Source organism: Rhopilema esculentum, chromosome 13 (genome assembly GCF_057945365.1).
Source record: "Rhopilema esculentum isolate cy_ngs chromosome 13, ASM5794536v1, whole genome shotgun sequence".
In the NCBI taxonomy this organism is placed as follows: domain Eukaryota; kingdom Metazoa; phylum Cnidaria; class Scyphozoa; order Rhizostomeae; family Rhizostomatidae; genus Rhopilema; species Rhopilema esculentum.
The window spans coordinates 155,402-732,117 of record NC_142827.1 but is presented as its reverse complement, the minus strand read 5'-3'; the positions used below and the strand labels follow the sequence as shown (position 1 = coordinate 732,117).

At 37.2% G+C, this 576,716-nt stretch overlaps 25 protein-coding genes, 1 long non-coding RNA gene, 1 other non-coding gene and 1 pseudogene across 40 annotated transcripts; 13 read left to right on the top strand and 15 right to left on the bottom strand.

Annotated features, from left to right (window-relative positions):
• Positions 1-4,391: 4,391 nt before the first annotated feature.
• LOC135691539 (uncharacterized) lies at positions 4,392-52,540 on the bottom strand. 4 transcript variants are annotated; one of them, XM_065209412.2, is made up of 5 exons: positions 52,235-52,540; positions 33,998-34,093; positions 16,595-16,844; positions 7,735-7,989; positions 4,392-7,364 (listed from the first exon to the last, which is right to left on the bottom strand). In XM_065209412.2, exons 3-5 carry the CDS (start codon positions 16,701-16,703, stop codon positions 7,222-7,224), a joined length of 507 nt encoding a protein of 168 aa, XP_065065484.1. In that variant the 5' UTR covers positions 16,704-16,844; positions 33,998-34,093; positions 52,235-52,540; the 3' UTR covers positions 4,392-7,221. The 4 variants fall into 4 exon arrangements, with proteins under 4 accessions (XP_065065484.1, XP_088968420.1, XP_065065483.1 ...); XM_089112294.1 differs by lacking the exon at positions 52,235-52,540 and adding an exon at positions 50,219-50,400; XM_065209411.2 differs by lacking the exon at positions 52,235-52,540 and adding an exon at positions 45,751-45,887.
• On the top strand, positions 9,362-44,047 carry LOC148958582 (uncharacterized). 2 transcript variants are annotated; one of them, XM_089112296.1, is made up of 3 exons: positions 9,362-14,244; positions 15,139-15,261; positions 29,077-44,047. In XM_089112296.1, exons 1-3 carry the CDS (start codon positions 14,117-14,119, stop codon positions 29,141-29,143), a joined length of 318 nt encoding a protein of 105 aa, XP_088968422.1. In that variant the 5' UTR covers positions 9,362-14,116; the 3' UTR covers positions 29,144-44,047. The 2 variants fall into 2 exon arrangements, 1 of the variants encoding a protein (XP_088968422.1); XR_016144551.1 differs by lacking the exon at positions 29,077-44,047 and having other exon boundaries at positions 14,543-16,601.
• A 3,518-nt stretch (positions 52,541-56,058) lies between the features above and the next one.
• On the top strand, positions 56,059-70,344 carry LOC135691538 (uncharacterized). Its single transcript, XM_065209408.2, has 13 exons — positions 56,059-56,313; positions 56,767-57,091; positions 57,695-57,745; positions 58,173-58,452; positions 59,194-59,291; positions 59,804-59,889; positions 60,583-60,666; positions 64,719-64,800; positions 65,337-65,406; positions 65,781-65,864; positions 69,132-69,276; positions 69,542-69,636; positions 70,037-70,344. Exons 1-13 carry the CDS (start codon positions 56,110-56,112, stop codon positions 70,209-70,211), a joined length of 1,779 nt encoding a protein of 592 aa, XP_065065480.1. The 5' UTR covers positions 56,059-56,109; the 3' UTR covers positions 70,212-70,344.
• Positions 70,345-73,666: 3,322 nt separating this feature from the next.
• Positions 73,667-85,471, bottom strand: LOC135691537 (F-box and WD repeat domain containing protein 10B). Its single transcript, XM_065209407.2, has 12 exons — positions 84,638-85,471; positions 83,545-84,131; positions 82,640-82,887; positions 81,836-82,036; positions 80,015-80,059; positions 79,491-79,567; positions 79,049-79,116; positions 77,897-77,977; positions 77,378-77,520; positions 76,789-76,849; positions 75,154-75,251; positions 73,667-74,937 (listed from the first exon to the last, which is right to left on the bottom strand). The coding sequence occupies exons 1-12, from the start codon at positions 85,194-85,196 to the stop codon at positions 74,061-74,063; spliced, it is 3,045 nt and encodes a 1,014-aa protein (XP_065065479.2). The 5' UTR covers positions 85,197-85,471; the 3' UTR covers positions 73,667-74,060.
• A 4,304-nt stretch (positions 85,472-89,775) lies between these two features.
• On the top strand, positions 89,776-135,741 carry LOC135692135 (dynein axonemal heavy chain 3). The gene is made up of 87 exons (XM_065210175.2): positions 89,776-90,068; positions 90,427-90,528; positions 91,060-91,246; positions 91,423-91,495; positions 91,616-91,724; positions 92,064-92,256; positions 93,091-93,166; positions 93,758-93,877; positions 96,469-96,594; positions 97,670-97,865; positions 99,568-99,621; positions 100,003-100,128; positions 100,588-100,724; positions 100,926-101,031; positions 101,366-101,544; positions 101,710-101,894; positions 102,043-102,166; positions 102,528-102,594; positions 103,091-103,177; positions 103,339-103,483; positions 103,704-103,915; positions 104,046-104,137; positions 104,252-104,366; positions 104,849-105,019; positions 105,454-105,579; positions 105,736-105,872; positions 106,422-106,623; positions 106,735-106,866; positions 107,283-107,357; positions 107,568-107,682; positions 108,118-108,316; positions 108,662-108,770; positions 109,061-109,180; positions 109,584-109,754; positions 109,983-110,074; positions 110,547-110,748; positions 111,037-111,189; positions 111,319-111,453; positions 112,072-112,290; positions 112,535-112,666; positions 113,671-113,785; positions 113,958-114,103; positions 114,527-114,688; positions 114,886-115,011; positions 115,742-115,899; positions 116,114-116,194; positions 116,642-116,762; positions 117,125-117,187; positions 117,426-117,611; positions 117,854-118,080; positions 118,492-118,605; positions 118,748-118,843; positions 119,430-119,557; positions 119,787-119,911; positions 120,485-120,670; positions 121,214-121,381; positions 121,790-121,923; positions 122,036-122,321; positions 122,432-122,599; positions 123,182-123,399; positions 123,533-123,644; positions 123,750-123,845; positions 124,024-124,202; positions 124,416-124,497; positions 124,667-124,868; positions 125,487-125,590; positions 125,741-125,839; positions 126,281-126,385; positions 126,631-126,768; positions 127,154-127,201; positions 127,640-127,720; positions 128,234-128,395; positions 128,886-129,046; positions 129,244-129,401; positions 129,641-129,740; positions 129,953-130,004; positions 130,351-130,557; positions 131,016-131,223; positions 131,432-131,682; positions 131,975-132,138; positions 132,515-132,668; positions 132,986-133,243; positions 133,717-133,853; positions 134,189-134,277; positions 134,387-134,508; positions 134,658-134,747; positions 135,227-135,741. The coding sequence occupies exons 1-87, from the start codon at positions 90,033-90,035 to the stop codon at positions 135,431-135,433; spliced, it is 12,111 nt and encodes a 4,036-aa protein (XP_065066247.2). The 5' UTR covers positions 89,776-90,032; the 3' UTR covers positions 135,434-135,741.
• A 2,047-nt stretch (positions 135,742-137,788) lies between these two features.
• LOC135692137 (decapping and exoribonuclease protein) lies at positions 137,789-141,069 on the bottom strand. The gene is made up of 3 exons (XM_065210180.2): positions 140,659-141,069; positions 138,803-139,035; positions 137,789-138,392 (listed from the first exon to the last, which is right to left on the bottom strand). The coding sequence occupies exons 1-3, from the start codon at positions 141,036-141,038 to the stop codon at positions 137,839-137,841; spliced, it is 1,167 nt and encodes a 388-aa protein (XP_065066252.1). The 5' UTR covers positions 141,039-141,069; the 3' UTR covers positions 137,789-137,838.
• Positions 141,070-141,139: 70 nt separating this feature from the next.
• On the top strand, positions 141,140-151,246 carry LOC135692136 (glycerol kinase 5). The gene is made up of 4 exons (XM_065210179.2): positions 141,140-141,363; positions 147,365-148,305; positions 148,970-149,209; positions 149,639-151,246. Exons 2-4 carry the CDS (start codon positions 147,414-147,416, stop codon positions 150,052-150,054), a joined length of 1,548 nt encoding a protein of 515 aa, XP_065066251.1. The 5' UTR covers positions 141,140-141,363; positions 147,365-147,413; the 3' UTR covers positions 150,055-151,246.
• Positions 151,247-151,375: 129 nt separating this feature from the next.
• Positions 151,376-156,901, top strand: LOC135692065 (uncharacterized). The gene has a single exon (XM_065210088.2). The coding sequence runs from the start codon at positions 151,376-151,378 to the stop codon at positions 156,899-156,901; it is 5,526 nt and encodes a 1,841-aa protein (XP_065066160.2).
• A 6,248-nt stretch (positions 156,902-163,149) lies between these two features.
• LOC135692139 (uncharacterized) lies at positions 163,150-176,496 on the top strand. The gene is made up of 8 exons (XM_065210183.2): positions 163,150-163,358; positions 168,833-169,083; positions 169,529-170,022; positions 170,212-170,372; positions 170,688-170,889; positions 171,220-171,371; positions 172,005-172,353; positions 172,875-176,496. The coding sequence occupies exons 1-8, from the start codon at positions 163,182-163,184 to the stop codon at positions 173,342-173,344; spliced, it is 2,256 nt and encodes a 751-aa protein (XP_065066255.2). The 5' UTR covers positions 163,150-163,181; the 3' UTR covers positions 173,345-176,496.
• Positions 175,496-186,988, bottom strand: LOC135692140 (uncharacterized). Its single transcript, XM_065210184.2, has 12 exons — positions 186,593-186,988; positions 182,665-182,820; positions 182,468-182,560; positions 181,376-181,468; positions 180,905-180,992; positions 180,596-180,651; positions 179,469-179,546; positions 179,109-179,168; positions 178,927-178,991; positions 178,494-178,641; positions 178,122-178,358; positions 175,496-177,932 (listed from the first exon to the last, which is right to left on the bottom strand). The coding sequence occupies exons 1-12, from the start codon at positions 186,878-186,880 to the stop codon at positions 177,147-177,149; spliced, it is 2,148 nt and encodes a 715-aa protein (XP_065066256.1). The 5' UTR covers positions 186,881-186,988; the 3' UTR covers positions 175,496-177,146.
• Positions 186,989-190,789: 3,801 nt separating this feature from the next.
• LOC135692138 (leukocyte receptor cluster member 8 homolog) lies at positions 190,790-202,230 on the bottom strand. 2 transcript variants are annotated; one of them, XM_065210181.2, is made up of 14 exons: positions 202,117-202,230; positions 201,179-201,448; positions 199,152-199,464; positions 198,473-198,665; positions 197,943-198,144; positions 197,188-197,226; positions 196,666-196,809; positions 195,336-195,626; positions 194,750-194,987; positions 194,405-194,539; positions 194,088-194,156; positions 193,679-193,808; positions 193,261-193,468; positions 190,790-191,858 (listed from the first exon to the last, which is right to left on the bottom strand). In XM_065210181.2, exons 2-14 carry the CDS (start codon positions 201,427-201,429, stop codon positions 191,702-191,704), a joined length of 2,370 nt encoding a protein of 789 aa, XP_065066253.2. In that variant the 5' UTR covers positions 201,430-201,448; positions 202,117-202,230; the 3' UTR covers positions 190,790-191,701. The 2 variants fall into 2 exon arrangements, with proteins under 2 accessions (XP_065066253.2, XP_065066254.2); XM_065210182.2 differs by having other exon boundaries at positions 199,152-199,401.
• Positions 202,231-210,406: 8,176 nt separating this feature from the next.
• On the bottom strand, positions 210,407-219,453 carry LOC135691919 (uncharacterized). The gene is made up of 3 exons (XM_065209921.2): positions 218,726-219,453; positions 217,126-217,377; positions 210,407-211,592 (listed from the first exon to the last, which is right to left on the bottom strand). Exons 1-3 carry the CDS (start codon positions 219,268-219,270, stop codon positions 211,400-211,402), a joined length of 990 nt encoding a protein of 329 aa, XP_065065993.2. The 5' UTR covers positions 219,271-219,453; the 3' UTR covers positions 210,407-211,399.
• LOC135691920 (uncharacterized) lies at positions 212,104-217,120 on the top strand. The gene is made up of 2 exons (XM_065209922.2): positions 212,104-215,346; positions 215,587-217,120. The coding sequence occupies exons 1-2, from the start codon at positions 215,013-215,015 to the stop codon at positions 216,009-216,011; spliced, it is 759 nt and encodes a 252-aa protein (XP_065065994.2). The 5' UTR covers positions 212,104-215,012; the 3' UTR covers positions 216,012-217,120.
• An 11-nt stretch (positions 219,454-219,464) lies between the features above and the next one.
• On the top strand, positions 219,465-230,444 carry LOC135691918 (uncharacterized). The gene is made up of 11 exons (XM_065209920.2): positions 219,465-219,598; positions 222,201-222,284; positions 222,811-222,942; positions 223,701-224,717; positions 225,146-225,241; positions 225,757-225,861; positions 226,565-226,687; positions 226,957-227,039; positions 227,707-227,796; positions 228,041-228,094; positions 230,085-230,444. The coding sequence occupies exons 2-11, from the start codon at positions 222,213-222,215 to the stop codon at positions 230,245-230,247; spliced, it is 1,935 nt and encodes a 644-aa protein (XP_065065992.2). The 5' UTR covers positions 219,465-219,598; positions 222,201-222,212; the 3' UTR covers positions 230,248-230,444.
• Positions 230,445-232,133: 1,689 nt separating this feature from the next.
• Positions 232,134-235,699, bottom strand: LOC148958581 (uncharacterized). Its single transcript, XM_089112048.1, has 3 exons — positions 235,562-235,699; positions 233,154-233,351; positions 232,134-232,298 (listed from the first exon to the last, which is right to left on the bottom strand). The coding sequence occupies exons 2-3, from the start codon at positions 233,343-233,345 to the stop codon at positions 232,245-232,247; spliced, it is 246 nt and encodes an 81-aa protein (XP_088968174.1). The 5' UTR covers positions 233,346-233,351; positions 235,562-235,699; the 3' UTR covers positions 232,134-232,244.
• LOC148958580 (uncharacterized) lies at positions 233,358-247,497 on the bottom strand. The gene is made up of 2 exons (XR_016144502.1): positions 246,936-247,497; positions 233,358-235,513 (listed from the first exon to the last, which is right to left on the bottom strand). It is a non-coding gene; the product is annotated as an uncharacterized LOC148958580 (long non-coding RNA).
• LOC135691921 (uncharacterized) lies at positions 245,378-363,607 on the top strand. Its single transcript, XM_065209923.2, has 81 exons — positions 245,378-246,412; positions 247,773-247,903; positions 249,734-249,874; positions 250,291-250,450; positions 250,965-251,009; positions 251,773-251,882; positions 253,321-253,360; positions 253,714-255,855; positions 256,541-256,785; positions 257,190-257,492; positions 258,312-258,351; positions 258,690-259,107; positions 259,579-259,817; positions 260,448-260,624; positions 260,930-261,192; positions 261,849-262,048; positions 262,314-262,502; positions 263,479-263,778; positions 264,139-264,469; positions 265,098-266,022; positions 266,809-266,994; positions 267,493-271,062; positions 271,533-271,780; positions 272,009-272,677; positions 273,220-273,419; positions 273,628-273,949; positions 274,600-274,791; positions 276,064-276,376; positions 276,669-277,337; positions 277,790-278,212; positions 279,815-280,782; positions 280,911-281,084; positions 281,527-281,943; positions 282,855-283,197; positions 283,431-283,595; positions 284,415-285,058; positions 285,367-285,580; positions 285,872-286,018; positions 287,145-287,347; positions 287,665-287,910; positions 288,094-288,378; positions 288,755-289,246; positions 289,430-289,966; positions 292,097-292,358; positions 292,574-293,109; positions 293,307-293,565; positions 293,798-294,091; positions 294,489-295,056; positions 295,589-295,814; positions 296,021-297,525; positions 297,907-302,846; positions 303,174-303,504; positions 303,735-307,824; positions 308,218-308,593; positions 308,771-309,177; positions 309,786-310,274; positions 310,525-310,764; positions 311,061-311,289; positions 311,417-315,925; positions 316,199-316,360; positions 316,618-316,758; positions 316,963-317,243; positions 319,161-319,725; positions 320,056-320,463; positions 320,740-321,038; positions 321,527-322,178; positions 322,372-322,641; positions 323,207-323,281; positions 323,468-323,728; positions 324,269-324,740; positions 325,017-326,128; positions 326,465-327,013; positions 330,485-331,450; positions 331,630-332,052; positions 332,510-334,373; positions 334,924-335,050; positions 335,326-340,577; positions 341,175-350,282; positions 350,567-359,169; positions 359,379-362,573; positions 362,775-363,607. The coding sequence occupies exons 1-80, from the start codon at positions 245,653-245,655 to the stop codon at positions 362,567-362,569; spliced, it is 72,828 nt and encodes a 24,275-aa protein (XP_065065995.2). The 5' UTR covers positions 245,378-245,652; the 3' UTR covers positions 362,570-362,573; positions 362,775-363,607.
• A 2,298-nt stretch (positions 363,608-365,905) lies between these two features.
• LOC135692308 (alpha-L-fucosidase) lies at positions 365,906-375,173 on the top strand. Its single transcript, XM_065210417.2, has 9 exons — positions 365,906-366,168; positions 366,997-367,138; positions 369,725-369,831; positions 370,358-370,488; positions 370,852-370,985; positions 371,792-371,892; positions 372,764-372,896; positions 374,017-374,187; positions 374,612-375,173. Exons 1-9 carry the CDS (start codon positions 365,940-365,942, stop codon positions 374,853-374,855), a joined length of 1,392 nt encoding a protein of 463 aa, XP_065066489.1. The 5' UTR covers positions 365,906-365,939; the 3' UTR covers positions 374,856-375,173.
• Positions 375,174-375,591: 418 nt separating this feature from the next.
• On the bottom strand, positions 375,592-383,397 carry LOC135692066 (uncharacterized). Its single transcript, XM_065210089.2, has 2 exons — positions 377,237-383,397; positions 375,592-376,963 (listed from the first exon to the last, which is right to left on the bottom strand). The coding sequence occupies exons 1-2, from the start codon at positions 383,386-383,388 to the stop codon at positions 376,396-376,398; spliced, it is 6,720 nt and encodes a 2,239-aa protein (XP_065066161.2). The 5' UTR covers positions 383,389-383,397; the 3' UTR covers positions 375,592-376,395.
• Positions 383,398-383,595: 198 nt separating this feature from the next.
• On the bottom strand, positions 383,596-389,534 carry LOC135692069 (uncharacterized). Its single transcript, XM_089112046.1, has one exon. It carries the CDS (start codon positions 386,440-386,442, stop codon positions 383,596-383,598), a length of 2,847 nt encoding a protein of 948 aa, XP_088968172.1. The 5' UTR covers positions 386,443-389,534.
• A 224-nt stretch (positions 389,535-389,758) lies between these two features.
• LOC135692305 (uncharacterized) lies at positions 389,759-407,123 on the bottom strand. Of its 3 annotated transcripts, none has more exons than XM_065210413.2 (23): positions 407,018-407,123; positions 404,885-405,030; positions 403,893-403,964; positions 402,839-402,962; positions 402,349-402,422; positions 401,937-402,058; positions 401,466-401,625; positions 399,019-399,185; positions 398,750-398,823; positions 398,291-398,413; positions 397,637-397,746; positions 397,163-397,302; positions 396,725-396,837; positions 396,378-396,490; positions 395,325-395,415; positions 395,104-395,234; positions 394,560-394,646; positions 393,949-394,066; positions 393,613-393,775; positions 393,078-393,249; positions 391,987-392,478; positions 390,878-391,568; positions 389,759-390,723 (listed from the first exon to the last, which is right to left on the bottom strand). In XM_065210413.2, the coding sequence occupies exons 2-23, from the start codon at positions 404,993-404,995 to the stop codon at positions 390,575-390,577; spliced, it is 3,597 nt and encodes a 1,198-aa protein (XP_065066485.1). In that variant the 5' UTR covers positions 404,996-405,030; positions 407,018-407,123; the 3' UTR covers positions 389,759-390,574. The 3 variants fall into 3 exon arrangements, with proteins under 3 accessions (XP_065066485.1, XP_065066487.1, XP_065066486.1); XM_065210415.2 differs by having other exon boundaries at positions 404,885-405,026; positions 407,018-407,117; XM_065210414.2 differs by having other exon boundaries at positions 404,885-405,130; positions 407,018-407,104.
• Positions 407,124-413,997: 6,874 nt separating this feature from the next.
• Positions 413,998-439,135, bottom strand: LOC135692306 (protein CLEC16A-like). Its single transcript, XM_065210416.2, has 25 exons — positions 438,705-439,135; positions 432,713-432,841; positions 432,030-432,163; positions 431,327-431,394; positions 430,871-430,951; positions 430,217-430,322; positions 429,610-429,733; positions 429,158-429,341; positions 428,961-429,017; positions 428,631-428,753; positions 428,186-428,360; positions 428,027-428,071; positions 427,082-427,198; positions 426,766-426,824; positions 426,076-426,101; positions 425,456-425,603; positions 425,140-425,209; positions 424,884-424,993; positions 424,597-424,641; positions 424,445-424,495; positions 424,206-424,334; positions 422,841-422,961; positions 422,192-422,237; positions 416,014-416,122; positions 413,998-415,570 (listed from the first exon to the last, which is right to left on the bottom strand). The coding sequence occupies exons 1-25, from the start codon at positions 438,779-438,781 to the stop codon at positions 414,461-414,463; spliced, it is 3,444 nt and encodes a 1,147-aa protein (XP_065066488.2). The 5' UTR covers positions 438,782-439,135; the 3' UTR covers positions 413,998-414,460.
• Trnar-ucu (transfer RNA arginine (anticodon UCU)) lies at positions 416,719-416,792 on the bottom strand. Its single transcript has one exon. It is a non-coding gene; the product is annotated as a tRNA-Arg (tRNA).
• Positions 439,136-447,793: 8,658 nt separating the features above from the next.
• LOC148958579 (uncharacterized) lies at positions 447,794-459,132 on the bottom strand (annotated as a pseudogene). The gene is made up of 3 exons (XR_016144533.1): positions 458,995-459,132; positions 449,492-449,590; positions 447,794-449,202 (listed from the first exon to the last, which is right to left on the bottom strand). The product of XR_016144533.1 is annotated as an uncharacterized LOC148958579 (transcript).
• Positions 450,573-500,971, top strand: LOC135691560 (ankyrin repeat and fibronectin type-III domain-containing protein 1). 4 transcript variants are annotated; one of them, XM_065209436.2, is made up of 26 exons: positions 450,573-450,792; positions 458,209-458,301; positions 463,468-463,592; positions 465,583-465,710; positions 468,862-468,908; positions 470,454-470,531; positions 477,638-477,828; positions 478,827-478,880; positions 479,964-480,042; positions 480,211-480,314; positions 480,597-480,706; positions 481,451-481,529; positions 482,984-483,097; positions 483,850-483,947; positions 484,431-484,521; positions 484,711-484,827; positions 485,058-485,205; positions 486,003-486,144; positions 490,272-490,385; positions 493,018-493,113; positions 495,126-495,245; positions 495,577-495,620; positions 495,847-495,969; positions 496,088-496,127; positions 496,848-496,946; positions 497,302-500,971. In XM_065209436.2, the coding sequence occupies exons 1-26, from the start codon at positions 450,719-450,721 to the stop codon at positions 498,187-498,189; spliced, it is 3,396 nt and encodes a 1,131-aa protein (XP_065065508.2). In that variant the 5' UTR covers positions 450,573-450,718; the 3' UTR covers positions 498,190-500,971. The 4 variants fall into 4 exon arrangements, with proteins under 4 accessions (XP_065065508.2, XP_065065510.2, XP_065065509.2 ...); XM_065209438.2 differs by lacking the exons at positions 450,573-450,792; positions 458,209-458,301 and adding an exon at positions 459,219-459,371; XM_065209437.2 differs by lacking the exons at positions 450,573-450,792; positions 458,209-458,301 and adding an exon at positions 459,560-460,265.
• Positions 500,972-531,625: 30,654 nt separating this feature from the next.
• Positions 531,626-540,030, top strand: LOC135692157 (UPF0193 protein EVG1 homolog). The gene is made up of 6 exons (XM_065210210.2): positions 531,626-531,783; positions 532,328-532,390; positions 534,798-534,986; positions 535,829-535,960; positions 536,986-537,086; positions 538,280-540,030. Exons 1-6 carry the CDS (start codon positions 531,690-531,692, stop codon positions 538,346-538,348), a joined length of 648 nt encoding a protein of 215 aa, XP_065066282.2. The 5' UTR covers positions 531,626-531,689; the 3' UTR covers positions 538,349-540,030.
• Positions 540,031-541,370: 1,340 nt separating this feature from the next.
• Positions 541,371-569,826, top strand: LOC135692153 (actin-related protein 8). Of its 3 annotated transcripts, none has more exons than XM_065210205.2 (15): positions 541,445-541,499; positions 549,583-549,645; positions 549,943-550,058; positions 550,309-550,482; positions 550,783-550,893; positions 551,539-551,643; positions 552,374-552,658; positions 555,070-555,185; positions 555,509-555,569; positions 562,860-562,952; positions 563,057-563,161; positions 564,020-564,133; positions 564,308-564,506; positions 568,528-568,691; positions 568,870-569,826. In XM_065210205.2, exons 3-15 carry the CDS (start codon positions 550,005-550,007, stop codon positions 569,035-569,037), a joined length of 1,749 nt encoding a protein of 582 aa, XP_065066277.2. In that variant the 5' UTR covers positions 541,445-541,499; positions 549,583-549,645; positions 549,943-550,004; the 3' UTR covers positions 569,038-569,826. The 3 variants fall into 3 exon arrangements, with proteins under 3 accessions (XP_065066274.2, XP_065066277.2, XP_065066276.2); XM_065210204.2 differs by having other exon boundaries at positions 541,449-541,499; positions 549,583-549,649; XM_065210202.2 differs by lacking the exon at positions 549,583-549,645 and having other exon boundaries at positions 541,371-541,499.
• A 143-nt stretch (positions 569,827-569,969) lies between these two features.
• Positions 569,970-573,060, bottom strand: LOC135686483 (piggyBac transposable element-derived protein 4). Its single transcript, XM_065202728.2, has 2 exons — positions 572,880-573,060; positions 569,970-572,700 (listed from the first exon to the last, which is right to left on the bottom strand). The coding sequence occupies exon 2, from the start codon at positions 572,680-572,682 to the stop codon at positions 570,823-570,825; it is 1,860 nt and encodes a 619-aa protein (XP_065058800.1). The 5' UTR covers positions 572,683-572,700; positions 572,880-573,060; the 3' UTR covers positions 569,970-570,822.
• Positions 573,061-576,716: the final 3,656 nt, after the last annotated feature.

The following is a 576,716-nucleotide window of genomic DNA, read 5'->3' as shown; positions in this document are numbered from 1 at the left end:
GATATATAGAAGGGGGGGGGGCGTGATTATAATATTTCTGATAACTTCAAAGGTAAATTGAATACTACGCATGCGTATCTATTTGTCATTTCTCATTTGCAAGATATAGGTCTAGTAGCTTACTGTACAACCCAACTTGCTATGTTTTAGATGTAGATAGCTTTCCTTAATATGGAGCGTAACTTGTGTCTATGTTTCAATTGTATTTTTGCAGAGTATTTAATGATTTCACATGCCATTCACCTCCATTTTACATGGTGTTTAACAACATTTTAATGACATAAGGTTATTCTACGGCATTTGAATCATCAATCTAACATTTCGTGTCGCTTTTCAAATTACATCACCACTGCTGATTAATTCTGCGTGGCATTACTCAATTTATGGGTTTACATTCTGAGGGGCGTTTCGTGGCGTTTCAAAATCTCATATTCATCTTTCATATGACATGATGCATTGCGGAATGATATGATGCATTACATGTTGGCGGGAAATTCAAGTAACACAAGTCATGTTGACCAATCTGTTGACTATGGCAGAGTCAAATGATGTCAAAGAACGAATCAACCGAACGATTAAATGAAAGCAGAGATACGTAGACAATATACCACATCACTATCAAACGATCTGGCTTAATGTCTTTACGCAAGGTCGGACAAAATCTTCATATTGAGGGAAGGTTGTCGTTAAATAATTTTCTTGAATTGGATATTTACTAAAATATTTTGAAAGAGGAACAAACCTTTTAACTTCTATTCATAACAGAAACAAGAACGAGATGACAGATAATCATAAAATAACAATAACTTTCGAATATCAGCTATCTAGACTCAATTTTAGATAGGGAATGAAATGAAATGTAGGGTTGTCACCTTTAAAAATTAAGTCACTTTTCGCTGACGATATTTTCGAAATAGTTACTCTTTCCCAATTTAGAATCCAGTTAACAACGCAATTTTCTTCTAAGCCAAACCAACAACTGTGAAGAATACAACAGTCTAATCCGAGGAGGAGAAAAAGATATAGATGAGTCGTTGAAATGTACTAGTTAGATAAAGAGAAACCTGGAAAAATTCAACTAAGGGTTGTACAAAATTTGGTCACGTTTTCCCGGTTCTCTTTTCCCTGGTATATGTTTATAGGCGGTTATAATTATATAATTGCCAATGACCTAAAAGCGTTCAGTTGATATTGCAATATTGGCAAATAATTAAATCATTCAAGTGATATTGTTGACCCAAACCATGCTTTTTATGATATTGCTACGCAAGCCAGAGTTGACCAGAAAGTTCTAGGCTGTATCAGAAAAAATTTGCAAGTGAATGAGAATCGATAATCTAAGTATACACCCAGAGTAAAACGAGTTCATGGCTATTGGCCATCCTCGTAGGCAGTGCAAATACCTAGGAATTACGGTTGACGATAAGTTGTGCCAGAATGAACAGTATAAATCAGTCAGAGGGAAAGGAGCGGGTGGCTTAGCATCGATTAAAAGACTGCAAAACATCTTACTACAATCCCAGTTGCTCAATGTATGTCAAGCACTTCTCGAAAGCCAGCCACTTAAAGCATGGGGTATAGGGATCCCTCTCAGATAACAAACTAAGCACTCTGCATAAAAGTCAGAGCAGAGCAATCGATTCTTCAAAGGTTTAGGATGCTTGGAATTGGAGACTCATGAATATATATCAATCGATAACGTTTGTCCGAGCAGTTATGACATAAAAAATGTCAATCAGATCTATCCTAATGGGCTAAAAATAAGTTCATCAAAAGGTCTGCTATATCAAAATACTACAAAAGGAAAAGGAAGGTTCTCAATTAAACAAGTAGTAAACTAGCATTAGATTAAACCAAAAGAGGTTTTTTAGTACACTGGTCCAATTGCTTCAAATGGTATTCCACAATACATTTATCCCACATAGATAAGGCCTTCAGGAGAACGGTTTATGAAGATTCAGCGAGAGACGTTTGTAGATCTAGAAAGTAAGATATGCCTCTTTTTATCATTGTGACACAACACCATTTTATTGGACTTGGAGAAGTTTAAGTTCAAAAAATGGCAATGAAACAACGGGATTCTCTTACCATGTTAGAATTATTGCGAAAAACCCTGAATTGACTGAAAATAAGACGAATGATGTAATGCGATTTGTTCAAACAAACATGTATACAGGCAAGACTGGATAGAGCCCTGTCGAATCGGTTAGGTTTTATAAATCTATGAAGACCAAATCCTCATTCGCGTTGCCACCTGACCCAGATTCTATGAAGTAAGCCAAACTCTGAGTGCATTATCAATGTTACTTTTGGCTTAGGTTTGACGAAAAAACAGTCCCTCAAATTTTATTAGAAGCAAACGGCTGGACAGAGGATTTTGAAAACTCGTTTCCTCTCCCGTTTCGTTTACAGTTAACCAGATGACAAAGTACCAGATGTAAAAGAGGATCAAAAATTGCGACAGTAGGGTGGGTTAGAAAGAGTTGGATAGCGTTTTCTACCATGTTTAGATCTATCGAAACTATTTACTTTATTATATTTATGTTAGTTTTTCTTATAGTTTAGATGCATGGTTCCTTGTAAACCAGCATTGCTGAATGGGTTATCATGTTTAAATAATTGAAAATGAAATGAATAAAATGATGCAAATACCGACTCAAAAATGGAAAGCAAAGAAGATATTCTATTTTCAAGCCCTAAACTTGACCTTATATTTTTCGGAGAGTATGCAGAAAGTGGATCAGGGAGTGGCAATGAAGACTCGGACAGGTCACCCTTAAAATATAAAAATCCTTTTATAGTTAATTTTTTTAATGCTAGACTTGACTGAAATCATGTCTTTACTGGGGAACTATAGTTTTCTACTGTAGATTTTATCTTAACTTATATGTAAGTTTTGCAATCAGGAACAATCCAAATCTTCGTAAGAATTCTACAGTAGAATTAGAAAGAACATGATGACGTCATCACTTCAAATAACTAGTGCATACGCAAGTTGATGAAACAAATTATTCCGTGCAGTTTATGATTTTGAGGATTAATTTTGCAAAAATTCTTGAAAATGAGTTTCAGGCTTTAGATACTACCCTTTAGCGACAGCCCAGTAAGATAATGACGTCATCGCTAAAATTGCTGAGGCGCGCAAATATAAATAAGTTACATATCATTCGTGTCGTCGTTGAATGCTGATTGTATATATGTATTTTTTTGCTTTAAATGCCACAACAAAGGTGTTAAAATATTAAATATGTCAGTTTTTATTGCTTGATGACGTCATTAAAATCTGGAACTTCCGGTAAAAAATTCAAAAGGTATAACTCGGATTTGGGATCTACTTAGTCTTTTTAGTCAGATTCGGTAAAAACATTTTCGGTTAGGCTGATATTCAGATTGTCTGAGAAAATTAATATCTGCCCTTTTCTTTAGAGTTTCTAGCAAAACAAGTCTAGACTGCCCGAATTCATTTGGGAATAGCTTTATCACAGGTATTTGAATTCTCTTTATAAAAAATTTGAATCCAATCTTTTAAAATAAGGGCTAATTGAATAAGGCTGACATTGCCAGACAGCACTTAATTTTTGGCTTAATTTTGTTAATTTATTCAAGCCTTTTAAAGATATTGCTCAAGAAAAGTCTTTCGTCCTTTTTGTTGAAAATCTTTTGAAATCTTTTGTCCTTTTGCTACTGGCGTTATTCCATAGAAGAGTTCGTCTGTGTTTCTCCGTTTCCTTCTTCCCGATCCCTCTGTTTTTCACCTACTTGTGACATTTCCACAAAAACTTCACAAATTACAGATCTATTTCATATTTGTCACTTTAACACTAAATAGTAGGTTTTCTATCTCTGTCATCTCCATTTGATTCTTTTGTCTTTTATGGGAATTAATTAGTTAATTCGAGTTAATACCCGCGGGGAAGGCACACATCCTCTCTCAATGGGCATGTCAGTATGCACGTTCATCCTTTCAAGGCTGTCAATTACAGTTAGCAACCTATTATTACGCAAATTATATCATGGTGCCATTGCAAGGCAGTGCCCTAGCATATGTAGTTGCAGGCCATTACACAGCACGTGGCTCACGCCACGTTGTATGCGTTGTTTCCCCCTCCCAGTCCCACCCCTCTCTTTAGTTTTTTCTCTACCTGTCCCTATTACACTTCCTTCTCCCTCTCTTCCAGCTAGTTCTCACACAGTATTCACTGCGTGACAGGTGTATCAGTCTGATTGGCGGGTTAAAAACTGAGATAGTTTTTTCCCTGAAATCAAACACCGACCATAAATTACGTCATTGCTCAGGCAATACAAGGGCTGATGCACCGAAAGCCCAAATTGTTTTTCCTGAGATAGGGATTTAGTTTTAGAATTAATAAGGGGCCCCGCGAAGGAATTAACGCAAAATAAATTCCATCTTTTTTCTGAATTTTTGTCCATCGCTCAAAACAAGACATCGCTGGATGATGACAGAATGTGAAGCTATGTTATTCCCGGATTTCATTCGTATGCCTGATTAGTATGGTTTTGTGTCTTTAGAAGAAGCAACGGACCAGGAAAGTAAGCACGCCAGTACTGTTACAGATGTTTTATATACACATTCACTTTACTACGTCAATTAGAAGCAATAGTATATGATTTTTTACAATACATTTGAGACTGGGTTACATTACTGTCTGAGCACATCAAATGCAGTCAGTATATAATGCATTGCAGTAGCTATTGGTAACGACAGCTATCGAATCTCCCAATCTTTAAAGACTCAATGCTAACAATGAGCCATTGCGCTACGCAAGCATCCCATCATGCATTTTCAGACAGTCTGAAATCAATTTTGGTTAATCCGTAGAAGTTTACAGCCATTGTTTAGATCGTCGTCACGCTCGCAAAGGTCCATTGTTAGCAATGAGTACCGGGATATTTTCGAAGCGAACAGATACTTATCAGTTCAATCACAATTTTTGTTGTTGAGTTAATCATTTATGCTGCGTTTGCGCAATACCGGATTCGATTGATATCGGATTCGCTGCACCGTATTGGATTTGTTTCACACCAGATAGGGCACAAGTTTACACGACAGAGGTTACTCTGCACTGCAGGGTGCTGTATTATGTTGCAAAGCCTCTGCGTTGCTATTTGAGGCGAGTCCAAAAACCTCCTTTCACGGCAATGCGCTGAAAAAGTGAAAAATGTTAGGGGCGGGAAAAAAAGTAAAACAAAAGGTTCTGGCTTGAAAAGTTTGTTTTAGTCAAAGAAAGTGTTCTCCAAAGCCACAATCTTCTTAAAGATAAACAATACCTTGAAATCAGATCAATAATGTGGGTAGTGATATATAAAATGCGTGCAAGTCCTATCATTGTAGTGAGACCATTTTGTTTTCTTCTTTGATGAAACCACAAATTGTTGAAAAAGCGCGCCAAACATGGGGTTGAGGCCACAGAATTTGTTACTGAGGTTGCGGAGCAAGTTGATACAGGATTCGAGCGTTTACGCGAGTACTCTGCCCAATCCGATACATATTGGGTGGCTTCATACCACTTTCGAAGCGGAGTGATTTCACTCCGCAGAAGTGGATTGGTTCCTTGTCCCAGGGGGGGGTCACTTGAAACCTTTATGTACGGGGGGGTCCATCTGATAATTATTGGTAAGAATATTTTTTGCGATCTTGTTGGGGTACCTGATTTAACAATAAACTTTTTGATACTTATGGGCAGGGCATGAAAACCCACCCGACCATGCGACCGGGCAGTCACAGGAAATTTTTTCATGCTTAAAGTACTGCAGGAAAATTTTTACAAAATGCCCTTTGGCATGAACCTTTGTTTCTCTCATGTTCATTAAGGAAAAAACATGAAGACAAAAGCAATTTATCGTTCCTTGTACAGGCTCAATTTATTTTCCTACCTAAGAACCCTTCAGAATATGTTTGAAAATTCTTGTCTGATATAAACTTAGTCTTTCATCTGGCTTAAGAATACTCTCACCAGATATGAGGTAAACATCATAGTTAAACCCATATTCCAGATCCATTCAGGTGTTCATGAATAAAAAATAAAATTTCAGACAACAAAACAGAAACTGATTTTGTAGTTTGTAGTGGTAGTAAAATTGCTTAAATCTTTATAAACATAGCGTTTCCTTTCTTCTACAAAAAACTGGTGACACATCATTACGATTGATGGAACCTCACTCTTTTTTCCTTTATCTTCCCATTCTTGCAGAAAATTTATGCATGATTTTCCTCCGGTCGCAGGGAGAAGGAATTCTTTTCATGCCCTACTTCTTGGTCAAACTAACAGAAAAAATTGTAAAATACGAATAAAAGAACACACGTGTCTAAACTAATTAGAATGGGAAACAGTCTACATTACTATGACTAGTGGTCTCCTATGTACTCAACAACAAGATTTTGCATTTTGATATTTTTGGGTCTGATCAACACTTTTTGGCTGATACTTTTGGGTCTGGAAAATTTGTTTTCGATACTTTTGGGTGAATTTTGATAATTGCCGAAGGACCGCCCCGTATATAGAAAGTTGGAATGACTCTCTTGGGGTCCCCATCATGTAAACAGAATGTTGATCTGGTATGAAACGAATCGGATAGGCAGTGAAACCGATAAGCAGTGAATCTGGTATCGTGCAAACGGGGTCTTAGAATAGATTTTTGCTTGCATAGCCATGGGTCTGATTTCTACAAAATGTTCTTTGCTGTCAATTTACTTTGAGGCTACGAGGCAGTGTTGGGGATGCTGTCATGGTTTTACCAAGTAGCGAATACGAGAAAAAGTGTTATCAGTGCAATATCATATGAAAATTTTGGGAAGCAAATAAACTTAAGCCTTCTATATTTTTACAACACGATTAAATATATTTAAATCGAACAGCGCAGAATTCAGATTAAAGGAAATATGAACTTTCTTTTAAAATAGCCCTTATCACGATTTCAACAAGTCTACTTCTAAGCAAAAACATTAATGTTGCAGAATACATAACTTGTGAGTTTTTTGTAATTTCTCGCAGGGAAGATTGTTTCACGAGAAAGACAACTGAATCAAGTCCGCTTTCTATCTTTGACATCACTCAGCAAATGAAAGGGCTAGGCTAGCTAAGGATATAGCCAGGCAGCAAAGCTGTAAAGAATTCAGAGAAGATAAGAGCGGGGTCTCGAGCGTGGTCAGAAAGCTAAAGAGATTCCCAAACAGGCGATGACTCTGCGATGTCTTCTGCATTAGGCCGAGCCACTTCCAGAGTCACTGTTGTAGTCTTCATCATCTCCAACCTCGTTGTCATCTTGATGATCTACAGATGAGATGTGCTCTCCAGATGAGAATGTTCGATGGGCGTTGCTGTACTCATGTATGTTCTTAATGCCTTTAGTTGAAATAGACAAGGTTATTACAGATATAAGTTATAGGACCTTTAGATATAACAAGTTTTAGATTGAGATAGGAAATTCACCAAGCCTTTTTCCATTGCAAGAAAAATTTGGATCATGGAAGCAAATTCTCACCATATTTTTGATAAAATGTCGCTTGATCTTGTTTCTCGGACAATTGTATGTCTTTGTATTGAAAAAAGGAAGAAAAAGGCCGGTTGAAGATAAAACTAGAAAATATTGACGCGCTTAACGCATTAATCAAGAGCTAAATTTCCGCCTTGCCCTATCACAATAAAGGACAAACACACGTTAATGTATTAAAGAAACTTATCGGCAAGACAGCAAAGTTTAGCTGTTACTCACTTGATGTTTGAAACAAATGCTGCACCTCTGCAAAATCAAAGTCATCCATACACTTGGTCTTGTCGACATTCCGTAGAAATGCATCTATATAATACACTGTGCCCCTGTCATCAACGACGCACTCCTTTTTGACTTTCTCCTTGCTCATACAGTCAACTAGCTTTGTGACATGGCAAGGTGAACCACCTGAACCACGGAGCAGTGACGCAGTGCCAAAGACACTTATGCATTTCAGCTGCATGTTCTTCTCGCATTCTGTTGGTTGAAAAATTGTGATATTATGATTTAGTTGGCCATTGAAGCCGTGCGTGTTTTTCTCAAAAGGATCAAGAATTTTGTTATTGAGTTATCGACAAACAATTTATATCCTTTCTTTATGTCTTTTCTTTGAACCGAAGTTTTATTTCCACTAACGAAGATTATGAATTAAGATAAACCTGATTTATAGAGACCAGATTTATAGGCAAGAAAGGCCTTAAAGCAAATGGAGGTGGTGGAAGGAGGGGGGGAAGGGGACTAGCAGCCCACTAGCACTTTAAGGTCATCTTTTGCACTTTTACTATTTACTATGATGACAATAGATATAAACTTGTATAATCAATAGATAAGTATTGTTTTTGTACACAAAATAGGACTTGTGGTGGAGGAATAAACAGTGGAGGAGTTAAGATAACATTAGTTGCTCAAGTGTTCAAAAATATTGCAAGCAGTATCTGTGCCCTTTGACAATTCAAGTAGATTTTATGTTTGTCAGCAATGCGCAAATATAACAAACGTCAATGTGATATTTGGCTCAATACATACTACCCCACATTATAAAATGTCAACGCAGAAGGATTCACCCTTAGTATATTACCGAAGATAAAATGGAAGGCACCAGGGCGTAAGAGAATCAGTCCTATGTACTTCAAAGCATTTTTGCCCTACATTTAGGGTTCTTTATCTATCAAGAGCCAATTTCACTCTAATTTTGTCCTCTTTTTTTAATACAGTTCTCTTATAACTTATGATTCATCTTAAACACGATAAACCAAATCTATAGCCAATTCACTGTTGGTATATTATTGGTATTCTTTCTAGGAGATTAATCTGAAGGAACAAGCCGCAGTTTGGTGCACCACAGCATCTACGTTGAAACAAAGACTCGGCTGGCCTTCCGTTGAAAGTTAAGTCCATAAAGAGACCTGTGCAATGATTCCAAAATCCCTAAACTATTTAGCATCCAGCTACTTGAACGCAAATTCATCCCATTGCCTCATAAACATGGAAGAAGGCTGAGGAACAAATGCACTGACCTAGCTTTACCTTTAAATGAGGTATTTTTGGAATTTCCTCAATTTAGATAATAAAACAGACTTTTGGGAAACAGATTTTTCTTTTGGGAAAATCTTGCTTTCAAATTTTTGATTTTATTCTTAAACCAATTTCTCTCTTTCTCATTTCGATCATAGTATTTTATCAAGTATTTTATAGGGATACTTAAAACTTCGTCCAGTCGATACTTAAAAAATGTCGATTTAAACCTTAATATGTTTTTAAATTATTCTATAAGTCTGATAAGGTTTTAGGGAAACACAAGTAGAAACAGTGCTTGTCAGAAAAGCGAGGTATGTGGGAAAAGCGAGGTATGTCAGTCACGCAATTCTCTGTTAAAAACATCGCCAGCTACCTAACAATGAGACACAAAATTGAGAGCTGAGGCCGGGCAAAATTCTTATATTTTATCCCTAGAAACAATATTCCTATAAACAGCATTCTTATAAAAAGAATGTATTTAAACGAAGAATGTAAACAGGTTTTTTTTCGAGTTTCTCTTTCAACTGCAGTATTGCAATACACAGAAATGCAAAACAATAAATTGTTGAACTGTTCTCAATCAAGATAAAAAATCTAGAAAGCTAGACGTGAATTCAGTAAGATGTAAGAAACGCATAGACTTTACAATAAAAAATGAAGAGCTTTATATAGCCGACTATGGTAGGACAATTAAGAAATAGTTAGAGCTTTAATGCAGGGCTACAAGATAAACTCAGATTAGTTCATATTTTTGTTTGGTTTATATTTTTGTGTTTTGTTACTTCTCAAAATGCTTGCCTATTTTCTTCTTCGCTGTATTTGGCAAAGGAGACAGGAAGATCCAAAGATTGTTTTTGTTTGTTATCTACAGGTTATTGCGTGATTATATTTAACTCAGCTTCATCATGTCCTTTTAGAGTGACAAAATAATTATGATTCACTGGCTTAGACGTTGAATGCAAACTAGTCGAGGATTTGATTTTTCGTATGCATCAAAATTCACACCAAGCGGTGCAGAAGAAATATGCTTACAACAGATTGATAAATTTAGCACGATAAAGTATGTTAAAACCCTAAACATTTATGCAACATCGATACGGAAAAATATAATGAAACCTCTCACTTGGTATCTCAAAGCATATTGGAAAAACCGTTCTTTCAATTGACAATTTTTGGCAGTCTCTTTTGCATTCAACGTTGGAAGTTGGGAATATTTTGGTTAATATCAACAAACATTTATTGGATTGTTGCCGTTGGAAACTTCCTATTCATCTCTGCTCCTGTTTTATAACGGTGATTCACTAAATAAGAATCCGTTGCTGAACACCAGATTTCAACTCGTGCATCAAAACAAATTAAGCGATGCCAGTCGGTTCGAGCGTCCGTTTGGTTATTTCCATTCTTGCTTGAAATCTGTAAGAACTGGAAACGTCAGTTGCCTTCGTAGAATCAACTAAGTGGTAAAGCCTAACGAATTCAGTTGCTCTAAATTAAAGCAGCTACAACGGGTGCATGTATATTAACATCAAATTTAGAACTTTGTTTTCTTGAGGCACGCAGAGGTAAAGCACAACCTTTAACATCTCTGCCCAATCTTCAAACCTCACACCAAAAGTAAATCCTGGCATTGTTAGTTCACATTAGAAAGCTAAAGGGGTCTGAGCCCAACAGAACCCAACAGAAAAAGGGATGCCAAGAACACGTCATGTGACCTGACCATGAATCAAAGAGGTTGACCCATTCACTAAGAATATTAGCTTGGTTTTCTAAAACTCTAGATATTATCCAATATTAATTGAATAAATGATAGGCCTGCCTGTCCCTAAAGCCCCGGTGAAAGACGATGTGGAAACTGAGCAGTAACATTCTTCTAAATACCATGGCTAGGTTGGGCTCATTAGGCCACCTTTTAGGTCCTAATCAATGTGGTCCTAATCGATAATGGCTGGTGATCCAGATATGAGAGGCCTTACTGTAAACGTTGAAATAATTGAAACAGTTGGAGATTTTATCTACCTCGGTGAAAATTTCACAAATGACTGTAATGACAGCAAAGAAATTAGAAGAAGATTAGCAATCGCAAGAAATGAAGTCATCAGCCTCGGCAACATCTGGAAAGACCGGTCCACCACACTCCAAACGAAAATTCGAATACTACACACTCTGATTTTCTCTGTGGCAACATACGGCTGTGAATGTTGGGTTCTCAAGAAAGCTGTTAAAAAACGATTTGAATCGTTTGAGATTTGAATCGTTGGAGAGCGAGGAAATCGAATGATTAGGTCCTGCAAAAATCGGTAAAGCAGCCCTAATTAACAAGATAAACAAAGGGAAATTTTTATTATTTGACCATGTTGCAAGAAATAAAGGCATATGATATGATATCCTGTCTGGTATAGTGAGCGGTAAAAGAAGTAAAGAAAGTGGAAGTGGTTAAGGTTAGGGTTAAGATGAGGGTTAGGGTTAGGGATAATAAAAATTTTAAATCTTATCAAACTTCACAAGGAGGTGCGGACACATTCTATGCACGGTTTATTTTCTTTTTGACCAGAGTTAAGTTGAATTGAATGATGACATTTATCGGATAACTTCATCTTCTTTTGATTCACAACATAACGACTCTGTTATTAATAAGACCCTTCGAAGAAAAGTCTCCAGTCTCTGTTCTCGCTAATGGTTTCACACAGTGGCGGTTCCAGCCTGGGATAAGTGGCGGGATGGGGGGCAACAAGGGGGGACAAAAGGTGTTTCATGGACCACGCCCTTTTGGACCATGCCCTTTTCCGCTGTTTGAAACATTATAAATTGAAAGGTGACAATCTAGATAACGTACATACCCCCCCCCCCCCCGACATTTTTCATCAGGTTTGCAAGAATCTCAAGGACCAACTTTTTGAAAATGTGGGGGTTAGTCCCCCCATTAGCCCCACTCCCGTGGGTCCGCCACTGGTTTGAAATTTATTGAGAAATGGGAAAAGACAACGCTGTTAGGTTCAACCATTTCACATAAATGTAACACTGACATTTCTTCTGTTTCCAAGAATGTTACTGGCCTGGATATTTTTACTTCCTTTCGAAACTTGGTCTTTCTGTGTAATAACCTTTCTTGGAAATCTCACATTTCTTCTTATGCTGAACGTACATCTCAAATACTTAGATTCCTTTTTAGAGCGCGTACATTCGGCTCGCCCATACACATCTAAAACGAACGAAGGATCCAGAGCCTCGGCTCTCCCCGTTCCTCTTCCGTCCTCCTTCGCAATTCCTTTCCCCGTTCTTCATCCTTTGACTCTCTTGAGGCTCTGGCAACCAGGGTAAAAACTTGTCAACTTGGCAACGCTTCATAGTTATCTTCTTGCACTCCAGATTCTCATATCCTTTCTTCTTTTAAAAAAATATCATCTTCCCCTCTAGCCTTTGGTCATTGAAAAATGGAGGGAACACCAAGATCGGTCAGTGCTTAGGACACCAGTGAGCCTCGATCCGCTCCTGAGGGCTAGGTCTTTGTCGGCTAGCACTAATGGATGGCAAGACAAACGCTTGAAGACTTGACATATATAAGGGATTACAAGTTCTGAAATATCATTTTAGGGTATTTGAACATGAGTGCCAAACATAATCCTTTAAGTATGTTATGATTAGCATCTATGCCAAGTTTATGTTATTCATTTCATTTTTAGCGACCTTGAACAGATATGCCTGCTAGAGGTCTGGAGACTAGAACCCATTCTAAAAAAAATAGAATTTTGAGGCATTTTGAAAATGGGTTTGAATTTAATCATTTTCGCATGTCATTTTGTGAGCTACTACCACATTTAATCTATTCATTTTATTTTCAAAGCAGTTATACACGGTTTGGAGGCCTGGGAACGATACAAACTAATCTAAAAACAGGTTCTACTGCATTTCTCAGACTAGGTCCTGATCCCAACTTATTCAGCATATCAAACTGTGTAGCAGGGGATCTTTTAAGAAATTTTCACTGGTGGCGAAGTGACATAAAGGGCATTTTTCTTAACGTGACGCAACTGACGGCAAAAACAGAATCAAAGGGACGAGTATGCATATAATGTAATGCTGCAAGGTCTTGCACATCATTCCTTACTCCCAATGGTGTAATCTTAAATTCTTAGGAAGCATAACACAAAAGTAAAGAAACAAAAATAGCGTTTCATTGGCGCTTTGGAGAAAATATCACATTTTGTGCTTTTTGAGACATCTCTGCATTGAATATTTGACTGTTTATAGTTTTTTCATGCTCCCATCCTAGTGATATACGCGATGTTCTGCAGATCATCCTATCGTCTCTTTTTAAGTTTTTCGCATAGTCTTAATTCAGATTGGTATCTTTTCTGTCGACTTGTTTGTGGCCATTTTGCTACATGGCTTGCCCATTTGCACCTCATATTCTTATGAGTTTTGTATTATTTTCTGAGTTTATTTGCATGGAAGAAAGCATTGGTGCAGCGAAAAGTTGCATATAACAAACGCAAGGAAATAAAAGGTATTCAGATCTTTGCATAATTACAGGAAATGACGCAAGCAAAACTGTCAAAGCATTCGTCGTAGAATTTTCCGCGAATTTCGTTGCCTCGCTTTTGTGTAGTGCAAGAAAATCAAACAGAGTCAGACATTTACATTTACGATGAGACGAAAGAAGTAACAAAATTGACACGTACATAAAACGACAACGACGTAAGAAGTAGTAACGGCTTTTAAAACAGTTTCACCAAAAGGGCACTTGCAAGTGGGGAATCATGGACCAACTAGTGGAGAAATTTGAGGGTCTGGTGGGGAAATTCCTCAGTAGTTTACATTTTTATATGTATATATACATATATTTTATACATATTTGTACAGGGTACAAGTTCAATAAAATTTGCTGTTTCACAATTTGTCCCTGTTAAAAGATCCCCTGCTGTGTAGTTGTAGGAATTTTATAGCTAGCCCCGCCTTCCCTAGTTGCCGACAACTATCTTATCAAATTCAAAACACTAGTTTCAGTTTGAATAGACTATTAAAAGAAGTTGAAAAGAGAATGCACTATGCTTGAAAGCACTCGACGCGACTAACCTTTTAGGTACAGATGGCTATGAATCAAAATGTTACCTACGACATGGAGCATAAGAAAGTTGGGATTGCAAAAACAGCGAACAAGAAGACGAGAACCCAGCTGGATGCTGATGCTGTTTGTTTTTTTTTCCACCTCAACAGGTATTTAGTTTGTTACACACTGAATTTGCCATGCCCGTAATCGTATAAAAACGCGAACAGCTTCGTTTTCCCGGTCTCAAAGTTCCACTCAACAATTCAAATTGAAATTACATTTTACAAAGAAGAAGAATAACAGAAAAGCAATTATTGAATTTAACATAGCAAAGCACTCCAAATTTTCCTGTTTATGTTGGTTATTTTTGAAATACGAGGACAGGGATAGTGAACAGGCGCCTGGATATGTATGGCCTCTCCTGTTTGATCTAACTGAAGTTTCGGTTCTTTTTTACTTTAACAGTGCTTCTATAGTAAAGTACCCTTTAATTTAATCTGAGTACCAAACAGACAAGTTTCAATCGCACGATGTAACATGGTGCAGTACTGGGTTCTTTCAACAATGCAAGGTTTGGCTTGGGACAATGTATTGAAGTATGTTTCCCCAGCGTGAAAAATATTTATCAGAAGTGTAGTGAGGGGGAGGCACAAGCCTCCTTAACAAACATTTCCTAGAATGCGTCTGGTACTGTCGTTTGACATGATTTTCATTTGTCTATACTTCGTCATTTTTGTCTATATTCAACTTCAATTGCTAGATTGAATCTCTTCACGCTCCATGTATTCATACTTACGAGTCAAAGAAAACCACTTAATTAACCTAGTTGCCTTTTATTCATTCTTTCTAGGATTTGCTTAGAATTTATGAATTTTTTTACAATTTTGTAAGATTTTAAAGAATAGTGCTTTTGATTTGAAATGCACCTAGGATAAGTTTTTTACAACGTAACAATTCCCCCTTTTAATTACCTATATATTTTGTCTCGATCAGTCAGATTGAGGCATTGAAACAGCGTAAGGACTACAAAGTAAAAAATGAGAGCGCAACGTATTTTCTAGAAATCGTATCAAGCTAATGAAGTTGGATTTACATATGAAGACAATAAAGGTGCAGCAGGATATTATCACCGTGTTCCCTGCGTATTTTGGTGCTCTTTCGCTGCCTATCAAGTTGTACTCACAGTAAGCTGTAGACGATTTTTCTAACTATTTTCAAGAAAAATTCCAAGTCGCTCCTGATTCTTATTACCAAAGCATCTGTGGTTAATGAAACTCGGGTGGCTAAAGTCTTAGGTGCAGGAGTAGAAGTATAGGGATAGGGGGGTTCTAAAGGGCTGTGCTCCCTGTTAATGGCATAACATAAAGTTGCAAACTTCTTTTTTAATTTTTGCAGCGTTTGTTCATGAGAGCCCCCATGTTTTTTTCAAAGCACTGCACCCCTGCTTTGGGGCTATTAGTGCAAAATTGACGCCTGCTAAGGCATTGACAATTTGCCGGACAACCTTTTGGTACTGCTAGAGATTAGATCGAGCGGAAATAGTAGTATTCGAGAAAGGAAATTAAAGATATAGACTCTCAACTCAAGCACTTATGTGTTCAGTAGGTTTGGTAGGTATTGAAAAAAGTGCTAGATCGGCATTTCGAAACAGGTAGATTCTGCGTTGACAATTTATGTCACTGAAGGAGAATTTAATTCTGCAACTTCATCGGACTACACGCTTCGATCTAAATTAAATGTTCAACCACGTTAATCGTAGAATTGACTTTTGAGGTCCTTTCAAAATTGCAACATTGTAAATACAAAATGATAGTGTATCGCAATATAGTGTATTGCCAATGTTCGCGTCAAGCCGTTGCTTTTCAAGTATTTGCTTTGTATTATTTGCTTCATTTGGCGCAATGCCCACAATCGACAGCGATAGCTAAGTGGCTAACTAAAACCAGTTTACTACTTTATCCTTCCCTACCCCCTCTTTCTCTAATCATTCCTTTGTCAATCAAATACAAGCTAACTCGTTTTTACAATGAGATTACATTCACGCATGCCTCGATTTTTTGATTGTTTTTCTAGAAACCTTTTTTCTAGACTTACATTTAAGGTCAGTTGATGTCTTCTTACTTCAATCAATGCTTGAAATTAACAGAAGGTAGTGGCTGAGACAGGGCCTATCCATAAAGCTTGAAATTTGCAACTTTTTCAATCATCTTTTTTCGCAAAAACTGAGAATTGTTATCATGAATAGAAGGCAGTAATTTAGAACGGTGAAATGGCACCAGATAGAAATGCCTAGAAAAATATATACCATTTGGCTTTTTCGGCACAAAAACCAAAACGAAGGGAGCTCTTCATTTAATTGCCTTTCTAATTCAAAAGTATCTTTTCGTACGATTTGCTGGCATTTAGTTTTGTGGACACCACCAAGCTTACCCTTGAAAAAGGCTCTTCCTTCATTTCTGTGCTCCCTTGTATGTTAACACTAAATGAGCTCATTAGAAAAGAATTAAAGAATCTTACCCGTCAGTGATGCCAAATCTATGACTGCATTTGCTTTGGCAGATCCATAAGGCGCAGATTCAATTTGGGCCAAATGTCCCAGCACCAGAATGATTAAAACTTCCATCATACTTGCCAGTCGCTTTTGGGGCGCAGGCTCGGCTTGTTGGTTCTTAATTGATTTTTCCAGACAATGAACGACCAATTACCAAGAAGTTCTTTATTTTAGACAATGCCCCTTTGCATCTAATGGACTGGGCATAGCCTTTCCCTAATAGGAGAACAGACAACCAATTGATTTCAGTGGGCACATTTATTGTTGCAGAGACTTGGAACTAGACTGTATGTTTAATCTATGAAGAAGACGCATCTCATTTTACCAAGCAACTAACAACTTGTGATTCAAATTTTTCATTCTTTTTATAATAACGGAATTCGGTCTGATTTAAAGGATTTTTTAAGGCTTTAATATTTCAAGCGTTTTCAATCGTAAACAGCGCAAAGGTTGGTCACATAGAAGTTTCTAAGTTTTACTATTAATCAATTGATTCAGCAAAGAAGAAAGATTTTGAAAGAAAACATCAAAGAAATGAATTGCAAAGAAAAAAGATATTGCTATACCTTGTTTATCCAACTTTTATTTACACGAAAGTCAATCCATGTTGACCTTTCTTTGCGTTACAATGTGTCTATGCACAGTTTTAGTTAATTATTTGAGCAACGTCAGAACATAGTAAGAGGAACGTTGGAACATGCCTCAAATGAAAAACTAGAAGAAGCTTGGGGACTTAATATTATGTTAACAAAACAGCGATTTCAGAAAAAGATTGTATTACCTAAAGTAAACTTCCCTTCAGGTGTAACATTAATTGTTATATGCAACCAAAAATGCTACGCAAAGTTTCGATTAAGTGGTTTTAGAAATATTTTTTAGAATACACTCATTTTTTGTAAGAAACTGGCTATAATAAACAAATACCGGTCAGTCAGAAAAATTAAGAAACTTTAGTAATCGAAGCAAAAAAATTAAGAAAAATATTCAATCGTGATAAAACTGAGAACAATTAAATTTGGTAAAATCCAAGAACAAGATTGCCCTGTTGCCCTAGAACTTAAGACACAAGGGATAGAAATATACTTCCCACATCTAAATACAGCATCAGAACAGAAGCGAATCTCTTGACGTGATAAGAAAGGTCACGAGCATTTCATAACATCATTCATGATATCATAATTAGAAAATGGCAAAAACGAGAGAAAGAGAGAAAACGAACTCCAAAACTGGCTTTCTCGTTTGTATGTAGATCGACTCCAAAACTGCTAGATGGAAGGACGACCGGGCTCTGCCAATTATCCGAAACATGTCATCATTATAGAGTTTTGCGCAATCTGGGTTGTCTAAAAGATGTTGACCGATGGCAGAATCACTTGTTTTAACAGTATTTCTAGACCTACAAGATCGAGGAGGCTGTTCTCTTTGAGGGGCAGTTTTGTTTCTTAAGTTGGAAGGAACATGTTGTTTTATCCTATCCCCCAATCTTTGGGTTGTGCGTCCTACGTAGCCAGAATCACACTGGCACGTAAATTCATAAATGACGAAACTTTTTTGGTTGGTAGGAACGCAACCCTTTTGAATGGATGGAAGGGCTCTCCTAGTGCTGTAAACAATGCGAGGATTGACATCAAATGGTGCTACCAATCCATGGTAGTTTCAAATAAACTGGACACTTTTGCGGACCAACTTTTGAACAGCCGAAAACTTGCGATCTTTTCCTTAGTATAAGATAAAATGACGTCTTCTGGATAGCCGTTGTCCAGAAAGATCGTTTTAAGTTTTTCCAGTTCAGCGTGCAGTTTAGATTTCGAGCACATCATAAGTGCCCTATGTACCAAAGTTTCGACAAGGTTGACTTTGTGTTGTTTTGGGAAAAATGAATTCCAGCGTATGTACTGACCGGTAAAAGTTGGCTTGCGATAGACACTGGTAAGAAATCCAGTGTTAAGTAAGAAATCCAACTGGTAAGTACTTTTCGACAAAAAAAATCTAAAAATGGCACGGAATTATTTTCCTCCTTTTCAAACGTAAACTGGAGGGCTGGGTGTAGGCTATGTGTTTTAGAAAAATATCACACTCAGCCTCTGTTATACCATATACCATTTTCAAATCCGTGCTCCTAAAAATGTCATGCAATACTTTTATTCAGTGGACTATGAAAATATTTATAGTTTGCAGATATAGAAAAATCTGTTTTGAAATGAGAACAACATTAAGAACACCCGAGCTTGAAATTATCCAAAAAAACAAGAACATCAAGTGTCAGCAAAAATTGTATTGTTCTGATAAAAAAAGTGTGGTGCATTAAATAGGCCAAGAAAGCTAGACCGAGTCAAGTAGCAACCAGTTGTTGATTCAGGCAAATAACCCCATTTCTAAATGCAACAATAAAACTGTCTATACAAAACAGCAGTTACACACTTTTTCATAAGAATTAAGTCTATGATGATATCTAGGCTCAAAATTGCTGAAATTTGAGAATAATTTAAGAATTATGCAAGGCTCAAGCTTCATTAAGAATTTGGTTTTTGTTTATTTGAGTTCTTATGGAAAGCAAAAATTGCGAGTTTCACGCTGTATGTTTTGAAATAGACGTATCCGGCCTTCATTAACAAATAATCAGGCCATTACACCTTGTGTCGCTTAAGAATAATTTAAGAACAATTTTTTGTTTAAAATCTTAAAAATTCAAGAGTATTGAGGCTTAGCAATTTGTATAAAATTACCCAGTAAGAAATCTTTCAAGAATTTGTTTCTTTCTTGATATGTCAAACTTTGACTGCGATTAATACTTCAAAATCACAAGCTACTATAGGGTATGATACTCCAAAGTTGTGAGTAAACGGGGAACATTTTTAAAAACGGGTCGACCTTCAAAAGTGTTATTTACAAAGGCAATAGTTTAATTATTCAAAGATCGCAAAGACAAAAATATTGAGCCTCTCATGGCGTTCATTGAAGCGCAAGCAGATTTTCAAATAATAGTAAACGGCAGAGGGGAGGTCCCTTCTATCTTCGACTTCTGAGTATGCCTTTATTTGATTTTATTGAAAAATCTCCTACTCGGCAATCTGATCTGGTACCCAGAATCCAGAATCACTTTATGAATCGCTTCGAAGCGTTCGATATTATGATGCCTTGATTATCAACTCCTCGCATGCAAAAATCTATATAGAACTAGGATAGGAATCATTCTATGACAGAAGACTACACGGAGACTTGTTATCATTATCTGAATATTGCTAATTGACTTGCCCCAAGCTACTTGACCTCTTTTTTGCCTGTGGTAAAAGGGCCAAAATATGATTGAAGAAACATTAAGTGCTTTCCGATACCCAGACAAATAATTGATGTTTTTAAAAATAAATTTTCTTCAATTGTACTAGTGGTTTGAATAGTCTCAATACACCTATCGCCTTTTTTGTCAGTTTTCAAATAAAAGCTAACTAGTTAATTGGAACCAAAAAGAGAGATCTAAACAATCTTTTCGCGGTACAAAAGTTTAAAATGGCCTTGAAAAAAGCAAACATTCCACTCATACTTAAGCTTTTCGTCTGACACTCTTTGGCGTGTAAAACGTCAGAACATATATCGAAAACTATACGCTAGGGAACATATATACACAGTTGTGGTCAAAATAGGCCAATCAGAAACGTGAGCACATGACTGTTGAGGTTGACCAATCAGTGCCGCTTGCCTGTTGCCTACTGGGAATGTTGCCAATGGAGTCCTACGGTGAAAACAAATTCCTTCTTGCTACAAAAAAGCGGTTTTTTATGTTTATGTAGATAGATTCCAAAACTGCTAGATGGAATGACGATCGGGCTTTTCCAATAATCCGAAACATGTCGCAACTATAATTTTTTGCACATTCTGGATTTTCTAGTAAATGCTGCCTCATAGCAGAATGGCATGTTTTAGTTGTGGTTTTTGATCTGCAATGTGATGTTTCTAGCCTGTAAGCAATCTACAGTAAATTCTCTTTTTAGCCCCCCTTCTCTCAATTAAGCCCCCTCTCTTATTAGCCCCCTTTTTAGAAGGAAAAATTTAATTAGCCCCCCTCCAATTTTCACTGATGCTGAAATAAGTAAACTTGACAACAGAGATTTTCATTTTATTCATTTCTTGGCATCGTTCGTTCAATTCTTTGCATCAAATCAAAATTCACACCTCACAAATTCACATCATATCAAAATGTCTCTAGAATTAATAATTGTTGACGATGACAATATTATTGATATAGAAGGCTGAGTTGATGTTTTTTACTTCGCAAATAACAAAAATATTTACCACTTAAAATTGTTTTTTATTACAAAATATTTATTAAGCCCCCTCTCTCAATTTAGCCTCCCCCCTCTCTTGTAAATCCCTGGGTGGGCTAAAAAGAGAGTTTACGGTATATGCCATCATCTTTGTATCATGTTTGTAATGTACTGCTGTCACTATGCTTTGTAGTACTTGTTGTTGTTTACCTTGTTGATTGATTGTAAACAGATTCGTGTATGATAAGTAAATGTAACTCAGAATGTAAGTCAGTAGTGATTCAGGATATGAGGAATACAGGCGTATAAAGTGCTCGCCTATTACATTACAGTGCTCGCCTTTGCTTATGCCTAGCCCCGAAAACGGCTGGCCGAAATGAACCAAATCTTCCAAACAAGTGATTAAATTAAAGGCATTTGACGTGCATTTGACATGCATAAGTACAGCGAATCCAAAAATAACTTGGGCTAAATTGATCAGAGCACGCGCACATAAAAAGGCATTTGAAACTGCTCACGTGAAACCACTGCGCGCTGCTCTAGGTATCTCACCGATTTGCAGAAAGGTGGAATTCGGTGATATCCTGTTCACGTGCTCTTCTCTGTGCACAATTTGATTGGTCAACCGCTCGTAGTCGAGTGGCTGTAAGCCACTTTTTCCTGTGTCAAACAATGACGGCGCCAGCCACTACGCTCTGGGGGGGGGGGGGGCGACAAAAAAGAAACATTTAGGCCAAACCCTTTTAGCAACAATTGGCTATGTAAAGGCAGTTTCAAAATCAATGGATGACATTATAAATAGTACGTTGCCAAAATATTACCCCTCCCCCGAAATTTTTCATCGGAGTTAGACAAAATTCAAAATTGATCCTGCCGAGAACTGGGGGAAAGTGTCCCCCTTGTACCCCCATGGCGCTGCTACTGGTGTCAAATGTCTTTGATAAAAGAAACTTAAGAGAGAAAATTCATCAAGACTTAAGAGATAAAAGTTTAACGCAGGTGAAATGTACTTGCTTGAGAAAAATGCTGGATCTTAGATTTATTGAGTGAAAAGATGCATTTTTCACAGTTATGAAGGTGGAAAAACACTTGACAGATATTGGAATTGAAACAAAATTTCTTGGAGCACGCTAAAAAAACCATGGTGATAGTGCTAGTCTTCTTTATATCAATAAACTGTAATTTTATAATTTTTGATTATATGTCTTCATTAGATGTACTATAAGAATTTGTGGATTGTAACTTGTATGGAATTTATGTAACTATTTTTCCAAAGAAAATTTCAGCAAATTCATGAAAGTAGCCAACGAGGGGACAATTCAAGTATTGTGCTTTGTTTGTTCCAAACAGTACATCACGATATAAGAACGTTGAACCTCATTAGCTGTAGCCCCCCTCCCTTATTGCCTGTTTCATTTCACCGCAAGTAACCTTGTGAAATGTTCAAAGGCTTAGAATACACCTAGGGTGAAGTGCGAGCCCCCATTAATTGAAATGATTGATTGATGATAGAATCTTATCAAAGTTGTAAAATGAATATAGGCTTTTAGAAATAACATCCCCAAGAACAGTGTCATAGATAGAAGGGGCTTGGGGACAAAAAATATTATATTATTACTCCTGTATTATTTCAGTTCTACTGTCGTTATATTATATTCAAATGTATGAAAAAAATAAAAAATGTTCTTTAGATATTTATTGGAAAATCTCAATGTTTGCCCCTCCTATGAAATTCAATTCAATTCCATTCCATCAATCAATGCCAAATACAATTTTCACGTATAAAATAAAGATGAAGTTACTATACATAATTAAACTACCCTACATTACATTAAAACACTAGATAATTTTATTCTTTTATCATTGGCTGGCTAAGGAGGAGCTCTGAAAAATAGGTTAACTAACCGAGACTGAGTCCAACCCCCCCCCCCTCCCCTATCCACCCTATAAAATGAAAAGAAAGATATATAAAAGTAAAAAGAGCATGACAAAGCATGACAAAGCAGATTACCCTCATAAATTAGAATAAGAAACGATGAAGTGAGACTTCAATTTAGACCAAAAAAGTGAGATGGAACCAGCACTAGGTATAAACAGAATATTCCACAATTTAAAGCCAAAGTATTTTAGTGTTTTGAGTCAATAGAAGGCTGTCCTCTAAAATGAAATAAACAGGTCCCCTCTGGTGGCCTGGTGTCTTTCAAACCAATAAAATTTCCTATTCATGCCACTGCCAACGCATAACTAGTAGTGGAATTAAGTGTCATAATGAATAACTATTAGTGGTAGTGGTGGTAGTAAGATAATTTCTCTGGAATTGCCAATATTCACTTTCTTGTTTCAAATTCCTTCAAATTCCTTCAAGATTTTCTTCAAATTCATTGTCAAATTTTCATACTTCTTGTAGTCACCGTGACATATTGGGTGCCAACTTGCTCCTTTGCAAGGACCAGAATTTTAACATCACTCAGTGCTAGTTTTTTCTCCTGAGTACGTATTGAAAATATAGTCTACTCTATTTTTGCACTGTGAATTCTTTGTAATGCATGAGCGCGGAAGTCCAAGAGCGTCGTTAATCATATCTGATACATGCCTTCTTTATATCGATCAGGCATGCCCAAAATTACTATCCTAGATTATTCTAAGGCATGTTTGTCACTCTAAATAAAAATCTACAAATACAAAACTTTCAGTACAGGGAAATTGCCTAAAAAGGAAGTCTATCGATTCGGTAAATTAGCGTCACTTTCAGTAAGAATCAGTGTTGATATCATCAAAATTTATTCGATATGCATAAAATATAATTCAATGCTCACTATCTTAATAAATTCTTATAGAACCTGATACATTTTCTGCTTTTCCTCTATTTTTTAAATACCATAATTTTTAATTTGTCTGAAGGACAAGGTGGGGATCCTATCAAATATTTTTGAAAATCTTATAATGGTTTGCTAGCCTGTCTAGAGCCCACTCCCCAACTCCCCCCTCCCCTCCTTCCCCCTTTGTAACTCCAGAATGTGTCCCAGAACGTGTTCGGCGTCCCTGCCTGGAGTAAATAATCAGCCTTGGTTGTACGCATCTGAGACAGTGGCTTGAAACAATTTAAAGGAAAATGTTCTATTATTTTCTCATGTAGAATGTTCGAACTAGAAGCGATAGCCAAATCAGCAGCAAGATCTTCGTTAATCAATTTTTCGTTAATTAATCTTTAATTAATCATTTCAATCGGAAGTGCAGGTATTTCAATTACGAAAACCAATGTGTACGTGAATAATCTTAACACAATATTGACGGATACACAAATGTTATTCAAGACAAGTTTTCTGACGTCATCAAAAATCTATTTTTAGAATATCTTAATTTTGATCACACTATCTAAAAGAACGGCAAAAAATACCTCTCTATATGCAAAATAAGCTGGATATTATCAAAATTGGGCGAGGTATTGCCAATGAAAGACTTGAGGTTGCTAACGGATTATTGTAGTTTTGGTCTGGTCTGGTTCATAAAGTTATGAGTCATGGCCAAATTATGAGGTTTGATGGGGAATAAGCCTTGGCTTATGTTGCCATTTCTCAGTCAATTTGTAACATAGTCAACTGATTTTACACAGTTAGAGGTGTTCTATAATGCTTGTTCGGGTTATAAAGTCAAAATAGAAAAATTATGAGAAATATCTTTATGACGTCATCATTTCGGTATTCTATATGTCAAAAGCAAACAAAAATATCATAACCAAGAGATTTTGAAAGAAAAATATTGAGAGAAATTAGAAAAGTTCATAAACTGAAATGAAATTTGTATCCAATGCTATAATAATGAAATCTTGGAGATAATTGGCATGAGTTTAGAAATAAGAATGTTATACTTGGAACGTTCGCCCAGTTTAGTAAGTCAATTTTTGTAGCCGAATGTAAAAGACATGCCGCGCATGTAGACGTTTTAAAAGCAAAGAATAAGTTTAGACGAAATAGCCGAATTGCTGTTGTTTTCTAAGACCGTAAGTTCACCTTATACCTTTGACGTTTCCTTTTTATGCGCATTTCTATTTGTGAAGCTCGCTGTAGCTTTACAATACTGTAGAGTGATATCATATGAATAAAGGTGAATTTAATAAAAGATCTTCATGATCAGTGGTAGCATGTTGTTCTGTTCTTTTACCTTGTGTTCGCAGCATGCGTGAAACTATAAGTTGCAACTGAGAAACGTCCTGTTCAATACATAAAAGAATGTAAATGTGTATATTTAGGGGGGTAAAATAAAGAGTACTCTTGGATAATCTATTATGTAAAGCTCACGCCATGATAAACCAAACCAAATTATTTATGTAGAAAATATCTAATACCGCAACGCACCGAGAAAAAACAACAATAAACAGAAGCTAATTAATAGTAGCTAATACTTCGCCCTCGGTATACGGGGTTTCATCGAAGCAAATGTAAACGGGCTGATAAAGACCCAATTTAAAAACAGAATTTGAAATAGGCGACGGTGGTATCAGTGTGAGTGCAGCGCAGCGGAGAAGAAACAGGCAATGAAAATAGAGGAGGAAAGGCTAGCGAGTGCAGGCACCGCGGAGCTTTGAGAAAAGTTGGGGGTCTAACAAAGTGGAGGGGGGCTAAGATTGTAAAAAAAGGCTTTGCTGATAGTTTATTACTCAATATTTGGTATTTTTTGCAAAAAGTGGGCTAAAGTCTCCCCACCACCACCCTGCTCCGCGAAGCCTAGAGTGATGTGAGGGAGTATGTGATGGTGCCGGAGTGAAAGTGCTATGAGGATGGGTAAAAATAATAATTTTAATTATAACACTAAGGATAAAACATTTGTTAACAATAAATAATAATCATAATGTCAATTACATTTGGGTGATAGAAAAAATGATGACGAAGAAAGTGATGGTGGCCTGACGTAAAGTTGATGGTGAATGGTTCTGTTAAAGAAATTGGGTTTATTACTGGGTGTATCAAAATTATTTATAAATTACATATTCTGTGCCCCAACTATTTAGGGATATACCCTAAACATAGCGTCAGTGAATGCACATTACTTCTCTTGAGCGTAGCGATTAACTTTTAGAACAAAGAAGTGCAGGTCATGTATGCACTGCCGACGTCGCTTGTGGAACAAATAACCTAGGACTAGCCTAATCCAATAATTTTTGGCCCATGTTAGATTATACAGAGGGAACTGGGCGTAAAGATTTTTCAATTGATGCGTGATTGCAACAAAATTTGGAGGTAGCATATCAAAATAGAGAATAATTTGTGGGTCAAGGAATTTAGACGCAAACATCAATGAGACTAGCAAAATCTGCTATTTAGGCTATTCTTTGTAAGATCTTTTAGCGATTTGGCTGATAGTTGCAATTGTGATTGAAGCAGAGTTTATACATTTGATATTTTTCATGTAATTTTCTCATACTTCCTGACAATACGAACACCCAAGCAGAAACTAGACTCAACCATTTCTGAGCTGCACATATTGATCTTTAATTAGATGTCCTGATCCTGTTGTCATTTTTTCACCAAAAACTGCGTCTTAATTGAAAGTTCCCTAATCAAATATTATCGAAATAATTGCTTTTAAATCAAATTTAATTTTCAGTAAGTCGTATCACACCAGAAATCTTCTGAAACATTTGTAAATCGTAAAAGGTGATATCCTGTTCTAAAATCACGATAATTACATACCAACAAACATATCCTGGTGAAATTTGCTTTTTTCCCCTGCCATGGCATCGTTGATTGGATAACATGTTCATAATTTCAAACATAAGGATCTTCTGCAGTTATTGATTTGCAGGTTGTACATTAAATCAGATTTTCAGTGAAAAAATTATAGACACACTGTTGCTTTGTTTAGGAATTCATCATAAGTAGATTTGATTTTCTATAAAAAATCATTACTTTGTTGGGTTTTTTGAGATAACGCTTTTTCCTCCAATTGTCATTTGTCGATTTTGTAACTTATTGTAACCCGCACCATCAATTTCTACTTGTTTTTGGACTTTTGCCTTTATTAGTATTGTTGTTTGGCCATTTACAGGGTTGAAGAAGAGAATTGAGGCTCCATATGAAATAAAAAGAAAACAAAGTGTTTATACACTGCTTGATATAATTTTTCTATTTACTAACTAACTTAGGTATATTTCTATTATTTGTCTATCATTTGCTCTAGTTCAGCAGATAACTTTCTGTTCTGTATCATTGCATTGTCTGCATTTTGGGAGTGTAAACATGGCCTACTTAAAAAACTCGAGACAAAGAAGATGCAGATTTCCGTTCAGGAATTAATATTCTCTCAACCAATACAACAGCTTTCCGTTAATCACATCGATGTGCACTCTGAGCCAAAGGTCACCCTTTCTTTCTTTTCCATACGTCTGCCAAAAGAGCTTTAGCATGACTCCTCCCCTCCCAAATATTTCCAAAAATCAATAATCAATGTTTTTCTGAGAAAAACTTCGAATTGTCTGTTCTGAGCGGTATAATATTTTGTTAAATTTAAGACTCGGAGATGCATTTTTAGCCAAGGCTTGATTTCAAAATTTTTCTTCCGCTAAACTTGATTCTTAAAACACCTGCCCCCCCCCCCCCCCCCCCCCTCGAGGTTTGTGATAGGAATATTCTCCTTTTCGGTATTAACTTCGTTATCGTGTGGGTTATGACACACTTGACTTTAGGATCGCTGACGCAATGATCGCTGCGGTCGTTGCGTCAACATGTAAACTGTCTTGTTCAGTTTGCCAGGGATCCTCTCGTTTGAGATTTAAAATGTTCTATATCTGCGACCGCAGCGATCCTTGCGTCAAAGGGAAGCCGATAGAGGCCTCTTTTTCAGGAGCAAAGCCTCTCTTCTACAGTCACGTTGTTGAATCTAATGATATACAAGCGACGACCCTTCTTTATTGGTTGAATCCCAAATATCCAAGATGGCGTTTGCTACATCTGAGAATCTCCAATTTATGGAAGAAGTTCAGAAATACGACTGCATATACAAGAAGTATAACCGAGATTATAAAAACAGAGCTAGTGTGCTACCCCAACTTTGTGGTGCGAGTGTCTAACATTTCTTTGGTTTATGATAATCGACAAAGTCAATTTTCATAAAAGCAAGGAAAATATCATGCAGCACTTGACAAACAGCGCTTTTAATAGACTCCATCTAATAGAGTACCGAAGTAAAGACGCCACAAAAATTCTTTTTTCTTCAGACTTTACACTCTTCCGACAAAAACTATGGGACAGGATATGATGAATTGCTAAAATTCTGGGACAGAGTATCAAAACTAAGGAAATCTATAAGCAATAAATATGTGGGATAAGCTTACTCTACTTGTTTCTTTCCTTAGAATGAGCATGTTCCAGTTACAGTTGCTAGGGGTAAATATTATGAGAACTGATATATTTTGGCATAATTGTGCCGCATTTTTTGCATAACTCTTATGAGACAGGGTGTGCTTTCTAAAATATTTGTATGGGACAGGGTCAGGTTGAAAAAATGGATTGAAAAATAAATGTTACGATTTGTAGAAATCAGATAAAATCACCCCTATGTTTGTAACCTTGTGACGTCACTGATTCTTATGCTTTGTCACTCGCACTCATTGTTTTTAAAACCCCAAAAACAAACTTTCCCGTGCAAATGTTCGAGTTAATTTTCGTTTTCTATTGCAACAACATGTAGAAGTTTCAATTTCTTACAAAAAAACTATATGTGAAATTTCATTTCATAGGCACTTTAAACGCACATAAAAGCATGCAATTAATCCATGGGCGTAGAATCTAGTGATCAACAAATTTTGCTTTTTATTGTACTCAATTAGCTTCAATTAGCTTTATAGTCTGTCTCAAATCAGCTACTACAAATTTCTGTTTGTGTCCTGATGTTAGTCCCCTACGGTTCTTCCTTTAATTTCTGCTCTCTAACAAGAAACGAGGTCAATTCTAAGCGAGGTAAATACAAAGCGAGGTTAATACAAAAACTAAGATTGATAATTTTTTTAGTCTCTTACACTGATAGAACGATTCTGAGCACTGCAAATGATCCTGAGCAAATTTTTTCATCCACATTCACCGTAAAATTCAAATTTAGAGATGATATTGGTGTAATTTCAAATCAGCGCCCCCCCCCCCCCTCTCCCAACAGCTTCACCTCTTGAGGCTAAAAGGATAATTTTTTTTCAGGCCAGACATGTGGGGCATCTGGGGTCAGGCATGTACCCGGATGATAGACTTGAAACCACACCGTTAGAAGTCTATAAAATTGCAGATTGGCTAAACTGAGTTCAACAAAAAGAACTATAAAAGCATAGAATATGTGAGGATAGGTCGTAATAACAATTGTCCGTACGTAAAAAAACTGAATTTTCTTTAAAAAAATGAAGAAAACTGAAAAAATTGTAATACGTCATTTTTGGAACTAGATGTATATTGTTAAATAACTAGGTTTGTTTTTCGTATATCGTGTTTGTGGTTCGTTATCGTTAATAAAGATGTCTCTCAATGTTTGCGTCAGTCCAGTTTGGTTATCATCGTGTCACCTCTACTTTGGTCGTTATTAGTCCGCTTTTTTTTAATTTGAAGTTGTCGTCGAACCAAGTCGTTGTTGTGTAGTTGCTTGTTGCGGGCTTGTTGCCGCTAATCTATGCGACATTAGTTGATGGACCTTGATTAAAGAACGAAATTGCGAACTAGGGTCTGCTTTCTGAACTAATTTTTGCCCTGTAAAATACGTTATTTCACAATAAGTGATGTGTAGTGTGAAGATATTGTTGAATCAGCTGTATAAATTTCATAAAACGAATGAGCAAAATGATGAATTATTCAAGACTAGCTTCACCTGATGACCGGCGTTTATAAATTGAATAAAATATGTTATGTAGTACGTAAATGATGACAATATAATAAGTCAAAAAATTAAGTTCCAAAAAATCAATAAGACAGCGAGAAACAGAAATTTCGACCTTGTACGCAGTGACTCGCAAAGAAACGAGCTGAGCAAAGAGAAGAAAAGGTTCGACACACAGCAAAATTCAATGTATCCGTATTTGCATATGTTTGGTTGGTTTGGAGGATCTAGGGACAATGTTTGGTTGTGTTGCTATCAGCATCGTTTTGCAGGTCCTCTTCAAGATGGAACTTGTTTCTTACATTACTTAAAAGTTCTTGAAAACGGCTGTAATCTTGTCCGGAGGTTTTGCCGATGTAAAAAGATTGAATTGGAAATAGATGCAGATAATTAGCAGATGATGCCAAAAAATCACACTGGATGAAGAGCAGGTAAAGCTTGATCTGACGTTGAAGAATTAGTTATGATCGGTTATAGTGGTCAATTGGTTAATGTGTGTGCTGGTCAGACAGAGGCAATCTTTTTCATTGGAAGGTAGCCAGGTTGTTGTGATGTTTTTGAGTTTGTTTTAGGGGTGTACCGGATCAGGATTTTCAGAATCCGGCCGGAACCGGATTTACCGGATTTCTTCGTGGAATATCCGGCCGGATTCTACCGGATAATCTGACCATTTATAGAATTTTCAGTAATAAAAAGTTTTGAGCCATTTTGCGAAAAAATGTATAGCGAGAAGGTCAAAGAGACCCATTCAGGGTTGCCAGATTGAATTTACAGACGGAGGCTAGACTGGTGAGCAATTTAAGCCAAAATGCTCATAAAAAGGCCAAATCAAAAACTTTCTCAAGAATCCATCGAGCAGGCACTGGTTATATTTCTACGCTTGTGCCTGTTAGATAATTTCTTAGCTTTGATAAGAATCATACTTTTTTCCAAAACCCTTTGCTAATATCAAGATAATATTTAGGTTAGGTGATAAAATTTGAAATTTGTTTAACACTTTGTAGTTAACTACTAATTATTCTATGAATGTAGTAATTACTTATTAATTTTGGACGTCTGCTGAAAAGGCCAACAAGGTCAAATTTAAGTAGTAAGCAAAATACAATTTTTCCAGGCAATCTAAATCTAAAAACCAAAAGTGAAAAATTTGGCCTAAAAAGCCGATCTGGCAACCCTGGACCAAATCTGTGAATTATATCATCCAGTCTTCCTGTTTTGTGATGACGCGCACTTTCATTTCAAATCTGTTTTCAAGGCGCTTGTTTTATCGTCGATATTGTTTAGTTCTGGAAAATCCATTTTTAATCACTGTATGAAGGGAGTCTGACTTGGTTTTCAAAATTTTCTTAGTTATGATTAATGTTCTGGAAAATCCGGTAACTGACATGGATTTTCAAAAATCGGAACCGGATTTTCAAAAAATCAGCGATCCGGCGCCGGATTATCCGGCCTACTGGATATCCGGTACATCCCTAGTTTGTTTGTTGTTTGATGTTTTTGAAAGACAGCAAGGGAACTTTTTTCCGCGGGATCCGTACCTTTTGAGTTCCAAACCAATCAGAAACGCCGTAATTTCTGCAAAAAGCTGCAAAAGTGCTTCGTACCGAGTCATTCTGAAATACTTGAGATATGCTCCCTGTCAAAAAGTCTCATTTCTTGAAGAAGAGAGTGAATCCAGAGATGTAGAGCTAGGGGACTCTAGAGGGCTGAGACCCCTTGAGAAAGACAAGAAAGTAACTCATTTTGTACTCTGAGCTACATTTTTGAGAATTGTTTCACCAGAGCCCCCTGGTACTTTTCATAGCAACACGTCTCAGGATGGAAATCGCCCAGTTGCTTTCTCTTTGGAAAAACTTTTTTACCCACATTCTTTTCTGGTATTTCATTCTTCTTCTCTAAAGCAAATGCATACTCAAAGATTTCTAGTAACGCTTCGCAAAAAAGACACCATCAGCAGTTGACATTGATTGCCGGTTAAACTTTCGGTAACATTCACCGTTAACCGTTAACCTTTTAACGTTTACCGTTTTCAGTTTACTGTTTACCATTTTCCATTCCGGGAAGAGAAAAACCAACATTAAAATTCCTTTTACTAAAAAGAAGACATTGCTTCTGCTTTTGAAAGAACTCGTTGGAAGTAAGGTATGGAGTCTTTGCATTTCTTTGGATGTGATTAATCGTAGTTAAAGAGGAAATGGGCACCAATAGGTTTCTAGTAAATAGACGTGGAGATTTGGTAGGATATCCAGAAATGTCCAGATTTGGTAGGATGTCCAGAGATGCTAAGGAGGATGTCCAGAAAATTCAAGCTTTCTTTGGTAATAATAGAATGAGTGACAAGTTAGGCTTAGTTAAATTTTGAAGATAAAAGATTTCAAAACGAAAAGTAATCCTCAAGTATTCCGAGATATCTTTCTCAATAATTAATAAAAATTATCCATTGGATAAGTTGGATTATAGATTTTGCAGCTCTGCCTGAGGCTGTGTGGGGAAAACTATTTTGAGGAACAGCTGCAAAAGTAAGGCAGCTTGTGTCGTTTCAAATGTCCTTTTGACATGGTGGTTACAGTCATAGAAACGATTGATTTCGAGACAGCTTCTATAGTATATACATCCTTGAATGGTCGTTCGCTTCGCTATATGCAGTCAATTTTTTACAAATAGTCTTATTCCTGCAATTGGATATTATTTTATAACGGCACTGATCTTAGTCGGTCGAAGACATCAAATGGGCAACAGAACTTTGCCTACCAAAGCGTTTCTGTTTCGAACCTGTTGAGATACGAATTCAACCCTGAAACTTCGTTAACAGCTTTGAAAGATCAACGAGGTTGAAAATATAAATCAACATTCAGCATATATATTTAACTTCCGAGTCTCTTTTATTCTTACATTTTCTCTTCAATTACGTTAGTTATTTTTTATACAATTTTAAGGAAAATTCAATATTTGTGCTGTTAAATCTACTGAATGTACTTAGCTCTGTTCAAATAAACAAAAAATGAAAATAAATGAAAAAATGCTGCTTTGGACAGTGAACTGTGAAAATGACAAACGACAATGTGAAAACCTTTCGTTCTATATTTGAATATCTTGAACTGTATAATTTAGATATCTATGACACAGATGCACAAATACACAGCTAACCAAAGAGAGCCGTTCAAAATGGAGCAAAGCCTAATTTTAGATTGTATGACTTCAGCCCCTTTCCCAGCTATTTTTAACTAAAAACCAAAATATCATCAAACAATCGATCATCGTGAGAAAATGTTTGTTAAGCATTTACTTAGTGAATTACGACAGGCGTATCATGATGCCCTTTTGCGTAACAAATATACAACATTTAAGGAAAGTAGCAGAGGCTAAGCATTGATGAAAGATCAAAATATATCTAGGCTTTTTTAACCTGAACACCCAGCTTGACAGGCTGACGATATCGTATTTCCCCATACCCCCGAAGCCTCATTCCATACACCAATGCAAGAAAATTCTGCATATCATAACATGGTAATCTTTCCTTGGAAACATATTTTTATCTTTTAGCTTCTTTGGGAAATATTTCAGCTGTGCCGAAACAAGGCAAGAGGTTTAAAGAAGACTTTTCTGTGCTTTTTTAACTTGAAATTTGACAAGGAACAGCATCATGAAAAATGAAAGATTATTTATGTTAGCAAAGGGCTAGCTAACAGAAAGATATAATGAAAACTGCTGTAAAAAAGGATGCTTTTTGTTGGAACAATTTAAACAAGATAAGCTCTCTCTCAAATGGGGACCACAGGAAAAGAGCTTTTGGATGAAATGTTTTCATTACGTAATAAATTGCAAGTGTTGTGTCTATCTGGAAATTCTCGAACATTTCTTTTCAAATTAATTATCAGGAACATTTTCCGAAATATTTATCGAAAATTATCTTACTTTTTTCATACGGCAATTTGTCCTTGCAGATGCCAATTTTCGGATTCGAAGTATGATATATCGGAATGGGAGTCAACCCTGGAGTACAACCAAGCAATTGGTGGTTGACAACGACCAGCAATTGGTGCCATCTCCCAGCATACGCGTTTTTAGGGACTCATGGCAGATGATGTAGTATGATAATATTTAAGTTGATTTTAAGTTTACTTTTAAACTAAAACTTATCATAAAGCAATGATTAAATTTCAAAATGCATATTCACATAAAGGAAAAAAAAGTTAAAAGTTCGTTATGCTCAAAGTAATAAATGCACACTACTGACTGATGTAAAGAAAAACTCACCATTTAAAGTGCCGCCTGTGTTTGGGCTAATCAAACAGTGAGAATGAACTTCTCTTTATAGTCCCAATGAATCTTTTCCTCGCGACAGCGTCTCAACTGCAAACAAGAAACAAAATATTGAGCAGTTGATAGAAATCCTTGATCCTTTTGCAACTAGTATTATTCTTTGTAAATTGAAGGATAAAACATGAAATGTTGATGACATTTATTCAGGCTAATTTCACAGTGACATTTGAAACGATACAAGCTGCTCAAGATTTATTAGGAAATCTCACTTTGTTGAGCATGTTTACATTTGCTGCTAGCAATTCCAGTTATTGATTCATCTCCCTAATATTTGCCAACTTTGGGTCAAAGGTGCCTAATGTTTTAGCTTTCGAAACAAGAAAGAGTTATATTTTATCAACCGCTTTTATTCTGTATCCACAAATCTTCCCCATTTCGCGTCGTTTCGTGGGATTCTTCCCACCCAAGGTTAAGCGCAGAAACTGATGTTTGCAACTTTTATCTTCATAGGGCAAGCATAATTCTAATAGGCTCTGCTTGCACGAATCCGGTATAGTGTTGTGAAAAGAGCATGAGCATTGGTGTTGTCATGTGACTATGGTATGAATCGCCCCAGCATTCTTTGCGACAGTCTATTGCCACATTATGTATCTTAATTTGTTGCTCATTTCAGAATACTTAGTACCAGTAAAGTATGGAGTATCTGAAGATGGCAAGACGTTCACTTTATCTAGCATAGGCACTATGATTTTAACAATAATTTTTCAACATTATGATTACTGTTATTATGACGCGTTTATACACCGCCTACCACCATCCATCCATAGCCCAGGAGGCTATAGAAAGTTTTCCACGGGCAAATCAGGTTAATTAGCAAAGAGAAGTACGTTCTTTACATAAGAACCTTGATTCTTGGCACTGAAGCTCAACCCCTCGAAATAATTCAGGATTTCATGTATCAATTATAATTTTTTTTCAACATCTCATTTTCATTGAATACATTTTAGATTTTACGACTCGCTTTTACAGGCATCATAAAATTTGCTTATCTGCATTACAATATTTATAAGTCAATCAGTTCGGGGCTTAGCCATGGTTTGTTGCGACGACAGAAGATATAGTAGAGTAGGTACAGCGGATAGAAATGTTCATGAGTTTAATCAAGATGGATTTAGTTTGATTTGAGTCAAAATTGAGTTGATGTAGCATGTCGGAGAGAGAGGTAGATGAGGTTTCCACATGAGGAATGCCAAGGATACTCATAGAAAGGTTAACAAAGGTAACACGTTTATAGGCAGGGTTCAGTTCCTTGATAAGATTGCTATACTAATTATACTAATAATAATAATGATATGAACCAGGAAATTGATGACAATGAAAAAAAGAACTTCATCCTAGAAGTAATGTAGCAAGAATTTATGTTAGCAGGAAAAAGGGTGGCAGGGGGCTGATAAGTTGTAAGAATTTTATTAAAAATGAAATAAACAACCTGGCTTGGTATGTTAAACATGTAAGAGGCAATATTATGTCAAAAGTAAAGAAACCTGGGGACAATGAATACTGAGGAGGCAGTAGAACCAAATGAACATAAATATGAGGCAAAAAGGCAATTGGAAAAACGATGGAAAGATAAGCCGATGCATGGGCAATTTACTAAGAATACTGACGGAATTGATTGGGAAAAAAGCTGGTCATGGTTAAGGAACAGAGATCTGAAAGGGTGCACTGAAGCATTAGTGTGTAGTGCACAGGAGCAGGCGCTGCGCACTAATTATACCAAGCACTACATTGATAAAACAAGCGATACGCCTTTATGCAGAATGTGCGTTGAAAAGGGAGAAACAGTTAGTCATCTGGTGAGGAAATATGCTAAACAAGCACTAACAGAATATAAAAGACGACACGACAATGTGGCAAGAGCCACAAAATGGTATGAACAGAAACCCGAAGGAGTTTTAGAGAATCACGAGTTTAAGCTACTGTGGGATTTTATGATTCAATGTGATAGGGTTGTTGAAACAAGAAGGCCAGACATTGTTGTTGTTGACAAAAAAAAGGTGTGAAGATAATCGATATTGCCATTCCTGGTGATAATAGGGTAAAAGGTAAAGAACAAGAAGAAATTGAGAAATATCAACCATTAAAGGAGCAAATCAGAAATCTGTGGAATATGAAGAAGGTAACAGTCATCCCTGTTGTGATTGGGGCATTAGGATGTATATCATATTGTTTTGAAGAGCACATGGAAAAGATCGGAATTGATGTAAAGTTACAGGTGATACAAAAGACAGCACTGCTAGGAACAGACAGGATTTTGAGACAGACATTGTCTATGTAATTAACTTGAGATGACAGAATGGGACCTTTGTCAGCTTGTTGCTGACTGCTCCCTCCTATATTATCCGGACCAATTAACATCTAGATGTCTGTGAATCACTTAAATAGCCGTAATAATAAGAATAATAATAGTAATAATAATAATAACAATAATAATTTTTTTAAAAAGATAAGATATGGTCGATAGGAGTCGCCTGTGATTGAAGAAGGTGAAAGAAATGAAGGCAGGTCCGCGTAAAGTGAGCTGTTTCTCAATGTTGAAAGGGTTTTAGCCAAATAGAGATGTACAGAATCATGTTTCCGGGTATACCTACCGTGTTCAAGATAATTTGCAGCTAGAGACTATGTGCTGTAATGATTCTGATTGGAGACAGAAAGAGCAGGCAGATGACTGAGTAATTGACCATTTGCAGAGGTTTTTCCTAGTAGCAAGAGTGTTGTTTAGGTATTTGATGGTAAAGTTGTAAGTGTTTAGGTATTTGATGGTAAACTAGAACACGTTTTCAATGCAGTTTTCGTGTTCACTTTGGATGGATTTGAAAACTTGTTTGGTGTTGCGACAAACGTCATATTGTAGGTTTGTACCAGTGCTACAATCTTTCCATAAAGAGCGAATCTCTTGGTTTGGGGACAGTCATAAAGAGTTGCGAATAACTATTTGGCATTGCAAGAACTTGGTAGATGGAAGAATGAAATTGATGCCAAACGTTGATTTTAGAATGACGAGGCTACTTAGTGAAGCACTTATTGGCAGCTCAAGCCATTGTCTAACAAAGCTCAAGCCATTGTCAACGCTATTCAGCTACTGCCAATCGAAGAGGAGAAGGAATAAACTGGAGGCCGTTTAATAAGATTGTAATGGAATGTCACTACGCAGGTGAACCAGAGAGGAGAGGTTTTATGAAGAGGATGAAAAGAAATTGGGATGACAAAGGGTTGTTTGAAGTCTCTATCTGCGGTAAGGCTTATATATCAAGTCAGGGTAATTAAGAAAAATGAGTACTTACGCACAGTTGAGCCAGAGGAAATCAGGAGGAAATTTAAGAACAGAAATAATGAAGAAATACAAGTAGATGAACAACAAGACAGTAATTTGTCAGAACAAGGAAACGTCGAAACTAGCGAACGAGAGAGACCAGGACAACTGGAAGTTGAAAATGGATCAACGCAGGGTGAAACAGTATTAGCAACATCAGAAATCCATATATTGAATCAATATGAGTCGGACTTAACGGAAGAACAGCTGGAAATGGTAAAGAGTATCTGTGAATTGTCTAAAAAGAAGGAAAAGATCACAAATAGAAACGCAGATCGGAAAAAGCTCAGGGAGATAACTAGCAATATGAAAAAGGTTTTGAAATATATTGTAACAGATGGTGTAACAGAAACAAAAGATGTGATAAATGCTATAGCGGTCTATTTGAGCCAATCTTTAGAGTTGAAACATAGAAAAGATCTCAAAAACCGTTTTGTAAAAGGAGGATCCAATGGGATATTAATGAGTTGAGGAAAACTGTTTGCAAATTAGACCGTTATGTGAGAGGGCAAATAAAAGATGTAAAGAAATTAGAACAGATCTTCAAAAAGCATCATGTGAAGAAGAAAGGGGTAAAGGTTGTTATAGAAGAGCTTAAGCAAAGATTAACAGCTAAAGCAGCAAAGATAGACAGATATGAAAACTGGATAAAATAATTTAGAAGCGAGTTTTCATGGAACCCAATGATGAAATCGTTAAAGAGAACATAGTACCAAATGCGGACAAAAGTAGAAAGTTCTGGCGTGAAATACGGGCAACCCAATGCAACATAACAATAACGCAGAATGGCTACGAAAGATCGAAACTGAATTAAGTAGAGTCAATAAACAGGATGATGTGAAAATTACTGTCCAGGATGTAAGAAAGCAAACGGGAAAAGACCCAAATTGGAAAGCAGCTGGACCCGACGGAGTACAAGGCTATTGGCTGAAAAACGTGTCATCATTACACGATAGAATTGCTTGCCAGTTGAATGCGGTTGAAACGTATGGAAGAACGGTATTATGTGTGAAGGACAGAAATAAGGGAAATGTTGCGAGTAACTTGAAGCCTATTTCATGTTTACCACTAATGTGGAATTTGCTAACGGGTATGCTTTCTGGCCAGCTGTATAAGCATGTAGATTCTAGTGATATGTTACCATTAGAACAGAAGGGCTGTCGTAAAGAGACACGCGGAACTAAAGATCAACTACTGATTGGTAGAATGGTACTTTAGAACTGTAAAAGAATACATACCAACTTAGCTATGGCGTACGTGGACTATATAAAAAGGCATATGACATGATACCACACTCGTGGATATTAAAGGGTCTGCAGTTGGTTGGGGCAGCTGATAATATCACGAACGTCCTTGAAAAGAGTATGACGAAATGGTACAGTTGAACGCAGGAGATGAAGTATTAGGGGATTTCAACATCAAACGTGGAGTATTTCAAGGAGATAGCCTTTCGCCATTCATATTAGTTATCTGTCTTATTCCATTGTCACTGATTTTGAGAAAGATGAAAGCTGGAAATAGTTTGGGAAAGAACCAGCCAAAAGTAAATCAGCTCATATATATGGATGAACAGTTCATAAGTTTAGTCGTGACATTGGCATGCAATTAGGTATAGAAAAATGATATCATGAAGCGTGGAAAGATGGTCACCTGTGATGGAATTGAGCTACCAGATGGAGAGAAGATGAAAGGCGTCAAGGTAGAAGATTACAAGTACTTGGGTATAGTAGAACTAGATGGGATAAAGGAGAAGTAAATGAAAGAGAGATTCACGGAGGAATCCAAGCGAAGAATTAAACTTATATTGGAATCGAACTTGAACAGAAGGAATGCCATTTCACTACACATACATAAACATTAAAAGTCACGATTGTGTAGACAGAAGGAGTTCATTTTCACCTTAGGACTCCATTGGTAACATTCTCAGTAGGCAACAGGCAAGGGGCACTGATAGGACAACCTCAACAGTCATGTGCTCGCGCTTCTGATTGGCCTATTTCGATCCACAACTGGGTATATATATTCCTTACCTTAGAGTTTTCGATCTATGTTCTGACGTTTTATACTTTGAAGAGTGTCAGACGAAAAGCATAAATATGCTCTAAAACGTTTGCTTTTTCTTTCAAGACATTTCTCAATTCTGTACAATTTTTCAAAGCCATTAAATTTGCAAATGTCTCACTCCAAATAAAAAAGAAATAAGGGTATTCTTAGGATTTTTGTTTGCTACGAAAAATTTGATCTTTGAAAATAATAAATGCATGGAAATGCAAGTCGTTTGTTGAAAGACGAATATCAAGAAAAAAAGGCTGGACGCGTAATATTAAGATAATACTTTCTTGGATACACATTATAAGACTATGAATTGGCACAAAAATTACTGAGAAGGAGAGTCTGTGAAGCAAATATGAAGGGTGTAGTGAATAGGTCTTTCTGAAATCACATCAATATGGAACGGCAGGAACGAAGAGGCACATTCTCAGAAGTTTAACACAAGATCTCAAACGCAAGACGTGACACAGTATGGCCGCGAGACCCAACATTGGGACGAGGCCTGATTAAATGCAGATGTCTGAGACTTTGGGGAAATACCCGGTTTTAACTATTTAATCTAATGACCAAGATGGACCTATTTTTATCTTGAATTTAATGGCATATAGCCAAAACTACAGACATCATTTGCCCATAAGCTCCCAGTTTCTTTGTAGGCTTTTTTGTAACACTAGTAAGTAACATCTCATGATCATTAATTCCTCTGGGGTTAAAAAGTGACGGCTAGTTTATTTTAAAATATCTCAAACTGCATTCTATAAGGGTTTGAGAACAATGATATGGCTTGCCCTCTATGGAAATTCCTTCACCATTCATTCTATACCATTCTGTTTTAAGTCTATTTTTGTTTCAACTTGTTTTCATAACGATTACTAGGTGAAATTTTATATCAACAATTTAATCACCAAATACATGCAAATTACACACTGACAAGTATTTTTTATCAATAAATATTAATAGCCATCTTCTTTGTAACTGCCTTAGGATAACTTAGCCATTCATTTTAATTTAAGCATTCTTTCAATTATTTAATCATGAGCCTCTGAAGAATTTACATCAATGTTCCTGCAATCGCTTTCAACAGTAATTGAAACGACAAGTCTCATCAAATATATGGGTGATTTACTTTCGCGATTAAAATTACTTAATAAATGAAAGATCCCGCATCTCATTCTTCAAGCATAAACCGAGTTTGGTGACTTTTATGTTTGATCTTCTGTCTGTAAAAGAATCAATTATTTAAGTGGAACAGGTTTGAGCATTCGGAGTGGAGGAGATGAAAAATTGCTGCAAGTACAGCTTCCTCCACCCCTCAAGCTTTGTACAACTGACTTGTTTTTGGACTTTGTTTAGGCTTTTGTGGATTCTGTAACCCAACAATGAGCAATCCTAGTCAATGAAACTTTTCTGTGACTAGTTTTCAACTTTATTTTTGAGACGAAAAAATGGAGACTCTGGTATCCAGGTTAGTGGCCGCTGTGCGGAGGCCTTTTAATGATAGCTTGACCATGAATTCAACCGGGATTTCTCTACTGGCCATAGATCTGGAGGTGGCCGTTGCAGAGAGGTGAGCGTTATAAGGGGTTTCACTGTATTTTAAATAACCAGAAATGAACTCCATCGACATAAAGCTAAGTGTATTTGAATTTCTCTGGGAAATTTCTATTTAAATGTCTTCCATAGGGAAATCTTTATGAGAGTCTCCCCCTTCTCCTTGAGACGCACAAAATGTTGAAATAAATTTAATAAAGAGAAATAAAGTTTTTTCTAGAGAGTAGAAAATTAAACAAATTATTCTAATCGGTTTCAGGCAAAGTAAGATGGACAGTCGCAACATAAAGGATCACACGCAGTGTCGTTCTGGGGATGAAATAGACCAGTTCGACTTACGGCCTCGTTTTGGAAATTTCTCCAATTTTAATTATACGACTTTTCTAAGCTCAGATTTGGTTTTATCACAATAGATTTAAGCTGGATACAACTTTTCATTTTGTTTGTGTTGTAATTTAGATTTTATAGAGAAATGACGTTTGAAAAATTGCAAGGGATTTGACCGCAAAACTTTACCCCCTAGTCCCCAATGACAGTCAAATATCATGAGCAATACCATAATGAAAATTTCCAAGTAGACTAAAATCATTGCTCCTAATCTGAATCTGAGGTTAAAAATTTTGTACAAAAGATTTTTTCAAAACGAGGCCGTAAGTCGAATTGGTCTATGGCAAGAGGAGGCAAGGGCCAAAATGGCGCCATAGAAAATATACTAATAGAAGATAGAATCAAGACTGAAGAATAAAGTGGAAAACCAGAACATCTGGTCACTGATCTGGTTACTGCAAACCTAGGATGGCTTCATACTGTCTATGCCATGTTCTTGTTCAAATAAATTTATGTAATCTTTGCCATGAAAACGCGGCTATGAAAATATTAAATAAAAAGTTTGTTTGTTTTGTAATAATCGTACATGAAAGGTATCAAGCCGGATAACTTCGAGAAGAAAATCAGCTAATGAGGCTGTTTAATGTCTATGGGGTGTTTCATCTCAATGAGTTGTTTTGAAAACAGAAATGTCAACTTCAGTATAAAAGGTTATCAGCTGAGTGTGTGAGACGGCATTTCCTAACGGAAGTCATTTACGTCAGACCAGTTAAGAGATAAGGCAACTAAAATCTGCTATAATTCAAACCCGAATGCAAGGTCGTTGCCTGGTTTCCTGCGTTACTAAGATAGAAAGCTGCTTTTAAGGACGTTCGTACTTTACCCGTTGAATATGCGATTGTCAGCCAGAACAAAAGCAGATATAGAGTCATTCGTTCTAATGAAAAATGGATACTTTCTGTTCATTACAAGGGGTCAAAACCTATGGCTCTACACATTAAAGCTTTTCGGTACAGCTAAATAAATAGAAATATTGTCAATGTCTATTCATTGTGCATTTGCTTTCATGATAAAGGATAAAAGTGTCATGTCAGAAAGTTTCAGCCTCTGTCGTTTGCATTCATCAATAAAACAGTTAGGAGTGTTAGGCTATCAAGTAGTCGTGGCAACTATGGTCATTTTCCCTACATGAGCCTCATCAGAACATTCTTTTCCGCTTCTCTAACAGAAAAAATATCTAGCCACTGGTATTTCCATGAGGGTATTTGTTAACAAAGATGAACAGAACGTAAGTTAACTAGCAATGCCATGACAAACATTTTGTAACTCGAGCATTAATCAAAAGTGCATTAAGGATATGTAAAGAGAAGGACAAGAAATGATCTTGATGAAAGGCAAGCATGCCAAGACAAGTATGTCAATTGTATGCTTTTGCATGCTTGTGTTTCCATATGGCATGTTTAACATCCTTTAAGATCTACAGATAACTAATCCCGATGCAAGAAAAAAGAATTTACTATTGAATAAATTCTGTCTCCTCGCGAATGAAGCTCCGTTTCATTTGAGGGCAGAATCAAGGACCCGCCAGCTACACGCTTCGCCAACTACAAGCTGACATTCATCTGCGTTTAAAAATTAAGCTTTTTACTGGGGTTTAGTTGAAAAAGCACGTCACATTTGTATCTGCTGAAGGAAAAAGTCGATTGGCAGAGTAGATGAAGAGTCTATCAATCTACAAAATAGAGTGCAGTACTGACGTTGTCTCTCAAGCAATTTAAATATATGTCATGAGCACATGTCTTAAACATGCAAGAGTTCTCATTCATATATTGTTGCCTGGCAACCGATTTTGGCACATTAGCCAAACAGAGACAGGTTTATTTTATATTTCATTTTCACCCTTGGTGTAATGCCTATCACCATGCGAAGAGAAAACATGAATTCCCTAGGAATGGAAAGATTCAGTGATCGATGGCTAATATTAACGACATAATGTATACTTTGCTTGATTTTGACATGTTCATTATTTCAAAGGAAAATATTCAGAGAACGGTAGAATCAATCAATGGCACAGTCTTAATAGCTTATTTTTTTCTTACCCTCAATTTCTTCTACATCAATCTTTAATTAGATTCAACCTATTATGACGAATTTAAACCTACCAAATCTTAGACATTAGATAGAACTTTGCTCTTAAACTTCAGACTCTGGAGATATGAAGGAAAGTAGTAAAGGAATTGTGTTACGATATACAATGTTATACGATTTATGCAATTTTATACTTGTGTCAAATAATAGATCGTATATCAAGAAGGTACATGTACTAAAAAACAGGCGGCAATGCACACCTTTTTAAATAACGACAGCCAACATCTCTTCAATACATTTGAAAAGATCTGAAGATAATGATTTTGAAAGGTATATACGAGAGCCAAAATCACTAAACAGCAGTGAATAAAGGGACGTAATCTTTTTTACCATAGATGTATAATGCCCTGTCGTCTGTTTTATCAGAATTCAAATGTAAACAAATTAGAAAGTTTTGAATAAGCAATTATGCATTATATTCTCGATACTGTGGATACCTAAGAGAATCAAAGAATCCAAAATCAAGTGATGCTTCTGACATCGAATGAGTGTAGAAAGATGCACATTAAGTAACGATATCGGTAAACAGGTGATAGGAAGAAACAAGGGGTGTGATTTGAGCAACCGCTGGCTAGAAACGACCTACCTTATCGACGAGTAGATCACGGTTTGATGAAACTGCTGTGATGAATAAGCCTCATTAGATGTTGTTAATATCAGTAATAGCAAGATCACCCAAATAGGCGAGCAATAAATGTACTCGAAAACTTGGAAATCAAAACAGTTTGAATGCATTCCATTAAATTCTGAAGCAAGTAACCACGAAGGTGAAGTTCTTTCATAATGTGGCTTGGCAATGAAAATTGTGGTCGCATGTGGTGAATCAGATTCATTTCTCGACGAATAGGAAGAAACCAATGAAATACATAGCACAATAGAATACCAGCATCCTGAATTTTATCAGATGTTTCTCCCACTAGATTCGCAACATTTGCGTTTAATGTACCAGCCTATGTCGAAGTACATGCAATCTTGAATTTATGACATTTTATAGACATAATTTATACCACCGACCTTTATTTCATTGATTTGTAATTTGCCATTTCTCATTGGTTGTCAGTGAATTTTAAACTGATTGCAAAGGTTTAAGAGCAGTAGTGAAGATGAATTGTTTGTTCAAAAAGGTATCATTCTGGTGCAATGCAAAAGTACCAGTGAAAAAGTGTCAGTGACTATTAGAATGGTCGGATGATGTCTCAGATGTGTCCCTTTAAAGACCAATTTATCCTTGTATCTTTTATCACTGCTTCGCTTGTTTGATTTGTTACGGATAGAAGCAAATCAAATTTGCGCTCATGGATTTTTAAATCAGCTAATTCCCAAATACCTGAAACATGACTTAGCCAGGAGACAGTCATCTAAAGCTTAAATCAGGAGACAGTCATCTAAAGCTTGCATGATTTTTCATAAACCCTTGACTAGGTACTAAGAGTATTCTTGCATTTTGACAGCTCAGTGTTAAAGCAGATTGTACACCAGCTTAACTCTAACGTCATACAGCATATCAGAATTAACCGGATTTTATGCTTACTTCATACGATATTTCCAAAACATTCCGAGTTTGGAGTTGATTTTATACTAAACGGCTGATTTATCTATTCTAAGTCTACAATCATTTAGCTAGGCATAATTTTCTCGTAATTTCCACTTTCAAACGCTATTAAAGGCGACGGTATTAACGACGTAACTGTGTTAGTAGAAATCACTTTGTTTTGTCAAAAATCTTCTCAAGTTGGATTTTTCATAGCTGGAGCATAATTTTGTGTTCATCATTAGCTGTAGGGGGCTTTTGCTGTTCTGGGGAAAATTTTCAAACCAGTGACAAGAACGAACTTTAACACAGAAAAATTGTAACAAATGGCTTACATCATCATTCAATCCTCCAAGAATACCCTTATCAAGGATAGTTTCAGAACTCGGTCCTAACTGAAGAACTTTAAAAAAAACATGTAAATCTTAAAAGTATTATCGGTTTCAAAACGGTTTTTAATATCGATAATTGACATTTGGACACATAGATCTCTTAAACCGTGAAAGATGTGCATGACCAGAACAAAAAACGACGGATTTCTATCTTCTAGTAAACCTTCCATTCTTCTCCAGCAAATTCAAAGCTATAATCTTCTTGAAAATAAGAATTTCGACAGTAAGTTGGTATTTCGATTCTAAGTTGACAGTTCGACAAGAATTTGTGGCAAGATGTGGCACTGACAATCTGTCTAGAGCAAGTTTCCTTTGTCTCTCTTTTGGTGAAGTAGAATTAGATTTTACAATGGAAATTCTTACTCAAACCTACCTGGATAATACAAATCTTTCAAACTTCTTCAACAGTTAAACTGAATGCTGAAGTGTCTCGCCGATCTGATGCGAATGTTTTGAAAACAAAATTTTTGTATTTCCCTTGGAGATTATATCCGGACCTTAAAATCTGCCCGCAAAGACCGTTTGGAACATTATTTGATTTCGATAGAAATAAGCCGCTTGTCTCCAAGCAAAAAGATGGCGGCCGAGCTGATCATAATTAATTGGCGCTCATGAACTTGTCTTGGCCGTCCTAAGCAAAGAGAAATGTATCTAGCCAAAATCTAGTGAGACTGTGGTCTCTGAAGTGAACCCGGTGGTCATTTGTTGGGTAAACAGCCTCAACAATTTCTATGTAATAGTTCACATTGCTAGTAAGCCCATATTGTCTCTAGTTGGCCATAATTAGCAAACTCGATACAAACTTCAACGTTTAACCACTAAAATTGTTGCATTATTTAGCGAAGTTTGCATTGCAAATACTGTTGACGCCTAAGTTCCAATGAATTCATTATTCTACTGTGAACCGGAAAGGAAGGCCTGTCTAGAACACTGTTGTCATAGAGATGGCCCTTCTAATTTATGACTGTTGCCAGTAATGTGCGTTAACAACAGTAGATTCATCCACATGTAGCACTCAAATAAGCCACAACTAAATATAAGACTGATCAAGTTCAAATGGAATTTAGCACTAGCACCAACATTTCAAGATTTGTGTTAATTGTCATGTGTTCGTGGAAGAGACAACTTTTTATTGCAACTCACACTGCTAGGGTCTATCTCGCTCCTTACTCCAGCTTAGCAAGAAAAAGCTTGACTGTGTTCAATGGCATTGCCCGCTCATCTATCAAAGCAGCACTCTCTCTCATAGTAAAGAACAGCCAAATTCAGTGGCTTGAATATTTTTGGCCGTCGATAGGTGAAAATGGGTGATATTGCAGAGAAACATCGCTGAAAACTTTTCACAACATACAAATCCCACTATTTCAAAGATCTAGTATTTGGCAAGTCTTATGAAAGTATTGTTTTCTCCTCTTCATTCACAATTTTAAAGATATTTGATAAATATCTTACAGAACTAAAATTTTCTTGCAGCTTTAATATACGGTATGACAATTATTTTACAAAGGAAGAAGTAAGATTTTCTGAAAACTATCATTTAAAATTCTGCAATAGAACATTGAGATGTCATTTCATTGATGTCAGGATAATTACTAATATGGAGAAAAGAATTGCAACACTTTCTTAAGAGTTAAAGAAGTTATTAGAAATGGCAAAAGGGTCTTGCAACAATTGAGTATTTTCTTCTTTCTATGAACCGCCAACGTCTTAGTTTCTTATGAAGCCAACATTAATGTGAAAGATATTTTCAGTGGTTTTCAGTGGCATGTCAGGTTTCAAATATTCAGGTGAATTTGAAAGTTTCCCTTGAAAAATGTTCCATTTTAGAGAGACGTTGTTCAGATTTGAAACTGAACATACTTTATTGTAATTTGCTTGTGCGGTGAGACACATTGGGTTGGGTAACCAATGGCTTCTGTGACATGAAGAGGAGATCGAGGCTCCTTTTGTGATCAAAGCTGTCATATTTATTTTTATTTTTCTCTGGTTTTTCCAAAAGTGTTTTCTTATCTTAACTGATATCCTCCTAAAACTACTCGAGTGATTCGTTTTTGGATGACTTTAATAAATAGCGGAGATTGGTGTAGAAGTTATAGAAAGGGATAAAAAAGAATAAAAATTGTGCTCACGGCCGCTCTGAAAAAGGATAATGTCATTGAACAGGAGTAAGATGAAATAAGGCAATTTTGTCATCAGTTCAGTAGCAAGTGCATATCGGATTTTCCAAGTCATGTCTCCAAGAGAGACCAAGAGAAATTTTCCAAGAGAGTTCTGCCATAGTAGGATGCAATGCGAACTTCGATAATAGCTGAAAGGAACCATTTTAATTGAAATGAATAATCGTTCTTTGGTATATTGCTCCACTCTTTGCTAGAAAGTTAAGAAAGGGTCTGTGCTGTAGATTGTTTCTAGAAGCAACACAGAGGCGCAGCAGCGGACCAAAAAGGAGGGTGCACCACAATAGTAGGGGCATGGAGACGCATGCCCACTGAGAAATTAAAACTCGTTTTTTGGCTTCATTGGCCATTGAGCGATACAGCCTGACAAGTCTGTTTACCAAGTTTATTTGGGGAAACGTCGAAGCACTTTTTTAGATAAGTAAAGCAAAGAAAATAAGCTTTGAGTATGCTCTTTTTGAATTGAGTACTTTTCGAAAAACTTTCTTACTTAGAATTTACCAAAAAGATTGTTTGAAACTATCGTTGCGCTCTACTTTATCAGTATTTTATCAGCACTTTACTTATAAGAACAATGCATCGTCACGTTTTTATATCTTCTTTCTGTCATACTAAGTTACAGGTAACTTTTCTCCGCTGGGCTGAGAATGATATGACGGAATTGTGCCTCAATTTTTGATACTGAAACAAATACTTATATCGGAGGTAGAATAGAAAATTTATTTAATGGAAGATAAGGAAACATTGACATTAAAAGTCACCCTGTACTTACAGCAAGCTGGAAAGAAGAACTAGCAGAACTGACAGAAAGTGGGTTATGCCGTTCTGCCCCCAAAATCATTCTCAGAGAATAGTTTGTCAACTGTTTGCCCTTTTTGTTCGTTCCTCAAGTCATTGGCAGATTGTTAAATCAAAAAACTTTGTTTTCCTTGAAGCTGAAACCCCTAATAACGGGACTGTAAAGGCTTCGGAGATGCCCCTTCACCGCCTAGCCTCCAGAAAAAGAGGCCAAACTACGTGCTTCCTTAATTCCAAGTTCCTTTGAACGACCATTCTTTTATTTTTAAGAAATGAAAGATTAAAAGCAGAGGATCTGATCTAAGATTGTCTCTTTGAGAAAGCCGGTAACCACAAATTACGTGTGTTCGATGTTTCATATCTAATAAGAGAATGCGAATACACCCCTTTGAAAAAACGAGATGTGTAAGTTCTGTGATTCCCTGTTATGAACATCAACTGAAACAGAAATGCGCGAGTTGGGGCTGAGCAATATTCATTTGATATTCTTAAAATTGGCTACTTTTGAGCTTGAATGTTCTTATAAACAAAATCTTTTTTCTTAAACAATACAAGAAAAGAAGAGTGCAATCAATAAGTTAAATTTCTGGCTGCACCTATTTGCTGCCACATTCATTATTTCTGGGAATTTTGCTCTACATTCTTTTTGCGTAACCCATGGAATGTTTTGACGTACAAGTGATGTTTCCAGCCCTATGTAGGATGTCGTAGAACACAGTTTCAAACACACAAACCGATTACAAGCCCTAACGAAAGCAAATAAAAAGTTATCATATTTCAGAAAGTTAGTCGAAACTGTGGCTTCAGCAATTATTTGCCAACAGAATTAATTTCCAAGTTATTTGCAGTGACCCAAGTTCAAAAATGCAGAAAAAGCCATTCTGAAACAGACAATCTGTTCCCTTCACAGGGATAACTACAAAACCTGAAATATTATCGTACTGGAAAACTGTTAAGTATCAAATAAGACTTTTTAGACCCCGAGGCCCTGGGGCAAGTTGCCCCTCTCTGCCCCCTCTCTGCGGCCCTGAGAATACGTTTCGACAAAACGTTAGATTTGCAAAAGGGCGTTGCGTTTACTATTGAAATATTGTCTGGTTACACACATTTCTACACGTTTAGTTAGATTCCATTATCTGTCTAAAGGAGGGGCGATTCACTGTTGCAATTGTGAGATACATGCAAAATCGTTTTACAATGGCGTAGCTAAAGGGGCGTCAGAGCGGGCGAAGGAAAACCCTGTAATGTTAAACTGGTATTTGTCGAGACATTTTGATTTTGATAGAAATATAACATAGCTGTCTATCTTTGATCTAAGTGTTACACTTATGAGAGGAAAGAATTTAAAGCTGAATATAACGATTTTTCAGTTGTTCTGAATGAGATTGGCAATGTCTTTCAATATGGCATGGTTTCTTAATACATTCAAGAAGGAATTCATATAACACTTGACTATGAATATATGTCTGTCTTCTGATTCAATTCAGTTCTGATGTAATCAAGTTATGTTCAGATTTGTGAAAAAATAAAAATACTTTTTAGATCTTTGTTGGAAACTATTCGCCCTTCCCATGCATTTTCCTACCTACGCCACTAGTGTTTTACACTCTTCCCATCTGCTATGATTTAAGTATTGAAATATTCATGAAATTGAGCAAAACCAAACTGGTTAGATATCTTTTCTGTTTTCTATAGAAAATAGAAAGAGGATGGCAAGAAATCTTAACAAAAGTCTTACCAACTTTATTGGCCTAGGGCCTAAATATGGATATTTTTAAGAATTTATCTTATCCTTTACCAAATTTTTTGTACTAAATTGCATATAGATCAAGGTGCAAAGTACTGATAAGAATAAACTTAATTTACCTTCAGTGCTTTTTTCAACCCATCTTGGAATAAATCAGTTATGGTTTGTTGTTTGTGCAAGGCGTTTCAAAGGAGAGCTGTTTAGAGTTCAATCTGCTGACGCCATGCATCTTCCACGTGACCCTTAATGTGGCATAAAGCTTTTTACACTTCTAGTCGCATTAATATTGACAAATGGAAGTTAACTTTTCAAAGTTTTTTTTTCTTTCTCGATTTATTAAAAGTCAGTACAATCTCTAGCTATACTGAAACAAATTAAAATCAACTAATTTAAACTACCAATGCTAAATACAATGTAAATCAAATATAACCGATGTTGCTAACGTATTTCATGCAAAGTTTTCAAGTACACTTGAAAGTTGAAAATTCTGAGATTTTTTCTTGAATATTTGTAAAGTAGGGGAGCACTTTGTCTCGTTTGGAACTGAGTTCCATATTTGGCTACATCTGTATGCTACGGTATTAAATCCATATATTTTGTAATGTGGCTCCGCTCTTTTGAAATGAGAAATTTTTAAATAATTTGGACATTGATCTATGGAAAATACCTTGGAAAAATTCTCATTTTATAAACAAGAAATTTTTTGCTTACAAATTTTTAGACTTTTCGGTAAGTGAAGGATGGCTCTGTCGGCAGATGGGATCACTGGGCACCCCTTTGAGCACCATAGCTAGCGACGGCCCTGAGAAGGCAGGAAATGGCAAAGGATTGTGCTTGAAATGAATATTCACCTCGCAAAACGCTTCCAACCGTTTGAGTTGAATCAGTTGAATTAACTAAGAGGCCATGAGAAATTCCGGGCTGATTTTAAATTCACGCCGGCCTCACGTTGAATTCGGTGTTTCGTCAATTCCCTTTGAGTTTTTTTCCTTTCTTCTTTTTTCATTCAAAGTTGGTACAATTTAAGCTATACATACTCAAGCTATAAAAATCAATGCTAAATATAATATAAATCGTATTTCATGCAAAGTTTTCAAGTCGCTTGCAAGATGAAAATTCTGAGATTTTTTTCTTGAAAATTTGTAAAGTTTGGATTATTTTGCTTTGTTTGGAACTGAGTTCCATATTTTGCTACATCTGTATGATACGGTATTGAATTCATATACACGCAATTTGTTAGTAAAAAACAGGTTATAAGAAACGGTAGGCTCAATTTTTCCAAAGTTAAGAAACAACCCGACCAAAATTGAAAAAAGCTGAGGAAATTTTCTAATTTGCAGTTTTAATTTTCCGAGTTGACACTTGAAACAGTCTTGACATTGAACATCACTCCATATTGCATCACCACACTTGACATGCAGTTTGCATTAATTCTCAGTAAATTGCACACTCAAAAAGTTTCAATTTGAAAATTTGTTTTGACTTCAACTTGACATTGATGAAGTTCAATGAGCTTAACTGTTTACAGATCTCAATAGATTTAGGAAGACAAAATTCCTGAAACACTTTAGTTTATCTCAGAATGTGAGTGAACTATTTACTTTACCTTGAAAGCACGTTTAAAAAAAATCATTACATAAGAAATTTAAGAAACATGTAAGAAACTTCTGATAGAAAAATGGCCAGAAAATTCGACTAACTGCCTACCAGCACCGGACCTTAGTTTCTTATAAAAAAGTATATTTTGTAATGTGGCTTTGCTACTTTGAAATGAAAGTTTATTAAGTTATATAGGCATTCATTTATGGAAAATATTTCTGCCATAAAAGGTGGATTCAAACCGTTGAATGTTTTATAAACTTTTATTTCAAGATAATTGTTAATATGTGGAACCAAATTTTTAGCCATTGTAAATTTGTAACTTGATAAGCAATGGTGGCGAACAATCGTTATTTTAAGTCTTAACAATGCTAAATTTACTGCATTTTTTGGGTGCAAAGTTCCTGATAAAGCTTTTCAGTTCTGACAAAAAACTTTTCCAAATTTTCTAGTTATACCAGCAGTTGTTTAGAATGTTGCAAAAACGTTAGAACCAATTATACAATGGCTATGTCAGTATTCGTTTTCTCTCTCACCTTAAATGTGCTTTGAGGTTCACTTTCCTCTTTACCACGACTTGAGTCCGTAATGAGAAAAACAGATTACCAGGAGTATTAAGGGGAATCGCATGCCGTAAATCTACGTTGAACATTCAAAACTGATTGTGAAACCATAAAAATTATCTTCTGTTGTGATTTATGTCCTAAGGTACAATGCCTCTACTCATCTCAGTCCGTCGAAGTCCGATGATAAAATTCCTTCTCTGATAAACAAGATTCAGCATCCCTCAGTTACAAGCATTTGTCTGAGACTGTACTGTTTATCGAGTTGGCTGACGCCAAAGAACAACAAACGTAGGACCTCGAGGGCATGTTCACGAGGACGTGATTTCAATGGCTTTTGGCTATAAATCTACATCTCTTATCTTACCTTAAATTGACGTTTTAGATTTGAATTTCCATATAATCTCTGATCCTCCTTAAAATAATACATATTCTTATGTACGCAGAGCACGAAATGAATAGAAAGTAACAATATTAATATAAGCGCCTTTGTTGTATTAATATTTTTTGTACAAAAGATGAGTTAATGGGTTGTGATGAAAAGAGCAAGGAATAAAAGTGTTTGGCATGGCATGGAATGAAGTAAATCATTTTCAAAGGCAAGCTGATAAAATAATGCGGGAAAGCTGAGAAAATCGACATGGCTTAAAGAAGGAGGAGAGACACGGCTAATAAAAAGTTTGGAAGGATGATGTGGAAATGATACTGAAAGCTATTAATGCAGATTTTGAGGGTAACGAAAAAGGGTCTGGGTAGACTATATTAAATGTCTCTAACACGTTTAATTTCTGTCAAACTGTTTTCATTCAATAACAGGCCTATTTTTTAGTCTGCAAAATTTGATTACATTGACGATTTAACCTTTACAGAATCAGGGTCAATTATGAAACTAAGTTCATAAGTAAGTTTTTAAATGAGGAATTTTGGCCCGGATGAAGTATAAGCAAAGTAGGATGTGTAACAAATATGATGAGATGTAGCTGACTTGTTTCACTCGATGAAGACGAATTTTTGCAGGGTTTGGTATCAACCTTTTGCTGCAGTAAAAGATAAGCTAATGAAATAAAACGGAATTTTATGAACAAAATTCCCTTAGAGTGCGGTGTTACAATCCACTGAGACTTCTACCGTTGCTAATACCAATTTATAAAATGTGATACATAAAGTTTATAAAGTGCTGGACATCTGTTAATGTGTACCCAAATATAGAAGGTCTTCTCTTTCGGTCAGAGGTATTTCTGCAGTTTCCCAAAAACTGATAATGACAAACATTGGCAGTCAACAGAATGTTGTGATAACACTTTTTTTCACAAATTTTATCGCAATAAACTTTTCAGTATGAAAAAGCAAAGCTTTGTTTCTGCTGATGGGATTCTCACCCGCTAACACTTTTTGTGAGCGCCTTAGACCCGACAAGATTTCCTTTTTCAAAATATAAGCTATCGCTTTCTGCTTTCAGCGATGTTGAGTAGAGTTTCAACAGAATCAAAAATGTTCAGCGGGTCGACTCAACACTTCTGTTGTTAAAGGTGTTGTTGAGAGATGTTGAGAGCATTTTAACACCCCATACACATAATGTTCAGTCGGCGCAAGCGCACTAGACTTGGATTTTGCGCGCCAAAGAAAGGCTTCAACGCGTCAAGATCTTAGATCAAACCAAGAAGTTGAGAGAAGCTTGATTTTATAAATCGTAATGGCACACCATGACAAACGCTTGGAAACAGTTGGCAGTGAAAGCAAATCGGATGAGATAGCAATTCAAAGCAAGTTGCAAGACCAAAATCCGAACCTTAGGAAATCATCAGGCAGCTACTGTTAAAGCAAAAGAGTCTCCAAGTTCATCTTCCAAACTTGTCTTGGATCTCTGAGAGTCCGAAGTTCATCGCTCAACGAATGTTGAGTCGAATTGTTGAGAGCATTTTAACACCCCAATTCAACATCACTAAACATCACTAAACATCACTGTACAAATGTGAGCGATGTTCAGTGAAATCTTGAAAGCGTTTTGACGGGGCTTTATAACGGTTGCAGTCGTGTCTATGTAAACAGATGTGTTGCTAAGGCTGTCATGATACTCTTCTGAAGAAGTCTGTTCGCCAGCATTTATCTTACATAGAATACCCATTTAACATAGAAGCAACGATAAGCTAGTAGGTGCAGAATTATGTACAGAGGTCCTGTTTGGAGGAGAAACACAAACAAACATCAAAATTCAAGACAACAGAACTCAAAATTACAACCCAGTCTTACTAATCTCAGTTTATTAATTTCAATTTACGAACAAATATAATGGGCCAACCATCGTCAAAGCATGCTAAAACTAAGGATTACTTCAAATTCAAATGAACTCAGATAGCTACATACCTCAAATTGCGTAAGTATGACAACATCAACCTGCCTTTCGTATATCCTTTCCAAGTAAAAGCAACGGAAGAACACATATCAAATTATCAATAGAGACACCTATCACGAGTTACTGCTAGCAGAAGTCTAACGGTTTTGGACAAAAACGTTTTATTGACTCCGCCCCTCTCAACTTTAGGCCCAATGAATCCGTTGAGCGTACAGAATAAAGCTTTGAAATGAGCAGTGGCCCACAACTGGCCTGAAAACAAAGCGAGCCATGATATCTTGCCGAACACCAGTAGGATGGGAATGGTTTTTCAGCGTAGGGATGGAGTTGGTGGCAGTTGCGGAACCTTTTAACAATGTGTCATGCCTTGTTAAGTTAATGAACATTTTGCTCGGTTTCAGACTTTATAGAACCAATGTTTTCAAAGTTTTAGTATTGTGATTAATAGATTTTGCCATAGACCTTGCTCGTTGGCTAGGAAAGTTTCATAAAAGGGGAAAATCTGACACTTTTTAAAACATTGATAATGGCACTGACATAGACATTCGAATTCTTCGACTAGAAATTTTATCTTGTACGATAAACAACTAGTTCTGTGTTTCTTCATAATAATGTAAAAACTTGAGGTTTGATTACCAAACATGATGTTATTGTTGTGAACGTCTTTTATCACATCCATCACAATTGTTTGTTTGTAATGTGAAGGTTTGTTCATTTGTTTCGTTGTTTAGTTGTTTGTTTATTGTCTATCAGATCCCTTTAGAAACTACAGAAACTTCCATTGCTTTGAACTGTCTCCTTGAAAGCTCTCTTACTTCGACTTTGATATTGTGTGAAAACATCACTCCATAAAGAATTCGCAAGATGAAAAACACGATAAATTGATAACAAAATCGATCTTTCCTCCTCTTGTAGTCTTCCCTTTCAAGCTCTTGTAGTTGTAGCCTTCCCACTGTCGGTAAAGAATGCCAATAGCAACACATTTTCCATACAAATAAAACATGATTCAATAATCGCTCTTTGGGTTCTTTGTTGATCTGCCAATAGTTGATCTGACTCTGCATCAATCAGAAAAGTTGCTGTGCTGTAGTTTTGTTTCTCGTTTCTTTTTTTTTGTTCTATTGACTTCTTCTTTTTTTTATTCTTAAAGTTTATATTTTGTTATAAAAATGCAAATTGTCCCATTACAGTCTCTTGCTATAGAAATTTTAAATGGCATCTGAAGACCTTCTCTCCGCGTTGTACCATTTCTTTAAACCATTATATTGTAATTTTACCAGATAATTTGAAAAATATACTTGAAGATTAAACTGCCAGATCCCGACAGCTTGATTACAGTTTGATATCCCGACAGTTTGATATCCCGACAGCTTGATATCCCGACAGCTTGATTAAACTGCCAGATCCCGACAGCTTGATTACTCCTCTTTTGTCTCTGCGGGGGAGAAGACTGTCCACAGAAACAGAGCAGTCAACACAACAACATAACAACAAAATGGCGGTGACCAGTGGATCAGGAACAATACTGTTGCGAAGACCTCTACCACCACTTCAAAAGCCAGACAAAGGGGCTAATGAAAAGTCTAAGAAGAAGAAAAATGTGGCTGCAGTAAATGACGCAAAAACAGAGCAAGTAATTTCACATAAACTTCAGGAACAGCGACGAAATAAAAAGAACAACCTCAATGATTCCTCAAAGGTGAGTGCGTAGAGCATAAACAAATAGCTATAACAATTGGTAGTTTGTTTTAGAGCTTTTTCTACAGCTTTACCAACATATACTAAGACAAGTATATTTATTGTAAATCAATGTAAAAAATCCTATAATGTTTGATAACATTCATCGACACAAATTGAAATTTTTCATCGTCACTGCAAAGTATTTGAAGGGTCCCCTTTAATAAGAAACTAAACACACATGTGATGAACAAATTAGCAATTTTACAAGCAAAGCTAGCAAATCTCTGGAGTGCCTGAGACGAAATTTGTAAGAAAATAACTAGCATTTAAAATCACAAGCCTGTGAAACACTAGTCAGATTAGACTGGCTGGTTAATTCTAAATTTTGTCTCAGGTTAGAACATTTTGCCTTTCAAAGCCATAGTTTTACTGAGTTTTGTTTATTGAATGATGCATTCATATTTCATTATAGGAATCCCATCAGAGATTGGAGCTGTTGTTTCTGAACCAAAAACCAAAAGGAGCTGATAGTTTTCCATTTCGAAGTCCAAAGAAGCCCTTGCAAATTGACTTAAATGCTTTCATTGATGACTCATATGAGCCACCACCCCCTATTTTTGAACTGGATGACTTTATTTTGAAGCTGGAAGAAGGCAGAGGAGAAAAGAGTGGCAATGAAAGGCAGATGCATGTTATAGAGAAGCCACTGACTCAATGGCACATTTATACAAAGAATGAAAATGTTACTCAAAAGATAGAAAATATAGAGTTTAGCAGAATTGCATTAGATGAAGATGGTTTGTTTCACTCAGTGTCTTTGTTTTAGCTTTAACTGTTGAGCAGATGGCAGTGAAAAACATATTGTACCAGAATATCTTTTTAAAAAGGATCAAGTTAGGATTTGCTGAGCATGTTCTCTCATGACCTCATTAAATAATAGCATCAATATTCACTTATACCCTAGGATTTTAGTTATCTTGACTATTGTTACCTTAGTTGACACCTATTAAGCTCATTTGTGACCAATTTGTTGTATGCAGTTCTTGATGCTGTACACAGAGCTTTGATGACAGTTGCCTGATAGGGTCATAAGGCTCATTAATAGCAGCCTAGAGCAGTATTGTTTTATACACCAAGATATGTACTTCATGCTTATTATATGCTCTAATATTATATTCTATTTTTGTTGATAAGGAAATAGGATTGGGAAAATTTAATTAGAAAAACTGTGAGTGAATGACACAACCCAGGCAGGACACAGCCTTGTAACCAGCAGCACTGTGCATTGTTGTTATACCAATTGAGACCAGTAATAAAGGAGGGCTTCATAAAATTTTATCTATAGTAATATAATTTTTTTGATTGCCTGCTCCATTAGTAAGTGATGTTTTTCCTTTTAGTGGATCTTCCTAATGTGCAACCAAGAATTCCATTTAGACAAAAGCTTATTGGTGAGTTACCTATCTAACCTTACAGTTACCTTGGTAAATTACCTTACATAGAATTTGGTCCCACCCGAACTATATTACTTTGGTAATAATAATCATTATTACATCAGTGACAAAAAGTATGGGGCTTGTGAACCATCTGCCTCTTCAATATTTTATGGAAGTGAAAAAAATGTCTTTCCTGAAACAATGAATCAAGAATTGTCTCATGTGATGGTGCTTACAAGTTAATTACTTTACCATCTTACTAAACTTAGCATAGCCGTTGTATACATATAAAGCTATCATTTTATTTTCTTGTTCATGAAAACAATAATTTTTTGTTGAAAGTATACTAGCTCTATGAGTATTCTTGGTTATTGAAGTTAGTTGTTTCTTTTGGTTATCAATGTTTTTACTTGAATCCATCTGTTTTGCTGTTTTTTTACAGAGGAAAAAGCATACAATTTGGAAATGTATTCAGATGAATACTTTGAAAATCTAAAGAAAGCTTTTGGTTCTAAAACACGATCCAGATTGGCAGTTGTTAGACCAACATACCTAGCTCAAAGTAAAAAACTTTTTGTTGGGGAAGATGATGCTTTGTATGAATCTTCATTTGATGAAGAAGGCACTGTGTATAGCAGGGAGAGTCTTTCACAAAGTACAAAAAGGACAGTCAGGGGGCAAATAGCTGTAGATTCTCCATCTCATTCCAGCCACCAAGACAAGTAAGCTAGCATTCAATGCTCTCAGCTATACCTTCTTGAATAGGGGAGGGGTGCAAAAAATATGATATTTGATCAAAGACATATCTACCTTTCAGTACTTTTACTGACCAATTCATAATTCAAGAAGGCCACACCCCCAATGAACCCCATCAGATACACCATTTATCATATCATTAGAAAATTAAGGGGCTCTACAATAAGTAGTTAACATGCGACAACTAATTCAAATTGAAGAAACTGGGTACTTGGGCAGATGACACCTCGCTATTTGCATTTGTGTTGCTCATTTGAGAAGCATTTATATCTCATTAACAATACATTTTAAAATTTAAAATGCTGAATTCTAATATTTATCCCTTTCATAGTTTATCCTTTATAATCTTGCAATCAATGCAAGAAATGCATTCTTTGACGTGAAGAGATTTGATAGATCTCCAATATAGGACTGCTGTATTTGTTCATCTTTGCAGCTACTAGTAGCAATGAAATTTATATAATTGGATGCACCTTTGAAAGCTTTTAAACTTAATTCTGTTTCATAAATTGGTCTTCTGAATTTCTGCTGTAAGAATTCTAAAAGATGCAAAGAGATTTTTGCTGTTTCCCATTGGCACAGTTCAATTCGCATCTAGGTATTTAATTTTTGGCTAGTGATAAATTTTTACGTGGATTGGTATTCTGTCCAATCTTTAGGGTTTAGCAAATATTCATTTATTCATTTTTAAATTTCATTCTTTTTAGAATCAAAGATGAGGAATTTGATCAAGAATTATTTCTTGTACATTCTCCTCCACTGTTTTTCCAAGGAGAACGTTCTGCTCGAAGTCCTTCACCATTTGGTGCGTAATCATTCATTTATTGTTAAGCCAAGCAATGAACTTACTGAAGTTATGATGCTTTATTTTTCTAACTTGCAAGAAATTTAGATTTCTTTTTAAAGCTGTTGCCTAGATTTTTCAAAATGCAAAAGAAAGAAAGTATGCTGGATAGGATGCCCGCTGGATTTGGTGAATCTTGCAATGAATTTAAATAAAAGATAACAGAAAGAACAAAGCAAAACAACAACAAGAATCAAATGATTCTTTTTAACATACAAAGTAGATGTGTATTCGTTTGTAATAGACAGGACTTGATGTGTCTAGAGAAAGAATTCAAAGAAGGAAAAATCTGCCCACAACATTCAGCAATGAAATGAAACTTAAAACATTAATTTTGTTATAAATATGCATTTTTCAGTATCATAAAATTTTCTCTTTAACTTGTTATACCAAATGACAATTGTCGTTTCTGATTCAAAATTATATTATTTTGCATATTATTTTCAAGATAAAGGAATTTTGTCTTTGTCTAGATCCTGCTGAAGGTGAAGCTGTTGGCAGTGGCGAGCTTGCAGTGCTTGAAAGCCTTGCCCATGGAGGAACCAAACTTGTCTTGAAGGTGAAAAGAGACTCAAACTTATAAACTCAAAGTTTAGTTTTCAGCATTACAGTATGATGTTTTATAAATGGAAAAAATTATAAAATCAAGAAATTTTCTGTAACTAGCACAACATAGTTACGGCATAACAAAAGTTGTGTTGATATGTATGATGGTTGAGTAATTCAACCAGTCAGATGGAAACGATTTTGCTGAGAACATCATTGAAGAAACACGCAGAAAAGGTGTTTAGATGCGATTTATGATTTTTAGAGAGTTTTAGGGGATATTTTATACTCTTTATTATATATAACGAACTTTAAGATTGAGAAAAAGAAGTCAATAGAATGAACAAAAAAACAAACAAATGACAATATATATATTTCTCATAAACTACATGCTTTCAAACTCACATGAAAATCCTCTATGACTTGCTGTCCGAGAGGACTCTTTGGCATTGAACAAACACCTCTGCTACAATAGACATCTGTTATTATACTGAAACCTTACATTCTCTTCTTGGAATTACCTCTTGCCAATTCAAGGCCACTAGTTTGGTTTGTTGCCAGTTTTGGTATGTGGCAGGCAGAACGTAGAACGGTTTTCATTCAAATAACTTCAATTCATTAATCATTAGATTGCTAGTTTCATAGAAACAAAAGATTCTATTCCATATTCAACATTTATTTCAACATTTATGACTTTCTGTTGCAGGCGCATTTTATAGATCGACTACCAGATATAAGTTCACTTTCAACAACTTTGGTGCATATAAATCTTTCTTTCAACTATTTCACGGTAAGTAACTTTTATTAGTTTCCTCGTTGTTCAATGATTGCAGCTGTGTAAATTTGAAATTAACTTAAGTGATATGAAATATTAAATGTGAAAATTTCTTTCAATATTTTTCTGTTTTTGCTTAATTCTGAGAGACATGCTTTAAATATTATCCTGCACAAAAATCACTAAGCTTTGATGATCTCACTCTCTAAAAACTAGTTCAAATATGCTTTAGTCTGAACCTTTATTTTAAATACAGAAGAATGTTATATTGGAATTTAGTTTGTTGAATGGTTTGATAACATGGCATGTCAAGAAAGAATTCAATATGGTGAAGCGGAAAACTCTTGATGAAGCGTTACCGCAAAATTTGTTTCCAATAACCTCTAGCTACATAACGTCAGTATAAGACACTTGTTGCAATGATACAACGAAATTTGTCAAATGCTGTTAAAGCTCCTTAACGTGTTTGCTGTCACCAATACCTGCAAACATTGCTCTTGCTATTTTATCATTTTGCAATCGAGAGTCACAAACAATTGCGTCAGGGATTTTTGGCCTAGAAGCAATATAGTGCTTTCTTTCCTGGTAACATAAAACCAATAGTCTTATCACCGTCAGAAATGATTCAAAAACGTATCACGACTTAAGTTTTAATTTTCTCCAAAACTCATTTAATATTTGTTGTTTTAACTTTACATGACATCAGTTGATTGCTCTATACGTGACACCTCTGCAAGCTGAGGCAAACGGCCTAGATGGGTGTAATGGGGATCTACTGATTTTGCAAAATTTCCTAGAAATTTGTAAATATAACACCTTTTCTGTATATTTTTGTGACACCTCATACTTCTATCGGTAATCTCATAGCTCATTTGCTACTTTTTCATTGTTTCTCCCTCCTGTTCTAAGATGAAATTCTGTCATCTTTCTTTTTTGGCAGTTAGGTGAAACGAGTTCTTGAGAGCAAGGACATACCATCACGCTTTTTTAAACGTTGAAATTGTTTTGCTCTTAGAACAGTAACCAGCCAAATTCCTCTTTCTCTGTTCTGCAGGGATTGCTGGTACTGTATCTGAAACTGTAGCGTCTTCTAACTCCATATATGATTTTAAGTTAATTCCCCTTACCTTATCAATGGAACTGGCGAGTCGTGTGGCATCCCTAAAGTTCATTAAATAGTTCTCTTTCTGAAATAAATCTCTTTCTGGACTCAGACGTTGTCCTTTTGTGTAAACTTTCAGCAAAAAAGACTAGAACGTCGTGATCTTCTGTATCAGGGGAATATCTATACAAATATATAACACTGCACCATTATCATCATGTGCAAAAACGCCAGAAAAAACTGCTTCCCACACAAGAAGCTGCAGGCTTGTTATGATTTTCTGGCCTGCAACAGTCAATTTTTCCGACCCCATTGACAAGGAACTTTAGATATGGATTTTTTGGAAGTATTAATTTTTTTGTTGCAAGATATTCCGGTCAAGCTTTTTTCCATTCGTTCATTAGACCAAAGTCTTTTCATTGAAATTTTCTCGAGCTGGTTTTGTCCTTAATGCATGGAGCAATAATGTTTCTTCGCCTTTCCATTTGTGCGGGTAATCTGTTTTAACGAACTATCTTAGTAGGTGTGCAAGACCAAACTAATTACAAAAACTTCCCTGTAGACAACTCAACTTTATCCAGGAAAATCTTGGAAAGATCTTCAACATTCTCAGCTCACGATTAATTAGGAGCAATTCGCTGAACATTAACCATCATATCAGTAATAACATTGCTTTCCACCCTTTCATCAGATCTGATTGATTCCATATTTTCTCTTTTTTACACAACTTTTTTAGACTCTGCCATAGCTGTCATTAACCTTGGTGTCCAATCTGCAAATTATTAGAATTCGACATTAAACAATACAGGACAAGCTGTACCTCGTTGGCCAACTATTTCTTTCAAATAATATTCGCAACTAGATTTACAGAAAAATTCATGTTTACTCGTTTATACAATTTCTTGGAGCTCAATAAAGTCTTATATAATCTTCAGTTTGGTTTTTAACTTCATCTTCTGTAAAGCACTCTCTGATCACTTTAAATAAGTTTTGTTAAAACACTCTCGATATTAAAACTTTAGATGTGGTATTTTAATCATCCTCGAAAAGCCTCTAAAAGCTTCAGTCACCAGATCCCTGTCATCAAACTTGAGCATTATGACATTCAATGTTTTGCATGGCTTAAGTCCTACCAGAACTGCAGAAGTCAGTATGTATCTGTGGCTTTTTTACTTGTGGTGTACTACAAGCCTCTTCCTTTTGTCCTCTTCTTAAATGATATTCCAAGCAAGTCATCTTTATATCTATTTGCCGAAAATACACATATCTAAGCAAACAACAAGAAGTGGTTTGCAAGAAACTGAAGCATGTCAAAATGTGGCTACATGCAAATAAATTTGGATAACATGTAGACAGAACAACATAATTGCTTTTCTTTCCGGCAAACTTCATTGGATAAATTTGTTAGCCTTAAAGTCAGCAAAGAAAGTGTCAAGCAGGTTTAGTAGGTCAAGCTTCTTAGTACTTTTTTGGATTAAAATTTCAACTTGAAAGTATCACTTGAGTCAATTGTTAAAGAAGCAAGCACGGACTTGTGGAATATGACATTTATTATCTTCAGTTTCTTTACAAAACTTCTATTTGCCTCTTTTCTTTAATATAGAAACATAGTTTATGGTCTTGTCTATAACATGCATACGAAATGAAATTAATAAATTTTATCAAGCTAGCAATCGCCTTCAACAATGAGTCTCCGTTCTCAAATAAAAGTTTATTTGATAATACAATTTTTTTCACATCAATCAATTTATGATAATGAATTCTAATTGGTTTGCCAAACGTTTTTACAATAGGAAGTTTCGTTTCCTCGACAGGGAGAGCTCCTTATTTAAGAAATTTTTTTCAGTCATACCCTTCTTTCTGTTATCTTCCTGTAATCAATGTTTTTCTCATCTTGGAAGATTTGTCATTGCAACTCAGCTACTCAGTTTTTTATATGAAGAGGGCATATAGTGGATTTTGCTTTAAGCAAGAAACTGTTACCGTGTTGGGCCTTTCTTGTAGTTTTCGAACGGAAACAATGTCTGGATTTTCCTATAGTTTTTGAATAGAAACACTGACACAAAGAATGAAGCTCTCATCCACTTTTTTAATATGTTCAGTCATAGCAATATTCAACTTAAACATGATGTGTCTGAATCGTTTCTCGATATTTTACAACGCCACTAAATTGAAACGGAACATCTGCAACTGTTCGCGAAAATTCCATCTGCAAAACAATTAAGACTTTCTACTTACAATCCAAATGTAATTCCCAATGGAAACTAGGCTCATTATTCTTTTGTTTCAAGCATGAGCACACAGATGTGTGAATCACTGATTACTTTTCGCAGCTCTTTTCGATCCACAACTCGCGTAAACCGATTTTCATATGCAACATTTCTGTTTCGTATTCAGGATTTTGATGCTTCTGATGTGATCATGATGCGATTATGACGTGATCATGATATGTTTTTGTATTTTCCTAGTTATTGCGTGAGACTCAAATATAAAAACACTCGCTCAATTCGAATAACTCTCTATAAGTAAGTACTTGGCTCAGTGGTGACCGCCTAACTACTCTAGTGTTGCAGTGAAAACAGCATATAATGAAAAAGCAAGCAATGGGACATACGATTATATTTTTAAATGCCTAGGCAGTATTGATCATTTTTAGCAAATGAAGGGCTGTTATCCGTCAGAGAGCCTCAATTTTCAAATGCTGTGGTGCAACCTTGCTATCTGTTGTATGCTTTTTTCACCGACTGCCGTAACCTTAACTTTCAACCTTATAAACGTTGTTTTTATTTACCAATTTCATCATTTACAAACTATTCGGTGGAAAAATAGTTACTCTGTCATTGTGGCATCTTGATGTCTCAGTGCTCTTCCAGCATCAATTTTTAAACCTACACACGTATTGTGTTGCCTATTCAAGTTTTAAGCTTTGGACATATTTTCATTTGTGATTCACATTTCAATGCAGGATATACCAGAGGAATTATTTGAAATCCCTCAAATAGAGACACTGAAGCTAAGAAATAATCCAATGCAAGAAATACCTTCAGGTAATTACAATGTTTTGCGTGCATTTTTCAATGAACGTACAGGTGGAAGGTTATACCTAAAATGATCAATGTAATGCAACATAGATAATCCAGTCTTGGAATTCAGTTGCCCTGATAAAATTAGGACCTGAAATATGCTTTTACTTTCAGATAAAAGAGTAGGCAACGAAATTGCTACGCAAACCACAGTAGATTTTCCATTATTGCGGCTGGCTGTGCAGACCATTGCTGGCAACTTACCTCCCCTGAAAGCTAACTTTATTTTCAGTTCTATCTTCTAAATAAGATATTTCCTTTTTTCGTGTCCAGCCTCGAGAAGTCTGTTTTGTTACTACTTTGGCTCCACGGTTGCTATCCATCCGAGCAACGAGTCTGGTTCACACGCTTTTAACGATTTTGGCAAACTATTAGCTCCAAAAGCGTGTCTTTCCCGAACTGTTTTTCTACTTTTGTTTGAAAAAAAGGCAGCTCTTTGCTTTCCGTTGGTTTGAAGAAGCAGAAAAAACAAATTATCTGAAATTGTTTATGTTCTCTAGGGATTCAAAAGCTACAATACTTGAAGACGCTGGTACTGTCCTTTTGTTGCATATCCTCACTACCACAAAGGTTTGTAATAATGTATGCTCTTGTGTTCCTTCAGAGCTACAATGCTTGCCTAAAGTCTTTGAACACCAACGGGGTTTTGTGTCCTTCACATCGGCAGCTTTCCCTCCTTCTTTTCAAACAATGATTGATTATTCTTCATGGAAATTTAGATACGTATTAATGCAAGTAAGAAGGTATGAATGCTTGAATCAAATACGTATTTCAATCGGCAAGTTCAATAGCCTTCAAATGTATAGAATGTTGAGAGATTTGTAATAGGCGAAGAAGAAAATTTGCTGAAAATAAAGTTAAGCATTTTATAAAGTTTTTAATTCTATCTTGATATGAGAATACAGAATACTTTTAATATTCTGTTATTTTTACTTCATTTGCAGCCTATTTCAACTTGAAAGCCTCCAGAAACTCGACCTCTCTTACAATCGAATCGCATTCATCTCAGAAGAATTAAGAAACTTGAGGTAGATAGATTGGCATTCTTGTCTTTACTATATAATTTCTTTTATTATATAAACTATATAACTCAAACTTTTATGAATTAAAAACAAAACTTTATTGAATCGGTTCAATAGATATGGTTTGCAAGGTGTTCTTTTTCGTATGAGCTTTTTTGCCCTCCATAGCATGTCTTCTACATGCAAATATATCTACAGAAAACGTCCAGATTTGTTTCTAAAACTTCAATCCAGGAACTTAAAACCTAATTTGAAGCACATTTAGCGCTTAGAAGCAGCTAGTGTCCAACAGGGTGGTACGACCTCTCAATGACATGCTTCTGAACTTGAAAACACCAGCAGCTGTACGTGAAAATTTTTAAAGAATTAGCACAGCTGTATATTTGAACCTAGAATAACTAGAATGTTATTTCAGCCAAACGTCTGTCTGAAATTGTTCTTCAAATCGCTTCAAACGAACCTATAATTAAAGTTATATTTTCTTAATGTTTTGCTTGGTATTTTGTTCTTTTGATCTTTCTTATTTCTTATGGGCTTTGATCTGACGTTTCTGTTTGTCAAGGAATGCTTTCTCTTGATATTTTTTTGGGTTTTGATACGTTCTGTTTATGTAGATGTACAATGTCTTGCTATCAAGATCTTCCTCTTCACGGTGCTAATGATACTTTAACGATGATCAATACAACAATCTTAGATGGATTAAAGATTTTCATTCTACAAATCGCTTCGTTTCCTGGCTGCTGATTTCTAAGTTTAAACCTATCTTGTCTTGTTTCAAAAGACGTGGAAAGAACAAGCAAACTTGTTGCTTTAATTCTGCAGAGGGCCAACGGAAAGAAATGCCGTTATTTCCTTTTTAACGTGTAATGTCAAATAACAAAATTGCTAAACGAATTATCAATGTTTGGGAGAAAAGTTTAAATAAAAAGAGTGAATTTAAATCAATTTTCTATTAAAATTACTGTCCAAAGCGAACGAAATTTATTCCAAATATGCCTGTGCATGATTTTTTTATAAAACAAATGGGTTTGCAGAGGAGATATTTAACGAAAGTCGAGAACGATACGAAAAAGGAGCAAATGGTCGTTAAAACGTTTGCCTGTATTGAGGAATAAGAAAACAATTTCTTCTACAGAATTATCTTTATGTTGTTCATCATGATCTTTTTCTTGTCAATTGAGCTATAAATATTTAGTCTTAAATATCTTTGTCATTATATTCAAATATTTAAATACTTTGAAAAGCACGCCTTGCTTTTCTGCGTCATTTTAAAAAAGATTTTTTACAAGTAGCCGATATTGTTCAAATAGTTCATAACTAAATGATGTCTTAGCCTTGAGCATATGACGTGTCGCTCATGAGGTCCTCGCTCACAAATGGCGTTTCGGCGCGTGCTTTTTCCCTGTTTGTTCTCGTGCTCATCCTCTGAAGCGTTGGAAGCTTTTCCCGATTGTCTGCTGCGGTGAAAACTTCGTCGAATGGCAGCCTGAATCTGTGGCAATGTGATCTCTGAATACTTGGTCGCTCGCAATCGGTAGTATGTCTTCTGTGACCGTACTGGCAGCTCAATATTTACATTTATCAGTTGACTACAGTCATCATCGTCTTCAAAAATATGAAGAAAGTCGTTATTTGTTATCTTACTGCGGCACATTCGTGTGCTTTTGTCTGATTTTAAACTGCAAATTGATTCCAGCTCATTGAAGCCAGTCGTCGTTCTTTGTCTTTTCCTTAGTGGTAGCATGCTTCCGATCACCAAATTCGCTCGTCCGAGTCTGTGGTGAAATCGTTCTGCTCTCTCGATAATGCTTGTTCCTGATTTCCTTGGAATAATTCATAAGCCTTCTTCAACCAAATGCTGCGCAGGTGAAACTCGCTGCTCCCCTCTTACTTCCTTGATTAAGAATTCGCTGTGTGAATAAATCAGTTCCTGTGCTGATCGCTCACAAAGCTTAGCGCTCTTATTATACGCGTGTTCTCACCAGGGATAATTCACAACAGTCGTTATCATTAACTTTAATGATGGGAACAAGCCACTTAAAAGGTCCTCTAGCGGTAGTTTTGGACAATTTTTTCCTAGGTTTTGTAAATGGCCATTGCAATGATCCTCAAAAATCATGACCCCTGAAGTGTCAAAAGTTCTAAGGGGGGGGGGGGCGATTTTGGTAAAAATTAGTGACTTACTACTATTCTATAACCTTATTTTTATGCAAATGCTAATACAATAGACCGTTCCTCTAATTACGTCATGGCGCAATGCATTCTGGTACTTGTAGTTAAACCTGCGAACATTTGTTTATGTTTTGTACGGCGATCAGACGAAGTTCTGTTATTATTCAACGCTCTTTGCTCGAATAATCAAACAAATCATGCAGAAAGTGGTTCCGACGGCAATTTGACAGCGAGCAGCGATATGATAAGGCCTAGGCCAAACGAACGGAAAAGTGACAAATATGGGGACCAAGTCGAAAATGCTTCTAGTATTATGTAGTTTTGATTTCGGAAGGGGCTTTGAGTTGCCAGTTACGCTTGTGCCATTATTGTGAAAAATGTGAAAATGTTCAAAATTGGATGGACCAAAACTGTTTTCCCAAAAACCTCTAAAAAACGTTTGTACCAGAGCTTGCTTGAAAGCAATTTGCAAGGGTTATCCACTGGTTTGGATTTATTTTGATTTTTTAAATCAATTTACAAATACTATTCATTGGTGGGGTTGGTTTTGAAATGGGGCGTAGTCCTGAAGTCATAGTGACATCACCAAATTCGTTTCCTCCAAAATTGAAAATTTATCACATTTCATAGAATCTAGAGTTAGATAATCAGAAAGATGGAACAAACGTTCAGTTCACTTGGCAAAAAGGGACAGTGGCTTTGCAATTTTTCTACATTTGGCATAATCCTTATCCCTATTCATTTGGTTTAGATGAACAAAGACATAATACTAGATGTTTTCAATTGAAGGACAAACCTTGGCCTTCACAAGAAATAACAGTTTCTCCCAGCAATATTTGGCTTCACGAATACCGAACATAAATATCGTTCTTTTCGTAGTTTATATCCATGTTTTCTACTTCTGCCATTGTCAGGCGTTTGGCTTTTTGAGCAAAGAGCGTTGAATAATAACAGAACTTCATCTGATCGCCGTACAAAACATAAACAAATGTTCGCGGGTTGAACTACAAGGAGCAAAATGCATTGCGCCATGACGTAATTAGGGGAAAGGTCTATTGCTCACTGACTTCCATCGTTGCTTCTACGTGACGTATTTTGCAGGAATTTGAAAATATTGAACCTGGAAGGGAACCAGCTGACGTCATTGCCAAGGGGAATCATCTTGCTCAATCTGAATCTTCTCAAAATAGCCAATAACTTCATGCACCCTCTTCTCTGGAAGTTAGCAGCTCCTCCCCAACCACAGGTTAGTATTTTTCTGAATCAATTTCTGGTCAACGAATTTTTGACGACAATATGATTCAGGAGTAGTCTATTACGCTCATAATAACTCATTGAATATACAGTACATTATCAATAAATATATTTTACGATTAAATTCCACGCTGTATATTCGGAATAACTGTGTAATCAATTTCCTTTTCATCTTTAAGGCGGACATTGTTTTGGTATCATCTTCACAGAAATTAAGATAATTAATATATCTTTACGATTCTATTTCAATTCCCTAGCATCTATTGGAAAGCTGTGCAACGTATCTGGCACAAAAAAATTTACATCTAAATATTCATTCAAAAGATGTGAAGCTAAACAGCTTAATGAAATCGTAAGTATTATATTATATTATATTATATTATATTATATTATATTATATTATATTATATTATATTATATTATATTATATTATATTATATTATATTATATTATATTATATTATATTATATTATATTATATTATATTATATTATATTATATTATATTATATTATATTATATTATATTATATTATATTATATTATATTATATTATATTATATTATATTATATTATATTATATTATATTATATTATATTATGAAACGCTAATTCATCATATCATGCAAGTCATTGTATTTTAGATCATCAAAGATCCGTCATTTATTACCTTACTATATATTCCTCTTGTAATATTCTGATATTCTGTTTGCTGTTGTACTGAAAACGCGCCTTCAGTTGATACACTTTTTTCAGATTATCACCATGTGACTTTTGCGGTGGACCAAAATTTGGACAAGGTCTTCGAGTTATTAAACCAGCTGCCGAGCTATTTGGTGTTAAGAACCTTCCAATTTTGTTCTACGTTTGTTCGCAAAATTGCCGAAGCATTCTACGAGGATCCACAGAACTTTCTCTCTTCCCAGAATGACAGAAACTTTTCGCAATGAAGTATATTTCTCCACGTGATACTTTAAGTGGAATACGTCAATATGTTTTCGTCCTTTGTGTATACGGTCTCCATTAATGACAGAATATTATAATTAGAATATATGTACACCTTTTGCACTTCTTTTCTATCTTTGCTGTTTTTTTTCTTTCGTAACAGAAAGGATGAATATAAGTATATGTTTCTTAGCAAATTAAATAAAAGAATTCAGAGAATCGCGTATTTTGATTGAAAGAACTTCAGCCGACAGGTTCTTATCGATGATTATCGGAAAGTTTTTACCAAAAATAGTCTTCTCTGTCACGCGGAAATATCGCTTAAATTTTACGTTAGCAGTGAAATAAGATAGTAACAAGATAAAATAAGTTCCTTATTTTATCTTGGCAGTAGTCATAGTTCAGTGAAAAGTAAAATATTCCAGCTCAGTGACAGAGGTATTGGCATATTGGGGTATTCTAAAAGGTACGTGCCTGCATCCACTGTTAAACAAATGTACAAAAGAGAGTCAGGAAGTTGATATGATCAGTCAGCCGTGCCACTAATTCGTACTCTTGCCTGGCCGACGGTGAGGGAATCATTTGATCTTGAAACACTTAAAATGGTTTTCAAATACCTTGTGAGGCGCTGTTTTATATGAGCGACATGTTTACTAGAGTTAACGAAACGACCTCTCGCGTACTGCGGAATTCCAACAGAAAACTTAGAACTCCTTTGTTAAAGACATCAGCTTATCAGGTGTGTTCTTTAGATGGGCCAGTCTCTGAAACGGGTTGAACGATAAAGTAAAAGAAATGCCATAAAGAGCTGATGAAATCTCCAAAGCATAAATGGCAGTGCTTTTTACATAAACTCGCTTAATTTTCTTTCTTTTTATTCTTGCAAAAGCATCCTCTCCCACCCTATCAACATTTCTTTTTGAATTCTACACCAAAAACTAGTCTCGTAAAAGTTGGTTTGGTAAAGTTCCTCTTCGTGTGGTTATTGACAGCTCATTCACAGGCTGCATCCTAGTTTTTAGACAAAACTCCTTGCATCTCAGAATTCTACACTAAAAACTGGTCTAGAAAAAGGTTGATCTGGTAAAGTCCCTCGTCGGGTGGTAATGCTTCCCCTTGTCCCTCTGGACTTTTATTAAAGTTGTTTATTTACATTCGAAATGAAAAAGAAAGTTTTTAAACTTGGTAAAATATCGGAACAAGATTGTTGAGAGCTGTTTCAAGGCATTAAACCGCGCTAGAAAGCATTGAAAACCCATTTCACCCGACCTTAATGTGTGCGATTGAGACTGGGCCCAAGCGCATCTCTCTTGAAGACTTTGCCGCTATGACGGAAGTGTGGGGGTAATTGTGAAGGAAACAGCGTGGATGACATTGTGAAGGAAACAGCGTGAATAACATTGCACAATACTAATCGAGCACGTGGTTTTCCTGATCAACCTATTTAAAATCTATGCTCGGTCTAGATAAACTACTCATTAGGGACTGTTTACATGAAGTTGGCTAGTTTCCACAGGTGAGATCGTATTCGCAATTGTTTACACGAGGACGCTCTTATTTGAAAATTTTAAATGAGTTTTTTTAGCTTTTGGCGCCCCAACAATGAATGTCAGTTTTCCTCAAGAAATGAAAAAAAATTGACTCCTTTCCTGACCGTTAAATTATACGGTATGCTCGAATTCGTACTTTAGTTACACGTAATTCTGATTCTGTGTTCGATCTATCAAATGTATGCGATCGACAGGCTCGTGTCATTTCAATCCTCTCTTTTTTTCTGTACGCCTTTGCTACGGTTTTAACAGAACAGCCAAAACTGTTGCTGCCGATTCATTGTGATTTGGGGGATTTGCTTTAGTTTGGCGCCAACTTCCTCTACCAAAGCATTTAGTGAGTGGGCTAGTCCACCTGATCGCGTTTACATGGATAATTTGCATCACACCTAATGCGGATCCCACCTGTCCTTCTCGCGGATCTCATCTGAGCAGGATCTCTCCATGTAACTGCAAATACAAAGAATTGTATAGAAAGTACGGACCTCACTTAGTTAACCAGCCCACGCAAGTGGGCTAGCCCACTGCCCACTTCATATAAACAGGCCTTTAGATTTGCAGTTGCCAAGTTTGTGAATCTAGCTTACAGGCTTTTAGCTGTATAACTTTATAACTGTATAACTGATAAAGATGATTTAAATGTGACTGAGGCTCAGATTGGGGCGCTTTTGCCGCCGTAAACCACCATCAAAGAAAAGATGATGAAGTGCCTCCAACAGTAGTCTCTAAATGTCACGAGGTTTATGTTTCATTTACAAGAAAAATGATGCTGCATCAACTTAATGTAAATACTTCGCTTGATTTGCGGCATACTAGTGCCCTACATTGGAAAAGCTGAACCCGTCAATTCTACGAACAACTCACCGTACCCGCCGATCATTTAAAGCATGATAAGAAGAAAGTTTGCCAGCTACTTCACACCTGTCTGGGTCGCACTAACAACCAATGTAGATTTGAAGCTAATCACAGGTTTGAAATATTCGCGTTTTTCCCTGAGGAAAGAAAAGCCCAACTGGAAAAGCTCACATAGAGAAAATGTTTCCCAATGTTCCTATAATTAGATACGTGAATGTTTTTAATTTTTCTAGAAAATGTGTTCTGCTTTTTAATATTTTAAGCACTTTTAGAGCGAGCCATAATTAGGAAAAAGGACCACAAGCTGCTCTGATAATCGTATGACGCAAGCAATAATTAAATCCATTGCTCAGAACAGCTTAATCAGTACAATCTGCTTGCTTTAAATATGTACGCCACGGAAGAAGCCTTTTGTACATTATCACAACCAGATGACAAAGAAACACTAAACTTTCGCAACAACCAGTAGAAGAATTGAAGAAACCAGCGTCGTAGAAATGAAGGGTGTTGGAACTATAAAAGAATTTCGAAGCATGATTATTGCATATACAGATTCTAATCACATGGCCCGCATCGGGCGGCAACAATGTAGAACCACACAGCAAAAGCAAACTTCCAAACATCAGACCTCTACAGTTTGTGTTAACATTAATTCCAGTGCGTTTCAACGTCTCGGTTTTCAAGTGAATAGGACTTTATCCAGATACACGGCTTTGAGAGTGCAGAAGGTAGTGAAATCCACTCAAAGTGTGTTCTCGTTATTATGAACATAAATTTATCATTAAAAGCAGAAAGGAGCGCAACATGAACACAAAATAAAAATGAACAGAGCTTTATGAAACACTAACGTAAAAATGATGAAAATAAATTCATGAAGTATTTAAAAATCAAAAGAATTTAAGAAGTATTTAAAAAAATATTTAAAAAAAACTGGTTGCAGCTAAAGGAAAATTAATTCGGCATATAAAAGACAAACAATATCAAAGGCAAAAAGGAAAAAATGAAATATCATGAAATAATTGGAAAAATATATTAGGGTGATAAAACAGAATATTTGGTTTTGGCATAGAGAGGTTTAGGAGCACTTGGCTTTGTTCAATGTGATAACTATTGTAATGTCAAATGAAGAAAAAAAGACAAACAGATATCAAATTGGTTAAAGAAAAATATTTCTATATCAATGATATTTACATGCATCGTGCTGTGAGGTTGACGGAAATGAATGAATTGTACAGGCAGGCGACTGGTACAGGTTATCCGAATATGTATATATGAGTTTATGCTTTATGCATCAGCAAGCAATGGACAGATGATGGTGTCTAATTTGAGCTACAGTTGAAGACTGCCAGAAGTAGACGTAGAGATGCTAGTGTAAAAGCATCATGAATTGTGCATGCAAAATATAGTTTATTTTGTTTAGCTTTTCAAAGTCATTTGTCTTTTTTGCCATGACTTTTTTTCCCAGAAAGTTGTGTCTCATACTGCAACTGTTGATAGAAAGTTTTTAGCTTTAAATTGTCGAGTGTTTCGGCGGGGTTTTTCATAGATGTTGTCGATGCACTAAATGGCCTTATATTGCTTTTGTAAGCCGGTTTCGTTAAGTTCAATTTATTTTCCCAAACTCTTATGTTTACATGAGAAGAGCTGGTAAACCCTCGCTCGTTCTTTGGCAACGACCTGATTCTGTGAGCAGGAGCTGATCGGCTCCGTGTTATGATTCGCTGCTGACTCAGATCGAGTCCACTACCTTCCTCCCTACATTTCACCGGTGAACGTGTATGTGACAACCCTTCATCTAGGACATTTCCCCATGCTTTTTTCACTTCAAAGTCTTTATTTCCATCAACAGGTTTTCTCACTGCATCGCTCTCGGTCTTTTTTGACAGGCTTTTCGGTCCTTTTCTGGAACCCGGGTCTTTTATATCTCCATCAACCAGCGCTTTACGGGTAGAAACAGCACTGTGAATTCGAGTGATGTGCTTTTGAACTGAATTTTGAACTGAATTATCGTTTGATCTCCATGTTGGTGCACTGTTAACACGATTGCTGCGACTCGGGAAACCACTTTGATTTGTAAGATTATCCCGGTTTGGTTTAGTTACTAGAATGCTCTTCCGCGCCAAATCAGACTCCCCGCGTCTCATTGCCTGAGCTCTGTTGAACGCCCAGCTTTGCCTAGGCCTGTCTTCGGCAAGTGAATTCCCTTTGCGAAAGTAATCGCTCATTCTTTCGGCTGGTGCATGGTAATCCCATGTTACTGCTTCAAAGTTGTAGAGAAGCAGGTTGCTTTTTGTGTTAATTATAAGCCTGAAAAAACGGACAATTCACACTAGTAAAAAGCAGTCAAAGAATTAGAACTAAAGATCATCAACATATCGAAATATAGTCTATATGGCCAACGTCGAGCAGGCCAACTAAAACGATATACAAGCAAAGAACAGATAATTCGAGAAAGCATGGAAGTGCATAAAAGTACGAATGAGTAAAGCAAATTATATCATTTAAAACGACTGCGCAGATTACCTGTTTTCGCTTGCGTATAAGGCAGTAATCGGATCATTGCGACTGTTGCCACGGATTATTCTTAAGCATTCACCATTTAACAAGTTCCATACTCTTATCTAATGAAAAGAGAGGTTGATTACAATAAATATGTTACTCAGGACTATATATTTCATACTTTACAACATCTCTGGTCATTAGTTGACTTTTTCTTAGATAACCTAAGGTCTGTGCTTGAATTATCAAAGGTTTAAGATAAGTATTGCGAATTTCACTTGAAGAAATCAAACAAATGTTGTTGAGCCATCTCAATTAGGGACTTGACGACCATTTTCTGGGCTTCACCCATTACGAATCCTGGTGACATCGAAGCAGCATTATTATCCAAAATTCCAATTTTATTGCACAAGATGCAAAATGCAAGAGGTCAGGGCCATCGAGACCGGGGAAGCCAGAGGGGCCATGGCCCCCCACTTTTCTGCAGAGCTAAAGGAAATTTCTTAGGCAAAAGTGAAAATAAATGTAGTATATGATTCTGTAAGTAACTTTTCCTAGTATTCTCTTAGATGTGTCCTTAGTTTTATCTTGGTTGCTATGTATTTATCATAAAAGACAAACATAAAATTGAATATGGGAATTAGATCGAAGAAATCGGTCATTGTCTAAGTTTTACAACGAGTAACAGCTTGGCTTAGCAAATAGATCGAGAAATCTAGTCCAGAATAACTTGGCGCCAGCACAAATTGACGGATTTTTTCCATTGCATAAACTTGGCACACAAGGTCTATTTGTTAACGAATGTTAAATTTCTCAGAAATATTACAAAAAGATAGAAACCAGCTGTTGAAGGAAAAGAAACAGCTGGAAAGAACTTTTCTGAGGGTATGAGAAATAAAGTATGGGCAGATTGGTTCTGAAAAAGTATCATCAAGAAAACTTCAGTGTTTGATCGTTTGGATAATCCATTCCTACTAAGAAAGGGAAAATACCGACGCAATTATAAATTCTATTTAAGCTCATTTTGACAAGCCCAGATTGAAGGTTTTTCAAATTTTTGTTAAAACACTTAATTTCCGAAAAAGTTGAGATCAGATTTTACAAAGCTATATCTTAACTGTACAAAATTGCTTAACTTTTTATTTTTAGTTGATAGTTCTTCTGTTGATATTTCAACGTTAATGTTTTTATTAATCCGTGTTTCATTTATTTTTCTTCCCTATCTTATTTCGGGTACATCTAAAATCTAAAAAAAGGTTTCATTACGAGCCAAATGATAGTGGTTATTCTAAAACTTTGCAAAACTTTTCTATTTCAAGTCAAAATCAAAATAGACACGACTATGTGACACCTTCAGTCAAAATTCATTTTAGATACAATTTTTGGGCATCCTTAAGACACCATAATTCTGAAATTTTCCTTGCCACCAACCATGGTGGCGGCCTTTTCAAGGCTTTGATAGTTTGGCCCCTCCACTTTCAAATACGTTTTGCCCGCCCTGGAGGTTCCGCTGAAAAGCCGTGACTATTGACAAAAATTTGAATACACTCAATACACGGCACAAAATATAAAGATTTTCTAAACAATGTTTTCTGGATATCGTCAATTTGATAATCTAGTCTAGCCTAACAGTTCCTATAAATTGAAAATTTTTATTACCTTGCCATCGACAGACCCGGTAATGATTCTGCAATACATCATTTCAAGACAGTTGACCTCCCTAAAAAAACAGGAAATCAATTATGAGACTTATCTCCATATAAGATAATAAGCTACTTCTTATAGTTTCCATAAGTTGATTTCTAAAGGTCGACTAACTACAAGTTATATCAATAAGATGATCTGGCGGAGAGCAAATTTATGCTGTAAAATCAATATTTAGGAACTAAAATCTCGCTAAAAATTACTAAGGAAACCTCTTGCCAATTGGGATCCATTTCTAAGCATGCAGGCCACTTGACAATGCTCAGAAATTGTAACAAATTCAGAAGAGCCACTGATAACAGTAGCAATGTCGCATTAATCACTTATTTGGCAATAATTCAACGAAATCTATTAATGGATAATAATCTGGAGAGTCAATAAAGAATACGGAAATAAAAAGACTGGTTGAGCTTTAATAAAACTGTTACTACTATACAATGCTCATGAATGGATGAAAATCCTGAAAGCGTTGCTTTATGCCACGAAATAACAAACTGCAGTGATAATATACAAGTACAGTATAATAAAAATAAACCCAATTTACTTTGGATGGCGAAATGTTTGCAGGCATCGCCCATAGTTGCCTTTGGTACTCCAGAGCATTGCGTAACAGTCTTTGCTGCCAGTCACAATGTGGTTCTCATCAAATTTTGTACACGTGATAGGTCCCATGTGACCTTCGAGAGACTGTAGTGGAATGATTTTGATTAATATCTTTACAAATGCAAAGTCAATGGAATTGGCTTCAAAAAACCTTTGATATTAGAATAAAGCTCCGCAACGGCTTTCCTTTCTTGTCTAAGCTTGAAAAGCAACTTTAAATAAAAGGCTATATAAGGCTTCACTGACGCAGAAGCCGTTGGGAGCAACTTACTTGATTACATGGAATCGAGGATAGACGATTGAACATTTTTTTGCTAACGAGATTCTAAGGCCTATGCTAAAAAATGGATTTCAAGATAATCTGTGAATAAATGTGAGGGTGTGCATAAATCAATTACAACAGCTGCTTTAATACGATTATATATAGCTTCGTCGCCAATTAAAACGACAAAACACGTACTTTCATCAATTTAGCCATCTTGAAATCCCATACTCTCACTTTCCCTCCTGCGCATCCTGTCAAGAGCAGCTGCTCGCCGATCTAGAGAGATTACAATGTGCGGGCGTTACTGATAATGCACAACAGGCAAAGTGGAACACCGACAACCTGATTGAATTTAACTGGCCGTTTTGAATGAAACATACGCAATCGATGATTGTATTTTGACCGTTTTTAAATTCATGGATCGCCTAAACCAGCTGGAAATCCAAAGCGCCAAGAGGAAATCCTGCTCTCGGATTCAGAAATTCACTTCAAGCTTGTTGTTCTAATACTGATAATCTAAATTAGCATAGATTTAAAAATATTGACGAATATTTAAATGATAATAATAGAAAATAAAGATAGATAGATAATAGAAATTCGAAAATAATGACGAATATTTAGAGAAATTTGAATCCTTCCTACTTTTCACAGTTGTCGACAAATCGTGTGCTACTTTTTTAACCCTCAGTTGGTTTCTGCATAAACTACAAACACAGACACAGAGCAACAGTTTTTGTAAAATTTTTGGGCTACCCTCAGATCTAAATCATCTTAAAAGGAAGACAAAGATGTGGAAAAAAATTGTGTGTAAGGCCTCTATATAGGGATAGAGCGGAAAAGGGCGAACACAGCATAAAACACAGCTTCGTCTTTTGACACAGGTTAGCCTTATCAAAAAACAGGCATTTTTAAGACAGTTGCCCGTGCCTCATCCTGCCCATTGACCACGATTATAAAAAAGGAGATAATTTCAATATTTTACTTGCAGAAATATCGCCCGGAGAAACTCTATTATGTTGGCAAATACGCAAATTTTTGTCACATATCAGATGAAAATTTCAAATTATAGGGTTGCTTTCGTCAGTTTGATGCAGACTTTATGAGAGAAAGCAGCATAAAGGAAAATAACACCAGAAAGACTATGAGGTAAGTCGAGGAAGACGATAAAGGAGAAAATATAAAACAGCAGGAGGAGGCAGGAAAAGCAAAAAAAACAGTATTGGGAGAAAGATAAAAGAGAAGACGATGACAGCGAAAGATGCCCAGTCAATTTTAAACTCGCTTTATTATTATTTTAAATATTATTTAAACTACATCTATGTAGAAAATAATGAAATTTCTAATTACCGATGCACAGTGAATCACATTCTTGTGCCTGAAAGTCCGTATGCATTTACCAGTGTTTAAGTTCCAGACTGAAATTGAAATTGAAAACAAAAACCCATCATTTCTGTTTAGTGAAAGAATTGAAAAGCACTCAAGAATGTCGTGCAAAGGAAGGAAGAATCATAAAAAATGACAATGTTTGCGGATGATTCACAATAACTTTGCCAATCACAATAACGTAGTAGCTGTTTTGACATAAGTTTTGAGCAAAAACATGAAGGGAAAGGGAGGGGGTTAGAAGCTGATGATCATGAGCAGAGATGTCTCACAGAAATCAAAAGATCGCCGTTGGAGGGACTGCATATTCTCCTTCTATAATGGGGTCCTTGCGAAAGAGTCACAGGGCCCTGATGATAACTATTGACTAATCGTTGTAGTGATTGATACAAATATAATTTCAAACCTTTGCAAGTTTTGTCAGTTGAACCGGTTGCTAAATACTTTTTACTCAAACTCAATGTCACAACGGAGCTTTTGTGCCTGTGAAAAGAAATGTAAAAAACACAACTGAAAACTTTCGCCTCTACATCCCCTTCAGCTGAAACGCTGATTTTTAAAGACACCTTGCTAAAATAATGTCAGTCGAAAAGTTGAAAAAAATAATTACCTTATGTATATTTTCAAGGACTAAAGAGAGGTTGCCTGAATTGATTCGGTGGAAGTAGTATTATCATGCGCCATGCGTCACGGAAGACATGCGCAACCATGGAGCTCTATCGATAATCGAAAGCGCCATTTTAAAGGACAACTGGTCATGCAACTGGTTATGCGCTAAAAATCCCATTCTCTACAATCAAAGATTCTCTCAAACAAACTATGCAACAAGGCATTGTAGAGATCTCCAGACCCTTAGACTAACAATGGCTTTCATCAAGATGTTAGCAAGGCTTTCATAAGAATCATTTGAAGTTAATATCATTAACATACCCAAGAAAAATTCTTTGGCATCTTCCACTTTTAATATCCCAGAATCTACAAAAATAATCAATTTCATTAGAATTTTCTTAATCATACAAGGATATGCAACAATTCTCTCTCCAAAAGCTTAAAAATACTGACAATCGTTGCTCAATAACACAGCAGTACACATATGAAGATAACAATATGACTCATTATAAGTGCAGTCAACATTGAAAAGCAAAGTATCTGAAACAGTCCTGATGCGGTACCAATAACTGCTTACAACGGAACACAAATACGACAAGGAAGTGGACCACCCTTTTGACAAACGAGCATTGATTAGAACAGTTTGACATTTCTTTCTATTGTTTATCCATTTTGATTGCCATAGAGCCATTTTTGTCACTTTTTGGTCATCATTTTTTGATAGTCCGCAGCTAATCATACAGCAATGATGATTTTGAATGCACAAGAAAGGCACAAATTGCGTAGCAAAACACACTAAATCCAACAACTTAATATGACTTAAAGAAGCTGTGATATCGAATCAAGCTGTCCTCCACAATAACTGTCCGGAAATGAAGCTCCTGAACAAGGCATTTAAATCAATTTGTTACTTATGATTAAGTAAAAAGATCAGTTTTCAAAAATCTATGTACCCTTGCCGCTGTGAAAATACTCTTTAGCAGCATAAAACCAAGGAAATTTATTACATTTGAAATGACAGATACGTGGATACCTTATTCAGTATGTTCTAAAACCGAAAAATACACATTCCGGATCAGGCAAGATTTTCAATTACGCTTCAAACTCATAGAAACAATTACACTAGATTGCGTGCAGTACAATATAATGCTATAATAACGATGAGTGTAAGTAAATTGTACCAGGAAAAAAATGATTTTTATTTAAAAAAAATTTCCCTGGCACAATTTACTTACATTCATCGTTATTAAAGAATGTAAATTCCACATCATTATTATTATCAGTTTCATTATCTTTTCGATATGAAAATCTTAAAATATAAATTTATAAAGCGACAGCTTGCCAATGATAGATCTACCCGTTTTGTTTCGCCAAGAGTTGCATTACCGTTCATTTCTTTTTTATTCGTTCGGTATAGTTCCGTTCGGTATAGCCAGAGACCCCTTACACCAACAATAACCTATAAAAGTGTTCCTCGTTCTATCCTCGTCACTGTATCCCCATCGGCTTGCTAGCCCTATATCTGTGAGACCTTCCTTAGTTGCATCTACAAAAATAGGTTGACTCATTGTCTAATCTACTTGGCCTTTCGCTCCAAAATATTTGAAGTTAGCATGGAAAGCAGGAACATAGCCCGACACTTTCCAGAGTATAAACGTCTACAACAAATGCGAAAGTTGTAGAAATAGTGAGTATCTACACGCAGAAACTGACCGTCCAAGAGATGTTATGCCAGTACCTGGCACTTTGTTTTTGTGGCAAAACAACGATAAACAAAGAACATAAATATATTTGATCATAGGTTGTCATAATCGTGGACCATCTTTGATCATGGAAACCACCTGCAGCTCGTAATGCATATCCAATGATTTCCGAATGAATAAAAAGATTGTAAAATGTTTTCTATACATCCGTGTTTATTTTCAGTTTACTGGTACATAATCTTGATGTAAGCCATCTGGTTTCACCAAAAAGTGAGTAATAAATGTCACTTTACATCTCTCTTGTAAGAAACTCTCTAGCTATAGATACAAAATAAACAAGTACGACAAACATAAGAGCAACAATTTGGCTTATAGACTTTCTTACCGCCTATTGCCACGATGATAGCTTTTCTGGTCAAGTAAAGGTACTGCAACCCACCTGATTGTCGTGTCGTAGCTTCCGCTCAACACAAACCCTCTTGTCTCATCTGTGCAAACTGACTTCACTGAACCAACATGCTCGACAATTGTTTTCTCGCATCGGCCAGACTTCACATCCAAAAGTCGTATTCTTCTATCCACAGATGCAACTGGAACGTACTTTCCGCCATCGTAGAAAGTAACTCGATGGCTGTCCTTCCTGTAGATGAAAAGTAGTTATCATTGAAGTGCATCGACTTAATACAGTTTGTACATAAAACTGGCTGATAGCCACCCAGCAGTAGTGCTTCACGCGTGCCCTACGCTTTACCTTATAGCACATTAAGCACATTACTCCATAATATCGTTGGTTAGTATTGCATAACAGATCGTTATTAACATTATAAGTGATATGTACTGTAACGTTTTATTAAAAAGAGTATATGAAAAACTTAAAGCGCTGCCACACAAGGCTGTAAGCTTGAAAGGCTTTAAAACAAAGAAAAAGAGACTTGAAAAAAATGGTTGGCAACGATGTACGTGGCAGGAGCAACAGAAAAGATAACATTTAGAAACACAGGACCTATAGCTGACATGCATTTCATAGTATTCAAAATAAAATTTCAGAATGTTATGACTTTGTAACCATTTTTTATGTAAGGCTTAATATGAAGTACAACTGGCCCAGAGGTCACATGACTGGAAAAAGCATAACATGCCAACCAGCTTTAGAGATGAAGATTTTGACGTACAAAATAGCCACCTCGACTCAACCATTGGCTGTTAATGAACCTTCATTCAAATATCATGAAAATCGACTTACATACTGTTCAGAACCAGCACGTTATATGCGCCACAGTACACATGCCTCGCTTCCACATCAACAGTTATTGTCTCAATACCATCATAGCAATCTTGCATATTCTCGTCTTCAAAATTTTCACCATTCGACATAACATCAATGTGTCTTGCCTGATCATTCAGTATAAAATCTCCACTCTCAGTTATTTTTGGTACATGTAAAGAAATAATTCGCGCATACACTGGATTTGGGATGTTTTCTGTGCTACCCTGAAGATGAAAAAAAGAGCTAAAAAAAAAAGAAAAGACCATTGCTGATAGTTTTTGCAGCCTGTATCTAAATATAAATCGTTTGGCACAGAAAAAAGTGGAAAACACTTGATTTTGATTAAAAGAAACACTGAACTTTGTGATAACACACCTTGCCCTATTCCAAGTTACAAAGAAAAATAACAATCTATTAATATTTCATTTCAGAGTTAGAAAAAGAATTGTTAAATGGGATCAGTAGTCTAATCTTTGCAATAGAAAATTAAATCCATCTTAATGCTTCTGAAAAATTATAAATCATAAATTGGCTAGAATTATCTAGTAAGGTGCCAAAGACCTAAGATCTCTTTGCAACTTTCCTGTTCGCAAAGAATCGAGCCAACAACCTCAAATTCTCTTTGACAGGAAACAGCCTGAAAAGCAAGTCTGTAAAGGATAGAGACAGGTGAAAATAAAAAAGTGTGGTTAGTTCCCAACTCAAGAGGATTACTCCCAACTGAATTGCATCCATGACGAGCCATCAACTATACTTGCAGATCAAAGGCTCTAATGCAAGAAGACTTCATTCTTTGTATTGGAAAATGGTTCTCAAATTTCAAGCAAAAAATCGCTGGTTTTTTTCACTGGTTACTTGAAGCTAAAATACAAATCAATTACCTGAATAAGCATTATGTCTTCCCTAGTAATCTGTTGTGCAAGCATTTCATTTTTCACTTCCTCTGCAAGAACTCTCCAATGTTTACTCACACAAATGCAGTTCATTAGACTTGGTTGGTCTAAAAATCCTAGAATATACTTTGATATATGAACAGGAAGCCTTCTTATAAAATCACGCTGTTTTGGTAAGGCATTGTAAGTAATTCTAGTTTCAAACATTCCGACAGAGTCCCCCAAGTCATCGATTTCACAGGAAAGATATTGTTCACTATCTCCAGCATTGCTTTCATGTCTTGAAAAATTTTGCCAACCAGTATATGGGTGGCATCTTGCACTGAGGTGGCTTGAATGATGAGACTGTTGGTAAAAAAGAGATGCCTTTGTGGAAACAGGAGTACTTTGCAAGGAGCATGAATCATTCAATTCAAAGAAATTGTTTTCATCATCATCCGCATCAATGTTATCATCTTGTTTGAAATTTGAAGAAAATCTGGCAATGGAACAAGATGGCCTTTGACTTGAAGAACTAAAAGATATAGTGGACTTTGACTTTTTTGCAACCAGTTCATTTTTGAAGGTTGGGAAATCTGCAGCAAAAGAAAAAACATCTCACAAAAGAGTTAATTGCAAATTGAAGACATCTCACAATTCATATTTCTCAAATAGTTTGTGGTGACAATCAGTTAAATAATATATAATACCCTCTGCATAAAGAGCAAGATAAATTCTATTGCTACATAATTGGTTCAAAATGCAGTCTAATTGTTTCTATGACTATTCCCAAAGTGCATAAATTATCAAACATATATCTAAGTAATTTGCACATATTCAAAACTGATTCGCAGACATTAATGATGGTCCTTTTAAGCCAGAATGCAAAGTTTACTCCCAGAAAGAATTTGCCCACCTGACAAAAAATCTCAGTCATACACTTTACACACTGATTCGTTTATGGGATCTGATGCTAGAAAGCAAAGGCTTGATCATTTCACAGCAAATTATCAAAACCCATTTCTTGCAGTATTTATTAAATTCTTTATAAAACCCATCACTTATGTTTTCTCAAATCAAAACTTTCCATGTGGATTGTTACCTTTTTCAGTGATTGAGGTATATCTCAACGTTTCTCCAAGGGTATCCCCAATAGAACCATGGCTTGTGCTTAAAATCTTTTTCCGGCCCTTCTCATAAAGTTTGGCAAGAAATGATTTTAGATTCTCTAATGTGTAAGAGTTGCAAAATCTAAATACGCTTATCATGTAGTTGAATTTTGCCCAGTGTGATGCGGCCAGAAACCACTGCTCATCCTCCAACATGTAATCCGTCACTGCATCAGACTGAATTGATTTGTCAAAAGGATTTGCAATGCTCGATAATTCATTATCAAAAGTCGAATTAACTTTGGATTTTGCATATGTAAAATCTTTATACTGCAAAGGTTGTAGCAGTCCTAGTAGAGAGCTTGTTAGTTCCATTGTGCTGTATTGTTGGAGCAACATACGGATGTATTTTTGCTTCCTGCTTTCGGATATACGGACCATCCATTGGTGTGAAAAAGTCAATTTTCGTCGTAAAATGCAGCTTTCACAATGTCCACAGTCATTTCCAATTCCAGAACTGCACCTTATTGAGTCAGCTTTCCTTACGTCCATATGGAATTAGAGGTGAGTCCTTCTTCCTAATTTCTTTTCTTACTTACTGCCACCTTCCACAGCAAGACAGGTGATACTCCAACGACGAACATTCTTCTTAATTCATTAATTCCAACTAAAATTCTGCGGGATATTCTCTGAAAAGAACTGTAACTTGTAAGATCAAAAGCTGAGTTGAAGCCTGAACCCTTCTCATTCAGTACGAGTGAAAACCGAAGCCGTTCACTAATCTTCTCTGTGGGCAACCATGTTGATTATTGGAAAACTGTTGTTGTGGTTGACCAAAGGTGCAAAGATTACAGGCTTTGTTGTCATGGCAACAAAGTAACGTCTCAAGAGAAGCGTGAAGAAAAGTGTTTGATAATGGTGCTTTATGGAACAATCGGCTTTCAAAATGTTGATTCTTTGTAGGCTTTCCTCCAGAGACACATTTAGGTTAAAAAGAATCATGAAACAGGACATACATATGTACATACGTACACTCGCGCTTTTAGGCACACCTTCTTCAGTTAACCATACCAAACATTTGAATGCATGATTTTGGTGAAATAGGCTTTATAGCAAATTTTGGCGAGATATTCTTGAAAATCTTTCTGACGCCATAGAGGGCTTAATTTGAAATGTAACGCAGAAAACTTTTTGTTTCTAGAAAAATAGAACATGTCAAATGTCCATAAGAGGCGAGTCGCTATAAAAAATTGAAGGGAAAGCGGACTTTAATTTGTAAAAAATTGCTGAGCAAGTTAGATGCAACCACACAACAGCTGTGCGAAGCTATTTCTCAAGAGCGTTTCATTAGCAAAGAAACCAAGCAGCTGACGTGTAAAAAAATTGATGTAAGAGGAGACGAGGAGACGGAATTTGTCTGCTTCACTTAACGACGTTTACATGTCATGAATGTAGTTTTGCTTCAGATTATCGAATCGAATGCCCTTTTACATGACCAGATTTTGTCGAATAAACAGGAGTCAAACACTTCAGTTTTGTTTACAAAATGGAAAAGCAGGTTTCTTCGGCTCCCATGGTTCAAATAGCAACAGAGCCGATGCCAATTGGGGGGGCATGGGAGGGCACGTCGCCCCCCTATAAGGCAGTTTGTCGGAAAATCTAAATGCCTGCTGGAAAATTTTGGAGTCTCCACCACTAATCTTTTATAGAGATCAGTGGTCTCCACAAATCACATACCAGCGACAGGCTGATGATAGTCTTCTTGTCTTTCCGTATTTTATTATTAGCAAGTTTGCTTTTAATCGATTATTTTTATGTTGCATTGGCTGGTAATAGCCAAAGTTAATCCTTGCGAAAAAATTAATGGTCCTTTGTCAGAAAACACTTTAGGATTCCTTGTGCAATAAACTCAGAGATTTGTCCAGTCGATCATGGAATCCTTTACAGTGGGAAGCATGAAGCAAGTAGCAAAAAACGATAACTAGGAGATTCTAGATATAGGCCCGTGTCAACCTGGAAACTGAAGACTGATCTGAATACAAATGACAAGCAAAGAACTGCCTTTTTCGATTCTGGATGGAATTGGCACAGAAATGGGCAGAATGCTTCAACATTTCAACCGTAATTTGTTAAAATTTGAACATTCACCCCCCAAAAAAATCCTTCTGTACCTCACAGAACATTGGAAGCAATTCTTAGACCAGGGAAAATCGATAGACTTTCGCGAAGCGTTCGATTCAATAGAACACAAAATTATTTTTGAAAAAAGGATAAACATTGGAATCAGCGACGATTTGCTAGCTTGGCTTTAGAATTATAGCTATGGAAGAAAGCAATTCGTAGAAATCAATAACAAAAGTTCGTCAATGAGAAATATAAAGTATGGAGTGCCTCAAGGATCATTGTTGGGTCAAAGATTATTCTCCATCTACGTCAACGACCTACCAACATCAGTTTCATTGGCAGAAGTTCACATGTATGCAGACGAAACCACTGCTTTTGTAGTTGGTGATAGTGTAGATGAAGTCGTACAAAAGCTACGTGAAGCTTTGTCCCAGATGAATAATTGGTGTTCTCAAAACAAATTGACAGTGAATGCAAAGAAGAGCAAAGCAATGTTGATAACAACCAAAAAATTCATTGGCCCACTCTTACCAGTACAAATGGGGGGAATACCTAGACTTTACAACTTCAGAAAAGGTGTTAGGAGTCACTATTGACGATAGAATGAGCTGGAAAGTACATTCCGATAAGGTGGCAAAATCGATGAGCTCAAAAGTCTGCATGCTCTAAAGATTAAATACTTACCATCACAGGTATTAGAAGACATTTATTATAAAACAATGATTCCAGTCACCACCCACTGTATATCTGTTTGGGGAAGCTGCTCCAAAACTAACCTCTCAAAAATAGAGAAGCAGCATATTAGAGCAGGCAAAATTATCTACAGGTTACCAAGACACGTTGAAAATGAACATGATCTTGCAGCAGTAAAATGGCAAAGTCTTTCATATATTCACAAGAGAAGGGTCACGATCGAAAAAGCATAAAGTTATGCTCGATAAGAAGGAAGAATATACATGCTGTATCATCTGGGGAGAAAAGTAGGCAGAATTGGAGAACATTTTGAGATACTGTGTAAGAAGGGAGAAGCGCAGGATAGGCTGTCCGCCGGATTCAATGATTTTGAGATAGCATGAGTAAGAACAGAAGTAGGAAGACACTCGTTACGCTACATAGGCCCTGTAGTATGGAACGCTCTCAGCACAAACCTGAAAGAGCAGAGAAATCTGAAAACTTTTAAGCGTCATCTTAAGTCTAATCTTTGAACATTGAATCTAGTTAATTTTGCAAAAGGAGCGTGCCTCTGCGGAAGAGTTTTTGAATGATTTGTTGTTTTAAAACCACAAAAACGCAATTTAACTATATATTATATAAACAACATATTGATAGACTTGAAAAACATGTTTATAGGCATCATTTGGGGGTGGAGAAGATTTTGCAGGTCACCTGACTTATAATACCCTAACGATAACAATTTTGTCGCAAGACATTAAGAAAATTTTTTTGATATGTAATTTTAATGCCATTACTTTTTACGTCTTTGCATCACCCTTCATCACCAATGGGAAAACCTGCTAAACATGCTAAACCTGCTAAGTCCCCCAGAGACTTTACGTAAAATAGTTGTAAATAATTACGGCCTTTGCAATTCTTAAAATCTGATTCCTTCGCTAACGCGTCTACAAATTAATTAATTAATAGAATAATACTCAAATCCAACTTAAGTTTTGATGTGTCTCTGGATAAAGTTCTGTGTAATGACATACTAAACTGGACCCCCCCCCTAAAAAAGTCTTTAGCAAAACGATTTTTTTGAAAAATTATCGTCATTTTCTTTTAAAGAAAGGAACACTGGTAACTGGGTTAGAACAAACTAAGTTTTTATGTGTTCTTGCAACAAACCTCAGCACATTTAGTGATATGATAATAGCATAGACACAAAAAATGAAATTCTGAGTTTTGCTTTTAACTGTAGCTAGGAACAAGGCCCAAAGACAAAAAGGGAAAGATAATAAAATCAATTTGCATAAAAGTGCCACGTCAATAAAGAAGTACTTTTGCATGTAATATAGAGAGAAGCAATGACTACACCCTTTATTATTAGAATGCAATAATTTTTGCTCAGCCTCTATTTTCTAAGAAATATTTGTTTTGAGCCCGAATATGTTATTAGATGCATCCTTTTTTCTTTTTAATCCGATATGGTTTCAAAAAAAATAGCTTGCTCACGAATAGAAAACACCTTTTCTTTTTTACCCCAACGTCTGTCACTAGAGTTTAAGCATGACCTTTCCTCTTCCCATTTTCAAACAATAATCAGTGTTCTTCTGAGAAACGTCGATTTGTCTATCCTGAACGGTTTAGTATTTTGTTAAACTTGGTCTGGGAGTTCCTTTCTAGCTATTTAGAAGGTATGATTTAAAAAAAAATTTTAAATTCCTCCAGCTATCTCTAAAAAATGTTATCAACTCAATTATAAAAAAGTCAACGTGCTAAGAAATATCTCTAAACACCTTTTATAGAGCTGGTAAAAACTTAAAAAATCTAATAAACTTTCTTTTTGTTTTTTATTTGTTTTTTAAGTCGTTTGCCGCTCAAGCTGTTTCCATAACACATACCGTTGATTACTTGATGGTGCCATGACCAACTGCACACTTTATATTCATTTGCTCTGCTGACCCCCCAATTGGCATGACAGATTTACGGTCCTGAACGCAAGAAAGGTTCAAGTTCTGTTCAAAGAACCAATTAAAAGATGAAAACTGGTTTTATTCGATAGTTTTATCTTAAGACCACAGTAAAGAGAAAAAGTGGTTAAAATAGTTGCAGTTGACGAAGACATCTTAGGAAATTTGCTCGCGATATCAGCAAAAAGAGAAAGAATTATCCCTTTTGCATCATGCCTGTTAGTATTGCAAATGCTAACGGTTCTCGACGAAAAACAGAATGAGAATATGTTGGATTATGTTGGATAAAAAAATTATGACGAGGTTGCTATTTGCGATGCTTCCATATAACGAGTACGAGGTCATAATTGAGCATCGATTGAGCTTGTTGCCTAGCAACGTCTGCTCCAGGTCAAGAGATTATTTTACTTATGGCGGAAAGGAATGAGAGATGTTGCGGCATTGTAACCAAGTGAATCGCGTTTGACTCCTAAGTGCAATAGAGATTTATTTTTGATAATTCAATTTTCTTTTTTTGCAAACCAAGAATGGATAGCGCCATATGATATCAAGTATGGCCTAAGCTAAGCAATTTTTAATATCGCACAAGTTCTTGCAGACAATTGTTTGTTACCCTTGGTAAATTGTTGCTTGCACGATGCAGCAGCAAAACTACAACATCGAGAGGATCAAGGTATTTCAGCTACCCTTTCGGCTTTTTATTTCTATAATTAAAGTACAATTTAATGCTTTAGTTGGTGGAAGGCGATACCTACTTCCCTTTTGAAAACCTCGCTTTGTAAAAGTTGTTGACGAAAAAACCCTCCGATTCCATTATTGATCATAGCTTACGTTGAAAAGAGAATTGTCATATATTTATTGGAAGTGAAAAAGTAATTTTCGTATTCTTTTAGATGTTCATGTTCATTTAATTTCTTACACATTCATCAAACTTTCACTTCCTTCATTTCTATCAACGTTTTATACTTTTGAAACTTGAGAAGCCTTAACATAATTCACGCTTTCATGGTTTGTTGAATATGTCATTTTAGCAAAATGCAGATCCGATCTACAACTGTTCAAAGACAAAAGGACTGCCTGGGTTACCTCCCCTGCCATCACCATACAGTGAAGAGCCTTCAGACCTCTATAAGGTAATTAATCAACAATTTTTTTATCATCTGAACTGCACTACTACAGATCCCATCCAAAAGCTATTGCTATGACTATTTATCTGCTGTAATTATTTGATATTGGTACAATCTAAGGCATTATTGCTATATTTAACAGCCATTTGCAACTGTACACAGTTTAAAGCCCATTTGGGATTGATTGGGATCAAAGTTTCAAAGTTCTTCCTTTTACATGAAATTGATACCTCAGGCAAATAGTTAATGCCCTGCCAATTGATTGTATCAACATTAGTGTTAAGAATGCACATACAATGAACAAGATTCAGTTCCATATGGTTTGTCAAGTCCTGCACCACTAATCATAAACTGGAGGTGCCAGCAATGCAAGGAAAGTTTTCTCTTTCCCCTTCTAGCTCCAATTGTTGCGAACATTTTGCTGATACTGTTTTACTTGTGGATTTTGGTTTAAGGTATTGGTTGTATACTTCAAAAGTTTCAAACAGCAGTACCATCTTTTCATTTTTTTCTAGAGCTAAAAACTTTCCTTTCTAGATTGTTTTGAAACACAGTGAACACCCACCAATAATGAGGAATTCATCCTGGACCCGTGCCGTCCCATTCAAAGAGACAGCTTACCACAGAACACCCTGCGAATCAATTGCCAATAACTTTACACCAACTGCAAGTGACCTGAAGATCAGAAGCCTTGTGAAAGTTAGACCACCAACTAGGCAAAAGTGTATTTATCTCTTTCTTCTTTATAGCACGTGAAATGAAATCTTATATTTTTCATTTTGTTTGCATTTTAACCTTCATAATAATCTGCAAACATCGGTTTATAACAAAATTCACTTCTTGACTGTAGGTTTTGTGTGACTAGAATTGTCTTTGTTATATGTCTTTAACTACTTCTAGCTCAAGATGATTTATCCAGAAGAAGAACTCCAAGGCACCACCTCAGAAGCAAGTCAGAAGGATCAGCTAAAGGGTAATCATGAATTACAAATTACTTTTGAGAAACTGGTTTGCCACTCATTCTTCTTACATTATCAGTATCCAATGTCAAAGTTTAATTTCTTATTTGAAATAATTAAGCTTTCTCTTTCAGGTGGCCTGTTAGTCGTCCATTAACACCTCAGCAACAAATGGATGTTATCAATCTTCAGACAGTTGAGGAAAACAATAATGAGAATGAGCCATCAGAAAGAGACCTCCAGGTTACCAATAATGCTGACTTTAAACTTGGAATATTTTTACTTAAAATACTCAATGCAGTTAAACCAATTTTGCCTAAAATGGTTTTCAAAATTAAACAAATGCAATGCTCTTGAAAGATACAATACTGAAGGCAACAAACCCATTTGTGAATGCCACCTGCAGCCTTGCTTATTGCATCTTTAAAGTCACCATCAAAATTTACATAAGAACCTTTTGTGATACAAAATTTTCAAATGGCATGAATGTTCTTTCCATGCTTCTACTGCTAAGATGCGTGTTCTCTTACCTCTTTATATCAATTTTGTCATTAACAATGTTAATTACAATTCCCTTTACAGAGATACTGTCATTACATACTAAATGGTATTCCAACTGAATCAATCTTGGAGCAAGATGATGAGATTTTACAGAAAATTGTAGATGATCGTGTTGCTGTGAATTTTACAGATGAATCCTTGGAGCTGAAGTTGATTCATCAGTTAATCATAGAAGTGAAAAATGATTATGTTTTTAGTCTAAAAAAAGCCATTGGTAAGATATTTCTGTATTTGATGCTTATTTGTGTGTAGGATTTTCATTATCAGTGCCATGAATTAGGTTCAGCATATTTTCAGAGCAGTTTTTGCAATCAAGGATGAATTTGTACCAATTGGCGCAAAGGTAATCTGGTTAACCTGCTTTACAATGATGAACATAGCAAACAACAATCACATTGAGCCGTTCTGATGCAAATTGATATCAGACATACAGACATATTGTATTTACCATTGTTTTCTAAAAAGAAAATAATATCCATAAAAATACAGATTGTGCATTGATAAGCCAATAAGAAATGGTCATAGATTCCTCTTGGTAGACATGCACCAATGTGTGCAATTTCAAGTAAACATATGTGAAAGTTTTTTTTCAATAGCAGTGTTAGCTGCCAAAGGCTAGTGGTAACTGTTTTTATGTAAAAGCCTTAAATTTAAAGTTTTAAACAGAAAGAAATTCACATTTTAACATATATTTGTCCACTATAATTGTATCAGTTTGGTCAATGAATTCATTGGCAATTCCTTTTTTTTCTATAAAACCTTTCTTTGTTTACATTTTCTTCATGAACCTCAATCTAATGAAACCAGAGTACTTCAGAAAAACTTCACATTTGTCTTTGTTTTGTAGTGAAAAATTTTAGTGTACTGTATTAACGTTTTATGATTTTTTCCAATTTATTTCTTGCCTTTGTGCTTTACAAGCATTCATATCAATCTTTGGCCTTTTCAAAAATAAGATACTCAATAAACTTAATGAAGTCTTGATACTTAAGATAATATATAAGGACTGCATGATGATAGTTCTTGCCAATAAAGATATTATTTTTAGTTGACTACATTCTGAAAGACCAGAGAGAAAAAGAGAGACTTCATATTGCAGCTATCCCAAAATCGTTCAGCACAAGGTTTGTTTGCATACCTATGTGTGGGTTGATCAAAGCTTTTGGAAAAAGTGTTGAGAACCTTTTAGCTGGTCACTTCTCTACCATCCTAAATGGTGTGAGCTAGTTAGCTCTATAAAGAGGGCCCTGTTAGGAAGTAACAAATATGTGCTGCATCAATCCCCCTTTTTTCGTGTATAAAATTTTTGGACAATCGTCTCAGATTGATGAAAATAGCATTGATCAGTGACACTTTATAAAGGAGAAGAAAATTTTTCTTCCTGTTTCATCGTGACTTTGATGATCGCAAGTTAAGGTCTAATTGTTAAGGTCTAAGATATTTTATTCATAGAACCTATATTGATTCATAATACACATAGCAAGGTGTTTGCGAACAAAAATCCAATTGAAAGCGAAGCTCATTACCTGCGTCTTTTCTACAAAGAAGCCCTTTAAGCACTTGATACGAAACACATTGTGGCTTCAATTTTTTCAGCAGAATTTCTTAGGCTAAGGCTTCTTAGAATTAGGGAAAACATTCTGTAAATTTTGTTCGCATTTCTTCCTTTTATATGGATTACATTTGTCATGCAACTCGTGTTCTTACAATTTTAGATGCATTCGAGCTCCCGTTCCTTGGCACAGAACTTACATGGCAAGCAAAGATCAGATTGGGACATTGCTCTTTACAACGCATCCTGTTATGATTGAACTACAAAAACACTGGCATCAAAGGTCAGATTTACTGTTTTATTCAGTGTTTGCTAAAGAGCACCAGGATAATCGTATAAAATTCTGCATACTCCCCAAGGTTGAAATGTGGAAATCCGCTCATATCTTTTCCTTTAGTTGTGATTATGTTTTATCAAGCTCGTATAACTAGATCATTTAAACTGATTAGCACATCTCCTTGGGACGGCACATAAAAGGTCGAAATAACCTTATTTCAACCCACGTCGATATGAATTTATCAGAAGCGATCAGCGATATCAAGCAGATTATTACTATAGAGAAGAAGCTTCTCATTCTTTGTCGTCTCTGGTTTTAGAATTATCCAGAAGCCGTGATTTTGATGCATTTTATCTGAGCTGGATTAACTGTTAAGCAATTCTAACTTCGGCAGCTCAATTGAATATATCGCTCAACGCTGATCCTCGTCATTTTTGGGATAAACGTTTGGCAGCAAGCGTTAACTCTTTCTAAGCGCTCACAAATTTTACGTACTTTTAACATTGTTTTATTTTAACCAGATGTTCTGTAGTAATATATGTGTGTGTTTTATTTCATTCATTCTATATCAACAAATATTTTATATGGAAGTCTTTTTTCAACTTGGCAAAAAGTGTCCCATTTTTCAACACCTTTATAGATACGAATTGAGTGGCAAAGCAAGTACTTGCCATATAAAACCCAAGTTCCATCATATTAACGAAAGATTTAATATGCCATGCTTATTTCCCGATTCCAAAAACAGTTTCTGATCGTAAGCTATGTAGGTTTGAAGTTAGAAGCCCCAAAGGATGGACATGTTCCACTAGTGGTATGATTGAAATATCCCATATGATATGACTTTTCATCCTGTGGTGCTCTTCTCATAAATTTTGTGTACACTTTTGACGGAAGTAGTTGCCCACATCTTGACGCAAAATAATTTTGGATTGGATCACATAAGGAAGACTTATTCCACTTAACGCGTTATATTTAACTGTACCAAAAGCACCCAGCCCATGAGATTCATCTGTATTGGAAATCTTGTGGAAAGTTTTGTTTTAGTAAGACGTATCAGAGCAGAAGAATGTTTATTTATTTCCTTTAGAGCCATCAAGGATGCCGTAACACCAATAAAAAAACGAAAAAGAAACGATCGTTTGATTCGCCGTTTTCATCTAAAATCGTATTCCTTCGTTTGAATACCAAAATGAGCTTTTGAAAGAATTCAAAACAATAATAACATGAATTGGGAACAGATTGCCAAAAGAATTGGATCTTATAGAGCCTTAGTGGATGCCTTATTCCAGTTTTTCTTTCAAAACATTAACATGAAAGTAGGAATTTAAATCGTACAAGGCTCGGGCTTTAAACATTTGACATTACTAAACTAATGTAGAAGGCTATAACTTGCTCGTAAAATCAAATTTTTTTATAAAAAAGGAGCTCCAAAGAAGTAAATATTCCGTTGAAATCAATGAATTCTAAAAGTTAGAAATTGTTGCCTTTTTCATCGAATTTAAAATCCGATCAATGGCAAAAGATGAAATTACATCCTTCTAGCTTTAAACGACGTATTCATAACTATATTTGCTAAAAACGTTTTATCATCTTATATTTGCAACATAGTTTTCTTAAAAAAGTTCTTTACCTCTTTGTGATAAAAATCAAAAAAAAATTTTCAGAAATAATCTTTTTATTTTATGGAATTTGCATCCTTACATGCTCCAATAGCTTTCAATATATGCTTTTTGGACTTTTCACGGTATTACAGAAATCTAATTATCTTTTTAAATAATTATACCTTAGTCATTAATGTTATACCTTAATGATAACCGATTGGCTAAATTTCTTTGTCTTTCATTGTGGTTTCCAACGGAATCGTTCATCCTTTGGTGATCCTAGGACCAGATTTTGAAAATTCATGTATCTTTGATAATATTTCAAAGATAAAAAATTGTCAAAACAATTTTGAGAGGTCCAAAATTGGATTTTTTTAAACTAAGGTATTTTGGAATCTAGAACCTAAATACGCTCCTCCCAATGATGCAATATTGTGAGGAGATAATATTGTGACGTATAAGTGCCAATAAACCCGTCTTTGTCCGGAGATATAGTCAGTTAAAGTCAAAATTGCTCTTCTTGGGACAAAACAAACTGATTTTCAGATTTTTCGAATGGACATATTTTGCCAAGTTGAAAAAGAACACTGACATATCATATTATATCAACGAATATTTCACTGACTCAATTTTTTCTCTAGTTTGGCATTTGAGGTTCCGCTAGCCGTCACTAGACACGATCACACCCGCTTTGATGCCTTAGAAATATTTTTACTTATCAGGCAATATAGGCATATATATAAAGGGAAATTGCAGTTTCCTGGTGATCGCATTAAGCGTGAAACGAAAAGTTTACATATCGATAAAGTATATAATTTTTATGAACAGGTGGAAGAAAATTCTAGTTTTCAAATTTATGGAAAATGTCCGTGCTTTATTTTAAAATGTAAGATATTTTTAAATGGTCTTTTTTTCAAGGTATGTGTCATCTATCTCCATAAACAATAAAAAAGGTCGTTAAATATATTTTTTCTACCCACACTTTGTGTCTTGCAGATTTTCAAAGAATCGATTTGTCGTTATTGGCGAAATTTTTGAATCCGGAACACCTATGTACTGCCATGATTTCGAAGCACTCATCAAAAATCAGTGTGCCAAAGCAAGAGATCACCTCATAAAAGTGTACGTTAAAATTTTCATACATTTCGTACTTTCTTTTATCAAAGATAGCAAATATTTTACCAGCCTAACAATAGCCTGTTCCTCATTGTTTCATGTCATTTGTAAGAAAGTTTCTATAAGATTTTTCCTGTTACAACAACTAGGTTTAATCGTTAAGCATTCTTTTGACAACAGATTTCTGTTTAGTATTCGTAATGGCAACCAATTGATAACAGTTTAAAGATGATATGAATCTGATAGGATATAGTACGTTTAATTATGAGCAAATGAATTCTTAAGGTGGGCTGTCGAATTAACGCAGTGGAAGTTTTGATTGTCATACGAATTATCAAAATCATGTTTCCTGCCATATGAATCTTTTGCCATCTCCCAAAGCTTAAATTGCAGTATGTTCCTGAACTTAACTTAAAGTATCTTCCTGAACTTAACTTGCAGTATCTTCCTGAACTTAACTTGCAGTATGTTCCTGAACTTAACTTGCAGTATGTTCCTGAACTTAACTTGCAGTATGTTCCTGAACTTAACTTACAGTATCTTCCTGAACCTTGCAGTACCTTCCTGTACTTAAATTTCAGTAACTTTCTGTATCTTCCTGAACTTAACTTAAAGTATCTTCCTGAACTTAACTTGCAGTATCTTCCTGAACTTAACTTGCAGTATGTTCCTGAACTTAACTTGCAGTATGTTCCTGAACTTAACTTACAGTATCTTCCTGAACCTTGCAGTACCTTCCTGTACTTAAATTTCAGTAACTTTCTGTATCTTCCTGAACTTAACTTAAAGTATCTTCCTGAACTTAACTTGCAGTATGTTCCTGAACTTAACTTACAGTATCTTCCTGAACCTTGCAGTACCTTCCTGTACTTAACTTGCAGTATCTTCCTAAACTTAACTTGAAGTATCTATCTGAACTTAACTTGCTGATTCTACTTAAATATAATTTGCGTCATCTTGCTAACTGAAATTGCAGTATCTTTCTAAACTTAACTTAAAGCTTGCTAGCTGAAATTGCAGTATCTTTCTAAACTTAGTTTGCAGTTTTGATTACCACAAAGCCAACTGTTTTTTTTCAAAGGTGGATTCCAACTTGCGCCGATGTTTTGAAATCGCTAAAAGACAGTTGGGTTCACTTAATCCCAAGGAAAGACACAGAGGCCAGTCAATTGATTCAATCGTTTTTCTCCTGTGTTGCTTCTGTCATGTCCATCCAGTTAAGGAGTATGGTACTTGATTCATTGAAAGATTTCTTGGATTTTCTCAAACGATACCAGGTAGCTCATCTATAGATTTTGCTTTCTTATTTTCCATTATCAATTATGTTTTGCTAGTGTCTTCAAGAAAACTTCAGGGAAAGTATTAATATTAGTCGGTGGCAGACCTATAGCAAAATACTAATAAAGGAAGGGAGGGAAGGTCTAAATGATATTTTTTGAATAAGGTGTGGGAGGGGGTTGATAGAGTTTAAGAAGTATTCCAAAGTTTACAAGCTCTCGGAGGGTAAGCTGAGTTGTGGAAAGTTTTTTAATTTGGCAAAGAGACTTGGAATGATAAGCAGGGGGAGATTTGCTGGTGTTTCGGACATGCTTCGGGAGACCAGGGATAATATCTGACAGGTGGGTAGATGTAAGATGAGCAACACAACGCCGAGAAGGAAGGGGCTGGAGAGACCATGTTAGGTTACAGTTATTGAAGATACAAGTAATTTTAGATTTGAATCTGTTAAGAAAACGCTAAAAAGATATTGGACTCCAATACAAAATCCGATACCAGTACTCCAAAGAAGACGAAATGTGAGCTCACTCACACTAGAGGAAAACCCAAGTTTTTAAATATACGTTTAGTAGCTTTTAGTTTAATTGTTACGAGGAAGTTTAAAATTTCCAATTTAGGTTGGATGATACAGAAAAGCAAAGTTATGAAAGGAAAGTGAACTAACCAAATCTGTACTATTCATGAAAACATGAACAATATTAATAATACTAACACAGGTATTTTGACAGTATAACCTATCAGCATAATAACAATGCTGTTATCTGAAGAGTCCTGTTAGGAAAGAAAAGTAATTTGAAAAAGGACTTATTGCTACATTGCATGTTTAATTTTTTTTAAATTAAGAAGTATATGTGTCATTTATGAAGAGAATCAGGGTTGCGTTTACGTAAAATGATAGCCTGGTGATTCTAGTTTGACTAAATCCAACGAGACTGTCTTTGCCCCACTTCTCAATTATTCTTAGACCGTCAGTGTAAACTGAGGCTGAGATACCTTCTTGAAGGCGAGTGTTCATAACAGACATATGTTGTCAGTGAAGGGAAAGTGGAGAACTCAGAGAAGGGTCATCAGCGAAAGAATTAATACTTGTAGAGGTGGAAGAAATAGATCACCAGCATTAATGGAGTAAGCACTGGAGAGGCAGCCATTAACTCTTATACGTAAGGATCTATCAAAAAGAAAGCTGCCAATCCAATTGATAAGGGTTTGATGCAGGCCATACGTAGAGAATTTAAAGAGAAGACCTTTTTGCCAGCTGCGATCAAAGGCCTTAGAAATAACGATAAAGTCCATTCGCATTAAAGTATTCCAGAACAGTTAATTAAATATAAGTAATATAAGCTGGAAGATCACTTGTAGATCTTGCTTGACTTAAACCATACTGGCGATCACAAAGAAGTTCTGCATTGTGGCAATAAGAAGCTGAGCTGAGCAAGCTCTGCTATCAGAGTTAAGCAGAATATGGACAAATGTTCTGTTGACCCAAGCGTTTAAGACAAAAATCATAATGAATGCAATATATATACTATTACGTTAACCTAACCTTTTTTGATTGAGTAGATAAAATATTTACTTTGTCGGCAAAGTCGTAATTTGGTCAGTAAAAACACCTCAAGGTAGGTAAGATAAGATATAAACACAAATTTCTTCGTCGGTTAACTCAACCTTTTATGACAAGTTATGTTTCTTAATTCTTTTCAGAATGGAAACGATTTTCAAGAACCATTCAGTGATCTAAAGTTTGTTCAGCAACAAGTTAGTAGTTTGTTCAGCAACTTTGAAATTGTGAACTTTATTTCTCAGCAAAGATAAGCCTTTGCGATACTCTCGTGAGTTTCTATGTGTCATAGCTCTAAAGCTAATTAATACTATATTAAAGTATTCTCTTTTAATTTGATTGCTTTTCAAATTGGACCCCACAAGACTTCTCCAATTTATTGTATTGGGATCATTTATCACTCGAATGCGACACAAAACATCTATATACGCCCACTTGCAGTATGTTAAACTCTACAACATGCAGGTTACATTGGTAGATTTTTCATAACCCTATCTCCCCCTATATTATCTCCTCTTCTTTATTTTCGTTATAGTCTCTATTCAATTTCTGTCACTTTACGAAACATTCTTTTTCAGGTCATTGCTGTCAATGTTCTAATCACGGACAGGCAAATCACTTTCCAGCCTCAGTTTACTGATTTGCGTGACGTCATCATGCGATGCTTTACTGAGATTGTCGCTAATGCAGAAAGTCTGCCAAGAGTACGTTTATATGAAGTATAGCTATTTTTAAATGCGCTGTTTCTTGGCCTTAGCTTGCTTTGGATCAACAAATTTTCTGATAAATTTCTTTTAAATTAAAAGCCTTTATTACTACATTAGAATCTGTTGTTATTAAAAGGATTGTTGTCATCTTCTAAACCTTTCGTTTTCATTGGGTGACATGTCCTCGATGTAAAAATTTGACAATCAAAATAAGATCCAATAAATATTCGTTTCTTTGAATCTCCTTTTTAAGCTCTCTGTTCGATGATTTCAAAACACTGAAACGCTTTGTTGCATTGTTTCGTTTTTAAAGATTTTGACGTTTCCTACAGCAGGAGTAGAATGTTTTTCCTGTTTATGATAATTGTAAGCTTTCCTCAGAAAACTCCCTTGAAAACCATTCATATTTGTTTGCCATATTGCAAAATGCTAATAGTGTCCTGCTTTTCATTCCAGGTTGAAGGGGAGCTGTTTCCTGACCTGAAAGCGAAGAAACTCTCCCTGCGATCTGTGAACGTAGAGGAGGCGGTTGTAACAGATTTTATTGGGAAAGGAGTCGAGGTTTTTAAGGAAAATACAACTGGGCCACAAAGGTTGGTACTTCAAATCCTGTTCTGTTTTGCTATTGATTTCTTTCAAAAAATTTGTCCGATTTGCATTTTAAGTGTTGTAGTATCAACGGTGAGGTAAAGCAAGATTTAGGAAACACCGATTGCCCTATTTGGAAACAGTTTCAAGTTTTTATTTTTGTGGATGCAAATTTACGATACTAAAGCTGCCTTTTGTCATTTCAGATACCTTGAATCTTACAGAAAGTATCAAGATCTTCTCACAGGCAAAGCTGACACCGAGACTGCCAATTTTTTGCAGCAGCCACATGCTCTCTCTTCTTTTTCAAAGGTATGACTATTCAATGCTTTTTTGAGTAAAACGTTTCCCATCTGAATGTCCACGCTGCAGTTATTCTTTAAAAGATGCAACTCCAACAGATGAGCCACCAACAAGATAGATTTCACTATTGTACTGCATACTTTGAATTAATCATCTGATCTAAAACTCTGTTTGCCTTAATACTTATGCCAAGTTGCTAATTGTGAAATATTACGGATAGATTAGATTTAAATTCATGGATGATATATTTTTAAAAATAGTCAGTTCCCTGAAATACCAAGTACGACAGCCATTTTTCATTTTTTCCCTGGTTACTTATCCGTGTTTTTTTTTCAATTCTCAGAAAATCAACCTATTCAAGAGTATTGCAGATGAAATTGCATCATTGCATGCAACGGTCCCACTCAATCTGCTCTGCCTTAATTGCGTCCAAGTCAATGAAGAGCTCGAAAAGAGGGCAAGGAACCTTGAAAACAGGCTCATTTCATACATTGTTGATTTGAATCGTGACCAAAATCGAGGGTACGGAGAGATTTATTTTTAGACGTACCAGACAAGTTACATGTTAAATGCTACTGAATGTATTTGCTCATTTGCTCTGTTAAGTTCGAAATCAGACTAATTCCCTGGTAACTTTAAAATGATTACTATGATTCAACTCGCTAAGAATTTGCTTAATTTCTGCAGGATTTGTAAACGTTTTGACGAAATATCAGACAGATGCCAAGAAATGCCTGACCAGACTTCTGATTTAGTTAAGCTGGAAGAATATGTGAAAAATGCCAGTGGTGTGACTGTCGTTCAGTTGCAAAAGGAGGTCGATGAAGCAGCAGAAAGACTCATCTTCTTGCTTGACTATGCTACACTGCCATGTAAGTCCTCGTTGGTCTCTTTACCAAGACTTAATGACTCAATCCAAGCCATTCGATAGCTCTAAATAAAGCAATGAGATCTTGCAGTTTCATAACACTAGTACCTCGTGAAACTTGCATCGCAATAACGTGAATATTGTTTTTGCAGATGAAGACATTAAGTTGAACAGCACTGTGTTTCATTGGTCCGATCATATTCAAAAGATTTTTGAACTGAGCCGTAACCGTATCGATCACCGCAAGGATTTGGCAATGACAGAGCTCAGAAAAAAGTATTGAAACCCTTTCTACTAGCTTTTTTATCGTCTAATTGAATTATCATCAAATCTCTATTGCATAAGATGCTTCTAATCTGATTTCATTTTATCTACTTTGAAACTTTTCTCGTGTGCAGAACAGAGCAACGAGCAATAAGCAATCTTCTTGTTTGCAAAAGGCGCCTCCATATTTTCTTAATCACAAAAGCTTACTTCTGGCAGCTAAATATTTTTTTTTCTTTTAGATAAAATGAGCAATTTTTAAAATGTCTTTGCATCTTTTTGTCCTTTTAACAAGTTTGTTTACGTAGCAAACCTGAGTTTTTTAAGCATGTCAAATGATGCGTGAAACATTTCCATTAAATTTCTTATGTAGACTGAAAAATTTTGATGAAAAACTCAATATTTATAACAAAGAAGTTGAAACATTCAGAAAGAAAGAGGTATGTTTATCAATGTTCCTTTTTGAATAAATCATTTTAGACAAAAATATTTTCCGGCAACTGAACTTTAAAATATTGCTGCTGCGACAACCTATTGAGATCGCGATATTTAAAACTTTGATTAAAATATTATCTTTCACGGAATGGCTGAATCAAATGGATACTATTGAAAAGTTTTTTTAAGCTATCCCAATAGCTGAACTCTTTAAAGACAACTTGCATAATGTAAAAAAGAATTAATGACAATTTATAGAAAAACATTTTATGATTATGTTTTCTACTAAATAGTTCCTTATCGTTATTTTCATTAATGTGACAAGCACTGATCTTTGAGAATTGAGCCAATATGTTTCATCTTTGCTCTGGTGTTCTTTTAAATATTAATATGAGGAATATAATTCCAATCTCTGACAAAGCTTATAAGAAAGCATCCTCAAATACTCACAACACTCACAAAAATCCCAGAGTTTCGTTAACTTGTTTTCTTCTTATTTAGATAATGAACACAGAGGAAATGCATAAAAATGTCGAAAAGCTAGATGAGCTGGATACCCTGCTTGTCATGGCGAGAGAAGAGCTCCAGGTACTCCCTTTGTTGTCAAAAAATTGAATTTATAAAGGTGATTTAACTTTGCCCAAAGAATGATTTAGATGAAAATGACATTATGACAGACTGTCAGATTTTGCTTTGAAAACAGCAAAGCTTTGAAAATTTTTCATTTGAATAACATTTTTCTATTGTAGTCTCTGAATGAAGAGGAAGAACTGCTGGAGTGGGAACCATCGCAGTTCCCTATACTTCAAGGAATCATCGCCTATAAGGAGCCATTTGACAAGCTATGGAAAACTGCAGCCAATTTCTTCACAAAATATGAATTGTGGATGAATGGTTTGTAATTTTCTTTCCTAATCTCCTTACTCGTATTTCAACGGTTTAAATCACTGCTACTGTTGTTTAACCTTTCATTTTGATAGCATTGCTTTTCAACGGTTTTTCAGCAACATCAGCTAAAGTTTACGTCTCTAAAATGAGTCTGATTTCTGCATTAATAAATGGTTCTTCAATTTATTGCGTACCGAATAACTGATCATTTTCCGGCCATATTTAGGCCCATTTCGTGACATGGATGCGGAGCAACTAGAAGAAGAAGTTAGCTCAATGTGGCGAACAATGTTTAAGTTGACCAAGACATTTGCAGATGTGCAAGGTCCGAGGCGGGTTGCTGACAGCACAAAAACTAAGATTGACAAATTCAAGGTTTACATGCCGCTCCTTTCCTGCATATGCAACCCTGGTCTCAGGGATCGGCATTGGGAGCAGGTATGAAATAATCTCTTTGCTTGGTCACAGCTACACATTAAGCATCTTTACGGTATTGATCTTGATTGTCATGACCTTCATCGGTCCTTGCCTATGTTAGGCTTTTTCTTACACTAATTATCCTTTCTAGATGAGTGATGTTGTAGAGTATGACATAAAACCAGAAGCAACAACATCCCTTAGCCAAATGTTGGAATTCGGATTACAGAAACATCTTGACAAGTATGTTCTCCAAAGTGATTTCTTCAGTTTGTTTAGTCAAAGTTTTCTCGATTTCGTTGATTTTTTATCATTTAGGTATCTCGATATTTAAAAGCATCTTTCTTTTTCCTTCAGGTTAGAGGAAATCAGCGGGGCCGCTACAAAGGAGTATTCCTTAGAAAAAGCAATGGAAAAAATGAAGTCAGAATGGAACGGGATGCATTTTGAACTTGTACCATATCGTGATACGGTAAGAGCCATTTCAACGGCAGATACCTCCCCCTGAACAAGCATTATTGCAGATTGATGCATGAATGCTCGGTTAACTGCCAACAACGATACCAATGAAATTTTTTTTGAGCATCTACTGAATGATTTCAAGCTTAGCTTCCAATATATCAAAAACATTTCAGAAACCTTTCCTTAAACTTCTCTTGAAACTTCCCTTGAAACTTCTCTTGAAACTTCTCTTGAAACTTCTCTTGAAACTTCCCCTGAAATTTCCCCTGAAACTTCCCCTGAAATTTCCCCTGAAACTTCCCCTGAAACTTCCCCTGAAACTTCCCTTGAAACTTCCCCTGAAACCCCCGACCTCCCCATAAATATGACTCTTCTTCCTGTCTCTGATATCAATATCATAACTGCCCCATATACTTTGTTTTTCAAGTCAATAGCGTGATTGTTGTTGTTGACCTATGAATTGAGATCTCTAGTTGCAAATTCATTTTCCAGGGCGTCAGCATTCTCTCTGCCATTGACGAAGTTCAGCTACTACTGGACGACCATATTGTCAAGGCACAGACAATGAGTGGATCTCCATTCATCAAGCCATTTGAGAAAGAAATTAAAGAATGGTGCGAAAGACTTATTCTTATTCAGGACATTTTGGACAATTGGCTCAAGGTATGCTCCATATCCAGTGCTACTCATTTATCAAAAAATCTTGATCTATGTCATTTTTTTTATATTCATTTAATGGCTAGATGAACATGAAAAATATCTCTAACAACATAGGTAAATGGCTATTAGATTGTTCAAGCTTGCAAGTATTTATTTATGGACAATCTTGCAAGAGTGGAGTTATTCATATTTATCTAACAAGAGGTTCATGTATATTGCATAAAGTTTTTGTCGAAGATTTGTGTTTTGGATGAGAAAGGGTTTATTTTGTTTTTTTCCACCGATCATTATATACAGTTGGTCAGTTATAGTCTCGAAAATAAAATTCTAAAGGTTATAAAAAGTGGGTATATGTGTATAGCTTTTGTTTTCTCGGATCCTTTATTCAAAAGGCGATGACAGCACGGAACTGCATGTCTTTAATCCTTTTTTAATAGTGTCAAGCAACTTGGTTGTACCTTGAGCCTATCTTCAGCTCTGAAGATATTATGGCACAGATGCCAGAAGAGGGTAGAAAATTTGGCATTGTGGACAGTTACTGGCGGGACATTATGAATGAATCTGTGAGTTGATTTTTCTTTCAGTCTCCTATACACCCAACCAGCAGAGTATTAACTGAACAAAACTATTGTCGAGCTTCAATATATTAACTCTATTGCATATAAATTTCCTTAATCATATGACGAATTCGCCTATTTGATTCCGTCTGTTTTGCAAAGGTAAAAGATGACCACGTACTAACGTGTACCAGTCAACCAAACATGCTCAGTCGCCTTGTCGAGGCCAACCAGCTGCTGGAAGAAATCCAAAAAGGTCTTAATGCATATTTGGAGAAGAAGCAATTGTTTTTTCCACGGTAGGTAGAAGAGTTTTTTGGATTTTCTCCACAGTGGTCGAGGCTTATTATCAATTTCCCTTCGGCCATCTGGAAAATGCATTTAGAGTTTTAGACAGCTCATTAGTTTCTCTCCTCCCCTCTCTTGCATCCTCCTCTCTCTTGCAAACTAATGAATAAATTGCTAGCATAAAAAGTGATGCTAGCATAGAAAGTTACTCATCTAGCATTACATAAAGGGGGTTGGAGAGGGGTTTAGCAGCAGTAGGGGCAGCTTAAAAAAGTAGCTGTAAACAACAATTGCGGAAAGGAATGCATGAATAAAATGAGAAAAGCTTTCTCAAAACATTGATAAGCAAAAATTTTGCATAGATTCATTGCTGGGGTATAAAATTTCCGTTATGTTTTTTATAATGTCAGGAATTGGTTCATAACTTCTCCTCATTTCCTCATTAAGCTTGTCTCTGTTCTGGTTGCTGAATCTGAATTCCGCTAAATGATAAGTTATTTCTTATGTTATATTATCGCATCTTAATTCCTTTAATAATGTTTTATCTTCCCTTTTTACAGGTTTTTCTTTCTGTCTAATGATGAGCTGCTTGAAATTCTCTCTGAAACCAAAGACCCGATGCGTGTTCAGCCTCACTTGAAGAAATGTTTTGAAGGCATTGCAAAGCTCGAATTCACAGACCAGCAGGAAATAGTTGGCATGATAAGCAGCGAGAACGAGGCTGTTCCATTCTCAAACAAAATTATTCCCGCCAAAGCAAAGGTGAATTAATGTAATTTTATATCTCATAATCTTAAAAAAATTCCTGTTGGTCTTTTTTCAGTTTTGGGGATGACTTCCAGCATATTTATTTATAACTTTGCATTTTCGCAGGGAATGGTAGAGAAATGGCTGATCCAGGTTGAAGAAGTCATGATAAGAAGTCTAATGAAGGTGACAGAAGAAGCGATTCAGTCTTATACACAGGTGCCTAGAGAGAAATGGGTGCAAGAGTGGCCCGGACAGGCAAGTTTTTAGCTGCTCATTTATCGATTTTTCACAATACAGCTAGTACTTTTGAAAGGCTAGATTGAATGTAACCAGATCGTTTAACCCCAGATGACTGCATAAATAACATTGCATCTTCCCATTTTTGCCATTGTTTTAAGACTATCGGTAATGTGTGAGTCAGACTCTGGTCCTAGCGAAAGGTTTAGGGACGGATTCGCTATCTAAAGTCATTAGACATCTATTTTATTCTTGTTTTTTGTCCATATGTTTAGTTTTCTATCTGTTGTGTTTCCATATCATGCAAGAAACACCTAATTGCAGTTATGTGAGTGACACTCCAATGGCCCCAATTGATGCCATCCACACTTCCTGATAAAGCACGATAAGGTGATATCGTTATATCTTTGATGGGAGTTTTCATTGATTTCTAGATTGTTATTGCTGTCAGCAGCATCTTTTGGACATCGCAAGTCACCGAAGCGATCCAGACTGAAAATGGATTGAAGGTACTTCTTTGTTTCTGATGTCCAAATGTCAATCGAATAGATTTCAAATTTGATTCATAATAAGCTTCTGTCTTTGTTTCCATAATTTTAATGCTGTCTACAAGGGCAGGCTTGAATTAGCAACTTCAGCGATTCGGCAATCATCAATGATTATTATCATTAGCAAGATTTTTCTTGCTTTTTAACGATCAGTTTTATCATTCCATTTAGAAATATCACCAGCTGTGCAATTCGCAAATTGACTCCACGGTGGCATTGGTAAGAGGCAGGCTCGACAAAGGTGTTCGAGTCACACTGGGTGCACTCATAGTTATCGACGTTCACGGTGATTGTCCTCTTTACTATTCTTTCATATTTTTTTACCTTTTTGAATGATAATGTTTAAACCTTCTTTTGACAGCCTTGTTTCTATTTGAATCGTTACGTTCATTTTTTCTATGTACCTATTTCTTAAAGTGTGGTTTTACGCTCAGCCCATCTTTCTCGGAATCGATCGATCAATCTTCGTCATCTTTTGCACGATAGGTAGATCATGGTTAACCCCTTTCTCCCTTTCATTCCTCTATCCCTGTGTCCCTGTACCCTTCCACCGCTTCATTCCGCTATACCTCTACCCCTAAAATCCTCCGACCCACCACCCCTCTACCCCTTATTTTTCAATCTATACAATCTATTCAGAGACTAAGATATCAAGTGAGATTTTTGTTATCAAAGAACATAGCATCTCTTCAATAGCTGAAAGAGAAATGTGCTTTTTCAGCTCGAGATGTTGTTGCTAAGATGGCGTCAGACGAAGTGAGCAGCATAAACGACTTCCAGTGGATCGCGCAGCTGCGGTATTATTTTGAAGAGAAACGAATCGTCGTGCGGATGATAACAACAAGCATCGACTATGGTTACGAGTATCTTGGCAATTCTGGCAGACTCGTCATCACCCCCCTGACTGACAGATGTTACCGGTAAAAAACAGTTATTCCATATTCTATCTTTATATCTTTGAACTGTATGCCCCTTTACGTTTTTAACCTCTTCCTATCCATGACGTACCTATAGATGAAAATGCACGCGAACCACCTTTAAAACTTTTTGCTACATTCATTGGCTTATTAAAACAGCTCTGCCTCCTGAGATTGCAGGGATCATTTTTTTTATGATAAAAATTGCTAACTTTGGATTACAAATTTATCCCAAAAATATGACAGCAAAAGTTCATTCTTATCGCAATTCATATTTCTAGCTGTGTTATTTCACAACTCTTGCTTTCAAAACTAAATCACCTTAATTTATCTGTTGTCGATTTGTAGAACATTGATGGGTGCTTTGAGATTGAACCTTGGTGGCGCACCAGAGGGTCCCGCCGGTACAGGCAAGACTGAAACATCCAAAGACTTGGCAAAGGCTGTGGCCAAGCAGGTATTTGGTTTCTCCGATGCTCTTTTCATGTTGTGACGTATAACGTGCTCACTAGGAGCGCTGATTTTACAAATAATTCTAACGCTTCTAATCAAGAACAAGCTACCTGCATGCCATTTATGTCCTTTAATTTTATTTACTGCATTTAAGTTTATGAAAAAAGAACTGAATTTCTCGACTTCTTACAAGAAGTTGTCACCAGTGCAATGGTTTATCTTATTCACTGTTAGTCTACCAGATGGACTAAGGAATAAAGCGTATAAAAAGAATGATGATGTTGATATTTTTAGTGTGTTGTATTCAACTGCTCTGATGGTCTTGATTACAAAGCAATGGGAAAGTTCTTTAAAGGTTTGGCTCAGGCTGGCTCTTGGGCCTGTTTCGATGAGTTCAACAGAATTGAACTTGAGGTGAGTACATTGCTCATTTCATAATAAATAATAATTGTCCATTTGTTAAGAACGTTATGAAATATACCTTACTTTGCGTTGCTTAAGCTTTTGTGCGTTGACAGTTATGTTATGAAAGAAGAAGAGAAGAACTGCTACTACAAAGCCTTTTTATGAGTTCATTTTGGCAGATACATATGATGGGATGCTGTCTTTTTATTGTGCTTTAACATCCTTCATATTAAAAGCTAGAATTTCCACGTCGACCGAAATTTGTTATGGCTCATCTTGCCTGCATAGTAATTCATAGTCATTTTACATTGTGACATCTCCAAGATTTGGTTGCTTCTTCGCAATTTTTGCATCTATTTTCAATTTAAAGTTGACAATTCCAAATTCAAAAAAAAACATGTGTAATATGCAGGTGCTGTCTGTCGTTGCACAACAAATTCATACGATCCAGAAAGCTATTGCCGCAAGACAAAAAAGGTTTATATTTGAAGGCACAGAGCTTGTCCTTAACCCGACTTGCACCATGTTTATAACAATGAACCCTGGATACGCTGGGAGACAAGAATTACCTGATAACCTCAAAGTAAGTCGCTTTTCAAATCCAATTCAACGAACATTGCTGAAAAATGTTAATTTTCACCAAGGTGTTAACTATGTTAATTTTGTTGTAGGTGTTAATTTTATCCTGAAATAGACGGACAATAATAATCGAATTAAAGGATTTCCCCCTTTTTTAGTACTTAAAATATGAAGTGGGCTGATTACTTTTAATGTAGCCTTTTAATTTAGTCTTTAATTTGTTGTTTTTAAGGTATTGTTTCGAACAGTGGCAATGATGGTACCTGATTATGCCCTGATTGCAGAAATATCCTTGTATTCCATGGGCTTCGTAGACGCAAGAAGGTATGGCCTACGTATTTCATTTCTGTTTTAAACTGATTAACTTTGTTGTTTGCTTTACTATTCCATGGTGAATGCCCCCGACCACTATATATTCGATAAATATTTCTAATAAAAGCTGTGACTAAATTATCAATATAGAAAAACATGATATCTTCTAAAAATTGATCTGATGAAAAGAATATAAGACCTACGAGATGGTTTTTATTCATTGCCAAGTCTTTGGTTTAATATTGTACATATGAAAATTTATTCAATTTACCTGCACATGAGAAGCCTCCTTTCCCTTTGATCTGCACTCACATCTCTATGATGCTTTTGACTACGCTCAACATTTGACGTTACCCTGAGTAGCATTGCTGTGGAAGAAAACTTTATGGACCTATTGAATTTTACACTTGATTTAGTGATGTTATTTTACTTTAACATCAAACTTGTGACTTCAGTAACGATCCAAATGACTAATTTTTTTCAGTCTTTCCACAAAGATTGTTGAGACCTATCGCCTCTGTTCCGAACAGCTTTCCTCTCAGTCCCATTATGATTACGGAATGCGAGCTGTCAAATCAGTGTTGACTGCTGCTGGAAACCTAAAACTACGACTGCCAGACCAAGATGAGAGCGAGCTTGTACTCCGCGCTATCTTAGAAGTCAACCTTGCCAAATTCCTTTCGCAGGTAGAAGCTTCGAAGCATTTTTCTTATAATCTTTAAACTTGTACTGTCTCATTCTCAAAGTCTTGATAGAAGAACCTGACCAATGTTCAAAGTCTTGATAGAAGAACCTAATATCTGCAATATCCTAATGTCATATGGTAGTCACCTTTGGTAGGCACCTAATTTCAAATGGTAGTCACCTTACCCATCCATCACAACACCCTTAGAATCTTGCATTATATTGTTTTGTAAAACAAACTCACCTTTAAAATTAGCTTCACAACGATTTTTAAAGAAACTATTTTTCAGGATGTACCACTGTTTGAAGGGATCATCTCAGACCTGTTCCCTGGAACAAACTGGCCTAATCCAGATTATGGTGCTCTCATGGTTGCCTTGATCGATAATTGCAAAAAGAACGGGCTACAAGCAACAGAATGGTTCTTGAAGAAAATTATTCAAGTAAGCATGGTTTGAGTTCATTCATTAATTTTTAACAGATAAACGAATACATTTTCTCGTGACTTCTTCAATAACTTAAAATCATTTTCTGTTTCTCACATTTTATTAATGTGAGTTGTGGCTCTTTAGGTTTATGAAATGATGCTTGTTCGTCATGGATTCATGATTGTCGGCGGCCATCTTGGCGGTAAGACCATGGCCTACAAGGTTCTTGCTGGGGCTTTAGAAGACCTTGAAGCTGCGGGTGTACCAGACCAGTACAAGGTTAGCCAATTATATCTTTGTAATGGGTCATAAAGAATGCCTCTGATTACAGTTGATGTCATTTATAGGGTTTCGTGGCTCTCATAATAATATATGATCATTTGAATCTATTATACAAAGCAATCTTCTAACATTTTCATGGCTGAAATCTCAATTCATTTTTTTAAATATCTTTTATTAGAAATATTATTGGTTTATAAGCTATAATTTCAGACCAGTGGTACAATCTTAACAATGGTACAATCTTTGGCAGGATTTATAGAACACTTTGCATAGCTTTTTTGAAAAATTCACCCTATCCTCCCACATTAAAATCTTGCTCCTTTTGACCGTTTCTTTGCTGGGGGTAGAAATTTTGTTACTGAAAGCTGTACAAAGGTATTGATGAAATAAATCAACATTTGACGTTGAAGGAGGGCACAAGCTCGCTAGCAACAATGATATATTCGTAAAGTAGTTTAAGGCATCTTTTTTGTCTGTTTGCATGCTGTCAGGGGAAGCCGTTTCAACTATTTTGGTGAGGATTATAAAATTATAGGCAACAGGCAGTATAAAGCATATTATTATATTACGAAATACAATTCCTAGACTTCTACTGAATACAATTGATTTCTTTAGGTAAAGTACAAGATTATTAATCCGAAATCATGTACAATGGGTGAGCTGTACGGCTGCTTTGACCCTGTATCTCATGAATGGTCTGATGGTGTATTGGCAAACACATTTCGAGAACAGGCTGTATCCACAACGGACGATCGCAAATGGATTCTGTTTGACGGTCCAGTCGATGCGGTCTGGATTGAGAACATGAATACTGTTCTCGATGATAACAAAAAGGTAAAATCTATGTAGCAATTCAACCTTTTTTCGTTACGGGCAGATAGTCTCAGTATTGACTTCAGTATGCATTCAAAATGTCATTAGGTCCGTGTGTTACCATTGTCATTCTACGTTTGTATCTGTTCCTCTGTTACATCTGTAGCTTTTATGCCAGTTGTCTTCATCCATCTTTCTTGATATTCCAGTTTCTTACGTAACTACTTGTCTCTGTTCTTTGATCTACAAATTCTCTTTATTCTAGCTCTGCCTGATGAGCGGTGAGATTATTCAAATGAACAACAAGCAAAGCTTGATCTTTGAGACTGATGACCTTGATCAAGCATCGCCTGCAACAGTCAGCAGATGCGGTATGATTTATTTGGAACCGCACCAGGTACGCTTGCCTTTTTTAATCTCAAAATGAACCTCTTTGCTTATGTTTCTTATACCAATTTCCCATATTGCTTTAATCAATTCTCACTCATATTTTGAATGTTTTTGTTACTTTACTAACTTTTAGATAGATTGCCTTTGTATATCAAAACATGGCAACATATCTTCATATATTATATACTCAATGCTCTTTTAATGATTTGAAGTTTTGTTCGAAGTTTTGCTGCAGCCGACACCTGTGAAATTTTTGCAATATTCAAACCAAATTTCTTGTTTTCACACATCATGGGCGGCGCCAGAGTGGCTTTTTGCAGAAGCTTTTTTAAAAAAATAGAAAGAACAGAAGAAAAGAAAATTTGCTTGCTTTTCTAGGAATAATAGGTCTACGGGGACTTATAAAGTAATGAATTCCACTTTTAAAACTGGAATTAATCATACGTACTAACAGTATGCCTTAAAAATGGCAAAATGTTTTAAAATTAATGCAAGAAAATCACTGCAAAAAAGTTTCTGAAATGTATTTAAGGCTTATCTAAAGGGTGTGGTCGCAAAAATTGTCTGCTCCCTTCGCTCGTAGGGAAGCCTTTTCCTTCAGAAATACCTAGGGCCTCCGACAACTTATCGCCGGCTCTTTCAATGTACCGTTAGCATAACGATTACCCTGTAAAATCATAGGCATATAATATCGTGAAGCATTTTAGTGCGTTTTTCAAATAATTGTTGTTTAGTCTAATAAAGCTATCAACTCGAGTCCCCCCCCCCCCCCACCTTTGAATTTCTTGACACCGCCCCTGTATAAGAGATTTCAACGAATGCATAAAAGTAGTCAGAAGCTTGATAATGCTAAAAGTCTCTTGCAGAGTATACCAAAGTATCTTGGTGCATGGTAGATAGACAGTTTTTGTACATCTTCACAGGCAGACCTGACTTTTGTACACATCATTTTTATGAACTCGTATATTTCTTACCCATTATTATTAATTTCTAACTTTCTCGCATAATAAGCTTGGCTGGCAACCATTAATGGAGTCCTACATGGAAACACTACCAGAGACGTTAACAAAAGAACAGCGTGAACTTGTCCGTGAATTGTTTAATTGGCTTATTCAGCCATGCTTAGGTAATTTGTTTATGACTGTACTCTCTTCATTTCATAGATATTATATTCTAATGATCAATATGATTGACAGTTCGTTTCCAAGGGTTTGTCTCAGTTACTCGTCGCATCTTTCAACAGCATTTCTGTAATCAGTAATTTTCATAACTGTCTTTTTTCATTTCTTTTTAAACAGACTTTATACGTCACGAGTGCAAGTTCTTCATTCAAACATCGCAAATGCATCTAGCTAAGTCATTCTTGACACTTTACACATGTTTATTGGAAGAGATCAAAGCTCAAGCAACAGCTGAGGGCTCAAGCAGACTCTCTACTGGCCAGGTAGATCTTCTTGGTTAAATACTTACAAGGGCTTGACAAAGTTTTGATGAATATTTTGATAGTTATAGTCAACACATCTGAATAAGTTGAGAGTGTCAATATGAGCCAATTTCAATCCAATTTGCTCCTCACACCATCCATCTTAGGCTACCTCTTCTTAAAGTTTCATGTGCATTTAACTGCTGCTAACAAACCTTTTCGAGCAAACTTGTTTCCATATATAGTCTTTACTGAAGCTCTGTTTTCACCGTAATTTGGGGTTTTGAAACCTTTAAACGTATATGTAAATATTTTTTGCTGAAATTTCACCCTCATTCAGTACATTGACAAATTTATACAAAGAAGGTCTTTCTGCATTATGCTTTTTGCTAATCTTGAATAAATGTTTTTTTGGCATATTCTTTATCTGGTCCTTTGTTCCAGGTTACTTCTTGGCTACAAGGCCTATTTGTGTTTGCGATTGTTTGGTCCGTTGCCGGTACATTGGACGGTGATAGCAGGAGAAAGTTTGACGAGTTCTACCGTCATTTGCTGTCGGGATCTGATAAAGAGCATCCCAAGCCAAAGATCATCAAACTCTCAAAGGTATTGCCGCTTTATGTTATGCACAATTGTGATTATGTGGTCGGCTGATTACCATGCAAATTGATTAAGTGATTGGTTAGTGTTTGTGATCGATGCCACGTAAGGTCATTGTTAAAGAATTTTATCAGGCTTTATATTCTGATTTGACATCTTGCAATCGCAGTTTTTTTGAAATGATATTTTTTTTTATTTTTCAGCAAAACATCTTCCCAGAAGCTGGCTCTGTTTACGATTACGTGTTTGTGAAAGCAGCCAATGGGTCCTGGGCTCGATGGATCGATACCATTGATAAAAGTTTGCTGCACATCGATAAAAATGCCAAAGTAAATAAAATTTGTTTTTTTTTATGTCAAGTTTTTTAATATTTTGGCTTTTCTAAAGAGCTCTCTGATTTCTAGGTAGAATAAATCAGCAAATGGGTTTGCTTAGTAGAGTTCAAATGGCGTGCGATGGCTTCCTTCCCACTTTCTTCCAGTTCCCTTATCTTTGAGCTGTGGAAATTTGCTAAAGCTTTTACAGGAAGTCTGATATTGCTTAAAGTCATTATATAAATTAGAATAGACGTCATTGTCAACGACTAAATGTCTATTTATTCTTATTTTGTTAATGCTATTTGTTTATTTGTGTGTCTTTTAATGTGGTGCTTCTAGAAAATATGTGAAAATCTTGAAAATTTCGGTTTACGGGCTTTCGGTTGTTTATTGCTAGATCTAGTTAAGCGAGAGCCTTACGTTGGTTCTAACTTGTAATTTTGGTCCTGACTTGCCAGAACTTAGAATTTCGACCTAGAATAATTGTTTTCTATACTCAAAGCGTGTACAGTGTTACCATCCTGCCTGCTTATAAGGATTTTTGGCTCGTATCAACGGTCTTTATCTGCAACAGTCAAAGGCTAAGTAGCAATACTGTTCTCTTGGCTTGACTAGCTTTTCTAAAGAGCTCTCTGGTTTCAAGGTAGAATTAATCAAGAATTTGACTAAAAAGCAATTCTGTCTTTTGGGTGTTACTTTTCTAGATGTCTCTGTTACTCTCGATAACTGTCATTGTTTGCAGGTGAGCGAGCTGATAATTCACACAGATGACACTGCGAGACAGATTTATTTCTTAGAGACTTTTGTGTCTCACGAAACCCCTTTGATGTTTGTTGGCAGTACAGGAACTGGCAAATCTGCGATAACCAACAACTATCTGGTTCGGCTGCCGAGAGAAAAGTGTGTATACCCGTTGCTTCTTTATCATCTTTAACCTTTGCATGTTATGACTAAACCTTCAGAGTGGAACCATTTTCACACAATGATCAACCTACGTTTCCTCTTTTCGTATGATTCCACATTCTTCTTCTATTTCATTTTGGTTATTGCAGCACAATTTAAAGCCCTATACGAGGCAGATGAGCAGGAAATATGAAACATTTTTACATTTTAGGTACATTCCAATTAATATAAACTTTTCTGCGAGAACCAGTGCTGGCCAAACCCAGGACATCATTATGTCAAAACTAGACAGGTATTTCCTGCATACTTCTACCTAATACAGAATATTGTACAGTTTAGGCCAATTTGTCGGCCTCTTATATCTTATCCTCATAAAGCTTCTTTGTACCTTTTCTTTGCTGACATCATAGATCGGGCTTGATCTTATAGCAACATTTCATTGTCAAAGCTTAGAGACAATAATTAAAACTCTGTGTACTTCTGGGGATGGTAGCAATGAATAATCATAAGATAGTTTTTGAGAAAATTTAATCTTACCTACAGGGAGCCTCAACAATTTCATTTACTAGAACATAGATTGGACAATATTTCATAATAGACTTTTCTTCATTGCTAATGTCAGTTCTCTCATTCTAATGTCAGAGCCGTTTGCTACAGAACTATTTCAAACTTTTTTTTAAACTTAAAACAAAATCGACTTTGCATTCTCAAATGAGAAAACTTCATTTTTAATTAAAAGGAGAAGAAAGGGAGTTTATGGTCCCCCTCATGGAAAGAAGTGCGTTGCATTTGTCGACGATCTTAACATGCCAGCCAAGGAAAAATATGGGGCCCAACCACCCATTGAATTGTTGCGACAGGTAAGTAATAAATCAACTGAAAAGATTGCTAATTGTTCAAGCTTGTTCTCTTTTTTATGCCAATGCAAATACTTTATTTTACTAACGAAATAGATTGTCTTATGAAAACGCTCTTTACTCTTTATTAAATACCTTTTTTCTTTTAACCGTAAAATTTATTTCTGCTGAAAATAACTGTTTGTTTCCTCAAATATAGATCTTTTAAGAAAATCGAATTAGTTTTTTTTGGTGGCATTTCTTTAATATGAAAATCCCTGCATTGTTTAAAACTCAGTTGTCGTAGTAACCGACAGTAACTTTAAGTAACCCCAGTAGTAACGATTGCTTACCTCCGAATTCTCAAAAGTCACTTAACCTTGCAGTGGATTGATCACCACCACTGGTACGATAGAAAGGACACATCTACCCTCCAGTTACAAGATGTTGTAAGTTCATCTTTGCTTTCTCAGTTTTACTTTAATCTTACTCGCTCTGTATTTTGGCCACAAGCTCTTTCAATGTAGCAACAATGAAGTATTGCTTGTGTTCAAGTTCTTGCTAAAATGTAAATTCTTCTCGCATCTCAAGGCCAAAGGCTCAACGCATATGTTCTAGGAAATATTCCAATGCAATGTTACTGTAGGAAAAGCCTTGAATAGAATTAAAACTCTCTGATGTTTCTAGCTGCTTGTTACTGCAATGGGCCCCCCTGGTGGTGGACGAAATGACATTACAGCCAGGTTTTCCCGACACATGAACATCATTTCAATAAACGAATTTGATGACAACAACCTGACCAAAATATTTGCATCGATAACCGACTGGCATTTCAACAATGGTTTTGATTCGTCTTTTTCAAGACTTGGCAAGGTAGGGACGCAGTCAGCCTTTAAACTGTTTTTTTTTGTTTCTTTTTGTATCTTATAAGATTTTATCTATCCTTGTTTGCTGTGTAAAAAGGATAAGCATTTCTAGCGTTCTGTCTTTTCCCAAAATAAAAAAAATTTCAAAATGTTGATCTCCTTTATTTTTAATTTGCATTCCCTGGTTTGGAAAACAGACCTCAAACTTCTCAAACAGACTTTTTGACAAATTAAATTTTCTCTTTACAGATTGTGGTCATGGCAACAATGCACATATACAAAGAAGCTGTCAAGCACTTTCTCCCAACTCCATCAAAATCACATTATGTGTTCAACTTGCGTGATTTCGCTCGTGTGGTTCGTGGCGTATTGTTAGTGCCGCCTTCGTGCATGCAAGATGGAGACAAGTTGATTCGCCTTTGGATCCACGAAGTATATCGAGTGTTTTATGATCGACTGATTGATGATGAGGACAGGTAAGGAGTTGCTTGATATCTCTTCATTCCTTAAATCTATATCAATACCAGCCTGTTTCATATATATTCAATACCAGCTAGTCATTCTAAGGACTTTCAGTCTGTGTCATAAATCTGGTAGAGACTTGGATCTGCCAAATTCACCTCTAGAGCATAGATTCCTTCCACAGTACTGTAGTATGAAATTCGATGACGTGCGGGCTCATTCACTTTTTCGTAATGTATCTACATGGTTCTGAACCTGATTCTCTGTTCGCCAACTCCTAGGCATAAACAATTTTCGCAATATTTTGCGATCTAGCTTTTTATTAGCATTTGTTAACTAGAACACTGGGCTGTTTTTGTGAAGTTCCAGCAATTTTCGCAATCGTATTTCCAATATCGCCCTCATTTTCTATAATCTCTCTTCAGGAATTTTTTCTTCGATGCGGTTAAAGACACAGTGAAAAAGGATTTTAACAAAGACATTGGCTCATTGCTTAAGCATCTTGTCCCAAGTGGCAAACTGATTGATGACCATATACGGTAAGCATTTGTGAGACAGAAAGTTCATTTTCTTGCTCCTCTGCAGTGGTAACTGACGCTTTCTATTTAATGTGCTAAATTGAAACTAGTAATTGGTTATGAATAAATGTATTTAGCAATTTTTGTTTTATTTCCGTTGTAGATCGCTCTTCTTTGGTGACTATATGTCGGGAGATTCTGCAGAAAGCGTTTATGATGAGATAACTGATTTCAAGGCACTGACTGCCCAGATCGAGTCGTGAGTAAACTGTCAAAAATAACTATTATTTAGATGGCCTGGAATAGTTGACGCCCTTTTCATACTCAAATCTGGAATAGGAAACGCTTTATGATAAGTGAAAGGCTAATGAGTTTTCAGTTCACGTACAGATTGAAGTAAGTCAACTTAGTGATATTTGTTTTACATGAGATGTTTCTAGGTAGGCTAGCTGTTCGATCAGGCAAGGTGTTCTATGCATTCACCTCTTTTTGAATCTACCAACATAACGATGTGACATTGTCGAGAGAAAACAATTTGATCTTTTACAGTTGCTCTATAACGATACCAGAAGCTAAGCAAAATTTTCCTAACCGTTAGCGATTTGCGTCTGTGCACACGTTTTTGCTATCTGCTCATCATGCTCTTGCGACAGCCTCGGAATGTGGCTTTAAGTGTTCAAAGAAAGATGCTTACACTATTTAATGCAGTGACAAAGCTTTTGTATTCGATTGTGCAATGTGAAACAAACATGAGAGTATAATGGTAATACCTTGATGTAGCAGTAAAGCACTAAGCTACTTTTAACACAGTAAACCCAATGAACATTTTATACTTTTCTGCTCAGGTATTTGGATGACTACAACCAAATGTCAAAAGCACCAATGTCACTTGTCATGTTCAAGTTTGCTATCGAGCACGTTTCAAGAGTGAGCAGGGTTCTCAAGCAGGATAATGGACACCTGCTGCTTGTTGGTATGGACACCCAGCTTTTGATATCGCTGTTTAAAACAACATCAGTTCACCAGATTACGAGCCTTATCCCTTTTTCTCATACTACCTTGCATTTGTACCTAACTTTTGAAACCAAGTTTTATTTTGAATACAAGTATTTTTGTAAGGCTGAATAAAATTGCTAACCTTCCTTTACAAGTGATTCCAGTTTAGGATTCAAATTCCTCTCTCTTAATGCCTTTTCTGCTAGGTATTGGAGGAAGTGGAAGGCAAAGTGCCACAAAACTAGCAACATTCATGGCCAACTACGACCTATTTCAAATTGAGATATCAAAGAATTACACAAAGAACGAATGGAGAGACGACCTGAAAAAGGTATGTAGTCTCTAGAATTCAAAAAGTGTGAATAAAGAAAGGTGACAATAGCAGTCTGCTCGGTTCTTGCGGCGAAAAATCGATGAAAATGTTGCAGTTAAGTAAACCGCAATGCGACGAGAATGAACAACAATAGATACACGGAAATAAAAAAAGGCTAATGTTTCACCCCTGCATACGGAGCTTCATCAGAGCAAAAGTCAAATTAGCCTTTACTTATTTACGTTTATTTATTGTTGTTCATTCTCGTCGCAGTGCGATGTTTCTTTTTTGCTACGAATTCAAAAAGGCCTACGTAGGTTGGATTTACGAGCATAGCTATGGGCACCACAATTCTATCACGTAAGCTAATACAATAGCAATAATTTATCGAAAAACTTTCATATTTTTGCAAAAGTGTAACATTTTGTTCAACTTTTCAATTTAGTTCAATCTTAATAACCGAAGAAAAACAATATTTTCTTTGGATATTTTCTCAACCCTTTGTTATGACATTTATATCGTCATCAAAATGATGAAAGCTTCCACCATTCATTCGCTGTACAATTCATCATCAAAGTTTTTGTCTTACAGGTCCTTATCAAATCTGGTGTTGATGGCAAAAGAACGGTTTTCTTATTTAGTGATAATCAAATCAAAGAGGAATCCTTTGTAGAGGATATCAACATGATTCTGAATACTGGAGATGTACCCAACATATTTGCTGCTGACGAAAAAGCTGATGTAATCGAGAAAATGCAAGGAGTGGCACGTTTAGAGGTACGGTGTGATGCAATATGAAAGCATTGCTTTTATGTTATCAAACAATCGAAATGTCAACGAGCACATCGCTAAATTTTTCAAAATAAAAGTATTCTGACTTCAAGATGTCTTTAAAAAAGCAAACATTTGAGTTAATTAAAGCTTTTCGCTTGACACTCTTCAGAGTATAAAACGTCAGAACATAGATCGAAAACTCTACGCTAGGAAATATATATACCTTGTTGTGGATCTAAATAGGGCAATCAGAAACACGAGCACATGACTGTAGAGGTTGACCAATCAGTGCCGCTTGCCTATTGAAAATGTTACCAATGGAGTCCTAAGGTGAAAACGAACTCCTTTTGTCTACACAGTAGCGGTTTTTTCGTGCTTATGTAGATAGATTCCAAAATTGCTAGATGGAGCGACAATATTCTGACTTCCAAAAACATAAATGTAGTCTTTTGTTAATGTAAATGTTGACATTCTTAGACACGCAATGCTAGTGACAACACTTCCGTGTAAATCGTTTCCTCTATATTTTCTTTGATCTGAATTTAGGGAAAGAAGATCGACGCTACTCCTTTGGCCATGTACAATTATTTCATCGATCGTGTCAAGGCAAATCTTCACATTGTTCTTGCCATGAGTCCTATTGGAGATGCATTCAGAAATCGTCTTCGTATGTTTCCTTCTTTAATCAACTGCTGCACCATCGATTGGTTCCAGGTATGAGCATCGATAAACCTTCAAGGTTTTTATTAATTTGTTTTGGTTCATTTTAGTCCCATACTGGTAAGATTGAGATAAGTCTTTGAAACTTTCTTGGCTGTTTTAGTTATTTGTCTGTGTATCTTTAAAAGATCCGTTGAAAGGAGTGAATTCTACAACATCTGAAGAGGCAACAAATTCGTGCTACACCTTAAGATCTTTAAGATACATTCTTAGAATGATAACAGAATTTGCTCGACTTATCAAAAAATATTAAAAGGACCTAATTGTTCTTATGCAAAAGCTAAAATCTCTTGTGCACACAAATTATTTTTTTTTTCATATCTGATAGTGAATCGCAACTATGTGAATATAATACGAAAATTAATTGCTGTGAAAGTAAATGCTGCTCATTTTTTCTTGTAGGCCTGGCCGGATGATGCCCTAGAAATGGTCGCCAATAAGTTTCTCCAGGATCTTGAAATGGAAGATAGTGTACGAAAGTCAGCTGTGCGCATGTGCAAATCGTTTCACGAGACTGTCAGGAAGCAATCGGAAAGGTTACAGCTTTTTTTCATTGTGGTGCAGTATGTTTTGCAAATAAATCCGAAGTTTATTGAAATCAAATATTTTCGCTATACAAACCTGAGGAAAATTTGTTTCTTTTTGTAGGTATTTTGAGATTCTTCGACGTCATAATTACGTCACACCAACGTCATACTTGGAACTCATTCAGACGTACAAAGTTCTTCTTCGCAACAAGCAAAGCGAAGTCATGCTTTTGAAGCGACGTTACGAGACTGGTCTCGAAAAGCTGGATTTCGCCGCCTCGCAAGTAACTGTAATGCAACAAGAACTAAGAGATTTGCAGCCGGAGCTTGTTAAAACATCTGCAGAAACAGAGAAGCTATTGGCTAAAATCGCGCAGGATACTGTTGAAGTGGAAGCTAAAAAAGAAGTAAAATATATTACTTGAATTAACATTCGCTAAAATGTTGTAATTCGTCCTACCTCTTAGCCTTTTTAGTTGGTTTTTGCTTTGATCAAAATTTTTCTTGTGAACCTCAGGTTGTTTCAGCTGACGAAGCGGTTGCGAATGAAGCTGCAAATGTTGCCAAGGAGATCAAAGATGAATGTGAAAGCGACCTCGCAGAAGCTTTGCCTGCACTTGAGGCTGCCATGTCAGCTCTGAATACATTGAAACCGAGTGACATCAGTATGGTAAAGACAATGAAGGTGAGTAATATTGCATCATCTTTTCCAGATTTTACGCTCTTAGAGACAGCAAGAAATCTTAACGCTATTGTCAAGAATCAACTCCTGCACGTCTATGCGTGGAGAGCCAGGTATCTTGCCTTGTTCCGCCCTTCGATTTCTTCGCAAGTATATTTGAGTTTAAAAAAACAAACCTTAAAGTGACGGAAGAAGTACACCTTTTTAACCACTATTGTTTGGGATTATAGACAGAGCCTACCTGCTGAAAAAGGGAAATCAAGCCATCATTCTAATGCTAAAATATTCTTTATCGGGAGTAAAAAATAGATGTTAGCCTAAAGTATGTTGAAAGTGAAATCGCATTTACGCCTCTAAGCTTACGAAAATATGCCAAATAATCGGCACTGTTATTTTTATTTTTATTGTACTAAACTAGATCTGAGAAACAAATATTTTCAGCTTCTTTCCTTTTTTAATTAGCACTAGGAGCTCAGTGTTCTAGTGTCGCTTTTTGTTCGAAAACACACTTTGAACAAAAAGGCCTTGTTAAGTGAAACATGTATTTAGTCCAGTGTGATGATCCTAAACTTTGTTTCACTTTAGAATCCACCGGCGGTTGTAAAGCTTGTAATGGAGGCTGTGTGTATAATGAAAAGTGTAAAGCCAGAAAGAAAACCTGACCCTTCAGGATCTGGCAAAATGGTCGAAGACTTCTGGGGACCATCGCAGAAAATTCTTGGTGATCTCAAGTTCTTGGATTCGTTGAAGAGTTATGACAAGGACAATATTCCTGCGAGTGTAATGAAAACAATCAGAGCAAAGTGAGTATAACACTATTCCTAAGTGCTTGGTCTTCAAGGATATGCAACTTATACGATACACAGTCATGTTAACTTGACTAGAGGTTGAAAGATCACGAGTTTCAAAAATCATTCTATTTTTTATCTCTTTGAGGTACATGACAAATAAAGACTTTGTGCCAGAAGTTGTCAGGCAGGCATCCACAGCTTGTGAAGGTCTTTGCAAATGGGTTCGTGCCATGGAGTGTTATGAAAGAGTTGCTAAGGTATTTTTTCATTCATTTGCTCAAAAAATGAAACACCTTACGATATTTTGCAGTAGAAGGTTGCATGTCATTTTCTTTCTAAATGGCTTTTCGTTCGCATTTCAGGTTGTGGCGCCCAAAAAGGAAAAACTGGCAGGTGCTGAAGCGGAGTTGAAGCGGCAAATGGACAAACTGAATGCGAAAAGAGCTGAACTCAAAGAGGTGCCACTTTGTTTCATTCTGACATATCACAATAAATCTACATTATCATATTTTAATGAGCTATTATCCCTTTAAAGTAACTTCGCTTGTAATTTGGGTATCAACAAAGTTTCTAATTCTACATTTATTTCTTATGATGATTCTTATATTGTTTTGCTATTAACCCTTCTGGTTTTAGGTTACAGATAAATTGCAAGCGTTAAACGATGAACTAGACAAGATGACGAAAAAGAAAGCCGAATTAGAAGCAAACATTGATTTGTGTTCCAAGAAATTGGACAGAGCTGAAAAGTTGATTGGCGGTTTGGGAGGAGAAAAAACACGCTGGACAGAGACTGCCAAGTCACTTGGAGAAAGGTAACTTACATTGCAGTCAGTCTCCATACTTAGCATTTCACCGTTGTTTTCAGAAAGAAAGAGTGCTGCAATTTAATCGACTCCATGTTTTCTACAAATATAAACTTTGTCACATTTATTACTTCTTAATTTCAGTCACCGCTTCAAAATATTTCCAACATGGATAATCACTATGTCTGTCACTCGAGCTTTCTAACTTTACGATTTTTGCAGATTCATACAATTAACTGGAGATGTCCTTTTGTCCTCTGGTGTCGTTGCCTATCTCGGTGCATTTACCGTCGACTTTAGAAATGTAAGTTCAATTAATAAATGTTGTTTTGAGAGAACGCAAACCTGTTGTATATTGTCTATAGTAGTTTCCTTGATTTCGAGGTTTATTTCTTGTTACACATGGTAGTTTGATTTACATTGCAAGCTGGTTTATTGAGTCGAGTAAGTTTATCGGTTACCCTGTTTTATAGGAATGCGTGAAAGATTGGGTTATTCTATGTAAAAAGGAGAAGATACCTTGCTCTGAGGGATTTTCATTGAGTGCAACTCTTGGCGAGCCAGTCAAGATACGAGAATGGCAAATAGCTGGCCTACCGGTGGACTCCTTCTCTATTGATAATGGAATTATTGTTAACAATACAAGGAGATGGCCGTTGATGATCGATCCGCAAGGTTTCACTTTTATTATTAAAGCCTTCTATTCGCTGTTAAAACCCTCTCGATTTATTAAGTTTTTTTCTTTCAGGGAAAATTAGATTCAAACGTGTTTAATTAGTGATACATAGATTAGTAAGTACGTTACATTACGTTGCGTACGTTAGTAAGAAAGTCTCGTTCAATCCACAACTTTAGGGAAGCTTTTGATCCTCAGTCATCTTCGCTTATTTACTGTTGAAATTTTCTACATTCGAAAGTTTGTTGGTATATGCAATTGCTGATAGCTAAAACACTTTAAAGTCGCATGACCACTGATTTAGCATTTTATCGTGGTGCATTTGTTTTTCACTCGTAGTCTGGCATCTTTATTGGGTTTTATTGAATAAATATAGGAGTAGACACACTGTCAACGAAGTCTGTGCGACACGTAGTATAACATAAGTCAGAAACCCGTTTAAAAATTCTAAAAAAGAATGGGGTTAGCTTTGTGTCACATTATCGTAAAGAGGATGTCAATTTTGAATATAATTGTGAGGAAGCTTGATATGCTTTAAGCAGTTTGTCCTGTCTTGTACAAATTCTCAATGCAGCGCTATGTGCGACGATGTTATCAAAATTCTCACTTGTTTCTAGGTCAGGCCAATAAATGGGTGAAGAATCTTGAAAAAAAGAATCGCTTGAATGTCATCAAACTTTCGGATTCAAATTATGCAAGGACGCTTGAAAATGCCATTCAGGTACTACCAAAAGGGTTTTATTTATAAATGAATGAAAACTCTACTCAACTCTTTGTAATTAAGAAATAAAAGTCAATTTTTAGCAGCTTTAATGTGCTTTTAAAATAGCAAAACCTATAAAATGATTTTTCCTGCTATTTAATTTTACAGTTTGGAACTCCTGTTTTGTTGGAAAACGTTGGAGAAGAGTTGGATCCGATGCTTGAGCCATTGCTGCTGAAGCAGACATTCAAGCAGGCAGGAGTTGAGGTACCGCTATAATTTTTTTCCTAAAATACCCTAATATTTGACCCAAAATGTTCTCAGAATCTAAGCCTAACCGTTCCATTAAGACCCAAGCTTTAATTTCGGTACTGAACCCTACGTTACAAGCTTTGCTGGACATAGATGGGGTACAAAGTCTTTTATCTGGTGGTTTTATCTAATAATTAAGATATGTAGGTATGAAGTTGCTTTATGACTAGTGCAATCGTAATTTACGGGTTTTATTTTACATTAACTCCAGCTTCGATCACCGCAGTATTGTAAACGTTTGCCTTGAGACATCTCGTGGTGATTCTTATTCATTCAGCTTACAACTCGTCATCGGATTGACTGTTGTCAACTGCAGGTCAGTTTGAACATATCAGTTTCAGGTTTGATCTTGGCATATAGCATAGCTTTTTAAATACTATGCTCTTTCTTCAACAGTACATCAAGCTTGGAGAAAACGTTATCGAATATTCAAACGAATTCAGATTTTACATCACTACAAGATTAAGGAACCCACATTATCTGCCAGAAGTTTCTGTCAAGGTTAGTCTAATTCAACCATTTTCCCGAGTTGAGTTTAAAATTTAGCCGGTAAGTGAATTGATAACGTTAAATAGAGAACAGAAGAAAATATTGGAAGCTAGTCTGTTGATATTTAAAACATTTATTTAAATCAGGATGTAACCGCTAATAGTCATGGATTTTTTTTATCTGCCCTTCGTAATCTTTTTGACTTGAATTTCATGGCTCAGTGCCTGCTCTTGTTAAGCTCTTGTCTGTAATTTTAGGTGACAGTTTTGAATTTCATGATCACACCGCTCGGCCTTGAAGATCAGCTTCTTGGGATAGTTGCTGCGAAGGAGAAGCCAGAATTGGAAGAAAAGAAAAACAAACTTATTTTGGAAAGTGCCGCAAACAAAAAACAGGTTAGCTGGAATAATTTTGCTCTAGTTATTGTTAAACGTCTCAAGAAATATTTTAAATACGCCTTTTTGCATCTTATGTTGTTGTGTAGCTGCTTTTATCCTATCTAGCCCACGTTCAATTCCGTATTGTAAATTTCCAAAGAACTATTGTATTTAGCATATCTCTCTAATTTCTTGTGTTAAGCTATATCCTTCATTTTGTGGGACCCTAGCTAGATGAGCCTTTGTTTTCTCTAATGGTGTAAACACATTTTTGTCTCTTAGATTTTGCTTTTGTGTTTCACAAATATATTGATACAGGTGATGGAAATGATATTATTTTTAGAATTTTAGACAGGATATGTTGATTGGTGATGCAATTGTCTTTCAATTTCGTCTGTTTTAGCTCAAAGAAATTGAAGACAAAATCTTGGAAGTACTCTCAACATCTGAAGTAAATATTGTTTTTATTACACTTTGTTGCCAGTAGTTTTTTTTGACTGCTGACTTTAAAGTCTATTAACTGATTTTTAGATTGTTGAATAAGAATGGATTGTTGAATAATGGATGTTTAAGAACAATGAATATTTAAAATAAATACGAACAAAATTGGAAAGAAGCGACCAGTAATCGTAGCAAACTGTTTATCAAGAAGCAATTATCAATAAATGTTGCATTCAGTGTTTTTAATTTCCTTGCGTTCATGTATATTGAGTTCTTGAAGAGGTGTTTTAGAAACGGTAAGGATATCATGCCAAAAAATCTATCTTTTGATCTATTTTGTAAGATTTTAATCTTTATAAAATATTTTTAATTTCTAAATACGAAGATCAAAATGAGCCGAAAATGCAAATCAGTTACCAATTCTTGAAACTTATTGCAATTTTTCTAGGGGAATATTTTGGAAGATGAAACAGCTATAAAAATTTTATCGTCTTCGAAAGTGTTATCTGAGGAAATTACAGCTAAACAGGTGAATACAGCATACTTTTTATAATTTTCAATAAACTGTAGTTACCTTGATTTCATAACAAAATAGCTTTGAGGCAACCCTAATAATAAACTGTCGTTACCTTGATTTCATAACAAAATAGCTTTAAGGCAACCCTATATACCCAGGCGAGATCAGTCATCAATAATTTTGTTGTCGTTCTTGTTTATTCTTGGCGTGTTGTGGTGTTCCTTGCTTCTTTGTTCTATCTTCGCCGCATTGATTTTCTTGGATTCCGTCAAGTAGTTTTGCTACCCTGGTGTTTACATCATTCACTTATTATCACTATCAAGTGTCAATTGACCTTTATGCTCCTCCACACGTTTTATCTTAAAATTCAATAGAGCATTTATTCTAAATTTTTGATAATTTTGTTCTTCTTGTTCCCTTCACTTCAATTTTTCTAGCGGCGATTAGATATTTTTCTCATTAAATGACATATGAGTATTCCAATCAATGTATCTTACAACTATTTATGTTTTCAACGTTGTGCAGGAAATTGCTACTGCAACAGAGAAGGAAATTGACGAGACAAGAAATGGCTACCAGCCAGTGGCGAGACATTCGGCCATTCTCTTTTTCTGCATCTCCGATTTGGCCAATATTGAGCCAATGTACCAGTATTCCTTAACATGGTTTATCAATCTGTATTTGCTGGCAAGTATACCGTTTTGCTGGAAACTATAATATATTAGCTTTGAACCCGCTATCTGTTGACAGAAACTAGCGAATAAATTGGACTATTGATGCACATTTTATCGCAGAACCGTTGCCTGTCCCATCGTTACGTTCGTCCTAAAAAAGTAGTGTTTTCTTATTGCACAGCTAAGCAGTTTCATCCTTGTGGCAGACAGCCTCTTTTTTACCTTCAAACTTGTCCTTTCTTGTTTCACATTAGTGTTTATAATTGTTAGGTAAATGGAATTGAATCTGTTACAACGTAATGTTAGTTGATTCTAGCTGGCCTGATTTGAAAATACTACATTTTTGTAAGCTTGCCAAGCAACGAGAACGCTCTAGGGCTTATGCTTACTTTTGAATGTTTTCGCCAAAGCTTTTAGGATCGATTTGCAGGGCAGATGTCTTAGTATATTTACATTTGCATCGAATGAATGACCTCCATTTTACGACGCTTTCTTGTTTACAGTCCATTGAAAACAGCAAAAAGTCATCGGACCTTACCACCAGAATTGAGAACCTTAATGACCACTTCACTCAAAGCATTTATTCTAATGTCTGCCGCTCCTTGTTTGAGAAAGACAAATTGCTATTTTCATTTTTGCTAACAATCAACATCCTAAAAGCAAGGTGAGTTTTCCAACTACTTGTAAAGGTTAGTAACGTTTGCACCGTTGGCTAGGTTTCGAGCAAGTTATGTCCACCTTCTTTTACGCAGCCATTTGATTTCGCCATTAAATTAGAACATTTCTTTTCCCGTTTCTTGCCAGAGGTTTATTTTTCAAAGCCTTGTTTACATTGACAAAGAGAGCATTTTCTTGTCGCAGGGACGAGGTTGATGACCATGTTTGGCGGTTCCTTCTCACCGGTGGCCTGGCACTAGATAACCCTCATCCAAACCCTTGCCATGAATGGCTGAATGACAAGTCCTGGTCTGAAATTGTGCGCGCATCTGATTTGCCTAACCTTAAAGGATTAATGAATGGTAAGTGCTTGTCTTTCCTTCAATAAACGGCATTATGGGCATTCATGGTTGGCTTTTCCCCAATGTTCCCCATCCGAATTGATTCTTCTTTGTGCAGCACCTTCATGGTAGAATACCTCTCCATTTAATCACCTAGCCAAATCTTCATATCTGAATCATCCTTGCATTCTTCTGCCATATCCCTTTCCGCCTTCTGTTCTCTGACTGAAACCCTAATGTATAATGTTTTTTAATTGCAGATATCAGCAATCCTGGTTGGCGCACTTTTTATGATTCTGCGTCTCCTCATTTTGAAAAGCTACCAGACCCTTGGGAGTTGAAACTGCAGGGTCTTGACAGGTATCTGCACAAGATTACATCCTCATTCGCTTTTACCAATCATTTGGTTTTTTTACAAAGAAACTGGCAAGATACATGATGTAAATTGAGTGTTTTTTCGCATAAATAAACGTCTTAAGTCTTACCTTGCCCCTTGCCATAGAATATCAGTGTATTGTATTATTTGGATATTTTTCTTTACTTTTTCAACAAATAAGAATTGCTTGTTTCAGAATGGTTGTTCTTCGTTGCTTGCGGCCCGACAAAATTGTCCCAGCAGTTCAGGTAAATTTCGCATTATTTTAGACCAAATAATGAGTCATTTGTGTTTTTCCTAAAAGTTAAAAAAAAATAAGATAAGAATAATTTTGATTCAATAAAATATGGGAATTTTCAGTATACGGTGGAATTTCAAGACACAATAAAAATATTATTTTTCAATTATCTCTTGGATGATTCTCGGGCACCAGTCTTTTGTGAAATTAGAGAGAGAACTAGATTAAAATAGAAACGTTTAGTTTAATGGTTAATAGTTCCTTTTTTCATGTCATTTTACAAAGATCGTTAATTGATCATTTGATCATTTTTACATGACTTGCTTTAGTTTTATTAATCATATTTTCTATTTTAGGAGTTCATCGTTGATCATATGGGTCGTACATATATCGAGCCGCCTACATTCAACCTGCCGTTGAGTTTTAATGACGCAAGCTGTACGACTCCGCTGATTTTTGTGCTATCACCAGGAGCAGACCCCATGGCAGCCCTTTTGAAATTTGCCGAAAGTCGTGGCTTCGGTGGAGACAAGGTTCAAAGTATTTCTCTTGGCCAAGGACAGGTAATCGATTTTTTGTTCAGCCATGTATACTCTATGTGCTCTTAACAAGGATCATTGAGTCATCTTGCATTTTGTGACAATTCTCAATGATATCACCAGTATTGTAGATAAATTGTTCTGAATTTATAAGTTCAGATTTTATGATGCAGACAGGGTGTTTTCAAAATTCCAAATAATTCCATTGCAAATAAAAACTTAGCACATTGCAAATAAAAACTTCTGTGCATAGAAGTTTTCTTGGTCAAATATGTTTGATAGTTAACCGTTCTCTTAACACATTGCCAATTGTGCGGCGTACCTCCTTGTTATTGTGTAGCTGGCATCTAGAGATGCCCACCTTTATGCTTCGTGTTTGTTTTGGAGTTTCTGATATTACTTATTGGAAACAGTATCAAATTTTAGAAAAAACATTTTGTTCTTAAGTGATTGGATGTTTGCGAAATGCCTTTTTATGACAGGGTCCAATAGCCGCAAAGATGATTGAAAAGGCTTTGGTTGCTGGAACTTGGGTTGTTCTTCAAAATTGTCATCTTGCAACGAGTTGGATGCCGGTTTTAGAGAAAACATGCGAGGAAGTAATTGTACCAGAAAACACACATGAAAACTTCAGGCTATGGTTGACAAGCTACCCGTCGCCGGACTTTCCAGTCTCGATTCTCCAAAACGGTGGGTTTCTGTTTCCAAATCTAAACTTGGGCATAATTCTAAATTTGGGCATAATACTATATTTGGGCATAATACCTGCTCTCTGCAGTATGGAATATATTTGTTCATATTCCTTTATTTTTTTAAGAAGTATTTTACTTGTTCAAACACTAAAGTGAGCTTTGGAACAAAAACATACTGCTACAGTTAATAATGCAATATTTTTTAGGTGTTAAAATGACAAATGAGCCTCCCAAGGGACTTCGTGCCAATATCTTGAGATCTTACCTGAATGATCCCATATCAGACGCGACTTTTTTCTCTGCTTGTGACAAGCCAAAAGAATGGGAAAAAATGTTGTTCGGTTTGTGCTTTTTCCATGCACTGGTGCAAGAGAGACGAAAGTTTGGTCCACTTGGATGGAACATCCCGTACGAGTTCAATGAATCAGATTTAAGAATAAGCATGCGACAATTGCAGGTAATTCAGAAATGTTATTCACAAATGAGTATTTGGTGATTACCTTAAGTATGGATGGATAGCAAGGGAAGTACCCAAGAAAGCTAAAAGCAGTTGTAGTTGCATTAAATGAGAAGCATATCTCAGTTAAAAATTATAGCAAAATGTTTGTTAAGATTGGATGTAAGCAGAACCGTTCAGGCTATTGTATGATTATACATAAAACTACACAATAAATCGCTTGTTTAAACAGCAGATACTTTGATAATAAACATATCATTTTTTGAAATAGTATTTACGTTTCTCTAATTAGATGTTCTTGAATGAGTACAAGGAACTGCCGCTTGAAGCCCTCACCTACTTGTTTGGTGAATGCAACTATGGGGGACGTGTCACTGATGACAAGGACAGGCGTCTTCTTCTCTCAATTTTGTCAATATTCGTCTGCGATGACATTGTCAATAATGACGATTACAGGTGATATTTCAAGCCCTGTGGTACTTTCATTTACGTAGCTTTGCTGCAGGCAAAAAACCTTATTCATAGTTTATGGTATATTTTTTTGTCAGCAGTAACGCATCAAAAACGCGACAGCATCGTTAAAAGGTGGTTGTGTAATGTAATAAATGTTTAACAATTTTTGCATGATATTTGTGTGATAAACTTTTTATTTGATACAATATTATACACCCAATCTCAATAAAATACAAATGAAACCAATGAGTATCATAATTTTAGATGAACGTGGCAGGGGATTCTAATAAACCCCATTGTACTATATTTACCCTTCCTACTGTTGTTTAATCATTTCAAATTCGCTCTATTTTCACCTCTGTTTTATCATTTGACGCAGATTCTCCCCGAGTGGCACATATCACGCCCCTGCCAAAGGTGCATATGACAGCTACCTGGAATACATTAGAAATCTGCCTTTGAATCCGCATCCAGAGGTTTTTGGGCTCCATGAAAATGCTGATATCACAAAGGACCAGAAGGAAACGCAAGAAGTTAGTTAAGAATTCAGTACCTTTTCTCCCATAGCCACAACAGTCACGACAATTGGTTTATTTACTACCTACTAAGCATATGTTTCTAACTGTATGTTTAGCTTGTCATTTTCCAAGACTGTTGTGAGAAACAGAGATATAATGAGCTAACTAGCCATGTTAGCAAGCTGTACTATTATTTTCCCGCAGATCTAGTTTGAAAATCAACCCAGTTTCAATTTTCAACCACTGCTTAACAACCTTTTGATTGTGGATATGTTTGACAATACAACGCCGGTTAACCCTATTACCTTTTTTCTTTTATTAATTCATTTCAGCTCTTTGATTGTATTTTGCTAACTCTGCCACGCCAAAGTGACGGTGGCGGCAAATCGTCCGCCGAAACGGTCGCTGACCTGGCAGCTGACATCCTAGCGAAATTCCCGCCACCTTATGACTTGGAGATGGTTATTGAAAAATACCCAGTTCAGTACACCGAGTCGATGAATACAGTGCTTCGCCAGGAGCTCATTCGATTCAATAGGCTGACGGAGGTCGTTGTCTCGACTTTGAAGAATATACAAAAAGCTATCAAGGTTGGTATCGTTTGCATGATCCTATATGCCTTTATTTATGACCGCAAATAGATGAAATGGTTCTGGATTCTAGCAGCCTACAATCCGTGAAATTAGAAATACACTGCTTCGCCAGGTTCTGAACGCTGCTACAAAATTCGCCTCCTGTCATCCCAACATAATATTTATGACCTATACAAAGACGTTTTGACTTCTATACTTGTTACATTTTCACCTTAAACATAGTTTGGGAATTTATGATATCGTAACGAGATGGGCAAACACAGGAAAACTGTAATTGTGTTTATGCAAGTTCGTCTAATTTTACTTTACCTCATCAATGTAATCCATTATAAAGAAGCCTCTTCACCTCAATTGTTTAGATTAATTATTTTGCTGTATTTGCTATTTTCGTTTTATCTGTTGTTGTTTACTCTGCTACAGGCTCACTGTTTTTTGCCTTATTCCTTGGAATGGTCTTAACTGTCTTTTAGGGTCTTGTGGTGATGTCATCAGAACTAGAAGATGTCTTCAACAACATGTTGATTGGCAAAGTTCCCGCGGTTTGGGCCTCGAAATCATACCCTTCACTCAAACCGCTTGGCAGCTACATTACTGATCTTCTTGAAAGGTCTTTCGCTTCTTCATATTTTTTAAACATCGTAACTAAAGTTCTTCTGAAAGTAAGAATAATCACAAATACAAACCATGCATACCACTGGAAAGGTTCGTCGTTTACATTTAAGCACCGGTATTGGAAGTAAGGGTAGAGCTGTAGGCTTGACATTATCGGAAAGCGAAGACTGTGACGTCACAAACGGGAACGAAAGAACTAGCCTGTATGGCGGGCCGGAAGATCACCGTGTGTGTTAGGGAATTATTTGGCTAATTTGCCACATTCTGGCCTATTTTATCTGGGTTTTCCTTACAACTATTTATGTTAAGCAACGTCTCTCTTTCTTGTAGACTGAAATTTTTCCAAGACTGGATCGAAAATGGAACCCCGAATGTATTTTGGATATCAGGGTTTTACTTTACGCAGTCATTTCTTACAGGTAACTATGAGCTACTATTCGTAACCATTAGTATATGGAGCGATAAACCATAGATTGAGATTATTTTTTTAATCACATGTTATAATCGATTTTATTCATTGACGCCCAGGTGCAGCCCAAAACTTTGCACGGAAATTCAAGATTCCCATCGACCATATTGGATTTGAGTTTAATATAATGGACTGCCATGGAGCTATGGACCGTAAACCTGAGAACGGTGCCTTCGTAAGAGTGAGTACTTACATTCAAAAAATTTGCAAGCCTTTCCATGACTAATAGAGCAAAAGTGATTGAATCTAAATCATGCAATTTTAAAGAACATGTTATACCTTGACGTTTTCATGGCTTGCCGAAGTTAAATTTCAATTTATTTTTCACAGGGCCTGTTCATCGAAGGAGCCAAGTGGGATATGGAAGCAAAAGTAATCGGCGAATCTAATCCTAAAATTCTTTACGATGAAATGCCTAACGTATCCTTTCTTATGACGTTGTTTCAATGCCATTCCGCTGTCATTTTGATTAAGGCATATGAAATGTCTATCATAGACCTGGTGAAATCTTTTATAGAACCGTGAATAGCTTTGCTAGCTAGATGCCAACCAAACGTATAAAATAGAATTCACCTTCCTGTATCCTTTGTAGAGGGGATCGTAACTTGTACACTTGACTTTTGTAATTATCTCATGATGCCAAAAGACTGAAATTCATCTCAAATTGGCTAAAATAATGCTCTGTGTATCGCTTTCTAGGTTGCGTGATAAATTTATCTCGCCAATTATTTTGATCTCACTTTATCTCACCAATGATTCTGATCTCACTTTATCTCACCAAAGACCCTTATCTCATTTTTCTCACGATAAGACCTTCCCAGCAACAGTAATGATAAATGATGGCTGATAAGTAAATCATGTTAAAATCATTCTTAGCTTTGTCCTTAAATCAAATCTAGATCTGGATAATTCCAGGTGAAAAGAAAAAATTCAAGCCAAAGCCATGTTACACGTGCCCAGTCTACAAAACTACAGCGCGTCGAGGTACTCTCTCCACTACAGGCCATTCTACAAATTTCGTCATGTACATGGCATTGCCTAGCGACAAAGACGAGCGGCACTGGGTAAATCGGGGTGTAGCCATGCTATGCCAGTTGGATAATTAGAAATAGAATGTTTTTAGATGTTTAACACTTCAGCAACTGGTGGAAAATATTTAAAGACGCTTATAAACTGTTCCATTATGTAATTTGGGTTTATTGAAGACATAGGTTATTTAATTAGGGAAATTTTCTCAATAAAGTTAGACCAACTTTGAAGGGCGTTTAACAAGGGAAATTTAACATGTTTCATAGCGATAGATGTTTGACTAACTTCTGGAAAGTGTATTTTTTATTTGTAAATATTGCGTGAAAACTAACAGTTGGTAATTATTTTCCTTTCGTAAATAGTGTACATAAATCTAGCGGGTGAATTTATGTTTCTTAACTTGACTCTATGCCTTGAGAGGTTTGTCAGTAAAAGAGGAGAGATTAGCAAACGGTATGTAAAATAGCAAGAACTGTCAACAGATTAGTTTCGACATATGATGTGTTAAAACGGTGAAAAAAACTTGACACGGCCAGTTTGTGACGTCGCTTCTACACTAACGTTCAAAAATGTATTAGGACACCTTCTAAATATCGAAGAAATTCTATGCAATGAATTCTGAAAGACTCTTTCACGTCCTTACTATTAAATGCAAACGACATATTTCCATAAAATTTTCACAAGATATGTTCATTTTTTTATGACTGTAAAAGATCAACTTTAAAAATTTTGTAGGCCTTGAAACTCCAATCGGAAACTTTCAAAAGTAGCGAAATAACGAAGTGTACAATTTAAGAATATCTGTGCGGTTCGATACATCATAAGTCCAATAAATAAACAAAAATTAAGATGAAGAGTTGACCATGAATAATAACTGATGCAGGTCAATGGCCACCGTGAAAATTCAGATTTGTTCAGATAGAGATTCATTGGACACAAACAGATTTATTAAGATATCATCCAAATCAGGTGCCCAAAACAACCATAAACAGTGAAATTGGAGTGGAAAATCGTCTGTTATACTCTTGTTTGTATGTCTACAAATGCAGGTAAGTGCTTGGCATAACACTGAGCAAACTCTTCGGCAAAGCGCGTTCGAATTACGAACTTCTCCGTCGAATCTTTCGATAAAGATTCGTTGCATTATCCGAACGGGAAACTGCCTCCAGAAGCAAGTATTGTTCATACAAGGAAAATTATCAGTTCGTCAATTTCATCGTCATTTATACTGCAAACATGGAACAAATAAGAAGCAAGATGGACGAAGTAAAAGACAAAATCGACGCAGCGAATGCTCTAGCTGATGACTTTGAAGCGAAAAATGCCATAGCAGCCAAGACGCTTGAAGCGCACCACTTACACATTGAAGACACGCAGAGGCATATGAAATCTCTAGAACAACACATTTTTACAGCAAAGAAGCAGCTGAAAGAGAGTACTGCTCGTCTAGAAAATATACAAAACTGCGACGAAGACCATGTAAAGGCAGTCGAGATAATTGAAGCAAAAGGGGAAGTGCATGACTCGCGTATTGATAGCATGCAACAGAGAGTAAGCATGGCGAGAAGGAAGTATGAAGAGAATTACACACAACTGGAAGAAGGGAAAAGGAAGGTATGTGTGCTGAAGAGAGAAGTAGATGTTATGGAGGAAAAAATGAGGAGCAGGGAAGACCAAATGGAAGACCTTGAATCTGTTATTAGAAAAGATGATGGGCTAATATCGGCAATAGAAGCCAAAAACGATGAAAGTTTGAATAAAGAATACGAACTAGAGGATCAAATTGAAAAGTTGAAAACAAAGATTGAGGAGAACAACAATAGAATTGATTTTGCAGAAAGGAAACTGCCTTCTCTGCAATATCAAATTGAGACAATAAAGAAAGAAATCAGCGATATTCGAAATGCAACTTCTCATTTGAAAAATGAAATAACAACAGAGATAAATGATATGGTTAAAACAATATAAGATGGTGTCAATTTTTCTTATCTAATCAGTTTATTCAATGACAAAGAGCAATGTTCTTTGATACTGTTTTTCTTGTGTTACATCAAATACAAAGAAAGTTTTTTTGAAATTTTCGCAAGGGTGGCTTCATCACCCCCTCTAAGATTTAAGTAAGCCAATTCATGAATTCCTTATAAGAGTTTTGTATTCTTACTTGGGAAGTTAGATGGTAAAACACTCAGCAACCAACTGCCTTTGAGAAAGCAGTTTGCTTTTAGAGAAAAAATATCCAAAAGCCCTTTCAGATGGTTGCATCTTCATTTCTGTTGGCAGACCTTCTTTTCTAGCAGCTATGCAGCTATGTCAAATGCTATATCATAGCACCTTGAATATTGTCTCTAGCCCCCTCCCCCTGTTTGCAGGATCATATATTCACATATATCTCATTGATTTAGCTGCAAGGTTCAAACAAATAAGTGAATAGGTTCAAGTTATACTTTTATCTGCTTGATAAAATTTACAAACCTTATTTGAATTACTTTAAAAACCAATCCGGAAGAAAACATTCTTCACCATAGGGGAGTCTCTTCATCTCAATTACATGAAAAGGCTCTTGATACCTGAAAGAGTACACAACATTGTGGTCATCATCAACAACCTTTTCTTTCATCCACTGCAAGAACTGATCAAGAAAATTCAAGCAAACAGCTGGTTTCCATCTTGCACCCTCCCTTAAAGCTATGTCTGGTATGTCTAAAGTAACATAGTTTTTAATTTTTCTTACAATGCCATTGTCATCTCTCATTCCGCACACCACTTTTGGTACTCCTGCCAGGAAGCTCTGAGCCCAGAATTTGATTAACTTAAAATTCGCAAAGTTCCTGGCCTGCCGTGGGTTGTCTAATATTCTTGTGGTTTTTAGTTCTACATAAGAACCTGGTCCCTTTACTTTGCCATCTGTCAAGGTGCAGCAATCAACTTCAGCTCCAAACACCAGTGAGTGACTGCTCATTCTTGTCCGCACAACACTGCAGTATGCTTCACAATTGTTTGTTACATTCTTTGAACACTTCTCTGTTGCTTTATTCCCTAAATCAAATATTACAACATCTATTACTAAACTTTCAAACTAAACCAATAGACAATAAAAAGCTCACTCAGTCATTTTTTAGAAATTGATTTACATTCTAAGTCTTAATAATTATATTTAACACTTGTGCCATAATTTGTACTCCTGCCAGGAAGCATGATTTTTATACTCCCTTGTATCCAATAAGATATACTTTGAAAGATTAAGAAACATTGTTTGCAACTAAGGGTACTTCAAGATAACACTAACATCCAGGAAATGTTGCTTACAACCACATAATGATTTTTTCCCATTAATTATATAAACTCCTGCCCCATTAATTATATAAACTCCTGCTCCATTAATTAAAAAACTGAGAAATATATCATAATCAGTTCATACTTTTTAAGGTATCTCAAGGTTTTCTTACCTGACAACGGTTTTGTCATGTAATCCTCAAATTTGTATCCCCAGTAACACATTTCTTTTTGTCTCTCACTTTGTTTCAATCTTTGCACTCTTTTTTCTTCAGTTTCAACTTCAGATATGAAGATTGTACCATTGTGTTTACAAGCATCCATCCGCCATGGCTCCCTTTTCTCATAGGGTGTCAAGAGGATTTTTACAAGATGCCCTCGCCATGTTAAGAAATCTGTATGCAAGCTGAAAAATAATTGAAATTATAACCAGCTATGCACTTGGTCCTCTCAGTATTCTAGCCAGCTGAACCTATAAAATGATGTTCTTTAATTATTTTAATTTCTTTACAGCCAGTTAATTAATTATCACAATAAATTGTAAACCATAATTGTTTTGCTGAATTACATGAATTCAAATTTGTGTAATATTAAATTCTTGATATCTATAACATTTGCAGATGAAACAAGAGATGAAGAATTTTATGAGAAAAACATGGACTTTTGGATAGTATGACAACCCTCTGCTGACATTCCATTGTGCTAACAGTTCAGTTGATGTTCATTTATTCACCCTTTTTCCCATTATCCTAGTCTGCAGAGTATGGCAAATGCACGTCCAATATTGTTTTAGTGTGGCTAGCTTTGCACACCAAGGTATGGCTAGCTTTGCACCGTTTCAAATTTTGTACTTTCCATACACGTTCATAAATACTTTATTAAATGCTAAAATAGAAATAGCACCCCATTGCACTCCTTGATTTGCTAAGAAGTGCTATTGACTAAACACCTGCAAATATGTTCCTGATATGGCCTCCAAATAGTTTTCATGTTAATTATTATGTATGTATCCCAATTCAATTAATTGAAATTTTGAACTATTAACTCTAAATGCTTAGAAAAACTGTACCATACAATATCAAAGGATTATTCTCTTCACATTAGTAGAACAAATATTGCAGTTTTCAAAAATAGTATTTCAATTCTGTAAATATTTCTGCCACACCCTTAATATCCCTGCCAAAAATAAGAGCTTTTGAGCCTCAATGTAAAAGATTTTACACTGTAATACTGCAATTTATTTTCAGAATATCTTTGATTTGATATCATCTGAGTTTAGCACCCTTCATTGCCAATTTCATACATTTGTGTCAATTATAGAAGAAAAAATGCCAGGGGACAAAATGCAAGCAAACACTTTGATTGCATCATGAGGATACATTATAATTTGCACACACAAAAACTAATTGCATAATGGTCATATTGGTCACAATTTTCAGTTATCCTGGATTATTTGACATTGAATGAACCATTTTCTGAATTTGAAAGCTTTGCTAAATTTCCTGATGTTAATTGACTTCCTTCATACTGATGTATTTTCTTAAGGGTTGGAACCAAATAGAGTCGGGGCACACAAGAGCTGTTAAAATTATCCTTTGAAATGTTGAGGTTGCTCAATTTTTCTTGAAAAGCACTGCTTGCATGGCCAATAGTGGTTTCCTTGCAGTGCACCCAGCTGAGATGAGTGTGTTATGTGCAAGGTCTCGTCCAGAACGGCCATACACTGCAGACCAATCATACTCTACTACTTATAATAATATAATAACAATATCATTGAATACATTTTAAATTTACAATTATACGACTTGCTTTTACAGGCATCAATAAAAATAATAATAATAATGGTAAAGGAAACTTTTCATTTAAAATTGCAAAAAGCTACAAATACAAATAACTCTATTCCATAATTTGTAACTAGCTACCTTGTTTTCAACGACAAAAAAAACTTTAAAAGGGAGTAGCTCTGTAGTATATGTATAGTGTAGTATCTGTAATTAATGAAATACTATATTTTGATTTATCATTTTACCTTACTGGGTGACTGTCAGTGGACAACTTAAATCTGTCTCTGTGAAGATCGACCCACTGTAGTAAGTGGTCCAGTCTCTCTTGGACATCCTCGTCCCTTGCAGTTAAGGTTTTAAAGCCAACGTTTAAGTCGAATTGGGGATCACGCTTTACTGATGGTACATATTCCCTCATCTTCTCGTTGGTATTCATGTATTTTCTATCAATATCCAAAGAAAAGGCACCGAATTCTGCAGGCTGGCGAAAAAAAGGGCATTCATGAAGATAAGCTTCAGCATGCTTAATTTCAAAGATAAATTTCTCATTTACAATAAACTTTTTTAAAGTCTGTTCTCCACTTAAATCTCTTGCTTCGTCCAAGGTTTCGTGCCCTCTCTTCATGACTAAAAACAAAACTATCCATAGACTCGTTTGCAATGCGAGGCAAAAACAGGGCGCTACATTTGTACACAAAGCCTTCCTCGCGGTCTATTCAACGAGGAGGGTGTGTGTGTGGTAGTCACAACACAAGGTGCTAAAGTCCAAAGCCAGAGTTCATAGGTCCTACTAAACTTAGAGGTACCGGATACACACAGGCCTTTTACGGACGTGTAAAGTTGATTTTGTGTACCAACTACTTTTACTGCCCAAGTTAGATTGAGAAGGTGGCGGCGGTGGGACAGGACAGGTCGATATATTTGCCATTTTCCATAAAGGAAACTTCAAGGTTAGGTTGATATATTTACCTTTTCAATGCCCTTCTGTATAGTCCTGTCCAATACTTGAAATATGAATCCAGAATGTCCATATTAATTGATGCTGGCATTATTCCTTTCGTGATTCCATTTTATTAGATTAATTATAATGCATTTTGGCCTTTCATAAGTTGCCTTTATCCAAGAAGCTGATGATTATAAATCGATGGTATATCGGCTAGATCGTAGACAATTCTGACGATTCGCACAGAAAGCGATGTACAAAGAGGTTTAAGAAGAATTTAGCATTTGAAAACTGAAACATTCCGTTTTCAAATGCTAAAGTGTTACTGAAGACAACAAAACCACTCATCGGTATGTTAAAACTAACTTTACACAAAATCACCACACGAGCTTCAAACGAGGTTTATTGGAAGAGCATTTCAATTTTTGACAGGAAATGGCAGGTTTCGACTGAAGATAAAAGTTATTTAGTAAAAATTTGCTCCCTGAAAAATCTCGAAATTCAGGTTTTCATGATTATTTGAGGGTCAATATATCAAAAGCAACTGCTCTCGTCGATTAAATTCAGCCAGATTCTCATGTTTTGAATAAAAGGCTACACGGGATCACGTTTGGAAATGCACTCCAATATCATCTAAAGATAATCGTAACTAGCAAAATATAATTTTGAACAGTGCGAAAATGCAAGAAAAACAACTAAGGCATGATTTTGGAGAAGATACCGAATAGGAACAAATTGGGTGGTAAGGTGTTGGCAGGAAAGAAATGATGCAATAAAAATTAGTCATGAATCGGATTTGAAAAAATTGACTGCCCTAAATCAAAAGAAGCAAACAATGTGATTATGATAGGAGACAAGAAGTATTTCAAAATGAATGGGAAACGGGGATATCCTGTTGTCAAAATACGCAGGGAAGCATTGATTGCTGAATTGAACCAACAGGGTATTTTTAGTAGACTTTCCCAATGTCTTTTTTGTTAAGTCCGCAAGGCAGAATATCAAACTGCGAGGGCGAATCTAAACAACGAAGGAGATGTAAAAAGTATCATACTGCGAGGGCCAAATCTAAACAGCAAAAGAGTATAAAAGATGGCCTAGGAAAAATATAATGCCCAAAGAAAAGGTAAGATTTGATAAAAAATATTTCCAAAGATCCGAAATGATACGGAATCGAAACATGCTGTTTAGAAACCATGTCATAAGAGGAACTATGTCACGCCAGTGATGAATGTGACAACTCTGTACAAAAATGAGGGGTTAAAGACAACTGGGAAAATGCCATTAGAAACCTGACACATATAAAAACCATAAAAAACAAGGTGCACTTTGTAGCAATTGAGTCGGAGAAAAATGAAAGAAGCGAAAACAGAAAGGCATTCTAGGAAGGTGAAGAGAAAGTTGCAATTCAACAGGGACGTAAATTGGCAGATATTTTTGGGGGTGTGAAGGGCTCAAAATTTCAGACTGACAAAGATCAATTTTAATTTTGTATAAGGGCCTAAACTTTAAAGTTTTTTACTAACGAAACTTTGTAAATTGTCTCTTAAATAATTATTCCGCTGTATGATAAAGTTTCTAGATTTTGTAAATTTGGAAGATCGAGCATAAAGACTGTTAGGTTAATTATTGCATCAAAACATACGTAGTCAAAAAATCAGTTGTTCATTTTTCTCCTTCTACGACTTGCCCATTGCTCCACTATCTGTTGGGGAACTTTGCGCTGCGCAGCATCATATTCCCACGAGCGCATCACAATAGGTGATATTCTTGTTGTTATTTTTTAGCACTGATGTCTAATCTGTTAGGCTTGTCACTTCATCTTGAGATTCTATATAATGGCGGCAGAGCAATTGTGCAAATCACATAATACTAATATTTAGCTCATTAATACCTTTTATTGTTATGTTTTGTAATTGGGAGTGTCTTTAGAGTAATTATTTTCGCAGTAAACAGATTGGGAGTGTAGAGTGTTGAGTGTAGAAGTAGAACGTAAAACAGAGATTGATTAATATGATGAGAAATTGAAGATTGATGTAATTTTTCTGTTCAGTATTCTGGAGAACCAGCAATAGATTAAATTTTTTCATAACACTATCTTATCTAAATTTACGCAAGTAAAAATCACGAGGTCGTTTAGTCTTCCACAGGGGCGGTGCCAAGAAATTCAAAGTGGGGGGGGGGGGGGGCTCAAGTTGATAGAATTACTAGACTAAAGAACCAAAAAGAAGCTGTGTTTATAACTCAGACACTTTAATACAAATAAAACATACGAAGCATACTAGGCCCTAACCTAACTTAAAGCCTTACGACGAGTGACAGAGTTTCGTTCAAATAGCTTCTCCTGTCTCCATCCAACTGACTCTACTTAAACTACAACTTGTATATATGTACGAATGGAATCTAAAATTAGCAATACACGATAATTATGGTAACTAACCGATAACAAGTAAAAGGAAGGGCTAGGTTAAATGATGCCATGCAACGTAAACACATCTAAATCAAAAGTATGCAAAAATGATATAAAACTACGCAAATGGTAAAGCAACAACATAGGGACGAGAATGAGTAACCTATGACTAGGCCTAAACAATGCTGGGAAAATCCCGCACCTGCAACATAAACAAAGGAAGGGGGCGTCGCCAACATGAGACAATGCTATGACGCGAAACAAATGACGTACGAACGAGAGGTATGCCACAGCTAATGGAATGCAAAAAGGAACATAGAGAAAATCCTAACAATGAATGGGCTAAGGGGTATCTAACAAAATGGCCTAACTATACTTAAGAAAATTGTGACACCCCATTACGACGAATGTAGTTGAAAATACTTGCATTTTCATACAAAACTTCTTTTTTTCTGTATTGCGTCGCCTCTCATGCTTTTTAGGACTGCCTTTTACCAAACAACTATTTTCTTTTGAACCTATAGCTTTTTATGCTTCTCTTTGAGCTACAGTTCACAAGGTCATTTCAGTCAGTATTTACGCTAAATGTGAGCATAAAGGAAAAGGTCTAAGTTGTAAAGAAGGTAGATATAAGTTGAATACGATGAGGTTAGCGTAGAAACGTTTTTGTGAAGAAGCGGACAGTGAAAGTTCTGGTGACCCTGCAAAAAGCCTATTGAGTGCTCAGTTTAAGAGTAAATAATTAGCAAGCGGCAGCGGCTCGATGGAAAAGCTCAAAGGGTGTTGGAAGATGACTGACGTCAGAAAAGAAAAATTTCAAGCAAGATGGCACCATATACAAAGACCCGTGCTGCTCTTATGGCAACGCTGAGGTCCCTATCCCAGGTCTGGGAATCAATTTTACAGGATTGGTCATATGCTTTCAATACCTGAAATAGTGTCATCGAAGATTTATTTTTCTTGATAAGAGCAGTATATAGTGTCGTCGTTGAAACTTTCATTGCTCCCTGTCTTAGATATGGCTGCCCTGTTTGGGATTGGTGAGACCTCTCTTAACAATCTTCAAAGTTAAAAATCCATGCAGCCAGAACAGGATTCCAACATGATAGGTCAGCCTTGCCAATCATCCGTGCTCTTGTATGGCTCACGCCAGGAAGTTATTTGATCTTGAAACCCCTGATAACTTAAGAACTCAAATGCTAAGGACAGCAGCTGGTCAAAGATGTTATTATTCTCTAGACGCGAAATTCATAGATACATAGCATGAAAATCGTCTGATTTTCGTCGATTAAAGTTGTTTTTCATAAGTAGACCATTGATTTTCTTGGAAACCTTAATTCTGCGGTTTTTCAGAAAGCATATTCTACTGGAAAACTGTTGTATTTAAATCGAAGCCTATGAATTGCTAAAGAACAGTGAATTGTCCTTGATTGAAGCTTTTCGGATGATTGCTGACGGTTTTTGTTCGAATTATCAGGCGGCCCCTTGAATGACAAGATCCCTCAGACGGGAAGGAGATGAATTAAGGCAAATATCTCATACTTTTGCCTGGCTAGAAAAGGCTTTTTTCGTGTGTAAAGTTGACTTGAAAGAGCATTAGAATAAGAGAATAATAATAAAGAGCTGGAAATAATTTATTTACAGTTGGCAACAAGATCTAGCAGTAAGATAATGAAAGGCAACTATTTACAATCAGTATAAAAAGTAATTATGATAAAAAGCTTAAGCTTAAGATGGAAAACTTTTCTTTTCTCCTGCTCTCTCTCCTTCGCCTCAGCAGCTCACATTATTTTGTGTTGCTGTAAAATTTTTGCGGCTCTGTTACCCAGGGTAAATCTACAGCTGCAATGATTTGCAGTACACTTTCATGAACCTTGTTTATTTTATTATTCAATTCTGTATCATGGGTTATCAATACAAATGGTAAATAGCCAGAATGAGACATTATAAATGAGGTCATTGTTAGAGCTAGTTGAAATGCATTAATGAATATTGATTTGCGATTTAGAGCATGAGACTCTAATACTGTGTCTAGATCGGATCTAGGTCAAAAGATTGTAGTATCATCCGCATAGTTACATAAATCAGTTGCTTTCGCCAGTTAAGAAATTCGTTAGTGTGGAAATTAAAGAGCAGAGAGCCTAGCACTGAGCCTTGTGGAGCGCCCAAAGAGGTTTGAATGAGCTATTTACTTTCATTCTTTGTCGCTTTTCATGCAAAAAGCTGTGTAAAAGATTAAGGACACTTTGCTGAGGCCGTATGCTGCGAGTTTTGCTCATCAGGAGTTTTGAAGCAGTCAAAAGCGTTGGAAAAATCCACCACAATTGGTCCAGCATGATATTTTTTATCCAGGGATGATTTGCATTTCTCAAGAACTCTTAGAAGTGCGTGTTCTGTATCTTTCGCCTCCTCGAAAAGCGCATAGACATTAGGATGAAAAAAGGTCAGAGGAAAGCCCGGTTTGGTCTTTCGCCATACGCTCATAAACTTTTGATATTCGAGGCGGAACAGTTAGTTATTGGTCGATAGTTTCCATTTTGCAATGAATCAAGCTTCTTAATGGCAGCCGTAACATTGCCCTCTTTCCATTCGAAAGGAAATCTTTTTTATTCATCGTTAAAGTTGAAGTGTGAAAGAGTATTAATAGTTGAAGAGTTTTTATGATATATTAGTGTAGACGTCAAAATATTCCTTTAGAATCCTGTTAGGGTTTTTTTAGTTCTTGTAGTTTTCGCAAGACATTATCAGCTGTAACTGATGAAATTCAAATTTTTTAAAGATGGTTGTACATTCTCGGTTCTGAGTTTCATACTAGGATCAGAACGGTTATCAGCAAAGCATTTGATATCTTGGTTTTTGTAATAATCAATTTTTGGCATTTCGTATGATTTTTACACATAAGTTACGTTGTTTTTTATATACACTAGCGAGGTTTTCTTGACTTTTATTTTATCATTTTTGTCACGCAGCTTTGATCAGAGCATGTTTGTCACAAACGGGCCATCATTGGCACGAATATATTCTTTATTGATGGGTGCATGTTCATTCAGTAATATATCAACTCTTGTAAGGAAATAAGTGGAAATTCGACTAAGGGAAATATATATTTCAAATGTCATCAATTTTTTGTTGTGTAAATTTCTCTCTTAGTTTTCTTATTCGATATCGCCAGGAGTTTTAGAATCTGATGCTTGCACGCCATTACTACAGCACCTATCCGATAACTCGAACCGCCCATTCTTCAAGCATTCTTGATAACTCGAACTTGTTTTTGATGAGCAGGACAAAATACCAACAACAATTCCACAAGGGCTTTTTCATTCATCCAATCAAGTTACTGTTTTAAAACCAAAAAACTATTTAGTCCCTTAATTCGCAGACTGCAAGGAACAACCAATCCTTCTTCATCACCAAGACTGTGCCTTTTAACAGTTACTTTGATAATGCATTTTGTTTCAGGATGCCTTCGTAAAAAGATTCTTATAGTTTTAGCAAAATATTTAGCATCTCATTTTTTATGTGACTGTTGTTGTTGTTTACATAAAAAAACTCCCGACACTTCGGGGCAGGAACGATTAAATTTCCTATTGTATTCCTATAGTGAAAGAATAAGGATTCAAAGGCTATCCTCCTGGTCAACTTCAGACAAAATGGCGAATGTTGTTGGTGTAGATGTTGGATCAACAACCATTAGCTGCTTTGTTTTTGATGAGAACTGCAACGTGAAAGGAAATTCCATGTTAGGTGTTCATCTGGAGCACCCTAAGCCTGGATATACTGAGATAGATCCAGAAAAGCTCTGGAGCCAGTTTTTGTCGGTTATAAATGGTGCTTTGGACTCAGCTGGTATTACAGCAAAAGATATCACCTCACTGGGTATCTCAGTACAGAGAGGCAGTTTTATAACATGGGATCGCAATACTGGGGAAGTCTTACATAATTTCATTGGATGGCAAGATTTACGGGCCAGCAAGATAACAGATGACTGGAATTCATCTTTAACTATAAACAGTATTAAGTTTGCTAGCAAAGTGCTTTATGCTTTTACTGGTAAGAATAGATTTAAAGCTGCGAGTGTTATAACCTTCTCTCCCTATCATGCCTCCATGAGACTATATTGGATGTTGAAAAATAATCCAACAGTTTATCGTAAAGCACATAACGGAACTCTTTTGTTTGGGACAATCGATTCATGGCTGTTGTGGAAGCTGTCCAAGGGAAAACTTCATGTCACCGACTATTCCAATGCAAGTTCAACTGGAATTTTTGATCCATATATGATGACATGGAGTACAGTATTCTGTAGTATTCTTGAGCTCCCTTTATCAATATTTCCCTCTTTTATTGACACGTCTGGTTTCATTGTGGATGTTGACGAAAGTATTTTTGGCCACAGTTTTCCAATCCATGCACTAGCAGCCGATCAACAAGCTGCTGTATTTGGTCAATGTTGCTTTAATGAGGGTGACATCAATTGTACCCTTGGTACTGGAACATTTATTGATATAAACACTGGGCTGAATCCTCATGCATCAATTGGTGGTAGGTATTCGTAATAGACATCTTTTTGAAAAGTTACTTCCTATTGCTTTCTCAATATACTGCCTGCTTTGTGGCAGTCGAGTAGAGTGGGTCCTAAACATGGGTGTGCGGCTCAACTGTTGTCTTCTCTTCGTGGGATCATGTTTTATCATGTAGATTCATATATTAAGTGCAAAAAGGCAAAGCCTGCAAGCATTTCAATCTGTAGTGAAGGTGGCAAGTGCCATTATAAATTTCAATTATCAGAACGAGCTATGTATACCCTAGCAGAAGGATCTCTCGGAACGATTCCCTTTTAGAAGGCACATGCACATAGCTGAAATCACGTCTCTCTACCTAGTTTTAATTCGACTCCGTAGAGATTGCCTTTTCTCCACAATACGCACTGACTCTATTGCATTATGAAGTCGCTTGTAAAGACTGCAGCTTTTCCCAGTAGCGGCGCCACGGGGAGGGGGGTTCCCTTCTGATTAAATTTGCGTTTCCTATTGGTAAAAGGGTGTTAGCTGGTGGTAAAAAAGGCGTGGCCTATAATATTTTGTCTTGCCCACCCAGAGCTTGGTGGCTGGCGCCGCTATTGGCTTCTCCAACTCTTGCAGCTGAGTAACATTTCCATTTGAATTAAAAGGTTCTAATTATGATGGTCTTTAATTTTGTCTTGAAGGTCTTTATCCGGTTGTTGGCTGGAAGATTAAGGAAGAAACAGTTTTTATTGCTGAAGGCAATACACAAGGAACTTCATCATCCGTTGAATTGTTAAAAAACCTGGGTTTATTTGATGATGTGTCCTTGACAGCTGATATGGCCAATGAAGTGGAAAACTCGGATGGTGTTTATTTCATTCCTGCTTTCAATGGTCTCCAAGCCCCTATCAACGATAATCATGCTGTCCCTTTACTTATTGGTGATTTTTCTTACAAAATTCTTTATAATTTTGTTGTATATACTGAAGGTGATGCAAAAGCAATTTCCATTTTTTCTTGGATCAAAGTTAATTGATAAAGTGACAAAAAACCTTAAAAATTTGTACATTTGATGCTCGAGTTTGTTGTATATTGTGTACTTTTTCAATATTGAGCCTGGCTGCAGACTCAGTAGTTTTATGAACCAAACTGGTGCCCAAATGCAGACGTAATTTATACGCCCCCCCCCCCCCCCTCGATTCAAAAGCACTATATATAAGTATACATTTATCCATTCCAGATCGAGTAACCTCCGGCAGATGGACTAACACCTGCCTTCTGCCTTTGTTGCAGGCAATCAGTAGAGTTTTCTAACGCTATTTTTCAATTTTGGTACGCTGTATAGTCAATAATTGTTCGTTTTTTTGCAGGCATGAACATAGATACTTCAAGGCAACACATTGTTCGGGCAGTTTTAGAATCGATTGCATTCCGATTTCACCAGCTTTATCAGATAGTTATTAGCGAGATACAAGTGCCTGTAAAATCGTCGATTAAGGCCGATGGTGGTGTGGCAAGGAACGATTTTGTCGTTAAACTGATCGCCAGCCTGACAAAACACGAAACGGACCGGGCAGCTTTTAGTGATATGTCGGCCCTTGGAGCAGCTTTCTTTGCTGGCCTAGGTGCTGGGGTCTGGAAATCAAAGGAAGAACTTCTAGACCTGCGAGTTTCCGGGAAGACTTTTCAACCAGACTTAGATATGGGGAAGTCGTATGTATCGACTTTAAAGACATGGGAGAAAGCGATGGAAAGAAGCCTTGGCTGGTACAAGGGCAAATACTAATCGCTCAATTATCACGCATTTGATTTTTATTTATGCCATATTTTTATAAACAAGGTGGATTGAAGCCTCGGAAAGTCACTCCTGTTTTTGTACTGGTTCAATCTCGTGTAAAGGATGTTCCTTTTTCTTTGGATTTAAGTAACGCATTTGAATTATTTTCTTTCTTATATTTCTTTTTATGTTTGACCATTTTATACATTAAATGTGCATAATTATATGTTTATATCAATTTCACCTATTAGTTTGTCTTACTAGAAATTATTGCCGTCTTTCTTTCGTAACTCGTAATTGTCCGCATGGGTGTAGCAAGCAGAAGTGGTGTGAGTTGTCGTCATACCCAGGGGCGGACTGGCTGGTCGGGCTATTCGGGCGATCGCCCGAAGGGCCGGTCGGTTTGAGGGCCGGCTGATAAAAGTGCAAAAAAAATAAACTAGCTTAAAAAGTGAATGCGAGGCAAAAAAGTATACCCACGCGTTGATCTATTTGCCTTGAATTTTCAGAGACTTTGTGGGAAAGAATAAATATACACGCGAGTACTCGAGAACCATTAAAATTACGAATTCATTATTGTCACCGCAGTCCAGACACACTTCTTCAGGAAACATGTTATTGTTATATTTCTCTTGACGGTATTTCCTTTTTGACGACATTCTATACTGTAACACCCCTGTTTCAATGCGATACATAGGATTTTAACCTGCCCTGATGTCTTTTTACTTATCTTTTGCTTAAAGCTGGTCATGTTTTTGCCTAAGCACCAGCTATTGCTTAATGTAATAAATTTGAAAGTCCAAAAATTAGAGTTCACTAAGCGATTTGCTCTGTGATTTGAAGCAATGAAAAAGACATACGTAGAACGAGGGAAGAGTGTTCGGGTTTTCACGTGAATTTTCATTGCGTAGTCGATTAAGGTTTTGGTTTAGTGTAATTAAGCCTTAAAATGTATCTTGTGACTTGGTGACGCAGCTTTTCTGTTTACCATATTTTCTAATTGCTTCGATTATAATAATTACACTTTCGTTTGAGCCAACTGACGTTAATTGAATAGAGCATCGTCATTGGTAGTTTATTTTGGATTAATTAGTTTACAGTATATATATAGAACGTTGAGATTTTGTTATTGCGTGCGTGCAACTGGGGGTGGTTGTGCGAACCCAGCTGTGATTTGCTGAATAATATGAAATGTGAAAAGCTCAAATGACTTTTTCTTCAGTGTTTTCTCTGGAATACAAAGTTTAAAAAGAATCAGCAAGATAGATCCTGAGAGGTCTAAATATCTGGTCCACCGAGCCGGATGCATTTGTGTTTCAGTGAATGAACTATGGATGAACTGAAGAAGAAGAGAAACATCAGAGGAGGACATAGAGCTTTTGCAACGCAGTTGATCAGACAGATTGAAGATAGTCTGGAAGATCAATTGAAGTTGAAGCAGCTTGAGATACAGCTAGATGAGAAATTTGAAGTCTTAGGAAAATTGGATGACGAAATTTTGGGTCTTGTAAGCGAAATTGATGAAGATGGTTTGGGATGCTTGCAAGAAATTTCTGAGGCTGGAGAGATGAAGGAAAAAATAAATCTAGCGCTGCTCAAGTTGAAGAGTTTAGTGAAGAATGAGAAGCAGTTGGAATCGCAGAAGCCTAATTTAACAAGACATGGCTCAGAAGAATCAGTTTATTCTGTAGAAAGTTCAGCGTCGTCAGCAACTCGTAAAGTTCGTGCGAAGCTACCGAAGTTGGAACTGAAAAAATTTAGTGGCCGCCCCCAAGATTGGCAGGAGTTCTGGGATAGTTATAAAAGTGCGGTTTACGAAAACGAAGAGATTTCAAAGATTGACAAGTTTTCGTATTTGAAGCACTATTTGGAAGAGCCTGCCAAAAAAGTAATTGCTGGACTTGCTTTGACTGAAAAAAATTATGACGTAGCTGTCGATTTGCTTGAACAGAGATTCGCGCGACCAACGACGATAAAAAGGGCACATATCAACGAGCTTCTGAATTTAGATGCGGTTTTTAATGAAAAGCATGTTAAGAAGATGCGAGAACTTTATGATACTATTGAGACACACCATCGTGGATTGAAAGCCTTAGGGGTCGACGAAATATCATACTCGAACAAAGTTGTACCTGTTTTAATGGACAAGGTTCCAGAGGCTGTTCGCCTGAACATGATTCGAGGAAGTAAGAATCACCAAGAATGGGATATGGAAGAAATGCTTGTGGCTTTTCGAGAAGAATTGGAGATTCGTGAACAGCATGTTTCGATTTCAATGGCTTTGGGAAATGGGACCGTTTCTGGTAGGACGTCACCAGAACGGCGAAGTGAGATGAAACCGAGGTTTCCTGGTCGAACAACAACAGCGAGTGCGTTGTTTACGAAACAAGATGGTGGATTTGCGAGAAGAAAGTTCTGTGTATTTTGTAAAGAAGATCATGAAGAAGCCGATTGTCACAACGTCAGGAACAAGGAAGAAAGGAAGGATCTTGTTTTCAAATATGGACGTTGTCTTTTGTGTTTAAAAAAGGGACACAGAGCTTATCAGTGTCATTCGAAGGAAAAATGTAAGTTGTGTAACAAACGACACCATGTTGCAATTTGTAATGTTGTTGGTAGCAAGCCTAGTGCTAACCAAGCTCGTGTCAAGACTGCTGATACTACTGTTACCACTTCTTGTGTAAGTAATATAGATTCTGGGGGGAGAGCAGTTTTGCAAACCGCCAAGGCCGTAGTTACAGGTAACATAAGGGATGTTAAGGCACGTGTTCTTTTTGACTCAGGTAGTCAGAGGAGTTTTGTAACACGAAGTATGGTAGAAAAACTTGGTTTGAACCCCATTAAGCAAGTGCGCTTAGGTATAAAGACATTTGGATCTCAAAATATGGACGAGAAGATAGGAGATGTGGTCGAGTTAGAGTTGAAAGGAGTTGAAAGTGGAGGGAAAGTGAAAATACAGGCCTTTGTTGTTAATGAAGTTTCAGAAATACGCAATGAACATGTTGAAATATTGAAGTATGATTATAAGCATCTTACTAACTTGTGGTTTTCAGATGTTTGTAGGCACGAAGATTCCCTTATTATAGACATTTTAGTTGGAAGCGATTGGCTTTGGACGCTTCAAGATGGTCGTATAATACGAGGGGAGCCAGGAGAGCCTGTTGCCATTCATACTAAGATTGGATGGGTTGTGTCAGGGCCAATAAAGGGTAAGTTAACTGATTTGGCAGAATCTTGTTCTTCAAATTTGGTTGTAAATGGTAATGGTATAACAGTTAATTTGATGCACCAGAATAAGGAACAGGAATTAGAACAAGACATTAAAAAACTGTGGGATCTTGAGACTTTAGGAATTAAAAGGCAAGATAAGGTGCATGAAGAATTTTTGGATAATATAGAGTTTAAAGGAGATAGATACTCAGTTTGTTTGCCTTGGAAAATGGGGCACAAGCCCCTTTCTACTAATTATACTCTTAGTCTCAACAGATTGAAGGGGCAGTTGAAAAAGCTCAAGGAGAAGCCTGCAATAATGGAAACCTATGATGGGATTATAAAGCAACAAGAAAGGGATAGAATCATTGAAGAGGTTACAAGTCTTGAGCCAAGTGAGAAGCTTAGTTATCTGCCACACCATGCCGTTGTACGAAATGATGCAGAAACAACAAAGGTAAGAATAGTATATGATGCCTCTGCAAAAGATAGGAAGTCAGGTACCTCTCTAAATGAGTGTTTACATGTTGGACCACCATTAAATCCACTTTTGTTTGATATCATGATAAGATTCAGAGAAAATAAGATTGCAATAACATCTGATATCGAAAAGGCATTTTTGAATATTGAAGTGGATAAAAAGGATAGAGATTGCTTGAGGTCCTTATGGGTTGATAGTTCTTGTGATAGTGAACCAAACATTAAAGTTTACCGCTTTAATCGTGTTGTTTTCGGAGTAAATAGTTCTCCTTTTTTGTTGAATGCTGTTGTAAGACATCATTTAAGCACTTATGAAACAGCTGATCCAGAGTTCTCAGCAAAATTGTCTAGAAGTTTCTATGTAGATGACCTAGTGTTAGGATGTTATGATGTAGAAAGTGGTAAAGAACTCTACAATAAGGCAAAGAAAAGAATGTTAGAGGCAGGATTTAACTTAAGGAAATGGAAGAGTAATGATCCACAACTTGCTCAATATTTTAAGGTTATGGAAGAAACTGGGAAACATCCTGCAGATGGAGGGGGTGAATGTAGCTATGTAAAGGAAATGCTAGGGGAAGAAATTTCAGACACTAAGAGTAAAGTTTTGGGAATAACATGGGATATGTTGAAGGATAATTTGGAATTTGAGTTGACAAAAATAGAGAGCAGTGTTCCAAATTCACCTGTTACTAAGAGAACCATATTAAGCATGATTTCCAAACTTTTTGACCCTTTAGGACTTGTGAGTCCAATTATTGTAAGTGCAAAGGTTTTGTTTCAGGAATTATGCACCTTGAAGTTAGGATGGGATGATGAAGTACCAGTAGAAATGCTCAATAAATGGAATAAATTTGTATGTGATTTAAGTTCAGTGGGTGTTATTTCCTTACCAAGATGTTTATATGAAAAAAGTACAGATAAGGTAAATAAGTGTTATTTACATGGGTTTGCAGATGCCAGGAAGAAGGCTTACTGTGCAATGGTTTATTTAGTATACGAGACTGATACTGGAATGCATTCAAGATTGATTTGTGCTAAGACAAGGGTTGCTCCGCTTAAGGAATTAAGCATTCCAAGGTTAGAACTTATGTCAGGTCGTATTTTATCTACACTTATGGAGACTGTGTATAATGCGTTAAGCCCACAAATTAAAATAGACGGTTGTAGGTACTGGTTAGACAGTAAGACATCATTATACTGGATAAATAATCAAGGTGAATGGAGGCAATTTGTACAACATAGGGTCAATGAGATTCTGAAAATTTCTAAAAAGGAAGACTGGGGACATTGCATTGGAGTTTGTAATCCAGCAGATTTGGGTTCTAGGGGAGTCTCTGCAACAGTTTTAAGAGATAGCAGACTTTGGTGGGAAAGTCCTCATTGGTTGTCCATGGGGAAGGAATATTGGCCTAAAAGTTTCACTCTTGAGGATTCACCAGAGATTATGGAGGAAAAAAGGAAAACTGTAAATGTTACAGCAGTAATAGAACAAAACAGACTAAGTGTGACTGAAATAATAGAGGTGGATAAATTTAGCTCTTTGAAGAAATTATTGAGGGTTACAGCAAGAGTGATCCGTTTCGTCACTAACTTAAGGTCTGCAAGGGAAGGTAGGACATTGAAATTAGGGGAATTAGACTCGGAGGAAGTTTCAAGGGCAGAAAGGATTTGGATTAAGGGCTCACAAATTGACCTTAAGAAACAACCAGGGTATAATGAGATTGCATTGAAATTGGGACTCTTCAAAGAAGATGGCATTTTAAAGTGCAAGGGTCGCTTGGAAAACTCAGATTTAGCACTAGAAACTAAGTTTCCGATTATTCTACCGAATAATAATTGGTTTACGCGTTTGGTTATTGAGGATTGCCATGAAAGGGTAATGCATGAAGGTCTGAACGCAACGCTCACGGAATATAGGTCTAGATTTTGGACAACAAAAGGAAGGCAGTATGTAAAAAAGATATTGAGGGATTGCAGAAAGTGCAAAAAGGTACAAGGTAAATCGTACGGTGTACCATCAGTCGCACCTTTACCTGAATTTCGTGTCAAGGAAGTACCACCATTTACCTACATAGGTATAGATTTTTCTGGACCATTGTTTTATAAAAGCAAAATAGGCAAGATGGAAAAATGCTATATTGCACTTTACACCTGTGCTACATCAAGGGCAATACATCTTGACCTCGTTGAAGATATGTCAGGACTGACCTTTATAAGGAGTCTTAGGCGTTTTACATCTCGTCGTGGTACGCCTTCGTTGATTAATTCAGACAACGCTAAAACTTTCAAGTTTACTAATAAGTTTCTAGATAAGCTGGGAAATAGTCGTGAAGTTTCATCATATTTGGTTGAAAAGAAAATAACATGGCGTTTCAACTTGGAAAGAAGTCCCTGGTGGGGAGGTTATTTTGAGAAATTGGTCGGAAGTGTAAAGAGGTGTTTAAGAAAGGTGCTTGGAAATGCCAAGCTAACATTTGATGAGTTGCATACCGTGCTGTTAGAAGTTGAGGCGACACTTAATTCGCGCCCCTTAACGTATATTTATGATGAAGTTGAAGTTTACCCACTTACTCCGTTTCATCTTATGTACGGTCATAGATTGTCGCAATTAGCTGATGATTTAGATATCAACGATTTAGAACTAGAGGAGAGTTCATCAGCATACTCTAAGCGATTTTGCTATTTAATGAAAAAATTAAGTCACTTTGCAGGACGCTGGAGAAGGGAATATTTAACAGAACTCAGGGAATTTCATAGAAATAACAGAAATGGAGAAATAATTGTGTCCGTCGGGGATATAGTATTGGTGCAAGAGGAACACGTCAAAAGAAATTCATGGAAAATGGGAAAAATCGTGGAACTTGTGCAAGGGAAAGACGGTGTTGTTCGGGGTGCAAAGGTAAAAGTATGTGGTAGTGGTAAGTCAGAAATTTTATCTCGACCTTTGCAAAAACTTTTTCCTTTTGAACTTGCAAGAATGAACGAAGCCGCAGGAAAAAGTACGGACATCGAGAGGAAAGAGAACGAAGTACGGGAACAGAATGCTTGTGAATTTTCACCTATTGTAATTTGTCCTAATCGCGTCGTAGAACCCCAGCGTAGGAAATCTAAACGCACTGCAGGTCAGGATTCGCAGTGGAAAACCCGTTTGATGCTTGACTCTTAACGAGTCAAGGAGGGGAGTGTGTTCGGGTTTTCACGTGAATTTTCATTGCGTAGTCGATTAAGGTTTTGGTTTAGTGTAATTAAGCCTTAAAATGTATCTTGTGACTTGGTGACGCAGCTTTTCTGTTTACCATATTTTCTAATTGCTTCGATTATAATAATTACACTTTCGTTTGAGCCAACTGACGTTAATTGAATAGAGCATCGTCATTGGTAGTTTATTTTGGATTAATTAGTTTACAGTATATATATAGAACGTTGAGATTTTGTTATTGCGTGCGTGCAACTGGGGGTGGTTGTGCGAACCCAGCTGTGATTTGCTGAATAATATGAAATGTGAAAAGCTCAAATGACTTTTTCTTCAGTGTTTTCTCTGGAATACAAAGTTTAAAAAGAATCAGCAAGATAGATCCTGAGAGGTCTAAAAAAAGAGCAAGAAGACTTCAATAAAAGGTGGTGCACAGAAATTTCGTGAGGATTCAGCTACGATACAAAGCTTTGTATCAAGCCAAAGCCACAAACATCACAAAAAAGCATGGTATTGCTCTTGCTTCTTTCAATAACTCATACAAGTTATGGAAAGTTTATTAGGCCTACACTATCATAAGTCAAATGCACCCCCTGCCCAACAGGGGTATGGTGCTACACGATAAAATTCCAACAGGGGTGCCCATGTTTTCCTTTTTGGGGTCAGAAATTGACAAATTGATATTTTTGGGTTGCTGAAAATCATTGTGGTTTTCCGGAGGGTTGGAAAATTATTTGTCACAAGTGGAGTGTGATAGAAGCTTTTCCACTTTAAGTATATAAAGAACAGGTTACGTAGTAATTTTTCGCAGCCACATCTGGAGTCTTTCATGTTAATGTTCTTAGAAAAACACCTGTTAGATGACATCCAGAACCGAGGGGCAAATCACTTCATTAAAATCTCGTACAACTTTTGGTGGAAATTCTATTGTTTTATGAGAAAATTCCTGGAAATCATTTTGATTTTGTGAAAATCTCGGACACTTTTTGCAAGAGTGAGCTACCCCTCGTCCAGAACGATCACATTATCAACATATAAGTTACTGTATTAAGAAACAGAGTCAAACCAATGAGTGAGATGACCAGCATTATTTACTGTTTAGTCAGCAAATGACATATTTAACATGTTCGGTTAACCATATTCTGTTGACCAGCATTCATCCATGCACTAAATTACTAAATTCAAAAACTTGTTTTCCTTACAGACTAACATTCACTTGTATTTTCCGAGGAGTTTTTTATTTGCTATTATTGTGGGCCGGTTTGATCAAAATTTGCCCGGGCCAAACAAATTAGCCAGTCCGCCCCTGGTCATACCATCTGCTGATGATTTCCTATTGGTTTGTAGTGAGACTAAAAGTTGTTCTATGTTCATCCAGTCGAGGCAAATAAAAGGACATGAGATAAAACAAAGAAATCGAGACAACCTGGACGGTTCAACTGCCGGTCATTTTTTGCTCCCTCGTCTTTATAAAGCTGGAAAATTCAATGGTTCTTTGCCTGATTTGTTGATCAGAGTTATTGCAAGCTATGTCTGTTATATATTTCAGGTTTTTTGCAGTTTTGGAGTTTGTAGCTAAAAACGGTTTTCAGTTGTAAGCGCCAGCGAACCCGTACCTTCGTTATCTTGGGTTATATTAAACCTTGTATCGAACTTAGCACATAATTATCTTTTTGTGCGGAATGCTTGGTCAATGCTCAAAGAGATGAAATCCTTGATAGCTTTTTTTATCAATAAAAGGCTGGATTATGTATTTTTATAGCTGAATTCATTTGTCAAATTGTTTATCAATTCTTTTTATTTCTAAATCATTCAATTTTATAGACTATTTTCTATGTTTTTCCCCTAATTTAGCTTGATTGTCAGTGACTCTGTGTGCTATTTCGTGGATCAGGCTTAATAGTTAAGTTCTACAAGATAGATAGAATTATTGCAGGGGCATGACTGTTTGAGAACGAAAGAAACACAAACTTTTACCTCCCATTCTGCACTGTAAATTGCTGCTGCATGTTCATCTGAACTTATTTTATCTTGGGTTGCACTACTCAGTCACTTGCCTGGCATGTTGCTTGTGCAGTTGCTAGGCCGAAAGGCAAGGTCACAAATTGCCAAAGATAAAATTGGGCCACAAACGCTGTTTTGTCCTCTGAATACTCAGATTTTGGAATCTGCCAATAGCCCTTTGAAAGATTCAATGTTGTGATATACTTTGCCTGTGCCTTCTAGTCTATCAAGTCTTCTACTCTTTTTGCCCTCTCTGAAGTCAACATCTTTAAGACAGCTGTTTCCATGATTGATAAGTCCAGTATAAAAGATGAAATGGTCAATTAATTTCCTTTCTGTTTGACAAATTGTCACATTTTATCTTGCTGTTGTGTCCTTTAAGATCTTTCCTTTTTGGAACAATTACCAGAGTTTGAGCCATTTACTGTTTGACTCTGCAATGATATCATGTTTGGCCATTGGAATCCGATAAGGCCATTGTCTAATGGGGTTTGCATCACCTACTTCAATTTTATGCTAGAAGAATCTGCGTCTTTGTCAAAGTGACGCTGAATTTCGTCGCTAGTAGGTTCTTCATAACTGCCCATGATAGATAGACTCATCTCAGAAATTATTAGATAGGATACAATCTTCGGGTTGTTCAATAATGATGTTTCTGTTTCTCTAAAAATGCATGTAAACCTCGTAGTCAACATGACTTTACTTCCTTGTCACTATGTAAGGTCCTTGCCATGATTCATACAGCTTAGCTCCTTTTCTCGCTAAAGAGTAAACACCAAAACATTTTGTCTCAAATCTACGGTTCTGCTTCTCTTCTGGCCATTTGAGCACACCATCACTTCTGTCCCTAATGAGCCTTTCCAAGATTCTCTTGTACCAGTTCTGTCATTGACGGAATCTTTGTCGCATATCAGCAGCATATAAAAGTACATTGTCTGCAGCCTCTTGTTTAGATTCTTATCTCTCCTTTACTATACCCACCGGGTGGCGGACACGTTACCAAAAAGAAGCTCAAATTGCGAGAAGCCTGTCGAATTCTTGAGGTACCGGTCTGTATGCAAAAAGATGGTATAGCACCTTTCTATCCCATCATCCGGATGTTCTGGTAAAAACATGATCAGCATCTTCTTCCAAGCTCCATTAAACCGCTCCACCAATCCATCTATATGCATTGATTGTGGCTTTTCTTGATGTGTGAAAGATTCATAAGTTTGAAGATACTCTGTAGCAAATCTGCTATGAAATTCCTGCATATGGCCAAAATATATCTTTTTTCCTCTGCTTGTTTTATCAAGTGGGTCTACAATATCCATTGAAATGCGGCTTAAAGTATTTTTGATGATTCGGCATTGGCTGTAACTTTTCTCCGAGATCTTTTGACGTCTTCTTGCAAGCTAAACAAGATTCTTACAGCATTCTTTTACATCGTGGGACACGCCAGGTCAAAAAAATTGCTCCATAATCCCACTACGTGTTCTCTTTTGTCCAAGATGCCTAAGACTGCTGTAAATGAGCCCTTCAATCTTCTCATATAACTTTCACCATAATTTTCCCACTTTTATGGATCAATTGCCTCTTTACTCTCTACTGTTTTCTAAAGCCTTCTTCTGTCTCTGCCAATTTTCGCCTTCCTCTCTCCGCAGAATTTATCTTCTTCAAATCCAAAAATTTCATTCAAGGGAATGTATCGGATTCTCTTTTTTTTCTCTTTTATCTCTTTTACCAAGCTAACAGCCTTCTACTCTCTCCTTCTCGAATCTTTGCCTCCTAATCATGACAGCAAACGCTAAATTGTTTCCCTTGCCTTCTTCCTTTATGATGAATGCAACCAGACCATTCCTATCTCTGCCAAATAATGCTGGTTCAGTATAACCTTCCGGAACTGCTGCCCTAACGCAGTACACCTCCCCCCTCCCCCTCCCCCCCCAACATTTTGTCCGTCAGCAAATAAAGGATTTCTTTCGGGCAAAATGAGCTATTTTTGTTACAACGTCCTTTCGGATATAACGGTCTGGTGTACTTGGACCGGGCAAAAGGTCCATACTTAACATTAAGAAAGTACCCCGCTTAAAACGTACTTTCGGTTAAAGCGTACTTCTTTTTCGACCTTTCTAAACAATTTCCATCGGATACAGCGTACTATGTGTGTCTTTGTGTGTCACGCCAACCGCCCATGTTTGCAGACTTCAAGAAAGTTGATCATGTAGCGGGAACCTTAGCATTAAATAGGAAGTTTGACCAAATTTCAACCTATAATTCATTCAATTTATTGGTCATGGTTGGTCATAGGCAACTTTCTTTTTTGTAATACACTCTGTTTTATAAAAACAATTTTATAAGAACACAAGCCTCAAATTGGTCAAAAGTTAAAAACAAATTAAGAACAAACAAGCTGAGGCTGAGCTACTATAAAATGCAAATTTAAACATTTTTTCTAAAAAATGAGGACTTTTAGCCATATGTTGGCTCTTTTTTAGTGAATATCCAAACATGTGGGCAAATGAAGGCTGTTTCACTCACTTTGTTGGCAAAAAAGGCCTGAACACCTCCCTTGAGCGAAAACGCTAGCAATCGCACTGCTTACAATCTATTAATTTAAGAACAAATTATAAACAATCCACCCTCATATTTTTGAAAAACAGTCAACCTGAACTCGAATTCACTGGCTCGTACAAAAAAAGAGTGTATTGCAAATAACTTGCTATAAGGAGCAAGCTAACGACTATAAGAAATGAATGCATGAAATAACTGCAAGAAGTTTTTTGAAATGCATTTTAAGCTAATCTGAAGGGTGTGTTCGCAAACATTTTCTGCTCGCTCCGCTCGCAGGGGCATCGTCTTTCCATTTTGCCCCAAAGTCTCTGAAACCTCTCGTGGCCTTCAGTCATATTTGCCCTTCAATTTTTATAAAAATTTTGTAGATTAGAGAACATTTTATGAGCTGAAATTATTGTTATGCGGAGCTCAAAAGAAGCTGCAGCTTATTTTTGCAGATTTTCTTAAAATTTATGCTCATGGATTCACCCAAAAACGCGACCTCCAGGAAGTCAGTAAACTTTCAAAGTATGGCACTAATCTACGGGAGGGCAAGGGGGGCCAAAGGTCTCTATTAAAAATTCAATGTCTTCTGCCGAAGCTGTTCAATCGTTTTTTGACTTTGTTAGGGTTGCTCTCTTTATTTTCCTCAATGCTATCTTTATTGCATTTATTCAACAAACTAGGGGCCCCAATAAGCGTTTAGGTTTGTAACCGAGGTGGACATTTATGAAATTTTGGCTCCTTTCTAATAAGTTACCAAGTAAAAACCAAGTGTTACTAAGAGTTCTGTAGTTACCAAGAAAAACTCATTCTTGACAGTCATTTAAATTCTATATTTGCCAGATATTATCACGACGATCCACCTTCTTGCGGTGGGGTGCGCAGGGTCAGCCTAATATCATCCCAGTATACCTTGGCAATCTATTGCTTATCGAAATTGTATGAGTTGAAATTCTGTGTAGCAGAATGATTTGCTTGATCTCATGGAGGTTAGATATAAGACATAACTACTATGAAAAAATTTTACCAATTAACCTCACAAAGCTATTAGACTTTTATTTTTTAGAAGTTTAGTTATTCTGTTGAAAACCATGCTCATGATGCATTATTGTTAAACAGATAAAACTCAGTGGAGTAACAGATAAAGGTTACTTTTAGTCATATAACAAATGGTCCCGAACCGAGATGGTCCCGAACTTTTAGTCATATAACAAATGGTCCCGAACTATTTGGCATAATGATAACAGCCTTGATAGAGCTGTACCAAGGACATACTTATCTATGGGGGGGCTAAGCACCGGTGCCTTGTAGCTAACTAATTTTGAGCCACCACGCCACTGCTTTACATTCTACTAGTTCCCAAAGTAATAGCTAGCGTTGGCTCCTATAACTGAAAGTTTGGCCCCCGGTTAGTCTCCCCCCCCCCCCCAGAAGATTTTTAAGGCTAGAATCGCCACTGCCTTTTTGTCGGCAAAAATCACTCTTTTACCCTTCCAAACACCGCCCCAACGATCAAAGGCAGCAAAGAAACCCCTTGAAGTCCTCTTCTCACTGACTGGCTTAAAAACCCCCGACGAGTTATTTTGCCTCAACCCCTTCATCCATATTTTATACAATATTTGAGGGGAGCAAACTGTCTCCTCGCCTCTCCACTCTCTCGACTCCTTACCGTTGCCGCCATTTCAGTCTCGATTTCGTGCTAAGATGTAAGATGGCGACTTGTGAAGTTGTCAGTGAAAGTAAAGGCGCGAATTTGAAACATGTGAAAGATTGGTCAATAGGAATGTATACATCATATTTTCGAAGCATTTCAAGCACCTTTGGGTCTCTCAAGGTATCAAAAGATGGACAAATCGGTGTCGTAGCAAATGACGGAATTCACATCCTTGTATCCTTTCTTTATTTTTCCTTTGAAACACGAGCAACATATCGACCTAAAATTAATATCACAGAAGGTTAAATAAACGCCCTAGTTACAAACAAAAGCCAAAACGAAACAAGCATTTTCTAAAATGCGCATTGTAATTCAACTCTCAATATAATATTTGCTATTGCCTGTAGGGAAGTTCCAGTTGCGTGCTGAGCCAAAATAATTGGGATAATTTCATTGCTATTTCAGCTTTAGTTCTTAATTTATGTAGGGAATAGCATCTTTTTGTAGTAATGCGTATATTGTTACGAAAACAACAAGACTTTGCAACTTTTGTTTGAGTTGGAACAAGATTTTATCTGCAACACTTCTTTGAGCTGATGTCACTGTACTATGATTTTGCAGATACAGCTTGTTAAAAATAAATTTTTCAAGCTCTTGCAACTTGCAAGAAGAATTTTCGTCGCAGAAGTTTCTGGATAAGATATGATATTGCATTTGCAATTGCCAAAGTTGAAAAATTATATACCCAGGGTGCCAATATAATTTTTAAATATTTTACTTGAAATGGGGAAAATCAGTAAAAATTAAAAATAATTTTGGTGCAAAGCCCTTTTTGCTTGATATTTTTAGTTTGCTTAAAATCATTATTTAGTTTCCTGATAAAATTTCAAGTAAAAAATTTTAAAGTTATGTTGTCCTGATAGATTGTATTTTTATGGAATACATCCCCAGGGTGCTATTGGGAATTAGTTGGTTTGGGAATTATCTGGAAAGGGTGCTTTGTTGGCTTGGGGGATTACACGCTTTTTTTATAAGGAACCTACCTTAAGACCTAGTTTCAAAAGTTCCTTATTCTTAGACCTCAAATCATCAAATTTTAGTACCAAAAGTTCCTTAATAGTTCCTTAATTTTCATTTCCCATCAAGTGCCATAAAAATAGTACAGAAACAGGAAAAAAAATTTTAATTTTCCCTTTACTTTTGGCTACAACTCAGGAGCAAAAACACAAAGAGGGTAGGAACGAAGTTTTACAGATTCGAAAGTGAAATCTCAATCAATAAGAATCATGTCTATTCCATTAATATCATCCAATGTAATGCAATCTTCACTTGCATCTTCGTACTCAAAATTCTCCTAGCTTGGTGTTGAACCCTAGATATGACCAGTGTGCCAATCATCGTAGAAGGCACGTATCTTGCGATTTATGATATCATGGTCGTAAATATGGTCTTTTACATTATCAACACTTTCATTTTCATCTAAATCTTCCTCAGTGTCATATTGTTCATCTTCATTGTTGTCATTATCTTCTTCAGAGGTTGCTTAGGGTTCTGGTGTTGGTAAATCTAATGGATTTTCTGGGCCAACCACAGGTAATGGTGGAGGAATTGAGTAGCCAGGGAGACCTTTTGGCTGAGCCATCAGTTGTCACTAAGCAACCTGTTTTCTCGAAGCATCTGTACCTCAATGAGGCATATTTCTCACCAGATAGCCTGTTGTATGCCTCACCAACCCAATGGGTGATCAAGATAGTCGCTGTTTTGCATCAATCTTCCCTTTGCTATTTCCAAGCCAGAAATCAATGTTATTGTCACTCTGAAGCCATTCATTTTGTATGGTGCAAACCAGGGATTTCAACATGTGACCGAAGCCACACTCCACAGGCTGCCAGATATCTGTAGCGCTAGCCAATCCAAACCAAACTATAGTGCCATTTAATTTTCTCACCTCACTGAGGTTGTCACAGAAGAGCACAAATTCTTTGTTTGCATCAGCCTCTGATGTATTCATTACTGCTGGTTTGAGGGTTCTTGTAACCCTGTTGATGCTGGAATTTACATCAGCCCAAGCATTCGCTTGCCAGTACACATCAACATCTTTATGGTATGCATTTTTTTCATCGGTTCTCACTCATTTCCCTGTTCCATGGAAAATAATGCGAATTCTTACTGGTGGTCCTTCCGGTGCGAGGCAGATTTGCAAAGTACATGGCTGCCTATCAAGTCCAGGTCCCAGGGTACTGACCCAGATTAATTGGTGTCATTGTTCTCCGCAGGGAAGTTGCCTTTCAAATGTGGTCTTTGAATCAATTGTGAATGGCATTGGAACCTGGTCAACATTGTCATAGGAAGGCTTTGTCTAAACTTGTCTTAGTTGAGCCTTGCGCAAAGTGGTATGCAGGCTTTCGCTGGAAAAGCGTGCGATCGCACACGCACGCCCTGGCGCACGCCTACTGCTTTTGAGGAGTGCAAAATGTCACACACCTTCTTTTATTCTGAGAGCGAAATGCCCATCAATGATTGGTATTGCTGGTTTTCGAGATGAGTTTTAATGTAAATCTTTCCTTGGTACTTTTACTTCATACCACTTCAAAAAAGGCTAAACACCTTGTCAGGATTGCGAATTAAATAGAAAATTTTGAAATAATCATAGGACCAATCTACAGTGGAATCCCGATATTATGAAACCCAGCTATAACTAATTTTCAGGTATATAGAAAATATGTCTGGCCCCTTGGATTCTGCCGAACCCCTTACAAATTCTCTCGGTATAACAAACCCCGTATATAACAAGCTCTCATTATTACGAACGGAATTGTATGTCCCTTCATCATGATTTTCCTCGATATGACGAACGTTTCTATAAATTTTCAATGTTATTTTGGCCTACTTTCTCCCCAGTGTATATTTATCACTTTTTCTCAGGGGAATAATTAATTTCATCGACAAAACAGACATTGGCAAACATGCACTTTTTATGACGCAAAAAATGGAAAAGAGATTTGTGCAAAAGTTGACACCTTTTCAAGGCTCTTTGGCATTTCAGGGAACAAATCCAAACACAGAATACAAGAACAGACATTTTTGTCTCTGAATTTTACAAGGAAAGTTAAATGTTGTTAACAAGATTTTCATTTTTGATTGTTAATTTAGCAGAAGTAGCAGACTTGACAATTATGCAAGAAAAATTCAGATTTGCGGAATTTTCTACCCATATACATCCCTCGCTTCAGACTTCGCTTTGCTTTAAATCTAGATTGCCATCATTAAATCTAAATCTAGAATGCCATCATTATCTTTGATGCATTATCTTTATTCGATTATTGATTATCGATTATTGACATTGACATCCGGCAAGTCAGATACATAAAATAGCTGCAATGCTTGATAACCAAGGGCCCTCTGGGCATGGATTTACAGGCAAATGAACGCCAAGCACCCAATGACTCTGCTAAGGATATATTATTGAGGCTGGTGAAAACTATGTAGAAACTCAAGTCTTCAGAAATATCACCTTTTTTTGTTAAAATGTTATTAGTGATGCTAAGAATTCAGCGAAATAAATTTCATAAAAATTATTGGTGCAAACATTTTTGTGTTGGCAATTTCTGCATAGATCTATTATGATAACCATAGATTTTTGCGAAAAAATTTCACATGCCACCAAATGCCTGGATGTTTTCAGGCGTGCAGTGGTCAGCACGCCTGCCATATTTTTCCATGAAAGCCTGGGTATGCCAACGAATCATGCCTGGCAGAAAGCTTGTCTTGTTGGCTCTCTTTTTACACTGAATTAATTGAAGCTTGATTCCATATTTCTTGATAGAGCTGAAGATCGCTGATTTTTAGAATGACTTTTACATCTCATTGGCTTGATTGGTTGAGTTATACTTGAATCTTTCTAGCATTTGCATAAATTAAAGCCATGCAAAGGATACTCGCAGTCCTTTGGACTTTTCTTGCAGGAACTTTTGATTTTAAAAGCTTCACAAATACTTGTTTATGCTTTGTGCTACGTCTTATTATTTTCCTCAATTTCATATGCCTGTCAACGCCTTCATCAGTAATTTTTCACTCATTTTGAACCCAGGTGGTTACCATTGACTTTGAGTTGTTGTATTTGACAGCGACTTCATTCTTTTGACTCGTTTTTCGTTTCTTCCATGACTTTTAGTTTGAATTCATTGTCACATGAGTGCCTATTCCTCTTCTCCTGAGGATTGTAGTTTTCTTCTTCTTCAGCTGCTGACTGTTCAGCTGATTTCTCTCTATCTTGACACTCCAAAGTTTCTTTTTTTGTTCTGCTCCACAACAGTTGATTCTTTTTGTATTTTTTCTGTCGATCTTCAATCTTGGTGTTGCCTTCCTCCAATATCATTGGGATGCTCTTCGATAGCACTTTCTTGTCGCTGCTTTTCGAAGTGCACCAAGATATGTGCACTGTAAGGCCAGCTTTACTTTTGAAGTGCTCATGGCATATCTCGTAATTGTATAAACTAACTTCACCATCCTCAACAAATGAACAGCCAGCAACTTCATTTAAATCATGTTGATGTGCTATCTTCTTTGTAAAACCAAACTTGAACAATGTGGACTGCCTTTTCTTGTCTCCCATAGCTCATATCAAAGACTGCAACTGTCCCAATTACTCTACTCCCCAACAAGACTTCGTATGAAGTGATTCTAAAATCACGAGATTTGTACAATCAGGAATCCTTTGACATTTATTCATGAAGTGTTTTATTGTTAAGGGTTTTATGATGCGGAAACTATTCAATGAAGCACTTGACACATGAATAGCAAACAATCTATGCAAGTATTGGCTGCAAATGAGTGGAACCAGCTTTTTAGTTCTTGATGCTTGCAGTTTTACAAATTTTTCATATCGAAAAGTTCCTTAGGGATTTCGTTTTTAGTAGCATAAGTTCTTTAAATATTTTGGCCATCTACATGTAGGTTCCCTATACATTGGTTCCTTAAAAAGATAATTGTGTAGTTGGAAAGGGCACTTTGTTGGCATGGGGATAAGTTGGCTTTGGGAGTTAGTTGGAAAGGGCACTTTGTTGACATGGGGGATAAGTTGAAAAGGGCACTTAGTTGGCACAGGGGCATGGGTACTTAGTCAGAAGGTGCTCTTGTTTAAGACAATTGACAGATATAAAATTTGGTAGATGTTAAGCCATATGTCAGTCAATGTTAGGCAATCAATGAGCATGTGAGTGGAATCACATTCACTGATTGGGCAATTTTGATTCAAATATTGCTTAAGAACCTTAAGTATTGTCAATTTCCTTTAAGATTTGGAATGTATGTTTTAAATTACATTTTTCTGACTGCTTTTCTAATGCAGCTTATATAAATACAGGCCTTGTCCTAAGCAAAAAGAAGGTGCTCGATGAAACTAGCTCCTGAGAATGTTGAGCTCCCAATTCACACCTCTGAAATTTGTTTAAATATGCGCGGAAAATATTTAATTTGCTTTGAGAATCCCATTCTTCCATTCCAATTTTAAATTGATTAACACAGCTGCCTTTAACATCTGATATACTTTTATCTTGTTTTATAACTTAATAAAACTAAGCTAATCTTAGCTGTTTCCATTCACATTTATCTTATTTGCCTATGGCAATCACAATAACATGCTAGCTGCTAGACAAACTGCTAGAAAATGCCAACTGAAGTTTGCCTCATTCCTTAATTTTTGTTAGAGACAGAAGTCTTGCACTGGTGACTTATCAGCTCCTCTGAATTTTACTTTATCTTTTCTGGCAAATCCACCAGAGGAAAGTGCATTTGATGTTGGAATTGATACTAACACATTCTGTGTTCAGCCGACTGAGTTTCCTGAGGCCTACTCATTTTCTTTGAACAGGACATTGAATCCAAATAAAGCAAACCTTTTTCCAACATTATTTATTGACTGTGCTTGGTCACCATCAAATATTTTGTCTAATGGCAGGTTTGTTTTTTTCTTGCTCTCTTGATAATTATTAGTTGTTTTCAGTGTCAGCTACAACCAAGCATATTGTATGCTATATGATAATGTTTATTTGTTAGCATAGAAAAGGTTTTAATTTTAATCGCATACAACATAGAATAACTACAAGTGTAACATATCTAAAAGTAAATATGGAAATGATATGAAAAATATGGAACATATCAAATAGTACATAATTAATGTTAAAAATAAATTAATAAAACCAAAGAATTTTATGCAAGGGAGTTTCTTAAATCAGGTTCTCATAGCAGTAGCTATTACTTTTACTTTTGTAGGTCCGTTGTCCGCCTGTTAACTTTTATTTTGTCACCTTTCTTATTTGAAAGAAACAGTGGTTGGACAAACAACTATTTATGTGGCTGGTGGTGAAATCAATCATGCTTTACCCAGTCTCTGTCTCTTCTAGCTCTCTCCTGGCAACATTGTCATCCAACAATCGAATTTACCTTTCAAAGGAAGAGTTATTCACAGGCTGCTCAGACATAATGTTGGATGTTAGCAAAACACTGTTTGAGAATTATAAAGGAACTGACTTTACTGATCCAGTTACTAAACTGTTTTATATGGAAGCAGCAAACTTGGAAAGTTTATCAAAACAATTTTTGGAATATAGCAAGAGACAGAATTACTTGGCCATAACAGGAATAGATTGGTGTCCCTTGTTAGATCCACATGCCTACAAGGGAGTCAATTCATTAGAAAATCAAGATGAAGGAGCTCTTTCAAGACTCACAATTTCTCTACTTTGTGGTTGCAACAAGCTTGGGATGGTTTTTATCTGGCAAGTTATTGTTGATATGTTAAATGACAATGTCTCATCTAATCTTGTTGGCAGGTTTCATTTACTGAACGAATGTGCCACAAATGTTGCTTGGTATCAGCATGAACAGTCAACAAAAGGTAAGAAATTATTTCCAATAAAATAAACATGATTAATGTTTGTCTGTTTGTTGGATTTCATTTGATGCTGTAAATGAAAAGCAGTAAGGCAAATCCTTTGGCATTATTTTTTATTTGTCTTGACCTACTCTGTCCTTTGATTGTTTCATTGAAAACAGGTTTTTTTAAGTTCTTCTGACTCGCAATTAGGTTGCATTGCTGTGTCCTTTTCAAATGGTTTTATAAAGTTGTTTGCTATTGATATTGCAACCACAAAGAAAAATGATGTCACTGTAAACGAGCTGCAGCAGTATGATCTCTGGACTGAGGAGGATCTTATCCACATTACTTCAATGGAATGGCTCAAAAGGGTTAGCTTGAATTCTATATGTTTCTATGAGCATATGATTTCCTCTTTCCAACTTTTTGTGACTTTTTTCTCAATTGTATTTTAAACCAGATGAATCTAAACTTAGATGAATGCAAGGCATTGTTAGAGAATAGTCTTAAAATAAACAGACAGAAAACAACCCATTTTTATCTAGATTAAAGATGGAAATTATCATAAAATATTTGTTAGAATTTTTTTATTTTGACAATTATAATCTGAAAGAAAGTCAGAAAATAGTTCTGTATGTGCTAACCAGCTTACTGAAATTTTGTCTATGATACGCTTGAAATTGCAGGATAACAATGTCCATTTAGTGGTCATCAAAGATGCCAATATCCTTTTGTTCACAATCAACTTTGGTGAAGATCAGCAAGTGGATAGCCATTCATACAAACTGCCCCCTTGTACACATGAGCACCCTATTTCTGCCCTTTGCTGTAGAGGGGACTATATTGTCACCACTTCGTGCAATGGCTTCACGGAATTCTTTTCTATAGGTTTGTCTCATTTTTATCTTCACACTATGTAATGCTGATGCACTGCCTAAACTGTTGGTACAATCTATTCTAGCTAGAAATAGTTGTAAAATCAGGGACAGACACTTGCACATATGTGTATTGCTCGCATTTAAAAACCGTATGATATTTCTCGTTTTTAAGCATAAAAAGGCAGTGTTTTTTCAATGCTGGGGCAGGTGCACTTCTTTGATTCTAAAAATATGATTTACAGATAATATACCAATCAGTCGATCACAAAGACGCCTGAACTGATAAAAACCTCTTTTGTGTGCTTAAGGGTCGATTTTTCAATAGAGCAAATTTTTGCAGGTGATAAAAATGCGACTGTGATAAAGAACCACTGTAAGCCAGGATACAGCTGCTTTGGGATGCAGATCTCAGCGGATGGATGGCTGCTCATTCGCTTAATCAGTCCTACCAATATCTTCTATCGCCTTGGTAAAAAATGCTTGGAATCAGAGGTAATGTTTTATAACTTGAGATAACCATTGTTATTTTGAAACAAAGAAGAATTAAGAACTTATTTGTTGGCAAATGAAGTTTTTGAGTCAATTTTTTAGGTTATTCTGGCTTTTGAAAATGTCCAAATAGCACTCTCTAAATATCTTTTATTTCTGAAGGTTATGTACAACAATTGTGTTGTAGCTGTATTTATAGACAATAATTTAATTGTGCCAAAGTTGTTTAGAGAGGACCATTCGATGCTTGGTCAATGATAGTTCTGTGTACAGTAGTAGGACAAAGAAACGATCTTTTTGGTCCTGTTCCATAACATGCATGGCCTTCTCTCTGGGGTTCTATTATTGAAATAAGTAGCCGAAAATATTGAATGTTTTGCTACGTTCTATCAACATCAAATATTCATAAGTCTTTAATTTTAGGGTAAATGTAGCAGGTTCCCTTCCCCTTTTTGTAGTCTCCGAATTTCCTAAGCAGTCTTGGATTCTTCAACGAATTTCAAATTTGATTTCCCTCATATTTTGTTTGTACATTGTTTAATATGCTATTAAAGTTTATCCACTTTTCTTTCTTAACAGAAATATTTTGCAAATAGATTTTTAATTAACATCTGACACTCAGTCGCTTATTTTTAGCTTGTAATCAACCCATTCCTGTCCTTTGAAGACGCGGCACAACTCATCGCAGATTCCCATACCCCACCTGGGGTTGAGATGTACGAATATTGCAGAGTTTTGGCAAGCTATGTTGGTTTTCCAAAGCTACTTGAGAACTTTGCTGCCTCCCCAATAGATAAAACGTTGTCACCGATACAATTGCAGAAAAAACTCTTTGTTAACTGGCTAGAAAATGAGAGGAAAGAAAATCTAAAAGAACCACTGTCCAAGGAAATGTATATGCAATTGCTGTTTAACCAGAGAGCTCGACGAATATTAAGGCATGCAAAGGATTATCTAAAGACGTTTCAGGGCCTTGGTGATAAAAGTAAGTCCTCGCTTTTATGTTGCCTTGAATATCTAAATCTCGATTTTCAAATAAGGGCGTTAAAGGATGAATTTTCATCGTAGTTTTAAGTATTGTTTTTCGCAGGCACTCTATAAGAAATCACTACATTTGAGGTGGATTATTTGGAGATGCGATTTTATTTTCAAAACATTTTTAAAGCAAAAATGAATGTTTGTCTGTTGATAATGTAACAGCGCATATCTGGAAGTTTTTTTGGGGGAATGTACCCCCGAAGGAGAATGTCCCACTCTTGTTGGTCTTATTGGTTTTCCTGATCTTTGAAACGGTATTTTCAGATCAGTGATAGCTTTAAGTTTCCATCGATTCTGGCTTGCGCTAGAATTTACATTGCTCTGCCTGTAACCTTTTGAAAGATTAAGAAAAGAATTCGATTGAAGAGCAACAAGAACTCCATTTTTTTAGAGTTGTCATGCAAAGTAGAAGGTGGTTCGTATTATTACAGAATTCGATTAAGTTCCATATTTCCTCCTATTTTTCAGGTAAAAAGTTGCTATTGCTTGCTGCTGATTGGCTGGTTATTAAAAGTGATAATGAAGCATACTTTGAGTTAGCGATTTTGGTATACGAGCTAGCAGGGGATGCCCCGTCGGTTGACAGAGCTAGGGCGATCTGGGCAAAGAGATTTGCAAGTGGAACACCAAACGATGCTAGTGCTTTGGAGAGAACACGTAACAGTGTTCATTTGCCAAGCCGAGAGACTTGTCCAGTCTGTAAAGGAGATATCTTTTTAGAGAACGAGCAATTTGGAAACTGCGAGAAAGGACACAGATGGAGTAGATGTATTTGTACGTTTTTTATTATAAGCCAGGAGAGACTTCGGACTTGCTGCAACTGCGGTAGGGTGGCATCTGCTAAAGAAATAACTCAAGGCAAACCAGTGTCACTTTATCACAAACAAATTAATACGAATAAATGTCCAATATGTAACAGTCTGCTCCTGGGAACCTAAACGACTTGGCTATCAATTTTGCAGTAATCCAATCGCTTTATTTAGCAATTCAAGTAAAATTATTTGAAATTACCTACTGAAAGATAGGATACACAAGTTATACTACTACTCAGCTACAAGTTATTTTGATGACATAAAGTACAAAGATCAATCATTCTTCTTTCAGTTTACTCATGATTATGGCCTCATTGCAATGAGCCTCCTATCTGATTTCCCAAGAGTTCAAGATTGCCATTTAGTTGCCCGCCTCCCTTTGGCTTTCTTTAACCGTGATAATCTGTTCTCGTTTCGTCTTTTCGGTTCTTCAATGTCTTTCTCTTTGACCATGAGCAAATATTTCTGTGCTCTATTTGTGGCCGCGTTTCGATGGAGAACAACCCGCTGCAGTGTGCAATAACTTTATCGCACACCCATTTTAAATCTCCCGTATCAAAGAGGCTTTCAAATATCATCGTTAAATCTGAGTACTAGCTCATTTCATTTCTTGTACTAGCTCGTTATGAACTTTATTCTATTCCTTTCGTAAAAGGTCCGTATGTTCCATGTTTTTGAGATCTGCTTTCAAACGTTTAACTGTCAGTTGATTTGGAAATCGCCAACTGAAGTTGTAGAATACTCTTGATATCGCCAGGCTTCTTTGGTTATTGGAATATGCTTTCAAAATGTTTTATCTAAGACCAGACCTTCAATATGTTGTCTTGATTTTGTAATATAAATATTTTTCATATGAATGGGGTTTGCAGAAATATTGCGGTTCTTTTAATTAAGAACAATAGCAAGGCTCGAAATTCCTCGTCTTTTCATCTAGCTGATTTTTTTCAGGAAACATAACAAGTATGACTTTTACACATAAAGTCTGAAGTACGCCCATCAACGAACTTGTTTTGTGCTAATATATTTCATTTTCTAAAATGTTGAAGAAAGGCAACAGCAGATGATAGAGCGTTTTGCTCAGTTTTTATCAAATTTAAACGGTGCCTTGCCTAAGAATGATGTAAGAATAATGTTTATCAGAATTGGATCACCCTGATTCGGGAGTAAGAAATTCACTGTCATCTTCCAGACAAAACTGAATCCGATTCTTCCGTTTCATTCCAACACAGGTATTTCGTATTCATTTTCCTAAACAAGGGCACAGAACCCTTTTCATGCACTGCCACATCACAAAATGCTAAGAGAACAAGCTAACCATTGATTCACAAAAAGGATTCTCTTGAATTTTCTCTGCGAAAGCTTGGTTCAAGAAATTTCATCAAGTTTAATATGTGACAGTGTATGCCATTATGGCGCTGTTGATGTCGAATCAGATAGCACGATTGTTGAGTTTGTGCTCATTGTAGCTAGCAGCGCCCGAGTAAGCATTAAATTGGGTCTCTTACATGGTCAAAGCAGCAAGCATGCAAGTATGCATTGGCCTTGGGTATATTGTATATAAACTTTATGATGGTATAGTTTCTTTCTCACACGTTACAAGACAACCTAGAATTGGACTATGGAGAGCAAAGATCTTGCAACCCTACCTACCCAGCCCGTATCTCGTTATTTCAAGGTTTTTATTGGCATGTTAACTTTAATGTTTTCTTTGTTCATTAGTTGATGGCCGAATGGCTTCCAACTTTTTGCCCTAACAAGGTGTTGCTAGTAGGCGGAAGAAAGTGGTTCTTTCTTCTTCTTCAAAAACGGCTGGGGTTTTTTTATGGCCTGGCCGTCTTTGCGATTGGCGCACAGACAGCCCAAAAATAAATGGCCCTAATGATTAAGGAATAACATTTTCAGTTTTGTGCTTGAAAATGATTAAATTATTCTGAGGATTTACCCTTTATTCGCTAACGTTTTCTACGGTTTCCTGGAACAAATATTAAAATTCATTGCAAAAGCATGCAGTCTAAGAAAGATACAAACATTTTCCTTTCTTATAAACCTTGCTTCTGAGTTGGCAACCTTTACAATAGTCACCGGTCATTCAAGCGACTGACAGCAGAGTTGTTTCCTGGTGGTTTCGTGCTATTTTTCCTATCAGTTTCTCAATAACAAGACACTATCAACGCTTAGTTCTTGTCTAGCTATACAGTGGCTATGTATGCAGTTTAAATCGCAAAACGTCGTCAATAAATATATTGACATTTGCAACAAAAAAATTAACAACAAAGGTAAATCGATCACATATTTACATGACAAATCATTTATTACGAAATCAAAACTTGAACTAAATCAACTAGAGGTACTGATAAACTGATAAACTAACGAATTTCATTCGTGCCTAATTGCAATACGGAAGCTGGAATGCTGCAAACTGTCGCTGACAGTCCCCTTGATGTTCAAGTTAGGCCCAACTTCTAAAGTTTAGCAGCACAAGAAAGCAACGCTAAGTCAACAACATGCAAAGATTTAAAACTGTCAACAAATTGTCAAAACGCGATTTGTTAGTAGTCCTTTTTATCTAAATTAGATTTGATTATTCTGAAGTTTTAACAATTGTGTATCTTTGCAAGGGCATGGCCAGATGTTTCCCTTCGCGTAGTCAAAGATAAACGGATTACTTAATTAACAATGGAGGTTTTTCCATAAGCCCCAAAGAAGACTTTAATCAGCAAATATGACAGCCAGCAGCAGAAATACACATAACATGGTACAAATGGTGCCAAAGACTTATTAAATGCAAATAATTTATCACGAGACAAACTTCATAATTTAATACATGATATATAAAGTCTAGATATGATCGAACTCCAAGTTATTTAAAATAAAAAGGCTAAACTATCGAAAATGTAACTCTGACAATCTGCGTTAAAACCATAACTTAAGAAAAACTAAGTAATAAAAAAATCTCCAGTTGAAAAAGTGCCAGCATCTTGAAAGCTGGGGAGTAATAAAAACGGCAACGTATTATGACATTTCACGTGCATCCAACATTGACAATATTTTTTAGCTTGTTGGATCAAATCTTTGCTTGCACACGATGCGCTAAAGTGGTTAGTGTTTATCCATCACATAGTCGTATGTACAATAAAACGAAGGCCCTCCAATTCAATACGTTAGTATGTATAGATTTATACAGTGATTCATACAAAAAATAAGCTATAAAACTAAAGAACAGCTAATCGATTGATGCCCTGTTGGGAAACTCAACTGCAAGTCATCTACGGACATTACATGCTGCAAAAAATAAGTTTGATAAATTTTCAAAGGATCCCTGAAAGCTATTGGATGTCCATCGATAATAAAATAAATGACAAAATCACCTCCAAATGGTAATGTCAGTTTTGATGATTTTTCAGATTAAAATACACCATAGTCGCTAGGTAATTTATCTAATTTGATATTTAACAAACAATTTTATCATATGGAACGACTATTCTATTCTCGTTAGTGTAATAGCCCATTAAAGAGAATCATACAGATAGCAAAAAACGACAACGCTGCAACTAAGATAACAGAAACTGGCTTTCTAATTCTACAAAATAAGGGCAGGACGCTGGTGTTCACTTAACTAGTACGTCAAGGTCGACTAAATATGACCACATTCTATGACAACTACTTTGGCTGACTAGCCATACGCCTCGACTTGTATTCTATACCATAAAAATAGCTACTCGCTAAGTAGAAAATGTCTAACTACAATAAAACATACGAATCATTCTTATTTTCCTTTTGGTTCGTCGAGCATTTAATCTCCATTGCTTGAATTTTCTCACCATTTCATGTCACTGACATCAATAACCCTTGAGACTTCTTTTGTCAAAACGGCATCTGTAGCAAATACATATATCAGAAGTTTCCCAAACTGAAGCAAACTGCCTTCTTATTTTGGCTGTAGCTGGGGTCCACCGAAATTCGGTGGAGGCGCACCAGGGAATGTTTGACGTTGCTGACAATTCCTGCACGTGTTCATAAGATCCCTTGTACACTGATATCGATGGGCCGCCCAGTGCACCCGTTGACAATCGGTAGAACAATAGTTTGTATTCCAACAACAATGATAAAAAGCTTCCGAAGAGCAGTTCGAGCACCACGACTTCTTTTTTGTTGTCATAATTGCATCCCTAACAATCCTATCCGTCTCCATCTGCGCCCTTCGCACGTTTTCCTGCGCAATTCGTTTCTCAAGTTCCTCTGATTTCAATTTCCGGGTCAACTCTTCCACTTGCCGCTGTGCAGTTCCTTCGGCGTCTCTTCGAAAACTTTCGATATTACGTTGGAATTCCTCGCGATCTTTCTTCATAATTGCCTGTAGCCTCGTTTCTGCCTGTGACCGTTCCTTGGCCACGCTTTCGGTTAATTTTTCATTAGCGTCATTACGCTCTTTTTCGGTCACCTCCCTGATTCTTTCCTCACACTTCATTCGTTCTTTTTCGAGCTCCTCCGCAACTTTCTCCTCGATGGTAACTTGCATTTCCTTCTTATACAGCTCAATTGCACTTGCCTTTTCACGCTGAGCTTCTAATTGCAGTTCTTCCTTCATACCTAAAATGGCTTCTTCTGACTCCTTTTTCGTGGCTCCTAATTCTTGCCTTAATTTTTCGTTTGTTAGCTTCTCCTCCTCGAGTTCTGTTCGCGTCTCTTGCAACGTTGACTCCAATTTTTCCACCTAGACATATCATCAAAAAAATTACGCTAGCCGCAAATTCGTCTTAAGAAAGGGGGAAAGGTTTTTACTAAGATCAGAACATTATAACCCTTTAAAATAGCAGATATATGTCATGCCAAAAATATTCACCTCCAACACTGATCAACGAACAATTTGGGATAATTTTTCCTTAGCAAAAGAATAACTTACCGTTTCCCTTAACTTTGCAATCATTTTATAATCATCTGTCATTCGCATACTGTCCATGTTGATATCCCCATTTTCTCCATTGTCGCCTCCTACCGAAGCCGCGTCCAATGATTCGCTATTATTTCCATCTGAATCACAAGACAAGTTGCTTGTCAACTTCCGCTTCTTTCGGCCTCTCTTTCGCACAGCTGGTGGAGTCTCCGGTTTTTCTGATTCCTTCAGAATTTCATCGATTTCCTATAAAAAATGGGAATGAAATCTCAAAGAACACAACGATCCATGTAATACCAAGGCCCTGTCTTTAACTTCCAATTGTCTTTAAGTTTAATTTAATGATAATTTTAACCTTGGATTAAATAACTTATTCGGTACCTTTATTCCATTAACTTCCAATTTCCTCTCCTTCAAAATCCGAACGTGCTCATTCAACTCAAAAATGGCCTGGTTCCATATTTTAGACTTCTTCTTTAGCGGTGGTTTATAGCTCAAATCAAAAATGTTTTTAGCAGGGATCCACGCCCTGAAACAAAAGACAGAAACAAAATAATTAGGTACAAGATAATTTCTACAAAGTATCATTGACTTTAACACTGGAAGTAGTTGCTCTTTGATTTATTTTGCTAATCAAAATAAACAAAACAGATCGAGTTACAGCAAGTCAGAAAATCCGCAAACAAATACACCTTTAGAACAGAAAAATTCCAACAAACAAAAGCGCTTTTCACCCATATTTTGCAGACTGGATATGATTCGCCAGATGCGTATACATTCTAGAAGTCTGGAAACAAGTAAGAAAACAACCCACCTTTGATGAGGTGGACCGAAAAATCTTACGTCAACATTCAAACCATCTTCAGACCTTCTCAAAATCTAGAGCAAAGAAGATATATATATTTCAAGAAACTTAAAAAAATGGAACATTTTGCCAATAAAAAGGCAAAATGAGAAAAATAACGTCATCATACTGTAAATGAGGAACCTATTTACCTTTGCAGGCCATGGCGGATCACTCCCTAGTTTTGCATAGCCAACATCGTGGGGTTTTCTCTGTTAATTGAAGATAAGAATGGTTAGTTTATATCGTTCATATTCTTATATCATTGAGAAAGACGCCAATAAAGTTCAAATTTTGCATGACATCATCGTCATCATCATCATCATAATTCATTACAGTCAAGATTTGTCTGTTTTCAAGGGTATACTGACTGATATGTCAAAACAAGTGTCCTTTTACGTTTTGATGCATCTGAAAGGACGAAAAAGAATAAAGGAACATTAAAAAATTGATGATATGCTATATAAACCAAAGTTAATTAAATAAATATGATACAAAGAGGTGATACTTACGCAAGGGATGGAAAACCAGTTTGCAGGCCTTTTGTTTGACAAAATATAACAATCTGCGCAAATTTCAATTTGACTCAGCTAGACAGAAAAGAAATAATGTCTTAGTGATAATATATTTTCTGAAAAGATCAATCAGTTTTTCTTCTCATTGCTGATGGCAAAATGTTTCTTCATAGTCAAGCATTTTGCATCAACCTGTAGTTAAATATTTCACTCAATCTATACAGCATTGAGAGCCAGGCCTTGCCCGGAAGGGCGCTCGATCGAAAAAAGCCTTGGAGAGCGAGCCCCTCAAAACTTAAAAACAATACTAGCAAAATAAATTTTTGGAATTTGTTGAATAAACTTGATCAAGCATGAATAATTTTCCCAACAGACCGCAATATTATGATTTGCGTAAGATTACCCTTTGAGAAAATAAATTCAACAAATTCAACATTGGGTTTTCGATACCATTTTTTATCTAATAAACCTCGAATAACCACCAAGGACACAGGCCATCAAACTTATTCTCCGGCAGATTTATTTGATTTTCGAGCGAGCGTTAATCTTCTGTTGAAGTACTATTTTCTGTTTTTTCTTAATAATTTAAAATCATTTGTGCAAATCAGTGATCACATTTCCGCCCAAATTATCGCATTGCTTTTCAGTTTTCATTTGCTTTTGCGAGTAGTAAATGTTCTAGCGTGTCTTATAGAATGGATAGCATAGAAAAGGCAACAAAGTTAAATGTTCGACTTAAAGCCATGCTTTTTGATGAAGCAATATGTGAAGCTGAACATAACAGTAGTGATACTGACAGTGATAGAAGCTCATCAAGTGATGGTAACTTACATATCTAGAAAAATCTGAACAATTTTGAGCCTTTGTTTTATTATATTTCTAGTTTGGTAATCATACCGTTGAATTTCTTATTTAACACTCTTCCGAAGCTCTCGATATAAAGCTCTCGATCTTCCAAGGCTCTCGAAGGATGCTCTCAAGGACATTTTAGAGGTGCGCTTTTTAACTTTTTAACAAGAAAAAAGGGCCTATCAAATGTACTGAAGCTTGAAACTGTATTAAGGTTTGTGCATTACACAAGCACATACACAACTCAGGAAGAATTTATTGAGACAGAGAACTACCTCACGCTTCCCATCACTGATGACTGTTTTTGCCAGCTCAGTCAACCCATCTTCCGCTAAAAAGAGACATTTCAAATCCATAAATTTTAGTTTGCACTGGCAATATTTGAAGTCTGATTTTGCAGCAAGTACTCGAAGGTAGTTCATGTACAGCTGATTTTGCAGACAATGAAAAGACCTGAATACATATATCTTAATGATTGGTGAATGAGCTTATGTAAAGTGAAAACCAATAACAAGTTACTTTCCTACTTACTTCTTGCTTCACTAAACCTGACAAATCAAGATGACGAATAAGAAGTTACATACCGCTGTGATATACCACAGCATTATGATAGATCCAGTCGATTTCAGCAACAAATTGTTTAACACTTGTGAATTCTTTTTTTGCTACTCGCTAAAACCAAGAAGTGATTTTACTGGAATAAACATCCATTTTGTAGGAATTTTACAGGAACAAGTATGTTAGAAACATGTCACAAATGCTTACATCAGAGTCTATTAGAGTGTTCATCATTCTTTTAGCCATCAAGTGAAACTTTGAAAACCTTCCTAATCAAAAAGCGACATAGTCTGGATGTGATGAACAAAATTATTGTGTATTCAATGGTATTCCTTTTTCCATTTGTTGTCTGTGATACTGCAAATTTTGGACTCCCCTTTAAACATGAATAAAAGAAACAACAGAGCATAATAGAAACATTAGAAGCAAGATAAAGTTCAGTAAATAGTGAATAGACAGGTGTATAAATGTAAATACATAAAATCATGCAGAAATACCTTTTCAATTTCCTCAAAGCATACTGGTTTATAAACAAACATTTTGTAATATGGTTCTTTGTCTTCCTTTACTGGATGATACAAGTCATCAGCCTGCATTTAAATAAAGAATTTAAATCAAAGCAGTAGATAAAAGTATGCAAATAAAACATCATGTTCTACAAAATGCGGAGGTACTGGGCACAAAATAAAACTAGGGAAAATTAATTGATTGAGTATCTGGGTTCAGAACACAGGCAATGTCAAAGTTGATTACTATAATTTTGATAAACATTATGCTGTGGTTGATGATGACTCTCAGTTTATAAAACAAACCTCAGTGACAGGGTTTCAAATATATTCATCGAATATTTAAGAAATTTCTTAATTGAATTTTCAACTACAATGCAACTGCTTCTTTATTAAAATAACAAAAGATCTGGCTTCAGTGCATGGATATCCTGCAATGACTTATTAATCGCATTGCACTTTCTCATTACATTTCCAATTATCACATTTAAGCAATCAACATAGTAAAGTATAAAGAGCTTCATTGCTTTCTGGATAAATTTCTCCATATGGTGACAAAGCTCTGAATTAATAAACTTATCATATTGTAGGTTCAGGTTTGATCATTGCATTTGAATTATTCCTAGGATTGATCATGCAATTCTAACTTGCATGCTGTTGTCATAGACTGAGGGTCCCTTAGGTAAACAAATGTTATCATAAATTTATGGTCCACCTATAAAATTCATGTCAAGTATGATCAACAATAGGAAAGTTATAAAAAGAACTGAATGGACCATCTACCTAAGGAACAAGTATTTTCCAAAACATAGCTACCTGCCACAAATTCCATTGTCTTATTTCAAAGCAAAAACACAGAGCCAGAGAGAGTTGAGTTATGTCATGTCAAACTTGATTGTAGAACTGAGCAGAGCTTTCTTTACACAATGACAAAATAAAAAAGGGAAAGAGTTCTGTATCCTATGGCAAATAACACAGTATCCACATAAAATTCCCAGAAAGCTAGTTGACTTAAGTTTCAAATAAAGAAAAAGTTTCATAAAGTTGATTGAAGAACAACTGTATGAAGACTTCGAAACATACCTTCTGTTTCATTCTGCTAATCGCAAATGTAAACATTGTATTGAGATCAGCAAGGTCCTTCCGATTTGTACATGGTGTAACAGTCTCAAGGTCCTATAAAGTTCAATACTGATTAATTATGTATAGTCTTTACAGGCAATTAAATCATAAAAAAGCTGGCAATTAAATCATAAAAAAGGTGAAATGCTTTCACTAACCTTGCAAACTGAGCAAACAAATTGCTTTTGAAGATCAACATTTGACAAGCCAATGCATCTTTTATGAAAGACCCTTGGACACTTTGAGCACAATGCAACTTCCCCTTCTCTGTGACATTCCCAGCAGTACCAGTCATGGCCACTATTATCATGATGCTGCAAACCAATTAAATAGCTTATTAAGATTTTTTTTGACAATACATATTTACATTCTTTACAATGTAAAGAGATATTTGGCTACTTATTTCTCAGTGCACTAACAAATCTCTGAAAAAAATCATTTATTATTTTCATTTGCTGGAGAAGTTAAATGGAACAAAATAAGCAACATGGATAAAAAAATCTACTACAGAAAACAAAGTTGCCAATATTTTACATCAACAGACTGTCAAAACAGTTTTGTTTCCAGTACATTGAATTTTCACTCTTGCATGATATTCTTAGGCATAATATTATAAATTGCCTATTTTTCTTGGTGGATTGACAATCTCAATTTCTATAAGTACTACATGCAATTTAATTCAGGCAGCACAAGGGAGTGTGACATCATAAGAGGAAATATGTGGATTAAAACATTTGCACAATGTTGGATTTGCGATGCAACTGTTGCATATTGATGCAGAGGAGCACAGAATATCTAGCACCATCTCAGACAGAAAAAATTGCTTTATTTATTTTGCATTTTCCACCATGGATGCATATTTTGTTAGTTTTTCAATTTGGAATAATAACATCATTTCATTTGATAGCAGTGGGATAAAATTAAAAAACTATTTCCAAAAACTATAGTTATGTAAAGCCTTCCTGTCAGTCTACAACAGCTGGTCTTAACCTCTGACCCACAGGCCAACTCCAGGCTTCCAGAAGATTTCATCAAGCCCACCAAATGCTTTTACCTCTAAAATATTTTTGGCTTTTACTTTCGAAACTTAAAATTCTATTTAGTTTTGTATTTTTGTTTACTCTGATATCTTTATCTCTGCAGTAAATGATAATATGTTGTTGTCCTATTTATTGGTTAGAGAGGGAGTATCAAAGCAGGATTTAATCTTTCGAATGTTTTTACTCTGACAGAGTTAAAGAACGTAAAAAAGTTTAGACATGATTTCGGAGTATAATCAGCATTTATTATAAACAGTCTTTGACATACACAGCATGACCTCAACCCTTCATCCACTTTGTGGGATCCCAGGCCCAACTTCATTCTTTTAAGTGTATGTGGCAGCATTTCTGTATGGGGCACAGGCTAATTCATTACTGCTAAACTGTGCTTTGTTTATTTCTCTTCTTCATATTATTTTGATTTCATTCAAATGTAAGAAAGTTGATTATTTGCTTCTATGCTAAAATTATTCTAAAGATTATCTTTGAAAGAGCCTTCCTTTTAATGTCAACATAACAATAATAGATAAATTTCCCAATCATCTGGAAAAGAGCAAGAATTGTTCCAGTCTTTAAATCTGGTGACGTTCAAATTGTTGACAACTATCAACCTATTTCAATCCTATGTAGCCTGAGTAAGATCATAGAGAGGATTGCATTCAATCATATTTACGCATTCCTAGTCAAGGAAGGATTGCTTAGGCTACAATCAGGATTCAGAAAACTCCACTCAATTACGTCTGCCCTCTTACACATGATAGATACAATTTACACTGACATGGATAATGGTCTATTAACTGGTGCTCTTTTTCTAGACCTAAGAAAGGCTTTTGATACCGTGAACCATCCGATCCTGTTATCCAAATTCAAATCCTTAAATCCGGAGGTTCACTTGCTACACTGGCTGTCCTCATATTTAGAGTGTAGAACGCAGTTAGTTGACTTCAATGGAAAGCTATCTCGTTCTGCAATAATTTTTACTGGTGTACCTCAGGGCTCCATCCTCGGACCACTTCTTTTCTTATTATATGTGAATGATCTACCAAGCCTTATTGATTCCCAAACAGTGATGTTTGCTGACGATACAACTATCCTGTCACATGGGCCCTCCCACAGTAGTCTTACTCCTATCATTTAAATGGACTTGGACAGTGTTAGTCTATACTCTTCTACAAACCATCTTGTCCCTCAACCTACCAAGACAAACTTTTATTTATTAGACTTAATTGGCTACGAATTGAGTACAACATTTGTACCATCATGTTTCAAATCTTCATAGGAGCTGCTCCACCATACCTTTCAGAAATGTTTATAAAAGTTGCAGATACCCATGGACATGGAACAAGAAATGCCAGTCGGGATGCATGTATATTTCAAGGGGCTCTAAGAAGCAGGGTTGCCAGATGCTTGGAATGGTTGGCGGCCAAATATTTAACGCTTGATGGCCAAAATCGGCCAGCCAAACAAAATATACAAAAAGCTACATTTTTGGCTAATTCTTTGGAGCAATAGTGTAATCAAAATTGGCTTTTTTTGTTAGAAAATCGCTCATTTGCTTTCAATTTCCGTTATATTTTACTTTGTTTCTTGCGGCCAAAATTTGGCCAACTTTTGCTTTTCGGGCAAATCAATTTTCGACGGCCAACAGCTTTGAAAAACGGCCAGAATGGAGGAATTTGGCCGTTAAAACGACCAAATGGCAACCCTGCTAAGAAGTCCTTTAAACAATATGGAGCAAGAATTTGGAACTGTTTGCCCAATTCATTGAGGCAATGTGACAATATTCATTCTTTTAAAAATAAATTTAAAAATCATTTAATGGATATCTTAAGTCGGAATCTGTTATAATAGCATTTTTAACTATCATTATAGGTTTATAACTCATTATTTAAATTTTGTATTAGGTTTTTTCTAATTTTTTATTGGTTAAATTTAGATTATTTGTACTTTTAATTTGTGAACCAAACTGAAAACAAGTTTTCAAACTTAGTTTGTTATTTACATTAAAGATTATTATACATACATACATACAATTTTGGAACCTAATTTCAAAAGACTTTAAGAATATTGCCTTGGATTTTCTTCTGCTAAAATTCTATTTTAGATGCAGTTTCTAGCCTTCCCTAGATTCATTCAATCTAACAAACATTCAATCTAAGACCAAACAGATAAACCATAATCACATTTTGGCCTTTCTTTAAAATGCATTTTGCAGTCCCAGGATCTGACTTCAAATGCTTCAAGTCAACCTAATGAAAATTAATGCTTTAGCCTTAAGATAGCAGAGTGGGGGCAAAACACACGATTTTCTGACTAAACCTGGTCCAAAAATTATAGAGTTACATAATTTTGTGAAGCTAATTGTTTGGGTTATGCTACAGTTTGGGGCTTTAAACAACTCAGTGGCCCCAGAACAAAATCCACATACTTTTCTGACCCAGCATCCAAAATACTTAAGAAACCCTGGTCTACAAGGAACGTCAACAATCATATCATTCGAACACATACATCAGCTTAAGTTCCGTTTGCAGCAACAAGTTAAAAGGCGTTTCAAAATCAATTTCAAACTGAAATCTGTGTCACTTGAAAATAAACAGATCACTAGAAATTCTAAAAAAGGTCCTTTAAAAGAGAGAAAATAAGGCAGCAGGGCTGGCAAAATGGAGCCTGCCGGTTGGAGTGTAGTGACCATTGAAACTAAGATAAGAGTTTGTTTACAACGATCCACGAATAAACAAAGAAATCAGCCCATCACATTCGGATCAGGCGTCATGCGATTCACTCGCGCCTTGTTTACGCTGTTTCTCGTGCTTACTCTGCAAAGCATGAAAGCAAGAAACGAGCAACGAAATTTTCAATCAATGTTTTAAAATTATAGCTTAATCCAACACAAAAATAAACGAAGAAGCGAAAACAAATTGGGGAGATTGGCAACAGACTGGATTAACGAGAACCCAAATACCGCCAAACTGTTGTTAGGCCCCTGCAAGCGGTGACAACCTAAAACGATTATATTGCCCGAAACCATAACAGATATATGCTATACCTTTTCGAAAGTTGCTGAGGGAATAAGCCGATAAGCGATGAGTCCCTTCCCTTTATTTTGCCCGTGATTTGATGTCGCCTTAACTTCTGTAATCAGGCCATCTTTTACTGAATACTTGAGTTGATGTTCAGTTTCTCGTTGTGTCAGCTTATAACCATCAATAACCAAAGCCCTGAATATACGTTCAAAAATTGGGCATTGTTTTTGATCCACAGTTTTCTTGATAGCATCGTGAATACCTCTAGCTATGTCTGGGTCTGAAAATCGCCGTATCTCCAGGCGGGCCATCTCACTATATTCGTGTACGACAAAATTTTCTTCCCCTGGCACGCATAATCTCTTTCAAAGCATGATGGCGGCGCGGCAAATCTGTTTCCGGCCACGCTTCAGCGATCACTATTGTTGATTGTTCTGCATATCAATGGCTTCCCACTGCAATGCAATTTTCCTCCGCAGCATATGTTGACAGCTTCCCCTTACTCTCCGTCGCAGAGGCTGTGGCAAGCAATCACTGATCAGTGCAAGCAATCGACCTTTTTGTCAGGAATGAAGAGTGTCATACCCAAGTTTTTTTGGATACTTCTTTATCTTCACATCGGTGTCTTTGTTGCTTTTTCCGGTAAATACTCTTCAAGGAGCGAAAAAATTAAATTTATTGTCTATTTTCATAAAATTTCCTCCCCTTTTTTTATTTGTCTACTTAATATACTTATTTGTCTATTTGCCATATGCCATATTTCTTTCAAGACTGCAAACAGATTCAACGGCCTTGAAGATTATGAAGTTACAAACAATTAGCCTTATGAATCCTTAAAACCAATTTTTGTACCGGAGGAGCATAGCTACGATGATGCGGTAAATTTGAATCGCCAAACAGCCACAGACAAGATTAACCCTCAACATGTATCGCCAAAAGTAATAAAACGCAGACTTTATGCACATACGGAGGTGGTTGAATTTCGTTCAAATTTGTCTGGAGAGTTTTGCAACCAAACACAACAGGATTCAGTGCAAATAGATTTGCCACCGCAGGTCAAAACTAGTGACGAAAATCTAAAATCTGGAAAGCTGTTAAAACTCAGCCAAATACGCGGCCTAATACCACACAGGTTCGACGTTTTACCAGGAAAAGACCAACAGTTAGTTTAGTCGGAGATTCACTCATAAAAGGAATTTGGAAACAGAAAATAAATCGAAGTTTTAGACACATGAACACGTTCGTCAAAACTTTCCCAGGCGCAACTACCGATAATATGGAATCTTATATAATCCCAACGCTGAAGAGAGAGCCAGTTCATCTTATTATACACTGCGGTTGCAATGACTTAAGAAGAGATGATCCTGATGTAATTGAAAAAAGATCACCAAACTTGCTTTAAATTCCAAAAAAGATCCAAAACGTTGCTGTGTCCAGCATTTTGGCACGAGGAGACTTAAACCTAATGGAAGGAAAAAGGCTAACGGTAAATTCGCGTGTGGAAGAATCACTTGCAGGAAATTCTGTTTATTAAACATGAAACAAAGCTGGCAATATTTGTTATTCGAAGATGGTATCTACTTAAATAATGAAGGTGCAAATGTTTTAAGGAGCAGTTTTGTAAATTACCTTAATGCTGTTTGACTATTCTTATCAGCGCATATCAAAATCATAAAATGAAGATGACAAATTTGTAGGTCTAGATAACACTTTATTATTCAGAATTTTTCATGTCTGATATGCCAACTAGACCTTGGTATTTCAACAGATTTCTCAGGAGAGAACCAAAACGATGAACATTTAATACCTTCAAGTTCAACCTTAGGTAGTATTTCGCCATCTCGAACTGAGAGTGAGTCACCTGCCTCATTCATCATCCAGGATATGCAAAGTTAATTCCGTTCTGTGATGTTTTTGGACTATCCAATTTGGTAAAGGATTAAACCTCTTTCACGAAGAATAATTGTTCGTCAATTGACGTCATGCTCACAAATAAACCTAGGTGTTTTCAAAATACGTCAGTTTTTGAAACTAGCCTGAGTGACTTTCGTGGTCTGATTTTAACTGTAATGAAAGTACCCATAGCTCGCCTAAAACCTAAGATTATTAAATACCGTAGCTACCAAAATTTTGACTCAGAAAATCTTTTGCAAGATGTAAGGAATACTGACTTTAAAGCAGACTCGAGTGATGCAGATCTGTCTTATAGAAATCTTTCATCTGCGTTCCGAAAACTTATCGACAAACATGCTTCTTTGAAAACTAAGATTCAGAGAGGAAATACTGCCCCTTTTATGAGTCAACAATTACAGAAGGCAATTTACACTAGATCAAGGCTCAAAAAAGACTTAATAAAAACCCTACCAAAAAAATAGAAGGAAATTCAAAAAGCAGCGTAACAAATGTGTTTCTCGTGGGAAAAAAGCCATGAAAAACCACTTTAAAGAGGCGAAAAATGGTACACTTTCCAATAAAGAATTCTGAGATTTCGAAAAATCTTTTCTTTTAAATAAAGGTGGACTACTAAGTAGCAATATTTCTCATGTGAAAAACGAAACTGGATGGAAAGAAATCTACTGGAGAGGATCAGATACCGCCGAAGCTCGTAAGTCCTGAAGCAACAACTAACTCAACACTTAGATGGCACACTTTCTGTTTTCCTTGCGGCCTACAGACAACAATTTGGCACCCAGCATGTCTTAATACGGCTGATAGAAGACTGGAAGTCTAACCTTGACAACGACTACCTTGAAGGAGCAGTCCTGATGAATCTTACCCAAGCGTTTGATTGCATTCCACATGACTTGATAATTGCCAAACTATATGCATATGGTTTCGATGAAGATGCACTTGTCCTAACCATTCGTATCTTAAGCGACGAAAACAAAGCGTTCGGATAAATAATACATACAGTTACCCCAAGGATCTGTGCTAGGCCCAATCCTGTTTAATTTTTATATAAATTATTTATTCCTTTATTTTAAACAGGCAACTTTTTATAACTATGCTGATGATAATACTGTCGCTTACTTCTCCATAAGCATGCCCGATCTTGTCAATATTTTTTTGGAAATAGAAACAGGAGTTGCTTAAACCTGGCTAGAACAAAATGAAATGTTTGCTAAACCTGAAAAATTTCATGCTTTATTGCTTAGAAAATACCAAACATATACTAGTGGAGAAGGAGAAGAGATAAACATTGGAGGTAAAATAATCAAATCTGAGGAGACTGTGAAACTTTGTCACTTTGTACTATAGATTTGATTTCGACCCACATATTTCAACTCTTTGCAAAAAAGCTGCAACACAATTAAATGTTCTCAAAAGATTAAAGACGTTTGTTGGGTTTCAGGAGAAAAAGATCCTAGCTCAGAGTTTTGTATTTTCGAATTTCTATTATTGCCCCTTGGTTTGGTACTTTTTATCTTCCAAATCATTGAAGAAGATAGAAAAAATCACAAGAACGCGCGATAAGGTTTCTCTATAATTATCAAAACAGTTCATATTGGGTAATTGCATGATGCATGTTGCTCGCCAAAGACTCCTTTGTAAGTTTGTATCGAAACATTTAAAACACTGAATCATTTAAATCCATCTTTTATGCAGAGCATTTTCAAATAAATTTATGCAGAGCAAAAATAAAGAAAGGAAAAAAGGTTACTAAATAGAGAGAAAGAGACTTGTAGCAAGTCCTCCTCTCACGTCACTTGCTTTCATCGGCCAGTATTTGTTACCGTTTTCCCCAATTTGCATAAAACTATACGTTTAAAAACTCTAATCGGCAAAATGCCAAATCTTGATCTTCTTTATCAGAATATAGAAGTGGATAAGAAACACATTTGCGCATATTCTTTGTTTGCGTGTCATTGTTTGCAACTCTTTCCTAGACTATCATCGGCGAAACGTTAGTGGGTTTACTAACCCTCAACGTTAGATATCCTAGTACTCCACCCAACATGAAATGAATGCTCCTGAAAACCCCCAACCAGGTTTACTGTTGACTTAAGCATACATCAAGCATAAGACGGGGTTACTTCTTAGTTCTTATGCAAATGACCAAATACGTTTGATGGTGATTGAATTTACCGAGTCCCTGTTCTTAACAGGATAATTCTGAATGCAGCTTTCTTTTACACATAAAAAATGCAGAAGGCAAAATAATCAGCACATGCAGAATATTCAGGTTTTCAACGAGGACGAATGCACGAGAAAAAATCACCTTCAAGGTTAAAGTCTTTGTTAGTTACAAAAATTATATATTTACAAGCTAAATGTACAATTAACACAAACACTTGCTGCTGGCCATGAGAACAAAAGCCTTTTTGAAAAGGTTAAAAGGATTAATGATAAGATACTTAAATTTGCAAAGGATATCGGAGATATAAATTTTCCAAGCCACTAAATTATAATTGTTTCGATGGCGAATTCTTCTATACTGCAACAAAATCATTTGCTAGTCACGTCATTCATGAGGACTGTTAGGGGAAAGAGGGTAAAATGTCTTCTATGACACTGGACACAAAAACGTGTAAATAAAATCAACGCTTAAATAAAAGAAGTGATTGTCCCATTACATTTAACAGTCCAAATAGAGATCTTTAACACTGACCATGATGACGTCTTGCGCCTCTGTATGCACCGCACAAGCTGACTGCTGTCTTCTGATGAACATCTTCCAGCAGATACTTTCCTGTAACTTCAAAACTGGACAAGCAAACATCAGCTTACAATTACTTAAAACTTTGCCTAAAGAGCAAAAATATCACGCTCTTCAGAAGTTCATGAAAGAAGAAGAAACTTCGAGAACGTAGACCAGCAAATACGGAAACTTCTTAAGGACTTTCACAGTCTATCAAGGGCCACTTTGCACTCAGCAACCACTTACTATTTGCAAGTAGAAGAAACTCTAGAGAGACTTGCTTAAACATTTTCCATCTTTACCAACACAACAGCGACCACGAAAGAAATAAAATTGCATCCAATATGAATTCTCCCTTTCAAGCCATTCTTCTCGGGTTGAATTTTGCATTAAAAGGGCGGTACTCTGCTACCTAACTTGTTGACAACCTGAATGGCTAGGCGCACTTAATGGTTGGGGAGCCGACTTTAATGACACTCAACTGTCGGCGATATCACGAGGACAAGATTCCACTCGATGCCTTGGTGTCGATACTCAAAGAATCCTTTGTAAAGGAAGCTCCAAGCTCCCGAAGCCACTGCGCACACGCCCCGTCCTCAGTGAAGGCTAACTCTGTTTCTATGAACTTGATTGGTAAACTAGGTCGATACCTACCCAACACAAACATCGAACATAGAAGAAAAAATATAATATTGATATTAGTTTCCAAGAAATGGTTTGGTCGAGGAGAACAAGTTTCTTTGAAATTAATAAATTAAAAAAGAAAATACAAGTTTAAACAGAAATACGAAGGGGTTAAAACAAATGAAGATCCAATTTTAGCATAGCAAAACTTGCTTATCAAATATCTTAGAGCCGGGAAATGAAAAGGACGGTAAAATGCTTGCCTTTACTTTCCTTGGAATCCTTAAAAATATATTGATAACTAATGCAAACAAATTTTATCTTGCTAATGGAAATTCAAATATCGACAAGAAGGTAAAGCAGCCAAAAGATCTTGGCATTCCCACAAATAATCAACGAGGATGATCACGTGTCCATTAAAATTATTTACCATTGTTAAAAATATGCACAATGTGGGCTCGCAAGGTTAGTTGTATTTTCTTGACAAAACTGTAAGGTCATTACAAAAATATTTTCATTTTTACGACAAGCTTCGATTTAAAACACTGAATTTTGGTCTCATTACAATTTCGACAATATAGCCAATCCAACAGTGTTTGAGTTAATTCAAAATGGAGGTCGCAAAATATAGGAAAAAGCCAAAAGAATTTTTACCCCTGGGAGCTAATACTCACCCTTACCCGAACCCTTCAATGAAGAGAAAAAGAACATGATAAAAACAAGATGGAAGGAAGTTAAACTAGCTTTCGAGGCAGCTGCATACGTCATATGTCGGAATTAACAGTGACAAATCTTTGAAAATCAATCGTGGAAGGATGAAGATGGGATGCAAAAACAATTAAGGGAAGTCTGTTGTGCAATAATAACGAGCAGGTTTGTGTAGTGAACAAACTGTGTTTAAAAGTCACCGTCACAGTTGTCTTTTTAAATCTAAAATTTGCGGTGCACGATTTACTGATGCACAATCAAAAGTGAAAAGCGCCTAAATCGAAGGAACTGATGTTAAGATCAGGTCGTATAATCTGCATTGTGAGAACAGAATCAGTGTAAAGTTCTAATGAAAAGGGCTCGAATAAACATTACTGAACTCTTGCAAACAACCTACAGCTATAAAAAATACGAGGCAACTTTTTTCAGAATTTGCTATGCTATGTTGTTGTAATACTCTTTACGTTATGCTATATTAAGTTAAGATACATTATGTTATGTTACGTTACTTATCGTTATGCTAATGTGATGATTTGTTTTATGTTATGCTACGTTTTGATATGTTATTTTACGTGATGATATGTTTTATTATGTCATGTGATGTTATTTTACGCTCTATATCGAGTTGCAAAGATATTTCGGACACATATGGACGTGAAAGCACATTGCTTAGAGACTAGGTTTTGGAGAAAGCAAAAAATGAAAATAACTTCAACCCACGATTTGAACATGATCTTCAGGGCCTGCTTTCTAACCCTTTCTGCGAAAAGATCAATCAGATAGCCAGACATATTTGGCGCTGTTAAATAGAGTTGAAAAAAGTAGTGGTAATTGCAGAGGACCCAAGCCGAGCGCAGGGCTAGAGCATGCTTAACAGCTTGGCTTTGCTTTAGTTCGGTGGAAAGAGACACCAAACAATTTGACATATCTGTTGGAGCAAAGTTAAGGTCAAATGTTGCTCTTGCTTTCGAGTCAAACAATGATATATCTAAGATATAGCACAAATACATCTTGGTCAAAATGAATGATGGTCTGATCGTTAGAAAATACTGAAACAAAGCAGCACTGAGCGACTGGAAACAATGCAGACGCATAATGAGAAGAAATACAGAAATGATGAATTGCTATGAAAGGATACCCAGAGTGTTATCAGTGTAGATGTCATATATGATCTTGTATGCAGTGAACTCGTCAGGATGGCCATTGTGTCCCTCTTTATACAGCGATTTCAGACAAGTCTGACACTGGTTAAACTCTTCTCGATCGCCCTAACCAAAAAGAAAACAAAATGATGTACACAGGCTAGCAAGTGTGTAAAACCACAATTCTTGACACACAGCGTTTGTAAACAATTATCATCGATGATTTGATATTTCCGTTTATCTCAAATGGATGAAAAAATCGGGTTGAAACCGCTGTCCAACGAGACGAGAGCTGGGTTACATAGCGATTTTCAAGGAAAATTATCTGTCAAAGACTTTGTAAAGGTTCCCATGAAAAAAGTGAATGTGAAAACACACCACAGCAACAACGTTGTACGCACTCACCTTTTCCAAAGCTATCCTTGCATGGGTTTCATAAACCTCGACAGTGAAGTCGTTTCGGATGCCCTGAACCTTATAATTAAACAAATTCAATTTTAGACAAACAAGATATGTGAAAGGTTATCACACTTGGAAATGATTACAGGATATTTTCTATTCACTTTTACAATTATCATGACTATAATCATGCAATTGTTTTAATTGAAGTAAAACCTCCGTAAACGAGCGCCTGTGCGATATAAGCAATGGGAAGTTTCACTGTATTTTGCTGTCAAGAAATAGAAGCAAATGTAAGAAAATAAAGAATGTTGACCGCATACCGTCAGATCCTGTCGAATCGCCTTCAGTTGTTCACAGGTATAGTGATAATCAAGAGTTGTTTTCCACTTCTGCTTAACCACCGTTAAAGACTTTTCTAAAATGGACTGTGGTCGAACCATGGACGGTTCTGGTGCCTAAATGAAAACCAGAACAAAGTGAGATGGACTCAATCAATCAAAATGCACTTATCAATTAAGAGAGTCATGCAAAAATACTCTCCTAGATTGTTAGAAAGAAAAATTGTGTCTAAAATTGGAAATTGTGATCGCTCAAACTATTATTCGCAACAAAAGGTGCATGAGTAGGAGGTCAGGGCGTGAAAAATAACAGAATGTGACAAATACCGATGTTAGCCGGAAGTATCTTTTTTCTAATTCTTCACTTGCTCCAACTATATGAAGATCACTCCAATCAATTGACTCTTCGTCCTCATTGGTTACGTAAACGTTTAATGTTGCCGTTATCTTCTTGCCCGAGTCTTTCATTTCCTTTAGTGATTCTGAGAATCTGTTTGCTCTACTCTGTTTTCTTTGCAAAGCCTGCTCGTCTTCAACCTCTGGACTGCTCGGTGGCGTTGGAGCCCTAACAGCGTAGAAAGTGACAAATACGTTAGTAAAAACACAGAACCTTGTCAAGAAGGCTTTCTACAAGAGAGGGACGCCCGGCATTCCTTAAAAAAAACACGAGAGGGACGCCCGGCATTCCTTAAAAAAAACACATGAGAAGGACGCCCGGCATTCCTTAAAAAACACATTCCGTGACCCAACATAGCAAAAGGCAAATACCAACATTTAATAGCAAACGGAATAACAAGACATGTTAGAAACAATTTTAGAGAGCAAGAGACAAGATTTCCAAACTACTTTGACAATAATATAAAAACTTTGCGCTATTAGTGTTGAAGTTGCCAGGACATCACATTCAACTCACATCCAGTTCTTGCCTTTCTTTTTCGATATTTGCTGCTCATTTGTGCTGTCTCTCTGTCCTCTGCCTCTGCCTCTCCCTTGCCTTTTGCCTTTGCCTCTTGCACCACCAACTTTCCCTCGATAATCATCCTGCTTCTCCCGACGCTCGTCCTTTTTACGAGATGGGCTTCTGCTGTAGCTCCTACTTTCCGATCTATTTAGACTTCCATAAGGGCTCCTCGAGCGTGTCCTTGACTTTCTTCGTTGGCCCTTACTTCTGGGCTGTTTTTTGTATCTTGCAGTATCTTCAGAACTGCCAATCAAAGAGAAGCATGCAAAGTTTCAAATTTTACAACCTTTAACTGGTTGGTTTAATGTGTTTAAAGGGGCTGTCTCACAAGGGACATCCCCCGTAGCAACACGCCAGTTTACGAAAGTTGTCTGGGTGAAACACCCTGCGTTCAACAGGAAAACCAATATGGAATAGAGCAGTTGTTTGTATCCATGCTCATCGTGCGAAGCTTTGGCATTTTTGGATGTTTTTAAAAGGAAACGAATAATAAAGGTTCTTTCTTCAGTCTCATCACCATAATTCTTTGGATAAAGGATGGCGATTCAAAAATAAAGGCCACTTTTACGGCTAAGATACCGCAACTCACAGGGAGCTGTTTATAGAAATTGGCTGAAATGACACTAAAAAACCTGCCTTACTGATGCTAATTTATTAGCGAAAAGCATTATTAAAGTTTACAGGACAAATTTGGAGTAATCATTTTGTTGTAGAATGTCTAATTCCATCTAAATTCACCAAGACAAACGGAATATCTTCACCATGATCGAGTGAAACTTCATTTCCTTAGCCTAGACCAAATTAACATACATATTTCGTTTCGATAGTCGGCACATATGCAGAAATATAGTAATTGTATAATACGCTCAGAAAATACAATTTATCGAGCTTATTGTTGCACCGGAGCACCACCTGCCATTTTTATGATGTAATGTGCAATTCAGGGTAAAAACGCACAATGTACCGTGTATTTGGTTTGTTTACAAAACCGTGACATAGCCCCTTTAAACAGTGCACAGGCTCGGCCAATGAATCATAGGTTGAACCAAAAACTTCTCCAGTTAATTTCTTTATAATTCACTTGCGTAACGGTAAACCAAATTTGATATATCTTGAGACAATGAACTGATTAGATTTTCTCAGAGGGGCGATCCTTTCTTGAAGTATTCAGAGACATTTCAGGAGATTCAGAAAATCAATGATCACTCCATAAAGGTAAGCCATGTGTGCAAAAGTTTAAAATCTGACAGAGACAAAATGCTTTATTTTCTCTTGAACTTACGTTGGTAATGGTCGGTTTTCCCAATCTATGGTGTAGGCAGTTCCATCAGATAAAACAGTTTCAAGCAGCTCCTTGAAATACATTTCAAGAAGATCTTTGTCACTTTCACTGTTGCAATTGTCAAATGCATGCTTTACATAAATTCTACGAAAGAATCATTTTATAAGAGGTAATCTGTAAAACTAAATGCCCTAATTTATACCACGAGCTTTATGATTTTGCAAAGAGCGATGTTCTACCCTAATACGTAAAGAACGCATGTGTTCATAAGTTGGTCACTTAACATGATATAATGCTTGTTCTGGAAAGAATATTCCTAATGAATTCATACTTCCTTGAATGTTAAATGTCTAAATACATACAAAGCATAAATAATACACAGAAAATAATTATAATTAATTGGGGTCTCTTAAAATCATTAAGTATGCGATATTATTGAGAGCATGTTTTCAACATTCCCAAATTTCTCTGGAAATAGCCAAAAGTAACTGAAATACAAAGATTTGTGGTCTTCATACGTACTTCAGAGCAGGAGGCCATCCTTTTGGCTTCTTTTCTTGCCTAAAACCGCCAAGAAACTTTTTAGTGTTTGCAAAATTTCATTTCTATTGATGGTATACATAAACAAGGTATTGAAAATCCTAGCTTGAAAAAAAATCATAGAAATATATACATAACATAGCATTCAGAAAATATAAAGCAATTAGACTAGAAGAATATATATGAAAGAAGAGTAAGATCTTGAGAAGAATAAGTGCTAATTATGCAGAACATGCTTTCTTTCTCATTTATTGTACAAAACATTATTCTTTCTCTACCAATGTTTACTTTTTGATTTTATTTTATATATATACATAAACATTCTGTCATCTCTTCCCATCTTTTTTTCTTTTTCTTCACTTCATTTCCTTCCTCTGTTTTCCATCTTCCTCTCTTGCCATTTTATCCCCCTTTCTGCTTTTATATTTTCCTCCTTCAAATATCTTATGTTTCTTAGAAGCATAACATTACCAAATCAATGGTGACTTAAAAAAATAACCTCTAATAGCCTTGACTGTAATACCAACTAGAGATATGATTCTCATGCAGAATTATTTTCGGATTAAATTTTACACTATAACTTGATCGTTTAAAACATATTTTTTCCTTTCAGCATTCACAACAACACAACAATAAAAACATGTCACAAAAACACAAAAGTGAGTTCATGAAGTCTTTGACCACCCCCCCCTCCCACATTCAAAAAGAGGGAGAAAGCCTTGTCAAAAGATGCTCACCCTTCTGTATCGTTAGAATTGGTGACTACCTCATCAGCATTAACAGATGTTTCTGGCATCTCTATGTTATTCGGTTCTCTGCTAAGGTTATTGCTATTTTCTTTCTCGTCATGCTCTTCATTTTGCTTGCCATCCACAGACTGCCAAGCTGGCTTGAACTTTTTTGTTCCAACTGCGTTTTTAAATGTCATTTTGAAGCCACCTAGACAGGAAAGTAATTCATGGATATTTAGAAACAAGCAATCATAAAAATCAGTGAACTTTAAAAAAAGTCAACTCTAAAGATGCTCTCATTTATCTCTTAAAACTCACATAAAATAGAATTAGGTAAAGGACTTCATTACAGCATACCAGACGTTTTAAATGACCGATAATTGATAGAATTTCACATGGAAACAGACAACCCTTCGCATAACATCCACAACAGAAGTATAAATCAAAATATTAAGAGAATATAAATGATGGATGAGCAAGGCCATAAGGAGAATGGATTGCTAATTATGCAGAAACAACTGAAGAAATATACAAACCTTGTCCTTGTTTCTTATTCATGAAATTTTGGTTTCCTTTTGCAACATCTGAATAGGATCTCTTTTGAGGAGGCTGCTGAGAGGCATGGTTCACATCTTGCCATTGAGAGGGGTAGTTCTTCCCATGTTGATATTCCATATAATTTTGCTTACAATTACTCTGATCTTCATCTTGATTTGCATCTGCGTGTTTCTATAGAAAAGGGCATTAAATGACAGTTGTTATGCATAAACCTTAGCACAGCTTTTTGAGCCACAAATCACTGTGAATGCTTTATGCTAATACAAAAAATGTTTCCTAGCAATGACCTCTTTCAAAACACCTACAACAAGCTCTCTCTCTCTCTCTCTCTCTCTCTCTCTCTCTCTCTCTCTCTCTCTCTCTCTCTCTCTCTCTCTCTCTCTCTCTCTCTCTCTCTCTCTCTCTCTCTCTCTCTCTCTCTCTCTCTCTCTCTCTCTCTCTCAATATCTCCATATCTCCATATCTCCATAAACTTCTACTCAAAAACTAAATAGTTATTTTGTTGGCAAAAACATGCACAAATCATAAAATTACAGCTAAAGGGTGCAAGTTGTGTTGAGTGAATTATTTACTTGAATCCATAATTTTCAAGCATTGTAGCATTTTCCAGTCAAGTTTAGGCATGATGTGCCCCTTACATAAGTTGATGCTACAAACCTGATAATGAACCTCAGGTTTTTGGTAAGTTATTTCTTTTCTGTTGACTTCATCCATTTGTTGTCTTGAATCAAAATTGTGCTGCATCACTGGTGGTCTCTCATGAACTGGGGGTCCCCGTGATGCTGTTGGTATTCCATGTGGGGGCCTTTGGTGCATTGGGGGTGGCATGTAATAGCCATCACTTGGGGGATAACGTGGTCTATTCTGGTATTGCTCCTGATTGTAGACATTAGGGTAAACTGGGGGCCTGAAAGGAGGCTGGGAATCATATTGCTGCTGATAATGCGGATATGGATATGATGGACCAGGTCTAAAAGAATAATAATAATAATAATAATTGGACAGGTTGAACTTCTCTCATATATATGTATATCAACACTGCATCAACAAAGCCTCTGTGTCTAAAACTTTCATATATAAATTATACAACATAAAAAGATACTTATTCAGTCCAAGGAAAAATGTGTTCAAGGAAAAATGTCTTAATTCACACATAAATGAGTCAAGCTTTACTGTAAGGAAAAGAATTTTGAAAAAGCTATTCAAAAAATGTTGATTTATATATGTTAAAATTTGTATTCATAGCCATATCTATATTGCAATAACTAGGAGTTTATTCAAATTATAAAAAATACTTTTTGGGTTGGTAAGCTCTTTGCCTGAACAATTAAAAATATGTTGCATGGATAACAACAATTTTCATTACATCTCTGACACTTGCACATTCTGCCTTAAAAGTAGAGAGGACAAATTGGAAAAATAAGAATCCGATTAAAAATACACACTTTTTCGAGATAATCAACCATGCAATCATACAGTTATTTTTAATGATTGAATTTATTGAGATGGTGGTAATCAAAACAATTCCTCTATAAAACATGTTTATCCATTCATATTCAGTTTGCCTAAATATGACATATATTCATACATACATAATCCTATCTAATTTCATACACAGTCATGCTGTCAACTTTTGTTCTAATAGTACTACCTGGTGGGGTAAACTATTCATTTACATTGATCAATACATTGACAGGGGCAGTTAGCAAGAGAAATAAACTGTGATCATTCTAGCATGCCAATGGGCAAAATTACCAGGAGCATGATGGGCTCACTTGCTTTACAAAGTAAGCAGAAAAGCAGCCTATTTCCCAGAGTGCATTTATTTGTAGACCATAGAGGCTAATAAAGTTTGACCATAAACCAAAGCCTTTAATCCCTGTTTTCTATGAGGAATACAAACACAGAACAAAAGTGGAGATATTTGGAGAGGCTATTGCTGAAATTTTCAAAAGGAAATTGAAGCGGAAAGAATTTCAGTAAAAGACTACTGACAAACAAGGACACAAATCCAAACCACAGGCTGTGATTCGGGGCCACTACTCTAATAGCTTTGGAAAAATACTGTTATTAGACTATAACTCATAAGCCTAGTACAGCAACTGATTTGTGATATGTTGTAGCAGAATCCAATCAATTAAACATGTCAAAAACCGCCAAGTTCATCTTTTTGAACCGATTGCAATTTTGTAATGGGAACAAATAATGCTGCAAATTTCCTTAAACATAATTTCGTCCTCTCATGAAATGAAAATACCAAAATACCAAAAAAAGCCATTAATGATTAACTTGGTACTCCAACACCTAAATGTGATCTTACGAATGTTTTTCTGAACTTATTGGGTCACGCTTAACAGTACCTGTTACAAAACTTTTTGACAAAGTTCTAGCAAGTCTTATATATAAAGGTTTCAAAGCTGTGAGACTGTCCAGTAATAAGGTTACAATTTTTTACTTTTGAAAAAGTCACCTTTAATAACCTTTAAAACAAATGTGTTGCCCACAGTTTGAAGATTGGCTTGATTGGTTGTTAACCATAAAAAGACGCCTAATGGCTTCACAAAAGTGGTTTTATTTCCGTTCACCGTGTTGTTTACAACATGGTCGCCATTACTCATTTGTCAAACCTGTGCAATACTTTTGGTCACCTAGTGAATATATGAATACATGAAAATATAAAATACCTTTGATTATAGCCACCAAAAGATTGTTGTGGGTAATAATTATAATTATACTGTGTTGGTCTGTCTTGTGGCATAAAAGCTCCTGACTGATTGTAAAATGGTTCATTTTTAGGCTCTTGAGGTGGTTGATCTCTTCTTTCCTGCTTTGATTGGCCATCAATTGTTTGCAAGGCTTCTCTAGCAACCTTCCATGCAGGGTTTTCCAGCAAAACATCTCCTTCTTGACCAGTGGCCATTTTGGAAAATTGCATAGATCTTTGTGATCTCTTGCTAAATTTTTCAAGAAATTGCATTTAAGATAATCATATGATGTAATGCATGATACTATTTACTATTTGTGTAATCATAAGGCAAAAGCTGACAGGAGGAAAATCTTTCCACAAGGGTGCTGCCCAATTATATCGAACCACTCTTGGTCGGAATCAAACTCCAGTTTGCTGCTTCAAAAATCCACGCTCATTCCACTGAGCCAAACGGCCCAATGAAATGACCGAGGAATCTCCGAAGCCAACGTAGTGAGCCTTCGTCAGAGCCATTTTAACCATATATATATATACGTAAGGCAAAGGCTATATATATGGACTGTAATTTGGTTTCTCATGTCCTGATTTTGAATTCTAGATAGCGTTTTTATTGTGATGAGAAAATTAGAAGTTTTAAAACTAAAGCAAGCTCAGCAAACATATCTAATAAGGTTTCTACCATTGTTTGCAGTGTTCTTAGACGTTGAATCTAAGCTTCATTGCTCTATTTTATATTCTGTGAAAGTTACGATGGTGTACGCGTCAACAAATGGCGGCTGGCCTAAACATGCAGGCCGGGTAGTTATAAAAACGTTTAGCGTCCTTTACGAGTTTAATGTTACTAAGATTGCTAATAAAATAAATCAGTTATGGTTTGAAAAGGTTACAGAAATATGTTGCGCATTTTTTACATACATATTGTCGGCTTTAAGTCAGCAAGAAAAATCTTCACAACGTAATTCCTTCTTTTAGTTCTTCATCAACTAACTCACTCATACATACGACGGGAGTTGCATTGTGGGATACTTGTGTGATTACGACGACCCGAGTGCTCCTCCACAGCGCTTAGGATATATTGTTGGTAGTCCTCCTACTTTCCATGTTTTTCAGTTCTGCAAAGTACTTCGCTCTGTAAGATTAGTACTGATTAGCTTGTAAATTATAATTTTTTAATTTGTGTATCAGCCTTTCGCGCCGTTTGCATTTATCACTATTATTGCAGGGGCTCAAGGGGCTGAGTCCGTCCCTCTGATAAAGCCCCCTTTTTCATTTGATCAATTTCTCCAATTTGATTTTTGCTAGAAACATGCTTTTCTTGCTTTCAGAACTCCTACGGTTGTGTTGCTAAACCAACCATGCTTCTAAATTTGCAATTAATAGCTATAGTCCGGAGGAACAAAAGGGTGCATTACCATCCGACGAGGGACTTTACCAGACCAACTTTTTCTAGACCAGTTTTTGGTGTAGAATTCACATCTTGATGTTGATCGGTCAGAAAAGGGGGCTTTTCCGAGATACAGGGGGGTTTGTCTAAAAACTGTGATAATATAATAATGTAATAATGATAACATAATATTTCTTTTTACACGATTCAACCCTTCAGCTACCCTAATACAATAATAATTTAGTATAAATACATTGGTTCAATTAAAAAAGATATAATTTCAATCTAAAATGCTATTCTTCCAAAAGGTCGTGTTTAAATAGACGAATCTGTCAGCTCTTCAAGTACATTAACTACAAAAAATTTCGTCGTGACAAAAAATTTTGGACAAACATTTTGACGAAATTTTTTTCGACGAAATTCAAACTGAGACGAAATTTGGTCACGACGAAATTTGGTCACGACGAAATTTTTTGCAATCAAGACTTTTGAGAATTTGCATTAAAAAACTCTTACAAGAGGTTAGGAATCAAGCTATTATATCCTTTTTATCTCTTCAATGTCGACTACGTCCTTTTTCTCATTTACATCGTCTTCATAATTATCTTTATCGTTGGGAATCATGATCATCATCATCATTGTCGGTTCTTGAACTAACTTCCTTATAACTGTTTTTCAATAAAGATAGTTCTCACTTAGTGGCGTAGCGAGAGGGAGGCAAGGGGGGCGGGTGCCCACCATGGCAAAACATATATTTGAATAAGGGCGTTTCTGGCGATCTGAAGAGTGTGGACTTCAATTTTCCCTTGATCAACTCGCTTTTGCCCTCCCCCTCAAATTTTACCATGCTGGCGACCTGTTCTAACTGTCTTTTGTCGCCCGTTTCAAAAGTTTCCACCTCTGTCTTTTTTACTCAACTGTACTACTTCTTGCATTCGTTCAAGGTATTTGCATATTTCAACCCAAATTTTGAACTCTACAGAAAACAAAATTACGAGACCAACATTTCCTGTTGGAGATGGTCTTGTGCTTTCCGAATCTTATACTTATATTCACACTAATGCTTTTAGCCTGGGTACCCTGGGTACCAGACTCACTATATCTAAAATAAATTAGAGAGTCTGGTCTAGTGCGCCCCATTCTCGTTCTGGTGTGCTGATATTAACCAATCAGGAGTGAGTGTACAGATTTCTGTACGTTCAAAGGTCGCAGCGAAACAATAAACTTAGCTCTGGTGTAAAACATTGAACAGAACACAACATAAATAAATGCTAGCGACCGTAACGATTGAGTTTTAAGATTCTGTTCAAACTGTACTCAAAGAATATTTTCCGCATGTTGTGTAACTTGACACTGTTATACAAAAACCGGTATACAGCCTGTGAATGTGTTGTCAATGACCATTCGAAGAGAGGCTTTACAAATCTTCTTCTAGACCAGTTTTTGGTGTAGAATCAAAAAAAAACTTTTGAAAGGGTGGGAGAGGATGCTTTTCCATGTTACGGGGGGGGGGGGGGTCGTCCAAATGGCACAATTTCCAAAAAAGGGGCGTCAGATTTGCTTCAATTCGGTGAAGAAGGGGCAACTGCGCCTAGTTGTCCCCTTTAATCCGCCACTGATCGTGAAATGACTTCCATTTTGCTAAATTAGCACAATGTAGCTTCCAGAATACATCGGATGAAGTTGCTAGGTCCTTCCACCTCGATATTTATAAAAATTACAGAGACCTTTAATGCGAGTTTGGAAAATCTCACGCTACGAGTACGTCGTGACGGTCCGTACTATCGCAGGGAAGGCTTCTTATGGTTATCTATTTGCATTGTATAATTTACTTAAGTTTAGTTGTTACAATTGAAGATAAACAATAATTGAGACTAACATGAAACATTTTCATAGTCTGCAAAAAGCAGTTATTTGATGCAAGAAGAAAATGTGCATCGTAACACAGAACCTAGTTTCAGTCAGATCACTGAAATTTTTTCAATTTGTGTTGATTTGGTTGTTTTGAGTGCCAGATTTTTGATCCTTGGAAACTGAGTATCTTATTCTATAACTTGTAGTTCTAACCATTGTATCCAAATGTTATGACTTATTAGTTATAGTCCTTTATAAAAAATAACTTAGGTTATTGAGAGTTTAATGAATTTCAAGTGTAAAGATTTTAATTGATTGAATATGGATCGTTGTTTTCTTCGAGTTGGCATAAACAAAATCGTACAATCTATGCTCGAGAAAAATACGTTAAAATTGAAAGCGATCATTACACAGATAAAGTAACTATTATACTGCAACAAGATATCCTTTTCAAATAATTACCAAGAGAAAGACAGAATCTATCTGCAGAATAAAGCATGATGAAATAGCTGACTTGGATTCGATATGATGAATGTGCGTTGTTTTCAGTCCCTTTTTTGCAAGCTAAGTAAATTGTGACACACGTGAAGCTCTGTTAAACTTGTAGAATTTTGGCATTCCAGAAATGAAAACTGTTCACTTTTTCCATCCATCAGCTACAATAAGAGAAAATCTTCCTATTAAATAACATTATAAAACTGCGGCTTAGAGTTTCAAAAATTGATATTTTAGGAAGGTACCGACATTCAGTACATCTTGTGAGAAATTGGCATTCAGTAGCCACCCTGAATGGCCAAAATCAGTCTTTACAGGCTTTTGCACTTGATGTATTTGCACCCACCCGTTAACATTTTTCTCTTTTTTCTTGGTATTTGTGTTTGACTTGCCAACGTCATTGGCGTTATCCCTGCGTGTTTGTCGTAAGCATGATATTAGATAAACTCATTTAAGAGCATGGTTTGATAACGATAAATAAACTTTAGTATTTTGTACTCAAACTTGGAATTGAAACATATGAATGGAAAGGCAGCGAAATCCCCAGTTATTTCTTAACTGTACACGGTAAATAGCCTTTACTATTTACCATTTTAAAATTCAGATGGAGGTGGATCCATTAAGTAACACCTTTGGTGTCAACATTTCAAAAGCCAAGAGAAAAAGGATACACATTAACTAAAGTCTTAAGCTAATTAAGAATTTACGATGTTATCAACATGAAGTTTTCTTGAGCTTAGTTAAGCTTATATCACTGGAAATCAGCTGACGACTTCGATGGTTGAAAATCAAATCAAGCTTTTGGGAATCACCAAGGCCTGAAAAATACACCCAAGTTTTTAATGCAATTAAACGACACCAATTTCATTTGAAATATCGGATAAGAGTATTTTTTGTGTGGAATAGAAATAATATTCAGCTGGCGATGTGAAGTTTGTAATCTCATAAACTGATTTTAGGAAAATGGTGAGAAACTTGCATGGCTTTTCGAAGCGGCAAGATTCCATGTACAAAAACAAGAAAGGGGGTTTTCATAACTCTAGCAAATACAAAGTAAAAGATGATAAACAGAAGCGAACAGGACTTCGAGGGGAAAGCCAAGACAGTCTTGCTGAAACGTACAAAGCGCTTAAAGCTGTATTCAACATTCCATCGACGTTGCCCAGAGTCCGGGAACGACTGGCAAGGAAAGTTCTGGATAGCAAAGACGCAAGTCTTGTCGATAGCAATGGAAAGACACTGCTCATGTTGGCATGCATCGATAACAAGCTTGACATAGTGAACTTTCTTTTGGATACGTACCCAAGGAAAATAGACATGGGCAAGGTTGATTTAAAAGGGAATTCAGCCCTTCATTATGCTAGCGTTCAAGGGAGACCGGCTCTAGTTCAAAGAGTTTCAACTGCTATGGCGAAGCGCAGCATTCCTACCGGAATGAAAAACAAGGAAGGTTTGACTGCTGCAGACCTTGCTCTAAAACATGGAAATGCTTACGCAGCAGACATAATAATCAGAGACATGTCCTCTTCACGTTTAGAACTGATGCTCTCAGAAGGCAGATCGTCCAGGAGTCAAGCATCCGATTCTCGTGCAGTTTCGATTTCGGAGGGAATAACAGGCTTTGATGAAGCATTCTTTTCAGAGCCGCTATCCAGAGAAACTTCTTTTACCCTTCCGCTTATAAGAATTCCCGAAAAAAGCACTAATGAAGAAGAGAGAGAACTTGATTCCCCGGCACCAAAACCGCATTTTGAAACAAACATGAACTCAAAAATTATTTGTTCCTACTTATTAGAACTCTGTGCAGTGCAGGAGAGCAGTACCTATAGAAGGGGGTTTCAACAAAAGTGGATTTCTGTTATAGACGAAAAAACAATACCGAACATTACAATTAAAGATTCTTTGAGTAGTGAAAACTGCGGAACGCCAAGCCCTTCGGCGGCGCAAATAAACACGAGAAGACTCTCCGCAAAGATAGAAGATGCAAGTGGCGGAGCAAGTGAAAGTATTTTTCAATCACCGAAAACCCGCTTGAAAGTGAAGCTGCCTAAATTATAACGCGGTGTGAAACCATCCTCTATTATATTGCTTAACTATACGATATCCCTCTCTATGTCAATACGATGGTACGTGGAACCGGTATGGGAAGACTTGGCTTTAAGGACCTGTATATAACGATCTGAATTATCGCCACAACAGTAGATTGCTTCACCAACCAACACTTATTGGTACTTGCTTTTTTACAAGAATAAAGTTGATCCAAACATTGAAGCTCAAAACTACTAAGACTTTAAATTAGATTTATATGAATAGCCAGCTTCGGACAGATAATCGCATATTTTTAGCTTCAATAACATTTAAATATCAGTAGATTGCCCTACGATTCGACACAACGGCAGCAGATTACCCTGTGATTCTAATCTGTCTTTCATATTACGCTATGGCCTTCCAACATGCTTTCACTTACTAAAGAGTTTGACCGTGCTGTCTTTTTTAAAAACAGTTAAGAAAAGTTTCAAGAATATCAGAATTCATATAGAGTTATTCCTATCCCAACTGTATACTTCAAGTACACGATTCGCGTTTTTTGTAGCAGGTTTAGTTGCTATAGGATTGCATAGCAACATTAAATTTGACACTTAGAAAAATTGTAAGCAATTACGGCATCCGGTTCATTCAGCTTTCACTTTTATTAAGCCAGCAGTTTAACACTATATATGATATAACTGCGAGTATTCTTAATGTGTTAGGCTTACGTATTTTGCTATTGTAAAATCCAAATGTACCGAAATATTTTGGCAATTTGAATACACTGTCCCTTTAAATGATATCATTTCGTTGAGGCTGCCTCCGATGTTACATAATCGACATTTTTTGATGCAAGAATATTGACGAGATATCAACTGATGTTGAAATTCTAGCCATGGCCTAATATTTCAAGCATTGGGGCTCATTCATGTTCTGCTCATTATCTAGTAGTGTTTATCAAGGCTTAATAAATGAAACTTGTTGGCAGAAAATGCTTCGCCTTTTTTGGGGAAATGCAATGGTTAGAACTCACCTTTATGGCTGGTAGCAGGTACTGTTGCGGTAGTTTTAAACCTCTCTTTACTAATCATAAATTTCATGTTAATGATTCTGTTAAAGAAAGAATTTAATAATAACACTTTCTAAAACCGTTACACTTCTAAAATTGAAACTGGGCTAATCTTGATTGGGCTTTTCTATGAAGATGTTTATAAAGAAAAAATATCAGAATATAGGGTCACGCCGAGAACTTACTTTCGTTGACATTGTTATTGCAATGCAGGGGAGGCGCCAAGAAATTCAAAGAGAGGGGAGGGGGGGGGGCTTGAGTTGATGGCATTGTTAGACTAAAGAACCATCTTTTAAAAAACGCACTAAAATGCTTCACGATATTGTATATTTGAAGGGGCCGGCGAGAGGTTGTCGGAGGCCCTAGATATATTTGAAAAAAGTGCAGAAACTATTTGCGACCACGCTTTTTAGATTAGCTTAACATACATTTCCGAATGTTTCATGCAGTCATTTTCTTGCAGTCGTTTAACAAATTTTGTTAAACGTTAAAGTTGTTAAATTTGGAAATTAAGCAATTAAAGGATTTGCCGCATTATTCTTTTCCTTTATTTTTTTCTTTTCCTTTACTTTTTTATTTGCTTAAAAACATTTTTTTGCAAAAAAAATGGGAGGGCCTGAAGCGGGCTGATTCGTTTTATTTCACGTAAAAGCTCCATCAAGCCCGGGGGGGGGAGATTATTTATTCTTTCGTTCCTAGAAGGAGGCTTATTTGGGAGGGGGCTTATTTGAGAGGGGGCTTGTTAATCATTCAAATAAAACATATTTAAAAAAAGGCCACAGTGATCTTGGTTTTCTTCGAAAGAATCAACATCAGTATCCTCTTGACTTCTAAGGCGCACAAGGAAATCTTTACATAGACCGTATTTGATGCACATGATCTTATCATCATAACACCCGACAAGAGCGCCACTCAATGCGCATGTTTTCTTTGTTTGACATCAGGGCCTACAAAGGGGGTCTTAATAGAGAGGGGGGCTTATTCAAAACTTTGAAATAAGAATAGGGCGTAATATAGAGAAGGCTTATTAGAGTGGGGTCGGGGCTTAATAGAGCTTTTACGGCATGCCGATTTACAGTGATATACACAGATTCATGATCATTTGAGTTTATTAACGATGACCTCGCAGATTCATTATGACTCGCGATGATTCTCGATCATTCACAATGATTCACGATTCTTAACACTGCTTCATGGCGATTAATCCTGGTTCACAACCATTTCCATTCATTCACAATGGTTCATGATTATGCAGGGACATCGAAAACTTGAAGTGTTTATTGTTTCAATCGAAATTTCAAAGTTAGAAAAAGGAGCTTGCAATCACTGTAGTAAGATTCTGAAGGTGAACATGTTAAATGCGTCCCAGATTCTGGAAGTTTCTTTATGTTCCATTGACAAAACAGCTTATTGCAATTCAACCAATGATGTGAGAAAAGTTTCATGGACATCGGTATCAAACAGTTTTGTCAATAATTGAAAATTTTATCGAATAGAAAACCTTTATTCCCACAATAGCCATTTCTTCAATTGTACGAGTGCATAATTGCTAAATTGTGTGCTGCAGCTTTTTTGAAAAGGTGCCAACTTCCTTTTGGGACAGCCAGAATGAAAATTTGCAAAATTGACTTGCTGATGACGATGAGTCAACATCATTTCATAGCAGGGGCGGATCCAGAGCAAATTTGAATGAGGGGCATTTGGTAGTGGGGGCGCTGAAAATGTTTCAGAAATTGATGACGAAAGTACGCTGTTTACAACAATTTCAGATCCTAACTACTGACAGAAGGCTCTCTATTCACGTTCTAAAGGAAATTTTCACAATAGTTGTGCAAAATCGTTTCCAAAAAGGGACGCTAGACTTGCTTCAACTCGGCGAGGGAGGGGCAACTGCCCCTGGTTGCCCCCCTTAAATCCGCCACTGTTTCGTAGCAACGAGGAACATAAAGCGGGACACTTATTAAAGGAAAATGGGGATTCTTCGCGTAGCATTCTGTTACGGAAACCGTGTCACTTCGTTGGTTACATTCTGTTACGGAAACCGTGTCACTTCGTTGGTTACATTCTGTTACGGAAACCGTGTCACTTCGTTGGTTACATTCTGTTACGGAAACCGTGTCACTTCGTTGGTTACATTCTGTTACGGAAACCGTGTCACTTCGTTGGTTATTTACATACGTACATACTTACCTACTTACTTACTAAATTACGTACCTACTTACTCACTCACTTACTTACCTACCTACCTACTTACTTACAGAATTCCCCCACTCCTATATGTACTCATTCTTCGTACATAAAAATAGGAACAACTAAATACGGGGTCATAAATATGTCAGATGACAAGTAAAGATAAATAATTGAAAAATATGACATTGGCACTGAGAAGTGCTCTCATTAATATTTTACTTGCCCATTATCAAAAAGAGCAACGTCAATTTTAAAATAGCATGGTAAAAAGCACTTGAATATACGTGAACAATATTCATACATCCCACACAGCAAAAAGACTGCACTTTATCAAAACGCTTTCTAGCAACAAGTAGTAGATGGGAGTGATGGTCGGCAGATGTTATTTTCAGAGTTTGTAGGATACTGATGTTGATTCTTTCAAAGAAAACCCAGAGCACTGTGGCATTTTTAAAATATGTTTTATTTCAAATAATTGCTGCTAGTATTCTGCAGATTTAAAAGTCAGTAGAAAATCAACAATGCTTTATTGCTTCCTTTTTTATTGTTCTTCGTCTGCCTATTAACTGCAGAACACAGTGCAGCGCAAAATCATCAACAGATGACAAGGCGTAAAACGTGATGCTACCTGTAGGCAAAACGAGCAAAGTACATTGGCCTACCTAGTAAAGCTAATGCCTGGTAATCAGATCAAGTAATGGTACACACATATTCTAGAACATGCTAGAGAGCTTGGGGTTGAAGTGAAATTGAGATAGAATGAAAATGGCGTTGTATATCTCTAGAAAGACGATTAAATAGACGATCAAAAGATATTGCTATGGATTTGTACGTGTGAAATTTTGCTAACAAAAACATTAGAGCTAACTAAAGAGCCACAAAATTGTACGTGTGAAATTTTGATAACAAAAACATTACAAAAATTTTCTATTTACATAAATTTTGCCGTAGCGAAAATTGAATTCTATTGAAGTATCGCTTTTAATCAAACGCAGAATAGGAAAGTATATCTGTGATACTTGCTATTCTAAAGATGGCTTTTATTTGACGATGGCTGTTGAAAAGGAACATTTTCAAGGATAGTCGATTTAATAGATTCTGGAATATGGCAACAAATTGACTGTTTCAATGCTATTTTGCAGCATTCAGTGCAATCTTGCAAAGGTTGCTTGCCAATGCTATTTTGCAGCATTCAGTGCATCTTTGGTTCTCTTCAGAAAAAGACTGGAATCTGCAAGCGTTTCGTGAAGCAGAACAACGTCCATCTCAAGCAACATTCCTGTCACGCGGCAGGCAGTGTCTTGATCCATATCTTTCTCCAGCAAGGAGTAAATCAGCTCCCCAAGTTCCTCGCGCATCAGTGTCAAGTCGCTGAAACGATTCATGGAAATCAGTTATCAGGTAAAATAAGATTTGCCTCTGTCTTGGAAATCTAATATCCAAGGAATTCATAGGCCATGAGAAATCTGCAGAGCGATATCGCTGCCGCAGCAAAACACTAACAGTTGGTACGACCTGGTAACAGGAAAACAAATTACCTAAATACAATTGAAAAAGGCCACTAATGTGTAGAAAAAGGAGTTCTTTTTCACCCTTCGATTCAGAATACTGTTGGTAAAACTTTTAATAGGCTACGGATTGGGTAACCTCAACAGTCATGTGCTCGTGATTCTGAATGGCCAATTTCCATCCATAACTAGGTAAATATATTTCCTAGCTTTGAGTTTTCGATCAATATTCTGATGTTTTTCATATTCCATTAAAAAGTTTACAATACATATTACATACTACTTTACCTAGAACTACTTTAAAATACCACAAGAACTATACCTTGAGGAGCAAAAGACTATAACTACCCCACGGTGTTTAAAAGAAAAGTTAAAACTACATACAATTTTACAAATCACTACTATAGGAAAAGGAAACTTTTTTGGCATTAGGAGATTTGGTGGTGGTTGCATGCATATGATTGGAACGCAGATGAAACGTAAGGTCCACTCTAGTATTTTCGAGTTCAAGCCATCAGAAAGGTTTTCATTACCGTACAAAAGTAGCTGTGTCAGTCATCGCATAGAGGATACTGATTATTCCGATGTTTTTTTCTTTGAAGTGTATCAGACGAAACGCTTTAGTATGTCTCAAGATGTTTACTATTTTCAAAGGCAATTTCAAGTTATGTGCCGCTAAAATCAATCCCACAACACTTCCTTCCTTCCTAGATCCTGTAAACTTTGGACTCTTACAACCTGTCTTCCCCTCTAGCGACCTAATCCTTTCTCCCTTTCCCTTGGTGGGGCCTAGCAGTAGGCTTATGAGCCGTTCCCTAGCATCATGAAAAAAAATTGATTGAACAAATGCTTAATGTACGATGAACGTCATAAAGGTTCTTAGATCATCAAAAAGTGTCGCACCTTATAAATTAATGTACTATTAAAAACTTTTGAAAATGTCTGGCGGGAGATTCTTCGGACCATATGTGCGATACTATATTATGGCATAAAAATCACACAGAAGGCACAGCTGTGCAGTTGTAAACAACAGTGGAACGTTAGAAAGGTTTCAAACAAATTTCGATGGGTGCACAAGAAAGCAACTTCTATATGTCGAATTAAAGTTGGTCATAAATTTCAGGCTAGTTGGCGATCTTGATTAAATATCAGATACTGATATAGAGTTTAAAATTGCACGCCAACTGGATTTGACATCAAGACATCAAGAACAACTAGGGTGGAAATATGCAGTGTATAGTGTTGCTATGATCGTGACAACATACTTGCGATCCAATGAAGACATTCAACATAAAAATACTGATACGGAAACAATTGATCGATTTCAGAATCTTGGATCCTTATTTAACAACAAATATACTCGATGAAACAAAATATGGAAAGTGAGAATATGCTGACAGGAAATTGTATTCTATGGGCTGGAACATGGAATTTTTGCCAACTTTTTGTCAAAGAGGCAAAATTTGCCTTTGAGAGGAAATGGCCATCGAATAGCCGATGTGAAGAAAGACGATGGGTTATTCGAAATTGCAAACAGAATAAAAGAGACTTTTGTTTTGCACTTATTCACAGGATAAAAGAGCAAAAGTTGAACGCCATTATGGATGAAACAGCGGAAAATACTGATAGAAAAGAAAAAAACAACAGAATGGCGTGTTGAGCAAGTGGACTGGTGTGACAGAAAACAAAGGACTGTGAAGACGATCGTTGAAAGACCTAAGTGCCAGAATGGTCAGGCGTCTATGGGAGTGACACAACAGAGCATGGATGGTTGGTTATTTTTCCAGTCAAAAATTGCGAGCAAAGCCACCCTGAACAATTTTTTCTCATCTCCTTTTTTACTTTTCTAATAATCAAGCCTCCCTGCATATCAAATTTGCTGAACACATTCATTTTGCAAATCAACAACTTTTTGAGCTTGTTCTATTGGCATTACTCGCAGAGTATTTTGCATTTCAAAAAAACAGTAACTGAATGAATGACAAAGACATGCACTTTTCCTTAGAAGAATTATCTCGGTCCGGGTGCTAGACTAAACGTGAATTTTAAAGCAAGTTGAAACATCTTTTCAGCCATATTATGCAAAAAAGTTTCTTAATTTGAGCATTAGCTGAATTTCTGATGTTCAAGGCAGGTGGTTTTGAGAAAACGCCACTCTGCTGCAGCAGGATCTTATAAATGTATCAGTCAACAGCTGAGAGCGAAGCAAAAGATAGACTGAGAGTTTTTATACAGCACACACACACACTGAAACATCGTGCAATCTAGCCGAGATCTTTCTGGAAATTATCCAGAAAGACCTGCAAAAGTCTATTCTCTAAACGAAAGTTCTACCTTTGGTTTAGCAACAAATTTCGCTATAGAGTTGGATGCGAACTTTTGATGATTCAGCATAATCTAACCAAGGCACATTACAGATAAGCATCTGGAAATCTAAAGGAACGGTAAAGATTCGTTGCAGACAACTGCAGTGAGGTACAGTTTGAAGAGTCTTAAAGCCAAAAATATGACATACATGATCTACTAGCAAGCAGGTAGAAGCTTTTTTGACTGGAACATTCGAAGCTTTTTATTGCATTGTAACTTTTAAAAGCAATTCTAAGGAAAGATCATTACAGTAACTTGAAGAGATTTTGAATTGCAAATAGCGCGTTGGAAATTCATGTGCCAGTTTATGAAGAGAAATCTTTTGCAATGCAGAAAAACACTAGCATTCTTTAATCAGGGAGCCGTTTTACATACCATAATATAGCTTATTGAATCTAAAAATGGACAAAAAACAAAAATTGAGAATCTTGAGAAAATAATCCGTCGTAAGTATAACAAATGGAGACATAAAAACAACATCTTTTGCTAGAAAAGAACGCAGTTTAACAATTTTTGCCGCAGAGAGCATTGAAGCAGTACACAGTGTTTGGTATAAACAAGAAAAATAATGCAGTGAGGCTATGCTAGAAATTGCTTCGTTTCTTTAACAAAAATGTCGTCAAGGTGGATTTCCTGGCTAAAAAGGGTTATTACTTGCTTTGACAAATAAGCTTCATTTCGCTGATTGCGAGACACCGAAGATATTTTGCTACCGAAGGCGGATACGGGAGTCAATCGATATTGCCAGCTGTACGCTTTTCGACTTCAAGATTCAACTGAACGACCCAGGGCTAATTCTATCTGCATCATTCTATCTTCAAGGCCTCTTTTGCTGTTTTCTCGGGATAAATCGAATCGCAGCTAACATTTGTAGCTAACAGAAGTGTTGGAGTGACATATTTGCATACAAAAGAAGATGAGCAGGATTTCAAAAGATCGACTAGTTTCATCGTCATATAAAGGAGCTCCTTTCTTCAATGCCAATAGCAATGTTCAAGAATTTGAAATCGTTGGTAAGAAGATTGATCTGGTTGATCGAAAAAGAAAAAAACAAGTAAAATCAATTGACGCTTCACTATGCTCAGACATTGACATGGAAATTTGGCGATTCAAAGCGACACAACAGGAGAACATGCAACTGAGAAAACTAAGGTCACTAGGCACAACACAAGAATTTGACGTACAAGCATTTAGTGAAGGATTGTACAAGGGCGAGCAGCTGGTGAACGCAGGAGGGGAGTATAGTTTGGGTAAATACAAGTCTTTTAGATTATGTTGGAAATATTATTAGAAATTGAAAGCATATAAGTTTATATACATTTGGAATTCAGTATGGCATAATTGACTGCCTTAACACAAAATGCCATTTGAAAAAATTATTTTTTTCAAGTTGACAGGTATATGGTATCTGTGATGACCGAAAGGGAATATTTGCCATGGTATCTCAAAATGCACTTTGATTGATTTTAACTATCTTAATTTGTCTACAGAAGGCGCTGGAGAGAACAGTGGAACAAGACAGACAAGTAAAGGCCTTGAATCTCCGGAAAAGCGAAGTTTATTATCGAAGAAGAGTCCGCAAATTAGGATATCTTTACCATCTGCGCATATACGAAATCCAGGTGACCAGACTGGTGACCTTGATGAAGATGGCCTATTCAAAGAGAAAACGTACATGGTATGCCAACAGTCGTCTTCCAAAGAAGCTAACTGGCGAACCACATGTGTCAATTTTCCTAAAGACACTTGGATGCTAGAGCGGAGACGCCTCTCACACAGGCATTCAAGTCTTGGCTCAACTGTCTCACTTTCATTTGCTCGACTTGACCTCGCTTGCAAGACTCCGGACCAGAGCCTAATGTCAACACCAATAAATGGCGGATACTTTGTCTTCCCACAAAACAAGGACAATTGATTGACAAGTCATAGGTCATAGGGTCATAGGGTTTAAGTTACTATATAAACAAGAGGAACTAATCATTTATTTAGTCTTTTCATGCTAAATAAGGTAATTGCTAAATAAAAGCAATGTTTTTATCTAGGCAAAATTAATCTTTACTTATGTGAAGACTTTTATGCAACATTGGCTAAATGAGTTCACGTTTACATTGCAAGAAATTCTAGGACTGTCCAGTCCTTGGGTCCTTGTTATTGGGCTATTCGAAATATCGTCTAACAAATAAAATCAGTCAGCCAATGAATATCTGTGTGACACAGAAAGATGTGACAGGTTATGCAGCAATAACAGATCCATACCCATGTGGTCATGCCAACACTTGTTTAAAAAACCAAACACTATCCCTACCAGGGCATAATGACGGAGGGGGAGGGAGCTACAGCCCCAATCAGACACAAAATTTTTCAGTAAATTTTGTAATTTTTCACTGCTTTAGCAGAATTTTTAGGAAAATGTTGTCTTCAGCCTTGCCCCAAAAATTATCTTCTGCAGTGCCCCTAAAAAGCAAATCAACCGCTAAAAGTTTTTAGGAAATGTGCTGTCACCCTTTTCACTAGATGGCCTGCCTGTCTCCAAAAGTGAGCTGTTTACAATTTTTCACCAAAAAAATAATCATACAATATTTTTAAACTGAATATTTGTTTTGAGCAAGAGCTAACTAAATAGTAGAACAGGTAACCAGATATTGATTATTCCACCTTGCGCAGACAGCCATACAAGAAAAAATATGCAGTTAGCTAGAGTGATTGACTCCTGTAACTATTATTGAGTGACAAATTCATATAATCTTGATTGCCAAACCATTTCCAGCAACTAACTAGCTACCTAACACACTCCTGTAGTCTTCCAGGAGATTCATAGGATCCATAATTTTTCAAAACAGATTGTCCTAAACCACTACTAAAATCCACCTAAACCCAAAGAATAAAAATGAGTACATTAGCATTTGGTAGAAAGTTATCAGTTGGTGGAAGAGAAAGACTAAATCAATTCTTTATAGGGGAAATGGAGTCTTGTAAGTTTATCTCATTCTCAAGAAGAGGTTAATTAAGTAACTTATAAGAGTTCTGACCTGAAGGGAAGTTTCTTATTTGTCGTCAGCTCATCAATGACAGATGCAATGTGTTTATGTAGAACTGGTGCAGAAACAAGAAGTTGTAGGACTACATCTTTATTTTGCTCCATCAAGATGCCTGTAATGAGTTCAGCTTTGGAAGGGTGTACCTCAGCAACTCGCTTGTATAAAAAATTGCCAATGAATGTATTGATATCTTCATCATTTAGCTCTGACTTTGACAGCTTTTCAAGTTGCTCTTGTTTGAATCTACAGCAAGCAAAAAAAATATTTATGATGAAATCACTTAATCGTAATTTTCAATGAAGCTAATTGTGCTTAAGGTTTCAGATACTTGCAGTTTGGTGTGTAAAACTGTTTAGGTTATTAAGTTTTGCTGAATTGTTTGGTTTTTTTCTAGCCAAATCAAAATTTGTTTTGCTCAACTGATGGCTAGTACTTTGTTTTACTTAACAGTCAGTTTGCAATCTTTGTAGATGGAGATGTTCTCTCCCTGATACCATGACTTGCCATAATTTGCAGAAGCACTACCTTCTGTAGCTGACCACAACATTGCAATAACCCATAAAAGAAATTGTATGTTTAGTAACTAGTTGGAAATAGAACAGTGTACCAAAAAAGCCACTTTTGCAAACTCATTCTTTGTTAAAGAAAATTCTGAAAAATTATTTGAAACTTTCCTGGATAAAGGCTACCCAGAAGATAATTATCATATTCAAGATCATATTGACCTGTTTTAGTTTTGACATTTAAAGTTTGTGCAAAAGGCCAATAAATGTTTATTAAAAAGTTTGCTGGAATTGCAATGTTTAAAAAGGTTGCTGGGCTGGCAATGTTTCATCAAAATTTGCAAGTCAAACAGAAAAGACCACAACCAATTGCTTTTTCATGGTGAAGCCTTGTGTAGCCTTCAGTGCTCTACAGTCATTCTCCTAACTGCTTAATTTCTATAGCAAGGCAAACAGACAAGCTGTATTTACAAAAACTAGTTTGCCCAGATAAAATTTTACTTGTCTATGGGTCAAAATTTACTCAAAAATCAACAGTGCACAAAAACATACAATTACGAAAATTTCAAAATTATTAGGCAAGCAAGTGCTTCTCTTCATTTGAGTGTTTTGGAATCTGTTTACATCAAAACAAAGATTTCAATTTGTGCAGACAGAAGGAACTTGATTTTCAGTGAGGGTTTAGTGGTGGCTGATTGATAAAGAACAGGAAACCAATCAGATATGCCATTCTTCTTCTCAAGTTACTTTTGACCTGGATCTGGATACAAATTTCTCCTTACCTTTTAGTCATTATTCAAACATTATTTTTTGAGGGCTTTCATAATTTTATGAAAAATGATTCATTATGATATATTTCTGCTTTTTCTGTGTGTTTTTTAAAAATATTTATCTTGAAGGTGCCTATCTAGCCTGGTATTAAATGGATGTGTATGAGCTCTAAGGCCTTCGGTTTTTAATAGAGCTATATTACATGGGAGAGCTAGAGCATATGTTGATTACAGGAATATATACTGTACATATGTAAACACTTAACTTAAAATAGAGAACAATATTTTCTGTGCAAGAGTGATGATACCACTACTCACTTCTCAAGAAGCTCTTTTGAATCTAATTTCTTTGATGTTGGACCAGTTCTGATATCTTCCTGTCTATCATTTTCTGAACAGAATTTAACAAAGTTCTCAAATTCAGTGGGCTTTGATAGGATATGGCTAAGGTCCTCTTCATTGAGCTTAAGTAATTCATCTGATACTTTCTGAGAGTTTAAACCAGGATATATTCGATCAAGTTGCAATATAAGCTCTTCCTTTCTTTTCAACAAATCATTATGTTCTGTATCTTTACCGTGCTTGACTTGCTTGGAATTGCTTAAGCTTTTAAGGCAAGTTCTGTTGGTGTCGTTGGAGGCAGCATGACCATCTTCCAGCAACTTAGCAGCCTCCTTCAACCTTCTTTCCAGCTCTTTTCGGTCTTCTTGAAGCATTTTCCACAGTTCTTCAAAATCGGACCCAGAAAGAACTATACCAGTTACCTTCTCTAACGTATCAATATCTTCTATTTCTAGATGTCTTTCAGCAAATCTAAATACTTCATCGCCTACCTTGTCAAGGTTTGATGAAGCAGTCCCCATTTTGAATGCGACTCACAAGTCACAAGTAAACGTGGCACATTAAGAAGAAACGCATAATGATGTTTATACAATGCTTTTAGTAAAATGTCATCATCTGGACGTTGATAATATATCTAGCCATGCATCCTTTAATCTTATCATTTTGTTATCTGATACCATTTACATTTACAGCGTTGTTCAGCCTTGGTAATGTGTGAGCCTCGGGTCCAAAAAGAGTCTATGCTCAACCAACTCTTCTGTTGAAGTTTTGTGTACTGTCATGGCGGAGAAACGATGTTTTGGCGGGAATCGTGGCTAACATCTAGGTATAACTTATCTGTTCATAGAGGTAAGTCCTGTATGGAACCTGTCCCATTTGCAAGTGAGAATACAATTTAGGTATAGTTATAAAAGTGTGTGTCTGTCGAAATCTGAAACATTTAAAACACACGGTATTTATAAGAAACAGTAAATTTAAGTTCAGGCTGGCCTTGCTGTTCTTAATTTGTTCTTAAATTATAAGATCGTATGCAATGAAATTGCTAGTTAGCATGCTCTGCAGGTATTCCGGCTTAATCTTCAAGGTTGGAAAATTCACCGGAAAATTTGCAGGCAAGTTTTAAAAATCACCAAAAAAGAACCTCTTGGAAAAATCTCCTCGTTTCTTAGATGAATTTTTTAATGGGGTTTCACAACATTGTTCATCGTTGCATTCTACAGGAGCTCAGGTTGTTCTTAATTTGTTCTTGATTTTTGACCAATTCTGAGGCATATGTGTTCTTAAAAATTTGTTCTTATAAAGAAAAGTGTAATGTAATAAAAATATTTCACCACCTTGGGTGCACAACCAGACTGGAAACTTTGTTTCTTGCACTAATAAGTTTACTTTAAATTTTTTTGACTGAGCGCACATTTAGAAATTTGTATTGTCAATAATGCAGGCCTTCCTGGGAATGAATTAGCACAAGTGTGGCATTTCGCACCCCTAGACTGTTTTAGGCCTGGAGTGCTTATTTCTACTACATAGTATATGGAGCCTTAAAAACCTGCATTTTTAAGTCATTTCTTCAATTTTCACCCAACTTTAACAATGACTATCTCTGGTGGCATAACGATTAAGGAAAGCTTATGAATTAGCCAGGGATCTTTATAAATTTGATGCTCGAAATGTTTTAGATGCAGTTCCATGCAATCTGTCTTGCCACCAACAATGGTGGCAGTCTTCATGAAACCCTCTAAAATGTTAATGTTTTGGCCCCAACTTTAAAAAATGTCTCATTAAAAGGAATATGAAAACAGTTAGGAAAACAACACCATTTGAAAACGGCATGATTTGAAAACGGCATGATTTGAAACAGCACAATTTGAAAATGGCACCATTTGAAAATGGCACCATTTGAAAACAGCATGATTTGAAAACGGCACAATTTGAAAACGGCCACTTTGAAAATGGCACGATTTGAAAATGGCACAAAACGTTTCATTGCAAATGTTTGAAACAGAACAATTCTATTGCAGATCTCCCTCTGTTTGAATCCAGAGTGCCATCGTTCTGTTTCCAAATGCAACCCTTAACAATTTTGTGCTTTTGTCACAACTTGTCGTTTTCCAAATTTTTCCGTTTTCAAATAAAAAAGGATACAACATTGAATATTTTTGAGGTGTGTACCAGCACATGCGAGTGCCATTGCACGCCTTTTCCAAGAAGGCCTGATAATGTAAAACGTTATTAAAAAGGGAATTTGCTTGGCCAATATGCAAAAGTGCACAGATGGAAGATTTGATTGTGTGGGCAATATATTGCTTGCACACTATAAAGTTTTCAGTCTGGGGTGAACATGGGTGGTGGGTTTTCTACAACTACCACAACAATGCATTGCCCGTTATCACCCAATGACATCATTACCCATACTGTCTATTGAGTTTCTCGATTTCAATGAACTAACAACAAACCAGGTCTGATGTTTTTTCTTTTGCAATTCAAAAAAATTAAGTATTAGAGTAATACACTGACTTTCAAGAGCCGCCAATATATGTGTCACTTTGTTTTAGATTGAATTGGTGAAAGGTTGTTCAACAACTTTGACACCAATGTTATATTCTTGAAGCTTCTAGAAGCCTGTTCTTATATTTTGAGATCTAGAGTATCCTCTAGTCTTTGTAACATTTAATGATTTCCCAAAAGTCAACTGTGAAAGACAGCGTGAACAGCATTTTGACATCAACCATATCAGAACTGGCTAATTTTTTTCTGATAGTGCTTTTCCATATAACACAATCTGTAGTTTTTTTTAATCTATTCAATAGTTTCAAGGATTTTAAGTTTGCTCGAATGTCAGTGTAGTGATTCACCACCCAGGGTTTGTGGGTTCCAGACCTGCACATTTCACTTTTGAGGGCAACACCCTTGGGCAAGGTGTTAACACAAATTGTGCCTATCTCCATCCAGTAGTATAATTGAGTACCTGGTCCATAGTTAAATGCACCTTCTGTGGCTGCACTTCTGTTTTAGCAACTAGAGGGTATTGTGGAAGGTCAGTAGAATAGCCTTTGGGTAGATACCAAACTATACACCATCATTGGATCATTGTTCACTTCCCTGTTACCTGCCTCAATCAAAGAAGAATTGACCAAAATATTCAAGTTGAAAGGTTTTGGAGCCCATGTAGTTTCAGAGCCTTTCCAGTCAAAACTTGCAATCCAGTTTCATAATTTTCATGAGTGTTGCATTGTAATCTTGTATGCTTTGACTTTTTGGGAATTATTGGAAGCATTTTCAAAGTGCCAAGTGGTTTCAATTTTGTGGGACAATGTGATCATGGAGGCAGACCATGAGCCAAGTTCACACTTATTGGAATATAAGGAACAAATAAGCAAGTTGTGGATGCTTATAACAAGTGTAAATCGAGATTAATTTTTGTTTATCTAATTTCCATCTGTTTCTATTATAGCATTGGAGAAATATGAATAATTTGAAGACCCTGATAGAAACTTTAGATAGAAGACAGTATGAAGTGCTTGATGGTCCAAATCAGGTGGGAAGGTTTGCATTGAGATTCTGTTTGTCTACTTTCATGTTTAACCCCCACTTTTAGACATAATTTTTCAAACAATGTTTTTTTAACATGAAGACTTAAGAATGCCATTGTAAACTGAATTTTTATAGAAGAGCAGCACAGTCAGACCTCTCTTGAAACAAAACCAACATAACATTGTATGATTTTTGCATCTCAGTTTTAGTTGTTTAACCATTTTTTTTATCTGAGCTCCGAAGATCTTACTCTGTTTGATATCCTATATTCTAATTTGCTCTTTATCATAGCTTTGTTAGCTGTAAAATCAGCACTCATTTTTGCCATAATTCATAGATATAAGGCTCATCAATAAACATGTTAAATATAGAAACATTTTGACAAATGACATTTAAAGAATTTGTTAAGAGTAAGTTTGTTGATAGCAAAATGTGTTATGACATGTAAAAAATTTTTAACACCAGATTTTCAGCTTCACATATTTTATGCAATCAACAAATCATATACATGTATGCACTAACGGTTTTAGGGAGAAGAAAAAAATGCTTACCTTGTTTACAAGCTGGCAGCTGTTGAATGTGAAAAGCAGCTCGAGGAACGGAGAAAAATAAGACATGCAAGGTTACTTAATAGAGTTGCAGAAATTGATGATGAGCTTAAGGTTTGGCCTTTAACATATTATTAGCAGCTATTTATTTTAAGTGATTTTGTTTTTGTTCCACACTGGTTGTAATCTTTACATCATAAATTTCCATGGATATCTTTTCAACTGTTTTTTTGTTTTTCAAACCTGTTTGCAGTTTAACACCTATTTATAGATTCAAAAGATACTATACTTTCTCACTTAAAAGGTATACTAACCCAAGCGAAAATGAAATTATTGACCAAAGTAATGATTGTGGGCGAAAGTGAAGAAAAAAGGGAGGGAAATCACCTCAGGTTTCAAATTGATTGCAATCTTTTCTTGCAGTTTCTTTGTAGGGAATTTTAAGTAAACTTTCTTTGCTGCAGTAAACTTGCAGTTATTTTCTTAAGCAAAACTAATCCTTGTAATAAAACTTTTTCAAGGGAAAATGCCACTTGTCCTGATAAAGGCCAATAAAAAGATATTTATGTGTGAGATATTTTCAGTTGACACAAATAAATTGGCTAGTATCAGTTTCTCTGGTAATGTTGGCGCCATCTTATATTTGTATATAAACAACACAAACATTTTGGTCTGTAGACGGGACTGTATTGGCTTCTTTGAATTTTGAGGAAACGATGTGAACCCTCTTGAGCACTATACTACAGCTATGTCTTCCACTGTTTTGCTATTTTACTACTTAAATGCTTCTTAAAATTTTATCAATGCATGACGAAAGCTACCTTACCTGTTTGCAATGCTAATGTAGAAAAGTATGTTTTCTTCAAACACAGGCGAAAAAATTGAAAGAACCAAGTTTTACCAGACCACAGGTCCAAGACGCTGATTTGCTTGCATCTCCCACAAGAAGCATGAAGATGCCTGCAGTCATGGATCACAACTTCAACCGTGTTGGGGATGATGACGACATAACAGAAAGCAAAGAAGCAAGTGCTCTTGTGGAAACGTTTTCAAAGCTTGAGGACTTGAAGAATCAAGAGAAAATGCTCGAGGGCTGGTACGGATCAATGTCAGATCAACTGGAGCAGGAGCAGAGGAAATTAACTGAGAAATTCAATGAAATGCGTGTGAAAATTTTACAGCAGAAGCAGTATTATCTTAAAACTAGCCAAGAGTACATTAACAATATTAGCTCAAGTTCAGAAATGAATGGACGACATATTGAACACGAGACTAGTGCCACGAGGGTAATTGAGGATACACACTTGGAACCACAGCACCAGCTAGAGGCTGAGGTTAAGCAGAATAAAATGGCCAATCAGCATTTTTCAGATGCTAAATGGAAACAGGCTTCGCCAAAACGTTCTTTGTTTTTTGATGACATTATTAATAAGGAGCCTTCGCGCCAAAAAACTGCTTCGGCTGTTCAGAACCGGAAAGGCAGAAGATACGTGGCCTTCAGAGAGACTGAACCTGTAGAACATGGGCAAAGTCAGGCTGGAGAGAAAGCCATAGAAGTGAGCGAGAATGAGATGCTGGTGAAGGAGCATTCAGGTAGCCCTGTAGCCTACGATTTGAGTGGTCTCATCGAGAAAACACTTACGATATCGCCTATACAGGATAAACCATTGACTGAAAAAGCAAAGTCTGCAAGCAGATCGTCTTTGCAAATGAAGCATAGATTTTACGCAGAGGTTCAAGACAAGAGCAATAATTCTTCAGCAAATATCAGTTCGTCGACTCCGATTAGTAAAGGCAGTTCATTTGAAACTAGAGAAGGAGAATACAAAGGCATAAAAAGAGGAAGAATACCTGGTTTTGAAAACACGAATGAAATTCAATTGTCGAAGGTAAAGGTGTTTTTTATGACGAAAACAGAATTGAGCACTCGCTAAGAATTAAAGCTTTCGTGATTTGCTCGTGTAACAACTCATCGAACGTCAGTTTTATCGTCGTTATCGATTCTCTTGCAACTGACGTCTCTGTTAAATTTGTGTCATTTTTAACCAGTTGGCTCAAGCTTTACGCTGAAATTGTTCTTCTTGACAATATCAGCATGGTTTCTTTTGTTACACAAAACCCAGGAAATTAAAGGCCAAACGGGCCAAATTCCGGAAGTCTTGATAAACTCGAGCATTGACAAATCTCGGACTTCAATGTTATGAAATAGAATCCTTTACTTTTCATGCAGTGCACCATTGCAAAATGTTTGTTTCTCAGCTTTTGCCAAGTGAATTAAAATCAACAATCTGTAACTTGTTTTTCTCTCGCAATTTAGCGAAGCTGTGATTTTCTTTTTGCCGCTGCCCAAGGGCACCTGACGAGGAAACTTATGAACACTGACAAAGTCCAGGAGCTTATCAAGACAATCAAGGTAGAAAGAAAGTTGTTTTGTTTTTATGAGAGATTTGATGCTTTTCGTAAGAGTTTATGCAAGCAGGGTGTTGATAATGCACATCGATAATCCTGCTCGTCATGAGTGTCACGTCATTAACCACTTATAGCTTCGATCAAGAAGTCTTGAAAGTAACAAAAAATAGGTATCGAATTCGCGGGAAATGAAGAATCAAACGACTATAAGGAAAGCATTCAAGAGAGATGCTTGCAACGTTTGACTCTGTGATGCAAAATAACGAAAGCAGTTTGCGGCCAGGCTTCTTTTTTCCCCACCATCAAGTGTAGGCCAGCAGTTGATACTCGAGTTAAGACTGGGCTGGAACGGTGTTTTTTCTTACTGTGTGTCATTTGCATCTTCTCGGATGCGCATTTGCCTAAATTCCCAATGTTGTTTTGCCAGTCTCCATTTGTATTGACGGGCTCTGTTCAAGTGACTGAAGTGTCGTTTGATTTAAGCACTAATTCGTATTTTGGGCGTTTTTACTACCATAGGACACAAGAGTAGTCTTGCGTGATTTGGAAAAGGAAGCAACGGTTAGCAAGAAGTTGCATGAATCCAAAGCAGACTTTGCTCTAAAAACGACATTGCTTCACGAGGTACGGTTTTTCTTTTTGTTTAGGTGGTTCAAATGCGATTACTTCTGATAAATTTTGCTATTTTGGGATTGAGCTTTTTTGGCCTATTTCTGCTACTTCTATTAATTTCAAGAACCATTGATTTCCAAGTGTTTTTTCTCATATTTTTATCCACTGATCCTAATTCCTATTTAGTTTCACTGTTACTTCTTAAAGATCTGTCTCACTTTTATTCTATAAAACCAGAAAGCTTTTTATTCCATTTTCTTATTAGCTTATAAAGTTGATAGCACTTGCTCTCCTAAATATGACTTCGACGATAAATGCAATTATTACATTATCTGATGGTGCAACCCATCTCCGCATCAAGTATAATTCCAGCACGACTCTCACGGAGACTTCAACCAAACTTGGCTCTGATCTTTGCTCAAACAAAGTTAATGCTACGATAGATGTGATTTTTTAGTCAAATATCGGGTAAAAATGAACTTAAAAAGAGACAAAAATACTAGATAGATTATGGATTGAGTAGACTAAGGGTAGTTAAACAGACTCCAGAAATTCACGTAATTTTCTTATTTTTTTAGACAACAACCTATAAATTTAACCCGCATTTAAAGGAAGGCTAAATTCTTCGTCCCAGTTTACTTCTGGCCGCAAAAATAAATATGATTCACCGTAACAGCTGCGATTGTTGCCTGCAGTGCTCTTTGCTCTTTTCCAGCTGCAAAATGCACAGAGCAAGCTACATTCGATATTCATGGCCTACTCGCCGGCAGCCAAAGTTGAGATGATGAAGAGATCTAGAGCTGCAGCAGTGGATCGTGAGAACAAACACCTTTTCAAGGCAAGCGCTCCATGTTGTTTACGTAAAAGCAGAAAAATCTTTGATGCTTTTATTCTCATCCTGTAACCAAATTCTCTGCAGCGTTATTGAGTGGATCAGAAGTGACTCCAAGGCCCGAGTAAAATTTCTGACCCTCCAAAAAAGTCAATTAAAAACAGCAGTTCTGAATTTCATGATTAAAGCTTAAATGTATCTGTTATGCTGCTACCTGTAATTTTCACCTTTTGTTAATCTTAAATTCTATAGCACATATTTTTTTCGCAACGCAGGATAGAAGTTCGTCTTTGAACCAACCAAAGAGACTCTCTACAGCAACTCGTAGGACGCTGCGTAGAAGACAAGAAACTTCCCTGTATCCTTTGATCGTTTCATTGTTGTACCCAGGGTAGTTTCATTGCTTCATTTGCGTGGTTTGTCTGCTGTTAAATTTCCAATCCTTTGCGCGTTTTCTCAGATTAAGACCTTTTCATCTCAATGTGAAATTGCTGTGTGTGCTATTTGCTAATTGAGAGTGTGATTTATTGCTGGTCTCAGGTCATCTACAATGCCTGCCAAAAGTCTTGGAACACTAACGTGAATTTCCAAAGTCAAAATCAATCATCCCCCTCTCCCCCACAGAACAATGTTGGGTTACTATCAAACGGGTTAGGATTTTAGAAAGCACTTCTTTTGCGCTTCTTTTATGATATTTCTCTAAATTACCAACATTGTTTTAGGGGGAATGGTGCGGAACTAGTAATTTTTTTCATGAAAGGAATGAAAGATATCAAATGCAGCGTAAATTGCTGGGTGTTCCAAGTACTTTTGGAAGGCATTGTAGTTGTATTTTCAAGCTTTTCCAATAAGACTGTCAGTGTCGGAATTGCAGGGTTATAATATCGTTTGTCGGCAAATTTGTTTGTTTTTGGAGGTTTCGCCCCTCCCCCCCCCCTCTTAAAAAGGAATTCCGCCTCTGAAGACTGCGTTGCTTCGATGGCTCCATATCGCACCCCTCTTTTCTGTTTCTTAACACGATTTAGACATGATAAAAGCATACCTAGACCCCATACCTCACCAGCGACCAAGAACGTCCAAACTGGAAGAAAAGAAAGAAAAAGCTGGGACATTAGGTGAGTTGCTTATTTGGACTTACATACCTAATATTTGGTAATATACACACCTAATTTAGTTGGATTACTCATGTCAAAAAAGGTCTAATCATAGATTGAATTGATATTTGCTCTTTGTTTCCAGTTTTTAATCCGGAATTCCGCCAATTTTCTCGCCAGTTTTATTCACATTTATAATTGTGTAGGTGGATGCTATATTACTGACGTATAAAGAAACCAATGTGTCATATCTTATCTTTTTTAGATCGTTGAGACCAACACCAAGCAGCAGCTCTCCTTTTCAAATCTCACGAACAAGGTAAGCCCCTGCAGCAAATTCTCGCAGCAAGCACGGCGTATCTTGGGATCTACGGTGCGTCAGACATATCCCGTAAACATATCTAATCCATAGAACTGCTGCTGTAAACATAGAATTGCTGCTGGAGAAGCCTATCTAGAAGTATTCATATCAATGATGTATAATTTGCAGCAACATTATGGAAAAGAAACTTCTTGACCGGGCTGGTAAAAGTAGACCAACTTGACTAGTCTGACGATGTATCACTTGAATAATGTGTCATTTTATCGATGAAAACAACTTTTTTAGCCAAACCAGTAGATAGTAAACAATTCAAGTAAAAAATTGCAATTTTAGACTAGCAGTTCAGCCTTCAACTCATCAGTATTCAACATATTCAACCATTCACATTCACATCGCCGTAACACTTGAACTGGCCTCTTTGCTAGTACTCTCGTCTCAGTGTCTCATAAACAGAACGAGAATACACAGGGCAATCTTCACACTCACAGTCCTGCTCTCAGAAATGGCCTGACCAAACGGTTTTCAAAACAGCGCTCTTTGGCCTACATAGGTGAACCCTCAACCAATCAAGTCACTACTGCTTGTGACATGTCATGATGACCCTTTCGACGAGGTCCTACTCCTCAGATTGAGCAGGATTGCCCTTTGTTCTAGTCTATTGTGAAGCAGGACCAAATTTGCAAAAGCCTATTGTGAAGCAGGACCAAACATAGGGTATCATACTTATAAGCAGGACCAAAATACAGGGTTGCCGTATTAAAAAGCAGGACTCGGGACGCCTGTATCAGCTCGCGGAACTGGGAGCTGTTTATCAAATAGAATTTAAAACTTCCTTTTTCAAGTGAAGGAATGATTTTATTGATTCCAGGAAATCGTGTCTTTGGAAATTCTTGCAGGACCTTTAGCTTCGTCACTGCATTCAATTTGTTCTAATAAACTCAAGATTGCAAAAGTGCTTCCGTTATTAAGTCAGGACCAAAAAAGAACCTCGATAACTATGGAACAGGGCTCGCGCCACCAATTCTAAAGTGGGGGGCGGGCAAAAAGGGGGTACCTATCTTGTTCTTGCAACAAAAGGGGTATTTGGGGGGCAATGTTTCTTCCAATGCTCCAAATACGATAGTATATGTTTAGAGGCATCAGAAAAGTTTAAAAAAAGCTGGAATTTTTCAAAGTGATGTTTATGTTTCAAAGGGATGTAGCTTTTCAAAAGTATTTCTGAAGTTTATAGAGCAGGTTCTGGTACATCTATTACAAAGAAAGCGACCAAATAAAATTGCTAGGCAGGTTTGGCAGAATAACTCTGACAAAGCAAACTAGCCATACAGTTTATTGACATTTGCCCTGGAAAAGAATTCAGTAAACTTTGATGACCAACTTGACTTCCTGGTCAAAAAAGAAATGACCTTACTTGTGCATTCGGGATAGTGTGTTTGGAATTACCCTTGATATGATGATGTTTTGAATTACCCTGAGCCATGCCAGTAAAGAAACTTGGCTTGAGAGAAATATTTTTAATGACAGGCATTACAAAGTAAGGAAAATTCAGTTAATAGATTCGGGATTTTAGCAAAGGGAAACATTTTTTTAAAGGCAAGGACCAGACAAGCCCATTCAAATAGTCAATACGTTTCTGCCATTCCTAATTAATCTGCCATTCATTGATTGGTGCTTTGCCATTTGGTGGGTTGTTCAATACCCTTCAAACCTCCATATTATATTGCAGAATAGATGTAACAATTGCCAATTCTAGTTTTAATATTTTATCACTCATTGTCAATAGATTTCTTGTAGCTATCAGCCGACCACAATTTGCCAAAGAGAAGAAAAATTGCTTGCCTTTTACAATTTACACTTTTCTACATTAAATTATGAACACTTTATTGCTCTTTGGCACTGACAAAACTTGGCTTAAATCCAAAGGTCTTAAATACAGCAATGAACCATTTTATGTTACTTTATTAAAACAGTTTTCATTTTTTTTCAGAGAACAGAAGCAAGTCACAGTACTTAAAGAGGTGGAGATTGGTAATATCCCAGAGACTTCAATGCAACGAAAAAGGCAAACTGGGCCACCAAAAAAGGTGTCAAGAAAGAGAATGGTATTAGCAACAACTTTAAATAGGAGGGCAAACTCTCCAAATGGTTAGCGCTTTCAATGTCTATCCACCTGTGAAGCAGTATTTTTTTACTAGTAGGTAATTCAATGGAGTACAAGTTTGCAGTAAGTCTGTCAAGCAGAATTATGAATTTTAGGATTACATAGTATGGCTGCTAACATACTACGTTAATTTTTATGGAGTTAAAATACTTGTAGAGGTGGATAAAGCACAAAAAGATTTTAGCATGTTTTGTCTTCCTTTTCTGTCCAACTTTCTTTCTGTCCCATCATTACATGGCCAACACAACTCAAGGGAAGTTGATATTAATAGTGCCACAATACATTTTGAGCACTCATTTAAGGTGCCAGCTTATCTTTGTGGTATATACAATTAACTCTATAAAATAAATTAATTCCTTTTTTTAATAGCAATAAACTGATTGAGATGATTGTACCTACTGATGCACAAAGTTAGTTAATTTACTTAAAATAGCTTAGAGATAGGATCGCAGTAGCTTAGAGACATTAGTTGTTGAAAATGTGACACAGGTAGATCATAAAACGGCTCAGTGGCCACTTTTCAATAGCATTTAAACCCCAAAGGAAGGTACTTTTTCTGATAAGAGAGCGCTTATTCTGAAAAAGGGACAATATCCTGACAAACCTTATCTGGAAAAGGGGACTTTGTCAGTCATGATATATTCACCATCAAATTTGATCACTTTTACATACTGCTTTGATCCTTTATCATCATGCTTAAAATACATTGATAAACTTACTGTCCAGTAGCTTTTTGTAACAGTTAGTTAAAGTTTATGTAATTGTGAAAAATAGTATAACACTCCCTAGCCATACTTTTAGGAACCTTCTTCCTGGAACCTAATTTCCTTTCTTTGTTGGAACTTTTCCTTGTGTACCATAGTCTCTATTTAGCCCCCACTTCCAATAAGCCCCCACTTCCAATAAGCCCCCACTTCCAATAAGCCCCCACTTCCAATAAGCCCCCACTTCCAATAAGCCCCCTTTCCCAACACATCCAAGAGAGTTAGTAAAGACAATTCAAAAATTTAGTGACAGCTTATGACAGTAGGTGATTGGGTTTCTTGTGAAAAATTTCCATTTATATCATATTTTTTAAATGGACACTGTCTCCCAGTTCAATTTCAGCTAAAACTCCTGTAAAAAATTTCATAGCAAGAGTGGTAAGGCAAATAATCAACAAGTTTTTCTGTACAATATTGAAATTGTGGAGATATATCTAGACATGCATCATCTTTCGCTCCCCTCTCCAATTACCTCTTTCAGCCCCAGTGGCGGACACTTGGGGGGGCGAGGGGGGGCCACCGCCCCCCCCAATACTTTAAAGAACAATGGACTTTTGTTCTAAAACAATGGGAAATGTGACATCATCTTATTAAAACAATAGGCTTGCCCCCCCAATATTTGACCAAGTGTCCGCCACTGTTCAGCCCCTCTGGAAGCATCACAAGTAATTATTTCAAAGTTGGCTAACTAGAGCATTCAAAAAATCTTATCAGATGTTCTATCATACAAAAGCTTTTTGGTGAATACAGATTTCTGATAGGCAGAAATGTCTTTACTGGTTCATTTTGACAAAATGGTACCTCATTTTCTGAACAAAATTGTGAACTGCAAGTAAAACTGTCTTGTTGAAAATTGGCAAGCAAACAAATATCGCTTAACATCAAAGGTATGACCTTATCTAACCAAATCAACAAGCTTTGGCATATTTGCTTTCATTGCAAATTTGTTTAAACTCAGTTTAGCATGAAGGTTAAGGTTTCACATCACAACCTGAATCCACTATTCAAACTGACCTTATCAGCAAAACTTTAAGTTAAAGCAGTCTTCTCAGTGGGTTACAACAACAGTCTTCTCAGTGGGTTTAAGGTAATACAACAGAAAAATTGAAAATTTGAACTTTTAATTTATGTTGTGACAAAACACTTCTCAGATAATATTTGAACTGGAATTGTAGTCAGTGAATGCATTTAACACACTTTGGTCTATTGAAATTGAGAATGTCTAAAACTTGGCTGCAAATCTTCCTTCTTCTACTTGCTCATCCCACTTCTCAACCTAAACAAAATAAATAATAAAGCACATTTATTTTGGACTCTTAAGCATGAAAAGTGAAACTCAGATAGCAACTTAAGCTGCCCTGTTCTATTCACCAAAAAGCATAAAAAAATACATTTTTACTTGCAGCCACTGTAAAATAAGTAACTACAACCTTGTTCTACTGAAAAATTTCCCGAAGAAGATAATTTGGTTGAAAGATGCATGGCTACGTGCATAGATAAAATCAATAATGAGATTCTATTGTAGAAATATATTTTTAAAAAATAATCAACAAAATGTTCAAGACCAGCTATAGTTGTTAGGCTGTGTAATACATGCAAGCATGTTTAACAAGCTTGTTAAATATCTCAAATGGGGGCCATTCACATAGTACATACACAGGACAGGGGGGTTGGCAAAAAAGTGTACGTTTGGCTACAAGGGGAAAAGTAAGTACACTAAATGTTTTTGATGGTGTTCTTCAAAATAAGTTTTGATCATTGGTTTAAAGTACAACCGAGGGGTGTGGTGCAGATCATTTTTGCAATTGGGCATAAATCTAGGTACAAATTTGCCACCAGTGTTATGGTTTTAATGGATCTAAATAACGTAGTCAGTTATTACGTATTTTCAGATATAACATACTGGTGTGCTTGGTCCTGGCAAAAGGTGTGATTGGTTTTAATAAATTTTTACTTGCCTTTGTTACAACGTACTTCGATTATAATGTACTTGATACGCTGGTCCCTTTCAGTATGTTATAACCAGATTATACTGTATGTCAAATGTGAATGACCCCACGGAAGGAATGCTAAATTAAGCTTTTACTTGCAAAGTGCCTTTAGGGAAAATTTCAAAGAGATCAGAACTTACCCAAGAAATGGGGCAGAGAGATCTGTATGTTCTCTTAAAAAATTCACATGGTTCATAATCTTCGCCTTTGTACTTAAGACACTTTTGATAATCAACAAAATTTTGCCAGCAGTTCTTTGTTTGGTTGCAGTTTGGGAAACGTGCATCAAATTTTGCAGTCTCTAACTTGATTTCAGGTTTGTCATCAGCCATATTTAACTAGAAAATAGTTTTAAATAACTGTTATCATCTGTTTAAATAACTGTATACATGCTGTCAAAATTATCAATGTTCCATTGTGGTTTGAAGAATGCTATTCAGGCCTGGCCATTTGAGGAGAGCCATAGCTCTTGCTCCCCTCCAGGCTCTCCTCAAATGCTGGAGGGGAGCTACAGATTGCTCTCCTAAATTGTTCTAAAAAGCAAATTTTCTCTCCTTGGAATCAATTTTTCCTTTGTTTCTATTCTTATAGCTCACCTGAATACTTCTAGGAGAGCTGTTTACTGCTCCCCTGTTAAAAGTCTTACGGCCAGGCCTGGCTATTATTATCAGGACATATTTTGATAAAATTGATAAGCTGGGCTGGAAAATCATGGATTTCATGGCAATTTTCTTCAAGATCTCGAGAGTGCACAAGTTATTACCTGGGAGTGCACAGGTGCACTTGTGATAACTGTGCACATTTGAGTGTGCACCAAATTTTCCAGTGATTCTTGAGTTTGTCTATGTTCTTTTATTTTGGCAGTTTATATCAATTTTCCTTCACCGAGAAATTTAATGATTGACTAAGGTTTCCTACAACTACCATTCAAATTTTTATAGGTTTGGCAAGCAAAGTATTTTTAGTTTAAGAAAGAATTTTAAAAAGGCCAAAAGCATGATAATCCTTAATGATGGTCTGAAGCTTGGTAACAAAGAGAGTGATATGGGGCACATTGCCCAAGGACCTCAGGTCTAGGGTCAGTGGCAGACACCTTTGGGGGGGCAAGGGGGCAATCACCCCCCAAACCTTTAGAGGATAATAGTTTTCAATTCTGAAACAATAGGAAATGTGACGTTCATGTCAATAAAACAATAGGCTTGCATCCCAACATTTGACCAAGTGTCTGCCCCAGTTTAGGGTGCATCGTAAGGGTGCATTGTAAATCGTTTTAAAAGGATGCAAGAAAAAATGACCACAAGAATTATTCTGAGATGATTTTCAAGGCCATATGTCGAATCAACAGTTGGCTAATAAAACATAAGCATTTGGAATGGATTTCCATTGTTTCGTGACTTTTCATTTCTTCTTCTTGAATTTTTACTGTGGTAAAAATTCACCCTCCATGCTTTGTATTAAACAAAAAAAAATAAATGTATTGCATTAGCCAATCATGTTCACGACAGATGCCCTTTAAGCTAATCTTATGGATGTTTCAGCTCACTTTGCTTGCAAAAGCATCATTCTTCAGTTTTGCCACTGAGCCTTTGACAAATGACCTGTTTTTTCAAACAATCCCTGAATGCAAAATATTTAGAAAGTCATTTTGCCATCTTAAAAAAACATGTTAATTTTAACCACATCCAAAGCCACTCCCATCACTTGGGTGTACTAGAGTGCACTGGTAATGTAATGGTAACGCAAGAGTGTCAAAAGGCTTGGTTCTTAGATTACAGCTGATAAAGGGATGTTGCTTGCACTGCACCAGCCAAGGTGAAGAATCTCGTTCGCATAATCTGATTAACCTCATGTCATACACGTTGAGGAGTTTTTTGACTGCATCAATGAATCACAGGTTGCCTAGGGTCAGGGAACACTCTCCTAAAAATATGACATCTAGCAAAACATGGTACCTCTCTGTATTATTCATGTCTGCAAAATCATTACATGTTTTCCACTTAGTGACACCTTTCTAGGATGAAGCATCTGAATTTGCAGAAGCTACAGTATGTCAGATTTTAACCTATGATGCTGTTTCTGTTTGTTTCTTGCTTGTCCATAAGATAAACTTGTGCTAACATAGTGTTACATTATTGTTTGTGGCACTGATTGAGAAATCTATTGTGTGTTTGAAACCTTGTTAGGCGATAAAGAATGTTTCATTAATTATAAAACATGCAGCAAATTGGAGGGGGGGGGGGGAGGGTTGGGGGAGGCAATGGGTTTCTTAGTTTCTCAAATAGCAGAGTACCTTCTTAACATAAAGAAGATTCTGGCTACAGAGGTTCAAGATAAAGCGATACAATTCTTTTCGATTCTAATTTTTCTTGCTTACGTTCTCAGGCTTGCGGTATTTCTTAACTTCAAGTTAGGCCTACTTGCTATCAATCAAGAAATGCACCTTGGCCTGTGATTGAGAATCGTCCACCGCAATTTGGTAGAGAAGCTCTGAAGATTTTTCCTGAAAAAACAAAAGTAATTGATACTTTAAAGGTAATTAATAACATACCTCTTTTGTACTTAGAAGGTATTATTTGATTGCTTTTCAGTAACGGATTTCCAGGCCAAAGCGACCGAAAGATTCAACGGGACAGACAAAAAGCCCGATTGGCATCATGGGAAAAATTGCAATCTCGCTCTTACATCGAGGCACAATGTAGATTTGCCATAGGGTTGCCGATCAACACCCGGTTGCTACTGTTTGACTCTTTCTTGCTTACTTTTGATATTTGATGCACTACACGCTTTTTTACAAGAACGAGATAATTTTCGCCAAAGTTCGATGTTCTTATTTTTGGTATTATTACAGGCTCGGGTGCTCTTAATGTTGTTCTTATTTCAAAATTGATTTTTTCTCTACTGTATATATACAGTACAAACTATGAGTACTTTCTAAAACCACTGAATAACTGTTTTGCATGACATTTTCAGTAGCACGGTCTATTAGCTGATAAAATCTTCTCTGTTTTGTTAACACTAGAGAAAATGTGTCAAGTCAAAATCAAACCAATTGGTCATACCTATTAAAAAGAGGGCAATTCTAACAAATGAATTGTTAGAAAGTTGGCTGCCTTGAAAGGGATGTTAGATTATGTTGTAATGGCAAGGGTCATTCCAGCAAAGCCCCCTGTCTTTTGATGCAGAGAGACTAGTTTAGTGCTTGCAATTTTAATGAAGATGCCATCCAGATAATCATTTGATGCAGAAATTGCAGTGGTACACCCATTACCACAAGTAAGATAAGTTTGACCCAAGGCCAATTCTCATTGAATGACTAAAGAGAAAGCAAGATGTTAAAAGTCTAAATCTTTGAAACAAAGTGTGTCTAGATCTTCTGAAAAGGGTGTCAACTGCGCATGATCATGAATCCTCTCTTTTGCAGATTTTGATACCATCCATACCCTTGCCAGTTTAAGTGTAGGTAGTAGTTTGTTTGTATTCTACACAAAACACAAAACACATTAACACAAAAATATGGACTCTAGAGACACAAAACTGTTTTTTCAGTTGTTTTGACTTGTTTATCGATTTTATTTGCGACACTTAGGCCTGGTTCAGACGCCGTATTATTCATGTGCCGTATCATGATTCTATATTCTATAATGGACTATTTGATTCGAATAAATTTAACGGACCGTTTTTATTTAACGGACTATATTCTATAATGGACCGTTTTTATTTGGTTCTTATTGTTCTACCATAAAAAACCGTGGTTATGAAGCATTGCTGAGTGAGAACCGCAACCAAAATGGTGAAAATGAACAAATTGAAATTAGTGCTGCTAAAAAATTTAACGACCGGAATAGGAGAGGAAGAAGAGCTTTAGCTATACTACACTACAAAACTTGCCGCATTAAGGGGAGGATTTGTTTTCATGCCATGTCTATGTATCCCTGTTTCTTATATTTTCTAATCATATGATGTAACGTCGCCTGCATCACTTTTGCAAAAAAACCTTAGCAGCTCGTATAAGTCAATAGAATTGATTAACCTTTCATTTAGGATAAATTGCATCTTTGGTCAATCGTTTTCAACTTTTGCTGACAAACTGGATGATATTCTAATGACGAATATCAGCACCGTTACATTGTCACATGATTTGTTGAAAGTCTTTCGCAAAAACAAATCCTTATATCAGAAACATATTGTCATTTTATAGTGACATTCCAAAGTGCTTTTATAATTTTTGAAAACAGTGGCGGAAATTATGGGGTCATGGGGTTCAGCTCCCCCCCAATCAGCCTTCTCGTCGGCAAACTCGGGCTTTCGTCGGAAAATTGTCAAACTTTTTACATGCCAAGAGCCCATCCAAGACAAACCTAGTTTTAACACTGCACACTTTTCCTATTTATCATTGCATAAACCGTTTTATCACTGTACAAATTGGTTATCACTGCACCTTAAAACTTTGATTTATAGTCAAGCAATTTTTTTGTATTTTTCACATACTTTGGTAGCCTAAACATACTCAGGGTCGTAAAGATTAGCCAAACTTCCCTTTGAATGCTTCGAAACAAATATTATTTTCAAATATATTTCCCACTGAAGAAAACAATGAAACTGGGCAGAAAAATGAAAAAAGGAAAGAAATCATAAAAAAAGAAAATGTTCCAATTAGTTGGAATTATGTTGTTATCATGAATGACTTGTCAATAATGTAATCGGTCAACCTCTCGTATCACCAATTGCCTTAGATGAAATATCAATCGTGGTATCAAAAATCATTAATGGATTGTTCTTCTAGCTACTAAATATAAGGGCGTGGTCCGCAAAGATTTCTCAAGGGTTCCACCCAAAAATCACCTTTGGTCATCAAAATATACAATGATAAATTTCCTTAAAAATATATATGATGCAAGATGTTATCTGATGGGGAAATCGTGGGCCTGAACCAAACATACAAAATACCCTGAAGTAAACAATTATAAGATTCACATTTGATTTTTGTTATTATTATTTTCCTTTTAACACTCTCAATGATTCTACAACCATGTAGAATTGAAGCTAGGCGGACAAGAAAAGTCTTACAGTCAGCCCATTTATAATTGCCATAATTTTCATAAAACCAAAAATTTTGAATAATGAATGACAATGTCATTTAATACCCACTTGCATGGAGAGTTTTGTCACCAGAATGCCTCTGTTTAGGGCCCTTGATTGAAAAAAACCCAGCTGTATGGGTGGAACAAATCCATGCCAATATTTCATTTTGCATCCTCACACCCCTCACAAATTATCGATGATGGTAATGGAAAAAATTCTACTATTTGCCCTCAGCACAAAAGCTGCCCCTCCTGCCTGAATCTTGTGCAGGCGCCCCTGATCGCATTCAATATTTACTGTATTTATTCCAGCAAAGGGGAAAATGCACTTGCCATTTGCGAAGAGCTCACAGGGAAACAAAAACAAACTTTTCGTTTTTGCTCTAGCAACAAAATTTAAGCTGTGTTGATGGATTCATGCATTTTTCACTTTTGCAGACATTTTTCGAGCTTTGTGCCATGGCCAAGTGACTGCGTGGCATTAAAAATTGACATTACCACCTAAATTGCGGTTGATGATCGGCAACAAATTTATGATCTATAAAGAATTTGTAGATATGCAAAATGGAATGAAGTAAAATTTGCTTAATTATTTTTCCTGGCTCTAAATGTCCTTTCATTTCGTCTAAACATCGAGCTAAAGAACCTCGTGTGTGCGACCCCTAGAGCATATAGGGCAGGAAAGTTGAAGTAGTGCGCAGGGGTGGATCAACCAATCAGAACTATTCTTCCTCCTCTATCCTCGAATTGTCCCCCCTCGAACAAGTCCCCCTCGAAAAAAGCCCCCCTCGAATAAGCCCCCACCCTAGAAGTACAAATTGTCAATAAGCCTCCCTGGAAAAAGCCCCAACTGCTACCATAAATCCGTGAACTGGCCCCTCTCGATATGTTGATTTTTGCCACCTGAAGTTGTCTTGGGCGTTATAATTAATTAAATGTTCATCAAGAAATTCCTAACAAAATATACGAGGTCTTTTGTTAATGTCTTCTTAATGTCTACAATAATTTTATAAGCCCCTTCGTATAAGTCCCCCTTGAATACCCCCATCCAAAAATATTAAAAAATAAGCCCCCAGGGGGCTAGTTCAAGGATTTACGGTATATGGCAGTGAGCAATTCAAAACAAACTTTGGAGTACCTCAGGGATATTGCAGGTCACCAGTCTTGTTTAAAGTAAACCTTGCACTAGCCCTAAAATATGAATAAATGCGCAACAGTTATAGAACAATACTTTGCCACCAGAAGCGGAAGAAGGACGTGTACACCTCTAAAGAGGATAACAATGCAAGACCTAGGGATATTAACTAGGGATATCACCTTTTTTATACCTAGGGATATCACCGTATGCTAATGAAACAGGGTAGGCGTCAAATGATGGTGGTCGATATATTGTGAAATAACGTTTTTTTTTTTAAATCAAGGTTCTTCAATAGTGAAAGTATAAATTAGCAACAACCAACGATTACAACATAATGACTTCTTTCAACGACAACTTCGACTCGACTGGACTTGCACTCAAAGAACATACGCTTTTAACAACATGAGTGACGCACACAAAACCCTAATGACACAAATTAACGGCAAATGGACTAATAACAACTAAAATAGAGATGGCACGATGACAAACAAAATGACTGACGCAAACATCGAAAGACATTCTCATTAACAATAACGAACCACAAACATGATACACGACAGACAAAACTAGTTGTATAACATTACTCCCCCCTTTGAAAGACAAGCCTCCTGGCTTGATCTCTCGAAGGGGAAGAAACATAAAAGTATTATAAGGCAGCACGAAGAATCAAATCAAATAATTTTACTGAAATGAGTAAATCAAGTACCATCTAAGAAATAATGTCCCTGTCCAAGTTTATTCCGTCCATACGGTTCTCTACCCGAGGCTATAACAACATTATGTACACGTAAAGGTCCTTCTCTTCTTTTAGTGTCAATCAAATTTTTTTCATATGTTGTGGCTAATAAACCCTCGTCAACTTCCATTGGTTTTGAAGAAAGCAGTCGCGTCACCATTGGTCGTGCTGGTTTATGTGACTCCAATTCATTGACAATCTCCTCCAATTTCTTAACTCGAGTTTGAAGATCTTGAAAGTGTGGCTCATTTCTTTTGATGTTGCCAATAAAGGTAACCCGAGGTCGCTCTTCAGCTACCGAGGCAACAATCACAGGTTCATTTTGATCACACTTCTCCTGGGATGCTAAAGAAAATTTCCTGTCCCTACAATATTTGGCAACGTGACCAACGCGCAAACAACAATAGCAAATGGGCTGGCCATCTTCAGCACGATAGACATTAGTTCGATTCACGAAGAAATTTCTCCCATTCTCCTCTGCCAACCTCACCCTTTCGGCCATGTGAGATACAACGGTCTTTATAATATCCAACAGAATTTCTCTGAATTGTTCTGTTGAAATCATTTCCATTTTTTTCTGCGAATTCGTCACGTCGTGGTTACCAATGTGAAATAACGTTTTTTTTTTAAATCAAGATTCTTCAATAATGAATGTATAAATTAGTAACAACCAACGATTACAACATAATGACTTCTTTCAACGACAACTTCGACTCGACTGGACTTGCACTCAAAGAACATACGCTTTTAACAACATGAGTGACGCACACAAAACCCTAATGACACAAATTAACGGCAAATGGACTAATAACAACTAAAATAGAGATGGCACGATGACAAACAAAATGACTGACGCAAACATCGAAAGACATTCTCATTAACAATAACGAACCACAAACATGATACACGACAGACAAAACTAGTTGTATAACAATATTCGATAGTGAGTACGTCACTGATGACGTCATCATGTTATTTTTAAACTTTGTTGGATTAAGCGTGACATATTTCAAAGTATTGGTGCAAAATTTGAACCGCTTACAATTTGCAGTTTAAGGTACATAATGTCTTTTCAACAGAAGGGTTCGCAGCTAAATATCAAAAGTCATACAAATTGTTGACAAAACCCCCTTCCAAACTAGCGGTTATAACTTTTTTTGCCCAAAGACCTCAGTATAAGGCCCTCAATATGTTGTTCTTCATTAAATTTCGATTCAAATGATATAAAGTTTGCTAATGTAGCATTTAATTCTAGGTTAAACATAATTTTCATCTAATTCAGCCAGACATAGTAAACAACAGAAGAAAGAGAAGAAATTACCAGAGTCAGGAAAACAATGGAAAAATCTTTGCTTCCATGTTTTAAGTGTCTATGAAATGAAATTTCACATATAGTTTTTTTGTAAGAAATTGAAACTTCTACATGTTGTTGCAATAGAAAACGAAAATTAACTCGAACATTTGCAAGGGAAAGTTTGTTTTTGGGGTTTTAAAAACAATGAGTGCGAGTGACAAAGCATAAAAATCAGTGACGTCACAAGGTTTGCAGTTGGTTCCGTCTTCACAGTAAACACACCATACCTCTTAGTCAGAGCTGTTAGCCAAACAATTCTGCAAATTGTGATACCAGCATGAAGTTTCACAAAAAGGGATAGTTTGATACGCTGAAAAAGATAGGATATGGAACCCAACTGAAAATTGCCCCCTTTAGCTATTTTTAGACAGAGGTTCTTTGCCCCAAGCCCCTAACGGCGTTATTACAATATCTCTCCTGAAAGTAGGTATAGTAGAACAAAACTTTACAACATGGGGCAGTTTGATACAGTACAAAAGATAGGAAATAAAGCATAACTGAAAATTGCCCCCTTGTTCTATTTTTAGACTGGGGTTCTTTGCTCCAGACCTATAAACACGGTTTGATTGCAGCTCAATCGTACTTAAGTACTACAGCGCTAGACTTTGCAAATAGGACAGTTTGATACGCTGAAAAAGATAGGATAAAGAACCTGACAGAAAATTGCCCCCTTGGGCTATTTTTAGACTAGGGTATTTACCCCATTACTCCACTAACGACGTTATTTTGATATCTCTGCCGAAAGCAGGTACAGTAGCAAGAAACATTTCAATAGACGGCAATCTGATACGCAGAAAATGATAGGATAAAAACTCCATCTGAAAATTGCCCCCTTGTTCTATTTCTTAGACGGGGGTACACCGCCCAAGATCTTAATAGAAGGCATTATCGTATTTCAGTCGTACTTTGGTACAACAGTCTGAAACTTTGCAAAGAAGGACAGTTTGATGTGCTAAAAAAGATTGGATATGTACCCTGACTTAAAATTGCCGCCTACTGCTATATTAGCGGTAGTTCAATTAACGACCTCCGTGTACTAAACGTCAACTGCTTCCGTGTTTCCGTTGACTACAAAAATCTCATTGATACATTGTTGTCTTATGGTATTAATGGTAAAGTGTTAGATGTCATTAAGTCCCTCTATGCAAAAGTTAAGTCTTGTGTAAAGGGACAAGACAGCCTAACTAATCTATTTTCCTGCCATCGTGGTGTTAGGCAAGGTTGTTTGTTGAGTCTGTTGCTGTTCATATTTTTTTTAATTACTTAGACTCAAAGATTAATGCTGTGTCTACCGGTGTCAGATTGGGTGATGGAAATATCTGCACCCTTTTATATGCTGATGACTTAGTTTTATTAGCTAATTCTGCTGATGATCTGCAATCCCAGTTGAACGAGCTAAACCAGTTCTGCTTGTCCATTAATATGGAGATAAATACTTCCAAAACCAAGATAATGGTTATGAGAAAAAACAGAAAAAAAATCTAAGGTGTGCAAAATTTGGAAATTTGGTGATAAAGAGATCAAAGAATGCAATGAGCACAAATTCCTTGGAGTTATTTTCAAATCGAATGGTTCCTACAGTGCTCATGTTGATATAATTAAGCAAAAAGCTCAAAAATCTTACTTTGCTCTCTTGTCCAAAATCAACGAATGGAATGGTTTCAACCCAAGACTGTTTCTATTTTTGTTTGACAGTACAATACTTCCTATCCTAAATTATGCCACTGACGTATGGGGATCTGGTACATGGGAATGCCTGGAAAAAATTCATCCTATGGCTCGCAAGTCAACCCTAGGTGTTAAAGGATCTACAACGTCTCTTGGGGTTTATGCGGAGTTGGGAGGCTGGTCGTTGCTTGAACATAGACATATTAACATCTTAAAATTTTATATTCGTTTAATAAATCTCGATTCCTCCAGATATGCATACAGAGCTCTTCAAATGTTAATTAATGATGCAGATTCCGGTGTTTCTAATTGGGTCAGTATTGCCCGTTCCCTGATGACCCTTTACAGAATACATACAACCGATAACTCCTCTATCGTGAAATCAAAAGTGTCTTCCCATTTTAGGTCAAAAGTTATGGAAAATTTAAAAGAACAAATTATTCTCAATAAAAAGCTTTGTACATACGCATCTTTCAAAACTGTTTATAAGTTTGAGGATTACTTAGACTTGATACCTAGCAGAAAGAAAATATCCAACTTTGCAAAACTACGTCTCAGTGCTCACAACTTCAGGATTGAAACAGGTAGATATGGGAAGAATCCTATTCCTAGGATTGATAGAAAATGTCCGTAATGTCAATCTTTTAATAAAACTGCTGTGGAGGACGAAATTCATTTTTTATTAGTTTGTCCCCTTTACGAGACTGCTAGGAATTCTATGTTATCTATGATTTATTCAAAATTTGCCAGAATATCATCCCTTGACCTTTGTGATGAGTATTTGGTTGATGAGTCAAGAAGATACGGATTGTCTGATATCAATAGCTAATTTTATATCGCTGGCTTTTGAATCACGGGAAGTCCTCTACGTGCATATCTTCGTAACGTAAACTTTCTAGCTCGTCATCATTTTTTCATCTGTTTATCTTTGTATTAGCTGTTTGCTGTTTTCTGAGATTTATTATTAGTTTGTAATTATGTTAACTTGTAAGTATAGTAATTCTGTTGGCTGTTTTCTGACATTTATTGTTAATTTGTAATATATGGTAATTGTGTAATGGAAATTTGTAATATATGGTAATAACTTATATATGGTAATTGTGTTGGCGATGGGTCATTTCGGCCTACAAGCCTTATTGTAAAAAAAATACAGATAACGGCGCTTTGTCACAGTCGAAAACGCGAAAATGGGATATTCAACCTGAATTTTTAGACGGTTCTGCAAGAAAAAAATCACCTCAACATATATAATTGAAATCAGCAAATTTTGCTTATAAAAAGTGTGCTTTATCTAAAATTGTCAAATTTCATTTATCACGTCAAGAGATTCGATTCCGTTCCATTTCCCTCCATGGACCATTTCTATGTTGTGGTTTGAGCTTCCTCATATAAGAAACCAAAGAAAATTAATTTTTCATATTTGGAAAAAGAACTCTACATAGAAGCAGATTTGCATGGAAGGGGTTTGGATGAAATTAAATGCAGGGCATCCAGGCTCAAGTACCCTTTATCTTTGTTTTGCGACATCCTTTATTTTGCTACAAGATTAAAAATTCACCGGAAAGCACCCATAAATGGTAAAAAACTTTCTGAGATGAAATCTTGAAGGGAGTTTCACAACTTGAGATGGAATTTTTAAGGGGGTTTTACAGCTGTTGGGTTAGTAGATTTGAAAAATCACCAAATAAAACAAGCAAGGGGGTGGAAATAGCTGAGGGGGGGGGGGGGAAGGGGCAATTACTGCCTATTTATAAACCTAAACGATGTGTATAGTACAGGGAAAACGATTTAAATTCTGCAGAAAAGCGAGGCAGCACAATTATAACAGAATGTGTTAATAATTAACAGCGTTAAGTAATTTATTTCTTCCCCAACGGGGTCCTGATAAGAGCGTGGAGGTATCGGAAACTATTATGGGAAAAATTTATGGGGGTGGGGGGGGGAGGGGCATCTATTCGGGACCGAAGAGTAGGCTGCAAATAGTTAAAGACTAGAGAGGATATTATAGATAGCATAGAGATAAACCACATAGAGAGGATATTATCTCTATGACAAATAGGAAGAAGGGATCTCTGTGACGCATTAGAAGTTGTATTATCTCATGTTTCTCAGGGACGCCGGAGCACAACTTGGAGTGGGGGGCTTTAGACAAAGTGACAAACTAACTTCTATAGCAGTTTTTCCCCATTATATTTGATGCCCTTACTTGAATATCATTGTTTAAAAGGAAAGTGAGGGGGCAATATCCCCCAACCCCCGGCTCTGGCGTGGCCAATCCCAGCTTCGTTTCTTATAAAACAAATTGAGCGATTTGCCTTCTGTCTGTTACTAACAGGATGAAAATTTGACTTCCGCCTTTCCAAAATCAACAACCCCCGTCTTGAATAGTTTTACCACTTCTCTAGATTCATGCATATAATCAGATCTTGCAAGCAAGTTTTCAAACACAGTTTGCAGAAGAAAGGATTCAATTTCGTTCTCTCAAAAAACTTAGGTTGCAAGGAAGACCAGGCATATATTTGCACTGAAAATTTGGTTCTCAGCGGCTTTGGAAAGTAACAAGAAAGTACGGTTTCGATAGAATGTCTGTACCACGAGGGCTGCTCTCGTGTTTTTTTGTGAGTAGCTCATTGAAGTTGATATTTCATGTTACACCTTGTCTATGGTTCCAGTAATGGATGTAAACAAGGTAATCTGCCTTCTTTTTGCTTTATTACTTGAACATTTAACCGAAGCATCATTACCAGCATGCCATGATTCGTATACAAGCATGAATGTATTATCGCCTTGTAAAATTAGCTCTTCAACCGGCACCTACCATTTCAAGGACCTCATTGTTGAGAAGACTCTGATACTCGAGTCATCATCCTCCGCCAGTATTCATAAAATCAATGTCACAGGGAAGCTCAAAATCGGGCTTCTTGGGAGCATTATTGTACAGCCGAATCAAGGACCAACAGGGCCCCAAGATGGGGTGTCTATAGGGGGTGTTGGTTCTGGTGGAAGCCATGCTGGTCGTGGGGGCTGCCCAAAGGGACAGACATTATCTTGGAGCCAGGCGCAACCAAAAGGGAACCCAAAAGAACCCACAGAAGTTGGTGGGAAAGGTGGAGATGGGTCTGTTATTGGTTCTGGCGGTGTGGGTGGTGGCGCAGTTTTTGTATCAAGTGATGTTTGTGAAATAAATGGCTTAATCCAGGCAAATGGAAAGAATGCACAAGAGTCATCTAATGGTGGTGGTGGTGCAGGCGGTACAGTCGCAATTGTGTGTCAACAAATGACTGGAATGGCACAGATTGAGGCCCGTGGCGGACAAGGCGACGGGAACGGTGGGGGTGGCAGTGGCGGAATGATAAGTGTACAGTACCAGTCGGGAATGTTCACCGACCACATTGGCATCCATGCACATGGAGGGAAAACAGGTAATTATTGGCAGTTATTCTTAAGGAAAACCTTTGTGAAATTCCCTTTTCTTTACCAAGGGTCTTTCTACCCCTCCTTGATTTTTTACCCCTGCTGACATGTCCCATTGACAGTTGGCAGTAGGGACGTTTGAAAGTGGGTTCTATTTGGGGGAAGTGACAGCCCCATTTTTAAAGAACTCTTCGGTAATTTTTCGGCCTTTGATTAAAAATTGAAATAGATCTTCTCTTATTGTTAATTGTGAAATAATTGTCTAGATTATTCAGTGTGCCACTATTTGACACTATAAAAATTCAAAATCCACAATTCAATATTCTGAATGAAAAAGTGAGAAAGAAAAAGAAATGAGAAGAAAGAAATAAGAAAGAGAAGAAAGCCTTTTCTTCGTCTCTCTCTGTTCTTTCTTCTCTATCCTTCTTCTCTTTGCTTCCATCTTTATTGTCATTGGTATCCAAGAAGGCAGTACATTCATACCTGAAGGTGACAAAAGAACCGATTCATAAAGAAGCCAATGAAGCATACCTTGTGTAGAAAACTTCCACAGGTTCTGGTCAAGTGATTGGACGGAAAGAATTTTCTGAGAATTGAACCAAACAATTGTTGTTTGGAGCTTTGTTGGAGATGCACAGTATGCCACATCGCATGTCTGCAACCACGACTGCTCCCGTCTTTGAGCGCTTGCGCTTGCCCTATTTTGTTTACAATTTTGTATACGTTTTTCTATTGAGCTCATTTTCTTGACAATTTCTCTAATTTTCTCCTTTTGACAAACAGACTTAAACACACCAGCTTTTCAAAAAGCAGCAGCCAACCTAGAATTGATAGATGTTTTATACACACATTTTGTTGCTCTGTGACGTTCGCTAATTTAGTTGAAATGACACCTTTTGAGTAAAGAGCAATTTCCCTGCAGTAAAAGTATTCACTTGCGTCACTTCAGTCTTCTAAACTGCACATGATTAGAGCTAAGTTGTTTGTGACCAGAAATCTTTGTCTTACGACTATGAAGTACCTAAAAACAATTGCAAAATCCACAATGTAAAATAATTTTTTAGTAATTGAACTGCACTGGAAATTTTCTATGTTTTTGAGGATTTAAGTTCTCATAGTTTCTACCAGTTTATTTCTATATGTGCTGTTCAAGCGAAGTTTTCTCGATTACTGTGTTATGTTAAATAATTCTCGCAAGAAACTGCCATTGAATAAAACAGTACCGAAGTTTTCCTAATTTATTGATTGACAACATCAGTGAACTGAATGAATTAATTCATCATATTATAGCTGTACTGGTGGTTTTAAGCCTTTGTTGAGGTTTTTTTCCGGTGCCTGTTTTATTTCTGAGTATATCGTTGTTTTTAGAAACTGATATCACGTTGCTCGGGGTGTCGTCGGGGAAGCACACTCTCAGGGATGCAAGTACGAACAGTCTCGTCTCAACGGGAAGACTCAATGGTAACCCTTTCCAACCCTCGTCGAAGGCATCACTACAGGTGAGCAAAGTCAAAGTGTTGCAAAAACACTTGTTATAAGGGTGCAATTAGATCATTTCCAGGAAACTTAGTTTTGAAATATAATACTATAAAAAAACTGCCCCTCAGTGAGAACAGCCTCCTCGATCTTGCATATCTAAAATAACAGCAGAAACTAGTGACTCTGCCTTCGGAAAAATACATTTTAGACAACCTAGATTATGCAAAATTCTATAATGACGACATGTTTTAAGATAATTAGAAGGGCCCGGTCGTCTTTTTATCTAGCGGTTTTTTAATCGATCTACATACAAACTAAAAAGCCGCTATTGTGCCATTCTGTCTAGAAGGAGTTCATTTTCTCTCTTGGACTCCAATGGTAATTTTCTATGCCGGTCATGTGCTTGCATTTTTCTGATTGGCCTATTTCGATCCACAACTGGGTATACATTTTCCATCGTGTTCTTTCGGAGCCTTATTCTGACGTTTTATACATGGAGTAGTGTCAGACGAAAAGTGTTTTAGTATGTTGTGAAATGTTTGTCTATACTAAGTATAGGGTTTATTGACGCAAACCTACATTCTACACGATTCGTAACTTTGGTCTTAAAAGCATGATGAAACAAAGCAATAACTATAGGTACTGGCAGTTACTTTCTTTCTTCTATTTAAATCGTGAGGACCGACAAAGGGATAGCAGTATAAGAATGGCCTGGAGATCTAGACAACCTTTAGAACATACATGAAATAAGGACATATAGAGTACGTAAAGGTAAAACTGCATTTCAAATCAGGGCCCACGCTCCGAGTTTGAAAGTGGAGGGGGCAAGGCTAACGAAAGTGGGTGGGGCAAGGCTTCTTTCATTTTTGATTGCAGCTTTGAAATTATTTGCTTCGCTAAAAAGTGAGGAGGCCATGGCCGCCCTTTTAGAGCAAGAATAAGCTCTTTTGGGCGTTGAATCAATTCATCTTTTAAAACCGAGGTTAAACAAGACGAGAAAGTAAATGTGGAGTAGATTATCTTTGCATACAATAAGGTAGTGTAATACCAGTTTCAGAACGAGCTTGAGGACCATAGAATTTCAATGGGTTTTACCTAAGGGGGTTGGGGGTTCTTCTGATCAACATGGTTATAGTGAAATTCCACATATAAGAATATACTTTAATACGAACATGTAGGCTTAAACCCGGTATTTTAGACCACTTTGATAAGCACCCTGTTTACTCTAATAAGTAAAGTATTTTAAGTGTAGATATCAGCAGTGCAACAAAATCAGCAGCAAAATTGGTAAATCAAGAAAACAAGAATTGGAGATTTAAAATGATTACAGACCAAACATATTTAAAGACAATTACAAATATCAAATTCTATCAAATTTCTGTACGATACCCATTGAATAGGAAACTAGTTATTAAGATTAATAGGATTAATGTAGGTTCCCATATGCGGGATTTTTCTATGTTTTTTATTTAAGCATAAAGGGTGCTTTATAAATACCTTGGAAGGGGTATGCCCTTACCCAACGTCTGGCACGATTCATCCCGGGGCTTGATCCCTAGTCACTAAAATAGAATGATATTTCCAACTGCAGAGAAAAAACAGAGCCCGGAAATCAAGGGTCATGGTGTCACAGGCCCGAGAAAGGTCAGCCGCTCCAACATACACTGTCTCGTTTTTTTTATTTTCTGAGGTCTCGAAAGTTCGAAGAAATTTTCTATAGGATGGATGAATGACTCTAAAAAAGACTAAAAGCCTCTAGTCGTTCATTTGGAAAATGCAATTACAATTTATTCGATAAGGTCATCCAACTGCTGATATTTATTTTGAAACTTGATTATCTACTCAAATAGGTGACGTTCGAACCCTCTTCGCGTTACTGGTATGTCACTCATATACAAACGAAAGGGTACGCTGATTTTTATAGAAGTGGGTGGGTCACGCAGTTCAAGCTTCAGTATGAAAACGAATATGGAATATGGCTGCCATATTTGGTAAGTATCTATTATATGTCAAAAGGTATGACCAATTTTGATACGTCACTTATGGATTTGTGTGAGCAGTTTAAAACCATATAGACTGTGATATGGATTCTTTATGTCCCTTAATTTGAATGTCGTTGCCTGCAGTTGTAATGTTCGATAATGTGTGCGATCTATCACGTAGTTTATATTCAACTGCTGACGTATACGTATCTAAGTAGAACATTTACAAGCCGAAATCGTGGCCTTTAAATGCTATGAAAATGAAGGGACATTAACAGGCATTGCAAAGGAAAACCTGAGGTGTTTTTGTCTTCACCTAGTCTTCTCTTCTTCGTATTTCAATTTCATTGAAATTAATTTAAACCAATGTCTTGCTGTCTGTTGATTTATCACAAATAATCGTTCACGCACAATACAATTTTTAGGAAAATGGAGAAGAGAAGATTTTCACTGGAAACACCGATTCTTCGTCTGTGGTTACAAATAAGCTTGAAGCGGCTCTCCTTGCAAAGGCAATCAGAATCGAGCCTGTCACGTGGCAAAGCTCTATTTTTCTACGGGTTGAAATGAAAGGATATTCTTACAGTAAGTCGACACAATTTAATTCATATCATGAGTTGAGAATGGCTGCTTCATTGAGAAACAAACACTAGGTCACAAGGCGAATATCAACAGTAAGGTTTTTTAAATTCGAAACGCGTGTACTGTTTCTTAAATTCGTGTACCCGCGGATATCTTCATTCATTTATAGACAAGTTGAGCCAATCACCCAGTTCTCCAGTCAACATTTTTGTAGGTTCTGCGAGGAATTTTATGGAGTCATTGATTTTTCATTTTTCCTTTGATCAATCAGATTTCCTTTAAGTAGTTGAAAGATAATTGTTTAAATTACAAATGAAATTTCTATTGCAAATTGATTGATTGGTTCCTTGTTTTTGGCCAGTTCAGTTGATTTCGATCCACCTTCTGGTGTTAATGTCAACTCGCACCTGGATCTCTATTTCGATTTCGTTTTTTTTAATTCACGTTTACTCTGTCGGGCAAAAAATATCAAAAATTTTTTAAAATAGAACAAATATTATAGACTTCTCAATTTCAGGTCCTGGCGTGGAATCAGATGACAGTTGCCACAAAGTATTGCCAGGTCTGACTTGTACAATTTTCCGTATTCTAGCGTTGCACAACATTCTTTCTTCTAGCGTTGCTTTTTCTCTTCTGCCACTGATTTTTCTTCATTGTTTTAATTCAACTTTAAAATTTTTGTTACCGTTTTGTGGCAGGTTTTTTGTAGAAAAAAGAGAATTCTATTTTACTTCATTGGATTCTCGTCATCCTGTTGTCCGTATTGTTCTCCATTGCAAGATTCACAGAATCCACCGGACATCATATTCTGCGGTTCTTCATTCTTACACATTTTTTTAGAACCTACAATACGTCGTGTCTTCTTTTTTTCTGAATTCTGATTTAAAATAGGAAGAAAATTTTTTTTCTGAGTCAACTTGAACGTTTTTGTGTTGCATGCAGTTACATTGCTGTATTTGACTTAGGCCACAAAGCACTAAGATTATAGCTTTATGCATAACCTGCAATATTGTGTCCAATAAAAGCTTTATTCTGTCGTGTCTCAATGAGCCCTCTTTGCTAAATTTTGTCAAATTTGATACTTTCCCAAAGTTTTATTTTTATACACTTATTGATTTTTTGTTCGTTTATTATTTTTTATTTCGTTCCTGATAATAAGGGAATCACAAATCAATAAAATGAATTTATTATCTATAGCAACCCCCCTTTCTAGATATAGTGGCATATTACAAAAGATTGAATCCAATAACATTAGGAATGTTTTTTATTGATGATCTTTCATGTTAATCAATGAAATTTCACACATCTTTTGTTTGACAATCTAGAGAATGTCCCTGAGAGTGGATCTTCTGGAACTATTTTTGTCAATGGGAAAAGTGCCGATGGATCGATAATAAGGAAACTAGTTGTGGACAACCATGGAGCATTCCCAAGAGTACGTCAAATGATTCTAATATAGTGCACGGTGCTCTTCCTTTCCTCCTTAGTTCTGTGACGCAGTTTGTGGTCTTTTAGCTTCATATTGATTCATAAAAACCTTGATCACCACAAAACCTCTCTTCCTTAACCTCATAATTCGCTGTTCTCTCTTTTATTCATAAATCGGATGATAATTATTTCCATAAAATTAGTTTCTAAATGACGATTTTAATAAATTTTCATTTCTTATTATTGGTTTGAGTAGATCTTTGTGTGTATGTTTTTGGCACGCTCCCCCCCTGAAAATCAGTCAATATGACTGACGGGGCTATCGTAGATAAATAATTTTAAAATGCAGTAAAATAAAAATGAAATAAAATGAAAATGAAATGAAACTAGGATGTTTGATACCAACCCTAAATTAAACCAGGGGCTTTATTTTCATTACGAGAAAGGAAATCCGTGTACACAGGGAAACAGTGTTTGTCAAATGTTTTATGGGGGAAGGGGTTAATACACGATTATCCTGCAGTATGCCCTGCAGTATGTCTTTACACGTTTTATAAAGATAGTTTATTTAGCCCCCCTTTCACACGAACAATCTGTGGCAAAATGCTTTTTTTGGGGGGGGGGGGGGGAGGAGGGGAGTTGGAGTTTTGAAGTTATGATGCAAGTTTGAACGGAAAAGTTTGAGCAACTAAAATATATTTAAAAAACTCCAGAGCATGGATGAGTCATTCTAGATTCAAATATACCGTTCTAATGTGTTCACTCAAAAGCTATTTTTACTTTATTTTCTAATATTTACCGAATTGAATAGGATATATTTCTTAACCTTCTGTAACTTGAACAATTTATATCCATTAGCCTTTTAATGTATAAAAGGGATTCTAGCTCAGATCAAAAACATTTGCTCTTACCTCTAGTAAGCTGGTTCTGCCAAATTTAACAAACCAATCTTTTAGGTCAAGAGAAGCATAATGGGCTTATCTCTTGCTCTTCTGTGTAAATATTTTTTCATATCTTTAGTATTATTATCACTAATTACCAGGGACGCCTGAGAGGGAGGCATGGAGGGTCAACCACCCCTGTTGCCTTTCGATAGGAGCGGCAAGGGGGCCAAAGTGCCCTTTTCATAGAACTGTCCTTGACATCGGCCGTTTGTTATGATCAAAAGATTCATATAAAATTCCGACTATACTGCCTTATTCATAACGACATTTCTAAAATTTTGTAAAGAAATTCCTCATGCCATAAGTTTGTCGATTTTCAAGATACCTACAATTGATCGAAACAAAATGATATTTACGAAAGAATTGTTAGTATATGGGAATTATTTTTCCAATGACTTTTTACTCAAGCTTGCTTCTCTTGCCTCTTGGTTGTTCCGGCGTCCCTGCTAATTACTAATATATTGTCTTGCATTAAAAGGCTTTCAATTGATTTTATTCTAGGTCCGCCGAAACGAAAACATATCAGATATAATAAAGTCAGGTATGTAGGAACTTTTTAGACGTTTTTTTAAAACAATTATGCTGTTTGATTTGAGAACCAGGTTAAGGGGGAGGGAAGTTTGGGCGTTACCGTAAAGTGTAATGAAATGGGTTTTATTGACGAATATTCTTTCTGAATTTTTATTCAGTTGAGTAAATGGATTTATGGTTTTTTTAGTTGTCACATTCTAAGGCATTTAGATATGACGCCCTGTTGAGATGTTTCCACCAAGCTCATCCTGGTATCCCTATTTTCATAGAGTTTTCAGGCAAAATTCGCTTTTTCTCACTCCGTAGATGCTTGACTACAAGGGTATTCTGTATTTGATGGCTATTGTCTGTTATTTTCTATAGGTAGCGTCACGTGGCTTCCCGTCTTACCTGAATTAAACAACCTTACTGAGATTATCATAAAAAATGGGGCAAATACCTTTATAAGAGGGGATGGCGTTGTTTCAGTTGACAAGATTAATGATGACGGAAGCGGCTTTTTGTACATCGGCGAGAATGTCACATTGCAACTAAGGACACATTTAGAATCGTGTACACATGTTTATCGTGGAGGAGCCCTTGCAATTGAAAACAACGGAACTTCTGCCTTTGCCATCAAACGCCATTTTGATAACTACGGCTCGCTCGCTGGAGCTGAGCGTGTTGAACTATTTTACGGTGAAAACGTTGGAAACCTGACAATGAGAGCGGAATCAAGTCCTCGCCTTTTAAAGTTTCGCGGCTTGACGGTAAGAGAGAACTCAGGGTTGATCTTGGAATCTGTCGGAAATGAAACAAGTTGGAAGCTCGAAGCAGATTTGGACAAGGATGTCATCTGGGAAGCCCGGTCTTATTTTCTTGCTCCAATGTTGTCTTCGTTGCGAGCAAAAAGATTAAGATTTCTTGCAGATACAAAAGTCGTAATAAACCAAGGCTACGGCAGTAACACATCTTTTTTTGCCGATGAAATCTTTTTTAATGGTGAAACAAAACTCGGAACAGTGGTCATTAAATCAGCATTGCAGTTATTTTTTATCGGTGCTGTGGGAAAAGTTGATTTGGCGACTTCTCATTTATCGGTAAAAGACTTTCAATGTAATGGCACATTACAATTTAAAGGCGATGTTCGTATTGGAACCAGCACGTGGTCGGTTGGGCCTGTAGGTAAAGTTCTCTTTGTTAATGCAAGCTTGCCAATAGTTCTCCAAGCACAGACATTAACGATCAACGGTTATTTCAACCCAGGGCACATATCCACTGGCACTGGCTGGCAATTGTTGCAAATAGGCCCCAGTGGAGTTTTTACTTTTGTTTCTAACAGTTCTGTAATCATCGATATCTTGAACATTGCTGGAGTGTTGAGAATCAATGGGACAATCAGTTTGCAGACAAGAGATTTCGCTGGAAACTCTTTAATTACCGTTCAAGAGGGTGGCTCTTTTGTTTTAGATGAGTTTGTTCCATGTAGTAATCGTACCAAATACAGTGGAACATCTGAAATCCTGGCCCTTAATGTCACAGTCAATGGGGTGTTTCATGCTGGGAGAATATCTGAAGGCCCTGGATGGGACCGTATAACTGTGGGTCCTAAAGGGGACTTTGCCTTTATTCCTGGAGGCCACATTAACGTAGATCGTGTTTTCATTGATGGAAAATTCAGAACGGATACAATGGTAGTTTTGAAGGGCAAGACAGGTCTTTCCGAAGAAATAGAAACGCTTCGGGTCAACGAAGGTGGCTACCTTGAGTTGAACTGTGCCCCTGAGGCAACCTCTGCTCCAGTTTCAAATACGTCGACAAATTTATCACAGTCTGCTGAAGATCATGCTTCGCAGCTTTTTGGAAAAGCGGTAGATATTGGTGGCTCTTTTATTTCCAGAAAGCTTTACATTGGCCGTGGATGGGACAGCCTATACATTGGGTTGAAGGGAAACTTCATTGTGCACTCTATCGGTTGGTTTAGTTTTAATAGATTTAATTTGCTTGGAAAAATGACGTCTGAAGCTAGTCTGGAAGTTCAAGGAAAAGACACAGAGTACCTTCCACAACTGTATATCGGAGAAAAGGGATACCTTAAAAGTCTTGTAAACACCACTGATATTTTTGTTGACGAATTGATTGTCAAAGGTAAGATGGAGATATCTTTGCTTAGTATAGGCAAGGGGATGCAAAATTTGACTGTAACAGGTGTAATTGCTTTTAATCAAACCAAGGAATTCAAGGTAAATACGACTACAATTGATGGAAGCATGGAGACCTGGACACCATTCACACCAACAGAGAAGTTCATCGGCCAACAGCTTAATATTGCTGGAACGTTAAAAGTTAACTTTAATGGAAAACCACAGCAAGACGACGGCTTAACTGCGTCAGTGTTTATTCTAAAACAGATGGTGGTGTCTGGTTCCGCCTACTTCGGTTCGTTACATCTAACTGCGGATGATGTCACTATCACCGGTTTGCTGTCCGTTGACTATGGAGGAGCAATGTCGAGCAAAGGAAAAGGTCTGTCATTGATCCTTTTTTGTAAGGTGGAATCTCAATTTTCAATGATACTTGATTACCACTATCGAATAAATTCAAAGAACCGGGATAGCTAAAGTAAAGTCACACAAATTGAGCATTTAGAAATGAATTTTGTCATAGATCCAAACTGATGAAATTTTGATCTACACATATCAATATTTTGAATCCAATCATAGGCCATGGTTTTCAAAAATGACTTTTTTAGGTAAAATAGCATTCCAGTTTTCTGTTAATTCTTAGCTCCGTCATACAAGCTTCCGTGTTAAGGATTTTTGTAGCCTAACTTTGGCACCAACCCAGTTAGAGGTCATCAGAAACTTTGATACTAACTTTCTCTACTGTGAACGTGCCATAGTTTTTTTACAGTATTGATGCTTCAGTGATTTCACAGAACATTAAATATCATTAAAAGTATGAAGTAAACTGCTTGAAAAGCAGATAAGGCTAACGATTTCTCTCAGCTTTGATCCTAACCTGCAGAATGTATATGGCTGTCAGCAATGGCTTTATATTGTAGATATTTTAACCAGAAAGACGGACTTAGCATAATGATAAACACTTTAATGCGTTTTATGGTAAATGATTTAATTTTCGAAGTTAAAGTAAATGCTGTCCTGAGGAACAACGAAAAGGGTCACTAAATTCTTCATTAATTCTTCAATAGGGGCTGGCAACTATTCGCCTTCTGGCTCTACTGGTGGTTGTCATGCCGGGAGAGGTGGACGTGGAAATGGCGCTTTAGTCAACCGCTCTCCTTATGGAACGATTTATGCGCCTGGAGCTTGGGGCAGCGGAGGTGGAAGTCGACTGCCCGGTGGGGGTGGGCGTGGAGGAGGACAGATACGCATGGGACTGAGGAGCCATTTGCGTCTATCTGGAAAGATTACAGCTAATGGACAAAGCGCAGCGGTAGTTCAATTCAATTCAATTCAATTCAATTTTATTCGTATACTACAGAAGAATACTACATTAATACTGTAATATACACGACCCAAGAAAAGTATGCACATATCTAGTTTAGGCCGTTAACAAAAGGTATAATTAAAAACATGACAGTAATAGACAATAACAGAAACAAGGTTGGTTAAATACTTAATAAACTGAAACAAGAATATACAACATGTCGATTACGTTTCATTTTTCTCCCATTTCATAATTCTGATACTTATTTTCTTCAGTGTACAAGAGGCGTTGCAAATGGGCAGTAATATGACTTTGCTTGAGTTCGATATTAAACATGTTTAGCTTTTGTTGTCTCATTTGTATTAAAATTGGGTTTCTATTGACTCTGATGGTAAGTTAACATATTTTAGGTTACACATTCTGGCGGAGGTGCAGGTGGATCTGTGTGGATTGACTGTAATACAATTAGCGCCACTGGTACAATGGAGGCAAATGGTGGTGCAGGGAACTTATATGGCGGTGGTGGTGCCGGAGGCTTTATAATTGTCAATTACCAAAGTGGTCAATTTCAAAGTGATCATGCTTTTGCTAAAGGGGGTGCCGCCGGAGGCGGAGGAGCATCGGAGGCTGGTGGCCCTGGTATTGTCTTTTTAAATGGCTCAGTGCCTGTCAATCGCAATCTGCGAATCGACAATAAGGGACAAAGTGCAAAGGTATTAACATTTAGGCCGTTGTCTAAGTCAAGTACAACATTTGGAAAGACATTGCTTCTTCCATATTAGCCATTCAACTGCTTGCAGAACAAGTACATGTTGCTTAGAAATTTACGTACATGACAGCTTACATTTTACTGATTTCTGATTTAGAAACCTTTTGTCGCTAGTTGTTTTTATCTAATAACGTACATCTAATAATCGTTAATCAAGCCTGGAATTTCAAACTTTTCTAAACCAAGTGTACTCTGCCATGTTCCTGCATGCTATGTTATGCAATCGAAGCTTCGGGTCCGATTTAATGACGTCAAAGGGGCACACAATAGAATTTTAGGGAGTTATTCGCCCCGTGTTCTTGTATTTTGCATGTCTTGCGTCTCACATGCAAAATTTAAAACATTTTGCATGTTATTGCAGAATCATTGCATGAATTTTTGGCCCTAAAACTTCATGACCTCGAGTATATTGTGAAATTATAATCAAGACGGGGTAACACAAGGCAGCTCTAAAACAATGCCATAAGATTTGCAATAAATGCTAATGTAGGGAAATTAGTTTAGATAAGCGTGATATTTTGTTTATCTTCCTTCATCAAATTGAAATAAACACATTTTGGCCAACATTCACAATTCCACTGCTGGACAGAGCGGAAAGACATTCTTGTCATTATGGTCACTAAGTTATTTGTAAGATTTTCTTTTCTTTTTTCAAAATGTGTATGAAATGTATATATCTAAACCAATGAAACTGATATTAAAAATTTTCAATATATAATTTAAGCAATTTTTCCGGTTATACAAAATGTTTCTCCGTTGTTAGGTTTCATTAGTCGGAGATTACAGTGTCTTCAACCAGACAGGTACGTATTTTAGAATTGTTTCAAGAGGGTTAACATTTTAGTAACCCGCCTCCTATTGCCACATTCTTATTGCAACTCGCGATTGCCTTTTTAACAGATTCATCGTAACATATCCCGTGGAGCTAAAAGGTTTTCAATTGCCCCTCGGTATAAATTAAATCTTTCCAATTGTACAATCTATCAAATACCGAGATGAAAAAAATTCTTGTTCTCCATATTTTCCAATACTGTCCCTAGTTACCAAATTTTGTAGAGTAAATTTAATTCAGCTCTCAATTTTGCGCATTCCCATTGAAATCAACTATTTGATTCTTCTTATTCTTGCGTCATTTCAACAGGTGGAGTTGCAGTCCTTTTATCCCCCAACGACTTCACTCATCATTTCACGCTACTTGAAATATACGGAGGAGCACACTTAGTTTTTCCACCGAGCGGTACAACCATAGAGGCAGTTTCCATTTACGGAGATTCCACTGGGTACATACACATTCCACCTGGGAATAAGCTGAACATGACGATTGTTTCTCCGTACAAAAGAGTCAACATGACATGGTCACCATATGTCTACCCGAATGCAACCTTAATTTTACCTCCTGCCACAGTAGAGTTCAGACGCACTGCAAGCAAGACCTACCCCGCACTTACAATTTCACCCATTTACAAGATATGGGGATACCTGGATGGGAAAAATTCTCATTTATTGGTTGGCCACGGAGGTACAATTAGTATGGAACTCAGCAGCAGGCGTCTGTTAGAGTAAGGAATTTTTGATTGTACCATTCACACAATTGTCTTTCCAACAATCCAATTGTGCCGTACCTTTCCAATTTTTCATTGAAGTAACATTTTTCATTGTGGTTGATAAAACAGTGAACTGTTTGGATTGGCAAAACAGGGACGCTCAGAAGCAATTGACAAGACAATATTGTTACTTTACCCAACCAATACGATTTTGCCGTACCTAATTCTCAGTTATTACTCACAACAATTAGCAAATTTGATAAAGCATTATAAAAGCATTATTTATTTGTATTCAAATGATTTTTTTCACTCTATCAATTCTGTCTTCAGTTTTGCTCTTTATTTTAACATTATTCTAGTTACCTGAACTTTACGAAGCATTACTGTAACCATCTTGGTTTTCTTAATTTATATAGACGCTTGTCAGAAGGATCGATTTTTAGAAGTGTAGCAAAACGAGTTTTTATGATTTATTTTTGCATTAAGGTTTGTTGGATTAACAATACAAAAAACCGGTATGCTGATTTTGCTGTCCGAAGCAAACAACGAACAGGACAAATGGCTTTTAGAAGTTTCAAAAGGGTTTGGTGAAGGAATGCGCGATGGCATTTTCACAGTTGAGGGTGGTGGCAAGCTTGAAGCACAAAATTTAGACTTATTTGCATATAGATGTGAAATTGATGCAGATGGCTGGATAAATTTGGATAGAAAGGGGTTTTCGGCAGGTAATTTTCTGCCTGTTTATTATATCGCAAGACATTCATTATAGATGGATTGAAAAGTCAATGGGATGGAGATAACAGGAAAAATCTATCGACATGGTTTTATAATAACGGGGATGGGTGGAGATTTTCCCAACATAAGTTGATGGAGGGGAGGAGGAGGTGGTTAATAAATTAAACGTTGGTGGAAGAATACACTGTTGCATTATCAGGTGATAACAGAAAGGCAGTTGAAGGCCAGTCAACCAGTTAACTGGAACAAGAAAGATGCTGGAGGCCTAGAATATCCAAACCCATCTGTCTTATTTTTAATCAAGTCGACGTATTTCTTTTCATGGTTCTCGTTTGGGGGCATTCAATTTTCTTTGCGTGGGAGTGGGGAGGCTAGGAGGGGTGGATTGGTAAGTAGCTGTGGGGTCGATAACCTAGCTAAAATAGTGGATGTGGGTGGTAATATGTTGAAGTCAAGGTGATCTTTCCTACATATCGTAAATCCTTCCTTCAAAAGGGTGATCGTAATAATTAAGCTTAGAGGATCTCCATGCACGTGTTTGTTCTGCAGTATTTAAAAAAATTCCGTCTATTTGTTATTGTTGCAGCCCATGTAATCAAATCTTCTTGTGATATTCTTAGGACCTGGTGTAGGTAAATCGGGTAGTGGTGCAAGCTATGGTGGTCTTGGCGGTCAGACTGGTTCACATTCACTGGTTTATGGCGATGTTATCAACCCGATTAACTTTGGAAGTGGAGCAGGTTCACCTGGTGGTGGCAGATTGTACTTAAAAGTTACCAAGACCCTGAGAGTTGAGGGTAAATATATTAAGCTCATGCAGCTTTTAGAAATTATTAAATATTTTGATCACTCGGTAATCAAACTTTTTTAACTGTTAAACTGAAGCCAACGCCAGTTGAGTGGATATGAAACAAGGATGCGTTTGTCTTCATTCCAGTTAGAAATTAAGAAGCTTTAATTTCCTTTCTATGATAAATGGGCAGATGTTTCTTGAAGGAATGCTTTTAATTGGATTTAGAAGTTCAAAAAACGAGCGAAGAAGTTTATTTTGCAAGTACTATCTCAACATTAATTTGATTCAAACTTCTGTATCACATTCAAGGACACATAACAGTTAATGGCGGGGCTTCGTCGTTATCTAATGGTGGTGGTGGCAGCGGAGGAACAATAAATATCGATACCAACGAATTAGAAGGCTCTGGTATTGTTTCTGCAAATGGTGGAGCAGGTCATGGGTCTGGAGGAGGTGGATCAGGTGGTCGCATTGCTGTTCGTTGGAAGTTACAAAGTTTTTCATTCTTGAGCTTGCAGGCATTTGGCGGTGTAGGCAGATACAATGGTGCAGCGGGCACAATCTTCTTCCAGGTTTGATGGCTAGTCTATTGTTGTTGTTCGGATTTGTGTTTTATCCTTTTGCCATGGAACCATGAAAAGATAAGACCATGCTACAATTGTCACGAATTCTGTGTGGTTAGGCGATTCATTTCTCTAATCTATTAGTTCAAGATGTACGATTTGATCTGTTTTATTGGGAAACTTTTTTAAGGCAGCATGCAGACATCCTAAATGCATTTAAACAGATTTATTAAATGCCTTCAAAATGATTGTCTTTTCAGACAAACTCTATATTTGTTGTATAAATTTCAATTACATTTGGTTTTTGGCACTAATGAGATATATTCTGTTTTTCAATCATCTACACAGTTATATGGTATTATCAGAAGTCAGAAGGCTTATAATGACAGGATTAAAGCATGTCTGTGAAAGTAGAATTTAAAAGTAGAACTTGAAAATATGAATTGTAATATGGATTTAAAAATGAAAACTTGGAAATTATAAACTAGGAAATATACATATTTACCCGCTTGTTTATCAAAGTAGGCCAATTGGAAGCGCGAGCACGTGACTGTTTATGTTTCCAAGTCAGTGTCCAACCAGATTTCTATGGTGTACAAGATTTCTTTGGGGTGATTTGTCCTTGTATTTTGGGCTTGCTTTACTAATTAGGATTTATTTTACAGGATACAAGATTAAATGCGAAGAACCGTACACTGGTCATAAACAACAACAACCTTGAGCCGCCAACTAGAGAAGTCAATGTTTTTAACATAAACCAAAATGGCAGCCGCACTTGGCTTCCCTTTAAAGCTGGAGGATATGAATTTGATGAGATTCATATTTTTCGAAAAGCACATCTTTTGCTGTCACAAAGTATCACAAAGTATGTGACTTGAGTAAATAATTGATTTATTAATTAATTGCAAGAAAATTAGAAAATAAAATATTCAAAATTCTGTTTAACAGCTCAACAGTTGGTTTGACTTTTAGCAATGATGGCCAAATATAAGTTGCACTTTTTCTCCATTTGATTAAACAGCATACATTGTTGAAGAGCCATTACTCCTTCTACTCCTTTTTGGCAGTTATTGCCTTCAGCTGTTTCTTCCACTTTTATTCTCATTGCTTTTGTATCGTACTTCTTTTAGGCCACATGGACTAAAGGCATCCCGGTTTGTTGGAGATAACACAGGCTCCATTCATGTTGGAGCGAACCAAATAGCAACAGCGCAGTTAGCGGATCACGACCAACTTGCTGTCAACATCTTTGTGCATAAAGACGGTCACATGGTCTTTCCATCAAAATTTACATGTTATGACATCTCAGTTACAGTCAGGTGAATGCAGTTTGTTATAAATATAGCTACACTTACAATGATTAAGTGGTCTGTTCTATGAGCAACTCAGTTCGACTCATGCAACCTAAAATGCCACTGAATTTGCATTATATTGAGCCTGGGCCGCTTAAGTTGAAAGTATCAATTTTCGGATACAGCAAATTAACAATAGCTTCTACAGTTGAAGCCATACAACAACAAAAAGATATAGTATTAATTAAACAGATAAACAATTAAAGTAATTATAATGTTACTCAAATAAACATTTACATAATTTAGTAGATTCTCCTACAGCAAGGTAACAACAGAAATAATGCATACAAAACGATATTAAAATGAATAAAGTCAGTGAGGTTGGCAGCTTATTTACATTGCAGAAAAGCTCCCTGGTATAAGATTTTTAAGGTCCCATTTTCTGTGTAACTTTTAATTTGGTATTTTAAAATAGCACAGAAAAGCGGAAAGATGTCATACTAAAGCACCTTTCGTCCAACACTCTTCAGAGTATAAACGTCGGGTAATGTCCAAAAGTAAGCAGAAAATTTGTACACCAACCCACGTTTGTACTCTGACGAGGATCGGACGCTGAACGGTAGTAATCATTTTCTGCTAAACCAAGTTTTTTTATTTTTTAATATGCGCTCGAGGAGCGTCACTTGCGATTCGTAATCTTTGTATGGAGAAACACCACCCGCTCAGAAGTAGAAGCCCTTCAAAGCCATTTTTGCTTTCGTGTTAGATGGCTTTATACGCTATAAAAATTTGAACTCATGTTTATTATTTCTCATGTTAATTATTTCTCATGTTAATTATTTCTCATGTTAAGTATTTCTCATGTTCATGTTAGTATCACACAAAGTCTGATTACAGGTATTTAGATAATCGAAGCTCTGTAACAAATCTTTCCAACGCCTTTACTGCTTCAGATGTGTCTGTTCATGTTCTGCTTGCTTACAGATTATTCTTTGCATTGTAGGGGGATAATTTGGGTACACGATGTGACAGTGTCAAAAGGTTGTCAACTGCTTTTGAGTAATACGGGTAAGACCGTCTCTTCAACTCGGACCGGTATGTTCACAATGAAATCCTTGCATATAGCAGACGGCGGTATAGTGACGTCACTGCCTGAAGTCGGTTCGCTGACGATGGAGTTTGACGTAGGAGACCTGCATATATTCGGAGGCGGTGGTTTGCACTCTGTATCGGTAGCGGTATCTGCTGGCAACCTCACCGTCGACGATCTTGGTGTTTTGCGCGGGGATCTAATCGATGACAAGTACGACATATATGGTTTACTACTTTTCTAAGGTGTTTTATAGGCATGGATGGGAATATTTCCTATACAAACAGCTTGGCAGCCAAATAATTTAGGTTGCTGAAAAAAACTGTAGACGAACTCCTGTAATGCCAAGAAAATTGCAGAAAATCCATGAAAAATTATGCAAATACTCGACACATAGGTAGGAGCTATTTTTAAAAGGTAGAACATGATTCGTGTAAACAAAATTTAACACGTTTACGAAATTCAAAGAAATGCATAACTTATTATAAAAAGTTGCTTTAGTCTAATTGAACTCGATTTTGAAGATACGCTGAGCTTGCCAGTTTGGTTTGTTGAAATGTTTCTTCTTGTTAGGAGCTGCGCGAGAGGTGCTGGCATAATCGGTGCTTTTAGCAAAGGTTCTTCAGGCGCGGGTCATGGTGGCAACGGAGGAACGGGCAGTGATCAATCGAGAGTAGGTGCTGCATATGGTGACCTCTACGAGCCAGCAAACTTCGGTTGTAAAGGAGGTGGAAGTGGGGGTTTCGGAGGGGGCAAGATGAAGCTTCACGTTAATGAAACATTAAAAGTCGATGGCACAATTATTTGTAATGCGCAAACTGCCACTGGCCCTTATGGTGGAGGCGGCAGTGGTGGAAGTATTTGGATCGTTGCCAATCGAATTCAAGGATATGGACAGGTTCAGGTAGGCCCTTTATCTTGGGCTTTTATATATTTTTTCGTAGTTTCATACTTTCTATCTGATTTGTTCTAATCGTTTTCTCCAAGCGCTATTTTTTAAAGGACTTTTTACGAACCTCGTAGCTATATTTTGAATTATCTGTAAGGCATTGATTTTTTTCACTACAACAGCCCCAAACAGAACTACAGTAACTTAAATGCGGCTCAACAGTTCCTCTATACATTGAGTACATCGGATGGGAGATATTTCTTGGAATACTTATTACGTACAGGGGCTTGATTCCAGTCCGTCTGGATAGTTTCAATATGTTTGCCCCAGTTCAGTTGACTCTGCCTATAGCTTCTAGGTAGTCCTCGTTAGCTTGTTGTTTCTTTTTATGTTATAATCTTAATTTAAGCGGCCCATACTCGATAAGCTTTGCTTTTCCTGAGCCAAATGTAATGCATTAGGTTTCACTATGTTATGGTAGTTGAATTAAATATAACACATTTCCAATGATATACATGTTTCGTAACATCGTTCGTCATGTTTAAGCAAACTCGCTATTCTTCTAAATGGAGAGGTGGCATTGATTCTACTTCATGTTGAGATCATGTAATTGTTAGACCTTTGATTTATATTTTCAATGCAGGTAAATGGTGGCAGCGGTCACTCAACTGGCTCTTCTGGTGTCCACAACGGAGGAGGTGGCAGTGGCGGTCGTCTAGCTGTGTACTTCAATGTCAATAAAACGTTTAGTGGCAGCTTCGAAGCCTACGGTGGCAAGGGAGGAGGGCCAGGGGCATCGGTGGGAGGAGCCGGCTCAATCTTTTTGTACCACAAAGGACATAAGCACCGCACGCTGCAGATAAGTAACAAAGGAGGTGGATCTGTGACAGAGCAGAATCAAATTATCAACGAGTGGACAGATTATCAGTCAGACGCAAGTAAAACATGGATAATAACAAATTCTAAACACGTTTTTGCTGCTGATTTGAATTACCATTTTGAAGAACTGCAATTACGCAATGATGCACATTTAGCTTTTCGGAGCGAGTCCACGACCGATAAGGTCTCACTCTACTTTCGACATATGATCGGGGATCGTACTGCCACTATTCATGTTGGAGCAAACCAGAGTATGGACTTAGACAGGGACGAAGTTGACCTGCCATTCAACGCTAGGATCTATAAACATGGGCACATGGGACTGGCCAGTATGACGTTTGTTCACGGAATCAAGATTTATAATCATGGAACAATCACGAGAATCGTTAACCTTACCTTACATCATGGCGGAGAAGCCCATTTTCACGCAGGCAGTCGTCTTGGTAACATATCAGCGAACGACGTTTACGTATTTCATACAGTAAGGATACAAGCTGGTGGCGTAGTGCGATTTTTCAGCCCCCCTGCCTCTCATCAAGGGATGAACCTGACTACAAAGTTGACTTACATAGAAGGAGGAGGTAAACTTATTGTCAATGACATCAGAGTCCTTTCTCAAACCATCGTTATTGATTCTGGAGGTCATTTTTCTGCTGATGGTCAGGGATACAAGATTACAGATGGCACTGGTAAATATTTTTGTTCATATGTATTTTGCATTATAGTGAGAAGCCGCATTTGTTTCCCCTTCATAATGGCTCAAATATAATGCAGCAATCCGAGGCTAAGAAGGCAACATCTCTTAGAAAATTTAAAACTTTGCTCTGAACATTTTTTATTTTGCTTGTTTTGTTTTAATATCAGACTTCAGGTTTTAACTATTGTACATATATATATATATATATAGGGCCGTTTGGCTCAGTGGAATGAGCGGGGGTTTTCGACGCAGCAAACTGGAGTTCGATTCCGACCAAGAGTAGTTCAATACAATTGGGCAGCACCCTTGTGGAAAGAATTTTCCTCCTGTCAGCATTTGCCTTATGATTATATATATATATATATATATATATATATATATATATATTATGTATATATTCTAATATGACGCACCAAGGGAAATAAAATTTAAAATAATGTTAAAGAGTATCAAAAATTGCGAGGGTAGGGTGGGTGAGAAGGGGTTGTGTAGCGTATTTTATCATGTTTAGATCTGTTGTAACTATTTACTTTATTCTGTTTTTTGTTAATTTTTCTTTTAGTTTAGATGCATAATCCCTTATAAACCAGCATTTATGAATGGGCTACCATGCTTGAACAATTGAAAATGAAATGAATATGAATGGAAATAAAAACCGCTTTAGAGCATTTATAAAAATCAAACTTGAGACTTTGTTTCTATTTTAACCTATACTTTTTAAGCCCATGAATAGATTTTTGTTATTTTGTTGATATAACTCCGTAACCATTAACTTCAGGCGTCGGATTGAACGGACAAATCAACAGAGGCCGGGGGAGAAGAATGGCCGCTGGGTCTTCTGGGGCTGGTCACGGGGGCAGTGGTGGCCGCGGTGAGAACGAGTCTTTCTGTGGCTCACCGTATGGAAACCTGTATGAGCCAAATGAATTTGGAAGCAGCGGTGGAGGGACGGCAAATAATGCAGGTTGGTTTTGTTTTTGCAGCCAAGGAATGTAGCCACGATTTTGAGAGCGTCAAGATGGAGTAACCCTTGAAAATCAGCCTTTGCTGAAGGGTTGCCGTCCTTGACTATAAAAAATCAATGGAGTCATTACTCGTCATACAAAGTTATAGGAAACAAGATAAATTGATATTCATTGAGTATTTTGAAATTTTATGTACCTCGGGACAGGCAAAGTTTACAGAGAGTAAATGATCTAATTTCCTACCTAAAATTTCAGAAATTTAAAATGATAATAAATTTCTATTTTAGATGTTTTTATTATATCTTATTTACAGTATTGAATTAATTACTATTTTTAAATTTTTCAAATGGACTTGAAAAGTAAAGAAGATGAAAAGTTTGCTTTTAGTTACAGGCAGTTATTCATCTTTAAAGAAAATATTAGGATAGGTATAGTGACAAGTCCAAGGTTTACTTTTTTGTTCTTTGCCATTTGATTTTGCTTTTTTGGTTTTTCAGGTTCTGGTGGTGGCCGGATATTCCTTAATGTAACTGAATTTCTTGACGTCGATGGCATGCTGTCTTCTCGAGGTGGCGATGGGCTTTCCAATGGTGGTGGAGGTAGTGGTGGTAGCATTTGGATCTATTGTCACACTCTTCGAGGTTATGGTGAAATATCAACAAATGGAGGCAATGGTGTTGGAAACTCTGGTGGAGGTGCTGCCGGACGAATTGCTGTTTACCTCTGGAACAATATAACTTTCACAAATTTTTCCTATACTGCCGAAGGTGGCAATAGAAGTCTGAAATCGGAGGCTGGGGGCCCTGGAACAGCATTCATTTTTCATCAAGAACATAATCATCGTACTCTCCTTGTCAACAATGGAGGCCGTAAACCTCTAATGTCCTACGTGGATTATGCTGATATCTACAAAGATGGATGCAAGGCTTGGATAATGCCAGATTCAGGCATCCATAGATTTGCAGACAGTGCACATAGATTTCACTTTGAAGAACTGCAAGTTTACAGATCTGCACACCTTGCCATTTGGCCTACAGTAGGAGAGAGAAACGTCTCCATTTTTTTCAAGTACATGATTGGCGATCGAACCGGGCGGGTACACGTTGCTGCAAATCAAACTCTAGATTTAGAAAGACCCGAAATAGACCTGCCATTCAACTTACATATTTATAAAGGTGGTTTTGTTGGTCTCGCTCCAGTAACAGAAGTGCACGGAATCGAGGTTATAATCAGTGGTATTTTGGCCTATGTTAAGAATCTGACAATGCATCACAGTGCACAGCTGTGGTTGCTACACGGAGGTAGAACCTGGAGACATATGCCTCATCAGTATCAGTTTGACTATGTTAGAGTGCAGGATACGGCGATTATTCACGCAATTTCTTCCCCCGTCGCTGATCCTGGCATAACTTTTCTCACTAGGAGTGTGTCTATTGAAGGAGGTGGGCTTGTTAGAGCAACAAAGCTCACATTTGTCACTGAAAACATAACGATAGATGCCGGTGGAGCATTGATAGCTGACTTTCTTGGTTACAATACTTCTCATGGGTTTTTTGATAGTGGAATGCACGGAATTGTCAACCAAGGTCACGGATTCTATTCACGAAATGGAGCTTCCGGTGCGGGACATGGTGGTAGAGGTGGCCGTGGGCACGTGACAAGTGGAGCATCTTTCACTGGTGCTGCATATGGAGATCTTTATGAGCCAAACGAATTTGGTAGTGTTGGAGGATCTAGTTCCACTTTGGGTCGTGGTGGTAATGGGGGTGGAATTTTATGGTTTAATGTAACAAATGTCTTGGAAATCGATGGAAAGGTATCAGCCAATGGTGAAACAGGACCGGATAATGGATCAGGTGGGGGAAGTGGTGGAAGCGTTTGGATATACTGTAAGGTGCTATCAGGAAGAGGAATAATTCAAGCAAAAGGTGGTAACGGATCATTTCATTCATCCATTCCGGGTGGAGGGGGATCTGGTGGACGCATAGCAGTATACTTCAGTGTCAATAGGACTGGCTACAGTTTTACATATCGTGCCCAGGGTGGTGCTGCAGTTGGCTGTATGAAGGGCCGGGAAGATTTATGTCAGGCTGAAGCGGGCGGTCCTGGGACGGTATTTCTATATCACATGGTTGAAAACCATCGCACACTGTTCTTGCACAACAACTATCAAAAACCATTGGTGTCTGCCATTAAAACGTACGACGACACAAATGACGACGGCTGCAAAGCATGGGTTATTTACAAATCTGGAAGACATGCGTTTGCTAATGGGAAAGACGATTTCCACTTTGAAGAGCTCCAGATATATGCAGGGGCACATTTAGCTGTCCTTTCTTCATCAACAGAAAGGAAAGCAAGTTTGTTTTTCAAGAACATGATTGGAGATCGCACTGGTACAATTCACGTTGGTCCCAGACAGGTGATGGATCTGAAGAGAAGAGAGATCGATTTACCTTTCAGCGTGCATAACTACGAACGAGGGTATCTTGGCCTTGCACCTAATACTGAGGTTCATGGGATAACAATATACAACTCTGGGACACTTGACCATATTCAAAACTTGACTCTGCATCACAAAGGAGAATTATGGATGAACCATGGAGGGAGAACTGGTAACAATACTGCCAGCTCTTATGACTTCGACGCTGTTAGAATTGAAGATATGGGAGCTGTTAAAGGTCTTACGAAGCCTCTTTTCGACTTAGGAATTAAGATGAAAACCAGATCACTGGTTATTGAAGGAGGTGGCATAGCCCAGTTTACTAGGCTTACTTTCAAATCTGAAAATCTTACCGTTGACGATGGTGGTCTCTTGACATGTAAAGGTTTTGGCTATAATTTCACCCACGGTGGTGCACTTGGTATACTCGGTAAAGCAAATATTGGAATTGGTAGCACATCCCCAATGGGCTCTTCTGGAGGAGGTTTTGGAGGGAGTGCGGGGCATGGTCAAGGAACATCCTACACTGGCCAACCATATGGTGATCTATACGAGCCAAATTTATATGGGAGCTGTGGAGGTGGATCTGAGGTTTCTGGAAGTGGTGGAGGGATATTATGGATGAATGTTACGGATACGCTTTTTATCGACGGTACTGTCTCTGTAGACGGGAATTCTGCCGCAAGTGCATCTGGAGGTGGAGGAAGTGGTGGAAGTCAGTGGGTTTACGCTAACAGAATAAAAGGGACTGGTCGATTTACAGCTATTGGAGGAGATGGTGTAGCTTTAGGTGGTGGGGGTGCTGGGGGGAGAATAGCAATTTATTTCAATGTAAATAATACATTTACTGGCTCATTTTGCAACTGGGGTGGACGTGGAATCCCAGAACCAGGCGGAGCAGGAACGACATTCTTGTACCATCAACTGCATCAACATAGAACCTTGCACATTGACAACAACAACCAGAAGCCAGTAGGAAGGCGAATTAATGACTATGGTAATGTGAAAGTTGATGGCTGTCGGGCCTGGATTTTGCCTGTATCTGGCAACCACAGTTTAGCATCGGGAACCCATAGCTACCATTTTGAGGAGCTCCAGATATTTCGTACTGCACACGTGGCCATATTACCGCATGTGGCTAAAAATGCATCAATATTCTTCAAGCATATGATAGGGGACAGATCGGGTTTTGTGCACATAGGGCCTTATCAAAGGATGGACCTGGAACGGCATGTGGTTGATACTCCATTTAGCTCATATGTATATGACCATGGCTTCTTAGGCCTAGCGACGCACACCTCATTACATGGAGTACAAATATACCTGGAAGGTTACTTAGAGCACGTTGTTCATCTGACATTGATGCTAGGTGGGCAGCTGCATATATACCCCACAGGATCAACTTATGGGCATTCTCGTTCGAACTGTCATTTCAATGGAACTGTGCGTGTAAAGGCAGGTTCTAAGATTGAAACGCATAACAGTCAGGCCCATAACATGCCTTTTTCTTTGCGTGCGAATGCTCTTCAAGTTGACGGAGGAGGTGAAATCAGGTCGTATCACCTTAAACTTTCTGCTGTTAACATGACAATTGACGATGGTGGACTGATCAATGCAAATCAAGGTATGAAATACTGTTTCTTAGATTTAACTTTCTTTAAGATAAACTTTTGCATTTGTAATGAAAAATGATGATTGCTCCTTGCCCTCATTCTTTTCCATTGCAAAGGAGATTTTGTAGTTAGACGCAGCTGTCTCTCCCAAGGGACAATTTATGCAATGCGATATTGCATGTATAGATAAAATTGGGAGAATGCTTCCCCAATAATTTGCAAAAATTGTGTTTGAAGATCTTATAAGCGCAGCTTGATCTGATTGATCTTGATCTGACAATATTTTGTAAGGCAGGTATAGAAAAATCTGTATTTCTACCCATCCCCCCCCCCCCCAAATCCAGTTAAGCTGTCTACGGGCCTGACAACCTCTAATTCATTGCTTATATCAACAGCTTGGCTTTGCAAATAGTCTATCAACTGCTCCTCGTTCAATCCGCGCTTCGAATTTCCCATCTCTCTAGGTGTCTTTTTTTTCTAGGTGGCTTCACTGCGGGACAAGGTCATGGTTTCCCAAATAGCCGCGGCAGACTTAAGCACAATGGTGCTGGCCATGGTGGTACTGGAGGGCGTGGTTCGTGTCAGGGGCTCCGCAGCTGTGTCAGCAGAAAAGGCCTGGCCTATGGCAGTATGTATCACCCGAACACATTTGGAAGTGGTGGGGATGGCACTGCCCTAGTAGGTGGCACAGGAGGAGGAATTATTAACATCGTAGCACACTTACTGCAGGTATTGGCTCTCTACGTATCTGAATACATGGTTTATGATACCTCAACTACTCTTTGTTTGCGCTTATTACAGGAAAAGAACAGAGTAACTTTGAAGTGATTTTCTAATATCGATATCCTATATTCTGGCCTAGATTTCATAAGGACTTTATCTTATGTTGATATTTTCAGTTGTTTCATTGGTCAGGAATTCTTATCTGATTACTTCATTTCTGGTTTGTTTTTGTAGGTTGACGGTGATATTCTTGCCAACGGTGGAAACGTCACACAAAGCAACGGAGGTGGCGGTTCTGGTGGCAGTATTTCAATATATGCCTCTGTCTTCATTGGTGGCCATACTGGTGCCATTCAAACGATGGGTGGATATGTATCCACGTCGGTTAATGGTGGCGGCGGGGCTGGAGGCCGCATCGCTGCATACTACAATAACACAGTAGGAGATACTTTGTACGGTGGAACCTTTGATTCTAACGGAGGTGCTGCTGGTGCCCTGGCCGAAAGTGGTGCGTCTGGAACTGTCTATCTAAAACACACCGGCATGAACGTTACCAAGCTTATTGTCGATAATAAAGCTGGCTGGGCAATGGACACAGAATTGGATGCCACAGGGCAGAAAATTGATCTATACAATGGTAATACAGGAATAAGCTCTTCCTTTTTAGTTAACGGAATGAGAATAACGTCATCGTGCACAACCTACAACGTGCACTGGACTAACTACCCACTCAGTGCGATGTTTGACCAAAGCTATAAGTACTCGTATCAAAGAATTGGCGTCTACACACAGTCTCATGTTTACACTGGAAATTGTCACAGTGGTCATATTGTTTTGTCTTTGCCAAGGACCATTCTCATAAACAAAGTCAGAATATTCCCAGTTTTTGGAACAAATTTCAAGGTACTTTGAATTTTTTTTTGCTTTAAGCAAACTGAATCCCATGAATCATGAAGAATTTGTACGTTTATCAGTCCTTCTACTTTTTCGCTGATGAAGCGCCTTATGCCGGGGCAAAATATCGCCTATATTCAATTTGCTTGTGTTTATTGCTATTTATTCTCGACGCGTTGCGATGTTCCTTATTTTCTACAGTTGAATTCCATTTGCCGGTTTTTATGTGCTATTGCTAGGTGCCTGTTTACCGTCAAAAGGTAGGCAAAATCAAGGGCGACATAAATGTATGGAAGAAACAGTGTTTCAATGTTAGTTGGAAGAAGTTATGTGCAATTTTTTGCTTTAGCTTGATATGCGGCATTGCATTTTGCAAGAGTTCGAAGAATTTGATCATTTCGTTTGCCAAGGAAGCAAAATAAATATATATATATGCATTTTGGAATGACAAAACCGATGAGTTTTACTTTGTTGCTCACATGAAATGGTTTACCAATTGGCTTTTGCTGCTCATATTAATCTTTTCAATTTAAATGTCAACTCTGTTGCAGCTCTCGGTTTTCAATACCACTTGGATTGACGTGACGTCAGATTATGTTCAGACAGCATATACCTTCGCCGGAGGAGCTTTTGTTGATATCAGAGTTGCCCTGTACATAAAAGAGATCCGTATCAGTCTAAACGCAGGATCGAGATTGATTTCATTGAATGAAATCGAGGTCTTTGAAGGCGATGTCAGCTACAAAAATAGGTACGCTATTTCAGTTGTCTACCTTTGATTGTATGGAAATAAGATAACCTCGATGACTGACATTTTTAACGAAAGAGAAGCTTTAATTAAATGTTTTTGCCAAAAAAGATCTAATTGTTTTGAATTTTTATAATTTTGTTAATTTGCTATTTCTTCCCAGCATTTGTTCGAGAAAGGTGTTTTTGCAATATTTTGACATATCTTGCAGATACAACCACAGGGAATACAAGGGAGCGACCACGTGGATAGAAGCTGAGGAGAATTCGATTCATCACTTTTCAGAGCTTCATCTAAAAGGTGCTGCAAGGCTAGCATTCATGAGTGGTAAAAAAAATGCTGAAATAAAAGCAGACAAAATTGTTGGTGAGCTAAACAGTTACTTGTATGTTGGTGTTGGTCAGAATATGCACGTGGTTCAAACAGAAGCAGACCTTTCTTTCAACATACGAGCTTACGAAGATGCTTCACTGATGATGCCTTTCAAGCTGTACATCCACGGAGTTAGTTTGCACATGGCAAACAACAGCAAGGTAAGGCGATAGCTGACAAATGTTTTACTGCTAGTGTTCGAGTCTTTTAGTCATTCTTACAATGTAACCGATGTAATTCTGATTTGAATGCTGCATTGAAACTAAATGTCTCAAATAGAAAGTGCTGCTCTTGTCCTTGTATTATCTATATTTGCACTATAATCCCCAAAATACACAAGGAAATCGTTTACAATTTATTCAACAGCTTTTTCTAACATTTTAGTAAAGTCTTAAAAGCATTTTTATTTTTCATAAAATTGGAAATAGCACTACATTAGAACTGAAATGAAATAGGAGATAATCTCTTAATGTTTTTCAAAGTTAAGTGTCATTAATCAAAATACTTAAAGATTTCTTGTTTTCTCCCCTGAGAAAAATGTGATTCTGATGTGATTCAGAACAGCTGAAGAATCATTATACTAATCTTTAAAGTATTTTCTCTCAAAATGTAACACTTTGATAAAAATAGACAACTATGTTATTATTCTGTTATTTAAGTTCAAAGGTTTTACGACAAAAGAGCAGTTTAGCTTTGCAAGGGACTCATCCCCCTCTCTAACCCCCGCTATCTACGCCACTGAGTAGGAGTATGGTATCTTATAGCTTTTTGGTTCAGTAAACTCATTTTATTGTTTATCTGTTGTCAACAGCTTCTTGGGTTGGAAGATATGTTTGTTTTTAATGACGGAAAAGTTCGATTTGAGACGACTTCAGCCGTTGGTAACGGAAGTAGTCCCGGAGAAATGTCTTTGAACTCGCTTCATGTTCAAAACAAAGGCTACTTTCAAATTTGGACCCTGGAAAACGAGAATGATGTTTGGCTGAAACTTAGCAATCTATCGGTAAGAAAAACGCATCATTTATTCTTATTGGCCTGTCATAACTTAACACTTTCATAACCTTGTTAACTTGTCGCCTACTGTTCAAGGTCTTGGTCGTGCTTAGGTATTCGGGGCTAGAAGTCTTTAATAAAGTTAAATGGTTGTTGATGATATAGATTGTTATGGACAGGCCGTGTAAGAGCTTAAAATCGTTTTATGGGGCGAACATTTTATGGGATAAATTTTCTAATTTAACAGTGGATCCAAATATTTTTCTGTAAGCTTCCACTATCAATAAGTAATGTTAATTGCATTACATCGCACATGATCTTACGTTCCATTGAAGTACATTACCATACAGTACATTACATTACATAGAATTGTATTACATTAATAAAATTACGTTAAATTACTAAAAACTACATTAAGCTACATTACTTTACCGTACATTACAGCACAGTAGATTGCATGATATTAAATTGCATGATATCAATTACATTACGTTGCATTTCAATCCATTACAATACATTACACTACACTACATTATATTACAATACATTACGTTACAATACAAAATATTACATTGCATTTCATTACGTTACATTATATTGCGTTTTAATACTTTACACATACTTGAGAATATTTACATAAGCAGAGAAAGCAAATTAAAGTTTAGTTGTATTACTTAGTAGTTTCGTTCAATTTAAAAACAGTTAGTTAAGTTTGGACTACATGTTACCTTCATGCTAGTTTTGATTTTCCTCTTCTTCTTTGAGTGATCTGCTTGATGGCAGGTTTCGTCTCAATAAGACCTCACGTTTCATTGCTTTTTCTTTAAAATGCCTTTAAGGGCCATCCACTACTGCCTCCAACATTCCGATTCTAGGCCTTCCTTATGTTCTTTTTCCTTTCATTCGTCCTTCTATAGCAACTTTCAGCATGTTCCTAATGTCTGATCGTGTTTGCGAGCCGTATTTATTGTCCTCGATATGCACTTTCTTTCTCCTATTTTTTTCAAGAAAAAATCATTTTGAATTTTATCTCTCCAACTAATATTTAATGTCCTAAACCAAAAACAGATTTAACAAACTTCTAGTTATTTTCTTTCAGCCATTTTAAACGTTTATGTCTCTGATTCGTAGAGGAGGACACTCCAAATAAGGGTTTTAATCATTCTTTTCTTTAGATCGAAGCTAAGGCCTTTCGATAAAAACTCTCGTCTCTTGCTGAATGCTGCTTTAGCCATTTCTATTCTTTTCCAGTTTTGATAATGTTCATTTTAATTCGAAACAGATCTACGGTGGGGGTCATTTTCAGTGCAGTAATCGTCTCCAGTTGAATGTTACCCATCTGTTTGGTGTCTATTCTGGCGGGAGACTAAGTCTCGATGGTGGAGGCTACAGAACAAGGACGCCACCTCCGTCTATAACTTTACACTCAACAGAAGGGCCTGGAAGAGGCAAAGGAAACACGGCCGGCGGAGGAGGAGGAGGTCATGCTGGAACGGGGGGTCGTGGAGATGGGGTGCAGCTGGCTGGTCAGCCATATGGATCTCTGTTTAGGCCCATCGACTACGGCAGTGCTGGCGGCTATGGAAACCACTATGGTAAATAGCTAGGGTTTGAGACGCAGCTTCAATTTGGTCTGGTATTAGAACATGCTTTACACGCTTATCAACAATGTTTGTCTATTATTCATTTCCGCTGAACCATTTACTGCTTCCTTTGCAGTTTTGGTCATCTTTGATATTTTCGATTATATATTATGTTTAATATGATAAATTTTGGAGGTTAGAGTCCTATTTTTTCAATTACAAGAGATACAGTTGAGTCAAACTGTTAGACACTCAGTTGCCCTAACAATCTAAGCAATCTAAGCATTCGTTTCTCTATCGCTAGGTCAGCTCTTTTTTGGAAATTACCACGTCACTGCCACAGAGCCTGAGCAAAATTTTCTTTCTCACGGTGCCCTCGGAGGACAAGGAGGTGGTGCTCTTCTACTGAAGACGAGGCACGCAGTTGTTGATGGTATTGTTTCTGTAAACGGGCGACATGCGGCGTTGTCAAGCTCATCTGGAGGCGGGGCCGGAGGAAGCATTAACGTTTTCTGTGAAGACCTTTCTGGCTTTGGCAGCTTTTTGGCCACAGGCGGTAAAGGTTACAACGGCGGAGGTGGTGGCGGAGGTGGGCGTATAGCCATAAAATATATGAAGATGAGCAAGTTTGCAGGAAGCTTCAATGCACAGGGGGGTGATTCGACTGCAGAAGTAGGTGGTGCTGGAACTGTTTATTTGGAACAGAGGAATGGAACAAATACGGTAAACACAACACTTATTGTTGACAATAAAGGACTCAAGTATCCAAAAGCTGTAAGGAAAAGCGAGGGAGATTTGCATGATTTGCTACACGGAATATATAATGACATCTCAGGTGTTGGTGGGGTAACATGGCTTATCGAAAACCAGAACCACTCTTTCACACATGTTGATTTCAGAGGGAATGCACACGTCGCTGTTCTGTGGAAAAGTCAGCACAAAAGAATTGAATTTAGGGCTCATACACTGACAGGTATGATAATAATTATTTCACAATGACATTCCTTCAGCAAAAATGTTCAACTTTAAAAAAATTAAACTAAGGATATGAATTATTTGAATAAAATAATAAAATAATTAAATAAACCTGATCTTCCTGGGAGTCCTTTTTGAGGGGGCTTGAATCAATTAACATGGCTGATTAAATGCCTTTTAGGATGTGTTTTGAATAGGCATAGTGATGACAGTTCTGTGATATTAACTGTAATATCATTGTAAGCCTTAATGCTCGAGTAATTAAATCCTTTTTTGGTGGTTATTTTAGGTTTAGCTTGGGAATATGGAGATCTCTATAATTCCTCGTATTTTTCTTTGATATAGAGCATCTTTGTTGGAACATTTTCCATAAGCTTTCAGAGCATAGTTTATTTACAATCTTATAAATACCATAAACTTTTTTTAAATGGCATCAAAATACATTCGCAGGTGACAACACTGCCGTTCTCCATCTGGGCAGCAATCAGCTTTTTGGTTTCCTGTTTGTCAATATTTACTTTCCCGTAAACACAATGGTCTACGTAGCAAGTCATCTGGATATACCGAGAAAGCTTTACCTTAGAGACGTTTGGATGGAGGTGAACGGGACAGTTTCAGACTCGGTTGAGTATATTATCGACCAGAGGAGTTCATTGTCTCTCTGGTCAACTGGTAACACTGTAAATTGCCAGAAGGGTTATTACAATTTCGTGAACCTGACGGTTCGCTCTCAAGGTTTGCTGTATACCACTGCAGTTAACAGCACAGAGAATGTTACTGTTAATGCCACTCGTATGGTTGTTAATGCAGGAGGAGTTGTCAGCGGAAATAACCTAGAGATAAAGAGTACAAACTTGACTTTGGACATGGCAGGTAATGCATTCTGCTTTCATCTATTTGACGCTTACTCACCAAAAATTCTCTTATAAAACCATCTAGTCACTCAGATTTTTTCTAAGGAATTCGAATGTACGCTTTGTTCAGTTCTCATTATAGAGCTTGCTCTTTCTAGTGTTTTTTGCCACTAGCCCAGCGTTAACAATTTTGCAGAATCAATTGTGAATGTTCCAAGCCCTTAGGGTAACATGTGGCATTCCCCAAGGTTCCTGCCTAGGCCCCCTTTTCTTCATCGTATACCTTAACGACTTTGAAGAATGTTTAAAGTTTTCATTGGCAAGCATGTATGCTTATGATACACACACGACAATAGTCTCTGAAGACATTAACAAGCTTACCCAAATGATGAATGACGAACTAGAAAATATTTCTGAGTGGATGAGGATCAATGAATTCAGTGCAAAACTGAGTTTATGCTTATTGGCAATCGACGTAGAATAAATAGAATTAAAACTCTAGCTCCTCTGAAACGTAATGGCACAGAAATAAAACGAGCGAAAAAACTAAATCTCTAGGCGTTATTGTGGACGAGAATCTCAACTGGAAGGAACACTTTAAATCTTTGAAAGGAAAAGTAGCATGTGTTCTGTCTGCGTTAAAAGAATTGAAGCACATTCTTCCGCAATCTAAACTATGTGAGGTTTATCATGCGCTGGTTAAAAGTCACTACGGATACGGGAACGTTGTCTGGGGTAGCCTGCCAAACACGAAACTACAAACGCTTCAGCGTCTACATGATAGGGCATTCTCAATTATTGAAAATGCCAAACGAAAGGACCCCTGGACCAGTAATTGGCTAAGCGTTGATCAGATCATCTCTTTTGATCGACCTATCATGACACACAAAATAGTTAATAAGCAGCGCCCTGAGAGCCTCTGGAACAAGTATAATCAGAGGATTGAAATTTCTAGTTATAACACAAGAAACAACAGAAATCTCGACATCCCAAAATTTAAGCTTGAGAATACAAAAAAAGGATTCCACCTCTCTGGGCTTAAAGCTTGGAACGAAATACCAATAGAACTAAGAGAGACCCCCTCGCTCTATCAATTCAAACGAAAATTAAAAGCTCATTTGAAGAGCTCAGGAACCCAGAATTAAAACACGACTCCCAGGAAGATCAGACGTCAAATTCAATTCAGTCATATTATTAAAAAAAATTTAAAATGTTGTCTTCCGTTGTTAGTTTTTTTAACTTATCACAACTTGTACTTAGGTTTCTGATGGGATATCATGTTGCAATAAGAATCTATCAAAGTAATAAAAAAGCATTGTCACCACCCAATGCTCTCCTTATGAAGGCAAATAAAGACCCTGTTCTACCTATCAGAATTTGAGCTATAGAATCACACAATGTATTCTTATACAAAGACTGAACACATTAGCAACTGCAGGTAAAATCATAGTAATAGCTTTAATGTCTAAACATTCAGAAGAATAACAGGCGTTTAATGGGTAACACAGAATATGTATTGGATGCAAACTCTTATGCATCCAGATAAATTCCTATTATCAAACGAGCGTTCATTAGAATGCGCTAGTTTCTTTATTTTAAGCAGAAATATCTTCTCTCCTAGGTACGATAACTGCGACAAACCGAGGGTTTGCTCAGAGTCAAGGACCATCCTACGAAAATATTAGGCACCTGGTTAAGAATTGTGGAGGAGGACATGGCGGTAGAGGAGGCATGGGGCCAAATGAATTAGGGACCTCATTTTCGTATGGTTCTGCATTAGATCCGAGTACCTGGGGCAGTGGTGGCCGAGGAAATGGTGGCCGAGGAGCTGGGTTTCTTTCATTCAGAATTGCCAACAAGTTTCGTATAGAAGGAGTGGTTGCTGCTGATGGCGAGGCCAAAGACAGCGGTGGTGCTGGAGGCAGTATTTTGATGAATGTTTTTCACATAGATGGAGATGGATCTATTCAGGCAAATGGTGGTGCAGGGTCGCTTGGTGGTGGTGGTTCAGGAGGTAGAATCGCAGTCTATTTCAGCAATCGAAGTACGTACATAGGGTCGATTCAAGCGTTAGGAGGAGCTGGCAGCAGCGACCTTGGCGCTGCTGGAACCATCTACATTCATGACTTATCTCTACCGTCGCAGCCACACAGGGTCCTTAAAGTGGTTAACAGGAACCCTCGACGTATTCTAAGGCCTCAGGTAGCTCATGTGCTTCAAATGTCCGTCACTGGTAGCCCGGCATGCTCTGCGACGTCAGTAACGTATTCTAATGATGTGCGTGTTTCAACCACTGCAACCCCTTACTGCACCAGATCGTACAGTTACCCTTTGCAGAATATCTTTACAAAAGGGCCTTACTACTTGACTTTAAGTAGCACTGCTGACATCACCTTATTCTTCCCGTTCTCCTTGTTCGTCCATCGTGTTATTCTCTATCCTGCTTTGAATTGGAAATATGAAACATTATTTAAACTGTCTGCATTCCTCGCAACCTCACAAGTGACTACCAGCCATGACTGGATTGCAACATTTGGCGCCCAAAGTAATCAAGGAGAGACTGTCGCTGTTGGGAAAATCATAGATAAGGTATGGAGCGTAATTTCTGCAAAGACAGCATTCTTATCCGCTTGTGTTTTATTTTCACAATCGTTTGTTATGCCAAGCTAAGATGATGCTAAACCATACTGACCTCTGTTTATTTCTTTTTGCTCCAGGTTGTTCTAAAACTCAAAAGAGGGACATTGGCAACATATACAGGCCTGGACTACATTGAGGTTTTCACAATGGAAGATGAGAATGCCACGGCACAGACATTGTTCGGAGCAGGACAGGCTCGAGCCTCAACTTGGTTGGTAGATGAGAAGCAAAGCACAATTGAGCTGGAAGAGGTTTGTACCTGTTTAAAATTGATTGAATAGTAGCCTTTTTCAAGCGAATTCAGGCAGTGGTCTAGGCATTTGTTAATTTTAAAAGTGGAATATTTTATTATGTTAAAGAAGGACATATTACCGTGGCTGGAGGATTCCAATTGCCCCTCTGGGAAGACAGTTGAAAGATACCCTTGACAGAATTCAATACCTTGACAGAGTAACATGTCTCCAAGATTGACTTAATACAATATGCATGCGTTTTTTATGTTTTCAACGACAAAGAACGAATACTTTTTATTTTAATGGTTGCTCTAAATATAGCTATTCATGATAAAGATGCACATATAATTTTAACGGTATATAGACGAGCAAGTTATGTATAGACTTAAGATTCGCCTAGCATATAAATGTCATCATCGGAGATATCATTACTAAATTTAGCGTTAAATTCTTGTTCTAGCTTAACATCGGTGGATCTGCCTCTCTAAGTGCGAGCAGCAAGATTTCATTAAAAACGTTGAAGGCCAGTGGTGACCACAGCGGACAAATAATTGTGCGTCCGTTGCAGAAAGTAACATTTGAAGCCTCAGATGGGTATATCCCATACTCGGTTCATGGCCGTAAAAGGTCAATTGTTTCATTGCCCTCGATAACAAAGTGTCGCAGTGTTGGAATCAAACTTTCTGGAGTCTTAGGCGCTCTCAATAACCTTACCGTTGGATCCGGCTGTAAATTTTCGTTGGAGAATACAGTTGGGAGATCATTTGATTTTGATAATGTCCTTGTTCAGCGTCTTGGTCAGTTGGAAGTGACGCACAGAGATAGTGTCGAAATTAAAGTTTATGGTAGCACATTTGCAGTACACGGTGGTGGAAAGGTAATTTTTTGAGACCAACATTTTGGTACTTTCAGTGAAGCTTCTTTTTGGCCTTATTATCTCCATTGATGTTGTTCTTTTATTGAATTTTGCGTTTTGTTCTATTTTATGATGAATGACCTCTGTAGCCAGCTGAATTAACCACATTAAAGTCAAATATTTCTTAATATATTTTCGATTTTGAACAAATTATAAGTGCTTAAATGACCATGCTATCCCCACCATACTAATATCTATAGATAGATGTACCCCATTTTTATTAATAGCTTTTTAGTTACTGCCAAATTGTATGCTAGATACTATTTTGGTTGCTCTTTTTGTTTTGAAAATGTTAGTATATTGAGAATTTTAAATATGAAACCGTCCTGTTCAAAATATTAAAAAAAATCATAACCAGGGTGTCAGTTAGCAGATTTAACATGAGAGCATTTTTGGCACAGCAAATTTCTTTACTGAGCAACATTAATAATCGTTTTTATTATTTCGAATGGGCTTTTTCTTGGATTCAATCACTTTGATTTACTAGGCAGTTTTGGAATCGTTCTACATACAAACGAAAAAGCCGCCATTGTGTAGACAGAAGGAGTTTGTTTTCTCTCTTGGACTCCAGTGGTAATTTTTCTTTACGCACGCGGCACTGATTGGTCAACTATACCGGTCTTGTGCTTGCGTTTTTCAGATTGGATCTATAACTGGGTATATATTTTTCATCGTGTTCTTTCGAATCCTTATTCTGACGTTTTATGCTCTGTGGAGTGTCAGACGAAAAAGCTGTTAGCCAATATGTTGTAAAATGTTTGCTTTTATTAAAGCCATTTGCAAGTTCTGTACCGCCAAAAAGCTGTTCAGATTTACTAGGCATAAGAACAAGTACACAATATCAGTTTTTTATTGTTTTTCTTAAATTTCAGATTGAAACAACGAATCTTCAGCTATATTATAAAAACATAACTTTAGAGCCATTCAGTGTTTTATCGTCGGACAAAGCTTCAGGTGCAAAAGATGGAACGCCTTTGGGTTACAGCAAGCCAGGGCGCTTCGGTGCATCGGGAGGTGGTCATGGAGGCAACAGTGGACAAGGCCAGTCTCAAGTTTATGTTGGTGTTGCTTACGGGAATTTCAGATGGCCTAGTCACCAAGGTTCATGTGGCGGCAAATCGGTGTTCCCTTTGAGCGCAGAAGCGTTTGGTGGCGGCCGAATCGGTCTTCATGCGTCACATACATTGATTGTGGATGGCGAGATTTCAGCTAAAGGTTTGTGGACCTGAATTTGATCACAAAAGGCTTATATCTTAAAACCTTTTAGTGTCCCGTTCACCCACTGAAAGATGGTCATACAACCTGTGTCAACCACATGGTGATTAAGCCATCATAACTATTTCAAACGACACCATATTATATAATCAATATAAAGTTAATTGCAATCACTAGAACGTTTTGGAAAAGCTAATCTGTTTTTCAGAAATCCAATCTTCAATTTCTTACAGGATCCGATGGGTTGTCGGCTGGTGGTGGCGGTGGAAGTGGAGGAAGCCTTCTGTTAAACGCGACATACTTTCATGGAGATGGTGTTATCGACGTTTCTGGTGGCAACGGCCATTCGACCTCATTGGCTCACTGGAACAGCGCAGGAGCAATACAAAAGTTCCATGGTTTGTTTCTGTGGAGTGATTTTTAAACCAAATAATTATAAACCTGAAGATTAGGGCTCTATTCTAAAATCTCAAAAAATGGCAAACACAACTGGCAGTGGTCTGCATCATTTTGCTTTCTACTGTCTTTGTTTGTATAGGCTAGATAGACAGAAATGGATATTAGCCGAAGAAGATTGAAACTTTGTTCTACCTATCCTCTTCGTATGACGATAACATGTCTGCAAAATGTCCTTGGCAATTCCATTAGCCAAAGATTTGTTAGGTTTCTAAATGCATTATAATAATTCATGACTAGGACATGTATTTTGCTGGGCCTTACTTTGGTAACAGTGCATTGCTGAGAAGGTGATGCTAAGCGATGGTCGTTAACAAAGCTCCTTCTTCATGCTATTAATAGACTAACATAGAACTAGAGAAATATCACTTTTGAGCAAATTACTTTTGAGCAATATTACTTTTGGGCAATTTTTCTTTTAAGCAATATTATATTTTGCTTGAATAAAAACAATGTCTTTTTTTTAAACAGTATTGCTTTGGAGCAGTATTGGTTTTAAGCAAGATCACTTTGAGCAATATTACTTTTTAAGCACGATTACTTTGTAACACTATCACTTTCGACTTTGATATTGTTATTTCTTTTGACATTGCTTTTGAGTGATGTTACTTTTGATCCATATTTCTTTTGAGCAATATTACTTTTGTGCAGTATAAATTTAGGGCAGCTGTACTTTTAGCAGTATTACGTTCTAGCAATAAACCATGAATCTCCAATTGAAAAATATCTCATCGTGTAATTCCGAGTATGTTATATTGCAGGAGGAGGTGGCGCGGCTGGTCGTGTCAGCATTCATTATGGCCTGAATGATTTCACCGGACGATACTTGTCAGCAGGTGGTAGCAGCCTGTTTGAAAATGGTGGGGCTGGAACAGTGTATCTTGAAAAGTTTCCCATTAACTCTAGTCTACCATTTACACCGAATCGAACTCTTTATGCAAATAACAACAATAAGTATCCTAGAGACAGATTCTTTGATATACGTGAGACATATATGAATATGAGCAATGCGCCTGCTGTTGCCTGGGTGACACTGACCAACAGTTTCAAAGACGCCAATTTAGAAATTGATGAGCTGCAAGTTTACGGAGGAGCGCGTTTAGCGATGGTTAATCCAAAGCAGCCTTTAAGCCAAGTGAATATAACGTTTGGCAATCTAAAAGGAGATCGCTCTGGGCAACTGTTTATTGGGAAAAATCAAAGTTTGCTGTCAAAGGAATCACCTTTACTTATGGGGCTAGCTGTTTACCCAGGGGGGAAAGTCAGTCTGCAGGGAAATTTAACTGTTGCTGGGGTGAGAATGGTACTTGATGGTGTTTTGGAGAATTGTGAAAATATTGTGGTTGAAAAAAACGGTCTTGTTGAAATGAAAGATATGATAGATCGAAATGAAAACCCAACCAGGGTATGTCTCTATTGATTTTTATTCATTTTTACTTTTTGTAAATACGCCTATATTTACAACGCGCCTGTATATATTTCCGCTATTTCTATTAAAGAGAGCTGTTGGAAATAATTGTCAGATGGCTATTGATAGAAATGAATTTCTGAAATTCTGAATTCAATATTCATCATTGGAAATTTGTCTTTGTTCACGCGTTTAACCTTAATGAAAGCTCTATGCATTGTTGTTCTTAGAATTTTGATTTTGAGACTGTTAATAAACGATCTTAACAGTGGAAATTTGCTGGCTAAGACCTTTTCTTTTTGAAGATATTCAAATTCGAGAAGATAGAAGTGCGAAACAACGGATCTCTGGTCGTTTCAAATGAGAAAGTTCCTCGCTCTTTTGTTGGCAAAACAGTACGAGTACTTGGTGGAGGGAGAATTACTGCAACCCATCTTGAGATGTTTGTCGATACTTTGATATTGGATTCTTCTGGAACCATAGAAGCATCGATGCATCAACACCCTTTTCTTGGTAAAGGTGCGTTTCAGTTTAGGCCAGGTGCATGCAAGATCAAATACTAATTAGTCTAGTAAAGAATAGATACCAATTCTAGAATAAGACGAGAAAGATGTGAAACAGATATCCTTGAGCTAGATAAAGTTCTCTTACATCCAGAAAAATCCTTTATAAATTTAAAAAAGGTCAGATTTGCTTACCTGCAAAGTATTTTTGTTCAGTCATTTGAAGCCAATTGCACTGCCTGTTTGGTTTCCACTTGAAAAAATGATATTATCAAATTTTTCAAAACAGTTGCTGATCATTTTTCAGGAATGGGACCTGGCCAAGATTGCCCCTTATCAGGGGGTCGAGCATGTAGCGCGACAGGTGGAGGCCACGGTGGGGGTGGAGGGAGATCTGAGAATCAACAATGGACTGCCAAAGCGTATGGATCTTTCAAGAAACCAAGAGAATTCGGTTAGTTGTTTGCATGTCATTAAATTCCCACCCTTTCCGCCCAGTTCATTCTATCATTTGCTTCCTCTGATTCTTTTTCAAGTAACTGCAGGTTTCGGCAAAGTCAAAAAGTGGCAAAGCCGAAAATTGTTAAGGAATGTAAGCAATGGATGCATTTTATTCCATTAGCATGTATACATATTTTTGAGATTCAGCTCATTAGTTTTTGATTTCTGAATTCATCTTTGAGAAAAATGTGCTCTTTGAGGGGCGTCTCTTACAATAGACTTGGAAATACGAGCGGTGATCAATTTAGATACAACCCGGTTAACCCAACATAAATTGAGAAATGATGAAGGGAAGCTCGCCGTCCTCAACTTACCTCTTAACTGGACCAGTTGTTTAATAGTGCATTATGTTTGTTAAATGTGAAAAATTATTTTGCGGTACAAAATTTTAAAAATGACGTTGAAAAAAGCAAACATTTTCCTACATATCAAAAGCTTTTTCGTCTGACACTCCTCAGAGTACAAAACGTCAGAATAAGGATCCAAATGAACAAGATGGTGCAAATATACCCATTTTTACAACATACTAAAAGCTTTTTCTTTTCGCAATCCTTTCGAATAGATGGAAAGGCTCTCCCAGTGCTGTAAACAATGCGAGGACTGACAGCAAAGAAGCATTTTGCGATGGCCTTTTTAATCTGTCTTTCAAATTGCAAGATGGTGTTACAGGGTAGTTTAAGATAAGCTGGGCATTTATGTGGACCAACCTTTCGGTCGGCCAAAAAGCTTGCGACTCTTTCCCTAGTGTAAGAAGAAATGACATCTTCTGTATAGCTTCATTAGTGGACGACAAATATTTTAGAAAGAACTACATTAGCAAGTTTATTGACATTTTTTTATCGCTAAGACTCTATAAGGATTGGATTGACAGTGCGAGGGAAGCTAGCATTTGGGGTTAAGCCATGGGGCATTGAAAACATGGTTTCATTTTGCTGTCCTACATGATTGCTTGCCATTCGCTATATTTTTTGAGAAAATTATTTGTTATAAACAAAGTGAATAGCTTAAATTGATGCAAGTATAGGTTGTTCTACCCTAGCTGTCGCGGTTTTCTATCAAACAAAAATTTTATATTTTAGGAAGCCAAGGTGGTGCAGGGATTAATGGGAAGTCTGGAGGAGCAGGTGGAGGCATCCTATATTTAAAGATTAACAACACGTTGACTATCAATGGTGACTTGAAATCTAATGGCATGTCTTCTTCGAGTGTGGGATCTGGTGGTGGCAGTGGAGGCAGTATTCTAATCGAAACGAATGCTTTCGGTGGAACAGGCACAGTTCAGGTAATTATTTGCAGTTCAGGTAATTAGTTATAGTTCAGGTAATTAGTTGTAGTTCAGGTAATTAGTTGAAGTTCAGGTAATTAGTTGAAGTTCAGGTAATTAGTTGCAGTTCAGGTAATTAGGTGTTTTTGCATTGCAGGAATGATCCCTAGTGTTAAAAAAATCAAGCACACTAGCCTCACATTGACAAGTCCTTTGAAAGTGAATTCATTAGGGATATTATAATATGATTCTATGATTAATGCTTTGGCTTTAAAGAACTTTTTTGCATTCTATTGCTGATTTTGAAGATTTTCTTTCTGTCGCTGTTGTTGTAGGTCAATGGTGGTGATGGATACAAAGGGAATCATGGTGGTGGAGGCGGGGCTGGTGGAAGAGTTGCTATTTATTATTCAAAGGATGAATTCTCAGGCTCAGTTCTGTCTCGTGGTGGATTTGGTATACGTGAGTATGGGGCTGCTGGAACAGCCTATTTCGAAGGAATATCTGAAAACAAAACCTCGTATGGAATCTTGAAGATTGACAACAACAACAGAAAACCATCTACAAGGCGAATAAACGAGGTTTGTTTGAAATTTTGTAGCTTCAATATTCAGTGACATTTTCTTGTTGTTTACTAGTATTGTTATTGTTAAAGATAACTGATATTTTTTTTGTAGTTTCTGTATATGGGTTCTTCTGATCTCGCTTCCTTGAACGTATTTTACTAGTTGCTAATATGTAGTTTTTCTTTTGTTATTTTCAAGGTCGAGAAGTTGGATGTTGCCATTTTTGAAGGAGGACAATCAAGCAGTCAGTCTCTTTCCACTCGCTCTGGCGTCTCAGTTTCGGCAAATCAACCGACCGCTTACATTTCTTATTGGGAATGGGAGATTTGGTTAGTTAAAAAGAAGTACCACTATATTTACTTTCCATTGGCAAATCTGTTTGATGGAAAACTGGACACAAGCTACGCATCTTCTGCGAGACTCGTTGACCTGACTGTGCAGTTTCCCAAACCACTTTATGTGAATCATCTGGAAATTTACCCGGTATGTTATTGTATTGCCTCTATTCCGCATATTTTTTATGTCCTTAATCACTGTATCAAAGTTTTGACTTTTATTAAGTTTAACCCTTTGGAAATGACTAATTTGGAAAATATCACAGGTGAAGAATAATAATGCCACTCTGTACCATTCTGTAGTTTGTAAAATTTTAAACATCACGTAAATTGAAAAAAATTCTGGCTTGCACTGATCGTACCAAAATGGGTTTTAGGCCACTAACAATTTTTCGGCTTCTTAACAAACATATTTGCATGGAACTGTTTTAATTTTAAACCTATTATTTCAAGTGTTTCAAAATCAAAGAATTATGCCGATGCGGGTTATAAACATTTTTAAGATAACTTATTCGTCCTTATAGAATTGTCGTCATGGCAACCAGAGCAGTGTTTTCGTGAGTAGTCAAGGCTCGGAGGGTATTGTGAACAAAACCAATGGATACCTTCCCATCGGAGATTGTTTTCCATCAGTTTATAATTTTCACAAAGTTCGAGTTGAAGACACGGTTAGCCGACTTCACTTATCAATAAAGACTGAAAGCGTTTGGTCTTCTCTCAACGAGATTGTAATAAAAATTGGAAGAAAAAGTCCTTCGTATGACGCCCATGATCTTACGCAAGACAGTGCACGAACATGGCTAGTTCTTGATGACGACCAAATAAAAGTTAATGAAATTCAGTTGAGAGGCAACGCAGATCTTGCATTTACAAGTAATACCTCATCACTGAAGACCGTAACTTTTGGAAAGCTTGTCGGTGATTATACAGGCACTCTTCACGCAGCAAAAAGGCAGCGAATGGTTCTGCAATCATTTCCTAACTCGATCGTTGCAGCCTCTATTTTTGCATATCAGGTAAGTATTTCAATTCTATTTTCAATGTACTGGGAGTCATTTTCGATTGCTTACATGGATGAGATATCAATCATAGGTAACGAATCCATCTTTCAAAATTAGAATAGGTTATATGTTGGTTTTATTGTTTAGTATAAGATTTTATATTTGGCGTCTTCTGTATATTCCTTTCTTTTTTGCCAGGGAGCAACCGTATCTCTTCCGAAGCGCTCAAGGCTTCAACAGGCTGATTACATTCTTGAAGGATCTTTAGTCAACGTGGCTGATCTACAGATTTTGCATAATGCTCAGCTGCTAATTTACGACACTGCGCATATCAATTCAAACGAGGCTAAGTTACTATGGCTTAATTCATTGGAAATACACAATGGCGGCACGCTATCTCAAGTACTTTCATTATCACTTGTAACCCTAAACTTCACAATTCAAAATGATCTTCACATCTATTCTGGCGGTATTCTTAATATAAGCTCTGTGTCAATCAGTGCCAAGGATTTATCCGTAGATGTGGCTGGTCTGATAACAGCGGCAGGACGGGGGCATGCCAGCGGTGCAGGCCCTGGAAAAGGAGTCGGGTCATTGTCCGGAGGCCCGTCTGGTGGAGGACATGGAGGCTCTGGAGGGGCTGGCAAGGACCACCAGACAGCAGGGAAAGCCTATGGCTCTTTCATGGTTCCTGGTCAGTATGGAAGTGGAGGTGGCTATGGACTGAAACGACAGGTCCGTTATTTTGAAAATAGTAGCACGATACTTTGAATCCCTCTTGACGACTGTAAATGATTCAATTTCAATAACGCTTTCTTGTTGTATATTGTAGCATGGGTTTTTTCAGTGCAAAGGGCAGATCATCTATTTTTCAATAAAATGAGGAGAGGTCCGAGGCATGAACCCTGTGGTACTCCTATTTCTATGGCCTGAATTTCAGAGAAGACACCATTGAAATTTCAGAACTGCTCACGATTATTTAAATAGGAACGTAACCAATCATGTTTCATGCCTTTGATGTCATAGTGAAGCATTTTTGCTAAGAGTATATCATGATCAACAGTGTCGACCCGCCTTTCTTAGATCAATGAATACAGCGTTGACTTTACTATTATCGATGTTAACGTACCAGTCATGAGTGGATTTAAGCAAACATGTTACGACCGAGTGTAAAGCTGGAAAGCTCGACTGATGCATGTACGGATGTTTGTTTCTATCAAGGTCATTATATAGCTGATCATATACTAGTTTTTCAAACAGCCTGGATACAATAGGAAGAGCGGACATGGGTCTGTAGTTAGACCGATCGTTACGCTCTTCACTCTTGAAAGTAGGCGCAACCCCTGCAGTTTCCCAACTATCAGGAAATTCTCCGGTATTAATAGAAAATTGAAGATACTGCAAAGAGATTGTGAAATTATAGGAAAAGCAACATTGATAAAATAACTGGCTATGCCGTCAGACCCAAATCCAAATGATTTCCTCATTTTACCAAGGGCTCTTTCTGCATTTGCAGCATCAATGGCATTAAACTCAAAATTGTTAATGTTCTCATTAATCGTGTACTCGTTAGACAGAAGTGGGTTAGGTTGCGGTGGTATCTTATCTCAAAGCTTTTAGCCGACACTTCAAAAAAAATCATTCATAGCTCGTGAGACTTCAGCTGGTTCATTGATCTCATGGTCATCTACCTCTACGCTGTCGATGTTTGTTGTTTTGGATCTCTTATTGAGCAGTTGATTAATGGTACTCCAAGAGTGCGTTAAACTGTCTCTATAAGAAGCAATTTTATTAAAAGAAAAAGTCTCTCTTCAGTTGTCTGTTGAGATTTTTAACCTTATCCCGCAAATGCCTGTAGGAACTCATAAGAATAGATGACTTATTTTTTGCTGCTGCTGATGATACAACCATATGTTACGCCTCTGATAATATGGAGGATTTGAATGCTATTGTCAATGCAGAACTTGCAAGTCTCAATGAATGGCTTCGCGGGAATAAACTCTCATTGAACGTTATTAAAACTCAAGCAATGATAATTGGGTTTGTGAACGAAACTAAATATCTTGGCATAATGATTGATGATAATCTAAAATGGGATAGCCAAATCAAGAACATCCAAACTAAGATTTTGCGGGCTCTTGGTCTGTTAAAATACCCTAAGCGATATGTTCCAACTAGCACACTAAATGATAGCTATAAGGGTATAGTGGAGCCTCATCTTAAATACTGTTGCTCCGTATGGGGCTCCTGTGGAACCACCAAGTTGGATAAATTACAAAATCTCCAAAACTGGGCAGCAAGAATAGTAACAAGCAGTGACTTGGGACATCTGCAGCACCTTTGATTCAAGTTTTAGATTGGTCTACAGTCGAGACACTTCTTCACCGTGAAACTTCAACTTTGGCCTTTAAATGGCTTAACAATCTAGCCCAAGAATACCTTAGTGGGTGCTTTTCTAAACTGTCAGATTGCCATAATTGCGGCCTTCGTAACTCAAAGACTGACCTGCTAATACCCCGAATGAGAAAATCCTACGGACAAAAATCCTTTGCTTTTCGTGGTGCAAAAGTTTGGAATGATCTTGACTTAGTATCAAAATCGGCATCCTCCATCCATTGTTGTAAATCGAGACTTAAAACTTACAAGGGTCTCTAACATGGACAAATTCGCCCTTCTCTCCGTTTCTCTGTCTTCCTTTCTATTCTTTTGGCTTGTATTATATTGTATTTTTATATTCAATTAAAATAACTCGGTATTATTAGGTATTTTTTCATAGGGCCAATTGTAAAACAGGTTTCTACACTGAATTGTTACCCTGTATAAATAAATTTAAAATGATAATGAAATGAAATTGTCCATTTTCAGGTGGGTGGTTTTGGCGGGGGTGTGGTTACTCTGGACGTCTCTGAGTCTCTGACACTCGATGGATCAATCGATGTGAGTGGTGGCAGTGGAACTAACGCTGGAAGTGCAGGAGGAAGTGCGGGAAGTATCAATTTGAGGAGCAAATCTTTTCAGGGAAAGGGAAAACTCACAGCTGACGGTGGCGCTTCATCTGTGACTGGTAGCGCAGGCGGAGGAGCCGGTGGAAGAATAGCAATTCATACAAAAACGTTCCTTTTCACGGGTAAGATTTTTCATAGGATGAAAATATATTCGCTTGTTACTGTTTTATTGACTGTCTTGCAAATATCTTTTGTTTGATCATTTCAGTTTATAGATATTTCCTTTTAAATGCTTTAAAGATAATCTTTGCACTTTAAGATGAACTGTTCATTGATTTCCTTGTTAAATCCAAGTGATATGATGAACGGTTTAATAAGCATTGTATTTGATGTGTAGGTGCCTACACTGCGTATGGTGGATCAGGGCAGTCAGAATCAGGGGGAGCTGGCACAGTGTACATCAAATTCGGAAATGATTCGAAATTGCAACGACAGTTGATAATTGACAACAAAAACCAGCAACCTTCAACGGTGTATTTGACGAGCTCCAGCGACACAGGAAATGATACAGGCAAAACATGGCTCATTGTTCAAAATGCCGATAGTATTTTGCTTGAGAGAATTTCTTTAAAAGGGCGAGCCCATCTTGCATTTTCAATAGCTGAGGCCGCGAGTTTAAATATCTTTACCAGCCTGCTTGATGGCGATTTCACGGGCCAGATCCACGTGTCCTCCGGTGTGAATCTCACTGTTCACAAATCAAGCCAGTTGTTTCCAGCATCATTTAGGGTTTACAAAAATGGCAACATCGGGCTGCCTGAATCGATAACTCTGGATTCACTTGCAAATGAAGATGTCAGCATTGAAGGAACGATAACTGGGATAAAGGATTTGGTTGTCAGTCCGGGTGTACGCGTCCTGCTTGGTGACAAGGTATATAGCCTCTTATGTTTATGTTAAAGCAATTTTGTCTAGAAAAAAAACCCTTGTAAATTGGAGTACATATTTGCTTTTACTGTAAAAGTGTGTGACTATTAGGTATTATAATAATTCGTAAGCCAAAATTATAATTGTATTAATATAAGAGTTTGTTTCTTGGCCTTTTCGATTCTTATGTTTGCTTTGTTTAGGCATCAAGCTTTGGGATGCAGGCGAAAGAGTTCAGCTTAAGATCACTTACTATCGGCGGCACAATCCAATCAAACGCGACGGTTTCTCTACTGAATCCTGCACTAAAGTTGACCGTTTCAGATTCACTCAGAATTCTTCCTGGTGGCAAGGTCCTTGCAAATTGGCTTGAAATAAACTCAAAGTCTTTAACGGTTGATGGTTCTGGTGAGATTTCTGCAAATGGAGGTGGCCTAAAAAATGGCAAAGGTGTCGGTTTAGGTATGATATGTTCTTCAAATTTCTTTTAATTTTGTTCAACTCAACTTTCTTTTAATTTTGTTCAAGGCAACTTTTTTCCTTTTTTATAAATATTTCATAAACATTTTTTAGGTATGTTTAATGATTTACCACGCTGCAAGTTTTATCTTATTGGAATAGTTTGGTATCTGAAATAAGCCGGAGAAAGAAATTTAATTTCTCATTGCTCTTTCATGTTGCATGTTTGTTTAAGGTGGAAATGGCGCTACTCATGCTGGCAGTGGTGGCCAGATCCACGGCTCGTTTGCAGTTGATAATACATACGGAACAGTAAACAAACCATCTTCATTTGGAAGTGGTAACGGTAACTCTACAGGAGGAGGCATTATCAAGTTAAACGCTAGTGAAACCATGCATGTTGATGGGTCTATTGTTGCCAACGGACAGTCGCCTGGGGGAAGTGGAGGCAGTATATACTTGGTCGCAGCCATTTTATCAGGAAGAGGAACAGTGTCAGCAAAGGGAGGGAGCGGTGCAGATTCATATGGTATGTGTTTCGCAAAGAAACTGTATTATTCTTTATCTGCGAAAAAGTAAATATCTGACTACAGCCTTTGACGGGTTAGGCACATCAAACTAAAAATGACTTGAAAAACAAATTGTGTTTTGTATAAGGTTAATAACCAAGAAGAGCTTCTTAAATTAGGTATTCCTCGTCAGTCTTGAATGATCAATGTATCCTTTTTTATGAATTCTCATGCTATTTCGTAAGATGCTCCACAAATATTGATGACTGAAGATTAATTTTCAAAAAGTTTTTAAATCATATATTGTTTCTGAATTTTTAAGCCTAGCATGAATTTCTGAAAATTTTGAGAGCTATATTGCTGTTAGTACATTTATTAAGTAATGACTGATTGAGAGAAAGGTATTCTTTCGTTCAGGTGCTGGTGGCGGAGGACGCATTGCTATCAATTACAAGAATTCATCTTTTGCTGGCTCATATATTGTTCTTGGTGGAGAAAGCAAGCAATATCCTGCTGGAGCAGGTACTGTATACCTGATGGACGTAGGGAAGAACAAGTCGAAGCTGTTAATTGACAACAAAATTGAACAGGCAACATCAATTGCAGACCGTTCTGAAATGACGAAAATGACTTGGATCTTCGCATCTTCGGACGTTGGGTCAGTGATTTTTGATGAACTTGATATCCGCGGAGGAGGGAAACTTGCAGCGAAGACGGAATTACCTAATTCTATGCTTACGTGGCACGTTGGGGCCATCCGCGGTGACAGAACTGGAATGCTGTTTATCCTCAAGTACCAAGAGATTGATATGACGAAAGGAAATGGAATTAACCAGGAACTTCTTTGGGGCCTGAACATTCAACAGTTTGGTGATGTCATACTCCCTCCTGGATTGAACATAAATCGCATCGGAATTGTCGTGGCTGGAAGAATACGTGGAGCAGAAAATGTGACAATTGGCCCAGAAGGGTCTTTCACCGTGCGGTAAGCTTATTTTCACAATGAGAACCAATTCCTTGTGCTGTTTCGTTTTTCATGGTAGATACAAGGGCTTTCACATCTACAAACAGCAAAACCCCCGCATATATGTAAACTGTGTGTACTGTATATAGCTATTTAGAGCATGGAAATGATCAGTCTCATTTACATCAAGAAACATAGTAGCAAAGTGAAAGCAAAGCAAGTTGCAGACTTCATTTGTATCTAGGCAAAATAAAATAAAGGAGGTATTGACAAAGAGTCGCCCATAATATTACTAGTTTTTGTTTTAAATGTTGGTTTGTCATTCATACATCAATTTTTTAAGAAAATAGTTTGGTTCTTCGTGATATTTTTCATCGAATAATGGCAAAAGATTTCAGAAACCTGACGAAAATCCGCAGATATTAGTTTAAGAGCAAATTCCAATATATTTCCTCAAATGGTTGGAGATTCTTCGTAAATTTTCTAATATCGTTATATAACTTTTTTGGAATTTAAGTCTATGGCTTGAAAAAGAAATCTTTTTTCGTTGCAGAGAAATGATTGACCCAAGTGGGGTGAAGTCAAGAAAGATACGTCTTAGTTCCGTTAACGTCCTTGGTGGTGGAACAATGCTTCTTGAGTCAGATAAGCATGGAATTTTCATCAACATTACAAATTTTTCAATACAAACCGGAGGTCGTGTAGTTGCAACAAGACTTCATTTAACAGCAAAAAATGTGGAGATAGCTCAGTCAGGATTGCTCGACTTAAGCTTTAAAGTGAGTTTTTGTTGGCTGTTTACATAGCAACGAAATGCTCTCTCACTCTAGTGTCAAATTTTCAAATTGCCGTTTTCCTTTAAGTACAAAATGTATCCATCATAAGGTCAATTTTATTGAAAACAGTTTTATTTGCATAGCCCGTTCTATGTTATCGATTTAGCTGATAAAGATTTGAATAATGAGCTTCATTTACACTTCCACAGAGTGCTGTGAATGGTGCTGGTTTGGGAGCAGGAATTGTTAACTCTCACGGGGCTTCAGGTGCAGGCCATGGTGGATTCGGTGGTAAAGGGAATATGCAGGAGATACGAGGCAGTTTCTACAATAGCCTTAAACAGCCAAGCCAATTTGGAAGCAGTGGAGGAGGCTTGAAAACTGCAGGTGGAGGGGTTTTGCGTGTCCAATGCCTCTCTTTTAAACTTGATGGCGACATTAAAGTGAACGGTCAGTCTGGAAGTGCAGTTCTTGGTTCTCCAAATGGCGGCGCGAGTGGTGGCAGTGTTTGGATTGACTGTAAGACTTTGGAAGGGTCCGGCAGTGTCTCATCCAACGGTGGTGGAGGAGATATCTTAAGTGGAGGTGGAAGTGGAGGCAGGATCGCTTTGCATTTTGCAGAACGAAACACATTTGAAGGAAGTCTAGTTGCATTTGGCGGTTATTCAGCACACGAAAGTGGTGCAGCTGGCACTATTGTCGTTATTAATTCAAAGACAGGGGAAAACAATCTCACCATTTCGAACCGGGGCCGCAAACCCTCATCTGCAAGGATCAAAGATTTCTCTAGGCTTTCTACAGATGCTGCGAGGACTTGGGTCCCTGCTAGCAATGACGGAAACAGAGCATTGTATGCAAGTGAGGTCATAGGCTTGTCTCGCACTGACTATTATACGGAATATAGCTTTAATGTATTCAAGTTGGGAGGTTCATCTCACGTAGTGTTTGAGCAAAACAAACAGGGAGTCTCAAGTGTTATCATTTTACATCAGTTGATTAGCACATACGAAGGCCAAAGCTTTGGCTACTTGCACACACTGGCCAAACAACTTATCATTATTAAGCAATCAGACTTGTATGTCCCTGCCAATTTGCAGGTTTACCCAAATGGCGTTTTTCAACTACCCGAAAAGGTCATTTTCCACAATAATGATTTGTATCTTGAAGGTGCTCTTATTGGAGTCAGAGAACTGACGGTGTCGTCCGGTGAACTTCGTGTGTCTTTGAATGCTAGGATCAGCTTCTATCTTTCTGGAGATTCAGGGTTCGATCTAACAAAGCTTAGTATATTCCCAGGGGGTGTGATTGTTGGGCCAAGCACGTCCATGAATCTGTTTAAAATAAAGGCAGGAATTTTAGATATGCAAGCAGGAGGGACTATCTCAGGCCGATCATTAGACATTGAAGCACAAACAATGGCCGTAAGAGATTCAGCAGTTATTTCCGTGGATTATGGTGGCTTCCCGAAGATGCGAGGCGAAGGAGCTGGTCCAACAGACAGCCGAGGAGAGGAAAGCTGTGGAGGCAGCCATGCTGGATTTGGAGCTTGCCCTTCCAGCGTATCACATGCTGCTCCCTATGGAAATATATTTCAACCTGGAAAGGCGGGTTCTGGTGGCGGAGGAATAAGTGCTGCCACTGGCGGAGGAGAAGGAGGTGGCATTATTAGGATTTTCACCGTTGAATTAAGTTTAGATGGAGCAATTTCAGCAAGGTAAGTCTAAGGCTTGTCAGCTGAGCGAATGTAGGTAAATTCATTAATAATACGTATTTGGTGCTTTTGATTCGACTTCGTTAAAGTTCGTTAGATAAAACCAAGCTATCACATTTATCCTTCAAATAAAAACCCTTGCGAATTGCATTCCGTTTCGTTGAATACTGTGCATGGCCTCTGTTAAATCTTTCGATGATATTTAATGTCATAAAGAAGTTTTTCGGAATATAGAATTTCAAAATGACAAGAAGAAGCGGACCAATGCAGAGTGTTATGCCGCCGATGTTTGTACAAATTTCGATAATAATGAAAAACTGTACTGGCATTCCAATACACAGAAAATAAACTACTTACATTATTTTTTTGAATTTGCTTTCTTAGAGGAAACAGCGGGCAACATCCTGGCGATGGCGGTGGGTCAGGAGGAAGTATTTGGATAATCGCTACAAAGCTTCTTGGTTCAGGTCGCATCTCGATTGGGGGAGGAAATGGTTATACGCGCAGCGGCGGTGGGAGTGCGGGGCTTTTGTCATTGCAATACTCAACAAAAGGAGGCATCCCGGATTATGATTTAAAAGGAGGTGAAGGAGTTATGAATGCAGGAGGAAGTGGAATATTGTATGAAAATGCCAATGGTAAGAGAAGCATAATAGTTAATGGATACTCAAAAAGTAATGTGGAAGAAACCGTTATTGCATGTGATTCAGGATCAAGCATTGAACTTTCAAAATTGACAGTCTTGAACAGAGGAAGATTAAGTATGCAAGCGTGCCCAGCCGTATCCAAACGTACCCTTTTTATTGATGCTCTGTTAGGAGACCCACAGAGTGAACTGTCGCTGCAAGATGGTCGCCAGCTTTATGTTGCATATAGAGGGGATATCAGCTACGAGCTTCCATTATCACTGCGAGTGCTTCCTGGTGCACTGCTTCAGGTTCCCAATGTATTCAGCTTGAAACCATTTACTAAGTTGCACATAGCTGGACAGTTAGTAGGCGCTGCCTCTTTCATTCTGCATCCATACAGTCAGCTTCAGGTAAAACATCCTGGCTTTACAAGTTACAAGGATATCTCCATTTCTAGGTTCTCATTTGAAAAGCTTGTTGTAGAATCCCGAGCGTCAGTGGTTCCTGAATCACAAGACAGAACACATTTTGATGTAGGCGAATTTGAACTTCAATATTCTGCAGTTTTTCCGCCTATTATACCTCTTGTGGTGTTAAAAAAGTTTGTAAAACAAAGTAGAGGCCCGTCTCTTTCTCGTTTAAGCTGCCCCCACGGACACGAGATTGTTAATATATCCTCAGACGTTGTTTACGATCCATGTGGCACAGGCAAGTTGTTCTATTATCCTCGAAACGTTAGCTACCAGGCAAATGTCACTCATTCTCGTAATGTATCGTACGTCGTGAGAGAAGATGGTTGGGAAATTCATGAAGGGCATAATGTTAGCTACACTCGGAATGTTACCAGGTACATGATTGAGCCTTACCTAGTTGAAGTAACAAGATGGAAGATCGTTTATAATATAACTTGCAATTACGAAGAGTTCACGTTATTGGTTGGCCAGAGATGCTCCTTGCCACCAGGAAGGTATAGGTACTCATCTCTGGTGATAGAGCAACAAGCTGTATTTGCCTTTCAAAGTAATGGTTACGAAGAAACAACACTTGAAGTTGGTAACATCAAAGTCTTTACTGATGGCCGTCTCAGCCTTCTACCACATTCGCTACCCAATCGAAGGTTATCGTCAACAGATACAGGAGCAAGTCATGGCGGACAAGGAGGTAAAGGGGCTTCTTCAATTTCTGTAGCAAATGGTATTTTTGGCAACGTTATGACACCCAAAGCCCATGGCAAAAGTGGAGGAGGAGGCGCTACTGGTGAGATTGGAAAAGGCGGAGGACAACTTGTACTTAATGTATCACGTGGCATAACACATGATGGAGTCATTGATGCAAATGGTGGTGATGGTATTGGTGGAGGTAGCGGTGGAAGTCTTCTGATAATAGCTAATTGGATAAAGGGTAGAGGGGTGTTTAGAGCCGAAGGGGGTGCCGGCCAGGGCAGCAATGGAGGCGGTGGAGGAGGAGGAAGAATAGCAGTCTACACAGAAAGAGATGCATTCAAAGGATCATATTCTGTTCATGGAGGCAGTGCATTTCACAACGGACAGCCAGGCACCGTAGTGCTCGTAAATACGGCTGGAATTCGCAAAATACGCTTGCTATTGAACGAATCAGGGGTTGTAACTTTACCAGCAAATAGTGTATCATATTTTTTCGATGAGATATCACTCGGACGATCTACGACGTTTAAGGTCAACAATTTCTCTTTAATAACAAGTCGTCTAAGCACACAGAGTGGTTGCTTTTTGGATGTTGGTTCAAACGCCTCGATTGTTGTAAACTCAACAGAAGGACAGAAGTTATACTGTAACATAAATGTGAGGGAAAATGCAATGTTTAATTGTTCTGGTCAGTTAGAACTCAGTTCACCAGGATCTGAACAAATTTCAGGTTGGCTGCAAGCGGAAAGTCTTGTTGTACAGTCTTTGAAAAGCTTAAGTATGCTGCAGAAAAGCTATTTAATCACGAAAAGCATTTACATAGGGCATAAATCAAATATTTCTTTAAGCAAAGAATCACGGATTGGTCATTCGTCCACATATCAGCTGGACATAGAAAGATTGACTCTATCAGTGTCATCTGAAATCTGTTTTAGCTCACCAAAAGTGACAATAAATGTTATTTCATTATCCATGGCCCGTGGGTCACGTTTGAAGTCGATGTCGGAACTTGATTTGACAATAAAAGCAAGTAAAATAGTGATGGAGAACCAATCAGAGATCAAGGCACTAGGCAATGATAAAACGTCTGTTAAAATTTCATCTGGTAACAAAACTTGTGGGTTTGGTGGAAGTCATGGTGGCCAAGGGGGTGGAGCTCTAACTAGTGAATCGTATGGTATATTAGTGAGGCCAACTGCCTTTGGAAGCAGTGGTGGATCTGCAGGTAGTCTTGCTGGAAGTTTTGGAGGCGGCGTTCTATTCATTACTACTAAAACACTTGTGCTAAATGGAAATGTTTCAGTCAGTGGAGTTTCATCTTTCGGTAGCCAAGGTGGTGGTAGTGGTGGGAGTTTGCTCATAGAAGCAGAGATTTTGTCAGGACAGGGTAGTATATCTGCTAATGGTGGGAACTCTCTATGTGGCGGAGGTGGAGGAGGACGCATTTCTCTCAACGTAAAATATAGGACGAATTTCAAGGGGCGGATAACGGCCTACGGTGGTAAAGGAGCTTTTACAGGAGCGGCCGGGACTATTTTCATATCCGAAAAAGTAGTTGGAGTCGATGTAAATTCAACATTTATCAACAATAATGGCTTAATGTCAAATGTCGAGTCGAAGATTATGGTTGACAGTGCGACGATGACCTTGCAGAATTTAGATATCTCGGGAGAGGGAAAGCTGACATTTGCATCATCGTCTGATCTTGTTATTAAGTTTTCCAAAGTTTCAGGGGATTTCAGTGGTTTTCTTACAATAATGCCAAGGCAGAAGGTGTTTCTTCAAACATCGAAAGCTTTCTCTAAACGACCTTTTATGCTTCCATGTTCGCTATCTGTCAAACTCAATGCAACTTTGTATTTAGCCACAAGATTATTCGTCACAAAAACGATAAACAAACCTTCTTTGTACATCGAGGGTCGGGTGATTGGCGGAGAAAATATCATAGCTGGCAAGCAAGGTCATATTGTTGTTGCCAGAACCGGCAGTATAGGGATATCAACAGGGAAACCAAGGACTTTCTCTTTTAGATCAATTGCTATTCTCAACGAAGGGAAGTTGAAATTTGAGTCATCGTTGGACGAGAAAGTTCAAGTGAACTCTGAATCCATAATTCTTGGATATGGCGGATTATTAGAAGGCAAAAATTTGCTTTTAAAGACTCCCAGTTTGGTGATATCTTATGGTGGCAGAATTTCTGTAAATGGTGAGGGATTTCCTGCGGGAAGAGGTCCAGGGGGTGGAACTTCTGTGGTAAATTGGGGTGCTGCTGGCGGAGCGTATGGAGGGTTTTCTGGCTCAGGAGGAAACGCTAATGGAACGCGAATTGTATATGGGTCTCTTTTCAAGGCGGAAAACCATGGCAGCGGTGGAGGTAGTTCCGGAGGGGCCTTAGGTGGGAGTGGTGGTGGAATTTTGATGATAGAAGCGGTAAATTTGCTAGTAGATGGTACAGTGTCAGCAGATGGCTCACCAGGTGCAGAAAATGCCGGTGGCGGATCAGGAGGAAGTATTCATATTGTCACCTCAAAGCTTACTGGACTTGGATCAATACAAACGCTTGGAGGTGAAGGGAAAGGATTCGGGGGTAGTGGCTCAGGAGGGAGAATATCGATCATTGTCAGTGATCAATTTACATTTAAGGGAATAGTTGATGCAACTGGAGGAAAAAAAGCTAACAGTAGTTCTATTTGGGGGTTCAGTGGCTCACCTGGTACTGCCTACATTAAAGATATTCATAACAACTATTTCAAAAGAGAGAAGTTACTGATACAGAACCGATTAAACTTAAATCATTCTTTTGAGTTGTTTCTGAACCAAACGGTAAGCCAGTATGCTTTTGAAATTGTTGTCCTGAAGGGTGGTGTTGTGCTTCATTGCGACAAAAATGCAGACATTACGAGCTTTGAGTCAGACGACAGAAGTGTTTTGCACGTTCCTGATGGTGTCATTCTTAGTTTAGAACAGACGCAAGCGTCTAGCGATGTCCATGCCAGTTTTCACGTTGATAAATTTGGCGAAGTACGGTTAGCAAGCAAAGTAACATTCCTTGGGCGCGACAACAGGCTTCTTGGTACACTTACGGGTGTGTTCGACTTTAATATAGGCGAAACAAAAACGACCACTTTGTCCGCTTCTGGCAGAACTGCACAGTACAAGGACGGAAAGTATGTCGTTTTGTCGAAACGTGGCGAGTACAAGTTTATCAAAGTTACCCTTCAAAATCGTGCGAAGCTGTATTTTGAGAATACCGCCGAACAAATGATTCCGATATCCCTTGCATCACTGGAAATGTTTTTTGGATCTGTCCTAAGTGCTCATCGACTTTTCGTAGACAGTGGCGAAATTATCTTGCATGCTGGTGCTATGATTGATGTATCAGGAATGATAAGCAAAAGTTCTGTCACGCATTCTGCTGACGGGGGTAGTCATTGTGGATACGGTGGTGGAAGAATTGTAGATCAATATAGGGAGTTGTCATCACTACACCCTGATTTGACTGGTGAGGCCGGAGGTGGTCGCAACGCAGGAGGTTTGTTCATCAACACTTATTTTATCAATTAGACATATAAGAGAGCGAAGTCAAATATATATAAGCTCTTATGCAACAGTGAATGCTGTCAGGTTTTGTCGTTGCAATTATATTTAGGGCTCATACGACTTTTTTTGCAGGTCACTATCTGCTAAATCTTTTTCCAACATCGTCTTAACTATTTCTATAGAAATACACGTCAGTTTAAAGGGTAAAGCGGCACTGTTATAGACTAGAGCTACATTTATGCTACCATTTCTTTTTGTTCGTTTCACTCCTGTTATAAGAAAATTTTTCCAGTTCATAAATTTATAATGTATTTTACAGGGGGTATTTTGAAAATGAAAGTTTCCGGAAACTTAAAGGTCGACGGGAGCCTGCTAGCAAATGGCCTCGGTTCAAAGCAACAGAACAGCGGTGGGGCAAGTGGAGGCACCATTTACATTATCACCTCATCGTTTAACGGGCTCGGAAAAGTCTTTGCTGACGGAGGAGATGGACTTGGCAGTGGAAACGGAGGAGGGGGTGGCTGCGTTGCCGTTCATGTTGATAACGAGGCGAAGTTTAAAGGCACTATGCAGTCACGTGGTGGTAATGGAATGATTGTGGGTGGAGCAGGGACCATTTACGTCGAGGATATGAAAACGATGATTCCAAGGTAACATTTTTGAGCATTTGTTCATAATGATATTTGCGAAGTCATTTAAGTTTTAATAAGTAAAAGAGGTTCTGATTGATTCGCATCGTTTTTACCGGTATCATTTTGAACCAAGCAGGGTACGAAACATCAGATGCAGTTCAATATTTGATTAGATAACATATTTGTTAAAAGAAATGAACAGAAATATGTTTTCAATTCTCTTGTTTTATATGTCTTGGTTTTTTCAGGAGGAAACTTACATGCAACAATCCGGAATCGAAATCAGCATATTCAGCGATTACAGAATTTGTCGCAAGGGCTTCTGATCATGTTACTTTTGATCAGCTTGACATTAAAGGTCCGTCGAGACTGCGATTCAGAATGAGGAAGCTAGCAAAAAACAAAATATTTGTTGCAAATCTAATTGGTGATGGTAAAGGAGAGATAGGAGCCTTGAAAAATCAAACTTTGATGATTGAAGTAACGGAAGCAAAGGAGCAATTGATAACTTTAACAGCTAATGTCTTTGTTGATTTCGCAGCATCTTTGGTGTTAGCAACTAACTTGACTATCGATGGATCTTCATTGACAATCAACGGTATTCTTGCTAATGTAAGGACTCTAACTGTCGAATCGAAGTCAAGCATTTTCTTTGGACCACAATCGCAAACTGGTATATTGCAGGGTGAGAGTTACGTTTCCCTTAGTGACCGAGGAGCTCAGCAATTTGGACAAGTTGTTTTAAAGAGCAATTCAAAATATGGAGGCAATGGTCCTTTGAAGTTAAATGTTGGAAAACTGTCAGTAAGAACAGGAGTAATGTTGCATCGGAGTAGCGTTAACTTGCAGGTGGACTGGATCAAAATGGAACGTGGTTCAGTTATTTCTACGAATGGGTTAGGTGCAACGGGGACTGTGTCTAAGGGAGCAGGACTTCTTGCAGGTGGTGGTGGACATGCATCTTCAGGAGGTGGACATAAAGGGGGCACAGCATATGGCTCGTTCATCAAACCGCAGGAGGCTGGATCTCCCGGTGGCAATTCCACCAATGGGATTGCCGGTGGTGAAGGCGGTGGTATAGTAACTGTTATAGCAAATACATTCTTATTTGATGGATCCATAGAATGCAGTGGCAGTGGAGCAGCATTAACGACAAAGGCAGGTGGTGGCAGTGGTGGCAGCATACATATAGATGTGAGTCGTCTATTCAGTGGAGGGGGAAATCTTCTTTCTAATGGTGGTAATGGTGATGGGACTGGAGGCGGTGGGGCTGGTGGCCGTATAGCTGTTCACGTCAAAACTGAGAGTAAATTCCATGGGAAAATTGAATCTTTCGGAGGAAGAAGTGAAAACGTGGCGTCGTTAGGTGGACCTGGAACTGTGTATCTAACTGACATACGAGATAAAAGAGAGTACAGAGTTTTGAAAGTCAGTAACAGAGACACATCAGATAACAAATTTGTTGTACTAAATGATAGTAAAAGTGAATATAGTTTCGATGAATTGCATCTCTTCAAAAGTGCTGCTTTGTCAATGGGAAAAGAAAACCATGCCGCCGTTCTCAGGCTAGCAAGCGTGTTTGGTGACAATTCTGGCTTGATTCATATTCATGCCAGCCAGTACTTGTATTTCAAACATAATTTATACAGAAAAACAGTAGCACGAGTTAACTTTAACCTGAAGCTAGACCATGGTGGCAGTGCTTTCTTGGCAGATAAAACATTTTTTCAGGGTATAGGGAGTATTGCTTTAGAGGTGAATGGGACACTGATAGGAATACAAGACATCATCATAGCTGAAAAACGTTTGGTAAAAATTCACCCGTCGGCTAACACAAAGAGATTTATAAATGGAAAGTACGTCTCGTCTCCGGATGGCAGTTACCACTTTGCAACAATCCAACTTTTTACCGGCAGTGACGTCAGACTTGAAGGTGGTGTAGGTGTAGAGTTTGTCACAAGCTACTTGAGTATGAAGTACTCTTCGAAGATAAGTGCTAAGTTCTTCAAGCTTATTACGTCATCAGTCGATATTGAATCCGGGGCTGAAATTAACTGTGCAGGAACAGTACCAGACAAAAGGCCTTACATCTTATCAAGCCAAGGAGCTGGCCATGGAAGTTATGGTGGAAATGGCTATAGCTTCTTTGCAGCTCCTTATGGGTCATACATTTGGCCAAACAACACAGGATCATTGGGAGGGAGCGGAGCTTTGTTGGGTGGTTTTGGAGGTGGTTTTGTCAGAATAGAGGCCGGTGTAACTGTTATAATAGACGGAACAATAACAGCCGATGGGCAGAATGCGCCTGTTGGCAGTTCAGGAGGTGGAGGAAGTGGTGGCAGTATTTTGATAAAGGCTTATGAAGTCAAGGGAACTGGTGACCTGTCAGTGAAAGGTGGAGCCGGTGATTCGTCAGGCGGCGGTGGAGCGGCTGGTCGTATGGCCATTCACGTTCTCACTAGAAATGAGTTCTCCGGGGAGTATCACGCGACTGGAGGTGTAAGCAGGCGTTCGAACTCTTTTGGTGGGCCAGGAACAGTGTATATATCACAAGTAAAGTATAAACAGCTCCACAGCCAGCTCATAGTAGATAATTCAAGGCGTTTATCAATTTATCCAGTTATCTTGGACGAATTTAATACCACTGAGTATGTTTTTAACGAAACATTGATATTTGGTGGCGCTAAACTCCAAATCCGGCCTGGACCTGGAGTCTTAATAATCCATAGCGTTAAAGGCGATAGAACTGGAGTCCTGTGGTCTCTATCAAACCAAACGTTTTATATCGAGAAAGAACAATACTCTACGTCCGCCCCTGTCAACTTTGTTGTGGGAGAGACTTCAAAATTGGTGTTGCCTTCCGTTGTACGTTTGCTTGGCGAGTTTGGATTAATTTCTCCAGGACCTCAGGCGTCTCTGGTATTACGTGGATTGCTAGATGGTGTGAGGGACATGGTTGTATCGAAAAGCAAAAGGTTTTATTTCATAGGAAAAGCTCACACGTCCTTCACGGAAAACGGTACGTATGTAGTTGAAAAGCCACAAACGTTCAGATTTCCATTGTTTGAGTTACAAGATGGCTCAAAATTCCAGCTTATTAACGTAACATCAATGAAGTGCACCATTGGCAATTTCCATCTGAAATATGGTGTTACACTAGTCGCCGACATCATTGACATAAGTGCTACAAACCTGAAGCTTGAAGATGGCAGCCGTATAACTGCAGCTGGAGCTGACCGCCCGGGACTTGTCGCTGAGCCGGCTTTGCCAAAAGGGTGTGGGGGTGCAGGTGGTAGTCATGCATCAATAGGAGGACTTGGGTTGACATCCTCCCAATTTGTGCCACCACTTGGTAGTATGTACAGGCCTACGTCATTTGGTACTAGAGGATGCCCAGGTAACCGTATTGGAGGTCTTGGGGGAGGCTCTGTTAAGATTTTTGTCACTAATAAGCTGTATGTTAATGGCATCATAACAGCAGATGGGGCAAGCTCATTGTCTGGCTCTAACAGTGGGGGTGGTGCAGGTGGAAGCGTCTTAATAGATGCAGAAACGCTCGAGGGGCATGGAACTGTGAATGTAAATGGAGGAAACGGAGAAGGAGTCAAAGGTGGGGGTGGCTCTGGTGGAAGAGTCGCTGTTAACCTAAAGAAGCAAATACAGTACCTTGGAACGTTCACTGGTTATGGTGGCAAGGCAGGAGATATAACAAAAGACAAAACAGATAAAGGTGGTGGACCAGGGACTATATACATCGCCGATGTAAGAAAAGGATACGATTATAACCAGCTACGAATTGACAACCAGAATAGAGGATGGGGGCACTACGTGACACTGGATGAAAATAGCACAAGTTACGAATTCAGCGAGGTTCATCTTCACAGATCTGCATCGTTACAAATGAATAAAGACTACATTCAACGCAATCTTACAGTTCAGAAAATTATTGGAGACCGGACAGGTCTTATCCATGTACACAAGAATCAATTATTGCGGTGTGAGGTGAAAGACGCAAGAGTGACGATAAGCCGAACGCTGGCAAATTTCAAGCTTGATGCTGGTTCAGAAGCCATTATGCCAACTGTTTTGCACATAGTTGGCTTAGGAGCTGTTGCTTTTGACTGGAATGGAAGACTTACAAATACTTTGTATTTGCACATAGCCCACAAGAGAAAAGTCTTGATTGGCGCCATGTCTCATACTTCGCTGATCGTAAATAAAGAAAGAAAGTATATTGACCGTTTTGGTACGTTCAGGTTTTCCCATTTAGAATTTGGAAGTGGTTCCGTTATTGCTTTCCCGCCGCCGATGGGTGTCACATTTACCGCTGGACTGTTGGTAAGTTTTGTTCATTTGCATTTAATCTTTCAATTATACTCCTCTGTACCATTCAATTGACTATGTTTGAACCTAGTATTATTTGTAATAGTGTAGAACCTAGCTTCGTTGTAATATTTTTTGCTTTGTTTACGTGCTTTGGTTTTCAGTGTTGTTAAGTAAGGAGATGTGTGCAGTTTACTCTAGCAGTTAAAAGATTGTGGTAGATATTTTCATTTACATTATTTGTATTGTGAATTTGAATGTTAGGAGCAAATCAAGCATTTTGTGCTTGGTACTCTTCTTTCAAAAATGTTTTGAAATAAACAGTGTAGTGTAAACGATTTAATACATGTGGTAGAAATAAATTTTGGTAGAAGGAAGAAAACCTGTAAAAGTACGCTTTTTTCTCAGGATCTGAAATACAATTGCTTGTTTACTGCTGAGTACTTCGACGTTGAGGCAACCGAATTCCAGTTAGAGCCGGCAGCGACTCTTGATTGCTCCGGACGTGGATCTGTATATCATTCAAAAGCAAGTGGTGCGAATTCATCAACTGCAGCTGCTGGGGCAGGCCATGGCTCAATCGGTGGTCACTCGATGTCCGGGGCCTCTGGTGGTCAATCATATGGATCAATCTACCGACCTGGCATGTTTGGAGCTAGGGGTGGTTCTGGTCCAGGAGGTATGGGCACGAGAGGTGGTGGGAAAATGCGAATAAGGGTTGGGCATAAGTTTATTTTGGATGGTGTTTTTGCTGCTGATGGAATAAACGTTAAAGGGGCTTCTGGTAAGATTTTGATTTTTTTTATTTGACTTGAAATAATATACATTTTTAGAGCAGGTTTTCATTGTGATCGATGGGCAAGAGACTCTTTGCTGGTATTCAATGTACTGAGGCTCTTACAGTATGCAACCCGCTTAATGAAACAAAGTAACAGTTGTAAAGAATTAGGTTTAATTACAGGTGAAGGTGCGGGTAGTGGTGGAAGTATATGGATAACAACAAATGAACTGGGTGGACATGGAGAGGTACGAGCGAATGGTGGAATGGGCTCTAGCCGCAACAGCCTTGTGTCTGGGAGTGGTGCTGGAGGAAGGATAGCAATACATATCTTGAAGCTGAATCACTACCGAGGTCGTTTGAAGGCCGTAGGTGGAAGCGGGACCGGGACGTCAGCAGGAGGACCTGGCTCCGTGTTCATTGAAACAAAGACCAGGTTCGGATATCACCGCAGGCTAATTATTGATGGTAACAATGCCAAACCGGCCAAGCCATTGCGGGTTTCTGAGCAAAACCCAAGCACGCCGTGGAATTCTACAGAGCTGAACAATGCAACATTTGCATTTGATAGTGTTGAAATTTTGAAGCAGGTAAATGACCATGAAAGTTTTTTTTTTTGGGGGGGGGGGGTCATTTAAATTGCTTAGATGAACGTTTTTTTTAAAGTGGATTTCAACTAAGCCTTATGGAGGAAATCGTTGCTGTTTGATAGGGGTGTGCTCTGAACATAGCGGTTTTACATGCAGTTTGACGTAGAGGTGTATAATACACACTTATTGGTGCAGCAAGGAGAGCGTAACGATTGTTTTGTGAAGTTGAGCTCTCTATCAAGAGCGTTTTTATATTTGACATGATAAATGGCTTTTATAGCAATGAAATTTTATTGCATTTATTAGCAAATAGTATGATTTGTTCAATTAGGCTACTATTTACAATTAGGCTACTACTACCAAATCTTATCCTTGGAAAATGATTTCGATGCATCCAAAACCATTGTCTATTGCAGGTTCATTTACATTAAGCTCAAAAGAACTCTTTTATACCATGAAAAAATATCAATACCAACTTTTTATCGTATCTCACTGATGCATGCCATTGCTACATATTTTAAGCCCTGATTTTTTATGTTGACAGATCTGTTCTAGACTGGTCTGTCAATCACCAGTTTGCAATAGTTTGACCACATTTTTGATTGCAGGCCACTCTGCAGATTAGCAGCGAAATATCTTCCAATCCATCAATCTCAGTTTCAAACCTCGTAAGTGACGGTACCGGGTTGGTCCATGTACAAAAGCACCAAACATTCTTTATCGAATATAATCCACAAATGACAAGACGATCAATATCTAAAGTCAATTACCTGGTTGATTCATTTGCTGTCTTGTATTTTCCAACCGATGTCACAGTGCTTGGTCAGAATATCCCTGCTATAGATTTAAAGGGAACAATTGTAGGCGTTCTTAATCTCACTGTCGCAGAGGGAAAAGTAGTTCACTTGGCTTCATCCGCAAGAATATTGCCTCCTTCTTCAAAAAACCACACAAGAAGTATGATGGAGCAGGGTGGCGTTGATGTTGGGGTCTGGACCCAAGAGGCTAACTCGATGTTAATCTTCACAGAAACTGAAGATTGTCGAATTAACGCAAAAGATTTTATTCTACGCAGCGGTTCGGTAGTTAGAGCTAAGGTACTTTTCTATTTTTAATTGTTATCCCTTAATAATACTCATCCAACGTAACAGTTTTGGGTTTTTACATCATAACTTTACTACTCTTTCGATTCAATACCCACTTCATGCAAAATATCATTTCAGCTGACAATATTATTTCGAAAACCATGTAGTTCAAACAGTTTAATGTAAATTAGCGGTATCACTAATATCGCACGAATTTGTTTGACACTTTTTTGAAATTGATATTTTGATTTATGCATTACAGAATGTTCAGCTGCAGACATCGAATCTTCACTTAGAAACTGGTTCAATTATCAACGTAACAGGCAAGGGCTTTCCGGCACAGTCAGGCCCGGGTCCAGGAAACGAGTCAACAGGAGCATCCCATGGAGGCTATGGAGGAGGATTAGGCGCAGGCCCTGCATATGGCTCATATTATTCTCCAAGAATGCCAGGATCTGGAGGTGGCACTGCTTTTGGTGGCTCAGGAGGAGGAACAATCTTCGTATGTTTTTACAGTCTGTTTTTCCTTAAAAGTGCTATCAAGATTAGATTTAAGGTTTTCTTTATTTCAAGATTTCAAGCATAAATTTATTTGGAAAATTTCATTGATCATTTTTATGATATCTTAATCAATGATTCACGCTGAACAGGTATGATTTTCGGTTAAGTCTTTAGCTTCTTATTATAGTTTACCCAATTACTTAAGCAACCAAACTGGTTCTCAGGATTGTTATTCAAGAACGTCAATAGAAGAGGCTAAGTTGAACTCGTGGTCTATACTTTGCTTCTCTTCTGCAGATGAACATTACGTATTCTTCGCATATTGACGGTATTATTGTGGCTGATGGCAGAAATGCAAGATCAAATAATGCAGGTGGCGGAAGTGGAGGAAGTGTCTTGATTGAAACTGAGAATTTCGCGGGTCACGGTACCATATCTTCCAAAGGAGGCAACGGCATTGGTGTAGGAGGAGGTGGCTCAGGTGGCAGGGTAGCGATCCACATTGCTTGGAGACGAGAATTTCAAGGTTTGTCTTTGCTAATGGTTTCTTTACAAAATAAACATTTTTCACTTCATCTATTCACTTGACCAATTTTCCTATCTTACGTTTTTACAAATATTCACTAATTGAATGTGCTTTACAACTTTCCTAGGGAAATTTGTTGCTGTTGGTGGTTTGGGAAGTCCTGCTGGAGCTGCTGGGACAGTTTACTTTACTGACAATAATATTGGGTTAGATCAAAGACCAAGGATGTCATTAGGGAGTGAAAATAAAACGGAGTGGGGTTATAGCTTTAGAAAACTTTACCTTGATAACTGGAACAGAAACAAAGATGCCATCACAGTTATAATGGAAGGTCGTATGAATTATGAGTTTGAAGAAATTGAAGCGAAAAATCACGTTGTATTACAAATAAATGGAAGCAATGCAACGTTGACAGCCCATAAATTCAAAGGTGACCGTACAGGTTTGTTTCACTTGAAATCAGGACAGATAATTTTTGTAGAAGTTAAAGAAGCAAGGAGAGGCTATACGATCGCTCCGGTCAGTTATAAGTTGGACGCTGGCTCTGCAGCTCATTTTCCATCAAAATTGACTGTTCTGGGTACACGATGTCATCTAAACGGACGCATTGTCGATGTAGATCAGCTGTTTCTTGCAAAAGGAGCCAGTGTCCTCCTAGGGCCAAATGCAACGAGTGCAAAGTTTGAAAATGGGACCTATAAGCTCGTTTCTCAACCTGGAAACCTTAATATTGGAGAAATAGTTATACAGAATAATGCAATAATGGACACAACCAAAATATATACCACAGTGTCATTGGTTATCAATCACCTAAGAATCAAATATCATGGCCTGCTTAAAATGAATAAGGCTATTATCAAGGCTTCAAACATGGAAATAGAAAGCATGGGACACTTAACCATTGTACCTAGTGGTTTTAAAGCGGAACTGGGACCAGGAGCTGGAAGTACCAATACCCGCGTTGGTTCAGGCGCAGGTCATGGTGGCCAAGGCGGAGCAAAGACTGGAACAAATGGTGGAGGAGCAGGATATGGCTACATTTTTTCGCCAAAGGATGTCGGAAGTGGAGGGGGCAACGGTGATGGGATAGGTGGACAAGGCGGGGGATCTTTAGTCTTGGCAATAGGAAAAGACATTTATCTGGATGGGTATCTTTTCTTAAATGGAGGTAATGCTGCAAGAACCAATGCAGGTGGTGGAAGTGGAGGCAGTTTATTGGTTACTTGCTTGAATATATCCGGGCATGGTTATGTTGATATTACTGGTGGGAATGGAACTGGCCTTGGTGGAGGTGGTTCCGGAGGTCGTGTTGGAGTTCATGTTAAGTACAAGTATAAGTATGGTGGAACATTCCGGACAGTCGGAGGAGCTGGAGATACGTATGGCTCATCTGGGACTGTGTACATCGAAGAAACCGGTCGGTCACCTCAATATGCAGATATAAAATACGACCAATCAGAGAATAAAACAGTTTTTCTTGCACTGCATAAGTATTTGTTTGTAAATAACGAGGACCACATAATACCTTGGTCAACTGTTCTTGTTGACCAAGCTCGCAACTATTGGGAATTTGATGAGTTACACTTGATTAGACATTCAAACCTTATTGCAGAGCATCCATTAAGGTCCCCAAATGTGACAATTGTTGTGCATAGATTTCTTGGCGACGGAACCGGTCGCGCTCACGTCAGAGAGAGGCAGTTGTTATACGTTGAAGTTGTTGAATCTATGTCGAATGAAACAACTGTACCATGCAGCTTTCTTGTTGATGTAGGAGGAGAGATTGTGTTCCCTTCTACTGTTTATATCCGTGGGACAAGAAGCAAAATTGATGGAAGGGTGACAGGCATTGAGTACCTATTTATTGCTAGTGGTGGCAGCATCGAGTTTTCGTCAACTTCCCAAACAGCCAAAGTAGAGAACCGGGTTTATTTGTATATATCTGCGCACGGGAATTTTTCTTTTTCTTCAGTACACGTTAAGAGAAACTCGCATCTAATATTCACAAGAGTAAACGATACACTAAAATTGTACACCAGCATGCTGCGAGTTAAATACGAAGGTAAACTGTCAATGAATCACGGGATATTTTACACTTCCTACGCATGGGTTGAAGGTAGGGGCTTGATAACTCTAGACGGTACTGGATTCCCAGGGGAGATTGGCAAAGGCCCAGGAAAAACAGTAGATCTCATTGGAAGTGGGGCTGGATATGGTGGTGAAGGTGGAGGTAAACATCCAGGTCAGGCGTACGGGTCAGTTTACTCGCCTGTTGACTTTGGAAGTGGTGGGGGTCATGGACAGGGTATTGGTGGTTCTGGAGGCGGTTATCTACTTTGGATTGTCAGCAGACACCTAGAAATTAATGGATTAGTGACAGCAAAAGGTATGCAAGGAACGGGTACAAATGCTGGTGGGGGTAGTGGCGGGAGTATATTTATCAAAACTACAAACATGACTGGACACGGAGAGCTGAATGTTGAAGGAGGTGCGGGAACTGGCATGGGCGGATGTGGCGCGGGTGGCAGAATAGCCATTCATTGTCGATGGAGATATACATATGGCGGAAAGATCAAGGATAAAGGTGGGCAATCTAAGTTCAATGGAATAAATCTAGGAGCAGCTGCAGGGACAGGGTATAAAGAAGAGAACTTTAGGCCTCTTGAATATAGAATCAAGAAATATATGAGAAATACTAACGAGACAATGTTACGTGTAGATCATACTTACTTGCATGTTGATAACGAAGGTTATGATGTACCTGGTGCCACCGTGATAATGGAGGAAAACACTGAGGTTTATGAGTTCGATGAACTGGAGCTGACTGGCTATTCACGCTTAGTGGCCTATCATCAACAAAACATGAGTGTCAATGTGACTGTACATAAATTTATCGGGGACAAGACAGGACAGTTTCATATTTTCAATCGGCAAAAGATATTTGTTGAGGTTGTTGAGTCATTAAACAATCTAACAGAGGCTCCTTGCAGTTATCGAATTGATGTTGGCGGAGAGATTTTGTTTCCTGTTGAAGTTCATTTGTATGGCACAAGGACTGTGCTCGAAGGAATGATAACCGGTGTTGAAAAGCTTTTCGTTTCCTTTGGATCCGAAGTTGATATTTATTCGACTGCACAGACCGCATTAAAAGAAAATAGGTATTACGTTTTTGTATCCGACCCAGGAAACATTTCAATAGCTGATGTGACTGTGAAAAAGGGAGGTAATCTAGAATTTCGTAAGATAATTAATGATCTGACACTAAATGTTAACCAACTTTATATTCATTATCAAGGAAGGCTGTACATGAACCATGGGTCGATTTTCAGCACTTACGGTCACCTTTATAGTCAAGGCCTGTTAAGTTTATCTTATACTGGAAAAACAGCGCACCAAGGAATCGGAAGGGGCAAGAATATGATCGTTTCAGGAATTATCATTGGGACTGGAGCAGGCCACGGTGGGGAAGGGGCCTATGCCAATACTGTATCTGGCTCAGGAAAAGCATATGACTCTGTCTACAGGCCGAAGGCGCTTGGTAGTGGAGGAGGAAATGGCACTGGAGTTGGTGGCCCAGGAGGTGGTCGTCTCACATGGTTTGTAAGTCAATGGTTGGAATTGGATGGACAGCTTACAGCCAGAGGCGCTGATGGTCAAAATGGAAATGCTGGTGGTGGCAGTGGAGGAGCTATTCTAATATTCACGACCAACATTACGGGTCATGGTGTCATTGACATAGCTGGTGGGACAGGACATTCTCTTGGGGGCAGTGGCGCTGGTGGTCGAGCCGCAATCCATTGTCGATGGAAGTATAGATTTGGTGGTAAGTTTATTACACGAGGAGGCCAGGGAATAAAAGGTGCGGCTGCAGGGACGGTATACAAGCAAGAGAACCTGAGGGAATTGGATTATAGAATCAAAAAATACCACAGTGGAACAAATAGCAGTTACCTGGCTGTTGACCACACGATGTTATTCGTGAGCAATGAAGGATACAATGTTGACGTTGCCAGTGTTGTCATGGATAAGCAAAAAACAAGTTATGAATTCGATGAAGTAGAGCTGACCGGCTATTCACGTATGATAATTCACCATCTAAACAAAACCAAAGTGGACCTAACGGCGCATCGATTCATTGGCGATCGGACAGGACAGTTACACTTACGTGAAAACCAAATTGTCTACGTAGAATACGTGGAATCGGTAATGAATCGAACTGAGGCGCCCTGTAGCTTCAAAATTGATTATGGTGCTGAGATTGTCCTCCCGTTTGAGTTCCATGTGCATGGTGTCCGCACTGTTATGGATGGAAGAATGACGGGTGTGCATCACTTGTTTTTAGAGCACAGCTCAAGCATCGAATTTTCGGAAACAGCAAGTACGGCTTTGATTGAGAATCGAACGTATACGGACATTTCTGGGATCGGGAATGCATCGATAGCAAATGTCATCGTGAAGAATGGCGGTAACATGAACATTGTCAGGCGGAAGGACGTAATTGTAGGACTTAAAGCAGAGCTCTTCGAAATAAAGTTCAATGGCAAAGTTAGCATAAACCATGCTGTTATATACTCTACGTATGGCGATGTGGAAACGGAGGGAAAGTTGATTTTGGATGGAGCTGCCATTGGCTCAGGTATTTATTAGATAAAGTTTATCTAATAGTAGAGAATAGGCGTAGATGAAGTTTAAATTTGTTTACGACAAGTGTATATCTCAGAAAATGAGTCAGCTTTTGCCAAATATCGATCGAAACAGTCTTCGATTATTTTTTCTAGTTACCGTGTGAAATTTGTCCTTCTATTCTGAAATATAATGTATGTGTTTTTCTGTCTTTGCAAAAAGATAACCATTCGTAGTATTATTAGACCATCTTTTCAAGTATTTTTAAGAGTTATGTTACTTTTAGGCCAATCTCCTGGGATGGTCTTGCCAAATGGATGCGGAGCAGGAGGTGGATATGGTGGCTATGGAGGGGGAGCTGCTAATGGTACTTATGGTGGTGAGCCATATGGATCAGCATTCGTGCCAGTCAATCTTGGCAGCCAAGGTGGAAACCAAGGGAGCCAAGGTACGCAAAGCAATAATAACTTACATTGCTCCTTTGTACATTGTTCCATTGACCTAACGAGTATCGATTTTGTGCCTAGTAGTTTGACCCATGCATAAATACCTAAATCTTTTTTAAGTAAACTTTACCTATCCCCTTTTTAATGAAACATAGATGCTTAGGTCTGTGATGGTCTCCCTTTAAACGATAGTTTATAGCATAGCTTATTTATGAAATGACACATCATAAAGGAGGCCTTGTCTCATTACCTTTGCTAGGTGGTGGCAGTCTTCGATGGATTGTAAAGAAGCATATGCATATTGATGGACTTGTCACTGCCAAGGGCGCGGATGAGGCCACCTCTGGAAGAGGTGCAGGAAGTGGAGGCAGTTTATTCTTTGAGGTCACAAACATGACAGGTTTGTTGTGTTTCTCAATATCGCTTACTTCTCTTACACATTCAAGGGCGCGTTAACACTCTTAATGGCTGGGTTTAAAACTGTTGTGAAGTAAGAGCAACATGTATTTGATATTGAAACTGTTTCGATGTTAACTTATCAGCTAGTTCTTTGGATCGTACTTCCATCTTCTTTTTGTTAAGGAGTTGGTACTTCTTTCTCTAGGGCACGGACAAATTAACGTGAATGGTGGATCAGCATCACATTGTGGCTGTGGCGGTAGCGGAGGTCGCATTGGAGTACATGCACGTCACAGAATTGACTATGGCGGCACATTTAAGTCATCTGGTGGCAAAAGCAATGCATGCAGCGGAGGCCCTGGTACAGTATATACGTACCAGAGCAGACGCGGACCGCAGTACAGAGAAATCAAGTACAACGTACATTTGAATATGACTGAGTACAAACCGGAGCATTCAGCATTTTTGATTGATAACGAGGCACTGGTAAGCGCTCTTGACTTCACAAAATGTTTTAATCTGCCTTCAGCAACATGTAATCTTATCTGTTTGGATTGTTTAGATATCTTTAAATCCACCATTCTGCTTATTGCGGCTTGAAGCAGTTTTTAATCATCACGCGTTAATGAACAGGTGAGCTGCTGCTTACATAAAACGCTTCGGTGTCCTTATAAATATTTTTTTTCACAATTTCATTGATATCACCTTTACCTATCGATGAAATAGCAAACCTCATTGTTAAGGCATTTTGTTTACTTTTGTTTTTTTACATATTTAATTATTTAGGTACGGTAGCCCCTACGTTCATAGTTAGTTTTTGATTCTTTTCTTAAAGGTGGCAAGGGAAGGTCACCCCTTCGTCACCACGTTTCCAGTTAAGTCATCCCGCAGCACCCACATACCGAACAGCAGAACCGAAAATGGGGCTCGACGATACCCCGATACATTTTACTCAACGTGTTTTGAGATAAAAATTTTCTGGAATATTTCAAAAATCTGATTGCACGAGAAACTTTGGTACAGATACTGTTAACGTGTTCTTCCCAATTTCAATCTCTATCGAATATCACACCCAGATACTTTGTTTGGTCAACTTGAGAGTCACCAATATAAAACTGTGGATGATCAACTGTTTTATCAGTTATTTTCTTTATTTTGGGCTGGGAGCCTATAATCAGAGCTTGTGTTTTTAGAACATTCAGAGAAAGTTTATTACCTTGCAACCATTACTTCAAATCGTTCAGTTCACTGTTTAGAGTTTGATTTATATCTGCTAAGCTCGAAGAAGAGTAAGAAGTACTGGTGTCGTTGGCGAACATTGTCACTCTACCTTTTTTCAGAGAGAACGGGAGATCATTGATATAAATCAGAAACAATAGAGGGCCAAGACATGAACCCTGGGGGACTCCATAGTGAACATCTTCGGTTTTAGAACATATCCCATTTACTTTGCAGAATTGCTTTCTAGTGGTTAGATATGACGTAAACCAAGTGAGTTCTAGGTTTTTAAGTCCATACTTTCTCAACTTCGCAAGTAAAATGTCATGGTCTACGGTGTCAAATGCTTTTCTGAGATCAATTAAAATATTTGCAGTGTATCTGCCATTGTCTTTGTTCACATACCAGTCATGTGTGTTGTTAAGAAGGCAAGTGACAACAGAATGAAGAGCTCTGAAGCCAGATTGGTTTGAAGATAGATGTTTGTTTTTGTTCAAATAATCGTACAGATTGTTAAAGATAAATTTTTCAATTGTCCTGGCTAAAACAGGCAGGACAGATATAGGTCGGTAGTTAGATCGATCGTTAGGTTGACTATTTTTAAAAATTGGGGCTACTCTGGCAATTTTACGGCTATCAGGAAAACAACCAGTAGCAATTGGAAAATTGAAAATATCGCAAAAAGATTCTGAGATAACCGGAAGTGCAATCTTCAGGAAACAGCTAAAAATGCCATCATAACGTGGAACTTAAATTTGGTTTTTTGTGGATTTACATTATACACATTCTCAAGAAGAGGGTTTTTTGCTATGGGGATTTTATCACTAAGTGTCTCTCCGATGGTACAGAAGAAGTTATTCATAGAAAATATTTGCAGTGTTTCTGCCATTGTCTATGTTCACATACCAGTCATGTGTGTTGTTAAGAAAGCAAGTGACAACAGAATAAATTGAAGATAAACATCTTGAAGAAGAACACAAGATAAATTGATCAAATGATTTCGTTTATTTTCTTTGAACAATCATTTTCCGTTTAGTGTTGATTTTCATGTTTGTTTTATACCCAACTATTTATTCGAGCACAAAAAGAAATGTTTCACCTGCAATTATTAAAGACTTTTTTAATAACCTGTGACTATAATTAAAAGTATAGTAATGATTTGTATTATTTATGTTTGAATTATAGGTAACATCGTCGTACGCCGTAATAATGGATCAGGACAGAGAAAAATCTCTTTATGATATTGACGAACTTGGGGTGAGTGGCAAGGCACACCTACAGTTTTATCATCCCTACACGTCGCGCAACCTCAGTGTGTACGCAAGAGAAGTGACTGGGGATAAGACCGGTGTTGTAAGGGTCCATGATAGGCAGAGTCTCTTTGTCTTTATCGTTCAATCCACGCACACATACATGGATGCTCCGTGCGGGTTTTTCGTCAGCGAATTTGCCGAAATCGTCCTGCCGTCTGAGGTTATCATACGAGGAGAAGATGTTACTATAAAAGGACGAATGAGAGGCTGTGAGAGTCTAGTGATTGAACGAGGCGGCAGACTTCTCCTGCAGGGCAATGCGCATACTGCATCCGTAGGCGATGAAGCAAGTTGGTTCCAGGCCCATCCATTTTACCCCTTCACGCCAGGATTAACTAGATTGCAAATTCTCAGAGTGACAAACCAAGGCAACTTGAAAATAGAAATGGATCCAGTTGTTCCTGTGCTCGAAGTAGCAGAATTCAAAGTCAAAAAAGGTTGTTCTGAATAATTATCTATTTTCAAAGATAAAGGTTTTAGTTCCATGGCTATTGCAGTTTAGTAAGCAGTACAGTGTATGTTAGTATTGTGAGTTGTATCTTAGTTGAAATTGACCTGTTAGTTTTGATTCATAGCAAATGTACGAATTTCTCGTAGATTTTCTCTGATGAACAATCCCTTGATTGTTGTCATCATTGCTTGCACGCTGACAAATCTTCTAGTGAATATCTTTTTCTCAGCGTAGTTGAAATGACTTTATTAATTTACTAGTACTAGAATACATTTACTGTGTTTAATCGTCATTGCTTTTCTGCAATCATTTTCAGGCGGTAACGTGAAAGTCCAAACAAAAAGTGTCGTAGTTAACGGCGACACTCTTGTTGTTGAATCTGGGAGTACACTTGATGCTTCTAGTGCAGGATTCAAATCTTTGCAAGGTCCTGGAAAGGCAACAACACTCATGATGGGAGGTAGCTTTGCTTCACATGGTGGGTACGGCTCGGAGACTTCGGTATACGGACACTTCAACAAGCAATTTCAGCCTGGAAGTGGCGGAGGAGCTGGTGCTGGCGGTGGGCTTTTACGGTTTCAAATTGGAAATGAGGTTGTAATCGATGGATCGATTCAATCAAGAGGTCAAAGTACCTCAGCTGCTTATGGAGCCGGCAGTGGTGGCTGCATAATTATTGAGACTTTTGATTTGAGAGGGAAGGGATCAATAACAGTCAATGGAGGTTTGCACATTTACTTGTAGGTAGTAAAATGCTTAAATAAATGCTCTCTTTTGTAACTTAAGTTATTTATGATGTCTAATTTTAAATTTATTGCTTTGGGCAATGGTCCATTCGCCAGGTCGCATAAGTTCCGTATCTTTGATTCTCTATTACGGCAGATACAAACATGTCCTGATCAAGCAGAAAAAATACTGTATGAAAGTGCCAAAAATACCACTAAAATGTAAATTTGAATGCCGAGGTTACTATGCTAATATTTTTATTTGTATCACTTAGGCTATTCCTCATTGGCAAGTGGGAATTTTGGAGGAGGGGGATCTGGAGGGAGACTAGCACTTTTTGTGACGTCAGCACTGCGATTCGGTGGTTCAATTACGGCCTTGGGTGGAGATGGTTATAAAAAAGGCGGCCCTGGAACAGTTTACATACATGTCGCAATAGCCAACAAGACGTCAGAACGTCTTATTATCGACAACATGAACAGGGATGAGTCCTATTACGTAACTATCAAGATTCCGAAATCAGAGATTGATGTTCTCGAGTTGTACAGAAGAGCCGTTATCACACTTCCGCAGGTTATTTTTGTTCTTTATAAAGCGAGAGCATTTTTTTAGAATTAAGTATTTATTCGTTTTCATTATAATCAAGATTGGATGATAAAGTTTTTGTACATGCGCAGATTGTTTAGAATATTGCAAAATTATCTACATGAAAAACCTAGGATGCAATGAGACAATAAATGTACAGTAAACAGTAAATGGCGGTTTGAAGTTTCAAGAGGTAACAAGCCAGTATTTTAGCTGTTAGATTGCTAGTCTTTGACATAGTTTGATAATATTGGATGACGGATAGCAGTCTTATAATATCTAGTTTAATGGTATTAGATGATCAATGGTACAGTTTGATAAAATTAAATGATTGGTGGTACAGGCTATAAATATTTAGTTTAATGGTATTAGATGATCAATGGTAAAGTTCAAAAGACTTCCATTCCCTTCTCCACTTAGCATCTAGCGAACCTTTAATGCTTTCTAAACGTTATTTTATCCTTGAACTCCTCTAGGATTCTGACTTTGAATTTTTCATTGGTCACATTTCGGGAGATGGAAGCGGCGTTTTAAAAGTGCGAAGGCAAAACAAGGTATACTTAGCGAACTTGATTCCGCGAACTCATCTTCTTGGTAACATTGAGATATTTTACGGTGCAATATTGACTCTGCCTCGCATTGTTACAGTTGCCGGAACGAGGATACCCTCTTTGAATGTTTATGGTTCCTGTCTGGGCATACAAAAATTACGGTTGTTTAAAGGCAGTGCTGTTTATTTACAATCTTCTGGCCAAACGTCATGTACAACATGCTTCTTTGCAGCTTCAAACAGAACTGAATTTCCTGGAAAGTATTACTTTCAGACGGTAGAGCTCATGAAAAGCTCTTACATTGTTATAAATAGCTATTCAACAAATGTTGTCTCCAGTTCGATTCATCTTTATGCTGACGTCATAGACGTTGAAAATACTGCATTCGTTCGTGCAGATGTAGTGCAGATTGTATCTCTAAAGACAAAAATTGAATTGGATGCTAAATTAAGCCTTGTAGGAGGCGGACATTACTCCGGCCAAGGGAGTGGCCGTCCGTCTAGTCGCTATTATGCTGGTGCCGGCCATGCTGGTAAAGGTGGAGTTGGGTACCAGACTTGCGACCAATGCTATTCGGGTAAGTCTGATTTTATGATTTTCTTGATATCATCTCCGACATATTTTATCTAAGTTTTCAGCGACTGTAAATAGAAATTAGTTTTGTTTATTTTTTTAAGTTTAAAAAAATGGTAAATTGTTTGTTTCAAACAATATAAAATTGCACAATATGAAACGTTGTCGAGTATGAAAGCTGTTAATTGGTTTCGTAGGTGGTCCTGCTTTGAGTGTTGATCCTTGTAAGCCAACATCCAGTGGAAGCAGTGCCGGAGGCCGCGGAGGAGGAGCTTTGATTCTCAATGTTTATCATATTCTTGAGCTTGAAGGTACAATCGTAAGTGACGGTGCTAGTGGCACATCTGGTCAGGGTGGAGGCAGTGGTGGCAGTATATGGAGTGATGCTGCTGCCTTTGAGGGTCATGGCTACCTGTACGCTAGGGGTGGCGCAGGGAGTTGCTACACCGCTCGGTACTCATGTACTGGTAAGACTGGATCAAGTATAGCTTTTATTAGATGTATACACCCTTTAAATGCCAGCATAAAGTCTGCTAGTCAAGTACTCTGTTCATTTTTACCCCTTTAATAATTCGATCTGGTGTTTCTCTTTGAAATGCATATTAAACATCATTTCACGTTGCTTTTTCGTTCAGATTACAAAGACTGATAGTTTTTTAAGAGAGTGTTATTTTATAATAGGTTCACAAACATCTTCTCAGACATGTCTTACTAATTCTTAGTTTGCGTTAGATTGTCATTTCATGTAAACGTAAACGTGCAAAATTGTATATACAAGACAATATGTGATATTGCTTTAGCAGATAACGCCTGGGGTAAATATTCTAATGTAGGCTTGATTGGCGGCAGATAACATGCTTTTAGCTGCAACTTAGTTTCTTTTGGTTGTCTAGAGCTTTAGGTGAGTCCACTAACTACGTTAGAAAAAGGCAGGACATTTTCGTGCTTATTTATTGATTGGAATTTTAGAATTGTGTAAGCAAACATTTTCTCGTAAGTTCTTTGCAAACTTGTGTATTCTTTATTGCAAAGATAACGGAGGACGCTATGCAGGAGGAGGAGGTGGTGGACTGATCAGGTCATACTCTCCGCTTGTCGTCTCCCCTGGTTCGTATTAGATTTTCTTTTTATAATCTTTCTTGGTATTCTTTTCAATTCCTATTTTGTAATTTTGCAGCTTTTTGTGTTTTTTTTCGCTGTTAGAATTGCATCCGCAGCTTTCGATGCTTCTGAGTTTTAAGTAGAATATGCAGTAGCCTTAGATTTTTAACGGTGCCAACCTTTATTTCACAGACATTGTGGATCACAGGTCAGTGTCTGGAGGGGGCCTCACCTGCTTCAGCAATTTCTGCGGTAATTTCAACGGTGCCTCTGGTTTAATGTGTTTGGAAGGAAGTCATTGCAGCGGAAATGGCATATGGTCACCTACCTTGAGGAAATGCACATGTCATTCAAACTATCATGGCTTCAATTGCGGGTATTTCTGTAATCCACTTACCACATGCTCTGGAAATGGTCTTTGTACAAACGAAGGAAAATGCACTTGCAATATAGGTGAAATATCTCCTTTAATTGATTCTATTTATTGTTGAGTTCACGTAACCTTAAAATGGAGAGAGGCCTTTCTTAGCCAACTGAAATAATTTTCTCAATTTTTCGGGTGGAAGGTCTATCGCTTTCTAACCAGTTGGTTTATTTATAAAAATTCAATTTTAATACTTGTTTTCGTTCAAATTAGGCATCATACTCCAATTTAACTCATTTGTTGTTCTTTGATTCGTTAGTCTTACTTTACTGTACTTGCTCAGTTTTCATTAGTTTCACTTTGCCGGTGATTGTTATTCCTTGTAAATCTTTGTTGTGAAACGTAGAACATGTTAATTGGCCTTTGGAGTTAATCTTGATGACCTTATTACTTACTTAATATCAAATTGGCAAGTAACTCTATGTTTAGTTTGGATATTTGAGATTGCTTTACTTGTTCCTATTTGAAAAAAAATCGTAATCAGATAAAATTTTTTGTATTTAGCCACCCTTGCAATATGTTACGAATGAATTTGTGTCGACTCATCAAGTTGCCTAATTTGTATGCAGGTTTTGTTGGTCTCAAATGTGAACATAGATGTAATGCAGTGACCGATTGCCATGGCAATGGTATTTGCAGTGATACCGGGGAGTGCATTTGCAATCCTTGTTACGATGGGACAGACTGTAAACGCAAATGCTCTAGCCATGGGCAGTGCATAAGTGGAATATGTCAATGTGAACCATGTTATGTTGGGGAGTTCTGCGATTCAATGTGTTCTGGGAGAGGCAGTTGCATTAATGGAACCTGTACCTGCTTGGAGAATTGGCGTGGAGAACTTTGCAACACGCCTGGTTGCCCTGGCGTAACCGATTGTTCTGGACATGGGATTTGTAACAGTAGACATCACATTTGTTATTGCGACCCAGGATGGACAGGTAGGGACTGCAACAGTCCTGATTGTCCAGGTGAGCCAGATTGTTATGCCCGGGGAATATGCATGGAGCAGTTGGGAAAGGCCGTTTGTCTCAATTGTAGTAGGTATGTCCGTCTCGATTGACATGTATACTTCCAATGTAATACCAATATTACATATTCAAAATGTTGTGTATGAAACCTGTGGCGTGGATATAGCGTAGATATAGAGAGAATAAAAGGTGTCGATGTGGGAATATTGGACAAGGATCATGCTGATAAGTTCTTTGGTAAGAATAAGTCATTAAATTGCCTGAAAAGTTGTAGTTCTATGAAATGATATTCAAATTGCTATGGTTTCAATAATCTAAACCTTGTTTTAATTAATTTTCATTTTTCTAGTGGCTGGATGGGCCCAGGCTGCAATGATATTTGTGTCCATGGAGTTCAGTCCCCGATGAATAGCTGGTTTTGCAAATGTCAACCATGTTATGCTGGGAAGGGTTGCAATAGCCTTTGTCTTGGAAGAGGAACATGCAGCGTCAATGGTCAGTGTGCCTGTGATCCCCTTAGTGGCTGGAGAGGTATTCTTTGTGAAATACCAGGTTGCCCTGGTATTGGTACAGATTGCACTGGTCATGGTGATTGCAATGCAGCTACACACACGTGTACGTGTTACGAAGGCTGGACCGGTACTGGCTGCGAAATACCAGACTGTCCTGGGTCTCCAGACTGCTTTGGTAGGGGAATTTGCAACGGAACACTTGATACTCCAAAATGCCAGCAATGCATCGCAGGTTGGATGGGTCCTGATTGTAATCAACCTTGCCTCCATGGTGTCCAAGTGCCGATGAACAGTGGACATTGCGTTTGTGACCAGGGGTGGGTTGGTGTTGGCTGTGATAGCGAGTGCTCTGATCACGGCGTTATCTTAAACGGGATATGCCACTGTCACACTGGATGGAGAGGACATGCATGTGAGAACCCAGGATGCCCAGGCAATGGCTCTGACTGCACAGGACATGGCGATTGTAATGGTGTCACGCATGTTTGCACCTGTTATGCTGGCTGGATGGGCAAAGGATGTAGCATTCCTGATTGTCCTGGTGTTCCAAATTGCTTTAACCGTGGTTATTGCAATGGAACATTAGATACACCAGTGTGCCAAAACTGCATTAGTGGATGGATGGGACCTGCCTGCGGCGATCCGTGTCTTCATGGACAGCAAGTGCCAATGGACAGTGGAAAATGTGTCTGTGAGCCAGGATGGGTGGGTGTTGGATGTAACAGCGAGTGTTCAGAGCACGGGGTCGTTCTGAATGGGACATGCCATTGCCAAGTAGGCTGGAGAGGAACAAACTGTGAACGTCCAGGCTGTCCAGGTATTGATGTCGACTGCTCCGGACATGGTGAATGTAATAGTGCCACTCATGTATGCTTGTGTGATAATGGATGGACTGGAAAAGGTTGCAGTATACCTGACTGCCCAGGAAATCCTGACTGCAGTGCAAGAGGTCTGATTCTGGATTTTTTTCGGTTTTTTTAAACTATCATTTTAAAAGCTCCAGAGGCTAACTAAAGCTTTTTTGTCTTCAGCCACTTTTTTAATTCTTCCATGCATTTTTCTAAAGTTCTTTAATCTCACTACTTTTAGTTATTATCCTATTTATTTAGACTTTTGCCGTTGCTTGAAAAGCAGTCCATGTAGACTTCTGATACTCTAGATTTTTAACTGCACTCAACAAATTGAAATTGTTGCCAAAGACCGGTTTAATTTGTATAAAAAACAGAGAAGAGATGAAACTTGATTATTCCCATGAAAAATTTTTTTTTATTTCGATTATTTTCAGGTTTATGCAACATTAATTATAACCCACCAAAATGCACGGACTGTATAAAAGGCTGGATGGGTGACTCCTGTGAAATACTCTGTACAAATGGCACTCAGAGTCCAATGGATAGCGGCATTTGCAAGTGTGATCCCTGCTTCTCTGGTCGTAGCTGCAATAGCTTATGTTCTGGGCATGGCTCTTGTGGCAAGAGCGGAGCCTGTGTTTGTAACTTCGCAGGTGGCTGGCGTGGTGAACTTTGTGAAATTCCTGGCTGCCCAGGAATCGGTGCTGATTGTTCCGGACATGGTTTATGCAATAGTGAGCTAGCAATTTGTAGATGTTATCCAGGTTGGACAAGCATCGGTTGTCATATTCCAGACTGTCCTGGAAATCCAGATTGTTTTGGACGAGGCCATTGTAATTCTACTGGTCGTAGTACTCCGGAATGTACAGATTGTGTAGCTGGCTGGATGGGACCAGCTTGTAACGATCGATGTATGTATGGAGAAAGAATTTTTCATCCAATTGAAAAGAAGTGGCTTTGCAGATGTGATTCCTGTCACACGGGTAAGGCGTATTTGGTTTTGTATATTTATGGGGAAATCTTGATTATGCAATTTGCTGTCCAGATAAAGAATGCAATCTTTAAAATATCTTATTTAATCGATTTGATCTATTAACTCGGCGTGTGAATACAGAAATCTACGAGAAATGACATAGAGCCTTTAAAAAGGCAAAATGTTTATTTTCTTTTTTGTTATTATAAATACCAAGATTTATCACGATTTAATTATTTTGTGTTACTAGAATTCCAGTTTATGTATCTTTGCAATATCTTCTTGATTTTTATGGAAAGGAAATATTCTTCTCTATTATATTGTACACTTTCATTTTGATTTTTTTTAAATACGGTTCAAGTGTAAGGCATTTCTTTTCAGGAATCGTTGCCTGCCCTAGCTTATTCAGTGTCATCTTTTGTTCCTTTATTTCAATGCTCTTCCAATCGTACCTAATTTTAATGAAAACGTCCATTTTAATCTCTGGCTCATTTAGTGATAATATATTTTAAAAACTGGAGCAATTGTAGGAGCAATGCAAAATGACGATTAGAATGAAACATTTTGTGAAATCGAATTTAAATATAAATTAAATGAAAAACTAATATTTCACTCATCGGGTTAAATTGCCAACATACAGTAGCTATTGTTTTGTGTCTCTATTTCCAACGAGCTGTAAAGCTACCGACTGTCAATCTGCTTCCTGGGAGTAACTTGACCGTAGTCTAGATGTAATGATCCTTTGCCCCTATAAAGTTGTCATTTTGAATGGATGGAAGGGCCTTTTTGGTACTGTAAACAATACGCGGGTGGACTGCAAAGAAACATTTTGTAATGGCCTGTTTGATCTGACTTTCAAATCGCAAGGAAATGCTGCTGATCTATGGAAGTTTTAGATAAATCGGGCACTTTTGAGGTCCAAATTTTACTTTGTGATTTTTTCCTTAATGTAAACTGTAATGCCATCCTTTGGCTAGCCGTTCTCCAGAAAAATCTTTTTCAGTTTGTCAAGTTCAGAGTCCGGTTTTGACTTGGAACAAATCATCAGTGCCCTGTGAGTTAACGTTTTGATAAGATTGATTTTGCCGTGTTTTGTTGCAAAACGAACTTCATCGATTGTAAATTTCGGAAAATGTGGGTTTACGGTATACACTGGTAAGAAATCCGGTGCCAGACTTTTCAACGAAAACATCTAGAAATGACAAGGAGTAATTTTCTTCCTTTTCAAATGTAAACTTTGGGGCTTGGTGAAGGCCATCAAGGCTTTTTGGAACAATATCACACTCGGCCTCTGTTTTGAAAATCATATCATCCACATATCGAAAATAGACACCTGGCTTTTTGTCGCAGTCGAACAAACGCTTTTCATGAAAGCCAACAAAAGTTTTTTTCTTTAATTTGTATTGAAAATATCTTTGGATTTGGTCTAAAAGAGAAGCAGATGATTTTGAAGAGAGAATGAAGTCTTTTTACGTTGGCGGGAATTTTGTTATTATTTGTTGCCAGAGAAGACTTCATTTTGGGCGTTCTGTGCATAATTTAGGTCATTTGACTGCAGTTATCCGGCACAGTGTAAACGGGAGGGCAAAGTGGACAAAGTTTGTGCGGCACTCAGAGGAACATTTGTGAAAAGACTGCTTATGTTGAAAGAACAAATGAAAGATGTTTCGCTTTTGATGATGTTATCCAGGTTGGTACGAGTACAGGTTTTGCATATACTCGGCAAATGAAAGGAGCCTCTGATGCAACGTTTTGAATATTTTTTAAGAACAGGATCCAAAACTTCAGAAAGCCACTTAGCCAGTTCGTGTTGTGCTGAGCCAATCATAGACAAGATGGGTCTATGGGTCTAAGTGGGAAATTCGGCTTATGTATATTAGAGAGGCCACACATTTGTTTACGTTGTGAACCTGTGGGTCTTATCCTACCATAAACTTCGTTGGTCAACAATTTTGCATTGACCGTCTCCAAAAGGCATTTTTGAAGTTTCCGCTCTAGCTTGGCCGTTTTATCCTGTGTTTCGACGTCACCCATTTTTGGAATATTTCCTTGTCAAGGGAAATATTCTCCATTTTTTGGAATATTCCCCAAATATTCTCCATGTAGTCCCTTTTGTTCGAAGTTAACACTCCTTACCCTTTATTGGGTGTTGTGATAAAGATGTCATTGTTAGACCGTATTGATTTTAGAGCTTGAAAATGATATCTGTGGTCGATGGGAGAGCCACGGTAAGCGTAAGCCATACGCTTAGTCGAGCTCTTAATTTGTTAAATTCCTTTCTGATTGGCCTTTTTCGATCCACAACTGGGTATAAAAATTTCCTATACTAGTGTTTTATCTATGTTCTGAAGTTTTAAACTCTGAAGAGTGTCGGACGACAAGCACTTGTATAACTCAAAATGCTTGCTTTTGTTTAAAGCCATCTTTGAATTTATGCCACAAAAAGATAATAATTATTACTATAAAACATTTTTTGTGAATAAATTTACTTAGTGTAACACATGGTTTCTAATTGAAATGTTTTTCCAGGCAAGTCTTTTCTTTGCCAGTTCACAAGCTTCTTTCCGTTCGATTTTGTAAATGTCCCGTAGGTTTGATTTTATTTTTGAGAACCAAGTTAGTTTGAGCTGTCTCTTGTTCTTGTATATTTTTCATCCGCCCATGCTTTTTATGTCTGGGATGAGTCGAGTATATTTGAAAGCAGTACGTTACAAAGAAAACAGGAATCCCCACAAACGATATTGGAAATTCACTGACTTCACAACAGTCTGAACATCGATCAGAAAATCTAACCGAATTCGATCCTAAACTAAACTAAACTAAACTAAACTAAACTAAACTAAACTAAACTAAACTAAACTAAACTAAACTAAACTAAACTAAACTAAACTAAACTAAACTAAACTAAACTAAACTAAACTAAACTAAACTAAACTAAACTAAACTAAACTAAACTAAACTAAACTAAACTAAACTAAACTAAACTAAACTAAACTAAACTAAACTAAACTAAACTAAACTAAACTAAACTAAACTAAACTAAACTAAACTAAACTAAACTAAACTAAACTAACTAAACTAAACTAAACTAAAACTAAAAATGAAACTAAACTAAACTAAACTAAACTAAACTAAAACTAAAACTAAAACTAAAACTAAAAATGAAACTAAACTAAACTAAACTAAACTGAAACTGAAACTGAAACTGAAACTGAAACTGAAACTGAAACTGAAACTGAAACTGGAACTGAAACTGAAACTGAAACTGAAACTGAAACTGAAACTGAAACTGATCTTTAGGTGAACAGCGAGTTTCTTCAATCTTCCACACTTGTTTGTTTTTGTTTCCGCTCTCCTCCACTCTTCAATCAGTTTGTTCTTATTTTTTGTTCTAACAATTAAAAAGCTTGCTAAAATGTTGAAAAAATGACCCACAAGCTCGACACCAGTTAGTATCTTTTTAATCTTATTGCATTTACAGGAAAATCTTGCGATGTTGAGTGCTCTGGAAATGGTGCTTGTGTTTCTGGCGTCTGCAAATGTGAGAACACGAATCGGGATGCATGGCAAGGAGAAAAGTGCGAAATTCCTTCCTGCCCAACTGGAAAGAACGGGGCTGTGTGCAGTGGCAACGGAATGTGTTCAACGGTGTTGCAAGTTTGCATGTGTGAGCCTGGCTGGACTGGGGATGACTGTGGGGAACTTGATTGTCCAGGATTCCCATTATGTAGCAATCATGGAATATGCGAAAATGTAAACCCGCGGGTATGCCGTTGTGAGCCCGAGTGGACAGGTGCCGCCTGCGAGCTACCATGTCGTAACGGAAGAAATTATGGAAATGCTTCAGGGTGCATCTGTGATCCATGTTACAGTGGAGAAACCTGTGATATCAAATGCTCTAACAACGGGCAATGTAAGGAGGGGAAATGTGTTTGCGATGCTGATAAAGGATTCAAGGGTCAGCTTTGTGAGCTTCCTGGCTGTTCCGGGTGGCCTCTAAATTGTTACGGGCATGGGGTATGCAACATCGCTACCAATGAGTGTTCCTGTGATCCTGGTTGGATTGGGAGGGATTGCAAAGAGGCTGACTGTCCAGGCACACCCAACTGCAATGGAAGGGGAAAATGTGTTGTGATTAACGAAACTCCTCGGTGTGAGTGTCAGCACGGCTGGGGAGGAGATGCTTGTGAGTTCAAATGTGTGCATGGCAATGTTTCAAGTGACGGCACGTGTAACTGCTTTCCTTGTTACAACGGTGCTGCATGCGACCAGCTTTGTTCGGGTCATAGTCTGATATGTACCAGAGAAAGAAAATGTGACTGTGGATTTGAAGGCTGGCGGGGGGACTTTTGTGAGCGAAAAGGTTGTCCTGGCCTTGAGAAAGACTGTTCAGGGCATGGTGTGTGCTTGCCCACAGGAGCCTGTTCCTGTGACCCAGGATGGACAGGTACGTCTCATCAATCTTTTTGCCGACGTAGAGTTGTTATTACAGAAATGAACCTGTTTGACATTTTTATCTTTTAATTTTGAAATGAGCGCTAGGAAATCTATTTTTGGAAAGTTTGCATATTTTTTCTTGGAGCTGAAAACTGTTCATGTTTTGTAAACGCTAAATGTTTTTGCTAGGGCGTGGATGTGAAGGGAGTGATTGCCCTGGGGATCCTGACTGCTCTGGTCGTGGGATTTGCATTGTGGCTAGCCCACCCTACTGTTACAATTGTACCAATGGCTGGATCGGCAAAGCCTGTGAGATTCGCTGCGTACATGGGAAAGCTGATCCTAACAACCCATCATTTTGCGTGTGCGATAAATGTTATACTGGCATTAGCTGTGATCAACTTTGCTCAGGACGGCCAGATGCTAGATGTGAAAATGATGTATGCAGATGTGGCTTCGATGGTTGGAGAGGGCCGTTTTGTGAGAGATTTGGTTGCCCAGGAGCAAATGAGTTAGATTGCTCGGGACATGGCACTTGCAACAGTGCAACTCATCAGTGCGACTGTGACCCAGGCTACACGGGGATTGGCTGTCAGAACTTCACTTGTCCTGGTTTGTGAAACTACTGATAATTTTATTTAGAAAGTATCCTTTCTTTGATATCACTTCTTTCATGAAGCAAGAAAAAAGAGATTGTTTGCACAAAAAGACACGTAGACCAATGTTTCGTTAGGAAAATTAAGCAAACTCTTTTTACCTAACCATCCAGTTTTTTTCACAAATTTTGAGAAGTTATTTTCATATTTTTCCTCATCAATCTTCCATTTGCATTTTTGTCTAGTGAATTTACAAATTTGAAAATGCTTTGTACTGTACAGTGTAAAAGTAGATTTCTTCAATCGATTTTTGGCTAGTAAGATCTACAATTCGTGATAATTTCCTTTCATTATAATAGAAAATGATAATAGTATATGCTTAATGATTATTATACACGGTTTATTTTTTCTTTTTCCTTGCTTGTGAATCCTGAAATACTTGTTTGACATTATTCCTTGATGTTTTATCCCAGGCACACCGATTTGCAACAATCACGGAGTTTGTAGCTCTGTGGATCCAACAAGATGTGACTGTGACTTGGGCTGGATGGGAGTCGCTTGCGAAGAAAAATGCTTGAATGGAACCGGGCGTATAAGATCTGACAGCACAGCTGTTTGTGACTGTGATAAATGTTACACAGGAGCCGCGTGTGACAAAGAATGTTCAGGGCACGGCACCTGCCGAAATGGCACTTGCACCTGTGGCTTTGAAGGCTGGAGAGGAATCAATTGTGATGTCAAAGGATGCCCTGGCTGGGGTACCGACTGCAGCGGACATGGCGACTGCATTCCCTCAACAGGGCAGTGTATTTGCCGATCAGGATGGCGTGGATTAGGATGTGAAATCCCACACTGTCCTGGTGGTGGGAATTGTAGTAACCATGGCGTTTGTGATGGCATTAATTTCGATCCACCTAAGTGTGTAAGCTGTTATGTTGGATATATGGGACGTGGTTGTGAATTGAAGTGTGTCCACGGAAATGTCAGTACGTCATTAGATAGTTCAGGTGGAGAAATTGTGTACAGGTGTGTCTGCAACAAGTGTTACAGTGGAATTGCCTGCGATGAAGAATGCAGTTTGCATGGAAACTGCAGTAATGGAGCTTGTACGTGCGCAGTTGGATGGAGAGGTGACGTTTGCGGTATAAAGGGGTGTCCAGGTAGAGAGCTAGATTGCTCTGGGAAAGGAGTGTGCTTAATATCATCAGGTCAATGCGTATGTTATAATGGATGGAAAGGAACTGGATGTGAGACCCCAGACTGCCCAGGCACGCCAGACTGTAACAATCTTGGCATCTGTGATGGATCTGTAGACCCTCCTGTTTGCATAAATTGCACGAATGGGACAATGGGAACTGCATGCAATCAACCTTGTTTGTATGGGTCAGAAGACATGAGTAGGCGGGGGCTATGTATTTGCAATTCTTGCTATGAAGGGTTTTCTTGTGATATTCTTTGTGGTGGTAACGGAATATGCTTAAACGGTACTTGTAAATGTGGCCAAGGATGGAAGAGCAAGTTTTGCAGGGTTGTTGACTGCCCTGGTGAACCGGACTGCTCGGGCCGAGGGGCCTGTATTTCAGTGCCAAATAGCTTGCCAGTGTGCTCGTGTAATTCTGGGTTTAGTGGTGCAAATTGCTCTCAACTTGTTTGTCCGGGAGAACCAGCTTGTAGCGATCGTGGGAAATGCGTATTAAGCAACAACAGGCCAACATGCCTCTGCGATCATGGGTTCGACGGAGATTCTTGCCAGCGATGTAAGATGAACTTTGCAGAACCACTTTGTGACAAGTGTAATGACAACTACATTGGCTTCAAAACTGACTGCAGTGTTAGGTGTGTTCATGGATCTGCAAGCACCCTTGGTGGAAAAGTTTGTGTTTGTCATAATAACAACGCTTTTGGACACTGGAATGGTACAACATGCGAAAGTTGCTCTGCTGGCTACGCTTTGCCGTCCTGCACAAATTGCGATGCAAAACACGCTGGCGAGAATTGCACTGTAGATTGCGTGAGAGCCAATGCAAGATACAAAGACCCTTTTGATAAGGAATCGCCGACAAAACTACCAATTTTACCTCAAGTGAACTGTTTTTATACTGACAACGAAAACGCAACAATATTCTGGCTAGGTTATGAAAACCGAAATCCAGTCAACATTTATTTGCAGAATGGATCAGGAAATGGTATGTTTTGGCTGCCGTCGCCGTACTTGCTTCCAGGTGGTGAAGTTGGCAGTGTCATGGGATACTTTCTTAACTCAACGATGAGGTTTGAAAACATGAGTCAGCCGGCAAAGTTCAAACCAGGAAAGCATTCAATGGCATTCAAAATTCGGTAAGGCAATTTTGTAATTGCGTCTTAGACGGTTCCTCTGGAGAAAGGAAGTGCAAATTTGCTTCACAAACCAAGTCAAGAAAATTTTCAGTATTTGGTGTTTTAAAACTCGCCTTTCTGTGATTTTGTTGCACTTTTCTATCGGTAAACGCTGACCAGTTAGGAAATTAGACTCTCCCGCACTCTTTTATCAGTGTATATTTGATGAAAAGCAGCTATCGATAAGACCAAAAAGCAGACGATATATTATATTTTTACAGCGGCTTCATTGATCGATTTTCGGAGTTTACGGTCAATGCACGAAGGTTTGGTATTCTGTCACGTGACAAATGCAGAAGACCGACAGAGAATGTTTCCTCCAGTTGCACATTTGAATGATCGACAGATTTAACACATTTGATCTGCCAGAACAAAAAATTTATCGAATGCCAATAGATGATGATTTCTTCTTTGAACATTTGTTGCTAAGACTGTCTTTGAACATTTGCGTTGACGTACTTATTCCAATCAATCAGACATTTAGAATCTGAAATATTTGTTCTTTGTTTAGATACAAAGAAAATCCCGATCTTCTTGCCTGGACACTGTCCTACCCACCATCAGGTCAGAGAAGCACGGTGGTTCTCAAAAGCTCAAATCTCACTACATGTTCGAATATCACTGCTGCTTTGAGCAAGGTATCATTCAATAATGTCTCAGTATGCTAAATCCAAGATGAAAGTATTGATGATTCTTTATTTTCCTTAATTGCCCAATCTCATCTTGAAACCTAGAATGTATCCCTGTTTAGGTTTATGATGATATCTTGCAGCCTGTTACAATTTTCCAGCATTCAATTAAATCTTCTCGACTTCTGTCAAATATGAATCTATCTTCTTTAGTCAATAAAAATGGTGTCAAAATGGTTTCAAACCATTTCATATTGAGGTATCAAGCTTGTTTCTTCTTTTAGGATGAAAAGGAATGTGTTTGCAATTATGGTCATTGGGGGAAAACATGCTCTAATGTGTGTCCTGGCGGAGCATTGCTTCCATGTTATAATCACGGGTATTGTAATGCTACCACCGGGAGCTGTAAATGTGACCCAAGATGGCGTGGTGACAGCCATTGCCAAACATGCACACCTGGATGGTTTGGCGCCAACTGCGCAATTTTCGCAGGAAGCAAGCATTCTAGCAACAGAACGAACTTCACTGCTCGTGCATCCAGCCTTGGTATCTGCTACACATTTAGTGGTCTTGTGTTCTTTAATGCAATTAAGGGCACACAGTACTTGATGTACAATCTTTTTAAAGACTTTTTTCTACAAGCAAGCTATATACCTTGTCAAAAACATTACATCTGCATCCACGCCGTTGCTATTAAGCATGCAGGTTCATCTGTTATTGTACAGGCCCCAAAGAGGGAACATGAGCTCATGACTGTTTTTGTTAATAATCAAATAATGACGAAATTATATGTGACATTAACCAAACACCGCACATTTCCAATTACTGTAAAGAGAATCTCTAGGCTGCGAGTCATGGTTGGTATTGGAACTGAAGGTACCGTTGAAGTATTCTTGTATTCAAGATATCTGACAATATCGTGTAGCTTTTCTGCCTACGATTATTGCTATAATAGCAGTGGCCTGCTAGGTTCCTGTGACAATTTTGTGCCAGACAATTTCAACAGGACGTTCCGGAGACGATCTAGCAGTATGTTGAAGAATAATACAACACCAGACTTATCGAATGTTAACAAGGAATTCATGCAAAATTTCTCAAAGTCGTGGCTTGTAAGACCTAATGAAAACCTGCTGAATGTCACAGAGCTAGACTTCAGCAAAGTATTTCATGCACTGCGAATAAACAACACAATTCTGAATACAAGGGAGCTTTTCTCATTTGCTGGGGAAGAGTTTACAATTGAAACATTTGTGAGAATCTTAGAACCCGGTGTCATCTGGACGTATTCGATGCAGAGACTTTTTGGTATTGCAGTGAATAACACAGTGATAATATTTCAAAATCAAAGGATGATTGATACTGGTCTTACTATAAAGTTAAACGATTGGTATAAAATAACTATCATCTTTCAGGCGTCTACAAAATTCCTGCAAGTTTACGTTGTTAAGATGAACGGGGTTTTTAGCATTCGAACGTTTTCGAATGTTTTTGTCAAAGAAACTTTCTACCCTGGTGGGGTGCTCACACTTGGGGCCAAGCCCATCCACGTGTCTGGTAAGCTATCTGTCAAAGGTTTTATTGGGGACGTGTTTCAGCTAAGAATTTGGGATAAAGCTTTGTCAACTGACGAGATCCGCACGCAGGTGTCGTCTTTTGTTCCATGTACCTCTAGTGGTCTCGCTATGATGTGGAGATTTGAGCAGATTGAGGAACCCTTCATTGTAGACTGCGTATCGAGGATCAAGATTGCGATAGTAGCCGGATCAATGTCTTGGCCTGCTGTTATTTTGAACAATGTTTACAACATGAAAGATTTTGCAGAGATTTTTAACCAGGCAGAGAAATTAAGTGCATTGGAAGTGGCATGCAGAAAAATCTTTGAAATTAAATACACTTGTAGAAATTTGAATAATGATGCAAGTGATTTGTTCACAACGATGTGTATAAGGGAGCTCTGGGAGACTGATGTAGCTGACTACCCACGTCATACAGCAGCTGTATACAATGTGTTTTGCTCTAAAAGTGAGGGAGAATCAAGGCAGAGATTTTGCTACTATCTATCTTTAGCAGATAGAGAATGGTCTGGTGCCAACTGCAGCAAGCCATGCCTATTTGGACAGTTTGATTCGAACGATCATTGTATTTGCACAGACAATTTTTATGGAGCATCTTGTGCAAATGAGTGTCCTGGTGGGTTCTTCAACTCTTGTTATGGGCAAGGGAAATGTAATAAACAAACAGGAGAATGTGGCTGTCAAATAAACTTCGAACGGTCTGACTGTAATAAATGTGCCAGAAACTGGACATTTAGCGATTGTGCAATGGTGAGAAGAGCAGATAGTCCCCACTTTAAACGATATACATGTCAGTTATTCAAGCAGAACTTTGTTGGCTTTTCAGCAACTGCATTCTTTTTTAATTCGTTCGGAGAATTCTACTTGATCAAATTAGATGGTATAGAATTACAAGGAAGATTTATTCCATGTGCAGCTTCACCCCTCTGTCTTCATGCAGTTGGTCTTCGAGTTGACGAAGACAATGTAACTATTTACAACCCGAATATTACAGGAAACGACAGATTTGTATGGCACAATTCTCTACCAATAACTGTAAATAGTATCAAGAAAATCAATATAAACTTACATATTATCCCCATTTCTATTTCTAAATTCAAGCTTGCAGTCCTTGGACCTAAGCCTATGAATGTCACGATAATGTTCCTTCCTACAGATATCATTCTAACAATCACCTCGTTTACCTGTAAAATGATGAATGGACTGTGCGGGTCATGCGATACATATAGTGGCTTTGATTTTAGTAGCAATCGATCGCACGAGTTTCTTACAAGGGTAATGGAGAATGAAAGGGTCAACCGTTCATCCAGGAGTCTATTTGTCTATCAGAGATTGCCCTTGTTAGAGGAAAGAGCTGTCTCAGAATTTCAGCACACGATTTTTTTGAATGGCTCTGGTATAAGCTCAGGTGAAATAAGAAATTTATTCCATCATTCAGCAGACTTTACAATTGAGATTTTCGTAAAACTTTCGTCAAAGAGAGGAACACTTCTGTCGTATTCGAATGAAGAAACTATTGGCATTGTTGTAGCTGAAACTTTCAAAATATATAAAGGTACGGAAGTAATTGACTGTCAGATCAAACCGAAGCTCCATACCTGGGTAAGATTAGTAATGACATTTGATGCCAATAATTACCTACTTTCATTCTTTCAATTCACTTCCCAGTATACGTATGAGATGCACAAAACAGTCTTGAAACAGCCACTCTTTGGTTCCAAAGGACATTTGTTACTCGGATATTGGCAAGCAAAAAGAGCCCGCCCGGATGCGGACCAGCTTGCCTTATTTGTTGGTAGCATTGATGAGCTAAGAATTTGGAACAAGCGTTTGCATCAGTTCCAGTTGATGTTCTTGCATAAGCCAAGGATCAAGTATTCGAAGAGCCTAAGAGCGTACTGGGAATTTAACGAGGCTCATGGAAGGGAGGTTGTGGACCACATATCTCGTATCATTTTGTACATACCAAATTTAATCAACCCATTATATTTGTGGCGATTTTCAGATCAAAAGAGGTACTTGGAGCATTTGAAATCGAAAGTTGAACTATCTAATCAAACACTGAGAAGTGCAGTTGATTCTCTTTGCAGTTCTATGATATATCATCAAGATTTAGAAGCACGTTGCGGCAAATATGTTGGAAAGGCGTTCGTTGACTTTTACTTTATGAGCTGCTTAGAGAATGGTTATCATAAAGACTCCATCGATGGACCATACAGCAGTGTCCTGGGATATATTAGCTATTGTCAGTCGGCTGTTGATTTACGTCTTTGGCCTAGTTCGAAACTATGTGACCTTCTTCCTAAAAAGTATTACTCGTCAATAGATGCTATCAATTGTGCGATAAAATGTGTCTTTGGAAAGATAAATCACGAATCAGCCAGCTGTATTTGTAACAAGGGCTACTGGGGCACCGACTGCTCGAAACTGTGCCCTGGTGGGAACAACAATGTTTGCTCTGGAAAGGGGGACTGCAATGTTACAACAGGGATGTGCGATTGTCAAGAAACATGGAGAGGAAATGCAAATTGTTCCGCATGTACACCCGGATGGACAGGGACAGAATGCCAGACAGTGATAGCTCCTGAACCATCTACGTCAGTGTGCCTTGCTATGGCCGGGGGTCACTTTGTAACCTTAAATACTATTCACACGACGTTCTACGGTCAGGGGGAATTTTATTTACTTGGAGGAACGTCTGATGACGTCAGAATTCATTTACATCAAGTACCGTGTCTTGATGACACGACTAGGTGCATTAAAGGTGTTGGATTAAAGACATTGAAAGATTTCATCAAAGTGGTAGCTCGGGAAGATGAAAATAAGAGTCCAGAAGTCTTTATAAATGAAGTCAAAATAAAGATGGCAAGCAAAAAGTACGAAGTGGGACCTTTATTTGTTCTTAGACGGGAGAATTCCTTGTACGACCTACTGCTCGATAGCAACAAAAGAGACAGCTTGCGCCTTACAATACGACAAATAGGAATCGAATTAATAGTTACACTGAAAGCTACTGGCAAATATTGCAACATGTCGAACTCACTGTGCAGCACTTGCTTCGAGACTGGGCGTGCATTATTTGCGTTGTCTCATCAAAAGATTGAGAATATGGTAAGAGTACCAGCAGATAAATTTTTACTCGTCAACAGCATGCACGAAACGGCAAAATTTCAATTGATGTTTCAAGGCATTGGTGTCTCAACCAACGTATTACCAATGCTTTATTTTAATAAGGATTTGACAATTGAAATAAAGTTTACAGCTAACGAAATCTCAAGCAAAAAGTCTACATTGTTCTCTTTAAGTGGCAGGAACAGTTTTGGATTGATTATTCAGCAAACTTTGAAGCTGGCTGTGTTCAGAACAATTTATGACACGGGATACAAAGTAGAAAAGCATGTAAGCAACCAAGTAACCATGGTTTACAGTAAAAGCGATAAAAAGATTACTGTCTATTACATCAACAGCAAAAAAGTTATCTGGCAGTACGTTTTGCAGGTGTCCCCCTGGTTTTCATTTTTTGATCCAATGAGTACCCTTGTCGTGTCGGAGTGGGTGTCTGGATATCGCGACAGGCTATTTTATCCTGCTCCTGGCTTCCAGGGAGTTATAAAAGAAATGAGAATTTGGAGACATGCTTACAGTTTTGTGGATATACAACGGCTTCTTGAGAGAAAAGTGTCAGCAGCAGATCCAAATATTTTGAGCTTGTGGAATTTTGACGAAGGTAATGGGGGCATTGTGCGGGATATAGTCAGTGGAGTAGATCTTTTCATACCGCCTGTTCCACGTGGACCTTCCTGGGCGAGGTTGACAATTAATAAGAACGCCATTCCAATAGGAAACGATGTGCCCTTTGCTAATTGGAACTTGAAGAGAAAAGCGATTGACTGGTGTCACGTTAAGATATTTGCATCACCTCTGTACTTGAAGTGTAATGCCCTTGGGAGACCAAGCCTCAGGTAAACATTACTTGTTTATGTTTCTTGCTTTTTTCTAATGAATTTAATTCCTGTTTACCGCACCGTCATGAGTCCTTTTAGCGAGGAGCTTATAGTTTTTAAGGAAGCACATGCTCACATTCATTTACAATATCTATTTTACGTTTGTATACTTAATGACGGACATGTAGTATACAATTTTCTGTACAATCCCGTTTTCCTCATTTTCCAAGTCAAAACCTCGTTTTCCTAATTTTTCATGGAATGCCAAAAGTATTCAAATTTGAAATTATATGCAGGTAATATTACTTCATCAACAGATGACGACCTATGATTAAGTGATTGTTAATAAATCCAGGTATGGAAGAAAAGAAAGAATAACGCGCTTCAACGATTTCTAGTTTATTTGTCAATCAGCAAGTGCCAACCCCCCTAGCATATAACTGTAGTATATTCCTGTACGGCGTCAAGCTCTATATGCCAGACAGGTAAACAGTAGTTTTCCTAACGTTAGTACTTTTTAAAGTAATATAACTATATGATATACAGTTATTGCAATATCACCTTATAGTTTATAGATAGCTATAGTAATATCATCATATCATCTATTACTCGCAGCTTCTTCTACGTTGCCTGCTTGAGAATGGTATCAAATGGTCAGCAAATTGACTTTGGCGTCAAAGCGATCCTTGGAACAGCTGACTATTGTCATGCAGCTCTTTCAACTTCAGTGTGGCCAGCATGGCAATTCTGCAATTTGTTTACAGTATCCTGGGCCACTCAGCCACTCACTGTTTGGTACGGTGTTGACTGCACGCGAATATGTTACTTTGGCAAAGTTCATACTGGCGCTTGCAGATGTTCCAAAGGATTCTGGGGAGAGCAATGCAATGACGTATGTCCTGGTGGTTTAATCAACACTTGCAATAACAGAGGGGTATGTATTAAACCCAATGGTGAATGCATCTGTGATGCAAACTGGCGTGGTTCGAAAAATTGTACTCAATGCTCTCTTGGATTTACTGGCATCGACTGCTCTTTGTCTATTGTAACACACAAAGAAACAGAATTACATTCTTCTGCTGTATTCGGTGAAGGGTTTACTCGAACATTCGATGGGGCACGCGTGAGGCTCAACAGCACAGGTGAATTTTTAATGTATAGGTCTAGCGATGCCAAGGTTGAAGCCCAGACAAGAATGGTAAGACGAAGACGATCTGTTGTTTTGGATGCAGCTGCAGTGCGTGTAGGTAATGAGTCTGTTGCATTGGTGTCGAAGCCAGATGGAAATGTGAGTGTGGCATTGAACGGGGAAGAAATCGATGAAAACAGAAGCGTCAATTTCACTGCATTGGGATATCAATACGAGCGAAAGACGCACGATTCTTTTGCAGTAAGCGGGCCAGGCGGAATTTTTATTACTATTTATCGTAGGAACTCTTCACTTGATCTTGAGTTAACCATGTCAAGAAACTATTGCAGTGGTGCGATCGGGGTGCTGGGAACATGCAATTTAACTGATGTCTCTGGAAATGGAATCATGCTGCAGTACAATGCAACGTCATTTACAGAGTCCGATTTGGCAAATTACACCATGAAATGGGGTGTCCCTCCAAAAGATAGTTTGATACAGCCGGCTTTAAATGCCACAAGTCGTCCCAGCTTCATAACATTTGCAGGTAGCTGCATCTATCTTGATGTTGTTGGTATTGTGACGTCACCTTTGACCAATGTCTTCAAAAGCAGCTATATCAGCTTACAAATCATGTTCAAAGTGAGGGACGCACACAAAGGCAGTTCTTTGTTATCCTTGGGTCGGAATAAAACATTGTCAGTAGTTATTAATGGTACATTGCTTATTCATTATCAAAACAAAAGAATAGACACTGAAATACTGGTGGAATCAGGCAAATGGCTACAACTCAGTTTAGTGTACCAAAAAATGAACAAAGTAATGCAAGTCTTCATTTGTAGCAGTACTACATTAATCCGACAAACAGTTTTCACTGTGAATGACAACGATTGGTTCGAAGAGGGAAGCAGACTTGGCATTGGTCTATGGATTGCGTCACTTGGTTCTCCTGTAGATTTAAGACTTTCAAATTTTGTCGGCTGGGTAGATGATGTTCGAATCTGGACGAAAAGGCTTGATGCTATCACAATACAGGCATTGTGGGGAAAAGATATAAGTGAATCAGAAAGCAAGCTAGCAGCTATTTGGAAGTTTAACGAAGCATCGGGCTCGACGGTGAAAGATGGAATTGGTCAGAATGACATTTTCTTGACAGAAAAGGATTCCCTTAGTCTCCAGTGGGTTGCTGCTGATTATCAAACCTCTGCCTCGACTGTTTACACAAGTGCAGCGAAACTATCAGAGAGGCGAGCAGCGGCACAGAGCCACTGTTCAGGTGTCATCTACTCTGAAACGATGAACAAAAGCTGTTTGAGCATTGTGGGAGAGGGAGTAGGTTTCTATTTGGCCTCGTGTGTAGAGGAATTCACATCGTCACAAGCTGATGATGTACTACACGAGACATTATTGGCCTATTCAGTTGAATGCAAAACCGTTGCAAACTTATTTGAAGATCCAGGAAGGGTTTTGTGCAACATGTTGCCTGGAGGGCATTTCAGTAATTGGTATGGGAAAAATTGTAGTAAAAGGTGTATATATGGGACGGTTAATAAGCTCAATGAGTCCTGCAGTTGTGATCGAGGGTATTGGGGAGTACGCTGTGACAAAACGTGTCCTGGGGGTGCTACCGATCCCTGCCATGGAAATGGAATTTGCGATGTCAAAACTGGTTCATGTCTTTGTGATGCTAATTTCAACGGAAGTTACGCATGTGACAAGTGCTCAAATGGTTGGTTTGGCAGCAATTGCAAATATGTCGTTGAAAAGGCGCCAGCTTATATCAATCCGTTTTGCGTTGTGGATGAAACAGGAGAGTACTTTGCTTTTGATAGGTTACGATTTGACATTAGCAAAGCCGGGCGATATATTTTAATGAATGATAACAACATGACAGTTTATGTGGATCATGTATTCTGTTACAAACAGTCGCTTTGTGTCAATTATGTTTACATACAAGAAAATGATTTGATGATAGCCTTTGGATTACTGAAAGAAAAGAAGCTGACACTTAAGGTTGGTAGCGCTATCATAACTGACTTAAAACCAGAAGGAATGGTAATAAACGGAACATGGAGCATACTGATGACAGATCAAGCGACTTACAGAATACAAGTTAGAGATTCAATAAGCTTGCAAGTGAAATTGGTAAAGAATTTCCTTAACGTTCGTTTAATTTCACTGAACCTTAGGTGCGTCTACTATTCAGGAGTCTGTGGAGCGTGTATATCCACCCCAGATTTATCCGAAACAAGGTTCAAACCATTTGGTACAGTTCGTTTTACAAACTATGCCTTGCACAGTCTTTATTTTGAAGAAGCAACAATCTACTCGGAGAAGCTTTTTTTCATTGGAGGCCCATCAATAACATTTGATTTCTTGGTAAAATCTTGTGCTCCAGTTGTTTGTGGTGGACCAATAGTGACGTATTCGAGCAAAGTCTCGTTCAGTATCAGCAATTACATCTCAATTAGGATTTATATTGGGTCAGAAATTTACGACACTGGACTAAGTACTGAAAAAGACAAATGGAGCCAAGTGTTTGTTTCATTATCAGAGATTGACTTGAAGATGGACGTTTATGTAATTTCAAGTTCATTCGTTGTGTCGTATAGAACATTCAAACTCCGCTCATATCCAATTGCGAATGGAGGAATACTAGCTGTAGGCAGTTGGATGCCATCGCAAAAGAAAACAAGCCTGCAACCAGAAGATTCTTTTAAAGGAGAAATTGATGAACTGAGGCTTTGGAGTCGCCAATTTGACTTTGCTTCCATTAAAAAGTATGCATTTTTTAATCCATCATTCAGAATTCCACAATTGGCAGCTGCGTGGAAGTTTGATGAAGAGGCAGGTAATTTTACCTTCGATTTGGTTAATGGCATCAGACTGAGACTGCCTTTATATCCATGGAAGAAACCGATCTGGAAATTTTCCGATGCTCCGTTGTTACATCCAAGTAGTAGAGGAGCTGTAGACGATTCAAGTATTAGGAAAAAAGGCTTAATATTTTGTACAGATGTGTTACTCAAAGGGCCAATGGGCCTTGCCTGCAGCCTGATTAACGAGGACGAAAAACAATTTTATTTGAAGCAGTGTCTAAGTGTTATAATAAGAACAAGGCAAGTTTCTTCAGCACTGTCAACAGCAATTCACTATGCCGATCATTGTCAGGCTATTTTAAAGCTAAAAAAATGGCCAGCACAACTTTTATGTAACAGGTTTTCTGGCAGACGCTTTCCAAATTGGATCGGAGATGACTGTTCCATGCAATGTGTCCATGGAAGTAAGGATGAATCTGACGCCAACCGATGCGTTTGTGATTTTGGCTTCTGGGGTACGTCTTGCAACGAAACCTGCCCTGGAGGATTTTTACATCCCTGCTCTGACCATGGCATATGTGATGTTGAGCTAGGTAATTGTTTCTGTGAGCCTAGTTGGCAGGGAGATTCGAACTGCTCGCGTTGTTCCGTTGGCCTCGCAGGTAAAGACTGTGACCTTGTCGATGTTGGACTCGCCGTCAATATCAGTGCAAATATTGCACAGGTTGGTTTTCAAGGTGCAGTTGTAATGTTTGGGCAAATCGGATTCACGCTAAGAAAGAGAGGAGAATACATCTTGTTGTTTTCGTCAAAGTTCAAGGTTTCTCTTCACGCTCGATTCATCCCATGCTTTAGTGACTCTGTATGTCTTGTCGCAGTCTCTGCCAAAGTAAAAAATCATCACGTAGTTATCAGAGCACCGCTTACTAATTCAGGAAACCTGTTAATTTGGCTGAATGGCAAAATGCGTGACATTTATCAGCAACCTGTCTTGCATGAGGAATTTGGCTTCACTTTATCTCAAAAGCTGAGGATGACATTCGAATTGAAAATGCCGCTCGGACTGGTGACTTTTACTATATCTGGAAAATACATGACTTTGCAGATCAACATCAACAGTGATGTCTGCCGTACAACTGTAGGCCTTTTGGGCCACTGCGGCCAGTCAAGAGAAGAAGTTTTTGGACGTCATGTCACCTTTGGAAACTGCATGGCGGGAAATTTCACCAAAGAGACGGTAATCACTGGCAAGCCAATTGGCCTTGAGTTGGTGACCAGCATTGGGCTAGGCCAATACCTAACACAGTTTGTATTGAAGGAATGTGACAGTTTATTTGTTTTTGTATATAATGGAATAGTTGAGTTCAGAGAAGGGAACGCTGGATATGCTTTGTGGATAAATGGAACAGCTTTAACTGTTATGAACTGTACTTCAATTGGGATGAGTGACTTCTTAACCATTGATTTCATGGTTAACGTAGTGAAGCAAGGGACAATATTATCCTGCGGATATGAAACTATGTTCTTGTTGGCAGTAGAAGACAGCACAATTTACGTTGCAGTCAACAATATCAAGTATAGTCTAACCCTTGGCATTGAAATGAACGCATGGAATCAGATAATTTTGCAATGGGACAGAAACCAACGCCTGCTAAGTGTTTCTGTTATTTACGTTAACGGAACTTTAGCCCGGGGTGAGATAGTTGCTAATGCAGAGTTGTTCACAAAATCGAGCATACTAGCATTTGGACAATGGCAGCCAGCAATGAACGAAAGTAACCTCCATCCAAATGGAACCTTCCTTGGATATATAGATGAACTTAAGATCTGGTCACGGCTGTTCAGTCCGGCCTTGATTTGGCAGCTGAAATCAAGGAAAGTGAAAATTGACTCAGACGGTCTTTTATTCCTTTTTGAGCTAAATGAAGGTGAAGGATCAAAGTTTATAGACAAACGCTCAGGTCATATTCAGAATCTCGTGGAAAGCCCCTGGAAAAGACCAGATTGGGTGTTTTCTAATCTTGTATTGACAAAACAGCCGCGCACCAGAACAAGAGAGGAAATTGAAAGAAATACTAGAGAGTCTGTAACAGCTCTAAGTACCTGCGAAAAGTTGATTAAATCCGACACTCTTTCGCGGTTATGCCACGGAGTAGGAAAAGGACGGATAACATCATACCTTAAATCTTGTTATGAAATTGTCTTAGAGACAAGAAAAGTAGCAGAGGGACTCAAGATCATCGTAATGTATGCCGATTACTGTATGTACGCATTGAATCTTACAGTTTGGCCAGCACATGGTCTCTGCAGACAGTTTGCTAAGTCGCAAATACCAATGAATATGTATGATAAATGCAACAAGGTCTGTTTGTACGGGGCAGAATCAGGTAATGGTACATGTGAGTGTTTCAAAGGATATTGGGGATCTAACTGTAGCTTTATATGTCCAGGTGGTGCGTTGAATCCATGCAACAACAACGGTCAATGCAATCAAGAAAGCGGATATTGTGAATGTTATGTTAACTGGAATGGCTCTACAGACTGTGGCAGTTGCAGTGTTGGCTGGTCTGGATCAGATTGCTCGCTTGCACTCATATCGAACATAAGCTACACAAGACAGTTCTTTGTTTCTGGTGGAATTCTCGGACTATTTGGTGGAGCAACTATCGAATTTAGCTACACTGGAAGGTTTCTTTTGCTAAAACATACAAGCATGCACAGTAGTATTGAGGTATTTCAAATGCCATGCCAGCAGTTCAAGATGTGCATAAAGGCTGTTGCAATAAAGTTAGAATCAAGGGTTCTAGTATTGACTGTAGCGCTGAACAATAGCCCGCTTAAAGTATTTCTTGATAATCATTTAATTTCTCTTTCAAGTGCTTTATTTACAATTAAAGGTAGCAACAGCTCAATGGATGTCCAGTACCTTGCATCTTTGGAAATCTCAGTTAGAATCAGAGAAAGCTTTAGCATTCGGATACGATTTTTTGAGCAAGAAATTTCACTGTCTGTTGGCTTGACAGGCCTAAGCTGCAACTCACTCCAAGGAATGATGGCATATTGCGCTATTAATGCATGGAACACCACCTCAGCTATGGTTGCAAAGGATCTTTACAGGCAGTTCGCTCTTTCTGAGAAAATTTCAGATATACCTACTTCGATAATACCAAACAATGAACATAAAGAAGGAGAGTATGCATTGTACTTCAATAATACTATGGCCGTTACCTCAACGCTGTGCAAGTCTGTTGTGGAAAATAGCGATCTGACTGTTGAGCTGCTGCTTAAACCATATACCAACAATGGCGTGCTGCTGTCGTACGCAAAGGGAACTGTCATAGGCCTCTTCATGAAAAAGACATTTAAACTGAACGTCGACACTCGTGTGTTTGATACTGGTATAAACATTGCTCTTGGTCACTGGTTTTATATTGCCATAGTTTGGAACCAGCAACTATATCGCTTAGAGGTCTTTATAAAGAAAAACGACAATCCTGTGCAGCGGCGTACGTTTTATATTCCATTCAAGCTCATTTCTCGTTGTGGTTTTCTGTCCCTTGGCAACTGGTTGCCATCATATGCGATGCTGCCTCCGCCTGTCTCTGGTGCAGCCATCTTTACTTTAGATGAAATAAGAATATGGAATAAAGTTTTCGATGCAGTTACAATTCAGCAGAATTTCAAATTGAATGTGATTAGCTCGTACCAATCGTTAACGGGCTTATGGAAGTTCAATGAAGGAAACGGTCACATTGCGGAAAATTTGATAACAAATGAGCATCTGTATTTGCCGTGGAAATTTGCAGAAAGGCCGCAATGGGTAATGTCTAGCATCAAACTTGAATCCGTTATCCAATCTCTGGTTCGTCCTCCTAATATTGTAAGTAGAGACTTATCAATTGTAGCACGATTTTGCAAGTCTTTGTTCTACAGTGGACCATTGCTCAGAAATTGTCCAGGTGTTGACAGTCTTAGAGATTTATCATTTTCAAGCTGTATCAGAGACGTTACTTCAAACAAAAATAACAAGAGCCTTGCTGTTCTATCTGTTGTCAATTTTGCAGATCAGTGTCAGGTTCTGCTTAGTTTGTCTTACTGGCCTGCCAGACCTCTATGTACCATCTTTAGTGGACAAAGATTTCCGTATTGGATAGGAGATTATTGCGAGATGCCATGCATTTTCGGACATGCTAAGCTTGATAACAGAAGCCAATGTGTTTGTGATTCAGGATTTTGGGGAAAGAACTGCACAGAAGAGTGTCCAGGCGGAGCAGCGAACCCGTGCAGCAGAAATGGAGCTTGTGACAAAAGAACTGGAACTTGTGAATGTGAGGCAAACTGGAACGGAGACTCGAACTGTTCAACGTGCAAGAAAGGATGGAGCGGGGAGTTTTGTGATATTGTCAACGCTGATGAAAATTACATGTCATGCGCTTTTATGCCAGGGGGCAATGTTGTGACCCTCAACGGGACTTCTAGACGAGTTTTGAATACTGGTGAATTTCACTTGCTGAAAATGAAGGAAAGAAATGTGACAATAAATGTTCTTCAAGAGAGGTGTAACAGCGATTTGATATTATGTGCAACAGCACTGTCTTTGCAAGTTAAAAGTAACACAATAAAAGTTTTTGCCAGCTTGAATGGTAAATTGGAACCTGAAATCTATGTAAACGATGTTCAAACATCTTTAGCTACCCGGTTGAAACGTATTGATGGGATATCAATTTATCTGGAGAGCAGCAATAGGGTCAAACTATCGCTCATAGCGTTGATGGAAATTAATATTCGGCTAATGCTTGGTGAGCTATCGATTCAAGTGAAGGTCGAGGACGGGCTGTGTCGTGGGTCTCAGTCAATATGTGGATCTTGTCATGCGGACATTGATAGCAACTACACAAATAAGTATGCAGTCTTTGCCAATAGAATCATGGTCAGTCATAGGAATCTTGTTCTTTCAAAAGACAAATCTTTGACTAATAAATCCAGATTCGTCTTTTCTGGTGTAGGACTATCAACGAATGTTCTAACCGATGTTTATATGAATAAAAACTTGAGCATTGACATTCGCTTTACACCTGATTCGCGAGCTCTGCAGAATTCAACTCTGATTTGCTTCAGCAAGGACGATTCCTTTGCCATCATCGTAAGGAAAACTCTTCATGTAGTTGTTTCAACGGCCATTCATGACACAGGATTCGTTGTAAATGTTAACTTAACAAATCAAGTTAGTATAGTGTATGAGTATATAACAAGGAAAATGGTCATATATTTCACTAATGCCGCCGGACTGACTTGGTTTTACCGACTACAACTGCCATACAATACGGTTCTACTTGGGCGTTTCGGTGTACTAAGCATTGGCCAATGGATTTCAAGCAAAGAGACGAAACACTTTTTGCCTGCCAGTAGCTATTCGGGCACCATCGACACTGTTCGTATCTGGAAGAGACTATATAGCTATCTTGAAGTTAGGGCCTTGTTTTACAGTCAAATTGACTTAAATGACCCAGATCTAGTGAGCAGTTGGGACTTCAATGAAGGATCTGGGAATGTTGTTTATGATCCAGTGTCTAAAATTGATTTGTATTTTCCCGCTGATTCGAAAGCTCCAAAGTGGATTAGATCGACAGTAAGCAAGGGATCATCGATCCAGTTTGAAAATTTGGAATTTCCATCAAAAGTTTTTGAGAAAAAAGCAAAGGAACTCTGCAATTGGTTGATGTTCGGGTCTGATTTATCCCGGAACTGTGTCAAACTTGGAAAACCAAGGATTGGGTAAGAAACAACTAATGTTGAAGAAATATGTCTAAAAGTAATCCCTTTTATATATTTGGTGTGAACACTAACCGATTTTTATATCTTTTGAAGCTGCTGTCTGCTATTTTATGCAGGCTGAATTCACTTCTACGGCATTCAGTTTTCTTCAAGTTCTTTTCGTTTGATTCAGTTACTTTTATTTTTATCCATTCATGCAAACTTTTTTTTACCAAGATAATTTTTTTTCTCGAGAAATATCAAGTGTATCTTTTCTTATCATTTCATGATTCTTTTTTTCGCAGATTCTTTTTCATGATGTGTCTACGACTCATTGCAAAAGGAAGGTCGTTAGATGTTGGATTTAAGGCAGCAGTAGCTTTTGCTGATAATTGCCAAACAGCACTACAGCTCGCCAAATGGCCAGCAAAATCAATGTGTGCTAATTTCACAATGAAATTGAGATACAACCCTGGTATAGAGTACGGCGGTGTGAACTGCTCAGTTGTTTGTTTGTTTGGCAAAGTCGTGAACGGCAGTTGCAAGTGTAAGCATGGTTATTGGGGCGAAGAATGCACTAATACGTGTCCAGGTGGCGTTCTGAGGCCCTGTCACGGCCATGGGTTTTGTTTAGGAGAATCAGGTAATTGTCATTGTGATTGGAATTGGATGGGCAATTCTAACTGTTCTTCCTGCACGCAGGGATACTATGGACGAGAGTGCTTAAGTCTTATTCCAGGACGAGATAATCGACAAATCAAACATGCAAAGGTTTTTGCCAACAATTTTTTGATGACTTTTGACCGTGTTGTCTTTAAAATACAACAATATGGTGAATTTAGTGCATTACATTCAAGCAGTAGAAAGTTGCAACTCCAGCTGCGATATGTTCAAAGATATGAATCGTTCATGCTCGGTTGCGTTGCATTGCGTTTGAATACAACCATCGTTGTCATTCATGCGGGGCTGTCCGGCAGCGTAACTGTTACAGTGAACGACAAAAGAATTTCCGTGCAAGAAACTCGATACTTGGTAGACGGCTACAGGTTTTATAGAAAGTCCTTCAATCAATTTGTTATCAAGGCTTCTGATGGCTTTCAGATATCGGTCTATAATAATTCTAGGGCATTATCACTCTCATTGGCCTTGCACGAGTCTCTTTGCCGGGAATCATTAGGCCTTTTTGCCAACTGCTCATCTGAATCAACTTGCGATCCTGCCATCAGTCATTGCAATACCTCAAAGCCATCATATTACCCAAATGCAAACACGACTGCCGAAGAATTGGCGTTGTTCATCAAGTCCTTGGAAGTATCTGCTAATGAAAGTCTTTTCACGAATACCTTGCGCTTAATTGGAAATGTGCATCAAACGAAAGCCCAGACCTGTTTGTTTTTCAATAGAACTGGAATTATCACTTCCCCACTTTTAGAAGTTTTCAATGGGGACTACATCAGCTTTCAATTGATGGTCAAAACTACAAATCCGATTCAAGCAGGAACAATTTTGTCATTCACATCCAACACTACCTTTTCCATTAATCTTGAAGGTACCGTAAAGATCCTGCGCGACAACCTTGAAATTGATAGCAAACTTGAAATTCTTGCTTTTATGTGGACGCAGCTAACTTTAGTTTATCACAAAATGACTGGAGTTTTACAGCTGTTCACAAAATCTGACATTGGCTTAGCTCAGTCGTCCATTTACGTCGTTGGTACTGGATGGTTCAATGGTGACATTTCCATGGGTTTAGGGTTGTCACATGTATCACCAAAGTCTCATGTATCACTGAGGTATCCCTTGTTGTTTGGTCTAATTGATGACATCAAAATATGGAACATTCGATTGGATAGTCTTTTTATAGAAGAAAGTTGGAGACAAGACCTTAGTGACGGAACGCCTGGATTGAAAGCAGCATGGAATATGGATGAAGGAACTGGTCTGGTCGTTCATGACACCTTTGGAGTTAATAACATGAAAATGCCGCCCAGTGGCTGGGTACAGCCGATATGGACAACTGCTGATTACATGTTACATGCCCAGGGAAGTAAAAGCGAGCGGGAATGGAATACGTTCATTCCCATTGCTGAGAACAGGTGCAAAGAACTTCTTTACAACAAAATGCTGCAAGAAACCTGTGTTTCGGTTATGAATAATTTGACCTCGGTTTACTACCAAGCATGCGTGGAAAAGGTCTTGGTGGAGAATACAACTGATGCTGCTGACGAAGTTCTTTTGGCCTACTCATCAGCCTGCATGGATTCATTGGAGCTGGACACAAACCCGGCATTAATGCTGTGTGAATTAACTGCAAATAAACGCATTGGTGAAAATTTTGGCGAAAACTGCACGAAGAGATGTGTTTATGGTGACATTGTTAATGGAAAGTGTTTATGTTTGAAAGGCTATTGGGGCATGAACTGTACAAAAGAATGTCCTGGGGGCGCGAGTAATCCTTGTGCCAATAACGGAGTTTGTTTACAAGGGACAGGGAAATGCGTGTGCAGTCATAACTGGAGGGGAAATTCGAATTGCAGCAAGTGTACTGCGGGTTGGAAGGGGCAAGATTGTTCATATGCCTTAGTTCCTACTAAAAATTCGACTCGAATACGGTGCTTGCTACGTTCTTACGGACAGTTTATTAGTTTTAATGACGAGCAACACATGCTGGTGGGAGGTGGGACGTATGCAGTTGTCAATAGCACAGTAGAACATTTGTTCGTTGAGACGGTACCATGTTTACAAGACTCGTTTTGCCCTGTCTCTGTATCTCTTCGCCATAGAATGAAAAATGTGACGTTGCGCAGAACATCATCCAAGCCAGAGTCGCAGGTGTCAGTCAATGGGAAACAAGTTGACCTAGAATTGCGTTCGTTTTACAAAGTATCTTCAGGATTTTCAATTCACACAGTTTCACGAAGATCATATCGTATCGTGATTTCAGACAGACTGACTGTGGACGTTTCTACAAGATCGCTGTACTATGAGATTAAAGTGGAGTCCCACTCACCAACCTGCAAGTCCTTTAATGGTATTTGTGGATCTTGCCTACAAGGGTCTAAATCCGATTCAACTTTTTTTAAACCTGTCTTGAACCAACTTCCATTTACCTTTGCAAAGTTTGCGCTGTTTTTCAGCCAAGCAACTCTGTACTCCAAAGAACTGCATATATTTTCTGGAAACTATGTCACCGTCGATTTTCTAATCAAAAGTTGCGAGCCGCATATTTGTGGTGGACCAATCTTTACCTATGCTGCCCTTACTACTGTGTATATTAGCAATTTCATCACATTGAAGATTGTAATCGGTAATGATGTATACGACACTGGTCTAAAAACGCCTGTAGACATTTGGAGTCATGTATTTGTTACGCTGAGCAAAGTGCGTGAAAGGATAGATGTGTACCTTGCGGTAGAAAAATTGAAAGTGTACTACCGATCATTTAAGTTAAAGGGATTTCCATTCGTTAATGGTGGCGTGATATCTTTAGGAAGCTGGACGCCTTCCTTGAATGGGAAAGGTTTGCCGCCATTCAGAACATTTGTTGGTGAAATTGATGAAGTACGAGTGTGGGAAATGTTTTTTGATTTCCCGATGGTGAGACAAAGAATATTTTCAAATTTGAACAGGCGTGTGCCTGGGTTAGTTGCTGCTTGGAAACTGGACGAAGGCGAAGGGCTGATTACAAAGAACCTTATTGCACAAAATGACTTGCTGTTTCCCCAATACCCCATGGGACAACCCAATTGGAGAGTTTCTACAGCTCCAATATCTACACCAATAAGAAATGTCGGATTTGTCGATGACACACCGTTACGAGTATCAGCGCAAAGATTTTGTGAAGACATCATCCTGAATGGGCATGTCGGTCTTGTCTGCAAGAGCATTCTTAATGAGACAAAACAGTTCTTTGTTTCCAATTGTATTGCTGTTGCTTTGAAGTCTCAGAAGATGTCTGCAGCTGTAAGTGTTATTGCTGAGTATGCCGATGTTTGCCAGGAAACCATGTCCCTAGATGACTGGCCTGCAAGACGACTGTGTAACATTTTTCTTGATGTGAAAGTACCCGGTCGGATTGGAGAGAACTGCACTGTTAAATGCGTTCATGGGAGTCGTTCACACAATAATTCAGAGGTTTGTGTTTGCCGCAGTGGATACTGGGGTACTGCTTGTAATGAAACTTGTGATGGTGGGTTCAGCAGACCCTGCTCGAACCACGGAATTTGTGACTTGAAAACAGGAAAATGCACCTGTCAGTCAAACTGGATGGGCAATAGCATTTGCTCCGAGTGTACTTCTGGAATGATAGGTGATGACTGCTCTGTATCATCAGTAAATAAGACAACTGCATTGTCAAACTACTCAGTCATATCTTTGAAGGGACACATCATCATATTTGGTGGTTATGGTATAGTGCTGAGAATTGTTGGTGAATATAGACTTGTGTTCTCATCATTGTTTGATATAGCCGTGTATGGAAGATTCGTCCCATGTTATGACGCAGCACCTTGTTTGAATTCCTTAGTTATCAAGTCTTCGGTCTTAACGATGGTAGTTCATGCACCCTTTCATGGATCTGACAAGATTATTATTTGGCTGAACGGACGATTTGTTGACATCTACACGGATCTTAGATACATACATTCACACAAAGTTGAAATTTTGCGAAGATCAGTAATGATTTACACCATTAAAGTTGCTTATACCAGCTACGACATAACTGTTATTGGAGCGTACCTTGATGTGATTATAGCCGTGCCTCATCAAGTTTGTAGGCAGTCTTATGGATTACTGGGAAATTGTGGCAGCAAAAACCTCAAAGAAATTCTTGGACAAAAAGCTAGTGACAGGAATTGCTCAACAAGGCAATTTGCAACTAATAATACGGCCCAGGCTCCGAGCCTCAATGAAACATACATCAACCAGTTCATTGACAGGCACAAAATAGAGCTGTGTGAAAGCAGCTTCATCTATGAATTCAGTAATATCAGAGAATACAGAGAAGCTAACTCGGGTTTTGCATTGAGATTCAACTCTTCTTCCTTGGTGTTTTTGAATCCTTCGTATATCAATAGTAAATTTTTGACCATTGATTTCATGATTTTCTTGGAAAACAACGGCGTGATCTTATCATATGGCAGTGAAGTAACTTTTCTGCTAGTGACTGTGCGCTTAAATTTGCAGATCTGGATCGGTGATCATATTTACAAAACGAAGCTAAATCTTGAATCCAAAAGCTGGAATCAGATTGTCTTACAATGGGACAAAGAAACAGGGAACTTTACAGTTTTTATTTTTGATCGAAATGGATCGATACGTTGGCAAAAATTACATGTTGGGACCAAAATTAATGTTTTCAGTTCTGGTGGAATCTTCGGAATTGGGCAATGGCAACCTGCTTTTAATGACAGCTTTGTACGACCAAATACCACATTCATAGGCTTGATTGAGCAGTTCAGAGTTTGGGAGAGAGAATTTAGCCCAGCTGTTATTTGGCAGTTGTGGAAGAGGAAACTTCGCAATGACTCCTGGTTTTTGACTGTAGCCATTGATTTTGATAACTTTGAGGCAGGTCACGTAATTGATAAAGTAACAAAGAAACGGATTTTGCTGGTGAAAAAACCATGGATGAGACCAACTAAAGAGCCGTCCAGTGTTACCCTAAAGAAGCAGCTCGCAGAAACCAAGAATAGAGAAGTGAATTTGGAATGGATTTGGAAGGCTGATGAATTTTGTCAAAGATATACTCTTAGCGGAAAGCTAGGCAGGCAATGCACTTGGATGGGACAAGGAGTATCTTCGTTCTTTTATCGTCTTTGCAGAGAGTTGATAGTGCAAGGGGAAGACCTGCATCTTGGTTTACAAAGTATTGTTTCATTCGCCGATTACTGCAAGGCAATTACCAATCTAACTATATGGCCTGCCAAACATTTATGTCGCATTTTCAACCTAGCTGATCTTCCCGAGAAAATGAGATTCCATTGTAACGAGGATTGTGTTTACGGAATAGAGACTCCGCAGAAAAAATGTTTATGTGCCAAAGGGTTTTGGGGTGCCAATTGTAGCGACATTTGCCCAGGTGGAGCATTGAGACCTTGTAGTGACAACGGCGTTTGCGTATCAAAAACTGGAAAATGTTATTGCTCTATTAACTGGGATGGTGATGCAAAATGTGGAACTTGTACGAAAGGGTGGATAGGAAAAGAGTGTAGAGTTGCTAAGATCGAAGCGAGTTTCCTACAAATAGATGCGTCGCCAAAAAGCTATTTATTTGATGGTTCTGTTGTTCTCTTTTCAAAGAATGCCTTTAGGTTCAACCATTTAGGGATGTTTCAAATATACAGCGATAAAAAATTGCTTGTTGATATCCAATGTATCCAGACATCATGCTACAGTCACAAAATCTGTGTGTCTGCCATATTCTTTAAGATTATGCATGACAGAATTTCAATAAGAGCTCCCACCCCGGAAACACACGAAGCAGTTACTCTGATAAACAACAGGACTAAAAAACTGAGCAGCCTTCCAGTAGTTTTGACTTATCCTAGCTACACCGCAACCATCAAGTTGGCAACAAAGAACGAAATTCTAATTGAAATTTCAAGTCAGCATTTTGCAGTTGTAAGAGTATTTCGAAACTCACTGAGCATCGCGATCGAGGCTAATCGCAGTGGAGGTTGCACACATGACAGAGGGATTCTGATGACATGCTACAACGAAACTTCGATATCATCTGCAAAGGAAGCAGCTGAGGCACTTTACCGAAGATGGCACATACCGAAGGCTAGTGTAGAATCCGTGATTGATATGAATTCCTTCACTTCTGCTGAATATGCGTTGTTGTTTGATAACACTGGTGCAGTATCTAATCCTTTATGCAACGCATTCAGAACGAGAGGAGATTACTCAATCGAGTTTCTTGTGAAACCATTAAACACCCGATGTATGCTTTTGTCATATTCATTAACAACAACATTTGCAGTTTATATTCAAGATACTTTTAAAATCGTCATCGACAGAATTGCATTTGACTCAAACATCAAAGTTGTCAACAACACTTGGCATCATGTGACAATGATCTGGTGGTCTAGTCTAAAACGCTTCGAAATTTATGTGTTTTTTGAGAACAAACACAACAGATCAATGGAACGACGCACCTTTGCTTTATATACAGACCCGTTTTATGCCTGTGGTATTTTGACTATAGGACAATGGCTTCCATCAGTGAAAAGGCCGAACGGGATTAATTTGACGGGAAAATTTTTTATGGATGAAATTCGTGTCTGGAATCGTACATTTGACCCTCTCACTATACAACAGAATTTCAAGATGAACGTCCTCAAATCCTATCCAAACTTGACAGCACTTTGGAAATTTAATGAGCTTGGTGGCGATATTTTGCAGAACTTAGTGTACGAGAACGAAAGCTTGTACACACCTAGCGTCCTTTGGCAAAGACCAGTTCGTGTTTTATCAAGTGCAACAATTAAGGACAGTATCATAGACGCGCTACCGTTATCGCCACAAGGCAAATTAAATCTCACTGCTCTTGAACAGCATTGCAAGTCTTTATTTTATGAAGGGGAATTAAATGCCCAGTGTCACAACCTCTCATCTTTATTGGCATACTTCTATTCAATTTGCGTTGAAGACGTCACTTTGAAGGATGCATCTTTCTCTGTTGATTCTGTAGTGATGTTTGCAGACATTTGTAAGGATACACTGGGTCTGACATTGTGGCCTGCGAAGGAGCTTTGCAACCGCTTTGCACCAGCTTCTTTACCGATATGGATTGGAGGCAAATGTAACCGCACGTGTGTGTTTGGAAAGCCAGATCCAAGAAATATCAGCCATTGTTTGTGTGATGAAGGCTATTGGGGAGCAAATTGTTCAAGACAATGCCCTGGTGGCGCACTAAACGCCTGTTCAGGGAATGGCAGGTGTGCCACAACGGATGGTTATTGTTTATGCAGTGCAAATTGGAATGGAAATGTCAATTGCTCATCTTGCGGCACCAATTGGACCGGCTTGTCTTGTGATGTTGTTATCGAACCTTTTGGGCTTTACAAGCACCAGCTATTTGCCATTTCGTTCTTAACATCAAGCGGATTTTTAACAACTTTTAATGGGTACTCTTTCGACATTCGCGTTACAGAGGAGATTATTCTTGCCCAAAATCATGATCGGAAATTTCTAGCAACTGTGAAACTTTCGCCTTGTACATTGTCAGGCATTTACCACAGCCGTTGCTTGACGTTCCTCAGCCTTCGGTATAAGGACCTAAAAGTCGTTGTTCGTGCACCTTATTTGATCAACACCAGTCACCTCAGTATCATTGCACCAATCCTAATCATCAATGGTAAAACGAAGGAAGTGGATCACGTGACTTTCATCTCAACTTTCGCAAGAATGATTAGGAGGGATCGTAACATTTACGAGCTGATTTACGATCGTAAATTCGAAATAACAATTGCCATTCGTCAGTCGCTAGAAATTATTTTCAAACTTTCAAAAGAAATTTGCAAAGGCGCTTCAGGACTGTTAGGAAGCTGCGACGCTGCTAGGGAGCCAATATCCGATTTAGTATCAAGACGTCAAAACAACTACGTCGTTGCAGCTTCAGCCTCCATCGTTGACTATAAGATGTTCAAAACCTATAGAGAAAATTTCAAGATTTATCACAGTTTGTACAATGTGTACTTGAAGGATACGGGAATGATTTCAACGTTGATTACAAACACCATTGAAAGTCCAGTATTGACATTGGAATTGTCCATTAAGTCTAAAATCCATGGAGGGACGCTAATGTCTTACCTAAGCAAACACATTTTTGCAATAAGTAATGAGCAGGAGATGCGGATGTTTATTGGCAATGAGATTTACCATACAGGAATCTTTACTGACATTGGTAAGTGAATAACAACATACAATTGCAGGAAATATTATATTTTTTTGATAAAGCAGTTTAAAGTTATGCAGTATGTCAAGGTTCCGGACACACTGAATTGATCTAAACCATTTGATATTTTCGATAAGCTCAATGACGTAGAGCAGATCCGCTGTTTTTTAGTCTCGCCTATTGAACTTAGCTACGACACATTTTCTATATTTTTCCAGGTATTTGGAATCAGCTAACAATTGTGTACAGAAGAAGCATTCGTTTGGTTACCCTGTATTTGACCAAGGCTGGCAACCAGATAGAAACACGAGCTTTCAAAACAAAACTTGATGTCTTTACCTCAGGAGGCAGATTGTCTATCGGACAGTGGATCCCGTCTTTTGATAACATTACAGAGATTCCAAATAGCACTTTTGATGCTGAGGTTGATGAAGTGAGAATCTGGTCAAGAAGATCTAACCCATCCCTAATAAATAAGAACACAAAAATCAATCCCACCTCTATATCATATAAGCAAGATCTGATGCATCTATTCAAGTTTGATAATCTGTCTAATCACTTTGCCAAGGACGAAGTATCATCATTGGAATTCAGATACCAACAATGGTACCCAGGATCACCTCAATATTCTGACTTAGATATTGATGAACAAATAGAAGTCAAGGTATCAAGCAACCAATCTCTAATGGATCAAGCTGCTGTCAGATGTCAAAAATTGCTGTATGCAGGACCAATGTATTCTCAATGTAAAGAGCTGCATGATGGTATATTGTCTTATTTCTACGAACTGTGCATAACTGATATTGCAAAGACTGGCGATCCGTATGCTGGGATTTTTGCAGTTGCGTCATTCGGCAGACACTGTAAAACTATATTGCAAATAGATATGGACTTTTTGCAAGCCTTATGTAGTATGGTTCAGCCCAGCACTCAATTATATCTGGTAGGCATCAACTGTAGCCATGTCTGTGTATATGGAACATGGTCAGTTGACAAGAGTATGTGCATTTGTGAGCAAGGATACTGGGGCACAAATTGTTCTTTTCTTTGTCCAGGGGGCATCTTGAATACTTGCAATAACCGTGGTGTTTGTGACAAGGACAATGGAACGTGTAGCTGTCATGGGAATTGGATTTCTGAGTATGTAAATGACACCTGGAAGCTTCCGTGTTCTGAATGCAAACCTGGATGGAAGGGCAACGAATGTGACATAGCTGAGAAGGAAATGTCAGCTCGGGTTCAAAATAAAAACAGGAATAGCCGTCTTTGTATTGCATTTGGTACTATGCATTTCAGAACACTTGATGGGACGTCTTTTGATTTAGATTTGCAGGGAATGTACATACTTATTGGAAATGAGGAAACAAAGGTTTTTATAGCAATGAAATCTTGTGGATTGAATTCCAGCTGTCGACGTATCACAGAAATTTATGTTACCGGCAAATTCGGGGATGTTTCTGTAACTTTCGCCAATGGCTACCTACGTATTTTGTTAAGGAAAAGTGGAATACACACCGTTCATGGCCTTTGGAAAGGGAGTCTTTCTGAAGTTAAGCCAAGCGTAAACTGGCAAAGTATATTGAGGGATACGACTATGCGTCTTACTGGAAGCAAGCAGGACAGGGCTGAGATCCGTGCAGGAGAGAATTACTTCTTGAGGGTCTTATTACAAAGTGATCATATGTCTGTTCTAGTCGATGAAAGCTTCAAGAAGGGATTTTCATCGGGAATATGTTCGTTTTCCTTGATTAAAAGTAACAAAAATCTAGAGCCTAGCAGTAAATTTATGAACGGTTCTTACGTCAATTCTTTCGGGAACAGTTCAGCTATATCGATTTCCGATATTGTACACGAGGTCACCACGCGCCATTACTGGAAGAACCAATCAGATTCACTCTTGTCGAATGCATCCAGATACACACAGAAAGGTCCAGGATACATGCTGTTTTTCAGCCACAACCGAGTTGAGGGTACCTTGCTACCCTTACATGAAGTACTAGATGAGTGGACATTCGACTTATGGATACATCCTAGTAAACCAACATATGATTTGAAAAGCCCTTGCAGTAATGAAACCCAAGAACCCATTGGACCAAAGCAAACCATACTGTCTCTAGAACATGATGGAAACAGATACTTGTCCTTGAAGTATGCTGGTCGTGTCTATTTCGAATGGGATGAGTTCTCATTAGCAAGTAGCTTCGTAGTTCGTCCTCTTGTTTGGACCCATATTGCAGTTTCTTGGCGGTCTTATGATGGTCGTTTGCAAATGCAAGCTAGCTCCGAATGCCTGGGCCTGCAGATTACAACTGATTACGTCGTCAAACTTGGCGCTTCTTATTCTTGGAATGGTACACTTGTAATAGGACAGTATGTGAAGAATGGACGACAGATTCTCGAAAACGATTTTATTGGTGCTGTTGATGAGTTTAGAATTTGGGCCTACGCGAAATCTTCTATTGATATCCAAAATGTATCTAAGCAACGAGTTGTTTTCCCCAAATCAGGGTTGCTGCTTGCCGGATATTTCGATCAGACCTACGGAGAAAATATCCCGGTACTTCTAGCACCTAACTCAAAATATCTCCTTGAACCGCATAACCAAACTGTTATTGCCAGAATCTTTAATATGACTATGATGCCAAAAAGGAATGTTCCAGAAGTTTTGCCCTCTACGGTTTCTTTTGAACTGCCCTCAAGCTATTTATTAGTTTTTCGGACAAGCAGTATCGAAGCTGCTGCTTTTGAAATTTGCCATCAAAAGATTTATTCCGGTGTATTACAACAGTATTGCTCTATCAATCTGCCACAGACAGCCTTATTTTTGTTCCATGCATGTATTTCAGATATTGCTGCAACAGAGAATCTTGATATTTCAACTCATTCAGAAATCGTATTTGCTATTTTGTGTAACGACCTGATAGAGACCCAGCCATGTCGATTGCGTTCCATTTACGATGGCTTCCCAATGTGTCCTGATGTTAAAGAAGACTCCACTTGGACTAGCACTCGAATTATGCTACTTATTTTGGCAATCATTCTTGCATTGATCGTAATCATTGCAGCAACTCTTTACTTCCGCATGAAACGCAATGGCCATCCCCAGGTAAATCCAGTTTCTGGAGATAAGTATCGCTGCCCCGAAGATGACATTGCACTGAACGATCAAGAGCCATTGTTTGTAGAGGACTCATTCAAAGCCAGCTCTCTTCGTGATCTCTCGGCAGTTACGTGTTTACCTGGGCCAACCGATTTAGGCGACGTAGCAAGAACATCTGGTGAATTTTTAGAGCCAGCTGGAAGGGCAGATTTACCAGTCTTTGTTGAAAGAGCAGAAAAAACACCAGGGGAAAAGAGTCATGAAACTACCCTTATCAACTATTACGAAGAAACTGAAACAGAGTTTTAGAATGGTAATAATTATCATAAAATTCAATCTTGTTTTCATTATCTGTAATTTAACAATCCGCAATTTTTCGGCTTCAGCGCTGCTGTCATGGATTGGACAATGTCATTTTAAGTATGCAGTAAAGCCTAGGCGCTGAAAGCTGCCACTATTGAGAGAAACGTCAATGATTTTCCTTGACTAAACATTTTTGTTTGGTTTTTTATAGAAAGATGGTCAGCAGCCAGAGACGTAATAGAAGACCAGCAAACACCAGATTAGTTTCAAATTTAAACTCATTCACATGTTCGCTTTACTTTATTTTTTACTTATCCTTGTCGCTTTACTTAACGCAAATCTAGTATTAAAATGCCATAACTTGTGCTTAAGATGAATTTAATAACATATTTTACTTATTGTTAGTAGCAAGATTTAACTTCCATTGATTGATTTGCTCCTGGTCCTGTAGGAGAGCATCAGGTGACTCGATTTTCATGTAGTTGAATGCATATTATTTCATTCAGCCTTGAAAATAACGTAAGCATGTTCAGCTAAAACAGGATGATATCACCTAATGGTTGATACTTTTTACCTGATGAAGTCAAAAAATGCTCCAAATGTGCTTCTTTGTTTAGACTTATAAGATGGAATAGGCTGATAATTCAGGTTGGCCTGCTTTTTATTTTAAAACGAACTGACTTGTTAGACACTTGTATCACTAAAGTCCTTAAATACTAAAACCGAATTGAAGCTGCCTGCATTTCCTATCGTTGGTCGGAGTCTCCTTTAACGCGACTCCAATTTCTCTGCAAACGCAGTCATAAATGGGCTTTGCCACTAGAGGCTATAGTAGACGCAGCAACAGTTCCAGGATTCCTGTTATGACGAAATTCTTTTTTGATCAAACTAAGGAAAATCTGTACATCATAGATCTCAATGAAAGACTTTAGGTATGTATTCATATTCATTTAATTTCTTGCAATTACAAGACGATCGATCTTAATGGTAATTTTGATTCTTAATAGTAATGAAATTGTTCTTTATAAAAACAGTTTAGATATGCTTTTAGTGTTTTACTTGGTGTTATTCTATATAGAAATTATTTTTTGTGTCTAGATCAGTTATCTTTCAGTGATATTATCAATTTATTGCAATCGTTCAGCTAGTAAATAAGCAGTTTATGAAATAATTCAGAAAAGGGACCTTGGAAAAAATTGTCACAGATCATTCAAATATTTATATCGTTTAGAATCTTAGCTCAACAACGTTCAACAGCGTTTGATCTAGAAAAAATGTTGGTCGTGCATAGCCGGCTTAAGGGGATCGAGAAAACACAAATATCGACTGCAAATTATATAAACAGTGTAGCAGCCATCGGAGAAAGGAATTAATATCAGGTGGGAACAAAACCCGAGATCTTAAAAAGCTATTCAAGGAAAACTTAAGGGCGGTATTTGGGAAATCCGGAAAAATTAGGGGGTGGAAACTATGAGAAACAATGTGTGCTTTTGATTAAAATTTAATTTAAATTTTTTGAAAAGGTTATTGGAGGGTTGCTTTCACAAATCGCACTTTTTGCCTTTTTAATTACTTGGAATGTTTATTTATCGATGAAAATAAGAAAAGCAGTGAAATATGGTTACTGAGATTTTCAAAGTTTAAATCAGTCTGATAGATGAAAGTAATCCAAAGGAAAACTGGAGTGGGGGGAGTTTGCGTGTGAATCGTCAGGGTATATCGTCTTAACCGTCAGGAATTTTGTTCGGGAGACCACTTTGTTAGCAAATGAAGCCTGAACACCTTCCTGGAACGAAAACGCTAGCAATCGCACTGCTTACACCCTATTAATTTAAGAACAAATTAAGAACAATCCAGCCTCAGATTTTCGAAAAGATTAAGAACAGCCAGCCTGAACTCAAATTTACTGGTTCTTACAAAAGAAAGTTGCAAATAACTTGCTTGAAGAAGCTAGCAAACGGCTGTAAGTTGCCGCCAACCAATGGAATTCTCAAAGATGAAATCGATTGAACATTTCAGACTCGTAACTTACTATAGCGTTTTTGTAGCCGAAGTATACCTCAAGCCTGGTACGAGCCTAGCTAGTAGCCATCTTAGTGTTCCGAATACAGTGCTCATCGCATGACGTTCCTAAAGCTAAAGACACTACAACAATACATATACACTATACTTAGAACAACTATTCGCTAAAAGGGCTTTGATTTTTCGGGAAGATTATTTTTAACCAATAAATATCAAGTTTCACTGATGATAGGTCTGGATGTTTTGCGATAGTTAATATTTGAGCCAATTAGAGAATCCTTCCAATTAGAGAAACTTCAAGGGTTTACAGTATTTTGCATACTTAGCCATACTCAGAGCCGCCAAGAGGGGGGGGGCAAGGGGGGCAAATTGCTACAGGGCTTCAAGGTCTTGGTGGCCATATAAAGTAATGAATTCCGATTTAAGAATGGAATTGATCAAGTGTAGCAAAAATATGCCTAAAATTAGTAAAAACTTTGAACGATTGCAAGAAATGACTGCAAGAAATTTTCTGAGATGCATTTTATACTAATTTGAAGGGTGTGGTCGCAAAAATTTTCTGCTCACTTTGCTCACAAGGGCCTCGTCTTACCGTCTGGCCCCAGGGCCTCTGCAACCTCTCGGCGGCCCCCATCTATATTTACCACGCAAGTCTTATAAAATTCTTATAGATTAGAGGAAATTTTATAAATTGAAATTATTGTTATGAGGAGCTCAAAAGAATCTGTAGCTCATTTTTGCAGATTAATCTATAATCGGCTCGTGGAAAGATGCTCACGGAATCACCAAAAATGCGAAATCCAGAAATCTTAGTTTACGTAAACTTAATTTCCTTATACTTTCATGCCATTATTTGCACTCACTTTCTTACCATTAAGAGTGTATATGAATTTTCTATGAAACAAGATTCGATCAAAAAAGTAAAGTTGGTCACTTTTTCCTGAACGCTAAATTGTCTGGGCATAGCACTACTGAGAAACTTTCTCCTTCAAACAAATTTCTTTGCTAATCGTTATGTTAGCTGATCATATTTGACATTTGAGTTTACACTGTGTGGTATTGCCCTTTCAATTCATAATTGGTTTTTTACTTAGCGTGTCAATGTTTAAGGAATGAACCCTTAATGGTTAGAAAGGCCAAAATGCTACATTTAGACACTAAAGAAAGCACCTTTAGTACAACACCTTTTAAGAAAGCATGCTTAAAAGCATAGTGTGACCGCGGCCTAAGCCTTTCCAGGCCATTTGCGAAAACTGTTAGTAATGCGCATGTGCCATTACACTGCGACGCTGATTGGTTAAGACGGTGTTGTTTCAAAACAAAGAACCGGGCTCAGTCTACTAAGGAAGGAAAGATGGATATGAGGAGAGTCTGGCCCGTCTTAGCTGCATTGCTTATTTTTCTATTTGTAAATTCTTATGCAGATAGATTTGAGCCAACCTGGGAGTCACTTGATAAACATCAAGGTCCAGCATGGTTTGATGAAGCCAAAGTCGGGCTATTCGTACACTGGGGAGTTTATTCTGTTCCAGCGTTTGGCACCGATGGGGTTCTTGGAGAATGGTTTTGGTGGGCTTGGCGAGGTAAGCCGGAAGTACTTGTTTCAGCTACTGACATCCAGTTTGTTTAGAAATCAATATTTCATTTGGAAATCCATTTTAAAATTGCAGATGAAAAATGAACATAGTCAGTAAAGCTAATGGACATGGTTGCAGAATACTGCAATACACATAGTCCAAAGGCAAATTATATCCCACTAGAACTGTATGTAGATATTCCAAGTCAAAGTAACAGCAATGACAGCAAGAATGATTATATGATTTTATAGAATTTACTTAATGTGCAAATGATTCTACAGTTGCCTCATGACTGCATTAAGCATGAAGCTCAGGGTAGCAACTTAGAAACATCCAGTTCTATGAACCAAAATAATGTACAGCTCTGCCTATATGGCATCAGTTACGTTATGGGAAGTGATGACAAATACATTATATCAGCTTGCCATCTATCTAGTCCAAGTATACTTCTAGCCATCTTTCATTTTCTAGTGAAAAGCAATTTAAACTTGACCCTCAATATTTCAGATACAAAAATATTTTCAGATACAAGAATGCCATATTTTTCCGCATTATGCAACAACCTATCTGTATTATGGCCATGTCAGTGATAATGACTAAAAATAAAGCCAGTTAGAGGAAATGATAAATTGCCAGTTTGATTCACATTTTGTTTTGGTATTCAGTTATTCGTTAGTTGTTTGATGTGGAAGCCATAGTGTGCCTCTTCATTGATAAAGGGATGTGAGCAGACAAATTGTGTAATTCCTCTACAATTTTTGTCAATTTGATTTCCAGAAGCTTAAATCCAATCCAACAGCATTAACTGACATATTATTTCCATTCCTGCTTTAGGGGAGAAAAGACAAAAGTGGATAGATTTTATGAAAAAAAATTACAGACCAGGATTTCAGTATGAAGATTTTGCACCTCAGTTTAGGGCAGAAATGTTTGATGCTGATAAATGGATTGATATTTTCAATGCATCTGGTGCTAAGTAAGTATTGAACAAAAAGTAGTTATTTTTACCAAGTTTTTGAATGTTTTTTTGATAGAGGATGAAAAGAGAATATGAAAGAGAAAAACTCAGCAAAATAGAAATGGAGCAACAAGTTTGATATGTTTCAATTCTCCTCAGGGGCAGCAACAGCAAAGCTTTGTTTTCAGCTCTAAGAATATTATATTCCACATTTCCTCCCACTTAAAGCCAGGTTTTCATATCGTAATTCATCAGCAATGATCCCTGATGTACAGCATTGCCAATGCTCTGTGACTATCACTGATGGTCTGGGATTGTCCCTGATGCTTAAACAACATCTGAGCACCGAAACAGGAAACTACACCAAGGCAACTACAAATCAAAGTTTGCATTTGACGACTTTGGGGAGATTCTGGGTTTTATGATTCTGGGTTCAGAAAATATTTACAGTTTGCAAAATTGGGCCAGTTTTAAACGCTGGTGTAGGAAATGAGATTACAGGGCAGAGAATGTTCCTTCCAGTAAGTAAAGAAATTTGGAGATCATTTGTGTAAGTAGAAGAAGGAAAAAGTATAAACATGCTCAAATTTTTGTGTGATTTTATGCATACAACATACACCAAAAATAATCCAATGATGTATTTCAGCATTTATAGTAAGCTATGTTTGTTGCAAAGTAATCTTATTTCCCAGTACCCTTTCATAATACGAACTTTTGAAAAAATGTAGTCTCAATTTTTCAAAGTCAAGATACCATTCAACTTGAATTGAAAGCTAGAGACTTTTGTAATTTGCTGTTTTAATTCCCCCAGTCACTCAAAAATGTTTAGCAATGCACAACACTGATACTGTGCTTCTTTTTTTTACAGTTTGAATCACCATATTAACTTGTCATTAATTAAAAAAGTTTGTCATTACTCGCACTTTTGTTAAAATGGCCTCTCTTTTGTAAAGTTGTTACATAACATTCCTGATCTATTGTTCTTTTTGCTATTGTTTATCAGGAAGCATCTGGAAAGTCAAATTATTTTGACTTTTGAAATGATTTAGGATGGATACCAATGGTTCCCAATGGCCCAGTTTTTTATATCTTATTGCAGAGTGCAATAGAATGTCATAGACCATCGGTAAACTGCACAGTGGCTCATTGCAAATGAATTGTGATATATGAAAACCAGGCTTTTTAAAGGCAGACTGTCCCCCTCAATGATTGACTAATATAAACAATTGGTCTTCCTGCCTTAACGGATTACTCTGATCGCTTTGGTTGGCCTAGCTGCAACAGTGGACAACATTCGAAACTGCGAGCAAAAAGCTATTGGAAATGGCAAGGAGATTTAATTACTGGAATTGAAAGATGATTATGGAAGCATTTTCTTTTACTGTTGATATATCTGTCACACAAACCAAATTTTTCTAGCCACAGATTCACTTCAACAGGAATTCAAATGTTCTCGAAGCAAAGTTGGCTCTGATTTGTTTAAATCGTTTAATTATTGATCAAGGTCAACGGTGCATGAATTTCACTCCTGCGAAAATAAAGTTGAGCACTATAGGGGCAGACTGCCTTCGAGTACAAACTGGCTACCCTTTGTACATTGCTAGAAAAGCAGTGATGCCAAGAGAAATATCAAACAAGGATTGGTATTTCCGATGCAGTAAATGTTGTTTTCAAGAATAACTTTAATTGGTATTATTTCTTGACAGAAAGGGTTCATTGTGACTGTGTCTCAATATGATAGTCTAAATATAAGGACTGCTGGGCTTAGATTGATGCATGATGATGGTTGGCCTTTAAGATGTCAGCATCCTCTACTCTACATGTGACCTTTTGCTTTGCACACAATGGCAACACCTGAGAGGGCAAGGGGGGCAACCCCCCAATACTTTAGAGGACAATGGTTCTTTGTTAAAAAACAATGAGAAATGTGACATTATCTTATTAAAACAGTAGGCTTGCCCCTCCCCAATATTTTACCAAGTGTCCGCCCCTGTCTGCACAGGTCATGGACATGAGTCGTTTAGTCATGGGCTCTGTAATATGCTAGGCTTTATTGCCTTCAATAGCACCTACTTTTTTTCCCACCCACCCTCGTCCTGGTTAGCTTCTTATTCTTCCCTTATACTTCTTCTCTTCTTCTTTTTCTTGTGGCTTCCTACACGCTTGCCAGGGTCCCTGATGTGAATCCTCCTCCAACATTCAGCTCTGCCGAGCACTTTCTTCCCAAACTCCTTTCTCCTTCTTAACTTCTTTTATACAATCTTCCCACCTTCTTGTCCACCTTCTTACACTGCCTCAATTTCTAATGCAGAAGTCTTGTCCAAAAAGCGATCAAAGAATAATAAAAGAATAATCACTTCTTCTCTTAAGTAAAAAGTATTACTAAATTGTATTTTAGTTTCAACTTAGAGCGAAATCATGTTCAAATATAAAGCTTTTTACACCGTTTCTAAAAATAATGTTCTTTTATTTGTTTATATTTATATGCAATGTATATTATATTTATATTTATAGTGTACTTAGTGTGCAAATTCTAATGCTGTCTTTTGTTGCTAAGGAACAGAGTTACATGTATATAATCACTGTAAATCATGTTTTTATTAGGTACTTTATCATTACAAGCAAGCATCACGATGGTTTCACAAATTGGAAATCAAATATTTCATGGAATTGGAATTCTGTAGACACTGGACCTCACAGGGATATCATTGGTAACAAGTTGTTTATTTTTCGTTCTATGAATGTGAATGAATCTTTGAATATTTTGTATCTACATAAATAATTTCATAGAGGTACTGTTGTTTGAAATTTGAAATCTAGGAAAAAGAATTATTTTAAAAAGGGTTTATATTTTAAAAAATGAATAATTTTTTTCATGGATTACAATGGGGCTCCTTTGTCTAGCAAGCCCTCCAATTCATACTTAAAGGAAAGTAAAATGTCAAAGATTTACTTGCAAACTATTTCCATTTTCTATTATCATGTGTTTTGGAATCAATTTCAAGCTTCAGAAAGTTTTTACAGGGGAGAAATTTGCAGAGCAATTATGTAAACTCGATTGGCAAATGACTTACAATATTTTTAGTTACAAAACAAGGATGGAGATTTATCCCTTTTTCAAATGGATGTGTCTCTCTTTACGTTTTCAAATAAGTCCTCCTCTCCATTTGATGTCGTATCTTTATGTTTTCTTTAGCAACTCATGTTTCATTTAGTAACAAAGTCTTTGATTTCAAGCCGAGTTGTCTTCAAAAATCAGAAGTAAAACCGATATCAAGTTCTGCTTGTACCACTCTCTGTTTGAATGGTTTCACCCGTTGTTTCTGAAGGACAAAAGCAATGGCTTCCAAACACTGGAATATCCTAAGGTGGGTTTTGCTTGATTTCTTAATTCTGCTCAACTTGATTGCGTTGTGGAAAACTTATAGTGACATTCAATTAACACTTTCAATGTCATAAAATTTTAATTTCTGTCATTTGCTTCAAAACGTATCGCAAACATCCAAGAATATTTGTTAAAAAGCGAGACTTGATTTTTTAGTGATCTTTGGCTAGCTAATACTTTGCATATGGGTATAGAACAATATATAACTAGAAAAAATGGTATTTTCCAAGTTTTATTAGGCAACAGTGGTGAATCAAAGCTCTGAATTTAATGAACAATGTGAGGAGATCTGTAAAAACATATTTAGTTTGATTAACATAATTAACACTTTTCTTTTTTGACGCAGACAATCTTGCTGCCTCAGCTATATGACATGGTCAATACATTTAAGCCACACTATATATGGTCTGATGGAGACTGGGATGCAGGCTCAGACTACTGGCAAAGCAAAGAATTCCTTGCCTGGCTTTATAACGACAGGTTCATATCTGCTCATATGATTAGTTCCAATGGCTACTGCCCTCTTTTAATCATTATGTTTCCGTCCAGTTTTTATTTTTGTATTCCCAGCAGCATCCACTGAGCAAAGCGTTTGAAAGTTGATTGTCTGTTCGCAATGCATGCTGGTGCTGGTTACTGTGCTGTTATTCGCTGCCCCAATTTTTTAAAACTGCTGCTCTCGCGTCCGGAATAAGTGTCTCACCCGTCTATTAACTTTGTGGGAAAAAATCCATGACATCCTTATTCTTGACCAGTTTATTATTTTTTGTATTAAAAACTGAAAGGTATATACAACGAAGGCTTATGGAAGCGCATCAATAACAAACAAAAAAGAAAGAAAATATTGTTAGAAACGAACATTTCTATCAAACTGTTTGCTAAAGATACGTTTAAGAAACCGCTGTCTCCTTCCATTTTAATTAAACGGGGCCGATATCCACTCACCCCTTTTAATAGGATTTGGGAAATTTTCACCCACCATGTTTATTTCAAACCCCATTTCTTTTCCGGACTCGAGAGTACGTCTTTTAAATTCACGTGGTTAGACTCTCTCCCTTCACGTGGTTAGACTCTCTCCCTTCACGTGGTTAGACTCAAACCAAGGTTTAGAATTTCCTGCTTAAAAATGTTGGTTTAGAATATCTTAACCAATCACTATCTTTGATAAGTCAAATTGCAGTGGGCAACCTTAAGCTTTTTCTTGAATCAAAATAAATTAGTCAATGAAAGCGGCAAATTATGTCAGGTAGAGAACTCTCAATTTAATGTTAACCTTTTTATTGCAGCCCGGTGAAAGACGACATTTTAGTGAATGACAGGTGGGGTAAAGACGCCAACTGCAAGCATGGGGATGTAAAGACATGTGGTCGTGATCGCTTTGATCCGGGTATCAGTTTACTATAGCTAATGTTCCTTTTTATGTATAAAATCTATTTAGCTTTGCTTTTACTTAAGATATTTCGCTTGTCTAGGAATTCAGCAAATTTCTGTTGCATTGAAAAAGCTTTTGTATTTGAACAGCTTCCCTATAGACTTTTCTCTACTTCTATTCAACTTTTTGAATTCTTTGGTGTTCCATTATATGCTGTACAACTTCTTTATACAGAAATAAACCCTTTGGTCTAAAATCTACCAAAGATGATTCTCGACAATTTGTTGTGTATGAAAATTTTCGTATCAAAATTAGTGAAACAAAGCGCCAATATAATTGCAATATACTTCTTCATTTGGGTATACAGTTGAAAACAGTCACAGACTATATTATGGCTTGGAAATCTACAGTAGAAACCCGCTTAAAAGAACCGAGGTTTTTTCTGGCAGCCTGAATAGGTTCTTAATTAACAGGCTGCTATTCTAAATTCCAGTCTCAAAGGTTCTTAACAGGGCACTTATATATGTACAGGCCTTGCATACATTAACAATGTTTTCCACCGCAAGAATTCTAATGGACACACTTAAACCAGCTTTTTTATGTTAAATTTCAACCAATCTAATGAATTTGTGTTGTGAGATTGTCCAATTAGAATGCAACATACCAGATTTTCACAAAAAACCCTTTTTTCTTATATATGTATTTATATATATAAGAACCGTTCCAAATTTCAGCCTCCTGGGGGTTCTTAATTGTGGGGTTTTAAAGACTGAATTTCAGCCTCAATGTTCTTATAAAAACAGGTTCTTTTATGCGGGTTTCTACTGTATTTAAAAACACCTCTGGTACAGGCATTTGCAATCGTCGTTTGTTTTGCTTTTTTTAGGTAAACTTCTGTCATTCAAATGGGAAAATGATATGACAATTGATCACTATTCCTGGGGCTTCAGAAGAAATGCACCGCTTAGCGATTACTTGACTGTAAAGAATTTAACAGATTTGCTTGCGGAAACGATCAGGTACATTCATTAAGAAGCATCTGACCTCCCCATATTAAGAACGCTGTTTTCTTGTGATATACACACATACTGTATAATTTTTGTGGTGCACCACTAACACACAATACAATCATCTGGTATTATCAGCGTTTGTTGTACCAAATTACCGGGCATGATTTTCAGCTACTAATTTAATTCAAGCAAGCTAAAACAAAGTTCATTTCCTTTTTACATTAGCCATTCTATATATGTAAAATACTTAAAGACAGCCAATCTTGTTTTGAAGGTGAACATGCCCCAAACCCTGTGTGGATGTGTCCATTGTTATTCGTACTTTGCTACTGGCATTCGCATACATTTTTCATCACTTGCCTTATAGAATGTAAGCGTTTTGGTCTTACATCTTTGCCTCTAGCACCAACCCCGATTTAAAACAGTAATTTTAAACATTGAGAAATGAAAAAAGTATTCTTACATGTTGTACGAACTACTAGCTTTGATGATAGCAACAAATCGAAACCCAGAGCAAGATGTAGGATGCATCAATACTTATAAAGTATCTAGTTTGCTAATACTGATATCAAATTTAATCAAAGTTATTATAGATTTTAAGATCTTCTAACTTTAACCTTGAAAACAAACTATGAGTATTGTGCTTTGCCACGTTCTTCTTGATCATCTAATACAGTATAAACAAAATGGTTGCTGTTCGAATAGCTATTATCAAAAATCGAGGACCAGCAATGAGTTCTTTTTTAGTATGGCAGTTTATTTTTAGGACAAATGTTTAAACAAATCAAGCAACTTAAAATATGTCAGTGGCTGGAAACTTTGTCAAAGCTTCGCAGGAAATCTTGAATTTTTTATTTTGCTGCCAGGAAGAAAAATCTTTTTTTCAAGGCCTGCTCAAAAGTGATCACGCTGCACACAAAAAATGTAAGCTTTTGGTTTTTGTGCTGAAAATCCGCGTTTTCACTTTAGCCCATGAGAAATGTTTAGCGCACGGTTTAAAGGTCACGCTTTTAGAAAATGCATCCATATGCAATACTGTTGAAGAGCGTTCACACAGACTGCATAATTTTCGTTACCGTTTTAAATACCAAAATTTCTTCATTGTCATTAAAAACGTTTTTTTGCACAGTTGCGGTGGCAATCTCGTTATGAATATCGGGCCAACAGCAGACGGAAGAATAACGCCAATATATGAAGAACGACTACGAGGCTTTGGTGCATGGCTGAAAGTAAATGGTGAAGGCGTCTACGCCACGAAGCCTTGGAGAAAACAGAATGACACAGTAACGCCGGGAATATGGTGCGCGCCTTTCTTTGTTTTAACCCTACTTTTGTTGAGACGCCTTGCTAATTAATCAGTCTGTGGCCGTTTTCCCTTGTAGGAAAAAACTACTTTGTTTTTAAATAACGGAATGTTCTTTAGGGTTAGAGGAGAAAACGAAAAAACCTCCGTTCCATTAACCTCCATTAATCTATAGAGTTATCTCCAATTTTCTTGTTGTAAGAACTTATTACTGCTCTACTAAATACATTCCGTACCTTTATACCGGACACCAATATAATACATATATACCGGATGTTTGTTTAGCGGATCCCTTTATTTTATTTGGTCGTTTCACTTTCCTTTTCAACTACGGTAATCCTATTATTGATGCTTCTTGCCTGCTTTTGCATTGTTTCTCCATTGTTTGCTCCATTGTTTCTCCATTGTTTGCTCCTTTCAGGTATGTGACCAAGGATTCCAATGTGTACGCCTTCGTACTGGAATGGCCAGAAAACGATGTCGTATTTCTATCCGACCCAGTGGCGTCTTTTGGAACGAAAGTTACAATGCTTGGTTTAAAGAAGGATTTGTTGTGGATGCACAAGAGTGGACAAGCAGGCATGGAAATCAGTCTCAAAAACATCAGGCCGCAAGAGCTCCCTTGCCATCACACTTGGGTGCTAAAATTGCATACAGTTACATGAATGAAATTGATCGTTTCTGTCATCATATGATTTATAATCATACAAATCATGGATGATTATCTGTGAACGTATCTTAATTTTCAACGATTGAGCTTCAATTAACAACGGTTATCTAGAAATAAGACGCCAATCACATCATCTGATTCTGATCTTGATTTTTGAAGGACTGTAACATGTGGATGCACTGTCTAAAAAGGAATAATCTACTTCTGGACCATAGAGACTTTTTGCCTAATCATGTAATTTTTTTATCGTTTTCATGTAGAAGATCGTGTTTACTTGTCCTGAAATGTAGATTTATCTGCTCATTTTGCTTGAGTCGCGTATACTTTTTCGTCAGTTTTCTGTCAAAAGATGTCAGCCGAAGTCGAGAAATGTCTTTATAAATGAAGTTTAGAAGATCATAATGATACTGTTACGTAACTGCTAGAAAGAAAATAGAAGCAAAAATATAAACAATGAGTTGTCCGTCAATTTTAGACAGACTGTGTTACGTGCAAACAGCTGTGATGTTCTTGCGACGCTCTTGTTGACAAGCAAGCAAGGTCTAATTTTTTTACCGTTTTCCAAGACTCTTTTGCCTGTTTAAACAAACATGGCAAAGTCTCGTATCCAGTCTTCATGGCTATATGCTGTGCATACGCTTTTGGTGAAGTCAAATCACGCAGAGACTTAAGGAGAGGAAAGAGGGCGTTTCCCGAAAGAAGAATAGTTTGATTACATTTTGCAGCACGTGCCTGTTATAGTTTTTTTTCAAATGCTTTGTTAAGGCGATATATAGCTACGGAGGCAAGTCCATTGTGAGTAATTTGTTATTCTACATTGCATTAATTTTGATTTTTTTAAAGATTTTGGTCTTTTTGAGTTTATACTATTACTTTGATTTCGTGTGTTTCTCGGTAACTTAGATAAATTCTTCGATAATGTTTGGGCTAGACTATTGTATACTAACTATACACTGCTTCTTTTCATAACTGCTAATTGGTATTTAATCTTTTGTAGTGAACGACATTCTGAGTATTATTTATTTAGTGTTTATTTACTTGTGATACCAGATGAGGCTCAGGGGTGCGTTGCAATGCTAGCTACGTTTGGTGCCACAGACTGTTCTTCATTACATCCAATTTTCTTACTTCGAAAACATTATCATTTTTTAATGTCTCAGGGGAGTTTTTGAACCATTACCTGGAAATAATCCTTTCCCTCTTAAAAAACTTATCACCTTATCGGTTCTGCTTTATGAATTGTTATTAATATCGAAAGCTGTTACAGGACAACAATATCATAATCCGTTGAGCAGGATTATCTACCTGTTTAGTATCGTTTTGTGGGTTTCTTTGATTCTAAACGAATTTTTATTGTTTACGTGTCTTATAAAGTAGATATCTCCGAGAATATATAAATGAAAAGAAGAACACTTTAAAGGGGATAGAATTCAATAATAAAAATAAAATTGTGTTCTACAATATGAATTAGTACCAATTACAATAAATCTAAAAATTCTTTGAGAAATAAGTCCGTCGTCAATATGTCTGAATCTTTAATTGCTTCCGACATCCTGTTTCCTAGACTTTGAAACTGGTTGCAGTGTAGGCAACGGACTGAAATGCTCAAATGCTGGACAGTTCTTCACTGTCTGTTCTGATGGCGTCAAAAAGAATTTACTCAGCTTTTTTGGACTCTTCTTTGACTTCTTTGGATTACCACTAATATCTCCTCCTATGGGCACCAGGCATGAATTCGATGATTTTCTCAGCAACGACATGGATTTGCTATCGCGTTTGAATGGAAAGCCAGTACGAAGTAAAGATGCAACTGAAAGAGGATCATTTTCATCCCCTCTCGATACCAAACTTGTTTGCGCGGATTGATTTGATATTGATTCTCTAAAATCGGTTGCTTTCTTCTCTTTTTCAGCTTCCTCGCCTACACTTGAATTATCGTCGTGAGGATAATGAGGATAGGAGTGGATCACACTTTCATTTTCAGACTCTCGTTCTTCGTCATCTGTGCATGCGTCAGGTATTTCCGCGCAACCCATGTCAGCTGTATATTGGTTCAGAGTGAATGCAGTGTCGGCAGGATCATGCAGTGCCCTCGTTGTCTCCCTTTATAAAGGATAAGAGATGTTCAAAGATTTATTTGAATTTTTTTCTCCCAAGGTGAGTACGTATTTCCGGAACGACTTTTGATATATCAAACATAGTGAAGACAATGAAACTTTAAAGTACATGCAATTTTGCCTTATATATGTCAACAGTATGAGGTTTTTGTGAGGCATAATAAAAGTTATTTCTCGATTACGCATTCAGTTTATACAAAGTCTATGCTATTTTCTTTGATTTAAAATTGTTTTGGCACAGCTACACCCAAAACCCTACCTTTGTTCATTTCCTTGCTCTTGAAAGTATTCTAAAGTGACTCTCATAGATTCTAGTTGTGATTCAAGTTTGCTGACATCTGCCCACAAGACTTGGTTTTCGTTTTTCAATCGATCATTGGACTCCTTTAGAACTTGTACCTCCTTCTCTCCCAACTGGTTGCCTGTATTGGCCTGTTCATTTCCTTGCTCTTGAAGGTATTCTAAGGTGACTCTCATAGATTCTAGTTGTGATTCAAGTTTGCTGACATCTGCCCACAAGACTTGGTTTTCGTTTTTCAATCGATCATTGGACTCCTTTAGAACTTGTACCTCCTTCTCTCCCATTTGGTTACCTGTACTGGCCTGTTCATTTGCTTGCTCTCGAAAGTATTCTAAGGTAACTCTCATAGATTCTAGTTGTGATTCAAGTTTGCTGACATCTGCCCACAAGATTTGGTTTTCGTTTTTCAATCGATCATTGGACTCCTTTAGAACTTGTACCTCCTTCTCTCCAAATTGGTTACCTGTACTGGCCTGTTCATTTGCTTGCTCTTGAAAGTATTCTAAAGTGACTCTCATAGATTCTAGTTGTGATTCAAGTTTGCTGACATCTGCCCACAAGACTTGGTTTTCGTTTTTCAATCGATCATTGGACTCCTTTAGAACTTGTACCTCCTTCTCTCCCAATTGGTTACCTGTACTGGCCTGTTCATTTGCTTGCTCTCGAAAGTATTCTAAGGTAACTCTCATAGATTCTAGTTGTGATTCAAAATTGCTGACATCTGCCCACAAGACTTGGTTTTCGTTTTTCAATCGATCATTGGACTCCTTTAGAACTTGTACCTCCTTCTCTCCCAATTGGTTACCTGTACTGGCCTGTTCATTTGCTTGCTCTTGAAAGTATTCTAAAGTGACTCTCATAGATTCTAGTTGTGATTCAAGTTTGCTGACATCTGCCCACAAGACTTGGTTTTCGTTTTTCAATCGATCATTGGACTCCTTTAGAACTTGTACCTCCTTCTCTCCCAATTGGTTACCTGTACTGGCCTGTTCATTTGCTTGCTCTTGAAAGTATTCTAAAGTGACTCTCATAGATTCTAGTTGTGATTCAAGCTTGCTGACATCTGCCCACAAGACTTGGTTTTCGTTTTTCAATCTATCATTGAACTCCTTTAGAACTTGTACCTCCTTCTCTCCCAATTGGTTACCTGTACTGGCCTGTTCATTTCCTTGCTCTTGAAAGTATTCTAAGGTAACTCTCATAGATTCTAGTTGTGATTCAAGTTTGCTGACATCTGCCCACAAGACTTGGTTTTCGTTTTTCAATCGATCATTGGACTCCTTTAGAACTTGTACCTCCTTCTCTCCCAATTGGTTGCCTGTATTGGCCTGTTCATTTCCTTGCTCTTGAAGGTATTCTAAGGTAACTCTCATAGATTCTAGTTGTGATTCAAGTTTGCTGACATCTGCCCACAAGACTTGGTTTTCGTTTTTCAATCGATCATTGGACTCCTTTAGAACTTGTACCTCCTTCTCTCCCAATTGGTTGCCTGTATTGGCCTGTTCATTTCCTTGCTCTTGAAGGTATTCTAAGGTGACTCTCATAGATTCTAGTTGTGATTCAAGCTTGCTGACATCTGCCCACAAGACTTGGTTTTCGTTTTTCAATCGATCATTGGACTCCTTTAGAACTTGTACCTCCTTCTCTCCCAATTGGTTGCCTGTACTGGCCTGTTCATTTCCTTGCTCTTGAAAGTATTCTAAGGTAACTCTCATAGATTCTAGTTGTGATTCAAGTTTGCTGACATCTGCCCACAAGACTTGGTTTTCGTTTTTCAATCGTTCATTTGACTCTTTTAGAATTTGTACCTCCTTCTCTTCAACTATTCTGCTTTCAAAATTGCTCTCCAATGCTTTCGGCTGTGAATGATCAACCTGTTCAGAGTAACCTTTTAGGGCATTCGTCTGTGCCGACCGTAAAGCTTGCTCCTTTAAATCTATTTCCAGTTGCCTTTCCTTTACATTCTCTTCTTGTGATTTCAATTCCTTGTATTCTGTTTCGATTTTGCTCAATTCGGTTTCTCGTAAATGAAGTACTTGTTGATTTATCTCCAATTCAAGAAGTCTTTCTTTCATAGACTCTTTACTAGATTGTAGCTTTGAGTAATTCTCTTGAAGGGAACGTAACTGTTGTTCTTTCACTTCCAGTAAATTTGCAAGAACTTCCGCCTCATATTCCTGGTCATCTGGGTGTGAAGCAGTCTTTTTGTCTATCTGCACTTTTGATTCTTCCATTTGCAGAGCCACTTCCAGTTCCAATACCTGCCCTTGCAATGAGTCTTGACTTGATTTCAGCTCGCTGTTCTCGTTTTTCAAAAGCTCGATTTCTTTCTCAGAAGTTTCTAATGCTTGCTCCCTTATCTCTATTTCAAGTTGCCTTTCCTTTACATTCTCTTCTTGTGATTTCAATTCCTTGTATTCTGTTTCGATTTTGCTCAATTCGGTTTCTCGTAAATGAAGGACTTGTTGATTTATCTCCAATTCAAGAAGTCTTTCTTTCATAGACTCTTTACTAGATTGTAGCTTTGAGTAATTCTCTTGGAGTGAACGTAACTGTTGTTCTTTTACTTCCAGTAGATTTGCAAGAACTTCCGCCTCATATTCCTGGTCATCTGGGTGTGAAGCAGTCTTTTTGTCTATCTGCACTTTTGATTCTTCCATTTGCAGAGCCACTTCCAGTTCCAATACCTGCCCTTGCAATGAGTCTTGACTTGATTTCAGCTCGCTGTTCTCTTTTCTCAAAGCTTCTACTTCATTTTGAGAAGACAATATATCCTGTCTTTTTTTACAAAAATTTTCTTCTGCTGTTTCTAGTTCCAATAGTCTTGCTTCCATTGACTCGTTGCTTCTTTGCAGCTTTGCATTGTGCTCTCGTAGAATGTGTAGCTCTTCTTCTCTTGCTTCGAGCAAATTATCATATGCTTCCACTGTACAGTTTTCTTTCTCTATCATTTCATTTATACGCTTCTCGGCATTTACAGTCGGCAGAATCTGCTCCGGTTCGTCCCATTCAGAATTCGATGTTTCATCCTCATTTCTTTGTTCTTCGTAACTCCCTTGTGGTACTTTGTCATTCCTTTCTTTAGAATGCCCTGCTGCTTCGTGCTCCCGATTCTCTTTTCTCAATTTCTCCAAATCCTGTGAAATTTCTTCCAACCTCCTTTTGTACTCATTCCTCTCTTTTTCTGCCTCTTCAACCTTGATCACAGCAGTATTTGCCTCATTCTTAGCTGCCTCGGTCTCTTCCTTTGCCACTCGTACCAAACTTCTTGCAACTTGAGCTGCGCGACTCGAAACTCTTGCCTCGTGCATCGCTGCATCAACCTGATTGTTTGCACTCTCAAGCTCGATTCCTGCATTTATTGCCTCTTGTCTTGCTCGGACGAATTCTTGAGTTGTTTCGGCCAAACATTCCTCAAAATCTCTGAGTAGTGGCTCTAGGTTTGTTTGACTTGTATCGTCAAAGGTTTGCTGAATTTTGTTTGTTGCCTGTGAACATCTCTTAAGATCTGCGTTTTCGGCCTCAAGAATAAATATCTTTTCTTGTAGATGTTTAATTGTCTCTTCTGTGAAGTTAATGTTTTTTCTATGAATCATAGCTTCAATTTTTTCACTACGAGCATTTTTCTTTGGCTTAAGATTTTTTGACGCAATTTCTTGTTGAGAAATGTCTTCTTTTCCTTTGTCCTCTCCCTTGAGACATGTTATCATCGGTTCTTTTATCTCATTCGTTTTTTCGCTGTCATCCTTTTCACGACGTTGCAAATTTTGAGGCGTAAAAAGTTCAATGTTAATATCACTATCGTCATCCTCTGAAACTAGGTATCTCTGACGTATATCCTTGCTTGATATTCCTGTTCCACCAGCATCAAAGTTTCCGTTACTATATTCTTTTACCAAAAGGACATCACAATGTTTATCTTCCCTGCTATCCTCTCTATCACTGGCGGAAAAAAATTTTTCTTCTCCAGTATCTATTACCAAAATCTCATCCACTGCATTCTTCCCATCAATCCTCTCAGGAGCATTTGCGAATTCTGACAACGTTTTTGTATCGCGATCTATTGGCTTTCTTGGCCTAAGGGGTGCAAAAGTTACTGTTTCCCTTTTCAATACCTCATCATCAGAATCATCATCACAGCAAAATCGCTCTACCACGTCAACAAATAATGGGGAAGAACCATTGCTTTCGGAGCAAGTAATCTTTTCCGCTGCATCATTCCCGTTAACTGTCGATGTCGCCAATGCATTTTCATCGACACTCTTAGGCAAATTGACACCATTTTGATCTGTTTTTTCTTTCTTCTTTTTATTAGGTTTCATCCCAATAAACTTGATTGAAAATCCACGTTTACTTTTTTGGAATCTTTTGCCTGAGCTTTTTCTCTTTATCTTTCCTAATTCCTTTGCTTTATCGTCATATTTTTCTTTTGTTTCTCCACTGTGCTTATCCTTTGCCTTGAGAATTTTCACCCGCTCTTTTTCCAGTTTATCTGCTTGTTTTTGCTGAAGTTTTGCTTCCTTTTTTTCCAATTTTGCTTTTTCTTTCTCTAGTTTTTCTTGCCTCTTCTTCAAAAGTTTCTCTGCCTTGTGCTGTTTTTTGTCTACTTTTGCCTGCAGTTTCTCAGCTTTCTTCTTTCCTCCTTCCTTGACCAGGTTTCCTTCTTCTTGAAGTTTTATCTTCAAGTTTTCCACAGTCCGTTGCTGCTTTTTCATTTTTTCTTGTGCTTTTATTTCTTTCTTTTTAAGCTGGTTTTCTTTCTTTTCTGACTTTAGTCTCCGTTTTTCAAGCTTAGCTTGCTGCTTTTTTACTTTTGTTCCATCTTTTGCAATCTTCTTTTCCTTTGTTCGAAGTTTTTCGTTCTTTTCGGCAGCGTTTTTTGCAATGCTGTTATTCTCCTTCCTCGTTCGATTCAAGGACCCTTTTGCAGTCATGCTTGTAGCCTCCCACTCATCTGCTGTAACATCCGTGGAGCTCTTTTCAGATTTATTCTTTTCTTTTTTACTGTTCTTTTTTGTCTTCTTTTCTTTTTCTTGCCTATCCTTCTTGCTTTTCTTTGATCCAAATCCTACCCATCTTAGTTTGAAGCCTTTAATGGTCCGTCTTTTCTTTCCACACTTCTTAGCGTTCTTTGTAGATTTGCTGCTATCGGAATCGTGGTAGTTAACATAGGGATCGTGGTAGTTGTCTACAGCTAACAAGTCACTGTTGTCCGCAAACGTCACTACCTTCTTCGTATTTCCATCAGCAGATCTACCTTCTGTATAGTTTTCAGCGTGAACATCATAATTACAATCGTAATTTTCTTCTGAAAAAGAGAATTCTGAGCTTTTCTGTAAATGATGATTACGTCGACGATCACCATCACCACCACCTTCAAAACTGGCTTCGCTATCTGTGAAACGCACTTCTTTCTCATCAAATCCATTTCCTGTTTCAGCTTTTCTCTCCTTGCATTCTTCATATCGGATTTCAGATACCAGATGCTCTGTATCTGCCCTTAAATTTTTACTGTTTCCATCTTTAAAGCTTCCTTTCTGCCTAATTTTATCCTTCCTATACCTTTCAGGAAGAGACGGTTGGAGATTTACCGTCTCAGTGCTTAATGAATTGGGATGGTCTTCTTTGTTTTCGAGTTTCTCCTTTTTTCTTCCTTTTAATCGCAAAGCTATCTTTCGTTTCAAACCAGCCATTCTTGCTCCTTTATTGATATCCCTACTCACATTGCCGTTGCCTCCAAGACCTTCGTTCTTGCCCTTTTTTTCATCTTCACGTTTCAGTCTTTTAACCATCTTTTTTGCATCCTTGTTGATGCCCACTCTTTTGTATTTCTCATTTTCCCAAAAAAGCTGTTTCTTGATCTTTACTAGATTAGTCTGGCTATCATTTTCTCCCACGCAACGTGTCACTAAGAATGGAGTTTTATCATCACTTCCTATGATGTCAGCCTTACGCATTTGCGCGTCATTTTTTATATGAGATTTCCGTTGCCTTGGCGAGTTTTTTTCTCGCTTAGGAGAAAACTCTCCCAGACTTATTTCATCGTCATCTTTATCCAAAATATCGAAACTGAACTGCATTTGGTTATTTCGGTTGTTTGAACTTGTCATTTCGGCGGTATGGCCGGCCTTGGCCCTGTGATCTTTAGTATCTATTTAAAAGGAATAAAATAACTTACTTAGATACAATTATTTATTGTGTATAGAAAAGTTTATTCATGTTGTTGAATATCATTTATCGACTACACGCTAATACAGATAATAGATAGGAGGGAGGCGGCTTAAAACTGTGAATATGAATATCTTTGCAAGCTGAGTTCATATTATTAAAGAAAGCAGGCTTTTTAACATACCTCCATCAAAAGGACGATCCATTTCTATTCGGTTTCCTTTTGCCATCGCTATCTGTTTTTCTTTTCCATTTTCTTTTTGCCTGAAGAACCTCCTTGACAAAGCCTGGTGTAGTTCTCCATCTACTCCCTCTTTTGTTTTAGCTGCTTCAAGATCCAAAGTTTGACTCTCTGACAAATCTCGATTCCCTTTTATGCCTTCTTTTCCTTGGTTCCTTCCATCGACTTTTCTCCTAGACTTTTTAGCACGCTGAATGAAATCAATGTCAGAGTCGACATTTCTATCTTTCAAAATGTTATTATCAGAATCAAGACGATCTTTGATTGCGACAATTTGACCTGATCCATTCACCATTGATCGTTTATCTGCGTCTACATGACCTTCATTAATGCACCTCATACCTTTTGGTGAAGAGGATCTTCTCCCAGACTTACTCTCTGTATCTTCCTGTTGTCTTTGTTTGTTTCTCATTCTTTTTAGCTTTTTTCTTCTTCCTTGTGCTAGGGCCTCTTCCGTGATCATAATATTGCAGCCCTCGCCTTCGTCGCCCTCTTTAGCCATCCATTCATTCAAACCTTTATCTTTTCTAATGCTGAATTTGACTGTAGACTCTTCTCTGCACCGCCTAGTCATTTCTTGATTTGAAATGTTGTCATTCTTGTGCTCTTTACTGATTTCTAGAAGCTTTTTCAGCCTTTCGATGCGATGTTTTGAATGTTTTTCCTTCTTACGATAAATTTCTATGGCATTTGACATATGCTGCATTTTTTCTACAAAATTTTTGTTTTCATTTAGCAGTTCTTCAAATGCAGCCGCAAAGTCTTTCATTTTTTTCAAATCTTCTTTATTCACCTGGGTTTCCGCTTCTTTCTTCTGGAAATCCTGTCGATTCTGGTATGTTGTCATTTTATCCATCAGTGTCTGCATTTCTCCTCTATTCATTTTTACTGTTTCGTGAACTAGGTTCTCAAAAATATAAATTTCCCTTGCAAACTGGATCGTTTGCATATTTTTAAAAACTGGTTCACTAGATGAGTACGCGCTTGCTTCCGATTCAAATGTCCCTTGTTCCAGCTCTGCTTTCTGCGCCAAACTTGATTCTGTTTTCTCTGTCTGTGTACTGGTATCTGCTATCATGTGACTTTTCTGCTTTTGTGCAAATTCATCAACCATAACTTTCTTTCTAAGCTCTACATTTTCTTTCATTAACTGTATCTGTCTCCCGAGAATCTCATCCATAATTTTGCTCCCATCGGCATTAATTTCTTCAAGCTTGGGTATCTTCATATTCAACAGTTTGTTTTCTGAAATAAGTCGTTCCAGTTCTCTCCCCTGCATAGTACGATAATTAGAGCTTATTTCACCTTTCATGAGAATGTCATCTTCTTCGCTCACTTTTTCGGTCTTTGTTACACTTTCATTTCTTATGGTTATTCTCATTGCGTGTGGTATTTCAGCAATCTCTTGCTGCATCTCTTTTAAATTAGCCTCTTTCTGTGCTAAATTCCTTCTCATTTCAGCATTTTCCTCTACTGTCTCACCGATGCTTCGCTGCAAATGTAAATTTTCGATTTCAGTTGCCTTCAATTTTTTCCTTATCTTATTTTGCTTCCCCTTGGCTTGTTCTAGCTTGTTTGTTGCCAACTTCAATTTCGTTTCTGCAACAAGAGCTTTACTCTCATATTCTGCTTTCATCCCTTCCATATCAGAAAGCAAAGCTTTGATTATGCTCTTGTCGTCGGCTTCAGCACCTTGCGTAGCTATTTCATCCTGATGGGTCAATGATGAAGCCTGTTCTATCTCTTCCTTTTCTGGTAACTTTTCCTGTATTGTTCTCTTTCTTTTCTGCATCTCGCATTTAACTTCTGATTCCTTTTTCGTCTCTTCAGTGACAGAGTTGCCACCATTAGCAGTATATGTAACAGTGGTATCTTTGCATTCACAAATTTTTTCATGTCCTGGTGTAGTCAAATTAACTTCAACAACCTCCAATCTCGCTTTTCCTAATTTTGCAATCCTCTTTTTCTGGTCCTCTTTCTTAGCAAACTCTCTATCTTGCTTGTTTTTATGGATGTTCTTATGTAGAGCTACAATCTTTCCTTCCAGCCTCTTTTTATCCAATTGCCAACTGCATTCGTTTTCATCTACGATTTTCCAGACTTTGTTTAGCTCATTTTCTAAATGTTTTGCTTCTTCCCTTCTTTGTGCAAGATCACAGTTCAGCCTTGCAATCGTTTCGCTGCTTTCTGCAACGGCTTGCTGATAAGATTTTATTTCATCTACTCTTCTACGTGCCTTGTAGTCTCCCTCTAATGCGAAGGGCTCTTGCGATTGCTCCTTTCCAAGCTGCTCAGTATCAATTTGCAGTTTTCCAATCGCACTTGGTCTCTCGTAATTGCCCTCTGCTACTGCTCTACTCGCTTTGTAGCTCTGTATTTCCTCTCTTATAAGCTGCTCAATATCAACCTTCGTCATTTGGTCATCCCTCCTACAGTCAACACTTCTTAAGGGGTAAAAGAAGCTGCGAACCCCCTCGAAAGTGTTGTCCTGCATAACTCTACGTGCCTGTCCATCATAGATTCTATCTCTGTCTGTGTATTTTTCTTGCCTTCTGTTAACTGGCTGCCTCTGATTTTGCATCTCCAGATGCCCTTGCAAATCCAGTTCGGGCCACGGCATTTTCACGACACTAAATCTTCCTTTGCGATTTCCACAAGGAGCTCGGGAACCCAAACAGTCCTTCCTAGGGTTAGAAAATGTTGAAAATGTATAAATATTGCTACGACGTATATCGGATTTACTCCTTTCTGTCATTATACTGATCGATCTTTTGTAAAGTCATTTAAAACTGTTTAGTATGTAGAACAAGACGGCTCTAAGGTACTATGCCAAGTTTTTTGCCTAATGTAATCACTGGAATTTTATTAATCATATTTATCGCACTTTCCTTACGGTTCTTCGTTTATTGCAAAAAAGTTGACACAAAATCACCTACCTCCTTTCGATAATTTATAAAAACCAGCCAATAAATCTTCAAAAGTTTTCTCTGTACTAATATAATAAAGAATAAATTCTCCCGTAAATAAAGAATCGACCGTACTCTCAAAGAACACGATTAAAAGTGAGAAAATGTTGCGACGCCAACATTATATGACGCCTAATTAACCATCCTCGTTTTGTTACGTCAGATTAGCCTCGTCTTCATTTTCTTAAGTTATTTAACTGCGCCAAATCAATCGCGACTGCCTTCACAGCAAAACAGCATTGATTTAAGGAGTTATCCACAAAAATTTAGAAACGACACTGCTCCGACAAGAGAAGCATGGAAACTGCCTGAAAGATAAGAAAACGACAATGAATTCGGAAGTTGCAATGACAGAATTTATTGAAGGATGTAACGGGAGGATATAGCGGAAGAATGTTATGGGGGAATGTAATTGGAAAATGGTACAATATACTAGGAGAATGTGAGAAACAGACAGATGAAAAATTTCAATGAAAATTTGGGAAACCGACCCCTAAAGTTTAGGATAAAGGCTTATGATGAAAAACAACGATAGATCATACTGACAGACAGATACCAAAGGTTGATAAAAATAATTGCAAGAAAAAGAAGAATGATAATAATTACAGATTCATTTATAAAGATATACTTAGTTTCAAATCAAACGAATAACATCACACAGTAAAGTTTTTTCAATAAATGGAGATGGAGAGTAAACACCTGTTCAAATTTATGAAGCAATCTTTGAAAATTTTTGAAGGCATGAGCTCCATTAGTCAGATCTGATGGCAGAACAATCGCGCAAAATATGATACCAGCATGAAAACTTCTCAACTTATGTAGTTTGAGGTGTGAAATAAAACTCGAAAGAGAACCAAGCCGAAAAATACCTCTAAAAGAACTTGGTACCAGTCCTCAAAGTGAAAATGTCACTTGGGAGCGCTTCGCGAAAGTGTCTGCAAAATTTTGTAATCATAAACAACCTGTAGTGTGAAATATCATGCAAACGAAATGACTTGGTCCAGATCTTCAGAATGAAAAAGTAATATTTTCTACTTCCTACAGGCCTACCAGCTACCCTCTACATCTGGAGCGTTTGGGGCTAAATGTGACTTTTAAGGGGAAAATATAATACATTCCTTGTGGAATAGTTAAAATTTGGATTGCTGTTACAGAAATTCAAACATGTTTTTATACAGGAACAACAAACTAGAATCACTGCCAAAAAAGCTTTGAACACAAACGTCAATTTACATAGTCAAGCACACTTATAGACCTGGCACACTAGAGCCTAGCACGCTGTAGCCCCCAACCCCATTTAATGCAATAAGTTTTTAAGTTTTACCATTTTCATTTTAGAAGATACATTTCAAATTGCAGCCAATCCCCAACTGGAAACATCTTTAACAGCAAAGTTTCAAAATGGTCGGCCTTGTCAACATCAAGTGATTTTGTTCAAATGATACTGATACTCAAGTACTGAAAGAAGATATGAATAAAATAGCCGGGAAAAAATATCAGCCGTTTACCAACACCTCCCATAGCGTGAACTCGTCAGGTCTGCGTTTGCCTGAATGAATCTGGATTTGATTTACCTGATTTCAACTGTCCGCCGTTTTGCGTTGTTCCTGCCTTTTGTAGATTGACACAATTTCAATGTTGTTGTTTTGTAAAGCACGCCTGTGCCAGATTCAAGGGGGAGGGCGGGGGCAGTGGCAACCTCTTCCGAGTTGAAGTAGGTCTGGCGCCCTTTTTTAGAAATTTTGTGCTCCCTCCATCTCCATGAGATGAACGAGAATCAGGTTAAAATGAGGCCCAACGTGAAAAGGCATAGGAGGTATGAAGGTTTCCAAGGGGAAAATTGGAAAGGATTTCTTGAGGCAAATAAACCGAATTGATTTCGTCAAAGCTTCTGCATCGGACAAGGTTACGACGGTACTTGGTATAAGGATGCACGAAAATCGAAATTTTTTTTCTCAATAAATAACGACGTTTCGAGCATAGCCCGTTATCAAGTAATACACTAGAATACGGGCTTACGTAGTTATATACTTGATAACGGGCTATGCTCAAAACGCCGTTATTTATTGAAAGAAAAATTTTCCTGGTAGAATTCACTTACATTCGTTATTATAGCATTATATTGTACCGCACGCAATCTGGTATATTTATGCACATTAAAGTATGATATTAAAACAAAACTTTTTAGATAAAAGTTTTTAATCTAATTAGAGATGTTGCCTGCTAATTTATTCTGAATTTTGCACAACTAAGCAAAAATTGCCTTTGCCCATTGCAAAGCCACTTAATCTATCTCGATGCTTATGTTTTTAAGTTAAACCGTGCTCGATTTCTCGCAATTATAGTTTTTCAATCTTCAAGTCAAACCAAATAAAACTATGGAGCATAATCATGATAAAATGTTTGTTCACTGTGCCTAGGACCCTTGGTTCTAAATCGATGTTGTCAATGCTCCGGACTCACTTTCCAGCTGTCCCTTGAATTTTATAGTTCAAATATTTTTGCTGCCAGTCGATACTGCGGCTTTCACCTTACCTTTTTCAATAGTGGCGCTCTTCTGAGTTTTGGGTTCTCCCGTATGGAGAGAGCATCTAAGTCCGCCTCAGGTGCGGAGTTTCCTAACAGCAGCTCGACCAACAACGATGGAGCTGCAAATAGAAAGCTTCACTTCTACAAGTTTACAGAAACATGCTTCTCAGCGCTACGTCAAGGAAGGTAGAAGATTAGTGTTCAGCCAGCAAATTTGCCGAATAGGAAATAAACTTATATCAGAGACCTTCAGTCATGTTCAGACTATATATCATTTTTTTGATAGAAGTGCTTTGGAATTATTTTCATAGAACAAGAATAGAGGACCTTCTGTCAGTAGTTAGGGTCGCAATGTGGATCCGTGCACAGCCCATGACAGAAGCTCTAAAAACTGTAAAGAAGCTTTAATAAAGAGACTACGGCAACAGAACTGCTCCACAGACAACAAACGAATAAATATTTTCAGCAAGTAGATTTGAAGAAAAAAAACGAAGATCTCCGAAAGTCAAGTCTTTTTGGCTCTATTCTGTTATTTGTTAATTTTATTTAAAGTCAAGTCCTTTTTGGCTCTATTCTGTTATTTGTTAATTTTATTTAAAGTCAAGTCCTTTTTGGCTCTATTCTGTTTAATGTCAACTTTTTATTTTAGGAATCCGTCCAAAATCAAATACTACGCAATATTTGCGATGTCACCCAAAATACCAATCCCAAGACGATTCAAAAGCTCAACGGATAAAGATCACAGGTATCGCCGACTAAAATCAGCATTGTGTGCTAGGCCCTGTTTATCTAATGCTAAAAGGGTTGTAACGAAACTCTGATTTTGTCTATATAATTGTTATAAAAGAAATTTAAAAAATAATTTTCATCTAATGTTTATCAATTGAAAAATAGATTTATCTGAAACAATGCACTTTTGTTACATAATTGCTATCTTCTTAAAGCAAAAAGGTTACAAAAACGTTTTCTTCTTCTATATTACTTAAAGTCTTAAAGCAAAAATGAAAAAGTGGGAAGAAAGCAATGGGAAGCAGAACAAACATTGAAGATTAACATAATTAGTGTATCAGTAATACAAAAGCTGGAAAATATAATGTTTCACAAATGCTTTTGTGTGCGTCTTTCTAAAAAATGCTTATTTGCGTATAAAAATGGGTTTTCTTAATCAAAAAAGTATCTACGTATTTCGTTAATGTTGCCCTGTATTGGAAATGCATTGAATAATAGGCATCTTTTATTAAAGCGTAATTTGGCAGAATTTCCGAATTTTGCAGCAGCCTACATCAAATACAGATTCTTAGATACGCTGCCTCTAAATAAAATGAGAATCATATTTTTCTGTTTGATTAAAATTCCTACCGACAAGTGTCAATAATTTCAGTGGCGCTCAACTCATAACGATTTACTTATTCCATTTAAAATACAGTCGTTTAGAAGGTTGCTCCCGGTTTTGAGTCGGAAATCCAAGACAGGATGAGCGTATTTGAAATGAAGTAAACAGTGCTCTTTGTTTATCCTACCGGCCGTGATTGCTTCACTTCCTGAAAGAAAAGGGCACAAAGAAATATTACATATTTAATAAAGTTCACTTAGAGAAAATATTTTCGAGTTACACGGCCATGAAAGGAACAATGACCAGCCGCAACGTTTGTCGTTGCATTACCAACTGGGTTTTAATTATTAAAATCTACTTACCAATTATCTCAACAACGTGAAAATTGAATTTTTGTTGAACATGTTCACATATCTCACTAATAGTAAACTTCCTTTCAGTCTCTGTCTGCTGCTTTTTCTCATACGCAGTGCCTTCCCACATTCTGCCATATGTTGGAGTGTCGATTTTTAAGGGTCTTACAAAGTCAAAGATTGTCAGTGGTAAGTTCAGAAACAGTCGCTTTTGGGTGTTGCTGGCATCTTTGTACGACAAGTGACCACCAAGGACCATATGCAGAGACGGTGAGCCGTAGACAAAACGTAGAGTATGTCTCGCATGCTCGTAATTCTCAATTAATTCGTCAGAACAAGTTGTATCAAGAGCTCCATCTATAGTTATCGACAAATTTGAAGGTGGTTGCAGAAACAATAACACGTCTCTCAAAGCCGTTGGCCTTTGGTTCATAACATACAGCACAATAATTAACGAATCTGGTAAAAATACTTTTTGTTGTGAAAGTTTCAGATTGGAATCTTCGCATGTTACTTGAATTTCAGAATGAAGATTATCTTTTAAATCTTCAGGCAAGGAAGGGGTGCTGCGGATTGGTATCTGCGCGGGTGCACTCACAGTTGATGGTTCTATGGACGCAAAGAGGTCTTCATCCTCATTTCTCTGGTTTACATTGTAGTCAGTGGGTTGCACTGTCTGGGAGATGACATCATCTGGTATCTGAAATAAAAAATTCTCGCTTAAGTATTGGTTTGCATCGATTATAAAAATGACAGGGCTTCACAAATTTTCACGCTATATACCATACACTGAGTTAAGCAAATTAAATGGCAAAAAATGAAATTCAACAAAGTTAATAAATGTACAATTTTAAGAAACTGATGTGACGAAGATTGATAAAACGAAATCAACTGACTGTAAAAACATGACTAGCAGTGTCAGTTTCTCATTACTGCTTTTGAAATGTTGACATCAACTTTGGTTTGAACCCATTTGCGTGCAAGGAAATATATTGATATCAAAGCTCAAGAATATTGCAAATATTGCTTTTAAATAGCATTCTTGGTAAGGGATAAAGTACATTACATGGCATTTGCAAAGAGCTGTAATAAAATAATATTTTATGCAGTGGAGTCACCTGAACAGGAATCAACTCGTCGCCATTCGAACTGATCGATGCTTCTTGTGTGATGAGAGAGGCTTCTCTTACATCAGGAAAGCTTGAAGAATCTTCAATCATTTCATATCCTCTACTTTCAATAGTTACCTCTTCATTTAATGTCATTTGAGGAATTTCTTCGTACAAAGAATCGAGAAGATCTCTTTCGCATTTCTCGATTGCTTCACTGGCATTGATATGTTCGGGTTCACATAAATCTGCAGCATTTGTGTCATCTAAATCTAACAACATGATTGGGTTTTGTTTTGATTCATTTGATTGTTTAGGTCCTGCAATCAGCTTGGACTCTCTTGAGCGCTTATCCAGTCGCCTTCTGCCCGAAAATCCTGCTTTATCCGGCCTTACTCGATCACCGGAAGGACCAGGCGATGATGCAAATAACTGCTCGGCTAATTTCACATTATCCGATGGTTGTTGTGTCAATGTCTGGTTGGGTGTAGATTCCGTGCTCTACGATGGCATGACAACGAGTTTAGTTTTACATAGCTTAGTGGTACAAACAACAAAAAGCTGTCTCTCACAGCTAGTTAACACATGGCAGCAAGTAATTGAAGGCCTTTCTTTTATTGTTCGAAATGAATTGTGTCAGAAAATCTTATTGAATAAAAGAATAAAACTGATGATAACTGCGGGGCAAATAGAGTACCGACTTAATGGTTCTGTCCAGCCTAATGGACTATAGAATAAAATACCGACCTAATGGTTGTGTCCAGCCTAATGGACTATAGAATAGAGTACCGACTTAATGGTTTTGTCCAGCCTAATGGACTATAGAATAGAATACCGACCTAATGGTTTTGTCCAGCCATAGAGCAACAAAGATGGGCCTAGACAAAATATTTCACATGTGCATACTCATACATAAATATACTAATACATTATTTGGTATATAGAACAGGACAGTTATAAATTGCTACGTAAAGTTTCACGCTTAATGCGATCATTAGGCAACACAGCTCTGCCTATACAGTATTGAGCACTTCGTGACAGACCGGAAAATAGTAATTTTCATTAGATATACAGATAGATCAATATCGGCAGAGACGTACCGGATTCTCTTGACGTTGATTGGTTATGCTTGCGTAAGAACCACTGTCGGCACCTGAGTTTGTTGAAGACGAATCCGACATCTGGTCAGCAGAATTGTCCCGATCTTTGTTACCAAGGTAGCCTGATAGTCCCCAAACGACTTTAGCTGCCTTTTGTTTATTCAACACAGCTCTATAAGAACCAATGGACAGATATTATATATTCACCATGCCACATCCTTTTTCTTCTATAATTTAACACCGTGAAACCGACCAAATGAGCATTTTATATTTAAAGTATTCGACATTTCTATAACTTTTAAGCTTGGGTAAAACATGAAGGACTTCTAATTTACAGTAATCAAAGACCTTTAAAACAACTGTACCTTGAGAACCATTTAAAAGTCACTAAAACTTGGTGCTTTTGTTATAAGAAATGATCTTCTGAACGTTATATTTACAGAAAATATTGCTATCAAAGAAACGTTTCAACTTTAATGAACATTTAACAGACTTGCAACAAAAAAGGGAATAGCGAATCAGCATAGAAACTTACGGGGTAGAAAGGTCAGTTGGAAGAATCATTCCGCCAACAGAAGAATTAATTCCAGACGGTTGACTCTCTGTGACTATCGGGTGATCGAACGAGTGTCTTGAGGCCCCCTTACGAGGCTTGTACTCTGGGTATGGAGTCAAGTTGAGCCCCTTCTCGTGTTTTTCTGCGGAAGTAAAAAAGCACGTGTTCACGAATCGCTCAGATGCAACACAATGAAAAGCGTAGATTCTTTATAGAGCAAGAACAACAAAAACAGGGCAATAAAAATAAAAGCTGCGTATTATTTGCTCCTACTTTTCCAATTGATCGAGAAAGAGCTGCTAAGAAATACTTTACCAGCTGTGAGGATGTTCGACGTTGGTATCTGGCGAAGGTGCTCTGGCTTGTACGGTGCAGCCCCTTGGGCAAGTGCATCGGCAACAAACTCGTCCAAGAACGACAAAGTAGAGTCAACCTTAGACGAAAAGACAATAATCCTTATAAGAGAAGTTTCAATTGTATTAGCCGAAATCAAATGGCAGTTTATATGGTCTTAGAGTTTGTAATCTCTATGTGTCAAAAAAATTCTCTAGATGTCTAAAGTTCGAAATCAAATTGTCAGATTGTAATCTAAAAGTTGCCCAACACTCACAGAATAAAGCGGTGGACAAGGAAGAAATTCAAGCTTTAGATTATATTTGTAGCCAACCCATTATATTTGTAGTTTTTCTTACTCGCTTAAATTCCTATAGAAATTATCTGCAAAACATTAAAAGAGCCAGGAGCTAATGATTAAAAACTCACAATGAAAGTTTCTAGGTTCCTTTTAGGTAGCCAAATCTATTCGAAACAAAATAATATCGTATTCATATCTGTATAAATCGTTTCGTATTTAGTTCAAAAATCCATTCTCCCTGAGGAGATGCCAAGGAAGAAATCGCTCATTTTGCCAAAGTTGTATGACAAACCTCCAAATCTTCGCAGCTTGCATCTGGCGGCAAAACATCTTCTAGGGATTGGAATATGTCAAATAAACCGAAAAGTTCCGCACAACGCTGAAAGGAAAAAACACATTTCAACAAAACGAATTCCAGTTGCAACGTCATATTCTAACAATAAAGATTTGAGATTATTCTCGTACCGCACCTTGAGAGAAAAGCGGCACAAATTTAATGTTTGGGCACGTTAGCATTTGATCGCTGGCCGTTAAAAGTAATTCATCAACAGCGTCCCTACCCTGAGTAGTATTCGATACCTTAGGTAAATAAAAATTCCCAGTAGTAGAATTTTTTCAAAAGATCAACGGATGAGAAAATGCAGCGCCACATAAAAAGGAAAGCACGAATTGCTTTGCTTCAATGAACAAATTTAAACAACTTACATATCGATTAGATTGAAAACTTTCACCAGAAGCCATTTGTATGTATTGCGGGGAATACAAAGCAAAGCAAAAATCACAATTATAAGGAACAAATAAGTATTGATTCATATGGCTGATATTAGCATAAAAACCTGCTTTGTCTCCGAATTGCTCGATGATGCTAATTGTTTTTCTAACTCTTCTCTGGTTTTATCAGGAAGGAATCCAATTTGCGCGCAGATCTTTGCAATTGAAGTAACAATCCATGAATTGATCGAACCATCTACAAAATAAATCACCAAGTCAACCTCAAAAAACACACACACAGAATCAAAAAGCTCTCTCAACTTTTCTTTACAAAGCGCGGACTTACCTCTCGAGTTTCTTCTTAACAAATTGCAAAGTTTCTCCAAAACATCTTCAGGATCGCAATGTGTTGCAAGGTAAGAGTACTCTCCAATGACCTGTAACCAAACATTTTGAATTATGCTTCTAAAACAATTAAGGCGAAAATATTGTGACGCGCAGATTTAACGATTGAAACTTAAAATTTCATAATCTTGCCACGTAATCTCATAATCTTAAAATCTCATAATCGATTTCTACGTAAGAGGGATTTCATACGTATAACGTTAATATTTATTCTTCTATTAAATATGAAAATCGTGTTGGCTATAGTTTCTTACCTTTGCATTATCTACATAAATGTAAACAATTGGACTAGTGCTAGACGTGTCAAGACGTAAAGAAGCGACAAAATGTGGAAATATTTTAACAACTGTGTTAGAAGAAGAATAGTACCATAGCAAGAAAACATCAGAACTGTTTACAAAGGGAAATTTCCCTACTAAGAGAGAATGGGAAAATGCTTTTGTTCTTTAATACCAATTCCTCTTCCTAAGATATTAAGTTCTCGCAAGTCGGATAAAAGTTCCTGCATATTTTGGCAAAGTTCCTGCATAAGCTAGCGCACAATTGTCGCGTCCTTTGATATAGGAAATCAATGAAAATGATGCGTTCCAATGCTAGAAACCTTTCAACGCAATGGAAATGGATGAATTTGAACCTTTCAAACACTATCGAAACTTTTCATTATCAAGCTCCTTCTTGCAATTACCAACGAGTAAGACCAATCGTTGATACGTAATAGAAATAGTGATACATAATGAAAACAGTTTCCCAGCTTTAAATCCAAAAGCATTTTGTTACGAAAAAGCGAGCATAAAACAGGGACAGGATAAAACCTACGTATTCTTCCCCAAATTATTGTTTATGAATACTGCCTATGTACATTCTAAAAATTTTCAGATTCGAAAAGTGATATCGAAAAAATTGCAGTGAGTTTTTTGCTTTCGTTGCAAAGGGAAGCAAAAACGAAAAACACAAAGACCTCTTTGAAGTACAAAATGATCTAAGGGCCACATACCCAGCAGACGACCTGCGTCAAAATATCTGGTATAGTATCTTTATCAATCAGATCGAGGTACGAATTGACGGCATGCAATCGAAGCTCATTGTCGAGGTCATCGTCATCTGTCCCTGTGAAAACAAAGCCTTTTTCGGAAAGAGATTCACCTAAACTAAGATAAGCATTGTGGGCCTTTCAAAGATGACACCTCGACAAATACAGAACACAAAGTTGAAGTATAGTCATCAAAGAACATCAAAATAACAATGTCATTCTTCGATTACCAGACAACTATAGGTATAAAACGAAAATTGGTTAAAGTAACAATCATAAAAAAACGAAAACTGACAAGGAAAACAAGATACCTTCACCGATTAACATCATGAGATTATGGGCCACCTGTGGTCTGACAAGGCTGCCTCCCAATTCAAATACTGTATTCATTGTTTCGATGAACCATTCGTTGTCAGGGGCAAACCTAATGAAGCGAATGCATTTGAGTTATTGATTACTGCGATAAAAAGGAACTAAAACAGAAAGAAAATGGAAATTTAGAGGAGATATCGCTAGATTTTACAGAAATAAATTTAGAGAAATTCGCTTCAGCAGGCGACAATGCATTCAATGTCTGCAAACTGCAGGATGTACCAAAATTTACTTTTTGCTTTCAATTTCATGCAAAAATGAATATATCAATTTACAATTACCGAGGTGCATTGCGATTTTTTGCTAGCAGCAAAGTAACCTTTCCAGGCTCAACAAATCAAACAATTCATTTTCAAAATAAACGATTGTTTACTCACTTTTCTGCCAAGGCCGTTACTCTATTCACAAGATCCGACCGCACGTATTCATCAACTGAGTGTCGAAGATAATCGATCATTTTGTCACAAATAACAGTCACGTTACTTGAGTTTGTCATACGGTACAATAACAACAAGGTCTAAAATGAGAATTCATCAAATCAACAATTCATGTAACAAACTGTCAATCTAGAACAAAAATAGAGCAAATCTACTTGCGAAATGCTCAAAGTTTACCACCTAGAAGCAGCAATTTCCAACAGAACCGAATTTATTAACATATTTCAAAAACATATAAATGCTAAACGATGCAGGAAATGGCACTAAGGTTCCTAATAGGAAAAACAATTCAAGAAACATGAAAACAAATTGACAAAAAATGGACACACCTTGACAAGGAATAAAAACACGATGACAAGAAATAAAAACACGTTGACAAGGAATGAACAACAAGTTGAAAATGAATGCAGATACCTTTCTTTTAAGAGTTTGATCAGGATCATTTAAGCATTCAATGACGGCCATTTGATGCCTTGCAGCGTAGGAGAGGTCGACGTCGATTAGATCCGCCAATATGTTAATACCTAAAGAAAGCAGCAGCAGTTGAAGAAAGCAGCAGCAGTGGAAGAAAGCAGCAGCAGTGGAAGAAAGCAGCAGCAGTGGTATGAACAAATGTGCAAGGAAAATGAATGTCCTGGAGAGATGCAGTTGGATATTGGAAATTGAAGTGCTCAACGTCAAATGCGAGCTTTTTCCTTACAAAAATCATGAGGTTTTTTAATAAACTAAGTAAATCCATTATAATGATAAATCGAAATTTCCATTCTTAATTTAAAGTTGAGATTTACTTGGCCTGACGTAAGAAAAGTTGCAAAGTTGGTCTTGTTTAGTAAAAAACTGTCGTTGAAAGTAAAAGACTTCGGTTGAGACATGGGTGGGGAATATCAGAGATGGTTAGAAAAAATAAGACAAAATATAAAAAGAGTTTTGGTTGCAATACTTGTTTCTAATCTTAGAGCAAAGTATCATTTTCCGCCTACTCAATCACTCCTAGTTTTTATTCCGAGCTCACTTTATCTAAGTGCAATCGACAGGCACATATTAGGGGGTAATTGTAACAACTCTTACCAAGATATTTGAGGTTGTTATTTCTGGAAACAAGTAGCAGGCCTACTCTTCTAGAAGCAAGCTCAGTTAAGGCTTTGTTTGGAATGATGGTCACCGAAGTACGCAAACATTCAAACAAAACAGCTAAAGATGGAAAAAGAAGAACAGGGTTAATTAAACTGAACTGAATCAGTGTTGATCAATAAATTGGATAAAATCACAAAACATCAAGAAAAAATAGACGGGAAGATGTTACTTAAACTAGCATTAAAATTCAGTGTTACTTAAACTAGCATTAAAATCGTCAAATGTCAAAATGAAATCAAAATCCGCTACACGAGTCTAGACCTAGAAAATTATATTTCAATGTGAAGCTTAAAGAATTGACACTGAAAAGAGGTTCGGCTTTGTATAAGGGCTACAACGAAAAGTTCAACTGCTCATGGCAAAGATAGAAAAAAGGTAGACTAGAAAACATACCACATCCTATATTGTTATCCGTATGCGTTGTTTCTAAACATTGCTTTAATATTTCAAACATGTCAGCACTTGTCCTTTTAAAAAAACATTTACTATATATAAAGGCAAAGAAGCGTCTGGGCGGAGAAAACGCAAAAGAAATTGATATTCTTGCACATTAATTTACTTTTAATTTCGTTAATGTTTGGTGTTAATGTTAAGAAATGAAAGTGGTAAGGTCAAAGTCAAAACCTAGGATCTTGTGGCTAAATTAAGAGCTTTAAACTTACTTTTGGTCGTTCCGGCCAAGAGCTGCAAGAATCTTCAATAATTTGATCTGAATCCATGGACCAGGCACATTATAATACGTAAATTCATTTGGCAGTCGATATTCGATTACTTGCTTCAGAATATTAACGAATGTTGGCGTGAATCTTTTGTAACTTGCCGGAGAGACCTGTATGAAGAGGTGCTATGACTTACTTTGCAAGAAAATAAATAATCGAAAGTTTTCGATCACAAACGAGGAAGAGTTGTTATTCCTCAATTTTGAGCGACTGTTTGTATGAAGCTGCAAGAGTTTGAAAAAAACCCTTAGTTAATGAAAATTATCAAGAACTTCGAAAATACAAAGGTGTACAGGTTATAAACAAGTCTCAGATTATAACATATAACTTATATAAGAACAATGAAAACTACTCAAAGTGCCTATGAAATTAAATTTGACAAGTTTAGGTAATGGCACACTTTTTAAAGGCAAAATTGGCAGATTTCAATGATATATGTTCAGGTGATATTTTTTCTTGCGCAACCATCTAAAAATTAAGGTTGAATATCCTATTTTCACGTTTTCAACTGTGAAAAAGCGCGCGTTATCCGCGACGTCACAATGTTTGCAAACACGGAAGCAGTTGGCGTTTAGTACACTAAGCAGAATGGAAGTCGCTATTCAAACTACAGGGGGGCAATTTAAAGTCAGGGTCCATATCCAATCTTTTAAAGCGCATCAAACTGTCCTTTTTTGCAAAGTTTCATACTGTTGTACCAATGTATGACTGAAGTATGATAATACCGTCTATTAAGGTTCTGGACAGTGTACCCCAGTCTAAAAATAGAACAAGGGGGCAAGTTTGCAGACAGGGTCTATACCCTATCATTTTCTGCGTATCAGATTGCCACCTATTGCAAAGTTTCCTGCTAATGTACCTACTTGCAGCAAAGAAAGCAAAATATTACTGTTAGTGGAGTCATGTGGTTAAGTACCCTAGTCTAAAAATAGCACAACGGACAAATTTCAGAAGGGGTCTATATCCTATCTTTTTCAGCATATCAAACTGCCCTACTTTGCAAAGTTTCGTGCTGAAGTATTAAAGTACGACTGAGATGGGATAATCCCGTTTTTAAAGGTCTAGAGCAAAGTACCCCAGTCGAAAAATAGAAAAAGGGGGCAATTTTAAGTTAGGTTCTATATCCTATCTTTTGTACCGTATCAAACTGCCCCCTGTTGTAAAGTTTCGTGCTTTCAGAAGAGATTTCAGAAGTAATAACGCCGTTAAGGGATTGGGGCAAAGAACCCCGGCCTAAAACTAGCCAAAGGGGGCAATTTTCATTTGGGTTCTATATCCTATCTTTTGTACCGTATCAAACTGCCCCCTGTTGTAAAGTTTTGTGCCATTGTACCTACTTTCAGAAGAGATTTCAGAAGTAATAACGCCGTTAAGGGATTGGGGCAAAGAACCCCGGCCTAAAACTAGCCAAAGGGGGCAATTTTCATTTGGGTCCCATATCCTACCCTTTTCAGCGTATCAAATTACCCCTTTTTGCAAAATTCAATGCTGGTATCACAAATTGCAAATTGTTTGACTAGCAGCCCTGACTAAAAGGTATGGTGTGTTTATTATGAAGACGGAACTAGATGCAAACCTTGTGACGTCACTGATTCTTATGCTTTGTCACTCGCACTCATTGTTTTTAAAACCCCCAAAACAAACATTCCTGTGCAAATTTTCGAGTTAATTTTCGTTTTATATTGCAAAAACATGTAGAAGCTTCAATTTCTTTTAAAAAACTATGTGTAAAATTTCATTTCATAGGCACTTTAAAAAGGCAAGCAAAGTTGCTCAAGACGATACTAAAGAGAATCAATGGACGCAAGTCAAGCGTATCTGAACATAGATTGGAGTACAACTGAATATTATACGACGACGAATATATAAGATTGAAGCTCAAGAAAAATGATCCAAAAATTAAAAAAGTTTCTAAACAAAACGACGTAAGGCTAACTACATCATTAAAGATTTTCTTACAATTATTGATGCAGAACAATGTCCGGTGAAACGAGGTACAGCTAGGAACCAGAAAAAGGGGAAATTTTAGGCCAGAAGCCAGGATTTGCTCACATTTACTTTTTCCCATAATTTGTCAGGTTTTTACTATTTTTTCAAAATCTCATGGAATTCCAGTTTCATATACAATGGTTGAAGTTTTCGAGTTTTGGAAAAGATGCAGTCCGAAAGATACAGTCTGCTTTCAGCTGAATCATTTCCCACTTATACACTCCACATAGGCTACCCTTCCCTGGACCCGATGAAATTCTTGGGTATTTTCCACTGAGTTGGCTCGCCGGACTTTTATCTATTGAACCCCTTCACTGCGAACACTGGTTTCAATCATGAAGGCATTCAGAGGAAACCCCTACAACGTTATATAGAATATGAAAATGAAGAATTATACTCACGTTAATGAGTTCTAAATAGACGTTTAATGTCGCACCCATAACAGAAGGACTGCGATCGCACAGGGTTAATTCAAAGACAGATACAGAACTGTCTAAAGATTGAGGATCTAGTCGATAAAACCAAAGCAAGGTCATGACTGCCTTCTTCCTTACAATGTCTCTGTAAATCAAGTTTAAGCGGTTTATGATAAATGGAATGCATACGAATGAACTACATAAATAGTTTAAGCATATACCATTTTTATGAAATTGTGATTTGAAATGAGGAGTTGGAGCTATGAACTGAGAAGCTACATAGTTGTCGAATTTAATGTTTCTTCAAGTAAAGCGCTAAAACAAGCACTGTAAGCATATGCGTGCGAAAATTACTTGACTCTGGAACATTTAAATACAATTATTTAAATACAACTAATGAACGAATACAGTTGAATGAAAACGCAATGGGAAGAACTTTTGTGCTTCAAACCAAACCTTTTGTGCTGCAATAACTTGAAAACTAAAGGCAGAAGAGCTGGAATCATATCACTGTTAACCAATCTGGAAGCTGCGATCAAAGCGATGCAGTTTTCCATGATGTTTGAGCTTTTTAAATCCTATGAAAAAATATGAATAGCATCAAGCATTTCATTCACTTAGGAAGGGATTCATTGTCTCGTAACAACGACAAAACAAGCAAGATGAATCTTGATTAGTAAAAATTAACAAATGTGACTCAAAAAACATTCGCCAAAGAAACACACGTGCGATGCTCGTAAATTAAACAAAGCTAATGTTGGTGTGGTTTTGCAAAACATTTTTCTGAGATTTCCTCCTTATGTGGCAAATTACTATCAAACTTCATAATGCAGTGTTGGAAATCATTTTTTTTAAAAATGCAAATTACTTTTTGTATTGTGTTCATAACAAGCAGCGTCAGCTCATGGTTTTCATGAAGAAGCAAACAGCAGGCTAAGTACCCTGTGAAGGAGATGTAGGAAAGGTGAGCAACAGTGAGCATTTTCTTAGTAAATCAGAGAAACATTATACGCTTGTTACCTTAATTCCCTTTAATGGTATGAAGAAAAACAGCACACAGGAACACCAGGCTCTTTTAACACAGAGAAAAAGTTGCTACACATGTGAGAGTAGTGATGGAAATTATGAAAATCTTGCTTTATCATCATGAAAAATTAAATTTCTCTCCAAATTATATAAAATTAGCTTCTTGCCAAAGTTCGAAGTTAATGTTAATTGAGTGTTACATAAAGCGAAGTCTGTATCGACCTAACAAAATAACACCTATCTTAATAGTAACTATTTTTCAATCTGCTAATACTTTTAAGGAACTGACAAAAAATGGTGTTATGAGAAATGAAAGTAACAAGACTGCATACCCAGCCTCTTGTCCATGAGGTTTCCTTTTTGCGTATAGTTAACAGCATGAATAAAGCCAAATGATGCATCATGGCCCAGCATTTCACAGTAGATCATTCTTATTAAGTTTTCTTTCATTTGTTTCTACAATAGAATGGATAGTTTTAAATCTTAAAGCAGGGGTTAAAACCTTTTAGGAGAATGGATCAGATCCTTGCAACCTTTTCTTCAAGCAGACCAAGGAAAATAGAAAAATATCCACCATGAAAATAGGCACATATACAAACGATGCAGAAAGAATTTAAAAATACTAAATGTGATGTCTTTTGTGACACTGTTTTTAGCAAACACATATCTATACCAGCCCTAATTGAAGGGTGCAAAATCTTAAACTGATCTTTCAAACAAGGCTCAGAATACTGAACCCTGTTTATTTTTCTTTGAGGTGTTTAATTTACGATCAAATAAAGGTTCCAATGGGAAGTGCTTCCAAAAACTCAAATCACTTCTTGCAAATTATTTGCTTTTGTTTGAATCACTTCTTTTTACCGTAGAGTTTGTGAAATCAGATCAAATAGACTCATTGATGGTCATTTTTAAAATTCAACATTGTTTTGCATATTGATAAGATCCAATGCAAGATATTTGAGTAACTAATTGGATTTATTCTGAATGGATAAGCAAATAGCTTTAAATTCTTTTTAATGCCACCCAAAATCTTCACATTCAATTCAAATATGTTTGAAAATGTCAGGGTGCAGTTTGATGAGGAATTGGGTGAATAAATGTTGAAGATTCTTATTCGATAAACATGATATAATGATGTTTCCTATTAAATTCAGTAATGAAAATTGATAGCAACTTTTAAATAAAATTAGTAACATGGTACGTGACACAAATCTCATATCATCAAATAAACAGAAAATCCTCTAAAATGAAATATGATGAGAATCCTCTGTATAATGCAATCAAATGTCATAAATTTATCAATCAGTGAGCAACGGACATAAACAACACACAAAAAGAGTTTGTTTGGTTGAACATAAATAATTTTAGAATTTGCAGATTGCCTACCTGTTGAATATTTGGTCTTTCCAGATGTTCCTTCAGGTAATTAATTTCTCTTAACATAATTCTGTCTTCTTCCTGCATAAAAATTATGATTTATTTCTTTGGCTTGAACATTTACATCAACGATTTCATACACAAATATCAAGGTTGCCTGAAACTTCTTTGTCAAAAATTGAAAAAGAATGCATTAATTCTTGTTTTCCATTTTTCATCATTTGTTTCAATTTCATTAAATTTATCCCTTTTTTAAAATTTATCCTTAAAAGATGATTAAAAACTAAGCGACATATATATGAAAGTTGCCAAAAACTGTTGAAGAAAGAATTACAAAAAAGCCCTGAGATATACGAATATGAAAGAGATACCAATATATTAATATATAGAAATGAACATGGAATTAAGTGCATTTCAACATGGGCCATAAATGCATAGAGTTTGGTTTCATAGAGTTCTCTCTAAATTCAACAACAGGTGCAGAATAGTACTCTCTAACTTCAAGTGAAAGACAAAATATCTAAACTGGTGGATATGTTTCATAATATACTGCTGGCAAATCAAAGGGATTCAAAGGACCAAAAGAACTAGACCTCACAATCATGATGATTTTTTAATACCTGTGTTTTCTGCTAGGTGCCAGGTTTCTTAACTATAATTTTCAGCCATTGATTTTCCTATCACAGCCTCATTAACAGCTTTAGCCCATAATTTTCTTCTTTGCAATTTAAAGATTGAAACAGCTTCAGAGGGCAAGTCAATAAGAAAATTATTGCAATGCCATCCACGTTTAAATAGAGAAATTTACTTATGAGTTAATATTATAAAAATATTTATGTGTTAGTTAAAGTACATGTTAGTTTAAGAGTTAAGGTTAGTTAAAATATATATTGTAGCTATCCATAGAGGAATTCCTAAATAATGTGAAAAAACTCAAGGGAAATGAAAAATGTTAAAGATGAATTATAAATGATAAATTAAAATGATAAGTAAAGCATTACATATTTAGACTTGGCATCTCCAATATCTTTAATGAAGGTTTGGAATGCTCTTGAGAATCCTGCTGTTGGTCCATAGTATGGCGAAAACCCAGGCAATGTTATCTTCTCCATTTTGAGACTTTTTGGTGATCAGTAGGCTTTTCTATCTGATACAAAAACAATAGACTGAACATCAATACAGTCCATTTGACAAAACAGTTGTCAGCATGCAAACTCGTTTGCATTGGCTTGACTGCAGCTGTTTTGCTTGTACAAAATAAAAGGGGAAGTTAAAATACATTCTGCTAGATAGAGATGTCTAGCTGACAGGTCAACTTGCTAATGAATTTATATACTTAGCCTATTAAGTTCACATTAACAATTCACTGTCACATTTAACAAAACCAGCTATAAATGACTTTGGTTAGATTTTAGCAAGTTTTAGAAACTAAGGTTTTAAATCCTTAATACAATCTACTGAAAGTTAGCATTCTTTACTCATTTAAAAGTTTATACTACTTTTTGTTAAATTTCCAAATAGATGTGTTGCCAATGTTTTGAAGTTTCATTTGAATGTGTTTTAATTGTGCACAAATGCCCACTGGCTTCACAAATGTTGTTGAAATTCTGATGACATATGTCTACTGGCTTCACAAATGCAGACCTGTCAACTCTCCCCGTTTTGCCGGAAGACTCCAGGTTTTGCCGGAAGACTCCAGGTTTTGCTTGCTTTTCCCTGGTCTCCCGGTTTTTTATGATTTTCTCCCTGTTTTTTCTTGTCTTTCAGCAAAGGTTTTCTTATAACAAAAATGATGGAAATGATTTTCTTCGTGACAAAGTTTTTGTTAGCGTTTACAAAATAATGAAAACATTAAAAACCAAAAGGAAGATGCTACCCATGATAATTGTTGTCATTAACTGCTTGTTCAACATGACTTTTTGACAGTTATTTTGTTTATAAATTCAACAAATTCCTGTTTTTGGCCAAATCTCCCTGTTTTTCTCAACAAAAAATCTGAAATCTCCAGGTTTTGAAAATTTCAAGTCGACAGTCTGCAAAAATGGTTTAAATGATGATGACTCTGATGACATTGGTTGAACTGGCTGAATACCTATGTCAGGTAAGTACAACATGGCAGTTTATTTAGAGAATACATATGTCAGGTTAGTGCTGCATAGCAATTCATCTACTAGAAAGATTGCTTGTACTGACTGAGCTTAACTCGACGCTAAATAAAACAATAAGATTTTCTGATAAAATTTTACCTAAATACAAAATTACAGTCAAAGACAAGATGCTATAAAACTGATTGAACAATGACACTTTGACCCAAGTAATAAAGAAGCATATAAAGTTACAGACAACAGCCAAACAACATATGATACTGAAAAATGATTACTAAAATTACTGCACAATTCCAAGTCAAGCGACATTAGCAATCAGGAAGGCATAGCAGGTTTCTAGAGAGAAATTGCAAAGAACCTGAAAGTAAACACTTTTGGAACACATAGGCAAAAGTACACTCTTCTTTTATAAAAACCAGTTAATTGAAGTTTAGGCTGGCTGTTCGAGACTGGATTTTTCTTAATTCGTTTTTGAATTATAAGGGTGTAAGCTTTGCAATTGCTAGTTATTGGGGGATGTTTAGGCCTCGTTTGCCATAAAGTTAGACATCCTTCATTTGGCGACTAGTTTGAAAATTCACCTAAAAGCATCCCTAGATTGCAAAAGACTCCTCGTTTTTGAGATAAAACATTGTTCAAAGTCATATTTCACAGTAGCTCAGTCTCAGCATGTCCTTAATTTGAGACTGGTGTTCTTATCACCTTGATCTTATAAAAAAGAGTGTACATGAAAAAAGAGGACGTCCACATAAAAAGTTGCAGATATAGACATAAACCTATTTTTCCAACCTCGGTATAAATGCATTGACTCTCTACAGTAACCAAAGTATTAGCATGCTACGAATTCCGCGTTCAGCAACAAAAGTTTGCAAATTTCAATTTGAAAAAAAATAAAATTCGCGCACTCACATAACAATTTTATGTTTTGTCAGTGGGCATTGACAAAAACAAAAATTGCGATTGTCATAACTTGCTCAGGTAATGAAAGATAAAATAATCAATGATGAAAAAAACAAGATTTGTGCTTACACATCTGTGATTTTTTCCTAAGATCAGGTGACACTGACAACTCTAGTTTCGAAGACATGTTTTATCGGCCTTTCACTTTCCTTGTCGACCTCGCTTTCAATCTTCATTTTCGCGTCAATGATATAGAAGCGCCGAAGGCGCTAGATGTCTTACTCACGGGTACGCTGTGAGACAAATTTGTTTACTTCCGCCATTTTTTATACAAAGTAGTGATACATTTTTGATACATTTTTGATACAATGTAGTGGCAAAAAGGAACTTGCTCCATACTGAACCCTTATAAATTTGGTTAAAGTAAGGATTGATTTCGTTCACTTCTCTTTCGAATGTCGATGTGAAATTTGGTGAGTGGCCTTATATTGCACTTAAATTTATGAACTGATGTCAATATTGGAAAAATAAGCCGTCATTCGCAAATTTCAAGCATTTACAGTCGCTGCGGTATTTTAGGTCTCGTTGAAATTCCAGAAAATAATGATTGACCTGTTTTAAAACGGATCCAGCAACAATGTTCAGCCACTCAATGCATAACTTTCTTAACACATTTGTACAAAGATGTGATTTAGTTACTTTTCTTTCTTTGGTTAAAGAAACTGCTATGAAATATCTTGGCCCAACTCTAGAAAAAGCTGAAAATAGGTCACAATTTAATGCTTGGATATTAATAACAGAGTTTAGATATAGTAACCAACTTTTGATTCTATATAATCATATATATTTTTAGACTATTTCAAAACCACAATCGTTGCTTGTAATTATTATTCAGCACAAGGCGTCCCTACCTACCATATCTTTAGGCCTATAAAATACCTTCGGGGTATATTTTCACGACAAAGATTACTAATTTGGCCTTACCAAGAGAAAATAAATTTGATTCATTTCAAATTTATTTTCTGCAAATTCAATTTGACAAACTAAATATAAAACATTAGCACTTTCCTACTCATGCCATATTAGGTTCTAAACGACAGACAGAAAAATTCAAAAATTATATACTTAAAATCGTCTATGTTATTAGATAATAGACTCAAAAAGTTCTTTCTAATTCATATGAAGATAAAAAGTGCAAGCAGATACTTCTTCAACTCATAAAAACACGACAGGCCACTGCTATATTCCCCCCGTAACTGCGTAAACTAAAAGAGCCATATTTTTAAAAATTCTGTTTAAAAACCCCAAAAAGTTGTTATGTGTTGTTGATTTATAACTCCTCCGACTACCAGCATCAGAAAAGACACTGAAATAGTTGTGAGCCACGAGAAAATCATTCATTAAAACAAGCAAATTTTCCATACTGAACCCTATTGCAGCTCGCTTTTTGCCACAATATAAAATGGCGGAAGTAAACAAATTTGCCTCACTGGTGATACCAGCATGATATTTCGCACACCTACCCAGTTTGATGCGCTGAAAAAGATGAAGAGCGACCCTAACTCAAATTTGCCTCCGAATGCTATTTTAAGAATGGGGTACTCTGAACCAGTTCACTTAAAGAGAATTCATAATAACTCCTTTGGAAATAAAGATAAAGAGCTTAATTTTGGCAAGCGTAAGAAATTTGATGTGTTAAAAACGATAAGGTTCGGAACCTAACTCTAATTTACCCCTGAATGCTATTTTTAGACTGGGGTATTCGGAATTAGCCCATTTGGATCATTCATCAAAACTCCACTGCAAAAACAGATAAAATACTGAATTTTGGCAAAGATAAACAACTTGATGCGTCAATTTTGAGACTCGGACCCAGTCTATTTGGAGCATTCATCATAACTCTATTGCAAAAACAGGTAAAGTACTGAATTTTGGTAAAAGATAAGCAATATGATGCGCTGAAAAAGATAAAGGTCAGATCCCAACTCAAATTTGCCCCTGAATGGGTCTGACAACCCCTTTAATGCTGCATTTTGGTGGTTTCGGTCACAATTAAGTTTTGAATAGCTCAGTAGCATCCTCAAATCTTTCTCCCAACAAATAATCTCGATCGTACCGTCATGACCGTCATTAATATGATAATTATGCAAATTATTCAATTCAATCCTCGTACGCGATTTGGCACTCGGTTACACAGACCCTCTTCTTTTAAGTAAGGGGTCTGGAGCACAGGCTAGCTGGTGTTACGATTTGCATGATTGAGCTTATTTTGTAACTCTAGAGCCTCCACTATTGCCGAAACAACCCGATAGACGAGACGGAAATGGCGAGGAATACCACTTTGGGGCGGGAAAATGTCGATTACCAGTTTGGAGCTCTTCATCAACTGGGGATATTGAATTGTGATGGTAAACAGGGATTTGCCAATGTTTTCAGGGGAGATGGGGGTTAAAACAAGAGGAGAGGTTCCTGCTTATTCTCTGCGAACGAGAAACGTTGCTGGAATGACGTTTTTAACCAAATAATTCTGGTTTAAGCAGTGGAATATGACGGATAGTTTATCTCTTTTGGTAGAAATACATTTATTGAAATGTATTTCTACATTTCTATATTTCCAGTTTGGTAGAAATGACAAATACAAAGTAGTAAAATGAGCATTAATTTGTCATGTGGCATCTAATTACCCCATGTCCTTACATGTATATCTTATTAAAAATGGGCAAAGCCAAATCATCGTTTGATAACGGAAATTCATTTTAGCATGCAATTGACTATCATAACATTAAGAAAGGACTGTCGTGGTACTCAATTGTAATGTGCTAAATTTTCTGTAGCAGCTAAACTTTCAAAGCATGAACTTAAAATACAAATCAACATTTTAGAATTCTGAATGATAAGCTAGAAACACAAAATAGCAGCATATAAGGTTATTTATTTTATGACAAAACCCAAAAAGAGTGAGACAAGCCCTATTTGTCGGCAAAAGGCGATACTACCTCCGAAAACTTTTTGCCTGCCCAACTTTTTAGTGTTGGCTTCGTGCCTGCGCTTGATGTATTTAACGGTTTCGTGATAGCAGCAAAGCTTATAAAGTCAACCATTTTACTTCACAGAAATAAAGTAATTAGATAAAATCACCTAGTTACATCTTCTTTGCAAAAAATAATATGTAAACAAAAAAGTATAACAAATCTTTTTTTAAAACCTTGATTTTATTCATCAAATCTCTTTCTATTTACCTTAAGATCTAAATATTCTACACTGCAATTCTCTAAAGGTATGAAACTTTTATTTCTATTGGCAACCAATGTCAGAAATTTTGCAGGGAAATGGTATTGACATGTTCAACTTTTTCATTACTTCTCAGTCTATTTGAGATTTTCTCTCAACCAAGAATTTCTTCGTGACTTTGGAATTCTGATCTTCGCATTTTTTTTCAAAATTATTTCAGTTGGCAATGGTAGATTATTTTGTTGAATAGTGACTGAATCTTCCTGTATTAGCAAAACTTCAAAATGTTCGCCTTCTATCGTTAAACATAAACAAGAGAAGACAACGATACACTCTGACAATATAGAGATTCCCTACTATCTTCAACTTCTTTTGCTTTTCAACGGCTGCATGTTTTGGTTTCAATTTATTACAAGCCTTAATCACAAAGCATCATTTCAAAAACAGTATAACAATTGAAAATGGTTTAAGAGACTTTCATAATTTTGGATACAGTTAAAGTCTTGCCTGTCAACAGCCTGAAATTAAACATTAAACAGACTTAAACAGCCAAATTCATAGAGAAATGCTTTTGCTAAAATTCACTGGCAACACCCTGCTATCTTGTAAGCATTTACAAAATGAAAATATGAGCTTCGATTGCTTTTGGCCGCATTGTTAACAAACATACAACATAAAAATGTAATTAAATTTGATCAAACTATAAGCCCTTTAGCAATTTTTTATCGAGAAGCTATAATGCTACGAACCAGTTTAAAAAATAGCTGAAATGAATGTGGAACAAAAAAATACTCTGGGAGATTTTGCTTTCTGAGTAATAACTATGCAAATATTAGACAACGGGTAAAATCTTACTACTGTATAAAGCTCAAACAAAGACGGAATCCTTGATTCTAAAAGTTTTTGGACGTAACTGAAGCCATATTTCTTTAGTGAAACGAATGATAACTCAGAAATAAAAATTTCTGTCAATGATTGTCTTATTGAAGATCTGCAATCTGTTGTTGAAATAATGAATAACAATTTTATAAGATAGGTCAAAGTACGAATTCGATTCGTAAAGAACTGACTGAGCATCTGACGACTATAGACATAATAAGATATTTCCAAGACTATTTCAGCATTGCTAAAATTTATCTTGACGATAAGAAAGCAAAAGGATTTGATATGATAAAAGCAAAAGTCTTAAAAGCCCTTTATACGACATCATAAACAAATTCATTCTTTAAGGAAACTTACTAACTCTTAAAAAAGGCAATATTATCACATAAATATCAGATAAAAGCTCCCTTTAACAACAGGCCCCAAAGTCTACTGACAGCATTTTTGGAAGTATTTGATAAAGCAATAGAGCTTCAACTTTTAAAATTGCCCTCTCTTAAAAAGAAAACTCTCCATTTTTTCATGTTCCTATATAAAAAACATTTCTTCCCAGCATGCTCTTTTTAGACTCAGCGAGGGCTAAAAAAGGGTTAGATAGAACGTAACGAATACATTAATGCTATTCTTATGGGTTTATCGAAAGCTTTTGACTGTCTTACTAAAAATCTGTTCTTTATGGACTAGAAAAAAGTTGTTTTGCTTATGTAAGAACTCACCACAGAAAACAAAAGTCAAAGTTAAAGGACATTACAGCACTAGGGGTAGGCTTGGATTAGAGTACAGCGAGGATCGATACTTGGCCCTCTGCTCTTTAACAATTTACAATATGATAACTTTTACAGCCTTGATAATGAATTATTGTGCACCTTTGCTGATGACAACACACTTCCTGTCACAGCAACAAATGCTGATGAACTAATATAGGGAGACACCTATAAATGCATGGAATGGTTAAAATTGAACAAAATGACTGCAAATCCCCCTAAATTTCAAGCTATAACCATCGAAAATAAGGGTTAACATGTAGATGTACATAGCCAAATACCATAAATAACTTTACTTGGAGTTGAGATTGACGAAGATCTCAATTTTGAAACTCATATCGATAAACTCTGTAAAAAAGCAGTCCAGCAGATATATTCGCTAAATTGAATAGCAAACCGTATAGGAGACAAAGATAATAAGATAATTATCGATAGCATGTAATTTTAACTAATGCCCACTGATATGGATATTATGTAGCAAAGGAGGTCAGGTTGATCTAGAGAAAACAAAAGAGAGGGCATTAGGACCAGCGCATTCATCCTCTTATAAGGATCTAATTGCCAAATCGAAGGAAACTACCATCCACATTCAATCAGAATCTAAGCATTTGAAGTATATAAAACACTGAACAATCTAAATCTTACTTTCACGAAGGAAAATTTTTCACCAAATGAATGAGTCAACCTCGCGTACGATATTCCCTTTCGATGCCAAAGGTTAAAACTAGAATTCATGGATTTAGATCACTCAGTTTCCAAGGATCGAAAGTCTGGAAGTCACTTCCAGATGAAATCAAAACAGCCTGAAATTCAAAAGAATTCAGAAATCTAATTAAAACTTGGTCCCATGAAAATAGATGCACGTGTTCATTTTGCAGTAAATGAACTGCCTGGTGCAATCCTTGAAATTGCTTAATTTTAGTCTAAGCTAGTACTTTCCACTATCGTAACAACTAACATTGATTAAATTTTACAATACATTCCCACATCATTTTTGCTCATAAATATTATTAAGAAAAAATAACACCGGTTGCGTTGGCACAGTTGCTTGTTATTCTGTTATTCTTAACTGTGCCAATGCAACCGGTGTTATTTTTTCTTAATAATATTTATGAGCAAAAATAAAATTTTTGATTGGATGGTGTGGGAATGTATTCTGCTTTAGCCAGTACACTAACTCCGGGACTTCAAAACAATTTCAGTGTCAAGCAACTTTTTGAAATCCTATATAACTTCCAATGCTAGTCTATCGCTTAAAAAATTATGATCTTTATATAATTAAATTGATAGCTTCAATCATGAATGAATTGAGTATTTGTTTCCAGGAAGCCCTTCAGCAAACGAAACAATGGCTAAGAAAGTCTATGCAACTAAACAGTTAAAGATGGAGAGCTGGAACATGAAAATGCATTCGAGATCAGAAAAATGAAGCGTATTGGTTTTCATTTTAACTTTTTCCTGCGTTCAAATTAAGCCTATGTATTCGATTCCGTAGCCTATACAAGGGAAGTTGTACGGTAACACAAGGAAGGTTGTGTTGGAGAAATTGAGCATTTTATCGCGCATTTATGGCCTATTAGATAAAAAAGAAACGTGGCTCATAGATTCTCTAGAACAAATTTCAACAAAGATTCCAATATCCTAGTTTTAACACGTGATTCTGGAGAGATCTTCAGATTCCAAAGTACCATTTAGAGCATACCAAAAGGACTTTCCGATTCCGATCAGAGAACCTTCTACCCTGCCCCGATTTAAAAAAACGTCTAGAAATAAATTTAATAAATAATGAGTGCAAACTTCGTTCAAGTCTTTACCTCGGCACAACGAGCCATAAATATCTAAACTATATTTCTTATAGAGGTAAAATCGCAATATTTCTTAAGAGGTAGAAGCATAACCCAAGTGATAGACGTGAGCTTTAACGCGTTATTGCCATGGTGATGTAACCTTGGAATTTTAGTTTACGGTGGCCCACAACGACCACGCCACAATCTTTATTCAAAGCACAGTTAAATATTTCCACGGCACTATCTTACATTTACACTTTTTAGTTCACGTCTTCGTCTACGTCTCACGTCTTCGTCTACGTCTCACGTCTGCATCTACGTCTCACGCCAATCAGATTCAAAAGATGCAAGAGAAGGCTCCAAAGATACTACACTTGGTGACTTGCATCCGTGGCAAAGAAACAACTGTCCCATATAGAAATTAACGCAAACAAAAGAAATAAGACAATAGCAAAAAAGGATTCTTTATTTAACCGATAAACTTGCACATATTACAGTTTACATTGTAGGAAAATCACGAAAATCAAATAAGATAGAAGCATAGATGTTTATGGAAATCTAAAGGTTCTTAAAAGACAAAAATTGTTAATATAGACTAGCTGGTTAAGATGTCTCAAATGACCTGGTAATACCTTGACTATTTCAATGGAACAAAATGAAGCAAATGATAGCTTATTCACAATACAGAATCATCTTGCATTAGATGATATGTAACTACCACCCTATATCTGCTGCAAATATTTCTCGGTTTTTCTTCATGGGGGTAAATATCTATTTTAAAATCAAAATTTGTACAGGCATCAAAAGCCATTTGAATAATTCGCTATTCTCGAAATAGGAATTCTCAAAAGAAATCGTATCATAAATTCTTCATTTATGTACTTCTACAATAATTATATCACTACATCTTATCTCTTTCCTTTCGACGACCTATTTACACGATTCGGCCGAGCAGGCCTAGGCTTCTGTGTCGCTTTCGTTTCGGGGGCTGGTTTTGTCCTTTTTGTTGACTGCTTCTCCTTAACTTCATTTTCGGCAAAATTCATAGCCATGGCGGGTAAAGACTTTGCCTCGTTTAGACAGTCATCTTGAGCCACACGACCTCGTAAAAGACCAATTATACCAATTTTCCTGCTACCCGTAGGCGTAGAAGGTGCAGATTTCGTTGGTTTATCCGTTGATGCTTTCAGTTCAACGCGATCTAATCCTCTGATTAAGTCAGAATGTGACGCAGAAATGTTGTCTTTGCAATCGTAAAAGAATTCGCTATCTGATGTGCCATCGGTGCAATCCTCGTTCATTTCTTCTCCTTCATCAACAGTCAACTTGCGCCCAACTTTCTCCGATAAATTGCTAAACATTTCAGCATCTAGCTCCTGTGCTGCTATTTCATCCGTACCAAATTTTGCTCCCAAAGCGGATGCCAATGACTCAGCCTGCGTTCTCTGGGACTTTTCATTTCTCGGTAAAGGAGTAGCAAGATTGATCGGTCGAGCGTAAGCTTCAGGACTGAATACTGCTGGGCTTGTTTTATTTGTAGCATCTTTGCCTCGGCTGCCTCCTGTTTTCTGATCGAGGATCTCTGAGTGTTTAGGTGACAACGGCAAAGACTTCTGTGGTGGCTGCCGCGGTGGAGTAAGACTATTTGATTTCGAGGCAGAGTCGCCAGTGCCAGTATCATCAGCGCGATTTGTGTAGCCTCTAGTCGAAGGTGACCATACGTAGCCCTGGGTTCCCGTGTTGTACGGCGTTAACGAATAGAAGTGTGTGGGAGGGGCCGCCATGACTGGCAGCTCAAGTAAGTTGGCTAGGGTGGTCATTTTTCGATGACGCAAAGTTGCACAGCGTCTTTGTAGGCGTTGGCGAGCCGACATGCATCGTATATAGTCATCAAATACGAACCTGGCCGTAAGCAAAGGTATTGGATTTACAATTTGGCGGTTTCTAGCAGCGAACGGCCGGTGTACGATGATCTGGAGAGATCGACTGTCATCTTTGTCTGGTGTGGCCTCCACGTCCTAATGGGCGAAGAAAACGTGTTGAATAAAAACGCGTTGAATAGAATTGAAATAGTGAAGAATAGACCTTGAGAACCTGCTATTGAAACAATAATAATAATTGTTTTAACAGACAGACTATGTTTGCCAAGGAAAGGAATAATAAACTCCACGTTCACAAAGTTTTAGTAATGTTCTTCATTTAGATTGAAGGGTTGGATAGAAGCTGGGTTCTCAACGTGTTCTGTGTTTATCAAATTTTATTTTAAGCAAAACCAAGGACACTTCTAGACCTGGTTGGAAACTTGAGTATCACCCTTTATTAAATGCAAAATAAATAAATGTATAGTGAAGTATGAATGAAAATTAACTTGGCAGTCAAAAAGTTTTATCAAACAACAGGAACGTCAAAAGCAAAAAAGTCATTAGAAGGCAAGAAACGTATAAAAAAGCAGTTTTCATACCTGCAACAGGGCAACAAATTTGACGACTCCCCAACCAAGTTTACTCGTATCTGGCTCAACCAAAATGAACTGGTTAGCATCAATAACAAGAAAGCGCCTTAGATGCTGCCTACGGGGAACAAGCCCAAAAATGAAGTTAGATACATTCTTAAATACACCCTTTTGTTATTAGAATATTGTTACAGGTCCAAATCATCCATTTTTTAAGAATAGTATAAGAAAATTGCCCAGTCTCAGTTTGCATATTTGTGTCTCATTTTCCAGCAGTTGCCTGTTTTGCTATGTTCAGAACAGCATGGTTTCAGTTCTAGGGTGGGCGAAGTTCCACTGAAACCATGCCAGAAACCAGGCAAGAAAACTTTAAGAATTTATTCAGGCTACAAACGAAATTGTCTCAATAATATCGAGGTTGGACAAGATTTCTTAAAAAAGAGTATAGTTCTTGTGATGAGCCAAGGCTGGAAGGAGAGAGTAGCAAGCGAAATAGAAAATTGGATTGTCATGCGAGCAAGTCGGTACATTTCACCCTTGTCTATAAAGATAAACTGGTAGAACCAGTAGCAACTTGAGAATTTTATAGAAACCCTGCCTTAAAAAATCCAGTTAAAAAGAATTGGTTAAATTAAGAAAAGAAAAGCTAGTAATATCAGTGTACAAATATTAAGAAGGAAAATCTAATGTGAAAGAAAAGTTTCAAGCAGCGACCACCCCAGATGGGAGTCGAACCCACAACCTTTGAATTAGAAGTCCAACGCGCTAGTCCATTGCGCCACTGGGGCTGCTTGTCAATCCGCTGTCAAACACTATAATCAATGCAACAACAAAACCAGCACTACGTCATGAGAAATAATACAATAAAAGACTGCAGGGGCGGATTCAGGGTGTCGCACAGACAGGTCGCACGGAAGACCGTCAGATTTTCAGAATTTAGTTATAGACTTTAGTCTTTGAAATAAGGCAATCATGTTTGCCACAATCTTTCATTTCCCTCCTTACAGATAATTCATTTACCTCTCTTTACACAATAAAAACAGGACCGAACCACCCGAACCTTGGTTGATCTCGCACACAATGCCATGATTTACAGTGGCGGATCCAGCCAAAATTCTGACTACCGCCGAAATGAGATAGAGGGTTGACCACACCCTTTAGACCACACCCATTTCTTGGTCACACCCGGTTTTTTAAAATGATTATTGCTTTCTATAATTTCTTATGTAGCCCATTTTCAAGAGACAAGCGGTGCTTTACTGAAATTTCATGTATCCTTACAACAAGCTTGAGAAGAAATAAATAATCTTACTCAATATTCTGAGGATGGATATTCTAAAAAAATTTTACGGCAATTAGACGAGGAACACCATAGAATTAGAAAAAAGATACATTTGGCAGAATTTTGAAGCGTCGCCTAAAACTAGCATTCAGTCTGACAATTACTTATGAAAATTACAAGTTTAAAAAGCTACAATGCCTGCCAAAAGTCTTGGAACACTGACATCAATTTCCAAGGTCAAAACCAATCATCCCCCTCTCCCCCACGGAACAATGTTGGTTTACTATCAAACGGATTAGGATTTTAGGAAGCACTTTCTTTTGCGCTCCTTTTATGATATTTCTCTAAATCATCAACATTGTTTGAGGGGGAAGGGGGCGGAAGTAGCAAATTTTTTTCATGAAAGGAATGAAAGATATCAAATGCAGCGTAAATTGGTGGGTGTTCCAAGTACTTTTGGCAGGCATTGTAGATAAAATTTGCAATTATTGAGAGCAACTTTTGTTAAACAAAGAAACATACTTTTGGCGAATATTGTGGGCCTGACTTTTAATCCTGATGCCTTCTTAAATTTTAGAATATTTGAGTCTTAATATTCTTTTAAAATATATTCCTACGAATAGTTGTGTATTGTACAAAATATTGGGTCACATCGGCTTTGAAGTTACAGTTTGCCCACTTGCAGAATATGTAGGCATCCCCCATCTTTCTGTAACGTTTGAGCCGTGTTGAGCGGCAGTACTACTCAACCCCCCATCTGAGCGGTAGTCAACTCGGTTGTTCATTGGTTGTCAACAAAATTTGTATGCATCCCCCCAGGTTGGCAGTGATTTCTGACGATTTGATTGGTTTAGGCAGGCTGACTACCGCTCAGTGCAGCTCGAATCCGCTCTAAACCGACTCAACCCCCCTAGCTAGCAAGCCATGATTTTATCATCGTGATTTTATCATGCTAGCCTTCTATTTGCAAACATGTGGCTCGGCAATTGGCACGCAATTTCCATAGCGGTAAGGGATTAAAAAATATTTCTGTCTCTGTGGAAATTTCAGGCATGTTCCTAGGAAGAAAGGCTTGGTTTGCAGCGCGATCAAATATTTTCAATAATTAAATATGGTTTAATTAAAGTAGTAGGATAAACATGAAAATGATCTTTGTTTCTATAATTTTTGAATAATCTGACTACCGCTCGAGCGGTAATGGCGGTAGTCTGGATCCGCCACTGATTTAATTTAATATAGAAGAAATTCAAAGACCATCCTAGACCGTAAACAGTATGCGGAAAAGGTGCACAGGAAGTGTACACTTCTGAATCTCAAGATATTTTGTCTCAACTGCGTGTTTGGATTTGCTGGAAAATTTGGAAAACCTTTAAAAAGGGAAAAATGTTTGACTGAACAATTTGAAAGTTTTCGGGCCCCAGTCCCGTCGCCACCCTCAAAACTGGCCTGCAAACCTTGTTGGTGAGGCAACTTCCGCTACTAAAGATAAGGGCGTCCATTAAGGCGTTCCATCAATCAAAGTGTATCAGTCTTGCTTAGCGGGACAAATCGCAGGTAGGTTAGAAAGTTAACGCTTACAAGACATGAAAATAATGTTCTAGACCAAAAATCAAAAATTGTTCTAGACCAAAAATTGGTTTTTAAAAACACTGTTAGACCTTTTTGAAATATTCCTTTCATCTGCAGGCAGGGCAGTTGAAGTCCACTGTTTTTTTTGATCGAAGAGTGTGATTTGTTGGGTTTAGGGCAGCCACGTAGCTGCAGGGAGGGGCACGGGGGGCTGTGCCCCCCAAATGAAAATTTTGACAATAGCTTGCCCCATCTGGCTACAGTTTTTCCAAATTATATTTTGAAAATTTGGCATATTTATAGATCAATGACCTTGATTTTGTCCAAAGATATCTGTTTGTTATATATCTGTTTTTTTGTTTAAAAGCCTGCCGCCCTCAGGTATGGTTCTTGCTCGAGTTTGCCCCCCCCCCCCCCCCAGCCAACACGTGCAAAAAGGTGTGTCAATAGCGAGAAATCACGCAAAGAGCAGAAAATGAAGACCAATAAAATTATATGTAAAATTTATCGCTCTATAGAGGTGCAAAAAGTTGTGTTTTTACTGAAGTATATTTTCGTCGCAAGGAAAAAACGAGGGTGTGGTTTTCTCGACCCCTCCTTCCGAAATTACTGTCATATGACGCCATAGAAATAAAGCTCTTTGATTGGCTAGTCAACGAAATGAAAATAAACCAAAGATCCTATTGTTAAACCGCTCTTACACGGTCAGATTTTGTCGAATTCGATAATGTCGAATCTAGTTTTGCTTCAGATTTGTCGAATCGAATGCACCTTTGACATGATTAGATTTTGTCGAAATAGATGAGATAAGGTTGCTTCAGCTGCCATAGTTATAGCACAAAAACGAACAAAATTGACAAAAGAATTGCTGAATCAATATCCTGTATATGGAACATACGATTCATATTTGAACGAGTTGCGCTCAACCAAAGGAAAGGACTACATGAAATACATTTTTTTCATTTTTATTGAACTTTTGTTGCGTTCACTTCCTGTTTTCTTTAAAATGACTGTAAACAGACTGAAACAATAGAGAACGTGGTAATTCGGGTGACGTAGCAGCGTAGGCGAGATAATGTCATCCATTCACCTTTCGATTTGTCGAATGGAATAGAACATGTTCGATCCTTGAAAAATCAAATTCGATAATCTGATGATGGCTTTCGACATTCGATTTCTCCTTTTACACGGTCAGATTCTGTCGAATTCTTTTTTGTCGAATTCGTCAAAATCTGATTGTGTAAGAGCGGCTTTACAAAATCTGCCCTTGCTATACCTGACCGAACCTAGCCAAATGACAAGGCCCGACCAATGCGGCCAAAGGAGTATCAGGAACAGTGCCATCAGAACGAAATTCATACTGGAGGGACTGCCGATTATGTACACTGTAATATAGGAAACGTAGTACAGTTTGTGAGGTACTGACAAATCGAAAGATGACAATTAAAACAAGGAAATACGAGTGAATGCTGGAAGCTGTGAATGCTGGACAATTTCAGCAAATACGAGGAGCAAACTTGAAGCAGCTGAAATGTGGTTTTACCGGCGCATGTTTAAGAGTCCATGGACAGACCACGTTGCAAAAGAAGAACTTCTAAAGAAAATAGGGACTAAAATGAAACTGGTGCCAACAGTTAGAAAACGGCAATTGGAATTTTTGGGGCATGTTATGAGGAAAGAAAGTTTGGAGAATTTAACTCTCACAGGAAGCATTGAAGGGAAGAAAAGCAGAGGAAGACCACGGACAAAGTACTTGACTAGTTTGAGCACATGGGTGGCAGAACATTTACCTGAAGGACAAAGAGGGGGAATGAAAGAACAAGAACTGCGATTGAGAGTACAGTTTGGCTGTTATTGGGGGAATGGCTCCATTCTCCAGTCCCCCCCCCCCGCTGCATTCGACGGCCCTGAGGAAGGATCAAAGGCAAAGACGTCTCAGAAAACGAGGGCAAAAGCGGCCAAGGAATAAGTCTATCAATGAGGACTGAGAGGTAGGAAAACCAAAACCACCAAAAAGGGACCAAATAGGCCAAAATGTCAAAGAAGGACCTAAGAGGCCAAAAAAATATGCCTAAGGATGACCAAAACGGCCGGAGGAGGGTAAGAAAGTCGGAAGAGGCTTAGAGAGGACCAGAGAGGTCTAAGGAGGACCAAATAGGCGCAAAAGGGACTGAAAAGAAGAAAAAAAGGAGGACCAAGAAAACCAAAGAGACCGACCTTTCCAACGTGCAAAGGAAGTGGGTAAAATGAATTTTTAGATGCTTCGCTACAACAGGGAAGTCTCCAGCAGAGTCATTGGAGACTTTCAGGTCATTGGAAAATTGACTTTTTCATCGATGGTGTTGATCATCTCTCTTCGCAAAACCAGGCAATTAATCGGTTTAGAACTGTATACAGTGAAACCTCGAATAACTATCACCTCTGTGCAACGGCCACCTCCAGATCTGAGGCCAGTGGAGAAAGTCCTTACCGAATTTATGGTCAAACGCTCATAAAAAACCTCCGCACAGCGGCCACCACAAATCGACGGCCCAACAGCCACTTGGGAGTGCCCTAATGCCTTATTCTACCTTCATTAACGGTTAAGCAGGTTATCTTTTGCATACCCAGGGTACCTCTTGCACCTTACTGACGAGTCTGGTACCCAGGGTACCTTTCAAATGAAATGAAAATATAAAAACATTCGTTTCTACTTAGAGAGTACGTACACATTCTAGAGATCATCAGCTTTTTCTAGCCTTATCATGTCCCCTTACATCGCAGCTACTTAAAGTCCTAATCTATTCCCCATGATTTATTTGTATTCAGTGACAGTGTATCATATCGTAGATCACAATTTTCTAATATAAGTTGATGAATATATGAAAAACCTCCAATAGCGGTCACCTCTAGAAAACGGCTATTAAACTTGGTCCCAGAAAGTGCCGCTATTAGAGATTTCACTGAATTCAGTTCTATTTGAAGATTATAGGGTTAATTATAAGAATAAGGGTTATTATCTGATTGGTAAATTACAACACATTCTGTAGATGTTCACAACCAAACGATATTAAGGTTTTTGTAGATACTGATGATAACAAATGTGATGCTAAAGAGTTGTTTATTTCATTTTATTTCTTCTTATTTTATTTATTTTATTCTATTTTATTTTAATTTATCTTATTTTATCTTATTTCATTTATTTCATTACAATATATCGATGTTTTATTGAAAAAACTTCGGACAACGAATATTAAAAAAGAATTTCTTCGGAAAAAGCAACTTATATACAAGTAATGTAAACCTAGAGCTTCTCGAAAAGTAAAAAACTTTCTAAGGCAGCAAGTTGAAACTTACCGACTAGTGGTGACGATAACAGTGCAGGCAATCAAGTCGCTGTTATCTGGAAAAAAAATTTTAATTGTCAGAATAAATAGGATGGAGTTGACCACTACTAAAACCCTGGAAAAGGCAAATACTAAAACCATAGAGTAAGCCCGTACTACAATCCTGGAGTAAGCCAATAGAGTAAGCCATAGAGTAAGCCCGATACTAAAACCATAAAGTAAGCCCGTACTACAATCCTGGAAAAGGCAAATACTAAAACAATAGAGTAAGCCCGTACTACAATCCTGGAGTAAGCCAATACTAAAACAATAGAGTAAGCCCGCACTACAATCCTGGAGTAAGCCAATACTAAAACAATAGAGTAAGCCCGTACTACAATCCTGGAGTAAGCCAATACTAAAACAATAGAGTAAGCCCGTACTACAATCCTGGAGTAAGCCAATACTTAACCCTGGAGTAAGCTCTACTGCAGTTGTGTTTAATTTGACTTGAAAGTCAATCAGGGTTCAAATCGTGTAACCTACTCACATTTTCTTTCAGAATAAAAGACTTAACTTTCAACTGAAATATGAATGGTTTAACAAATAAGATATAAATAACAACTATTTAAAAATATAATTCAGCTAGTTGATATATATTTAGACGTTAAAAAACATACTGAGATCCAAAACGTCTTCTTCCTTGACTGGGTTTTCAACTTTGTTAAGTGGAAGCTTGCTCTCAGGTTCATTGCGTATCGTCAGACACAAATCCCGCATAAGCAAAAACACTCGTATCGCCTGCATGCAAAATTAAAAGCATCTTGAATAAAAATTTGAATAGAATCCCTGTACTGTGCATTGACATATTTTTTCTCTGACGATACATTCAGCTATGCGTAGGCCTCAGTAAACTGAATTCACACAAATTCAGTTACAAATATCCGGACACAGTCAACCCAGTGTGCCTAATTAACGATGGATTTGAGGCTGCTGAACATTTCTTGCTGCATTGCCATGCATATGACGATCAAAGGTGTGATCTCCTTGGCGACAAAATATTACAGTAATACTAAATAGCATGTCAAACTTGTCAAATCAAACCCTTGTGCAAATTATGTTGTATGGTGATTTTTCATGATGAAAACAAAAAAAATTTGGGATCAACGCTAAAATTCATTCATATGTCAGAATGTTTCTTGTAGCACCAGAAAATTCATAAAAAGTTCAATCTATCTAGCCTTTCGTCCTTCCCTATAAACCTTTTAGCAATAAATGAATTGTTATGTAGCAACAGCACTAAAGACTACACCTAAAATCATGTGCACATTTTATCTTCTATTTAAGCCTCTTTGTCTTTTGATCAAATGGGATATCCTTTACGAACGATCTAAACAGGATTTTGGTAGTCTTTGGTGCTACTGTATTGTTTTTCAAAATCAATGGGTAGCCATGCCTATCATGCTCCCATTAGCATCGTCTTAGTAATTTTGTAAAATGTTCTTTTGGACGAATGTGTAAAAACAGATGGCCCTTGCGGACGACGATTGGTTGATGAGGGTCTATCTCTGTAGTCTGTAGCGTGGCTAAGGCTTCGTCTGAAGCGCTAAAGCGCTGTGATATTCGCAAAGATGCGCCGGAACAATAAAAAAATTTATGCGTAAATGAATCGATAAGGCAAATCGTCGCCAAAAAACAGGAAAGTTTTACATGCGAGCCAAATTTTTGAGTTTGGTTACTCTCATATTTTCATGCACTTGTGGTAAAATTTGTAGTTAGTTAATAACGTCAACATAGATGCAGCAAAGCAGGGCAAGAATGGCCGCTAATGACATTGGAAGAATGCAGGTAAGAAATTTCTCTTTCTTTACTCAATCCTTTCAATTCTAAAAAAGCAGTATTTGCATTAAAGGCGTAGACTTCCATTTCGCAATTGTTGTCACCACAAGCCTTTTTCATTCATAACATTTGTAACATATGTTAAAATTCAACAGTCTTCAATTCAACAGTGATGGGAAATAAATGTTAGATATAATTCATCCTACCCTCCTAGCGCGCTCCTCTTCACCACAAGGCAACCGCTTGTTAAACTCAATTCCAGTGAGGGGTGTGTTAGTTGGTGGCAGCAGCAGGGAAGCATTCATCACAACATACTGGACATTTATTGGCTTGTTCTACGAAAGAATATTCATATCTGTATTAGAGCCTGCAATATCTTGGTGGTAATATAAACTTGCACGAAAAAAGGTGCAGTCGAGGTTGAAAAATATGGAAGGAAACTCACCAAAACTTGCTGATACTCGCATTCAAACATCTCCAGAAATACTTCATCAGCCTAAAAGAAACACAAATCATTTTTCATAAATTTGCATGAGCTCGAGTGCTATGACTAACCAAGAGTTTAAATTCAAAAATGGACATCTTTTAATCACTCACCCTGTAGAAATTCCTTAGCTGAAAAGTGCTAGCTTCACGTACGTTCTGTAAAGGAACCATGCAAATTTCGTTAACCAATTCATTTAGTACATATTTGTCAGGAAAGACATAAAATCTAGTTACTACTTATTAAATGACTCATGTACCCTAAAATGGGTCTCAAACTGAGGCTAGATAAGATAATTGCATAAAATATACAAGCATCCTAGAACAGACACCATTTCGTCGATGGCGAGGTCATAGTGGTGGATCTAACAAAAAGATTCCTACACGGCCAGTCGACCTACTTCTATCATAGCATAATGGAAATCTTTCAGCCTGCTCTTTCCCGCATCCACAGCCAGCTGTTTCAACACAACTACAGCCATTTCCAGAGTTACCAACCGAACCTTCGATCCTAAATGAATTAAGAAAAAAACTGTGTTATGCAACGGGACAAAATACAGGGCACTTCGAAAGAAACAATATCTGCAATTATGATAAAATTAACGTTAAATGAAACATAGGACAGCAAATAATTTACAGCTCGATTCAATAATTTACCATCTCTAGCTCCTTGCTCTAAAATAGAAATTAGCTTTTCCATCAACTCTTCGCTGTATTCATCTGATTCCTGCAATTTTAAAAAGAGAGAGAGAGAGAGAGTAAAAATTATGAAAAAACTAAAATCAAAATGAAAAAATACATGAATCGAGAATTACCTACTAGCGCAGCTAAAGCTTGCAGTAAAATGTACTACTGCAAAAAGATTGCTTGGGATTTCAAATCTAGATTGCACAGACACAAAACTATCATTTACAATGGAAATGAGGCCATTTTCGACAATGGCTTTAATGGAAACAAGGTCAAAATAACGTACCTTTGGTAATGATATCTTCGCAGCCTTCAGAATCTGTTTATCAATGCCATCATTTTGAAGCAAGGCGTAGAAGAAGCTGATTGCGAATAAGGCCTCGCAGTCACCATTAGAGCAGTCAAACGCAGAGTAAATGTTTTTCAAAAAGGGCCTATGAAAAGATGTTTGATAACTGCTGTGATGGAGAAGAAACTAACAGTCGAATAAATATATAACCAAATGGTTCACATATTTCAGCAGTGTTGTAGAATTATTATACAAAGTCCTAGAATCGCTAGAAAATGGCAGCCGAGCAGCGGTGGCGAAATTACATCGCACAAGAGGACGTTATTTTCTTTGTCTTGTTTGGTTCCTTGATTATTCTAAGTTCAAGAGTAATTTTGAATATGTTAAAACAAATAGCAATTTACGAATGAAAAGCTGGTTATCAGGTTAAATGATGGACAATAGCTTTTACTGTGTTATTTTATATACTAGTTATTGTACTGAAACTGAAACTATGATTAAGTTTAGTTTCAAGCTTAGTTTTGACTAAGTGTAATTGTAAGTGTGACTAAGTTTTGACAATGTACAAGAAACACAAGGAGAACATTGTAAAGATTGAAGAGATCGATTACACTTACCCTGACCTACGAATTGGTCCAAAATCCTAAAAAGGGAATTTGAATGAATCTCAAGAATAAATTTAAAGAGCAGAAAGAAAGGATCCAAAATCATCACAAAGAGTAATGAATAAAAATAACAATAAATAAAAACAAAGGTTTCTTTTATCCACTTCTTTAGCTGATCTTCTCCTAAATTCAGCTATCTGCTAGTTGTGTGAGAAGGGAGAACCGCCCGGTTCTGTGAATCTTGCAATGAGTGTAATATAAATTCACTCGTTCGTTCCATTTACTGTGATGAAGCCCTGTATGCCGGGGCGAAATATTAGTATTCGTTTAATTTAATTTATTTTGAAAATTTATCTTATAAGATTGGATTCTCGTCGCCGTTTTGCTTTGTTCCTGAAATTTATCCTCGTATCTGCTAGTTACCGTTTTCAGACACAATTAGGGCCTGAAAAGTAACACTGTGTTGTAAAGCACCACATCTTACACTGTTTGACAAAATGAAAGGAGGCTCGGGGGAAGAGTCCCATAGAAAATGAATGAATGAAAAAAGTAGTAAGAATGGGCAACTAGCGCTGAAAAGCGAATTATGTTGATGATAACAAAAAAGATGTGTGGAGAGGAGGAAATCAAAATCTGTTTCAGTTATTTTGGACTTCAAAAATAACAACAAAACAAAAAAGATAAAAAAAGTATGACATTCACCTTCATTTGATCTTCAAATATCGCTGGTGTCGATGATGTTAAAGCGGGCTGAAGGGGCTCTGAAATTGGAGCGTTTGTTAAAATACAGATGCAGACAAAGTGTTATTCACACTGAAGATAAATACATTAGTAAATTCAAAAACTGAAAAATTCGAATACTTTTATCGTTAATCCTTTCATCTGAAAACTATTGAAGATATCATCAAAAGATATCTTAATGGTTGAAGAATTTCTCCCTTACCTAAACAAATAATTGTACATAAAATTATGATATTTACACCTTACACCTAAATTAATGAAAGTATAAGTTAACGACCTTGCGGTGTTTGTGTTCCACTTGCATTCTGTGAAGCAACATCAGTAACGCTTTCTGACTCGCTCTCTGATTGGTCAAGCGATCTACTATTGTCTTTTGGTATTTTTGTCTCCTCCGCTAAAGAGGACAAGCAAAATTTAAGAATAATTATTATAATAGCTGAAAATATAGATGAGCCATTCGAGACAGAGGTTACGATGAAAGCATTGGCTGAAAAGTTCCTGGCCTAACAGCGGAAGCAATTTGACAGAGGCTTCTCTTTAACTAATTTTCAACACAGTTTCTATTTTTAGTATGCAGTCTGGTTTCGGAAGGCAGCTGTCGCTCAAACTGGTTGGCTGACGGGTTTGTTCCCACGGCAAAACCAGAAAGACTTTATGAACCTTCTAAAGCGCTTGGCCTTTAATGCTTGATGTAGTGGTCACTGATGGTTTTTCCCCAAACAAACGTTTACGACTAGAGTCCTGGGAAGTGAAAGCCACCAATAATTGACATTGGGGGCTGTAACTGCTTCCGAAGATAAGCGGCGTCGCTAGCCCGAATAACCGGGGTGGACATGTAAACATGTTTCACAACAGATCACATTTGGATGTACCTAAAGCCTACAACGCTCTTTGATTGGATGCCTAGAAATACCGGTATCGCTGATTCCAATCTATGTGACCAGCTAGCCTGAGTGCAGTTAAAGAACTCAATAAACTAGTTTTAAGAAGCTTTTCTAATGAAATTATCTGTTTCATTGATCTGCTAGCAGTGACGGAAGTTTTTTGATATTTCATTGTCTTGTCTCGGTCACTGTTTGTCCAGTTTTGCTTCTTTTCATTGCAAGGATTAGCTTGATATTAATATTTCATCCTGGCAAACAAGATCTAAACCACAGACTTCGACAATTTAAAGTGATTGCTTGCATGGAAAACGGCCGAACAATATCACGAAAAAACAAACCTGCTTTTTCTTTGCTGTTTTCTTCCAGCCGTTTGAAATCTCCATCTGAATAAGTAAGCAAAACAGTTAGACATAGGTAACCATTTGCAAGCAACTGTTTAATATGTTCGAGCGTAAAAACAACAGTAATAATATGCGCCTAGTAGGGCAAGTACTAACCTGTGACGTAAAAAGTTGAGGCCTTTTTCTTTCGATCTTTCGACAAATACTGCAATTTCTGCATTAAATTGTAATTGTCCTTGATGATCCCCGACGCCTCTAGCTGCGATTCTAAGCTGTCCGGCGGAGGAATGAACGCACGGACACCCGGACTGCCTCGCGGCGTACTTGAAACCTGTCAATCAAAAGAAATGTGGTTTTAAACGATCTAATTTCAAAAGAGCGAAATTCGCTGATACTTGAAAAATAGCCTTACGTTATATGCCTTTGAAATTCTAAAATTACTTGATTACAAAAAATGAGTTGATAGGCTCACAGAAGATGGAAACTTTATTGGAAAGGCACTTCTCATGTGAATCATCTCATAAAAAGCAAGGCAAAAACGCTCTTATCTCGATATATGGCAAAATCAATTCGGAAAAACGTAAAATAATCGGATACAAACACTCTGTTTGGTCGATGGTGAAGCAAAGCTGGATATTTGCTGAATCTGAGTTTCGTCTTCGTCGTGGAGTATGACGTCAACAAGGTTTGATACCAAAGGGCCGTGATTCATAATGAGCAAATGCTACAGATGTAAGAATGAATGTAGAAACAATAAGTTGGAAATACAATAATCACAACTCTATAATAATAATACTGATAATTTACATCTGGTTTTGTAGGCTGCTATAATACTACTAATTCTTTTCAAAGATTTGGCTGTTCACTTAAACTAAACTTAATTAAACTCACTGGTGTACCAAAAAAGCTTTTTACTTGTTAATCATCTTACCTGGGAAAGTAGGAATAGTGACACCAGTCTGCTTATTCTGATCCTGATATACTTTTCCTTGAAATGAAATCATATCAAAATTATAATATAATATCAGACATCGCAGTATACGGAGGGTCAAAATCTGGGCAAGAATGTCGATAAACAAAACAGAAAGAAGAAATAAACAGAAAAAAGAACAAAATGAGAACTTGTACCTTTGAATTTAGATCATCTGGAGGTAGCGAGTAGACGTAAAGAGGGATGAGAAGCTTGTTCAGCATGTTATCTGTCAGGATTACATTTAGTCTTTCGATGCCCAAGCACAAGATATCGTGGAGGTAATGCAAGTTATCTAGATGGTCTGCCACGTGCATTTTCAGTGTTTCACACTTAAGGTGACTGAAGGGAATAAATCAAAAAAGTCTCAAATTTGCAAATCATACAACGAGACGAATTTTTTCAAGACTATCAATTGCCCAAGAAGCTCCACAATACAGTTGTCAAAGAAGCCAAATCTACATTTTTTAAATAAATTATACATTGACTAGTTCATTATTCTCTGAATAGATTTTTCAAATTCTATTGGCTTTCAAATATTTATGAATTTTCCGAGGCAGGAAAATTTCAATCTGACGAAAACTTAAAAGAAACAATGAAAACTCCTCACTCAGATTCCTTTGTAACACAATCATCCAATTCGATCGCATGTTTTCCAATAAACCACACCAGGTTTGAAAAATATGGATCAGCTGTTTTATCGCATATGAAATTCAACATGCCCTCGTGACCAACTGAAATAGAAACAATTGAGCCTGGCTATTGAATCATACAGATACAGTTTTCCATTTTGTTAAAAAGTTCACTTTCTATTTGGGGAGAATGTTGAAATGAAAAATGTGGAAACGAAGAACTGGGTTCAGATATTCAAACAAACAACTCTTATTTTCCTTTGTACGGACTTGTCATCTCTAAAAACATTCGATTTGTCACTAATAATAGCATCTTTGAATTTCACTTTAAAAGCTAGCAACTTGCAATGCTTTTTAACTACGTTGGATGTATGTATGCAAATTATGGTTATCATGATATCATAAATAGAAAAAATAATAAACAAAGCACTAGCAACAGGGAACTGAAAATAAACCGAACTGTATAAACACAAAACATCGAAATTTTGAATGTGTCTAGCCATACAGTCTAACTATGCATATAAACAAAGGAAGTGTGTAAAGTCATTATATGCTAAGGAACAAAACCGATTCCAAACAGCAAACCTTTGTAAATATTGAGGGTCAAGGTTCTAACAGCAATCCTGACCATACTTTCTGGATGGTTAAAAAACTTTATGCCTTCAGTGTAGAGTGGGAAATCATTCTTCCGCTAGAAAATTAGCAATAGCAAGTTGATATTGATCAAACGCTTGACTAAATAGAAAACTGTAAACTGTATCAAGGAGCTTGCTGGCAAGTTTAAGCAAAAAAGCTAAGCTCAACACAAAACTAAGATTTTAAACATATTTGCTTTGGTTTACATTTTGCTATTGTTGTCTATGAGTAGATTCTTTTTCGATTGCAATTATATTAACTCAATGCTTAAGAATACCTAGAATTTCTTTTAAAATCGAAACAAATTGCGTAGTTTGATCAGCTTCAAAATGGATCGTAGAATTATCAGGTGTTATCAGTAAACAAATAAAAAGCTTTGATGATGTTTAGCAATTTATCAGTGAAAATGATGAAGGGCAAAGACCAAGCACAGAGCCCTGTCGAAAACTGCCTGTGCGGCTTTTTGCTCGATCTGAGTAGCCATGTCTTCATAGGCATGCAGGCAAATGCATGGGTCTGAATGTCAAAAAGGGCAGACTCTTACGCGATGCATTAACTTTAAAAACATTGATCTGAAAAGTCAGCTGAGGATAAAAAACAAACCTCGTTGAAATAAAAGTTGACAGTGTGCTGATTCAGCTTTAATGACAATGTTTTCAAAAACGATATATAATAGGCCAAAACCTGCAAATCAAGGAAAATTAAGAAAGGAAGCTCGTCAACTCGGTAAATGTGAAGAGGGTGAATCATAATTCTGCGAATTCATTAATGTAATAGCAGTAAAAAAGGGGCACTTTGAAATCCAAATATATAACAATGTACAATTTCGGGCAAGAGGGCATCCAATCTCAGCTTTTTTACTCCAGTAGAGCGAAAAGAATTTTCATTTATCTTCTGCTAGCCATCGAGGTCAATTTGTTAAGAAGTTTAACTCTTTGGGGACTTCTGCTTCCGAATAAAAGCCTAAAGTTCGAACACTATGAAACCAGTGATCGGAATCTAATAAATAAGAATGGACATTTTTATTTTGTCTAAGATTGTCCAAGATTGTCAACTTACCTCTTCGTTTGAGAAATCAAACTTGTGCACAATTATCGAGTTAACATGGTTGTTTGAAAGTAGAAAATCTAGAACAAAGTCGTAAAGAAAATGATTCAAGATAGCAAAAATACATAAACATGCTATGCGGAAACCTTATGCTTCTACAAAAGTATTGAGCGTGTTTTAAACGCTAAGAAAGATCAGAATGCCCTTGAAAAGTGGCTCTTGAATAGTTTGTGGAAATCTTAGATGTGATACTTTAACCTAATCATCTGAACTCTTTGATTTATTTAAGCAGACAGTAAGTGAATAGATGGACAATGAAACAGGTGACAATAGGAAACGTATAAATTGCCAAATTCTCGTCAATAGATTCTAAACATCATCAACGGGGATAAAAAGGAATATTGTGATAACTGATGGTTCTCTTTATGCAAAAAATGTACCTATATTATGATCGTACAAAAACATCGTCAGAGCAAGCTGCATCACAGTGTGTAGCCATTGATCAATTTGTAATGTTTCAATGGGAAGGAAATCTTACTGATAAACCCAAAGTACAGTTTTAAAGGGCCAAACATTTCACTTTTTATTGAGCTGTCAAAACTCTGTCATTGTGACGCGAAATCATTCCCTACGTTTGATTACAAATATAAGCGAGCAAATTCATAGCTCTTATAACTCCTTTTATTAGCAAAATCATTGGTAAATTATAACTTACAAAGAGACGTCTCATGCCTGATATTCTCAAACAGAATATTCAGTGTCTGCAACAACTGTACTGTCACGTATGTTCCCGAGTCTTGTGTCATTATTTTCAAGAAAAACAACAGCATATTCTTTTCAAGGAAAAAGCTAGAAAAGAAAGAAAATTTAAACTCGTCTACAAATATAAACAAATATAAGTTTCAAACTCGCCCAGCACCTCACAATAACAATTATACACATTGAATTTTATACAGAAACCTTGCTCAAAGATTCATGTTTAAACCTGAAAACATTGTTCACATAATCAAATCATTTCTAATCAATCATTAGAGTTAACTGTAAAAAAATCGAAAAATATGTCGATACATAAAACTTGTTTTGTTGCCCCTTTTAAAGCACAATCCTTGTTCATGCATGCCTGCATTCATGGAAAGATAAAAGTTATAAATATGCAAAAATAAGACATTGATACATAAAATGAATTAAAAATACAACTGCAGGGAAAAACTATTTTATGAAGAGAATTGAAGAAGGAGGTCTCTCAAAAGGTATGTTATTGTACAGAAAATTTCTGGAGTATTCTTGTATTCCCTGACATTTTAGAAATCTATAACTCATAATAAATTCTTTTCTGCTATCCTAAAGATTGAATTAATTTGCATCAAAAACAAATAAAGATAAAGAAAGTAATCTTACTCAAAGACAGAAGAGTCGTTCTGATCACCCCATATCAAAATCTCTGCTATTGACCTCAACGTCTCAACCAATAAGCTCTTATTGCTGTCTGTAACAACACTATTTTTGGTCAGCACAAAATGTAGATATCTGTAGAAAGACAACATGATTGTGTATTATCTTTAGCTTCCAGAAAATAACGATCTTTCTTGCATATCAATTTTCATCTTCTTTACTTGCACATAATATCTGTTCAATATGAAGGTAAAACTGCTTCAATGAAAATTATAGATTTAATATTAGTATTATTGTTACTACATTGGATGCTAAAATGGCCAACTGGGATTTCTTGGATTGGCCAACCTGGAAAAGTGATAATAAAGTTTTTCAAGCATGCATTTGCAAAAGAAGCATATGCAGCGATTTGTTTTTGCACACTCCAAAGCAGAGTTGGCAATGAGGTAGAAAAAAGCAGTTAAGCAAAAATTTCTAGAATTGACCAAGTTAACAAGATTGCTCATAAAGGCCCTTTATTGATTGCAGGGTTTTCAGCTTTGCATTACAGGCAGTACCATCAACAATTATAGTTAAGAAAGTAATTTTTTAACTAATAGCAATTGTAAGGAAAGTGGTTCTGGCATGTTTTTACAGCAATGAGCATGTGAATGCTGCTTCAAAAGGCATGACCAAAGTCTGTTTCTTGAAAGAAGGAAATTGGCATAAGAATGAGCTGATATCATTAATTTTGTCATGTTGTATCATTACATCATCATAACTACTCAAGTTTCTGCTGAAGAACAAAATGGCTTTGAAAAAAGCAAACATTTGAGTAAACAAAAGCTTTTCATCCGACACTCTTCAGAGTTTAAAACCTTAGAACATATATCGAAAACTCTACACTAGCAAATATATATATATCCAGTTGTGGATTGAAAAAGGCCAATCAGAAACGCGAGCACATGACTGTTTGACCAATGATTGACCAATCAGTGCTGCTTGCCTATTGAGAATGTTACCAATGGAGTCCTAAGATAAAAACAAACTTCTTTTGTCTACATCATAGCGGTTTTTTGTGCTTATGTAGATAGATCCAAAACTGCTAGATGGAACGACGATCAGGCTAATGTGAATTATGTAGCACTTTTTAAAACCTTTCAGGCATGAACCAACTATTCCAGTATGAGCTATACTAAGAATAGAGAGGTTGTGTGTCAATTGTGGATACATATTCCCCTTAAGTTTCTGTTCTTATGGGTTTACAGCTCAGCAAAAATACACTTCTTGCTTAGAAAATGAACTGTAGTTGAAAATCCACCAGTCAAGCACAGTTACCAGTCAAGCACAACTATAATGTTTTGCCTTAGTGAGGAACAATGCAAAAAGTTGCTAATACTCAAACACATGTTATGTACCCCCTGCGAAAACCCAACCATGGTTCATGGCCCAACCATAGTTTGCAATGGTCATACCATGGTTGAGCCGTGATCCTGACAAGTGCTAACCATGGTTAGTGACCATGGTTGAGCAATGAAAGAAGATTTTGCCTGCAATGATTTTAATTTGTTGGTTCTTGGAAAATATGAATCCTCAACTGTCTAAAAAGTTATCCTCAATAGAAATATAAGAAGAAGTAACAGTTTTCTGTATTTTTTATCATTTTCCATGTAACCATGTCTGACCATGTCAAGACCATGGTCCATGTCTCAAGACACAACTCAGTCAATAGGGGGGGTTTATGTGCTTGGTTTCTGATACCTTCAAATTGAAAGATTATATTTTCCTTGTCTCACTATTAATTTCCTTCATTTATTCTGAATGGCAAGAGTTTTACATAAACATGGTCTAACCATTGCTAAACCATGGTCCATTTATCAACTGATATTCATAAAATGGCAAAGAACTTCTAAATTAAACAGCTTGATATTCACTAGTTTTGTTTCGTGGACACATTTCCTTATTTTTAAGCCATAGAAAAATTATTTTCTTTGAATTTGAGATGTTTTATGGAAATTTGGCCTGACCATTGCTGACCCATTGCTGAACCATGGTCCATTTATTTATTGACATTTCTTAAAATGGCAAAGGATTTTTAGATTAAATAGTTTGATTTCTACTATATTTGTTTTGTGGACATATTTCCTTGTTTTTAAGCCATAGAAAAATTATTTTCTTTGAATTTGAGATGTTTTATGAAAATTTGGTCTGACCATTGCTGACCCATTGCTGAACCATGGTCCATTTATTAATTGACATTACTTAAAATGGCAAAGAATTTTTAGATTAAATAGTTTGATTTCTACTATATTTGTTTTGTGGACATATTTCCCTGTGTTTTTAAGCCATAGAAAAATTATTTTCTTTGAATTTGAGATGTTTTATGAAAATTTGGCCTGACCATTGCTGACCCATTGCTGAACCATGGTCCATTTATTAATTGACATTTCTTAGAATGACAAAGAATTTTTAAATTAAATAGTTTGATTTCTACTATATTTGTTTTATGGACATATTTCCTTGTTTTTAAGCCATAGAAAAATTATTTTCTTTGAATTTGAAATGTTTTATGAAAATTTGGCCTGACCATTGCTGACCAATTGCTGAACCATGGTCAATTTATTAATTGAAATTTCTTAAAATGGCAAAGAATTTTTAAAATAAATTCAAATTCAAAAGCAAGATCAAGCCCCCTGCCCCCTTCAAAGTGAAGAAAATTTCTAACAATAAAGATGGGCTCCACCCCCTATGTCCCTACAAGAAGTCTCCACTGTTTAAAATCCTGGTATTTTCTTCCTTTCCTACTAAGAAATTTTTGCCTATCAGTAATTTTTTGCATGGTTATATGTTTCATTATTAAACAGGCACCAGGGAGCTTTGAGACAGTGAGGGTTTTAAAGAAGTGGGGGCTAAAACCTTTTAAAAAGAGGCTTTCCTGGTAGTTTATTACTTAATATTTGACATTTTTAGCAGCCCCCCTTCCCCCCCCTGCTATGCGGTGCCTGTTAAGTTGGGTATTTCAAGATTAGCTTTTATTTCCTTGCTTTCAAATAAGAAAACATTTATTTCCTTTGGATTTAAATTTTCTTATGCATGCAATCATGGTTTGACCATCGCTAAACCATGGCTAAACCAACAAGCAACTGCCATTTATGAGCGCGCTTTTTCAAACACAAGATGGCCGTTTGGATTGCAGTTCGATCATCTATCAGTGCGTTCACCTTTGCGATTCATGTACGCAGCAAAAACAAGATAATTTTTTAAAAGGTTTGTGCAGTTGGGAAGTTTGTTGATTATGTTGAAAGCTTCATCGTAAAGAACTGCTAGGTAACATAGCGTATTTAATGTTAGGCCCGGACAGATCTAAAGGACTTGGGACCCTTTTTCTGACCGAAAGTATTGTTGCGAGTGATGCAAGATTTCGAAATAAGAACGTTTTTGTGGAGCAATTTGATGATGGATAACGTTTGATCCGATAAAAAGATATATACGGATAGATCGCGTTTACACGGTGCCGTACAACTTTTGATAAGGAAAGACTTCCCGTTCATTACGAGTACGGATAAACCAGACTTTTCGCAACAAACAGCTTCAGTTTAAACTCTCCTCGCACCAGAGTTTATTTAAAGAATTTTGAAAATTTAGAAAATTTAGAAAATTGGACTTTATGGGCGTTGTCTTTCTAAATTTTTAACGACCACGCCCCTTCTACTATCAGGGTATACACCAATTTAACTTAAACTTTTTTGATAAAATTCTTCAAATGTTTTCGTACAAAATCTTTTATTCCAGATTCGCATTAAGAGCAAAAATTTTAGTCTACTTGAAAATTTTCATAATGTTTTTGGTCACGACATTGATTTTATTATGACATTAGAAAACTTTCATTAGGAATTTGACCGTGATTGATAGCTAAGGGGGTAAAGTTTCACCTGGAACGATTATTGTTGTGAAACCCCTTACAAGTTCATACTTCAATTCTCTGTAAAAATTAGAACACAAGCAGAAACAATATGAAAGATTGTATCCGGAAGTGGCTTGCGAGCTTTATGCACTTCAATGCACGATTATGATACCCTGGAAGCAGGCCTGGCTTCAGGAAATTTTTTTGGGAGTGTGCAAGTGTTATAATCTACCGAATACATTTTGGCATTATTACACTCCGTTAATGCGACTGGTGCATTGTGCTTCGGAGTTTCAGAGATGGGGCCACAAAACTGAGCCTGGGGGGTTAAGAATCAAGTTCAGTGACATAGTAGGACCTGCAATGGTTGGGTCAGACGCGAAAGAAATTTTTTGAAATTAAGCCTTCTAGGATGGCTAGAAATGCATCTCCCAGACTAAAATTGTCTCTGGTTTTGTCAAATATCTTGGGATTAATCTTCTTCTGTGATGTTCCTGAAAATTTTCTTCTGGATCCACAGAAAACTTTAACTCCAGAACTTTTTAATATCTTTGAATGTTTTTAAAATATACATGAAGTACAATTTTCTACAAAAAAGTTTATCTACCCGTCAAAATCCCAATTTTACAGACTAAAACACAAATGCCTATTCTTGTGTTACACCCCCCCCCCCCCCACACACACACACACACCCATGGAAGCCCCATTCTACAGATTGTGAGAGGCTAGAATTTGCATACAGTCTCATGAAAACAAGTTAAAGAACTGCATGTTAAGCCTGAACTTTGCCAAACTTTACGCACACTTTTCATCCTAGATAAGATGCCTTTTTTAAAAATTGATCAGGAACCTTGAAGTGCTCTAATCAGCAACAAATAAAAATATGATATCAAGCAAAGTGAGCTTTCTTGTGAAAAGCAAAGCTTTGCATTAAAATTTACTATGTCACAACCTTGATGAGCTCAAAGAGAGATTCTCTTTGAGAGTGCTTACAGCAGGAGTTCATGAAGTGCAGAAGCAAGAGGAATCTTAAAGAAGAAAAAAAGCAAAAGTGAACGGCTTGATCATGGTTGGTTGATATGTTTGAACCATGGTTTGATCATGGTCAAGAGATATGGTTGAATCATGGTTTGATCATGGCCAAGAAACATGGTTGAATCATGGTTCGATCATGGTCAAGTGACATGTTTGAACCATGTTTCAACCATGTTTCAAACTAAGTTTACAAGCATTATGCAATTCCTGTAAAAATTCAAATTTGTATTTTCAAAAATTCAAATGTTTATATGGTTGAACCCCGATTTGACCTAAATTGGTAAAATTATTAGATGACATGGTCTAACCATGGAAAAACATGGTTGAAACACATTTGTTGAGCATGGTTAAGCCATGGTTCAACCATGAACAGGTAACCATGTATTGGCTATGGTCTGACCATGGTTTAAACTGAAATCATAAAAAGAACTGAAAATTTCAAAATTGTTTAAAATAATCCTGAACATTTCAGCTTTCAATATTGCTCAAGCAAATTTATGAAAAAGTAAAAATTTTGAAATTTTAGACATGGTTCAGCAATGGTTGAGCAATGGGTCCCATTGGAAATTCGTGGTTCTACCATGGTTAACCATGGTCATTTCGTTGCTCAACCATGGTGGGAAATGGTTGAAAACCATGGTGTAACCATGGTGTCACCATTGTCAGCCATGGTTGAGCAATGGTTTTTTCGCAGGGGACCCTTGTTGAGGCCTAAAATGACAACCAAGCACCATACCAAAATTTAAGTCTTTAAACTGCATTTATTTTCCAATCACTGCCATGTCAATGCTTGTATGATCTTCTTTTATATCATAATAGAATTTCCTCATTGGCTGAACAGGAAATCAAAGAAAAAGCATGGAATTCGTTATAAATAGTTAAGACTGTACAGTTTGGTCTGCAAAGGGGATGTATTCCTACTGTGCACAAAAAACTTTCCCACTTTCCAAACAAATTCATTCATTCATTCATTCATTCTTTCCATACCATTCCCTGCACAAATTCACTTCACGGTTAACAGACATGACAGTTATAACCTATGAAATTTAAGTAAAATAACAAAGCTGAATCACAACTTACTTCAACTTTTCAAGGGAGTGTGTGCTTTTAGGCTTCCACACAGTTTCTGCCACCCAATTTCTTGACCGTTGGAACATTTTAACTGCTACCAATTCCTGTATACAGCTATCTTTGTCATTTCCATCAAAATTGCGCGACTTCAACTGCGTATTCTATCAAACTTCGTATCATAATGTATTCAGACTGACAAATTTAGCGATCGGCCTAAAGGCCATCCAATGACTTGTTGATAGGTATTTTCATACAAGGAAACTTAATGACGTTCAATAAACGATCAGAATTTTTAGTAAATATTATTGTTTAAAATTGATTTCTGATCTCAGCTGAAAACTCACATCACTGCAGTTCCCTATGTTTTGAAAACTCTTTGCAATTTCCTATCGCCACTTTTCAACTTTTTAACACAGATTCCAACAACTCTATGTGAGTACGAGGCGAAGGAAGCGGCTAAAGAGAGGCTATGGCACGCCGTTGCGGTAAAAAAATCCGCTATCTCGAACTCTGAAGGGAAACGAAAAATTGTTCGAGAAAGCGAATGTTCGAGTTATCGGATGACCCCAAAAAATCAATTTTTTTCAAATTTTGAAGGTTTAACAGGCAGCAATAAAAGATATGTAGTCACTAATACAAAATTACAAGTCAAAATAAATCATTAAGAAAAATAAGCATCTAATGTCTTTTTCTAACCAGTTCCTTCTCTATAACACCATTCATTTTAACGAAATGCTCACGGAGCACTTCTCCATTCTCTGAGAATAGGCAATATCTTGATATTACCTCCATCGCATCTCTTATTTCGTCCGTTGTTGGCTTTGTCAAAGGGTTGTCGTTGCTTTATTGGCTGTCTTCTTGGCTGTCTTCTTGGCTGTCTTCTTGGCTGTCTTCTTGGCTGTCTTATTGGCTGTCTTCTTGGCTGTCTTCTTGGCTGTCTTCTTGGCTGTCTTCTTGGCTGTCTTCTTGGCTGTCTTCTTGGCTGTCTTCTTGGCTGTCTTCTTGGCTGTCTTCTTGGCTGTCTTCTTGGCTGTCTTCTTGGCTGTCTTCTTGGCTGTCTTCTTGGCTGTCTTCTTGGCTGTCTTCTTGGCTGTCTTCTTGGCTGTCTTCTTGGCTGTCTTCTTGGCTGTCTTCTTGGCTGTCTTCTTGGCTGTCTTCTTGGCTACCCTTAACTTTAACAACTTCTTCACCAAATAGCTCAGCTATGATTTCATCTTCAGTTGGCAATACTGCTCTTGCTAAGACTTGGTCGTCGCAGTCAATAAATTCCTCTGCACTTGTGTTGGCTGGAGCAAATTTTTGATCTCTATTTCGCAGTTTCATCAATTCTTCCACCAAGTCTTTAAAAGGATCATCTTCCTCTGATGCTGCTTGATGTTGATTTTCGGAAGAAAGGCCAGCTTTGGCAAAGCAGTTAACGATTGTCGTTTCAGATACTATAGACCACGATGCGGCTAATATGTCCATTGCATCCAAAATGCTAATTTTTTGTAGAGACTTTTGTTGATCAATTGCTCTGATGTATTTCTGCACCAAAACTGCTCGGTACTTTGCCTTTAAACTTCGGATTACCCCTCTATCCATTGATTTGAACATTTAAATTGTATTATAACACTGTCTTCTTAATCTGTTAACTGTCATCTGCCGTTTAAACAGATTATTTACTCGTATTTTTAATTTTCTCACATAACCAAAAGCAAAAAAGTTCGAGATAGCGAACACTTTTCGTCGAGGGGAAACAGATAACGGTTCGACATAACGAATATTCGAAATAGCGAGCAGTCGAGATAGCGAACGGTTTTTCTATACTTAACCCTATAGCAAAACCAAGGGAAACAGAAATTAGTTCGAAATAGCAAATGCTCGAGATAGCAGGCAGTCGAGATAGCGGATGTCAACTGTACTTAATTCTGTGTATCCAGTTTTTTAATCAAAATGCGAACTTGAACAAAATTGCGTATGCAATAATGTATTTCTGGGCTTCCACGTTATTGATTTACTTACTCGGGAATGAAATACCAATGCAATATAAAGGGCATAAAGCTCCCTCAGAAAAACTGCCATAGTCATTAGAAGGTCAGGCATGAGGCTACACGTTCCCACATCATCGAGAGCGAGTTGGGCCATTCAGTGGCGATTCTAGCCTTAAAAATCTAGGGGGGGGGGGCTAACCGGGGGCCAAACTTTCAGTTATAGGAGCCAACGCTAGCTATTACTTTGGGAACTAGTAGAATGTAAAGCAATGGCGTCGTGGCTCGAAATTAGCTAGCTACAAGGCACCGGTTTTTAGCTCCCCGTAGATAAGTATGTCCTTGGTACAGCTCTATCAAGGCTGTTATCATTATGCCAAATAGTTTTATTTGTGGTGTAAGGAGCAGCTGTGTCCCCTAGAAAAAATAACAAAGAAAAATTGTTGCTGGGGGCCCCTAAAGGTTTGGGGCCCGTTTGTTATTTGACTAAAAGTAACTTTGTTCTGCTACTCCACTGATTTTTATCTGTTTAACAGTAATGCATCATGATCATTGTTTTCAACAGAAGAACTAAACTTCTAAAAAATAAAAGTCTAATAGCTTTGTGAGGTTGATTGGTAAAAATTTTCCATAGTAGTTATGTCTTATATCCAACCTCCATGAGATCAAGCAAATCATTCTGTTACACAGAATTTCAAGTCATACAATTTCGATAATCAATAGTAGATTGCCAAGGTATACTAGTGAAGCACATCCATGAAAAACACGAGGAAGAGACCATAACGAATAAGTAACAACAACAATATCAAGCGAACTAGATAAAGCTAAAAAGCCCCTCGTGAAATTAATTCTGATAAAATTTCATCTAATCATCATTAAATTTTGCTAAAGCTCATTAAATGGGGGGAATAGGGGTTTAGGTTTTATCACACAAAGAATATTCGCAAAAAGCAGCTTAAAGGTAGAAAAATGTTGTGGATTATCAAACATTTGGGAATGCTTGCGCTCAGGCCGACCGCAGGCGCCAGTCCGATAGATTCTCCTTTCTCTCAGAAGCTTCTCTCGAGCTGCACTGAAGATGCACTGGAGCATCGAATGTTAGACAGGCAAAAAGAATAATGTGAAGGGGCTTCAGTTTTTCAGATTTTTTGAATTTCATAATTTTTAGCGATGTATTTACTTGGAAAAATAGCCAATTGGCATGTTGGCGCTAGAATTTACTGCATGCTGCCCATTTTTTCATTTTTTCATTTTATAATATTTATACAGGATAAAGGTTCATACCCATGACCAGAAAGCAGGGCCGCCGGAGCCAGGGGGGGCCACGGGGGCACAGGCCACCACTGTTTGCAAAAAGTATAAACAAGTGCCCCTTTTTGAAAAATATATTGCGTGTATTTTTTCAATGCCAGATATTCTGCCTTTAGAAACTTAGTAAAATAACATAACTCTGGACGTTGTTGGAGGACCATTCATTGAAAATTCCTTAAATGTTTACATGGTCTTGGATGCAAAAAGCGCAAGCTCCTGTGATGAACAATATCATCTGCGAAGGAGACTGCCAGTTCCGCGAGAAAATTTCCTTAGTATGTCTTCAGCAAACGCATTAGTGAAAGGTCCGGTCAAGTCCCCGGCGAGCACAGTCAGTTGGTCAAATGTATATCGTGTGTGTTCTTGAAAGTAGAAACTGGAGCCTTATCTCTGATTCTGGGATGCGTAAAATGTACCCTATTCTGTGACTTTGCCAAAATTGTGTAACTCTTTTCACTCAGAATATTCAAGCCTGAGCAGGAATTTTTGATACCAATTCATGTTAAAACCACTTTTTTTCTTAAACTTATGACTAGGCAAGTTAAAAAGCAGAGTTCACTAAATTTGATTTCAACAACAATCTCTTGTGGTTCTTGACATATATATCAACAAAATCAGACATCTGTAAAACTATAACTGCAACATATTGCTTGCTTCACAACATTGTGTTCAATGTTTTTTATGAAGAAATGAAAAGTTGTGTCCCTGCAATGAGTACATGCTAACAAAGACATAAATTTCTTATCTAAGATTAGAACAATATACAAGACTAGACTTACCGCAAAATTTGTTGTACTTTAAAATATGCCATTGATTTATCTAAAAAATCATCTGCAACATCATATCAGTAAATTCCTGCCCTTTTTGTGTTTCCTCTGACTGATTAAGAATGCAACCCAATTTTCAAGATTCTATGTCTCAGGATTCTAGTATTTTTTTTGAGTTTTTCGGAACTCACATGCAATACATTTACCAACAGATTGAGCCCACCGGGATCAAGTTTCAGGCGAGTTAAAAACTTGTTTCATTCATAAGACTGATGAGATAAACCTAACCAATGTTGCAAATTAAATTTGCTATGACAGTGAAGAAAGTGCCCGCACCTTCAGCCGATTGCGTGAAGATGACTTAACCATAAAATTTTTTAGCTTTTAAAAAATTCCATGGAGGAGAACGAACTTGTGTTTAAGTGGGGATGGTGCGAATACCAAGGGGGACCAAATTGTTTAAATATGAAAGCAAAAAAATTAATATCATTATTATGTCCAACGTGTGTCATAATTTTTATAATTGTCTAAATTACTGTGAAATCTGTACTATTTTCGACACTTACTAATGTTTCGGAAAAAAATATTTGTGCCCTTTTTATTCGTTTTTGCCCAGCCCCTCCCCCCCCCCCCCCCCGTTCAAAATTGCGTCCGGCGGCCCTGGAAAGAGAAGCCGTTTATTGCACAAAATGTCATGCATTGACTATAACACTACAACATATTTATTACCGGTAGAAGTGTTGCGAGAATTTTAGAATTTGTCTATAAATTTCAACGCTTGTGCCGCAAGTGTAGCATACCATAGACGCTACGCCAGTGAGTTTTAGGGAAAGAGGACATGCACTTAGACAGTTACTTGAGCATCAAGGCGTTCCAATTACAAGTACATTTGACATTGTTTACACCAGGGTGCTTACTCCTGCCCCAATCGCTCCTTCCCTACAACCCCAAAACTGCCACCCCCCCTCCCCCCCAGAGGCGTAAATGCAAATTTTGTTATGGGGGTGTTCTTTGAAGGGACCGAGTTTTTGCCACAACAGACCAATATTTGCGAAATAGATATTGTCGGGGCCGCTATTGCATTCCCCTTGAAATTTGCGCATCGAGCGCCTCGCATAGCACGGAAACAAGATAAAGCATGTACATATGGCGAAAAAGTTAATGTTGTCTGAAGGCATGCAAGGTTACTCATACAGACTTTATCATGGACCAAATGCATAAACCTATGCTCATTTAGTGATTACAAGTTGGGCATCTGGCCATCAAGAACAGATTTTCTTCATGTAATTACTTACAAAACCTTAGCTTTTTATCCTATTTTCATAATGTTGTTGAAAGTGTAGATTTCAAGCAGACGTCACTAGAGCTGTGAGGATAAGCTTAAAACACCTCAATGTTAATGGGAAAATATTTTTGTATTCCAAACAATAATTAAAGGCATCTGGAATTGAAGCAATGTTTGGTTTTGAAATGGAGCAATGGTTGCGGAAAACGTTTAACTCCACCTCAAGCGAGCCCTCATCTGGTTTGACACTTTGTTTGAAAAAGTTGCGTCAGTGATGACACATCCCTGGTAACCATTTCACTCTCAAATAGGGGTTTCAATGGTGAAATTGTGGGCTCAATAATCTTTAAAGCCATTTTTAAGTTATCGTCAAGCAACGATATCTGGGCGTCGAGCACTTGCAGAAATTCTTTGCGGTAAAATGCTGTGAAGTTTAAATGGATTGCAGTTTCTGGGGCATCGTCAATTCTTTGGTATTGATCATCAATACCAAGTTGAACAGTAAAAGCAATAGCAACATCTATTTGATGGTCGTATCAAGGGCCTCTAAAGCATCCACGATATTCAAATCGATAGCTTGAACTTGCTTTGTTAAGATTTTTGTCTTTGACATAACATTTCGGATAGACATTAATGCCACAATGAAGTCAAAAGACCTGACCTTTCCAATGAGATTCTTTGCTTTTATTTTGGTCTTTGCATTTGCTGATTCCATCTCCTTTACAGGGCCGTCGCTACGGGGGATGTGGGGGGTATGACACCCCTCCAGACCCTAACCTTGTCGGCAAATCTTCGAAAATGGAAGTTTTGTCGTCAACCTCTTGGAAACTGGCAAATTTTCAGAAGAAAGACAGAGAATTTTGCCACTTTCAAATAGATATCATCGGTTGTTGATGACAGCACCAGTCACAGTTGAAACTTATGAAAACCTAACGAGAATAATTGATGATCTTTCCGGCTCTCTCGTGCTAAAAGCCAGGCGCGGTCTGGCCCGGGTGGCAATGTGGCGATCCCCACCGGGCCCTCAGACATGTAAAGTAAAGAAAATTACGGGCCCTTTCTGCAAAAGTTTGAGTGGAAAAGATAATTTTCATAAACTGGAAACTACATACAGTCACAGCCAAGGCCCCTAACATGCGTGCTGGCTTCACAACTAAGCATCAAAATGTAGTCTGCGCGCAGGCCAAAGGGCCCCACTATGACCAACATCCACTATACAGAAATTCCTAGAGAAATCTGTCCTACTTCCTAGAGAAATAATTTGAAACTGTATGTAGAGATCAAGGAGCTGTTGTTTTTAGGTAGTTGTCTGGAGTCGCCATTGTTACACTTCTAGCTAATAATGACCTGCCACACATGATCAAACATTCCCTAGGGTCATATCACTTTAAGGGAAGAAAGTTGCGCAGGAAGAAAGCTTCTCAAATTGGGGAATTTTTGGAATCAACTTTGCGAAAGAAGCGAAATAGGAGCTTTGAAAAAACAAACTTTCGCGTTTTAGCGAAAACTATGAACTTTGCGTAAAAAACATTTCTATTCAATTGAGGTTTCCTTCTATTTTTATTCCACATGATACCAGCAAAACAACGAAAAAGATGTAAAATTTGTCCAACAGAATAATTCTTTGTCAAAATTTTCAAGAGGATCAACAGCAAAATTTTCTGGATATTTCACAAAAAAAATATTTCGAAAATTTAGTATTTCAGGAAGTTTTGCGTATCAACCATCCGCGATTTTAGACCATAAACGCTAAAGAACGCAAAGGTTCCTTCCCTTGCAAGTTTCTTCCCGTGAAAATTTCTTTCCGCAAAAGTTTCTTCCTTGAAAGTAGTAAGCAACAGTTAAAGGCCTTCCCCTGCTGCCCCTTTAGGTTTTGCTTTTCTCTGAAACCCTCTGCAAGGTGCATGCTTAAAAGTTATAATGAAGTTTTTCTGTTTGCTAATTGTTAAATGAACAACGTGTTTAGAATAATAAAGTTTGGTACAGACTAAGGAATCTGTATCGTTTTAAGTTCTCTCAAAGATGTTTAGTGTGAATAAGTTTGATTTCTGATTAAGGTCACTAGATTTAAAATTGTAGCCAAGATACTAACATCAGGGGCGAAACTACCGGGGGGTGTGGGGGGGGTGTGACACCCCCCCAATCCAAAAAATAGTCGATTTCGCAGGGCAATCGAAGATTTCGCAGGGCGCCAAGAAAAGCTTTATTGCCACGCAGAAATGCCACCTCTGAAGTTAGTAAAGAGCCGTTTAGGAATTTTGAAATGGAAATATCGTATTTGTTATGAACCTCCCTTCCTGACATTGCATTTTAGAGAACGGAACAGGTATGTAAGGAAAAGCTCCGTTATTTGCAAAGCGAAAGCATTTCTTACCGAAAGTCATAGCCAATGGTACCCTGGGTACCAGAGCCGCAAAAATTAAAATTAAAAAATTATGAGAGTGAGAGCTTCTCTCTTTGGTCAAGATAGGAATTTTTTATCATTTTTTCTATTATCTTTTAACAGTGCATGAACTTAAAAACATAATAAATCGTTAAAATACCGATTTTGTTTCATCTAATTGCTAACTTTTTCACGTATATTTTTATTATTTTTCTTTTATTTGCATTAATTCAGTAAATCATTTTTTGTATCATTGCAATGTTTTAATTTTGGATGGCCTTCTTGATACAAGAAACTGCACATTTCTGTTCAGGAAAAAAAAATTCTCCCAATCAAAACAACATCTTCCTCTGTCATTCACAACTACGTGCAATCTGAAACGAAAGGTTGCCGTTTCTTTCCTTCCCCAACGTCTAACACTAGAGTTTTAGCATGACATCCCCCTCCCGTTTTTTCCCAATTAACAATAATATTTTCAATAAACAATCAATTCTTTTAGCACAATAGTATTTTGCTAAATTTTTGTCTGAAAGATGCTTTTTAGCCCTTTTTACAAGGTATAATTTTAAAAAATTTCTTCACGTCGGACCCAACCATGGTGGGTCCTCCTACCTCACTAAACTCGACTCTTAGCCCCACTGGGTTAAATTTCGTTGCGCTGTCTACATCATGTACCCACTTCCCCCCACCCCCCCAATTAGCTGTTTATTAGCTTAATTTTGCAAACCAACATTAAATGAAGTGAATATAAAAAAACAATTTACGCTCGCGTAGAGAAATAGAAATTTCATAGGCAATGAAGTTTCAAGTTTGTTTTTTTTTGCTTAAAAGTTTGTCCTTGGTAAAGACCAGCGTACACTGGTAAAGTTTTCACTAGTAACCTATAGACAAACCGTTGCTACGAGGTCTGCAGGGCACCACTCAGTTTTGCAGGGCAGAAACCCTTTTCACCCCCCCAAAACTATTGGCCAAGTTACGCCCCTGACTAACATAGACAAATGAGAAGATGACACATGAAAGAAAAGAACATGCAGGTTGAATTTCTTGGCTCAATTTCAGAATACTATATATATATTTATTAAATAATCGTTTGAGGACCACGCCCGTATCTGTTGCCACGCCCATTTTGTCGGCAAACCACTGGTTTTGCACCCCCCCTTGGAAATTTTCTAGTGACGTCCCTGCTCCTTTTTTAAGGCAGAAACACTTCCGTCAAAAGTTGCCCAAACTGCTGTAATTGAGTCTAAGCGGGCAACCAGCGTGTTACGGAGAGATTTCTCTGCGCGAGTGCACCCTCTATATCCTTATCTTTCACTATTTGCTGGAGGGCAAAGTAGCGCTTGGTACTCGAGGTAAAAAAAACATATATTATATCCAGCGTGTCAAACAACTGCGATGACGGCACTAGCTTCAGAACTTTGCGCCATAGTTGTGTTAATCTTATGGGTGAGACAAGGAAAGTATGTTATATTCCTTTCAAGATATTTTGACATCATTGCTTGGCATCCTTTAAAATTTCCTGACATAGAAGCTGTGTAATCGTAGGATTGAAACACTATTGATTCAGTGTTGAATTCTTTGTTGCAAAATGATGTTAGAATGGTCTTTGCTTGTCCGTCTCCCGAAAGAGTAACGTGGCGTAGAAGTACAGAAAGTTGATCAAGGTGTGACGCATCTGGCGTAGTGTCAGCTACAATTGAGATAAATTGTGCAACTTCAACTTCTGACTTAATTTTCTCGTTTACATAGTCAGCCAATACCTCCAAGAATTCATTCTGTGAATTCCGGTTGAGATATGTTGCACGTTGCGGACATTCAGCAGCCTCATCCATCCAGTTTCAGTGTCTTGCAACTAGCAGTACCAGTTGGTGGAAATCGCCATTTGCTTCACTTTCAGATTCATGACCCCTGAAAATCAAACCTTGGCGGGCAAAAACGCGTGCAATATCTATTAAAATCTTGATAGCCTCTCTGCTTCTCTGCTTCTCTGCCTCTGCTTCTATGCAAATTTTTATCTTTTCTTTATTCAAGATTTTGTCTATGTGATTAAACTTGTGTTGAAATGTAACCAATGCGTCAAGCGAAGCTTTATGACTTTTGCTTGAAAAGTGGCCGGCTAACTTTCCCTGCTTTGACTTTCTTCTGCCCTTCATCTTGTGCCACTGACGGATCCTTCTACTGCCCAAGCATCATTACATTTTTCATGTCCAACTCTTGTTGGAAATAGCTGACGGAAAAAACAGAAGGCAGCATCCTTGACAATAGAATATTCCAGCTGGGGAAATTCAAGAAACCACTCCGAAGAGAACATGCATTGCTTGGAATGAGGAATGTCATTATTTCGAGGGTACAACCCAAGTTTGGATTGAAATGGTCCTAAATTGATGAGGAATTTTCTGTTTTCGTCTGTGATAATTTTACGTCTACTGCCTGGATCTTTACTTATGGGGATGAATTCTTTTACATTTGATGCATCAGGTTTTGGATTATTCATTGGCAGCTGATTAAGGCTGTTCTTTGCAACTGTCAGTAGAGAGGATGAAGTTGCTTTTACCTTTTCGGTTCCAATGATCAACTCTTCCAGAAGAACATTTTGCTGTGGAGCATCTGTTACAAAAGCTTTCTTGACCATTCCCTCGCATACGGAAATATGTTCACATAAAAACTTTAACTGCCAAATACAAGAAATCTAAGGAATTGGAGTATCGTCTTCTTGATCGACGTCAAAGTCTTAATCTCTTTGAACATCGTCTTCTTGCTGTGTGTCAGAAACTTCTTTCTGGCACGCATCCTGTAGGAAAGCATAAAATCTACACATTAATGTCAGCAATTTCACATAGCTTTGATAAACATATTAATCTCACATTGCTTGTGCTTGAGTGATAAAGCATAGCAAACTAAAAAATAACACTATATGTCTAGTTTCTCATTCTAAAATGAAAACATATTTTGACATTTTGATTGGAATTTCCAGGGCATCATCAATGTCCTGTACAACTCTTATAGTGAGTATCTAAAAATTTTTGGAAGATAAAAAAGTTTTTCTATTCAACATAATAGTGACTTGAGGGAATCCATACCAGTCTTGGTCGCTTCTCTTTGCATCTGGCAGTCTTCATTACCATTGCAGAGAAAGTATCGTCCAGGTTTCTTTTATGATTTAGTGCGATTTAGTATTCCTACGACAAAAATTGATTTATATTAACAACCACCAAAACAAAGCAGCAAATAAAGCAAATATAGCACGATTTAAGGCCACATTAAGCATGAAAATGATTTTCATATGAAATAATCAAAATTTAACTCAAATGAACTTTTAGTAGTCCAAATTTTCTGTAAAACATCCCATACTCCAACAATAATTTGTCTGAAATTAACTGTCCCAATGATTTTGCTTTTAATGAGTGCGCTTGTAGAGGCCCTTTTGGGCAAATGGTGAATTTCGAAGATTAAGTTACACGAATTTTCAACTTTGTCCTTTAATGTACCAAATTATTATTTTGATGCATCGAATGAATATCAAGGAACAAAAGAAATATTTTCGTGGAGCTTCAGGCCAAAATGAATTCCAGATAATAGGAAACTCTACGCAGCGGAGCATGGTTACACGAGGGTCGGTGCCAGGCACCATATTGTTTGAAAATTACCATTCACCATCTTGTTTGAAATTTGCCTTTCCTGCATCTTATGCGGGTTGCGAACCAAATGATTCCCTATGGTTTCAAATGATTCTCTTTGCTGTGTAGTTCGGATGAAACACTTGCTGTGAGATCCCGTGTTATCATTATCGAACGTTTTCTTGCAAAGAGCGCACGTCACTTTGTAGCGTATATGCGGCAGTTTATGTCATTGTCATTGTTCGGTCCCCTGTCATTGGCCCTTCCTAGGAAATGCGTCCACTATATGCCTTACTGCCATACAGCATGGTACCAGCAGAATTGAGACCAATTTTGGGTATGATAGACAAAAATACTAAGCACAGAGCTAGATCGGGACCGACTAAATCACTATTAAATTGCAACTGGGACATGGTGGTGAAATTATTGGGGGTGTCGACCCCCCAACACCCCTTAAATTGCGCCCCTGCAGCCCCCATCGCTCGTATTTTTCTCCAATTCATTCTCGTAACGCGCCTTCGTGGCGTGATGACAGATTCCCGCGCATGTTCGATCAGGAAGAATCAAAGCATTTGCTCTGTCACTTGCTGTACAAATATCGTCCATGGCATGGAAGAAGCAGATAAATCAGTCAGTCTGCTTCTTATATTTCCAGATTTTGTTTATAGAGTTTTGTGAAAGAATGTCGCTATGGCTAGGAGCGAGAAAGCGGCCAAATTTGTGCCCGTTCGCGACGAACGTGAGGAATTCAAGTGTAAAGGAGGGTAAGTTGATCCATATCTTTTTCTATGGAAGTATGTAGTCTGTCGTTGTGTTGAAAGATCGGGAAATCTTTTGTTTTGGGTTATTGTCCTATTGTCTCGATTATCATTTCCAAATGACAATCTTAGCGATACGAAATTTTTGTGATCATGTATTTTCAATGATCAGTATCCGTATCATCCTTTATCGCTCTTCATAACCTTTATGTCTATCGTCTGAATCTATAAAGTAATCCATACAAATCAGAAATAATAATTTGAAAAAGTTTAGGCCCTTAGTTTAGGCCACTGACGGAAAAACTCATCAGTATGCTGTTAACAAATGATTCAGTTCTTGCCAGTTTCAATACACACCCAAAGTTTACCATTGCCTAATTTGCTTTTGAGTTCAGAAGACGTAAATTTGGTTGAAAAATTATTGCGTGGAAATTATCTTCATTTGCTGATAACAATTTTAATTAACTTGTGAAAGTATTCCCTTAGTGTTGTTGTAATCACTCGCATTGATCGTTTTAAGCATACTTGATGAAGTACACAATATCACAATTATTCTTATGAAAGTGGTGCAATTTTTCTAAGTACATTACACTCACACTGTCTAATGTACTCACAAATATAGAAGTCAGCTGACCACATAGAGTATTTGAAATTTTTCAAGTGAAGCTAAGGTTCCAGAAGAGGAAGGGAGAGTTGAAGAAGGGCAAAGCAGTGCAAATAATGCCTTGATTTGAAGTCTCTTGTCAAGGCTAACCGGGGCTGGAAAACTTGAATATGCCCTCAGCTACGCTGGACTTCTTGTGCTTGCACCTAACCGAAAATACAGAGGAAGTTTATATATTTCACTATAGTAATATATATATATGGACATCCCATTCACAGCTCTAATGCTTCCACTTCCAGGTCACAGGTCACAGCATAATGTTTCGTTGGTCACATGTTAGCAAAATCATACATTTCTTCCAACCTAGAGGCTAACAGATTCAAAAAGGGTGACTTCGTAGGAATCAAAGTCCAGGGGCAATGCCAAAGATCTTTTAGAGGGGTTAAAAAGTGAGTTTTGCTGACAAAAGAGGGCCTGTCTCATTCATTAAGAGTTTTGCCAAAAGATAAATACTATATATTAGATGCTGCTTTTATGCGTTTTATGTTTCAAAGTTCATACTTTGATGCCACACTTTGAAAGTTCAACTACTTCAGAAATGTTGGTGTGTTATAATTGTTGCAAAAAGGTTACAGGAAGAGTACAAAGAAAGCTTCTTTTGCTCAGCAAATATCCTTAATGTGCTGATTGACTAAAAGATGGGGGTACTGCATCCCCCCTTTGGTGATGCGCCTGTCAAAGTCCCATCAAATTAGAAAGTGTAAGATCAAAGTCTCATCAAATTTTGTCTCCAATTTTTTTAATAGGTTTTTTCGCCCTTGTCATTGGATTTTCATGGAAATTTGAGTCAAGCTATTACTGGCAGATAGAAAATTGTTTATTGGGGTCTTTTATTACCGATATAGGACTTAAGATAGTGCCTTGTGCTTTAAAAACCTTTTCTGCTAGAAAAAGCTTAGCACTTCACATGGGCGCTTTTCAGCAAAATTTCTTAATATGATGGAAAATATATTTGTGGATTGTGGATTGCCAATAAAAAAAACGCAAAACCCTTTGTCTTTTCTTGTTTTATTCATTATAAAGAGGCTCTCCAATTGCACTCTGTCTTTGCTAATACCAGCCCAGCCTTGGTGCTCATCTTCTCTGTAAATATAATTGGTGATAGTGCATTTGTTGTAGGTTTTTTCAATTATATTGATGTACTTATTGTGTGTATCATATTTCTCTAGAGCATTGAACTCAGCTAGATTATGAATTAAATCGTAGGCCCTCTGATAATCTGGGTTTATGATAATCGTAGGTCCTATGATATGAGCCATTCAATATTCTTTGATCTTGCCCAGTCACCTCTTTGAGATGCTGCTTGCTGATATTCTACAAGTGTACAAACAAGTCTGCCTTCAATATTTTTGCAAATATCTTGTAATTTTATGAAACTAAACTGATTGATTTGCAGATTACCATGTTTTTTGTCTCCTTTTTTGAAAATTATATCAACTTGCAGGTGTGTAGGAACCAGGTAAGAAGTTTGGGGAGGGCTGTAAATTGAGGCAGTATTTTTAAATGACATGACACAGGCCTGGCCGTTTGTATTTTTATAGGTGAGTTGTGAATCGCTCCCCTCATTTGCTGAGGCGAGCTAAATCAGTAACACATAGAATGTACTTTAAAGACAATCAACAGATGACTTAAGCCCCTTTAGTATCTGTTGGTTGCCTTCAAGAGCCTCAGTCAGGAGTATGCTGTTTTATTTCTTTCAATTTGTATTTGCTTTAACCATGAATTAGGCACCCCCTTTACTTGAAGTATTTAAAAGAACAGACTCTCTCAGTTTCATGTAAAGCTGGCACAACACAAAAACAACAATTCTCTTGCCAAACAATCTTTTTGTTGTACAGAATTTGAAAATGGCTTTGAAAAACAAATTTTGAATCAAACTTAAGTTATTCCTCTAGCACTCTTCAAAGTAAAAACATCAGAAGATGGATAAAAAATTATACCCTATAATATTCAGTTTTGGATCGAAATAGACCAATCAGAAAACGCGAGCACATGACTGTTGAGGTTGTCCAATCAGTGCCAACTTCCTAGTGAAAATGTTACCAATGGAGTCCTAAGGTGAAAATGAACTCATTCTGTCTACACAAAAGCGGTCTGTAATGTTTAAATAGTGGATAGATTCACAAACTGCTAGATGAAATGATGATCAGGCTTTGCCAATAATGCGGAACATGTCACCATTGTAGTTTATTGTAGTTTGTCACCATTGGAATTCCACATTTTGGTTGTCGTTTTTTATCTGCAAGACAGTACCCTGTTCTCTTTGAGGGATAGTTTTGTTTCTATTGCTGGAAGGGACTTGCTGTTTTATTATATCCCCCAATATACAGTTCCTACAAATTTCTTCAACTTTCCTTCCAAAAATATGCCTGTTTTCTTAAGATTGAAAGGTTCTAATTCCTACAAACGTACCTTTCGCTTAACTATCCTTTTCCAAATAGATCGAAGTTCATGCCTATCATAACGAAAACCACCCAACAAGCAAAAAGTTAATTGCAAAAAATGCAATGACGGGAGAAATCGCTGTTACAAAAATAAACCAATTAACCCTTGTAAGTTTTCAGGATTCTCTGAATAGGAAAAGGGCAAATGAATGGAAATTTTAGGGGAGCGAATCTTCCTTTATGTTCTGTTTAGGAGAGCAATTCATAGCTCACCTCAGGTTGTGAGGGGAGCGTGGAGGCGAGCACGAGCTATCGCTTGCCTCAAACAGCCTGATGTCAGTCACAAAGTAAGGGAAATAGTTAGTATACAGCAGGGCTCACTAAAAATATTTTGTGCCTGCCAGCAGAAAGCTGAAAAGAAGTGTGCCTAGAACTGAAATAGGGTTCTCTTTATGGTCAGGATTGCTAAACTGTAAGTTTGCCCTTTTTTGCTGAGTTATCAGTTAAGCCAAGTACTGTTACACAAACTTATGTTTGTCAAACACAGATACCATATATCATCATGAACTACAACTGGGCAAAAAACTGAACAAATGAAATAACAATTGCTGAGGGCGATATAAGATAGTGTGATTTGTAAAATGAAATGAATTGATCTAGTTTTTATCGCCAGATGTTTTGGGTTGTCAAGCAGTCCTATTGGTATTATTGATTTCATCAAATAAATCCGTCTTCATTAAGAAAAGCTTTCAAATATCTTAAACACTTTGCTTTAAATAAGGCTTTTGGTTCGATTTTCAACATCTTTTTTCAAAGTTTTGAACATGGCCAGATTTTTTAATTTGAAATTTCAACATTACCTGGCTTTTTTAATTTCCAATGTATTAAATCTTTGCCATTGGTCTATTTCCAATAGGTTTTGTTCAAAGTTACTCAGTCAACATAGTAACTTTGTAGAAATTTAGAAGTCTTCTTTGTGTATTGTTCTAGTTAGTTACTTTAACTCCGAAAGTTGAAGAGCTAGAGGCATTTTCATGTTTTTGCTAGCTGTCAAGAGTTTCTTCTTGGTGAATTCATTAGAGGAGTATATAGATTTTCTCTAATACATCAGACATGCACACTTTTACTTTTACTTTATTTTTCTTTATCGCAACAACGCTATAGTTACAAGATGCTGTGCTCTATTTTATTATTTAAGTTTAAAGGGGCATGCTCAAATGAGTTCTTCAAGTCATCATATAATGCCCAAAGATACAAAGGATCGAATAGATGCGAAAGGTCTATTTCATCAAGAGAGAATAGAGAATAAGAGACAAGGAGGCAACTTCATTTTGGCTATTGACAATCAAACTGGCACCATTAAAGTAATGATCTCTGTCATTTGAACATTATAACCTTTAAAATTTTATCCAAACTTTCAATTTCAATGCTAATGAAGACATTAACAAAAAGCTGGACAATAAAAAGATAAACTAAGTAAAAATCAATAAAGAAAAGTGCCTGCAGAAATTCAGAGCATGAGCTTCTATGCTTGCAAACGCCCTTCGCGTGCCTGCATAGATTATTGAGGTCTGGTATACAGTCAGAATTTTATGTTCATGCTGATTATGAAATCACAGTCAATTGCTTTAGGTAAGGATTTTTCAAGTAGAGTTATAAAATTGAGAAGAAGGGGCAAAGTTACCCCTTTGAGCACTACAGGCTCTCTTTTTCTTGAACTGGCTGTAAAAACCACTTGCTGGCATCCAGGGGCAGAGCCCCAGAAGCTTCACCATTTCTTCAAAATTTATCAATTTTAAGAGCATTATCGAAGTATGTCCAAGTCGAAAGGGCAAAGGGGAGTCATTTGTACCCAACAACCTTTCTACTTTTGCTCCTCTAATTAATCTACTTTGCTTACCTCAAATCAAGAAGGAGATTAAAATCGACCAAAAACATATTCTTTTTTGTATTTCTTTATCCTTTCCTCTGACATTCTTCTGGAAGAATCTAGGGCTGTTTTCTCTTGATTAATAGTTTTAAACTGTAAAGGTTGCTGTTTTTCTCTCTTTCACTTGGTTTCATTGGAAAATCTGATCTCCTACTAGAGCTATATTGCTCTTTATTTTGCTTGCTACATTTCAATGTCATTGATTGGTTGTACATTTTTGGCTTCTGATCTGTTTTTTTGCTGAAGACTTCTGTCTGAGTAAATGCAAATTCAGTCTCTTTCTCCGAGTATGAAGGCTCCAAAATTTGTTCAAGTTTAGCAACAGTACTGAAGAGATCACTATTTTGTTTTTCTGAATTGGGGGTCCATGTCTTTGGCCCACAAGTTATTAGCACAATTGCCACAATTTTTATTTTTGGTCTTGTAATTTTATATTAACATCTTAAAATTTTATATTCGTTTAATAAATCTCGATTCCTCCAGATATGCATACAGAGCTCTTCAAATGTTAATTAATGATGCAGATTCCGGTGTTTCTAATTGGGTCAGTATTGTCCGTTCCCTGATGACCCTTTACAGAATACATACAACCGATAACTTCTCTATCGTGAAATCAAAAGTGTCTTCCCATTTTAGGTCAAAAGTTATGGAAAATTTAAAAGAACAAATTATTCTCAATAAAAAGCTTTGTACATACGCATCTTTCAAAACTGTTTATAAGTTTGAGGATTACTTAGACTTGATACCTAGCAGAAAGAAAATATCCAACTTTGCAAAACTATGTCTCAGTGCTCACAATCTCAGGATTGAAACAGGTAGATATGGGAAGAATCCTATTCCTAGGATTGATAGAAAATGTCAGTATTGTCAATCTTTTAATAAAACTGCTGTGGAGAATGAAATTCATTTTTTATTAGTTTGTCCCCTTTACGAGACTGCTAGGAATTCTATGTTATCTATGATTTATTCAAAATTTCTCAGAATATCATTCCTTGACCTTTGTGATAAGTTTATTTGGTTGATGAGTCAAGAAGATACAGATTGTCTGATATCAATAGCTAATTTTATATCGCTGGCTTTTGCATCACAGGAATCTTTTGGGAAGTCCTCTACGTGTATATCCCCGTAACGTAAACTTTCTAGCTCGTCATCATTTTTTCATCTGTTTATCTTTGTATTAGCTGTTTGCTGTTTTCTGAGATTTATTGTTAATTTGTAATTATGTTAACTTCTAAGTTTAGTAATTCTGTTGGCTGTTTTCTGACATTTATTGTTAATTTGTACTTATGTTCTGAGATTTATTGTTAATTTGTAATTATGTTAACTTGTTATATTGTAATTGTGTTTGCGATGGGCCATTTCGTCCTACAAGCCTTATTGTAAAAAAAAGTAATTAAAAGATAAGAATAGGCCTGATCCATTTATTTTTGCCTCATATTAATTTGGTACTTAAATTCATTTCTTGAATTTTTGCTTGCACCAGGGTGCATCAAAAAATGTTTTTTCAACAATAATGTTTTGATTCATCTATGTGTACTTAATTATTAGTGTAGCTTGGCAGCTCACAGTTCACCTAGCAAAAAGAATGTCAAGGTCTTTACAAATCTAATAATTACCCAATTTTATATGGCAAGTAGGTCTATTAATCTTGATACATTGCCCCCATTTTGTCACTAGTAATGATTAACCTAGGGTTATAAATGCTTGATCTACTTTTTCTAAAGTAGCTGTGACATTGTGATACATAGGGCAGCAGCCAGAATGTCATCATTCAGCAAAAGGGATACTGCACAGGGGCATGGCCTCCATATTGTCCAACAGCCTGCTTCCATCTCTATTTCTCTCTCCATTCTATCCACTGCCACTAACCCAACCTTTCTTCGTAATGTGACCAATTGATCTTTAGAGGGGGTCTGCCAGCTGTGAGTTCCCTTTCCATCACTTCATCCAAACTATTGCTAAGAGCTTCTTCCTCACCACATCTTACAATTTGTATCCACAACTTCAAGCTCTTCTTTTCTTTAGATGCAAATACTGCTGGTCAAAGTCATTTCCTATTGATGATAATGCACAGGATTAAAACCCCCACATATACCAAATGGTTGTTTACACAGATTGCTAATAAAGCAGTTTGGGGGCATATTGGATATGTCTGCTCCAATCGAATCCTCACTGAATTGCCACATTTAAGCCTTTTTTGGTAGTGGCTATCCTATTGCAAATGCTTTTTTCTATTTTATCTTTTATTTTTTAAGCAGTGCTCTGAAACATTTTTCAAACATTTTTTTACATCCTACTTTCTCACAAATGCAACTAAATGTAAAATTCGTGCATTTTTCTATAAAAATGTACCCATTGCTTCTGTCAAGCAATTTTTTCACCGTAACAATGGCCTCAACCGTTGATATGAGTAATAACTGACTCAGCGCCTTTTTGTATTTTAGTGGGAAGAAGAAAGGAAAGGGAAAATTTATCAAAAGCAGCAGTCTTGACAGTGATGGGTTTTTGGATATAAAGAGCTGTATTCAAGATGAAAGGTAAGGGTTGCTTATATAAAAAATGGTCAAATCGCATGAATTATGATCGCATAGTGGGGGATTAAGGTTGCATTGATTTAAGAACCCGGTATATATCTGAAAGCTGAGTCCCCTTGTTGATGCAGAAAATTGGCAGATTTCTACTTTTGATATTGTTTTTCGCAACATTTTGTGCAAAAGCCCCCCCTTGCTATTTTGATAGCATTACACAACTGTTGAAAACGTAAGGAAATACAGATAGAGAATATATGTTATAACGATCAACGAAAATATCAACCGAGATGCTTATTAAAGTATTGTAGAGTGTATTGAGGCACTTGAAAGGAGAGAAGCGCTTTATAAGCGTCCTGTTCACTTGCACCTGGCAGCTTTTTCGACCAAATGAAACTGTATAAAACCGTTACGTCTAAAAAGGACATCTTAAAGTATCATTTTTTACGAAGAAAAATCAGGAATTTTAACCTCTGGTGACTCAGTAATTGAAATTGAAACATTGACTCAGCTCAGACGGTGATATGATCTTTGGTCCTATTTTAAGACACTTTCTTTAATTCGTGATGCGCAGTCATACATATGATTATGTATCAAATTACTATGATTACAACTATGGACCTTGAATACAACTGCGTAAGGCCTATCTTCGCTTTGTTTTGCTGGTGCTGCATACAGGCTAAACAATAGGAAAATACTTACCGTTTGAAGAAGATCTTGCATAAGTTAATTATTAACGGAGAAAATGTTGTTGGATTGTTTAGCATGCGAATGGTGTCAAATACTCTGTGATAACTGCCCATTTGTTGGTGTAACAATTGTGTATTCAAGAACAAATAGACCTTCTTTCCTAATTGCTAGCTTGTCGTGCCATTGGAGCACCTGTTCTTTAACAGCAGGGGTAACAACTAATCCTTGGAAGCTTAAGTGTTCGTAAGAGAGAGTTGTATTTTCGGGTTGATGGACCTTGAATTTCTGCAGCTGTGTTTTGCAAGGTATAAGAAGTCAGCAGAAGCTGATAAACGATTTCTCTTTGCGATGCGATTCATTAGTACACCATAATTAACAAAATATACAAGGTATTTCAGAAAACATTTACTCAATATTATTTATTCCAAAATATTTATTCTGCACTTGCAAAAGAAATATCTGGAGATGTTTCGTATGTCCAATTTTTTTATGTCACTTTGTTAAACCATGGAAGTGAATTATCAAGAAAGGCAAAATTCGCCAGTTGATGTTTTGTTTTGAATAATGGTTTTTTAAAGAAAAGTCAAAAGTAATAAGACTTTTAAAGATGATTTTTTAACCATATACACAGAAGCTTCAGGTTGTAATTTATTTATAAGTGGAGTCTGTTCTTGTGTTTTACTTTTCAAAAGACATGCATTCTCGCATTATAGACGCCCAACCTTTTTTTACTTAATGCAGGATTTCCTGATTTTATTTCAATTTCTTTGCTTCACAGTAGTTAAGCTGTCTTTTGAAAAGCCTTTTTCATGCATATTTCTTAAATAGCGCTATTTTTAAAGTATTTTTTCAAAATAATAGTGAAGCATGCCCTGCATAGGCCGTTTAGTGCATCGTTGTTACTCAGATATTTTCATTATTTATTGTTTTATTGAATATGACTTTAATTTCCCACCCGCAGCCGATCAATGTTATTTTCTATTTCTCGTTGTTATCCTAATGTCTTGTCTGTTTGATTATTGAAAGCGCGTGTTTATCTGGGATTCTCTTTGTTCGCTCTGTTGCAAATTGTGAGGATTATTATTCATCGCTTTGTTCCAAAGAATTCACAGTTGAACTCGATTTTCACCATCCCATCTGTCTCCTGTCCTTGGACTGTACAAGGATAGGTTTGATCTTTGAACCAGCTCAGCAGATGCAGTTTTTTATCAGGCAAGATTGACATATATTTTGTTAAGTTAACCGAAAGACTGCACATCTCAGACCGACTCTTCCTTGCCAAGGTAAAATTTTATTTGCGTGTATTCATCGTTTTACTTGAATGAATTATTCACCAAAGTCTTGAACGTAGGATTTCAGCGGGTTACGAAATAGACTTACACTGTAACACTAAATAAAGTTTCTTTGAATCCACGACGTCGATTCTCGTTACTTTATAATTTCTTCACGTTAAATTCGGCCATATAGATCTGGCCTAGTTGTCGACCTTATTTCATGTCGATCAAAAATGTCGTCGCTTTCCTATTTTTTTTATTTTTTAGGAAACTTTTTAGTAGGTTGGTAGTTTTCTGCCTTTGATTTTCTTTCCCGTATATTTAACGTTAGAAACAGTGTTTTTAAATTTGTAATCATTGTTCTGTTGGATCTCAACTATTTGGACCTTTATTCAGTATTGAATATTTTTTTTCCATGGGAACATGGGACCTGTACTTTCTAGAGTCTTTTGTAGCTGAATCAGTGATGAATGAGATGCGTTGGTAGTTTTATTTTTTATAATTTGAATAATTACCTTTGAATCCCCTGAAAATGTCCTAATTTTTCAAAAATTCTTTTTCTGATTTTATGCTTATAGTAAAATGGTTTGTAGTATCGCAAGGTTATTAGACGGAAAAACGATTGGCCCTTAAAGATGCCTTGTACATCCAAAAATGCCCCTGATTGGCAATGTGGTCTAAAAATGCCCTTGATCGGAAAAGTCGTCAAAATAAAGTCAAATTAAACGGCAACGATAAGTTTTTTCCATTATGAAACCTCGCGTGGTCTTAAGTACGAAGGTCATGTTCCCATCCATTTAAAAGGATTGTGCTCCTACTAATAAAAAAGTCGATTGTCATTTCTCGTGCCACTAGGCAACGATTAGTCTATAGGATAAAAGACTTTTCCATCTCTTTGTCGCATTGTTCTATCCATCATGATGTTGAAAGGCCTTGCAAATTTTTTGTGCAGCCAGAACGCAATTTTTTTACATCAATAGAGAGCAAAAAAATGCAGATAAAGAAAATTTTGGTATAGAGTGTTCTTAATAAAAAACGATTCTAGACTTTAAAGACTTTCACACTTGGTTGGTCAAACTTTTTTTATAGAATTTCTTAGAATTACAGTTTTATAGAATTACAGTTTACAGTTTTAGGATTAACTGTTTTTTTAGTCTATAAAATCAGACTTAGAGGCTTTCTTGGCAGTATCTGAGGACACAAATTTGCAGATTCTTCCTTTGTCATAATGTGAAAATTATCTTCCTTGTGCTATCCTTTCTCACAACAGCTGATATTCTCTGATTCTGTTACGTTTTTGATGGTTTATCCGTTAACAAATATACCTTGCTAGCAAGGTTTAGGCCATACATTAATGAAACTACGTCTTTTGGCTTTGGCACCAAGTTATTCTTGATTGGGTTTCTCCATCAATATCCTTAGTCAGGCACGCATTCCAAAGATTGTACAATTTTTATATTAAGTGATAACTTTTTCCCGACCCGCGGTTACGCCGGCCCTAGTGAATAATCAAAATAAAGAATGAGGCGACAGGGCCTGTCTTCGGCATCTTGCCCCTAAAACGATTAATGCCAAAGTCAACTTCATGTTATTTATCATAGAACCGCATGTATCTCCAAACTCATGTCTTATAAAAGTCGTGATTTATCAAGTACGCGGGAACAAACTACACAGTTTTATAGAATGATTGTCTTGACAGTAAACATGAAAAATATCAGAGTGGAAAATCCTAGAATAACTGTCAGTACACTATAACTTGCACCATTTCCTTTTTCTTATTTTTTCTGTCCATGATATCCATTCAGTATTTATCCTTGTTTTAAAAAATTATTAATCTTCATTACAAATAGATAAGAAATATGAACAAATTAGAATTATAAAACATGTACTGTTTTTCCATGGATTGGGGGCACTAAAAGATTTATTTCCTGAGGTTAAAAAAATTATTTCTAAGCTCATTCTTATATCGGATGAGTGTGCCAGACTCTATAATATGTAAGACCAATGTAATTAAAACTCTTTTTATTGTAGCCCTGATTCCTCTTGTTTTAGAATCATGATAAGTGTTTCGAACATTCTGATCGTGAGCTAGTCAAGTATGGCGTACCACAGGGCTCTATTTTTGGACCGTTGTTGTTTCTACTACAGATAAACGATCTCGTCAAATCGTCAAAAGTGTGGAGAACTGCAGCATTCAAATGTATGCTGATGACACGGTCATCTACACATCACACAGCAACATTAGCGCCATCGAGCATACCTTAACATCAGAGATGAACAATGTCTCTAAATGGCTAGACAAAAACAGGCTCATCATCAACTTGAATAAAGGAAAAATGTAGTCACTCCTATTAAGCACAGAAAAACGTCTTTCTTCGAAAGATCCAATGGAAATGTAAATGAATAAAAAACTTATAAAAGTTGCTAATGGGCACAAGTACCTTGGAGTTTGGCTGGAACCAACATTAAATATGAATGAACACCTCCGAAGAGAATTAGCAAAAGCAAATGCCTGAATAAAGCTGTTGTCCCGCGTGCGTGATTCATTGTCGGTTTTTGCTGCTAAGGCGGTATACAATTCATTCATTCTACCAAAAATGCTTAACTGTTCAACGCCAGTTATCAAAGTTTCTGATACAATGATGAAGGAATTTGAAAGTGTAGAAAATAGAGCGCAAAAAGTAATATATGGATTGCAGACAGACAACAGATTTGGCCTTATTTCGATCAATAAATAAAAAAAGATGAAAGCTGCAGTACAGATGTTCAAATCTCATCAAGGAACTTTCATACCAGCCCTCAGAAATTACGCAGACAATGTTGACCATCAACACAAGAAACAATAAATTATTGCTTAGACTGCCTTTGGTTAAAACAGAAATTGCGAAGAGGTCCCTTTACTTTCAAGGACCGTGTTGTTTTAACGAACTTCCACAAGACATACGTCCCTGAAATCGCTTGTTATTCTTAAATCAAAGTTGAGAGAACATTTTTAATCGTAAGAGAGATTGTAAAGTAGAGAATGATCTTAAAGCTTTAATTCCAAGATTCTGATTGTAAGTAACTCCTTTTTAAAGTTTAGGTTTTTTTAATATTGTATATGATTAAGACAGGGCCCTTATTGACAACAGCACCTTTGTTGCTGAAAAGGCAACCCTGTATAAATAGTTATATTATTATTATTACTATTACCGTGTCGTTTTTTTTTCAGGCCCCAGAAGCCTCATCCTCTGCGGAGCCCAATGCGCAGCTTTTTTAGGAATAATACAATCCCACGATCTCTTAAAGCGGCAGAGACCGACCCAGGCTCCAAGCCATTAACTATTTCTCCTGGTGGTAAGTGCTTTTCTATCTTCTTTTAAACTGAAATAAGCAAGGTCTTTCATTTGAAATTCAAAATTTTCTCTTAAAAAATAGAGGTTATCATGAAAGTTTGGCCACAGAAATGCTAAAATGTTTTGTATCATGAAATGTATCATAAGCAAATTTAAAAGCACTTTAAGCAGAAAATGCATTTAATTCAATCAAAATCTGACCAATGAAAGGTTCAATGAAAGATTTCTGCCAACATCTGGGTCATGTTCGTACTATTTCTCTTTAAAATCGAATCCACATTGGTTACAGACTTACAGTGACCTTTTTTCCCAATCCAGTCATGCTTACTTTTATATTCCTTTTGTGCCATTTTACTTCATTTGTAATAAATAGTTTTTTAATTCTTTTCGCTGAATCCTTGATTTCACAGGTCCTTGATTTTTAGCAGCCGTCCTTTGCTGACCGAGTAAACCTGTATAAATATTGATATATCATCATCATTATTATGTTATTTCTATCACAGGAAAAGTTCCTGGTAAGTCCTTCCCTAAAGCAAGCTAGAACAACTAGCCTCAGGTTTCGAAGACCTTTCTCAATGTTCTGGCAGTTCCTAACAACGCCGTTTTCTGTATTACTTCAGTCCTCATCTTGATACCTATTTTCTCTATGTACTGCTCTGCTTCTTTTGTGACACATCCCAATATACCAACTACAACTGGAATGACTCTTACTTTTCGAAGGCACCATAACCTTGCAATTTCTCTTTTTAGATCTTGATACTTTTCGATTTTCTCTTGCCCTTTCTGTTTTATCCTTGTATCTCCTGGCACGGCTATGTCAATGATCTAGCACTCTTTTTCTGATTTTAGCTCGACAACAATGTCTGGTCGTCTATGCTCAATTTCGTAATCTGTGTTTTTTTTAAAGTCCCACACTACCCTACCTTAATGCTTCGATTCTCAGTAACGCCTTCTGTCTTATGATTGTACCACTGTTCAGCCCTGGGTGGGTCATACTTATTGCAAATCTCCCAGTGAACTATCCATGCTACGTTGTCGTGGCTTCTCTTATATTCCTCCTGGGCTAATTTGCTACATTCAAATATAATATGGTTCACAGTTTCCCTCTTCTCAGTACACATTCTGCAAGTTGGCGAGTCTCTTGATTTGTCAATATGATGTTTGACGTAATTCGTACGTATTGCTTGCTCTTGTGCCGCCATAATTAGTGCTTCTGTCCCTTTCTTCAAGTCTCCGTTTTTTAGCCACAACCATGACTTCTTCCTATCTACTTTCCCATCTGTATCTCTGAAAAACTGATCATGCATTACTTTTTCGTGCCATTTGCCTTCTCTTTCTCTTCTTCTTTGATCTTTATACTCTGATGGCTTCATGATGTCATTGTTCATTTCCTGTTGTTTATGTACTGCTTTCAGTAACCGTTCTTAGCTGTTTTTAACGTACCATTTAAGGCTATTTTCCTCTGACCGGATGGTTTCTAATACACTTTCTAATATTATTATTATACTGCAGTGACTCAAAATGTGGTTTATGCTTTCGTCAGTTTGACCGCATATTCTGCGTTTGCTTTCTTGCCGGGTCTCGTCTATCTTTGCTTTGATTACATTGGTTCTGATTACCTGCTGTGGAGTTGCCATTCATCGTCTCTGGTTGTTTTCGCTTTTAATCAGTATCTCATCTTTCATGTTAAGGTACCCTTGCCATCCCAGTTTAGCTAAATTTACTGTGTCTTTGGCACTCAGAAGGGTCCTCTGGCCCCTTCACTTTGTGCTACGTTTTAACAATCAACATTGCTCTTAGGATGCAGCGCATTACTCAGTAACTCTCGTGTTCTCCTATCCATTTCTTGTAGTTCACAAATGGTCCAGTCGATAAAAGCAGCTGACTTTATTAACATGCGTATGGCCCATGGGTTGATTAAACATTGATGTTAATTATGAAAGTGTTTTATGTCCATGTTAGTGTGATTAGGACACTTGGTTTGCGTTTAGGTGCTGCATGGACCCTTGAAGATGATGTTCCTGTCGTCGAGCTCAGCACCGTGGAAGGGACACCCTTTAGTCAAACCAGCAATCAACTCTATTATAAGACAAGACCCACAATTTCCAAGGCCAATCAAGTGAGTTTTATTTCTTTTCTATTTTTTAAAAGCTTTTGCCACTGCTGGCTCGATATATTTTGGCAAGTAAAAGCCAAGAACTTGTAACGTTTTGGGTTCTTCTTTGGACGGTGAATAACCAACTCGTTGGTGGAGCGATGGGCTAGGCCAAAGGGCCTCAGCTATCAGAAGTCAAACAAAAACTCATATTATAGAAACAGTTTCATTTTTAGGATGTTTATTATGGATTACTGTACCCAACGAATGGAAAAGCTCTCCAACTGTAAATAAAATCAAAAGAAAGATAAATAAATGGGAAGGACGCACATGCAATCGCAGGATTTGTAAAACTTATGTAGCAAATGTTAGTTTTATTGATTAATTGCTTTTATCTTTCTCATCACCAAACAAACAAAAAATTGTACATAACTACCTTCAATTTGTTATTTAATAGCTTTATTTGAATTTAGTAGGCCTAAATACGCTTTTAGCTATTGTTATTAAATATTTTTCTTGCCTACGGTAAACAAATTTATAATAATGTAATCTTTTTTCATTCAATATATCATTAAATACATACAATTCTACACCTCATTTTTATTAGGCAGTGTACAATTGGCGACTTATCTTTCGAATAGCAAATTGAAACTTAAAAATGACAGTTAGATTAAACATTACAATGAGAACACTTTAGAAGACCATTAAATACGTAATAAGTATAGCGTATTGCTATGTTTTTGTCTTTTGATAGAAGCCGGCGCTGTATAGTTGCGTTAAAATCTAGGTCTTTGAGCATGATAGAGAGCGAATCAGAAAAAGAAGAAAGAATGCCAAGGGCTCCCATTGACACATTCACAAAGTGAACTTGGGGATATTAAGTTGACAGGGAGTGGATGAGAGACTTATACTTTTGTGCTTTGCGGTCGCTGTTATTGTTAACAATTAAGACAAGATAAGGTAAAGAGGACATAAAGACGTAAATCGACGTAAAGAGAACATTATGGTAAAGATGAAAATGCTTTAGCAAGAAAAGGTTTTTCCTTGTTGCGAGTGTATTATTCAGGTAATTGAGAGAAAAGTTGAAAATATTCGTGGCATATTTTGGTGGACAACCGGCCAGAGGGGGCTGGTGCGAGGGCTGGAGAATCGAAGAATTGATGAAATAATAAAACCCCGTGACTTTAGTTGGTGGTGGATTCTTTCTTATGATCATTTTAGACAGCCTTGAGGACCTCCTTTGTGTTTCTCTATTGGTCATATTGAATAAGAAGGACAGAATTAGATTACCATCACTGAGAGGCATTGAGAAAGAAAACTATTTTTTTCTTTATTTAAAGTTGGGACAATTTCTAGCTATGCAAACTCAAGCTAATTAAAACCAACTAAATTTTAACTACCAACGCTAAATATAATATGAATCTACCGATGTTGCTAACGTATTCCTTGCCAAGATTACAAGAACAATTAAACGATGTAAATTCAGAGATTTTCTTCTTGAATATTTGTAAAGTAGGGGAGTACTTTATCTCATTTGGAACTGAGTTCCATATTTGGCTACATCTGTATGATACGGTATTAAATCCATATATCTTTTTTATCCAGGCACTCTTCAGGCCTTCAATAAGTCGTAATAAAGCGTGTTGTGTTCTATAACCTTTTCTAAATCCACAAAGCAAAGGGAACAGTTTAAGAATGATGTAATTGTAGATTTGATTGAACATTATTCTCTCAAATATCTTTGAAGCTGAGGGGAGCACTAATGTTTAAGAGATTTTATTGCAAAAGCTACAAAGAATAATGCATGAATGCAGGTGTAATTGCTGCAGGATCTGCTGACCAAGCTTTCAATGGTAAGCATTACTTCAGGTGTATGAGACTTCACAAAGAAATGTTTGATGGTTTGGCTCAAGCCCGCATAGATGATATTACAAGCCACCTAACAGAATGCAATGCACTCCTTCTGTCAAACCTCCAGTCTTTGCAAACCATCTCATGATTTGAGTAATCAGCTTTTTTTTCTTCGTGGTATGCAACGAGAGGGTCATCCTGAACGGTTAAGCGGAGAAAGGTTTTCAAGAATTCACGGAGATTTAATAACACAGCTATTTAACAAAGGAACAGAAGGACCATTTCGTTCAGAATTCAGCACGAATACAGATGCTGTCAACACGGGGGTACGCACTATATATGGTCATAGTAAACTAAATGCAGTATTTAGAGAGCAGCTTCGGATAAAAACATCTACAAAGCACAAAGAAATGACCCCAGGAAGCAGGATAAGGCACACTAAACATGTAAGAAACTTAAAGACGAAGCTAAGGAGCTATGTCTTAAATCTGTTGAAAATCTTACTAAGTGCATAAAAACTGGCGAGGAAATCGATAAAGGAGTGATAGGTGACATGTTGAACGCAGATGTTATAGGAAATACTAAGCATTTGGAATTTGTAAGCAAGCATTTGGTTGATGGAAGTAAAAGCTTCTTTGATCCAATCAAGAAAACATATTTTATGACAGGAACAGTTAAAAAGCATTTGAATACCCAATCAATTTTGAAGAAGCATTTGAATACCCAATCACCTCAGTGCCATTATCGCTTGCCACTCCAGAGGCGACATTACGCCAATCTGACAAAGCATCGCTCAGAAATTTCCTTATCAACAATTCAGGCTCATTAACTGGTCAATTAGCAACATACGGGCACTGGTTGGTTGATGGTATGGCAGCAGTAAGATCTTTGAAACCCAGAGAAACATTTGTAGAATGGATCAAAAGTTTCATCAGCTTTACGACTCCTCCTGTAACAGCAAACGCTATATCGTTGTGAATTATCAACGATACATATACATATAAAGACATCAGCACTAAATGTGGCACAAGAAGAAGTGGCGTGGTTTTTCTAGGCAAATGGTTCAACTATTTGTGTTTGAGATAAATTTTTAACCTAAAGATATCGTATTATCGTATAACAAAGTATTTAAGTACTCTTTATACACGAAATAATCAAAATCACTTGAGAGATTTAAGGTTAGGCACTTGGTTAGATTGTAGTAATAATTTCCCTGTCTAACTAGATTTATATATATTTACATTTATATATTAAAATTACATCTAAAATGTGTTTTAAATACCTGCCTGTGAATATAAAATGTAGCATATATCTTTTTACCTAGGGATTTTTGCTGGATATCAATGAACAAAGGATGCAGCTTTCTTTAAGGTGAGAAACCATGCATTCCCGTTATCAACATTTTTCAGTTTAGAACAATTTTTGATGTAAATAGAAAGTGTTGAAATTTTTGGTGGTGCCCCTCGCCCTCCTCGCTATGCGTGTTGGCCTCGGTAGTTGTTTTCAAAGCTACAGGTCGAGCTTGCTTCCATCAGGTGCTCTTGAGAGGTTAATTTTACAAATGTCGGACCCTCCGTTTATTTTTCAAAGCAAGCTTGTTACAGAAATACGTTTCGTTTAAATCATCAAACTAGATGGTAACACCTCAAGCTATAATGTTGTCTTGATATAGACGTCTAATTTCGCTATATTGCAGAAAATTTAGTGATCCAAACTTTGACGAGCAATTTTCTAACCTACATGAATTCATGTGCAATTATAAGAAGATTGGGCAGTTTCGCGTTGGCGGCCTGCGACTTCGACTGCTTTTCACCGTTTCCTGCTATTAAAGCTTAGCATTTTTCTGACATTTTTCTTCTTTCACTGTTCTTGCTGGGCGTAATCTAGCCGTTATTGTTTTTGTCAGACCGGTTTGACGCTACTTCAGTTCTTCTGGATACTCTATCTTGGAGTCAGTGGTGCTGATAATATGCACGTTCTGAGTAAAGCTGGGCTATCTTGGGATCGTTGTTGTCGTAAGCTCTATGCCAAATCAAGGAACCTTTTTGGGAACTCTTTTGTTATTGAGCAAGCTTGAGATTCACTGACATTTTCATAACACTGACATAATCACTTTTGCTCAGGAATGAACACTGCCGTTTTGCTATAAAAGCTTCTCGTTCTCGCTTAGAAGGTCGTAGGTAGAAGCTAATACTCCTGTCACCACTTGAAAAATCGAAGACGGTTTATTGTCGAGCACCGAACGAGCCTCCAGTCTTTTTTCGTTGCTAAATTATTTTGATTTCTACGGGAAAGCTTTCTGCCAAAGTAGAGTGTAAAAATAATGAGCAGGAGGTCCATTTTACTGACAAGAGAAGTTCCAGATTACGTCTTCAATGTTATTCCTACCAACCTCGCCACGTGGACAAAAATGTCGTATTGGTGCTTGTGACATCCGGTCTGAAAGGTTTCACAGGGAAACAGCAAATTTAAGATATATGTTGATTAGCCGACAGTATCCGGTGCATAGAGGTGACTGCAGCAGGTTGTTCGAGTGGAATGGTTGTGAATATGAAGATGGCCTTTTTCAACTTTAAGAGTCAACTTACCAAATTAGATATAGTGGCAAAGACCTAAAGACCAAGTAAAATTATGTTCTTAAAACCACCTCGACGATCGCGAGCGGAAAGCAGTCCTGAGTATGGCAGGTGACGCGATATCTCGTATAATTTCTCGAAAAATTTTCTCATAGAGATTTCAACGAGAAGACAATCACAGAATTTTCATTATATCCCATCCTTTGCTTTTGAAAAACAATTCATTAAAAATATAATAATAATTAATCATCATCATCTTGCAATGATCCATCACCACCAAACTGTTGTCGATTCTTGCTGCTATTCTAGATGTTTATTGAATGTGCTTTTTCGTTTCAAGTTTCAAGGAAGATTCCTCTAAGATATCAAGTGAAGATTTAAGTAATGAAGATCCAGAATTATGTCCATATCTCCCCAGGTAAGATCGGTATTATTATTCTCGTCCACAAAGCGATGGTGTAATCAAAAGTTATCCTTTAGTGCGTCTTCGACATTTGCTTGTTGCTATGAAAATTTTCGATTGTTCTACCTTTCACAGATGCTTCGAAAACACATCAGTTTATGTTCTGAAATGTTCTTTAATTATCATGAGTGTTTTTTTATTGCTGCATTATTTTACGTCCTCACAAAAACTAGAAGCATTGTTGTCGAGTGGAGCCGTCAAGGTATTTGCAGTTTTTTCCGGTTAAAACAATGTCTTATGATTGAAGAGTTTACAAATAGATCTCTTTTTATAAAACTTGTTCTGTTTCAGTTCTTTGTTTCTGTATCAGTTGTTGCTTTCTCGAAGTTTTTCTGCATCACTGTCTTATTTTAAACAGGTCTCTTGGACAATTGTTCCGTTTATTTTCTTTTAAATTTGATTTTTTAATGCAGAGTCCAGAAAAGTTGTTAACCTTCCTTCAGACAAAAAATCCCAAAACGCAAACCTTCCTCACAAACAATGAAAAGTAGGCGTGGCTTGGGTGTGTCATAGGAGCTTCTATTGTTTTTCGTGGACTTTCCTCCGGTCAGTGGCCGTGCGACCGTAATGTTTTCCTGACTCTATTTTAGTGGTCTCTTGTTTTACAAAGGACAATTGTTCGAATCATTGACAGAAACAAGCCTCCAGGCTTCAGTCCCCGTTCTCTTTCACGTATTGAAGTCTTCAGATCATAACTAACAAAGAGGGTACGCTTCCAACTCCAGACTTCATATTTTGCATTTGTACATGTAGTACAGTAGTATTTTTAATAACAGTTTCACTCTTATTACTTTTTTGTTTACGACGGCTGTCATCCTGAACGGGAATTTTGTCGTTTTCTGCAATATGCTGTATATTTATTTTTTCAAGCAAACAACATACTGAGACCGACTCAGATCTGTCCTCCTTAAGCTACATTTCACAATAACATTCCTAATAAATTGCACAAAAACTGGTACGGAAACATGGATGAAAATCAATTAAATTTTTCAGTGTTTTTTTATCTCAAAAAAGCCCTTGACTTGCCGAACACGAAATTATTGTTAAAAATTGTTATGGTTGTGGTGGGGGGAGGGTTGGGCTGGTTCGTCTGCAGCCTGAGTTATGGATACAGTACTGCTCTTTTACTAATCAGAAGTCAAGTGAAATCTTTATATGTGGCTTTCCCATAGAATTAGGAATCTATGGGCATTCCACAAGGATTTTTTCTCGGCCCACTTTTATTTGTTATCTATCTTAGTGATTTTCCCTTAGAAATTCCCTTAGACATTCTACAACGGGTATGCACGTAGTTGACACAAAGGTGATTTTTACATCAGACATAAAGAAGACCTTCTTGAAAATTTTTTACTAAGCGTCTATCCGCAAAAAGGTACACGGTAGTATGGCTCAGCATTTAAGAATGTCAATGAACTGTTTTGCTGGGTATAATAACAGATGTGGGTTGGAGTTCTGATAGACAATTTTCAATGAAAATAACAATGAAAATAGCCTCGCGATTCCATCCTTTTAACATTTACGATGTCCTTGTGGAGAATTACGATATACAAACGTCGTTTTGTTATTTTAAATGGTATTTTGGGTTCCTAATGCAAACGTTGTGACCAAGATGGGGAAAAAAGTTTTAGAAACCCATGTACCAGCAAACTTAATATTTTATTATACTATTATGTTATACATATGCGTCTTGTTTTAGAAACTGGCCAGTCCTGCTTCTTTATCGAAGCTTTTCTGGATTCCGAGTACTTCTCGATTTCGAAAATGTTCGTTAAGCCTCGTACACCAAGACAGCTTACGACCCTGTTTTTAAAGATGCTTCGACTTTGTTTGTCATTATTTTGTTTAGTTGATATTCAGAATTAGGACAACTTCCTTAGAAGGTCAACTGCTCTGAATATAAATTGTCATAATACTGAGAAATGAAAACAGAACAAATTTATGTGGCACCTCGCATTCAAGTCGCAGTAGTAGAGTCAATAGAAATAGCAATAAAACTAAGCAGCAGCAAATTCTTGAAAAGATCGATTGCTTGTAATCCACCTGCCGAAATGCTATTCACAGGAATTGCCTATACATTACTACGTGTATGTCTGAAGGCTTCCTTGAAAGAATTTTGGCAGTATTTTGCAGTACGTCTGCCCGAAAAGAGATCATCTAATGGTCAAAATGCTTTCCTGTAGAGGTGAAAAAATATTGAAAAGCCTCCCAACCGCCTGTAAGCAAGCAACAACTATTGGTTTTATATCTTACATAAAGAACTCTAGAGTACTTTTGATAAAAATTTTGTTACGTAATATTTTATTCTTTCATTCTAATTACGTAGCATTTTTTTCTTTTGTATAAATTCAATATAGTTTTGTAACTTGTAAGTGGAGGGCTCCTCGAAAATCAGCAACGCTGAAGGGCAACCCTCCTTAAATACTCATAACCAACCAATCACTCAATCAACTATTAAAATCATTCAATCAATCGATCAATCAATCAATTACGCGTGATAAATTACTAACGAAAGCGGAAGTCATTACAATTTACATAGAGAGAGATATTTTACTCAGTTGCAAGCAGATTTTGATGAAACTTTTACTTTTCAAGTATAGAGTGCAGTTCAGGTTTAGAGCGCCATTGTTATTTTAACGTTCTAATGATCAGGCTAAATTGCAAAGCAATTTGTATGCTGACGTCATAGAGATTACTGACTTGGAAAAGAATAGGCCCTTTGTCTCCTCTTATTGCAACTTTTGTTTCATGCTCTTCAGTTGATTGTTCTTGTAGTGTCGTGTTTGTGTTATCAATGCAGCTGCTTTCGGAAACTATTCTATATTCAATTACGTAAGCCGGAATTTGAAAAGTCTTCTTTTAAAGGGCGCCAAAAAGCAGTCTTGACAACTGTCATTAATATGTAATACTGGCTTTGCTGCAAAAAACAACGTCCTATCCCATCGTTCTCAGCAAAAGCAAGATAATTATTTGCTTGTAATGTTTCTGTTATTACAAACTTAATAGCATGTCTACTTCAACCCTTTTCCACCGCCCAATAATAAAAGCTCTCATGTCGCGAATCAGATTTAATTATTCAATCGAGAGCTTTCGTCAGATGCATAGAATCAGCACATAAGCACGAGTTTGCTTACAAAAATGAGTTTTGTGCAGCAATTTTCGCATGAGAAATTTGAAGACAAAAAGGTGGTGAATTCATTTTCTGTAAAAGTCTCTTTACTGGCGTTGCAAAGAGTTACTAGCATGTTAATGACCAAGGGCAAGTTTGAAGGCCGAAGCTTAGCACAGGCTCGTGCTTTTAGAAATCAAGTGGGGACCCTAACAGACGAGCGTTGCAATCAGTTTTCCAGTATATTAATGCTGAGAACGGAAATGTAAGTATCTAACGTCTAGATGAAGTAACTTGTTTGGTATCTACATATGGAATGTTTTGTTTGATTTGTATTGAATACTGATCATTTGCTATATGCCACATTTTTTGCAATGAAAGGCTTTTGTTGATAAAGCTCTCTTATGTAGCATATCTAAGGGCCCGTTCACACAAGGGCCCATTCATTTGAAAACGGAGTCAAATTAATCCGTTTTTGCCTTGCGTTCGCACTACTCTTCGCACTTGCGTTTTCAGTGTGAGGACCAAAAGCGGAGACATTTTGAATACGCTAACAACGGCAACAAAATACGTGTTTTTTAGCACCAAATCTCACAAATTTTGAAATTGAAAATTAACATTGGACTGGTTGTTGTTACAACAAATTTTTCACGATTCGCTTTTATTTAATTTAATTCATAATGACGCCAATTTGTTGAGGATTCGTGAACGCCTCTTTTCAAAATTGAGGCCATCAACAGCTCAAGACCACTCTGGCAATTTATACTTCGTGTCGATGGTAGTCTGTATCATTTTACTTTTGGAGTAGACAAATTACAAGCGTAACCTACTTTGTTCTTACAGTTACATAAGAAAACAACAAAACAGATCCGTTGGTAGAAAACATTTGCCCTGCAAAAATCAGTTTGGTCCTGCGAAAAGGTCCTACGTTCGTGGTGTGAATCACTCACCCCCCAGCCCCCCTCCATATGTAGCGGGATCTTTATCGAAGAAGTGAGACGAAGAGAAAAGAACTTCGTTTATGTTTTCTGCTTCATCGTCGAAATCAAAAGTCCTATAACTATCTACGTGCTGAAATATATATCCTTAAGTTAAGTGCGTCATAAGTAACATGATAACGAGGTTAATACTGAAAAGGAGAATATTCCTATTACACATACCCCTCTCAAGTGACGCCCCTGCTCACTTGTCTCAATTCCAGAAATACTGGGATTTTCTTTAAAGTCAGAAACTTTCACTTGTCTCAATATTTGTCTCTGTTGATTGGGGCATTACCTAAAGTTGTTAAAGTTAAAGTATTGTAACTCTTAGTAAATCGTTTGTATTGTAGTATCGTAATTTTGTAGAATCGTAATTTTGTAGAATTGTTTGCTGAATCGGCTTATAATTCAGTGAAACTGAAGTTATGGCCTCTGGAAATAACGCACGAGAAAATCTAAAACAAGCCTTTCAAGACAGAAGTACTAAATCTTAAATTTCCAAAACAATCATCAATCTCAATCTTGGTTTTACTAACCGGTCGTTTTTCCTTGAAGAAATGTTGCTTTCGCCAAGTAACCGCGTTATCGTCATAAAAAGTATCCCCACCACTGCCCAGAGACAAGGACTTTTTGCATGCTCATTTTTGTTTTGAACGGAAACAATATGGTGTGGTTTGATTTTGCAATTGAAACAAAACATGGTAGCTCCAAATTTGTAGATCCGAGTGATGAGTACACTTTTGTGGAAAATGATATATACTTTGGCAAATAAGATGACGCATTCCGTCAATTGTTTAATGGCAAAGCACTAGGTGTCTCCCAGTGAATTCTCGGCAGTTCATTTTATTCCATAGTAGTTTCCTGTAGTGGGTGTTTAGAACCGTAGCCGGGACTTCCGATTGATTCTATTTTGAAAATACACGCCTACTGCGTATTCAGAAGAGGGAAAGTTGTTGTATATATCGATGGGCTTTTAGAAGAAATGTGTCTGATGTCCTGAAAATCTTTGTTTAAGCAAAGCTATGATTAAAAATACATCGAAAGACTATGTTAGCCTGGTTACAATATGCGAAGAGCAAATAGTCGATGCTTTCTCAAGATTCTCCCGCGCTAAAATAGCTGTGTAAGTTGTTTTTGTATTTAGTTTTTCGGACTTTTTTGATTCACTTATTCACTTGTTTTTTTAAAAGTACATTTTTTCAAAAGAGCCGTTGATTTTGTTTCAGTGAGGCCCAGTTAGGTCGTGACTGCCACCATAGTGCTGCCGCAAAGTATTGTTTCATGAACGATTTGGCAAATCTTTCCTCCAAAACACGTACATGATTTCCATTTAACTTTAATGATTTGAGTCGGTCTCGAATTGACGTTAGGTTGGAGGAGGATGTTGTCTGATTTTTTAACACATTTGAACGCTCACTTCTTTATTATAAATTGTTCGAAGCCTCAAACTTCTAAAAATTTATGGTTCTGTGCCTAACATTTTTCTGAGATAGTTCTCAAGCCAACGTGTCAAATTTGGTAAAATTGAGAAAAGAAGCTCCGACGCAGGTTGGAAAGTGGGCGGGAAATTTCACAATCCATCAGTTTTTACACGTAGAACTTCCTCCCCTTACACAATTCAGAATATAAATGTGGGTGGAAATGTAAAGGAAAAGGACATTGGTAGAATGTGGTCAGCCACAAAAAGCTACCTATGACGGTTATTGTCAAAACGCATTGACAAAAATCCCAAATTATTAAGGGTGAGGCCAGGAGAACTTCCTTTTGGGTAAGCCCCCGGACCCCTTGCTGTTACAATAGCTCAGCCTCAGTTTGTTGTTAATATTTTGTCAGTTTTAACCAATTTTTAGGGTCGTGTTCTTGTAATGTTGTTCTTATAGATAAAGAGTGTAATTCAATACATAGTCAATACATAGTAAACTGAGCCTTGGGCATGGGTTTCAACGCAGGTCGGAAAGTGGGTGGGAAATTTCACATCAAAGCTCTATTTCACATCATAACAAAAGCCTTTGAAAAACGCTCTAATTAATTTGCAAATAAGTAAAGGGGCCCTGTTGGAATAATCCTTAAATACATTCTAGATGTTACAAATTTCTTATGAAATTATTCTTTTAAAATATATTGTTGTGAGTGACTCTCAACATTCCTATGAAATGTATTCTTTGAAAAAGTAAAGTTTGTACGGCCTTAACGAGTCATGTAATGCTTCGACATTATTAACACTTTCTTCCACCAGGTTACGGCTCTGCGCTAGCTCTTCTCCGGCGCTGCACTAGCTCTTCTCCGGCGCTGCACTAGCTCTTCCCCGGCGCTGCACTAGCTCTTCCCCGGCGCTGCACTAGCTCTTCCCCGGCGCTGCACTAGCTCTTCCCCGGCGCGGCACTAGCTCTTCCCCAGCGCTGCACTAGCTCTTCTCCGGCGCTGCACTAGCTCTTCCCCGGCGCTGCACTAGCTCTTCTCCGGCGCTGCACTAGCTCTTCCCCGGCGCTGCACTAGCTCTTCCCCGGCGCTGCACTAGCTCTTCCCCGGCGCGGCACTAGCTCTTCCCCAGCGCTGCACTAGCTCTTCTCCGGCGCTGCACTAGCTCTTCCCCGGCGCTGCACTAGCTCTTCCCCGGCGCTGCACTAGCTCTTCCCCGGCGCTGCACTAGCTCTTCCCCGGCACTGCACTAGCTCTTCCCCGGCGCTACACTAGCTCTTCCCCGACGCCAGCTCAGACTAGTTTGGCCTCGTTGTTCCCCGCTAAACTGAAGTTATAGTGAGGCACGACCATATATTTTGCAACTCTCTTTAACACATATTCTAAAAACGCCAACGCCATACATATATTCTTCTCTTTAACACTGCCATACAATTAACGTCCACAAAAGGGAATTTCACATAGTCTCTTTAACACTGCCAGACTAAAGCAATACTGCCTTTGTTTTTTGTGTGTATCGTTTCGAACCATTGGTTAATTTTGTTGTTCTGTTTCAGTTTACGCAGGCGTGCCAATAGTTTGGACCACATCCCTTCTCCATCTACAAGCCCTTCTGCGTTTCGCAAGAAATTCCACTACAGCCCAGTCGAATCACCAAGACCTTCTTTCAACCGAACTATTTCTTTGTCGCAAAGGTCACCGTTTCGTAAAAGAAATGCATTCACGGAGCCCGAAGCAACACTTTTGGGTATGCTTATCTTCGTCATCATCATGATCATAATCTTCGTCGTCAATAATCATAATCAGCATAATCATTATTATCCTAAGGAACTTTTCATTTTAGAATATTTTTATAATTGCAAACAATAAAGAATTAGGAAGCCGGTTCCAATCATTTGTAATTTCCAATGTTTCATTTTCCTTTTTGATTGAATTTTCACTTTTTCTTTCTATTTTTCAGCTTGTTTTCTAGCTTGTTAAGAATTTTGCGACACTAAAACGGAATTGAAATGTATTTTGTCATTTTAATGGCACAAAATGCGCAATTAAATTAGGGAACTATTATGGAACTTTTACTACTACAATTCACTGAAAAGAGGCCTGAAATAAGGAACTTTAAGAACTAAGCCTCGAGCTAGGTTCCTAATAAAATCTAAAGCGCGTAGTTCAATCCATAGGCCACGTCTAGTGACAGACTGCTGTCTCTCAACATTTCAGTTTTTGTCGATTGTAAAATGTTACTATTTGCCGTAAAAGCTCTATTAAGACCTCCCTCTCTTTTAGGCCACACTTTATTGAGCCACCCCCTTGGTGACTTTGCTGCAAATGGGGACATTATAACTGATTAGTTTTAGTAAACTTTCGAAGCTGCTTGCAAATTTTTGAGAACATTTTTATGACATTTTCATAACAAAAAAGTGCATAAGGGAATTTTTATAAAATTTTTTACTTTGAATTATTAATAAGTCCCCTCTCTAACAAGCCCCCTTCTAGAACTGAGAAAAAGCTTTTACGGTAGATGTGTTCTCTGCCCCACTTCCCTTTTCAACATTGACTACATATTGGGGTGCTGCTTGTTCTCTGGTTTGCCGACCGACATTTTGGTCGTTTATTGATACGGATATTTTAAAATAAGTTTAATCGAGATAACGATGACACTGCTGTTAGCAACCTTACTTAGAATGTTTGTTCTCTTTGAGCAGCTGGTTTGTGAAAAATCGGCCTTACTGATTTATTGCGTTTCAGGCCTCAAAGATCAAAGACCACGAAGCTTTAAGAGGCATAAAAATGCAATGGAAGGTAGGCTTTTAATCACTTTTCTTGTGCTACATTGGTTATGCTTTTTCAATCCGTTCCTTTAACCAACGTATATACAAATATACCCGTCGTTCTTCATACATTTTTTTTCTCCAAACCCCGCTTCAACCAAAAGTGATATGTAGATGATTCTCTTTTGAAATAGAATGACTATGTTTAGCTGTACTTTTGCTTTGCAACCACACAAAAGTAAATGAAACATCTGCTAAAGTGTTTTGGTAAATCTTTTACCGATAGAAGCTTACTTAGAACGCTTACAGCAGTCCGATGATAGAGTTGCTTTTACGTTTTCCTCTAATCACAGCTTGTAATAAATGCGGTAGATTATCACAAAGAAATGGACTAGAAGGATTGATCTGTCACGTAGTGTTTTATATTACTTTCAATTTCCCGATCAAAGCCACAAACGTAATTAGCAGGATTTGATCTCCATATAAGCCATTTCCATGATACGTTTATGTGAGAGTTTCAGTATGCCAGCAGCCAAACGCGAAAACAATTTATACGAGGGCAAGCAAGAGGTTTATCCCAAAAATGTCGCTAGAATTGGTTCGAATTGCCACATTAAGTTTGATTGATTTATTTTATGCCAGCACTATATGTATAGCAAATCAAATCATTTTAAATAGGCCTTCTTTAATTATTTTAGCGCTTTGTGCCTGTCCCGTGTGATTTTTTCAGTTGAAATGATATGGCTTGGAAAAGAGGAGGGTGCATGGTCTATTCACCCAAATGATGTATGTGAAGCCATGCCCTACATACCTCTGAAAGAGGGCAAAACTTTATCGAGCACTTGGGAATTTTCTCCAACCATTTTTTCTGCGTTTTTGGACATGTCTAGAGGCCCAGGTTTTGGAAAAGTATTAAGGATCCTGGCCCACCATCTTCATACCGCGCTGCATGAAATCATTGTTTAGATTGTAGCTTAAATCATTGCTTAAATCTAATTAATGTTTAATTGTACACCTTAGTTTGAGAATAATGCATTGCGCTGTCATCAATGATGATTTGTTGTTATGCTTCTCAATATAGCACTTAACTAAAAATTGAAACTTGGTTTGACAGCCTTGTTTGATGCAATCGAGAGACAGGACACAGAAGAGGTTAGAAAGATTATGCAACAGCCGGGCATAAAAGTCAATGGGTAAATGTAGCATCTTCTTTTTTTCTAACTTACGCCTTTCTTTGTAAATAACGGAATTTAAATAAGTGATCAAAGAGTATTCAATGTTTTATTATCAATCAATGTTTGGAAATCGTCGGATCAGTTTCGATAAAAGCATTGGAATTTAATAGTTATGATTCTTTCTAGCCTGAACTCAGATGATTTCACGCCGCTTGATATTGCACTCCTGAAGGGAGACATGGACACTGCCAAGCTTCTCCTTCATTTTGGTGCTATTGAAAACCCATCGTGTAAGTAATCCAGTGTTTTTAAGGTGTACTCTTTGATTTGCGACAATTTAAACATTTTCTGAGTCCACAAAGGTAGGAAGCCTAATTAGGTGCTAATTGCATGGTATGGATAACTTTATGCGTCACAGGGGTAGATGAACCTTTTTTCGGCTTGCTAAATATTTTCAATTTTGTGAAACAAGGATTCAAAGCAACTTCAATACTTCAGTATTATATTTAATTTCATGGCATTTGAAGAGGTATCCGATATAGATGTGAATCTCTGCTATTTTACCCACGCAGTTATCAACGCAGATGCACGAGCAGAAAAGCTCGAGTCTTTAATCACGGAAGCAGATAAAAATGTCAACGATTTTACGGCATCTATCGTCAATTGTACTGCAGATATCAAGGTAGGACATAGTTGTGCCCATAAATAGAACTAAAGTAGGTTTATTTATCTATATTGTTTTCTTGATATGATGATTGTAGCAAAATTTACTTGCCAAATCTAAAATCATCTGGACGGGAAATCCAATCACCAGATTACCATAGCTGATAAATTCTCAACCAAAACAGATCATCTAGAGATTCTAATAGAATAGACGGGTTTTAAGTTTTGCAGTATGATAGTGCAGTTTGCTTCCTAATCTAGAAACCTATACTCGTAGAAACCTAATGAAAGAGTATTTGTTGAGAATAGGTCGAGGAGCTGGTATTTTCTATTTTTCTATATACTGATCCTGTCGAGGAAGGTCCAAGGAAGCGAGAGGTTGCCTCTCATACGTGAGACAATGAAAGACAACGGGGATAGAGAGCCTACTAGCTGTTTTCTGTATGAAAAACTCTTTTTAAATGAATTTTTTGTTTCGTATCCTGCTTAAAATGTGGAAACTCTTTAAAAGGTTAGGGTTGAAAAAATCGACCTAAAGGTTTCAAGGCGTTTATTACTATCTTTACCAGTTTTAAAGCCACGGGTTTCTGTGAAAGTAAAGATCCTATAACTAAATCTTTGTTTTTCGGATTGCATCGTTTTCATCTTTAGAAGCATCATACGTTCAATAGTCGCTAGTGAATTGCTTTGCACTTAATAAAGAGCAAATGCTAAGTTCATAAATTGAGAGTAATTGAAATGTGTTGTATATATATTGTTTTAGGAGAGTGAAAGGCAACTACGAGAATGGGAATGGAGGCTCTATACGCTTCGACTTATGCACAATACGCTTGTAAACACAGGTAGGCAGTAGCGTTTGTTGTTACTGCAAATGAATCTTGTGCATACTTATGCCATTCGAACGAAACAAATTAAAGTTTCAGAGGGTCTAGAAAATTTCACCGAGCATCTTGATCACCGAGCGTCTCTCAAACTGTCCAATTCCTTTACTAGCCAGTTACTTGTCGTAATGCTCGTTATTCTTTGATTTGAAGGCGTGTTTGTAGGCCTTGACCCTTGAGTATTTAAAATAATATTCGAACAGCCACTTATTTAGCCAGATATTCCAAATCTTTGTTTGGCTCAGCGACCAAAATTCTTCATACCCCATTCGCTAATTAGAATTCAAGAATATAACAACAAACGTAGCTAGATTTAACAGCGAGATTTAGCAGCTAGATTTAGCAGCTAGATTTTTGCCCTTTTCGGACGTTTTTGCCGCTAACCACAAACAAATTAACGTGTAAACTAAGCTAAAAGATAACTTATTTTTTTTTGAAAAATTTGTTCTTTGATAAATTTATGAAAAAACTGCTGTTGTGCTAAGTTAAATTCTTTCTCGCGATAGGTTGTTACAAAGACTTGAAATTGTCCCTTCCAAACCCTTGTAATAACAAGGGAGGAGGGAACACAGAAATATCACAGTTTTTAAATCTTAAATCCACATAATTAACAAATATGAACTCACCTTTACAATTAATGTTCAGATCTTATGATGTGACATTACAGAATAAAACGCTAAATTCCACTCAGAGAAAATGCAGCCCCTCCTTCTCATAGATTTGCTAAAATTGTACAATTTCTTTTGCACTCAGGTTAATTGTATATTCATTTTAAAGACTTGAAGATTAATGAGAACCATGGATGTTCACTGCTACGGCCTTCTGAAAGCTGACGCAATTCGTGAACGATAAAAGGGCGGGAAAATGAAATATGCATCATTAACGAAAACTTGCTTTATTGCGTTTTAAAACATTTCTGCTCGTCTGAAAAAGATCCATAAGGTTCCCCGATCAAAGAAAATGTGTAGTAATGGAATGTTGAACACAACAAAGCAATTTTTCGCTCTTTACTATTTTCCTCAAGGCCAATGATAAATCATTTTATTTTAACTTTTATTGTGATTCATTCCAGTCACTAGACAGTATCAACTTCGGGATATTATCAAGTCACTTGTTTCTTTTCTGTGTTTATCTACACCCATAAAGATAAAAAATTTTGATGAAAGATATTCAACTTGACACTTTTCAGTGCCAGCTTTAGAGGCACGATAAGTTTCCCGAGCTCATAAATCCGTTATTGATTTTAAATTGTTACTTTTTCCCGCCATTTCTTTATTGCGCTGCTAAGTATTGCCTTGACCTTCATTTGGTATCTATTTTTGCATATATCTGGAAACTCGACTGAAGCAAAAGTGCAGTATCTAAGACCTGTATATGGGCTCATTTTTGCAAATGTTCGCTTTTATTTGATACAGACGCGCCAAACGAAATACCAGTAGTATCAGCTGCTCCATTGTCGGATCAATCAGTTATCATCATAATCACTCCAGCCAAGCACAGCAAAAAGGAATTGATTACCAAATATAAAAGTAAGTGCAATTTCTATTTTTCATATAATCACTTTGGTGCATTCACTCCGCTGTTTAATTCCTTTTTCTAATTTGAAGTTTTACTTTTGTGCTTTTGTCTGCTATTTTCGAGTTATTTTGTCTGTCTTGGGCGCCAATTTGCATCTAATCTAGCTACATGGGTAAGTCTAGCTAAACTGTGCAAATAAATCGTTTAAATGCTGTGTCTAAATGGGAAATGTCTATTTCTATTACTGCCATTCACCCACATTTTTTGTATCTTAATTTGTCGTTGATGTTCCTTCATTTCTGATTCATTTCATCAATTCTTATCGGCAACAGGCATTTTAACTGTTTGGTGATTTTTTACTTTCGGCTATAGTATTGAAATTTTGATGCCCCTCAAAACAAAACGGGGAACTAATTTCATAGAAACAATGCCACTAGATAATATTATTGACTCATTGTTTGTGATTTCTTGTGATTGGGCTGGTGTTGGGTCCCGTCTTTTGCATGCCATGAAAGAAGGGTAAACTGTATCATCGTTGGTGGCTGGTAAATAAGATTAGGCGGAATATTGATGTCTCTTAATTGATCTGACTATTTCTGAAAAACGGAAAACGTCACTGTTCTTTGATTGGCTCTTTCCACCCCCGTGAACTGCTCTTCGTGGCTCTTTCGTACCTGTCTAGTAGCATTCGAGCGTTTTCGTTACTTCTCTTGAGCCGCTAATAACCAATGTATAAAAGCCTATGCATATTCATAATTCTTAGTTGAATGGAGCAGCGACTTGGACTTCCAAAAAATTAAAGGAGTGAAATTAGTAATGGATGTAAGGAGTTTACAGTGTACAATTGATGGACTGGAAAAGGTAATTGCTTATGTTTATGAACAACTTTTTCATTTGAATGTATTAAATCTCCTGTTTAATAGCTGCGGATGTATATGTCGTAATCTTCAATGCCTGCGAGCAAAAGCAGGGTGTCGCGAAATAAATATTTTTCGTATTCGCATGTAAAGCAACCATTTATTATCAAGCCGTTCTTTTACACTATAATTCTCAACAATGCTGCATGATAAATTGTCCGAGCAGTATCGTGCTAGCTTTTTATACCAAAAACGGTCGAGAGAGATTAATTTTTGACGAAATAAGTATCTCAATTTTATGCATGAGTGATTGGTTCCCGATTGTTTCACGTTCGCTAACTTATCAAGAAAATTAATGAATTCTCCCTTATTCTATTAAGGTAATTAGCAAACATTTAAGAAAAGGTTTTTTCGTTTGATACTCTTCAGAGTATAAAACTTCAGAACATATATCGAAAGTTGTTTTAAGGTATTTAATCATTTTTAGGGCAGAAAGTGCTACCTCCGTGTCAGAGTTGGGAATATCAAGGGTTTTGGACCACCAGTTACTCCAGATCCTCCTTTCGTCATTCCATCTTGTAAGTACCTTAGTAGGAGCATTTCCTGAATTTTTTATGATGGTGCGCCACATGTGTCGCTGCAGAGCTCATCTGTTGAAGTAGCAAATCGAGTCTTTCTCTCAATCGTTTAATTGTTGTATTATTTCTGCTTTCTTCCAGCCAACTGCTTTTCCCCAACTCACCCAGTTACTATGTTTTTATTCATAGCCTGGCATGAAATCAATGATCAAATACCAAGATACACTGGTTGCAAGGAAAGGTTAGAGGAACTTCTCGAAAAAATCATGGCCCACAAAGCAGCGCTATACGTGGAGCAAAACGGAGGTAAATTGTTATTTTACGCCATAAATCGCACCACTTCTACCGTATTGGACACTTTATTTGGTACCAACCTTGATTACATATTCGTAAGAAAGTCCTGGTAAGACATGTGCATACCGCCCTCGCAGCTACGAATGATTTCTTTCTCCTTTTCCTATCATCACATTCATTTCCTCGATTGCTTAAATGTGACAATTGAGCAGTGACGGATTTTGAAAGATTTTTTTCTCCAGATTTAGGGTCAAAAAATGGTGCTTCTCCCGTTTCGTCGTCGAAAGAATCTCCGAAATTGGGCAGAAAAGGATCTGTGTTCAGAACTGTTTCAAAATATACAAACTTGGTATTCCATTCTGCCCCCAAATTATTAAAACGATTGAAATGGTACGTTGTTGGTCACCAGTATCATCAAAAGTATTATTCTTCTCCATAGTATCTGTCTTCTTTGCAGTTCGTATGTTCCCTTTCATTTTTCAACATTTAAAAGTTGACTGCTGACTTTCCATGCACACTTTGAGTTTAAAAATGTTGTTGATTACTCGCTCCTTATTCTAAAATAGAAAATAGGATAGTGCTAGAGTGAATAAAAAACAACCTATTGGCTAATTCTCTGATACTTCAGTGCTGTAGGTAAGGTAAATATGAATGACGTCATTAAAGTAGATGTTGTACCCCAAATTTAAGTAATTTCGCAGAGAATATAAATGAGTTTATTTTTCAATATCACAGCCGATGTTGATCGTATTCTGCTTTTATACCATCGATAGAATTACCTTATAATGCTCTTTCAGATCACGTGGCTAAGATCTATATGATTTAAAATAGATTTTATGACTTCATCTATTCATAGCCCTATTGCCGAACTTCTTGCTATGGCTCGAATGTACAGTGGAGGCTCAAGATGGTTTTCAATGACACTTCTGTCTTTCTCAGTAAATTATAAGTACAAGACATCCAAGCTTTAGCTTTCTCGCTTTAGTTGCCGTGAAATTTTTCCTTTTAGGGAATTTACTTCGACTGTTGATCGACTGCAAAAATTATTGGACAGGAAATAGCCTGGCCGTGTTTTCTGTTATAGTCCTTGAAGTCATATAAAGCAAATGACCGATTCCGCATGGACCGTTTTTATTTCATTCATCTAGACATTACAACATTACAACCTTATTATTTTATCTTTTAAGCCGTGGCATTTACTTAGCTACATTGCTGTACAACGAGGAGGACGACCGAGTTCTAGTTACGATGGATGACAACATTCCTGTTGTTGAGGTTGATGACAATTTCTCAAAGTCTTTTACGCAAGAATTCTATTGGCTAGCCAAGGTAAGGCGCAAGTTGCTATTCGTTGTCGCTGAGCTTAAGTCATATCAACCTTCTTTATTAATCGCAAGCGGCGAGGAAAGAAGGTAAATTGAGAGAGTATGGAGTCTATTATTAATCATGGAAGAGTAAAGAGGAGAGTAAAGGAAAGTGTAGAGATAAGAAAAGAGGGAGAGTTAAGATAAAGGTAAAAGGAAGAGTTAAGTGAAGCTTAAAAGAAAGTAGAGAGAGAGAGAAGAGTAAAAAAAGTAGAAATAAGAGTAGAGAGAAAAACAGAGAGAAAAATAGAGAGAAGAATAGAAAGAAGAATAGAGAGAAAAATAGAACAAGAGTTTGGGGAAGATTAAGAGAAGAGTAATGGAAAGTATATAGAGAGAGGAAAAAGAGGAAAATAGAGAGAAGAGTGAAGGGAAGTGTCAAGAGAAATGTATAAGGCTGGGTGAAGAAAATAGCAAAGAGAGGAGTAAAGGGAAGAGTAAAGGGAAGTGTCAAGAGAAATGTATAAGGTTGAGTGAAGAAAATAGCAAAGAGAAGAGTAAAGGGAAGAGTAAAGGGAAGTGTCAAGAGAAATGTATAAGGCTGGGTGAAGAAAATAGCAAAGAGAAGAGTAAAGGGAAGAGTAAAGGGAAGTGTCAAGAGAAATGTATAAGGCTGAGTGAAGAAAATAGCAAAGAGAAGAGTAAAGGGAAGAGTAAAGGGAAGTGTCAAGAGAAATGTATAAGGCTGGGTGAAGAAAATAGCAAAGAGAAGAGTAAAGGGAAGAGTGAAGGGAAGAGTAAAAGGAAGAGTGAAGGAAGGAGTAACGGGAAGAATGAGGGAAGTGTGAAAGAAAGTGTCAAGAAAAATGTATAAAGCTGAGAGAAGAGAATAGCAAAGAGAAGAGTAAAGGGAAGTGTGAAAGAAAGTGTCAAGAGAAATGTATAAGGCTGAGTGAAGAAAATAGCAAAGGGAAGAGTAAAGGGAAGAGTGAAGGGAAGAGTAAAAGGAAGAGTAAAGGAAGGAGTAAAGGGAAGAATGAGGGAAGTGTGAAAGAAAGTGTCAAGAAAAATGTATAAAGCTGAGTGAAGAGAATAGCAAAGAGAAGAGTAAAGGGAAGTGTGAAAGAAAGTGTCAAGAGAAATGTATAAGGCTGAGTGAAGAAAATAGCAAAAGGAAGAGTGAAGGGAAGAGTGAAAGAAAGTGTCAAGAGAAATGTATAAGGCTGAGTGAAGAAAATAGCAAAAGAAAGAGTGAAGGGAAGAGTGAAAGAAAGTGTCAAGAGAAATGTATAAGGCTGAGTGAAGAAAATAGCAAAAGGAAGAGTGAAGGGAAGAGTGAAGGGAAGAGTAAAAGGAAGAGTAAAGGAAGGAGTAAAGGGAAGAATGAGGGAAGTGTGAAAGAAAGTGTCAAGAAAAATGTATAAAGCTGAGAGAAGAGAATAGCAAAGAGAAGAGTAAAGGGAAGAGTGAAGGGAAGAGTAAAAGGAAGAGTAAAGGAAGGAGTAACGGGAAGAATGAGGGAAGTGTGAAAGAAAGTGTCAAGAAAAATGTATAAAGCTGAGAGAAGAGAATAGCAAAGAGAAGAGTAAAGGGAAGTGTGAAAGAAAGTGTCAAGAGAAATGTATAAGGCTGAGTGAAGAAAATAGCAAAGGGAAGAGTAAAGGGAAGAGTGAAGGGAAGAGTAAAAGGAAGAGTAAAGGAAGGAGTAAAGGGAAGAATGAGGGAAGTGTGAAAGAAAGTGTCAAGAAAAATGTATAAAGCTGAGTGAAGAGAATAGCAAAGAGAAGAGTAAAGGGAAGTGTGAAAGAAAGTGTCAAGAGAAATGTATAAGGCTGAGTGAAGAAAATAGCAAAGGGAAGAGTAAAGGGAAGAGTGAAGGGAAGAGTAAAAGGAAGAGTAAAGGAAGGAGTAAAGGGAAGAATGAGGGAAGTGTGAAAGAAAGTGTCAAGAAAAATGTATAAAGCTGAGTGAAGAGAATAGCAAAGAGAAGAGTAAAGGGAAGTGTGAAAGAAAGTGTCAAGAGAAATGTATAAGGCTGAGTGAAGAAAATAGCAAAAGGAAGAGTGAAGGGAAGAGTGAAAGAAAGTGTCAAGAGAAATGTATAAGGCTGAGTGAAGAAAATAGCAAAAGAAAGAGTGAAGGGAAGAGTGAAAGAAAGTGTCAAGAGAAATGTATAAGGCTGAGTGAAGAAAATAGCAAAAGGAAGAGTGAAGGGAAGAGTGAAGGGAAGAGTAAAAGGAAGAGTAAAGGAAGGAGTAAAGGGAAGAATGAGGGAAGTGTGAAAGAAAGTGTCAAGAAAAATGTATAAAGCTGAGAGAAGAGAATAGCAAAGAGAAGAGTAAAGGGAAGAGTGAAGGGAAGAGTAAAAGGAAGAGTAAAGGAAGGAGTAACGGGAAGAATGAGGGAAGTGTGAAAGAAAGTGTCAAGAAAAATGTATAAAGCTGAGAGAAGAGAATAGCAAAGAGAAGAGTAAAGGGAAGTGTGAAAGAAAGTGTCAAGAGAAATGTATAAGGCTGAGTGAAGAAAATAGCAAAGGGAAGAGTAAAGGGAAGAGTGAAGGGAAGAGTAAAAGGAAGAGTAAAGGAAGGAGTAAAGGGAAGAATGAGGGAAGTGTGAAAGAAAGTGTCAAGAAAAATGTATAAAGCTGAGTGAAGAGAATAGCAAAGAGAAGAGTAAAGGGAAGTGTGAAAGAAAGTGTCAAGAGAAATGTATAAGGCTGAGTGAAGAAAATAGCAAAAGGAAGAGTGAAGGGAAGAGTGAAAGAAAGTGTCAAGAGAAATGTATACGGCTGAGTGAAGAAAATAGCAAAAGAAAGAGTGAAGGGAAGAGTGAAAGAAAGTGTCAAGAGAAATGTATAAGGCTGAGTGAAGAAAATAGCAAAAGGAAGAGTGAAGGGAAGAGTGAAGGGAAGAGTAAAAGGAAGAGTAAAGGAAGGAGTAAAGGGAAGAATGAGGGAAGTGTGAAAGAAAGTGTCAAGAAAAATGTATAAAGCTGAGTGAAGAGAATAGCAAAGAGAAGAGTAAAGGGAAGTGTGAAAGAAAGTGTCAAGAGAAATGTATAAGGCTGAGTGAAGAAAATAGCAAAAGGAAGAGTGAAGGGAAGAGTGAAAGAAAGTGTCAAGAGAAATGTATAAGGCTGAGTGAAGAAAATAGCAAAAGGAAGAGTGAAGGGAAGAGTGAAAGAAAGTGTCAAGAGAAATGTATAAAGCTGAGTGGAGAGAAAGCAAAGGGAAGCGTAAAGGGAAGAGTAGAGGAAAGATCCCTTTAGAAGATAGATTCCTCTTTAGAGTTCACGATCTTGATTCTTTAGTGTTCACTGTTGCGTTCTAGCAACCATTGTGGATTAGAGATTGACCATGATTTTATGTCAGCTGCCTACAACTCACTACTGTATCAAAAGCATTGCACTACCTCGAGCGAGAAGAAATGGTCTATAAATTATCAAGAGCTATTGTTATGCATTTCTTTTTGTTTTCAAGTGGCGAATAGGAATCGATGGGAAGTAAAACGACCACAAATAAAAGCTTCAGTCTAATAAGAGCATTTATTCAAAATTTAGAGATGTTATTTTGAAGGGTAAAAGCGAACTTTTGAAATCGCTTTTTTGTTCTGAGAGAACAATTTGAATTATTATATTGTTTTCTATACGCCAAACATTTTCAACGATAATCTAATCTAGACTTGATGCTAGCCATGGAAAAAGTTTAATTATTTTAGCTTAGAAATGGAATTTTGTAAAAGTTGTTACCTTTTGCTGGTAAAATTTCATTTGGTATTTGTGTAGAACCCTCGTTATATTTTGTCTGGAAGAATTTTGAGGTTTTGCACAGCGTTGAGTTCATCCTTTAGCGTTCTCGACGTGAAGCGCAACATACAAATTTTCTCTCCTCCAATTAGTTTTTTGATCGTTCACTTCTGGGCTTTGTTTGTTACTAAAACACTCTCGTGGAAGGTTATGGCGTTAAAAAGATTTCAAAGAGTTTCCAGTCAAAATGTGCTGTAAAGTACGCCTATTTCAACCAATCCAAGAATTCAAATGTTTGGTATTGTTGAAATGTCGATAAAAAGCGTCGCCATTTTGAAAAAGATGGTGCAGTACTTTTGATGTGGGAGTGTAGATGAGTTCCATACAAAATACTGCCCTCTTTATTAGATAAGTTGCACATGGGAAGATGTACAGCAAATGCTTCTCGACTCATCCAAAGTGCACTCATCGCATGCAATTCACATTCGAAGAAAATTACTGCAGGCCAGTATGGTTCTTCAGGTAAGACAAATAACACGTTTTATGTCCTTCAATCTGTTTCCCTAACGTTTATAGGCATATTCATATCGGTTTTCTCGCTTTAACATAGTTCAAACGTATGCAATTTTAGTAGTCGATTGTGAATTAACATTCTGACGTTTTATACTCTGAGACATTTAAGTTAGAAATCCCTGTTTCATGTACGTCTTCAAGTTTGCTACCACCAGACAGGCCCCGAGTTGAAATCTAAGTTGGATTGCTATCTGGGATACTACAATGCACATTGATAAGGAGATCACTCCAAATATACCTGTTACTGTGTGCACAGACAAGAAAAGCAAATTTAGCATGAAAGAAAGGTTAGGATGAAAGCTCAGGGGATCCCATGATTTCTTTCTACAACAGAAGATGTAGTACGATATTTGAATGGTCACGCTTATGATTTTGGAAATGATGTAGTTTTGATGTAAAGTTTGTTGCAAGACTGAGATCGTCCAGCATTGCAGGGAATGAATTGTATGGATGAATTGCAAATATGCAAAGATAACTGTCTTCATAGACTGTAACAAATATAACGTCAGAGTACTGGGGTCAAAAACGAGCAATGACTGGACGATTCTTTGAGTGGATTCTTTGAGATCCTTTCTTGGCAGTTTCGGGATTTAAGATATGTTTCAAAGCCCACTCTCAGTTTAACTATGTATAAACATTTGTTATTGGTTATAAGAAGCAAATACACTTGCGGGTACACTTGACATGTTGCCACGACATGAAGTAGTGATTCAAGTGACATGCAAAAAGAACAGTCAGGAGCGGGGCTACGTTCCCAAAGAGACACGTTTTTTGTTGTTGGTATCGTGTTATTTAAATAGCGAATGGCTGTGAAATTTGTTTTTAGCATCTTGTTTTGGATAGAGGAGTTTATCTTTGTCATTGACTCGTTTAGTATCGATGAGAGGATGGCTCTTTGTGAGGGAGAGATTTTGTCCACCGTTCTTGATGCTCTTCACGGAATGCTTTGAGAGCTTGTTTGGTGCTTTCATAGATGTCGTTTTGCAGATTTGTATCCAAGTGGGTGTTTTCCAACAAGATTTTATGTTTTCGTTTGGTGATGGCTTCAAGGCATTCCATTGGATGGTTCTACATTGGATGAATTTGGTCGTTAGCAGATGTAAGTTAAGGCCAAACTTATTTTTCGGTAAAAGGAGGTGGCTAAAGGTAGAACTGACGGAGAGGTCGAGCCATTGTCGAATGTAAGAGATGACAAGATTTTCAGGATCCTGGGCAACCAACGTTTTGAAAATGTCAGAAACTGAGAGATGCTACGAAAGTTTAGGTAGTACAAATCTCTAGTAAATGGTAGGTTTGTCTCTAGGATGAATATTCAAGAAGTCAGTTTTTTGCCAACTAGAGAAAGAGTCTTTAATTTCAGATTTTTGATTGTCGTTCGACATGTCAAAGTCGAAGTAACGACCAAGATATTTAAAACAGTCACTGATTTCGACAGACAAGAATTTTTTATAATTTATCAAAGGCTGGGTTTTTAAACCGTGATGATTTAATGGCAAACTTTTTAATGCCAAATGTGCAGCAGTTATCAACATGGATAATTATATTTGCCCATTTACACTATCTATTGAAGCAATTCAATAGCAGTTGGTTTTTTCTTTCCTTTGTTGGTATGACTGCAGCACCATCAGCGAATTGACACCAATGAAGAAGGTTGTATGTCTCACCATGTTCATTTGAGAGAGAAACACCAATCTGCCTGTCTCATCAACTTTAATAAACTATATAAAGGTGTTGAAAGAAAGATTGAGTAGGAGAGGGCTAAGACAATCCCCTTGAAGGACACCACGCTGAACTGGCATGTAAGATGTGCAAAATTCATCGTTGGTAACGGACTTATGGAATCATTTGTATAAATTGAATAGTGAAACATTTTATTTTCAATTCAACTATTAGAAAGGTAATTTGCAAGTGGCTTGCCTGGATTTAGAAAAGATCTATTCCTCCTTTGTTTGTTTTGAAAGTTATCTGAAACTAAAAATGTTACAATTGAAAGAACTGAAAGTTCAGGATTATTTCAAGATCTAAAGGCAGAAGATGTAATGAGTTGAACGGATAATTAAGTTGGATAGATTGGAGATCATGAAACGGAAATGAATCTCGCTGATATCTAGAGCGTTGCACATGTCGATGAAAGAGGAGCAGGTAAGACCAATTATACTCAAGGAACTGATAGAAAAATTAACAAACATGATAGCAGAATTATCTGAGATTGGGCTGTGAATGAGAGGCGAGTATTTATCTCTTCAACATCCGCATTCGTTTCCTATCATACAGTAAGTTCGAGCATGAATTTGCTGTTGTCAGAAGTGCCATGCGGGGATTGTCAAAATTTAGATTGGTGATTCGACTGCAATTACAAATCTTACTCTAAAATAGATAATATGCTGTTTTCTTGAATAATTACAATGATAAAGATACGAATATTTATACAGGATAACATATCAGTATGATAATAATAATATTGTTAATAATACTTCTAGTAATGATAATACTAGTAAGTAGTAATTAAACTAGTAAGAGTTGTGTCATAAAATTTTATTAAGTTTTAGATAGAATGAAAACTTATTATGTTTTGTTTTAGAATGCAACTGGGGTCCAAGACCTAGGTTACCTTTATCACAAAGCTTTTAAAGATTCTCATGGTAGCATCCTTCTTCTTACTATCAATAATGCTCAGGTAAGGAATTTTACTGTCAACTGATATCTTGGTGCTTTGTCATTAAACAAAGCACAAGCAACCAGCCAAATGGTTGAGTGACTGATGATGATGATGACGATGATATCTTGGAGAAAATTTTGGAGAAAATTTGCAAAAATTTCTTTGCTATTCTGAAGTTTCTCTACTATTTTGAATTTGTACAATTGAAATATGAACGATTTTTGGCGTTGCGTAAAATTTGAAAATGGCTTTGAAAAATGTAATATACTGAATACTTTTATCTGTCAGTGAAAAAAGACAAAATAAGGGTCGCAAAGAACAAGATGGAAATATATACCCAGTCATGGCTCGGAATAGGACAATCAGAATAACGCCAGCTCACAAAATACAACTCTATAGATCTTCAAATAGCCAAAAACAACAGCAAAATTCAATGAAATACTGTCAGTTCCCACAGAAATGTAAACATGGGCACAAGAAGGAAGCTCCTTGAAGCATGTGTCAGATCAAGGCTTACATGTTCAGCCTGGCTCTGTTGCCCAAAGAGGCAGAAATGAATAAAAGGGCAGTTTGTTGGATTCAATTCCAAAGGAACATGGCGAAATGTGGCTGCAATAGAGAGGATATTTATTAGGGGGACTACAGACTTGCTCTAACAAATGAAAAAATTAAAGACATTGTCAAAACAACTCCCGTACGAAAATTCATTTATGCCCAACACCTGGAGTACATAGCTCACGTCTGTAGATCTGAAAGTACCTGCTTTGCAAAAATGATGTTACTTGCCAAATTACAAAAACGTTACTTAAGAGATCCTTGGTTGAGATTCTAAAATTCTAAAATTTATCTGTTGATGAACTAAAAAGATTGATACAAAACAAATTGAAGTTCGCTAAGCATGTAGCAGTGACATTTATACCTTCATAGACATCAAGGGTATTGTTAAGAAAAATACTGGTACTGGTACTTGTAGGCCATGACCTGTATAGCTGTCCAAAAGTTTTTCGGTTGTCCAAAAGTTTGGTCCACAAATGTGCCCAGGTTATCGTAAAACTTTCTTGGGATTTGAAAGTCAGTTTAAAAGGGCCATCACAAAATGGAAAAGAATTACGCATGAGTCTTAGAGATTCGACAGTCTCTTTAAGCAATTTCACCAAGAACCGCACCGCAAAGCCATGCTGGGGTTTTAGCAGACTGTATGCCATCCCAACACAAAATGTTTCTTTGCTATCAATCCTCGCCTTGTTTACAGTAGAAGGGGTGCCCTTCCATCCATTCAAAAAGATTGCGTCCTTACCACCAAACAGATTTCTGTTATCTTACATGCCTGTATGATTCTGGCGACGTAGGACGCACAACCTGAAGATTAGAAGATAGGATAAAACAACCTGTTTCTTTTAATATATGAAAGAGAACGGCCCCTCAAAGAGAACAGCATCCTCGATCTTGTAAGTTTTGAAACACTGTTAAAACAAGTGTTTCTGCAATCGAACAACATCTCATAGATAACTCAGATTGTTAAAAAAGTCGTGTTGACACGTTTCAGATTATTTGCAGAGCCCTGTCGTCTTTCATCTAGCATTTTAAAAATCATTTTACATACATAGAAAAATGTCGCTATTGTGTGAACAGAAGGAGTTCGTTTTCTCTCGTTGACTTCAGTGGTTTTTTTTCTATGGCACACGGTACTGATTGGACAACTATGCCGGTCATGTGCTTGCATTTCTCTGATTGGCCTTTTTCAATCCACAACTGGATTTATATGGACAAAGTATCAGACGAAAAATCTTTTAGCATGTTGTAAAATGTTTGCTTTTTTCAAAGCCATTGAAATGAACAAACACATTATTTTTTGTAATTTGATTTTATATTGCCACTTTCCCAGTCAAAAATTTCTAATTTCTCATGTCTAGTTTTGTAATTTCCGCGGCCGTTAGTGCACATTCAGTGAGTTGGCTATTTCCCGAAAAAGACTAAATTAGCTGGCTTTTGGCCTTTTGACGCTAAAATACGCTATTTTCTTGTTACAGAAAAGTTTCTGTAGTAGCAAGTCTTCCACCATGAAGTGGATCCCGATTTCAAAACTACAGAAGAAAACCAACGCTGTTCAAGATGCCATTGTTCCTCAACGACTAATTCCTTCTTTGCAGGTATAATCATTGATTGCTTTTATTGATTCAACTAGTCCTATTTTAGCTAGCCGCTTATTTAAAGTGCTTAAAAGCTACAAAAAAGGCTTTCAGGTGATGGATATAGTTATGTGATTATCTATTTCGTGCAGATATTTCAAATAGATAAACATATTTGTTTGTCTATGTTATGTAATGTTTGTATTTTTGTCTATATAAACAATGCTTTTTATAGATGTGCGTTACATATTGTACAACAAGCATTATTAATATCACATCGAAGTTTAAAATGTTTCATAAATGATTGGTGAAATGTAGAATGTCGAAATTCAACAAGAAATCTTTTTTCTAGGAGCAAGTAATGTACCATCGACGAAGCAAGGTGTCGGTGTCAAGGTATCATTTAAAAAACGATCTGCAATGATTAAGGCACATCATTCAAAAGCTAATTATTCCTTCAAGACAATTTGAAAGAGATTTGCTGTTATTACTGCATACTGTATTGCGTAAGCACAAAGCTCGAATGTTCCATTTACGTCATATTCTTTTACCTTGATAGCAGTTGTTAGCAGTGTTGTGCCAGCACTGTGTGAATAAGGCAGTTTTTTTCATTCTCTTGCAGAGGTCTGTACCTTGGGTACCTGAAACTTCGAACAGCAGTGGACTCGTTGTCCATAGTTGTACCAGAGACGCAACCAAATTTACCCCCGCATGTCAAGATAAGAGACATCCCTAATGTAACAAAGTAGGCATGATTTCTTTCTTTGAGTTTTAATTGTATTCTTGTCGATTCTGATATTACTGCTGCTCGCTTTTTGTTGTCAACACGTAGGTTTCTCATTTAATGTTTCACTTTTTTTTAGAGAGGACTGGCTGTGGATACAGTCCATTGGCTCCAGCTTTGTGAGTTTTCTTTTTCCTTATTTCTTTGGACATTATCTAGTGTACCAACACTAGAACTATCTGCTGGTTTAAAGATTTTATGTTAAAGTGCTAAGAGATCACCAAAGGAAACACAACAGTTGTAGCCAATCCTTCTTCATTGTATACTGTACACCTCGGTACTGATTATTTATCTCTCTATCGCCGTTTCTGTCTCTTCTTACTTTACGATCGGACGTTTTATGTACTTTTAATCTACACAAACTCCAATCAGCATTTAGAAAAACAGATACAAATTTTACGTCAAAGATTTTTAATGGATAACTTTAAAATGCATATGCGGATTAATAAATGTCGTTAAGCTGCTTGTTTAGACCGATGAATAGCTTGAGTCAGTCCATGATTAGCCTGAGTCAGCCAAACACGCCGCTAACGAAATCTATTGTGGATACCTACACAAACATTAATGACGCAGGCAACTATATGAATTAACAAAAAAAATCTCTATGCAAAAACCATGTGCTGCAATGCCATATTAAACGTGCTGGCATGAATGGAAAATCCCAACAACTTTGGTATTAAAGCTTTCTTTTTAGACATTTAAACTTTTATAATCTTCATACTTGGATTTCAAATAATTCTAGCTCTTTTTTGTTTCAACTATAAACCTGAACTATATCTGTTATCTCGAAGTTCAAAAGGATCATTTGAGTAAAGCTCTGTACCTTTTAAACCCCAAAGGATCTGGAAGCTGAAGCCAGCCCGTCGTGCTCTGCATTTGAGAGTAAACTAAAGGCTGCCTCGAAAAAGTTATTTACAAACTTGGGTATCGAGGAGGAGGTTTGTTTCAACGTTTGTTTCTCCGATTATAAATTTTTAACATTAGACCATAACTTGTACTAGTTTTCGCGTATCTCGCATATAATGGTCTGGGGCTACTTATATTTGCAACGACATGGGTTGTAGGAGTGCTGCGAATTACCCTTAACAAACAGCTAGATGGACGTTGTTAAAACAATTATTCGAGCAGACGTAAGAGTTGGCAAAGAGATCGATAGTGAATATTCATAGCAACCTTAACCTTCTACTGAGGCAACCTTCAACGTCTAAAAGTTCCATATGCATTCATTTTTCTTAGTTTTACATTCCTGTTAAATTTTTCGATCATCTAAGCTGATCGGTATTTTATTTTCAGTACGCCAGTCGACACCGAATTTACAACAAGGAGGTTATTGAATTGAACGACAATGTACTTATGGTCCTTCTGTTGCCCCCGGTCGATGACATGTGTACTGCCCCTGGTCAGAGTGACCTCTTTCATGCATTGTCAGGTTACTTGTCTATTCCTGTGCAAACCTTTGAGATGATCAACATGAACACTTACCAGCCAAATATCATGAAAACCTACGCACGGCTGTCGTCCATTCTAGAACTTGAAACATTCGTTTGTCTGCAAACTGCGAGAGAAGCCTTGTCACCCTCCGAGGCCAAGGTTGCCGCTGACAGACAAAAAAAAGTAACCGAATTCCAAAAGGGGGTTGACGCACAATGGCACAATGCAAGGTGGATTCTTGACGTTATTCAAATGGCAAGAGACAAACACTTTAGTTGTGGTGCTCTAGTGGGACACTTGTATGACCCAGGGTACGTTTGCAAAAAAGCCAGTCTTTCTCCTCCATCTTCAAAACACATCAATACTGTAAATCGTACGAAAAATGGATTGTCTCTAAAAAGCAGTAGCTGCAACATTAAAGTTCATGGCACGGAGGAAATTGGTGTCTTACATAACGAATTTGTAGAAATTGACGTAACAATGGAGACAACGGTCAAAGAGATTGTTCACCTTGCAGCACAAGGGATGCTACAATTCATAAGCGAACCGAACAGAAATTTCTTCGAATCTTCGGCTGAAAATATGAGCTTTCTGGGCCTAGTTGTGCTGTCTGGCTCAAAAGAGCGCTGTTTAAGAGATGATTTAAAACTTCTTAGTCTTCAGAACCCATGGGATAGAGGACAAATATTTTTAAGGCTGAAAAAAGAAGCTTACAAAGCAGCAAAACTTAGTAAATCGACGTCGGTGTAGCCGAGCTACCTGTCTGTTAGCAATTTTTATGCCAAAAAAATTTAACTCTCTTGTAAAATTCGCACGTTGAATGCTTTTGTGTCAATTGGCGTTACTGTTATTTCACTGAAGTCGCTGATGTGATACTAAAGTCATCACTGTAACAATGATATCGTCACTATGATAGCGACGACGTCATCCACTCCGTCACTTCTGCAGCAATCAATGACCGAAAGCAACCTTACAATGAACGCCGTGCATTTGTATCTGTGTGGAATGGAACGGGAAGGTTTTTAAAAGGTTACGAGTCCTAATCAGCTCGAGAGTTGGAAGTGGTCGGCACTGCCAGCAATTTGCTTGATGCGGAGGACTGTAGCGGAGTTGAACCTTAGACCTCTTTTACACTGTGCCAGATAAATTTTATCCGCATAAAACTTGTTCGGGTTGATTTGCGTTTACACTTAACCGCACAAATTTTGTCCACTTCGTCCTCCCGTTTACACTGTGCCGGATAACTGCAGTCATGTGACCTAAATCGTGCACAGAACGCCTAAAACAAAGTAATCTCTGGGCAACAAAATAACAACTAAATTCCCGCCAACATAAAAAGACTTTTGATTCTCTCTTCAAAATCATCTGCTTCTCTTTGAGACGAAGTCGAAAGATACTGTCAAAACAACTTAGGCAAAGTTAGTTTCAATAATTCGTTAGTCTGAAACAAAATAACGCAGAAATAGCGAAGAAAGTGGAAAAAGCTGACAAGGATGCCAATTTTACGTGGACTGACGAAGATGCTGCACTTTTAACACGAGTATTTATCGATTACATGGCAGCCAAGATGGCGAAAGGTCTTGACTGGGAGACAGTGAAAACTAAATAGGAAGAAATAGCCAATTGCTTTCGAGCAAGATACGATGTGCATAAAATTTATCCGGATAAAAACATTCACACTGTACCACATAGCTATCCAAACTAATTTAATCCACTTTCCTAGGTGCACTAGTTTGTTCGGATAGCTGCTCTCAAATTCGTGCGGATAGCATGGGTCTAGTGTAAACGCAACGCCTATCTGAACTAGTTCTGATGCGGATAAGATTTATCCGAACAGTGTAAACGGGGTCTTAATTCAGTTTTTTCTCAAACGACTTGAAAAAAATTGACTCAACAAAGTTAACCGTAGCATTACATATCACATGAAAAGGAGCTAAGTTTCCTGTTTCGTGAATTAGTTATTTTTTTACTATTCATTCCATACATGATTCTGTTAGAGCGTGGAAAATTTGCTATACCCGAAATGTTTTGAGGCCGGTTTTTGGTTTCATTGGATAATGTTTGGTACAACGGTAAATAAGTGGCTAAGCTTTTATTATCACGTTGTGTGTCTATAATGGCGATTAATTTCCTTAGAAAGGGAAACGGTTAACCATTGCATTAATCATGATTGTAACTATTAAGGTCCGTTCACACTACTTCGTTTTCAGATGAAAACGAAATCAAACTATTCCATTTTTCCCTTGCGCTCACACTGCTTTGCTACAAAAACGGAGTTATGTGAATACGCAAATGAAAACGGACACTTTTGAATACCGTGCGTATTTAATACGCTCCGTTTCCAATGTGAACACCGAAAATGGAGACATTTGAATACCCTAACAACGACAAAAAATACGTGCTTTCTAGCACGAAAAATTTGAAAAATTTTGAAATTGAGAATTCACAATGGACTGGTAGCTGTTACAAAAATGTTTTTCACGATTTGCTTTTTTTTTAATTTCATTCATAATGACGCCAGTTTGATGAGGATTCGTGAAAGCCTCTGTTCCAAAATGAGGCCACCAACAGCGTTTTGTTGGAGCAGTGTGAACACCTACCGTATTTAAAGGGTATTCGTTTGAAAATTGCTAAGTGTGAACGGACAGCGTTTTCATCAACGAAAACGGAGCAAAACGAATACGGAGCAGTGTGAACGTAGCGTAATATTGATTTGATCTGGCTTCAGTTATAGATAAATTATGCTCATTAAGTCACTCGAATAGATGTTTTACTAACTCTATTATAACAAAAGCCAATAGAGAAATCTGTTCTACTACAGTTTTTCAGGTGCAATTATTCATCAACACCAATTTGTAAATTTTGAGGGCCCCCTGCTCTTGAAATGGTGTTCATCTCCTGCTCCTCCCTTGCTCCTCCCTTGCTCTTCCCTTGCAATATTGTAATTCTTAAGTAACGATTTGTAGTTATTTCAATATCCTGTAGTTGCCCTTTCAAACGTTTATAGCCTTGAACAGCAAAATACTCAACGTCAATCTCAAACGAAGGTTTAAAAGCGTTCAAACACTTATTCGGTGTTGCTCTTTTTTGTATGTTCAGATGTTTTTGATATGATTTAAATGGTTTTAGGCCGGTTACCTCATTGGGAGGCTTTTTTATCCCAAAGAAAAATTTAAATACGCACTGGCAGAGTATACTTAGACTTGCGTGACTTGGTAAAATGTATATATTATTATCATTTAAAAAGATAAATATGATAAGCAATTGTTTCTTAACCTTTGCTAAACGTTAGTGAACGATTCAGCAAAAAATATTTTAGAATTAGAAAGTTTCGTTTTTTCAGTTGGGAACCCCCCCCCCATAATTTTTAATGCTAGAATTCTCTGTAAAGCTAATTTAGTTTTAAAGTCTTCCTTATTGCAGTTGAATGTTCTGTATATTTCATGAATAGAATTGAGAATAGGTTCTGTTGTTATAATGTTAGATTTATTTATTTGAGTCGATATAATATTCGCTCATGTGCAGACATTTATTTCGATGGCCCTTTCTGTGTGCTCCTCTATGCAAAATTTGAAACTTTGAACAAGAGCAGTGAATACATTTTGACGCACTGCGAAAAGATTGACAGGAAGTTACACCATAAAGCATCATTGTGTACGAATAATGAGTAAACAACTACGTGGTGGATCGAGGGAAGCGCATACATGTGTGTATGTATGAATGTATATATATATATAGAAATTTGTCTTTTGATACTTCCGTAGCACAGTGCTCAATACGTTAGCACGTAGAGCGTGATATATCATAGATTGAAGAAAGTAAAACTACATGGTTTATCTCTACAAGCCTGTTTCGTGAGTAACTCACTCTTCAGGAGATGTTAGGCTATTCATCTCCTGAAGAGTGAGTTACTCACGAAACAGGCTTGTAGAGATAAACCATGTAGTTTTACTTTCTTCAATCTATGATATATATATATATATATATATATATATATATATATATATATATATATATATATATATTTAGAAATTTGTCTTTTGATACTTCCGTAGCACAGTGCTCAATACGTTAGCACGTAGAGCGTGATATATCATAGATTGAAGAAAGTAAAACTACATGGTTTATCTCTACAAGCCTGTTTCGTGAGTAACTCACTCTTCAGGAGATGAATCTCCTGAAGAGTGAGTTACTCACGAAACAGGCTTGTAGAGATAAACCATGTAGTTTTACTTTCTTCAATCTATGATATATATATATTTATATATATATATGTATATGTATTCAAAAGCTCTAGACTGTAATGTTTTTTAAAAAATTTAAATAGATGATCAGTAAAAAAACAACTTGATTAATCAAGTTGTTTTTTTACCGATCATCTATATATATATATACATATATATATTCTTCGCATATAAGGGTTCTGTGCTCCTACCTTGAAGCTACCTCAAAACGCACTCAAGTTACTGAAAGTCCAAACTGAATTCTAAATGCGTCCAGGTAATACTGGAAATAGCACTAAATTAAAGCCACACTGCGCACCTTTTATGGTTTGACTTCAAAAAGCAAAAGCTCTGTCGAGGACTTTTACAGACAAGCTATCTAACAGTTTAATAGCCCGAGCCTTACTTACTACCGATATATATAGTCAGGGGTCTGGAACTCAGGCTAATAGCCTAACAAACTGAAAAATAACCAGCAGAAAAGAATTATTCAAAAGAACGTCGACTGTAGCACATGAAACGTAGGGGTTAGTGAGTCTAGAGAGGTACGTCCTCTTTTTAGTAAAGCGCTCATTGTTTTACTGGTTCCCTCTTAAGAACTTGTAGAGGGGACCACATTTTTCTAGGAACCAGTTTCCCTCTCTAGCTCTCCCCTGCCTGGCTTTGCAAACTTCAACTTCCCGAGCTGGGGGTTTTGCCCGAGTCTATGCTCGAGAAAAATACAAAGCAGGCGGATAAATTTCATCATTGACTCTAGACGGACCTGTCGATGAAGAAATTCACCGCATCTCTTCTATTTTTGCAACAAATAAATGAATTTGTGTTTACGAAGAAAATTTACTTTTTTCGACGTATTCATAACTGTCTTCAACAGCATCTTAAGAGTACCAGTATTCTTCGTACACAGCGACAGGATACCTACCTTTTTACAAGTTGAAAAGAAACTTTGTAGTTGACATCAATTTTGTTGTCAAAACCGTGTTTCCTCTTTCTGATTGTAAAATTTCAATATCAGATTTTGCCGATCGGATGAACAACATAAACTTTCAAACACATCTGCATATTTCATTCCTCCAGAATTACATCTTTATAGAGTTTGGTAATAGAATTGAATATAGGGGTGAGAAGTTGTTTTTTCACTCAGCTTCAGTGACGTAACCGAACAACTCCAAAGGGCTCCGAAAGTTGTCACGATACAGGTTTGTTTGCATTAGTTGGAATAAAAAGTGATTTAAGAAACAAATATTCACAAGGGAATGCGTTACATAAAGAGACCGAGATCGCAAAACCAGTAGCTCCTTCTTTGAGATAGTTATTTTATCCAAGTATTTTGTGTGAAGTCTAAAAAGTAGAACGATTGTTTCAAAGAATAGAACCGTTAAAATTTTTTTATTTGGATAAGGATAAAATGTCATCAAAAAGTTGCTGTTGGAGCAGAAAAGGAAAAAATTAGTTCATTCCAATTGAAGGTAAATAGCTTTTTTAATTCAACAAATCCTGACAAGAGCTTTTCATAGAAGTACCCATGACATTGGCCATATGTGATTATCAAGAGATTCTTATGAAATCCTGACTGTACTGTCTTGTTCATGACCACATTTCTCAAAACTTGTAAAGAAATTTATTATGCCGAAAGTTAGCCGATTTTCAATGTGCTTGCAGAAGATCTAAACGAAATGACAGTTACGAAAGGATTGTTAGTAGCTGGGAATTACCTTTTAAATGCCCTCTTACTCAAGCCTGCCCCCTTGGTCGTTCCGGCCGAGGGGTAACCCCAAACACGGTAGAAATCACCCTTTCTGACCACACATAACCCAAAATGTCGAAGATTTTGAGTCACTAAATTAAAGCTCTATTCATTCAATAATTTTTACACCTGCACTTTGAAACTTGTGGCATGGGCCATGTATTCTTTCCACGGAAAGCTAGAAGTTGGTTGGCAAGAATGAAGGCCCGTTGGCAAGAATATTTTGTATTTTCGACTATCTGAAACTGTTTCATCCATGTTGATGCTTCAACTTTTTTATCACCTAAAGTATTTCTCTTGTTCATTTCTTTATTTTAAACTTGATTTTGGAAAAATATCATTATGCAGGGACCACCGACCAGAGCATTCCTAAAGACCCCGAATTGTACACGCGTATTGACTGCATTTTCTGGATTGCTTTTGCCATTACTTGCCTCTTTGCACTACAGACCCTGTTCTTTCTGTTTTTCCTTTATTTTTCCTCCTTTTTTACATCCGTCTTATGAAGATTTTCCATATCAAATCTCATAGAATAGTTCTTTTATTGCGTTAATGAATACAGCACTGAGGGCACATGGCTCGAAAGCTCTCTTAACTTCTATTCATTTGTCCGTCAGTAATCTTTTGACTTAGGTGTTAAATTTACTAATCAGTTTTTGTTGTGTTACAATTTTGAAAAGTAAACATCTTTAGTTTTAATTAAAAACGCTTGTACAATTTTGCTGAGAATTTGAAATGAAAAATGAAATTGAGATATAACAAACTGTAAGACTGGCTGGGTATCAACACATTAAGCTCAGGTCTTCTAAGTCAGTCTTAAAAAATACCATCGGGATTCCAATTCAGTCATGCACTTTCAAGCCATCATGATCAAAACCGTATGTTTGTTCATGCTAAACAATAGAAAGGTCCTTGCAAAACATGATGATTACTACATTTCGGTCATGCACTTTTGGGATGGCATGATCATGATTTCAATCGACAAAGTTATGAAACAGCCTACCTCCATTATTACCTTGTGAGAATGTTTGCTTTATTACGACCAATTAGAAAAAAAATCTTCAAAATGATGTTCTAATGCAGAAATAACTTTATGGTGAAAAAATTTTTCCAAACAAACTGAATAGTAGTTATAATTATAAACTGTATAAAATAATTTCTAAAGAAGAGTAGCTTGTAAATCTTTGTTGAAATCTTTTAGTACATATATAAACAAAAAAGAAGAGTTCAAACGAAGAGAGACTTGAGAGATCTACAGAAGGTGTATTCAAGTTTCGCATTGTTTTTAAAGATTGATGCATAACATAAAGGACTTGCTCTATTGTAGTGCAAGCAGGGGCTCCTACACTGTGGGGGAGGCTGGAGGGGCAGCTGCGCTATCAACACGTCAGTTTGCCATCTTGATTGACGTTGCTACGAAATTTGCCAGGAAGGACCTATTTTATGCAATCCATATGCTGAAAATCTAGTCTGGGTGAGTGATACTATAATGGAAATGAAAAAAAACTTCATAAATGGAAGAATGTGTTTGAGAGTAAAGGGCTAAGGTTTAACCTAGGATAAACAAAAGCAATAATATGTGGCACATATGCAAAAAGCGAGATTGACTCATGAGGTATTTTTTGGCAAGTGAATGATGGGTACAAGTTGTGGAAAATGGATTCATGGCAGGTGTTTTCTCCGTGTTTGCAGAAATCAAAATTTGGCGTTTTATTGTTGGGCGTCATCAGAAAGGGCATGATAAATCTGTGTCAGAGCCTGACATTTTGGTCCAAACCTGGCTTCCCCACTGATAACATAGTCTTCTATGCAATGAAATTGCAAAGTGTGTTCAGAAGAGTGCAAACAAATAATTAGCAAAAAAAATGAAAACTTTATGATGGATGTTACAAAACACTCTTGAGAAATATAATGTATGATTGTTAAATGCAGTTAATCATTTCAAAAAACCTCAAGGGAACACTTCTGTCCTATAAAAATTCAAGCAACCAAAGACAAACATGCAAGCAAGAAAGCAAGCAAGCAAGAGTAAGTAAGCAAGCAAGCTAGAGTAAGCAAGCAAGCAAAGAAATATATCATGAAACAAAACTTTACAAAAGAACAGCATATCCCTGATATGGACCGTGAGCTTACTTATTTGTGTCCTCAGATTCATATTCTAGAAAAACTCACTTGGTTCCCATCTAACCTACCTTCAAAGTTTCAAAGTAAGCTCAGTAAACCTGTGAAAAGTGGACATGATAGAGACTAGACTCCTGAGTAATCAGCCCTATGACTATCATCTGTTTTTAATTTTAAAGAATGGTTCTGTGGTCCTTGACAATTCCAAGAGAACCTTTACAAAAAAAATTCTTACTTGAAGTTTATTTCCATTTCAAACACACGACAAGAACAAAATCATGATATAATTTTCTTTTCAGGACTGTTAAGAGATTGTAAGAAAATATCAAAGATAATACTCTAAGAGATTGTAAGAAAATATCATAGAACTTTTAAAAAGATTGAATTTGCAGATTCAACTTTATGATTTTCTTACTAATTTGGTATGAGTGATTGACACATTGTTATTCTTTATTCACTTTATATAATTGTTGTCAAGTATAGTTGTACTAGTTGTGTTAATGTAGTCTAAATTGTATGTTTTGTTGAATTCTATAATGAATAAACTGAAACTGAACTGAACTGATCCTACATAACTATTTAACTTTGTTATCAGTTTAAAGTATAACTGTTTATATGTGTGCAAACTGTTGTACATGTTGGATTAGCTAATTTGAAGATAACATTTAATGTGTTTTTTGGTAAATCACAATATAACGATAACATTCTGGGTATTTAGGTGTCATTTTCTGTTCTGGGCAATTTTTATCTTCCTGTTTGACAAAAATGGATCATAGAATTGGAGTCTTCATGTTGAAATTAGTATGTGCTGAAAATTTTGTGCTGTTTGGGCCATCAGGCAGCTAGTTATCCTATTATCAAAATTTAGCATTTCCTTCACATTTCAATGGAATTTGTTGCTGTAATGAATTTTCTAGTCTGGCCTGGAACGGTGAATATCTACAAAATTGGAGTTTTTGAACAGAAACAACACACAATGGCAAATTCTATCATTTTTGGCCATTCGGGAAAAAAACAAAAAGTTCAAAGTTTGTCCAATGCTGCTGTTTAAACTTTTTCGCAAAGTTAAGGCAAGCGTGTTCAATCGTCATCGTCCTCAGGAACAAATATATTCCATTCCTCCAGGAATTCTGCACCTCTTTTTGACGCTAATGCTCCAAGGTACGTAAAAGGAACGACTATCGCAAAGACTTTCGTCATACCCAGCTTCATTTTGGCAGGAGCATTTTCGATCAAAGCACCTTCTTCAACATGATGAGCTTGCAAAATATTTTGGGTTCCAAAGTAACGCGGCTTAAATTTTCTTGTAACTGAGCCAAACATACCCATAGTCCAAACTCTACGAAGGCTGTTGAGCATCTTTGCTGCAGGCTCACAAACTTTTCCTCTCCCCTTCTTTTTTGTCTGTTTTGCTTTTTCGATCGAGGAAAACTTCAGATTAAGGTGGCGACGATAAATATATTAAGGTGGCGAAGTTGCTCCTTCGTGTAGACACGCCCATTGAGGTCAGTGGGCTAGACTTATTCCAAGAGCCTCTGTTTCGCTACTGCCTCACTTGACGGACGCTACAACAGAGACTCATAATCCAAAGTACTCAAAAACTGGCGCTCAGGACAACTTTTTGTCCTACCAATCACAGAGCAGCTTTTTAAAATACGGCTTTCTGATTGGCTGGATCCTCAATTTTTTTCATAACGAGGTATCATTTTTAAAACATCCTAACCCCCTTGTTGTTAGCGTTACAAAATATCACTGTCGAGAAATGGCAGATAACTGTTTTTGAAGGTTGGCTGTTTTCAAAAATTTTGAAAGTGAATTCTATCGCAAAGCGTTCAATGAAAAACACGTTTTTGCGTTCGCCCTCTACTGAAAATGGAAACGCTTTGTAAGAATTCTTGTATGAGAAGCCTTAGTGCACTCCACTCACAAAAGTATCGCGCCGGTTTGACGAAACAAAGTAAATGACGACAGCGTTGAAAACAACCTGACCAGCGAAAGTTGAACTTCGCCTTTGTGAAGCCATTAGGCGCTAGTTTATGGTCAAGAACCAATCTTAAACAAAACTTTAGAAAATTATCACCAATTTTTATCGAATATTTGATAAACTACTTTTAAAAAATCAAAGTGTCAATTCTTTTATTGGAGAGCCTTGAAACCATAGTGAGACCTGCTAAAATTTAATCAAAAACGGTGATAACAAGTTTTGTTAAACAGGGTAATATAACTTCTTATTTTCTTACATAAGCATTCTTAAAAATTATGTTAATGATACACCAAGAATTGATCCTAGGGACTTTTTCTCGCTGATACGCCGAGTAACAGAGCATTTCCTTCCTACACCTAAGAGATCTTTCTAGAGATCTTTGTAAGCCCAGGTCGGACACATTCGGGCCTACCTATATGGAGAATGCACCCTGATATTGGAGAAGTTCAGACGATAAACACCACAACTCAGTGGTAATTAGTAGATACCAAATTCAACTGGATGCAAACATGTTTACCACAACATAATAAACTACCAAGACAAAAAATCACGATGACAAAAAAGTTATAAATGATGCTATAAATGAGTTCATATTATATTCTTGAAAAAGTCCACAATGAAATTTTACTTGAATTAAAACTCAAATTTTGAGTGTTACTGGAAGAATCGTCTGTCTTCATTCAATTGAGTTGTAACCTAGAAGGTAGACATAACAAAAAAATTACTCACAATAACAAGAGGCACAACTTTATCCATTTTAATATCCTAGTTTTTGCCGCGGTCCTAGCTACAAGGCCTGGGTATATTTGAGAGTGACATCAAAATTAAACTGGTCTAGAAAACCTATCGGTAGAATATCGCCTTGCAAAAAATAAGCACTTGTTTTGATTTTCCTGAACCAAGCCTTTCTCCTTCAGTTACTTATCTATCTCCATTAATTTGACTTAGGATATCATGGAGCTAACAAACCTATCCACGCGTTTGTTGCCAGCCACAAGGCACAATAATTCACGCAAAGAAGTGAAAAAAGTTGTAAAAATCTTTCTACATAACTTCTTTGAAAGAATTACAGGAAAATACTGCAAAAAGAATTACTTACCGTTGCAAAGTCTTCACTATAACATTCACACCAGAAAAAATGCAATTCCCAGAGAAGTAGAAGAAAAAACCATCCATACGTATGAACAAACTAACATCTTTACACGTGAATGAAAAAGCTGTGCAAATGTGCAAATCAGGGGGGTAGATTTGAAAATTTTTGAAAAGAAATCGAGAACGAGACAAAATTGAAGTTGCCAGTTTTTGAGTACTTTGGATTATGAGTCTCTGTTGTAGCGTCCGTCAAGTGAGGCAGTAGCGAAACAGAGGCTCATGGAGTAAGTCTATCAGTGGGCTTCCTTGGCTCTTTCCCGCTCTTTCCATAGGCACAGACTTAGGTCGTGGAGGGGGGTGGGTCAAGCCTCCCCGGCAAGGCCAATCCACAGACCAGGCACATCACTGGAATCATTATTCCAGTTCTTGACTTAATGGAACGAGCTAGGTCAGTAGATTAGACTTGCACAATCGTTTGCTGCCCTTAATAGGAAGTTGGTCTCAAAAATCCGTCGTCCTACTAAATATGTTTTTGGTATTCATGACCCAATATCCTATCTGACCCAACTTAGATTTAGTATTACCAAATTATGATTCCATAAATCCAATGTGCCTTAAAACAACGGTAGTATTGAGACTACGGAACATTGTTTGTTGCTAGAGTTTTCGAACTGTATCATTCACATCGCATTATTCTAATGCTATGGCTTGAGTCAAAGAAAAAGTTAACGCCGAGTTTGTTACTCAATCAGTCCTTACTTTTTTTGCTAACTGACAAAAATTTAAGTGAACTCTACAGTTAATGCCGGGTGCCGGGTAGATTAACTGAACCTGGGTCTATGAAAAATCAAAAATTTCAGGAAAAATTCCATAATATTTAAAAGTCTCCATTAACCTCTCATAACCTAAAAAAAGGCATTCTTTTTTTAGCTTCGACCCAATTCATTTTATAACCATATGCTATGACGTTTATTCAACCTCAGTTTTGATGTAATCTATGATATTAATTATTCGTAATGGGACATCTTGAGGCCCCATATTCCTAAAATGGGGCTCTTTTTCTGCAAAGATGGGGCCCTTTTTGCAAGATTTTAAAAGGGTCCCACGTCACGGGCCGATGGGCCGGTGGGCCAGTCAATCACTGCCTGTGCCTAAGCCTATTATTAAGCAAGGAGGGAAATATGAACAATTTAAAAAGTAGAATGCAAAGCGTTTTCGAATTCTCCGCCACCGAAGGAGACATTAGACAAAAAAATTGTTTTCTACAAGTATACCAAAATTCAGGATGTGGCATGGTGGAAAATTTTCACGATATTTGATTTAGATCTCGGGGTACTCCCATTAAGGCCTGACAGGGGGTCCAGTCAGTGGCGAAGCTAGCCAAAAATTGTTGGTCCTGCTGTATGTACAAGGCCACGCTCTTATTCAATAGGAAACGCCTATGAACAAAAATTCTTTTTTGTAGATGAACTTTTTTGCAGTAAAAAGCAAATTTTAAATCCATGTCTATCTTTTGCAAAATAAACCCATACTTAAAGACGTGCTTTAGGGTGCTTACTTTTCAAACAAATCTATGTTAAATTGTAGTAGGCCTCTACAGCTGAAGTAAAAGTTCAAATTGGTGATAACTAAATTTGACAATAAAAGGGGGTAAGGGTGGCATTTGAAGTTGCAAATCATATATTTGTGGTAGTTGAAATAGTCTAATTAGACTATTCAAGATTTTTGTCCAATCTAGATCAATCTAGACACTCTATTAAAATACCTGACCAATCTAGATACTCTATTAAAATAATTTTAATAAACAACAGAGTTTAAAGTCTGTAGGGGCAAGTTCACAAATTCTGCAGAACAATTATTCTGCAGCTGACAAAGAGAGGTAAAATTGAATAATGTGTTGCGTTATCAATGAAAACAACTTCATTAGCCAAACCATTAGACGAGTAAACAATTCAGGTAGAAAAATACACTTTCACACTAGCAGTTCAGCATTCAGTTCATCGGTATTCAACATAGCAATCAGTCGCCCGTTGATCTCTTACAAATGCAAATTCCACTGAAATAGGTTTATTCTCCAACTCCAAAATTTCAATCACACAACAGTAAATTCATTTATGCTTTTATCGTCCTTGTCTAAGTCTAAGAGAATCTTATTCGTTTAGGCCACCATGATATACCGTGCCTCAAACGATCGTATGAAGGCCGTGTTTACCATTTCTTTCTCGCGAACTTTGGACTTTGTCTTGTTACAAATAAAATTTATGCAGCTCAACTCACAACTGAGGCAAGTTTTGCTGTCAATAATAATATCATTGGTATTGCCAAAGCAAGCAGGAAATCCACATTCACATCGCCTCGCCATAATACTTGAACTGGCCTCCTTGCTAGTGTCTCATAGCAGAACGAGAATGCACAGGGCAATTCTTGCAGTCCTGCTCTCAGAAATAGCAGGACCAAAGGTTTTCAAAACAATACCTTTTGACCTATGTAAGTGAACCCTCAACCAATCAAATCACTACTGCTTACGAAATGTTATGATGATCATTTCGACGAGGTCCTGCTCCCGAGATTGAGCAGGACTGCTCTTTGTTCTAGACTATTGTGAAGCAGGACTAAATTTACAAAAGCCCATTGTGAAGCAGGACCAAACATAGGGTATCATAGTTATGAGCAGGACCAAAATACAGGGTTGCCGTAGAAAAGAACAGGACCTTGAGATTAGCACGGGATGCCTGTATCAGCTGGCGGAACTGGGGACTTTTTATCAAATAAAATTTGAAACTTCCTTTTTGCAAAGAAGAAATTGTTTATTGTTTACAGTAAACCTTATCTTTGGAAATTCTTGGTCCTGCTCAGCAGGACCAGCAGGACCTTTGGCTTCGCCACTGGGTCCAGTCCGTTTGAGGGTTTTGTCAAAAAGTACTACAATTTGAGGGTAATTTTAAAAAAATTTTTAGCGTTGACCCTGACCGGATCCCCCCGTCAGGCCATAATGGGAGTACACAGCCCGGGATTTAGATATAGAACAAAGCTTCCACTCTGACCTTGCCAAATGTCTCTTTTGTTCGGTTTCCTTTTCTTATACAAAAAAAATACTAAAATGATTTCAAAATCGAGGAAAAAACAGCTGCTTATATTCGTGACCAATATACATTTTAATGAAAAAATCTTGTGAATATACTGCATAATATACCAAAAATATGGTTGTTTCAACTTATCGGTCAATCGCCCCCAAAATTTGACAATCCTAACGTTAGGTATTTTCGCGGTAATGCTGACCAATTTCATCTTATTTTATAATCAATAAACAATTACCGTGCGGCATGGTGTCATTTTTGAGATAAAATAAATTTGAGATAAAATGAAGCCGATCAGGCCTCAGGTTCACTCCGCCATGCTCAGGTCCGTTGTGCTTTTGGTGACACGAAACCCCATCACATTGCACCTCCTAGGAGGCCTGGATCGCAATCAAATTGTTGCATGGACGGTTGGCGGGAAAAATTTTGCCTGTCGCCATTTGGCCGCAGCTTGCAGGCGCAAAAGCTCTTTCCGCAGCGGCTACAAACATTTTTGCTGTTAAGGGCCTTTAGGTGCCATTTTTTTTATAGGGTATCTAGCTGTCACTCCGTAGCGGAGCGTTGTAGTGTAATCGCATGAATCCGATATGCTCCACTTTGAAACAAAGGAATTTCTTATTAATTTCTGCTTGAAGCAATTCGATCGATAGTGAACAATGGCGATTTCTGAGACTTTGTTGCTGTTGGATAGTGCCAAACAGAAATCGTCCCAACATTTTCTTACTTGGATTTCATCTCTTTCCAAATTTTATTGAAGTGGCCCTTGGACGAACACAATCTCGCTATCCGTTCTACGAGCCCCGTCATTTATCTCTCAGTTTCATGGTTGTTTTCGTCATTGTATGCATAGCTATTGAAAATGAATTCGCAACAGCACATAGATTCGAAATTATCATCAAAAGATTTTATCTGGTGGATTTTGTGTAACAGGAATGCAAAGGAATGCAGTCTTATGAGCGAATGGAGCGTCGTAGTGTAACTGCTACCCTAAATATCACTCCTGAGTAAAAGCTATTCCGCTCTGCTCCGCTCTGATAGCAATCCGGTATAGTGAAACTCTAGCCTTAGTCAAGCAGCCATCAAATGAACCCTGACATCGAGTACATATGGAATTTTTACATATTACTGAACTCTTGAACAGTACAAAGTGATCACAAAACCGTTTTTTGTCAGCTTGGAACCCTTGGGCAAATTTTTGCGACTCATAACAGGGATCAGTTCTCAATAGCCCAAAAATATATCATTCTAATTAAAACCACATAATATATCATTTGATTAATTATTTATAGCTGATTAAAAAATTTGCACAGAAGTTGATAAAAGGGTCTCCCCAAACTATTTCACGTTTTTATGCCCTTTTTCGACCACGCCCGTTACCCCCCTCTATCCTAAAAATTGTTGACTAATTAATTTCACTCAAAGAAGTCATGTAGCAGATCAATTTTTTAGTTTTTTTAGCTTAATGAGAAAAAGAGGGCACAATTTCAATTAAAGATTTTTTAGCCAATTATAAACATCTTTTATGAAATCTTTTATCACAACCACTATCCACAATGGTCATTTTTTAAAAGTTTACCAAATATGATTTTCAAAGTTGGTAGAGAAAAAATATTTCCAACCATTTTTATTTGTACTTTTTGTTAATAAGAAAAAGATGAAATGAAAAACTTCAGTTTGTTAATCTCTCAACAAGGCTCGTAATGAGTATACATGCAACTAGAAGTTATTTGTATACTTATCCCATCTGTTCTGTCTATTGTGCGTCTTGCTCGCTACCTTTGTCCTCGCCACCTCTGTCCTCGCCACCTCTGTCCTCGCCACCTCTGTCCTCGCCACCTCTGTCCTCGCCATCTCTGTCCTCGCCACCTCTGTCCTCATCACCTCTGTCCTCGCCACCTCTGTCCTCGCTACCTTTGTCCTCGCCACCTCTGTCCTCGCCACCTCTGTCCTCGCCACCTCTGTCCTCACCACCTCTGTCCTCGCCACCTCTGTCCTCGCCACCTCTGTCCTCGACACCTCTGTCCTCGCCACCTCTGTCCTCGCCACCTCTGTCCTCGCCACCTCTGTCCTCGCCACCTCTGTCCTCGCCACCTCTGTCCTCGCCATCTCTGTCCTCACCACCTCTGTCCTCGCCACCTCTGTTTGCCACCTCTGTCCTCGCCACCTCTGTTTGCCACCTCTGTCCTCGCGATCTCTGTTCTCGCCAAATGGACCTTTGGCACAACCGCAGAATTCTGTACTTGGCCGCCGTGACTTGACACAGCTGCATTTGTTTGTACCACAGTTAGAACCTGGATCAATATTCAAAATTTTGTTATCCATGACCAAGCACCATTTTTAGTATCCATGCCGCATCCTAGATTAACTCAATCGAGAGTAAGTTTAGGCATAACTTCCAGGAGAACACAGGTTTAGACATAACTTCCTCGATACCACTGATCCAGTGTGTTTAGCAAATGATGTTATTGAAACTACCACCCATTCTATGCTGCTCTGCCAAGAAAACGCTATCCACAGAACTGTTCTCCTTGACAGAGCTCTATTTGTGTTTCCCATGGAGTTGACTGTTATATTATTATTATTATCTTCAGTTTGTTTTTGCATTGTTCTCTTAAGAGGCCGAGACCAAACTATGGTCCTAAGGTTTAACAGTCCAGCTCTTTTCAAGGTTAGAGATAGAGCTCTCCTCAGGATATGTGATGTTCCTAGCAAGACTATCTTTTGAATTTCTTCGCTGCTGATCTTTCCAGGAATGTTTGATCCAAGATCATACATACGTTTTCTGACGAGTCCAAGGGCTCCGATAATGACAGGAATAACAGTTGTTTTCATCTGCCCCATTTTGGTAACTTCTATCTCAAGATCTTTGTATTGTGATAACTTTTCTGTTTCTTTGCTTGCAACATTTCGCTCAGATGGGACAGACTTATTATTATTATTATTATTATTATTATTATTATTATTATTATTATTATTATTTACCGTATGTTTCAACCAGTCCATTGGTTTCAATTCGCAGACGATGCTGCCGTTATCACCAGCAATGAGAAAGAAAACCAACTTCTACTGAATTGTTTCACTCGCTGGTGCCAATGGGCTAACATGATCATACGTGTCGATAAATGCATCACTTTTGGAATAAAGAAATTTTCCACACGTTCTCTTCAGTATCAACCTAAGCTTTTCATAAACAACTATTCTATCCCACCTGTCTCGAATGGAAATTCTTTTAAGTACCTCGGTCGTCATTTTGACTTTGAAATGACAAACCAAGAACATAAATCTGATCTTTTATCATCACTGTCCAACATGCTCAAGCAAATTGATTCCCAGCCTCTACATGCAAAAAATAAGTTGCTTCTTTATCACAACTTTGTTCTTTCTAAAATCTCTTGGAACCTTACTGTAGCAGATCTTTCAAAGACGTGGGTTGTCGAGAATCTTGACAGCCTCGTATCCAAATACTTCCGCCAGTGGCTCGACCTCCCAATAAGTGCTACCTTGAGTAGCATTATTCTTTCTAAAAACCAGTTTGGACTCAGCCTAACTTTACCATCCGCCAAATTCCTACAGTGTCAAACTATTTTACGCAACGCATTGAAATCTTCACCAAACGATAACATTCGCTCTTTATGGAAAAATACCAGCAGTAGCACAAATATACAATATGATATATATAGGAACACGAAAGAAGCATTAAAGGCTGTCCAGCAAGAACATAAAGATCGTCTGCAAAACATTCTAACTTCCCAAGGATCTTTATTGTCACATCTTTTTAACCAGGATCTTTCACAAATAAACAAACTTTGGTCCAAGGTGCAAAGTAGCATGCCTCAGAATATTTTCAATTTCACCATAAGGTACCTGAACAATACCCTTGCCACACAGAAAAACTTGAAAAAGTGGAACTTGAGCCAGACTTCTGATTGTTCTTTCTGTTTTCTGCCAGAAACCCTCCTTCACGTTGTTTCTGGCTGCAAAACATACCTGGAACAAGGCCGATACACCTGGCGTCATAACTCTATCTTAAACTTTCTAGCTACGTCTCTTAAAGCTGTTAATGAATCTACCATCTACGCTGATATACCTGGCTATCTTTCACCATCAATCATAACTGGAGAAAACCTTCGCCCAGATCTTCTCTTGAAGACTAACAACAATTACCTATACATCTTAGAGCTTACTGTTGGTTTTGAATCCAATCTTGACACAAATGCAACAAGAAAGCACAGCAAGTATGCTCCTCTCCTATCTGACTTACAGCGAAAGCTCAAATGTGTCTCTTTTGTGAATCTTTCTATGAGCTCTCTTGGCATCTTTGGCAATTCCTGCATCTCTTTCTTCAAAATGTGTGACTCTCTCTCCATCGATCAACAACAAAAACGGTATCTCATCTCTAAACTTTCCAAAATTGCCATTCGTACTACGTACTACATATTTTGTTGCAAAAATAAACCATGGACAAATCCGGAATTACATCCGTTTTAATTTTGGTTGTTTTATTTTTCTCAGTTTTTTTCTTTTACCTTACGATTGTTATAGTTTTTTCTTGTAAAACCAGGCTAGCCAATTGCAAATTACCTTGTAATAGTGAGATTTGTAATTGTAGTTTAAGTTGAATTGAAAATGAAATGTTTCCATTATTTTGGACTCAGCCTAACTTTACCATCCGCCAAATTCCTACAGTGTCAAACTATTTTACGCAACGCATTGAAATCTTCACCAAACGATAACATTCGCTCTTTATGGAAAAATACCAGCAGTAGCACAAATATACAATATGATATATATAGGAACACGAAAGAAGCATTAAAGGCTGTCCAGCAAGAACATAAAGATCGTCTGCAAAACATTCTAACTTCCCAAGGATCTTTATTGTCACATCTTTTTAACCAGGATCTTCCACAAATAAACAAACTCTGGTCCAAGGTGCAAAGTAGCATGCCTCAGAATATTTTCAATTTCACCATAAGGTACCTGTACAATACCCTTGCTACACAGAAAAACTTGAAAAAGTGGAACTTGAGCCAGACTTCTGATTGTTCTTTCTGTTTTCTGCCAGAAACCCTCCTTCACGTTGTTGCTGGCTGCAAAACATACTTGGAACAAGGCCGATACACCTGGCGTCATAACTCTATCTTAAACTTTCTAGCTACGTCTCTTAAAGCTGTTAATGAATCTACCATCTACGCTGATATACCTGGCTATCTTTCACCATCAATCATAACTGGAGAAAACCTTCGTCCAGATCTTCTCTTGAAGACTAACAACAATTACCTATACATCTTAGAGCTTACTGTTGGTTTTGAATCCAATCTTGACACAAATGCAACAAGAAAACACAGCAAGTATGCTCCTCTCCTATCTGACTTACAGCGAAAGTTCAAATGTGTCTCTTTTGTGAATCTTTCTATGAGCTCTCTTGGCATCTTTGGCAATTCCTGCATCTCTTTCTTCAAAATGTGTGACTCTCTCTCCATCGATCAACAACAAAAACGGTATCTCATCTCTAAACTTTCCAACATTGCCATTCGTACTACGTACTACATATTTTGTTGCAAAAATAAACCATGGACAAATCCGGAATTACATCCGTTTTAATTTTGGTTGTTTTATTTTTCTCAGTTTTTCCTTTTACCTTACGATTGTTATAGTTTTTTCTTGTAAAACCAGGCTAGCCAATTGCAAATTACCTTGTAATAGTGAGATTTGTAATTGTAGTTTAAGTTGAATTGAAAATGAAATGTTTCCATTATTATTATTATTATTATTATTATTATTATTATTATTATTATATATATATATATATATATATATATATAGAAGCATTGAAGGCTGTCCAGCATGAGCATAAAGATCGTCTGCAAAACATCCTAACTTCCCAAGAATCTTTATTATCACATCTCTTTAACCAGAATCTTCCACAAATAAACAAACTTTGGTCCAAGGTGCAAAGTAGCATGCCTCAGAATATTTTCAATTTCACCATAAGGTACCTGTACAATACCCTTGCCACACAGAAAAACCTGAAAAATGGAACTTGAGCCAGACCTCTGACTGTTCTTTCTGTTTTCTGCCAGAAACCCTCCTTCACGTTGTTGCTGGCTGCAAAACATATCTGGAACAAGGCCGATACACCTGGCGACATAACTCTATCCTAAAATTTCTAGCTACGTCACTAAAAGCTGTCAATGAATCTACCATCTACGCTGATATACCTGGCTTTCTTTCACCATCAATCATAACTGGAGAAAACCTTCGCCCTGATCTTCTCTTGAGGACAACAACAATTACCTCTAAATTTTAGAGCTAACTGTTGGCTTCGAATCCAATCTTAACACAAATGCTACAGGAAAACACAGCAAGTATGCTTCTCTCCTATCTGACTTACAGCGGAAGTTCAAATGTGTCTCTTTTGTGAATCTTTCTATGAGCTCTCTTGGCATCTTTGGCAATTCCTGCATCTCCTTCTTCAGAATGTGTGACTCTCTCTCCATCGATCAACAACAAAAACGGTATCTCATCTCTAAACTTTCCAACATTGCCATCCGTATTACGTTCTACATATTTTGTTGCAAAAGTAACCATGGACAAATCCAGAATTACATCCGTTTTAATTTTGGTTGTTTTATTTTTCTCAGTTTTCCATTTTACTTTACGATTGTTATAGTATTTTCTTGTAAAACCAGGCTAGCCAATTGCAAATTACCTTGTAATAGTGAGATTTGTAATTGTAGTTTAAGTTGAATTGAAAATGAAATGTTTCCATTATTATTATTATTATTATTATTTTTCAAAGTAAGTCATCACTTCTGCCATCATTTTCTGCTACACGGTGCACCGAGTGCTTTAGTAATACTTTTTCTGCCCGTTATCCAAATAAACGATTCACTATTCCTTCTTAGATACCTTCTTTCGATGCACCATCCTATCCATTTGACACACAACCTGCATCATATCAAGTGATAACTTCTATTATACGTCGCATGAAATCCTCCACTTCTCCCTGTCCCCTTGATAAGATATCCATAATTTGTTTCAAACGTTGCCCTTACCTACGATCTTTCCTCACCAAGATTATTCATAGCATTTGGGTATCTGGCAGTGTTCCATCCGAATGGAAAAAAGCATTAACGATATTGATCCACAAAAAAAACAATACAGATGATCCTTCTAACTTCAGACCAATACCCTTAGAATCTGTTCCCTTGAAAATCTTCACCTCCTGCCTACGTAACTCTGTTTTCAACTTTCTGAAGCAAAATGGTTTCATTGAAAGCCAAATTCAAAAAGGCTTCACTCCCAAGATATCAGGTACTTTAGAACACACGGCACTTATGGGTCATATGATAAATAAAGCTCGCACAAAACAGCGCTCTTTGGTTGTTACCCTGCTTGATCTCAAAAATGCTTTTGGCGAGGTCCACCATAATTTGATTCCCACTTTTCTTTCGTACCATCATATACCATCTCATATTCAGGCTCTGGTCTCCAGCTTATATTCGGGCTTCAAGACCTCTATCCTCACAGATACATTCCAAACCCCTGCCATTCCCGTTTGTCGTGGTGTTCTTCAAGGTGACTGCCTCAGCCCTCTTATCTTCAATCTATGCTTCAATACGTATATACAATACATAAAAGCAGAAAAACATAGACAGCTTGGCTTCTCTCCCCACGACGAAAACGACCGCATGTTCCAACCAGTGCATTGGTTCCAATTTGCTGACGATGCTGCGGTTGTTACTAGTGCTGAAAAGGAGAACCAGCTCCTGTTAAACTGCTTTACAAGATGGTGTCAGTGGGCAATTTTTGTAATAAGGGTGGATAAATGTGTCACCTTTGGCTTCAAGAAATACTCAACAAGATCTCTTCAGTTCCAGCCATCTTTCAATCTTTCAAATACCTCGGCCGCTTCTTTGACTTCGAAATGACCAATGGCAGTCATAAAGAAAACTGCTATCAATGTTTCCCAGCCTTCTGAAAGAAATTGATGACTTGCCTCTGCATCCCAAAAATAAACTTCTATTGTACCACAGATATGTATTGTCCAAAGGTTCTTGGCACTTCACTGTTGCAGACCTATCGAAGACCTGGGTCATTGATAACCTCGATAATCTTGTCTCTAAATACATTCGCCAGAGGCTAGATCTTCCCATAAGTGCTACTTTAACTAGTAAAGTTCTTTCTAAAAATCAATTTGGTCTCGATCTTCAGCTACCTTCTGTCAAATTCACTCAATGCCAAACTGTTTCACGCAATGCCCTCCAAACTTCTCCTAACACAAACATTCAAGCTTTATGGAAAAAACACCAGTAGTGGGATGAATATGCAATACGACATTTACCGTAACACCAAAGATGTTGAAAGCAGTAAAATCAGACAGTTGAGAGCGCTTGGCACACCAATTACTATCCCAGGGTGCTATTATTTCATTTCTGTTGGACCACTCTCTTAAAAAGCTCAATGGTGCGACTTACTACGCCTGGATTTAATTTGTTGCGATTTATTTACTACAAATCGATGCATAACAGTTTGATTTTATTCGTGATTTGTTCGTTTTGTGGAAAGGATTTTAGTTCGTTAGGCCGGCATGCATGGCGTTGTAAGCGAAGGGCTCAAACCAAACCAATCATACTGGTCCCAGTGGGAGCATTAACATTCCGCTCATTGACTCCGGAAATCGCGATGCAGCCATTAACAACGAAAGCTGTGTAAAGTGTTCTTGCGGCAAGTCATGCAAAGGGATAAAGGGCCTCCGCATCCATCAAAGGAACTACAGAGTCATTAAAGGCTTTGATGAAAAGCAATTGTTTGAGGTTGTGAACCATACTGACCTTGAAAATAACGACAGTCACACCGATATCCCCCATGAGGATTATTTCGAAATCAAGCCTGGAATTCGTCTTCCAAGATCTGACCAGGAATGGCTGTTAGCTAACCAATATTTCCACTCTGTCTTTTCAAGTATTTCTGTCGATGCGTCAACGGTTGATCGTGTTATCCAATTAATGAACGAAACCATCTACAATTACTTTAAAGAAACCTGTGGAACAATGGAATACTGCAACGAAGATCTCAAAGAAAAATACTCCAATTTCACTGCCAAGAATTTGAAAAAAGAACTCAGAACTTTGAAACATTCTAATGCTCCTTTAACTGAAATCAAGTTTGTCTCTAACCTTCTTCGCAATAAAATCAAAAAACAAATCTCGCCCTCTAAATCTTCCAATATAACAAACCACGACCGTTACATTTCCAAAAATTTCTGGAATTACGTCAAACGCACTCTACAATATGAAACTTTGGCTCTTCCAACTTTTTCTGCTGCAGGATGTACCGAATACTTTGTCAAAACATTTTCTGCCATCGCCCTTAACAAACATTTCACCATTCCTTCATGGATCCCTACTTTCAATGAACCATCTTATTCATTTGATCTAGAGCCACCTAGTTACAAAACCATTACTTCTAATAGAAGTCTTCTATCATAAGGCGTATGAAAGCTTCTACTTCTCCCTGTCCTCTTGATAAGATATCCATCATCTGTTTCAAACGAAGTCCCTATCTTCGTTCTTTTCTTACTGAAATAATTCGTGTTGTCTGGCTTTCAGGTAAGGTACCAACCGAATGGAAAAAGGCCTCCACTATCTTGATTCACAAAAAAGACAGCACAGACGATCCATCAAATTTCAGGCCAATCACTTTAGAATCGGTGCCCTTAAAAATATTCACTTCTTGCTTACGTGACTCGCTCTTCACTTTTCTGAAACACAATGGCTTCATCGAGCACCAAATCCAAAAAGGCTTCACCTCAAAAGTATCAGGTACATTAGAGCACACAGCAATGATGAGCAATTTAATAAATAAAGCTCGCATTAAGCAACTTTTTGTTTGTAACCTTATTTTAATTCAATATTTTTTCTAGCTATACATATATATATATGTATATATACACATACAACTAATCTAAATCGAATCTACTGTATAACAAATGAAGAGGATATAACTAAGGAAATAAAAACGTACATACATAAGCTAAATATATGAAGCAACTTGGATATGAATGGACAAATATTACAGGATATTGATATCGAGAGTGAGGTGACGGGTCGTGAGTTCGAGCCTCGCTCGGGTCGGTTATTTTCCCGCACTCTCTATTGATATTGATATCATTATATTTACAAACGTTGCATTTGCAGCTAGGACCATCCCATCGTTTTATTATACGTTTGAAGCTGTTAAGATTGTCAGCTGATTTTAGTTCATTTGGCAGACAGCTCCAGATCTGAGGTCCTATGGCTTTAAGGCTCTTGGAACCGAAAGTTACTTGGTTTGGTCGAAAATGATTTAAGTTATTAGGATTCCGAGAAGGATGTTTTAATGTTCTCGAACTAAAAATGCTATGCATAAAAGGTGGATTCAAATTTCAAATTGTCTTGAATATTTCGATACAGAGGGTTCTTTGACGAGCAACTTGCATTGTACACTTTTTTGACCTAGTAAGAAGATCATCATAGGAACTTTTATGATCATTGTACACAAATCTTAGCGCGCGTTCCTGTATCCTTTCAATTTTCTGAAGTGATTTTGAAGATGAAAAATACCAAACTAAAGGACAATAGTTAAAATTCGAGTATACGAAACTTTGAACCAGAACTTCTTTTTCAGCGAAACCAATAAATGACTTGAGTCGCTTAAGAACGTTCAGTTGTGCCGCAGCTTTTTTTACAAAGGTTTGATATATGTGGGTCAAAGTTCAGTTTGTAATCTAGTGTTACATCTAGGAGTTTGACAGTCTCTGACGAGAACTGGCAAGGATTTGGAAAAGAAAGCAAGCGTGCTGTCATCATCATAATTGTACATGGTTGCTTGCTTTATAAAAGAGAAAAGGTCATTTATGTAGAAATTGAAAAGAATGGGACCTAGAAGGGATCCCTGTGGGACTCCTGATACAATTTCTTGGAAGGAACTGTAGACGTTATTTATTCGGACACTCTGCTTCCGTTTTTTATAATAGGAATAGACAAGAACCAGGGCATTTTTTTCAAAACCATATGCATGAAGTTTAGCTATAATCAAATCATGCGGGATGCAATCAAAAGCTTTTGACAGGTCCATCAAAACGGACCCTACAATAAAATTGTTGTCAAGCTTAGATTTCCACTCCTCTACAAGTTTAATCAAAACATGCTGTGTACTATAAGCTGTTCTATAAGCTGCAATAAAAATTAAAAGAGTCTTATCAAGGAAAGGACTGAGCTGTTCCTTTAGAATTTTCTCAAAGATTTTGGAAAAAGTGTTGAGCATACTGACTGGACGATAATTTCTCTCCACAGTACGAACGGGCTCACCTTTGTCTAAAGGGCAAACTGCAGCAGTTTTTGCATTCTGGGGAAATATGAAATTTCGAATGCTGCAATTGATGGCTTTAGTAAGAGGCACAGTCAAATCATCGCTAGCGAGAGAAACAAGTTTCGGTGGAATTTGATCAACACCTGTTGACTTACTGCCCTCGAGCATTTTCAGTTGGAGCCATACCTCACTAGCAGTAACCTCATTGAAAGAAAAAGATTGAAAAGTTTGCTCAGAGTCTTGAACTATAGCTTGAATGCTTGGATGATCCTTGTATTTGTCAAGAATTAACCTTACAATTTCGCGATCATCGCCAATCGAATTCGCATTTGCGATACTGGAAGGCTTCTTACCAGAAGTATTTTCGACAATATTTATGTAGTAATCATTAAAAATCTCACCTAAATCATGGTCATCAGTGACTATTTTGTCATCTTTAATCAGGGAAATATCGGTACCAAATAGAACACCCTTATTTGAGAGAAAAGGTTTTACCAGATCCCAGAAAGCTTTATTGGACATGAGGCCATTGCTTGTAACTCTCTTGAAGTGATTCTTTATGGCCTTTTTACGAAGAGCAACACAGTGATTTCGCTGCTTCTTGAAAGCTACTTCATTTTGCTTTGAAGGGTGTTTATTCAATCTTCGTTTAAGCCTAGCACGTGTGTACATCGCTTTTTTCAACTCTGGGTTCATAAAGAGTGCATTGTTTCCCCTTAGAAACTTCGTTTTGATTGGAGCGTGTTTGTCCACTATATTCCGGAAAGTGTTTGTCAGATGGTCGTGAGATTTATCCGGGTTAGTCCCGTCGCATTCAAATTGGGCGTGCTTTACATCGCTCAAGAAATTCTCTTGGACAAACTTTTGTAGCTGCGATACTTTATTTGTTTCCGTTTTAACCTAGGAACAGTTGCTTTCATAGTGGTAGCAACAAGACTATGATAGTCACTTAGACCTGTTTCGAAAACAGAGGTTTTCTGGAAGAACCTTGGTCGATTTGTCAGAATAACTTCAATTGATGAGCTGTGATTCTTAGTGAAGCAAGTTTTCGACGTCATTAAATTGGATAGACCGAACACATCACAAAAAGAAGCTAATTTGACGAAACCGGGATCTTTTTCATTATGAGTATCAATATTGATATCGCCCATTACAATTATGTTGTCGTACCGATCCAGTGCACGATTTAAAGACGTGGACAGATCTGAGAAAAATGTTTCTATATTAGCATTTGGTGGGCGGTAAATACTATAAATTATCCATTTCTTTTTTGCAACCATGAGTTCAGAACACAATAGTTCAAGAGACGAGACTTCAAAATTGGGCAACCTTTTGCAGATAATGCCTTTCTTTGAGTATTGCATAAGACCTCCTCCAAATTCAGACCTATCCAGGCGTGTTGGACTTTTGTAATTATTAATGAGAAACGATTCCGTTTTAAAATCCAAGTTTAACTTTGTTTCTTCTATGAGTAATACATCAGGTAGACATCTTTCAGCGATCATTCTGAGATCAGTGATTTTATTTCTAAGACTGTTTATGTTTAAAAAACCTAAGAGTAAGTTTCCAGCACATTCAGCCATTAGACTAAAAGACCCATCGAAATCGTTACTGTCAGACTCGCTACTCGGTCCTGATGAATTTTCTGTTGATGAGAATTTTCTAGAAGTTGAAATAAAAGACTCAGACCCTGCTAAACTATTTACAGAGGATAAGGGCTTGCTTCCGAGGAATTGTTTAATAGCGCTGCTACGATCTTCTCTGAAAACTTCTAAACTATTTAGTCAGGCTTTTGATAAAAAGGTTATAAAGTTACCTGTGAGGAGGTTTTTATCGGTATAATTTAAGTAGAGTCCCCAACGATCTAAGTTTTCGTCTTGTATATTGTCATTTTTAATAAAATCGATGTCATGCTTTGGTAGTTCCTGTTCTAATATTGTATTGACATTCATTCTCTTCTCATCCAAACCCAAACTGTCTGTTCTCCGTACAATGCTCGATACAGCAACTTTTTGTACTTTATTTGTTATGTTGATGGCCAGCTCAATGATCTCTTTTGCAACTTGGTTTGGGTTGTCATTTCGGAGATCGTTTGTTCCACACATAAGTATTAATTGGTCAGGGTTCATGTCCAGTGATGGTATGACATGCCATTTCATATGTCCCACCGTAGCACCAGGAAACGTCTTGACATAGGTGTTTTTTCGTTTCACTTCTCTGTTAATATCTTGTCTCCTTATCCCTCGCAGCATCAAGTCTCCAACAATTGCAACCTTTGTTTTGCGAGGTCCTCTAGGGTCATCATTGGTTTGAAATTCTTTGTTACTTTGCCATTCCCGAGGGTCAGCAGTGAAAGCGGTTGCATTTGGAAATCTTTTTTGTACAGCTTCAACGTAGGATTGCTCACCTGGGACAACATTTCTAGCATTTCTTTGATTTCGCCTCTGTGTAGTGTTGTTTGATAGTTGCTTGATTGTGGCGCTACTGCAGCATAGCCATTGGTTTCTGGAGGTCCCTCGTGATTTTCCTCCGTATGATTTTCCAAAGGGTTGCATCTTTCACTTAAACTGGGTACCTGCTGCCTTTTGCCTTATTTGTATCTTGCTGTTGAAATAGAATATCATTTTGTTATTTCTGACAGTCCCCACGGATTATCCATTAAATTACATTCTCTGATGCTAGCAAGGGAGCTGAAACGAGTATTTGTCTCAATTTCAGGTTGCACAATTGAGGCAGTCTTATACCTTGCTGCACGCGATTTTGGTACTTGCCATCCATCTTTGCTGGCCGATGCTGATTTGAAATATTCACCTGAGTATTCTGACAATGACCCAGTGTTTGATAATTCTCTTGGGCGCACCTGCCTTTGATTCTCTTTATCTGGTGATGTTCTTTGTGTGGTATTTTTTCTGTAAACAAACTAGGATCGTTGCAAGATACATTTTTGGTATTTTGGTATTGTTTTGTAAAATCTTTTCCGATTTTTGGCTCTTTAAGTTTCAAAGCTTCAATTTTTAATTTTTCATTTTCTGCTTGGAGACTTTGATTCTCTCTTTCAAGAAAACAGAGCCTATCCAATATTTTGTTAAAAGGTAAGTCATTGTCAAAAGGTAAGCAACGATCTTTAGTGGTGTCTTTGCTGGATCTCAAAAACGCCTTTGGCGAAGTTCACCACAAGCTGATACCAGCTATTCTTGCTTATCATTATATACCTTCGGAAATTCAATCATTGATCTCAAGCTTATATCTAGATTTTTAAAGCCTGTATCATAACCGATAAATTCCAAACCCCTGCAATTCCCGTTCGCCGCGGCGTATTGCAAGGTGACTGCCTCAGCCCCCTTCTTTTCAACCTTTGCTTCAACACGTTCATACAATACATCAAATCAGATAAATATAAGCAGCTTGGTTTCTCCTCCCATGATGGTAATGACCGCATGTTTCAGCCAGTACACTGGTTTAAGTTTGCCGATGATGCTGCTGTTGTTACCAGTGGAGAAAAGGAGAGCCAACTCTTATTAAACTGCTTTACCAGATAGTGCCAATGGGCAAACTTCATTTGGGTTGACAAATGTGTTACCTTTGGTGTCAAGAAACACTCTACGCGATCCCTCCAATTTCAACCGAAACTTTTCATCTGTCACCAAACAGTACCTGCTGTCAAAAATGGCGATTCCTTTAAGTATCTTGGTCGTTTCTTTGATTTTGAAATGAGTAACCAGGATCATAAAACTAAACTCGTTTCTCTTTTCTTTACTCTTATGAAGGATATTCACGACTTACCTCTCCATCCTAAAAACAAACTGCTATTATACCATCGTTATGTTCTGTCAAAAGTTTCATGCCATTTTACTGTTGCAGATCTACCAAAGACCTGGGTTGCCCATATTCTTTGACCCATGAACCTTACGGTATCTGTACCATAGCATGTTGTTCTCACTTTTGGTAGGTTTAAATTGCTCGAGCTTCTTAGTTTTGCTCAAAAATTTTCTATCATAAACCAGGGATTAAAAATGATTCTTTGTTTTGTAAATTTCACCGTGAGCAACTGTAGGTTTCTTCTGTTGTATAGATACCGAGATATAATTTTCTAACAATTTCTCGTAAGGAGAAGTGTTGTCTTTGTATGTGATTCGAAGGGCCCTTTCCTGTATCCTGTTTATCTTGTTATTAATATTTTTGTCATGGAACATCCAGATTAATGGGCAGTAGCTGAATTGTGACATTATAAAAGTGTTCATCATCAGTTTTATTTTTTTGGATTCCATGAAAATCGAAATGCGAGATAAAGCATGCAGTTTTTGGCTGGCCTTTTTACAAAGAGTCTGCACATGAGTTTTGAAGTTAAGTTTTGTATTTAGTGTAACTCCCAGTAATGTTTCTTCGTCACTTTCTTCTATTACCGCAATTCCTACATTTAATTTAATCTTTTCTATGGGACTCCTTTTTGAACTACTTTCCAAGTGCTAAACGACCCATTTATTTTAAACTCGTTGTCTCCTTTGTGACAAATAACTATGAATCATGAGTAGGGCACCTCTACCAAAACCATAGGCATGCAATTTTGCTATCAACAATTCATGGTCTATGCAATCGAAGGCTTTGGATAGATCCATTAATAAAGCACTTGCAATGCCTCCCTTGTCTAAGGTCATTTTACAGGTTTCTAAAAATTTTAGTAGAGCGTGTTGTGTATTGTAGCCTTTCCTGAAGCCACAAAGCAAAGACGACAAAAAATTTCCAGCGAAGGGCATTGCCTGGTCGCATAATAGTCGTTCAAAGATTTTGAATTCGCTGGCAACACAGTAATTGGCCTGTAATTCTTTTTACAGAAAGCATAATCATTTTGAAAAGTGAAGAAACATCTCCATCTTTTAGTTTGTTAGGAAAATAATTTTCTGATAGGCACAAATTTAAAGTATCTGTCAGGTAAGGTAGAAAGATATCTTAATTTCTTTCAGGACTTCACCTGGGATACTCTCTAAAGGAGTTGCTTTCTTTGGATCTAATCTTTTTAATTGATTGTTTACATCCACTACTGAAACGGGTGTAAATTCAAAAATCTTAGAATGATGAAAATTCTCGTGTATTCTTTTAATACTTGGATGCAAACTATATTTTCTCACTGCGATATCAACTGGATCATCAATACCATCCGTTAATAATAAGTTTAAATCAGCGTCTGCAGTGTCAAGAGAGCCTGTAATGTTAACAAAGTAATCATTCAGCAAAAGATATCAGCAAAAGCCCTATACTATACTATACTATACTATACTATACTATACTTTGTCATTTTCCAGCAGAGTCACACTTATAATATGTTGAACGATGAAGTATTGCTAACACTTCTACTCTATGACAATGATGCCCTTAGTGAATTTCAAATAACAACATTCTCTCAGCAACAATCTTTTACATCAACTCTACAAACAGATCTGTTTAGCTGCATGGAATTTGCAAAATTCGGCTTATATTTCAATATTAACATCAATTCATAAATTTAAGTACAGTATAAGGCCACACACCAATTTTCACATCGACATTCGAAAGAGAAGTGAACGAAATCAACCCTCACTTTTACCAAATTTATAAGGGCTTAGTATGGAGCAAGTTCCTTTTTGCCACTTTTCAAAATGGCGAAAGTAAACAAATTTGCCTCATAGCGTACCCGCGAGTTAGACATCTAGCGCCTTCGGCGCTTCTATATCATTGTTTTCAGACTGGTTTACAAATAAAAGATGGAAGAAAAATCACAAAATAAATACATTTACAATAATATAGTAATAAATATAATTATACAATAAAACTATAGTTATGAAAAGATTGGCCCTTAAATTTGTCCATGAAGTAAGATTTACATTTACACTTGAAATTTGGGTAAGAAGATATTTTCGTTAACTCTTTAGGAAGAGCCTTCCAAACTTTGGTTCCATAAAATCTGAATTTTTTGACACAAATAGTAGATGACAAATTCTAACCCGGCCATTTAGTGTCAGATTCTACAAAATACTACCTCAACTTTAAAAAATTGCAAAATCTTTTTTCTTAGACGACATAGTCTTTTTCTGGTGAAATTATCATGTTCATGCGAAGTAAATGCTAAACTTTGTTTCATTTACTTCTCTTCTCCATCTTCTTTTGGATTCTCAAGTCCTTTCTATTTTCATAGCAACATCAAATGAAATAGATAAAACTACAGGACATAATGAGCTTGTTAATACTGTAATCCGTCGACCTCTTATATCACCAATTGCCTCAGATGAGATAAGTTGCGTCTGTTCTTCTGGCTACTAAATTAAAGGGCATCGTCAGCAAAAAGGGAGAGGTATGATACAGTGGTGGCGCCAGAGGGGGGCAGGGGGCTACAGTCCTCCCCATCTGAAGTCATCACTGGTAGCTTCAATCAGATTCATTTCTTTCATGTATCGTTGTACACTTTGGTCACCAGCGAAAGTTAACTATTCATCAGTATAAGAAAAACACAACGATTCCATCCATCAGTGATAATTTTGCCTGGCCTGTCAGGGTGTGATTCTGCACAGATTTCGTTTTGTGTTGGGAAAGCAAAGGCCCTAGTAGTTGCGAAAGAAGTACATCTTCAGCATTCTGGCCGTGAAGATGCCAATCTAAATGATGTGTTGCTATGGCCAGAAATAAGTCAGCTCATCGAAGGATAGGAATAAAATCATGCTTGGCTTTTAATATATATACAAAATTACAAATTGATACAAATTATAAAATACATAAACAGCAACAGAGTAAAGCTAATACAATTTCTAAAGTTTTACAGTATAAGACAATTCACGACTATACCACAATACAAGAAGCATTCTCCTGCAGCCAACAAGCAACGATAAACATAACAAGCACTGACATGTAAAAAACACACAAGAATAAGGATAAGGGGTGCAGATAAAAGAGAAGAAGGGCAAAGGGGTGCAATTTCCAAGTATTTAAAGTCGCGGTGCTTGCTGTGGTGTTTTCTGTCTCGTCGAAATTCCAGAAAATAATGATTGATTTATTTTAAAACGGATCCAGCAACAATGTTTAGCCACTTAATGCATAATTTTCTTAAGACATTTGCACAAAGATGTGATCTAGTTACTTTTTCTTTCATGTTTACAGAAACTGCTATGAAATATCTAGGCCTAACTCTAGAAAAAGCCGAGAATGGGTCATAATTCAATGCTTGGATATTAATAACAGAATTCAAATATAGTAACAAATTTTTAATTTGATATAATTATTGATATTTTTAGACTAATTCAAGGCCACACTCGTTGCTTGTAATTATTCTTCAGCACAATGCGTCCCTCCCCTTATCTTTAGGCCTATGAAATATCTTCGGTGTACATTTTCACAACAAAGATTACTAATTTAGCCTTATCAAGAAGAAAGAAGTTTGATTCACATCAAATTTTGATTCTACAAATTTGATTCGACAAACTATATAGAAAAAATTCGCACTTTCCTACTTATTAGGTTCTAAACGACAGACAGAAAAACTCAGGAATTATATATCTAAAGTGATCTATATTATTAGATAATAGACTCAAAAGGCTCTTTATATGAAGATAAAAATTGCAAGCATATACTTTTTCAACTCATAAAAGAACGACAGGCCAATGCTATATTTCCCCCGTAACTGCGTAAACTAAAAGGGCCATATTTTTTAAAATTCTGTTTGAAAACCCCCAAAAATTGTTATATGTTGCTGATTTATATCTCCTCTAACTACCTGCATCAGAAAAGACACTGAAATAGTTGTGACCCACGAGAAAATCAGTCCTTAAAACAAGAAATTTTTGCATACAGAAGTCCTAAGCTATAAGAATAATCTTGAGTTTAAATACGTCACTAGGACATATGACTTGATAGCTCCTCGCGAGTTTTTCTCATGTGTCCTTCAGCATAACATAACCACTTTATCTGATATACTTAAAGGACAAGTGACACACTTTTCACCCTATCTTTTCTTTTCATTAATTTATAGATCATCTTTTAGAAGTAAGTTTTTCCTGGCTTAGAACAAAAAGTTATAATCAGGGGGCGCAGGGGGCGCGATTTTGCTTTTTATCACGTGACCCAATGACGTATATTGTGATAACTCGAAATTTTCCTGTAATTAATAGAGAGTTTACGAAACACGACGCGACAGGTCCAGACGAACTGAATTCGTTTAGAAGCGTGTTGTAAACGTTAATATTGCACTGTATACCAGTAGCAGCAATAACAAATTATCACAATCTACGTCACGGTGTCACGTGATTCATTTCCCGCCATAATTTGAAAAGGGTTTTTAAGTAGGAAAATGAAATCAGAGAGGAAAAATATTTCAACAACACTCTCATACACCATTTTACTATAAGTTAAAAGAACAAAAAAATTTGGCGCCAAAAGCGTGTCACTTGTCCTTTAATCAATAAAATTTTTGAAAATGCTAACTTTTGTATTCTTATTTTTAATTCTTGGTATATTGTAATTAACATTTGTTTTTGCTGATAAAGATTTTGAGTTTGAGTTTGAGTTACTGCAGCTCGCTTTTTGCCACTATTTAAAATGGCGGAAGTTAGACAAATTTGCCTCACTCGGCAGTACGCAGGTGGCTGAAAACAATTGGGGCGAATGTGAGGCTGTTGCAAGCAGACATCAAAATGGCGGCCAGACCTAAACAAGCGGTTGCTAAAGGCGGGTTATGGTCTACAAAACCCCAAAATGTTAGCAAAGAAACTTCAAATCTTTTGAAAGGTAATTCAACGCACTGTGTAGTTTTTTAGAATTCTTTTTAAACTTTTGGCAGTTCTCGACATGGGCAAATAAAATGTGGGAATGTTGTGATGTATTACACCTATCATACCTCATCCAGATATTTTCATGGATCCATCCCCGAGAATAAGTTGCTTGCTTGTTATATTAATTTCAACCAGAAGACCAGAAGAATTTCGAAACTTTTGGTTACAAGAGCCTATCAAAATGGAAGGGAAGTAGATTCTGGAAAAACTCAACCTGCCCACAACATCCCTTTGCTGTTGCGAAAGCCAGTTTGCTGCTGTAGTTAACAACATTATTTAGAAAGCAAATTTTTCATCTTGTAACAATCGGACCAGGGTGCATTCCATACTGGAAACTTTGCTTCTTGCACATACAATTTAATTTTGAAAATCTGGAATTGCACGCCTGAAATTACTCACATTTAGAAATTTGTAGTGATAATAATGTAAAATGTTAGCAAGCCTCTGTTGATTCAAGCTGTATATTCTTGGATTATTTATTTAATAAAAATCTTTAATAGTGATGATGGAGGAATCCAAACTGACTAATTTTCAAAGACGAAAGCTACAAGATGATATGAAAAGTGAGTATTAATTACAAAGGTATAGATTTGAGATATATCTAAATTGTTTCAAGGCATTGGTTGAAATGTCATTTAAACAAATAGACATTTACTGTATATGTTAGTTGTTCTCTTCTTGTGCTTGAGGTGAGGGAGCATAGTAAAACAAACAATCCTCTCTTAATATTTGTTAGATTTTGGCATAAGCACTTCATAAGCTAAGAAATTTACTCTAGTCTTCATGGTGAATGGACAGCAAATGCAGTTTTGGGGTATATGTCTTAAAATTGTTAGGCACAGCAGTAAAATACAGACTCAAGTTGGTATCAGGGGTGCTGCCAAACGGCATAAGGGAGGGTGGAGGGTGCTGTGCTGCCAACACTTTGTTGATTTGCACATAAAGGATTTTTGCAGTGCAAATGAAGAATTCCTTTTTTCGATCTATGTTCTGACATTTTAAACTCTGAAGAGTGTCAGACGAAAAGCTTTAGTTTAGTAAATGTCTGCTTTTTTCAAAGCCATTTAGAAGAATTCCTTTTCAAGTTTGTCCAATTTCCTTTTCTTCAGACATACCCCGTTATAAAAATGTACAATTTAGAGATATGTACCATGGCTACAACAAGGGCATGAAGTAGACTAGAAGAGGGCAACATGATCTGGAAAGGAGGTTGAAAAAATGGGCCAACTGGGACAATTTGTAGCCTAAAAACATAGGGCACAGAAAGTTTTGGAAGATGCTGACACAAAATTTTACTCAGATCTGTTAATGAATAATATTCTAGTCCACATGCACTGTCCAAGATCTTCAAAAGCATCCTAAATAATCAAAGACAGTCTCCCTTACCAGACTTCAAGACATAGCATGAAACTCGCATTTGTTTTGCTTTCCAAAAAAACTCAAATAAACAAAAAGTTGAGTTTGAGTTGAGCTTGAGCCTTGCATCATTGTCAACTTTCAATGATTTTGAGCCTCAGTATTGTTATAGACTCTATTCTTATAAACAAAAGTTTGTACCTGTAGGTTCCTTATAAAGTTGTTCTTTATAAAATCGTATAACCCCATTATTGAAACAATTGCATTGGTTTCTGTATCATTTGAATAGAACTGAATACAACATTCTTATGATTGCTTAAGATCACAGTAACATTTTGTGATGGTTACCTTTTAAAACGTATCTTTGTTTAAAACGTAAGTTTGAAACGTGGGAGAATGCTCCTCCAGTCATCAAGCACCAGCTTTGTGGAACAAAATTCTGTATTTAATTCGACCATTAGAATCACTGTTAGCCTGCATGCAGTCTCTGATCTCCTTCATGAGGGTTAGAATCTGCATGCAAGCCAAATCCTTGTGTGTTAAGCAATCAATAAAGGCATACTTATTTGGATTGTATTACTCTTAGACTCCTCTACATATCAAAATTGTTAATACAAGAACATTTAAGTTTCAACAAAGTTATTTTAAAGTATTTATCAGTTTGATTTTATGATGGAAATTTTTATTGAATGTTTAAGTAATTTTAAGAAAATTTTCCAATGTAAAAGTCCAATGTAATTTATATTCTGCACTAATGAAATTTACTGTTTACTGGTCTGTCATGAAGTGCTTGATGTCGTATGAGTTGAGCTGTATTTACCTGATGATCCCTTTAAACATAAAACTTGGAGTAGCAACTTAAAAAACCGGCCTGTCTCAATTAAAGCTAGATCGGTAACTCTAATTTTCAAGCATAAACTTTCCCAAGTACCTTTAAGTGCCTTATGTCTATTTTTATCACAAATCAGCCCTGGAGATATGGCACAATAACAAGGCGTGTATTATTATTATTATAAATTGAGTCGAGTGTGAGCTGGATAATTGGATTCCAAGAGAGCACAATGATGAATTGAAGCTGCGTTTGGTATTATTATGTCCATATCATGTCATCATCCTATGATCAATAAATTATACTAATTCATCATTCACACTGTGATGTTTTGTGAGTGTGAAGGCAATTCTGGAGCACTGGCAAAACTGGAGATAGAATCGTAAAGCAGTTATTTTGAAATTGAGCCATTAGCCCGATGTATTTGTCATCATTTCTTTGTCATTTTTACATTTGCATTTTTTCTGAATAATTGTTCAATTCTTATTGTATCCGTCAATTCTAATTTATCCACATAACTACGCTAGCATGTGTGCGGAGAATTTGCTGGAACTACTTTACCTCTTAATGGTTTTTTGTCAATTATCAATTTGCTTCATTTGAGAATCGTGAGCTTGAGCTTATCTCAAAACGGCAATTAACTTGTCAAAAATCAGCAGCCTCTTTAGCTAGTTCCTTATTGACATTTTACCGGTTAAACCTTGCTCTCCATTATATTGGGTTATATAATATTTGTCATTGCTGAGTCAGCCAATTCCGAATAGTAACGTATGTATTCTGTTAAGGTGGAAAGTCATTGCCAGTACAGTGTCTTCCAACTTCAAGTACATCAGCAGGTGCAAAGGGAAAACCAAAGGAGCCCAAATGCAAAAAGACAGGTTCTAGGCAGTTTTGTTATTCAGGAAAAAGAAGAAAGGAAATTATCGATATTTTAAAAGAACGAAATAAGGATGATTACAGACCAGTTGGAGGAAGTAGGTGTTGTTATAATGTGGTTTCGTTGCATCGAATTACTTTAATTTGTTTAAAACATTTATCAACTTAAGAAAAATATGTATCTACTTATGCATATTGGAAATGTTACAAATAGATTCCAAGGGTGAAAACGAAGTCCTTCTCTGTACACAATAGCGGTTTTTTCGTTCAAAAAGATTGCATTTACATCACCTAAAAGTGTTCTGTTATTTATCAGTTTTTGTGCAAATAAGATTCTGGCGCCGTAGGACACATGAAAATGCCCCTTCCAACATTAGAAATGAAATTCAGATAGAAAAGAGATTTTGCTGAATACTGTCTCGGCTTATAGATAGTTCCCGGTCGCTTTTCCATCTAGCAGTTTTTAGAATCTATCTACACGAGAATGAAACCAAAACCGGCAGCTTATAGACAAAATAATGTTCATTTTCACCCTAAGACTCTATTAATAATATTTTCAAGATGCATGCTGCTTTTATTTTGCAACTGTTACATTCCTGTACTTGTGTTTCATTTTGGCCAATTGAGAACTACATCTATGGATATTCATTGCCTTGTTTAGAGTTTTTGATCAATAATCTAATGTTTTGATGTATAGCTCATTCAAAGCTATTTTTTTTATTTGTACCACCAAAAATTATTTTCTCATTTTGAAGTTTTTTGAAACAGACTTTGTCCTAAAGTACTTCTTACAATGCCACAGCCTCAGCTTGTTCCTGATCTTCTCATAATTTTATGATCAACTTTTAGTCTCATGTTCTTATGAATAAAGAGTATAGTGTCATCGTTGTAGGATTCATTGTTTCAAGACTATTTAGAAGAGGGTTTTTCACATTTTTAGAAATCATAACGGAAAAAGATAAAGAAAAGCTACAAAATATCATGGCTTATGGCAAGGACAGTCCCCAACACGAAAAGAGTAAGCGCCCGGTAGCCGTCGAAGATGAGCCGGAAATTGACAGATTTGAAGAGGGTAAGTCCATAATGAAATTGCCTTTCATCATTAAACTATTTTTCGATAATTTTAGTTGTACATGAATTATGTTTTTAGTTTATTTGCAAGCAACTCTGTAAGCTCACAACTAAAATATGCAATACTGAAAAGTTACTGATTGTGATTAAACTAGTTTCCTATTTGTCTGGCACCTAAAAGCTCATCGAGAGGGCTGCTGCCAGTCAATTCGTTCAGCATGTGATAAAAATGTTTCTTTTGAGCCTATGCAATTGACTTATAAAGCAAGTCATAGTACAAAAACAGAATTGTCAAAATTTAAAAAGGACTAACTGATTGCGATGGTTAAACAACAAAAGTTTTCTATTCTTGTTAAAATATGGGATGACTGGCTGTCCATATTACTTGTCTATATTCCCTTAGTCTCCTAACTGGAAATGGCAACACACTTCATTAACTGCTTCTCGCAAGAGAACGTAATCGATTGACCAAGTCGTTCATTGCTCATTGTGGCTCACATGATTGTTTTCTTTAGCTTCAATCTTCTCAAAACCTCTCTCAAATGTTTATAAGAAAGATACTATTGAGCAATGATCCCTAATTACTTCATGCAGCAACATACGACCTGATCATAGCTTATTCTTTTCTTGGCTTGACCAGGAAGAAACCTCCACCCCCACCATGGAAGAAACGTAGATCGTGGATCATTATCATATCTTTCGGAACGCTCTGCTAGATATGACAAGAATCATGTTAAACCTTCCCTTTAAATTCTGCATCAGTTGGCAAGTTTTCAAGTAATATGGACAGCCAGTCACCCAATATTATAACGAGGATAGAAAATTGTTTTTCAGCTGAGGCTCTAAAATACTAGCCACCAATCAATGCAAATATCTTGGTATTGAAATAAATAGCACCCGATTATGACTATTAGGAAAGATACGAGATTTGCTCGATCTGAAGTCCGCAAAAACTGCGTATGAGTCAATGATTCTGCCAACCTTCACTTATTGCGGAGTTTTGATGTTTTGTAATTTTTTCTCAAGTAATGGCTGAAATAGAAGACAGAAGGAGATTTTTGGATGAAATGGAGGCACTTGGGCAGGGAAAAAAGTACCGAACAATTATAGCAACAGAAATATCACAGGTAAATCGCCAATTAACTAATAATTTTGCAAGGTTTGGAAATTTCAAGCAACGCCAGGAATTTTTAACAGCAATTCTTTTACTGTTTCTTAGGAAATTTTTAGGTTATGTCATCATTGCTGTTTGATGTCATCTCCCTTTTCTTCTAAACTCCTATTTCTTGTGATATATAATTTTGTTCTGTGATATATAAATACTGTAAACAGAAAGCAAAAATTGGCTTTTTGAATGGAATCGCTATTATGACCAGGTCTTCATTTTCTGTTGGTCTCCTATGAAAGATTTTCTACATTAAAAGAACGATATTTAGTAACGAATCAATTCCCATGAGCTAAAACCGGCAAGTCTTTGTTATAGTCATTCTAGAAATGATACGTGAGGACAATCAAAAATAGCCAGTTTTGTTACAAAAGTTAACATTAACAGTTGAAACTTTTTACAATCTACAATTCAAATTTACAATTTACATCTTGCTACGTTATTTCTAAAATCGAAGGGTTAGATGCTCGATAAACATCTGGATGCGTCCATTTTCATAAATATTTTTCTAGTGGCATTTTTAATCGGCAGCTTAGGAGAATGTAAGCGTCATGGACTTACAATTTTGCCCCTAGTTTCATCCCTTATTTAGCACCATTCATTCAAACATTTTAAACTTTAAATTATAGTCTTATATATTATGTTAACTGCTTGATTTGAAGATACAAATTAACAACGAACATAAAATCCAAAGCTTTTCAGCACAGATCTATGACGCATAGATACTCCAATAGTATCTATATTGCTGATAATTACATGAAATGAAATGTAAATCCTTGGAAACTATATGTTTTCAGACTTACTAACTTTACAAGTTTTCCGATTATGTCTTACCACATTCGTCATGATACGTTGATCTTTCCATATGGTTGATAGTTCTGTGAAAAATCTAAACTGTTATCGATTTTTTTGACAAAGTCAAGATAATCCATGCTCTAAAACAGAGGAAAAATGTAGAAATAGGAAAGGAAGATCGCTAGAAAAGAGTTAGATTCCCTATTGTATTTGGGGTTGAATTGCATACTGAATAAGAAATACTATGATATGTACACAGGCCTACATTTGCTTTTTTATTGATTGATCCGTCATTTTAATAGTTTGATTTCTTCCAAGCTGTATTTCTAATTGGGCCTGAAAAAACTTTTTTCTCTACAGAAAATACGGGAACTTGAAATCATCGACAAAGAACGAAGTGAAGAATTAGAAGCAAACTCCGTTTCTTGAGAGGGACGTTCATTCGATTGCAGCGGAATTTTTAATCCTCGAAGAATTAAGTGGGACATTCTTGATAGATAACTGAAATGTAATTTTGGGACGATTTCTGTTTTTCTTCTGATTGTAAAAAGTGGTGTATCCTTCTTTTCTCATACTTAGTGTTTGCAGTGTTTAGTCATAGTAGCTCGCATGACATTATTTTTTGTGTGATTCAGATGTATGTAGGTATTTCACAGGTTGCTGTAGGTATTTGCGAAGGATAAACCTTCAGGATAGTCCATAGTTAGAATCCTTTAAGCAATATTGTCTGCACAAAATGCTCGTGACTCCCGACCAGTTAAGTAGAACGCCCAATGTCAGTGTTTTATAGACAAGCTTCCCATCAATAAAAAACCTCACTAGATAAAATGAGCCCAGGATTTTGATTTTCTGTCATCCTTTATTACAATACTAATATCATAGAGAAGAGAGAGAAAGAGGTCTGGTGGCCCAGTAAAAAATGCATTGACTTAGCACAGGCGACAAGCATGCAATTGCCTGTAACACATCTGGCCAACCCTGGAAAACCCTGGTATCAGTAAAACAACTAAACAATTAATCTGAAAAGAACTGAAGTCATAGTTAGAAACAATGTGGCACTGCCGATTCATTTCTTATCACCAAATACCTGACAATTTGATGATGATTTGCATGTGAACCGTTAATAACGGCTTAGTGAACCGTAAATTTTGAAAAATTTATGCAAAGATTTAAGCAAACCATCTGATTACAAAATTCACCCTTGCTAACGGCACTGGGAACGTCCGAATCAAAGACAGCGTACACTCAAATAGCTCTTCCTTATTTGTTCAAAATGTTTGTCAAAAATGGATTTATGAAAAGATTTCTTTAAAGCGAGAGGTTAGGTTTAAAAACGAAAAAGGAGACTCTCGCCCAAATCGGGAGAATTGGAACCTTTGTGCCTAGAGTGCTGAGAAATAACCGAAACCCCATTATCATATGAAGGCTTTATTTGATCTACATTAAGGCTGCATTTACACGATACCGGATTGCTTTTCATATCGGATTGGTCTCAGCTATCCGATATGAAAAGCATACCGTTTAGACTGCGTTTACACGATACCGGATTGATCTTCATACCGTTTTCATCCTGTTTACGCGACAACGCTCCGCTATTCACTGTGCAGGATACTTCTTTTAATTTGATTTCGTTAGTCTACTGAGGAGAGGAAGGTCTCGGGAAAAAGTATCACTTTAGTAAAGAATATGTAGGAAATTGTGAGCGCTCCTTCCTATCTACCTCTCTCTCTCTTTCTCTCATTCTTTTGTATATAGTGGTTGTTGTTGCGATTGCACTCAGTTGAATAGAAGAATTCTTGCTTACGAACTCGAAAGGAACGACGTGAACTATATCTCTCAAAAAACTCTCGATAGATGCGAACGCCAATCACGAGGAAAGAAGATCGATAGAACGATTCACATAAAGAACAATATTTAGAATAGTACTAAATCAAGACCTTATTGGATAGAGGTGACTTCGTTAAAATTCTTAAGTTATTTCTTCTCTCTGGACGTTAATTCTTCTCTCTGATTAATAATTCGTGGTTGTTCATGTCATTATATTCGCTGATGTTTATACTTTATCTTGCATTTTAATTCGAATAAGAAATTATACAGTCCTCTGACTTTGATATAGAATTTGATCTTCAAGACGAATGAACCTATATGGTAATTCTAACCTGCCAAGTAAATAGATCTTAACTATTTACATCTTGGTAGTGATTCCTGGCAGGTAATTCTCTATAAAATATGAGTGCTGGCTAGTGGCATAGAAGAAGAGAATGTAAGCAGAAGGGGGAGGCAGAAGTTGAATTGCAGCATATGCCAGTGATTGCCTTTTCGAGGGAAGGGATTGAAAAGATGTAATGTCGAATGATGACAAGATAAAATAGTTTTTGGCGAACGTTACCCGAAGAGTAAAGATGTAGAATCCGTTGATGAGAACTTTCCTTGAGATTCAGAACGAGGTTCCGGAGTGAAAGCGTATCGGATTCAGGATTCACCCGTTTACACGAGATGGAATGTGGTACGGGATGTATCGGATCACTTTTCATACCACTTTCAGTTTCACAGCGGAGTGATTTCACTCCGTAAAAGTGGTACCGGACGTATTAATGCGGGGACGTGTAAACGGGACCCCTATCCGATATGAAAAGTAATCCGATACGTAAGTAATCCGGTATCGTGTAAACGCAGCCTAAGCATTTATTACAAGTCATAGCCCTCCAAGAGAACCCAAGCAAGAAATCGGCAAACCCGTCGCATTTCGACCTGCGAATGAATTCGAACCATGGCGGCAAAATGAATGAAATGCGACCAGACAAGATAAATACCCTGTTCTACGCAAAATCTAACAGAATATAATTGTACAAGATGCATCAAATAAAACTCTGATTTGTGCTGAAGCAAAGCATCACAAAGTTAAAGACAATCTGTCTCGTTGTGGATTGGTTAACGAGAACAATAGCTGGAACAATGGCCTAAACACGATTCCAGCGCTCCGCCATATTTTTTACAAAGCGATAAATTAAAGGGGGATTAGAAACAATAAAAATCCCTTTGTTCTTATAATAATTAATCAACGTCATGACAGTTTACAAATTTCAGAGCATTTTATGACGTCGTCTGGACTCCCTACCAGTACCCTATTAAAGTGAACGCAGACTTAACTTGGAGAGATTATAGCAGACTGCAATACTTAAAAGACTAATATTAATTGATGCAAAGTAGCTCAATATAAAAAAAATTGGTTGAAAAATTAGTCGACCTTAGGCCTTAGGTTCTTGTAAAATTTCTCGAATATCGACCAAATTTCCTATTCGCCTATCAGTTTGTAATCTAGCAATTTGTGAATACTGCTGAGTAAAAATCTATTAGAATATTTGAATAAATTATCACAGAAATTGTTCTCGCGGGGCCCTGCATTCTCTCCTGTTTCTGATCCCTGTCAGGCCCACCCACCCTTGCAAGTTGTTGTTGTGGTACGCTGCAAAGTGTAGAACGAGGCCGAGAAATGGCGCTGGTTTATCTTGAAAAAGAGATCTCGCCTGACTTTACTTACATGAAGGAAGTTTATTCGTGATTAGTCGCTGCATGTAACGTAAGTCTCACACATCTTTAAAATATTTAGATATTAAAGTATTGAAGTAAGTATCAGGCCAAGGTCTGTGAAGAGGAGGGCAGATTTCTCAAACATCCTAACAGGGGCGTTGCACACCCCCTCATAAACCTACATGTCATAAAATCAATAAAGCTTGGTTTCCACTATGAATTAACGTGAGTTAATTTGAGATAATTTTGTGATCTGACATGGTTTAAAAATTATCTCATAGTGGAAACGGTCATTAAAAATTATCTCATGAAAATTAACTCGTGTTAACTCACGTTATCTCATGAGCTTGGAAACCAAATTTTTTTTATTTCAAGCTCATGAGTTAACTTCAGATAACATCTTATCAAAAGAAGCCAATGCGTTGGAGGGGAATGTGCTATAATTTGCACTGAGGTTCTTACGCAACGCACTTGCACTGAGTATTACTTGAGATATTGAAAACAATTTTCTTTACTCAAAAAAAATTAATTGTGAAATAAGAGAAACATTTTCTCATTTCTAAGATCCTGTTGCAAGTGGTCGTATTCACCAAATTTTTTTGGTAGACTTTCCCTACCGAAAACCTTGGCACAGATCGCGAACGGCCCTTCTAGCAAAAAAATATTTTCCTTCTAAGTATTCTCAAAAGCAGAAGTAAAATAAGTTGTTCTTGTAAGACGCCCACCATAGCTGCAAGACTCAAATAAAATGTGATTTCTGAAATTTCCATACTTAATTCAATCTCAAGTGGAAACTGAATCGGTACATGGGTTAATTTTGAGATAGCTCTCGTTATCTCTTGCTATTTCACACTATCTCAAGTTAACTTGAATTTAGACCATGAGTTAATTTTCAATTTAACTCAGAATTATCTCACGTTAACTCATAGTGGAAACCAAGCTTAAAGGATCAAGCAAAGGTAGTTGCTCCGTTAGTTAAATATGATATTCCTTGATATGAATGAAGGTAAACAAACAAATGATTTGAAGATTTGAAGGTTGCTTGTTGGCAATAAATCTAAAAATCCAGACCCTCTTTAGCTAAAATTGTGCCTTGTGTCCATTTCTCCTAAAGTTTCTCAGTAGAAGCATCAACTGCAATTCACTATGAGTTCCACATTTTTTAAACATTCAAAAGGTATGCTAAGATGGAAAGAGGGATCTAAATTGACAACCCGTGCTACTTCTTACCTGGCATTAGAAATAACTGACAATCTGGTATTTTTCAAAACCACTGCGAAATTGTTGTTTTTATCTGCTGTAAAATTTTTTTGCAAAAAAATAGTAATTTTCAATAGGATAAGGAGGATTGCTTTATATACAGAGTTAGATTGACAAAATGTACTGCAGAGGTTTGTGACAGCAGCTAAATAATTTCAGGTAATAATTCTTTAATCAGGTAAATTTGTAGTCCCCCCAAGGAGGCTTGCCTCGCGACGACCCTGCATCCTAATTCATTTTCGCAAAGAATTCGGTTTTAACTTTTTAAGGTGAAGAAGACAAGAAGATTAATAAAGTAAAATCTTGGCGCTTTTGTCAATACTGCCTACTAAAGATTATTTTTAATGAATGAAAACAAAACTTACTGAAGGACACAGAATTATTTAGGAGGGGGAGGGGTGTTGCACCAAGGGTGGAATCCATGTAAACCTCCTGCCAGATATTAGATATGTAATTTGTGAAGCTGTGCTGGAAATTTTATTGCGTAATGCGCATGCGCTATGCACAGAAACTGAAAATAGCTTAAAAAGTTATCAAAATTAACATTATCAACATAAGAGAACATTTTTTAAAATATCAAAATAATTTGTGAATAATAAATCAGTAAATGGTAAACATGAAGAAATAGTGTTGTTGTTATTTTGACTTTTTAATTTTCATTGCTAGAAACAGACAAGAAGGAATTTTCAGTTTGTCGAAACAGTTATTTTGATATTCAATTTTGCGTTTACACTGTCCATTTACTTGAATCCATTTAATTGAACCATTTAAATGCAAAGTGCATTTCAGCCTTTAGTAAAGCAGAAATTCTTTGGAAAATTTATTGAAAAAACTATTTTTCAAATAATTATAATTCCCGAGAAAGTATACTGTGCTGTTTCCATTAAATCCTCACAGCTAGAGCAGGTTGCGTCATCATGAAACTTACACAAATGGGGGCCTTTGAATGGCTGGCTGGCCGAAATGTAAGCAAACCATCTACTTTGCTAGACAAACTGTACCCCTGCTCACGTAACTGAAAAGATCTGAATCAAGAACCAATAGCAAGTACATTTCACCAGTTATGTTTTAAACATCCAAAAGAAGGATACAACTATTCGATGGCAGGGAAACTTTACATAGCAATCTTTCCAAATGGGATTTTAGAACATATTTATAAAAAATTCTTGATAGTGTGAGGTTAGGTTTAAAAGTGGGGAAACAGAACGAGAGAAGAACTCTCAAGTCAGGACATTCCCTCCCAAATCGGGAGAGTTGGAACATTTGTTGTTAAGAATTTGCATTTGAAAGCAGGCCCATCGAGAGGACGTAAATAAAGAGGGACTCACTGGTAATTAAACTACCTTTATTTAATGGTAGTTACAAATCATATTTGCACTGGGTAAGTTTAAAAATGCTTTACAAATACAATTTCAAAGTAAATAAAGAAAATTTTATGCATTTGACATATTAGCAAGGCTCATTAATAATATTTTGTGTTGCGAGCATAAAGACCAGTAAGAATGTGCCTGTATGTAAAATAGGATGCAATTTATAGTCAGGTATTGAAAAATTGAGAACCTCCCAGTTATGCCAAGTACTGTTACACCAACTTACCTTTTTCAAAAGCAGATACCAGATCAATATCATCATGAACTACATGTAACTACCTGTAAAACTGAACAGATAACATAGTAAATTCTACTAGCGTCATATTTTGTACATAAGAAAGGGAATGATCCAGTTTTTATCCTGGGATTCTTTTGAGTTGTCAAGTAGCCCTATCCCTGTTATTGATTCATCAAATAGAGACATCCTAACAATTTCTTCAAAGGCTTAAAGGCTTTACTTTTAAAAAAGCAGTTTTGTTTAGAACAGCTTCTTTTTAGGTTTGTGGATTTTAGGATTCTGCTTTGGCTTCCTTGGTAAAGGTTGCAAGGATTTTGACATTACACTGGCTTTTTATTATTTCAAAGATATGAAAAATAGCCATGAAAGATTCTATCCCCAATTACTTTCGCTGAAATGTCCTATTAAACATAGTGTCTTATAAGGATACTCTGTTTTTTAGCTTTGAGTTTATCATGCTTGTAAAACTTAATTATGAAAGTGCTTTCTCTTCAAAAATTGAAGAAATAGAGGCTTGTTTTTGTTGTCAAAAATTGTCAAAAATTTTTGATTTTGATAAATTCTTTAAAGGTTTACCTTGAAATTTTGCTCAAAATTGTCAGAAATCAATAGCTATCAAATTCAAAGGCTTCAAGAATTTAGCGTCCTTTCTTCAGCCTACTATGCACAAATGAGTTTTACAAGTCAAAACATAATACTCTGAAAAAGCAATACAATAATTGCAAGTGATCTCTTCCACCAAGAGATATATAGGAAAAAGACAAACAGCCAACTTGATTTTTGAGAATCAAATTGGGCCTTTAGAGTAAGGACCTTCACTCATTTTGGTAATAAAGACTTGCAACCAACTACCTTTTATATTCTATTTGACCGTTCAATTCCAATACCAAGAAAGATGTCTAAAAAAGCAAGATTTTGATACAATAAAGGTAAATAAAAATCGATTCAGAAATGTGCCTGCAGAAATTTTTGAGAATGAGCTTTTGTGCATGTGAACACAGCTTGCACAGATTAATGAGGTCTGCATATTAGGTTTTTTACTTTTGGTGAAAAGGTGCTGAAGCATAGGATCTGCCTCTGGACCCGACATGGCTCTCAGCGATTTTAAAGCTCTCAACTCCAAGAAACGATAGACAACTTTTAATAATATACAGTTAATAAGTATATACAGTGCCTAGGGCCAAAGTAAGTGTAAAACTGTTGGCGGTCGTAAAAGTGTGAATTTTCAGTAAAACTTTTCAAAATTTTAAGTATATGATTTAACTTACACTTACAATTTTATCCAATATTATCTCTTAAAAATCAGAGGATATTCTGAAAATAGAAAGATTGCATCTATATTACTGAGGGCTGCAATCCCTGCCCCAACAGGCTCTGCTATATACAAAACTTTCTATCTTGCCAGAAACTTTCATATGTAAACTTCAAAAGCAGCACATTTGCATCAAAACTGATGGCTTTGTTTATCTTTGACTGTAATTGCGATGAATCTGATTGTAAAATTTGAATTTGAAGAAAGAGTAGTAACTACAATAAAATAAGTGGTTCCGCGGTACAGGTTCCAACTTTCAAGGAGATAACATACATTTCAAACATCAAACATTTCATCGATCAAAATCGCTACTTTACTTCAACATCTCACAACCAATCTGAATCAATTGTTTAAACACACCCTGGTTACAATGAGTCAACGTATATATGGTTATAAAAATAAACTAATAACAAACTGTAGTTAGTGTTGGAAATACAATCAAAAAGAAATAGTTGAAGTAAATATGATACACATTAAATTTCCAAAGGCACAATATAAAAGAATTGTGCAATGCATTTTGGTTAATTAGCCTCTAGTTAGTTATAAAACAGATATGTGCAGTTACATAAGCCTACACAGTAACAAAAAACTTGCACAAAAATTAGGAACTTGCCTGCGGCTTGAGTCAAGTACTCTTTGGAAGTCAAAGAAGGTGCTGCTGTTCTCATTTCCATTGGTTCATTGTTTTCCAGTATAAAAACAATAGCTTATTGGCTTATTTGCCTTTTGAACACAATGATAAGACAGGCAAAACATTTACATCAAACTTTATATCCTGTCATGGGCTGGGCCAAAACAGGCAGTTGGCCCAACAATCTTTACGCCAACGCATGGTTTTATCTTAGTTCTACACCAGTACTCCAAGGATATTGATAACTCCATGCTGGATATCTCTGGCTTAAGTTACACGAATTCCACCCTGGTGTCGAATTCCACTCCCTGCTAAATTCGTATCTGACCACACTAAAAACACAGGCCAGTATGGATTCCATGAAAACTGCACTCTCGATAAATTTTTGTAATATTGCCAGTGCACTCTTGCACACTCTATATATTGGTTTGGTTGTAGGTGTGGCTTAAAATAAAAACTTTTTCAAGTATAACAAAATGAATTTCTAAAGTTTTTGTCACTGAGATTGGAGAAAAGTTTGTCATTCTAAATTAAATGATCTTTAGATCAGGGCTGCGACAGTTTTAGTGGCCCTGGGGCAAAGAAAAAAATGCATGGTCCCTTGTGAGCAAAGCAAGCAGAACATTTTGAGCAGGTTCTTTAGATTATCTTAAATACACTTCAGAATATTTTTTGCAGTCGTTTTCTTGCAATTGTTTAAAATTGGTTTTGATAGATAAAAACACAACATTTCAAGTATGTTCCTTGTTATCAAGTGTCTAGAAAAAAAACGAGTCCAGCAAAGAGAAGGCAAGTTTGTTCAATGATGTTCTCTTATCGGAACTTAACCTGAGTTTCCTTTTTTGATGAAATATGTTTAACAATACAAGTGCGCTTCTGCTGTTGCTTTTGATAATCCATTGTTTGCAATCATGTGACAATCCTCTAATGAAATTATACCAGTCTCAGCCAATTTATTACACTTATGTTCAAAAGTTTTAGGACAAATTCTAAATTTTTAAAACACCACGTTCAAAATGGCAGCACTTTTTGTCAAGTTTTCAACCATACCAAACATTTGAATGCACGGATTGAGTGGAATAGGCTTTTTTATGGCAAATCTTTGCATAAAATACCTGAAAATGTTGCTGATGCCATATAAATGCCATACAAAGTTTGAAATGTTGCACAGAAAAGTTTTCGTTTGTAGAAACATAGAGCATTTCTAGAGGAGAAACTGTGACAAATGAGAGGAGAGATGCTGTTAAAGATTCACAGGAAAGAGGACTTTAATTTTTGAATAAATTGTTGAGCAAGTTTGATGCAGTCACACAACAGATGCGAGAATTTTTTCTTGAAAAATATTTTCTCAAGAAATTGAGCAGTAGTTTTGTAAAAAATTGATGTAAGAGAGGGAAAAAATTGGCCTGTTTCACTTCCAGCATTTACATTTAGGGAAACTAAAGGACATAAAACGTGTGGCTGAGCAAGTTTTCTCAGCTCAAAATCTATCCACACAAATCAGAATGAGGGTCTTTCACAAAGACAAAATAAAAAGTTACCTGAGTAGAAGAAAACCATTTTTACAACAATTTATTTCCAAACAAAAAGAATTCAATTTTTTCATGGCGTCCATCAAGTCCAGATTTGCAAATCTTTTAAAATTTTTGGCTTCATATGAAAAAATATTACGAACCATGATTTAAGTTATTCTTGTAGAATGAAGGAATTATCTATTCAAAGAATTCTTCAGGTTTTACATGAAATTCCGCAATAATGCTTTGCCCAAATGTATGCAACCTTTTCAAGAAGGCTAAACACAAGTGCATTTTAGAGGCTGAAAATTGATTGGTGGTTGTTTAACTTTCGATACTCCACTTAAAAACACAGTCAATTAATACAACAATAGGTTTCTAGAATTCTTGCATAATTTTCCCTCTTTTGAGATGGTGCAATAATTATGCGAGGGGAGTTTACAGAAGCTATTTCCATTAAATTTTTTAAAGACATTGTTGAAGTTCAAAGCAAATTAAAAAATCATTAACTATAAAAATCCTTTATGCCTTAAAAGGTAACCATGGAAGTTTTAAAATCAAGAACTAAGTTACGAGAAGTTTTTGCAATTGCTTTCAATGAAAATATCTCAAATAGTTGTTGTAAAATTGCATCAATTTTTTGGTGTGTAAAAGGTTTGGCAGACGGAAGAAGTTTTGGAAGCCGAGATAAATCTTTCGTGAGAAATGGCTAATAGATAGATGTTGATCTTTAGTTTGTCATGTAAAAGAAAAGCTAAATTTAGAAACATAAGCAAAAGTATAGCTATAATTATCATGAAAATATAAGTTTTCTAGCCTTATAAGATGAAAATGTTCTCTCGTAGATATCAATTGACATAAACCATTACAGTGGCTTCTTCTTTGGTTATAAACAGTTTTGAAAGTAGCTTGAGTGAATATAATAATTTAATGAAATTGTAACGCTTTCATTGATTCATTAAACCTTATTCAGAATTTCATGGTTTCTTTATAATTTTAATTTTCTTTGTAAAATTTTTTATGTAAAAGTGAATCTAAAAATGAAATTTATTTTTTCATCTTTAAAAATTTTCAAGGTCGCATGATTTTCTGTTTTTAGGCCATGCAACCCTTTTGCACATTTTGCTGTTATATAAAGGAAAATTGTTGGAATCAAATACCATTGTGACTGTGGTTGAAAAGTTGAGGTGTTCTATCAACAATAAACAACATTTGAGGGATGCATAAGCCTAGATTATTTGGAAATAGACTGCCAAAATATGAAAAGTTTCTGTTGCAAAGCAGAATCCAGTACGGCACCGAAATACTTTTATCAAAGGTGTCCCAGTACATTTTGAACATAGATGTAGATGTTTTGAGTAACTGACAAAGGTTTTTCAATAAAATAACAGGAAATAGTAAAATAATCTTATGATGAAACTCTCTAATGACTGGCACCTAAAGACAGTGATTTCAACTTTTTTTTAACAAAGAAAAATAATACATATAATAAAGGGGTTAATTATCTCAAATCACAATATTCCAAAGTGCACGCTTATTGCTATGTTGCCCCAAAGCAATAAAATGCTTTAAAACTAGCATGGCTTGTTAGGTGTATGGATAACTTATCATAAGTTTAGGTGTGGCAGTAACATATGAAAAAGAACGTGCCTATCTATTCCATTATACACCACAGCATCTAGGTCAAAGCTTTTTTTAATAATCAAAACTTTTTGCACAAAGAGATCTTGAGCATCATGTTTACAAACAAACCTGGTTTTAAGCTCAAAAATAATTATAAACCAGCCCTCTTTCTTATCTGAATCAGGCAGTAAGAATCAACCAGTCTGCAGAGTGCAGAGAAAGAAAGTTTTTAAAAACGGAAACACTAGTAGGTACAGCATTCCTTTTACCAGCTTGTTATGAACCATATGTTTGCTTTATCAGCGTATTATCAATACACTTGGCTCATTTTCCGGTCTTAATGGAAACAATTCTATGCTCTCATCAGTAAGAAATTATGTTTCATATGTTTATGAAGCTTCATATGTGCCCAAAAGGGCGATCAACTTAGTTTCTCAAGGCCTTTATTTGTAAGAAGTGTGAAAGTTTTTAATCTGTGACATGAAGTTAGACATAAACACAAAGGCAGCTCATTTTGCTGACGTACGTTCGGCGTTTTTGGCAGGGTATGGATTGACAAAGAAGCTAAATCCTGGAAAAATAGCTATTAGCTGCAATCAATGGAACATGCCACGCCCACAAAAAGCAGAGAAGCCCATATTTGCAGAGCCGATTGCTGAGGTAAGCTCGATTTTTATAACACTGCAGGCATGCTCGTTAACCAAACTATTCTTAACAGCTTAGAAGAGAATGTGCGTTACCCTTGCTTCTGACTGCCTTTATCGATTTTTCAGGAGTGACTTTTTGAAACATTTACATCAATTAGATGCTTTTGAATTTATGTTCAGATAGAAAAATCTCAAAAATAATATTAAACTTCAAGGAGCCGACAAGTGTTTCTTTTTTAACAATGAGATTTATTTTCTGCTAGCCAATTCAAGGAACAACGATTGTGGTACTACATCCAGGCTCCTCAACTTTGCAGCTTGGCAGAGCAACCGATCATTTTCCGCAGAGTTTGCCCCATGTTATTGCCTATCGATGCAAAGAGGACGGTGCATTTTGCGTAAAAGAAACAAATTCCCTTATTCGTAATGGTATTTGGGTGAGTAATGTGTAATTTTTGCGTTTGGAATGTCGCAAATAGAGGATTTATGATCATGTCAAGAACATTTTCAAATTTATGTTTAAATATTGAAATGAACACTTTTTATACCTAATATAGTGATGAACTTAAAGTCTTTTTATTACTTTACTGTATGACAGTGCCACCCAATCATTATCTCATTTGCATGTCCATCTAGTGATAACTCTATAAAGCCAAGATAGGTTTTGTCTGTATTTTCTTTCTAAGAAGAACTCTTCCGTTTGAGCATTTGTGAAATCAGGTTTCTGATTTATTAAGCATCCCGATAGTGAAGAGAAACGGCAAGGTGCTCTCCAGGCAACCAACCAGCTTATCAATGCTATGAGAGTCAGTTTTGGCTACAGAAGACCGCATATTTCAATAGCTCAGGTATCAAAATTTGAAAAGATCTGTTACATCTTTCCTGTATTATTTAAGTAAAAGAATATTCTTTGGTAATTTTCAAAGCAGAAATCATTCCTTAAAAAATATTTTAATCAACAGTCCTTCTTTAGGCTTCCCAAGGTGTAGATAACTTTTGATAGAAAGTTTTCTAGTTTTGTTCTGTATATCTTTTCCCCTTTTTCCTGAAATATCCTGATTTGCTCCTGGTTTTTCGTCTTTTTGTTGTTATGTTTACCCTAGATTTATTTGGTCCAACAAATGAATAGAATAAGCTATAGTGTCAACGATATAGTTTCAAGAAACGGCTTGATCGCAAGTCAAGAAGCCTAAAATTTCCTTTGTTTAAAAGCTAATGCGGAACGAAGGCATTACAAGACAAAGGAATCGAAGCATGTGACCATTCATCTACGTCCTCCATTTATACCTCTTTTATGTGCTTGGATTCCCCATTTATCTTTTCACTGAATAAGTTGCCTTGAACATTTGCGAAATTATGAATTTTCAATGCAAATCTGCATTTTAAGTATCGAGGTGTATCTATGCGTTTACTCCTTTAAATACTTACTGTCACTAATTTGTGAGTTTGAGAGCCATGATATGACGATTTACTATGTGACATTAAATCTGCAGATAGCCTCATTTAACAACAAAGTCATTCCTGATACAATTCAAGGCGAAAGTGGAGTTTGCTGGAGTGATGTCAGCGAAAACCCTGAAATACTAATAGGAGAACAGGTTGGTATGTTTGTATCTTCTAAGAAATTCTAGCTTACCACTTACCATTCAGTAAGACCGTCTCTTAAAAGGATGCTTACGGGTTTATCTCTAGATCTTTTTTAATTTTGCTCTTGTGCTATTGCAAGTTTCCCCCATACTTCAAGGTATCGCTAACACAGATCTACGAGACATAGCTTTGTTTTTAAAGGCCGTTCGAAGTCGTTCATGGTTTATTCGTGTCTGGATGTTTCCTTCACTAGCTTAAAGGTCAATGCTTTCTTCCGTGTATAAACCTCTCCATTCATGATTCTTTTTTTAACAACCATTTTTGACAGCCTCCTTTAACAAGCACTATAACAGATTGTAAAAGTATTCCCTTATTGAACATGCCAGTTTTCTTAAATTGGTTTGGCTTGCAATGGCAATCGAAAAGTCTTTTGTTTTATAGTAACTTCTTATATTGATATACTTTAGCATGTTTGCATCCATAACGAGGCTGAATTTCAATTGTTTACACGTCATCAAATCATACTTGTCCTTGAATGGCATTGATTTTAAACGAATTTGCAATTGTGATTGACTATTTCATCCGTTCATATTTTTGGTACCCAGGGAGACTTATCCCTGAAAGGAATTGGTTACCTACGGGTTTGCAATTGCTATTGAATTTGAAATTTTAGTGAATTTATTGTTATGCGTTTCATAGCCTTTTTCTCTTTTTTTTGTTCTCAATGAGTTTCATACTTAGGCGCAGTATCTGGACCCTAATGCGCCATACGAGACAACTTGGCCCATTAGAAATGGAACGTTGAATATTCACAATGGAATTGGAGGGTCTCTTGCATCTGTTAGCTCCAAACTAGAAACATTATGGTCCCTTGCGATTCAAATGTTTCTTGATATCCCAGCAAAAGATTTCCAGTATTACAGAGTTGTACTTGTTGTTCCTGATATTGTAAATCGCCATCATTTGAAAGAAATATATGACATACTCCTAAACAGACTCGGTTTTTCTGCTGTTATTATGCACCAGGTATTCCCCGCTTTTAATTTTTTGCAAGATTTGACTTATTTTAATGCCTTAAGTAGCCAATCAATGTGGGCCGTAATAGTCGAAATGAATAAATTTTTGTTGGCGATCTTCTATAACTGTTATATTTTTTGATGTCTATTTTATGTCGATTGAAAATTCTAACTTTTTGCCATAATATTGTAATCATGAAAACTAATCTAATATCGGATTCGAACCGACTGCTAGACGGCGATTCATGGTGCCATTTGCTAGTTAGTTGTAAAAGTGACACGGTAAGTTGAAAGCAGTCTTAGGTTCCCTTTTGTGTTCATGAAAAACTCTTCCTACTTTGGAAACCACAATCACCATAATCATCATCGTTATCATCTTTAAAGCCACGGTCAAACGAACTGAACGTTTCATTGAGCGACTCTCAACATTTGCAAATTTGCTCAGCGCAGCTCAACGTTGTTCTGCTTTGCTCAGCGTTGCTCTGCTTTGCTCAACGTTGCTCTGCTTTGCTCAACGTTGCTCTGCTTTGCTCAACGTTGCTCTGCTTTGCTCAGCGTTGCTCTGCTTTGCTCAGCGTTGCTCTGCTTTGCTCAGCGTTGCTCTTCGTTGTTCTGTGTTGCTCTGCTTTGCTCAACGTTGCTCTGCTTTGCTCAGCGTTGCTCTGCTTTGCTCAGCGTTGCTCTGCTTTGCTCAGCGTTGCTCTTCGTTGTTCTGTGTTGCTCTGCTTTGCTCAACGTTGCTCTGCTTTGCTCAACGTTGCTCTGCGTTGTTCTGTGTTGCTCTGCGTTGCTCTGCTTTGCTCAGCGTTGCTCTGCTTTGCTCAGCGTTGCTCTGCTTTGCTCAGCGTTGCTCTGCGTTGTTCTGTGTTGCTCTGCGTTGCTCTGCTTTGCTCAACGTTGCTCTGCTTTGCTCAGCGTTGCTCTGCTTTGCTCAGCGTTGCTCTGCTTTGCTCAGCGTTGCTCTGCTTTGCTCAGCGTTGCTCTTCGTTGTTCTGTGTTGCTCTGCTTTGCTCAACGTTGCTCTGCTTTGCTCAGCGTTGCTCTGCTTTGCTCAGCGTTGCTCTGCTTTGCTCAGCGTTGCTCTTCGTTGTTCTGTGTTGCTCTGCTTTGCTCAACGTTGCTCTGCTTTGCTCAACGTTGCTCTGCGTTGTTCTGTGTTGCTCTGCGTTGCTCTGCTTTGCTCAGCGTTGCTCTGCTTTGCTCAGCGTTGCTCTGCGTTGTTCTGTGTTGCTCTGCGTTGCTCTGCTTTGCTCAACGTTGCTCTGCTTTGCTCAGCGTTGCTCTGCTTTGCTCAGCGTTGCTCTGCTTTGCTCAGCGTTGCTCTGCGTTGTTCTGTGTTGCTCTGCGTTGCTCTGCTTTGCTCAACGTTGCTCTGCTTTGCTCAGCGTTGCTCAGCGTTGCTCTGCTTTGCTCAGCGTTGCTCTTCGTTGTTCTGTGTTGCTCTGCGCTGCACAGCGTTGCTCTGCGTTGCTCAGCGCGCTGCTCATTCCAGGGAGGTCGAACGAACCGAACATGGCTCAAAATATTTCTTTGAACGAAGGGTGATTTTTATAATCGTTCCGTAACACCAATAAAAAATTAAATTTATTGCAAAATAGTGCAAACAAAAGGCCTTCTTGGTTGAGCCAAAAGTTGACAAATTTGCCAGCTTTCATGACGTTTTCAAACGGAAAGAACACACTGCAATATTGATTTCAGAGACACTGATAGATGACGACTATGAAAACAGCTGAAAGAAGAGCGAGAAGGCAAATACATCCCAGAGAGCAATCTCCCCAAGGTGTACTTGGCTGCCGTGAAATTTAAGTGATTCCTTTCACGATCTTGATGTCCCAATGCACGAGTTTGAGGAAGTCCATTGGGTGGTTAAACGAAATATGCATCGCTCAACAACACCTCGAGCAGAAGAAAAGGTTGAATGACTCTCTCAACATTTTTTAACCCGCCGTCGCCGAGCAATAATGAACATGTCAGAGCAAAGTTGAGCAAATGGTGAAACGAATTGAACTTTTCACTGGACAGGAATGTTGAGCGTGGCTCAGTGAAATTTTCAATTCGTTTAACCGGGGCTATATTTTTACGCAATTTATTAATTTATTGTCTGGTAAACAAGTATGATATTAAAGGAAGTCGGGAATCTGACAGCACAAGCTTTTTAAAACTTTGTGGCGACCTTTTTGAGCTGGAACTCAAAAATGAGTTCATTGAAAAATACTTTTCCGGTTTTCAAGCAATCCCCTTTCATTCATCCTTAAAGACTCATTGCTAACAATGAGCCATTGCGCTACGTAAGTATCCCATAATGCATTTTTAGACTGTCTAAAATCAATTAATGCCATTGTTTGGACCGTCGCCACGCTCGCAAAGGCCCATTGTTAGCAATGAGTCTTTAAAACTGTATCAACTATTGAATCGCTCTAGGAATCCGTTTGTGCTACTTTTGGCAGTGGATTGCCAAGTGCCTGTGTCGTGGATGTTGGTGATCAGAAAACAAGTATTTGTTGCGTTGAAGACGGTATATCCCTTCCTAATTCGAGGTAAGTGACGGTTTTCCCTAGACAAGTGATCAACCAGTATATTTGTCTTTCAATATGGCAAATCATAAGGAATCACTCTTGCCTCCTACGCTTGGGGTCACAAGTTCAAGCCATTTGAGGACCAGTTGATGGAAAAAACCGCCTCCACAAAATCAGTACTAGGAACCTATTTTGTTTTCGTGGAGAATGCTAAATGAATGGCTATCTCCTATAAGCCTTGTAATGTGCGTAAACCCTTCTTATTCTGAAAGAATAAAAGAATCCCGAGTTTCAGCATTCTTTTTGGCAATGTGCATTAGTTCACAGTTTTTTTTTCTTCTCAGAATCAAACTTAATTATGGAGGGAGTGATATAACCAGATGTTTCAATTGGCTCCTTCAAAGGGTATGATGATTTTGTTTAATATTATCAAACCAACTAGCCCTTTCATTTACTACTATCCATATGACCAAACCTTTCATTTTCTACTATCCATATGATCATTCTTTAATTTTTTTTACATTCCAATGCAAATTTACTAGTTACACTACCTACAAAATACTTAACGACCCTACAAGGACGATGCCACTGGGTGCAAAATACTATGACTACTCCGTGGCATCACGAACAACTAAGACAAATTACATACGAATTACCAAAGGTAAAAAACAAAGAACACAACACTCTCTCTGACAAGATGTTTGCTGCAGTTGAAGTAGTTTTGCATTATCACAGATCTCACCTCATATATAATTTGAGACAGACTTTACATATTATAGTTAACTAAATAATTGTTTGTTTACTGGAGGGGGGGATGGTGGAGGTGGCGAGATACTTTATTCAAAGCGACCAGTACAATGTATAGAACGTATTGTTAACTCAAGGATGCTTCTGTTGAGATGGTTCGGAAAATTCTTATCGCCGTACAATAAGATTTGCAACAGAATATCATTTGCAAGATTTGCGTATCTACATGGTCGTATAAAAGTGTAAATTCCATCGAGGAGAACAATCCTTCGAACACCAAAAGAGGGACAGAGCAGCAAGAAGTGCTCCGTATCCTCGATTCCATCGTTACTTAGGCACATTGGCTTTATTATATATCTAAAGATGTATTGAAATTTGTGAAAGTTTAACTTGCTGAGACCAACCCTTAGTTGAGTAAGATGAGACAGGCCATGAATCCCGATTCCCAAACACTGACTTCGTAGGGGGGGAGGGGGGCGGATCTTAGATAGCATCTTTATCTTGAAAACAGCAACAGAAGGTGACAATTTAATTTCAGGATGAAGTTTGTTCCATTTAGACAAGCAGTGAGGATAAAAATTAGATTTATATTTTTCAGTCCTTGCTCGTATTTGCCCGATCGTGTCACTTTCGCGAAGTGAATATTGCACCTGTTTGAATGGTGGCAATGGGTCCCTTGTGTAGTCAGGGGTTAAATTGTTTATGACTTTATAAAAAAACGTAAGACGTCTTCTCCATTCGCGGAGGTTTAGAGATTCCTACCCAAAGTCAAGGTGCAGCTTTTCTCGAGACGTTCCCCTCCAGGCTCCCGTTACAGCTAAGGCAGCAGAGTATTGGACAGACTCTAGCTTTTCCATTTAATTTGATAAGATGGTGCCGCCGGTAAAGTTACATACTTTAGGTGGAATGTAGTAAATAACATCTCCGTAACCTAAGTGGGGTCGAACATAGAGGTTGCATAGTTGATTTAGGGTATACCTAGGCAGATATCTGGAGAATAATCTCAACAATACCTTTCCTTGTCTTTGAGATAGCAGCCTTTATATGAGCAGAGAAAGACAAAGTCGCGTCCGAGGTGATTCCAAGGTGTTTGTGTTCATCAGCTTTCCTGACTGGCATGTTATTAAATAGTATTACTAGATGATCAATCGTGGATTTTCTTTTTGAAAATATTAATTCAACTCCTTGCTTCTTTGGGTCAGGATTGAAGGACATCCTCTAATCATGAGCCTACTTGCTCACTAACTCTAGGTCAGGGGTCGGCAACCCGCGGCCCGCGGGCCAAATGCGGCCCGCAAGGTACTTTTGTGTGGCCCGGAAGGCCCCTGTTAACCTGTAAATAATTTTGCCCAATGCACGAGTGTCGGCCCGGATTCAGTGACCCGGATTCAGTGATCCTAGAGTCTTGTCTAGTTTAGCATTCCTCGTTGTCATTACTAGTCACTCGAACAAGCTGAACAAGAAGCTTCAAGGACATGTTCAATTTGTTAATGTCATGTATGAGCATGTTGTCATGTTCCTGGTCATGCTACATTTTTGGAAAACACAGCTAAATCAAGGGAACCTAGTTCATTTTCCATCTTCAAATGAAGTTGATCGAGCTGCAGGGTACCAGTGAATTGAAACAGAAATACAAGGAAACTCGTATCATCCAGTTTTATATGGAGTATCTCCATGGTGGATGATGTGTTGCATGTTTGGCAGTACTTGCCTTTGCGAAAGTCTCTTCTCAAACATGAAGTATGCGAAGAGTCGACTGCGATCTCGAATGATTGATCAGCACCTTGAAGGCAACTTGCGGCTGCCAACATAAAAAATTCTGCCAAATATTGAGAAGTTCGACAAGGACATGCAGCACCAACTTGCACATTAGCTTCTTGTAATATACTGACCAGTGAACATGTACTTCACATCTATGTTTTTATTTACGTACAGCTTTCACGTTACAGATAATTTTCCGATAAATACAATTTTATTGATTAGATTAGCAGTTCGGTAGAATTGGTATATGTTAAAGTTATACTGTATTTTGAGTTGCGGCTTAGAAATCAAATTTGGCCCCCTGTTTTATAAAGGTTGCCGACCCCTGCTCTAGGTCATTGTTCATATCACTGGCAGCTGTGTTTGAGTGTTGAACTATAGTGAATAGGGACGTATCAAAGAGCTTAACTTTGCACTTTAAGTTCCCAGTCAGGTTATTTATATATACAAAGAAGAATAAGGGTCCCAGTATAAATCCTTGGGGTACACCAGCTAAAGTTTCCCCCCAGTTTGAAGCCTGCCCGTTCAGAACTGTTTGAAAATTTTGAATAGAGATGGAAGCTGGCCAGAGATGCCGCGTCGCTTTAGGTTATATCTGAGGCCATCATGCCATACTCTGTCAAACACTTTTGAAATATCGAGATACACAGACCGAACATCAAGTGGTGGATTACAATTGAAGGCTGTAAATATTGTATGCGTTATGTAGATCAACTGGTTGATTGTTGAGTCACCTGGACGATAACCAGATTGATTCGGGTTTAGCAGATTCGCGGAGACAAGATGAGAGTAAAGAGAGTCAAATATGAGTTTTTTAGATGTTTTTTCCAAGGATTGTTAAAAGAGAAATAGGACGATAGTTCCCCTTGATATTTTTCTCATTCTTCTTATGAACAGGAACTACATTTGCATGTTTCCATATTTCAGGAAATATACCTTTTCTCAAACAGTTTATGAATATAATCTTCAGTGGTATAACCAAGGTTATATCACACAGCTTTATCATCCTCACAGAAATCTCACCCCAGCCTCGTGCTCTATCAGGGTTGAGTGATCTTATAATATTCAGTATTTTTTCCTCAGAAATGCAAAATCATTCAGCAGGGTGGCAGTTACTGGTTCATCCTGTGGGATTTCACTACCTGTATCTATTGTCGTACACTGGAGCAAGAAATAATCATTAAATATTTGCGCTTTTTAGGTCAAGCTAATTACAAATATATCATTTTCTAGAAGTGGCGGTATAACTGGGATCTTAGCTTTGTTAAGTATAGCGTTAATAAGAGATCAATAGGTTTTGCTGCCTGAACTAGGTTCGGCCAATGACTATCCGGCCTTTAAAAAAATCATTTTTTTAGCGTTCTCAATTAGTCTAGAACACTCTGATATCATCTTCTCTATTCCATCAAGTTTATCGTTTTTCCTCAGAAAGTTCTTGACAGTTTGTGTTATCCAGGGTGCCTCATGAAGCCTCCAATTTTTTTATTTGTTCGGTATAAAGTTAAAGAAATGTTCAGAAGGACTTCATTGAGCAATTTAACTTGCTCGTTATGACATATAATATTTTCAAGATGCTTGTGCCAGTCAAACAAGTCAATGATGCTCTGAATCGCCTTGACATTAGCCTTATCATAGTCCCAAACCCTACGAGTGTAAGGGGGCGGTGCCAGGTTAGTGACAGTTAATTTTCCATAAGCTATTTATTTGGTTATGACATTGCTCATGCAGAAAGAATGAACACCGGATTCAACAAAGAGGTTAGGCTGATCGCTAAAGACCAGGTCTATGCAAGATTTAGAATCTCCCATGAAATGTGTTGGTTCTGAGATCAACTGATACATACCCAGATCTTACGTTAACGGCTCGAATAGCTTTCCCTTATTATTTTTTATTTCATTTTCCCACCATTGGGAAGAGCGGCAATTAAAATCACCTGTGATGACGACACAGAAGGGATTCTTGGCAGCCATTTTTGATAACATCAACTCAAAATCTGTAAATGACGACAAAGAAATTCTTTTTCTTGTTCAATTGGATCTAATATACCATTTTATTTTTATTATTTTTTATTAAATTCTTATTACAACACGATATCCCATCAGAAACCTAAGTACAAGTTGTGATAAGTTAAAAAAACTAACAACGGAGGACAACATTTTAAAATTTTTTTTAATAATATGAGTGAATTCAATTTGACGTCTGATCTTCCTGGGAGTCGTGTTTTAATTCTGGGTTCCTGAGCTCTTCAAATGAGCTTTTAATTTTCGTTTGAATTGATAGAGCGAGGGGATCTCCCTTAGTTTTATGGTTATTTCTTTCCAAGCTTTAAGCCCGGGATGGTGGAATCCTTATTTTGTACTCTCAAGCTTAAATTTTGGGATGTCGAGATTTCTGTTGTTTCTTGTGTTATAACTAGAAATTTCAATCCTCTGATTATACTTGTTCCAGAGGCTCTCAGGGCGCTGCTTATTAACCATTTTGTGTGTCATGATAGGTCGATCAAAAGAGATGATCTGATCAACGCTTAGCCAATCACTGTTCCAGGGGTCCTTTCGTTTGGCATTTTCAATAATGCCCTATCTTGTAGACGCTGAAGCGTTTGCAGCTTCGTGCAGACTACCCCAGACAACATTCCCGTATATGAGGTGACTTTTAACCAGCGCATGATAAACCACACATAGTTTAGATTGCGAAAGAATGTGCTTCAATTCTTTTAACGCAGACAGACCACTCACTACTTTTCCTTTCAAAGATTTAAAGTGTTCCTTCCAGTTGAGATTCTCGTCCACGATAACGCCTAGAGATTTAGTTTTTTCGCTCGTTTTATTTCTGTGCCATTAGGTTTCAGAGGAACTAGAGTTTCAATTCTATTTAATCTACGTGGATTGCCGAAAAGCATGAACTCAGTTTTTCAGGGTTTGCACTTAATTTATTGATCCTCATCCACTCAGAAATATTTTCTAGTTCGTCACTCATCATTTAGGTAAGCTTGTTCTTATTAATTTCTTCAGAGACTATTGTCATGTGTGTATCGTCAGCATACATGCTTGCCGATGAAAACTTTAAACATTCTTGAAAGTCGTTAAGGTATATGATGAAGAGAAGGGGGCCTAGGCACGAACCTTGGGGGATGCCACATGCTACCCCTAAGGGCTTGGAACATTCACTATTGATTCTGCAAAATTGTTTACGTTGGTTTATGTAGGATCGAAACCAGTAAATCACATTGCCCTGCACACCTTATCTAGAAAGTTTTTCGAGCAATGTTTTGTGATCCACTGTATCGAAAGCCTTTTTAGATCCAAGAACATGGTCATATTGATCTTTTGAGAATCAATATTGTTAAGCCATTCTTAAGTATTTTTATTAAAGACGTGATAGTTGAGTGTAGCTTACGAAACTCATGCTGATTCTTTTTTAGCAGTTGTTTCTCTTTGAAATAGTCAATCAGCTGATCGTGAAATATTTTTTCAAGAATCCTTGCAAATATCGGAAGAGCGGATATAGGCCTGTAATTATTTATGTCACCTCTTGCACCTGATTTAAAGATTGGGGTCACCCTTGCAATCTTCCAAATATCTGGAAAAATACCTGCGGTGAGTGATGAGTTGGTATAAGTGTAAGGGGGAGGGCAATAAATTCGGACTGAGTATCAACTTTTTTGAAATTAGTAATCATAGAGATATTGTCACTTATTTTAGCAAGAGGGTCATCAGTCGATTTAGTTGCATTCAGGGAGTTACCAGATCAAAATGCATGTTTGAGGGAAGAGTTTCTTTGACATAGAGCCCAACACAACCCCTTTTAATATTTTGCGTGTGGTTATTTTCAATGAATGTGTAGCCATCTAGTGCTAGTGTCTCTCTATCAACGGTACTGTCAACGGTCTAACTTACTACTATCCAACTTACCAACCTCTTTATTTGCTACTGTCCATCTTACCAACCTTTTTATTTGCTACTGTCCATCTTACCAACCTTTTTATTTGCTACTATCCAACTTACCAACCTTTTTATTTGCTACTGTCCATCTTACCAACCTTTTTATTTGCTACTATCCAACTTACCAACCTTTTTATTTGCTACTGTCTAACTTACCAACCTTTTTCTGCTACTGTCCAACTTACCAACCTTTTTATTTGCTACTGTCTAACTTACCAACCTTTTTATTTGCTACTATCCAACTTACCAACCTTTTTATTTCCTACTGTCCAACTTACCAAGCTTTTTGTTTGCTACTGTCCAACTTACCAACCTTTCTTTGTACTGCTTTCCAACTAAACAATTCTTTTATTTGCTACTGTCTAACTTACCAACCTTTTTATTCGCTACTGTCCAACTTACCAACCTTTTTATTTGCTACTGTCCAACTTACCAACCTTTTTATTTGCTACTGTCTAACTTACCAACCTTTTTATTTGCTACTGTCCAATTTACCAACCTTTTTCTGCTACTGTCCAATTTACCAACCTTTCTATTTGTTACTGTCAAACCTACCACCCTTTTTATTCGCTACTGTCAAACTTACCAACCTTTTTATTTGCTACTGTCCAACTTACCAAGGTTTTTGTTTGCTACTGTCCAACTTACCAACCTTTCTATGTACTGCTTTCCAACTAAACAATTTTTTTTTGCTACTGTCCAACTTACCAAACTTTTTATTTGCTACTGTCCAACTCACCAACCTTTTAATTTGCTACTGTCCATTTTACCAATCTTTCTATGTACTGCTTTCCAACTAAACAATCTTTTTATTTGCTACTGTCAAACTTACCAACCTTTTTATTTGCTACTGTCCATCTTACCAACCTTTTTATTTGCTACTGTCCAACTTACCAACCTTTCTATGTACTGCTTTCCAACTAAACAATCTTTTTATTTGCTACTGTCCATCTTACCAACCTTTTTATTTGCTACTGTCCAACTCACCAACCTTTTTATTTGCTACTGTCCATTTTACCAATCTTTCTATGTACTGCTTTCCAACTAAACAATCTTTTTATTTGCTACTGTCAAACTTCCCAACCTTTTTATTTGCTACTGTCCATCTTACCAACCTTTTCATTTGCTACTGTTCAACTTACCAACCTTTCTATGTACTGCTTTCAAACTAAACAACTATTGTATTTGCTGCTATCCAACCAATTTGTTCATTGATTTGCTGTTTGATTTCAGCCTTTCGTTTTAGATAAGCTTTCCGTACAAGGAATGTGACATCAATGACAAACTGGACATCTATCTGTTGCAAGACCTCAAGGAGACGTTTTGCCATTTAAGTTTGGTAAGCCTCCTTAAAGTATCGGAAGTAGAGAACCTTCTAATGTCTCCCTTTTATATGAATAATTTTAGATGTTGTTAATTTTTGTGTTTCATTTTTCTGATTAGGACATTCCAGTTGGCCATGTACATGAGTTTCAGGTGTATAGACCACAGGAAAGTGGCTTGCTTTATCAGATCAAACTTGGAGATGAACCATTGCAGGCGCCTATCGTAAGCTTATTTCGAACTCATTTAGAAATCATAATCTTTCACAAAGTGCTAATTTATTAATGATGCTATGACTTTCAAATTGTCAAATGGGCCCTATCAAAGCTCTTTTGCCACGAGGAAATTTTATTTCAAGACCTTTTCGAGTTTTTGAATACTTTTGGATATTGATAGCAGGAATTGAAAATATTGTAAATATTTTCTGTTACCCGAATTGTAAATATCCTTTTTAATTTTCATGATATGCTACAAGTTATTCTTAATTATATCGTATTGTTCTTCGACGGTTTGTCTTCCCTTAAAGTGCCAATGTTATGAAAAAACCATCATTTGGGCTTGCAAGAGATTTTGGGGTAGGTCTTTTGACAATATTCTGGGGCTTTTGCTCAAAGGGAAGTACGTTTCCATAGATGCAGGCAATATATGGGTTTGGAGGGCTGTTTCCACCCTGATCAAGCAAATTTTATCGTTTTTTTTGTCAGGCAAGATCCGTTCTACGTCCACGCAAGCGCTACACTAGTTTCCACCACTATGCGGGTTTTTTTGGTTTTCGATCACACTCGAAATGCAGTGTTCAATAGTGAGGCCTGCATCACTCCAGCCACTTGTAATCTTTAATGTGTTAGACATTCCTCATAGACCACCGCGCACAGATTGTGGAACAAAATGTCTTGAAAGTCGCAACTTTCCAGCGTTGTAACAAGAAACGGCGAATAGTTCAGACAACCATCAGATTCAGGGCTAGTGACTTGATAGAAATCAGCAATGAACAAATTAAGATTTTTTTCATTTCAGTGGCACTTCAAAATATGGACCGGAGTGTTTATCCGTACAATAACATAGCTTTGATTTGATACTTAGGCATATTTTATCCCTCGTCTTCTTGGATTGGTCGGTCAGAAAGTCTGGACTAGTAATTTAGAGCTGGCTGATCATGATCCTGAAGATCTTTATGACGACAAATATCTTCTTGAGGTAAGCAATTTAGGTCTATTATCGCACTTGCAGTTCATATTTTGTTGTTACGCAGTGCTTGTCCTTTTCAGCCGATAAAGCTATCTTCACCGGAAGTTTGCTTTGGCAACACTTTCAACTTTTTCCTAAGCCAGCCTCTTGCTTGTTTCGTTAAAGTATTTTTTGTCAATTTAGGTTCAGTTGAGAGAGCCATCTGCTAAGAAAGGAAGAACTGACCTTGATACATCGAGCGAGTTAAACGAACGAGTAGACTCCATACTTCTGCATGTTGGAAATTCAAAACAAGGAGATTTTTCAAGAAGCCATCTAAATTGTACCGAAATTGAGGAGCTAAGCATTGATCAAGCCATTTCGAAAAGTATCGAAAGTTGTGGTATGTGTTTAAGGATTGCATCACACTTTTGTTTACAGAGGTCTTTTGTTTATCATTCGACGAAATCCGGACATTGTATTGGCCGCTCTACAAGCAAGACCAAGTGAATTTCGCTTATTTTCGAAGTTTTATTTGTTTTTTTCTTTAGAAAAACAGTGAAATTTTGGAAGCAGATTTTGAAGCAAACTGTCAGGCATTGTTTTTCTAATTTAGGAAAGTGTTTCATAATTTCATTATATAATTACTGAACAAGCCCATGATTTATGCATGGGGTTCATATGTGCTGTGCAGTACTTCAGGAAAAGATAAACCTCCCCCTACATTCTGAAAATTCTTGCTGTTTTTGCAACAAATAGTTTTCCTCTGCTCATATTCGTTCAGTTCATCGTTCGTTCAGTATTCTTTCATCATCAATATCATCTGATTGATCACCTGTTGAAATTCCTTATGGTAAGCTGCCTCTGGAAGCGTTTCAGCCTTTGCCACACTTCTTTGGCGAACCACTCTGCTATTAGAGGAGGCCCATTCCTTCATCGATTATATATCTTCATTGGACATGTTTGCAGGTGGAATGGGTGCTGGGAATTTCACGTCTCTTAACTGTAATGTGTTCATTTATTATTATTATGCATAATATTTTGATTTAAAGTTGGCTGTTCGAAATAGCTAAAAATAAAAGCTAATTAAGGCCAACTATTTACAAAAAGTATATGAAAAAGAAATACATAATAATTACAAAAATCAAACCATATATGAAGGTTTTGCAAGTCCTACAGTTGCAATGTTTAGATTTTGTTGCCTTAAGATGTTTTTTAAAAACAGTCAAAGACACTGAAGTTTTCACTTCTATAGGTGATTTTGCCCATATTCTATAGGTACTTTTGCCCATATTCACTGGTAATAGACCAAGTTTACCAAGTTGCAGATCCGGTAAAATAATATGCACGCCATGCCACGAGCGACTTCACGCTTTCCTAAATGCTGGTTGAGAACGATCTGGCTTAGATTTTGAACGTCTGTGTACTCAAACATCTGCATATTTCTTTCAAGTTTCTTCAAACCCAAGTCTAAGATCTTGACAGAATCTAGGGACTTTGCTGAAATGCTGCCCTCTGGGCCATTCAACTTCATTGGAAGATTCTAATGGGATTCGTTGATCCGGTGGATGTTATTCTGAAACTAAGCACTCTGAAACCAGTACAATTGCATCTTGAAGCAACTTGATCTCATATTTCTTGTGCTTTTCATTCGCGAAGAAAGCATCAATTGATGCTGTTCCCTTCATGGTAGTGATCTGGCGAATCGAGCCAGTCTTGTAATTACATGCATAAACGACATGGTCGAATTCGGTACAGATTCCAGCTGGAGAATAAAAGCGCGCATATTCCGTTGTCCCTACTTTCTTCTTCTTCTGTACCAGCAAATGTTTGAACACCATCCTCTTGCAAGAATAAAACCACTGTGAATCAAGATTACTGTAGAGACATTTCTCCAGTCATCAGGATAATCCATAATGACCCTTGCCTCAACCTTGTAAGCCAATTGCGTTTCATTTTGTGGTGATTTGCACTACTCCTCTTTTTGATTGCCATGTTGTGTGCATCAATGTCTCATCAACAAGGGCTACGTCTTCGAAAGCTAAAGCTTCTACACCATCGAAATGAATCACATTCCAGTTTCTTCTCTTCGTAGAAATTGCTAATTCCTTTCTGAAATGTGGACAAACGCTTCTTACATCCTAGTTTTATCAGATTCAAACTACCAGACGCGCCTTTTCTGAGAAAAGTAGGACTGTTGTTGTCTTTTTGAGGATTCGCCGATAAGTTATGCGACTAACGCACCTTGTTTTCTATAATTTATGCGATCAGATAAACAGAGGAGATGACAAAAAAATTAGGTAGGAGAATTTATTTTTTAATCAACCTGTACTAAATTACGGTTTACGGTTGATAACAGGAAAATAGCCGTGAAAGATCGTGAAATCGAGCTTCTGTCAAGCAGTCCAGGGCAATAATCTACAAAATACTGAAAATTAATACTTTAACTGGATTTCCCTATAAAATTAAAATCTGAAATTCAAATTCTGACTGTCGCCTGTGCGTCCTGTGCGACAGTCTAAATCCGCGCCTGATTGGTGTACAAGGATACTCACCATGATATGCAAGCAATAATATCTTGACTTGAGGAGAAAAAGATTGAAGCAGCGCAAGATCCCACTAATGCTGGACAAAGAGAAGTTCTGTTGAAACAAAGCAGCTTCTTATCATACTAATTTGAGATTTCACTATTAGTGGTTTATTACCTACCAAATTGAGGCATTTTTTTAGATTATCATTCAAAAGTTCATTCACGAGTTCACGGATAGTTAGAGCCTTTTACATGACATAACGCAAGGAAAATGTTTCACGCTTCACGTAGGAATCTTAATTCACAAAATCACACATAAAAAATCGAGATTAATACAGTCAAACAAACGTTCCTATCAAATCATTCGAATCTACTGGAAAATTGTTTGAAAGAATACATTTTGTAAATATTGCTACTACGGGAAAGTCGTTCTCTGCTAAGTTCAAAACAAAATTTGTTATTCAAATTTTTTCTCTTTTCAGAAAACACTTCGAAAATAAGCCGATTCGACAGTAGGCCGAAAAATTCAATTTCATAAAAAAATAAACCGCGGCTTATTTTCGGGAAAAAAAATAATCTGTGGATCCCATTAGGACCCTATCCCGTGTAAACGCAGTTAACAGCGAAATTCGCAAAAGGACTGATAATTAAGATCTTAAGAATCTAAAGGAACAAACTGGACGATTTTAAATGCATAAGAGGTCTCCTTAGCAAAAGTGTGTCAGCAAACTTGCCGATTACTTCATCATAACTGACTGTCAAACAAGTCAGCTCAAAATAACCTCTCTTGGCCCATTGTTGATCCCTTTTGCCGAACAGATACGAAATTTCCGACAAATTGCGGTCGATGTTAAGATTTAGATTAGATTCAAAATTAGATTATCTAACATCTTCATCAAACCTGGGAATGATTGAAAGATTTTTCACTATCCGTTGTCACGAATTCATCTTGCTTAAAGAAAGGACAGCAGAATCTTTGAGGGACTGAGCAAAAATTAGGAAGTGCAGCCAGAACGAATCTTACTGTGCGCACTCATGGCAGTTGAGTGGGGTCGATCTCCTATGCCTGCCAAAAGTCTTGGAACACTGACGTCATGTTCAAAGGTCAAAATCAATCATCCCCCTCTCCCCTACAGAACAATGTTGGTTTACTATCAAACGGGTTAGGATTTTAGGAAGCACTTTCTTTTGCGCTTCTTTTATGATATTTCTCTAAATTATTAACAGTGTATTAGGGGGAAGGGGGCAGATGGAGTAATTTTTCTCATGAAAGGGATGAAAGATATCAAATGCAGCGTAAATAGCCGGGTATTCCAAGTACTTTTGGCAGGCATTGTCTGTTGTCCGTGTTTTGTCATATCTCAGTTGCCAGTGTGCTGGAGGAAGGCCTAGTTCGGGTGAACTGGTGTTTACGTATATAGTTGACCAGTATAAGACCGGTATAGTTTACCAATAATTAGTGCTGCGTGCCTATAGAAAAATTGCCACTGAAGACCAAGAGAGAAAACTAACTCCATGTTCAACCTTTTATCTACACAATGGCGGCTTTTTCGTTTGTATGTAGATCGATTCCAAAATTTCTAGACGGAAGGACGATCGGGCTCTGCCAAATATCCGAAACATGTCTTCATATAGAGTTTTGCACAATCTGGGTTTATATCGGTCTTGTGCTTGCGCTTATCAGATTGGCCTATTTCGATCCACAACTTGGTATATATTTTTCATCGTGTTCTTTCAGACCCTTGTTCCGACGTTTTATGCTCTGAGGAGTGTCAGACGAAAAAGCTTTTAGCCATTATGTTGTAAAATGTTTGCTTTTTTCGGTACCCCCAAAAAATTCTTTACAAATATGCCTCTATATTTTGGCACAAAATTCTCTCCTTTATTATTCCAGGAAGCTATGAAACGAAGAGAAAGATGTACAGTACAATCTTGATCGTTGGAGGTGGAATGATGTTCAAAGGAGCCAACAACTTTTTGATGCGAAGGGTTCAGGCGCAAGTTCCCACCGCCTTTCACTTTATGAGAGATCAGATGGAAGTTATTACAAGACCAAAGGTATCGGCTACTCACTGCTCAGAAGTACTTCTCACTGCTACGCACTGCACACAAGTTCATATTGAAAGACTCATATCCATCTTTTATCTTTGAATTTACCTGAAGAGTTATTGCCATTTCAACAAATTTTAAATAGACTAATCGAAATTTTTGCATCACAGACCAATTTTTATTTTAGGATATGGACCCGAGAACGGTTTGTTGGAAAGGAGGTGCTGTGCTTAGTATCTTGGACAGCGCACAGGAACTTTGGATCAATAGAAAGGAGTTAAATGATTTTGGTGTGAGGATTTTGCGGGAAAAATCGGCTTTCCAGTGGTCGGTGAATCTTTCTGACAAACAATAAGCAAAGACTGCTCGACAGCTTTTTGCTAATGCATAGGCTGCTTAAACACTTTGATAAAACTTGAATCTTTCATCATGCTGATGTCCCTTGGACTTGGAATCTTATTGTTATTCTTTGTGGCTCTAGAACTTCTCGTCGCTCGATCGGTTTCATATCGCGTTGATAGCTATATGTGATGTGATTTAGAGCTCTATTTTGCCCCCTTCTGTAAGACCCTCTCTCCAATTCACCCCTCGAATCGTCTCTTTTTAGCACCCCCCCCCCCTCACAAATTCCTTATTCTGGAAGCTACTTATGATAAAATGCAAATATTTAGCCAGGAATAGTCGCAATTTCACATGCTTTACAGTTGATTGTTCTTGTCAAGCTCTGCTATAAGAATCTATATATCGTGTGAGTTCCAAAAATGGATTTCTATCCCCTTATCTCTGACATAACCGGCATCGCAACACATCATCAAGTCGTTACTCGTTGGAAAGATAAGACAATAGATATTACATCAATATAAAAACTATGACGCAAAAAACTACTTAAAGAAAACTGAGAGGGAGTAAATCGAGCTTTTCTTCACGTAACAGCAAAGTGAAAATTCCTTACAGGAAGAAACGTGTTATTTATCGTGTTCTACCCGCTTGGAATCTTGTTGGCTGGTCATGTATGCTTGATCAATAGGTATTTTCTGAAGTCCTAAATTTTTTAGCCCATTTGAATGCGGTAATCTGGCTAGTTTCGTCCAAGTGACTTATCAGTATCTGTAGCTTATGATTTGCATGGTTTTATTTAAAGTCGGCTATGACTCTTTACTGTGTTGTTCACTACTCCTATTTGAAAAGTGACAATCTTAAGTAAAGCACATATTCGCAGTTACTTGCTGGAAGGCATGTGTTAGGAGGTGCTTATTTACATCAAGTACGATGTGAATCTATACCAGAAATTCTGGATACAGAAAAGCATGGTTACCATCGACAATGTTACCAAAAATTCACGAACACAATTTCTGTTGCAAAGCGTAAGAATTCAGGCGAAGCAACGCAGCAAGCAGAGCCAAAGAGACAAAAGCGGTCGGGGAAATTATCAGGTGTGTTGTTTCCAAATATTTGTATGATATGTAAAACAGCTGGTGTGAAAAAACAAAATGCAAAAGTCATTCAAACAATGTCGGGTCGGCATCTGCAATGTTAACTCTTTTCTGGCACGTAAAATTTGAGGAATATGCTAGAAAATGGTCAAATTTTGAAAAATAATTAAAAATGCAAATACAGGTGCAGGTTATTCATGCAGGATATGTCTATGAAGCTTGAAAAATAGAAAATAATTTAAATTTTAAAATAGGGCATTAAATAAAAAATTTGCGCTTGGGGGAGAGATATTGGACAAGCCCCCCAAAATTACTAGTTTTTTCTCTTGGCCTCCCAGTTCATCAGGGTCAATGCTGCATGGCTTTTAATTCAATTTTATACTTCAATATACATATATTTTTCAAATCATATCATACTTTAGCAGATTAATTAATTTTTAGGGGGGATATGGGCAGGGGAAATATGGGGGTTTTATGTTACAAGCGCTTTTTGTGTTAGAAATAATAGATATGTGATTTATAGATTAAAGAAGCCCTATAATCAATTTAAAGAACTGATATATTTGTGCTCTCTTTAAATTGTTACTTGTGACTTCAATTAAAGCTGGAGGACTCTAAAGTGAAAGAACTCTTGACTAAAAATAGTTAAATATAACTAAACAAAACAGAAGAAAAATCGTGAACGTCCATCATATAAACATAAATCTTCATCTGGGTCCTTTGTAGCCCTTTGAATGGTAAATTGAAAAACAGTTTCTTTTCTTCTTTACACATAAATGTACCTCACAACCACTGCATGTTATTTCGGATCTTCCTTGTTTGTCACCATAATGGGCACACACCTTGCAACGACCACGACTTTCGCTGAAAACCGGAAGGTGGGTAACTCCAGATGGAAACATAGAAACATTCCCTACAGCTGCTGGAGGGGCTTCACCACTTTCTATTTCAGCCAGTTGTCTTATGACTGCCTGTCTGTAGCTTAACTGGTCATAGTCCTTATTTCTTTGCAAGTCTGATCTCTCAGGGTGGGATTTACAAAATTTCTCGAACAGGATATACGAGTTGACTATTGCAATATCCAGCAAATGAAAGAAAAAAACTTTCCAATATTTTTTAACCTTTCTTAAAACATTGTAAGAACCAATGAGTTGATCTGATTGGTCAACACCTTTCATATTTTTGTTATAATCTTCTATTGCCTTTGGCTGGAGAAATTCTTTTACTTCAAATACACCAGTCTTTGAATCTTTCTGTCTTCTTTTGCAAGTGGATGTCTCAGATCCTGAATGAATGGTTGACAACAGAGTCACTAAGGCATTGTCCTTCCATTGCTGTATCAGAACATCATTCTCTTCTCTCATCCATCTCTGGTGCCCTCTTTGTGCCTTCTTTGACCACATCTTTCGGTCCTTCAATACTTTTGGAAAATATTTTCTATTTCCTGCAGTCACCCCACAGCCTAGTATTCCTCTATTTTTTAACTCACAGAGCAAGGGAATAGAGGTATAGAAGTTATCTGTATATACTCTATAGCCTTGCCCTGTTAGATCAGCCATCAGCCCAACAACCACATCATATCCAATACCCATTGCAGATGGTTTTGTACCGCGTTTTCCAAGATATACATCAAATGCATAAGTATAGCCAGTTTTTGAATCTGCGAGTACAAAAAATTTGATCCCCCATTTTGTTGGTTTGTCTTTATTATATTGCCTGATGCCTGACCTATGTTTTGATTTCACCATTCTTTCATCAATAGCCACTTCTCTATCACACTGAAACAATTCTCTGCATTTATTCTGGATATGTTCATAAATGTATCGAACTTGCCTTAGCTTGTCATTCTTATTCTCTCCAGCTGGGTCATTACCACGAAAGAAAGCCATGATGGCTCTAAATCTCTTCCTAGAAGGAACAAGTCTTTTAGCCCAGGAACCAGAATATAATGTGGCAGATGACCAGTATAAATCCTGTCTTTTTAGGTCAACCAGACCCATGAAAATTAGGCAAGCGATAAAATTTTTGAATTCCCCAACAGAGACCTCTGACCACCCAGATTCAGAATTTTGATAAGACCTGTTTGCTGCAATGTGGGCTGATGCATATTTGTTGGTAAATGAACACAGCATTCCAATCAATTCTTCTGTAAAAAATAACATGAAGAAGGACAGTTCATTTGCAAGCATGGATAATCTTCCTGCACGGGTCCTTGCGTCAACTTGAATACCTGGCACTCTATTTGGCATGAATTTTAATTCTGGAACATAATTATCTTCAGTTGGATAACCTTCTTTCCAGTCTGAATCAGCTAATGTTGTTGAGCTTGAGGCTGCTTGCCTTACTGGAGATGAAGTTTTCCTTCTGGCTATGAGCCTTCGTTGTTTTTTCAAAGGAGGCTTCTTTTTGGAAGAAACTGAAAGCTCATCCTCCCTATCTTCATCAGAGCTGTCTTCGTTGTCGTTTGGTCGCGGCCTACTGACAACATCAGAGCTAGCGGAGCTACTTTCACTTAGATCCCCGTCTGAATCATATTCTGAGGTACTTAGGTCACTGGACGAAGACATTTTTCACAAAGTTTAGGCCTGTAACAGTAAAAAACTCATTTTAGAACTGAAATCTACAAATTTATGCAAATAAATCGAATTTTAAAAATTCTGAAAGGTTCTGCGATCAAACGTTATTTTATCTTCAGTATAAAAGGAATAAAACAAGGGCCTAAAACACATAAAAAGCCAGCAAAATGTACGATAAAAACACTAACCTGAGTCGGGATAAACAGTCAGCTGATATTCCTCTTGAGAAAATTCGGATTTTTTGATTCAACAGTAAAAATAATTCGCAATCTGTATCGATAAAAACTTGGTATCATTTGAAAGAGCAAAGCACGCTGAACATTTTGATATAACCTCCCTTTAGATTTGAGGCCTCACCTGCCACCGCTGACCAAAGTTTTCGCTGGTACAAATTTTTACCAGAATCGGGGGTTTGGCCAGAAAAGAGTTAAAGGGCGTCTCCAGCCAAATTTTGCACTTGCATTTTATTGGCTAATCTAAAGGAGTTATACCTACTGATCACGAATTCGTTATTTGTTTTTCGATATTTTTTACAGTTTGTGAGATATAAGCCCTCGCATTTCGATAATTGAATTGAATTAACCGACAAAAATTTTTCGGTTTGGTGACACGGTGACGCAATTTTGACGTCACTGTGCATTTCGTTAGTCTCGTCTCAAACCGAATCGAACGACAGCGATTCGCAAATTGAACACTGCAAGTGATGATACTCTCCATCTGTAGCCAGTTTTGTTCCACCGGCTTTTAGTTTGAGCATTTCAGACACCATAGTCGGGATCCTTGTGTAATTCCGCTCGATTTGCGTGCCAAAATTGATTTTTTTGCATGAATTCCTACAAATATCTATCAATAATATAAAAATCATAGGTGAAATTTTTTTGGGTCATCCCCCTGAAATGAGGCCCCTCTCTTCCGATGTTTAAAAGTTGCAGAAATGACTCTGACGCGATTAAAAATTGTTTTCTTCAGAATATCTCATTGTAGAAAGTCACGTGATTAACCATATTAAGTCAGTTTCCATTAATACGCAAGGATCGCAGGATCGCAAGTCACAAATTTAAGCTATTCTTGCGTTTCTTGCGTTTTATGCGATCATATGGAAACCAGGCTTAATACACCTATATTCTCAGCAGCTTTTCCATGTTATCCACTAACGCTGATGTTTAAAATGTTTTGTAGAAATTTCTGCTTTTAGCAATTTAGGGACACCTCCTTCAACGGGCCATTAATGGCAACTGGGGTGCAAATCACGACCGGTCAAAGCAAGTGTCTCTGCGGGGGAGAAAAATGTCCCAATCACAATAGATAATAAAAACTAACTTTAAATTAACTTTAAATTGTTTTCAAATGTTAACTGGGGAAATCTATGAATACTGGGTCCTCTATTCCGTCTGTTGCGATTGTTGCGATTTTTGCGATTCTTGCGTTTGAGATAGAAAATTTTCTATCTCTGCGATTCTTGCGATCTTTGCGTCGATGGTTTTTTAATGGAAACCGCTTGTTAACAACTTAACGCCCCCCCAAAGCTTGGAAAATCCAGTTACAGTTGGAAACTTAACAGTTGACTTGGAAATTTTTTCTTAGGCCCAAACTTGTGAATTTTATATTTTAAGAAGTTTTTTTATTTTCAATGTTAAAATTCTAAACATTAAAATTCACAGGCTGTAGCTCACACCCATCCAATCGTTTTCTATTGTGAATCCCGTCTCCACTGGATCCAAATTGCACAATTGCCCCGTTAGCTTTCTTTCTGACGGGAGTTGAATCAAATTACGAACAGGCAAGGTAAATTTCCGGATAAGAAACTTGAAACTTTACAGTTAGGAATAATAATACCCGCATTGATCAGAAAATATTAGAGTGGGAGTTTTTTAAGAAACTACGAGTAGTTAATTCAATAAAAGATTAAGAATCTTTCAGAACTAAAAATTCTCAACGCTTCTTTTAAAAAACGAGTTTATGCTAAACTCCCCCTGTTATTTGTTAATGTCCTTGAGTCCTTGTCATAAATTCCTATCACAAAACTGCTGTGAAGTAAGAACACATTGCAAAAGCTGCAGTAGAAGTATTTGATCAAAGAAGAGTGTTTCATCTTTCGAATCAGGCATATGCACAAGTTTGTTCTCAAATCATCATTTCAATTGTAAAGAATGAAAAGACATTTGGCCCTCTGAAAATTGTTAGTGGTTTTCTTCGATCAAGAACAAAAATAAAAGGCTCAAATTCTCGGTGCTTCTATATCGTGAAAAAATGTATTTTAGATAAAATTGATCAACTGATCTGAAAGAATACTACTAATCATTAAGTATATCTAATACTGGTTTTGCTTAAATGTTGCTTTACTTCTAACAGTAAGTTTAAATGTTTGTTTCATGTTAATCAAAATTTAGAGATTTAGGCTTTTATGCTTTAGGCTAATTATTGAGTAAAGTTTTGGTAATTATAAAGAAAATAGAATATGGTGTTCGGGCTATTCACAAATATCAATTTGGTAGGTACAGTACTGGTCGAATGAAATATTTCTCACTTAAAGTTGGAATTTTCATCCTTCCACGCCCCTCCAAAATTAGCAACTTATTTTCGTCCCTGCAGGCACCGAGGTTACATTCATTCCAACCTGAAAAATTAGGCCTACCTGAAAAAGTACTCCCGATCGTGAATCCTCAGATCCTTTGTTAGTGTGTGAAACGCACCGTGCTCTTCTCTTCTCTGAATAAATTTTCTCACCCAAAACCTATGTTTTTTTCTCGCACGACGTTCTCTAACTCTTTTCAATAATGCAATAGTAATAAACAAGCTCGATTGCAGTAGATATTGCTGGTTGATTCCAGCCATTTTAATTTTGGCGCGCCCAAAGTCAAATCATTAATCGCGGGAATCGCAAGGATCGCATTGTATTTCTTGCGATCCTTGCGATCAAATGGAAACCAGGCTTTAAGGAACAACGAACTGTTTAAACACGTTAATGAATTTCTTCTCCCTCTCCAGAATCGGCGTCTGTCTCTTCACATGCGGCGTAGTCTTTAATATTTTCCCAATCTACACATTTGCATAGTTCAGCGCATGACAGCCCATTCTTCAAACACGAAGAGCTTCCTCGTCCCTTGCATCGAACCTTGCATCCGCATTTGACAAGTTCAAGAACTGATTGCGGGGCTGGCAGCTCAAGGCACTTTATCGGTACTTCCATACCCTCATCCATTTGCCAACCGTTTCCCACAAGAGGTTGAATTTCATTAATCGCAGTTGTATATTCCTTTAAAATTCCAGCAATAAAACTTGCTCTTTGTATGTGGCGAATCAATGCTCCTAAAGTTGGAGGTAACTTTTCTGGTTCCATGTTTTTTCTGCTAAACTCTCATTTTCTCCCTAAATTCACATTTTGGTACCCGATTATTTGTATATACATGTATCGATGTCACAAATTCAATGTATATCTATACACAGTCTGAATAACCCCAATACCTATTTGCACACCGCTCTTGTACTTACGTATGAGTACGCAAGTATTTTTATATACATATATTTATGGCACTATTACATTTTCTATGCCTAACCATTGTCCCTCCATTGGCACTACGAGCTCGTAGTATATTCTTATTGAATACATGATATATACCTCTATGGCGAGGCTACATGAATAAACTGGATACACATGAACGTGGATATCCCTTTCTTTTCTATACAACGCTACGATTCAATGATACACCTTTGCTGGCATCATCCCTGGGCGCAGGGGTGAGGGGGCGCCCAGGTGTAAAGGAGCATACTGATCATAAGCCCCGAAATGCTCTACCTGGTGGATTGGCTGATGAACTAGCAAGGACTCAGAAATTATAAAAGACAACTTATATACATGTTTATATATGTTATATGTAGCAGTATAGTATATCTATACTGACACACGCCCCTATCTAGTTGGGTACACTAGGTACACTATTCTAACAACAAACTTAATCCCAGATCTCCTAACGACACAAGATTTTGTGAGAGGGCCCAGTGTGATCTGGTTGAGGTTGGTATTA

Bases quoted from the DNA above. Each gene is read 5' to 3' on its own strand.
- LOC148958582 (XM_089112296.1), top strand. From the start codon at position 14,117: ATGGCTATGAATCAAAATGTTACCTACGACATGGAGCATAAGAAAGTT. The intron at 14,245-15,138 runs GTATTTAGTTTG...CGTATTTTCTAG, and splicing joins TTTTTTTTCCACCTCAACAG to AAATCGTATCAAGCTAATGA. The intron at 15,262-29,076 runs GTAAGCTGTAGA...ATTTTTTTTCAG, and splicing joins CCTATCAAGTTGTACTCACA to GCCAGACATGTGGGGCATCT.
- LOC135691539 (XM_065209412.2), bottom strand. From the start codon at position 16,703: ATGATGGAAGTTTTAATCATTCTGGTGCTGGGACATTTGGCCCAAATT. The intron at 7,990-16,594 runs GTAAGATTCTTT...TTCAACCAACAG, and splicing joins AGATTTGGCATCACTGACGG to AATGCGAGAAGAACATGCAG. The intron at 7,365-7,734 runs GTGAGTAACAGC...TTTCAACTAAAG, and splicing joins GCATTTGTTTCAAACATCAA to GCATTAAGAACATACATGAG.
- LOC135691538 (XM_065209408.2), top strand. From the start codon at position 56,110: ATGGCGGTGACCAGTGGATCAGGAACAATACTGTTGCGAAGACCTCTA. The intron at 65,865-69,131 runs GTAGATAGATTG...CGTATTTTGCAG, and splicing joins GAAGAATTAAGAAACTTGAG to GAATTTGAAAATATTGAACC. The intron at 69,637-70,036 runs GTAAGTATTATA...CACTTTTTTCAG, and splicing joins CTAAACAGCTTAATGAAATC to ATTATCACCATGTGACTTTT.
- LOC135691537 (XM_065209407.2), bottom strand. From the start codon at position 85,196: ATGGACGTAAGGAAAGCTGACTCAATAAGGTGCAGTTCTGGAATTGGA. The intron at 80,060-81,835 runs GTGGGTTGCAGT...TTATTTTTGTAG, and splicing joins AGCTACGACACGACAATCAG to ATTCTGGGATATTAAAAGTG. The intron at 74,938-75,153 runs GTAATCTGCGCA...CCGTTTTTTCAG, and splicing joins TTATACGCAAGCGAAAACAG to GCTTATAATTAACACAAAAA.
- LOC135692135 (XM_065210175.2), top strand. From the start codon at position 90,033: ATGCAGCAGCAAAACTACAACATCGAGAGGATCAAG. The intron at 93,167-93,757 runs GTTTGTTTGCAT...TTACAATTTTAG, and splicing joins CCAAAATCGTTCAGCACAAG to ATGCATTCGAGCTCCCGTTC. The intron at 110,749-111,036 runs GTAGAAGCTTCG...ACTATTTTTCAG, and splicing joins TTGCCAAATTCCTTTCGCAG to GATGTACCACTGTTTGAAGG.
- LOC135692137 (XM_065210180.2), bottom strand. From the start codon at position 141,038: ATGAAGAGAGGGCACGAAACCTTGGACGAAGCAAGAGATTTAAGTGGA. The intron at 139,036-140,658 runs GTAAAATGATAA...ATTATTTTTCAG, and splicing joins ACTGACAGTCACCCAGTAAG to CTTGCATACAGATTTCTTAA. The intron at 138,393-138,802 runs GTAAGAAAACCT...TATTTGATTTAG, and splicing joins CATGACAAAACCGTTGTCAG to GGAATAAAGCAACAGAGAAG.
- LOC135692136 (XM_065210179.2), top strand. From the start codon at position 147,414: ATGGCGAATGTTGTTGGTGTAGATGTTGGATCAACAACCATTAGCTGC. The intron at 148,306-148,969 runs GTAGGTATTCGT...TTTGTCTTGAAG, and splicing joins TCCTCATGCATCAATTGGTG to GTCTTTATCCGGTTGTTGGC. The intron at 149,210-149,638 runs GTGATTTTTCTT...GTTTTTTTGCAG, and splicing joins TGCTGTCCCTTTACTTATTG to GCATGAACATAGATACTTCA.
- LOC135692065 (XM_065210088.2), top strand. From the start codon at position 151,376: ATGGATGAACTGAAGAAGAAGAGAAACATCAGAGGAGGACATAGAGCT.
- LOC135692139 (XM_065210183.2), top strand. From the start codon at position 163,182: ATGGCGACTTGTGAAGTTGTCAGTGAAAGTAAAGGCGCGAATTTGAAA. The intron at 169,084-169,528 runs GTTTGTTTTTTT...TGTCTCTTCTAG, and splicing joins AATATTTTGTCTAATGGCAG to CTCTCTCCTGGCAACATTGT. The intron at 170,023-170,211 runs GTAAGAAATTAT...ACTCGCAATTAG, and splicing joins GCATGAACAGTCAACAAAAG to GTTGCATTGCTGTGTCCTTT.
- LOC135692140 (XM_065210184.2), bottom strand. From the start codon at position 186,880: ATGGCCCGCCTGGAGATACGGCGATTTTCAGACCCAGACATAGCTAGA. The intron at 182,821-186,592 runs GTATAGCATATA...ATTGGTTTGCAG, and splicing joins CCTCAGCAACTTTCGAAAAG to CATCATGATAATAGTGGCCA. The intron at 181,469-182,467 runs GTATGTTTCGAA...ATTTAAATGCAG, and splicing joins TTAGCAGAATGAAACAGAAG to GCTGATGACTTGTATCATCC.
- LOC135692138 (XM_065210181.2), bottom strand. From the start codon at position 201,429: ATGCAATTTTCCAAAATGGCCACTGGTCAAGAAGGAGATGTTTTGCTG. The intron at 194,157-194,404 runs GTATGCGGTCAA...TTTAATTATAAG, and splicing joins CGATTCGACAGGATCTGACG to GTTCAGGGCATCCGAAACGA. The intron at 191,859-193,260 runs GTGGGTTGAAGT...TGTGTTGGGTAG, and splicing joins CTGAAGATCATGTTCAAATC to GTATCGACCTAGTTTACCAA.
- LOC135691920 (XM_065209922.2), top strand. From the start codon at position 215,013: ATGAGCAGGATTTCAAAAGATCGACTAGTTTCATCGTCATATAAAGGA. The intron at 215,347-215,586 runs GTAAATACAAGT...ATTTGTCTACAG, and splicing joins AGGAGGGGAGTATAGTTTGG to AAGGCGCTGGAGAGAACAGT.
- LOC135691919 (XM_065209921.2), bottom strand. From the start codon at position 219,270: ATGGGGACTGCTTCATCAAACCTTGACAAGGTAGGCGATGAAGTATTT. The intron at 217,378-218,725 runs GTGAGTAGTGGT...TGCTTGCTGTAG, and splicing joins TCAAAAGAGCTTCTTGAGAA to ATTCAAACAAGAGCAACTTG. The intron at 211,593-217,125 runs GTCAGAACTCTT...GAATCGTTTCAG, and splicing joins AATAAGAAACTTCCCTTCAG to CGACTTGACACTGATGCGCG.
- LOC135691918 (XM_065209920.2), top strand. From the start codon at position 222,213: ATGAATAATTTGAAGACCCTGATAGAAACTTTAGATAGAAGACAGTAT. The intron at 224,718-225,145 runs GTAAAGGTGTTT...CTCGCAATTTAG, and splicing joins ATGAAATTCAATTGTCGAAG to CGAAGCTGTGATTTTCTTTT. The intron at 226,688-226,956 runs GCAAGCGCTCCA...TTCGCAACGCAG, and splicing joins AGAACAAACACCTTTTCAAG to GATAGAAGTTCGTCTTTGAA.
- LOC148958581 (XM_089112048.1), bottom strand. From the start codon at position 233,345: ATGGCTGATGACAAACCTGAAATCAAGTTAGAGACTGCAAAATTTGAT. The intron at 232,299-233,153 runs GTAAGTTCTGAT...TATTTTGTTTAG, and splicing joins CTCTCTGCCCCATTTCTTGG to GTTGAGAAGTGGGATGAGCA.
- LOC135691921 (XM_065209923.2), top strand. From the start codon at position 245,653: ATGGTTCCAGTAATGGATGTAAACAAGGTAATCTGCCTTCTTTTTGCT. The intron at 262,503-263,478 runs GTGAATGCAGTT...TTTGCATTGTAG, and splicing joins GACATCTCAGTTACAGTCAG to GGGGATAATTTGGGTACACG. The intron at 266,023-266,808 runs GTAAATATTTTT...CATTAACTTCAG, and splicing joins CAAGATTACAGATGGCACTG to GCGTCGGATTGAACGGACAA.
- LOC135692308 (XM_065210417.2), top strand. From the start codon at position 365,940: ATGGATATGAGGAGAGTCTGGCCCGTCTTAGCTGCATTGCTTATTTTT. The intron at 367,139-369,724 runs GTAAGTATTGAA...TGTTTTTATTAG, and splicing joins TTCAATGCATCTGGTGCTAA to GTACTTTATCATTACAAGCA. The intron at 369,832-370,357 runs GTAACAAGTTGT...TTTGATTTCAAG, and splicing joins ACCTCACAGGGATATCATTG to CCGAGTTGTCTTCAAAAATC.
- LOC135692066 (XM_065210089.2), bottom strand. From the start codon at position 383,388: ATGACAAGTTCAAACAACCGAAATAACCAAATGCAGTTCAGTTTCGAT. The intron at 376,964-377,236 runs GTAGGGTTTTGG...TCCTTTATAAAG, and splicing joins GAGCAAGGAAATGAACAAAG to GGAGACAACGAGGGCACTGC.
- LOC135692069 (XM_089112046.1), bottom strand. From the start codon at position 386,442: ATGACAGAAAGGAGTAAATCCGATATACGTCGTAGCAATATTTATACA.
- LOC135692305 (XM_065210413.2), bottom strand. From the start codon at position 404,995: ATGGAGAAGATAACATTGCCTGGGTTTTCGCCATACTATGGACCAACA. The intron at 401,626-401,936 runs GTTTGGTTTGAA...CTTGATTTACAG, and splicing joins AAGTTATTGCAGCACAAAAG to AGACATTGTAAGGAAGAAGG. The intron at 399,186-401,465 runs GTGAGTATAATT...CTCTTCATACAG, and splicing joins TCTATTTAGAACTCATTAAC to GTCTCTCCGGCAAGTTACAA.
- LOC135692306 (XM_065210416.2), bottom strand. From the start codon at position 438,781: ATGTTCCAACGGTCAAGAAATTGGGTGGCAGAAACTGTGTGGAAGCCT. The intron at 431,395-432,029 runs GTAAGTTATAAT...ACTTTGTTCTAG, and splicing joins CAGGCATGAGACGTCTCTTT to ATTTTCTACTTTCAAACAAC. The intron at 428,361-428,630 runs GTTTGTATCCGA...TTTGATTGACAG, and splicing joins CACCATCGACCAAACAGAGT to GTTTCAAGTACGCCGCGAGG.
- LOC135691560 (XM_065209436.2), top strand. From the start codon at position 450,719: ATGGCTAGGAGCGAGAAAGCGGCCAAATTTGTGCCCGTTCGCGACGAA. The intron at 484,522-484,710 runs GTAAGTACCTTA...TTTTATTCATAG, and splicing joins TCCTTTCGTCATTCCATCTT to CCTGGCATGAAATCAATGAT. The intron at 485,206-486,002 runs GTACGTTGTTGG...TTATCTTTTAAG, and splicing joins TTATTAAAACGATTGAAATG to CCGTGGCATTTACTTAGCTA.
- LOC135692157 (XM_065210210.2), top strand. From the start codon at position 531,690: ATGGCGGCCAGACCTAAACAAGCGGTTGCTAAAGGCGGGTTATGGTCT. The intron at 531,784-532,327 runs GTAATTCAACGC...AATCTTTAATAG, and splicing joins AACTTCAAATCTTTTGAAAG to TGATGATGGAGGAATCCAAA. The intron at 537,087-538,279 runs GTAAATCGCCAA...TTTTCTCTACAG, and splicing joins TAGCAACAGAAATATCACAG to AAAATACGGGAACTTGAAAT.
- LOC135692153 (XM_065210202.2), top strand. From the start codon at position 550,005: ATGCCACGCCCACAAAAAGCAGAGAAGCCCATATTTGCAGAGCCGATT. The intron at 550,483-550,782 runs GTGAGTAATGTG...TGATTTATTAAG, and splicing joins TTATTCGTAATGGTATTTGG to CATCCCGATAGTGAAGAGAA. The intron at 552,659-555,069 runs GTATTCCCCGCT...GAATCGCTCTAG, and splicing joins CTGCTGTTATTATGCACCAG to GAATCCGTTTGTGCTACTTT.
- LOC135686483 (XM_065202728.2), bottom strand. From the start codon at position 572,682: ATGTCTTCGTCCAGTGACCTAAGTACCTCAGAATATGATTCAGACGGG.